The sequence below is a fragment of the Emys orbicularis genome, chromosome 6 (assembly GCF_028017835.1).
Source record: "Emys orbicularis isolate rEmyOrb1 chromosome 6, rEmyOrb1.hap1, whole genome shotgun sequence".
Taxonomy (NCBI): domain Eukaryota; kingdom Metazoa; phylum Chordata; order Testudines; family Emydidae; genus Emys; species Emys orbicularis.
In genome coordinates, this window is record NC_088688.1 from 40,976,465 (window position 1) to 41,419,448 (window position 442,984).

Consider the following 442,984-nt stretch of genomic DNA (forward strand, 5'->3'; position numbering starts at 1 on the left):
ATCCTGTATTTTCCCTGATATGATGTACTTGAGTGGGGAATGCACAGTCTGAACAATAATCTTAAACCCTCCAATAATAAATTCCCAATGCGTGAGGCTCCACATCAATGCAAGACACTCCTTTTCACAGGGGGTAAAGCCTTGCTCTGTTTGATCCAGGAGCCTGGAGGCATATGTGATGACTGAGCTGGTCGCATTGCCTTTGGTTGAGCGTAGCTCTGATGCTTGGCTCTGAGGAGGCCAATTGAATCACAAAGGGCAGGGCAGAGTCCGGATAAGCCAGGGTAGGAGCACTAGCTAAACCTTGTTTCAAGGTGGCCAGGGCAGTCTGTTGGTCTGGTCCCCATTCCCAAATCCTGTTTTTCTTTAATAACTGGTACAGAGGCTTGGCTTTGTCAGAGAACATTTCAGTGAACTCGCTGGAGAAATTCAAAGTTCCCAAGAGAGCTCGTAGGGAGTGCGTGTCGCTGGGAGCAGGTAGCTTTCCTATTGTTTCTACCCTTTGTTGATCAGGAGTTCGGCCATCCTCCCCGAGACACACACCCACTTGTTGCTGTACTAACTGAGCCTTTTCTCTATTTACCTTAAATCCGGTTTCCTGCACTAGAGTCAATACTTCCCTGGTGATTTCCCTGTTCATTTCTGAAGTGGGGGTGTGTATTAAAATGTCATCCACATATGAAATTACATGAGCGTGGTGGTTAGGGCGCAAATAGTTCCACAATTTAGTGACGTGGGCATGACAAATACTAGGGGGAGAATGGAAACCTTCGGGAGTCTGGCTGAAGGCATATTGCTGTCCCCTATAGGTAAAAGCAAACTTATACTAACATGAAGGATCATAGAATATCAGGGCTAGAAGGGACCTCAGGAGGTCATCTAGTCCAACCCCCTGCTCAGAGCAGGACCAATCCCCAGACAGATTTTTTGCCCCAGATCCCTAAATGGCCCCCTCAAGGATTGAACTCACAATCCTAGGTTTAGCAGGCCAATACTCAAACCACTGAGCTATCCCTCCCTCCCCTGTCCAGTTATCTCTCTTTTTTGTGGGTGCCTTTATAGCAGCACAATGATGCACAGCAGAGATTTCTGCAGTCCCCCCCCTTCTAACTTCCATAACACACCGTTAGCTAGAGCCACAGTTAGCTGAAACGTTCAGAGGAAAGTTTGTGGATGATACCAAACTGGGAGGGGTTGCAAGGGCTTTGAGGCTAGGATTAAAATTCAAAATGATCTGGACAAACTGGAAAAATGGTCTTAAGTAAATAGGATGAAATTCAATAAGGACAAATACAAAGTTCTCTACTTAGGAAGGAACAATCAATTGCACATATTAAATGGGAAATGACTGGCTAGAAAGTAGTACTGCAGAAAGGGAACTGGGGGCATAGTGGATCACAAGCTAAATATGAGTCAACAATGTAACAGTGTTGCAAAAAAAAGCAAACAATTCTGGGATGTATTAGCAGGAATGTTGTAAGGAAGACACGAGAAGCAATTCTTGGGAAGAAGGGTGAGTGAGATAAAAGAGGTATTTGTGCAGTGAGGCTGAGGTGAAGAAACTGTGCGGGAGGGAGAGGGTTAAAGCAAACAGCCAAGCAGCAAATACTCCTGAGGGCATTCTGCACCAAAAAATTAAAAACTGTGCACAATATTTTAAAATTCTGCAAGCTTTATTTGTCAATAAATAAATGCAGAGGCTCCAGCATGGCAGTGGGTAGTACAGGCCACTGGTTGTACGAAGGTGGGAAATCACCCTGCAGTCTCCCCAGCCCCGGGACACAGGACCTGACATAGCACAAGGCCTGGGCCTACCCCAGAAACACCCCGAGGCCCTGCCCATCTGTGCCAGGTGCACTAGGTCTGGGGCAGGCAGAAGCAACCAGGCAGGATCCAAGTGTGGAGGAGCTCAGTGGGGAGGGGGTGGTCCAGGTGTAGGGTTAGAGTATTCTTGTGGGACAATCTCGGTGCAGGCAGGCCAGTGTGTGTGGGGGATCTGGATGCACAGTGACTCGTTGGGGGGCAATGGAACTCTGCAAGGGCTTCCAGGTGAAAGTGGCTGGGACTCAGCAGAGGGGTCTGGGTGTGGGGATCTCATTAAGGGAGTCTGGGGGTCTGGGGCTTGGTGGGGTGGGGGTCTGGGTGCAGAGAGCTCAGTGGGGGGTGGTCTGGGCATAGGGGTCCAGTGGCAGGGGGTCTGGGTGCAAGGGGACTCCAGATGCAGGGGTTGAGGTTCAGTGGGGTGAGGTTTGGGAATGGAAAGCTAAGGGGGTTCTGAGTGAGGGTCAGGCTTGGCAGGGGTGTCTGGGTATGGGAGGGTCCAGATGCACAGGGGTTGGGTGGCTGGGGGAGCAGTTCCACATACAGTGACCCCACCCCCCCGCAGCTGAGGAGCGATGGGGGCAGGAAGCAGGGGAGGTTTCTGGGGGTTGGTCTGACACAGCCACTCCTTGCAGGGGAAGAGGAAATTCCGTTCTCTCCAGCCTCCAGGCCAGCTGGGACTAGCAGCTGATCCCGGCTCAGGGTAGGAGTCACTGGCTTAGGTGTCCCCAAACCTGCAGTGCTTTACCTCTCCACCGGCTGCTCTGGGTGCCTGAAACTATGTACCTGTGCAGATAGGGAGTGGTGCGTAACTGCTCTTGCAGCTTCCCTGTCAGAAAGTCCATTTTCTGCGGGGAAGCAAAGAAATCTGCCAGGGACATGAATTCTACGCAAGTGCAGTGTCACAGAATTCGCCCAGGAGTAAGCAAAGGGCAGAGAAAATCCACTCAAAAACCATAGAGTTTTCTCTGAATGGTCCCTTCTTTGGCTGCTTCTGCAACTTCTCCTACCAGCTGGAATCCCTGACTAGTTCCTCACTGTGATTTCTCACACTCACACCCAAGGCAAAATGGCAGGAAGGGATGAGAGGCATCACCTGGATCCTACTTCCCCCACGGTGTGTCGGTGGGGGGGGGGGGTGTCTGGGGCTTGCTAGGGAAAGTGTGGCCCTGGCTGGACCTTATTTTACCTCCTCCCCTCAGTGCAGCAATCCTGCTTGGGCTGCTGCTTCTACTGGCTTGGGAACCACCACGGGAAGTTGTGTGAGTAATCTACTACTAACAAATGAAGACTGGTCAAAACAAACTGGGAAAATGTGCAGATCACAACCTATTATCACATTATCTTAATTTATCTTAATCCCCCGTTCTTACATTTTGCTTATTTTGACTGAAAACATACACAAACTGGAACCTCACCAGTGGTTCCACAAAAGTTTCAGAGTTGAGAGATTCCTTTCTGGTTACACATAGTGTAAGACAGCAATCCTTAGTACTGCATGTTTTTTATAGTTAATTTTTGACTTGTTCCTGAATTCCTACTTAAAGAGCTCTGTAACTGTTCTCACTCATGAAGAGCAACTAGGCTACTAAGAAGTTAAAATTTCTCTCTTTTTTTATCACTAGCACTGAGCAAAATCAACAGCTTATTTCACTAAAAGGTCTCATCCTTTTGAAATGATCTAAATAAAATTCCTGTGACGTAGCAGCTATTCTGTATATCTGAAATGAATCTCCACAGAACACTTTCTGCTTGGCATTTTTATAGTTTTTCTAAATAATATTTATTTCCACATCTCCTTCCCAAAGAAGCAGTATTACTTGTTTATTAAAACAAATTCTTACTACACTTTTTAAAATGGTTTTGGACTAGAGAACATACTTACAGTTAAAGAAGAGATGTGCTCCTAAACTCAATTCAGCCTAGCAATTCTTTCTATTCCTATTTTTAGCCTTAATTTTGCTTTGTTTTTTGAGAAATTGGTCATAGTAATGAATTATCTTAGTGACATTATATATTGTGCACTAGGTTAATGGGACAAAATCCATGTGGGATGGCATTAGAAAATGAATTGTTCACTCCACTTGGATGACAGAGTGCAAAAGCCTTCCCCTGTGGAAAAAGTTCTCCCAAAAGCAATGATCTTGCAGAAGCACAATATATTCTTCCACTACATCTGACAAATAAATATTGTTTATGAGGTCTTAGAGTATAATGTACATTTAATGCATATATTCCAGGATCACACTTGAAGTCTAACACGTGGTTTGGACTAATACCAGAAATTTTGGGTGCAAGAAAAAGAAAAGAAACCCCCAGAAGGAGGAGAAATCATGCAAGCTAAATTGTCTTCCCTTTTTCTGAAAGGAAGATTTTTCCAGAGCTAAGATTAAGCTCCCTGGAAGACATATTTGCTTTTTGTGCTGTACCAAACCTATGGGGGGGAAATATACATGTTTGGCTGTAAATCCATATCCTTTATCCTTCATGTGTGACTATGAGCAGCACTCCCCAGTCTAAAATCTAGGAGAGGGAGTGGGAGAGCACTATTTTTAGTCTGGCAGAAAACTCAAAAATTTGAAGGTTAGCAGAAAGAGCAGGACAGAAAATTTTTACTTTATTTTTCACGTTTATTTAATGGTCTAAAATTTTGCTCACAAGTTGGAAGATTTGCGACCTCTGAAACTAATTTGACAACCTATAGGAAAAGTTCTCCTAGCTCATAACCCTAATATACTGCAGACTTTTTAGAGAAAAACTTCACAAGCTCCAGACTATTTGGCACCAAATGAATAGAAAAACACAAATCCTTGGTTTGCTTTACTGAGGGACCTCCATGATAAGTGTGTTACACAGGAAACAATTCTCCCGTCCAGAGTTGCTTTGCATCTAGGTTGATTTTCCAGACAGCAATTTCTAGCCGGCCAGCATGTAATGCAGTAACTCAGGAACACTGTGCTAGCTGCCAAGTATGGCTAATACTGGGATACATTACAAATGTTGAGTAATAACTGGGATTCATAAGGACCCTCCATCATCACCCTCAGCTGTTTTTCTTTTCATATATGGATAGCCATTGTCATCTTGCACAGATTTATTTATTTACTTCCACATGTCCTTTGCAGTTTCATTGCTTCCCTCTTTTCTCTATATTGAAGAGATGAGCTTAAGTCTAGAGGATAGCCAATCACTACCCTGAGAGTATCCAAATGTGTGTGCCTGCAATTCATCCAGGTACAAAAAAAATGCACCCACAAGATTAGTGGATGCAAATAGTACCAATAAAAAGGAGAGCAGGGTTATTTTAAATTGTAGGCTACAATCTTTTATTTCACAGATTTACTTTTGATTGGTAATGTTGATTTTATTAAAATTAAAATGGTCATACAATGAACATTTCAACCTGGGTGTGGGTGAGATGAAGAGAGAAAAATGAGAAGATAGTAAGTAATAAAATTACTTAGCAGTTACTTCTTGTACTCTGCAGATCAGCAGTGTAAGTGCAAGTGCAAAATATATCAATGAATTTAGTGTCAGAACATACCTGAAGTCGGTATTGCTTATCCCTATTTTAAAGATGGCCAAAGTGAAACCTCTGTTAAGGAATTTTCACAAGGATTCACAATGAGTCAGTATCAGAGGCAAGAAGGTAACTCAGGAGGCTGACTCTCTGCCCTAGACCAAGATGCCTCCCAATTATACATACTGTCAATACTATGTCACATACCATTAGATCAAGTTTTCATTTTCTAATAGAACTATACTGAAAATTAAGGTAATTCCCCGATCTACACATTGAATGTCCCATTAACCAAGCCATCAGGGTAAGTATTTATTTTTATGTCATTTAAAAACCTGATGAGATTTCAAGTGGGGAGTGTCCCTTTAAGCCAATCTTGGTCCTGGCTAGTATAGCGAGGAGGAACTGTGTAGTCTCTCCTCTGCTTCATGAATCCTGCTGACTGGGGCAGAGGACTAGAGGAATGCACACTTTTCTGCTTCTATAAACAAAAGGAAATTGCAACCATACTTGCAGGTGGTTTGCACTTACTGTCGATTGCAGCTTATCTGCTAGCCAGCTTGATGGACCAGACCTAGCTACATGTCACGCCACTTCCGGGCTGTGGAGTATGGACTGTCATACTAGATAGATCTCCCTCTGTTCTGACATCATTTTGAGAGCAGTGGAATGATAGTCTTGTAGCGTGAATAGGGATGATAAAAGAGGTTCCCCACACCCTTTTTCTCCACTATCCACAAATCATCACCGAAGAGGAAGAGGAAAAGATTGAGCTCTTGTATTTGAACAAGAATACTCTCACTCACATTTGTTATGTTTAGAGAACCTCAAGTTTGCAGGATGTACAGATCCTTATTTTCTCCATTTGCCATGATGATAGTGCTAATCTTGTGATTTCAAATCTCAGTCTGATTCCCTGCAGTTAACTCTGAAATGTGACTATGGTTAAACTTAACAGAACACCTAGGTATGGTGACTCCTACATCTATCTATTGAACCCTCCTGACAATTACAAACTAATAGCTTACATGCATAGGCGGGCACAGCCCATTTCATTAGGGTGTGCACCCAGGGAGCCCCACCCTGCCCTAGCCCCACCCCCATCCTGCCCCCATCCACTCCCTCCTACTTCCCGCCCCCTGACTGCCCCCCTGAGAACCCCCAAGCCCCCCTGCTCCTTGTCCCCTGACTACCACCTCCTGGGACCCCTGCCCCTAACTGCTCCCCAGAACCCCTCCCCCTATCTAAGCCTCCCTGCTCCTTGTCCCCTGACTGCCCCCCTAGGACCCTACCCCCTACCTGTCCCCTGACTGCCCCAACCCTTATCCACATCCCTGCCCCTAGACAGACCCCCAGGACTACCACGCCTATCCAACCGCTCTCCACCCCCTGACAGCTCCCCCCAGCACTCCTACCCCATACAACCCCCTCTGCTCCCTGCCTCCCCTAACCCCTCTCCAACCCCTGCCTCCTGACAGCCCCCCCGACTCATCCAACCCCCCCAGCTCCTTGTCCCCTGACCACCGCCTCCAAAGACCCCCCCCCCAATTGCGCCCCCCCAGGACCTTCCTTGCTCCCTGTCCCCTGACTGCCCTGCCCCCGACAGACCGTGGGACTCCCATGCCCCATCCAACCCCCCCCTGCTCCCTGACTGCCCCCTCCAGAGACCCCCTGCCCCAACCACCCCCCGGGATCCCACCCCCTATCCAACCCACCCTGCTCCCTGTCCCCTGACTGCCCCCACCCCTTATCCAACTCCCCTGGCCCTGGACCCCTTACCATGAGATGAGGGTCCTAGCCTCCCCGCGGATACAAACACTGCCCCGCAGAAGCATGCAACCCCAGCTCCACAGGTGGGATGGGAGACAGAGGGGCTCAGGCCAGCTCCACACAGAGTGGGGTCAGGGCTTCAGCCCTGCAACTTTTGCCACTAGGCTGGCTGGGGCTCCTGAGACGTGGACTTCAACCCCACATCTTCTGCCAGGGTCCAGGGCAGCTCCTGCTCGGGTCTGGGCTTCTCCTCCACCCCCACGTGGCTCCAGCCCCGTCTGGGGCTTCTCTTCCCCCACCCCCGCATGACTCCTGCCGGTATCTGGAGCTTCTCCCACTGCACCCAGCCCTAGCCTAGCTGGGCTCCCTTGGGTCACCTGCTGCCTGCTGTGGCCGGAGTGGAGCCATACACGTGGACACCATGGCCACCAGCCCAAGAGGTGCGGGGCAGCCCTAGGCAAGCAGGGGCTGGCTGTGCTGCTGCTGATAGCCCCGCACTCCCGCCCACACCTAACCCTAAGGCTTTTTTTTGGTGTGTGTGTGTGAGACTCGGCCCCTGCCGGAGCAGGGAGGCAGGAAGCAGTTGATTTGAGCCTGTCCACCAAACAGCTGAGGAGGGGAGAGGGGAGGAGCAGCCTTCCCAGCCAGAGCTCAGGGCCTTAGGGTGTGCGAGGGCACACACGGCACGCCCCGTGCGCACTCCTATGCTTACATGTGGTCGCTACAGCAAAAATTAGCTCACTATCCAGTGGCTATGCTTATATTTAGACAGGTTCCTGCTGAAAGATCTACAATACAGAAAATGCAAATCCAACGCTTGGACCGTGTCCCCCGATCTGATCCTGTGGTGTCCTCAGGTTTGTTTGTTTGTTTTTTTAATCACGATGTAGAAAGTTAAACCAACAGAACATCTACTGAATGCATCAATTAAAATATAAGACAGGTCAGATAGTTGATATAATTGACATGTGCAGCTCAAAGAGGTGCCACTAAACTCTTTCTGAAATATGACTTAATTTAGTGACACTGTTTCTGAGCTACCAACCATCTTACCCCTTGGAAGGCTGAGGCGGCGTATATACTGCACTCAAGTTAAGTATACTTGGCTGAGCTCCTGATCCCTCCTTCTCCTCCCTGCTCCACTTTATTAAATAGCTATGTACCCTCTGACTACCCCAGAAAAGTGCAACAATCTGATCTTTCCCTGCCAGTTGCTGATTCTGCCCTGCTACCACTCAGCTTGTGCTACCCAATGCCTTTCCTCCCAGCTGCCAGATCTTGACCTCTTCCCACTGAGGAAAAAATCCACCACCCAAGTCATTGGTCCCTCCTTCAAATATCCCAAACAAGATTCCCCAGCCCCATGCTCCTAACAGAAGCCCAACTGACTGTGCCAGTGTCCAGAATGCAATAATGTATCTTGACATTACCTCGCTCCTAAGAGTTACAAGCTCAAGTATTACTACTTTTTTTACACTTGTATTTTTCAAAATAACACAAATAATTGAGTAACTGACATTTGTTTCCTCACTGTCCCCCCACTCACAGGCCATTTGAAAAAAAAATTCTTTATAAGGGAACAGAAGGATTTTCTTTTCAATGTTTTTTTTGAACTTCTTTCTTAAGGCACCAGCAATATAAGCATGGTCATACTAGTTCAGAGCAATACTCCATCTAGCCCACTACCTTGCCTCTGACAGTGGCCAGTGCCAGATGTTTCATAGGTAAGGCTACGCTTTAGTCACAGGTATTTTTAGTAAAAGTCATGGCCAGGTCATAGACAAAAATTCATGGCCCATGACCTGTGCATGACTTATACCCCTGACTAAATCTTGTGGGAGGGTCACTGCTGGGTGGGGGGGGCTTCCCAGGGGGCTGCTGCTGACGGGGGGCCACTGCTGCTCCCACCTGCGGCTGCCGCCCGCCTGCTACTGCTCTGGCCGTCCCCGGGACCACTGCTCAGGCAGTCCCGGGGCCAGCTGCACCTGCGGCTGCTCAGGCGGTCCTGGGGCCAGCTGCAGCATCCGCCACCTGAGCAGCTGGCCCTAGAACCAACTGCTTAAGCAGCCCTGGGGTAAGCCAATCAGAAGTCACGGAAAGTAATGGAATCCGTGACTTCCACAACCTCTATGACAAACACGGAACCCTATTCATAGGGCATGAACAAAACAGGGCAATTTTGAGTGATCTGTCCTCTGTCGTCCAGGCCCAGATTCTGGCAGTCAGAAGTTTAGGGACACCCAGAGCATGACATTGCATCCCTGATCATCTTAGCTACTACCCATTGATGGACCTATCCTCCATGAACATATCTAATTCTTTTTATAACCCAGTTATATTTTTGGCCTTCACCACATCCCATGGCAATGAGTTCCACAGGGTAACAGTGTTTTATGTGCAGAAGTACTTCTTTATGTTTGTTGTAAACATGCTGCCTATTATTTTCATTGGGTGACCGCTAGTTCTTCTGTTATGTGCAGGGGGAAATAACATTTCCCTAGTCACTTTCTCCACACCATTCATGACTGTGTAGTCCTCTATCATATCCCCCCTTAGCTTCCTTCATAAGATGAACAGTCCCAGACTTTTTAATCTCTCCTTGTATGGAAGCTATTCCACATCCCTAATCATTTTTGTTGCCCTTCTCTGCACTTTTTCCAATTTTAATATAGCTTTGGTCACACCATCTCAAAAAAGTTGCACACAGTATTCAAGGTGTGGACATAAATTTATATAATGGCAGTTTGAAATTATGTATCCCATTCCTGATGGTTCCCAACAGTCTTAGTTTTTTTGACTGCTCCTGCATACCGCGGAGATTTTTTAAAGAATTATCCATGACTCTAAGAGCTGTTTCTTAAGCAGTATCAACTAATTTATACCCCCAATATTTTGTATGTATAGCTGGGATTATGTTTTCTAAGGTGCATTACCAGCCTTGAATATCATCTGTCATTTTGTTGTTCAGTCACCCAGTTTAGTGAGATCCCTTTGTAACTCTTTGCAGTTACCTTTGGACTTAACTATTGTGAGTAATGTTGTATAGTCAGCAAACTTTGCCACTTCACTGCTTTACCCCCTCTTTCCAGATCACATAATTTATCATTTAGTCCATTGGGAGACCCTGCTGTTTACCTCTCCACTGTGAAAAAAACCAACCATTTATTCCTCCCCTTTGTTTCCTATTTTTTAACCAGTTACTGATCCATGAAAGGATTTTTCATCTTATCCCATGACAGCTATGCTTGCTTAAGAGTCTTTGGTGCGGGACCCTGACAAAGGCTTTCTGGAAGTCCAAGTACACTGTATCCAGTGGGTCACCCTTGTCCACATGCTTATAATGTCAATAGTGCTGGGAAGGTTCTGAGTGAAGAGCTGCTGCAAACCCAACAGAGCACACACTTGTGCAAATCATTTTTTGGATAGAGCCTAGACAGATGGCACTATTTGTTTTCTATACATCTTAGTAACAGAGGTGAGGATTTTGAATGTGTCTTATAAAAAGGCAGTGAACACTAAATAGGGTTGAAATGCTCTTAACTTTCTGAAACAAATTCCTTTAGGGCTGAAATTATCCATGCTTAATCTCACCCCAGCAATGAACTTTTCTGGGAAAACATGAGCAAAATTGGCTCAGCATTTATATAAGAACAGAAAAAGCATTCCTCATATGTTCCAAAAAGAAATTTTGCACATACAAACTCAAGAGTTACTAAAAGGATATTTACACACACACACACACACACACACACACACACACACACACACACTGTGCTTATTTTGTAGATCTCATTAGCGTTTAAGGAATAGGCTACATTTGAATGAAATTTCATAGGTGGTTTTAAATTTACAAATATTTAAAGTGTTTTTCATGAATGTAACAGAACTTGCTCTAAGGATTTTTTTATTTTATTTTATGCTTTGTACTGTCATAGGGTACATCTACATTGGGGCTAGGGCTGTAATTTCCAGCTCGGTAAGACATACCTGCACTTGCTCTGATTGAGCTAGTCTGCTAAAAATAGCAGTGTAGCCACAGTGGTGCAAGCAGTGGGACAGGCTAGCCACACTGCGTATGATTTATATAAATGCTGAGCCATCCTCCGTATGTATTCAGGTTGCTAACCCATCCTGCCATTTGTGCCACGATGGCTATACTGCTATTTTTAGCTTGCTCGCTCAATCAGAGCTAGCGCAGGTATGTCTACCCAAGCTGGAAATTACACCGCCAACTCTAGTGTAGATATACTCACAAGACTTCACTCCTGCAGCACTTAGCAGCACTAAATGGCATGAGCGCCTTTCCTGTATCCCTCTCAGCTCCTATCTTCCCAAAGGCTCCCCTTCTGCTCTGCCAGCCATGGTCATGGGCTGCTGTCATCATCAGACAATGGTAGAGTCACGGAAAGAATCTAAGGAACAAAGAAAACATCCTTATAGCAACTCTCTCCCTCTCTGCTTCACTGAAGAGCTTCTGCCTAGAACCTTCTGGAGCCTCTTCCTGCTGGCATCTTATTACAGCTAAAAAGAAACAGCACACTACTCTCACAACTGGGTGCTAAGGGCCCTTACTTGAAAGTGTGACCAACATTATATATTGTATTAACAAATACAATATAATAGCCTGTTAAGAAAGACAATTGTTGAGGCATATATACATAAGGGCATGGGGGCTAGAGGCTCAGATTGAGACATCAAATGTAACTGCATTTAATAACTTCCAAGTGTTTGATCACTCAAAGTTAATGTTGCATTAATGCTTTTTTCATTATAAACATATCTAAAGGTGATAGATATTTAGAATGAGTGAAATCTGCCAAACAGATTTGCAAGTCAAGGTGTGAGCTTAAATTGTTGGTATTTCTTTAATGATATAAATACATCAATTTTTATACTGAGCTTATAAAAGCATGTTCTAAAAATATTTTCCAGCACATCAAATTCATATTAAATACAACTTGAGCCCCTCACACACTAAGTATGGAGGAAAATAATGCATTTGATTATGAAATACTTGAGAAAATGTATTCCTTTATGCTGGTAATTTACATTTCTGGAATATATGAAAAAGCAAGGTATTTTAGCCCAAAAATGAACATCCAAAACAGAGCTCAACAAAGAGTAAAACCATCAAAAATAAAAACATCACCCACTTCATATCAAATTATGCTCTCTGTGGTTGTAATTCAACCTGCAAGTTGCAAAAATGTTTCCATTCAAGGTTTGTTTAAAATGTATTTATTTTTTATTGGGGAAAAAAATCATCTGGGACTAATTTAAACTCTTCAAGCAATATTGGTCTTGATAAGTCAACTTACCAAGCACTTTGTATGGAGAAAACTCAACCATGCTGTGTTTGGCAAAGTGTAATTATCACATGGATTACAAAACAAAGAAAGAGAACTAAGGTCTGGCATGTGAGAATGTCAAATTCTCTGTTTCAGTTGTTAACCTCTTTTCTGGTGTACTACTGACAATACTGAAACTTTTAGGGCCAAATTCTGAGATGCTTGATCCTCACTCAGGAAAATTCTCTCTGACTTCAAGGGTATGTCACCTGAGTGAGAACTAAGGGCATGTCTACGCTTGGAGCTGGGGGTGTGATTCCCAACTCAGGGAGACCTACCCGCACTAGCCCTCATCAAGCTAGCATGACAACAACAAATGCATCTGCAGCGGCGCTTGCCCCCCGCCCAAATGTGGGCCCCTCAGAGATGCTAGGCATGGTGGCGAACGTCTACCATGGCTGGCGCTGCTGCAGCTGTTTAGCATATGAGCTTAATCATCTCTCTTAAGGCTGGGGATCACATCTCCAGCTCAAACAGCAGACACGCCTTCTCTCTGAATGACTTGGATGAAGAGGGAAAACAGGTAGAAGGGCAAGCAGCTATATTTTGAACTGGGATAATGGGATGAACCTTTTATGTCTGCTACATGCTTCTCTTGGGCATCATAGGTTAATCCTTATTTTGAAATTGGCAACTAGCAAACACCAGCAATAGAGTATATGTAAACTGATTACAGGACTGGAATCCAGGAGCTACTCTTGAATACCAATCCCAGCACTGACTGGGACTCCCTCTGTGACCTCAGCTAACTCAGTTTGCCAGTTCTCCATCTGTAAGATGGGGATAATTCTTATGTACCTATCTCACCAGAGTATTGTAAGGACTATGTGCACAACACTTTGGTGATGCAATTAGCTATATAAATGCTAAATATTATTTTATTGGAAGTGTCAGTTTTCTAGTAGCTAATGGGAAAGTCTAAAAAATGTCTCAGTGAGCCAACAGATTACTGAATGGTATGTTGTTTCTACAGCTGTACTACATTCAGCCCCTTCACTCAAAGATTCTAGGTATGTAGGTTGCTGTTTTTATTGATCCTTTTTGCAGTGGGGAAAAATAAAGTTAATAAATATTGACTTTGCTCTGTGCAAGACTCTCACATTTTATAGGAAGCAGTATATGTGTGGTATCTCTTGTCACAGAATGGGAGAAGCAAAATAAGAAAGGTCTAAGGCTATTGTTCATACTTATTTTTCCCATTTCTGGAATAAGTAAACAAAAATATCCGTACTATGCCCAAAATCCATAAGGCTGAAAAACAGCAACATATTTGAAAAGCTTTTCTCTACTTATTGTTGAGTACAATGAAAACCAGAACAAAAAGCAACCTGCTAGAAATAATTGAGATGCCAGAACATTACACTGAAAAATGGAATTATCTAAGTTAACAAAGGGAGGAGATTGGGGGCAAGGGAGGAGAGGAGAAGCAACTTAAAATTGCTTACTAGGATTCAAGAATAATATAAAAAATCAAGGGTAAAATTTTCAAAAGTGCCCAGGAACATGTCTTCACAGGAAGTTACTGCACTAGATGCCAGGGTGTGAATCTAGAGCACACAAGCTTTCCCACTACTACTTAAGCCACATTTTGGGACTTTCACTATGTTGCAGTTGTGTCCGCATGGAATGTTATTGCACAGCAAGCTTGTGCACTGCAGATTGACACCCTGGCTTGCCGTGCAGTATCTTGCCATGTAGCCAAGCCCTCAGGTTAAAAACAAGACATGGTCACTCAGCTTTTAATTCTGGTTACCAACCTAAGTTAAAGCCGACAGGGAAGTCTGGGATATAACTCGAGCTGCTAAAGTATGGTTATTTACACTACAGTAACTATAGGTCCTGGAGATGTTGTAGTCAGTCTGGATCCTGTTATAGGTGGGCATATGCTCTGTGAGCATACCACCTTTTTTTTTTTTAAGCTAGCAATGTCTGGCAGGGCCATGCTTGCGCCCTGTGCCTCCTCATGCTCCAGTACAAAGGTATAAAGCAGGGGTTCTCAAACTTCATTGTTCCGCAACCCCCTTCCAACAACAAAAATTACTACACAACCCCAGGAGGAGGGAATGAAGCCTGAGTCTGCCTGAGCCCTGCCGCCCTGGGTGGGAGGCAAAGCCAAAGCCCCACTGCCTCGGGTGGGGGTGGGGGCCAAAGCCGAAGTCCAAGGGCTTCAGCCCCAGGCAGAGGGCCTGTAACCTGAGCCCCGTTGCCCAGCGCTGAAGCCCTCAGGCTTCAGCTTTGGCCCTGGACAGTGGGGCTTGGGCTTCGACCTCAGGCCCCAGCAAGTCTAAGCCATCCCTGGTGACCCCATTAAAATGAAGTCATGACCCACTTTGGGGTTCTGACCCAGTTTGAGAACTGCTGGTTTAAATGATGGGGCAGCCCACCCCTCAATTCCCTCACATTTTGAAACCGGTGGTAGCTAGGAACTCAAAAAGCCTGGATAGAGGAGGGTTATGGGAACCACAGTTACTGTAGGGTAAATATATGTCAGTGTGGATCCCACTGTAGAGGACTACAAGTGGTATCCGCCTCAGACACAGGAGATATGAGTCAGCCATATCTTACAGATCTCAGCAACTGGTATGTCCTTGAAGCAGGCCATGGATGATACCTGAACTCAGGTAGCATGTGCCCTAACATTTGTAGGAAGGGTCTCACCAGCCAATTGGTAACAGGTGGTGACACACTGAGCGATCCTCGACAACTGTTGAGAGGAAATCACCTGGGCTTTAGATCTACGCAACAGAGCAGTAAAGAGTTGGGGAGAGAGTCTGAAAGGTTTTGTCCTGTTCAGGTGATGAAGCAGAGACCTGGAGACATCTAGAAGATGTAAATTCTCTACCAAAGAGGAATGTGGTTTCAGAAAGAAGACTGGTAAGGTAAATGATTATTCAGATGGAACTCTCATGTTATCTTTGGAATACACTTAGGATGTGGTCTCATCAGATCCTTATCCTAATGAAAAGTTTTACACAGTGGTCCAGCCACAAGGGCTTGGATCTCATTGATTCTCTGGGCCAATGTGATGGCTACAAAGAATGCCGCCTTGATAGTGAGAAGGTACAAAAAGCATTCCAAAAGAGGCTCAAATGGTGGTTGCATTAATGTAAAAGGACAATGTTGACATCTCACAGAGGAGCTGGGTCTCTTACCAGGGGGCACAAATGTAACAGTCCTTCGAGGCATCTTATCATCGTGGGATGTGAGAAGACTGACTAAACCGGAGTATGATCTGCAGAGATTGCAGACAGATGGACTTTCAGGGAGCTCAATGCAAGGGCTGTTTACTTCAAGGGTAATATGTGGTCTAGAACCCTTGGTATTGGAGTTTTAAGTGGGCTGCCCACACAGAAAACCTTCCATTTTGCTGCATATATTTTCCTGGTGGAGGCCATTCTACTTTGGAGCATTGTCTATCGCTACTGCTCATTCAACCACCATCCAAGCTGTCAGTGTAATGACTTGGTGTCCGGCTTTTGTATCTGGCCTTGATTCTGAGACACTATGTCCAGGCAGACAAGGAGACTGATGGGAGGCTTACTGGACAGTCACAGGATGTCCAAGAGCCAAAACTGTCCCAGATGGTATAAGGCTATTAAAATCACTGTGGCTTTGTTCTGTTTAATCTCTGCTAGTGTTCTGGGAATCAGAAGAACATGGGGATATGCACAGAGAAGATCCCTTGACCACAGGAAGGAAAAAGTGTCCAGTAGGGATCCACTGCTCATGACTCCCATGGGGCAGAACTCCTTGCATTTGGCATTCTCCTCTCATGCAAATAGGTCTATAGTCAAGTGTCCCCATGTCTGGAAGATGGGGTGTAATATTGGGTCTCTCAATGGCCACTCATGATTGGAAACTGTTCTTGCTTAGGTAGTCTGAAAGATTGTTGTTGATCCCTGGGAAGTAAGGGGCCACTAGGGTCACCACATGCAGTTGGCACCATTATCGGAGTTCTAGGGCCTCTTCATAAAACTGGGATAAGTGTGCACTGCCCTGTTTGTTAACACCGTGCATTGCCAACATGTTGTCTATCATGGTCTGTAGTACGAAGTCGTTGAAAATGGACTGGAAATCTATACAGCCCAGTCTTATAGTTTCAGTTCCAGGATGTTCATATGGAGTTTTAAGTCATCTGAAGACCACACCGCTTGTTTCTGGAAGTGATCCAGATGAGCAACCCAGCTAGTCCCAGATGCATCCATCCATCACCAGTGTTCAGGATGGGGAGGAGGCCGCAAAGTGTACCACTTTCTGCATATTTAAAGGATTCATCCACCAGGTGAATTCCCATAGAACCTGGGAAGGAAATGCTATCAACTTGGACATCTGGTGCTTGGCAGGAAAGTACACTGCTGATCTCAGCAATTGTGGGAATGGTCACAGGCAATGTCTGGCGAGAGGTGTCACATAAGCCAAACTGACATGTACATCAAGAGGAGTAAACATGTGTGAACTGTGGTTGATGGTTTTGTCTGTAGTTTAAATTACACAGGACTGAATGGGTAAGAATCTGTCATCTGATACGTAGCCCATCACTGCTTGTGAGTTGAGTAGTGCTCCTGTGAATTCTTGGGAGATAACTGTCTAGTTTGCCAGGAATCTCAACTGGGAAAAAAAGGATAAAACCGGTTGTATTGTTGATTCAGCTAATCATCCAGATATGGGTATACATATACGCTTTCTTTCCTGAGATGTGCCACTACAACTGCCAGGCATTCGGTAAACACACTTGGTGCCATGGAGAGTCCGAAAGGCAGAACTTTGCTTGGTAATGATTGGGCCCAAACTTGAATGTGAAGTACTTCCTGAGGGTTAGATGAATGGCAGTGTGAACGTATGTATCTTTTAGGTCAAGAGCTGTGAACCTGTCCTTGGCTTGGAGTGTAGGAATGATGGAGGCAAGCTTTCCCGTCCTGAATCTGAGGCAACACATGTAGCTGAGTCTCCTCAGGTCTAGGATAGGATGAAGACCCCCTATCTTCTTCAGAACGAGAAAGCGCTGAGAGTTAAAACTTTTCCCCCTGTATTCCTGTGGAATTTTTTTTTTTAAATCACTCTTGATTGGAGCAGTGAGTCGACTTCTGCTTGTGAAGGCTCTCATGAGAAGAGAGTCTTGAAGATGGTATGGGAAGGAGAATGGATAGGGGACAGGGAAAGAAATTGGATGGTGTATTCATGGGTAATAATGTCTAATATCTATTTGTCCATAGTAATGTCCAACCAAGCACAGTGGTATGGAGCAATGTGGTTTTTGAAGAGCATTGCCTGAGTGACTGGTTCTCGTGCTGCTCTCAACTGGTATGTCAAACCTGCTTCCCTGAGGACTGGGCAGGGTGCAAGGTTGAGGGATTGGAGGTCTGATGTTCTCTTACAAATAAGGCAGCTTTTTAGGTTGGTAGTCTGGACGCCTTATTAAGAGAATGTCTGTTGTCTCTGATGGTGCTGCAGCTGCTGTGGGCAATAGGTTTTCCGATATGTTGGAAGTGTGTATGTTCCTCAGGATCTCAGGGTCACCTGTGTCTTTAAGCGAATGTAATGTGCTTTTTTGTTTTCTCATGAAATAGCTCTGAACCTTCAAATGGAAGGTCTTCTATGGTAGCCTGTACTTCACAAGGAATGCCCAAAGCCTAGAGCCATGACACCCTTCTTGTGGTCACAGCTGTGGCCATGTTCCTGGCTTCCAGTATCAGCAGCATCCATAGCAACCTATAGGATGTTTTCAACACTAGCTGTCCCTCTCACACAGTCTTTCATTTCCTCTCTAGCCTTCTAGGAAAGCTTTGTCGGAAGACTGTACCATGTGAGGAAGTCATACTTCGCTAAAAGGGCCTGATAATTAGCTACCCTAAGCTGAAGTGAAGCCGTCCAGTATGACTTCTTCCCAAAGAGATACAATCATTTTGGATCTGTCCTTGAGAGTATTCTTGGTTGAGCAGGACTTCTCCTGCACCGCTGAAACCACTGGTGACCCAGGATTAGGATCAGAGTAGAAATACTCTAGTCTGGATGGGGGCACCTGATAGTGTTTCTCTATCCTTTTCACAGCTGGAGGTGCAGTGGCTGGTGTCTGACATAGTGGTTTAACTGGGTCCAGAAGCCATTCATTTATCAGGATGACAATGCATGCTGGGCCCACTGCAGATAGATGTGGAGTCTGGGTAGTTTCTCTGTAATGACGAAGGTCTCAATTTTTAGTGTGCCTACTATCCTCAATAAGAGGTCTTGAAAGGCCTTAAACGTCCAATGCCAGTGCAGACACCAGGGTCATTACCTCCTCTGGTGATGAGGAGGAGAGGTTTTTAAGAGATGAAGCAGGGTACTGGTGTATCCACACCTTGGGTTTCTGTTCCTCCTGATAGTCAAGTGTCTGGGCTCTCATCGATGACGTGGCAAGACAGGGTGAGCTTTTCCTTTTACTTATGGGGATAAACGGATTCTGTGAGCTCTAGCCTGTTCTTCCCAGAATGACCAGAGTGGCATACCATACAGCTATGCATGCTGGCCCAGCCATTGCCACCCTTGTGGCTATGAGACAAAGTTCTCCCAGTCTTCTGGTGCTGCCCAGGGACCATATAGCAAATGGTTCCCTGCCCAACAGAGGGAAGAAAGTCTGCCCTGATGATGGAGATGAAGAGTATATCACTTCTATGGGCAATGCCAATGGTGGCTCCTCCAACAGCAAAGGGGCCTTCCTTTGAATCAGCAGGTACCTCTGCACCAAAGCCACTTCCAGAGCCTGTTCCATTGGCTGTAATGTCTGCACTGATTCAAATGCCGGTGCTGAGGTAGAGATCATTGTAGATGCTGATACTGATGGTGCTGGTATCAATGCTTCCGGTGCCAGCACTGTAGCCTATATATGACTATGTACCAGTGATGAGCAATCTACGACCTGCGGGCCGCACGTGGCCCATCAGGGTAATCCGCTGGCAGGCCGCAAAGCAATTTGTTTACATTGACTGTCCGCAGGCACGGCCACCTGCAGCTGCTTCCCGCAGCTCCTATTGGCCAGGAACAGTGAACCGCAGCCACTGGGAGCTGCAGGCAGTAACGTAGCTAGGGGGGGAGCAGCTGCTCCCCTCCCCCCCCCCCCCCCCGCACAGTGGCGCCTTAGGCCGCCCATTCCACCTTGTAGGTAGAAAACGCAAAGCACCAAGCCTGATGTTGTGTGGTCGAGCAGAGGGAAAAGGGTGAGTTAATCATGAGGTTTTAGAAGCAGTCATGGTTTCTGCAGCTTGCAAAAACGTTGTGACTCGTTTCACACCAACCCCGCCGTGTGCATCATGTTTCCTTGGCTTGGACCTTCTGGGTGTCCTCTGCCCCGCAGGTTAGTTATATACCCCCAGTTGGGGTCTGAGCGCTGCTGCTGCTACACACGCTGCCAGCTGCAGACGCAGCGGTGGCTCGCTTCTGGCCGCTGCTGCTTGGGTGGCAAGATTTATTCCAGGCAGAGAATTAACCAGCCAGCCAGCCAGCCTCCAAATCTCCGGGTTCCTCACACACCTGGGCACTCAAACCGGAGCTGCCGGGGATTTAGCAGGGAGGGCTGCTGGCCAATGCATTTTCCAAAGCGACTAAGCGAGCCGGGGGGGAGGGTTGCAAGGTTCGCATAAACTTTCCGCTCTGCAAAACAGGTGGGAGGAGGGGTCAAGCCTGGAGCCTGAACTTCTGCAGAAGTAAAAGGTCCCCGGTGCAAAACAGCAGCAAACCAGTTCCCTTGTGCAGCGGGCACATCTCCCCGATAGCCGCCCATGCTCTCCCGCAGCGCCTCCGGGGGTTAGATCCAGGGCTGGAAGCAGAGGCAAGGAGACACAGACGGTGAGGACAGGAATGGGCGTTTCCCTCCCCTCTGTAGCACCTGGTGGGAATTACCCAGATGAATTCACCTCCCTCCCCGGAGCCGGTCCTGGATTCATTGGTTCCATGGGGGGAAGCGTCTCCCATGACTGGCCCTCACATCCCCTCGCCACTGTCTTACCCCCCCGCTGCTCTCCTCCTCCCTTGCAGGCCCCCCTCATCCTCCATCCCCAGGCATCCCCCAAAGTTCGTGTTTTCATAATTTTTTCTCTCGCCCGGTAAGTTTCACTCCCTTGTAACCCCTGAGTACTGCTGCAATAGGCTCGAGGAGGCTACCGTTTCGGGGAGGAGGGGCGGAGATTAGCCCCAGCTGGGTTTGCACACAAAAAAACAAAAAAAAAACAGACAGTGAAAGCTTGCTGCTCGGCTGGTCTCTCTGGAGTTGCAGGCACGGGGCATCGCTGGGGGAGGCGCTGAGGACCTGGGGTTCATAGGGGGATGGATGGATAGACGGATGGGTGTGTGGGACTGGGGACAAAGAGTGTGCTTGGGGTTGATTAATCAAACTTAGCTGTGCCTCTTCAGCTGCCACTGAGGCTACATCTACACTACAGGGGGGGGGGGGTCGATTTAAGATACGCAAATTCAGCTACGCGAATAGCGTAGCTGAATTCGGCGTATCGCAGCCGACTTACCCCGCTGTGAGGACGGCGGCAAAATCGACCTCCGCGGCTTCCCGTCGACGGCTCTTACTACCACCTTCGCTGGTGGAGTAAGAGCGTCGATTCGGGGATCGATTGTCGCGTCCTGACGGGACGCGATAAATCGATCCCCGAGAGGTCGATTTCTACCTGCCGATTCCGGCGGGTAGTGTAGACCAGGCCTGAGAAAATCAACAGCTCCCAGAGCAGCCGTGAATTAACTTCGCTCTCCACTGCCATGTGCTTTATGCAGCTCACAGGGGCTGCTTGAATTACCACCTCACTTAGAGCCTTTACTGCCCCATAATCAGTGATGAAGACCCCCGGCAACACAACAAAGGAAGTCTTATAAATAGCAGGGGAATGTCAGTCACCCGCGGTGCCATTGTAATTGCTGGATTAAGTATGTATTTGTTAAAGTCCCCTGAGGGGATTGTTACAGTCTATGGGGCTGATACCAGACATACATGCTTGTCATTGGTTGCAAAAGGACACGGCAACCCCCAGGCCCTGGTGCTCCCCTACGTGGGAGCTGCGCTGGGGTCAGGGAGCAGGGCTCCTGACTGCAGACAGGGGACTCACGATCCCCACTGATGCCAATAAAGCCTCCTGCAAGGGTAAATCAGGAGTGAGGATAGATATATAGATGGTTGTGTATGGAGATCAGTGGATGGATGGATAGACAAAGGGGTGTATATGGGGATAGATGGGTGCATATGGGGTGATGGATGGATGGATGGATAGATAGAGGGGTGCATATGGGGCTGGATGGATAGACAGAGGGAAGTGTATGGGGATGGATAGATAAGGTAGCTAATCGCGGTGACAGATCCAGACTCTGTAGTAACCCTATTGTAGCAATTATGCCAATAAAGTAGCGCAGTTGCGGAACGATCCTTTAGCCGACTCGAACTTATAAAGTCCTACCTGCGCTCTACAATGGGTGAAGATAGGTTGTCTGGGTTAGCTTTGCTCTCCATTGAAGAACAATTGGCTAGTGAAGTAGATTATAATAAGTAATAAATAACTTTGCTAGAATGAAGCTTAGATGAAAGAGGCTGTTGTAGTTGCTTCATAGATCATATTGTTTTGATCTTATCTTTGAAATATAAAAAGTAAATAACGTGTGTTATTATGTTTTGATTTTATATACAATATAAATAGATGTCATACTGAAACTGCTTTTATATTTTAAATGCAAAATAACACACGTACTTGTAAAACAATATTATTCTTGTGGTTTTATTTTAAGTACAAAATAAGTATGTATAACGAATTTAAAAGTATGTAATTAGTAATTTGATATGTTGGGTGGCGCCTTTTTTTATGTGTTCGTTCCCCCGATGTTAGAACCTGGCTACGCCACTGGCTGCGGGCGACCGTGCCTGTGGACGGTCAATGCAAACAAACTGTCTCGCGGCCTGCCAGCGGATTACCCTGATGGGCCGCCTGCGGCCCGCAGGCTGTCCACCACTGCTATGCGCTATAGGTATAGGTATTTGCTAAGTAAGGCATAGGTATTAATTAAGTAACACAATGAGCTTATAAGTCTCGAGGCCTGTAAGACAATAACTTAGCTAAACTAATCAAGGCATAAGGGACCCAAAGACTTAGCATATGCAGCTAACCAGGAATAACGCTACATTGTAAGAGATCAGAAGACAGAATGCTGCAATGACTAAACTGCTGACAGTTAACCACAAGATGCCAGTTGATATCATCTTGAGATATTTTAAGTTAGGAACGTTGGCAGATGTCTGACCACAAGAATGCCATGGTAACTAACTGATGCACATGCTAAAAAGCTTGAGGTAAAAGGCCTAGTAACCTATGGGAGAAGGGTACTCAAACATCAGTGGGGTGTGGAAGTTCAAATAAGGAAAAGGGGCTGAAATCCCTACCGAATATGCATGAGGTATAGTGAGTATCAGAGTATCACATTATAAAAGCTGTGTCCTGGCCTGCATGCCTTGGGAGATGCCAGTCTGACAACCACTGGTAAGGAGGAGGAGGAAGATAATGACTAACACTTTGGGATTTTTCTGTAAGGGATAGTGTGAGTATATGGATGCTTAGACGCTAGTTCTGTATTATCTCTATCTACCTTGCTGGGTTGAAGTGTTTGTGATTTTACTGTGTTAATAAAACTATGAAAATTCAAGAGGTGTTTCCTAAGTGAGAATGTTGCTCCTGTGCACGTCAACTTAATAGTAATTCTAATAGCATTGGGCCAAACCTCAGAGCATTAATTAGGGATTCTTAAGCAACCAACAGATCAGAAAATGGCATTGATGAAGCATGTTGCATTACAGACTGCTCCTTCTCACCTGGAGATGTCTGGCAAATCTTGGAGGACTTGGCCTTCAAGGTCTACCTGTATCACATGGCATGGGAGGACACTGAGCTCTTTCTAGAGTCCTAACCTCAATGCTGTGATCACCCCCACTCAGCCTGCTGTGACACTTAAGCAGTCGCTCTTGACGTCGATGGCTGAGGTAACTCCAATGCTGCAGTCAGTACCAGAGTCAGTGTGGAGGCAGAGGATGTTTTGTACTGCATCAACTTTCCCCAACATTGTCTTGGAGGTAGCCCTGCTGATTGAGAGTGCACTGACCAGCATCACTTACTGGTAGTTGAGTGCTCAGTCTTAGGATTTCTGGGTCACATGCCACTCTCATCGACTGTTCTAAGAGACAGAGCTTGAGTTCTGTCCGTGAAATTTCCTAGTCTGCTAGGGATGTGGGATTCACCATGGGAGAAAAGGCATCTGCTGTGGCTGTCCTTCAGTGGGATGAGTCCATCGTAGAACAGGCAAGGTTTGAAGCCTGCCTTTGATTCTGCCATGTTGTACAACAGGGTCTGTACAGGGTGTGGACATCAGTATAGGAGGGTCTGTTTGACAATTTAGTCCAATTTAAAGTAAAGTTGTCAAAAGGAGTTCTGATGATTTTTCAGGATTTTCTGAAGCTTTCTAGAATTATATCAGATGATAGGACATTGCTAGGTTCCGACTCGCTGCCACACAAGTAGTAAATAGGAACTGAGGGAGGGGTGGGACCACCTATCTTTTATACCCTCGTACAGGAGCATGAAGAGTTGCAAGGCTCAGGCATGGCCCCACCAGACACTGCTAGCTAAAAAATCCAGTCTTGGGTGCATTGGCACCTAGAGGGGACTCAACACTGACACATACTTGAAGGAGAACCTGGCTTAAAAGCTGAGTTGCCAAGTCTTCACTGTTATTTTAACCTGGGTTAGCTTGCCCAAGTTAAGAACACACATTTTTGGCAGTGAAGACATGCACCAAGTGACTTAGGAAAAGACGGTTACTTACCTTCTGTAACTGTTGTTCTTCGAGATGTGTTGTTCACGTCCATTCCACATTAGGTGTACGCGCGCCGCGTGCACGAACGTCGGAAACTTTTTCCCTCAGCGGCTCCCGTCGGGCCCGCAGGGTCTCCCTTCCCACCAGAGCGGCGCCCCGCCCTAGCGTATATATACCCCTGCTGGCCCGACCCTCCCTCAGTTCCTTCTTGCCGGTGACTCCGACAGAGGGGAAGGAGGGTGGGAAGTGGAATGGACGTGAACAACACATCTCGAAGAACAACAGTTACAGAAGGTAAGTAACCGTCTTTTCTTCTTCGAGTGCTTGTTCACGTCCATTCCACATTAGGTGACTCACAAGCTTACCATTGGAGGAGGGTAGGAGTCAAGGAATAACAGATTGAAGCACCGCCCTGCCGACCATCGCGTCATCTCTGGTCTGATGGTGGATCGCGTAGTGGGCCGTGAAGGTATGAACCGACGACCAGTTGGCTGCCTTGCAGATCTCCTGAAGCGGGACCTGCGCCAAGAAGGCCGTCGAGGACGCTTGGGCCCTAGTAGAGTGAGCCCGGATCGGAGGTGCAGGCACGTTGGTGAGCTCGTAGCACGTGCGTATGCAAAGCACGATCCACGCCGACAGGCGTTGCGTTGAAATAGGCTGGCCCTTCATTCGTTCCGCAATGGCCATGAATAGCTGAGTTGATTTGCGGAAAGGTCTGGTACGGTCCAGATAAAAAGCCAGCGCCCGCCGCACATCGAGGGTATGCAGGCTACGATGGCGCGGGTCCGTATGGGGCTTGGGGAAGAACACCGGCAAACAGATGTCCTGCCCCATGTGAAAACTCGTGACCACCTTAGGAAGGAACTTAGGGTGAGGCCTGAGTTGCACCGTATCCTTGTAAAAAACAGTATACGGAGGTTCCGAGGTGAGGGCCCTCAGCTCCGACACCCTCCTAGCCGAGGTGACAGCCACGAGGAACGCGACCTTCCATGAAAGGTGCATGAGGGAACAAGAGGCCAGGGGTTCAAAGGGGGGCCCCATGAGTTTAGTGAGGACCAGGTTGAGGTCCCACGGGGGTATAGGTGGGCGAGTGTAGGGGAACATCCTATCCAGCCCCTTGATGAATCGGACCACCGTAGGGTTGGAGAACACGGACAGCCCCAATTCCCCCGGGTGAAAAGCCGATATGGCGGCTAGATGCAGCTTAATAGAAGCGGGGGCCAGGCCCTGGCGCCTAAGGCTCAGCACGTAATCCAGGATCATCGGTATCGAGGCCCGCAAGGGCCGGGCGCGCTGAGACTCACACCAGAGGGCGAAGCGCTTCCACTTGGCCAGGTAGGTTGCCCTTGTGGAGGGTTTCCTACTACCCAGGAGGATTTGCTGGACCTCCTGGGAGCATCTGTGCTCCGCCTCATTCAGCCAGAGAGCAGCCATGCCGTCAGATGCAGCGATGGCAGGTTCGGGTGGAGTAGGCGACCTCGATCCTGTGTTATGAGGTCGTGATGGAGGGGGAGGGTTATTGGAGAGGCCACGGACAGCTCTAAGAGCGTTGTGAACCAGTGTTGACGAGGCCACGCCGGGGCGATGAGAATGACCTTCGCCCTGTCCCTGCGGGTCTTTAGAAGGACCCTGTGGATGAGTGGGAACGGGGGGAAGGCATATCGCAGGCTCCCTCCCCACGGGATTGTAAAGGCGTCCGCCAGAGAACCCGGACTGCGGTTCTGGAAGGAACAAAACTGTGGGCACTGGCTGTTGTCCATGGTGGCAAATAGATCCACCTGGGGAAACCCCCACCTCAGGAAGATTGACCGGAGAATGTCCCGCCTCAGCCTCCACTCGTGCGTGAGATAGGACCGGCTGAGGCGGTCCGCCAATCCGTTCTGGACCCCGGGGAGATATGCAGCCCGGAGGTGTACTGAATGGGCTATACAGAAGTCTCAGAGGAGGAGTGCCTCGCGACAGAGGGGAGAGGACCGGGACCCGCCCTGCTTGTTTATGTAGAACATAGCGGTAGTGTTGTCCGTCAGAACTGACACGCCGTGCCCTCTTATGGTGGCGTGAAAGGTCTGGCAGGCGAGGCGAACCGCCCTCAGCTCCTTCAGGTTGATGTGAAGCGACTGTTCCTCCCCGGACCACAAGCCCTGAGTGCGTAGGTCCCCTAGGTGCGCCCCCCAACCCAGGTCCGACGCGTCTGTCACCAATGTCAGAACTGGTTGTGGGGCAGCGAACGGGACCCCCGCGCAGACCTGCTGTTGGTCGAGCCACCAACAGAGGGCGTCCGAGACCCGAGCCGGAATCGTGACAACCATGTCTAATGGGTCGCTGTTGGGGCGATATACCTGGGCCAACCACAGCTGCAGAGGTCGGAGCCGGAGGCGGGCGTGTCCAACCACGTGGGTGCATGCCGCCATGTGCCCCAAGAGCTGTAAGCAACGTCTGGCCGTGGTCGTGGGGAATCTCTGAATGGAGGTCACGGCCTCCTGGATTGCCCGGAAACGAGATACGGGAAGGCTCGCCCTCGCTGCCACCGAGTCCAGGACTGCCCCTATGAATTCCAGTCTCTGTGTGGGGACTAGTGAGGACTTGGGCACATTGACCAACAGGCCGAGATTGCGGAACACTTGTAGCGCCAACGTCACGTGGGCGTGAACCTCTGCCTCTGACCGGCCCGCCAGGAGCCAATCGTCCAGGTATGGGTAGACGCGCATCCGTCGCTTTCGAAGAAAGGCCGCCACCACGGACATGCATTTCGTGAAGACACGTGGGGCCGTTGCCAGGCCGAAGGGCAAGACCGCAAACTGAAAATGGCGCTGCTGGATAGTGAAGCGCAGGAACCGCCGGTGGGCCGGGCGGATAGCGATGTGAAAGTACGCGTCTTTCATATCGAGGGCAGCGTACCAATCCCCCGGATCCAGGGAAGGAATGATGGTACCGAGGGAGACCATACGGAAACGTGGTTTTTGCAAGTACTTGTTCAGCTTGCGAAGGTCCAGGATAGGACGGAGGCCCCCTTTCGCCTTGGGAATGAGGAAGTATCTGGAATAGAACCCTTTTCCTCTGAGGTCTGGAGGAACCTCTTCCACCGCCCCTACAGCGAGGAGGGTCCGTACCTCCTGCATAAGGAGTTGCTCGTGAGAGGGGTCCCTGAAGAGGGACGGGGGGTAGGGAAGGGGGGGGCGAGGAAAACTGGAGGGCATATCCTGACTCTACCGTGCGGCGGACCCAATGATCCGATGTTATATGGGACCAGGCACGGGAAAAACGGGATAGGCGGTCCCTGAAACACAGGGGAGGATCCGGGGAAGAGATCGGTACGCTGTCCTCGATCGCATCTTCAAAATCCTTGTTTATTGCCCGGCTGCGGCTTGCCGTTGTTATTGCCCTGGCCTTGACCGTGGTTAGGCGTATTGTTGCGCCTACGCCTATTGTCTCTGCCCCGTCTATGGTAAGGCTCGTGTCGAGGGCGAGGCTGGTATTGCCTCTGTGGAGGCTGTGGCTTAAAGGGTTTCCTCTGCGTCACGGGGGTATGCATCCCCAATGACTTGAGGGTAGCCCGCGAATCTTTGAGGCCATGGAGCCTGGCATCAGTATGCTCCGAAAACAACCCCGTCCCTTCAAACGGAAGGTCCTGGAGGGTGTTTTGCACCTCTGGAGGAAGACCAGACGCTTGCAACCACGCTGAACGTCTCATCACCACTCCGGACGCGATAGTCCTGGCGGCCGCATCGGCCGAGTCGAGCGAGGCCTGTAAAGAAGTCTTGGCCACCGCCTTTCCCTCGTCCACAATGGCCGCAAACTCGGGCTGCGACCCCTGAGGCAGGGCCTCCTTAAACTTGGACACCGACGCCCAGGAGTTAAAGTTATGTCTGTTGAGGATCGCCTGCTGGTTCGCGATCCGCAACTGGAGGCCTCCCAACGAGTAGACCTTCCTACCGAAGAGGTCTAATCGTTTCGCCTCCTTGGCCTTGGGGGCCGGGGCCTGCTGGCCATGCCGCTCCTTTTCGTTGACCGCCGAAACTACCAGCGAACATGGGGCCGGATGGGAGAAGAGGAAGTCAAACCCCCTGGATGGGACGAAGTACTTCCTCTCGACGCCCCGTGCGGTCGGTGCCGAGGAGGCCGGCGTCTGCCACACAGTCTTATAGTTTGACTGTACGGTCTTTATCAATGGAAGAGCAATCCTGGAGGGACCCTCCGGGCTGAGAATGTCTACCATGGGGTCTTCCTGCTCGACCGTCTCCTCCGCCAGCAACCCCAAGTTGAGGGCCACCCGGCGGAGCAAGTCCTGGTGTGCCCGGTGGTCAATTGGGGGAGGGCCGGACACTGCTGTGCCCGCCACGGCTTCATCTGGTGAGGAGGAGGATGTCATGGCTTTTTGAGCGTCCTCATCCTCCTGTAAGCCCTCCTCAGCGGGCTGACCCTCCGGGGTGCGTCCCCTGCCCTGGGCCACGGACGGTGCCTGGCTCGGTGCCGAGTCCGCCCTCTCGGCCTCAGGCGGTCTGGAGACCGTAGCCTCCGCACGGGAGGTGGGACGGTACCGTGGGGAGCGGGACCGGTCCCCCGAAGGGCCCGACCTCGAAGTTCTGGATGGCGGGCCCTGCTGGTGATAGGCCCACGGTGTCCAGAACGGCCACTGTCCCGGATGGCTCCAGTGCGGTTGCCAAGAGGTCTCGTGCCGTGTAGCGGAATGCCCTCCGCGATCGTACCTCGACCGCCCCGAGCTCACTTCCGACGCGAGCGACGGCGACCTGGAGGGCCACGGCGGTGCCGTGGAGCGGTGCCGATCCGGTGTCGGGGAGCGGTGCCGTCGGGACCGGGACCGTGAGTAGCGCCGTACCGATCTGGTTCTGGAACGGTACCGTTGACCGCGGGACCGGGAACGGCTGCGGGAGGACGGTCTTGGGGTCCTCGCCGTCGAAGCGCCCCGGTGCCTGCTCGGGCCGGGTTGCTGGGACGGTGCCTCGCTCGCGCCCGGGCCCTTCTGCGTGGAGGCCCGTTGCGCGGCGGGAAGCCGGGAGTCCACCGAGGCGGAGCTCGACCGGGACCGGCGCCGGGAGCGGTGCCGAGATGGCGACCGCGACGGGCGCATCATCGCCGGCTTGCCCTTGGAAGGCAGCCTCGGCGGTATGTCTTTGGCGCGGAGTGTGCTGACAGAGGACAATTCAATGAGGTCCTTCGCCGCCTCAAATGTGTCCGGGGTGGAGGGCTGTTCCAACAGTTCCTCCAGCCCCTCCTCCTCACTCGACGCGCTTGTCCCGGGGCTCGACGGGCCTTTCGGCGCCGGAGCCACTGGTACCGGGACCTGTGCCGGGGCCGGCACGGCCTTGGGCGCGCTAGCGGTCTTCGTAGGCGCCGCCTTCTTGTGCGGGGAGCGACCCCGGGCCTTGGGCTGGCTCTTGGGCTTGGCCGGCGAAGCAGATCGGTGCCGGGCGTGATCGCGCCGAGGCGGCACCGCAGGTTTAGCCTGCACCGCTTGTGTTGGGTCGCGGACCGATGCCGGGGCACTTCGCACCGACGCCGACGGTGCCGTGGGAGCGGAGGGCTGTAACGCCATCTCCATGAGGAGCTGTTTCAGGCGAAAGTCTCTCTCTTTTTGAGTCCTGGGCTTGAAAGCCTTACAAATCTTACAGCGCTCCTTCTGGTGAGCTTCCCCCAAGCAACGGAGACACGACTCGTGCGGGTCGCTCACTGGCATGGGCCTGCGGCACGTGGCACAAGCCTTGAAGCCTTGGGCGTGCGGCATGCCCCGCCGCCCAGGGCCGGTGCCGGGGTTGACCAAACCCCTATCACCAAGAGTTTGGTTGGTCTTTGTAACAACTAAACTACTTAACTCTAACACTTACTATAACAAAGAACTGATAACTACTGCTAATGACTATGCTAAGGGACACTCTCGAGTTGAGAGAAGAGCTGTTCCAACGTCGCCACGGGTGGTAAGAAGGAACTGAGGGAGGGTCGGGCCAGCAGGGGTATATATACGCTAGGGCGGGGCGCCGCTCTGGCAGGAAGGGAGACCCTGCGGGCCCGACGGGAGCCGCTGAGGGAAAAAGTTTCCGACGTTCGTGCACGCGGCGCGCGTACATCTAATGTGGAATGGACGTGAACAAGCACTCGAAGAAGAACCTAAGACCTACTCTCAAAAAGAAATTAGACTCCTAAGTCACATGGGCACATTTCCCCCCCAAATCTGCAACCTTTATTCATGGTGAGCAGCACTGACTGACGCAAGCACTCCCACTGAGCTCTAGCACTTATGCAAGTAGTCCTTCCCATCACAAAGGCTGTCAAGTCTGGCCCTTTATTAGGTGCTGAGCTTGAGCAACTATTCACAAAGATAAACTTAATTCCTCTACTTTTTCATGTTCTAACCTAGCACCATAAACGTACATAGCACTGCACAATGAAAGTTCAGCAACGAACAGATAATGGGCTTCTACCCTAAAGAGCTTACAGTCTGAAGGCATGGATGGAGACAGATACAAGACAAGATCTTGCCCATAGTGACGTTCTGCCATTAGAGCTTGGATGCTTTACAGAGAAAATGAGTTTATATAAATAAGCTTAAATCTGGATGGATTTTGAAGAAGGGAGTTGTGCCCTGGTTAAAGATTTTTTTATGGACTCAGAGTATCATATGCGTGAGAAATGTAGAGATCTCCTACATTGCGCCTCATTTTTGCTTATAAAGAGCATCTTTACTGACCATTTCTGCTTGTTGACAGCCCCATCCAATAATGTTAAAGGGCCATATTTACAGAGAGGCACCTGGCTTCCAATTTTTGCACCATAAATTAGGCAGCCAAATATTTAGGCATCCAAAATTGCAAGCTTATAATGTTGCGCACAGAACTTGGAGTATGTAGTTTTGAGGCTGTGGTTGAAAATTTGGCCCAAAATGTAGTAACAGCTCTTCTTGGGAAGTGGTCCTTCCAGATGCAGCTTTTTTCCTCAACACATTTCTTCTACCTGCTTGTACTGAGTGCTCCTGTACTTTCCTGGCAAGGAGTAGGAGACTAATTCAATGGCAGCCTTGTATTTTTCCATGTCTCTGTCTTAGTTTCACTGTATTGTTCTAATTATATCACAGCAGCTTTATGATCTAACCTAAAATCATTGTGCTTTTTCTACCCCTGCTGAATTCCCCAAGGTGTTGACTCCCCCCAAGCCAGTGAAGAAAAGTTAGTAATTTCAGATTTCTAGTTTTAGAAATTAGCTTTTAGTTTTCAAGTATTTCAAGGAGATGGTTTTAAAAAAAGATACAAGCTAATGTTCAATCATCTGAGCAAAGATTTCCATGACAGCTGTGGGAGTAACACTATTTTCTTCCATATTTTTAGAGAATACACAAACCAAAAGGTGACACATTAGGTTTGAGAAGTAGTGTAAATGATGTGATAGAAAAATATTGACAGATCTACCTATGTTTGGAAGTTTGCAAATGGCCCAATCTCTGTTCATGAGCTAGAATAGATTTGGCTGAATAAATCAAAGCTGTAAGACTGGATAATAGATTCCAAAGTAAGTAAATGGAATATTTAGCTACTATATCCATCACTGCCTTATACGCTAGGAGGAAAATTGCTTGATGTTTGCTCATCTCTAAGCAGAGACTGGGACACGTTTGTTAGAGAAACAGAAAAAATGCAGCTGTCTCATATGTCTAAATGGATCTGCAAACTGCTTTAACATAAAGCACCCTAGCCTTAATGCTGTTGATCTGCTAAACCTCTGAGGATGAGCAGCATGGAAAGACATTTGGAATGACTGTACAGGGAGTCAGAATGGTTTCTTCAGCTCAGCTGTGCCAGACTGAAGTTTCTTCAGCAACAAGAACAGCCTCCTTCCAAAATTTTCTATCCTTACACCTCAAAAAGACAAAAGCATCAGAAAGTAAAAAACGCAGCAAACACGGTTTGTCATTACTATAAAGGACTCACATATAGGTCTGTGCCTAGGATAGATTGTTTATTACAATCTCTTGTGCATTCTACTATGTTGCATTTTTTGGAAAAAAATATTCAAGTAATTCCATTGCTACAAGAAGAGACTTCATTCACTGGAGGGACCAGAATATACTAGCTCACTGTCATATAATTTAGGCTCAGTCATACCTCAGACAATATTTTTACAAGGTCACTTCACAAAACTATGTCTAGCCTACCCAAATGACAATATTATTTATGCCAAAGGTTCTTTTTAGGGATGGAAGTATTCCAACTACTGTTTAATAGGCTATATGGGTAGGCTAAAAAAAACATAATTTGTAGCAGACACAGTTTATGTATATAGTACATAACTAAGGAGTACAGACTGATCATTGGAAACATGGCCTAAAACTGGCCCCAGCAAAAATAGCCACAAAAGCAATGAGCTTTTGAGTTTTCCTCTCCTATATTATTTTTGGAAGTCTTAAGCTTAACCAAAAATATGAATGCACAACTGAGAAACACTTTTGAACATAGTGGCTATCTGAATATTCAAAAAGATATTTCTGAAAAATAAATTTGTAACACATGCTTGTGAATATACATGTTAACAAGATAGCATATTCAAAGTCTTAGAATGGTAAAATACATGAAAAGGAAGGAGTGGGAGCTGAAATTTAAAATGATTATTTGCAGGAAGGTTTGATAAGTAGCATCTAATGGGTTGAAGACAATATACCAAGTGAAAATTTGCTAAGACAATGAATATAAAGTAACTGGTATCACACCCAAATATCTAAGCCAGACATTAGAAAATAATACAAAGCAGTCACATTTTCTTCCTCTCAAAAACGGTTCCTACAAACCAAAGCTTGGGCCATAAACTATTTAATTTCTAGTCACTGAAATGACTTTCCAGGAAAATTAAACTTCCTCAGAGACATAGATATTATCCAAATTATCTAAAACTTGACGGCATTGTCAATTCATCATAATCATCAATTAAAAGTACAGTGAGAATGTACCAGTAATAGATTTTTGTGGGAGAAATTGTGTTTAGGAGAGGTCAGTATTGAGCTTTGTACTGCGTGTGTTAGTTATGAAAGACTATCTTAAAAGAGGAGTTTGCATTGAACACATTTTTCATAGAGGTGTCTGTGATATAAATCTTATTTTCTAGAAGAAGAAATGGAGTTTTAGTGCTACTTTCTGCTGTTCTTACTGAGGATGCTGGGTTGGCTTTACTGCTCATAAGGAACTCACTTGTCCTCATTCAGAATCTCTTCACTCCACGCCAAAAACAAGAGGCCTAATTTCAGTCTTGAAGGGACTGAGATTCCAGTGTCCACACAGTAGCAAAGCATTGCCATATGCTTGAGAATGTTACAGTTCTCATGGGTATCCTCAGACGTCCAAATGATTCTAAAGTGGGCAGATTTATTAGGATACTGTAAATAGGACTCAAATAAAAAGATGTATGAGATGAAACCCCACAGGCTGAAAAAGCTGGGGGAAAAGTTCAATTGCATAAGCATTTTAGGCAAACAATTGCTGCGGCTTTTCTAGAACCAGTGTTTGGTATAGGAAAGCTAAACAAGGTTTAAAGATAAATAATGTATCCACTATACAGCTTTGTATAATAGCTTTTCAGTCAATATACAAAAGTGGGTTATTTTCTGTCACATGGAGTAGTTATTGGACATTATTAATATATTCTGCACCAAGCCCATAACCTCTGTTTGAGCTATAGCATATCTTTTAGAAATCCTTCTTGGCATGCTACCACAGGCCATACTCTTTGTACTCAGAACTCAAAACACAGAAAAACTGCCATTCAGAAACAGCATAGATTCCTCTGATAGTATTTTGCATTATATATTTACCAGTATAAGAAGAATGATTCAATTTCATAAACCATAAAAGGGCAAATACGCTGAGTGAGATCCTGATCCCTGCTCTAGCCCTTTATACCAGGTAAAAGGGTTGGGAGTGGCATAAAAGTTTCCTGAAAGCCCTGCTTCTGGCCAAGGAAGGATTCCCCAGCACAGCCACTTAAAAAGACAGTATAAGTCTGTGTGTCAAGGGCCCTGGCATAAGGGACATGCTGAGGGTAAGAAGGTAGGGTTACCATACGTCCGGTTTTTCCCGGACATGTCCAGCTTTTTGGTAATCAAACCCCCGTCCGGGGGGAATTTCCAAAAAGCCGAACATGTCCGGGAAAAATACTCCCTGGCTTACCTTAGAGTGGGCGCCAGGGGCTGCTGAGCTCCCTGACTCCTGGGCTCTGTAAGAGCCGAGCTGCCCGAGCGCTACCAGCTTCGGGCAGCCCCCATGCCTCTGGACCCTGCGCCCCCAGCCGGGCACTTCCCCTCCCGGGCTCCGGGGGCGCAGGGTCCAGAGGCATGGGGGCTGCCCGAAGCCGGTAGCGCTCGGGCAGCTCGGCGCTTACAGAGCCCAGGAGTTCAGGGAGCACAGCAGCCGCCGGAGCCCGGGAGGGGAAGTGCCCGGCCGGGGGCGCAGGGTCTGGAGGCATGGGGGCTGCCCGAAGCCCGAGCGCTACCGGCTTCACGGTTTGCCGGGCAGCCTCCAGACCCTGCGCTTCCCCTCCCGGGCTCCAGCTGCGCTGGGGAAGCGCCGGCCGGGGGCGCAGGGTCTGGGGGCTGCCCGGCAAACCGTGAAGCCGGTAGCGCTCAGGCAGCCCTTTTCACGTGGCTGGGAGGGAGGAGGGGGAATGCGGGCGCTCAGGGGAGGGGGCGGAGTTAGGGCGGGGACTTTGGGGAAGGGGTGGGGAAGGGGCGGAGTTGGGGTGGGGCCGGGGCCCTGTGGAGTGTCCTCTTTTTTTATTTTTTAAATATGGTAACCCTAAAGAAGGGGGGTGGGAAAGCTGTACTGGAGATGCGTCTGCAGCATGCAGTGCTTTGAAGAGTCCAAGCAGCCTTGTAGCTCATAGGGCAGCCTTAAGAGGCTGCCATAAGGTAAATAGGACACCAAGTTACAGTACAGGTCTCTGCAATTCCTGCAACAGTCTAGGATCAGCAGGGCAACAGGTGGCTTAAAGCCAAATTAGCCCTTCCTGCCCTTGGGCTGCAAGTTCTCTGCTGTGCTTCTTAGAGGCACAGCACAGAATCTCACCCCATTATGTTTATTAATCTTACCCATCAAATGCTGTGTGGCTCCAATGATAATGCTAGTTTATCTCCTCTTTGTCTATTTACATTTCATGCAGACCTTTACAGTGCACACTAAATGGGTTAATTTGTCCTGTTAGAGCACAGGATTGGGTATCAGCAGATGGAAGGCCCTAAAGCAATGCAAAGTAGTACTTCTTCATACATTGGGATACATTAAAAGTAGCCATGGTTTCAGTGACTTGGTCCCCTTACCTGCCAAATAGTTGATATCTATTGAGTTTAGCTATCTCTGCTGTATGATTATGTGTTTTTATTATGGAACTAAACTATATATCATCTTTTTCCCTACACTTAAACTCAGGCTAAAAATTAAACTAAGCTTTTTTTTGAAAGTGTGTGTTTATTGGGTTCACTTTTAACAGCATACTGGGGGGACTTGCATGAAATAAATCCTGTAGATACATAAAACTGACAAGTGAAATTTCATTAAAAGATTTACCAAAATCTGCTGCATCTTTGAAATATCCAAAAGGGCACGCTATCAAACAGCTCATCTTGTTATCTCTCCAGTGCTGGAGACAAAGAAACCCCTTCACAACCAACGTGGCATGATGGAATCACAGAGCTAACACTTAATATAACAAGAAAAATAGCTTTCAACCTATACGGTATGCAAAACATATTTTCTCTACAGTAAAACAAAAATATCTACATAATTAGACTAAAAATGTTACTCTAGATTAACACAGACTACCTTCAAGGACACCATTTTAGGAGCAACAGGCCAGTTTCTGGCCCCTTCTTCAGCTGCTCTGCACCACTCGTGTGGCACAAAACAGCTGGAAGGCTGGCTTGCATAAGAATAATCCCCAGGTGGAACTGAGCTTCCCCTCCCTAGGCCCTGTAGTGCTGGAAAAAGGAAATAGCTAATGGATCTAAGCAGTTGTAGCTTTCTTGGCATAGTTTAACAAGATTAGCTTTAAGAAGAGGAATAACTGCTTGTCTAATTCTAAAATTTCAAAAGTGGTCTGTGTCTGAGATCTGTGTGTGTGCATGTGTGTTTATATGTGTGAAGGCTGGAGTTTGTGGGGCTTTGGGTTTTTTCAGCCACAAAGGTTGCACATAAAGTTTTTCATTTTGATTATTTTGCCAGTTTGAAATTTATTCCCCATTTCAAGTATTGGGAATACTGTTGGAAGTGGTAATATTATGCAAAAAACTTTGCTAGTGCAACCACTGAAGAGGATACTAAAAATGTGAGGAAAACAAGGAAAAAATTCAGTGACATTTTTTAAAGAATTTCTCTACAAAAATTATTCAATATTGTTCTTCAAAAGTTACATGGAAAATCTGATTGTCCTCTAAAAAGAGTTATTGTGCCAAACGTGGAGTTTGAATTCATTAAAATCTGAAACAAAGGAATTTCAGCCCTGATTTATGAGTAAGTCTCAATTTAAACCTAATTCCGAAGTCACTACTAATACCTCCATAATGTAAAAAAGGTTCCACTTAGAGTTTCACATAGCACACATATATGAGAGACAGAAAACCAGATGCAGGTGGATAGCTATAGTCAGACAATCTAACCGCAATAGAGCTTAAGAGATAGCTGCACAGACAGACTGGGTGATAGATTGTCTTCTTTTACAGACAAATACACTTCTTTTATTCTCTTTTTTTATGAGTGCTCCAAATATCAGCACATCGGCTGACCTTCATCTATGTCTAGACAGTACACAGCCAAATATAATTACTTTATGAATCCCCTTTACAGGAGAGAGCCGTCTTCCCCATGTAAATTCACTGACTGTTCCCATCTTGACCTTTTCTATCCTTGTAGATTGCTTGGTTTATAACTGTTCTGGTTCTGGAGCTGGATATATCTGACATACTGGTGTTATGTGCTTTTCTGATATAATTTACATATGGCTCCATCAGAGAACAAACATGAAAAGAGAAGCCATAAGGAAATAGTTGATCAAGCTGCATTTAGCATTGTTCTAAAACTTTTTTTTCTAGTTTTATAATCTGTTGTCAGGTTATAAATGAAATCATTTGGGAGTCACTTAATCAAGGGGATGGGAAATATAGAAGTGTTGCAAGCAATCTCATCTAGCTGCAGTTTGTAACACATAAATGCTACAAAAAAGCTCTGTGGCTACATTTATCCAAGACCTAGTGAAATGCCATGTGGATTTTGGTGAAGAAAAAAAGATAAAGGGATTATAGCTGTTAGAGAAAGAAAAGCCTACCAGACTGAGCCCATCTCTTTACAAGTCCTCAGGAGAGGATGTTTAAGCTATTAAACCGCTTGTACACTTGAGTCTCATGTTGATCAGATACTAAAGTGGTGGACGCACTAGCAGCTTTGAGATCTATGTATGAAATGATAAATAAAAGCTAATTATATTTACTGCTATTTATTATTAGAAATAATTTAGAATCGAAAGACCTTGAGACAAAAGTTATTAGGGAACATCTTTAGGACAAATAGAGACAATAACTAATTATATGTTGTGTGACCTAATATTTAAAGAGGAAGTGTACATCTGCAGCAACACAGAAGTGGTAGGAATTAATTTCCTTAAAATGGTCCCTGGAGACTCCAGACTCTATTCCTGCCCTAATCAAACCTAGTTCTCTATTGGGGAAGACCTATGGATTTTAGGATGCTTGTCCATAGAAACTTCAAAACAGGATTACAGAAATCTGCAATAGGGACTTGAAAGAACATCAAGCTCAGAAAGGGAGCTGGATAGACACAGATTGTGCTAAAGTCTTAAGAAAAAGCGTGTGTTACTGAAATTGTGTAGAAATCAAATAATTTTGTTTTGGAATCTAATCTTAAAGAGGCAGATTACTATCCAGCATTTCATAAGGCCTTGAAGGCAACAAACAAACAATCAATATGACTTAGCTTTTTATAATACAACTATTTTTATGGATAGCTCATCTTCATATGCTGAAGTGTTGCTTTATTTTTACTTGGCTTTTTTCTGCATGAAATGTTTTGCAGCACTTTAAAAAAATTAAACTTGAACCTCATGCAAACAAAACCTGTATTTAAGTTCCAAAACAAACAGACACGCACTATGAACCAGTTAATGCCCAGAGTAGAGCCATGATGGCAGTGGTAGAGGTGGGATCACACAGTTTTATCACTGCTTATACTCCCCAGTCTCTCATGATCACTACAGTCAAGCTTCACTTGCAATAAAAAACATAAAACCCAGTAAAAGAACACCAGAGCTCTCAGAAAAGATTTTAAATTACATACAAGCCAACAACAACAGCTGGCTGATACTGAGATTAAGTTTGACAGGTATCAGCTTGTAAACTCTTTAGGGACAGGGACTGTCTTTTTTTCCCCTGTGTTTGTACAGCACCTAGCACAGTGGAGTCTTGGTCCAAGACCGGGGTTCACAGGCACTACAGTAATTCAAATACAAATAATATTTTAAGAAAGAGAAGCAGAAAGTAGCAGTCCTCTGGGACTGCTATAAGAAATTCACACTTGGAATGACTGAAATAGCCACTGATGAGGTTCTAGGATGGCTCCAATAGAATAGTTACCACCACATTTATTACGTGTTCAGGAAAAAGCTGTGTGTGTGCCATTTAGCAATAAATATACAGTAGTGAAATAATATAATCCTAGATAAGTGTGAAGGCTCTTAGTTTGAAAAAGGGAATAAAATTAAAGGGAGAAAGAAGCAGTTTGTTAAAAATCTAAAATGTCCAAGACAGACAATAAGGAGGCAGGAGAAAACAAATCGACAAGATGTAGAATGTAAATAAAGGCAGTTGTAAAGTGGAAACAAAAAGAACAAATTAAATATAATGCAAAAAATATTTCAACACATAAGAGCCGAAACAGACAAGGAAAGACACAGGAGAGACACTGAAAGGTCAAAGTGGAAAGCTAGTGATAGACTGATGATATGCTGAGGGTCTGAATGATTTTTTGACAAAAGTACACACAAAAGGAAAGGTGATACCGTCCTAGGGACTGAGGCGTGTTTTCCTAGGCTTGGGGCAGTAAATTGTTGAAAGGCTTTACCCTCATCCTAGAGCAGATAAGAAACAATTAGAACTACTGAAAGCCAACAAAGCACCAGAGCCATCTGACTTGAATCTCCAAATTATGAAAGAGGAAGAAAGGGAAATAGGAAATCTTATAAGCAAAAATTTATGACAGCTTACTGAGAACAGGATACTAAAGGAATGGAGAGAGAACTGATGCAGTTACCACATTTAATAAAGGAAAGAAGGAGCCAGGGAACAATTTATTTAGCTGTAGGCAAAAATATAGAAAACTTTCATTAGGGAGATTATAAATTTGTGCAAAATGTGTAACTAATATGAGAGTCAGTGAAGGTTTGAAAAGAAAAGAAAAAAGAAACAAATGACGTCTGAGAAGTAAACTGCATTTGATTTCTATGAATGTCTAATTATCTTAGGTCATGTCTATACTACAAAGGCAAGTCAACTTCATGTAAGTCGACATCGAGCCTCCGATTTAAGCAAGTCGATCTTGTGTGTCCACACTACGCTCATTGTGTTGGCGGAGTGCATCCTCACTAACGGCTTGCATTGACGCAGAGCACTGCACTGTGGGTAGCTATCCCACAGTGCACATAGCCAAGTGGAGTTTTGGGTTGGGTTTTCAATGCCTTATGGGACCAAAACATTGGTGTGGGTAGTTATGGAACATGGCATTAGCCTCCCATGATGCACTTACCTCCCTCCCTCCCTGAAATCAATGGCAAACAAACCAAGCCTTTACCCATGCAGACACCATAGCATGAAAAGCATCAACCCCACTCAGCTGTACACAGTTGTTGTGAGCACTGCAAACACCTCACGCTTTATCCTGCAGTATTTACACAGCTTATACAGGAGCCGCTGCACGGAACAACGGATGCCACACAAGCAGCCCTGCTGGAAGACAGAGCAGAGCAATTCACAGTTGCTAGCAACGATCATGCATCACCTTGACACGGTTGAGCACCGTTTCTGGGCCCAGGAAACAAGCACTGACTAGTGGGACCGCATTGTTATGCGGTTACAGGATGACGAGCAGTGGCTGCAGAACTTTTGAATGTGTAAGGCCACTTTCCAGGAACTGTGTGAAGAGCTTTCCCCAGCCCTGAAGTGCAGCAATACTAAAATGAGAACTGCTCCGACAGTGGAGAAGCGAGTGGCGATAGCTCTGTGGAAGCTTGCAACGCCAGACAGCTACCCGTCAGTGGGACATCAATTTGGAGTGGGTAAATCTACTGTGGGATCTGTTGTGATCCAAGTTTGCAGGGCCATCAACAGACTTCTGCTAAGAAGTGTAGTGACTCTGGGCAACGTGCAGACATAGTGGATGGTTTTGCCGCGATGGGGTTCCCTAACTGGTGTTGAGTGTAAGGGATACTGAACTCCCCCTGTCCCATAGGACGTTTTGGGGAGGAGGATGTAGAACTGGGCAATGAAGGCAGCAGGTACAGCATAGGCTGCAGAGGTACTCTAGCATCCAGCTGCCTTTCTTGAACCTCAACCAGACGCCTGAACCTGTCTGATTGCTCCTTCATAATCCGCAGCATCTCTTCCTGTGTGGCACGCTCTTGTTCCCTGCATGCTCTCCTGTCCTCCCTCTCCATGTCCAGGTTCTCAGACAGTGGAATCCTCCATGTTCTGAGCTCCGTCTTGTCACTCTCAGAGGCGCGTATTAACTCATTGAACGTGTCCTCCCGAACCTTCTTTTTTTTGCCTTCTAATCTGGGAAAGTCTCTGTTCCAGTGTGGAAGATGCACCGACGGAAAAGGTTTCAGCCGCAAGGAATGCAAAGCACAAGGGTAGCATTGACAGTGTACACATTGTTTCTGGTGCACGGTTAATATTTTTTATTAAAAAAAAAAAAAAAAAACACCCCTCAATACACTGCAAGCCACAACGTAATCACAACTGCTGGCTATTGCAAGATTTGGTTTGCTGCTCCAGCCATGGTGAGTAAGGCCACGACGCATGGCTGAGAGGTCTTCTGCTGCTGCTTTTCTGAAGACCTCTTTGGGATCACAGGTTGGAACTTGAGAAAAGCCCCCTTTCCCCGGACAATGCTTGAGGACAGACACCAGTGTAAAGCCCCACAAATAGTTTGTTTTTTACAAAAGCGGCACCAGGTTGGGAGGGGGGAGGGAGAGACAAAACAGGAAGCCACCGCCACACACCCCTTCCCCCCCCGTACTGCTTCAATACATGGTGATCCCTTCTAACCACAACCCTGGCACATTTGGGAAAGCGTGGTTGTGTGATCCAGATTTCACCAAACAGGGGACGGATTACTTGTTGAATTGTTTGTAGTTTAAGGGCTAGCATTGAAAAACTTCCCCCTTTTCCCCTAGGTGACCCTATGCGATATCACTCTTCTGAGGGTTACAGAGGCAGCAAGGGAGCAGATGCTGCAAGCGTCTGGGTACAGACCTGGTCCTTATGCTGCACTGCTGTGTGCTGCAATGATGCCAGCAGAGTTAATACTGGAGTGGTGCGGGAAAGTGTTCTACCGTGGTGGATGAAATAAGGCAGCCCTTCCGGGAAACCTTCTGCAAAGGATTACAGAGTACCTCCATGAAAGCTTCCTAGAGATCTCCATGGAGGCTTCCTGGGCCATCCCCACGCACATAAACAGTCTTTTTCGGAGAGCACCCTCTACGTAGCTGGAGTGGCCACCGATACCCACTACACCTACTTTTTTGTTCAGATTAAACAAAAAAATAATAGCATGTAACCCCTACAGTTTGATTGGAAATATGTACTCTGCTGCCAACTGGTCCTGTTAAAGGATGGGCTCCAGGGTTAAAAATAGTTCTTGGCTGTTGGGGAGAATGGATCTTCTGATTGCCGGACTCCCATTCTCCTCCTCCTCGTTGTGGGCTGAGGTCACCCGGGGCTCCTGGCAGGTAGCCACGGAGCATTTTGGGATAGTGGTGGAGTCGCTGCCGAGAATCGCATGCAGCTCCTCATAGAAGCAGCATGTCTGAGGGGCAGAGCCAGAACTGTTCGCCTCCCTTGTCTTCTGGTACGCTTGCCGAAGTTCCTTTATTTTCACGTGGCACCCTGGTGTAGCCCTTCTCCCCCATGCCCCAGGCAATCTTGGCATAGATGTCAGCGTTTCTTCTGCTGGATCAGAGCTGACTCTGTGCTGGCAGTTCTCCCCATTCAGCAATAAGATCCACCATCTCCTGCGTGCTTCATGCCGGAGCACGTTTGCGGCCTTGAGTGTCCACGATCAACTGTGCTGGCAAGCTCTCCACACTGAAATGAAAATTCAAAAGTTCCCAGGGCTTTTACAGGGGAGTGGCTGTTTCCTGTGTACCTGGCTGACATGCAGTGGTGTTGAAAGTGTTCTCCAGAGTGGTCACAGAGGAGCATTGTGGGACACCTCCTGGAGGCCAATTCATTCGGATAACACAACGCAGTGTCTACACTATCCCTATGTCGACCTGTGGATGTCAAACCAAGCGCTACACCTCTCGCAGAGGTGGAGTACAGAAGTCGACTTTACAGGCCATTTAGGTTGGCGGAAGGGTCTCAGTAGTGTAGACACATACATTATTAGATTGGCTTATGTCAACCTAAGTTTGTAGTGTAGACCAGGCCGTATATATTTATCAATCACCACTCGCCAGATTTCTCAGTGAATACTAAAATGGATTGGCAGTAGGGATAATTTATTTGGATTTAAAGCAAGAATGTAATACCCACTAGGAGAGCTGCTCCCCTCAGAAAAGTGGGAAAATAAAATCTGAGTAAAATGAATTGACCTTCATTCCAGTTCTGTGTTCATTCAGAGTTGTTAGCGTAAGAGAACAGCTCTTTCTGATGAAGGAGTTAAGCAGAGGCAGCTGCTCCGATGCCTGAGACTGTTTAGTGCATGTGCTTATTCCAGTAGTGGGATCCAACTCTGCAGCAGCAGGAGTTAATTGAATAGCCTTGGCAGACACATCTGACCACTTAAGAGCAATTTCAGAAGTGCCCCTGAGGAATGAGCACATGTACATAATCCTTTAGGGATTACAGAGCAGCAGCAGAATTTGAATGAGCAGTCTCTGAGCTGCAAATCAACACTGAAGGGCACTTTCGAAAGTGGCTTTAATAAATGAGCACTTGTACATCTAAGGCAAGCGGTAATGCCCCACTGCAGCCACCACAGTCTGGATTTATTTGTATGGTCAAAAAGATATGGGATGGAAGTATTAAAATAAAGTTTAGTTTATGGGCAGGAAACAGGTGTCAGTAAATGGAAACTATTAATAAGTAGAAAGAGTCAGATTACTGATCATTGTGTAATCTGTTCCCCCCCACACACACCTCCTTCCCCACACACTTGGTCAAATTCATCCCTGCAGTAACACTACTATTGACTGCAGTTAAGTTACACTGGGGATTCATTTGTCCCCCATTTACAAATTGCTAAATGGAATCCATTTTCAAAGCAGCAAAATCTGCTTAGGTCTTTATGGACCAAAAGCATCTCAACCCACCCTCTTATTTGTGCACCTAAATTCTTGGGGGTCACAGTTATAGGCATACAGTTTTTAAATACCCCCAAACTTGGATTTTCTTGGCATAACTTGAATTGGCACACAAAGCTCAGAAAGTCAGCAAGCCAACTGCTTTAAAGACCTTCTCCCACATCACTTCACATTACACATGTTGAACTAAGTGCTATATAATCAATACACTTAGGATATTTTTCCAGAACAAAAGTATAAATATTTCCAGTACAGTGCAGCTTATAAATCTGCTTGTCATGTGGTGTTGTCTGTTTCCATAATTATGGTTATAACAAAGCATTTATATTTGAAAAGGAAAATAAATTGATAGGTTCCCATGTCCTTCACCCCCGTCTGCAAGCTCATGCACCCCTTGGTACATAGAGTTTGTCACATAGTTTATCTTTCCTAACAGAGGGAGGGAGTTTTTGTGGAAAGCCCTTGTTAAAATACTGGCAGCACTTCACTGGTTTGAAGCAATTTAAAAAAGAAATGTTACTACACCTAGTCCTAATTAGTTCTGACTCGTTAATAAACTAAACTCCCACTATACCATTCATCACGCCCAGCCCTTCTAGTTGCTAACAATTCTAACATCGGAAGACTAAAAGGTTTATAGTAGTATTCATAATCCTGAAAGTAACGAAAGAAATTGTTGCAAGAGAAGAGCTGGATTCAATTAAGAAAATGTCAGTTTTCTACGCTGCAGAAGCTCATCAAGGCTCTATATGCACCAAAGAACTGAAAGCCAGCAACAACACTGGAACCAGACAGTAAAACAAAAACAAAAAATATTTAAAATACATATTTAAAAAAACAAGGAGATTACACACTGAGGAGGTGAGTAACATGAACTCAGATGGACTTCTTTAGAGAAAATAGCACTTAGAATATGGGATGAAAGACAAAGTCAGCAATAGAAAACCCTAGCACACATCAAATCAAGACAGAAGCGGGACATTTCGGAAAAGGCAAATTGGTTGGGAAGACATAAGTAGTTAATTCTAGAAAATGAAGATCGGGAGATGACCAGGTATGGAATCTAGGTGGATTGGCATTTTCTCAGGTTGTAGGGATCGGTCTTTCTGACTCCAGCCTGGAAAAATCATCTCATGATATTGAATATTCATACACTCACAGATATAATTATTTTAAGTGCAAAGTTTAACTTCAATAATACAGAAGTTAATCTTTGCACTTAGAATAATTATACTAAAAAAAACATTTAAAAAAAATCAGTTCATGCGTCTGTGCCAGAAAAATATAATGTCCATTAGCCATATATTTTCTTACATGTTAACAGCAAAAGCTCAAAAGGCTCTCAGCATTTTATGCAGGCAAATCTCCCATTGCCTTCAAAGCCATGATTTGGACAAATAAATTAATATAGCTGGCACTAGGACGTATCATACAGCAGCACTCACAGATGTATGTATGCTAATTATGCATAATAAGATCACCACCACAAAGGCTATAAAGTTTTTGAAACAACAGCATGGAAAATCTAGGGAGCTACTGAATCTTAAGAGTTAATTCAGCTTTTGGATTTTAAAATACAATACACTAGTATCCTCTTCTTAATAGATAAATCATTCTCCATTCATTTCCTGCACCGTTTTACTGCTCACATTTTACCAGGTCATACCATATCATCTGGGATGGCCTCGGGGGCCTTTGGACAATCAAATGCATGGAGCACAAAGGTTGAAAAAGCAATCACAGGTGCAAACTCTGCTATCTCTGATCCCATGTGGGACACTGTAATCATTCTCTTGCTCCAGGGTTCAAGAGCTACAACACCCTGACCCGGCACATTATAAATCATGCAAAGTTTCCAGAAGTATTCCGCCTTCCCTCCCACTGCCTTCTGCTCTGAAATGAACTGTTTTGTGTGAAGGTACAGGATGAAAATTTCAAATTTCAAAGTTCAGGTCCATCTGGCTTTCAGAGCACATTTTAGGCATTATCATTAATTAATCCACAAAAACAACAAGGAGTCCAGTGGCACCTTAAAGACTAACAGATTTATTTGGGCATAAGCTTTCGTGGGTAAAAAACTATTTCTTCAGATGCATGGAGTGAAAATTACAGATGCAGGCATTATATACTGACACATGAAGAGAAGGGAGTTACCTCACAAGTGTTGACAGGGCCAATTCGATCAGGGTGGATGTAGTCCACTCCCAATAATTGATGAGGTGGTATCAATTCCAGGAAAGGCAAAGCTGTTTTTGTAGTGAGCCAGCCACTCCAAGTCCCTATTCAAGCCCAAATTAATGGTGTTAAATTTGCAAATGAATTTTAGTTCTGCAATTTCTCTTTGAAGAAAAGAGTCTGTCCTATCTCGGGGTCTCTCTTTCTGCCCTACCACCCCCATGAACATGATACAATTCTGCGGTGATCTGGAAGCCTACTTTCGTCGTCTCTGACTCAAGTAATATTTTCAACACACGACTGAACAGTGCACTGACTCACAGGAACCCTCCTACCAGCACTACAAGAAGAACAATTCTGCGTGGACGACTCCTGACGGTCAAAATGACAGACTGGACTTCTACACAGAGTGCTTCCACAGATGTGCACAGGCTGAAATTGTGAACAAACAGCATCACTTGCCCCATAACCTCAGCTGTACAGAATGCAATGCCATCCACAGCCTCAGAAACAACTCTGACATTAAAATAAAAGGGGCTGACAAAGGAGGTGCTGTAGTCATAATGAACAGGTCAGATTATGAACAGGAGACTGCCAGGCAACTCTCCAACACCACATTCTATAGGCCACTATCCTCTGATCCCACTGAAGAGTACCAAAAGAAACTACACCATCTGCTCAAGAAACTCCCTGCTACAGCACGGGAACAAATTTACACGGACACACCCCTAGAGCCCTGACCAGGGGTATTCTATCTGCTACCCAAGATCCATAAACCTGCAAACCCTGGACGCCCCATCATCTCAGGCATCAGCACTCTTACAGCAGGATTAACTGGCTATTTGGACTCTCTCCTGAGACGCTACGCTACCAGCGCTCCTAGCTATCTTCAAGACACCACCGACTTCCTGAGGAAACTACAATGCATTGGTGATCTTCCTGAAAACACCATCCTGGCCACCATGGATGTAGAAGCTCTTTACACCAATATTCCACATGAGGATGGACTACAAGCTGTCAAGAACAGTATCCTTGATGAGGCCACGGCACACCTGGTGGCTGAGCTTTGTGACTTTGTCCTCACCCACAACCATTTCAGATCTGGGGACAACCTTCAAGTCAGTGGCACTGCTATGGGTACCCACATGGCCCCACAGTATGCCAACATTTTTTATGGCTGACTTAGAACAACGCTTCCTCAGCTCTCATCCCCTAGAGCCCCTCCTCTACTTGCGCTACATTGATGAAATCATCATATGGACCCACGGGAAGGAGGCCCTTGAAGAATTCCACCTGGATTTCAACAATCAACCTCAGCCTGGACCAGTCCACACAAGAGATCCACTTCTTGGACACTACACTGCAAATAAGTGATAGTCACATAACCACCACCCTATACCGGAAACCTACTGACGATATACTTACCTACATGCCTCCAGCTTCCATCCAGGACACATCACACGATCCATTGTCTTCAGCCAAGCCCTAAGATACAACTGAATTTGCTCCAATCCAATCAGAGAGACAAACACCTACAAGATCTTTATCAAGCATTCTTAAAACTACAATATGCACCTGGGTAAGTGAGGAAACAGATTGACGGAGCGGACGGGTACCCAGAAGTCACCCACTACAGGACAGGTCTAACAAGGAAAATAACAGAAAGCCACTGGCCATCACATACAGCTAAAACCTCTCCAGCACATCATCAGCAATCTACAATCTATCCAGGAAAACGATCCCTCACTCTCACAGACCTTGGGAGGCAGGCCAGTCCTCGCTTACAGACAACCCCCCAACCTGAAGCAAATACTCACCAGCAACTACACACCACACCACAGAAACACTAACCCAGGAACCAATCCCTGTAACAAACCTCGTTGCCTACTCTGTCCCCATATCTGCTCTAGCGACACCATATCTGCTCTAGCGACACCATCAGAGGACCCAATCACATCAACCACACCATCATTCACCTGCACATCTACTAATGTTATATATGCCCTCATGTGCCAGCAATGCCCATCTGCCATGTACATTGGCCAAACCGGACAGTTGCTACATAAAAGAATAAATGAACACAAATTGGACATCAGGCATGGTAATATACAAAAGCCAGTAGGAGAACACTTCAATCTTCCTGGACATTCTAACAGATTTAAAAGTAGCCCCAGCCCCGCCTCTTCCACTGAGCGCGCCACGTTCCCGCTCCTCCCCCCTCCCTCCCAGAGCGTGCTACACTGCCAAACAGCTGTTTGGCGGCGGCAAGCACTGGGAAGTAGGCGGAGGAGCGGGGACACGGCACGCTCAGGGGACGAGGTGGAGGCGGAGTGGAGGTGAGGTGGGGCGAGGGGGGCGGGGAGAGGAGGGGAGCCCGGCTGCTGGTGGGTGCAGAGCACGCACTAATTTTTCCCCGTGGGTGCTCCAGCCCCGGAGCACCCACGGAGTCGGCTCCTATGGTGATGGGCATTAAAGATGGGTGCATTATCATCTGCCCACCTCTGAATAAGAGCAATGTGGTTTTACAAAGAACAGATCTTTTCATGTAAATTGGACTGCTTTTTTGTATTTTTTTGATTTTTTAATAATATAATTACAAAAATTTGTTGCTGAAGGGAAAGGAGTAGATGAAATAGATTGGAATTCTAGTAAAGCATTGGATACAGTGTCTTGTGAAAGCTTTATCTCAAAATTATTTCCAACTGGCTTGGATAGGAACACTGTCACATGAACTGAAAAACAGCTGAGGGACTACAAACAAAGGATTGGGATCAATGCCAGACTATTAAGTTTGGTGCCTCATGGTTTACACAGGGATCTGTGGTAGGTCCATCTTATTTAGTATCTTCATTAAAGACCTATAAAGGCATAAGCAGAACACTGGTGAAATCTGAAAGTGATGCCAATATTAGTGACGTCAGAAAAATAAAGGTTCACAGAGAGAAAAAAACAGAATGAGATTCAATTTGGACAAATGGAAGCTAATACATCCGGTGAAAAATAACCCAAAGCATTAAACAGTCAGTGGCAGGAAGAAAGAAGGCAAACTATTAATGTTGAAATAAAGTTAGCGGGTATAGAGTAAAGCAAATTAGAAATGAGTTTGCAATATGACACTGTTATAAAAAGTCAATATAGTTTTGGGCTGTGATAACTAGAAATAGCACAATAAGGACTAGGAAGAATGCCTCTGGTTTGACTGCACCTGGAATACTGTGTCTATGTTGGGTACCCTGATACCAGAAAAATACTGACACGCTACAGGGAGTAAAGTGCAACAAAATGGGTGGGCTGTAAGAGGGCTCAGCTTCTCATAGAAGATAAGAAGATCTAAATATGTACAGTACAGCTTGGCTAAGAAAGGATATAACAGTCTCTAAATACTGCAGAACTATTTATATTCATGTCAGTTTTAATGTTGTACCTATTGTACCCTGCATGTTCCTACTTACTTTTTCTTGAAATTAAAAAAAATGAAAGCAAAATTAACAGAAGTCAATATCTGACTATTCCCCTGAAGCAGTTAGCAGGGGCATACTTGGCAACATGAGGAGGTAACCCTCTTGCAAAAAGAGAATGGGTCATGGTCTCAGCTGTACAAGCAGTACCCAGGTAGGCCAGACACGAAGACTTGAAGCCCTTTTCCCCAACATTCATAGGAGCAGGAGGAAACTGGTGGCTACTTGTGGAGAATGCTCTCCTGTCACTTGAAGGCTGGCAGATCCTAGTTGCAAGCAGGCAACCTTCCTGCTCTCCCAGGTTTATGGAGGCCTGCTTGAAACCAAGATCTCCAACTCTTCAAGCAACAGGAGTCTGGGCAGCATTTCACTGCGCTTCAAGCAGCAGCCTGGTGTAACACAATCTCCCGAAGCCAATCAACAGGAAGAAACCAAGTATCTTCTCCTCCGAATCCCCCACATCCATGAGCTGGACATTTTGGAAGCAAGCTTATTTTACAGATGTCTCAGATCCATGATTGTAGAAAAACTAAATGTGAAGTTAAAATGTTAGGTTTGCACATTCCAGGAAGAATGTTAACATCAAGAAGGGGTAGGAATTACTCAGCAAAACAAACAGGAGGGTAACTAAAACATTACAATGCAGTTCAGGGAAAATTAAAGCTGAGCATTGTCTCATTCTTCCTGAAGCCCTCAGTGAATCTACCAAGAGAGATATTTATTAGGCTGTGGAATAATTTCCCAAATGAGGTAGTGGGAGCCCCTTGGCTTTGCACACTTTAAAACTAGACTGCTCATGACTTTGGTAAATGTACAACATGAAATAATCATGTACTGTAAGGGTGATAAACTGTATGAACTAGTAGATTGTTTTCATCTCTAGATGTTATGATTAACCGGTAAGAGTTAAAATAAAAATAAAATAAAATAAAATAAAATAAAATACAGCAGGTGTAGTCCTGCTGTTAGATATGCATACACAATTCCCAGTGATTTCCATGAGAGCTGCAGGTATATGTATGTCTCTGTTCCATAAGTGTTAGGGTACATCAGTGTGAGCACAGGGCCTGTGAACACTGAAGTCTGTTCTCCCATCCGTACACAGAGGACTTCTTGCACATCGTCCATTAGCTCCAATAGGATTCACTCACAATCCATGAGAAACTACATTCCATCATTCTATGGTTCACAAATATACCAAATAATATGAATTCTGCCTTCTCATAGACCCCACTTACAAAAGCATGCTATTCAGGAAATAGGATGACCAGACAGCAAGTGTGAAAAATCAGGACGGGGGTGGGGGGTAATAGGAGCCTATATAAGAAAAAGACCCAAAAATCGGGATTGTCCCTATAAAACCGGACATCTGGTCACCCTATCAGGAAAGTATGTTCTTAACTAAGGGTATGTCTACATCCTGGGGATTGACACTGTGGCGATCGATGCACCGGGGGTCGATTTAGTGGGTCTAGTGAAGACCTGCTAAATCAACCGCAGATCGCTCTCCCATCGACTCCAGTACTACACAGGAATGAGAAGCGTAAGGTAAGTTGACAGGAGAGTTTCTCCCGTGGACCCAGTGCAATGTAGACACCGCAGTAAATTGACCGAAGCTACATCGACTCCAGCTACGTTAATCACATAGCTGGAGTTGTGTAACTTAGGCCGACTTACCCCCGTAGTGTAGACCAGGCCTCAGTTTCATTTACTTCAAAGTTGGCTTAAGCACATGCTTAAATGCTTTCCTAAATGCGGGCCATAAATAGTTGCAACTCCCATTGATGTCAATGAAAGTTATGACTACCTATCAGAGGGAAAATCTGGGCCTAACTTTTTGTGACAGTGTCACTGTCTCCATAGCTTTGGCCCATAAATGTAGGTTTAACTTTATTTTATTTTACAAAGCCTAGTGTGAACAGAAAGGAGGAGTTAGTTTGTTGTTGGGGGAGGGGGGTTTGAAACTACAATTAAAACAAATGTTGTATTTAAAACATTTTTGTTAGCATTCTTGTTAGCCCAAAGGCAGCATCATTTTGCCAATGCAAGAACTAGAAGGTGAAATTGACTATAGGCTGACAATTGCAAAATCACAAAATTTGTAATGGAATCTGGATCCAGATTTTGAGCAAACTTTGTGGCTGTAAACTTCAGGTCTGGATCTGGGTTCTGGCCCCAATCCAATTTGGGGGAATATTTGTGACTGGAGTTTTTGTTCAGGTCCATTTCTATTATAAATGAAACTAAAAGTAAATAGTCTAGTTTCATTGTCTGTAAAGAGTAAAATGCAAAAAAATTAAACAACCCACAAACGGTGCAATTAAACTTGCATTTCAAATCTTTCATTTTTAATTATCTTAAAATATTACTGATGTTCCAGATAACTACGTTATTTTTAAAAAACTGTAAAAGATTTTATCTTAAATGGTCCCTTTGAATCTGCCACATCTCTTCTAAAGACCCTTGCATTCATATACATGATATGGTGTGCTGCAAAACAGAAGACAGGATTGTCACAGAAAAAAGTGTGCTGAATTCTGACACAATTTCATTTTCTTTAGAACAGTGTAGTTCACTGCCATACTAAGAGTATTAACACTGTGTGATACCTAACTGTCAGCATCACTGCATTCTTATCTATTTTTGTACTGCATTGTCAGCAGAATCAGCAAAAAATGAAAGTGTGTGATACATCAGGTGTTCATATTAACATGACATTTGCATTTATTTGAAAAGAAGTTCTTAAAAAGCTGCTATTTAATTTGCTAAATAAAACAGGACAAGTCAGATTTAATCACCACCACTTTCCAGTCAAGTACCAATCTGGCATCACAACTGTTCTAGAGAAACTAAATCTGAAGGCACTCACTTTTGTATTGCTTAAAAGGTGTAGGACCTGATTATGAGACTTGCTCCCATGGTATGCAAAGGTAGAATTCCATCCATAGCGTAGAATGGACAACATTTGGCAGGCTGTGTTACTTGAAAAAGAAGAACCCAAACCAATCTCAGTTTTTCAAGGTGCTCTCAATATGACCAGACTACCAATGCTCCAGGGTGCAACTAAGACAGGAAGTTTTAATTACTCTGGTTAATATTAGTACAGCACTTTTGAAGATGAAAAGCAATATCCAAGTAATTAATAGTAGTATGTACACATTATTGCCATGTTACATTTGTAGGTAGGGTCATTATTAACATGCAAAGCAAACATAGTGTAGTTCCCCCTATCCACCCGGTTACCTCCTTTAGCACCAACCTCCTTATGAGTTTTGATGGACAGGCCTGGGTTCTTCTGGAACCCGCCAACCACTCAGCAGGGTGTAACTTCTTTTTCTTTCCCTATGAATTTGTTTGGAGGTGCCTCCACCCCCTTGCACCTTCCTGGTAGGGTCACCAGCGCAGCGGGGTAGGAAAATCCTAATCATAGGGTAACCCCCACTTACTAGCCAGATAGTTGGACACATCCAAGAAATAACACAAACACATACAATATATTTAGAACAGTAATTATGTTAAACAGGAAATACATATAACATAACAGGATAAAACACTATTCTCAGGGTCACCAGTGCCCATGCTGATAATTAAGGCTGCGAATTTGTCAGAGATCGCAGAAGTCACGGATTCCGTGACTTTCCGTGACCTCCATGAAATTCCCAGCCACACCAGCAGCTGCTGGAGCTGCTAGCGCCCAGCCAGCCACTCGGGTGGCCCCGCAGCCAGCTGCATTGGCCACAGCTGGAGCTGCCCCGGGGGCAGCCGGACCAGTCACTGCCTGGTGGCTCCAGGCAGCTGGCCCCAGGAGACTGCCCCAGCAGCAACCAGTGTGCAGCTGGCCCTGGGGACCACCCAAGCAGTGGTGCCAGGGCAGCCGGACCAGGCACCGCTCGGCAACCCAGGGCAGCTGGCCCCAGGGACCACCCAAGCAGGGGCTGGTGGAGCTGACCCAGGCTCCCCACTGCAGCAGCACCCCAAGTCCCCCCCACTGCAGCAGCGCCCCAGGGGCCCCCACACACACTGCAGCAGCGCCCCGGGGGCCCCCACAAACACTGGAGTACCCCCCCAGCAGATTAGAAACTCAGAGCCTATGTACCCAGCAGAGAAATACATCCAAGAAATGTTCTTTGGGTGAAGGTTTTTTTTTTTTTTTTTTAAACACTCCTTCATACCTGTAATAGCATACTGCTACCCCTACCCTTCACCTAAAGCAGTGGTTCCCAAACTTTTGTACTGGTGACCCCTTTCACATATCAAGCCTCTGACTACGACCCCCCTTATAAATTAAAAACACTTTTTTATATATTTAACAACATTATAAATGCTGGAGGCAAAGCGGGGTTTGGGGTGGAGGCTGACAGCTCATGACCCCCACATGTAATAACCTCGTGACCCCCTGAGGAGTCCCAACCCCCAGTTTGAGAACCCCTGACCTAAAGTGTTTGCATTATGCCCCATTATCTCTCACACAGCTGCAAGCCAGAAATAGAAAGGCAGCATGTTCCTTATTCAGACAGATCTTACTTTGCAAGGTAAAGGCTTTCTTCATGATAGATGGTGAAAACATTTCACCTTGTCTAACATTCAAAACCTTCATGGCTCTGGGCAGCAAATGAGCCCACACAGCTGCTATTAAAAATATTCCTAAATAGTAACCTTTTCTGTCAGTTAGATAACTCAGGTTTCTACCAAAGCATTGTCATCAGGAATTATCCAGCAGAACCATACTTTTTTTCTACCATGCCTTGAGGTGGAAAATTTAAATCAAGCCAAACCTCATCTTTTATATTGTTTGCATTTTTGATTTTTCTCCCTCCTGACTCTTTTCTATGTGTAGCCTGCTGATCCAGCCAGTTTAGTAAATAAGCCAAGCCACTGACTTCCTAGGCCAACCATTACCTGCTGTTTGCAAGCACTCTCTTCTCCAACAGTTGTTCATTTGAGGTTTTATTTTCCCCCCAAGATACTAAACAAAGAGTCAGGTGGGTTTCCATGTCAACGTTCACTGCATTTTAAACACTTGGTTTTTGCAAAGGAAGTTTAACCTCTGCCACCACAACCTCAAAGTTGTCTAGATTTTTGTTAAATAAACTGTATAGCCAAATAGTTAAAAGAGAACATTGCTTTCAAAAGTCTCTGACTGCTGTTGGTCTCTATTCAGAGGGTTATAACACAACTTGAAACAAGATATTTATAATTAGTTAAGTTTCACATTTATCCTCCCAATCCTAAATAGTAACGGCTGACAGCTATGAAAACACTGGGGTAACTAGGAGGAGTAAAGCAGAGATAAAGCAGTAATTGGAAACAGAAAGCAGCCTCCATTTTGCACCTTTTTTATTGCTGTCATGGTTCTAATTTGCCAAACAGCTCATTATAGACCATAGTATCCTACTTATGCAAGCTTAGATTCATCTTATCACAGATCCTCTTCCTGGTTCAGCACCATCACCACAAATGACAGAAATACGGAGAGAATTACTACCACATGATGGAGTTTGGATTAATATGCACACTGAGTGATGGTTTCAAATATGGCCATAGCAAAATCACACTGATCAGATCAGAGTATTGAGTTTGCTTCTCTAGCATGAGGTTTCCCTGACCCAAGAAGAAGCTGATACCTCATCTTTTACTACTGCTTTTAAAAGAACAATATGAAAAATAGCAAAATACTATAAAGCAAATTCAGCATAGTAGAAGTCAAACAGTTCTTTGATAATGTGGAGGCTATTAATGAGCTAAAGAATAAGGTACAAAGATAGGGTCTTATATACTATATACTTTATGATACTCTCCCGCCGACATAGCTACCGCCATTTGTTGGGGGTGGTTTAATTATGCTGATGGGAGAGCTTTCTCCCATTGGCACGGAGCAGCTACACGGGAGACCTTACAGTAGCACAGCTGCAGTGGTACAACTTGTGTTGCTGTAAGATCTGTAGTATAGACATAGCCTCATAGGCAATGCTACCAGCTCTGCCTATAATATTGCATTGAATGCAGGCTTGAAATGTGAGTATTATCAGTCTGGGGAGAAAAAATAAATGACTTGACATGCAAATGCTGATATTTGCTTCCAGGGAGGTTAAAATAGTAACCCATGAGCACTTTATTCCATGAGTTTTATGGCTTACGTGACTTCTAGTGGCTAATTTTCAAAAAGGATGCGACAAGAAACTTGTGATATAATATCATTCTTATGTTGCCCTTCCAAAAACCCTACTGCATGAAGGAACTGTTGTTTAGTAGGCAGAGTAAGGTAACACAGTCAGGATTCCCGTGTCTTATCACTGGATCTGTCACTAACTTTTTGATGCCTTAGTTTGCCCATTTGTAAAATGGATCTAACATTCAGATAACTTTTGAGGGTGTAAATTCATGTTTCCAAGATACACTGAAGAACAGAGCTAGAGAAGAGCAAAATAAGTTGGTAAGAGAGTGCTGAGCACATTAGCTATTTTCATGCTGTCACTAAGCTGTAGTAACATATTCATTATGCTGTGCTGATATCACTCCAAAAGCTTTTAATCTTTTCCCCCAGAAAATTATATGCAGGATATAACAATGCAGTATGTGCAGAAATATCTTAAGTGAAAGGGGAAGAGCACAAGAAAAAATACTTAGTTTGGGAAGGATCTCAGCCTAAGAGTATTGGAACAATTTGTATAGTGAGGGTGCTGAGAGCCATTGAACCAAACTGTAAACCTTGTATATAACGGAAACCACTTCAAGCCAGTGGTGCAGCAGCATCCCTAGTCCCAGTTCCTATGTCTCAGCCTGCCAGTAACTCAAAGTATCCAGGAAATCTCAGCCCTGTATATGTTCACTAACTAGTAAATTGTATCTATGATCCAGACTTCAAAATCCTCCTTTTTGTTGTAAACTTTAATAAGTTTTCAGACTACAACTAAAGTAAATAAACCTTTCTGCTACCTTAAAAAAAAAAAAAAGCCTTGTCTCATTATAGATGCATCACAGGAGCACCCAGCTATCACCCAGATATCTGCAGTCCTTTCTCAAGTACTTATGAAAATGGGTCAGAATATCCATCCAGAGAAATCATACTCTTCCTTGTATGTTTATTTCAACATTGTTATGTACTTATAAGGAATTGTTAAACTAATGGTCTTTATGCCAAATTGGCTATAACATAAGCCACCTACCACTGACCAACTACAGAAGAAAAATTAAACAAACATTTTGCTGTTGTTAAACTTTTTTTCTATGGGTTTGAGCTTCTGAAGCCAGAAGGTCACTTGGATTATGTATACAACGTTGGTAATTGCATTCCTTTACTTTACAAAATGCCACGACGCTCACTATTTTCCAAAATAGCTTTGCAAACAATGACAATTACTGCCCAGACATTTTCAAACACAGCAGGTTATTGGCTTAGGCGGTGATGGAAACCCTAAAAAAAGATAAATATTTTGAAATGCACTGTAAATCAAATTTGTGCACTGGACTAAGAATGGATTATCTGCCTCTAAACAGCCAAATATGTTTTAGTTTGAGGGGCTTTTTATGATTATTACAGTGTAACCTCAGATTAGATTTTTTCTTACCTTTAATAGTTCATGAAAACTCAATTTTAAATCATCTGCTAGTAAATAAATATTCAATGGTGCTTAATTATACATTTTTATCCATTATATTCACTAGTATCAAAGTATTCACAATTTTTTCAATTTTTCAGTTTAAAAAATTATTGGGAACAAAGTTGTGTTGGCTTGACTGTCCTGCAAATATTTGTAGTAGATGGATCAAAGACCCTGAACATCTATGAACGTGCTTACCTGTACACATGCAAATAGTAAAGGAGACTGCTCAAGACCCTGTCTTTATGGGATTGTTACCTATACTGTAGATGTGCAACACCTGAAAAAGGCCATTGGGGCGTTCAAATTTGCTGAAACTCTTATCCTTAGTGCTTACTCCAGTGAGTGAGTAAGAACTGCATGACTGCACCCATCATCAGATGCACCCTGAAATGAGACTAAATTGGATAAGTACTCAAGCAGTTTCAGCTCAAATCAGTATATGAGGAATGTTGGTGAGCCCAGAGCATTGTGTGTGTGTTTCAAAATAATTTTTAAATGATCAGTTTTCAAACGTTGGTCCAGATTCATATTCAATGGCACAGGAAGACAGTTGTGTGCCCCAGGATGAGGCAGTATTTCTACCACCATATTCCGCCAGGGAGTTCGACGGGGGAGTGCAACTTCAGGTTCCACTAGGGTCTTTGGAAGAGTGGAATCAATAGGGCACAACGGGTCCAGAAACCTGTTGGGTCTTATCATCTGAGAATTCCCCAGCTGGCATGGCCAGCTAGTATAGCCAGCTCCCAGCCATCCATCCCGAACAGTCTCTGCATAAGACATGTTGAGGGTAGAAAGGAGTGTGGCTGGAGTATTACTGTGCTCTGGCAATCTCCAACTTGAAATGGCCTGAAAGGAAGGAGGATTTTACTAGGTCAGCTCATTTATTTTATATAGTGGGGAATGAAGCTTAAAATATTTATAAAACAGTTACCTTCACCAAGGAAGATAAAAGTAACCAACATCATTTTTAAAAAGGTGATGAGCATTTCATTCCAGAAACAAATGTAATACTAGTGTCGCCAACTGTTGTGATTTTATCCACAAGCCTGGTAATATCTGTTTTGTTTTGCTTTTTTACATAAACCGAAGTCATGGTCATTGCATGAAAATCTCAGCTTTCAGCGGAAAAACACACACATGCACACAAAAAGTTTATAACTCTCCTCATTGTGGAGAACAATCTAAAAACATGATCTGAGTGTAACAAAAGCTCAAAGGCAAACAAAAGAACCCCAATTTTATCATGTAAAGATCTTATGATTTTTAAGACAATCTCCTGATTTGGGGGCGAGGGGTTCTGACTCATAATTTATAAACCCTTGAGGTTGGCAATACAGTAATGCACAATTGTACATGCTCTTAACAATAAGTGCAGACTAGGTCCAGAGAAAGCCGGGACCTTTACAAGTGCCTCTGAGAGCAAGCAGAGCAGTGTGACCTTGGTATCAGTAGGGGAAAACACATAAGAGAATGTCTAAAGTAAGTGAGTCTGAGTATGAGAGAGAGATGACAAACAATAATAAAAGCTGCGTTCAGTTTAAACAGCTAGCCCCATTTACAGCACTTATTGTACTACTTTGCCTAAGCAACTGGTTTTTAACTGAGCTGTGAAAGTATCTAGGATATGGCTGGACTCCATTCTCACACGCCTCAGGAAAGCTCAAATAAAGTTAATGGATAAATTAATCAAGATTTCAGTCCAGGGCTCACCAAATTGCAGCCTCAGATGGTAACAACTAAGTTATCTATTGGCATCTTTCAGGCTTGTACAGTATTTCATCTCAAACCTCCCCTGGAGAATAGTGGTGAGTTCAAACACATTCCCAAGTGAGCCTAAAGGGATTTGTTCACCAGATTAATAGTTGTACATTGGATTCATTGAGTGTCTGATGTTACATGGTTGCTGCTGTCATTGTGTCAGACATATTTATTGACACTATTTTGTAACTATGCCAGTTTTAATGACTGCTTGTTATGCACAATATAACAAACCCACAGCTGCATACCATCAGCAGTTAGCAGCACATGTCTGATGAGGTAAAGAATTTAGGACCTTGTGATTCATAATGCAGACAGTTGCTACTCAAGCTATAGAAGAAATAGTTGTAGCTGTTCTATTTAGGGTTTAAATGAGGTAACTTGAGGAGTGGGGGGGGGGCTCCCCAACCTCTATAGTTACTGCCTGGGCTAGAGCTCCACAAGCCATTTTATCTACCTCTTCCAGCCATTCCTCTTCCTAGACTCCCCTCAGTTTTTCTTCGTATCTTGCTCCCCCTGGCCACTATCTCGGGGGCTGAGGGCTGGGATCCCTTAAGACGTGTCTCCCCAAATGGCTGCTCCTCCCACTAGGGCTAGACAGCTTCAGTAGTTCATCCCCTGATCCTTATAGCTGTGGGGGTGCGGGGGATGGGCCCTTCCAGAAGTTCTCCCACCTGACCTTTCAATGCTATAGGGGGCCTGAGATCTTCTCAGTGGCTTGCCCACTCCCCACCCCAGCACGCAACTTTCTAATTTGTGAAAACCAGAAACTGAGAGCTGGAACCTCCCCCACCCACTGCTCCATCTCTTTCCCTCTAAGCTCCCTCCCCACTCCCCCCTGTCACTCACTGCTCTCTCCACCTCCCTGTCCCTGCCGGCTGAGCAGGGCTCTAGGGGTGGAGGGGTGACTGGGACAGGACATTCGAGGGAGAGCTGCGCTCCAGGGATCAGTGACTGGGGCAGGATGGGGGAGGGAGAGCCGAGGTCTGGGACTGAAGGGGTGACTGGGGCAGGATGGGGGGGGGTGGCACCCCAGGGTGGGGCACAAAGGAGTCTGAGAAGGGGGCCCAGGCAGTGAGCCAGGCTATTGGCCCTGCTCCTCAGCCACTACATGTTTCAGGATCCCTCCCCACCCCCAGGTGCCAGTACCGTTCTCCACCAGATCCAGGCAGTTCCTGAGTGCTCCTCCAGTTCCAGCAGCAGCTGCTTTTCCCGCCCTCCTAGAGGTAGAATGGAAGCCAATTGCAGATGGTTACTCAGGTAACTGGACTTTTGGTGTCCGGTCAGTACTACTGACCAGACACTGTCAGATCCCCTTTTCAACTGGACTTTTGAAAATCGGACCCATGGCGACCCTACACATTTCTCCTTCCTGAGCTGGATAATGGGAAAAGACAAGGGCCATAGGGCTGGGGTAGGGAGGCAACTGCTGCTCTGCTGGGAGTGAGCTCAGCAGTCCTGTCTGCATACCCTCTCCTTCAGAGGGAGAAGGACTAGCTGGCTCACTGCTCCCTCTACTTGCTGGGCTTTAGATATGTCTCCTGAAGGTTCAGGGGGGAGCAAGGCTGGTGGGCCCAGGGGCACTATGCAGCAGCTTACAGGCTGAGGTGCGGTACAGCATTCCCTGAGAACAGCTGCTGCTTGAGAGGAAGCAGCAGGATATGCTATAGCCATGCCCTGATAATTCAGCACAGTGCATGTGCTCTGAGAGTGCAAGTGGAGAGGAGCAGCTAAGGAGTCCAAGGAAGGAAGTGGCCTTTGGAAGAACAGAGAGCCTGCTCTCCCACATTGGGGAAGGGGTGAATTAATTGCTTTTAGCAGAGGGAGGAAGAGCAATGCTTCTCCTACTTTAACCCTTGGTTAGCTCCTATTTGTAAATCAGCTATTTCTGGGGAGCATCACAATTCATCATTATGTTTATTATGGTTGTGCCTAAGGCCCATCCAAGAATGGTGCCCTATTGTGCTGTGCTAGGAACAACCACAGAGACAGTCCCTGCCCAGAAGAGCTTACAATCTAAATAGACAAGAGACATAGAAAGATAGAACACACAAGCAAAGTGAACAACAATGTGATGGTGACAAAGATCCTATTATTTTCATGGGGTTTTTTGAGGGGGAGTAAGTAGGTGATAAGCTAAATGGAAGGGAAAGGGGAGATTGAAGGGAAGGGGACGAAACAGGAAGAAGAGGGTAAAGGGGCCAGGTGTGGCGTGAAGCTGAGTTGACGAGACTGGGGGGGATGGATAGAGTTGGAGGAGCATGGGTAAGAGAAAAAGTCCAGTCACACACTTGAGCAGGCTTGAGGGCAGTCAGCAAAGGGCAGTGATTCATTTTATGCTGCCTTTTATATAAAGACAGTATTGCAAATTGACCTAATGTATGGGTAAAGGCCAATAAGTGAATTTAGAGCTCTCTCCTCTTGTATCCTTTTTTATTTTACGTTAAGAAAACTGTAAAGCAAGAAAGAACAAAAGTAAGATATCCATGAAAGCATACACAGTCTCCTCCTCCTGATAAGACTGCTCTATAACTGTAAGTATGTAAACAGCTATGGTGACAGTAGACAGTGTTCAAGAATGTGCCACTGTTCATGGGTTTTGTAGGACCAATAAAACTTGTTGTGGACTGCGAAGGTCTAACCTATGTAGCTAACAGTCTGCCATGCCCTGTCTCTGTAGATAGAGTCTTTAATACAGATTTAGGGTGGAATTTTCAAAGCACTCAACATCTGCCTAAATTTACTCCCATTGAAGTTGATGGATTCACACAGCCAATCCTTAAAGGCACAGTACAGAGAAATGCTACAATTATAACCTCCATGATCAGTTATAATGGTAATTGTATTATCTTTTATTTATTATTTTATATTGGATGCCAAGACCAAGGTTCTAATCCTGTGTTCAGTTCAGGTAAAATGTAGTTACCAGTCCTTCAAATCTACTTACAGAAAGGTGAAGGGGGGGGGGGGAACAAACTGTAAATTTGCTTAGAAAACACATTTGAGAAATTAAACCCAATATGCCTTGGGCTGACTGTGTGAATTATTAATTATTAATCATGTAAACATTATGCAGATCTTACTGAGCCTGACAATAAGAATTTCCAGATGTGTGATTCACTAATTCGTCAGCCTTCAGACTGCCCAGCAACAAAAGGCTTGCCAGGTATTTTTTTTTAGGATTCCCTAAACATACCATTTTCTTTCCAACAATGCAAGAGACTGTGCTTCACCGACTTCCTATGGGACATGAAAAAGCAACACATTTGCATTTTAGATTGCTTTTCTTGGGCCAAGTCCTGACATTCTTAATCAGTTTTTACTCAGGCAAAACACACATTGAAATCATTGAATAATGCCAGACTTAAAGATATCAGGATTTTGCCCCTTAGATCCACGTTTCAGGTTATTTTCCCATGTTTAGGGAAAGTGCAATAAAAGTTATCCTGATTTTTCTCCATCGCCTCATCATTTAAAGCAAAAAGGTGAGGCTATATTTTGGCACATAAACTGAGTTTTTAATACTTGGGATGCTTTTTCAAAGCTATACAAGAACAAAAGACAGCAATAGAAATTGGTGCTTATCCTTCTCACACATCCTAATAAAATGTAATGCCTGCTCCTGCTTCCACTGAAAATCAATGGGAATTTCACCATTTACATAAGTGGAAACAGGAGCAGGAGCATACCCTGAGTGTGAATCAGTAGTGACAGATACATATAGACTCCCATTGACTCCAATGGGCTTTTGATAAGGCCTTTAGGTTTTGGATACATCCAAACCCGAAACTTCAAGTGATAGAAGGGAGTCATGAAATTGAGTTTCCCAAATCGATGTGTTCTGTACAGCTTAGTTTTTATTAAAGTTACAGGGGTCACTATATTAAAGCCAGCATGTTCCTGAGGTGGTACTTAGAATACTGCAACATTTGCCTTGACAGTGTCTCAAATAAAACGGTATGGTAACTGTAGGTTAATATTGACTTGAATATGGTGACCACTGTCCAAGAGCTTGGAAAAGCCCCCATGGCACATTGGAAGCAGACTTCTACAGGGTATTTCAGAGACTGGTGTTAGGTCTGGTCTTTAATTTAAGATCATCTTAATTATTAAAATGGAAAAGGGGCATTTAACTTCCTTAGGCAGCGCTGAAAATCCTAGCATATAATGTCATTCTTTGCTAGACCTTTCATTTGTAATTGAAACACAAATGCAACTTAATTCGCTATTCCTTTTCTTTATATAAACTATAAAATGCCCTATTTCATAATATATGATTTAGATTTGACAGGTTACAGTTAATTGTTTCTTGTAATTTACAGCTGTGAAATAAATCTTAAAAGAAAACTCAGTGAGGAGTGGTATTGTTGACAAAATGCTTGTGAAGAATAAGATGTTTGGAGTCAAATGTTATCTGCTAATTGACAAGAAGGGTTCAACAATGTAACTCTATCTTAGGTAAATAAACCTTTATGGAAACTCTCAGCCAGAAAAGGCAAATGAGATGCTTCAGCTTCCTTTTGCTGTGGAAGGTCTTGTTTTTATAATGCAGTTTAGTGGCAAGACTAGATGTGAAAGAGAATCTAAAAACACTCAGAGATTGCACTGATTGAGCTTCCCCTAATTATATTTTGGTTACTGACTATCCTCGCATTTTTCGTGGTAGAAAGTACTAGTCCAATGATGAAAAATGGCAGAAACTTAGAAAAGAAATGATATTTTTTCCTCATCTGGTATAATAATTTTAAACAGGTAACGGTTTAAATGTATCTCTTGTATTTTTATTATTTTTTGATTAAGGTTTTGATTTATTGTTACTTTTTAATACAATTATCACAAACCAAAAAATGAAAACTTTAAAAGTAAAATTACCATCTGTAACATACAGTTTAGCTGTAACTTACATATACAATAGCTATGTTAATAATCAAACTATAAAATCAAAATTCAACTATAAAATTGTTAGGTAAAAAGCAAGTCCTTACTCACCTCTCCAGCACCCGAGTTCGTGCGGAGTTGGTATGGGGCTCACAATCTGTCAGAGACCAGACACCAATTCGTTGATCAACGGGCTCACACTATCCTTAGCTTACAAGGCTTCGGAGTAAGTGTGGCAAGTTTATTAGGGGTGAGCATCAATATTTATACACAGAAGTAAACAAAGTGATTAACAGATCATAATGGTCATGCATACTCAATCAAGATTCTACAGGATAAAACAGGTTAAAATGTAGATTCAAAAAGACAAAAGGGGAGATGGCTACTTAAGGGGAAGGGGGTGTCATGAGTAGTTCGCAGGTCAGAGCTTTGATTAAAAGTTCAGACAGAGACATCAAGTCTGGGTTAAGTTTAAGCTCATCAAAAGTTCAGACTCAACATTCCTCCATTTGTAGCTTTGGGATAACTATTTACCAAAAGCTACACCCCATTTTAAGGAGCCAAGGGCCGCTTGGCAATTTCAGCCTGGGCCAACTCGAAGAGAGTAAGGCCCTTGGCTGAAGTAGGAAAAGAATAAACTGACCCACATGAGTCTATGAGGGAGGGGACACACTGAATACAGCAACACAGTATTATAAGGATTACTATGGCCCCAACAATACCCACCAAGAGTTTTTTAACCCACCCAAATCCAGGCAGCCAATTCCATAAGGCTCCCCACCAATCATAAGGTGGCTGGCCAGAGGAGTAGTTCTTAGCCATTTCCCTTAGATGTTTGGTACGTTGAAAAGTGTCAGGGTAGGTGTCATTTACAAAAACACAGCATTCTTCATTTATGAGGGCGCAAGTTCCTCCCTGGGCTGCTAACATTATGTCTAAAGCCATTCGGTTTTGCAAAGCTAACTGGCGCAGCTGGTACATTTCCCCGGCCTGATTCTCAAATAGGGTCGCAGTTTCATTGGTTAAAGACTCTAGTAGTCCCTGTAGACGGATGACACCACCCCTCAAGCTAATGAGACCAGCCCACCGCTGCCACGACAAACCATCACGGATATTAATATCTCTGAAGGTTTCACGGATGTTACGAACGTGGGGAAAATGAGGGGGAGTGAGGGAGATGCGAGAAGGCGGTGTTAGCCACGCTAAATAACATGACCCTGCCCAATCAGGGGAGAGAAAGTAATAAGCTTTGGGCCCGCACACCCAGTATGTTCCATACAATGCGTTTCGGGTATTCCATTGCTCAAAGTAGGAGGTAACCCACCACCCGTTGGACCACTGTTCCCCTGGTAATGCAGAGGGGTCGTTCTGCGAACTGCAGAGGCACAATTTGGTAGTGGTGTTTTCAAAGTGCAGTGTAGTACTGCTTGAGCAGTTGTAGAAGGCAATCGTATATCCCTTAACAATTAGTTGGACACCCTCGTGATCTGAGCAGGGCTTCTTAAAAGCTGACTCTGAAGGCTTGCCCACCCATGAAAAAGTTGGATCGGGGTGAGGGATCCACATATGGGATAAGTGGGATGCGCAAGGCTTGAAGCCAAGATTTTTACTAAAGGCGGTGCCATTAAAATACATGTTGCATTTACTTGTTCCCACAAAAGTTGACCCCTTTTCTTTAACAAAACACAGTGATCCTGTCTGATTGGTTACCCTGAGATATCTGTTAATTGGCACTCCTGTTTTGTCCCATGTAAGATTGTGTTGGACTGGATTTTTTTCTCTAGCCGGTGGCATCCAAGTCATATTAGCAGTGGTCAGGGGAATGGGTGTGAAGGGGAGTCCCTGTTTTGCATTTACTGGAAATTGAGTACATACCCAGCAATTACTTCTATTTCCTAAAATACGAGTTTTAACCTCGTGGGAATATCTAATAAAAGCATTATCTTCATAAGCAGAAAATAAACTAAAAAGGCATAATAAAAAACATACAGTTGTCGGAATAAAAGGTCCTCTCATTTTTGCCGAGTCAATTTAAGTCTGATGTCTGAAAGAGGTAAGCTGGTCCACTGGTTGGAGGCAGTGTCCTCAGTGGTGGCAAGAGCTGCTGGTCCGTCACTGTGGTCCACTACGGCTGGCTTGACGTGGGAGTGGTGGATCCAGGATTTGCGTCCTTCCAGGAACACTGCAGTCTGGGTTGTTAAAAGAACCTGGTAGGGTCCAGTAAACCTCGGCTGGAGGGTGTCGCCACGAACGAACTTTTTGGCCCAGACGAAGTCCCCTGGTTGGAACGGGTGGATCTGTTCTTCCAGCGGCACGGTCTGGGAAAACTGCGAGGCTTTCCAAAGGGTACGGAGGCGAGCCTGTAGGGAGAGAAACTGGCACGCGGTCATATGATCCCCTCCCAATAGTGAAACATCAGCACGTGGTAGCGCCCCGCCTTTGAAAGGGGGGTGTCCATAGAGCAGTTCAAAGGGGGATAATCCCAATACACGGGTTGGGCGAGTACGAAGGTGAAACAGGACCAAGGGAAGTACCTGAGGCCACTTTAACCCTGTTTCCTGACAGTATTTAGCCAATGTAAGCTTAAGCTCCCTATTCATACGCTCAACTTTCCCGCTAGACTGGGGGTGGTAAGGTGTATGAAAGGAGTGTGAAATGCCCAGTCCTTGTTCTAAACGGCCAAGGACATGACCAGTAAAGTGGGGTCCGTGATCTGAGTCAAGCACGAGAGGGATGCCAAAACGGGGTACAATGTCTCTAAGGAGAATCTTCGCCACTGTGGCAGCAGTACAATTAGCAGTAGGAAAAGCTTCGACCCATGAAGTCAGAGGGCAAACCAAAACAAGGAGGTGCTTTTTCCCAAAAGCCTTTGGCATATCTGCAAAGTCAATTTGAAGATGTTGAAATGGAGCAGCAGGCGGAGGTCTTCCACCCTTAATTTTGTTAAGAGGCGGAGCAGGTCCATTACGCTGACATGTGCTGCATGCTTTCACTATTGACAGGCAGTAGGGTTGAATGCCTGGAGCATACCAAAAGCGAGCGATGGTGTCCACAAGGGCGTGCGTGCCGTAGTGACCCCCCTTATCATGGTGCCAGCGAACTGCCACGGGGTATGTGGAGCGAGGGAGGCAGGCTCGGCCATCCGGCATAAGCCAGGTCCCTTTGACCAGAGTGGCTCCGAGGCTCTCCCACGACTGTAGTTCAGCAGCGGGTACTGGTACGGGGTGCGGTGGAGTAAAGGAGGAGGTTACAATAGCCAAAGTGGGCATGGCTAAGGGTAAGACGGCAGCCGTCTTGGCGGAGGCGTCAGCCAGGGCATTCCCACGGGTGACGGGGCTATCATCTTTAGTATGGGCCCGGCAGTGAACTACAGCCAGGACCAAGGGTTCTTGGAGGGCGTCCAAAAGCTTGTGGATGAGGGGGAGGTGCTGAATGGGTTTACCGGCAGCTGTCTGGAAACCTCAAAACTTCCAGAGGTGGATGTGACAATGCACAACTCCAAAAGCATACTTGCTATCAGTAAAAATGGTAACGGTCTTACCAGCGGCCAACTGGCAAGCTCGGGCCAGGGCATAGAGTTCGGCGGCTTGGGCTCCCCAGTTGCCTGGCAGTGAGGCGGCCTCTTGAATGTCCCATTCAGAGGTGACTGCATAACCGGTGAAACGCTTGCCATCAACATAGAAGGAGCTTCCGTCCGAGAAGAGGATGCAATCAGGGTTGTCCAGTGGCACATCAAACAGGTTGTTCCTTATCTGTAAGATGCTATAAACTACTTCCACACAGTCGTGCTGATCCTGGAGGACTGGCAGGTCAGGAAGCAAGGTAGCTGGATTAAGGGGCCCACACCTTTCAAAAATTAGGTTAGTGTCTTCTAAGAGTTCGGCCTCTAGCTGTTGCTGACGATGGGCCGAAAAGACTTGGGTTGTGCCCCTACGCAGAAGGGCTGACAAGGCATGAGAGGTCCAAACCATGGTAAAATGACCCAGGGTCAGGCTCTTTGCCTTTGTGATCAGCAGGGCAGCTGCTGCCAGAGTCCGGGTGCAGGATGGGGTTCCCTGAGCGACAGGGTCGATCTGCTGAGAGTAAAAAGCAAGCGGGAAATGGTGGGGCCCGCTCAGCTGGGTAAGGACGCCACTAGCAATTCCGCCCCTCTCGTGGACAAAAAGGTGAAAGGGTTTGCTGTAATTGGGGGGGCGGAGAGACATGGAGGAGGCCACACTGTCCTTGAGTAACTGAAAGGCTTGGATCGTGTCTGGGGACCACTGCAAAGGGTCAGGAGCAAGGTTAGCAGTGAGTCGGTGGAGCGGTTTGCTTAACTCCCCGCAGGACGGCAACCAGGGGCGACAGAAGCCAATTAATCCTAAGAAACCTCGAAGTTGTTTCTTGGTGTTTGGCAGAGGGCAGTTTTGGATAGTCTTTATGCGAACTGGGTCCATTTGTCTCCCCTCTGGGGTTAACAGGAAGCCCAGATATCGGACCTTCTGTGAGACCCACTGAATCTTGTTAGGGTCTACCCTGTGGCCTCTGGTGTGTAGGTATAATAAAAGTGCCTTACCATCGATGCGGAGGGCAGCTTCTTCGCGGTTACCTAATAGGATGTCATCTACGTATAGGACTAACGTGGATCCCTGCGGACTGGTGAAGCCTTCCAAGTCGTGGCGGAGGCATTGGCTGAAAATCGTGGGGCTGTCTCTATATCCTTGAGGAAGTCGTTGCCAGACATAACTTTGTCCCTCCCAGGTGAAACCAAAGAGATACTGAGAGTCTGGGTGCACAGGAATGCTGAAAAAGGCTGATTTTAAGTCAATAACAGTGAACCACTCAGCATCCCAGGGGATTTGGCTGATGATAGTAGCTGGATCAGGAACTACTGCATGAAGAGGGACCACATACTGATTAACAACCCGTAGATCCTGTACAAAGCGCCAACGAATAGGGTCTCCGTCCTTTTTAGGAGGCTTTTTGACAGGCAGTATAGGGGTGTTACAGGGAGTGCGCTGAGAGCGGACTAGCTTTTGTGCAATGAATCCCTCGATAATGGGGCGGATGCCCTCCCGGGTTTCCAGCGACAGGGGGTATTGAGGGACTGACGGGGGGGGGGGTTAAGGAGGGCTTCACTTGAATCCTTACTGGCTCTGCCGAAAGGAGCAGGCCAACATCAGTGTCAGAAATTCCCCAGAGGGTTAAAGGCAAGTCAGTGAGGTCAGGGGAGAGAGAGGGGGGGGGGTTTCCCAATTACCCTGAGTTGGGGCAGAATCTCCTAACACTGTCATCAATAATCCTACCCCTTCAGGAGTGCAGGTTAAAGTAGCCTCAAGCTTACAGAGTAAATCCCGGCCCATCAAAGGGATCGGACAAGCTGGGGAAAAAAGAAAACGGTGAGAAAAACATTTATCAGCATAAATAACATTTAGAGGCAAAGTGAGTCCCAGAGACTGTGGGTTGCCCTCCACCCTAGTTGCAGTTTTAACCTCAGAGGATAGCCAGGGAGAGGGGGCATGATTTAAAAGAGAGAAAGTAGCTCCAGTATCAGTGAGGAAAGAGACAGGCAGTCCTTGGACTGAAAGGGTTAGACGAGGCTCTTTGCTGGGAGGGGAGAAAGTGAGGAAGGAGCCGGCTAAAGACATTAAGGAAATAAGACCATCACATTGTTTGCCTTCGCCCCCGGGATACCGTCATTGAGGAGGCTGAGTTTGCTGCAGCTGCTGCTGTTGCCCATAGTTGATCCAGGCCTGAGGAACGGGCTGGGCTGGTGGTGCAGGGGTGTATTCGTCCCTGGTGTAAGTATCTGCGGATGCGACCGGACCCTCTGGGCGTCCCCAGGGGAGGGATATGCATCCTGCTGCATTTGCTTGATCTTTTGCCTAGTAATTACTCCTCCCGAGGTGTGCCCTTCCATTTCCCCCTTATCCCTCTGCAGAGATTCTGATCTGGAGTCCTGCAGATTCCCCTCTGCGCCCTGGAGAGAGTCCCCCTGCGGAGGAATAGGGGCAGGTGCAGTGGGGACCAACTGACGAGTCAAAACACGCCGTGGTTTACACCCTTCATTGAAATAACATGGAGGGGATTCACTCTCGGGAGAATACCTGACTGCCATAATTTTTAAAGATTTCCACAGCTCTGCTGCTGTGTCCCAACAAAACCAGTAACATAACTGTCCCGGATGGTCTTTTTCGATCTGGCTCCTTACTCCTCTTAAGGCAGCCTGTTCGAAAGAGCCATACGAAGGCCACCTCATCTCCGGGTCGGCCAATACCGCGGTATACCCAGTCCAATTCCTTACACACAGTGTGTACAACTTCCTCCTAGACATTTCTGGGAGTTTCCCTTCGTTCCATAACTTATTTACAATCCCCAACGGACTCTCAAGAGGCACCCTAGTCCCTTGACCCATGGTGTCTGACAGGAGCCCTCCAACTGGCGTTTATCCTGCTGTCCAGTACACGACCCCTCAATATTGAATTGGCTGGGAGAAATCTCCCGTGGCGCCTGCCAATTCGTATATGAGTGGTCTGACCACTGGACAGAGGCACCGCACCAGAAGGAAATCCCGGACAAGCCCCCAAATTGTTAGGTAAAAAGCAAGTCCTTACTCACCTCTCCAGCACCCGAGTTCGTGCGGAGTTGGTATGGGGCTCACAATCTGTCAGAGACCAGACACCAATTCGTTGATCAACGGGCTCACACTATCCTTAGCTTAAAAGGCTTCGGAGTAAGTGTGGCAAGTTTATTAGGGGTGAGCATCAATATTTATACACAGAAGTAAACAAAGTGATTAACAGATCATAATGGTCATGCATAATCAATCAAGATTCTACAGGATAAAACAGGTTAAAATGTAGATTCAAAAAGACAAAAGGGGAGATGGCTACTTAAGGGGAAGGGGGTGTCATGAGTAGTTCGCAGGTCAGAGCTTTGATTAAAAGTTCAGACAGAGACATCAAGTCTGGGTTAAGTTTAAGCTCATCAAAAGTTCAGACTCAACAAAATCAAATAAATCAATATTTTATATCTAATGGGGGGGTGGGGAGAACACAGACAAGGCGGGGAGGAGAAGTGTGAAAGCAGAAGGGAAAAGAAGGAGGGGAGGGAGGAAGAATCAAGGGGGAGGAGGAAGGGGAAGAGACAAGGAGACCTGGACTGGTCTGGGGGCTCTCGGGTATTCTTTAGACCAGTGTTTCCAGAACTAAAGCCCAGATTTCTTCAAACTCCTGTTGTTGATCCCTGTGACAGAAGCTGACCCTTCTTTGGCTGCTAGGTCAGAATTCCATCATTCTACTCTGTGCATTGATTTACTTTTCCACCTCCATAAAATAATTTGTTGTGTGATCACGGCAGCTCTCAGAAACCATGAATGCTATGCTGATGAGTCCAAGATTCGCAGGTAACTACCCTAACGTGTAGTTCTCGACTGATGTTTGAGCTAAAGCCCCAAATCATTTTAATTCTAGTGTCAGCTTCTTTCCACAGATGTTTAGTCAGAGGACATTGCCAAATGTGCACAAGTGTACCCTTATCTTTACCAAAGCAGCACCGTGTATCAAAGGAAGAGCTTTAAGCTTATGATGTCTCTGTGATGTTCAATACATTCTAAATACAATTTTTGTTGAATTAAATGTGAACATAAATCTATAAAAGCATGTTTTGCATTGTGTAATAAAACTGACTATTGTGGAACCTTTAAAGGATACTCTAGCCCTTTAGCCCAGGTTTCAATAATATCTTCAGGACTCAAGGAGTCACTTTTTATCAAAGGCATATGTGGATAACATAGACCAGGGGAGTTTGTGGACCATTTCCACTACACCTTGTACTTCAGGGGCATCAGGTAGTCACAGGGTGTCCAGGCCAAAGTGACAGGTCAATAAATGTTTCAGCTATATATGCTGCAATATCATTATGGTGGTGAGGTTATATTGATGTTGTAGGACCTGGAACTGTCAATCAATAGAGATAGGTATATGTCTCTCTATCCATTCTTTCCATATGATTCGTTAGTTGCCAATGTTAATTGCCAAAATTACCCCACATATGGCTTTTGAATGGTGTCAGGCATGAAAATTTAAACTTCTGGCCAAAATGATCATACCCTTCTTGTATCTCTATTTTTCTCAGGGAAAGCGATTGCAACTGATTGGTGTCTTCTGCTAGCTGTAGAAGGGCAAATTCTAAATTCATTTTTACAAGTTCTTCAAGATTCTTTTGTTAGTTATAGCCCAAGTATTTATACATTTATACATCAGTTCCCACTGCCTCAGATTCTAGGCTTCAGAGTGACACAGAGTGACGTTGCTGGAATCTAATTATATAGATTAAGGAGTACAGATGTTGATCTCTGTGCTTGGATTGCAACCATCAGCATAATATCTTTGTGCATTGCAGAGGCGGATACAATGAAACACACAGTGCCCTGGCACGGGGCCCCCCAACTACAGGGGGCCCAAGGGCCGGGCAGCCCAGCACCGTCCAGCACCCCCTGCGGGGGCAGAAGCTGTGGGGGATAGCAGGGAGGAAGCCATTTAAGAGCCGTGCTGGAGGCGCAGCGTGCGGTGCATTCTCCCAGCCAGTGAGCCGGGCTCCCGCTGCCTCCCGGGGCTCCTGCTGCTGCTGGCGCTGGCAGGCAGGTGAGGGGCCAGCTGGGGGCGTGCTGTAGGGGAGGCGAGTGTACTCTCCTGGTGGGGTGTCCGCCCGCGCCTGTCCTGCTCCTCTGGACACCGGGCAGTGCAGGTGCAGTCCCTGGCATGCACTTCTGCTGGCGGCCCATGGAAAAAGGCCAGGGGAAGGGAGCAGCAGGCCAGTGTGTCTCAGCTCTCCTGTGCTGCTGTGGCCACAGCTCCCTTTGGCAGCGAACAGGAGCAGCGGCGGGGCAGGGATGCGTCCACCAGCCAGGCAGGTAGGGTAACCCAGCAGCCGTGACTGGGACTGCCCCAGCTCCGAGCTTCCCCCCCCACCCCCGCACACTGCCCCCTACACACACACGAGCCACGAGCCCCCTGCCCTGAGCCGCTCAGCCCCCCCCCAGGCCGCTGCCCTCACTCCTGCACCCCCACACCCAGCCCCACCCACACCCCCTGTCCTGACTCCTGCACCCCCCGACCCCTGCCCTGAGCACCAAATGGGAGCTCCTGCACCCCCCATCCCCACCTACACCCCTTGCACCAAACAGAAGCTGCCCCAGGTAAGCACTCCACACCCCAACCCTCTGCCCCAGTCCTGAGCCCCCTTTCACACCCTAACTCCTGGACAGACCCTACACCCCAACCCCCAGCCCGCTCCTGCACCCAAACCCCACACCCCAACCCTGAGCCTCCTCCCACATCCTAACTCCTGGCCAGACCCCGCACCCCAATGTTTTTTTATGTTTTTTTATAAAGCGCTCTTATCCAAAGCACTTTACAAGTAGCTAACGGTACAAACAATATCTGGAAAGATCATTAAGCGGTCCGCCAAAACCCTCAGCTATTTTCAAGTGGTCTGTGAAAAAAAGTTAGACTACAAAATCAATCAAGGTACCTCACTTTATTTTCATTTACTTCCTATTACTTATAATATAGGGTGAGGGTGAAGAAAAAAATAATGAAAAACCAGGGGGTAGGGGAGATAAGAGAGAATGTTCTTTTTCTTGGCTGGGTCCCGGGGGGCCCCAAAGATGAAGCTGAGCACAGGGCCCCACTAAGTCTAAATCTGCCACTGGTGCATTGTTCAAACAAATACAAACCAATTACCGTGTCTAACTGGCCAATGCCCCTTCTCAGTATCAAGAGCCTGATCCTGCGCCCTTTAGAAGTCAATTGTAGTATTGCCATTTATTTCAATGGCAACTTGATTGGGCCCCAAAAGGAAGTAAATAGAGATAAGGAGGGCATTTGCAAAAGGACATGGACTCTCAAATTTACAATATATCTTTTAAAAAAGAGATTGTCTCATGAACACTTCCTCTCCCATCCAGAACTGTACAAGCAACAATGCCTCCCATTCATGCTTGCATTGGCCACCTTCCCTTCCTTTTTTGATCACATAACACCCTTATGGCAACTATAGTAACTGATTACATAGAAAAGCAATTTTGGGAAAGTATTGAATGTATTTTTGGCTGTCTGTTAATGCAGTTAAGCAGGTGGAAACAAGGAGAAATAAAAGCCAGCACCATGAACCAACCAGCTGTCTGTGGACAAAGTGCACCATAGATCACCAGAGCACAGTTTTAGATCAGCCACATTAGGTGCTAGGGGAAAATGAGCTAACACTAATGGAAAAGGCTGATCAAAGAGGTAAAATTTACAACATTTTCTGAATACTGATGAGCTGCTTAGGTGAATTCCTGGTAGTACTTAATTTCAAAGGACAGTGAAGGTCTGACACTGAACACAACCTGGCCTCAGCTTCTATCAACTTCACTCTGCCTTGGGGATTAAATGCTGCTGATAAACACAGATTATGTGGCAGTGTCAAAGATGGTGAGATCTGGACATTTATAACATTTTAGATAGTAACTATCTCCTTGAAATTCACCTGGAAGATTACTGCAGAGCACATGTGCAAAAATGCTCAGAAGTTGGACAGTTACACGCACATACACTAACTGGATTTTTCTGGTGGACATCATGAGATTCAAGCAGAATGTGTTGCAAAATTCTCTCTTAAAAGTAACAAAGGCAGAGATAATTGAGTTCATCAAAGAAAAAAAGATAAGGGGCCCATTCACTGGTCAGAATCAGAATGGTGCAGTGTGATGGTGAATGAAATCCATAGTCTTCTGGCCAGCTGAAAGTAGGGTGACCAGATGTCCCGATTTTATAGAGACAGTCCCGATTTTTGGGTCATTTTCTTATATAGGCTCCTATTATCCTCCACCCCCTGTCCCAATTTTTCACATTTGCTGTCTGGTCACCCTAGCCGAAAGCGGGGGAAAGCATTTCTGACCACTTGCTATTTGGCATTCTCTGCACAGATATTAGTTGAATACATCAATTCATAGTAGTTTAATCAATCCAAAATATTGTAATGATTTCTGCTAAGCAATGATACAGCTAAGCACTGGACATTTTCCTGCAATTGATTATTTAACCAAGATGGCTCGTGAATAAATCTAGTAGCACAGAAAACTATTCTTGTTTGTTTTCACAATGCCCTTTTTCATTAAAGGTGTTATATGTAAGTAAAAGTAGAAACATACCTCTTATAATTCTACAGAATATTACATAACTAAGGACTACCATCTGAAGTGCCTTAGTTTTAAGGTTTGGTCATGCTAACTGGCTGCAGATTTAAAATATGTGAAGCTCAATTTAATTAAAAGAGCAAGCTTGGGTCCCAATTCTGATCTCAATAGTACCAGTATAATTCCAAAAAACCTCCAATGGCTTAAATTGACTTGTTCTGGATTTGCACCACTGAAACTGCAATCAGAATCTAGCTGTCTCTGCTCCCTTTTTTAAATTTAGCATTAAAAATGTAAACATAAGGTAAATTCCATTTTCTCGAGTTCTGCTTTGGAGGTGGATCTTTCTTCTACGTGGCTGAGCATTTATAGACAACTTCTGTATAGTTTGATCTAGTAAATCTAAGGTGGAGCTCAGAATCCATTATGTTCCAGGCATCTTGGACATTTGGGAATGGGTGGTGATTCTGAGGTATTTTAAGGAGGGTGTTCAGGTAAATAATTAAGGGAAATTTAAATGTATTTAAAAGTTGTGTTAGTGGGACTATGTCAGCAGGAAAAAATAGTTCTGCAACATTCATATATTGACAGCCCTTAATAGTGTTTCCATTAAGTGCTCTTGTTTTCTTTTTGCACAGTTTATCATATGTTGGCATACCTGTAAATAACAAATATTATTCTAATTTTCAAATTTGTGATCTGGAGGGAAATAGTATGTGTCTGGTACCACAGATTCCCCAAATCCCAAATATTGCCACAATTACTAATTTAAAAGACAGTCTGGAAAATATAGAAGCAAGCAAGAGGGGTTGGTTCTGTCCAGAAAGTAGATTTGGGACAGACTGACCTTCATTACAGAAATCAAGTTATGCTCTGAAATGGATTTTCAGTCAATACTAACCATAAAATGTTGTTGCATTGGGGACATTGCAAAAAAACCTCAAAAACCTACGAGTGATTTTAAAGATCCTGATATCAAGAGGTGGTGGGGCAGCTGACAGTTCTGTTGGCCTGAGCACTGAAGAACTCTATTCTCTGGGAGACCTTGCCAAGCCTCTAGGAGTCAGACTGAATTTGATTCCTCTGGCAAAACACTGAAATGTTGGTTGTAGCAGCCAGGGAATGGAGCTCTCCTATTGTCCGACTATACCGAAAGGAGGACAGGAGATACTGGATGTGGTTTTCATCAGGCTGCAACTTTATTATTAGATGTCTGGGACTACCCTGCAGATAAAGTGTAGAGTGCAAGTAACCCCATGTTCATTCAATAACTACCCAGGGGGACTTCTGCCAGCCCTCCCTCTTTTTCTATCAGGTCTCCCAGCCAACCCATTGCTGGGACCTTACCATCGCTCCCCCCTCAAATGAGGATTAAGGTGGGCTATAAGAAATGGGGGTTGGCTTCCTGCTGTACCATTCATAGGAGCCCCGAATGCTCACCCCTGTTCCATTTCTTTAACCAACACCTCCTTTGTAAGTCCTTTACCAAGCCATTATCTGCTCAGTGTATCCCTTCGATACAGAGTACCTGCACTGGACATCCACCCCACACTTACATAATGAGTTGCGACATCATAGCCTAACACCCTTCCCTACTCACTATAACAAAGCCCTTCCCAAACCCGCTGTGGTGAAGGCGGAAAACCCCCCCACTGCACCTAAGCCAATCTGGTGGTGACAGAAAAATTATTTCCCAGCACTCCCCAAAAAGGTGACTAGCACCATGCCCACAGCAGGTCCTGACCAAACCTGGTATTTTGCCACCTAAAGGGGAGGAAGGATGGGTGCAGCCTTGCCTGCTTTGTGGAAAAGGGCTTCTCCCACCCAGGCTTGCCCCTTTTCAGCCCTTCCACCCTTCTGGTCCCAGAGGATGAGTTAGTGTCATCACGCTGACCAATTCCCCCCATTTGCAGCAGCTTCTGACCTCCCTGCTCCACCCATAGAGCTCCAGTCCCTTTCACTGGGCCAGCCGGACAATATCTCCTCATTAAAGGTGCAGTGTGGTCACTTTGGGTAGCTAAACTGTTGCTTTAAGCAATTAGAACATTTCCTTTTTCACCTCAGACTGAATCTGATTAGTTCATTCTAAGGAGAATTACTGAAGAAGGTGGGAGTATTCACCAAGTTATCTCGCTTTTCCTTCCCTCAGTCTGGCTTCCAGGTGCAGGAGATGGCATTCTCCCACTTTTAATGCAGAAGTAAGTGGAAGAATTAGACGTAGACACAACCTAAAGGGGTTTTCAAAGTTTAACGAAACATCAAGAGGACCAAGACCCAACTGAATCTCTCTTATTTTGAAATTTCAGCCAGTGAGTATAACTAACACTAAGCACACTCTAAATGACTGCATTGGGTTAAAACATAGGCTATGTTTCAGATCATGTGATTTGCTTATAGGCAATAGCTGTAATTACATTAATATTGATCTGTGAAAGGGTTGGCTTACCACTGGCACCTCCTCACGGCTGGGCGCGGCATGGCAGGTCTCTCTCCACTGGGGTCTGCTGCCGCTGGCTGCTCCACCTCTGCAGTGCCCTGCCTATTCCTGTGAATTGCCCTTCGGCCAGGTCACTCCAAAGTCTCTCCCCTTCTTGGGTAGTCCGTAAACAAAAAGCAAAGAAGTCAACACAAATAAACGGAGTTAGTAAGTCAGAGAGGAGAATGACTCCCTCTCAGGGTGTATCAAGATAAGGCCCTACCCTCCTCAGGACGGGACCTTCTGGCAGTGGCTGTCAGGGAAGCTCCTGCCTTCCCTCTGCACTTTCCTCAGGAGCTGAGGGTTGAAGATCTGTCCTCTTCCCTGATCTGCCCAAGAGTGAGCTGTTCTGCTTGCCTTTAACTCCTCCTCCAGCCAATTCATGTCTTGCAGGTGTGGCAGGATTGAGCTGGCTGAGCCCAGAGCCATTCCTTAATCCCTTGTTGTCCAGTGTGGGGAGAATAAAAGATAAGAGGATGCACAGCCAGAAAGAACAGGAGGAAGGCCGGAGAACCACACCATCACTAGGAAAAGGCAGGTCTGTGTGCCTGGGGACTCCCTACTAAGAAGAACAGACAGGCCTATCAGTAGAATTGATCTGGAGAACAGAAGAGTGTGCTGTCTGCCGGGAACAAAGATACGGGATGTGGACTTGAAACTGAAGAGGATCCTAATGGGAGCAGGAAAGAATCCACTGATTATCCTTCATGTGGGAACAAATGACATAGCTAGATTCTCGCTGGAACGCATCAAGGGAGGCTACAACAGGCTGGGGAAGACACTTAAGGAAATGGAGGCTCATGGATCTTCAGTAGGCTTCTGCTTGTTACTAGCAGAGAAGAATGAAGGCAAGACAAGATTATGATGATCAACAGATGGCTCAGGCAGTGGTGCTATAAGGAAGGCTTTGGGATGTTTGACCACTGGGACGCATTCATGGACAGAGGACAGTTCTCATGGGATGGACTCCACCTGAGTAGGGAGGGAAACAGACTTCTGGGATAGATGTTGGCACAACTCATTAAAAGAGCTTTAAACTAGGAACTCAGGGGAGACTGCTTAGAGATGCTCATGTAATCTCCATGCCTGCTTTTAACATAGAGAGGGAGGAAAATCAAGTAAGAATGGATATGGATACAGCAATGGAGAAAGGAACAGCAGTGAGTAGGAGAATGGGCATTAAGAGGAAGGACAGTGCTGCTATCAGTCAGAAAGGCGATACTGGCAGTGGAATAACTGTACCCAATCAGGCAAGGAATATGGGTGAAGCCAAGCAGCAACAGTTAAGATGTTTGTACACCAGTGCAAGGAGCTTGGGTAACAAAATGGAGGAACTAGAACTACTGGTGTGGGAAGTTAAATCAGATATTGTAGGGATAACAGAAACATGGTGGAATAGTAGTCATGACTGGAGTACAGGTATTGAAGGGCATGTGCTTTTCAGGAAAGACAGAAATAAAGGCAAAGGTGGTTGAGTAGCATTGTATATTAATGATGAGGTAGACTGTAAAGAAATTAGAAGTGATGGAATGGTTAAGACAGAGTCTGTTTGGGCCAAAATCACTTTGGGAAAGAAAGCTACAGTGCTTGGGGTGTGTTACAGACCACCAGGATCCGATTTGGATATGGATAGAGACTTCTTTAATGTTTTTAATGAAATAAATACTACTGGAAATTGTGTGATTATTGGAGACTTTAACTTCCCAGATATAGACTGGAGGACAAGTGCTAGTAATAATAATAGGGCTCAGATTTTCCTGGATGCGATAGCTGATGGATTCCCTCATCAAGTAGTTGCTGAACCAACAAGAGGGGATGCCATTTTAGATTTGGTTTTGGTGAATAGTGAGGACCTCCTAGAAGAAATGGTTGTAGGGGACAACCTTGGTTCGAGTGATCATGAGCTAATTCAGTTTAAACTAAATGGAAGGATACACAAAAATAGATCTGCAGCAAAGATCCTTGATTTCAAAAGAGCTAACTTTAAAATATTAAGGGAATTAGTTAGGGAAGTGGACTGGACTGAAGAACTCACGGATTTGCATGTGGAGGAGGCTTGGAATTACTTTAAGTCAAAGTTGCAGAAACTATCAGAAGCCTGCATTCCAAGCAAGGGGGAAAACTGCAGACCAAGCAGGATGAGCAAGCATCTAAAACAGGTGATTAAGAGAAAGCAGAAAGCCTACAAGGAATGGAAGATGGGAAAGGATCAGCAAAGAACGCTACCTCTTGGAAGTCAGAAAGTGAAAACTGCCAAAAGCCAAACAGAGTTGGACCTTGCAAAGATAATTATAGTCATATAAATAAGAAGAAAACAAGGATGGGGTGGAGATTAAGGATTATCTAGGCATGGCCCAACACCTAAACAAATACTTCACCTCAGTATTTAATGAAACTAATGAAGAGCTTAGGGGTAGTGGCAGGGTAGCTAATGGCAATGAGGATATGGAGGGGGAAGTGAAACTCAAACAGCTTAATGGGACTAAATCAGGGGGCCCGGATAATCTCCATCCTAGAATATTAAAGGAATTGGCACATGAAATAGCAAGCCCAATGTCAAGGATTTTTAATGAAACTGTAAACTCACAGGTCGTACCCTATGACTGGAGAATTGCTAATATAGTTCCTATTTTTAAGAAAGGGGAAAAAAGTGATCCAGGAAGCTACAGGCCTGTTACTTTGACCTCATTGGTATGCAAGGTCTTGATTTGAGGACTTCAGTAACTCAGCCAGAGGTTAGGGGTCTATTTCAGGAGTGGGTGAGGTTCTGTTGCCTGCAATGTGCAGGAGGTCAGACTAGATGATCACGATGGTCCCTTCGGACCTTAAAGTCCATGAATCTATGATTACTAGTGAAGAAAGTTCAGACTCTGAAGAAAGGGGAGCTCATTTGTGGCTTTCCCCTAGACAGTATCGCCTTAATCAGTATCCTGATGACTGAATCAGATGGAACTCCCAGTGCAGAGGTGAAGGCACTGATGACAGTACCTTGGGCAAATCTTTTGAACTGCTGATGATGGTGACACCGAGAGGTTTAACAACTCTCTTGCATCCTGATACACCTCAGGAGTAGACTGTACCGGGAAGACACCCTATGGTACTGGGGTGGCAGGTGATGCCAACAAAGGTACTTCTGCAGTCGGTCCTGACAGCCCCATATTGGGTTCTGGAGTCAACTAACTCCCGTGTTTAGAAGTGTGCTTCCTCTTTGAACACCTTCCCGAGTCTTTAGTTTAGAAGAGCTCACCCTCTTCGGTTTTTTTTTTTTTTTTTTGGACAATCCTGGTACTGAGTCTGATTTCTGATGCCTCTTTTTCAGTACAGGCTATGCTTATTTGCCTCTCAGTACCAGTAGCACTAGAGTTGTGCTACTGACTGATGCCAAGGTTCTTCATACCCAGACTGATATAGATGGCTCAGGTGGAGGACATAGCACTGATTCCAGCAGCAGATATTTCAATCTAGCTGTCCTGGCTTTTTTAGAGCAGGGCTTATAGATCCTGCAAATGCCACATTTGTTGCTCACGTGAGCCTCCCCCAAACCTTTAAAGCAGCTGAAGTGAGGGTGACTATTAGGCATTCCCTTACCACAGTATTGCAGGGCTTGAGACCTGGAGAGCAAGGCATATCTCCGGTACCAGTGCTGGCACCCAGACTGGGTACCCAGATCCACACAAAACAACATTTTTTAACTAAACAAGTAACTAACTACTAAATTATACTAACTATACGGGGGTACTATTTATAGGTTTTGACTACAGACTTGCAGAAGCAAGGACAGGGAGCTCCAACAACCATCATGGGCAGTTGGAACTAACTGAGGGGAATTGGGGGTGGCTTCAGAGGGCACTTGTGCTGCCCCAATGGGTACTACTAAAGGAAAAACTTTCCAACAACTGTGAGCTGTAGCACACAAACACTTACAGTGGCATGGACATATGCAATCTCTCAAAGAAGAATTAATGGATTCATAGATCTCAAGGCCAGAAAGGTCCACTGTGATCATCTAGTCTGATCTCCTGTATAATATAAGCCTGGGAATTTTCCCCAAAATAATTCCTAGACCATATATTTTAGAAAACCATCTAATCTTGATTTTAAAATGGCCAGTAATGGAGAATCTACCATGACCCTTGGTAAATTGTTCCAATGGTTAATTACCCTCACAGTTAAAAATGTACATCTTATTTACAATCTGAATTACAACTTCCAGCCATTTGACCATGTTATACTTTTCTCTGCTAGATTGAAGAGCCCATTATCAAATATATGCGCCAATATATGAATTGGAGAAGGATTGTGGAGACTCTCAGAGGAACATTCAGTAGTAGGAACTGGAAAGGCTCACTAAAGAAGATTCAAAGGGAGTCAGTGGACTACGGATTTGGAAGTGAGGGAATCAGCAGAGGGAGAAAAGAAGAAGCATTAGAGCATAAGATTCAGTTTGTGCAGGCTGTTGTCATGTTTGTGAAATAGTAATCCAAAACACAAGTAATCTTTAGGAAAGAAGTAATATTAGAAAATGAGCAATAGCGGGCAGCATATCAGGTAAGAATTTGCAGTGTGAAAGGGTGGGGGGGGGGAGTCAACATGATTTTGGATTGCAGAAAGAGAGGTATTATTAGACTGTATGATTGACAAGGTTTATTCCATCTTTCATTTCTGAGCTGGTAGGCAACAGGACTTCTTCATAGTCCATGGGTGAGACTATCAGTACTTCTAGATTACAGCATACAGTTCTGGGGTTCTCATTACTGGAGAGAAGTCAAGAAATAAGAAAAAAATCACATCAGAGTAAGCAAAATGATTAAGTGACTGGTTTAAAATCTTTGAAGTTTTCTATATTTTCGTTGACATCTTGGTAATAGCAGTAGATCAATTATTTTCACTAAACCGGAAGTTAGATTTTGTGATAATTCTAGGATACATGCATATCAAATCTTCTGATATGGCCTCATTTCTGAAATCCAAAAAAGTCATGGCTAAAAGCACAATGCCAGAGACATTTTATTGCTGACTAGGTGCAGGTTGTTCTGCTGCCCATTAATTCCTTTCCTGATTTGATCTCTTTTAATATTTATTGCTTAACTAAAATATTTTCCTGATAATGTAGATGATTTAGTCTTTCACAGTTTCTGTCTTTATTGTTATTCTCATATATGACAAATATTGCTGCAGTCAGGGACAGATTTCTGAGACAACATATAGATGTCTTATCTATGAATAGGAAAGAAAACATCCTATACAGTTTTAAATGTATTTGATGAAGGAAGGAAATATGCGTGCTTGTGGAATTCTAGCATCTATATGTCAGGGAACAGACAACTTTACCATGGACGCCATTTTTAAAAGCTGCAGTTTTATTTTACTAAATTAACTATGTTAAAAACAAATCTGTGCCTGGTGTGGAATTTCACTGCATCAAGTGTTACAATATTTTTGTTTTCATTACAAGCAGGAGAATGCATGTAGAACATGTGTTAGGAAATATGACAATAAATTAGAATATAATTTACAAAAGCAAAAAATAATAATAAAGTAACAGTGTACCACATTAATACTGAGTATAAAATAATAAGCAACTAATCACAATAATACAAAGATATCTTCAGTCTGTATTATTAAGGATATCTATGTGACATTCACCCCATTAACAAAGTTCCTAATGAAATGGATTATTTCTGGGTGTATACACTTTGAAGGGTTTTATTTATAGAATTTTTTTCCTTTTAGTTTGATCTGCTTCAGTTGGTGATATTGCTGAATGGAAGTACTGGGACCAGATTGCTCTGTGTATTTAGTACTCTACTATTTGATTCTAGGCCTGTAATATTTATACAGCCTAAACAAATAGTCCTATTGTCACTACTTAAGAATATAACATTATTTAGCTTAGCTTACATAGGTGGCTACAGTGTAGCAGCAGCAATGAACTGTGCTGGGGAAACCAATGATTTTTTTCCCTTTCAATTAGGTTTTATTTTCAGGTCTTAGTCAGAAGTGTGGTTTAGTTTGTAAATTCAAATACATTCTGGGTTTTGTTCCCTTTAACAATGCAAATCAATGTTGCTCCAGGGAGTTCCTTAACTTTCCAACCTCAGTGCTGTTTTAAGTTGCAGAGTAAACATTGGACTCCCTAGTCCTCTAGCACCAGTGAGAGAGCAAAATGTGTCTGTGGAAACACTCCTTGCAACTTTAATGTCCTAAGTGAGGTAAAAAAAAAAAAAAAAGGTTCATTTTGAATACTTAAAAAAAAACAAAAACCCTTTCTTGTTAGTCAAACAGACACATTAGCTAATAAACACAATTATGCCCTGGAGAAAACCAGATCCTGATACAAAGAAGCTGCTTGCTTAGAGAATGCCACAGCAACACCTTTCCCTTTTATCATATTTTTGACTTAGTCAACGCATGCTAGCACCAAGTTATTCTCTCAATAGATGTATAAAGGTCATTCACTCATTAACTAAGGGCTATACCCTGTCCTTGATCCATATATGCAACTCCCAGTTTTTATTTTTTTATTTATTTATTGAGAATCAGTGACAATGGGAGTTGTGAACACGGGGACTGAGAGCAGCAGATGGCCGTATGTGAGTAAAGTCATGCTTACTGGAAATGAATTCCACTGGTCACATGTGTAAGGAAGTGAAAAACACTGTCAAGAGGTAGCAGATGACAGGAGTTTGATGGTTCTGAATAAGTGGGCTACATAAAATGCCACATATAGATTGTCAACATGTTTCATAGTACAAGAATCCTGTTAAGAATATCTATTTTTTCCTTGTTAATTCACATTAGTAAATAGTGTGCAACACATTTGGCTTATTATTATTTGTTAAATACACTGACATTTAGATTTCATGTGATTTATTGAACTTACTTGTTTCATTGAAAGAGTACTTTTTTTTTAAAAGTGCCATTTGATTTTTAGTGTTAACACAACGTGTTGTTCACATAATTTTAATTGCACTACAACAAAGGAGACATAGTTGGTCACAAAAGCACATTCATCAAGTACCTGCTGCAAACTGCAAATGTTCAAGTACAATATATTAATATAAACAAGTACCCACTTTCCTTATCTCCTTGTTGAACCTTCTATCAAGAGGGGAAGGGAAAGAGGCCTATTCTAAATTCTGGATCTGACTTGCCCAAGTAGTTTGGTTTCACATTTAAATGCAACTCAGAGTATTAACTAAAAAGGTATTCAGTGAGTATTAAGATTATGATAATATGACCAAAAAGTCCCCATAACTCTTTTATTCTTTGGTTGTAATCCTTGCCCACTCTGTTAAGGTCTCCAAATCTGTGCATTCAAACACTCTCTCATAAATAAATGCCCTTCTATTGTATCAAAGAAGGGAACATCTGGAACCCACTGCAATTGTCAGCAAAGTTTGCAGAGAGACTGCCTTACTATTACACAGTACATTTATCTTTTGCACTAGAACTTCTTGGTGATGGTGAGTAGGGAGTAACATGTAAAACACGACTAGATGCCTCTCTGTGGCTAGTGATGTAAACAATAGTGAATTGGAGTCATAAAATGTAAGCCTATACACTAGTAGTGAAGTATGCAGCACTATGGTCTTCACCACTATTGAAATCTGGCTTCTCCATGGTATTGAAATGTTTTTCCCTTTTAGTGGACATCTCAGATTCACTTGTACAATGGCAAAATGGCTATATATCTGTAGCACAGATTTATCAGCACACTTGTATTTTATGCACACCTGCAATAACTGTTGCACCTCTTAAAACTAAGTTCCTCATGGTTGTTTTGTTTAGTTTAGTTTAATATATGGCTCACAGCAGTGTTCAGCAAATATGAATTACTCCTAAGGGAATTAGGTGGAATGAAGGAAAAAATATAATTTTCTTTACTTCAGATTTATAATTGCTCCTTAAATAACATTTCCAAGCCATTTTATAATTTAAATTGTGATGCTGTGTAATGAGATAAAATAGTTAACATTTTAAGCTATGACTTAAGATTGTTTGATTCTTCTTTACTTCCATAGTAGACCAAGTCATAACAGCTACATTTTAAACAGTTTTAAATATAAATGGATTCAGTGTCATTGCTAAGTCCATAATAAAAATTACTTTAATGGTCCAAGGAGGTAAACAGACTATTGGATTTAGTCAAAAGAACACAAATGTTCCACAGTAAGCTATTCTATATGTGTTGTGTGGATCTTTCCAATTTGGCATGCCCTCCTTATACTGTGTCCAGCACTTTGGATGAATAAATCCCACTTCACAGAAGTTAAAATAATATTGAAATCCTGTCAGCTGGGGCTGACCAGTGGTTACGTTTTCCACAGGGTAATGTATTTGCAAGGACCTCAATCCCATTCCGCTGTGTGGCTCTCTTCGATGGACACATTTCCACAATGATATAACAAGGCACTCTCTCTTGCTTTCTGTGGGTCAGTGTCCTTGGCAGGTCTTACAGCACATCTGTCTGAAGTATGCTCGGCTGCAGAACTTGAACTTCAGCACCAGTGGGCAATAAGCCACTTTGTTCACATCTTTGCACTCTGATGATTGAGGGCATAAAAGGGAACAGATTAGACAGACAAATTAAAAAGGTACAAAAGGAAAGCTATTGAGATTTAGCATGCTTCTGCTTTGTCTATCCACCTTCCCTCTGTGTAAATGTTCTTTCTAGTACAGTTTAGCCGATACAGTATATTTTAAAAAGTAATTAAAATATTTGCAGGTCTTCTCTCTCAGACGTTTATAAGTATGCCCACTTTGTGTTGAAAGAATCACCATTTGTTGGGATAAGTGATCACATTAGACAGCTAAGAAATATGAGTCGTTCTTATATTTTTATAGCTTCTTTCTCAGAAGTTATTTTATTCATCAATGAAAGGTTATCCAAAATCTAGCCTGGGTTGCATTGTTTGGTACCATGTCTGTGCATTTATAAGATTCCCTGAAGTAGAACATGCATTACCACTAGCAGCGACTGGGAAAATGAACAGTATTAGTAAAGGTATTAGCAGTGTGAGTTCACTGACTGTACAGCACAGCATGGCATTGTGAGTTTTACTGTAGGTTTTGTTCTTCTGCATCAACACTTTATATTCTGCAGGGAGACAAGCCATTTCTACACCTGTAACTCACAGCCATATAAGGGCTTTTTCTTAGTTAGGCCTACATTCATAAAAGGAGTTAGATGCCTAACTGCCACTTTAGATGCTTAAATCCCAGAATCAGGCCCCACTGGTACTCACAAAATCCTGGTCAGCTGTGACTGAAACCTGTAGGTACCTAGACTCGCTTGGCACCTACATTTCTGCAGTAAAAGTTCCCTATGTTTCCCCGCCTATGTTTCTGCCTCTGCACATGCACACTGCTGCATCACTCTAGGCGTCCGGATGCCTAAGCCCCAGAGTGATGTACAAACTGGGGAAAGATAAATGTTTCTCCATTCTTTGGCAAAAAGCCTTGCCTCCTTTATTGGAGTTAGTGGAATCCCCCTCATTAGAAGTTTTTAAGAACAGATTGGACAAGCACCTGTCAGGAATGGTCTAGGTTTACATGGTCCTGCCTCAAGAGCATGGGGCTGGACTTGATGACTTCTCGAGGACCCTTCCAAACCTACATTTCTCGGATTCAATGATTCAGTGTGGGGTTGCATGCATTTTAACCAAGTAGAATTTGTCCCAAGGCTTCATAATATTTCCAGAATCTCCATTCCACCTTTCTTTGCTTTACCCTCTCTATGGACACACACGAGCCTAGTTCAGCAAGTGGCTATTTGGATGACGGTGGACACAGTACTTTGGAAGCTTCTCACAGCTATTGTTTTAAAAAACAGTTTTGAACTAGATATGTGATTGATGAAATAGCCTCTTCTGCATGGGATTGTAGTTATAGGGAAGTGGTTTAGCAGAGCCATTCTTATTCCTTGTGGGAACGATATCCACAGAACCCACTGTTACTTAATCACCAGTAAACCACAAATATTAACCACTCCTTTCGTGAACTCTGTGACCAGATCAGAATATACCATGAGATTAAGTGTTACACAGCAGCAATATATACAAAATGACATGGTGTTTTCAGCTACTGAGACTGCAAAGATGCACCACATAAACTATAAGGAAATCTGAAACTGCATAAAAGAAGACAAAATGGCATTCAGGTAGAGTTTTAGGTGACCTTGGAAGTCTGGATTCAGCTGCCATGTGTACTTAGAAAATAAAATCATTCTGAATAATATTTCAAAAGTCATGGTATATTCTGTCAGTAATTCACTTCTAACAACAAATATAATGTTACCCTTATCAGTGACAATTTGTCAAAACCTGGCCTACTATGCTCTAACTCTCCAATGAAGGGCTTGCAGAAACAAAGAGATCAAGCGGATGTTAAATGTGACAAGAAGTATCATTGCTTTCTTTTTCTCATTCTCATAACCTTACAATTTTGACTCTGCTCTTTCATGTACTGCTAGTTACAATTTCCCAGACAAAAATGGCTCTGAACTTTATCAAGATGACTGTGACACAGGCTGCCAGATACAAACACACCAAATAGAACATAAGAATGGTCAGACCGAGTCAGACCAGTGGTCCATCTAGCTCAGTGTCCTATCTTCTGACACTGGCCAGTGCCAGATGCTTCAGAGAGAATGAACACAACAGGGCAATTTTGAGTGATTCATCCTATTGCCCAGTCCCAGCTTCTGGCAAGCAGAGGTTTAGGAACACCTGGAGCTTGGCATTGCATCCCTGACCATCTTTGCTAATAGCCATTCAGGGACCTACCCTCCATTAACTTAGCTAATTATTTTTTGAACCCAGTTACACATTTTGCTCTTCACAACATTCCCCTGGCAACAAATTCCACAGGTTGCCTGTGTATTATGTGAAGAAGTACTTCCTTATGTTTGTTTTAAACCTGCTGCTTATTAATTTCATTGTGTGACACCTGATTCTTAAACTATATGAAGGGATAAATAACACTTCCTATTTCATTTTCTCCACACCATTCATGATTTTATAGACCTTTATCATAGCCCCCCCTAGTTGTCTCTAGTCCCAGTGTTTTTAATCTCTCCTCATATGGAAGATGTTCCATACCCCTAATCATTTTTGTTGCCCTTCTCTGAACTTTTTCCAATTTTAATTGTGGTAGAGAGAGAGTGCCTGAGACATAAGCCCTTGCATCAGAGGCTCGATGTGAGGCCTGAACTAAAGTAGTGATCAAGCCTTGCTAATATAAAGCAAAGTTAGCAAGAGACAGGCTGTGAGCAGGCTCACAGAATCTGGCAAAAATAGGGCTGGTATTGCAAAAACACACACATTCCTGAGAAGTGGTAGGCACAGGACGCTTGTGTAAACACATTCCAGAAGGGTGGTACCAGAACACCCCAATACCAAGTTGGTACAAACACATTCCCCAAAGACAACAGGAACATGTTGACCTCTTTTAAAGATAAGGTCAGGATGAAAGTGTGATGGATAGAGATTATTTGATTGAACCAACATGTACAATGTAATGGGTGGCAACTAACCCCATCAGAGGGGCAATACATATCTTGTTTGTATTGGTGTATAAAATGGAGTCTCAAAGGGAGTGTCTTTGGCCAGCTTAGGGGCAGTGGAAAATTCCACCATTGATGAGCTGCATCCATTTTTATAGGCATACATGTGTTAGTGGTTCTGTAGAGTCTACGGAATACTAGGACTGTGCTTCGTCAACAATAAACCTGACCTGGTGCCTTCGCTACTAATGGGTCTGTGGTTATTGGGCAGTTCAATTGGAGCCTGCTGTATGGGCTATCTGGCCAGAACCAGTGCAGCACGCAGAAAGAACACACACACAGCCAACAGCTGATGACACTTATCTTTTTTGAGATGGGTTGATCAGGACTGCATGCAGTATTCAAGATGTAGGTGTTCCATGGAATTATATAGTGTCATATTGATATTTTCTGTCTAATCCTTTCCTAGTGGTTCCTAACATTGTTAGCTTTTTTGACTGCCACTGAATACTGAGTGGATGTTTTCAATGCCTCCAAGATCTCTTTCTTGAGTGGTAACAGCTTTTTGTATGTATACTTGGGATTATGTTTTCTAATGTGCATTACTTTACACTTATCAACATGACAATTCATCTGCTGTTTGGTTGCCCAGTCACCCAGTTTTGTGAAATCCCTTTGTAACTCTTCACACTCAGCTTTGGACTTCGCTATCTTGAGTAATTTTGTATCATCTGCAAACGTTGCCACCTCACTGTTTACCCTTTTTCATATCATTTATGAATATGTTGAACAACACTGATCCCAGTACACATCCTTGGGAGACCTTGCTATTTACCTCTCTCCATTGTGAAAACTGACCAGTTATTCTCACCCTTTGTTTCCTATCTTTTAACCAGTTAGTGATCCATGAGAGCAACTTCCCTCTTATCCAGGGCCAGCTTCAGCTTTTTTGCCGCCCCAAGCGGCGAAGCGGGGGGAAAAAAAGATAAAGCCGCCATTGGCGGCACTTCGGCGGCAGCTCTACCGCACTGCTTCATTCTTCGGCGGCAGGTCCTTCGCTCCGAGAGGCACTAAGGGACCTGCCGCCGAATTGCCCCCGAAGACCCGGACGTGCCGCCCCTTTCCATTGGCCACCCCAAGCACCTGCTTTCTTCGTTGGTGCCTGGAGCCGGCCCTGCTCTTATCCCATGATGGCTTAGCTTGTTTAAGAGCCTTTGGTGTTGAAACATGTCAAAGACTTTTTGAAAGTTAAACTACACTATAACAACTGGATCTCTCTTGTCCACATGCTTGTTGACACCCTCAAAAATTCTAATAAATTGGTGAGGCATGACTTCCCTTTACAAAAGCCATGTTGACTCTTCCCCAACATATCGTGTTCATCTATGTATCTGATAATTCTGTTCTTTACTATAATTTCAACCAATTTGCCTGGTACTAAAATTAGGCTTACCAGCCTGTAATTGCCAGTATCTCCTCTGGAGCCCTTTTTTATAAATTGCATTACATTAGCTATTCTCCAGTCATCTGGTGTAGAGACTGATTTAAGCAATAGGCTACATATAATAATTAGTAGTTCTACAATTTCATATTTAAGTTCCTTCAGAACTCTTGGGTGAATACCATCTGGTCTTGATGACTTATTACAGTTTTTCAATTTGTTCCAAAACCACCTCTACTGAAACCTCAATCTGGGAGAGTTCCTCAGATTTGTCATCTAAAAAGACTGGCTCAGATGTGGCAATCTCCCTTGCATCCTCTGCAGTGAAGACCAATACAAAGAATTAATTTAGATTCTCCAAGACAGCTTTGTCTTCCTCAGAGCTTCTTTAGTACCTCCAACATCCAGTAGCCCCACTGATTGTTAGGTAGGCTTCCTGCTCCTGATGTACTTAAAAATGTTTGCTGTTAGTTTTTGTGTATTTTTGCTAGTTGCTCTTCAAATTCTTTTTCAGCTTTCTGAATGATACTTTTACATTGGACTTGCCAGAGTTTATGCTCCTTTCTATTTTCCTCAGTAGGATTTGACTTCCAATTTTTGAACGATTTCTTTTTGCCTCTAACTGCCTCTTTTACTCGGTTGTTTAGCCCTGGTGGAAAATTTTACTCCTCTGATTTTTTTCTTTTTTTCTTTGGGGTATACATTTTCTCTGAGGCTCTCTTATGGCGTTTTTACAGAGTTTCTATGTGGCTTACAGGCATTTCACTCTTGTAACAGTTCCTTTTAATTTCTATTTAACTACCTTCCTCACTGTTGTGTAGTCCCCCTTTTTGAAATTAAATGCTACTATGGTGAATTTCTTTGGTAATTTTCCTCCTGGGTTTAACAGGCCAATGCTCAAACCACTGAGCTATCCCTTTTAAAAAAGCAAACTGAACAAATAAATTCCACCGTGTGGCATCATATTGACAGCCGCATGGATCATCAACTTGGAACCCATTAATTATTAGTATAATTATTATAATTATTATTTGTATTATCATTGTATCTATGAGCCCCAGTCATGGACCAGTATCCCATTGTGCTAGGTGCTGTACAAACACAGAACAAAAAGACAGTTCCCCATAGAGCTTAACATCTCAGTATAAGACAAGAGGCAACAGATGGGTTCAGACAGCCTGGCTGGGGAGTACAAGGTAGCAATGTCAGCATTATAGTCAGAGGTCCCAGCATGCCAGCAGCCTAACCACTGTCACGATTTAAGTAGGGAGTTGAAGAAACCTTTAGGTCCACTGTGCAGTCCTCTGTCACTTGAGCTAATGGAGTAACTGATAGCGGTAGTAGATCATCATCCTCTATGTGGACCAGCACTAGAGGGGGATGAGACACTTTGCCAGTGGGTTTCACAGACATTTGCTGAGAGCAAAGGAATGGTGAATCTCAGGAATTTTGGGTCAAATCCCTCCCCCTGCAGTTTCCCATTCCCAATGGCTCCCAGTCTCAATCTTCCTCCCTGGGCTCCTCAACTAATTTCAGTATCCGCCTGCCCCTGGGTCCTTGTCCCAGTCTCTTTGCTTACACAGTCCTAGTTCTCCCCCTGCACCCTGGCTCTTCATCAAATCTATCTCCTCTTTCCCCTACCTCCTTCTCCTTACCCCACTGGTTCTCGGTCCCACTTTACTTGCCTAGAGAGTCTCAGTTTCCCCCAGCTCTTCACCCAATCTCAGTCTCCTCCTTCCACCTACTGGCTCCCAATCCCTACCTGTTTCCCTCCCTGGCTGCTAGTCCCAGTCTCCTTGTCTAGATAGTCCCCGTCTCCCCCACCATCCCAGCTCTCAGGTTCCCTCTTCTTACCCACGAGCTTCCACTCCAAACTTCTGCCCCCGTCTCTGGTCCAGTCCCAATGTACACTCCTGCCCCATCCCTAGGTCTAATTATTATCTCCTCTGCATTTGAATCTAGCATCCTCCTCCTCCACACTTCCTGGAACCAGTAGGGTGGCCACTGAATGCATAAGAAAGACAGGCACCCTGCTCTCAGTTCAGGTGCCTGGACTCAAACCTGGAACAACCTGCTGTAGCCCAGAGCTTTAATTAAATGGAAAGTTCTGCTCAGTTCCAGGCTGATGGACTCTTTGGGAAATTTAGCTGCTAAAATCAAAGATGTTTCTATTGAGCATGTGCAAACAACAATTTTTAAACATTTTATGATTTGGTGAATTTGAGCAGATTTTCATCATAACTACAACAGGAACATCCCTGACATAAAAGGCCACCCCCCTGCCAAATTTCAAGTCCCTACTCCAAAGCATGGGAGTGCTAGTAATTTTCAAATATTTTATTTCCATGGACTAAACAATGTATCGTCCCCTAGCCTCATTCTCGCAAATGGCTGAACTGCTTTGGCTGAAAATTTCAAAAACAATTCAGCCTGAGGAAGAAACCCAGGATGCAAAATTTTAGCCCAATCTGTTGAAGTTTGGCACAATTATAAGCAACTGAAATCATGGTCTTATAGGGAAAAGTGTTGGGTAACCTTAATAATAGGTGGTGCTACCAGCCCTGCCCATTCCCAGACAAAAAATATTATATATATATGGAGATATACCTATCTCATAGAACTGGAAGGGACCCTGAAGGGTCATCAAGTCCAGCCCCCTGCCTTCACTAGCAGGACCAAGTACTGATTTTGCCCCAGATCCCTAAGTGGCCCCCTCAAGGATTAAACTCACAACCCTGGGTTTAGCAGGCGAATGCTCAAACCACTGAGCTAATATGTTAAAATGAAGTTAAGGTTGAGAGTACATATGACCAAATTAGGGTAAAAATCACTATAGCCATGTAAATATGCCAAAACAAGCATTATAAACAAAGGAAATGCACAGTTAAAGTTAACAAAAAAGAACAGCAAACAGGTGAATGTATGGAAACACAGTTAAGGAATGCATGCAATCTTAGCTCTGACCCATAGTGATGCCATGTGGTCCCAGGTTACATTAAACCTATTTTTAAAGACCCACTAGATATTTTCATTTTTTCTCGTATGGCGTCACCACTTGGTTAATGTTATTGGGTGAGTGGTATTCGATGGATAAGGAGTACACTTTCCACTCTTTCTGCCTTGCTATGTATTCTAGGACTGACTGTTTAAAATCTCAAATATCTTATTGCAAGAGGTAGGTGGTTACAAAATTCTACCACTAGTCTCTCAGGCTACCAGAACAATCATCAGTTTTGCTAATGCTTTCATTGATATCTTACATACACAAGAAACCTTGATGGTTCCTTGAATATATGACGTTTCTGTATGTAATAGAAGATCCCACTAATACATATATCAAGAGAGACTGAAACATTTATGGAGCAAAATGTGTATATTGTTAATTCATCCATGACATTGCTAAGTATGAATTGCGGGAATGAGGTGGTGTAGCAGTCCAGAACATTGTTTTTATAAAGTGTGTGTTTGTTTTGTGTTGTTATTCAGAATTTATTTTATGTATAAGTTTGTCTAACTGTTTTAAAATCAGTAGAGACATTATATTTTTAAAACCATTAATGTTTTGGTGATGTATTGCAAAGTCAATGGCAAAACTCTCATGGAATTTACTAGGGCCGGGACTTTCACCCATAGTCTCTGCCCCAAAGAGTTTGCCCCTGAAAGCAAATGTTACCAAACATAATAGGAAAAATACATAGAAAATGCATTAAAAAGTAAAATGGGCCAAGGCCAGTGCACTGTGGTGGTCATATGGGATCATAAAGAGTAGAAATGTCTTGCTAAAACTGCAATGTAAGTGCCATGGTTTTCATTAAACCAACAGTTGCCACATGGTGGTAGCTGCAGCATCTCAGTTCTTCCACACACCGAGAGAAAAAAAGAGTGTGATATATCAATGGTAACTGCTGGTAAATGTTGCCTTTTTAATGATGACTGCTGTATGATATTTGTATTTGCACAGTGGTCTCCAAATTAGAACTGGCTGACTAATGAAAAAAATATTTGTAGATAAATCATTCAATGATTGATTGGGCAAAAAATAATTAAATACATAATTCATGAATATTAGTCATTCAGCTCTACTCTTTTCAGGGATGAAATACATTAAGAAGCCAAACTCACCTTCCGTGTTGGAAATGGGAGTACTGTCACATTTGCTTTCACACTGTTGCATTGATGGAGGTCGAACAGTTTCTAGACACTCACTGGATGCTTGTCCAGTATATGAGAGACACTGCACTGTTCGCATCTGTTGTCCCAGACCACATTGTGCAGAACACTAAGGAAAAGAGAGAAATCAGGATAACAAGTCTGGTCAAATTTTAAAATATAAACAAGATAGCAGAAGAGTGAACAGGGATGGCATAGACATAAAATGGAAAAAATAAAGCCACTGAGGACATGTGTTCCAGAATAGATTATTCTATGGACATGTAGTGGTTAGAAAAAACATTGGGCAAGGATAGCATATACAGCATTTCTCAGCACCTCCTTTGGCTAATACAGCAAAGGGCACTCATAAACAGTTTAGGATTTTGCATTTCTAACAGTATATCCAAGCATCTGGCTTACAAAGGAGATGAAGAACAATGCAATACTAGGTCCCTGAATCAACCCAGAGCTGAGTCTGAGAATTCTACTTTACCCTACCTTAGGTTTTTGTCTATAACAACACTAATGGCTTGTCCATACAAACACTTCACAGCAAGCTGTGGTGTAAATCTACCTTGCACTACCATTTCAAAACGGGGTGGATTAAAGCACTCTAGGGAATATTTAGTGTGCAGCAGGCTAATAAGAAGCTTGCTGCAAGTTAAGTGCTCATATAAACAACCCCTAAGACATCATCTCTGAATGTAGTTACTCTTTTACCGCAGATCACAGAAAAAAATATAAAGGGAACAAGAATTTGAATCTCCCTGCTAGTTTCCTTGGGAGACCTCTGTCATTGGGGATAGAAATATTGAGGTATTCATCAATATTTCAAAACAATGTGCTAAACCATCTCAGAGAAAGTAAGAGACAACAGAATTTTCCAATCCCTGCATAAAACCAATAGCCTTTACGTTGCCCGCTTCTGTGAAACATAGTGAATAAATAAAAATAAAATGGGCAAAATAATATACCGTAGATAAAATGCAGTGATCTATCTCACCCTCTTTTTAAAGGGCAGAAATAGGGCACAAATGTGGTGAGGCCATACAGTGGAAGCATGATTGAAGTCAGGGCTGGCCCTGAGGGTGGACGGGCCCACCAAAGGGGGCGTCGTGCGCAGGGTTTGCCTGATTCCTACCTGACCTGCCAAGAGCCAGCTGGGCTGGCAGAGGTGGCAGGCAGGCAGGCGGAGCAGCAGCATCTGGAGCTGGGGCGAGGGACCCGAGCTGCAAGGGGGCATTTGGATGAAAAGCCGAGCCAGGTGACTCCTCTGGAGCAGGGGTGCCCCTCCTCCCCCCTGTGCCACTGCCGTGTAAATCCACCACTGTTCCTGTCCCCTCCCCACTCCAGACTAGGAGCGTCCTCCTGTCTGCTGTGTGTGTGTGTGGGAGCTGATGTCGGGGTGTCCCTCTCCCGCTGTGTACCCAATCTCCACTGACCTGGGGTGACAGGACAGGGGGAATCTGTGTGTGCTGCTGTCTCTCTGGGTCCAGAGCTGCTGGCAGCTGCTTGTGTCTGAACAAGCCTTCAGGCGCCTGACCCTGAGTGTTTTCTTAAAGAGACAGTGCACTCATACACTCAGGCAATGGCTACACTACGAGGCTTTTAGCGACACGGTTGTGCCGCTACAGCCCTGCCGCTAATCCGCACAGTGTAGCTGCTGTTTGTTGGCAGGAGAGAGCTCTCCTGCTGACAAAAAACTTCCACCCCCCATGAGCGGCAACAGCTTTGTCGGCAGGAAAGCGCTCCCACCGACAAAGCACTGTTCACACCGGCACTTTTCATCAGTAAAACTTTTATCATTCGGGGTGTGGGTGTGTTTTTTTAATACCTCCTGAATGACAAAAGTTTTGCAGACGAAGTGCCAGTGTAGACAAACCCTCTGGCACACACACACACACTCCTCTCAACACACACACACACACACACACTCCCCTCAGTACAACACACACTGTCACACACACACACACACACACACACACTCTGGCACACACTCCCAACACACACACACACACACACACTCTCCCAACACACACACACACACTCCCTCTCACACAGTCCCCCCAATGCACACACCGGGACTCCCTGCATCCAGGTCACTTTCCCCACCTGTGCTGTGAGGCGAGGATTAGGAGCTGCTGCCGCTCTCCTGCCCTCTCCTTATGCAGCCCAGGTGGGGACAGTGACCTGGACACAGGGAGCCCTGACCTCGCTCCTTGCTCCCCGCCACCTCACAGCCCCCTAAGGGTGCGTGGGGCAGAGGAGCACCAGTCCAGTGAGGGGAGTGAGCAGCAATGCCAGCTGCTCCGTCACTGCATCCAGGTCAGTTTTACCATGTGGGTGCAGGAGGAGGATGCAAAGGTTAGGGGCACAGGAGGGGGGCAGGGGTTGGGGTGAAGAGGGCACAGTGCAGGGGTTAGAGGCACAAGGGTTGGGGCACAGGAAGGGGCAGGCTTTGGCGTGAAGAGGGCACAGTGCAGAGGTTAGGGGCACATGAGGGAGGTGCAGGGGGTAAGAATGAAGGAGGTGCAGGGATTGGGACACAGGAGGGGAGTGCAGGGTTGGGGTGAAGAGGGCACAGTGCAGGCATTAGGGGCACATGAGGGAGGTTCAGGGGGTAAGAATGAAGGGGGTGCAGGGATTGGGACACAGGAGGGGAGTCCAGGGTTGGGGTGAAGAGGGCACAGTGCAGGCATTAGGGGCACATGAGGGAGGTTCAGGGTTATGAGTGAAGGAGGGGAGTGCAGGGATTAGGGGTAAAGGGGGCATAGTGCAGGGGCTAGGGATGAAGGGAGGGTGGGGAGTCCATGGGGGCGAGGAGCTATAGGGGGGCACACCATGCCCACGGGGGCCAGGGGCACCAAAATGCAAGTTCGCCCAGGGTGCTATTTTCCATAAGGCCAGCCCTGATTGAAGTAGCCATGCTGTCAGAGGAAAAAAGGACTCATACTCCATGCATGCATACAGCTGGAGTTTCCTTTTCTCACTGATTCCCCAGACGTACAGACGCTTTAGCCTTGCTCACTTCACAACCTACCAATACCCTTCCCATGTAAGGCAGAATAGCTGGAGACTGCTAAGTGAACACAATAAAGAGTTCCCAGAGTCCTCTGTTCCCATTCTTTAAGTCTTTTCAGTAAATACAATGCACGTTTTATTTTCAAGCTCCACTAGGGCATAATTAATGGAAAGTGCAGAGCAATTAATAAAAACAAATAAATAGTAGCTGACAGTGTCCCTTCAAGGATTTAATGATGGACAGAAACCTTCGAGTTTATGTCTCCTATGTGATGTTATTCTAACAGTATCTGTTGTTTTAGACTATTCTTTTAAACAGTAATATGGGGCACCACTGGAACTACTGATCAGGGCAGAAGTATTCATCTCAGCAATAAGGACTCCTACCCGCATATATCCCAACAAGGGGTTTCTTCCAAATAGGCACAGAGTAGCATACAGGCTCTGCACTATTTCCCACAGAAGCCCCAGAACAAGAGGTGTATCATTTGCATGAATAACTGTTGTTATAACTGAGTTGATTCCATGCATTTTAGGGTGGGGGGAGGTGTAACCAATAGTTCTTTTCAAATGGAAATACTTTGGCCATTCCAAAACATGTTTTGCTGCTCTATAACTAAACAATGGCTTAACTGATTTACATCAATTTAAGAGAAATATGCATCTGCACTGATAACATGCATGTCAGCATATGATAGATCCTTAATCTATTAATTAGGGCCAATATGGCCAACTGTTGTTCCCTGAGTACTCCAACTGAATTCAGTGGATCAACTCACATGAAGAGTAAACTACTGATGGAACTACAGTTTCAAGGATCAAGCTCTTACTTAATAACAAGCCATAAATCATACTTTAGATTGCTAAATCTTAATCAAAGAGAGAGCATGTAGCTCTATATATAGCATAACCAAGGTACATTCATTGCCTGAACTGTTCTGCCTATGCTATAACAACTCAAACCACAGTCCTATACTATAGGTAAGCATGCCTCTGTATATAAGATTTAACATGTATCAGAGGGGTAGCCGTGTTAGTCTGAATCTGTAAAAAGCAACAGAGGGTCCTGTGGCACCTTTAAGACTAACAGAAGTATTGGGAGCATAAGCTTTCGTGGGTAAGAACCTCACTTCTTCAGATGCAAGTAATGGAAATCTCCAGAGGCAGGTATAAATCAGTGTGGAGATAACGAGGTTAGTTCAATCAGGGAGGGTGAGGTGCTCTGCTAGCAGTAGAGGTGTGAACACCAAGGGAGGAGAAACTGCTTCTGTAGTTGGATAGCCATTCACAGTCTTTGTTTAATCCTGATCTGATGGTGTCAAATTTGCAAATGAACTGGAGCTCAGCAGTTTCTCTTTGGAGTCTGGTCCTGAAGTTTTTTTGCTGTAAGATGGCTACCTTAACATCTGCTATTGTGTGGCCAGGGAGGTTAAAGTGTTCTCCTACAGGTTTTTGTATATTGCCATTCCTGATATCTGACTTGTGTCCATTTATCCTCTTGCGTAGTGACTGTCCAGTTTGGCCAATGTACATAGCAGAGGGGCATTGCTGGCACATGATGGCATATATAACATTGGTGGACGTGCAGGTGAATGAGCCGGTGATGTTGTAGCTGATCTGGTTAGGTCCTGTGATAGTGCTGCTGGTGTAGATATGTGGGCAGAGTTGGCATCGAGGTTTGTTGCATGGGTTGGTTCCTGAGTTAGAGTTGTTATGGTGCGGTGCGTGGTTGCTGGTGAGAATATGCTTAAGGTTGGCAGGTTGTCTGTGGGCGAGGACAGGCCTGCCTCCCAAGGTCTGTGAAAGTGAGGGGTCATTGTCCAGGATGGGTTGTAGATCACTGATGATGCGTTGGAGAGGTTTAAGCTGAGGGCTGTAGGTGATGGCCAGTGGAGTTCTGTTGGTTTCTTTTTTGGGCCTGTCTTGTAGCAGGAGGCTTCTGGGTACACGTCTGGCTCTGTTGATTTGTTCCTTTATTTCCTTGTGTGGGTATCGTAGTTTTGAGAATGCTTGGTGAAGATCTTGTAGGTGTTGGTCTCTGTCTGAGGGGTTGGAGCAGATGCGGTTGTACCTCAGTGCTTGGCTGTAAACGATGGATCGTGTGGTGTGTCCGGGGTGGAAGCTGGAGGCATGAAGGTAGGCATAGCGGTCGGTGGGTTTTCGGTATAGGGTGGTGTTAACGTGGCCATTGCTTATTTGTACTGTGGTGTCCAGGAAGTGGACCTCCCGTGTAGATTGGTCCAGGCTGAGGTTGATGGTGGGGTGGAAGCTGTTGAAATCATGGTGGAATTCTTCCAGGGTCTCCTTCCCATGGGTCCAGATGATGAAGATGTCATCAATGTAGCGTAGGTAGAGAAGGGGCGTGAGTAGACGAGAGCTGAGGAAGCGTTGTTCCAGGTCAGCCATAAAGATGTTGGCATATTGTGGGGCCATGCGGGTGCCCATAGCGGTGCCACTGGTCTGGAGGTATATATTGTCACCAAATTTGAAATAATTATGTAGAGGCTCTCTACACAAACATCCCACACACAGATGGAATACAAGCTGTCAGGAACAGTATCCCTGATGATGACACAGCACAACTTATTGCCGAGCTCTGCGACTTTATCCTCACGCACAATTATTTCAAATTTGGTGGTATACCTCCAGACGTGTACCCAGAAGCCTCCTGCTACAAGACAGGCCCAAAAAAGAAACCAACAGAACTCCACTGGCCATCACCTACAGCCCTCAGCTTAAACCTCTCCAACGCATCATCAGTGATCTACAACCCATCCTGGACAATGACCCCTCACTTTCACAGACCTTGGGAGGCAGGCTTGTCCTCGCCCACAGACAACCTGCCAACCTTAAGCATATTCTCACCAGCAACCACGCACCGCACCATAACAACTCTAACTCAGGAACCAACCCATGCAACAAACCTCGATGCCAACTCTGCCCACATATCTACACCAGCAGCACTATCACAGGACCTAACCAGATCAGCTACAACATCACCGGCTCATTCACCTGCACGTCCACCAATGTTATATATGCCATCATGTGCCAGCAATGCCCCTCTGCTATGTACATTGGCCAAACTGGACAGTCACTACGCAAGAGGATAAATGGACACAAGTCAGATATCAGGAATGGCAATATACAAAAACCTGTAGGAGAACACTTTAACCTCCCTGGCCACACAATAGCAGATGTTAAGGTAGCCATCTTACAGCAAAAAAACTTCAGGACCAGACTCCAAAGAGAAACTGCTGAGCTCCAGTTCATTTGCAAATTTGACACCATCAGATCAGGATTAAACAAAGACTGTGAATGGCTATCCAACTACAGAAGCAGTTTCTCCTCCCTTGGTGTTCACACCTCTACTGCTAGCAGAGCACCTCACCCTCCCTGATTGAACTAACCTCGTTATCTCCACACTGATTTATACCTGCCTCTGAAGATTTAACATGTTTTTCAAAATCCATAGAAGTCAATTAATGCTGCATTTGTACACCTATTGTCAATGTAAGTCAACCTAGTAATTTTGGTGTAATAATACTACTTCCATTGTACCTTTCAACTAAGGAATTCAATGTACTTTTAAACTATTTATTAAATTATGCCTTGCAACATTTCTGTACACCCCAAAACACTCGCTAGCCTTTTTACATGTGAGTAAACTGAAGCACAGAGGAAAAGAGATAATGCACACCTTCCCATAGTCAACTAGTGGGAAATTCAGATTTAAACTCAGAAGTTCTAATTCCCTATTTCATGCTCTAGTCAATACACAACAGATTGTAATGCTCACTGAATTTCAAATTTCTAACTGCTTTAACATTCACCAGCTCTGGTTAATTGGGATAAAAATTATTAGTAAAGTTTTACTGTTAAATTAGTTCACTGTGGCCAGTATCATTTTTGTTTCTAGTCTGTTTCACATTCTGGCTTACAAGCACTAACACATGCAGGTATTTTGAAAGTCACAAAACGACAGGAGAATATTTTTAAATGTTTTAAATAGAACAAGAAAAAAATCTGAAAAACATTTCTATTCATATTAGTTTTAATAGCTCACTTCATATATGGGATCCTACATGTATATGTATATTTCTCCAGGGATTATGTCAATAAACATTTTTCATGTATCGCACTAGTGGGAACTGGCATGCAGAATCCTGAACTGTGAGCTTGTGGATATTTATAAACCTGAAACTAGCATATGGTGTCTTTTTAGGAATCTGTCAAAATATTGCCATGAATTTTCTCTGGCATGAATCTTACTGCTTCTGTTTGGAAACTATACATGATATCCTTGACCCATAGAAGAGATATAGCACAGGCAGAAGCAGCACAAGTTTCACCACACTGCCAACTCCACCAAACATGGCTGAAACCTTGTCTGGAAGAACCATCTCTAGTAATGAAAGAGTAACAATAACAATAAATAATACTTTGCATGTCAATAGGACTTTTTAATCAAAATTCTCCAATAACTTCATAACAGTAGGTACATATTTTTAACATGGGGAAACTGAGGCAATGATAATTTAAATGACTTGTCCAAGGTCTCACAAGAAGGCAGTGACAGAAGTGGGACTGGACCAAAGGTTTCCTAGCTAGTAGACCATGTTGCCTCTCCTATAAGCACTAGTTCAATCTCTATTCCCATTCAATTTTTTTACTTCTTCTGTAGGATTATGAACAGGTGTGAAAATCAGTGCTAATTACAGAGTTGGGATTATTTTTCCCCACCAACACTTGTCCACTAGGAATTGGACTGAGACTAGTTACTCATTTTATATAAACCAACAGACAGATATCAGAAGGTACCTAGATGTGGGCACTATCACCCCGTGTAACATTCCAATCTGAGACAAAAGAGGATGTCACCTGAGGCATCCCTCGCTCATTTCCAAGAACAAAATATCTTCCTTTTTAGAAACTGCTGATGGATATTAATAGCAAGAAAAGGTAGCAGATAGTTATATGGTCTGTTATTTTACCTGTCCCCAGTCTCCAGTAACCCAGCGAGGAGGGGGGCATCGGCCTAAGCTACAGCGGATGCGGACTGGAGGCTTGCTTTCCTCTTGGCATTGTGCAGCTGGAAATGTTTTTGAAAGGTCACTGCTTTTGCACAGAACAATCCGATGTTTGAATCCTGGACCACATTTTGGAGTGCACTGGAAAAATATGCAAACAAATTTATAGTTACAATTTGAAAAGACAATAAATATTTCAGAAATATTCTTAAGAAAGTATATATTCAGGTACACTTATACCAAACTATGATCACAATTTCCACAAGATCCAAGATGTCCCCTGTCTATCCATAGTAGGGATGAGACCCTCATAAAGTATAAATGAGATTTGCACTCAGATTAGGGTGACCAGATGTCCCGATTTTATAGGGACAGTCCTGATTTTGGGGTCTTTTTCTTATATAAGCTCCTATTACTCCCCACCCCCGTCCCGATTTTTCACACTTGCTGTCTGGTTACCCTAACTCAAATGCTACAATGACGGACACTGAAAATCTTCACAGATACTGAAGTCTTTATAAATGAGATGGTTGGTGATTGATTTTCTTCATCACCGTTTTCTAACATATTTTCCTTCCTATCATTTACCTTATTGTACTGCAACACATTCCTAATTTTCAATGTGTAAGCGAAGTATACCAAGTACATCAGTACTCAGAAAATAAATCCGAGTGCATTTCAGAGATTAATGTGGAATCCACTAGCACACAACTCTCAGCAGAACCAGTGAAAGCCTCTCTCTACATCCCATATAGACTAATAAAATACAGAGGATGGAGGGTGACATACTAGAATACAGCACAAGAAAATTTTCAACATATGTAAAGGTGAGTGCATTAGTGGGGTGTGTAGAAATGAGATTCTTGGACCAAGGTAGGAACTTTCCTCCCTTTCTTCAAGTTGTTACTCTCTCTTCCCCCAGATACTGCCCCTTCTTTTTCCTTTGGTGTTTAGCTGCTTCGCTGGCTCTGATAGCAACGAGGTAATGAAGCAGGAACTTGAATGGAGGCAGGTCTTAAGTCCTCCATGCTCCTTTCTCTTCCTTCTCATTATTCTATCTCCCCTTGCTCCTCCCTTGTTTTGCTACTCTCCATTACCCGTTACTAACCCTAGCAGAGCAGCAAACTGGGAAGAAGATAGGGAAACAGGTACCAAGGGGAAAGAGACAAAGAAGACAGAATAACTTCAAAATTCCACCCAGTGAAGTTCCTGGTACCTGTTTGCCTCCATCATTCAAGTAGGAGATTTTGACAGAGAAGCAGTTTCAGAATTGCTTCAGAATTGCATAATTGCATGTGCATCTCTTTCCTGCAGATTCACCAGTAAGATATTTAGATGGGAATCAGTTTCTGATGGTACACAGGGCCTGTACATAGAATAACCTAAATCTGTCACAATATTTGAATTCCCTTTCTGGTATAAGCAGCTGCAATACATAATACCATAGTATGTGGGAACTCAGAGCAAAATTCACGGGTGAAATAACAAAGGAATTCTACATCCAATCAACGCAGCATATGGCAAACGCCAGAGGGGAAAGATGTAAGCCCCTATCTGTTGTAGCTACTGGGAACAAGAGACAAAAACATCCTTCAGAAAGAAAACTTCCTATGGAGACACAGCCGAAATTCCACTAAATAAGATGAACTACACTTTGTCCCCAGCAATGAAAGTGAAGTAAGGAAATAACAACTAAGTTGCCTACAATAATACTGAATGATCAAAAACCAAAGGCATCACTAGAATTCAACAAAAAGAGTATGGGCTAGTCTACACAGGCAACGCTAAAGCGCTGCCGCGGCAGCGCTTTAACATGGCTTGTGTAGTCACGGCAGAGCGCTGGGAGAGAGCTCTCCCAGCGCTCTAAAAATCCCACCTCCATGAGGGGAGTAGCTCCCAGTGCTGGGGCACTGTCTACACCTGCGCTTTACAGCGCTGAAACTTGCTGTGCTCAGGGCAATGTTTTTTCACACCCCTGAGTGAGAAAGTTGCAGCGCTGTAAATTGCCAGTGTAGACAAGCCCTATGTCTCCAAAGCAAATGAAAAATAAAATGCCCACACAAACAAAAAACTGGGAATAAAGTTTCCCATTACTGCATGCTTTCAGAATGTTTGACTCAGTTAACAAATGGAGGCAAGCATGACTAATGGTAATATGAATGCAAAGGAAGAAATGCTTGTCTAAAAGCATTACTTTAACTCCACTAACCCAAAAGAAGCCTGAATCTATTGTTCCTTTTCTCTAAACAAGCTATTTCTGATTATCAGTTTTCATCAGAGATAAAGAGGTACAACTCCTTGCTTATCTGATGCTCAACAAGCATGTTAGCATATGAATGAGTGCTGGAATTGCTTAGTTTGTGTTCAGAGAAAGTCAGCATTGCAGCAAGTGTGTTAGTTGTTTTTAGTACTGTGGAAGCAGAGAAAGAACTGACAGGAAGGGGATGCAATGCATAACAGTTCGTTAGCAAGAGTTAGGCTAACTGTAACCCTAATAACGCGAGATTTGTAGAAGCGAAAAATGTGTAAGGCAAGTGGAAAAGAACTGTGTAAAAAGTTGTTGCGACCTTGTGTAAATAATGTGTAAATAATATGAAATGTAGACTAAGAGTCTACATTAGTAAGAAAAACCAGATATTAGAATAACCTATGTATAAACAAAATGCAGCTGTTGCTCATTATTGTCTGTAACAAAAGGTATAAATGCTTGCTGTAATTGTTTACCTGTTAAGAGACCTGTTTAGCTCTCTCCCTCTATGCAATTGATAGAGAGAAAATAAAGTATCTAATTTGCTGTACCCAAACAAAAAGTGAGAACTCTGTTATTCTCCGACAGTACAACAACAAAAGCTGAAGAAGAGACTTTACATTCCAAAAGATGACAAGCTTTGACTTAAATGGAAGCAGAAGTGGACATTGCTGCTGCTTTCTATTACAAATATTATGGGATACATCATTTTCATTCTACCCTTAGAAAATAATAAAAAAGTATTATATGCTACATGAAATAAGTATATAATTTTAATATATAATAATTATTTTTCTAGGAAATACTGGATAGAAAAATAAGCACTTTCTCATTATATTAAAAAAGTTCTTACCAGTTGAGACACACCTCCAAGTTACTCTAAGCAGCAATGTATAAATAGAAATATGTTCTTATTTGCTCAGAATCTTGTCAGAGCACCCACCAAGTTTTCTGATTTAACAGTGCTCTAACCCTATTTTGGGTGAGGAAATTTCTGTTCCAAGATATCCTACACAGACCATACAGAAGTTTATATATGGGAGCCATAAAACTCCTGTAGCTGCTCACAGAGTTGGAACATCAGCAGTCCCGGGGAGATGGTTTAGTAAGCAGAATGCAGGTGAAGGAGTCAAAGGTGCCTAATAAATGCAATGTGCTACAATGCTCCACAGTTTATCATGGGGATATTATTATTATTTATTTATATTGTGATATACACACAATGGAAAGATGATTCCTGGTCCCAAAGGGCTTACAATCTAATCAACACCACATAAGTGGACTATAAAAGGTTTTTCTGTCTCTATCTCCTCACTTACTCCCTTCCTCCAATCACCCTTCCTCTTTTTCCCCTCCATTCATCTCTTTCTTCCTACTCATCCTCTTTCTTCTCCAAACTATTCCCCCAAGCCTTGGATTAACTTTTAATGGGGTGGGATGCTCTGTGCCTTCTCTCTCAGGAAGTGGGTGACCAAGTAGGGATTGCTTCCAAGCCCTCCCTCCCCCCGCTTCCGGCTTTGCCACTCCACTTCTAACACCAGCTTGAATTGCAGGGAATAGGCAAGTAGAGAAGAGAGGGGACATAGTACATAAGGGATGACACTGACAGTCTGCCTCCTGGCATGTTTTAAAAACTCACTCACAATCCAGGGGGCTTTTAAGGCCCTGCTCTATACATAGAGATGTTGCTATAGGGAACTGCTTTCTGACAGATATTAAGGATATAAACCAGACACCTTCTTAGGAAAAGTACTCCAGGAAAAAGGGTCATTCTTTTAAGACTGTATAAACCCAGAGACGGGTCAAGATCTGAGCTCTGTGGCTGGCCCATCTTTGTATTGCCCAAATGAATGACAGAAACTTGTGACAAAAAATAGAACCTTTGGAGTCCAAGCAATAGCGTCAGCATAAAGGACTAATGATGATCAGAAGCTTTAAAAAAAAAAAAAAACCTGTAAATTTTGAAAATATTTTTCTGCTCCTAGTTAAAAAACCAATCACACATTTAATGGAAGATCCCCTATGAAACTGAACGAATGCTTGCCCACTACAGCAAAGAAAATAAAATTCTATGTTGGCAAAATTATAAAAAAAATAATTTTTAAGCTAGACACATTTGGTTGGGTTTTTTCCCCCGTAAGTTAGTGGTGGTTTTCACCAGTGGAGAAAATTGTTTTCAATGTTCATATCAATAATTATTAGACATTATACATCACTTAACATCCCAAAACACACCACAATTCTTCACAAGCTGAAATACAAACTATAGAGAGGGATAGCATCACTCTGAAATTAGGCCATCAATGGAAGCAGCTCCACAGCATCTCATAGAATCCTGCATCAATAGTTTATGAGCGGAAGTGATGTACATCATCTGTATATGGTGTGGAGCTGATGGCACTGTTCTACGCAACTTCACCATGGCCCCCAGCATATGGGGTGTGTGTGTGTGTGTGACTGCTGTGCTTCTGTGCTTTGCCTATTTACATATGCCGGAACAGTCCCTGGGAGCTGGAGGCAGGTGTGCCATAACTTAAAACAGCCCTGAGGCTGCTCTAATATAAGATGGGGATCCCACCCTGGAAACTAGGAGTTGCAAAGGAGGTGCACAACCATCTTTGCCACCTTGCCCAAGTAGTGCTCTGCAAAGTTTGAATTCAGCTCAGAACTGGGGCAATGGAATCAATTTCTGTTCTCAGTTGTATGGGTGCACATCCTTTGAATTCAGTAAGGTTGAATCAGCCTAAATTGAATTTAGATCTTGGCTCATACACTAATGGACACTGCCATATTAATAAAAGGTATACTAGCCTCTCTTAGGACTACTGGAGATCCAAGTCTTAGTTCCACCTTTCACATCACCTTACTAAGGTACTTATTTATGATGTTTGCTGGGTTATTTGAGGAAAAATACAGCATTTCTTGTAGCTTTTAATACCTAAGTGCTCAAAAAATCATCATATCCTTTTTTAAGCCATACGCCTGTAAAGAAGCCTCTGGAAACTAAAGTCCCCCTTCTCAATTTATGACTTTGCTGAACCAGGAAGCTACCCCATGCCCACAAACTATTGTGCAGCAGCACTTGTTTTAGCCTTTATTGACTAAACAACATGCCCCATTGGTTACATTATGACAGTAGGGGAAAATTAAAGAACTTTAATGTAATTTTAAACATGTTTAATGTTCTAAATCAGACAGCTACTGATTTCTTATTAATCCTCTGCCTTTAGATGATGATTTCCAGATGACAAGCAGCAATAAAAATGTATTTACATTCAGTGGGAGGAACTCATGACTTGCCCATTGCCAATGAATTAAAAATGCTAATCTGTGTGAAATATCCTTACTTCTGACCAGTCCAAGGCAACCCACTGTGGTGGACAAGACTGATTGTTACAGGGTTCTTTTTCAATAGGCCGGTGTGTTAAACAGTTAATATTGTCCAGTGTCTCCTCTTCAGATGGTCCAATCTTTCTGATACAGAGAACTGTTCGTGTACGTATTCCTCCATCACAGGTCTTACTGCATTCTGACCAATCTCCTATAAACCACCTGTAGAGAGAAAATCAGGAAATTTAAATAACCCATTTCACATATAGAATCATAGAAGTGTAGGACTGGAGGGGACCTCAATAGGTCAACTAGTCCAGTCCCCTGCACTCAAGATAGAACTAAGTAATAACTAGACCATTCCTGACAGGTGTTTGTCTCAAATGGAGAAGATGATTACACAATCATAAAATCCAAACCTTAGTTTAAATTAATAATTCTAAATTATGTTCAATAACATACATGCTCTTCTTAGTAAAATAAAGTATAAGTAAATTAAAGTATAAGTACAAAATAATGCAAGAGCAGTCACAGGGATGGGCATGAGCAATGAGAAGCCAGTGATCTGCTGCTGGCTTAACAGCAGCCTGCTGGCTGCTGCAACCAATTGGGCAGCCTGCTGAAGGCTGGCTGTACTGATGAGGCTGCCTGGGGGATTAGTTCTGCTGCAGGCCCAGATTCCTGACAATAGCCCCCACTCAAGAGTGCTCTCTAGGGACCTCGGGGCCTGGTTTCTCAGGGTAAGCGTGGTGGAAGGCACACAGGAGGTTCAGGGCATGGCAATATTCTGCAGGTTCCCATGAATGTTCGTCTGGGCCGTGACTGTCCCATTTAATTAGTTACTGTAGTTTTCCTTAGACCTCATGGGAGTCTAGAATCTGCCGAACCACATATTCTTCTTGGCCCTGAACAGTTATAGGCAGAAGAGAGGGAGGAGTACGGAGTGGGAAAGGATTCAAGACTAATGGTTTTAGAAGTGAGACATGGAGGCGGGGCGAATCTTGAGGAAATCTGGTAGCTGTAACTTGTATGTACCCAGGTTAATCTGTTTTGTGCTTTGGAAAGGCCACAGGTACTAATGGTCCAGCTTCATGGAGGAACAAGTTGATTGCAGATTCCAGGTGGATAATCACACATCATCCCCAACCCCAATGCCAGGCATACCGTTTGTAGGTTGCCATGGTGACTTCTAACTGCCTCTGAAGTTCTTGGTGACCTGCTGGATGTGGGCCATGAGTTCGGTAACAATGGGCATCATTCTGCAGGATCTGGGTGGTGTCCACCAGTTCTGCTGCTAGTAGGGTCTGTGCTAGCATTGAGGACCCCAGGCCCTAGTTTTAAAGGCTCTCAGTCTGTCAGCCTACCAGGACAAGGGTGATCTAGCCTAGTGGTCGGAGCAAGCATCAGGACCCAAGGACTAGGGTAAGAGCTGGAGTCAGTAGTCAAAAGCCAAAGCCAAGGGTCAAACCAGAGAGCAGGTACTGGAGCAAGCAGGGGTTCAAGGCAGGGGCAGGACAGAGGCAAGGCTGGGTGCAAGGCCGCAGCAGGAGGAACAAGCAGGAGCAGGCACAATGGTGGGCATGAGCATTAAGAAGCCAGTGAGCTGCTGCTGCTGCTGAGTTAAGAGCCAGCCTGTTGGCCCCTGCAGCCAATCAGGTGACATGGCCAATCCGGCAGTCTGCTGCAGGCCAGCTGTACTGATGAGGCTGCCTGGAGACTAGCTCTGCTGCAGACTCCGATTCCTGACAGGCTAATTTAGAACCTCACTCCTCTGATGGTTCCTTAATATGGTGCATTTATCTCTTTGCTTTTTTTGACTGCAACCTTCTCCTGCCACAAATTGTACATATGACCCCATAGAAGGGGCATTTTCCATTATAATGTTTTACTGCATGGGATCCACAGGTTTTCCTTTGCATTTTCTTTGTCTCCTCTGTTTTGTATTTGTTTCCCACAAATTTTGGTGTATTTTTCCTTGTATTTTCATATTTTTGCCTATGCTACTTGGTGAATTATCTGTGTCTGCTCTACTTATGCTCTGCATTTGGATGTGAGCTCGTTCACTAGCTTTGCACATGTCTATAACTCTTTGTAGAGTTAGTGTGGGCTCTCTGAGAATTCTCATTCAAGATCCTGCATCTTTCATCCCTATTACTAATTTATCACATATTTGCTCACCTTTTGATAATCACAAATCAGCCATTTTGTGTAGTTTGGCGATATACTGATCTATTGTTGCTCCAGATTCTCAATCACACTCATTGAAAGAAGAAATTACTCACCTTGTGCAGTAACAATGGTTCTTCGAGATGTGTGTCCCTATGGGTGCTCCATTGTAGGTGTGTCTGAGTCCCTGAACTGCTGACTGGAGAACTTCAATAGTACTGTCAGTTGGGTCTGGACATGCACTGTCTCTCCTTGTGCTGCACCATGAGGCTAGCCAATGCATGTGAGCTAACCATCCTCACTTCCTTCTCTACCGCAGAGTCACAGTGAAAATGCCAAAGTAGAGGGGAGGAAGGAGGATCGTGGAGCACCACAGGGGGACACATCTCAAAAAACCATTGTTACTGCACAAGGTGAGTAACTTCTTCTTCAAGTACTGTCCCTATAGGTGAATCCCAAGCAGTATTCCTACTGGAGGGCTGGGGTTTCGGAGTTGGGTTAGTCACAGATGATAATACTGTGGAGCCAAAGATAGCATCAGAGGCAGAGTCCCTGGTGATCCCTGCAAAGGTGTGGACTGATGCCCATGTTGCCACTCTGCAGATCTCTGAGATGGGGACATCCTTGAAGAAGACGACAGATGAGGAGATGGATCTCGTGGAATACATACCGATCGAGTCCGGAGGGGTCATATTACAATTTGGTAGCACTGTCTGATGCAATTCGAGACCCACTTGGAGAGTCTTTAGGCTGATGTCACTGAGCCCTTAGATCTTTCTGCCATAGAGAGAAATAGTCTAAGGGATTTCCTGAAGGCCTTTGTTCTGTCGAGGAAGAATGCAAGGGCTCACCTAACGTCTAGGGTATGCAGTATGACCTCTCTATTGTCTCAGTGAGGCTTGGGGTAGAAGGCAGGAAGGTGAATAGACTGATTCATGTGAAACGAGGAGGTCACTTTAGGGATGAACCTTGGATGCAGCCTAAGTGTAACCTTGACAGGGAAGAATACTGTGTATGGGGGATGCGCCAGCAGAGCTGCTATTTCCCCTGTTCTTATAGCCAAGGTAATTGAAATCAGAAAGACTGTTTTCATCTAGGCTAGCGAACAGGTGGCATAGGTTCGAAGGGGGCGTAGTCACCCCTTTCAACACTAGGTTTAGGTCCCATGAGGGGGTAGGAAGTTGAGGTTGAGGGAAGAGGTTTGTTATTCCCTTAAGGAACCTTGTAGTGGTTGGGTGCGATAGTACTGAGTATCCTTCTACGGGTGGTGAAATGCTGTAATAGCTGCTAGGTGGACCTTGAGATAGCTCAGGAAAAACCCCAATTTTTTAAGGGCCAGGGCATATCCCAGAATATGTGGAAGAGTTGCTGACACGGGAGAGATTTGGTGAGACGTGCACCAAATCTGAAACCTGGACCATTTCTGCAGGTAAGTGAGTCGTGTGGAGGACTTTCTTCTGTGCAGTACAACCTCTTGTACTTCGTTTGAGCATGAGCTAGCTAGGTGCTGAGACCATGTAGAAGCCGTACTTTGAGGCAGAGGATCCCTGAGATAGGATGTGTGGTACGCCCCTTTGTCCAGAGAGAGAAGGGAGATCGATGGGACAATTGCGAACTGCATCAGGTAAGGGTACCAGGTCTGTCTCGGCCATCTGGGAGCATGTGACACTGTACCCTAAAGCAACCCCCTGGCATCACATTTACCATGTTGATATGATTATGATGTGTTTTGAAGAAAGTATGCCTTGTAAGATAGCATTTTAAAAGTCTTGATCTGTTGAAATTAATATACTGTTGAATTGTATGCGTTATTGTATGTGAAGTTATGCTATGTGTTTGTTACTAAAATATGATGTGAAGCTGGAAACACCCACAACCAACCTTTCAGGTACAACAGTGGGGCAGCCAGACACCGATGATGGCCCACTGAGGGGAACACACACTCACAAGGAGTACCCCAGGAACTGTATACAATGGAAACCTCTCAAAGATAGCACGTACACAGTGGAGACTGTTTGACGCACATCATAGCGAAGGATCTTTCCAGCAAGCTGGAAAAAGCTATAAAAGGAGGAAGTGACATCATTGCTTGTCCTCACTCCCCCCCCACAACTCAACACCTGGAAACACATATAGAGAACAAAGACTGAACTGGGGAGGTGCTCCCAGGCTGGAAAGGAGAATCCTAGCTTGTATATTAAGGAACTATACCATCAAAGTGAGACACTGCTTGATTTAAATCCTGTCTAGTTTATAGAACTCTGATTGCATTTTTACTTTTATTTCTTAGGTAATCAACTTTGATCTGTATGCTTACTACTTATAATCACTTAAAATCTATCTTTCTGCTGTTAATAAATCTGTTATATATTTTTTACAGTGTGTTGCTTGAAGTGCAAGGGAAATTCTGCTCAGGAACAAGACCTGGTGTATGCCCTCTACACATTGAGGGAGGGGTGGACCGGGTAATAAACTTACAGTGGTTAGGCTTCTGACCAGGGCAGGATGGTATAACTCTGGGGTCCTAGGCTTGGGAGCTGGGGGGAGTTGGCTGGAGCCTCTCTATTGTTGGTTCATGAGTGGCTGGTGAAAGCATTTATTTAACTTAGCTGGGGGTGTCCCTGCTTGTGGATGGCTATGTGAGTGCAGGACCTGGAGGGATTTACAGCTTGTCACAGCATTACAATGTGAGAAGGAGCCCAGGTTGGTAAGACAGAGCTCTCAGCAGTACTCCAGTTCCAGGTTGCACCCTGGGAAATCTGTCACAAAGCAATCATAATTATGTGAGCTCCGTCCTTTTTTATCTTCAGCAGGACCTTCATCAGAAGAGGAAATGGAGGGAAGGAGTAAAGGAATAAAGAAGGTCCTTGTCCCACGGGAGGAGGAAAGCATTGCCCAGAGAGTGCTTCCGGATCCCCACCCTGGAACAGTATCATGGGCACGTCTTGTTCTGGTAAGTGGTGAACACGTCTGTGGCTGGTGTTTCCCAACATGAGAATAAGTTGTGAAGTATTGACAGGTGCATCTCCAATTCATGGTCGGGCGGGAATGTTCAAACACCAGTACAGCCTGGCCCATGTGAGGGCTATCATGATGATGTGACCTGCATTTTGTCTCAGCTTCATCAAAACCCTGGGTATCATAAGTATTGGTGGGAAGGCATATATTAGTCCTGGAGACCATGGAATGAGGAAAGCCTCTGTCAGGGAGCCAGGACTTGAGCTCCTTCTGGCACAAAATGTACTCGTTGTGGCATGTCACAAACAGGTCCACTTTGGAATCTCCTACCTGTGAAGATGCTGTGGATGACAGAGCCCCTGATATACCACTTGTGGTTTTCTGAGAAGTACCTGCTAAGTTGGCTGCTGGGGTATTCTGTTGATTGGGTGGAGGGGGGAGGTACTGGGGTGATGTGCATAAGATGCATGGCTTCTTAATGGTGTGGGAAGGATCTTGCTCCCTCTTGTCTGTTGGTATATTGCATCACCGTGGTGTTGTCCATCAACATCTGGATTGTTAAGCCTCAAAGAAGGGGCAGGAAAGCCTTGAACTCCAGTCATATAGTTCTGAGTTATAGGATATTTATGTGAGGGATGGCTTCCTGAGGGGACCATATCCCTTGGACTTAGGGTGACCAGACGTCCCGATTTTATCGGGACAGTCCCGATTTTAGGGGACTTGTCCCGCGTCCCGACCTTACATCGGTCGGGACGCACTTTGTCCCGATATCGGGGGACCGCAGCAACACGGCACTGCCGGCACCGCTCACCTCTTCTTCCGGGCCCTGGGGCAGCGCAGTTGAGTTCCCACCGGCCGGCAGGCGCCTGCAGAGTGCTGCAGCCCCACTCCCCAGGCACGCACAGAGGCAGGGGCGGGGCTTGTAGGCGCGGGCAGTGAGCCCCCCCCGCCCCTGCCCCCCTCAACCCGACCCGCGTGCGAGCTACGCGGACAGGAGCCAGAGGGACGCTCCCTCCTCCCCCCGCCGCCAGCCCTGCGAACATGGCTGCAGCACGGCCGCGCTTCTCCCTCCTGCTCCTCGCCCTAGTTGCCCTGCTCTGCCCTGCTCCTGCCTGCGCAGTGGCCCCTCTGCTTGGCCACCAAGCACCTGGACCGGCACTTTGCCGAGCGCAAGCGCTGCACAAACCCAGAGTGCAGCAGTAAGTGGGTGCTGGGGTCCCCGGACGGGACCTGCCTGCTGGATGCTGAGGCTAGCACTGCGGGGGCGGGGGGCTGTGCCAGGCAGGCTCTGGGAGGGAGGAAGGGCGGGGGTCCGATGCCGCTCTGGGTAGCCCGTGCGGGGCGGGGTGATGATGCTGCAGCAGCAGCCCACAGACGGCGAGGGACGGGAGACCCATGGGGAGGCCGGGGTGGAGGCAGTGCTCTCGGGGACGGCCCCTCAGTCAGGGCCATGGGGTGCACCTGTGGGCACCGCGCACGTGGGCCGCGATCCGGCCGCGAACCAGACGCTTCTTCGGCCCTTTAAAGGGCCAGTAGCCTGGCGTCCCGTCGGGCGGTTTCTCCCACACGTGCTGGCCCAGCCCCAGTGCGGGGTGTGAGGGGAGGCGTGTGTTTGGCCATCGGCTCCCCACCCCCATCTGCAGCGTTGGTACGTTCCAAGCGGAGTGGGAGAGGACGAGTGGCAGTTGGCCGAGAGTGGGTGGAGGGAGGGGGCTGGGGGACGTGGCCTGAGCGCACCCTCTGGCACTGGGCGGTGGGGGCGGGGTCCAGGTGCGCGCGGGGGAGGGGCCGCCCGGGGCCAGAGTGCGGTCAGTGTGCGTGAGGCAGCGGTCGGGGCGGCTTGTTCCCTTTTTTGCTCCGGCTTTTTTTTTTTTTTTTTTTGGCTCCGCCCCCCCCCGGCGTCCCGATATTTCACTTCTGTCATCTGGTCACCCTACTTGGACTTTCAGTTGGTTGAGATATGCTCCCATCCCAGAGAAGAGGCATCTGTTAGTAAAGTCTTGGCAGGCAGAAGCATGCAAAAAGAAACTCTGCTGCACACTTGAAATGGTTCTGTCAACCAATTTAATGATAGGAATTCTAGAGGGATCCATGCTGTGCCTGTTGGGTAGACATACTGATCTCAACCATCATTGCAGAGGACAAAGATCTAGTATATTGTGTGACATAAGTGCATGCTGCCATATGCCCCATAAATGTAGGTATGTCATCACTGGTGTTCTGGGGTTTGCTTGGAGCTGCTTGTCATTGTCTGAAATCTCCATTGAGGAACATATGCTCTCACTGTTTTGGAATCTAATACCTCCCTGATCATAGAATCATAGAATATCAGGGTTGGAAGGGACCTCAGGAGGTCATCTAGACCAACCCCCTGCTCAAAGCAGGACCAATCCCCAACTAAATCATCCCAGCCAGGTCTTTGTCAAGCCTGACCTTAAAAACCTCTAAGGAAGGAGATTCCACTACCTCCGTAGGTAACCCATTCCAGTGCTTCACCACCCGCCTACTGAAAAAGTTTTTTCCTAATATCCAACCTAAACCTCCCCCACTGCAACTTGAAACCATTACTCCTTGTTCAGTCATCTGCTACGACTGAGAACAGTCTAGATCCATCCTCTTTGGAACCCCCTTTCAGGTAGTTGAAAGCAGCTATCAAATCCCCCCTCATTCTTCTCTTCTGCAGACTAAATAATCCCAGTTCCCTCCGCCTCCCCTCATAAATCGTGTGTTCCAGCCCCCTAATCATTTTTGTTGCCCTCCGCTGGACTCTTTCCAATTTTTCCACATCCTTCTTGTAGTGTGGGGCCCAAAACTGGACACAGTACTCCAGATGAGGCCTCACCAATGCCAAATAGAGGGGAATGATCATGTCCCTCGATCTGCTCACAATGCTCCTACTTATACAGCCCAAAATGCTGTTAGCCTTCCTGGCAACAAGGGCACACTGTTGACTCATATCCAGCTTCTCGTCCACTGTAACCCATAGGTCTTTTTCTGCAGAACTGCTGCCTAGCCACTCAGTCCCTAGTCTGTAGCAGTGCATGGGATTCTTCCATCCTAAGTGCAGGACTCTGCACTTGTCCTTGTTGAACCTCATCAGATTTCTTTTGGCCCAATCCTCTAATTTGTCTAGGTCCCTCTGTATCCTATCCCTACCCTCCAGTCCTGAAAAACAGAATCACTTCATTCCTTCTGGCATTTGGTTAAGGCATTTTAACGCTTCACTTGAGAGACATGAGCGCACCAGTGCTGACCCTCATTGGATAAGCACATGAGTTGAGATCAGTATAGAACTATGTAAATAGAGTCTCTCACTTGTTGTGGAAATTTTCCCCTTTATTGACCAGTTGTCCAGAAATGGGCTTCCTTGTCTCCTAAGATGAGTTGCTACCACAGTCAGGACCTTCATGAAGACTCACAGAGCTATGGAGATGCCGAGGCCGAAGGGTAGAACTATGTATGGTAGTGAGATGTGCCCACCAGGAATCTCATGTACTTTCTGTGCTCTGGATGTATCAAAATGTGAAAATATGCATCTTGCAGATCAAAACCCACAATCCAGTTCATAGAATCCAATGGAAGAGTTCTAGTGGCTAGGGTAACCATGCAGAAATTGAAATGACAACTAAATGTGTTGAGATGTCAAATATGGATGACAGGCCTCCCCATGGCCCTGCCTTCTTCTTTGGGATTCAGGAGTAGTGGGAATAAAAGCCCTTGCCCTTGAACTCTAAGGACACTTTCTCCACTGCTCCCATTTATAGAAGGGAGACTACTTTCTCCTTCAACAGTTTCTTGTAAAAAGGGTCCCTGAAGAGGGACATGGAGGGTGGAGAGGTTTGAGCAGCTTGAAACTGAAAGGGATACCCCTTGCTTACTATCTCAAATACCTACTAGTCTGAGGTTATCCCAGACGAGGCTTCCTGGAAGAAAGAAAGCCAGTTGCCAAATGGAGGGATGAAAGATAAAGGATCTGATCGTGGTCCGGTCAGTGTCTCGACATTGGCATCAAATCTGTTGCATGTCTAATGCTCTGGAGTGTGGGGCAGTCAAGGAGGAGGCAGAGACCCATCTGTGATTAAATCTCTGCTTCTTCCTCAGAGGCTCTGAAGACCTTTGCTGCATTGCCAGTCTCCCATGGTATAGCGGAATTATATGAAGAGACAAAATGCTGTATCTCTCTCACTAGTTTCAGTAAAAGTTTTAATTATCTCAATAACCATAAAAAGGAGTTATTGCACATGTACTATAACTATTTTTCAAAGTGAAATATTTCACCTATTTCTTACAGCTTTAAAGTAAATTGATCCCTTTTGAGGTCTAGTTCCTTGCCATATTTTGTTTCATGAATAAGTGAGCTTTGTGGTTTTAATTTTATTTTTAATGTAACATAGAGCTATCTTCAAAAACTAAAAGCAAGTAGACATAAACAATTAGGAACCTAACCCTATAAGGTACTCATCACCTCCTGTTAGATGCCAATCAGTCCAAATCCTGTCAATGTCTTTCTATATGTTGGTCAGTAAAGATCACTTGATAAAAAATGTTACCAGTAGATAGGGTGACCACATGTCCCGATTTTATAGGGACTGTCCCGATATTTGGAACTTTGTCTTATATAGGCGCCTATTATCGCCTACCCCGAGCCCCAATTTTTCTTACTTGCTATACCAGTAGATGGCAGGGCCAGCCTAAACGTTTATGTATAGATTGCATCATATTTGAAAATCTTATCACAAATTTTAACTTGATACAATTTGAAAATACAGCAAGCTCTTAGCTCATAATGTAAATATCTACTGAACCTTTTAACTGTATAAGAATTATTATAAAGGCATTGACTGTTAATTCTCCCTCTCACCTTAAAATTCCTCTATGCCAATGTTGGAGCCTTAAAGGTATCCCTCATTTCTATTCTCAGCATGACTCCCCATACTCTATATGCATCTGAAGAAGTGAGTTTTTTTACCCACAAAAGCTTATGCCCAAATAAACCTGCTAGTCTTTAAGGTGCCACCGGACTCCTTGTTGTTTTTTGTGGATACAGACCAACACGGCTACCCCGATACTTCAAGAAACTGTTTCAGTACCATCTTTCTGACCAACAGAGATTGGACTTCACACATTTTTCCTCTAGGCTTATTAATGCTGCTCATTAATCAAACAAGTGCCCCATCTAGGTCAGAGTATAGTGCCTCCACCATTCACCCAGCTTCTCCTGGCCTGAAGAGCAAGAAGCCAACACCAGAAACTGAACCCAAGTCTCCTGCATGGTAATATGGGATCCTAACACAAGACCAGGAAATTGTATTTTATAACACATTTGGCCAAAAGTAAATATTCCACAGATTTTTCTATATAAATAAAATAAATGATTGCCTGGAGAGTTAATTGATAAATTACCATTTGTCCGTAGTACTTACTCAGGTGGGCAAGGCTCAGTGTTGCAAGCTCTTTGGTTTTCTGGTGGTTTACTGTCTGGATCACAGTAGTTGTTCTGTACAATGGAGTTATCATCCAACCTTTTACACACCACCTCTTGTTTCTGTATTCCTTGAAAACAAGTCGGACCCCATTACTTAACAGTAAATGTATCTTTCTGCTGAATAAATGTATCTTTCACCTATTTGTAATCAATGTTCCTAAAGCTAAAAAAGTGAAAGGACCAATTGACTGAATGCTCCGGTAGAAAGCTTTCAATTTACTGTAATTTTAGGAAACCGCACTGCAAAGAGAATTTTAAATTACTGTTGTTTTCTAAGAAAAGAGTATATATATTTATAGATTTAGTAACAAATATTTTATTTGCATATGGCACAAAATCTATTTTCCATCTATTGCCTCTCCAGCAAAAAAACTCTCCAGTTTCCAAACAAAATAACATCAGACAGAATATGGTCACATTTCAGTGCAAAATTATTATTTTTATGTTTTTGTTTTAAATAAAACAGCAATAGTATGGGATTCAGTGTCTCGTTTTTACACATTACATCACATAAGTATTATCTTCATTAAAATTATAAACCATTATTAATCCTCATAGACACAGCTTGTTTTTTTGAGTGCTCACTGTGTCTAGCACTTCCAGCTCCTCTTTAATTACATTAACCAGCAACATGTCGTATAGAATTGATTGTTACTCACTAAAACATAATGATAGGTTGTTGCCCAATAGCAACATTTTAAGAGAATAGGAATTTGTCACTTAAACACCGGAATTCCATGCGATTTAAATTAAGATGTTGGGGCTAAAGAATCACTTACACATAATAATCCTGTAGTTTAGAGTATTGTTATAAATCTAGTATATTAATCATTGGAATTTGCATGCAATATGCACCGCTCTTCCTTTTTTCAGATCAATCTTGGTCTGTTTACTTGAGCAAAAAGAGGGCCTGACTGAAACACATACTCACAAGTAATTCTTTTTCACAAGATAACTTCTCAATGAAATATAGAGGATATTTTTGTGTGTGTGCGTAAGGGTTGCAGGACTGGGAGTAGTTTCATGCAAATACCTTACGGAAAAAAAGCAGAGGTAAAGGTTTTGGGGTTTACTTGTTCTGCATTGTGACATGTCTAAAAATAAATAAGAATTAACACAACCTGGCTTTAAAATATCAGCCAAATTTTATTTCAATGAGAAAATCCTCAGTCACTACACTTTTACATGCTCCTTTCCTTTTGAAGACTAGGGTTTTGCATGAGATAGACTTTAACAGTGGTAAAATGAAGGACCTAGATGTGCCATATATCACCAGTTCTCAACTAGGGGTCTGGGGCCTCTTGGGGGGCCAGGAGCAGGTTTCTGGGGGCCACCAACATAAACCAGAGACTAGGCCAGCGTTAGACTCACTGGGATCCTGGGCAGAAAGCCGAATCCTGAGCCCCGCTGCCCAGGGCTAAAGCCATAGCCTGAGTAACTTAGCTTTGCAGGGCCCCTATGGTATGGGGCCCTGGGCAATTGCTCTGCTTGCTACCTCCTAACACTGGCCCTGGCTTTTAATCTACTGAAAAACAGTTGTGGTGCAGGTGAGCCATGGAATTTTTATAGCATGTTTGGGGGGGCTCAGAAAGAAAAAGGTTGAGAACCCCTAACATATATAAAACTTTAGGAATTAGCCAGTCCGCACAGAGGTATATGGTGGTGTTTCAACAAACACTTTACTTTAGTTATATTTTTTAAAACTAAAAATATCCAGGAATGCTAAATTCTCTTGCAGGAGAAAAAAAAATCATTGTAATATCCTCTTAAACAACAGCTTCAGTTCATCACTCTCCAATTGCTCCGTAAAGTCCACCAACTGTTTCTGTGTAATGGCATTTAGAAGAAAGCAATGTGCGATCCCATGTTAAGTGAATTAATCTGAAACATGATAATTAAATATGAGAAACTGTCTCCTCAAATGCTAGGCATCTAGTGCTTTTTTCTGAACTGTACAACAGTCATTAAAACACTGTCAGATTTATTTTCACACCTTTTTTTGTGTGGTTATTTTACTTAAGCTGGGTAAGCTCTGGCCAATCCCCTATCACATACATTAGAATCAGGAAGCTGAAAGGAAAACCCATCAGACCCACCAAGCTTGTGAGGCCTACTAGCCCTCAGGGTAGTCAGAAGGATACATTTCAGAAAGCATTATTTATGGTCTGCAAGGACCCAAAGGCCATATAACTAAGTTTTAAAAGATTTTCTTCACATTTTCTTAACCTTTTGCCTGCTTTAAACCAGTTAAACAACTTACCTTTCAAATGTTGCCATTGTTACTCAGTAAATCCCATCAAATATGGCAGACATCTCAGGTTGACCATAAACATCATGATTCTTTTTAAAATTCAGCTTTATTTATAAAAAAGACATGGTTTAGCACCAGGCATACTTGGTGCCGACTCTCACCATTAAGCCAAGATCCTCAGCGTGCCAGGTCAGATACCTCCATATGCTACATCTTTAGACATATATCTGTGCACTACAACATTAGACCAATATATCTGTGTGATTAAACTGAGTAGGTAAACCAGTCCTGTCAGATCTTACATATGACTACATAAACCTTTCAAAACTAACAGCAGGAACTAGTTCTGAATAATCTTCAGCCACCAAATCTCTTGCAGGCATGTTGAAAACATTTTGTTTTACTGTGCTCAGAACAATCTCTCCCAGTTGGGACTAGGGCTAGGTCTACACTACCCGCCTGAATCGGCGGGTAGAAATCGACCTCTCGGGGATCAAATTATCGCGTCTCGTCGGGACGCAACAATCGATCCCCGAATCGACGCTCTTACTCCACCAGTGGAGGTGGGAGTAAGCGCCGTCGACGGGAAGCCGCGGAGGTCGATTTTGCTACCGTCCTTACAGCGGGGTAAGTCGGCTGCGATACGTCGAATTCAGCTACGCTATTCGCGTAGCTGAATTTGCGTATCTTAAATCGACCCCCCCCCCCGTAGTGAAGACGTAGCCAAAAACTAAAGTCTCAGGTCACAGAGCAGCAGCTTCACCACTTGAGTTAAAGAAGACTCCTCCCCCAGCCATAAGTAGTATTTGCAGATGGATAATCCTCTTTTCAGACTTTCCTCCATTAGACAATAAGGCCATCACACTGTCACTTTGCAAGATCTCCATTCTCAGCACTAAAAAAATGAAGGTTACTTACCTATAACTGGAGTTCTTCAAGATGGCCTCTGCATATCCACATTCATGGGATGCTCTGACTGGTGCAGCCTGAATGGTAGAACTCAAACTAACAGCACCAGTTGGAGCATTCACACATCTCCCTCACTCCTTCTCTTAGCAAATGTTCCACAGCAAGAGTATAAAATGTTGTGGCACTCCAACCACCTCAATTCTTTATCCCGTGACCCCAGGCCCTTTGATAAGTAGGACTCTGAAGAAGTGTGGAAGGTGGCGGTGAGTGTGAATACGCAGAGTCCATCTCAAAGAATTCCAGTTACAAGTAAGTAACCCTGATTTCTATTTTGAGTGTCCTCTGCATATTCCCACCCATAGGGTAGCCTAATAAGCAGTAATTCTGACCCACGAGGGTGAGAAAAAACAGAGTCCTAACTAAATAATGATTGCAGGACTGCCTTGCAAACTTTTGCATCTAACTTAGGTTCTAAGTCTAATGAGTCGTGCCTAGTGAAAGTATGGATTGTACTCCATGTTGCCATTCTACAAATTTCTATTAAAGGAATGTGTCTGAAGAATGCCATAGAAGCTGCCTTAGCCCTGGTAGGATGCGCTCTAACTCCCCTAGGAAAAGGGATCTCCTTTAAACTACAAAGCCTCTTTAATACATAGTCTAACCCATCTGGAAGGTGTTTGCACTCGTACAGCCCTACCATTGTTATTCTCTTTATAACAGATAAACAAGTTAGGAGATTGTCTGAAATGCTTAGTTTTGTCTATATAGGCTAATGCACTCCTAACATATATTGTACGTAATCTAACATCACCAACCTAAATGTGAGATTTGGGAAAGAACACAGATAAAATTATAGACTGATTTATATGAATATTGGATATCGCTGAGGGTAAGAACCTTGGATAAGTGCATACTACTACTTTATCTTTATGAAATACAGTAAATCAGCCCACTCAGCAGGATGGGTTAGGATGTTCTGGGCCCTTTTTCTGGGGACCTCTTTGGGGATGGATACAAGGACAAGCATGGAGAGACAGCAAAGCAGGGCCAGGGCACTGATCCACAGCCTGGTAATAGTCAACCCTCATGTTTATTATTGTGATTGACATACAGTTAATCTTTGGTTTGTTAGGGCAGGATTTCCAGGTTATGACCAATAACATTATTGTTATAGAGGAGGATATCACAGGCTAAGGGGTGTGTTTAGCCTGGGTTGAGGGTGGTACACAAGAGATTCCCACAGACCTCATTCCCTACCTCTCCCCAAGCCCACTCTCCACCCCCACATCCACCACAAGGTTTCAAAGATGGATGCCAAGCGGAAGAAAAAACCTTTATACACACCATTATTGTATATCTTGGTTAGAGCTAGATACAAAAGAGATTCCCATAGAACTCATTCGCTTGCTCCGTTCCTTCCTCCCTCCCTCTCCCCAAGACCAATCCCCTCCCCCACCCCAGCCAATTCAGAGAAAACTATCACAGCTCCTGGACACAAATCTACGATGTGGTCCAAATCTGCTCTCATACATTGTATGAGATATGGAAAACAAGAGTTTTTGCCCAATCCTGTTCCTTGAAGATCAGTGGATTAGATGGGTCTTTTTCTCGTGGTTTGGCTCTTGAAGAAGAGGCCGACACAAATGATACTTCTACTCACCGTAACAGTCCAATCATTTTCTGGTGGATTGGCTCTAGTAACAGAGGTCAACCCCATAGTAGCTTGAGTAGTCTTACTCTTTGGATCCTTTCCTTGATGCTCGGCATCAAAGAGGAGGACTTAACTCTCTTCATTGCAGACACATTCAAAACCAATGCTGGTGTAGGAGGCTTATCCAAAATCTGCAGTTGCTTGGTTCCAGAAGACTTCATTAACAAAGCTTCTTGGAGTAGAATTATCTGAAGCCTGTTCTGTCTCTCGTTCTTTGCTTGCATTGTGAGAGTAGAGCAAATTGAATATTTTGATGGTGAATGACCATTGTGCAAGCATGCCAGAGATCTAGCTTATGTGTTTGATGCCAAGAATACAGCTGGGCATGACAAGTATCTCTTAAACCCCAGCTTTTTGGTTTTCAACTCCATCATTCTAGTACTGAAGAACTTGTATCTAATTCTCCTGAAAACTATAATAACAACAACAAGAGTGCTCCTACAGCTACTGCTCATACATAGACTTTAAGGCCAGAAGGGGCCATCGTGATCATCTAGTCTGACCTCCTGCACATTGCAGGCCACAGAACCTCACCCACCCACTCCTGTAATACACTCATAATCTCTAGCTGAATTAATGAAGTTTTCAAATCATGATTTAAACTAGAAAATGACCCATGCTGCAGAGAAGGGTGAAAACTCCCCAGGGTCTCTGCCAATCTGACCTGGCAGAAAATTCCTTCCCAACCTCAAATATGGCAATCGATTAGACCCTGAGCATTGAGTGAGACCCACCAGTCAGACACCTGGGAAAGAATTCTCTGTAGTAACTCAGAGCCCTGCCCATCTAGTGTCCCATCTCCGGCCTGGGAGATATTTGCTTGTAGCAGATGAGGATGGGGCCATATTCCCTTGCAGGCAATCTCATCCCCTTCATAAACTTATCAAGCTCAGTCTTAAAACAAGTTAGGTTTTTTTGTCCCCAATATTCTCCTTGTAAGGCTATTCCAGATCTTCATTTCCCTGACGGTTAGAAATCTTTGTCTAATTTCAAGCCTAAACTTCTTGATAGCCAGTTTATATCCATTTGTTCTTGTGCCAACACTGGCCCTTTGCTTAAAAAACTCCTCTCCCTCCCTGGTGTTTATCCCTTTGATGTATTTATAGAGAGCATCATATCTCCCCTCAGCCTTCATTTGGTTAGGCTAAACAAGCCAAGCTCCTTAAGTCTCCTCTCGTAAAGTAGATTCTCCATTCCTCTGATCCCCTTCTCTGCCCTACTTCCACTTTGAATTCATCTTTCTTAAACATAGAACTGCACACACACAGTATTCCAGATGAGGTCTTACCAGTCCTTGTATAATGATAATAATCCCAGGATTGTGTTAGCCTTTTTCACATCCGCATATTTGATTCTTACCATTTTATAGGGATCAAGAAATCTCAACTATCATAAGAGAGATGGAAGAAAATGATTATTAGGGTAATCTCCTCAACTCTCACTCTCTCAATTCCTGTCAGTTAAGTAAAAGGACTTGAGGTTTGAAGGGCTCAGCTGCAAGCAAAATGATTCACTTGAAATCTCAGTATTTTCTAACTAAAATATTAAACCATTAAAATACAACATACAAACAACAGAGATGCACAGTTGAAATCAAATCTCCCAAGACTCTCACCTGAGCAGAAGGAGCACTTCTCCTGCACTCCTCCACTTAACTCCCTCCACAGGGAGCCTCATGTTTCATAACACCAACCCAAGCACTAATGCTAATAGTCCTCTTTCTTGCTGAGTTATTTGTTAACACAGAATTCGTGCACCATGGTGCTCATTAGCTGTGGATGACACCCAATCAGTGATTAAAGTTTCGTGGGGGAGGCACAAGAGGTCACAGACTCAGGAAATTTTTTTTTAAGAATGAGCCAGGTTGAGGGGTGAAGATCTTTTACCAAAGCTGCTGCATCTACAACTCCTTGGGCTTCTGCTTCTCTTAGTTCAGGGCTTTGTTCCTCCATGGACACAGGCACCATCCAATCATTGGCCCATCTGCCTGTCTATCATACTTGCAGGGGAAGGACTCTGCCACCACCCCACCTGGCTCTGTTTACTTCTTTACTCCCAGCTCACAAACAGACTGCCAGTCAGGCCCAGCAGCATCCTCCCACCCTCTGGCAGAGGGCAGGGTGAGGGTGCATCTCCACCACTGGCAAGGCAGTAAACAGAGCAGGGTGATTCCCGAGAGACCTCTAGCACCACTGAATCACACTGCGCCCTCCTACCTCTATCCCTGGAGAGACCTCCAATCCTGGCCCCGCTGCCTAAAGGCCGTGGAAAGTACATGATGAGCCACAGGAGGCAATAACTCTTCCCTGCTGGCTACAGAGCACCTTTTAGGGACAGGATCCTGGGTTGGGCCATCCAGGTTGGACTGAGGTGAAGAGAAGCAGGGATGGGATTACCCCTGGCTCCAGCCCCAAGGTCTCACTGTGCCTCCCAGACAGACCCCAAACCCCACGCAGTCACTGTACCCCCAGGTCCCAGAGAAACCCCCAACTCCATTGAATGTCATTGCATTCTCTGCCCCCTAGACCCAGAGAGACCCCAGATCCTAGAGATACCTACTCAGATCCCAGACATCTTAAACCCTGGGGACTCTAAACCCCACCAAATGTCACTGCTCCCCTAAATCCCAGAGAGACCCCCCCAATCCCACTGAATCTCACTGCACCCCAGCCCCAAACTCCCAAAGAGACCCCCAAACCCACTGAATCTCACTGAACCTCCCAGAACTTGATTCCTTAAACTCACAGGATATATTTTATTTTATTGATTTTTATGAGGCCTTTTGCTTCATTTAATAACAACAAACAGTAAAGAGATGACACCCCAATATTCACCACTGTCATGTAATTTGGATATGCTTTATACAAAGTATGCCTTGTGTGGTGTCATTCTAAAAGTCTAGTCAGTAATATCTCATTGGACTGTATGTGAAGTTACGAAGTTTGGCTATGTATGTTACTGAAACATGTCATGAGGTTGAAAACACCTGCAAGCAGCCTTTCAGGTATGACAGTAAAAGGGCCAAACAATGTTAATGGCTTATTGAGGAAATGCACACAAGCACAAGGATTACCCCAGGAACTGTGTACAATAGAAACCTCTCAGAGATAGCACTACACAATGGGAACTGTTTGACCCAGGTCACAGCAAAAGAGATTTCCAGCAAGTGGGGAGAAGATATAAAAGGGGGGAAATGACATCATGGAGGCCCTCACTCTGCCTACAACAACATGCCTGGAAACACCTGAGGAACAAAGACTGAACTGTGGGAAGTGATGGTTCCAGGCTAGAAGGATTTTTAGCCTGTGTATGAAAACCTGGGAAAGCCAAGGCAACTTGAGCCTTAAGAATCTGCCAGCCTGTTTAACATTCAGGGTGAGAATTTGCTAATTTATATCCTAGTGTGTTAAGCTCAGTTTGCGGTTTTTGATTATTTACTATGGTAATATGCTTTGATCTGTTTGCTATCACTTATAATTACTTAAAATCTATCTTCTGTAATTAATAAACTTGTTTTATTTTGTTTTGTCTGTAAAACCAGTGTAAAACTCATACTTGGGGCAGAAAGCTGTTGCATATCTCTCACCATATTGAGGGAGAGGGTGAATTTTATGAGCTTACACTATATAGTTCTGTGTGCAGCACAAGATGATACAGTTTTGGGTTTACACTCCAGAGCGGGTATGCACTTGAGTGCTGGGCAATTCCTTAGCCGAACTCTCCCATACAGAGCTGATCTCAGCATCTGTGTGAATATAGCTGCAGCTGGGTGTGTTTCTACCTGTGTGTGTGCTGGAAGGGGGCTTGAGAGCCTGTCACAGCAGCACAGAGTAAGGGAAACCCAAGCTGGTGGGACAGGAGGGCTCAGTGGTATCCCAGTTCCAAGTGGCACCCCAGAGGGAACCCATCACAGAGGTATAATAGTTTCATGAACTAAAACTGAATATGATTCTTATGTATATATGCATACAAAATTGCCAATTGTCTGTATCAAGTGCATGAAAAATTATTTTGGTTGAGATTATGACAGACCCCTCCCCACCTTTTTTCATACCACTTTAAAGATGGTGGCTAATCATTCAGTCCTTTCAATGTCAAACCTACCTAGTTCTCAAGGTTAGAGGGTGATGTTGTGCAGATGACATTATTCACAAATGTCATAATTTTAAAAGGTAATTTTAAAATATTTTTGAAAACTAGCATGAAAACTTTTTAATGGTAAACTCATATTGCTATCAGTTTTACTAACTAAAGTTATTTTTTTTAAATATTAATATTAATTCTCACTGAAGACCAATCATCTGCTCCAAATTTCCTTCCTGCATCACATACATCTCTGTATAGCCAAAACTTGGCAACTATGTGAAATTCATTTCTGAAGAACTGTTTAGTAGAAAAGCACTTTAAAACACTATAAACACAAACCCTTACTGTGCTCAGCTTTCAATTCACTTTTATACCATCAGTGTTCTTTAGTCCTATATAGGTAATGTTTCATAAACCAAACAAGACATCACTCATCACTGTCCACATAACGAAGACTCTTTAATTCATTCCAAGCAGATGACCCAGATGAAGACTTGCTAGTGAAAACATAAGCTGATCCAGTTTGAAATATGCTATTCTGTAACACCTTGTACTACAGAATTTACTTTATGCATGAAGAATAAAGGTATGGATTAGGGACTCTTCTTAAGCATTGCCACCTAACTACTGTACTATTTAAAATTTGCTCTCTGTTAAACAAAATTCAGCTTTTAACTTTAAACTACAAAAACAATGGAAGAAAGCTAGAAATATTGTAAACTTAAGCAACAGACAAGTCTAGTTTAGCTCTGTGGGCCCTGAGGAATCTCTTTAAATTATCAACTCTTCCCTGAGTATATGACTTCTCTTAAAATAATCTAAAAAACATTGCTAAACAAGTTCATTTAAACCCTTAGGGGAATAATTACAACCAGTTAGACAGAAACACTGTGCTTTCAAATATACAGATTTATAGTTTGTAACAAAAGACATAAAATGTCCTCATAACTGGTCGGTGCAAGTCTAATAGAAAACAAAACTGTAGTAGTTTAATGACCATATTCCCTGGAGATTTGCAGATGTTTTGCGGATTTCAATTCCAAATAGTCTGCATGACTTTCAGTGGCCAAATTTTAAATTACACAGGGCACATTTTATTCTTAAATTAAAATTGCAGGAATGTAGATGCTATATCTATTTTTAAGAGCAACCCCCAAAAATTGTGGTTTGCAATTGCAATGGTTAATTATAAAGATGCCAATACCAATACATGGTGAATTTTGCATCACTAAAACTATTGCATGCTGGTTAACCCAGACGTACTTTTTGAGCTCTCTCATCAGATTACAAGATATTCATCACACAGCCAAACATACTTGCCCTCAGCAAGGAAAATGTATGTTTTATTTGTTCAGAGACAATTTTACAATTCTTCTGAGGGCATGGAATAAAAACATAGTGGGCACCAGTCATTCAACGAAGGAAAGCAGCCAACAATCAATTTATTTATCACAGTATGTTGACTAAAAATTTCATATGCTATATGAAAAAAGAGCTTGTGGTGAGCTGCAAAGAAATGCTTGAAATAAAAACCAATGCTCGGCGCACGTAGCACATTCTGGATGATGAATGCTCTCAGTTCCCTCTGTTCTATCCTCTTCTATTCTTCTCTCTAAATATAAACTTGCACTGTCTAGTTGTGTACCCCACATTCTGTGGTTCAGTTCTCCAGTGTTCTCCTGTATTTTTGTCTCTATCAATTCAAACACTTAACTGGCTCCCATTACCATAGTATCTGAGTGCCTCCCTAATATGTTTGTATGTTATTTGGACTTCCCCAGGGGGTAAATCTGCCTACAAGTTTACAGGGCCTCATTGTGCTGGGTGCACAACCACAAATGGAAATATTTGCAAGTACATCTAACCCTGTTTCTGGCTAAATTCAGGAGGATAGCAAAATAAATCTCAGATTTGATACCATGTCTGTTAACAATTTCCAGGGGGAAAAAATAAAGAACTCCTCAGGAATTTATACAGTAACTCCTCACTTAACGTTGTAGTTATGTTCCTGAAAAATGCAACTTTAAGTGAAACGATGTTAAACGAATCCCATTTTCCCATAAGATTTAATGTAAATGTGGGGGGTTAGGTTCCAAGGAAATTTTTTGGGGCAGACAAAAGGCATTATATACTGTACAGTACTGTACTGTACTGTGGTTGGGAAGTGCCCCTGGCTTACCCCACACAGGCACAGTCCACTGCAGGCAAGGATGCTAGGAAGCACCTTTGCAGCAGCAATGGCAGCTTCCCTGGAGAAGAACAGGCACCGACTTTGCCGGGAATGCTCCAGGCCTGCCTCTTCCTGTCCCCGCTCCACTCCAGGCCCACCTCTTCCCACCCCCACTCCAGAGCACACTGCATCCCCACTACTTCCCCTGCCCTGGAAGTCCTAAGTGCCGCCAAACAGCTGTTTGGCAGTGCTTAGGACTTTCTGGGAGGGAGGGGGAGGAGCAGAGATGTGGCGCTTCCCCGCTCCTCCCCCTCCCTCCCAGCGCTTCACGCTTAGGACTTTCTGGGAGGGAGGGGTAGGAGCGGAGACACAGCGCTTCCCCACTCCTCTCCCTCCCTCCCAGCGCTTCGTGCTTAGGACTTTCTGGGAGGCAGGGGGAGGAGCGGAGACACAGCGCTTCCCCACTCCTCTCCCTCCCTCCCAGCGCTTCGTGCTTAGGACTTTCTGGGAGGCAGGGGGAGGAGCGGAGACACGGCGTTTCCCCACTCCTCCCCCCTCCCTCCCAGAAAGTCCTAAGTGCTGCCAAACAGCTGTTTGGCAGTGGGGGAAGCGCTGGGAGGGAGGGGGATGAGCGGGGAAGCGCCGTGTCTCCGCTCCTCCCCCTCCTTCCCAGAAAGTCCTAAGCGCAAAGCACTGGGAGGGAGGGAAAGGAGCGGGGAAGTGCCGTGTCTCCGCTCCTACCCCTCCCTCCCAGAAAGTCCTAAGCGTGCAGTGCTGGGAGGGAGGGGGAGGAGTGGGGAAGCGCCGCATCTCCGCTCCTCTGATGGTTATCAACCTTTGTCTAATTTCAAGCCTTAACTTGTTGCTGGCCAGTTTATATCCATTTGTTCTTGTCTCCATATAGGTGCTTAACTTAAATAACTCCTCTCTCTCCCTGGTATTTATCCCTCTGATGTATATATAGACAGCAATCCCCTCAGCCTCCTTTTGGTTAGGCTAAACAAGCCAAGCTCTTTGAGTCTCCTTTCATAAGATAGGTTTTCCATTCCTTGGATCATCATAGTAACCCTTCTCTGCACCTCTTCCAGTTTGAATTCATCTTTCTTAAACATGGGAGACCAGAATTGCACACAATATTCCAGATGAGGTCTCACCAGAGCCTTGTATAATGGTACTAACTCTTCCCTGTCTCTACTGGAAATACCTCACCTGATGCATCCTAGGACTGCATTCGCCTTTTTCATAGTCATCCTGTGATCACCCAATATACCCAGTTCTTTCTCCTCCTCTGCCACTTCCAACTGATATGTCCCCAGATTATAGCAAAAATTCTTGTTAGTCCCTATATGCATGACCTTGCACTTTACACTGTTAAATTTCATCCCATTTCTATTACTCCAATTTACAAAGTCATCCAGATCTTCTTGTATGATATTACGGTCCTCCTCCACATTGGCAATACCTCCCAACTTTGTGTCATCCGCAAATTTTATTAGCACACTCCCACTTTTTGTGCCAAGGTCAGTAATAAAAATGTTAAATAAGACTGGTCCCAAGACTGATCCCTGAGGAACTCCACTAGTAATCTCCCTCCAGCCTGACAGTTCACCTTTCAGTATGACCTGTTGTCGTCTCCCCTTTAACCAATTCCTTATCCACCTTGCAATTCTCATATTAATCCCCATCTTCTCCAATTTAACTAATACTTTCCCATGTGGATCTGTATCTTACTGAAATCCAGGTAAATTAGATCTCCTGCATTTGCTTTGTTTAAAAAATCAGTTATCTTCTCAAAGAAAGAGATCTGGTTTGTCTGGCATGATCTATCTTTTGTAAAATCATGTTGTATTTTATTCCAATTACCGTTAACCTCTATGTCCTTAACTACTTTCTCTTTCAAAATTTGTTCCAAGACCTTGCATACCAATGAGGTCAAAGTAACAGGCCTGTAGATTCCTGGATCACTTTTTTTCCCTTTCTTAAAAATAGGAACTATATTAGCAATTTTCCAGTCATACGGTATGACTCCTGAATTTACAGATTCATTAAAAATCCTTGCTATTGGACTTGCAATTTCATGTGCCAGTTCCTTTAATATTCTTGGATGGAGTTTATCCAGGTCCCCTGATTTAGTCCCATTAAGCTGTTTGTCCTCATTCCCATTAGCCACCCTGTCACTATGCCTAAACTCATTAGCCTCATTAAGCATGTGCTTAACTCTAATCATGTGCTTAAATCTCAGTGACTCAGATACAGTGAAACACTGACTTTAATGGGACTTAAGTACATGATTAATGTTAAGTATGTGCTTAAATTCTCTCATGACTAGTGATACTTTCGTGAATTGGGACCTATATGATGAGTTTCATTATAAGTAGACTTGCACTTTGCATATTGCATTGTATTGAAATAATCTGGGATTTTCATTCCACTGCTCTATAAACTACTTAACTGTATCTCAGCTCTTTAATGGGTTTCAAATATTTGCAGATATAATATGAGACGTTCATAATGGTTGTGTAATTATTTATCATTTTATTCATATCTAACCCTATATACATATTGGGATTGTTGCTGATTTGCAAAAATAATAGAAGAAAAGTTAAAAATTAGAAAGATGCTTTACATTTTTCTTTAGGAAAGAAGAGAGAATCTTTCCAGATAATACATATTATATGTTTCTACTCTTAAAACAAGGGCACATTTAAAAACAATTGACTTGGTGAATAACGATTTTCAGGAAAACTATGGAATGCTGTAGCCTTCAGCCCTAAAAAAATCAAAAGGGACAAGGATAAATGTTGCCTCTCCTTCTTATTCCAAGAACAGTTTGAGTTTCTCTTGTTTCCCAGGGTTAAAATCTGCAAGGCTGAGAGGTGTCCTGGCAGGTGTGGTGCTGACAGAGAAGTTGCTGACTAGTCCATGTCAGTTCCTTTGCACGACACAACATTTTGACTCTCTCTGGGTGAGGAAAAGGTAGGAAACACTGTCCAGGGGGAAAAGATATGTGGAAGGCATAAGTGAATTGTTAATGCAGTTGCAGCCAAAGGCTACATAAATGGAGTATGAGTATTTAAAATTGAAACAGATGTTTCTTTATGGAAAAAACAGAATGTAAGGGCTTGTCTACACATACAGCACTGCAGTGGTGCCGCTGCACCGCTGTAGCACTTAGTGAAGACACTACCTACATCGACAGGAGTGCTTCGATGGCATAGGTACTCCACCTCCCTGAGAGGTGGTAGCTATGTCAATGGGAGAAGCCCTCCTGTCAACATAGTGCTGTCTACACTAGGAGTTTGGTCAGTATAACAGTGTCATTAACATTCAGGGGTGTGGATTTTCCACATCACTGAATGACACAGTTATACTGACATAAGTCTGTAGTATCTTGGATACTTATACGACACTATCTCTTTTTACTATCATAAAGTAAAGAAAGAACATGGTGGAGCAGATCCTCAGTTGGGGCAAACCGTCACAGGTCTATGGAACTATGACAATTTACACCAGATGAGAATCCATCCCAGTGAGTCTTGGTGAGGCTGAAACTCTATTTTCAACTTGTCATTTTGTGCTTACCTACTGTTTTACACAAAGCTTCTAACACATCTTTTATAATGTACAGGTCCCACAAATGTGGTAGCTGAGTCTTAACTTTGAAATAATTCACTGTTATGGGTTTGGATTAGCCCGTTAGGGCTATATTGCCAAAGGTATAGTGAGTAAATTAGGAAATCAGAACATGCATGCAGCTGAATTATAGAGGTAATTTTTAAAACCGCTGCAAAAATTCATGTGTGTATCTAGTCACTCCTGCACCAGACAAACATGGGTAAAGAGGATGCACTTCCTGCCCAACAAAGAAAGTGTTTGAAGGACTAGTCCCAAAGAAGATAAACAGAATCCTACACAGAAAAATTCTAAATATGAAACCAACAAAACACTTGAAAAAAATGTTTAAAGATGTTATTTAACTGTGTAATGAATAGGTTAAAATGGATGCCATAGAGGAGCTTGTTCCACACCTGAGGCCATCATAACAAAGACACAATCACCTTTATCTAAGGTTTGACTGGAATTTCTAAAAGGTGAATGACATCAAAGCACATATAGAACCTGGGCCATTTTTATGGTATATATTAGAATAAATATAAACAGAAAAGCCTCTAATTCACTAATTTTTGCCGTTTGCGTCCTGGTTTTTGGATTCTAAGATCCTTGAAAACTCATAATCCTTAACATATTTCATTCCAGAATCTCACACCACATAAGCATTAATTAATTAGCCATCCCACTCTAATTAATGGAAAGGTTGCATTATTTGCCAAGGTTAAACACACTGAGTTGGGACTCTCGACTCCAAGTAATCTATTCTAACCAGCAGCATTGTCTATGTCACCGAGCAAACAAGTATTTTGGACCACAGCAGCAATTCAAAGAGGAACAACTTTTATTGTTGTTATGACAAATGACAAAAAGGCCAGTTTGGATCTCTGTATACAGTTTGAATCTCTGTTTAAAAAGGACAGAGGACACAGATATTTTTAATATCATATCCTCTAACACTTTTCATTTAACAGCCTTATTTCAAACAAAATACATTACCTCATAAGAACTACCTTCCACCAAAAAGCAATGCAAGAAATGTATTAAGCCTGGCTAACTTTTTCTCATCTTGCAAAATCAGAAAATTAGAGATAAAAAAGAGGTATTCCAAGATTGTTTCCTACAGTATATCCTTCAGTGTTTTATCCAGTTTAACTTTAAACGATTCATGCAACCTTTGCCTAGGAGTATTTATGCACGATAGGTGTTAAGTATACACATTTCATAGGTCAGAACCTCAAGACCCACTCTGGGTCCTTTGTACCATTCTGGAAAACCACCCTAATAAGGCATCTGGAGATTCCCTTGGCATGGGATAATTCCTGGCTGGCATACAGTCAGCTCTATACCAGCCCCTTTAGCACAGTGGTTTTCAATCTATTTTCATTTGTGGACCCCTAAAAAATTTCAAAGGGAGGTGCAGACTCCTTTGGAAATCTTAGACGTAGTCTGTGGACCCCCAGGGGTCCATGGACCAGAGGTTGAAAACCACTGCTTTAGCATATAGGGCATACTGGAGGTGTGGCAGGAGCGCCTTGTTCTCCAGCAATCCTTGGCTATGTAATGGCCCACAGGGGACTGTTACCAGCTTGTGTAAATTAAAGCACCCTGCTCTAATTTATACTCCCAGACTTGGAGGAGTGTAAAGATGGCTTTAAGCTTTTGCCACCTTTGCTCCCTCCCCCGAATCTCCCCCACCCTCACGCCTGTCCACCCCCTCCCCTGATGCCCCCCTGCCTGCCACTCACTCCTCCCTTCCCCTGAGGCCCCCCGGCCTGCCATTCACTCCTCTCCACTCCCTCCCACTGGTGTTCTGGGCCAACGTAGGGCCAGGCAATGAAACAGAGACCAGGGAGCTTGTCTCTCTTGTGCTGCCAATGATATCCCCTGCTGGCACCCACGTAATGGAGGAAGCTGTCTGATTCAAATGTGGAGGGAATAAAAGCTTGTGTAACCATAACTCAGCCCCCTTGTATGTACCCATTATGGTACTGTCTTTAATTATAGCATCACATGCCATTTTTTCCACAGGACCCCTGCCTCATTCAGTACACAGGATGGATCTGCTCTGGGGATGAATTGGGGTTGTGCTGTAAAGCGGGCTGTTGTCTGTAAGACCCCTGCCTCCTTTATTCAGAGATTGGAAGGTGTGAGTAAATTAGGTAGAGAATTCATTTCTGGAACAGAAAGAAGGGTCTTGTGATTAAGACAGTTAAATGCGGGCTTGGAGAATTGGATTCCATCCCTGCCTCTGCCACAGAGTTGCTATGTGATGCTGGGCAAGTCAGAGGTGGTCACCAATTGTGTGTCCCTCATTTTCTGGGTGCCCAACATGAGACCCTGGGGCCCGAACTGCAGAAGTTCTGAGCACACACAACTGCAACTGAAATTCATGTGCTTCAGTATATAAAGTGCTGTATAATGCTAAGTACTCTGAAAAATCAGGTCGTAGGTATCTCAAATTGGGCACCCAAAAATAGAGGATACTTTTGACCTTAATCTCACTGTGCCTCAGCTCCCCATCTTTAAAATGGATATAATAACTCCTCCTTTCCTCATGGGGTTTTTGTGAATATTAATTCATGTTTTTGAAGCACTCACATACCATAGTGATGAGTGCCATAGAAAAGCCTGTGAGGACATTTATAATTTGGTCGTCATAACAGGGTTTAAATAGTGTGCAGTAAATAAGACCTAGGGCCACACACTGAACAATGAGAATAAAACAAAATATTGAATAGCTGATTGTTAATTGAGCACTGTCCATCCTATACACTGAATGAGGCAAGAATCCTGTGGAAAAAATAGCACAAGATCATGTTAATTAAAGACTATATTATAACAAATACACACAACGAGGCCAAATTAAGGTTGCACAAAACAATGAATTCTATAAAATAACCAAAGCCACATAGTTTTTCTAGGATTTTTCCATACTTTCTTTTTTTTTAGCCTATTTTTTCTAGTTACAATATCTCCCTCACTTCTCTTTTTCCCTGACTCAGCCACTTTTTTGAATTGAGTATCCCTGTCTTCTGTTGGTGTATAGCAAAAGGTGTTTCATAAACTGCAATAAAAAACAATTCACACGGGAAAAGCAGATAGTTTCTATATGAATTATAGCTACAGTGAAACAATTATTCCCTGAACAGAGCCCTCATTTCCTTAAAGAAAATCAGTCACTACAGCACTTTCTCACATTAAACTGAAAGAAAGAAGAGAGAGAGAAGAATCTGGTTTTAGCCACCATTAACTACTTTAAAAGGGACTTTTGTGTTAAGGTAAACTTTTAAATTCATAATCAATTCATTTACTTTTCAATTTTTCATACATTGTTTACAGATTAAATACTAATATTTTAGCATCATTAATTAAACAAAGATTTGCTCCTTCACAGCCAATCTCTTGCTCCTATACAGTAATGAATTTGTGACATTACAATCATTTCCATGACAAAAGACTCTGTAGTGAAATCTTGGCCCTACTGAAGTCAATGGGAGTTTTGCCAATGACTTCAGTAGGGCCAGGATTTGACTCACTACGTCAAACATGGGATTTGCCATCACTTGCCTAATGCTTGGAACTGCCTTTCTATCCTAATGAGATAGGCATTCTACCTCTTTCTTTGAACTTCCTCCTTAAAACTTAATTCTTTTACAAGGCTCACAAATGCTAATGCAGATCACTACAAATTCTGTCACTCACCTATTATGCAACAAAAAAAACCCTATGACAAACAAACAACAAAAAAGACACTAAGTTAGCACCGTCTTCTAGATCTCCCAGTGTATTTTTGTCTCAAATATTTTTCTAGTTAGCGCCACAGGAGACGATCTGTATCTTTCTTTGTGTCCTGTGCAATGCTGAGCATACTGTTGGAATGTAAACAATAAACAAGTAATAATAACTACCTCAGGATCTAGCAGAATGATACTGTGAGGGAGAAAGCTCTAAATACAAAAACCTTGAGTAGCAAGAAAAGGAACTTAAGTACTTTGAGTTCAATTTAAAAAAAAATTCCCCCCTCCTCCCAGTATTAGTCACCCTTAAATTAAAATGAAGCATTTCCTTTGATATGGGGACATGCACTACCAAGGTCCAGGGATGGATTTAAAACTCTCATTCTCTTGTCTTCTGAAATTGATGTGTGTGGTGGAGGCGATGAATTTAGTCTCCAGAGAGAAGAAAGATGCTGCTCACACAGCACTTCTACTCACCAGTCCATGCAGCAGCAATGGTGTTGGCTTTGAAGGAAGCCAACTGTCCTGCTTTCCCAGCCAGAGGTTAAGAATTGCATTGGTGGCCACTAGAGGGAGGAGGATTAGGAATACAGTAAATTGTGGGCAAAAGGCACCCATGATGAACTCACATGGGACAACCCACAAATCCCCCACCACTGCCAATAGCCAATGAATCTCAGATACTGCTATGGGCTGGGAAGTATCATCCAGTAGTGAAATATCTACTACTGAAAAGTTGCCAGTATGCATCCTTAACTTTGGTGGTTGGAGGATAGGAGGGCCTGCCTAAGATCATATGAACTACATCCCTCTTCCCTTTGTTACAGATACCTTATATTTGCCTTCTGAGTCTTGTTTATTTCCTTACTTAAAACTTCAGATGTCTTTTATCAAGAAAGCTCCTTTGAAAAGCTAGCATGCCAGCTTCAAGAGAGTCTCAGGAGAAGCACCAGCCGACAGACATTCACTGTGCCAAGAAGTACTGTATTTAATCAACAAATCTGTACAAATTACATGAAGTTGAAAATAAACAAAATACAATGTGATAATCAAAAGAAACTTTCTTTCACTAAATTAAGGCTTGAAGCAGACCTGAAATAAATGTTTTCAATTAGTTACCTAAACAAATATAAGGCAATGTGTATTTTGTAATTCAACTGACCCTTCAGCTTGATTGCCTGATATGTGTCTTACCTCCAGCACAAGTGGCAGAACATTCTGACCAAGGCAGGTGATTCCATGCAAAACCAACTTCATTGTCTCCACTGCCAGTACGAGAGATGGGAACATTGAATTTATACCTTATACCCAAATTCTGTTCCTGTAGCAGAATCTGCAGTTGAAAACAACTAGTTATACCATTAAAAAATGCAAGCAGAGAGCAACTACAACGAATTTAATCTAGGTATGTGTTATGTCTTGTAGAGGGGGGAAATGTAATAAAGCAAGCCACAATAGTTCTTGCAGGTATTCCCAAAAGAAATCTGGACTAATTTTTAAAAAACATACACACACTGATTTTTTCTATTGTGTACGGTGTTTTTGTTTTTTTTCAATTTTTTTTCTTAACAGCAAAATTTGTTTCTGACATATTAACAATTCTAATCTTCTGGTCCTCATTAAGTTAAATTACTTCAAGGAGGTGTCAAGACCAGATAATATTAAGGGACTTTATTGGGCTGACCCTGTGTAGGTGTGCAACAATCTTCAAACCCCCATATTGAGCTCTTTTGCTGGGACTATCCACAACATGGCTGGGGAATTAATAAGACCCTTACCCGGTTAGGGCTTCTACATACTACCCCAATATTCATATTACGAATAATACTCCAATCTGGCATCAGTAATGGCACTAGCTTCCAATAGAGAGAGACACGAGGGTGGAGCTATTTCCCCAGCACCCACAGTACAAGGCGGTGGTGTGGCTGGGCATATGGGAAGAGTGAACACTGGTCCCTTTTACAGACTGGCAGAGCTCCTGCTGTACATGCAACACCACAGATCACCAGGTGAAACCATCAATAATTCTCCTTGTGGTTCCTTCTGTAGCACAGTACTTCCACATGCCACCTGCTCAATACAGTGCTGTGCTTTCAAAACAATCTAGCCCTGAATCCCCAACCTGACATTTTTTTATTGCTGCTGCTAAGATCTACAGTACCTGTTAACAAAAGCAGCCTGGATGAGTCTCAGAGATATATCTCACCCCATCATGCCTCCAGTTATAAATTACTTTGAGGCATATGCTCCCCTCTGTGAGAGAGCAAAATGGTGGATAATCTTCAGTAGGGAAGTCACTGGTGCTGAGTTGATGAGAAAAGTAGTTAATGCATTAGACACCTCCCCTCCACATAACCACTTCTAGCCTCTCCACAGCTAGAACAGGCAAAACGGGCTTCACATTGTTGGGAGTGTGGCCAGGTATGTCCACAGTCAGGGAATTTACTATGGGCCAGATCATGATAGCTCACACCATAATTAGACCCACTGAAATCAACAGGGCTACTTCTGGAGTAAGGCATTACCTGTTGTGAATAAGGGCATCACAATACAGCCCAATGCAATTGTCATATAACTTGCCTTACACTTTCATACACCCCAATAGGTATGACCACACTATATATCCAGTTTTCAAGTTATGTTGTCATTACTGTGAGGACCAGAAAGCAAATGAAACTAGAAGGGATACCCCCTATGGCCTGAGGCATGTGGGATTTTCACTGATATTTTCTGTAGATCTCCTGGCAATACAACAGTTTGTTGTTAGCTCTCTTCTTTATCACCATAGCTATCCCATCAGTTTTGGGAAGACAAAGAGGTGAGTGGGAGGTAATCTCAAAGTGCAAGAACTAGGCACGCCCTACTCTTTTTCCATGCAATTTTACTCAGTTTATTGCCCTCTCTTACTTGGAACATAAAATCATGTTTGAGTTCAGAAATATATTCATTATAACATTACCATGACTATGAGATTTTCTGAAGTAGGGCCTAAAGCTTCCAAAGATTCAGGTTCCTCTGTTGGCCTCTTGTAATGAAAAGCTGTCCCAGCGACATCAAACTTTCTAGGCCAGTCAATAGTCCAGGCACCATTAATATAGTAGTCATCCTCTTCAGATTTTAAAGCTTAAAAAAAAATACAAGCCACCTAAAAATTGGAAGCAGCATTTATAATAGAGAAGCCATTGCAAATGAAACTACTAATGTGACAGAAGTATGTGTACTTTAGTTCTATATCACTGGTTTCAAAGTAGTTTAAAACCTACTTTTCCTTTTGGCAGAATGACCGAAGTGTGGCCCATGGAGATCTACAATACTGACTTCAGCTATCATCTCCAGTAGGCAGGTGTGATCTGCAGACTACAGGTATCAGCAAGAACAGGCCATGCAGATCGAGATACAGTGGTGCATGCTAGAACTTGTTGTATCAATAGACTGTGCACTCTGTACTACAGAAACCTGCAATCTGCTCTAGTATATGCAAATTAGATTTACCTCTTAAATGTACGAGTTGCAATGTACACTACAGTTGAACAAAATGTTGGTACCTCTGCCTTTCGGAGTGTGGGACATGCAAACCTTGTGGGCACAATAAAAGTGTGTGTGTGTAGGAGCAAGGAAGAGGCAGTTTGAGTTTCAAAGCTGGTTCCCAAGCAGTTCTTACTTCCTTATCTTTGACCCTTGGTATACTGCTTTAGAAGCATGTTCCCAGAAAGACAATAATGTTCAAAATCAGAAAACCCTGCACATTTCCCAGATGATTTCTCAGTGATTCTGTTCTGAGGTCAGGTAGCATGGAAGATAAATATATATTAAATCACAACACAAAAGTGTGACCAGCTCTCAGATTGAGTCCTAGAACTAGTCAGTTGGCTACGCTGCTCCAAGCGAACATACAAATTCAACCACAGTTTATTATTATGGTTATATGGAATATTTACATTTTAATAATTGTATGAATATCAAATAACTGAAAATCATTTATATCAGCAAGAAATTAGTAATAAATACCAATAGTTTAATCAAACTATAAAATTTAGAAAACCAAACACTGGTAAGCTATTACTTTTTCCAATATAATTTGTTAAGCTTCTATTGTCAACATAGCACGTGATGAAAACAGCACTGCAGGTAGCATATCTATTTCTGATTCAACAGGTTATGGAAATTTCAGAAGACTGCAATCATATTTAAAGCAGCTTGAAATAAAAAATTATTTTGATGGACAAATAAAATATTATTAGCTTTTTTATAATCTTTATCAGTTTGTTAAGGGTAGTCTTGCAGATTCTATTCAAGGGCAGATATTTTATTTTTTCTTTATCAAAAAGATTCCTTTTTTGGTTTCTAACATATGAAATGGACTTTAGGAAGCTTACAGACTTCACTCTGAATGCTCTTTTATGTATACTATTGCTTAGGTGGCACTAAGCATTCTCTCTCTCAGGTACTTGGCTGGCTGGTTCTTGCTCACATGCTCAAGATCTAACTGATTACTATATGTGGGGCCAGGAAGGAATTTTCCCCCACGTCAGGTTGGCAGTGACCTTGGAGATTAAATCTTCCTCTGCAGCACGTGACTGCAAGTCTCTTGCCAGGATGCACTTTGGTCCCTCCTATTCTCTGCCCGGGGCACATAGTAGTCTAGTCTCCTGTAGACTGTAATACGTTAGTCTAATTTAGGTTGTTGGGTTTAGCGAGTGGGTTCTTGGTGGTGTTACTGGCCTCTGATACACTGGAGGTCAGACTAGATGATCTGGTGGTTCCTTCTGGCCTTAAACTCTATGACTCTATGATCTCTTTGGTTAAGGTAATAAAGAAGACTACTCGATTTTTTGGAATTCATATCTGCTTCTGTAACCAAAGTTTGTTGATATTGGGAAAATGACAGTCTAAAAATTCAAGGCCAGCCATGGATCCTTAGTCAGTCCTTATTGAAGCAAAACATCTATTGACCTTAATAGGGAGAGAATTTAGGATTTGTCTTATAGATTGCAAGAGTGAGGAATAAGACAAGTAACCATCACAGGCCAAATTTTGTTCTAATATACCTCAATATAAATCTCATTCTAGTGACTTCATTGAAATTACTCTGAAATTACACATGTAACTGAGAGAAGAATTTGGTCCTCAAACTTTCACTCTTATAGGGTTCCTGAGTTTACTCCTGACTGTATGCAATGGGGCATTGATACCAGGGAAACGTGTATGTGAAAAGAGAGTGATAAGGAGCAGGAAGAGATGGTGGTGTGTCACCAGGAAAGGGACCAAAGTCTCCTCACAAACTTCTATTAATTCCCAAACTGTGCTGAACCACCACCAAACTCATCAGGTAGAGGAGAGAACAAACCATGATGTTGTACAATACTAAAGGAAGGGAGCAGTGCTTCTTGCTAGTTATCTATTTTGTGTAAGTGTATGAAAAATTATTAGAATAAAGCTTGGTAGTAGAATATTGGGTCAGAATTTGGCCTCAGCAGAAGCTAAATTTCCGGAATCCTAATTTTTATCCACTCTAACTTCAAAAGATCCAATTAGGTTAAATTAACCGGACAGGACATTTAAACACGAAAACATTTAAAACTACTGCACAAACATCAAAGAACTAAAATAAACCTCTCTGCAAACTATTTTGTATGGATTTTTTTAATTTGTTTAAAAAAATAAAACCAGAAAGTTTTCTCCTAACAGATTTTAAAACAGATTTGTCAATACAAATAAAAATATTTTTCCACATAATTTTTCCATTGTTTCATATGAGACAATTTTTTTCAAAAGGGATGAGGTTCTGTGCAATTTTGCATTTGCAAAATGAATTGCAGTAGCTAAGAAAACTAGTTTCCCTTCTGTCTGATATATACCCTCAAGCATGGAGTGAGAGATGCAAGAACCTGGTTTATATTCAATTGTAATTGCAGTAACATGAGTGCAGATTTTTACAGGTACAAACTGACCCTTTGAAAATGTGGTTCTTAATATGAAATGGCTCTGACAGGATATCCTGTGACCTGCATTCCTCTGCTTGAACTATGCAGTGTTGTTGTAGCCATGTCGGTCCAACAATATTAGACAGACAAAGTGGGAGAGGTAATATCTTTTATTGGACCAACTTCTGTTGGTGAGAGAGACAAACTTTTAAGCTTACACAGAGCTCTGCTTCAGGCAGAAGAAGCTTGAAACCTTGTCTCTCTCAGCAACTGAAGCTGGTCCAATAAAAGATATTACCTCACCCACCCTGTCTCTCTGCTTGAAATGTCAGTTATAAGATATAGATGCTATTTCACCAGCAATACAACTTTTTGGTGCAGGATGGAGAAGAGGGGAGGGAGAGTAGTGTAATAAGCATTCCTCATTGCTAGGGCTAAGTATGTTACTCTTCCTCCTAAAAGGGAGGAGGCTGACAATCCTGCTGAATTACAGGGGTAGAAGGAAGCAGACATCCAATACCAGCACTACAGCAAATAACTATGGGTGGGTGGGGTTAATTTATCTAGGAGGCTAGCTACCCTCCACACTCCCATCTAGCACACATCAGAGACAGTCCTTCGCAAGCATTTGCATTGCTAGTTATTTGCATTCCTGTGGCTAAGGGACAACAAAGCAGCCTAATCAGCGGATCTGCAGCCTAGGACTGTCAGTTCATTAGGTTGCAGAACAACTAACTCATCAGTTTCTTTTGACTGAGAAATGTGTTGCCTTGTATGTTTGTGAACTGACTGTTACGTAAACCAGGTTAGGGAAACATCTAGCCGTGCTTGCTCTTTTGTCCTTAGGGAAGCCTGAAAAGGACCTAAGGACCTAGGGGTTACAGTGGACGAGAAGCTGGGTATGAATCAACAGTATGCCCTTGTTGCCAAGAATGCTAATGGCATTTTGGGCTGTATAAGAAGGGGCATTGCCAGCAGATCGAGGGACATGATCATTCCCCTCTATTTGGCATTGGTGATGCCTCATCTGGAGTACTGTGTCCAGTTTTGACCCCACACTACAAGAAGGATGTGGAAAAATTGGAAAGAGTCCAGTGGAGGGCAACAAAAATGATTAGGGGGCTGGAACACATGATTTATGAGGGGAGGCGGAGGGAACTGGGAATATTTAGTCTGCAGAAGAGAAGAATGAGGGGGGATTTGATAACTGCTTTCAACTACCTGAAAAGGGGTTCCAAAGAGGATGGATCTAGACTGTTCTCAGTGGTAGCAGATGACTGAACAAGGAGTAATGGTCTCAAGTTGCAGTGGGGGAGGTTTAGGTTGGATATTAGGAAAAAACTTTTTCAGGAGGCGGGTGGTGAAGCACTGGAATGGGTTACCTGGGGAGGTGGTGGAATCTCCTTCCTTAGAGGTTTTTAAGGTCAGGCTTGACAAGCCCTGGCTGGGATGATTTAGTTGGGGATTGGTCCTGCTTTGAGCAGAGGGTTGGTCTAGATGACCTCCTGAGGTCCCTTCCAACCCTGATATTCTATCATTCTATGATTCTAAGCCATAGAATCATTACTTCATGGATCAGGTTGGCACTTGTTTGACCCCAAGATCAGAAGAGTACAAGGCAGGTTTAAAGCCACCTTTAAAGGGAGAAAGGATGCAGCCTGAAACTTGGGACTTGAATTCAATTTCCTGCTCTACCACAGGCTTCCTGTGTGACCTTGGGCAAGTCATTTTAGCTTCTCTATGCCTCAGTTTCCTCATCTGTAAAATGGAGATAATCCCCACCTCACAGGAATGTTGTAAAGTTAAGTACATTACAGACTGTGGGGTAATCAGATACTATGGTTATGGGGACATGTAAGTACCTAAAATTGATGGATAATATTACCTCCCCTGGTCCTGCACCCAGCAAAGCTTAGCCAGAACATTGAATCTGCTCCAGTATCTTAAAAACACTTTATAAATATTACTAGTTAATTAAGCTCTTGTGTTTAAACCAGCTCTTACCAATGTAGTTCTTTGACATAGCCATTTCTTTTACTTCAATGTGAACAGAACCTCTTGGAATTTGAATCACTTCCATGTAGCCTATAAGGTAAAGGTAAACCTTATTTATTATTATTATTACCTGGATGAAACTATCAATTAATAAATTATGCTTTGGATTCAAAGGTACCTGAACATTGCCTTTCATGCCAGAGTACAGAGAACTCTTTAAATTTCAGACACAAATGTGAAAAACAATAGCAAGAATCTAACATGAAGCCATGAGTTTCTCCTTTCTACATATTAATAAAGTCCTTCATACAATGTTTCAGAATTCACTGATTAATTTATACGTTGGCTGTGAAATACTAGTATATTATCTTCCATGTTTTGAGCTTTCAGTGAGGTTCCATGTGGGTACAACAGTCCACCTTCATACAATGAATCACAAGGTAGGGAGTGATCTACATCTACATACTTACCTCCTCTGGGCAATGAATCATTGAAGAAACCTTCAATGGCTTCACATGTGCTACCATCTCCTCCACACACACGGCATCTGTCTTCCTTAGCATCAGATCCCAAAATATTATCACAACCCACATGCTGAGAACAGATAAAGATAGAACAAATATTACTGCAGTCAGGAGGTTTCTTGGATCATTACCTGAAAATACTAAATATTTTCTCAAGAGATTTCTTCCTAAGTATCTGAGATTGTTCTCCCTTTGCCTACCTCACTTTGAGTGGCCCATATCATAAGAGAATTTTCACTTACCAGAAAAGGAGACTCAGAAATCAGAGATGATCCAAATTTAGTTTATTGATAATTAATAATTTGTGCTCCTACCGTGCTTTTCATAGGAGAATGTCACAGTATTTTACAAACATTAATGTACTACACCTTAACACAATTATTATTTAATATCTATACAGTGCCCCCAAATGTTCTAATTTTCCTCTACCTTTGGTTTCTCTAACAAAACACTGTTTTCTGTGTCTCCCTTGAAGGGTTGCTTAAAAACAAATGTTGTGGTGTTTTTGTTTCTATAAACCTTTACATTTCACAGACCATCTTCTCACATCCTACAGAAAAGTAATGCAGCTAAATTTGTGACATCACAATTATTTTGATAACAACAAACTCATATAAAAGCTTAAATATGTGAGTTCACTGCACACTCAAGCAGAATGAAAGACTGAGCTGGATGCAGAGAGAGCTTCTGTATTATCTGGATTTGATTCTCTCCTGCATCCAAACTCCAGCATTAGTTACACAAAAATACATTTATCCCACAGTACCACCTGGAAATAAGATGCCAAGAAAACAGCAGCTGATAGGATTGGAAGAACTGCTGTGAGGAGTCAGGAAGAGAAGGGAGCTGTTAAAATTTACAGGTGGTATGTTATGTAGAGGGGATATCTATGCATGATTTAAGGATTCACCTCAGCCAGAGAATGGGAGAAAATATATGCTGGGAAGGAAGGATAATAACAGAGGACAAATTGAACAGGAAGAAAACTGCAGCTTTATACTTCCTCAGATGATTATATAATAAAAAGAAGAATCAAATGATCTCCAAAACAGAACATAAGGCAGCCACATGAACATACGGGGGAAAATGTGATTTTTCTACCATCTTGTTTATAAATAATACAGATATGATCACAGAAGTTAAAGTTTCAAAATGTTTTCACTGCTAGGCAAATGAATACAATCATAAAAATTTGGACTTTCTTACTGATTACAAAAAGCAAAACCGAGATCTGACTAACCTGTGTTTCCTTATGTAGTCCTCTATTGGGAATAAATCTAATCTCCATTTCTGCTCATTTACTAAATAATACCTTAACTGTAAGAAAATGCAAACCTCCTGGTTTTAATTTATATTTTTCTTGCAATTGTGTGAAAGATTTAAATTCAGTTTTATCAAATACATTCCCTTGTATTTTAATCCTGATGGGATCCATTTTTGTGGAAATACTTGTAATATCTGGCATAGTCAGTTTTAAAATAATCATCAAAAGTAATAACTGTTTTCTAGCATCTTCACATATTTTTAGCATACTGGGATAATATTTATTGTGATTTTTTTGTCTGATCTGTGATTTGGTTTGCTAATACATGGCAAATCTTTGGTGCTAATTGTGTCACCTTCTTAGTTAGAAACAATTTGATCTCATCATCTTTGATTCAATCATAAAAAAAATCTTTAGGTCTTGGTTCCACAAAGCACTTAAGATTGGACTTAACTTTAAGCATGTGAATAGTCTCAAAGAAGTCAGGGTTTTTTTAAGTCAATAGCACTACTCATATGCTTAAAATTAAGCATGTGCTTAAGTGTTTCGCTGAGCTGAGGTTTTATTGGAATGAATAGCAGGGGCATCATTTGCTATCTGAGCCCCCGCAGATTTTTCATAGGTCTATATGCTCCATTAGGTCTTTCATTTTTTGCCTGCACTTCAGATTTTGCAGGATATCACTGTATAACATTCTATATGCTGACATAATTTTTTTCTGAAATCGCACCCCTGATGAATAGTAGTATAACCATAAATGTGGCAGTTACATGATATTTAAGAAAGATGGAGTACTTACTGCCACATTTATGGTTATACTACTATTCATCCCAAAAAGGCCTCAATTCAGCAAAGAACTTAAGCACATGCTTTTAATCAATTGATCCCTACAATTACTGGTCCTTCAACAGACACCAGAGATTAGGAGAAGCCAAAAGAGACTAAATAAAGGATTCTAATTTAGTCTTGCAATAGGGTGGCTTGCCCCTTAGGGGTTGGAGGCCTGGGGCCAGCCAACACTAATTAATGAAGGAACTGCACCACCCCATTTGTGCTGTGTTACCAGTCTTGATGGGGCCTGATTCCCCTCTAAAGGCAGCAGAAAGGTGTAGGGAGGGTGGGAATGTTAGGAAGCTATGGTAGATGCTGCAGAGAAAGAGGAAAGACTCCTGAAAGGATGATCCTCAGACTAGAGGAGTTGTATCCCAGCTAGGAAGACCGCTAGAGCAAGAGGAAGTCAGAGCCTGGAGGCTGAGCTGCAGTAAGGAAAAGTCTGCAAGTAGTGTCTGAAGTGTGACCCAACTCTGGGAATAAGGGCTGGGGGGCTCCCTACCTAAAGGGAGAGAGATATGGAATGTTTTAAATACTGTGGACTGCAGTTCTTCAGGGGCCTTGAAGAGGGGGAAACAAAGGCAGGATGTGTCAGAATGACCTCTGGCCATAAGTGGGTGCTCTGGAGGTGACTGCCCTGATTACAAGTCTGCTGCAATTTCTAATGAAAGCTTATCGCAACTCATAATAATTTGCCTAATTTTTGCAGTCTTCCTTTCCCTTGTCTCAGGCTCACAGCTTATGTAAGAAATTAACTTTTACTGTCAACAATCCTTTTTTATCTAAGATTTTTTAAAAAGTACTGCAACTAAAATGCTATACAAAATTACTGCTGATAAATACTAGACAATATGAAGTAATGCAGTAATGTAGTTTTTATTAAAACATGCAACCTTGCATTCTCCATTGATACAGATATCCAGCGAATCAGCATTGCACTGAGTTCCATCTATTACTGCAGGGGCACGTTCAGTGTAAAAATTGTAACCTTCAGCCAAGCAGTTTAATGCACATGGTTTAACCCCTCCTAAACAACAAAACAAATACAAAATTAATGGACAGTTTCTGAAAAGGTAAGAACCAATTTTAAAAGCATATACAAAATCAGACTGGAAATGTATAGTCTCTTCTCCCATCTGAATACAGACAGATTTATAAGCTTTCTTTAATCCTTCCAAGTAATTTCTGTACTTGATTCTTTCTCTCTAAAAAGATTACTTCAGATTATAGCAAAACAGCCTACAGTTGAGTTAAGGTGAAAGAGTCTTTAATGATAATACCACCCTAATGCCTGCTGAACAATTGAAAATACATAAAGATGTTATTTAAAAAGCACTAACATGGTTATTGTACTTTCCAGTTTTGAAATATAGTAAAGTTCACAATATGCCTAATAAAATGAACAATGTTTTGAGATGTAGGGCCTGAATTTAAAGTGAATTTAACCTGCCCTCCCTTTTCTTGACTGCTTATAATTCTGCTGGCTCAATTTTTTGTTGACATAAGAGGACATTAAATGTCTAATTACTTGACTTGTAGAACAATCCATTAATTGGATGTCTAGGAGCCCTCATTTGCTCAGCAAATAATTTACAAGCACATCTGAGAGGTGCTAAATGCCCTTCAGCAACCACTGATGATACTGGGAGGTACTGGGATCATAATTATTTGCAAGCACAAACTGTAAGCACAAAAGACCTAATTTTTAAAAATTAGGTCATAGACACTATCTCACATGGCACCAAAAAGGATCCCTAACAACTATATAATAACAAGGCACTAGACACAGTTCTTGAGCACAGCTTTTCAGATGTGTGGAGAGTGGGCAATGAACAAAATATACAGCAAAGATTTCCATTCTTATTTCACCATTACTAGCTAGCATGGAGTAGCAATAATATCAATAATTAGGTCACTTTTCTTTTGTTTTTTATGATAGGATAACGAACAGAAATATCCTGCTTAGCAGTTTTAAGGCTTACATTCAAAATGTCCTGAACAGGACACAGGCTTTCAGTATATTTTTAGGTTAATGGATAGCATTCCTAATTAGGGCTATCAATTAATCACTGCAATTAACTCAAAATAATTAATTGTGATTAATAGACTAGCAACTGAAATTTAATACAAATATTTTGTATGTTTTCTACATTTTCAATTATATTGATTTCAATTATGACACACAATACGAAGCGTACAGTGCTCACTTTATATTTTTGATTACAAATATTTGCACTGTAAAATGATAAAAGAAATAGTATTTTTTGATTCACCTCATACAAGTACTGTAGTGCAGTGGACTCCAAACTTTTTTGATCGCGCACCCCTATCAGTAAAAAATTTTTGAGCATGCACCCCCTGCCGTGCAGGATCCTCTTGCGCACCCCACTTTGGAGACCACTGCTGTTGTGCAATCTCTTTGTCATGAAAGTGCAACTTACAAACGTAGGGGGTTTTTTTGGTTACATAACTGCACTCAAAAATAAAACAATGTAAAACTTTAGAGCCTACAAGTTCACTCAGTCCTACTTCTTGTTCAGCCAATCGCTAAGACAAACTAGTTTTATTTACATTTGCTGGAGGTAATGCTGCCTGCTTCTTATTTACAATGTCACTTGAAAGTGAGAACAGGCGTTCGCATGGCACTTTTGTAGCTGGCTAGTGTAGCCCAGGCCTTAGAAGAGCAACATTCTGATGCAGAACCTGCAGAACCCAAACTACCAAAAAAGAAAATCAACCTTTTGCTGGTGGCATCTCTGACTTAGATGATGAAATGCACATGTGTTGATCCGCACTGCTTTGGATCATTATCGAGCAGAACCCGTCATCAGCATGGACACATGTCCTCTGGAATGGTAGTTGAGGCATGAAGGGACATATGAATCTTTAGCGCATCTGGCACATAAATATCTTGCGACACTGGCTACAACAGTGCCACGCGAATGCCTATTCTCACTTTCAGGTGACGTGAATTAGAAGCAGGCAGAATTATCTTCCGCAAATGTAAACAAACTTGTTTGTCTGAGCGATTGGCTGAACAAGAAGTAGGCCTGAGTAAACTTGTAGGCTCTAAAGTTTTACATTTTATTTTTATTTACATTTATTTTTGAGTACAGTTATTTTTTGTACATAATTCTACATTTGTAAGTTCAACTTTCATTATCAAGAGGTTGCACTACGGTACTTGTATGAGGTGAATTAAAATACTATTTCTTTTGGGTTTTTTTTTTTACATTGCAAATATTTGTAGTAACAAAAAATATAAAGTGAGCACTGTACACTTTGTATTCAGTGATGTAACTGAAAATGTAGAAAACATCCAAAAATATTTAAATTGTATTCTATTATTAACAGCATGATTAATTGCGATTAATTTTTTTAATCACTTGACAGCCCTACTCCAACTGATCCCGTTGGCAGATGAGACAAAGACTGGAAGAGTGGTAAATAAAGAAGAGAACAGGTCACTAAGACAGAGAGAACTGGATTACTTAGTACTCTGGGCACAAGCAGACAATATGCCTTTCAAAATGGCTAAATGTAAAGTCATTGTTAAGAACCAAGATTGTAGGTCTACCTATGGGATGGGGCGGGGGGCACTCTATTTTGGGAAGCAGTGACCTGAAAAAGACTTGGGGAGTCATGGTGGAAAATCAGCTGAACATGAGCTCCCAATGTAAAAGTGTGGCCAAAAGTGTTACTATGATCTTGAATGTATAAATGGGAACACTGGAGAAGTAGAGAGGTTATATTACCTCTGTATTTGGCACTGGTGTGACTGCTACTAGAATTCTGTGTCCAGTCGTGGTGTCCACAATACAAGGCTATTAAGAAATAGGGGAGGCTTCAGAGAATGACTAACAGATTGGAATACATGCCTTTTAGAGACAGAATTAAGGAGCTCAATTTATTTAGCTCTATCAAAGAGAAGGTTAAAGAGTGATTTGACCACTCTATAAGTACTTACCTAAGAAACAAAAATTTGATAACAGAGGGCTCTTTAGTCTAGCGGACAATATCTAATGGCTGGAAGCTCAAGCTGGACACATTTAGACTAGAAATAAGGTCACATTTTTTAACAGTGAGGGTAATTAAACATTGGAGCAATTTACTGAGGGTTATGGTGTGTTCTCCATCTCTGGAAATTTTTAAATCAAGATTGTATGTTTTTCTAAAAAGACATGCCCTAGTTCAAATAAGAATTAATTTAGGGAAGTCTTATAGCCAACATTATCCAGGAGATCAGACTAGATGATCACAGTGGTCCTATCTGAGTAGGGTTATAGGAAAAATCAGATAATTAACTTCCTAGATAGGAAGTTCTGCTGAAGACTTGCTATTGAAACTTGAGACCAAATAGAAAAATATTGTCTCACCAGACATTCTGTTTAAAAAAAACAAACCACCTGCTGTATAAAGGAAGAATGAATCAGCTACAAGATAAAACCAAAATCTGCACCCTGCCCTGATCCTGTCATTCATTGTTTGGTTCAAGTATGGGCAAAACTACACCTATCATGCCTATAAGATGATGAAAATGTAGAAGAAGAAAAAACATATTATACATGCTTAAGCTTGAAAAAAATTAAATCCAAGTCTTTACGTGACAATTGTATCACATTCTTTAAGGCCAGCAAGGATTTTCATTAGGTAGCTAAGGTATTATTAAGGGTATATAACAGTCAAAGCTTAAATCAAATAATTTTTATACATTATCAAAACTCTAGAATACAACATCATGAATATACTGCCTGTATCCCAATTGAGTGAAATTCTCCTCTCAGTCATGCCAGTGTAATCTGGAGTAATTGAGAACAGAATTTGGCCCACTATTTTTACAAAGCAAATCCTTAGACAAGATCTCTGCCCCTTAGAGTCAACAATGGAGGGACAGATCCTGTGTCACTTCAGTAGCCAAATGACTGCAAAGCTAGCTAAACTGTTGAAAGCATAAAGTTGGCAGAGGGTGTGACTGGATGAAGGAGGTACATCAGGGAGTTACTGGCAATCAAACAGAAATTAAAGCAGCCCAGATGTTGCTCTAATCTGTGCTAGGGCTTAACCGGCCCAAGGATAGCCCCAAGATTGGGGACAGGAAGTGTGGGAAAGTCGGCATAAAGTAAGGACCCCTGTTTACTGATGAATAGCCCTGTATCTAAATCAAAAGACCATCCTTCTCCATCTCTCCTTTTTCTTCTAAGGAGCAAAAAAGAGGAAAAGAAAGAAACGGTGGGACAGATCCTTGACTATGGCTGAAGAACAAACAGCATAAGCCAGGAGAGAAGGCGATGCAAAGCTCATCTTTGCATTCTGCCAGTCATGGGGCCACTGTGTGCAGGACTGGTCCTGTGAAGTAACTTAGAGCAGTTGAGGATTTCTTTAACTTATGTCAGCTGCTAACTGCCCCAAGAAGCTGAAACTGCAGAGTAGAGACATCCATGATTGTGTTTCTACTGCTACAGTTAACATGTAAAGCAGTGCAGGTACCGCCGCTCACTGCTCTGAATTTGGTTTTAGTAATAGCATCAGCTCTTAAGACTCAGGGATACACACTTAGAGGCTTGAAATTAGGTTTTGGGATGTAAAAAATATATTATTTATATATATATCTTCAGTTTAGCTTTGAGTAATCCTGGCATTCTCCCAATGCAATTAGTAAAATTTATTTGCAAATTATTCTATTAATTTATCTATATTACATTCTGTAGCATCCATAACTCCCAATCAGGATTGAGGCCCAGTGTACCAGATACTGTACAAAAACATAGGAAGAGACATTCCTTGTCCTAAAGAGCTTACCTTTTTTCTGCTTTGATCTTTAGTTTGTAGGGGAAAGGCATACAACGTACAAGCTAACCGATCAGAGTGATGATAGGCACACAGCTGGCATAAACTAAATCTAAAAAATCTGTCCCAAAATGGAAAAAAAATCTGGCACAAATAGCTATGCTGAGCACAGTACAGATGCTCAGGGGAACAAAACTGTCCTTTCCCACACAATGGAAGCTGTTGTAGCTCAATGGCTCTTATGTACATGCACACCATCCAGGATGGTGGAGTTCCAAGTAGGGGAACTCTATTGGGACTCTTATACTGTACACCTCACTGCAGTGTCCAAGTGGAGTAGTGGATCACCCACCCATGTCCAGTCTCTGCATGCTGCTGCTAAGGGAGCTGATGGGGAAGGGCTTTACACTATGAAGTGGTGCATTCTTCTTGCATAGCACCTCCTGTCACATTTTCATAGCTGAACCACACCAGTTCACCACCAATAGGCCCTTCCATTGACATGCCCTTTAGTGAATTTTGTATTTTTAATTAATAGGTCAACAGATGACTACTGAAAAATCAAAGTTCAAGATTAGTCAGCTGAGTGTTTTCAGAGATGTCACGTTTATATCTCTGCCAAACTACACATTACCTCCAGTGTAGGGTTTCCAGTTATAATACTTTCCCCGGAAGGGCATATTGTCGAAGTCTGCACACTGTTTTTCTCGAAAATCACGGGACCCTGAAGGACATGGCTAAAGTAAAATTAAAATAAAAAATGTATTAGACATTAACATTCATATAAAAAGGACATGGTTATATTACTTAAAAATAAAATGGTCCTAAACTACATTATGTTAGCTTACTCCTTTATTTTGTGGCTCTGATTCTGACACTTGCTTTATTGTTTTACAACTGGTATTCAGAGTAAAGTGTCTATTTTGTAATCTTAGGCAGGCACGAAGTAACTTAAACAAAGTTAAGTGTTACAACAGTTTCTGTATAACTTTACACCAGAATCATGTGACGGTTCACTTTGCAATCAAACCATCAGGTATCTCCTTATAAACACATACAAAAACCAACTGAAGAAACTAAAACACAAAATCTTTTTGGTGACAGATTCAGGATCAGTTGCCACAGCTGTTCTTAGGTATGCATTTAAGAGATCAAGAAACAGATTTGCAACATCACATTCAACACTCAATTGCAGTTTGAAGACCTACTATTGTTCACTGGCTACTTTGACAAAAAACATTTTACATATACATTTTACATTTTACATCAGAATGAGACTGGACAAGGTTTAATCCCAATTCTAAGCATCTTCCAAATGTAAAGAATTTGGAATCACTATTTACATTTAACCTATTAACTTTTCACAATCAATTACTGAGCCCAGACATGTATTAAATAGTTTTCTCATCTGGGGTGCTGTTGGTGATGTTGAAGACTGTGTTTTCTCCAAGGAAGAATTACAGGAACAACATAATTCACTGCTATTACTTAAACTTTTTTGTCTATGCAAGGTTTAGGTTCAAAATAACAAAGTCAATTAATTGCTAACCTCTGAATTTAGCATTGCAAGATGATCTTTTCTGAAATCTGTGTAAAATAGCATAGTCTAAGATAAATTATCTTTTACAGTTCTGCAACTACAAGATTTACAAGGAAAAGTTAAAACATTTGAAACAGTTAAGAATATTGTCTTTAAGATAGAACAGAAGAACTTGTTTGACAGAAATTTTTAACTGTTAATAAACATTACTGATTTTTATAAGCAGCCTCAGAGTTCATTTTTATATTTTTACTGGTCTACCTGTATTTCTAAGCCAGTTTGCGGTGTTCAGAAATCTGGAATGAATTCATTGTGAAAGAGGTTATATAAACAAGTATGGTAAAACATACTACACTATGCAAATATTTGCATAATCACCAAAACTCTCAGTATATTGTAGTTCAAGTTCCTATCATATAAACGCCATAGAATCATGACTTGGAAACTAAGCAAGAAGTTTCCTACAAGTTTAAAAATATTTTTAAGTACAATAAAATACTGAACATGGCATTGCCCTGTAATTTCTGCACTGTTTCCTTCATAAATTACCCCTCCACCCTCTTCCAATCTTTCCTTTAAGAAGCTCCCACATCTTTGTTTGCAGCAGGCCTCTGCTATTCATGGAAGCAGAACCATCAGGCTACAGCAGTGCCTTCTCTTTGCCCTATGAAACTCCATTCAGCCATTGCTGAGAGTTTAACTGTTAAAATTTGGCACTTGTCTTCTCTAGCTTTCCTCAGGAAAATTCTGGCAGCCTGACAGAATAATAAACAAATATTCTAAGGCTGGGCTCATGCTGCTGCCAAAACAGCAGCAGACACTGTACCGAGAGCTGCCAGAGCATTTGTAGCAGTGGGGAGGAGAAAGAGTTGGGCTGAGCTCCCCGCATATCAGGACCCAGCACACGCCCCTCTCTGAGGGCAATACATGTAGCAGGAACAGGGCCAGGATCAAATCCTGTAAACATCACATCCCCCAGGCTCAGCACCTGGATCCAGCAGGTGATCTCCTCACTCTCTGGAGATGCCACATGAAGTCAGATCCTCCAGAACTCCCCACGGGGTGGGAGAAAGAAAGATAGGGAGGCCTGACTCCCCCCAACAACTTCCTGGAATCAACACATGGCCCAAGCAGCCTATCCTTTTTTTTCCCCTGGGGGCATCACATGGAAGAAGAGCACATTTAACTCCTAGGACAGGGGAAAGAGAGGGAGAAGGGCCAGGCTAGGCTCTCCACACCCACTGACTGCCTCTAGGTCCCAGCATCTGGACCTATCTCTGCCCCACACCCCAGGCTAACAGCCTTTGCCTGGCGAGGGCAGGTCTATACTACAGCTGTAAGTCAACCTAAGTTATGCTACTTCAGTTCCGTAACTTACGTAACTTAGAATGACTTACAGCCGTGTCTACACTGAGCTGTGTTGACGGGAGACGCTCTCCCGCCAACATATCTTACTCTTCTTGGGGAACTGGAGTTCAGAAGTTGACAGGGAAGCACTCTGCCATTGACTTAGCGGGTCTTCACCAGACTCGCTAAATCGACAAAGCTGCATCGATCGCAGCAGTGTAGATCTAGCTGTAAGTATAGACATGCCCACAGTTAGACCTGCTTTTCAAATGATAGAAGTTGGTGCTATGATGCTGAACATTCAAGCTTCAAAACCCTGCTCAAGATGGAGAGGTTGTCACAGTTGTGCATAATAGAATTTCTTTTTATCTTTTTCCTTAAAAGACTATTTAGGAAATTACATACAAAAAAACCTGTTAAAACAATGGCATTTAGGTTGCAAAATCAAGCACTTAAGTTAGGAAATGATAATTTTACAGTTGCCTGTGCAGCCTTAATTCTGCCTCTGCATATACATTGTGATACTATCTTACATATTACTTTTTCCACAGATCCCACCTTATTCAGTGCACAGGGTGGAAACATGACAGGACATATTATGGGTATATGGTCAACAGTAAATCTGACATTTCCAAACTTTAGTGTGCTTGACTTTGCAATCTAAATGATGTCAAGTATCAGAGGGGTAGCCGTGTTTGCTGCTTTTACAGATCCAGACTAAGAGTCCTGTGGCACCTTATAGACTAACAGACATATTGGAGCATGAGCTTTCATGGGTGAATACCCACTTCATTGGACATGCATCCGATGAAGTGGGTATTCACCCACGAAAGCTCATGCTCCAATCTAAATGATGTCATTTTAACAGGTTTTTTGTATGTAATACAAACATATATCTGGTTTATCTCTAAAGATAGAAAAACACATCACCTGAAAAGTACCATCCCAAACTTTGAGGGGAAGTGAGAGAGAATTATATGAATGATAAATTGAAAAAACTTGTACGTAAAATTGCCATTCTTTAAAAACATCATTCTGATAGGGTTTCCCAACCAAAACACGGAGGCTGGCTTCAACTCTACAGTCATCACCTGTGCTGGACTGACTTGGAAGCAAACAGAGTGGGTATTGATCTGGATGCAAACAGAGCTCCTTCAGCTCTGACCTGCATCAACATTAGTACAGCCGCACCATGAATAAATGACTGACACATTCATAGATTCTAAGGCCAGAAGAGATCATTGTGATCATCTAGTTAACACAGGCCATAGAACTTCCCCTTATGATACTGTCATCTCTGAGGTCACCTCAGTTACAAACCTGAATGACTGGAGTAATTTACTCACCATATACTGCCAAACTTAGAACCTCTGAGTTGTTCTCCAAATATTTCACTTGGAGAAGGGTAGCTGGAGACTTCAGTACAATACAGATAAGCCCAGAGTCAGTCTTTGATAGTGGTGTAATGAAGTCCAGCTCTCTTTGTGTGTTTTCTAGTTTTTGGTACTGCTGCAGTTGTAATGCCCGATTGCTAAAGGACTAAGAGCTCAATAACACTGACTTTATGCATTGACATAACAAAGGTGTCAAAGCCACGATATACTCTGAAGACTTTTGCTTTGATGATGCAGACCACTTCAGTGTAACTGGTAAAAGAGATTTGCTAGGCTTGAAGAGGTGAATGGGTCTGTTTCAACATGGGCACTTGCTGTCAGTGAATGTAACCAGGTCAAGGGACTCATCTCAGGATCCTGCTTTGAGGCTGAATCCTTTTAAATACTCTTGATAGGTGAAGGCTGGATTTAGAGTCTTCAGGTGCTCGCCTTCAAGCTCAGTGATACTGAGTGACAATATGACACCTGCATCTTGCTGTACTCTAAAGCACAAGATACAGGGGCACCGGAACAGGAGGAGCCAAGGGGCCATGGTCCTCCCACTTTTTGAAAGGGGCCTTGCCCCTGCCTCTACTCTTCCCCCTGAGGCCCTGCCCCCCCCCCCCCAGCCAGGACAGCAGCTGTAGAGCCACAGACCCTCCACCTGCCTGTGGTAGGGGGGCCGAGAGCAACCCCCATCCTGTGTCCCCATCCCCAGAGCTCCCTGCCCAGGGCAGGTGGAGGGTCCGCAGCTCCTCACAGCTGTCCGGGTGGCTCTTGCCATGGCCGGGCTGCAGCTCCAAGACCCTGTCCCCTGGCCCTTTCATCCTGTCCATGTTTGCCACAAACAGCTGTGAAAACAAGCAGAACTGTTTGGACCAGTTGAAGTAGAAAGCTAACACTGTTCTTATGTCCAGAGTGTGCAGCTGCTACTCATCTTTATTCAAGTGAGGCTTGGGGAAGAATTGTTACATGGATTCCATTTCTCATAGCACTTTATAAATTAATTTTTGATTAAAAGTCCTGAGGCTTAGGGAAATATGTATATTTTTATATCAGTTACTGAGATGGTTGGTGATAGGAAATACATTTCTGATTACTGTGTTCTTTCTATCACCTTTTTGTTTCCAGTACTCATTAGCTCTTTTCTGCTGATCTCAATGTTTCTATTAGGAGATGTCTTCTCAACTGAAAAGTCAAATATTGTTTTGAAAGCCTTTAAGGAATATGCCTAGTAGGAGTTGAGTATGCTGATTTCAAAGAATGAAAATGGTCAATGGCAGGAGCATTACTTCATTTCTGAGTCAAAAATGAAGTCTAAGAAGCTTTTTTTTTTGTTTGTTTATGAATACTAGGAACTTTAAGGAGTAATACTTTTTTAAATTACTTGAGGAGTAATGAATGCTGACACTACACAAAATCCCAACAGAAAGGAAAGGGTACAAACAAATTGTTCATACAAATGATGACCGTTTTGCAGACTCTTAATGTTTACATTAATCAAACATTCTTCGCCTTTCAAAAATTGACTAGCAATAAAGTCCATCATAAATCTTGAAACAATCTGCAAGTCTCAGCAATTTTCGATTTTTTTTAAACCTTAAAAAAATTACTATATAACAAATGGGTAACACTGATTATCAGAGTTCTAGTGCAATTTAAATTGCTGCAAGCCTGAATTAACTTATATCCTCCTCATAGTAATATCATTAGAATAATTCTACTTTCATTTACATTGAAAAACAGAACTGAACTAGGAATCTTTCAGGACATAAACTTAAACTGTTTAACATTTTCCCCATCAGAAGATCCCCCTGAAAAATCTTACCTGGTATAGAGATAAAAGGGGATTCTATTAAATTTTTAAAAAGAGATTGTGAACTTCCAGTTATCATTACAGATCATCACAGTAATAATAATAAAGGGACTGTGCCTTCTTATGCAGATTCCAGATTTATATTCTAGATGTACTGAAGACTGTAGTCTGAATAGCAAAGAGTGACTTTATTACATCACATACTTCTGAAGGTGCCAGTGAGAAAAGGTGAGAATTTAATGAAGACTGACTACTTCATCCCATTGACCACTTAAACTGAGACTCTAATATGGTGAAAAGATGCCATGAAACACAAGATTTAGATATAAAAAGTTTGGTAAAAGAGTATTTAACTGCAAAGAGCAATGCAGATAGGTAGAAATAAAAGCTTAAAGAATGCCAGACTTTTTACCAGTGGCATTCTAGCCAATGAATATCAGTGGACTGAATTCTAAGATCAAAGGTAAACTAAAGTTGGGCTTGAATTTGCATTGTGAAAGAAGCAAAGGACATTAATTCCAGACTGAAGATGTAAGTGCAACTGAAGATGTCAGTACGAATGAAATGGCCAGGATACTGAATAATTGAAAAGGTAGGGAGTTGAAATTAGGATAGAGAAAAAGCAACATAAGTATAAAAGAATTAAGATTAAGGAAAGAGAGAGAGGTATAAAAGGAGAAATCAAGAAAGAAGAATATGATCAGAAATATGAGTAAAAAACAGAAAGCAGTAAGGATTTAGAAAAAACCTATATGCAATCCATCTCTGAGTTAGAAAAGGCAAAAAGAATGAAATCAAGAATTAAGCAAAGCAAAAATAATTGTGAGAAAATGATGATGATGAGTCACCAGGGACATTACAGCACCCAGAAGTAAAAAGAGAGAAAGAGGAACAAAAGTCAGTCAGCAAATTCCTCAAAGATACAACAGGCAGATAATAAAGAATGAGTGTAAGAAAGCTGAAAAGCAGTGAATGGTACTGATTTCAAATTAAATTGGGGTGCGGGGAGAATGGGACCAGAGTGGAAAAGAGAGAGGCACAGAGAAGAATCAAGGGAAAAATCCATGTCACACAATACAATTAAGGCATGTTAAACCATAGTACACAGAGGTTAGTATAGTGAAATCTGCACAGGAGGACACTCTTGTTAAACAATTAGTCTTAAGAAATCACCCTAAAATATGCCCAAATGTATTGAGTACATTCTGCTCCACCTTTATTAATGGCAACCTCCATTAATGGCAACCTCCATTAAGCACTGGATTTTTGTTGGTCTCTCCCAATATTTACTTAAGACAGGTATTACTATATTTACCTCTCAGCATAATAAAACGTAATATATATTTCAAAAAGTAATTATATAAATTGTTGTAATCATTCAAACTTGGACTAAAATTTTAGCTAACCTCATAAAATGACAGTAGTTTTTTCCTTTAAAACTAAAATTCAAAAAAGGACAGGAAATTAGTATTAGATATGTGCTTTGTACACTGTTAAGTCCAGCACTAAAAGATTATCTGGGCATTTATGTGTCAGCTCCTACAGGTCTTGAATGCAGGTCCAAGGGGGTCCTGAGTTATCACACGCCAATCCTGCACCCAGCAGCTCACAGATAGCATGTGGGAGCGGGCCCATGAACTGCCCACAAACCCTCAAACCACTACTCTCTGATTGGGGGAGCTCCAAGGTTCCTGGCTGGGCTGCAGAGGAGGAAAAAGAATTTGTCTGTAAAACTTGAGCTTCACCCTGCCATAGACTGCTGGTATAGTGTTTACCTGTTCCTGCTATATGATCCTGACCGCCTGGTATCCTGACTTTGGGAAACTGCATCCTGGTTCCTGTCTTCTGGTTCCATCTCCCAATCCTGACCTCCCGGTATTCTCATGACTCTTGATCTCTGCCCTCTAGTTTGTCTCTTGAGTCTGATCTCCTGGCATGCTAACCCAGCCTGATAGCTAGTAATTGGCTCCTGGCCCCTCAGCCTGTGCCTGATGCTAATGCCTAGGCCAGGCTGTCCATGACCCTGCCCTGACACTGTTGCACATGGATTCATTAGAACAGCAGTGCAGAGGAAACAGAGATCAATAAATATAAATGAGAAGTTATGAAGTGTAGAAAACTGATATGGGAATCTAAGGTATCAGGGGAAAATCCAAGGGTGGTAGCACTTAGGACATTAAAGAGTTTTAAAATAATATATTAGGAACAAAAGAAATTGTAGCAATTGGATAGGCTCACTGCTAGATGGAGGTGGTAAAATTATTAATAATGATGATGTAGAAAGGGAAGAAGTATTCAAATATTCAATAAATATTTTTGTTCTGTATTTGGAAAGAGGCAAGATACTTACCCATATTACATGAGGATGATGAAATACATTCAAGTCCACTAGTAACTAAGGAGCATGTTAAACATCTTCTGGGGATAAAAAATGTTTAAATCAGCAGGTATGGATAACTTGCATGCAAGAGTTCTAAAAGAGTTAACTAGGTGTCCCATATCCAACATGAGTGGCCTAACCACTGGACTACAGAGTCAGTCTTGTTCTTTTGCATGGAACATTTCAAATGATCTATTTTTGTCCTGCTGTGGAACAGAAAAGTGTTTGAAATAATAACATTTTTCACAGGATGGGAGAACTGTTTCCCACCCAGCTGCAAAACTATAATACAAGGATTAAGAAGATAACCCAGAATCACATAAGGTTCCAAGTGATGATATTGAGGAGGCTTCAGAACCATACAAAAGAATTGCAGAAGTCTTCAAGAGGCCACAAGATTAACTATTAAATTGTTTGATGTGATATCTCAATGGAAACATACAATGAGAAAAATGAATATTCCCCACACATTGTATTAGAAGTATTAAAGAGGAACTCTATCAGTAAAGGGATCTAGTCAGGGCCACCCAGAGGATTCAGGGGGCCTGCGGCAAAGCAATTTCGGGGGCCCCTTCCATAAAAAAAAAGTTGCAATACTATAGAATACTGTATTCTCGTGGGGGCCCCTGCAGGGCCCGGGGCAAATTGCCCCACTTGCCCCCGCCTCTGGGCGGCCCTGGATCTAGTTTCAGATATTGTATATAGTTACCTACAATTATAAGATTACATTAAGCTTTTTCTGAGTTTATTTCTGTATGCCCTCAGATCCAGAACAATTCTAGTTAGATTATAAACCTAACTAGATTGGGGCAGGGACTGTCTACTGCTCTATCTAGCACATTGGAGCTCCATTCTTGGTTGGACCTACTAGGCACTACTGTAGGAAACAAAGAGTTACCTATCTTTCTGTAACGATTGTTCTATGAGATGTGTTGCACATGTCCATTGCACTGTAGGGGACTCACAAGCAGATTGATCTGGAAGTGGGCACTGAGTCTCTTTGAACTGAATGTAGAACAACACTCCCAAATATGGCATTGTTCCTGGATTGAAGAGCTATAGTGTAACACGAAGCAAATGTGTGTACTGATGACTCAGTTGACACTTTGCAAATGTCCAAATTAGGAACTTGTGCTAGGAAAGCCACAGATGCTGCTTCTGCTCTTGCCAAATGGGCTAGCACTTTAGTTGGTGGAATGACATCAGCCAACTGGCGACACAAATGAATACACTATAAAATTCAAGAGGAAATCCTCTGAGAGGGTACTGGGTGGCCTCTCATTCTGTCTGCCACCGCAATAAACAACTCTGATGATGATCTAAATGATTTAGTCTGGTCTAGGTAAAAAGCTAAAGCTCTTCTGATATGTAAAGAGGGGAGCTTTTCTTCATCTCTATGAATATGAGACTTTGGGAAGAAAGTTGGCAATTAGATTAATGTGAAAGTTGGAAACCACTTTTGTCAGGAACTTCATTTGAGGGCAAAGGTAAACCTTGTCCTTGGTAAAAGACCATATAGGGAGGCAGTGAAACCAGAGCTCTCAACTCACCCATTCTACTTGCCAAGGTAATTGCACTCAAAAACACCACCGTAGTAGAGAGGTGGAGTAGAGAACAAGTTGTGAGTGGTTCAAAAGGTGGTTCCATTAACTTTACTAATACCAGGTTCAGATATCATGGGGGAATAGGTTCTTGCACCTGTGGGTATATCCAGCACTTTCAAAAACCTGAGAGCAATGGGATTGAGGAAAAAAAGATCTGTTATTCACCGAAGGAAAGAAAGCTGAGATAGCTGCCATATGAAATTTGATAAAGTTAACTGCTAGACACTGATGTTTCGCATACAGAAGACAGATGGGGGCCTGCTCCAGAGGAACATCTTTCTGGCAGGACCAGATGGAAAGACCCTTCTATTTAGTCAGATAAATAGTTGAAGACTTTCTACTATTTAGAATTACTTTCTTGCACAGTCTTGAGCAATTTTTTTCTAATGGTGTTAGCCATGAAGCATCCATGCTGTCAAGTGGAGGGCTTGCAGGTTGGGGTGAAAAAGGCCACCATATTCTTGGGAAATCACATCTGGATCCAGTGGGAGGGACATAGGAGCCTGATGGACAAGCCTAGCAGGGTCGAGAACCAGTGCTGCTGAGGCCACACTGATGCTGTAAGCATAAGGTGAGCATAGTCTTGTTTGAACTTGGACAAAACTCTGGGCAGTAACGGGACTGGAGAAAAAGCATGCCACAGGGTGTTCTTCCATGGCAGCAGGAATGCATCCATCAATGAACCTTGGTTCTGACCTCCTGGGAAAGAGAACTGACGGCACTTTCTGGTTGTCCTTGTTGTAAACAGGTTCACGTGGGGAGTCCCCCACAATTGGAAGATTGATCTGGCCATATCCAGATGATAGGGAAAGGACCTGCTTAGATGATCAACCACTGTCTTCTGCACCCCTGGAAGGTAAGCAACTCTCTTGTGAATGGAATTGGCTATGCAGACTCCTGGCACAATTGAGTGGAATGCTCTCCTCCTTGTCTGTTATCAGACAACACAGCAACTATGTTTTATGTAAACACAAGCAGATTTCCCCCCCTGAGATCTGTAAGGAAGGCTGAACAGACAAGATGGACAGCTCACAATTCTGACATTTATATGAGCCTTCAGATCATGGGAAGACCAAAGACCCTGAGTCTGCAGGAACCCCATGCCCAGGGATGATGCATCTGTGACTAAAGTGAGTGCTGGTTGTGGGGGTGAAAAGGGTACCCCCATACAAATTCTCAGATGGTCTATCCACCAGTCCAATGGTAATCTTGACATCCTTAGTACACAGACCACCATGTCTAGGCAATGACAGCTCAGGAAATACAACAAAGCTAGTCATCCTTGTAGCTTTCTGAGATACAGTCAGGAGTGCTGCACTACTTGTGTACATGCTGCCAGGGACTCTAGGAGCCTAAGGCAGCTGCGCACTGTAGTGACAGGATGTGCTTTCAGTTGCAACACTAAGCTCCAACGCATTTCAAACTTTGAATGTGATAGAAAAGATTTGGCCTTGGATCAGCCTTTCACCAGACAATCATCCAGGTAAGGGAATACATGGCTTTCAAAGGAACACTGCTACCACTGCTGACAGGCTGAATGGATGCACTGTAAATTGCTAATGGATTCCATTTACCACGAACCAGAGAAACTGCCATTGGTTCTGCTGGATCACCACATGGAAGCATGTGTCTTTCAAGTTGAGGGCAGCATACCAGTCCCCTTGCTCTAGGAAAGGAATAATAGAGGCTAGGATAACCATGCAGAATTTTATTTTCTTCAGGAATTTGTGTAACTTTCTTAGATCTAAGATAGGCCCAAGACTGCCTTTCGCTTTTAGAATAAAGAAATAGCAGGGGTAAAAACCCCTCCCTGAGGAACAGAAGAACTTCCTCTGTGGCCCCCATTTGAATAAGAGCTTGGACCTCCTGCTGAAAGATGGTCTTCTGAGAGTGGTCCCTGAAGAGGGATGTGGAAGGAAGGTGGGAAAGGGGAAAAGAAACAAATTAAAGGCTACATACAAGTTCACTGTGCTTAAGACCCACTGATCTGAAGTGATGTCGGACCAAGCACTTAGGAAATGGGATAAATGATTGGCAAACAGAGAGGTAAGAGCAGATGGCAGTCTGGGGACTAGCAGCATAGGCGCTAACTCTGTGGATGCTCCGGGGCGCAAGTACCCATGAAAAAAATATAGGGGATGCTCAGCACCCACCAGCCACACTGGTTCCAGCCTGGGGCTGGCCGCCCATCAGCTGTTCAGAGTGCAGGAGGTGCTCAGGGGATGGGGGATGCAGAGGGGGTATGGCAGGCAGGCCAGGGGGCCTTGGGGGAAGGAGTGGAACAGGGCAGGAAGAGGCAGAGAAAGGGCGGGGCCTTGGGAAAGGGGCAGAGCACCCACCAGGAAAAATACAAGTCAGCACCTATGAATGGCAGTCTGTCCTTGAACAACGTATGAAAAATACTTGTATGGATGAAGCCACTGGACAGGAGGAATCTGCAGCTTCAGAAGAAGAAGGAGGTGGTAGTCACCTCCTGTAATTTCTGCCCCTCTTTCTTGGCAGGTCCTGTGACTGAGGTATAAAGCCTAGATACTGAGACGGCATTTGCTTGATCTCCTGTGGTGGAGGAACTGCTGGAATGGGTTCCACTTACTCAATCCCAGTCCCAGACCCAGCAACAAGGAGATGTTGTCTCCGGTGTCAGTGCTCTCAGCATGCACCTGAAGAAACAGATGGAGGTGTATGAGGTGATCTGCCGTGGGGAAGTAACACCACGGGGTCCAAAAAGTTCACTGACATGGTCCTGGGGCCCACAGTTGACTGAGCCATTGCCCCTTGCTAGGTGAGCACTGCTGAGGCTGCTGTGAGACCCAAGGTTTTACATAAATCTCTGACAGTGAATGGATGCCCTGTCTCAGTTGAGACACATAGAACCAACATCTGAGTCTGAAGAAGATGAAAACTCTTAGATCTCCTATAATAGGGGAGCAGAATCCAGAGAAAGATAGCCCAGAGATAGTAGTGCAAATGAAATCATAGACTGCTTCCCCTTCAACGGTACCAGCTTCCTAGGTAAGGAAAGTCGATTGCAACAGCACCCTGAATTGCCAAGGGACCAGAGTAGGGTCCCTAGTCTCCAGTACCAGTTGGAAGCCTTCCTGTACTACCAGGGAAACCAATACTGAGAGGTTATGTAACTCTCTAGCAGCTGCATATGCCTCCAGGGTTGACTGTACCAGCATCGTCTCTTGGGTTTGCAGTTTCTCCAGAGCATAGTCTCAATGAACCTAGCACTTTCTGCTGTGCTGTAAAGGGACCTCCTTTGTAGTTCTGAGATCTAAAAGAGACTGTACATCACGAAACAGTATGGCCTCATGAATAGGGATGGAGAAGCGGGGGGAGAGGCAAGGTCTGTAACTGGATGGTGTAACCCAGTTCCACAGTGTCTAGAACCCATTGACCATTAGTTATGGAGTTCCAGACCCTGTGGTAAAGGTACAACCATTTCCCAAAGGGAAAGGATGGGTTGGGAAAATCCTGATTGACAGATACTCTGCTCTTGACAAAGGAGTCGAAACAGCTGCTTTAAAGTAGAACAGACCTGAAGCAGACAGCCCATTGAGGCACATGCTGAAAGTGTTCTCCTTGGAAACTTGTGGTGTTTTTTGAGAGAGTCAGTCTGTTGGGACTGGGAAGAAGGCTGCCTTAAATTATGTTGATCCCTGCTTTGCCTCCTTTTTGGGACTGGTGTACACACCTCTAGGAATGAAGAATTGTCCTGGGAGCCCTTGAGAGAATGCAACACTTTGTTAGTTTTTGTCTGCAAAAAGCTTGCACCCCTCAAACAGCAAATCGTCAGTGGTGTTTTGGACCTCCCTAGGGATGATGGATGCCAGGAAGATCTCTGCATAGATATGGCTATCACCATCAACCTGGATGCTGTATCCTCAGCCTCAAGTGCCACCTGTAAGGATGTTCTCCCACCATGGAAAAGCTTCCTCTACCAAAGTCTTCAATTCCTCTCTCAATTCCTGGAGGAGTTTGTTGGAAAATTTAGTTATGGAGTACCAATTAATAAAAACTTATTTTGACAACACAGTGTACTATATGCATTTGTAGGCTAGATCTTGTGTAAGCCTTCCTACCAAAGAGGTCTAGCTTTTGGGCTCTTTGTCTTTGGGAATGGATTTGAACTGTGCCCCTGCCTTGTTCTATGATTCACAATGGCCACAATCAGGGAATGCAGCACAAGACAAGAGAAAAAATATTTTAATATGGGGTTTGATATCAGCAATTCACCCTTTTCAAGGAAGGTGTCAGGGAGGAAGGTGTCTCCACAAACAGTCTGGCAGGGTTGAGCAGCACCTTGTTTATAGGTAATGCTATCTTATCCAGTCTGTAGAACGTCTAGCAGTTTGAGGAAGTTCCCTGGAACCACCTCTGCTTGTCTGCCCTGTGGCAATGAGACCCTCCACATAAAGTCCTGAAAGGCCTTATAATCATCTGGAAACAATGATTCAGGCACTATTATCTCATCAGATGAGGAAGATGAAATATGTGGGCATGTGCTGCCCTTCCTCCGGTATAACCTCATTGGAAGGATCCAACCGGTGACATTCTCAGGCACTGGAATGGTATAGTGTCTTTCTGGAGGTGGAGTCAATGACCTGGGCTGAGAGTGGGAGGCTGACTCTACCCTGGTAGCTTGAGGGATACCACATGGTGTCCAATAGGACCAAGATGGGTAACAATAAGGTATTGGGGACAAGCTGAAGGACCCAGGAGAAAAGTCCTTTGTCATTGACTGGAGTTGCCAGTGAGGAGTGCTCTCCTGGAGTAAGAGGAGGCAACACTTGAATCTCTGAGACCTGGCCGGAGAAGCCTCTGGAATTCAGGGGACGAAAACAAATATTCCTCTGGCAGAGGCAGTCCAGTACCAGTCAGGATGCTTGGCAGCTTGGAAAGTCCATGTGATACTGTAGAAATTGATGGTCACAAGGCTGGAAACAAAAAGCCACAAAAGCACAGCTTGTTACAGAAAGGGAAAATCTGTTTCCAGGAGGCAGAGCAGTCTCTGGCATCTATGCATGCTGGGGGTGGTGGGGTGATGGGATCCACAATAGGAGTACCTCCACCATCAGCACCACGTGCATGAAAATTTAAAGCGTCAGTACCACGGCCATTGGTACAGGAGCTTTAGTGGTGGACACTAGCCTCAATGGTATTGACAAAGTTGATACCAGAGTCAATGGTACTGGTGTTGAAAACAACTTAGATGATATTGTGGAGTAATGTTCTTGGGGCCTTGCCCTTGCCTCGGTACTGGAGGGCTTATGGGGGCCATTATCAACTAACATACACCAGCTGGCGTTCTTGTGAGAGGTTGAGGAGTCCTTCCTGGGTCTCAACTCAGTCTTTTCTTGAAGACAAATGGAAAACTGGCTGTCTTAAAAGACGGCCCCAGGGAAGGAGAGCAATGTTGCTTCTCCGTGTGTGTCTTCAAGTGCTTTTTCCTCTTGTGGGAGTCCAAACAAGCAGTCGGAGCAGCTGGAGCACTTTTGAAGGGGAACTTTTCTTGTTCAGCTCTAGATTGGCCTGGATCCGAGGCTGTATGCATGGATTTCTCTATGTACTCCAGTAAGTGTGCCTTACAAGATTTCTATGTCCTCATGGTAAATGCTGCACCTGTCCCTTACATGCCTTTCACCTAGAGAAAGGAGGCAATGGGCAAAGCAGCCTGATATGAAGGGCAATGTTGAAATCCTGAGGATTTCTGCCTAGTAATGCCGTACCAGAGTACCTCCTTAGGAACAGAAAAGTTTTCCCACCTGGGAATAAACAAAGGAAACTCTAAAAATTTAACACTAATACTAAGAATTATCTACATATTAGAAAAGTACTGCTAAGCTAGAAAAGACTGTGAGCTCATAGCATAAGAGAGAGCCCCAACTTGTAGCCTTGTGAGGAGAGGGGTGAGAAGGAACTGATGGTGGCTCAGGGCTGTCAGGAGCTGCCTCCAATAATCATACCTAATGGTTGGAAAGTAGGTTGCAGCTAGGTGTGGGGTTGGGCCTGGGCCAAGGGTGGCACAGGAATCAAAACCAAGATCAGAGTCCATAGACAAACCAGGATCAGAAATGTAGCCAGAGTCCAGTGCAGGCCAAAGGTCGAAGCCAGGTAGTCAGAGTCCGAGGGCTTGGGGAGGATCACGAGGTGGAGGCAAGGCTAGAGCAGGTCAGTGACAGGGCTGGAGCAAGGCTGGAGTAGGGCAAGGATGATACTGGAACAGGACTCAGGCAAGGCTGGGGCAGGAGCAGGCTGGGAGTCTCAAGGATCTGGTGAAGGGCAAGGCAGCAGGAGAATTCCTGGCCAGGTAGCGCTGTTGCTTAGTCTGGTCTGCAGCTCTGGTGGGGTTGTGAAAAATACCTGAGCCTGCGGGTCATTTGACCCAGGCTCTGCTCAGCGATAGGTTGCTGCTGCATGCCTGAGTGCAGACTCACCGTAGCAGCTGAGTGAGCAGCCCTGGTTTGGCTGAGAGTTTGCCCCACAAGGGCAGCTACCTTTATGCCCTCAGTTGGAGGGACAAGGACACACAGGATGCATGAGCTGCCCCAGTGGATACTGCTAGCTAAAAGTCTCTGACTCGAGTGTACTGGACATGCACACATCTGAAGCGGAATATAAATGTGCACAAACACTTGAAGGGGAATAGCTCTTATTGAGGCACAATACCATAGTTAAAGTTGAATTCCTGTTGCATCCTTTATTTTTTATACAACAACCATGATAAGAAGGAATTATACAAGCATGGTGGGGTCCCGCTAACAAAGTTTACTAAATATATACAACATGTAAGGCCTAGCTACATATCCACACTGTTGTTCTGGCTAGATTCCAGTGGCTTCTAACACACACAACACAGTGGGTGCAAATAGAGGGTTCACAAGCAATTTAAAAGAATACTACACTATTCCTATAAACTATATACTATTGTTCCTGTAATGTAAAATGATATTAAAAAGAAAACATTACAAATGCATTACTATAATTACAAATACAACATGCTACACATTAAATTTGAGAGGTCCTTTACTGCGTCTCTCTGGATACAGTCTCACAGGCATCACAATAATGTCTAGAACAGTCTGTACTTTCTGGTGTAGCTATGTCAGCAACATCTTCCTGCTCTGTAGTGTTAAGATTAATTATAGTAGAAACAGATATATGAGGCTGCCTGGTACTATTACAACACTCTCTCTTGCTGTTTTGTAAGCTTGATATTTTTAATAGGCATCTGCAAGGGAGCAGAGAAAACCTTTGGGTTCAGCTAGCCCCACCCCGCTATACCTGCAGCCAATGCCAGGCCTGGGGGGGGGGGGGGGGGGTGTAGAAAAGAATGGAGCCTGGCTCAATTGGAGGCTGTCTGGTGAGGAGACAGGAACTCTCTGTCTGCCTACCCAAAGGGATGGATCAGTGATCTGCCAACCAGCGCAGCCACTTGAGGCAAATAAGGGCTCTCCTGCCAAGGGGAACCTGCAAATAAGTCCCGGCCACAGGGCAACTTCACTAGCTGGGCCATGCTCCAAACTAAAGAGACTTGTAGGAAGTAGTCTACGGAAGTGCATGAAGGAAGACCCACCTCCCCTGTTTAGGGGTTGACCTACACAGGATCCTGGGCTAGGACTCAGTGGAGAGGGAGGGCCTGGGTTCCCCTACTACTGCCTCTGGCCTTACAGACTGAAAAACCAGCGATTTAGCCACTAGTCCGCCTGGCCACAGAAGACCCTAACACAGCATCACTGATATAGAACATCCTGCTGAACTTGTGCTTAAAAGCCAGTTTATGTGTCTTCTCTATGACAAATTTGGTGTCAATTCTATCCTATAAGAGAGGTGACTAGAGCAGATTGAAAAAAATTTTTGAATGATTTTCCGATTAAAAATGCCCTTTTCACAAAACCAAAAACTTTAATGAGAAAATTTCAGTTTTGCCATGTGGCAGCCAAAAAGCTCAAAAATTCTGTTTTGGTTCTCCCAAAACAGAATTTTCCTTGGAAACTCTTCCCATAGAAAATCTTTGTGTTTTTAATGTTTCGTCCTAGTTCAGAATGAAAATTTTTCCAACAATGCAAATTTTTTCACAGAAAGGGATTTCCTGTTTCCAGCCAGCTTTACAGAGAGAACTATTCTGTGATGTAATCACTCCAGCTTTCTACAAATTAGTTCAGTCTCAGACTATTTGTGACCATTTGACCACACTGTTTCTTAAGAGTGTCTGTAGCATGCTGTGACCCTGAGCTGTATTCTCCTAGCTGGCCCATTAAATTACATCCAACTGGCTCTGCCCACACTGAAAGCAAAGCCACTCAAATAAACAAAACTTTAACAAGATCTTCACTTCCAAACATTCCTTTCTCTATTCCTGCTGGGGTGGAAAGTTTTCAATATTCTTCCACATTTTTGGAGGCAGAGTCAAACAGTTCCATCTTATTCTTCCTGGCCTGAGAAAAATTAGCAGGCAATCCTCTTCCTATCTACCAGTGTCTCTCTTTGTTATGAGGGAAGAGGCAGATTACGTGCTGCCCTCCTTCCCAGAACTTGCCACACCCTAAAAGTAACAGCAGCCTAAGGGTTTTTCAGACACCAACTGTTACCTAAGGAACACTTCCTCACTGTCTCTGTATATGCTTCTGTTATTCTCTGGGTCTCTCTCTGTCTTGGAAGGGGTTGTCTGGCTTTGAGACTTCTCCCTCTGACATTAAAGGTCCCAAATATACCCTGTTACAATGGCCTGCTGTAGATTGGGCTTTAACAAGTCCAGGATAGACCTGAAATTACATCCCATAGACAGCAACACTGGTGTCTGATTTGTAGTAGGATGTACTAAATTCCTTTAGGCCAACAGAAAATTCTCAGTCATGTGTTGTAACCTACCTCTATCTGGAGCCATAGCATGAATCACTTGCCTGAATGTGTGGATAAGTCTTTCCACTAATCCATTTGTTTCAGCAGAGTAGTAAGGACCTGACGTCACATGGTTGAAACCATTTATTTTGACAAACAATTGACACTCTTTAGATATAAATTGAGTTCCATTGTCACATACAACCTGTTCAGGAATTCCTGTCTCTGAAAACAATATTGTCTTAACAGTTCTAGCATTTGCTCTAAATTAGCTGAATTCATACAGAATACCCCAAGCCATTTAGAATGGGCATCTACTGCAATCAAAAACGTAGGTCCAATAAACTGACCAGCACAGTCTGTTTGGTTTCACTCCTATGGCTGGCTACTCCCAAGGATGCAAAGGGGCATGTTTAGGCCTCTGTTTGCTGACAATCTTGACATTGTTTTGCCATTACCTCTATTTGTGTATTAATCTCTGGCCACTACACAACTCCTGATAAGGACTTTCATTTTTATAGTTCCCAAATGGGCTTCATGTATTTATTGAAGTAAACATCACCTGAGTTTCATAGGAATAACCAGTCTAGTACCACATATTAGACAACCATACTTGTTGCCATCTCTTGTGTCCTCTGCTGTTGTTTACATAACAACTGTGATATAGAGGAACTACACAATCATGGTGGGGTCCAAATAATCCTATATAGTAAATATTCATACTGATAATCTGTCTGAGTTCTGGCAGCTTCTAAAACAGGGATCGGCAACCTGCGGCACGCGAGCCGATTTTTAGTGGCACACTGCTGCCAGGCAGGGTCCTGGCCGCCAGCCCCGTGTAGCCCGCTGCCTACCTGGATGAACGGAATCCTCGGCTGGCAGCAGGCTGAGTGGGGCCGGCGGCCGGGACCCCGGCTGGCAGCAGGCTGAGTGGGGCTGGCAGCCCGGACCCCAGCGGACAGAACCCCAGGCCGGCAGCGGGCTGAGCAGGGCCGGCGGCCGGGACCCCGGCTGGCAGGAGCCGGCAGACAGAACCCCAAGCCGGCAGCGGGCTGAGCGGGGCCGGCGGCTGGGACCCCGGCTGACAGGAGCCAGCGGAGGGAATCCCAGACCGGCAGCGGGCTGAGCGGGGCCGGTGACTGGGACCCCGGCTGACAGGAGCCGGCAGACAGAACCCCAAGCCAGCAGCGGGCTGAGCGGGGCCGGCGGCTGGAACCCCGGCTGACAGGAGCCAGCGGAGGGAATCCCAGACCGGCAGCGGGCTGAACTGCTCAGCCCGCTGCCGGTCTGGGGTTCTGTCCACTGGCCCCGCTCAGCCCGCAGCAGTCTGGAGTTCCAGACACTGGCCCCATGCCAGCCGGGGTTCTGGCCTGGGATACCAGCTGCCGGCCCTGCTCACCTCGCTGCACTATTATTTACTTTACATACAATAATAGTTTAGTTATATAATATGGACTTATAGAGAGAGACCTTCTAAAAACGTTAAAATGTATTACTGGCACGCGAAACCTTAAATTACAGTGAATAAATGAAGACTTGGCATCCCACTTCTGAAAGGTTGCAGACCCCTGTTCTAAAACATAGAACACAGTGAGTGTCAGAACCATAATATCTGAGAGCCTTCCAGTGCATTATGCAACATGGCTAACAGTTGTCACATGATTGTTCTCCCATCCTTTCCCCAGGGGAGAAGTGTATGCAGGGCACAGTTTTGTTTTGGTAGGGTTTTTTTTTAAATAAATATACATGTTGCTATGTGTTTATGTTAGAGAAGGCAAGCCAAATAAATGTGATTTGCATTTGAATCAGAAGATGGTGATGTTTGTGATGGTCTTGTGGGAATTCATTCTATAGTCTTGGATTGCCCCCCAAAGAAAGCTCTGTCTGTCGGAAGCCATTGAAGGGAGCGAGGGAGCAGAGGACAGGTTTGATATGGTTGCAGTAGCCTCTGTTGCTGAGGAGAAGTGCTGCAGCATTCTGTACTAGTTGGTGTTTCCTAAACATTGAAGGCTTCATGCCCAGGTATATTGAATTGCTGTAGTCCAGCCAAGAGGTGATAAAGCCATATATTACTGAGGCCAGATGGGATGGAGTCTCCTAGCTAACTGAAGATGGTAGAAAGTGTTACTCACAGATACTGCTATGTGAGTTTAGTGTCAGCAAGGAATCCAAGAGAATGCCTTAACTACCAAATGAATTGAGCAATTGAGGATGTATATCTTCAATCAGTGCAGACTGCACTATGGCTGCAAACACTTAAAAAGCTTTCCTCTGCCCATCAGCATAACTTCTGTCTTGCTTGGGTTCAACTTCAACCAGCTGTTCTTCATTCAGGAGCTGATCTTATCTAAGTTCTGGGCCAACAATACTCTATTCCAATACATTAAAGGTTCCCTTTGTTCTTCAGTGTGCCCGTCATACTCTTCTCTACCTCAAACCTTTGCAAACAATGTACAATAAAAAAATGGAAAAACTCCTGTGTCTCTCAAAATTTTAGGTGACTGTGTAGCCTAAAACTTTCTCCTGTTCTCAGATACATACATTGAAAAATCATTCTTTTTAAAAATGTGCATGGCTGAATCCCACAATGTTTTACTCTCCTCCTACCGGCTTCTTACCATACAAAATTACCCCATAATTGCACACAGGCACTTAGGATGCTCCCCTCTAATATAAAACATAGTAGTTTTCAAATAATTTAGATAAAAATGTCCTTTTTGGCATAACTGTCAAGAATTTCACAAAAAGCCCTGCACAATTCCTGTTATGCAAGCAACATGCAATTTATGGTGTTGTAAACCTAAGATACATATGTAGCAAGAGCATCCAGCCCTTCTTTGTATCCTTATTCAATCTTCAACAAGCTAGGACACTGGGGGCCCACTGCTAAGAATAGAGTGTCAGGGAACGGAGCAGCACATAACAGCAGAATGGTGGTAGGGCTGTGGTAAAGATCCCATTTGTTGGGAGAGGAGGAAGTAACTGTCAATGCTAGGGGTAAGGAGGCATTCCTGTCTCTTCCCTAAAATCTCCACCCCAGATGAATTGCTCATATCTGGAGACATGGGGTGGGTTCAATCTCCCCTTCAGGGCTTTCTTTCTGAGGAGTCAACAGTGGCTCCTTGGGGCAGCTGTGCCTCTGATGACTCACAGGACAGTTGACAGAGGCAGGATTTAACTGCAGCTGTAGGGTAAATGGCTCTGATCCATAACTAGGTCCATCTACTGTGTTCCCGCTCTCTCTGTCCCCTCCAACCATCCCAGGAATCAGGGAGAGGGGAAGAAGAGGTCATGGCCAGGAATGGAGGCATTAACTCCATTGATAAAGTCAATCCTGCCTTTGTTGATCCTCCTGTGGGTTATCCAAACCTCTGAAGATCGCCAAGAGGTTCACAGGCAAAGACTTGCTGCAAAAGTGAAGTTCATGCTTCCACTCCACAGTCTGATTCAGCTGTGTGCTCCTTGTCTCCATGCCTATTCTAATCATCCAAGACAATAGCACCAGCCTCTTCATCTGGTGTTCCCATTTGCCAAGGCCTCTATATTCCCAGGATCATTTCTTCTCCACTCATATGGGGCCAGTGATCTGCAATTGGTCCCAGTTCTCCAGCCTAAGTCTTGCATAGTAGAACACCCCAGCTCTGTTGAAACCAAATCTTTGTGACAAAGACCATAATCTTTGACAAAGCAGGAGATTCTACCACAGAGTTAACTAACTTTGATATCTTAGTTGCAACATAACTAAAGCCATGTTATTACATACATTTAGGGGAACAGAGGTGTCCTTCCCAATCTACTCTGTTGTGTGGGGAAATATGGATGGAGTATATCCTGGGAGAGGGAAGGTAAAAAAAGGAAAATAATTGGCCATTTCATGGGTGATAAGAAGAATAAATCATCATATTCTAGGGAACACTGAAATCCTTCTCATTTAATGCACCCCACATTCACCCTGAACTCGCACATAAGCAAGTAATAGAAAGTTGTTTTCCCTCCCACTGAATTAAATGAAATATTTCATTTTGATTTTTTTCAAAATTTTGCAAGAATTTTTATATTTTCAGAAAGACATTTTCCATAGAAAAAAGTTTAGTTGGGAAATTTTTGACTAGTTGTGCATAACATTTCAGTATTTGCTGGAGATAAAACAATTTATTACCCTCTGGATAGTGAGAGTGTGAAACTGAAAGTGGTGAAGGTTTTGTGCAAGAAGTGCTAAACACTTTTCCATTAACCTAGAATTTCTATACTTCTAAGTGCTGGTGGAGCCTATTGTATCTTATTCTCTTGGGCAAGTTCATCCCTGCTATAATTTCACTGAAGCCTTAAATGCCACATATGGGTTTATCTTAATTAACAAAATATATTAACTAGAAAGAGCAATAACCCACAAGATGGTTGAGTCTAAGTAGAAGACCAAAGTATTCTAGAGCAGTTTCTATGGATGACCTTTAGTTTCAGATTAAACAAATGTAGACAATAAAAGAGAGAGATTAGGCCAATGAAGACTTTATAAATTGACTGATGAGGCTGGGTTAAAGAAAAATTATACAGAATTATCTTTTGTTATAAAAGATACTCAAATATTTATTTATCTAAGCACTTGACATGACATCAGACTGTTCAGGTCAAGTATTTATGCTAGATGCAAACAGAGTGCAAAATGCAACACTTCTATAATTCCAATGAAGTCAATGGAGTTGAACCAGTTGTCCAGATATACCGACAGAAGGACAGGAGACACTTGATATGGTTTTAATCAGGCCACAACTAGGGCTGTCAATAAATTGCAGTTAACTCACACAATTAACTCAAAAAAAGTAATTGTGATTAAAAAAATTAATCGCAATTAATCTCAGTTTAAATCACACTGTTAAACAATAAAATACCAATTAAAGTGTATTAAATATTTTGGATGTTTTTCTACATTTTCATATATATTGTATTGTGTTTTAACTGAAATCAAAGTGTATATTATTTTTATTACAAATATTTGCACTGTAAAAATGATAAACAAAAGAAATAGTATTTTTCAATTCACTTCATACAAGTACTGTAGTGCAATCTCTTTGTCGTGAAAGTGCAACTTACAAATGGAGATTTTTTTTTTGTTATATAACTGCACTCAAAAACAAAACAATGTAAAACTTCAGAGCCTAAAAGTCCACTTAGTCCTATTTCTTGTTCAGCCAATCGCTAAGACAAACAAGTTTGTTTACATTTACAGGAGATAATGCTGACCTCTTCTTGTTTACAATGTCACCAGAAAGGGAGAACAGGCATTTGCAGGGCACTTTTGTAGCCGGCAAATTCCTTTTCCACTGTAACTTCCAAATGTGTGGATAAGTCTTTCCACTAATCCATTTGTTTCAGCAGAGTAGTAAGGACCTGACGTCACATGGTTGAAACCATTTATTTTGACAAACAATTGACACTCTTTAGATATAAATTGAGTTCCATTGTCACATACAACATGTTCAGGAATTCCTGTCTCTGAAAACAATATTGTCTTAATAGTTCTAGCATTTGCTCTAAATTAGCTGAATTCATACAGAATACCCCAGGCCATTTAGAATGAGCATCTACTGCAAACTTGCACGGTATTTATGTTTCAGATATGCTAAATATTCATATGCCCCTTCATGCTTCGGCCACCATTCCAGAGGACATGCTTCCATGCTGATGACGCTCATTAAAAAAATAATGTGTTAATTAAATTTGTGACTGAACTCCTTGGGGAAGAACTGTATGTCCCTTGCTCTGTTTTACCCGCATTCTGCCATATATTTCATGTTATAGCAGTCTCAGATGATGACCAGCACATGTTGTTCATTTTAAGAACACTTTCACTGCAGATTTCACAAAATGCAAAGAAGGTACCAATGTGAGATTTCTAAAGATAGCTATAGCACTCGACTCAAAGTTTAAGAATCTGAAGTGCCTTCCAAAATCTGAGAGGGATGAAGTGTGGAGCATGCTTTCAGAAGTCTTAAAAGAGCAACACTCCGATGCGGAAACTATAGAAACCGAACCACCAAAAAAGAAAATCAACCTTCTCCTGGTGGCATCTGACTCAGATAATGAGGAAAATGAACGTGTGGCGGTCCATACTGCTTTGGATTGTTATCGAGCAGAACTTGTCATCAGCGTGGACACATGCATGAAGGGACATATGAATCTTTAGCACATCTGGCACGTAAATATCTTGTGACGCTGGCTACAACAGTGCCTTGAGAACGCCTGTTCTCACTTTCAGGTGACATTGTAAACAAGAAGGGGGCAGCATTATCTCCTGCAAATGTAAACAAACTTGTTTGTCTGAGGGATAGGCTGAACAAGAAGTAGGACCGAGTGGACTTGCAGACTCTAAAATTTTACATTGTTTTATTTTTGAATGCATTTATTTTGGTACATAATTCTACATTTGTAACTTCAACTTTCATGATAAAGAGATTGCACTACATTACTTGTATGAGGTGAATTGAAAAATACTATTACTTTTGTTTTTGATTACAAGTGCAAATACTTGTAATAAAAAATAAATACAAAGTGAGCACTGTACACTTTGTATTCTGTGTTGTAACTGAAATCAATATATTTTATAATGTAGAAAACACCCAAAAATATTTAAATAAATGTATTCTATTATTAACAGTGCGGTTCATCGCAATAATTTTTTTTTAATTGCTTGACAGCCTTAGACGCAACATCATTATTTGATGTCTGGGACTACCTGGCAGATAAAGTGTGCAGTGCAGGTAACTCCATGGTTCATTAAATAAATATCCAGGGAATGGGGGGGGGGGGGTGGAGGCCATCCCTCCCCCCTCAAATCCCAGCCGTACCATCCATAGGAGCCCTGAACACCATCACCCTTATTTTACTCCTTTAACCACCTCCTTTTAAAATAATTTACCAAGCCATTTATCCGGTATCCCTTCCCTATGGAGTACCTGCACTGGACATCCATCCCACACTTACATGAGTTGCGACATCATAGCCTAACACCCTTCCCTACTCACCATAACAAAGCCCTTCCCGAACCTGCTGTGGGGAAGGCGGAAAAAATCCCCACTCCACCTAAGCCAATCTGGTGGTGAGGGAAAAATTCCTTCCCGGCAGTCCTAGAAAGGAGCGGCTAGCGCAATGCCCACAGCAGGTCCTGACCAAACCTGGTATTTAGCCTCCTCAAGGGGAGGGAGGGTGGGTACTGCTCCACCTGGTCTGGGGAAAAGGAGCTTCTCCCACCAGGCTTGCCCCTTTTGAACTCCCCAGCCCTTCCATCCCTGGGGATGAATCAGCATCATCACACTGACCCACTCCTTTTTTGCAACAGCTTCTGAGCCTCGCTTCCCTCCTGGCCGTAAAGCATTATTCCCCTTCCCCCAATAAGCTGGACAACAGCCCCTATCCCCCACTTAAAGGTGCGGTGCGGTAAGACAAATTTTGTCCATTGATTCCAGAGGGAAAAAACAGACCATTGATTAATTGTTATAGTTGAATACAGTTTTACTCACATCCGTGTTACAGGATCGATATCGTTTCCTTTCTCCAAGACAGTATTTTCCTCCACCAGAAGGTCTAAAAGAACATTTATTTATGTGTTGTATTAGTATATACATGACTTTATACTGTGTATATAGGATATACATAAATACAATTATATATATACAATTTACAGTGGGATTTTCAAAAGTGCTTAAAGTTGGCCTAACTCTTCTCCCACCAAAATCAATGAGAATTTGACCATTGAGTTCAATGGGAGCAGAAATAGAGCACTGCAGAGCACTTTTGAAAATCCTACCTTTATATAATATTTATGTAGTTTGCATAGATCCACAAACTATAGAATTAAACTATATACAATAAAACTGCAATTAAAATATATTCCTTCTGTTTATCCATGCTTGCCTTTCAAAATTATAATGAATAGTGTGCAAACATTATGTATTAATTTCACATATTAAATCTGTAGATATAACAAAATATAGAAAGATTATTTGTCATATTATGAGGTCAGTAGCTAAGGCTGCATTCTTTATAGACCAATTATCTTATTCTGATCTTAATTACACAGTTGTGGATCTGGAGTAACTCCACTGAAGTCACAGTGTCAGTCCAGATTTACATTAATGTGACTGAACCAAAATTGGCCCTCAAAGTGCCCAATGTCATCTAGACCCTATCCATCTCTCTCTGAAGTCCAAGGAAAGCCTACATAGACTTCAGTGCACCACATGACTGGCTGATGATAATTAAGTTAAAAGCAGGTAAGAAAAAAATCTTAGTGTTCCAGTTTATTTTAAAATTAATGAAATATCTATAAGTAACTAGAAAATTTATTTAACAAATTTTCATTTCATGGGTATTTTATATCACACTTAATCAAATAACATTATTCTAAAATCATATATTTATGTCACTTGATGTATTGAGGAGAATTCAGTCTTATGAGAGCAGTGTTGGGGATGGAAATGGACACCACCAGGCATAAGGAGAAAAAAAGTAGGGCTGAAGAGAAGTGTCCCAGGCTACAGGTAACTGTAGCCAGGATGAGGTGTAATAAACCTGAAAAGAGCAAGCAGTAGTAGTAAAAAAAAAAGCAAGGGGGACATATTCAGAAAAAGAGCAACAGTGGGGGCAAAGAGAAGCTCCTGACTTAAAATGAGACGTGGTGGCGAGAGAAAGAAGAGTGCCTGCCTGATAGACCTTCTCTGGAACGTGGATTAGGACAGAGAGAAGCAGACAGAGATGACAGGAGCATCAGGGAAGGACAAAACTGTAAATGATAGGAGCAGTGGGGAAGAAGAGAGCTGGCTCGGTCGACAGATAGTAGTGATGGGGAGAGGAGTAGCCAAACTATATAAACAGTCAATGGAGAGTGGCAGCTCAGGAAAACGATTAGTATCAGATGTGATATGGGCAAAATTTATTACATGGGCAGTAATTTGTATTCACTGTGATTTGTATGTAACTCTTTGTATTCCTAACCCTTAAAATATTCTGTGTTGCTTTTTTAATACTTAAATAGCAATCGTTATTTTACATTCAATATGAAGAACATAGACATAATATTTTAAGAAGACAGAATTATATCTAAGGCATAGATAAATTAATTTTGCATAAATAGGTTTGAGGAGGAATATTTTTCTGATTACTGCTAAATATAAAGCCTGACTTTCTTTACAGTACATGTATAATGCATAAATTTAAAAAATGTGAAATAATGCTTAGCAAACTTCTCCTGCATAGCTGTTTCTGTCTGCTCTTTTTAAGACAAGTGTTGGCACACTAGTGAAACATTTTTACAGATAATATGTGAAACCACAATTTTGAATAATTTCCAAATGTATCTTTTTGTTGGCTCCGGCTTACTTTAGCTACTTACGCTGGACTGTCACAGTGTCTTATGGATGAGGAGACTCCTCCCCCGCAGGTCCTGCTGCACTCTCCCCATATTGACCACGGACCCCAACCCCCATCTATGCTCTGGGGCCAAGTGCCAAAAGGTACGCACTCTCCCTGAAAACACCACTGAAAGATTTTACAGAAAACACAGAATTAGCTTTCAGGCTGATAGAGTTATCAGGACAGAAAAATATAAGGGTCAGACAATGACCAATTATAGGCATTAGCATTCCCTGTATAGATAACAGACTGATATTTTACTTTCTCTAGCCATGTTTAGACAGTGGTGAGGGCTTATGTGATTTGTTAATTATCTTTAGCTAAATCCTGTATTATAAATCCTTAACATACACCAGGAGCTTAAGTTTAAAAACTAACTTTCTTTTTTTCTATTCACAACCCTACTTAGAATTTCTCATTAAAGAGGACTGATGTCTTTTCAATTCTTTTAGAATTTAGACATTAAGATCTGTTTTTTAAGACTGCTTAAGTAAAAACACTCCACTTACTATTCAACTAATAGCTTGATAACACAATATGGAAAGTTCCCCATTAAGGAATTTTTATGATATTTTTTTATTAAAAAAAATCTGGGTGAAGTTACAGTGGAAAAGGAATTTGTTGCAGTATTTCAGTACACTAACACTGCAGACATAATAAAAGCAATGCCAAGACACCAGGGATAGGGTATAGAAAATCATTACACGTGCCGGCTACCATTTGTTCAGAGATTGAATGAACATGTGTACTGAAATATTTTTCAGACAATAGCTGAGCATCTGCAATATGTTACATACTCTGAACATACATACTGTCAGTATGAAGCCAGAAACTGATTATAAAATTATGAAGATTACAATAAATTTATCATCTCATAAATCTGGTATGACAAATCTTATTTACGTAATATGGGGTCAAATCCTGCACTCCTTACTTAGGACCAAATTTTGCTTTCTATGCTTGGTGAAAATCCAGGGTAACTCTACTTAAGATGACCATAGTTACTGTGGATTTTCAGCAATGTAACTGAGAGCAGAATGTAGCCTGAAGTTATTCCGGCAAAACTCCAATTTTCACAGGTGTTTTATATGAGTAAGGATGTGACTTTCAGTAAACTGAAACACTCTCTCTCCAAATAATGCAAGTAGGGAGGGCAATCAGAAAATTATATTCTTTAACAAGAAGTACATTCTAAATTGTCAATAAGAGGTGCTATATGCATAATCATAATGAAGGAACATTGAAACAACATGGCAATATCAATAATGAAATTACTGTAATTTACCTTCAACAAGTGCATTCAAGTACAGCAGTATTTATATATATATATATATATATATATATACACACACACACACACACACACACACACACACTAGAGTTTAGCATCAACATAAATAAATGAGACCTTTAGCCTTCTTATTTTGCTAGCCATACACATGCCAGTCACTTTTTCAAAACATTTATCTATGCTATAGGGATTTTTGTAGCTGTCTACCTTTAATATAGCTTCTTTTTAAGCAGGGCTGCTGTAGTGCATCACAGTTCTGTTTACAAAAACCTCATGCTCCACCAGCTAGAGAAACAAAAAAAGGGCATTCTTATGTGCCCATTCAAAACATCTGAGGCAGAATATTTTAAATCCTAGTTCAAAATACAGGATCTTTCACTATAAGAAAAAAAGCTGACATAAGCAAATGTAGTCAGTTTTAATGGAATTTTTCCATTAGGGGCAGTAAGGTTTGCCCTGTGGAAAGTGCCTGTGGTTCTAATTAACCCCACTGATTGGAGATTTCACAGATATTCATGGATCTGTCCGAAGCAAGGTTCTCCAAATGGAGTTTCTTTCCCTAAATCTGGGCAGTTAGTGGCTGGATTATGCCCTGAAGCATGAGGGTCTATATTTTCCTTTCTAATGTAACTCATATTATTCATATAAATGTGTAATTCTTTATTGAATCCTGTTAAGCTCTTCTCCTCCTTAATATTTTGAGGAAATGCTTTCCACAGATTAGTTATGCCCTGGTGGGTAAAGAAGTATTTCAGTAAATTACATTTGAAGAGTTTTATTTTGTTAATTATACAGATATTTATAGTAAAAATGTAAGTGATAACGATTACATCCGTTAAAGGCAAGCATCCATTTTATAAGCCTATTAAAAGTGCTCGGAAATTCACATGCTATGTTGATGAGGATCATATAAGTACCTGCACAGAGATAGATACAACATTTAATATATAATTCCCAGACATTTTTTTTTTTTAAAGTTAAAATTGAAAGTATATATCAGTAATTTAGGGTAAAATATATTATAGGAATGTTGTAATTATCCCCAAACCAAGCATTGTAAATACAGGAAATTCAGAGTTAAAGTTAAACTGAAAAGAAATGTAAACAAGTTTAAAGCATGGAATTGTACAGTTAGGACATCCAAACAACCTTAACTCTACCCTGTTGTGACACCATGCAATAGTTATACGACTATAATTAAGGCATTTTAATATCTTTAGTTACTGATTAAACTGATTTTTAAAGACATATTACAGTTTCTTTTTATTTTCCCTTCTGCAGAGCCAAGTTAAAGTTGCTTGGAAGCTCTAATTGCATGTTTCCATATCTTAGCATATATGATTTTCTTTTCAATTTAATCTTAAATGTGAATTTTCTTGGTTTATAACACTTTTGAGATAGTCACAATAGCTCTGTAATGTATTCTACCCTACAATACTAATATGTAGTATCGATCTTAACTCCATTTTAACGTAATTTTTGTCAGGAAATTTCCTTGGTTTTTTATTTAAAAAATTAATACAAAACAAAAAATTGAAAGAGACTATTACCATGTGGTATTTCTAATAATCTGAAGATACAAAGTAAGAATCTTAAATCTGTTTTTTTATTTTAACTTTTCTGGACAGATTTACTGGTGTGCTCTGGCTACTTTATACCATTCTGGAGCACCACAAAACAGCCAAACTGGGTTTACTGCTGCCTGGATTTTCCAGAGCAGTACAAAACAGACAGGGTGTACACCACACTTCCCCCCTCTCTCTTGTCCTCCAAATTTCCACTGCTTCTATCCTGCTGCACATATACCCCGAATTCCCTCTCCTACCTCCTCTCTCTGTTAGGTAAAATCATTCAATGGGTTACTTTTGAAAAGAAATATTTAGGATACAGTCTCATTTTTGCTGTTATTTTTTTAAACTGAAAGTTCATCCTTCAGCAAAGGTTAGTAAATAAAATCTCTTTCAAAGAAATAAAAAGGTCCTCTTTCAAAAGGTCCACCACCTCTCATTTTTCTAATGGAACTGGGGGGCACAGACTTCCCTCACAGAAAATGTGGCCCCATTTGCTGCCAGGAATAGGAGAAGAACACTAAGGACCAGATGAATGGACAAAATGGTCATATTTGCTAAAAGCAGGTCATAGCCTCAGTCCCATTGAGAAAAGCAGGAAATAGCAGCTATTTTGAAAAAGGGCAGTTCTTTATAGAAGTCTCTATGGTAGAATATTATTTTTCCCTGCTGTAGCAGTAACTTTCAGTAATGAGAAAAAATGGGACTAAATGTCCATTAATCAGAAAAAAACTCGCAATGCTTTCAATATAGCCTAGGCACAAGATTTCAGAGAGTTTTAATTATACAGGAAGTTTGAACAATCTGTGTTATTCTGTTATAAAGATCATTAAAGACAAAATAAAGTGTGATGCCAGGTGTTACATTTGCGGGTAATATGCTTATTTTTCACACAAAATAAAGAGGTTGAATTTACTTTAAGTGCAATATTCATCTCACCTTAGCTATGGTGCTGCAACTGGAGCTTCCATAATATGTTGTTATGGTACGTAGTTCAATATCCAACAATAAGTTTTTCACTGACACTGTTCTTTGTGTACAGGATATTTACATTTTTCATGCAACAATCTCTTCCTTAAAACCTAAGCAACTCATAATGTTCATTTAGAATTTTACAAATGAAATTTGATGCAAGAACCTTGGCTGTGTACCCTTATACTATCAATTATATCCATTTCCAAGAAATAATCTATTGATTTAGGAGCTCAAGTTGACTTGCATTATCACAATCAGCAAAATGTGTCCGTAGATTAAGGAAAGCAAAATAATGGAAACAATCTGTGGATAGAATAAATAAATAAATCACTTCAACAGTTACCTTATCTTCATCTGAAAATGGGTAAATTGCCTACTGTACCTTTTGTTTGTCTAATTTTTGCCATGGTCTGCAATTCATCACCTATTTTAAATCTGAAGCAGATTGTGAGGACTTTGGTAAACTGACTAAAACAAGTCCAGGTTGATGGCTTAAGAAAAAGTTAATGCTTTCTGAGTTGCTTTAAATGTAATGACAAAAATGTGCATTATTATTTATAAAAATGTGCATTATTTATTATTTTACTTGCAGCCTGTATGTTATGACTTTTTTAAAACTGCTGGTGACTTACCTAACAGACAAAGTTTGAACAATACTGTATCAATTTTCTAAAGATAACGTAGCTAATAAAATAATTGATAGCAATCTATAATCCATTTTCCAAGCAAAACAATTGTATAAATTTATGAAGAAAAGAATAATCCTAGAGATTTTATAATAGAGTACATTTTATATATGTAATATTATGCAGCAGCATAATATTGCATATGTGACAGAAGGACAAACAATAATATCTAAGGCTCCTACCTCAGCCAAATCTGGCTAGGTTTTCAACGGGAAAGCAAAAGGCACCGTTTTGGCCCAAGGTAACACCTTGCCAAATTTCAAGTTCCTGCACCAAAGCATGAAAGTACTAGAGCTTTTCAACAAAACAGTTGTAAGAATTTTTACATTGGTAAAACAATGTATTATTTTCTAATGTCTTTGTCAGAAATAGCTGAACAGTTTCTGTTTAAACTTTCAAAAATATCTTCAGCCTCAGGCAGAACTTGCATAGAAAATTTCAGCCCAAATGGGTTAAAGTTTGGCAAGTTTATAAGCAACTGAAAGCAGGCCCTTGTTATAAAAAGTGTTAGGTAATCTTAATTACAGATACTGCTGCCAGCTCTGCAGATATGCCGTTACTATACACACTTGCACTCTGGACCAAATTCTACTCTTATTACACTGTTGTAAATCTGGAGTAACTTCATTGACTTAACACATTTACTCAGAATTTACACCAATTAAATTGAAAGCAGAAATTGGTTTTCTCAATATGTTTTAAGTACAGTTAAGCTTTTTGGGATAGGTATTGTCATTTATTATATGATTGGACTGTGCCTAGCACAGTGGGGACCAATTCAGTTGTGCCATTTAGGCACAACAACTTCAATATATGTGTTAATAATAATAATAGGTGTTACAGAAATGTAAGTTATTATTTTTTCCTTAGTGTGTGGTGAACTGAACCTCATATTTGGAAAGAATTTGTGCTTTATGGCTTTTTGCTATCAGGAACTATTAATTTACAGGATACTTTGAAGTTCCAATTTACAGATAAGCTTCTTTACTGTTTAGTGGGATGAATAATTTTACATTTGTAAAAAATATACATGCTTCCATGACTGCTACTAAAATCCAATGATGGAATAAATGTCTGATGACTGGACATGATATTTTGTAGAGAAGAGAATGATTGTAATCTCTGGCAAATGGACACTAACAGTGTTTTAGAGCATTTTTACTTCTTCACTGTAATCTCATGGGTTTAAGCATATAAATAGAGGTAAATTGCTTCTTGTCATTGGCAAGGGCGGATGATTCCAAAATAAACCTAGACTGCTGATTAAGAATAAGGATCCTATCATTTTCTATTACTCCTTTTTTGGTAGAATGTGAAGGTCTCCATATTTTTATTAGCTAACTGTAAATATTATTTTAATTACCCCATCAATGAAATTATTTAACAAGTTTTACCAATACTTCCAAATTCTGCATGTTTTGAATTAAGTCATCAGCAAGGATTAATAAACTATGACAACTCCCCAAAAGTTTTCATTCTCTTTATTTAAACATCAGATTGTAAGTCAAAATGTAGTGTAATCTTTGTTGAAACTAGCCCAACTAATATGGCAGGAGTTAGAACTGAGGAGAGATGACAGTAGTCATTGTTAGCCTAAATCCAGTCTGGAGCAGTAAATTTTAGGGACTGATCTACAAATGTAGCTTTGACAAATACACTAATTCCCAGAGAGTTATTAGAATGGCTTTATACAATTACTCTTGTCAATTTGAACAAACCTGTGTAAAGTGCATTGTATATTATCTTGCAAATGGATGTATGAAACTCAAGTTATTTCAGGTCTGTTTCTATCTGTATTCAGTAAATTGATTTATTTAAAAATATTTCTGTTTCCACTTTCTGCTTATAGTTCTGAATGGGCTACACATTTTCGGCCATAAAATTTTCCATGGAAAAAAAATAACAGAGATCTTTACTAACCACACAAAATGTTAGATTTTTTATTAAAAATATACATGTGCAGACACACATACACACAGCCTTTGTAGACCTGCGATAGAAGAGAATAAATCTCTGTGTATCCCCATTGAAACAATTACTTTCTGCAGATATCACCGTTAACCCTTATAATCTGAAAGTTTATCAGCTCTTATGGAAAAGTCCTTTAAAACTGAGTAGTTATGAAAACAAAAGGGTTTTATAGAAATAACTCTAAAAGCCAAAACAGCTGTCAGTGGTAAATGTGGGACCATAAAGAACCCTTTTACTATGACAGCTTTTTTCTACATGCCTGAGTGATTTGGCTTATTACTGGAAGAATAAAGTTTTTTTATCTTTGAACAAAATAAAAACTTTCAGTCTCCAGATATATGTCATGGCTCATTCATGAAAGCCCAGAGTTAAAATAATCCATTATGGAAGAGTACTATATAATTTAATAAAGATTAAATCAATAGGGGATTTATGGAAATTTATTTGAAAACCGATAGAATTTGATAGAGGATAGCACCCTTTCTACATATTTTTCAAGCCAACCTACAAAATTCTATAACAGGGATAAAATTCTTATTAAATTATAGATACTGGTTTAAAAAAAAGGTATTTTCTATCAAATTATTTAGGACTTTTCCACTAGGGAGGAGTTCATTATGCAAATACATTTTGAATTAGTGCATGTCATCTAAGCATCAAAGAGAAAGCACTTTCAGTTTTTCATTTTTGCAGTGTTTATAGTTCTTCTAAAACAATAAATCATTTGAACTCACCCCTTTCTCAATGCTCCCTGTCTGGCAAAGAGTACCCTCAGCTGCTGGAATGCTGTTAGTAACACAGCGGTTACTTTTGCTGAGGCACCAGAGCTCTCTACACACTTCCTAGGAAAGAAGGCAGAAGCAAGTTGATCAGAATAACAATCTAAAATTATTTCCAGTCGTCCTACGAAAGTGTGTGCGCGCGCACACATGGTTTGTTTTGAATAGAGATAATAAGAATGGGTAAAATTTTTATATATGTATTTTAAAAGAGTTTGGAAACTATTCTGGAGCAATTTCAAAGCCACTATACTTTGCCTAAGAATATTCTGCCAACAAAAGCTGGCAATATCAACAGTAGATTATAAAAATGTATCTTCCATGTTTCCATGGAAGTGATGTTCTGTCCTAAGCAGCACCTGCTGCTTAATGCTAATTCTGTATTTGGTGTCTTTTTAAAAGAAGTCTTACTGTCCGCTGATGTATCCTCATTACTTTACCTATCCACCCCAAATATCCAATTGTAGAATGATAACTTGACTTCTGAAATATAAAAAAGCAATATTGTATTTTATTCCCATCATTTTAAACCACGCAGGTTCTGAGCTCAGACTACTGTTAACTAAAATGATGTATGTAAATTTTGTAATAATTGAATAATATACTAAATTAAAGATTTCTTTTAGACTTCCCAAATTTATAAATGAGATTTTTATAGATTTATATCATCATGCCACAAACTATTGATGGTATCAAATAAATCAATATAGTTTTTCTTCTAAAATACTTTATCTTTGACTTTCGCATTTGAAATTCTATGCATTTTAATTAGCCCAGATTTGTGGACCATCCAGGTACATGGCAAAAGCCATTCATTTATAGGGTTTCTGAGAAAGGCTTGGGGTTTGGGGGCCTGACCCAAACACCTCTGAAGTCTTTAGGCGTCTTTCGTTTCACTTCAATGGCTTTTGGATCATGTTCTTTATGTGCAGTGGAATGGGGCATATTTTGCTTTTGTATTCATTGGTTTGTAAAGTAATTTTTGTGTTATGCTGGGAGGTGATATGGGAATCTAATTATTGAATGGGAATCTAATTATTGTCAGGGTGTCTAGACTTTATTATAGGTGGGACTTTTTATTGTTAAATGCAAAGAAATAATTTTTTTAAATTTAAAATGCAAAGATAAATAATTAGAGAGATGTTTTTAATGATCCAATGCAATTTTCATTTCTATTATAGCTCTTTTAATGATAGTTTAACATAATATCCTAATAGTATTTCGCATGCAGACAAACACATATATAAAGAATTAAAGGAAAAGGCAGTGCCAATAAGTCAAAGATATTGGTCAACTCTCCCCTCAAAATTCATTGTTTCTCTGAAGAAATGACTATCAGGCCTCATTATGTTCCCTCTTTCACAAAAGTTTAGATTTAAAAGAAGTGAAAATTTCCATTCTGAAGCACTTTTATCTTACCTTTCACAATATATAATGATATTTTTACAAATACAGTGTACTTTTATAATTAGGTTCTCTGTCTTCCACATCTACATTAAGGCTGCATCTTATATGCACCTTGCTTGTAAAAACTATTAAACTTTGCTACAAGATTCAGTTTTCTTCTATTATGCTACATACAGAAATATTACTGTACATATTTATTTATTGGTAGCTATAGTAATGGTCCTGTACTATATGCTTCCACTAAATATTAGTAACTTAGAATACAATCTTGCAGGCCATCCTGTATGCAAAATTTCCACTGAAGTAATTAAAATTAGTGAGAGATGTGCACAGAGAATGTTTGCAGGATTGGGCCCCTGGTGTATTTAGCTTCAATGTTGGTATAAATAGGGAATATTAAAGGAATGATTTTCTAAAATACATTGCAATAGAATGGTCCTAGCTGGCTGGGGAATAATTACTGAGGGATCAGGGCTTTGTTACTTTCTAGAACCTTTGTCCCATTTTTAACTACATGGTCTGCACCCTGTGTGCACCCAGTTTAATTTTAAACCAGTTGAAGGACAATTTTCTATTGATCTTTGGAGTTCTGTTGAAGCTGATGAGATTACTCAGAAATTCAGATTACTAAATATTTCAGTGACTCCTTTTAGTAGAGATGTTGCCATGTGCAAAAGCAATCCTGGATTTTTTATGATGACTGATGGGGAAACTGCCTTCATTTTCAAATTTAGGATTTTCCCTCCACTGAAGTGTTGAAAACACTTATTTGGATAATCTCATATTGAGAAAGACTCCTGCCTTTGCCGCACCTGGACTGCTCATGTGGCAACATCTCATATATAAAGAAACACACTGTCAGATGCTTATATTGCTTAAAAGATCATGGAGAGGAGGGAAAGCAAAGAAGACAAGCCAAAAAAAGTCCCACCTTGAAAAATCTATTTAATGGATTTATTAATTTTACTTTGATTAAACTCTGTTTCAAAATTCATACCAAACCATAAACATATGCCTTTAACCAGGACTCCTGACTCCAATCCATTTTAGAAAGGATTCCAAACGGAACAGCTGAAATTTTTTTGTTTCAGCTTTCAGATAAGGTATGGGGATCTCATGTCCCATTTCATTATCTTTTGGCTCATGTGCCATAACATGTGGCTTAGGCATCTTTTCATATTGATGCAAATGCCAAAGAGATCTCACCTCATTTGTGATCATCCTGCATGTAACCTCACTACTTATGTTTGCACCTAAGCAACTTTAATGTTTAAATTAACAGTTGGGCTCAGGTTGTGAAGTCTGGATCAGGATTTTAAACAGCCCAAAGTTTTTGTGCTTTTGGATACAGAGTTTTGATTCCACTCGTAAAGACAGAAGCAATTTGCAAAAATGAGATTTGGATCCTGGTTTGGATTTTAAACACCTTTAAATTCCAGGCTCATCTGAATTCAGATTCATGCTTATCATATCTCTAGGCTACCTAACAGCCTAGCTACAAGTAAGATGAATTTCAGCACAGCCGACAGTTTTCTAAGTCTAACTTTAACTTGAAATATCAACATCTATAGTTTCCCTCAGTTGAGATTTATATCTACTGTACTTGTACTTTACTGTTAAGGGAGAAATGATTATTAGAACAAACATTTCATCCAACCACTGTCAGAGTAGCAGTATCAAAGTGAAGAGTTATTAAACGTTAAACATTTCTTGACAATTATGGGATAGACTTTCTGCTGCACCCTGGCTACTTTGTGGCATCTGAGCAGCACAAAGTTACTGTAGCATACAGGTGAATCTTACCCTATAGTGTGTAACTACAAATAAATAACTTGGTAGGAGACGCAGGAGACCTGAGTTCCAGTCACAGCTCAGCCACTGGGTGATCTAGCGCAAGTCCTTTCACTTCTGTTTCCTATTTGTAAAATGGGGATAATGATGCTTACCTCTTTTGCAAAGCACTTTGTGATCTACTAATGCAAGGGTGGCCAACCTGTGGCTCCGAAGCCATATACAGCTCTTCAGAAGTTAATATGCAGCTCCTTGTATAGGCACCGACTCTGGGGCTGGAGCTATAGGCGCCAACTTTCCAATGTGCCAGGGGGTGCTCACTGCTCAACCCCTGGCTCTGCCACAAGCCCTGCCCCCACTCCACCTATTCCTGCCCCCTCCCCATAGCCTGCAGTGCCCTTGCTCCTCCCCCTCCGAGCCTCCTGCATACCACAAAACAGCTGATCAGGAGGTGCGGGGAGGGAGAAGGAGGCGCTGATCAGTGGGGCTGCTGGTGGGTGGGAGGCGCTGGGAGCGGGGAGTAGGGGGAGCTGATGGGGGCTGCTGATGTATTACTATGGCTCTTTGGCAATGTACATTGGTAAATTCTGGCTCCTTCTCAGGCTCAGGTTGGCCACCCCTGAACTAATGAAAAGTGCTGTATAAGAGCTAAGTAATATTATGAACCCAGTCTTTACTCAGAATTAGCTTCAGTGGGAGTTTGCCTCAGTAAAATCTGCAGGATTGCTACATAAGGAATGAAATAAAGAATTAAGTAAAACTATCAAGGGCTTTTCCATACTAGTTTTTAAGCAGTACTCCCCATATAAATAAGAAGGGAGTTCTACTTAAAAAAATTATGATATCATATCGCTCCACGTGTATATAATATTTTTATTTGTGGAAAATCATGGAAAATACTAAGGCCTTACTGACCACAACAGCACAATTTATCATTCTATGTAGAGAATTTGAGAAGAAATAAAAACATATTTCTGTAGATTCTTTTACATATTATAACAAATATTAAAAAGTTTGTTTTCCCCTAATATGCTAATTTAAAAGAATAAAAGTTGAAACACAGATATCTGTAATGTAACTCTAGTGAATGAAATAAATCTGGGTTAAACCAGGGATAAATCTGACTCAATGTGTTCTTTATTTTCAACTAATTTTGGAAAAATTAGAAAGAAAGGCTTAAAAAGAATTATTATGGTGCACAAAGCTTTCTGCCCTCAAGGACAGCCCCAAACCTAGCACTAATTTTACTCCTTGATTATGGATTTGAGACACTCTCCTTATTACCATTATCCGATCAGTAACATCTCTAAACAGCTGTTTCTAATAAGCCAGTCTGAAAACCATCAGAGAGCGCTGCCCTGAAAAGGTCAGGGCCAGAGCCACTATTAAAAAGGATACTGATGTTTTATCACACAAAACAAAACAAAACAAAATCTACATAAGGTGACCTGATAGCCTCACTCCTTTTTGGACATCAAATGAGGATAGTATATCCTTTCCCCGACTTCAAACAGATCTTAATCCTGTTGTACGAAAAGGATCATGGTAAAAGAAGAAAACAATCTGAAAGCTAATCAATGAGCTCAAAGTCAGTGACTGGATTTCTGGATGTAATATCTATTAATTTGTAAAGAAAACAATGGAAAGTGTTTTTAAAATCCAGGAAACATAAACTGAAGCTGAGGCCTTTCATAAGATTAAGACAAGATAGATGACAACCTGTAACGGTGTATCTTAGGGCTCCATGACTTCAGTTTGGAATTCGGATGGTTGTATTTGCAGTAAATTAAACAAAGCTGAACCCATCTAGAGAAAAAAAACAGCAAATCAAATTATCTTCCTTTTGCCTACATGCTATAAATGATGGAGCCTCTTTCTGTGTGTCATGCAGAGTTACATACAGTCATTTTTAAATTATGTAACAGATAAGCATCCTACATATTAATATTAATAATGATAAAATGATAATAACAATACAGCACAATGAAAACTCAATAATATGAGAAAGATCAACTTGCTGTGCTGTCTCCAAAATCTAGACTCGAATGAAAGCCTCGAATTAAATTCATTAAAGAATTTAGCTTTTTTCAAACCCAAAATATTCAGAAAAATAAGATGGGAAACACATTGACTAGAAACATGAATTAATGATAAAATTGAGATTTGATTTTCTTTAATAAAATTTTAAAATCTTAAAAATTGGGACTTTACATTCTTTCAGAATGTATTGATCCATAATATGCTGCACCCTTTGATGAGCATTTGTTAAAATAGAGCATTAAAATAATTTTCTTGAATTCTGACATAATTGAGATGTGCAAAAATTTCTGCCTGGTTTATTTCCACCCTCACAACAAAAATATTATTTGTAACATGTTTAGAATTATGAGGGTGATTATGAATCATGGGTGAACCTCAGACAGTTCAGAGGTTTTGCTCAGTTCAGATAAGCACCCAAAAGTTAATATTTTTAATGCTCCATTTCCATAAATGCTCATTAAGCGGTGCAGCATGTTATGAATCAAAACATGCTGAAGGAATGTGAAGTGTCATTCTTAAACTTAGACGATTTATGCATATTATGTTACCATCTTATTTGACTAAGTATTGGGTGCTTATCTGAACCTTTCCAGAACTACAGCGGTCCCACTCAGTAAGTCAGCCTGAAACAAACACCTTTTCTTTCAGACCCACACAGCTTTTTCTATCGCTGTCCCAACCACCTTCCAGCCTCTGAACTGTCATTTATGTCTCCTAATCCACCTTGTAATCTACCATCCTTCTGTGACCCACATTTGGCCACTGGCTCTCCTTCCTCCATTTAAAATTGAACTACAGGGCCTACATGCCTTGGTGGTACGCCTACGTTTAATTTCTATGTGCTCTGGTGCACATCTTTAAAGGTAGGGAGAGATGAACACAGGAGTGCTTTGGTGGGGAAAGTGGGAGTTGAGTCAGGATGGTGGCTGATGTTGCCTTTGTGGGAGTTTGTAAGGCAAAGGATAGAAAAGGATGAAAAACCCATGGGGTATTAGAAAGAGCCAAGTCTATGGTTCTGCTTAATAGAACCCATGCTAATCTTAAAAAAAGATGCAAGTACAGTTCAAGAACAAAGCAGTAGTTCAAACTGGTTTTTACTTAGGGAATGATCATGAAAGTACTTCTCAGGCAAAACTCTGACAGACTTCAATAATTTTGAATTAAAAAGACCTGCATGATTGGACCCTTAGTGATAACAGATTTTGCACTTGATAGCCAAGATAGTCTCACCTTAAAGAATAATAGAAATTAGAGAGCCTATAATGATAAAGTATAATGTTAAAAGCTCAGATCCTCTCTCAGCCTACAAAAAGTTTTAGCACACATCTATGAACTAGATACAAAAAGGTATAAATCAGTGCCCAATTGAATTATTTAGGCTCTTCTGACAAACATTAAAATACAATGTGAATTCAGTGTGATATGATTCAAGTGGAAAAAGAAGGTCACAATACAGTGAGTTAGGAGGGACTAGATAGGAATTTATGAAAACATAATTCACACTATATATCATAATGTCAGTGGTTGAGGGAATGAAGAAAAGGTGGAAACTGTCAGTTATTCAGGTGAAAACCCCCAAATGATTTCTCTTTTTTCTTTTTGGAAAAGCATCTCTCAGAATCTGCTCTCACTTCCTCACATTTATTTCCGTCATCACAAAGGCCCCAAGTTAGGCTAACAGCATATCTCATCAACATCACTTAGCTGGACTAGGTTACTTGTGTACAACAAGGAACACTTCATTCACCGCAAGTGGTAGGTCATGCTACTTCTGCAGCATTGATTATTTCTCTATATATAAAACATGCATTAGTATTTCAAAATACAAGTGTGACAATCCATTACTTTTATGCCCCCTGAATATTTAAAACTAGAGCACCCCACTACAATGTCTACTATAACTTCAATAGTTTTGCAGTTTTATTTTCCATTGAAAGAAGTACTGTAGAACTGGAAATAATTGCTGCCCATTCAATCTTCTCTGTTATTTTTTTCTGGATTTGAAAAGTATGAAAATTAATTGGCCATTTTCTTTTTAGTTAAGATATTCTGACAGTGTATGCTGAAACTGGCTGCAAGAGGCTTTAAGCTCTGTTCCTAAAATTCAAACAAGCCACACATAGTCCTTAGCTTTCCCTGGCACTGCAATCTACTCAACAAAGGAAACAGAAGTATGAACCTGGGCAGTAGAAGGCAGAGAATTGGGTCCTCAGGGAGGGTGCAGCAGTGAAGGTATGAGTAGCAGTGCCACTTGATTGCGGCATTAAAGTTTCCAGTAACTTTCCATTGATGGCAATCAGGTTCATGGGCACTCCCACTGCCTCTAATAGGCATCCGAAGAACAGCAGAGGCACAGCTAGTCTAGCCACTGCTGGGAAATCTATTTGGTAGGAAACATGAGTGCTCTCCAGTGCAATGTGATGTGTGTGCGCCCATGGGATCTTAGGTAGGCTGTTGACAGTACAGGAGAACTCCCTAGTGTGAGAATGTGTGCTGAGGCTACCCATTCTGAGGCAATTTGAGTGCTTCCTATTGCAGCTTGCATGACTTGAACTTCATTTGCACTCAGATTAGGGTTGCCAGGCATCCAGTTTTCAACCGGAATGTCTGGTTGAAAAGGGACCCTGGCGGCTCCGGTCAGCACTGCTGACCAGGTAATTAAAAGTCTGGTTGGTGGGGCTGGCAGGCTCCCTACCTGGCTCCGCATGGCTCCCGGAAGCAGCAATATATCCCTCTGGCTCCTAGGCGAAGGGACGTCCAGAGTGGCTCCACGCACTGCCCCCCACCCTGTGCAACAGCTCTGCAGCTCCCATTGGCCAGGAACCACAGCCAATGGGAGCTGCGGGGGCGGTGCCTGCGGGCCGAGGCAGCCTGTCCATGCCTCCGCCTAGGAGTCGAGGGACATACCGGTCGCTTCTGGGGAGCCCCCCAAGGTAAGCGCCGCCAGGAGCCCACTCCCTGCACCACCTCCTGCACCCCAACCCTCTGCCCCAGCTCTGAGCCCCCTCCCATACCATAACTCCCTCCCAAAGCCTGCACCCCCTCTGCATCCCAACCTCCTGCCCCAGCCCTGAGCCCTCTCCTGCACTCTGAATCCCTTGGCCCCAGCCCGGAGCCACCTTCTGCACCCAAAAACCCTCCCGGAGTCCACACCCCAACCCCCTACCCCAGCCCGGAGCCCCCTTCCCCACCCTGAACCCCTCATTTCTGGCCCCACCCTGGAACCCACACTCCAAGCCCAGAGCCCATACCCCCTCCCAAACTCCAACTCCCTGCCTCATCTCAGAGCCCCCTCCCACACTCCAAACCCCTTAGCTCCCCCCGCAGCCCCCTCCTGCACCCCAAAACCGTCATCCCTAGTTCCACCCCAGAGCCCACATCCCAACCCCCTACCCCATCCCAGAGCTCCCACCCACACCCTGAACCTCTCATTTCTGGCCTCACCCTGGAGCCTGCACACCCCTCACGGCCTCCTGCACCCCAAACTCCTGCCTCAGCCTGGTGAAAAAGAGCGAGTGAATGAGGGTGGGGGAGAGCGAGCAACAGGGGGGGGGATGGAGTGAGCGGGGGGCAGGGCCTCAGAGCAGTGGCAGCTCCAGGCACCAGTGCTCCAAGTGCGTGCCTGGGGCGGCAAGCCGCGGGGAGCACCCTGCTGGTCCCTGTGAGGGCGGCAGTCAGGCAGCCTTCGGCGGCTTGCCTGCGGGAGGTCCGCCGATCCCGCGGATTCGGCGGCAATTTGGCGGCGGATACGCCAAATCCGCAGGACCGGGGACCTCCCGCAGGCATGCCGCCAAAGGCAGCCTGCCTGCCGTGCTTGGGGCAGCAAAAAAACTAGAGCCGCCCCTGCCTCAGAGAAGGGGCAGGAGGCAGGGCGAGGGTGTTCAGTTTTGTGCGATTAGAAAGTTGGCAATCCTAACTCAGATATGCACACAAAAAATGCAAATAAGAACTGTGACATTTGAGTTTCCTGGTATCTTAGCTGACAATTTGACTGGAGAGCTTCAGTACACACATCAGACCATGACCAACAAGAGAAATATCAATCCCTGCTAAAGTACATTACTTTATGTATGGGCAAAATTCTATTCTTAGATGTGCATAGATGGCTTCCCCAGTAGAAGCAGGCATTTGCACGTGAAACAAAGTTTGGCCCCTTATGTATCTGTCTGTATTCCATTAAAGGTGCAGCAGCAAAGGAGGCAATTAGCGTACTAAAGAATGGCTAAGCATTATCCATAAGTCCACATTAGCAGTCAACATCTTCACAGATAGTAAAATGCACCACAACAAAGTCAACCATATGCATAAAGTGTTAACCTCTATAAAAATGTCTGAGGTTTTAGCCATTGCCCTAAGAATCTGTGACCCAGTTCTATGACTTGATGCAAACCAGTAATAAAGCTATGCATTATTTTAAACCACAAAAACCATAGGTAAAGTCATGCATATTTCAAGTATTATTTAAACTAATAAAACAAGAAAATTCAAAGTCAAAGCTGAGATTCCTTCCTGAATTAACCCAGAGCCAGACTTTGACCAGTCATTATGCAGGTGCTCAGGGTTTTGGGGAGACAGGGCAAAACTCCTCCGCACTGCATTCAATAAGGGACAGTGCCTTTAAGGCAGGGGTAGGCAATTTATGGCACGTGTGCTGAAGGTGGCACGCGAGCTGATTTTCAGTGGCACTCACACTGCCTGGGTCCTGGCCACTGGTCCGGGGGGCTCTGCATTTTAATTTAATTTTAAATGAAGCTTCTTAAACATTTAAACATTTTAAAAACCTTATTTACTTTACATACAACAATAGTTTAGTTATATATTATAGACTTATAGAAAGAGACCTTCTAAAAACGTTAAAATGTATTACTGGCATGCGAAACCTTAAATTAGAGTGAATAAATGAAGACTCAGCACACCACTTCTGAAAGGTTGCCTACTCCTGCTTTAAGGCATGCACTGACTTCAGGAAGAGCTGTACACATGTATCCTATGGCAGAATTTGGCCCAATGAAAGTCATGAGGCTAAAATTCCACACAACTCTGAAAATGTAATCTAAACAGAAAATTCACATTTTAAAAACATTGGGGCTAGTCTTCCTCTCAGTTTATATAGGTATAAATTTAGAGTAACTCCACTGGGATCTCATATTTGCCTCTGGTAATTCCCTGGTACCCTGTGAATGTGTCTCCATTATAGATCAGCATGAGAGGAGCTCCAGAGGGCTCCAAAGGGCTTATTGAGTGTAAGGGGCTCAGGAGGTAGGCAACATCCTGTGTCACTGTCCTCTTATGATTCCAAGGCCGTGGCTATACTCAAAACTTCAAAGTGCTGCCGTGGGAGCACTTTGAAGTGCAAGTGTGGTCACGGCGCTCTGTGGGAGAGAGCTCTCCCAGCGCTGCAGGTACTCCACCTCCACGAGGGGATTAGCTTACAGCGCTGGGAGCATGGCTCCCAGCACTGGGGCACTGTTTACACTGGCGCTTTACAGCATTGTAACTTGCTGCGCTCAGGGTTTTTTTTTCACACCCCTAGGTGAGAAAGTTGCAGCACTGTAAAGCGCCAGTGTAGCCATAGCCCAAGATTATCCTAGCAGATACCTAAGAAGGAGTTAATATTCCTCAAAGTAGCATTATCTCCCTGGGTGGGGTTTTCAAAAGTGCTCTGGGGCTAATTCTATGTAGTTTTGCCACTGGCTTCAATGGGAGAAGTGTTAGGCCAATACTGAATACTTTTGGAGAAAAACAACAACTCTTTAGGTGCAGCTACTACAAGAAAACCAGAGGGAGACCCAGCTAATGGCAGCCAGGCTACAGCTGAAGCTGTGCTGTCAGTAGGAAGAAGGACAACTGAGGAGAGAGAATATTTTGTTTAGTAGCAGTAGTAAACATAATAGTGTTAGCACCACCACTACTAGCCAGAGACCTCATCACAGTCAGGGCTCCCTTGTATTACACTTCATACAAACACATAGATAGACAGTGTCACTGAAGCACCCACAATCTGAGGCAAATACTTGTGCATGTACTTAAATTAAGCATGAGTCATAAATGGGACTCCTCAGATGTTTAAAGTTAAGAATGTGCATAAGTGTTTGCAGGATTAGGACCTAATTTGAGACCATAAGTAACAAGTAAATGTAATAAGCACATAGAGGGAATGGGGAGGGAAACAGTGATAGAAATCACTTATAAAGGCTAGCTATGAGTACAACTACACCTCTACCCCGATATGACGCTGTCCTCGGGAGCCAAAAAAATCTTACCACATTATAGGTGAAACTGCGTTATATCGAACTTGCTTTGATCTGCCGGAGCACGCAGCCCCGCCCCCCTGGAGCGCTGCTTTACCACATTATATCCGAATTCGTGTTATATCGGGTTGCGTTATATCGGGGTAGAGGTGTAGATGGTTTTCAGTCAATTTTTTTTTCTAAATAATAAGGAAGGTATAAGCCTAGAATTCTCAAAGGCACAAAGGAAAGTTAGAAGCCCAACACTGATCAAAAATCAATGGGAGTTGGGCTCTTAATTCCCTAAAGCCCCTTTGAAAATCCCAGCCTAAATATATAAAATAGATCTGATATTCAGCTTCCTAGGTTCATCAGTAATCTCTCTGGAGTCCAGGCAGATTACTGATGAACCCAGGAAGCTGAATAGTACATACTGCCTCCTCAGCTGCCCCGGGACCCGCCTGGGGCATAATAAAGCAAAACTTCCCCCGCCAAACTCCGCAACCAGGCATCCGGCCGCCGCCTTCCTGGCCTATTATACCTGTTGCCAATGAGGACAAGCCTCAGAAAATTGCAGAAAAGTAATAATGGACCTTATTATTTGTGGTAAAAAGTCCCATTATTACTTTTCCATGATTTTCCGCTGTCGGCCGCCCGGGGCTGAGAGTGGGGGCTCCTACTGCCGGCCACCTGGGGCTGAGAGCGGGGGCTCCTGCTCTCAGCCCCAGAGCGGCCAGGGCTCACACTATCAAAATTACAGTGGAAGCATAATATTGTGGGATCTGCAATATCACAAATTAAGTAGGGCCGTAAATAGATCTAAATAGTCCCTAATGTTTACCTAGATATGGCAGGGAAGTTTTTAAGGGGAATCTTGAAGTTTTCTTTCCTTTCTGACTCATTTCTGACTGTGAGCGTCTTTATTGGAGGATGAGATCTGGGCTGTAGTACTGTCTGAGATTTTGACTGTTGAGGAGGTCACAGCCCCAAGTGGTACGGGTGCATTCAATTAATAATGAACAAATTCTGCTTTCATTTATGCAGGTTTATTGAAGACATTTTTTTTTTAGCTTTTTAAGACAATGGAATTTGTATAGGTGTAAATGATAGCAGAATCTTTCCCACAGTGTGGGAAATATTTCCTTTAATATTGCAGTGTCTGTCAATACATGTCCAGGATAGATTACACCTATAAATAACACCCTACTTAATTTGCAATATTGTGGAAATTGCAGATCCCGCAATATTAGGCTTCCACTGCAATTTTGACAGTGGGAGGCCTGGGTGGCTGACAGCGGGAGGCCCTGCTCTCAGCCTCGGGAGGCCAACAGTGGAAAATCGTGAAAAAGTAATAATAGATCTTATTACTGCAAATAATAAGATCCATTATTACTTTTCTGTGATTTTCCATGGCTTGTTCACAACTCAGCTGCAATTTTTGTACAGTCATGCCACGATTTAAGTAGGGCCTTACCTATAAAGCATAAAATTTTCCCATTCCAACTTGGGAAATTTTGAAGTTTTTCATAAAAAACAAAAGAGTTTCCTGTCCTGGAACACCCAATAGACCAGTGGTTGGAGCACTCATCTGACTTATGGGAGATCCAGGTTCAAGTCCTTGCTCTACCTGATTTGGGCCAGGGACTTGAACATCAGCACCCTATCTACCAGACTTTTGGCTACTCCAGGGTATGTCTCCCACAATCTCTTTTATTGGAACTGTTCCACTGAGAATAAATAGTTAAATAGTCATTGGAACAGGGATTTGAACATCAATCTCAAACATCCTAAATGAGTGCCCTAACCATTGGCTATAAAGTCAGTGTGTCTCGCTCTCGCTGACCTCATGAATATTTAATTATTTATACAAAGTGGAACAGTTCCAACAGGAGACACTGAGAGAGTGAGAAAGACTGACTCAGTAGCCTCGTGGTTAAGGCTCTGTCCTGGGATGCAGGAAAATAGCAGAGCAGGGTCACAAACCTGAATCTCCCATAGCCTAACTAAGTGCCTGAACCACTGAGCTATAGAGTCACTCTCTCTGGACCAATTAATTAGTTATATGAAGTGGAACAGCTACAACAGGACACCTTGAAAAAGACCCATCCTACAATAGCCTGGTGGATAGGGCACTCACCTGGACACTGAAGTTTTAGTCCCTAGGTCTGTCACATCCCCAGTGAGCATCCTAACCTGTGGACTATTCTGGGGTGTGGGAATCTCTCTCTCATTTTGACCAAAAATTCCATCCTGGTTCTGAGAAACATTTCCTGATGAAAGCTTTGTCAAGACTGGTAACTTCTTGTGAAAAGTTTTGGTTTCAACATACTGGCATTTTCCAATGAAAAACCATTTTACTAGAAAATTCCCAAGCAGTTCCATTTGAGAGGTTGACAGTCTCTCTTCCCATGCCATACAGCCACAGCTGAGATCAGTGGAGTCAGTCAATTTAGAGAAAGGAATCTACTGTTAGATCTCTGTAAAGTTTTCTTTACTTCAGAATTCATTCCTTTCTTGGGCACCAAGGTCCAAATTTGTTAACCTAATGGAAACACTATAATGCCCGTCTTTTCCCACAAGCATTTTGACAGGGAGAGGACTGACTGTTGGAAGGATATTATGTCTACTGTGAATGAGCTTTATTTTATTATGTCTACTGGTGCATATTTATATATTCTTTTATTGGAGTGAGATGAACAAGCTATTACAATGATTTACTGTGAAAATTAAATTAAGCAGGGCATCCGAAGCATTGTTTGTGTGCTTGTTTTTAAATGAAAATAAATAAATATTCACCCTAGCTCTTCCTAGCATTTAGATCCAGAATTCAGTCCTGCAAACCCTTGCTCATGTGAGTAGCCCTTTTTCACTTGAATACTCCCAAACTGTTATTGAACTCCCAGAGAAGACATTCCTCTTTCCTCAAAGTCATCAATTGAAATGTGTATCATTTACATGATAATAATTGCAGTTTCAGATACATTATGGTTATTCTGGATAATGTTTTAAATGTACATTATTTCCCAGATAGGATGTACAAAGACTTTAAAAACAATCTGTTGTGTAAATATATACAGTTCTGAATCCTGTATTTAGATCCTCTTAAAAAGTGATTTATTTTCCTCGAGACTCTTTTTTAGAATTGTTGCTTGACTCACTGATGTGATACATTAGATGACATCAGTTCACAGCATTGGTGATGTCACACTTGGATTACTGGTTTGTTTTAAATAGTGTCTTAATTCTTCTAGGTTTTCAGTCTGTTTCGTAGCTACACAGGAGTCTTTCTTAACATAATGCACAAAGAAAAAAATTAAGAAAAAGAAAGCAGGAATCATAAACCCAAGATTACATAAATCTTCCTTATGTCTATTTGTTTTCATATTTAAGGGAAAGATATTGGTTTAAGAACAGAATACTACTGTACAGTATGATAATCACCAACAATTATAATATAGTTTAGCAAAGAGACTATGAAAAAGTTAATATACATGTGCATTGGTCAGTTTTGCACAAAATTAACTTTCCAGTTTGATTTAAAATGCAGTATACTTCAAAAGGGCATGGTCCCTATAATGGTTTAAATGCCTGAAAATTTTCTTATTCTGAAAGTACAGAGAGTGTGATGGTAATTTGAAAGGAGAAAAAAGGATGTGTGTGCCCTAGATGTACTGAGAGAAAACAGGGCCCTCAAACCAGAAGGGGTAAGGAGTAAGAACTTAAAGAGAAACAATAAAGGCCAAAAGTGCTTTGGTGGGGGATCAAGAATGGGAGACCCACCCAGCCAGCCAGCTACATACAATTTTTAAATACATTGCCCTATATGATCAGCCTAAGATCCATCCTAAGAATAATACTGATTTATCACCCAAGGGTTATTAAAAACAAACTCCCTCTGCATTTTAGCCCTATTAGAAGTGATTACTGCAAGTGCAATGATTACTGTTTATTTGAATGATCTAAATATTTTAATTTTCTTCCATATATTATACATTGGTTTCATTACAATAGTTTACTATTGTAAACTACAAAATGAACTTTTTTAGCTTTATTCAGATTTAATCTTAAACTACTGAAACTATCTGATGACTATCATTGATGAAAACATCATTGTAACAGATGTAATCTTGGGCTGCAAGATTTTCTTTAAAACAATATTTTAAAATACATTGCATAAACTGTTTAAAATAGTAGTGTGCAAATAGCTATTGCTAACCCTACTGGAAATTCAATTGAAATTTGGTGGGGAGAATAAATCTTTCACTCTGCCATTCTTATCAGCAGCTATTTTAGTATCCTTTTTGGTTATTTAGTTTCTCATTACTCTGTGTTCCTGCCCAATTATCTTTTTTTAGTAGGAGATTTGAGCAGTGTGTGAAACAACCTCAATGCCAGCAAATATGAATTGAAACAGATAGACCTGGCAAAAAAAAAAAAAAAAAAAATAGAAAATGGCTGCAAAATGTAGCTTTACATTAAAAAAATTAAAGTCAGCACCACAAACTTCATATTTCAAGATTTGATACATTGTGGGCCTGATTCTGCTCCTCTGGAAGTCAATGGGAGTTTTAAAATTGACTTCAAAGGAAGCCGGACAGAGCCTAATAAGCTATTTGGCCTGCCTTACTTAAAAGACACTTATCCAACTCATTAATATCCAGAGAGACAAGCTTTCGAGTTTACACAGAGCTCTTCTTCAGGTCAGGCTCTGTGTAAGCTCGAAAGCTTGTCTTTCTCACCAATAGAAGTTGGTCCAATAAAAGATATAACCTCACCCACCTTGTCTCTCTAATATCCTGGGACTGACACAGCTACCACAACACTGCATACATTCATTATTACCCAAACATTTGGGAATACAGTATACACAAATGACTCAAGCAAAAGATGCAGCATAAGGATTAAAACCTCTTGCTCTTTATTTACACAGGCGGTATTGCATGGATTACTATAGGAAAACTGTGTAACTCAGTATTGTATCTAACTAAATTTTTTGTCATGAAGGAATATATACAAATGACTAAGCAGAACACTCAGCATAAGGATTAAGACTTCTTACCCCATATTTACATTGACGGGATGTTGCTCCATACTGGAAGCGACACTGTTCATCAGCATCATACACCTGACCTGGGGCCACAGCAGGATAAAGAAAGTCACGCTTGGGAGGCTCATTATCAAGGCAAGTACCACGGCCTGAACTGTTCAACATAAAGGACCAAAGGAATTAGGAACTCTATTGACTGTTAATCACAGTTATGATATCATGTATTTAGTTCTTAGTTTTAACAGCATTGGGTGTGTGAAACAGATAAGGTTGCAAATAAACAAACAGTGAAATGGTACACCCATGGTGAAAAATTATAATTAGGAGGGAATTAAGAGATCAGAATAATTTCTCATGAGTTAATATTAATTAACAAAAATACTCATTTTAGACAATTAAATGGATTTAATGTTATCTTTAAAAAAAATTTAAATAATTTCTGAGCCACACAAGACTGATTTTCATTTCTGTTCTAAGCCTATTTGTTCTCATTGGAAACATAACCACCTCTAGTTGTAGAATTAAAAACAAAAAATGAAACCAATAAAATAAATGTCGTGTAACCCTTCAGGACTAGGTACTGATCCTACAAACAGTTAAGCACTTGTGCAACCTTATGCATGTGAGAATTCCGCTGTCTTCTGTGGGAATATTCAAGGCTTGGTCTACATTAAAAAGTTAAGTTGCCCCAGTTACATCACTATGGGGTGTGAAAAATTCATATTCCTGAGCAACATAGTTAAACTGACCTAACCCTGGTGTAGACAGCGATGTCAACAGAAGAATTCCTTCATCAACCTAGCTACTACCTCTCAGGGATATGGATTACCTATGCCGACAGGAGAACTCCTCCCAGCGGCATAGATAGTGTCTACACTGAAGTGCTGCAGCTGTGCTGCTGTATCATTTCAAGTATAGACAAGCCCCAAGTATATAAAGATATGCTTAAGTGTTTGCAGGATTGGGTCCTTAATCTATATTCTTCCATCTGGGCAAAGAAATAGATAGTGTGGTAAAAATTGTCTATGGTCTTTAAATATGCCAATAAGAGGTGGGGTGAATGACAAAATACCTGGAGCCAAAGGTCTCTGTTCTAATGCATTAGTAGTGTTTAATCTGACAAATTTCACATTTCAGTGAGGGTCATCATTCTTTAAAAAGTTAATGTTTTCTTCTTTATAATCACTGTTGGTTTTTTTTTTCAAAGTATGCCCATGTTCAAAAATAATATTTTAATGCAGTGGAACAAATAATATAAAGAAAGCCAAAAGTCAGACACAGTTCCTTTGTTAGAAAGCTTTATATTTTGCTAAATATTATTGTTCAGTTTTATTTAGTGTGCATAAAATAGGACAGATGCTTTTTTACTTTAATTTCACATGTGAATTTTAGAATTTTTAAAGAATCCCTATGCCAACATTTAAAAAAAAATTCATTACTTTTTATTTGGAGATAAATAAGAGAAAAACACCCTTTAATTATGCATTGTATTTTGTCTTAATTTTTAACCCTAATTTCTTCATATTTTCTAAATATTTCAACAAAACTACTAAAGGAAAAAACACTGAACATTAAAAAAGGCAAGTATCAATGAAGGCATCGATCATGTGAACACACGAGTAACTTTATGCAGTTAGTAATACCAATGAATTAAATGGATCTACTCACAAGTGTAAAGTTATTCACATGCACAAACGTTTGCAGGATCAGGGCTCAAAACATTTTCCCCAATACATCTTCAAAACACCAAATGCAAAGGATTCAGAGATAATAACCGGAGTCCTTTCTTCTTTAACCCAGTTGTCAATGTAAAATTTTCTTTTCTTTTTTTAACGCAGCAGCTGTTGATGAGCCTGATCTTACATTTCCTGTGCACCCAAATGTTTCATTGTTTGCACTGATCACTTTGGGTGTGGAAAGAACACAGACCAATATTTTAAATAGTGCAGAAGCATCACCTACCACCTGGTTCTGCACTCCTTGTTCAGACAAACGTCAAACCGGAATTTTGCTTAAATAAGCAGTGAAGAATTGAGCATCTAGCATCTGCTCTAGCTACTATTGCAGACAATGGGGAAATTTCCACTGATTTCAGTGGTGCAGCACTGGATCTTTAAGTCCTGATGCTGCAAGCTGATGGCATGGTCAGATGCCTGCAAAGCCCTATTGATTTCAGTGGAGCTCTGTGTGTGCATAAGGGTCTGCCTATTCATATTAGTTTACAGGATCAGGCCTTAATCTATCAAACTACTTTTCTCCACCATCCTCCATGCACCCTCCCCCCACCCAAAAAAAATCCTTAATCGCAAGGAGAATTATAGATCTTTCATGTTAATTTCAAATCATCTAAGTTAAAGTCCCTTAAGAATATTCAGAAGCTTGCCTCCTCTGCTCTAATGAAAGCACCCTCATTATAATGAAGTCCAAATAGACATAGTAATAAGAAAGCCAAGAGAATGATTAGAAAGCAGTCATTCACTTAAAGGGGCTAGATTACATCACCATTACCAAGACTGAATAATTTAGGTTTCTCTCTTTCATTCTATTCCAGAACTATTATTTCTTTCAAAGTACTTGGATGATTGACGCATTTTATAAACTTGTATAGAAGTACAGAAATCTGACACTCTGTATTTTATAAATTAAGAAAATTTGGAATAGAATTGCCATGAGTTATGAAAAATAGAACCATGCTACCAGGGACTCCCCTCTGACCGCTGAAGGTCCTGGGGAGGCTATGGGGGGGGAAAAATGAATACAGATTGAGGCTGTATTAAAATTTTCCACAAAATTTCCATGAGGCCGGGAGAGCTATATGTCTCACCCTTGATCCTCCACCCTGACCATCTCCATCTCTATTACCCCCTCCAGCGCAGATGCCAGACAACACAGAGAAGTCAAACAGGTTCTGAGGGAATGTTATGGAGGCACCTGGCCACACTTCTGCATGGAGGTCCCCTCTCTAAGCACAAAAGTAGTAGGCGTGATTTGGGCCAATGATTAAAATCCAAACGAAACCACAGAAACATAGATGAGGATGAAGAAACTGACAAGGCCAATGGGAAGGACAAAGGTGCCTCAATTCCCACAACCCTGAAATTGCAGTAAATTTATTGTGCTTTCTGTTTTTAACCAATTATCCCATTTAGGTGCCCCAGATAAAGCTGAAAAAACTTCCACAGTACCCTTGACAGTGTTTGGTTAAGGGGGAGGGGAAGAATTCTCTCTGTACCACAAATATGGTGAAAATTTTTAACCTGAGAATGTGATCCAGAATCACTATACAATTTATTTATACACCTAGATGCTACAAGTGTTCCATCAACGTCCCTTTTCTTAATGTTAGGTGGATTCCATAAGTGTATATCTGTGAGACTTTCTGGGCCTGAGTCTAATTGCACTCTATGAGTATGTCTACACTGCAATTAAACATCTGTGGCTGGCCTGTATCAGCTGACTCGGGCTCACAGGGCTCGGGCTACAGGCCCACATCTATACCACAATTAAACAGCCCGTAAGTATATAAGACAAGAGTATCTCCACTGAAATGAATGTAGCTACACCAATGTAAAATTGGGATGAGATCAGAGTAAGGCACTCCATGGCATACTTTTAACCTAAACTTAGTTTTTTATTTTAATATTTCAGGAGAGTCTATAAATTCCTAGTCCTGATTAGATTTAATATACTCTACAAAAGATATTGTAGCATCCTCTTCTTTGAACTTCACAGGCTTAAGCTCTCAAGTTTACCATCACAGCAAAGAGCTGTTATAGCTTTGATCAATTTAATGGCACATGGGAAGACCTACTTTAAAATGTGTTCATCACTATGGCCTTGTTTCTGCAATAATGAAAACCACTGCAGCCCTGCGGATGCCATTGTACTATGGGGCTGTTTGAGATAAGTGCTAAAAACCAGATGCAGCACATACTAGCCCCCTTCAGTATACTCACATGACAATACTAATCCCCAGAAATCTCAGCAGCATACCCAAAGCCCAGCTGTGAGGTGGCATGTCAACTTGACGGCTCCTCTCTCTGGCCAAATGTGGCACAGCCCCTGGCGCTCACGTAGCCCAACAGGAGGGTCAGTTCATTCTTAGTGCTCCAGAGTCTGAGGAGCTTCCTCCACTCTCCCGTCCTTCAGGGGTTGGTAGGGGAACCCAGGCCCGCCCACTCCAATGGGTTCCAGCTCAGGGCCCTCAAATTAAGTAAACAGGGTCAGAAGGATATTAATCCTTCCAGTGCCCTGAGCTCCTTCCTACCTTCCCCTTGGGTCTCTGCAATCTCTCTAGTCTTCTGGTCAGATCGTTCCCTGCCTGGGGCGCTGTATTTGGGCAGCTTTCTGGTAGCCTGCAGACAGAAGCTCCTTCCTCCAGCCTGCTAACTCCCTTTTGGTAGCTGCCCCACCTCTCTGCTTTTCAGCCCTTTTATCCTCCAAGCTGTGGGGACTTGCTATCAGTGGTGGCTGGCAGTGTCTGTTTTAACCCTTTAGTTGCTGGGGTAGCATGGGGTATCAGCATTCAGTGCTGGAGGAAAGTCTGCTCTCAGACCAAACAGCATATTAACATTGAAAATAGGTTTTAAACTTTACAAAACTGGCACATTTTTATAATACATAACTATGTGGAAATCACTGCATCTATAGAGATATTCAGTCATATTTTTACAGTATATTGCACATATGTATCTGTTGTAAAATGTAAACGTGTATAATCTTTTAGTTGATTCTATTAAATATTTTCTTATTAACATATTGATAAATTATTATACCGTGTATCAATTGTGTAGCTTTTATATCAAGTTTACATATATCAACATATATAAATAACACATTTATATACACATATATAAAAATATGGGATCAATCCTGAATCCTTATTCTGTCCTTTTTCACTCCATACTTTACCTATCAGTAAGGCTTAGTAAAGACACAGCCGCAGCACTGCAGTTGCACCACTGTACCCCTTCAGTGTAGACACTTACTAGTTTGACAGGAGGGGTTCTCCCATCATTGTAGGTCATCCACCTCCCCAAGAGGCACTAGCTAGGTTGACCGAAGAATTCTTCCATCAACCTAGCGCTGTCTACACTGGGGGTTAGGTTGACTTACCTACATCTCTCAGCGGGTGTGGATTTTTCACACCCTTGAGAGAAGTAATTATGCCAATATAACTTTTCAGTGTAGTCCAGCCCTAACACACATCCTTACATATATTCACACATTTGTTTACCTTTACCCTCATGACTAGTCTAATGGGATTACTCGTGCATAAAGTTAAACACTTGCATAAATATTTGCAGAATCAGGGCCTAAGTATGGTTTGCTGGATTTGGTCCAGTATGTTTAAATTCAAGATGGGCATTAGCTGGATCACTGAATCAAATTCTCCTTGAACTTTGGGGAAGTTTAGCTCTAGATATGAATTAGGACCATCTTTAGTATAAATACAGTAGTTTTGAAGATTATCCATTTCATTTTGGATATACCATATTCTCATGTCATCAATAAATTCTACCATGCCACAGGCACAGCCCAGCTCTAGGTCACTGATAAACAAACTTAAAAGCAATGATCATATTTCAGTTCCACTATGGATCTCACTCTAAAAACCCTCACCCATGACAGCAGTCCTTAGAGTGATTACTCCCATTTATTTTAAATGGGACTATACTATTAACATGAATAAGGACTACTCACAGGAGTTAGGGTGTGCAGGATTGGGTCCTAAATGCTCCCAACTGTGACACACTTTCATTTTTTCCATTGAATTCCATTGAGCTGATTTGTTGTCCAGTTTATAAACCTGCATTCTAGTTGATCTTTATTGGCTCGGCAGTGCTAACAAGAGAAAATGGGTAGCAAAAACTTACTTTGGTCACCAGCGTAAGCAGTTAGGACTCCGAATATACACAGAGACTGAGTAAGAAGATGCCATTTGTACAGACACTTTTCAGAGTACAACCATATTTAAAGTCTAAGACAAAAAGCATTATAGTCATTCTCTCTGTACATAATCTAGACTTCTGCACAAGAAAAAAAATGGGTCGGTCTGTTAGATTTTTGTAGGGGGAGGAAGTAAAACCATGTTTGTTCTAGTTGCTAAATGTGTTCCTTAACCCATTCTCTCACTCTCCAACTTCTATTTATTTTTTTTAGACTTTTACCTAGGACTGACATTATAGTAGATTACCTGGCCTCCATTTGCTCATGTCTCATATCAAAGTCCCTCCCTTTGATTTTCAGTGATTCTGCAGTAATACTCAATTTTGCTTTCCTTAAATAGAATTAATAAATAATTTGCTATTTTCCCCAATGTTTTCAGCTACTATGCTGTCTATAAAGGGTCAGGGTGCAGAAAACTTTTTTTTTCTTTGATGTTTTGTTCAGGAACAATATTAGGAAAAGTTTACTGTTCCCAAAAGCATTAGTACTGGTCCACCGAAGTATTTCTGGCCCTGAAAGATTGTGAGATATTAGACTAGAAAGCATGGGATCAATCTGTTGCTAAATATTAACTTTATAAAAAATTTTAGTAGTCCACAAAATTTAAAATTAGTGGGCACTGGCCAATTCAGGATTTGGCCCTTTTACTTTTATTTAAATGTTGTGGGACTGTTGAGAAGTTTTATAAAGTAAACATTCAACACCACAAGAAAATGTTAAAAAATATATTAGGTGACTCATGCTTTAAAATCATCCTATTCTAATTACAATGTTGTGCTTTTTCCTTTACTTGAGTTCTGCTATAATTATAATGGTCAATCTCTTAAAATCCGGTAATGCTGGGAAATTATTGCTATATTCTTTTCAAAGATTTGTAGTTGCTCTAAGATGGTATAAATAATTGATTTGTGACTCCAGGAACTTTTAAAATGGCATCAACTATAAACAGCTTAGAATTGAAGCAAGAAGAGAGGGAAAGCAAGATGGTAATTAGAAAGATGTGATTTTAAGGTCTGATACCTTGTATCTCCAGAGTCCCCATTTTTTTTATGAAATACATCATTCTTTTCTAGCCCTGGTAGTTCATAAGATATCAGACCTTAAGTTTGTCACTGGTTCCTCAGGTAAGAGTGCTTTTTGGCATAGGGCCAGTATTTTATATACCAAACCATGAACCTCAGATGACTGAAATTTCCAATCCTTGATCTGTATTTAATTTGGGACTGACAGGTATTCTGATATAGATCTCCAGCATCTGAGGCATTTCAGAAGTCATATTCTATTCTATTCATGTTCTTCTACTGCCCTCATCTTGAGGGTTGTTTATTTTCATTTTGTGTCGGCTGTGCTGTGTATGTTTGTTAATGAAGGCCAGGCTAAAGAAGTGCACCTTACACTTGGAATGGAACTTAATTGAAATGAAACTCTGAGTGATTCATGAAGCCCCAGAAATAGTTGAACATACTTTTATTTCAATATTCTCAGACAATTAAAAATGCATACAAACAGGCCTAATTCACTTTCAGCTGCCCTTCAACGTCTTGCAAGTTAACCCAAAGTCATCACAGAGCCATCATACCATTGATTTTCTTAATTAATAATAGACTAACAGATAGACAGAGCATACTACCTGCAAACTCAACATCAGAAAATAGGTAATAAGTCTATTATTACAGAAATTGGTTCTTTATTATTTAAACTGGACTGGCTTCTAAGGAAATCACCTACTGAATCACAGAGTTTAAGAAATCTAAAAACACGGAGTTGGGGGAGTTTAACTACCAAGATATCTGTTGGATAAAAATATACGGCTATATTGGCATCAGAAGGAAGTTCCTAAATTAAACAAAAAACAAATTATTATCCAAAATGTAGAACAATAGGGTGGATTGGAAATAGCAACAATGAGCTACTTAAGTAAGAGAGTGACTTCCCCAAATCTCATATCCACATGCTATGGCAAAGTGAGAAATCAGGGACTTGAATCCACTAGGTTGAGAGCCTCTTACGCATATTGGCTTCTAAGGTAGTTGAGAACACTTGGCAAGGCACAGGAGGCACTTAGCACCTTGCAGGCTCAGACCATAATGAATAAAGGTCCAATAGAAGGCATTATTAAGACCCACTAATGTGGAAGAAGGGGAAATTTTACTTACCTGTTAATTCTTCCTTTGAGATGTTCTATAGAGACAGAACACTAAGACTATGATGATGTCATACCCTCCATAATAAGGGTCTAGCCACATCAGCCTTCAGTTGAATATTTCTAAAGTAGTTCCAAAGAAAAAAATTAGACTAACACTATTCAATAACCACTAACAAATAACTTAAACTGTAGCAATCTGAGTATTGGTTTATGACTCTGCACTGAAACTCTCAGCAATGAGATAGAAACTCAAATTTTGCAGGATGGGGGCCCGGACTGATACAGAAGATCTCAAAAAAGAAAATTAGCAGCTACGAAAATTTCCACCTTCTCTCTTAGTATGTTCCATGCTAGTCCAGATATTGAAACCTCCCAAAGCAGTTAATTTTTGTATAGATGGGATTATCACTCATTTTTGCCTGCAATACCCTCCTGAAAAGGCCACAACTGTAAACCTTTTCTGTACGGTTTGACAAAGATGTGGGCAGAAACCCAGGAGAAAAATTTGCAACTCCCTATTAAAGAAGTTCCTTCTTTCTGCCTATGGAAAGCCTAGTAAATAGGTATTGTGACCTTTAAAGATCTGATGTTTCCTTTTCTGATCTAACATAAGTCTCTCTGATCAGTTCCTTAATCCATCTACACATGGTGGATTTGGAGGCCACTTGACCTTTAAATCCTGGTATAGGATGAAAGATCTTTGAGACTTTGGCCAAAACTGTGGCATCCTTTTAAAGAAAGTCTGTAAGGCCCTATGGACATCCAAGTAATGCAGTCTTTCCTCTTTAGGAATCTTATGGTTGGGGCTGAAAGTGGGTAGGATGGATTCCCTGTTCAGGTGAAAGGCCAGCAAGTCTTGGGCTTGAATTACAGCAGAGCACCCAGCAACACTCTTATTCTGGTGAAAAATCATATACTATTGCTTGAAGATAAGGCCTTGCTCTCCTATTGCTAAACATACACTGCTACTAAAAATAAGAACAGTACTTAAGCATATTAATTATTGGGAAATCCTTATCCAATATTCAAAAAGGAGGAACCATAAAAACATTCATCACCAGTTTCAAATTCCATTCAGAAACCAGGGGATAAACTACCAGTGTTACCTTATTTGCTGCCTGCAGAAACCTGGCCACAATATTGGTGTGGCAGCCTATTGAGACCATGTCCATTAAATCTCTGAAATCCACAATAGTTACTGTAATGAAACTTAAACTCTAATGAAACTGACACTCATGCCAAAGACTAGACCAGTTGTAGGAAATTCACTTATGACTGGTACCATGGCTTTGAATGGCACCGTCTTCACTTTGCCATATAAAGTTCTCCAAATCCTAGAGCATGGCTTTGAATCTGATGGCTTCCTTGATTGCAGAGATCACTTTTTGTGAAGAAACCACAGAATTAACAGGAGCCAGTGAAGATGTGAAGAGTGGGGGAGGGGAGAACATAGACATGTTCACCAGGTCCAGATATCACAGGTTTCTCAGCCAGTCTGGGGCTATGAATGTGAAGACTCCTCTTGATCTGGCAACTTTCTACATGACTCTAAGCAGAATGGGAAGGGGGAAACGGTGCAATAGATTGACAGTCTAGGGATTTAATAGGACATTTGTTTTGCTCCTGCTTCTTTGTACCTGCTGAAATACTTTGGGACTTCTCTGCTTTTCCTGAATGCCATAAGAACCATTTGAGGCCTGTCCCACCTTTCACATACACAGGCAAAGACCTGGAGTGGGGGTGGTTAGCTCATATTTTCCTTGAGTATTTATTTTTCTCAGTGTGGACTGATGACAGAATGATAGAACTTTTCAGCCGAAGTTATCAATAGGTCTGATTCCCTGGAAATTCATTGACTTTTTGTGCTTCCTTGGTGATTGATGCATATTATGCATGTTATGGCATTGTGTAATTGAATTCTTATTGCTGAGATTTTTTAGCTTTTCTTGGAAGTGCAACAAAGCAAGCCTCACCACCTTGGCCTGCAGCATGTTATAGACCCTTCCTTTTGACCACTGACCACCTGACATGGATTTCCTAAATGGGACCATCCACACATCCATGATCAAAATTTCCTTCTCACTAGCAAGTCCAGAGGATATCCTTCTTGCAGTTTTCCTCTGCTAGACATCACCCAAGAAAGATTTGGACAACCTGTGCAATATTAAAAGGTTTGAGGGAAATTACCTATTCCACTTCAGTGCAAGAGGATGATGTGCTGAAGAGAGTATAGGTAATAGCATATACAGAGCACTTCTCCCAGGTTCACTGCGACCAATTCAAGAGCCTCCAAGCAGTAACACACTGTGGTCTGTGACTTGGCTATATACCTTCGTTATTGTATCCTGCATAAGAAATATCTACGTAAAATGCTGTTGAAAGTTGCTCCCAGGTACAAAGACTCTTCTGTGGGATTGACGGAACACTTCTTGCTTATCACTAATCAATGACTTTCCAGTAACCACCACAACTGGGATGAAGCTTCTGACACAATTTGTCCAGATATGGGATGAAGCATATGACCTTTCTTCTGAAGGCTACAGGGGAGGACTTGGTACTAAAGGTGATGGTCCAGGACAGCAAATTGCAGATACATCTTCTAATAAGACTGCAGGAGCAGCACATACGGGTACATATTCTGGAGATTCATGAAGTGTAGGAGTTTGTCTGGGCTCACTTCTTAAATAACTGCCTTTAATGACATCATTCTGAAACTCAAGATCCTGAGGAAGATGATGACTCTTTTCAAGAGCAGGACTGGATGACAATTTCCCATTGATATGGAGACAGTGAAATAGATGGAATAGAGTTTTGGGGCCTTCTGATCTCTCTGACTAAGGTGATGGCCTATATGTTTAGGAGATTGTTTAGGTTAGGGTCTCCTGAGCACCTTATCAGTTGGCCAATGTGTCACAGGCAATAGAATGAAGCAGTTGCCAAAAGATCTCACATTGAACTCACTTGCATATCTGTGTGTGTGTCCAGGACTCATTGATAGGATGCTGCTTGCGCTCAGGTCTGAAAGAGTTTCTCCTGTCTTCCCCTCATTCTGGTCCTCTGCACTCAGACCCCTGCTTCTCAGGCTGACTGTTTAACGTTTGAACGGATTCCTGATGTTTGTTACTTCTTCTTTGCTAGTGAAAGGGACTAATCCAGTTAAGTCTGCCTTCCTATTGAACTGGTTTTGTTCCCTAGGTGATAAAGTCCTAGTCTCTCTGGATCTGCTCCTGTTGCAATCCTAGGGGCTATCTGGGCTTCTCTTGGGATAGGCTTTTGTTTTTTACTGTGGCTAAGGACTGTTGGCTCTTCTCCAATAATCTTCCCTGGAAAGATAGCTCCCTGTGAAAGGCAGAATTGCTAGTCTGGAGGAAAGTTTCACTGCCCAATCTTTTAGCAACAGGGCTCTCCTGCCTGACACTGAGGTGATGAGGCAACCATAATTCCAGAAGTCAACCAGATGGTGTTATACATCACGCCAGAAGCGCAAGTAGCTGAGCCCAAAACTGGGAGTTTCAGTCAATTCAAGCTCCTCATTTTTGGCCTCTGGATAATTGCCATGCTACAGTAGCTACCCCACTTCCATTTTTGAGGTACATGCTGCATAAACTGAAGTTAATATCAGGCCTAGGGTCACAGAGGATATTTCCGGGGATGCTTCACTTTGCCAGTCAAAGAGATCCTTGAAAGCTGCTCCTCTTTCCTTAGGAACCATCGTCCTCTTTGGTACCCCTGATATGGCAGCATCCACCCTTAGCTTTTCAGTGAGCGTCTCTGCATTTGACTTTCTAACAGGACAGGAAATAAAAGTTACTTATGGGTACAGTAACTAGATTTCTTTGAGATGTGTTCTCCATATGCATATTACATTTATGGTGTGCATGTGCCCGCACATGCCTGAGATTGGAGTTTTTTGGAAAGCAGAGTCCATTATGGTCACGCGTGTGCATACTTAGTGTCCTCATGCTCAACACCGAGGACATAAAGAATGGAGTGGGCCAAATGCCACTCGGTTCCTTCTCCACCATGGAATCTGAAGGATATAGGACTCCGAAGCACAGGAGAAGCAGGATGGGTAGTGGAATGATGGAATATGTATATGTACAACACATTTTGAAGAACTCCAGTTACTGTACAGGCAAGTAACTTTTCTCCTTCAAGAGTTACCCATATACATATTGCATTTATGGTGACTTGCAGTGGAGCAATGCAGTGGAGGTGAGAGCTCAGAATCTAGAAGAACAGAGATTGGAGTACAGGCTTTCCAAAAGTAGCATCTGATTCAGAAGACTTGATGATAGAATAGTGCTTTGTGAATGTGTATGCAGATTTCTGCTGACACCAAAAGAAAAATCTTGTCCAATATACCAAGTAGATTTGTATCCTAAAATCTTTTCTACTATATACTAATATATTTTGTACATATCTGGAACAAGATTTTTCTAGGTCTGAAATCCATCCAGTAGCTAGGCCATGAGATGGAGAGCTGCATCAGCAGGTCTGGAACAAGAGGTAACTTCTTTGGCTGACAGATTGAGAGATTCAGCATGTTAGGGAACCAAAATTGTCTTGGCCATGCTGATGCAATTAATATCGTTTTGGCTGAGTCCAGTCTGATTTTCTGCAAGACCCTTGGGATCAACTGAATTGATAGGTATGCATACATTAGGGTCCTTGACCACAAAATCAGAAAGGCATCTGAGAGGAAGCCTGGGCTGAAACCCACTCTTGAACTGAAGGCTTGAAATTTCTTATTGTATATTGCAAACAGGTCCACCCGAAGATAGCCTCTGTCTGAGAAGACGTCATGAAAGATCAAGTCCTTGATCTCTCATTCATGATTTGAGAAGTGTCTGCTCAGTTTGTCCACCAAGCTGCTCTGCAGAACAGCTTAGTACACAGCTGTGAGGAAGATTCAGTGTCAAATATACCAATTTCATAGGCTGATTGCCTCTGGACACAATGGGGAAAATCTTACCCCTCCTTGTTTGTTTCTATAAAACATGATTGAATTGTCAGTCATCATTCGGATGGATTGATTTTCAATGTGAGGTATGAATGTCTCATAAGCTCTGAACACTGGTCTGAGATTCAGCAAGTTTATGTGCATTTGTGCTTCCCACAGAGTCCAGAGGCTTTGATCCATATGTTCCATATGGGATCCCCCTCCCAACAGTAAAGCATCCATTAGTCGTTGATGGCAATGGTACTCCTTTGCACACATTCTTGGGCTACTTCCACCATTTCAGGGAGGATCAGTGGAGGCACACACAGAGACATATCCAAATGACATCTGGTGGGAACATAAACCAACCTTACAAAGCCCTGCTTGCAGCAGTAGTGTGGCATTTGTCGTTAAAAAGGTGCATGAAGCCATGTCCCCAAGAAGACCAAAACACATCCTCACTGTGGAGTTTGGGTTTGACTCTATGTGAGATATTAAGGAACACATGTTCTCAAACCTGTCCTAAGGTAGATACCCTGGGGGATCTAAGTGTAGCTCAAGAACCCTTCAGGGTATGAAGGACACTGTCCACTTTGAAACTTAACAAGTCTGGCCCTTAAAATGGCAAGTCCTCCACAGTGTACTGAACCTCCCATGAAAAACAAGACCTCTGAAGCAATGAGACTCCCCTCATTACTATTGGTTTTGAGGTGGCATGTGCCACATCAAATTCAGCTTGCAGATTGGTTCTGGCCATCAAGTGATCCTCAGTGACCAGTGAAGAAAATTCTCCTTTAACGTCTGGTGGCAGTTTGTCTGAAAATGCCATTATCTTTTTGTAATTCCAAAAATTGTATCTGGGCAACAGGGTCTGATAATTCATCATTCTAAATTGCAAACTAGGTAACAAGAATTATTTTTGACCAAGCAATTTGGTTCCTGTTTTCTTGATGTTGCCTTATTTTGTTGCCTTTTTCATGCCTGACTAACCACCGGGTACCAGGCAGAGGATATGAATTCAACCTCCGTGGAAGGGACATGGTATTTTTATCTGCTTTCCAGAACATAGGGGCTGCTGTAGCAGAAGTCTGCCACTGGATTCATGCAGAATCCATTATAGCCTCATTAAATGGGAAAGATATTCTCCCAGCAGCAGAGGACTGAAGAATGTCACTTTATGTGAGGGATCCTGCACCTCCTGAGGGATATGAATCCTATGCCCCCTTGAGTAGATCCTGAAACCCTTGAGAATCATCCAGCTGCGATATGCTAGGCAGGACTACTGTCTCATCTGGATAAAACAAGGAAATAACCAAAGGGCCCAATATGTCTGCTTAGTGAGATGGATTCTTTTCATTGGTTCCTCAGGCTGAGCAGATGGACGAAAGATTACTGAACAGAACAGGTTGAGTAGCAAAAACAGAGGAAAATCTCTTGAGAGTGGAGATCTCCCAGTGTGAGGTTCCAGCCCATGTGATCCCCAAGTTTTCCAATACAGTCAGACAGGTATGTTGGGATAAATTCTAGATGGCCATGGAGTAAAAAATCATGATCCATGTCCAGAATAATGGACTCCATAGGTTCTATTACAGGAAGAGTCTCTAGAGTCCCTGCGTGATCCATACAAGACAGGAAGAGACACCCTTGGAGAGTACCTATGACAATCCCTCATACTACCCTCAGATGCTGATGAAAAAGATCAATCTCTGTCTAATAGTGGCATAGAGGTAACAGGTGTAAAGGATTGAGCCTAGAGGTACTTGCTACCATAGAGAAAGATGGATCTGGTGTCAAGCTGTTCTGCTGTGGATCAAGAGTATGACTACCAACCTCAGGGAAGACTGTTAAGAACCAGGGCAGAGAGCCCAAATCGGTGGTAAGTTCCATACTTAGATTTCACCAATCAATTATCAAATGTAAACTCCTCATGCACTATAATAGAGTTAACATGGAGCCACACACAGTCCCCTTGGGTACTCTGATCTGTCTTGCCACCCAGGTAAGCTTAACTTTGTGACAGATGGTCCCTTTCACCAAGTATCACAGCAATATTCAGGTTACTCCCAGTCCCAAAGAACCAGTCACTTACCCCAGATCAACTGCACTTTAGATATCACACCAAAGACAACGCTTGGGGCCAATCCTATAATAAACTATATAAAGATTTATTATATAGGAAGAGGAAACAGAGTTATTTATAAGGTTAAAGCAGATAAACACATACATAAATGAGTTACAGTCTTAAGTTTCCAAGGTAATAGAAGCTTCTATAATAAGCAAGCTCTATATGTCTTTTAGGACAAACCCAAGCTAAGCACTGGGGATCTTTTGCTTATGCCTAGTAATCCTTGTACTCCAGAGTCCAAGCAGCAAAAAGATACAGTTTCTCTTTGTTAGGGGTTTTTATTCCCTTCCCCACTTCTACTTTAAGCTGCAAACTCAGCTGATGGGAGGAATTCACTTGCAAGATGCATCTTCATTGGGTGGGAGGAGGTTAAACAACAAAGTCTTTTGTCCTCTTTAATGTTTAACTATAGTCCATCTGGTGTCTATGGACCTTTCTTCTTGGTCAAGAGAGAAAACATTCTGTTGCAGATCAGCATTTTAACCTAACTAATGTCTCTGTGCTGTCTGGTGATTTATACAGTTACAGAGGCTTACAAGGCAAATACTCAAATATTATCTTATAATATGGGATACAGATGTTATAAGTGAGATTAATGCATGCAATTTACAAGCATTCCATAAAATACTAAACCCGTTTGTATAATTCTAATACTTATTTTAACAATACTAATGAGCCAGACTGATTTCAGCTATATATTTGTCAGTATTCAACTGAGGCTTGGGGACCTTGGCCTGAGCTGGCACCTAGTCTGCCAGCATCACACCTGGTACTGCAGGTGCTAGAGCTGAAGAAAGCAATGTGGACTCAGGCTCTTGCGATACCCTGGTACCGGGCATGCTTTAGTATTGTGCGATGTGTAGTTGTGGTTTATTTGAAAACTGTGTTGGAATTATAGACTGTCACTTTGGTCTGTAAGGAGTTTCCTGGTCCTGCTAGTCAGGAAAGTGTGTGATCAGAGTCAGTCAGCAGACAGCCAGTCTAGAGTTGGGCAGGCTGAGTAGTGGCTCTCTGTTTTAGGGAGCAGCCTGCTTTGTCTGTCTCCATTTTGGGGTTTTGTGTATTATCATTTTGAATTCTAAGAAATAAAGTAGTTTTACATTGCAACCTTCCAGCAAGAGTATTTTTTAATCTAACTTCTCTGTGTGTATACCATGAATAACAACAGTGAGACAAACAGCAGAGCCAAGGGGAAAGAGTGGAGTTTGCAGTGCCTACATAACCAGTGCCAACATAACCAGTAGTGGAGCAACAGTCAGAGTTGTTACTGAAAGAGCCATACTGCACTTCGATGGTATAAAGAGTGAAGCTGAAGAGGCAACATGAGATGCTGCTGCTGGAGCCATCACCTTTGCATACCAGTTCAGTGCCCAAGCCTCAGTACCAAGACCTCATCAAATTTCAGCAGTAGCTATACTGAGATGCAAAGTCTCTTTGCCTCTCTAACAGTCCAGGGAAGCCACTCACTTTGTTGAGGAAATCTTAGTTAGGGATACACCTCCCTAATACAAGCTCTGAATTTTCTTTACAGAAAGTTTTTTATCAAACTTTCCTGAGCTTGGGGCTGAAGTCTCAGCTGAAGCGGCTCAAAGGGGGGTAGATTACATGCTGACATTAGCACTTCTGGAGATAGGTATGTTATGTACAGGGGGATCAGACACTCTATGGTCTGAAGACAGTCTCATAGATTTATCCATTTAAAACATTTGGAGATTAGCCTCTTTTAATGTCTTCTTTGAAAAGGACTCACATACAGCACATTTCCCAGAGATGTGATCCCCCCAAACAGAACAGACATCTTATGTTACCAGCATTAATGGGGATAGCACCCTCATGTGAGGGGCTGTTCTAGAATCCAGGGGATCCAGGATTAGGTGTTTCTAAACCCCAGTACCAGGAAAGAAAAAATATAAAAGTTTCAAATGGAAGGAAACCTATCAAAAAATTGTTGTCAATGGGCAAAAAACTAACCTATTGTACTAGGGTAGGTCTATATACATAGGAAAAACAGCCAACCATTAACGAAAAATGGATAGTGAGTGTCTTTATCTCAGAGCCAGCAGCAGTGAGAAGGAACTGAGGGCTCCATCCTTTATGCCCTTGGCTTGTGGCACAAGGACACTGAGCACGCATGCACAGTCACAACAACTGACTCTGCTGGCCAAAAGCCTCTGCTCTTGGGCATATGGGCACATGCATACTATAAGTGGAATATGTATATGGACAGTCACTTGAAGGACAAGCTTTTAATGCCATGCTAAGGGCTGTTTTCCTGTCTGGGGTGCCCTATTCATTGTCAATCTGTTCTCTGACGCAGGGTTGATAGACAATACCTATTGCACCCAGAGTCATAGATTTTATGGTCTGACAGCGACCACCAGATCATCTAGTCTGACCTCCTGTATATCACAGGCCACCAATATCACCCAGCACCCACACACTAAACCCAACAACCAAAATCAGACCAACGTATTACAGCCCACAGGAGACTAGACTATTATATACCACAGGCAGAGAATAGGAGGGACCAATGTGCACCAATGCTCAAGGCCCCTGCAATGGAGGGAAATTATTAAGTGAGATATACCCAGATAATCCTGGCAAGTGACTTGCATCTACATGCTGCAGAAGAAGGCAAAACCAAAAAATAAACAACAACAACAAAAACCAAAGTCACTGATCAGGGAAAAATTCCTTCCTGATCCCACAGATGGTGCTGATCAGTTAGACCCGGCACACGTGAGCAAAAGCCAGGCAGCCAAGCACCTGAGAGAGAGAATGTGCAGTGCCTCCTCAGAGCACTGGCCCACTGCATCCAGTGTCCCATCTCCAGCCTTGGCCATCTCTGATGCTTCAGAGGAAGGAGACCAAAAAGAAACACTCCAGAATACATTTGCGGGGGGAGGAAAGACTCTTTTCCTAATCCCTGCAGGTAGTGGCTGAGTGAAGGCTGAAGCATAAAGTTTTAGGAACTCAAGATATAAACTTGGAAGTGAGTCCCGGGGCTGCTAAGCCTTACCATCACAAGCAACCCTATCATATAATCACACTCATAAATTTGTCCAACTCTCTCAAAAATAATTAAGTTATTTGCCACCAGAACTCCTATTGGGAGGCTGTTCCAGAATCTCATTTGTCTGGTGGTTAGAAACCTTCTAATTTTCAGCCTGAATTTGTTCATGGCCAGTTTATACCCATTTGTTCTTGTGCCAACATTGTCCTTTAGCTCTTCACTTCTCTGGTTTTACCTTCCTGATCCATTTATAGATAGCAGCCTTCTTTTTGATAGCTAACCAAGCCAATCTCTAAGAGTGTCCTCTCATAAGATAGGTCATCCATTCCCCTATCATTCTATTAGCTCTTCTCTGTACCTGTTCCAGTTTGAATTAATCTTTCTCGAACATGAATGACAAGAACTGTACATAGTATTCCAGATGAGGTCTTACCAGTTGACTTGTACAATAGCATTAATATTTGTCTATCTCTACTGGAAATGCTTTACTTGATACATCCTAGAATTGTAATAGGTTTTTTTTGCAGCCACATCAGATTGGTGGCTCATAGTCATCCTGTGATCAATCCACACACCCAGGTCTCTCTCATCTTCTGTCTCTTCCAACTGATGATCCCCCAACTTGTAGCAGAATGTCTTATTATTAGACCCTAATTGCATGACCTTGCACTTTGTACTATTGAATTTCATCCCTTTTCTGTCACTTTAGTCTTCAGGGTGATCCAGATCTTCCTGTATAATATTCCAGTCCTCCTCTGTATTGACAATGCCCCTCAACTTTGTATCACTAGCAAATTTCGTTAGCGCACTCCTATTTTTTGTGCCAATCTCATTAATAAAAATATTGAATAAGATTGATCCCAAAACCAATCCTTGAGGAACTCCACTAATAGCCTTCTTCCAGTCCGATAGTTCACCATTCAGCATAACCAGTTGTCTTCAAATGCTTTACTGAAGTCCAAGTATATTAGATCTACTTCACTTTCCTTATCCAAAAAATCAGTTATTTTCTCAAAGAAAGAAATCAGATTAGTCTGGCATGATCTACCTTTGGGTAAACCCAATTGCATTATATCAACTTTACCATTTGAAGGCCAGAAGAGGGAGTTCAGGAAAGATTATTATTATTACAACAATCTTTTCTGAATCCCCTCTTCTGGTCTTCAAACAACCCCCAGCCTCTCCAAGCTCAATATCAGAAGCAAACTTCCCACAGACCAGGACACACCAACTCAAAGCGGCACCAGACCCTGTCAGAACAACCGATAGAAAACCTGCAGACATACCTCCAATGCTACAATGATCAATAACCCCCACAAAACACTTTTCAAGATCCACGAGTCCTTCACATGCCTATCACAACATGTGATGTACTTCATTCAGTGCACTAAATGTCATCCTCCAACTTGGGTGGAATCTTGCTGAGCACTGTCTGGTTGAGCTGATATCTTCCAAGTGGTATTCAGTGGCTAGTGCTTGGCAATTTCCCCTCTGTAATGAGGGGAGCTGTGCTTGTCCTTTTGTCTCATTCTTTGTGCAAAAGGCGCAGTGCAAAACTCCGGACTATAGTTTCTGGAAGGAACAGTGGGGACCCAGGCCTGGAGGAACAAGAGGAGGAAGCTGAAGACAAGGCCCCACCTCTAGTGGCAATGAACAGGCTTCTGTTCCATAGTGCTTCAGCCTGAGGAGGGAAGGGACCACAGGCATCCTAACTGGGTTTGCCCAGTTCTTTCCTTTCCTTTGTTCACTCCTCCCTACTCTTGGGGGAACATAAAAGTGACACTGGTTCTTTGTCCCCAGTCTCCTTCCTGCCCCTGAGAGAAGCTAGTTGCTCTCATCTTTCCAAGCTTGGTGAGCATCTACTGTAGGCACTGCCCCTCCAGCTACAGTCTGGCAGCTTTCAGGGATCGGTTTGATGGACTCTAAAGGAGCTGACAGAGGAGCTGGAGCAGCTTTTCTTCTCTGGATGCAGTGTTCTGCAAGTCAGGAGCAAGTTGGGAGCCAATTATCTGGGCTGCTGCTGTCTGAGTAGTCCCTGTACTTCCTGGTTCCTGTTCTCTGATGGAGTATGAATACTCCAGTGGATAAGCCTCTGCTGTTAAGGCTGCTCCTGCCTCATTGAGAAGGGTGGGGGAAGGAAGCAGGAGGGAGGGAAGAAACAAGAGCCCTTGTCAGACTGGAGCCATATTTCATGCAAGAGGTGCTTGCACCAGCATGTCCCTTACCATTCCACTGACAATCATTTTTTTTAAAAAGCATAAAAAATTGGGATATATAGTACTCAGACTGGAGAAAAACAAATGAACCACTAATCTTCAAGAAAAGAAAGAAGACTGATCCTGGTCAATACTGTCCCATAATTCTAAGGTCTATTCCCAGTAAAATAATGGAACAAATATTATGAGGAAAAATCAGGAAGCATTTAGAGGATATTGGAACCATAAGCAAAAATCATCATGAAAATACAATGAACAGCTCTTGCCAGAAAACCTAATTAGTTTTTAAGATAGAATTTTTAAATTGGTGGATGAAGGGAAAGTGGTAGATATAATATATTTGGATCTTAATAAACTATTTAATACAATGTCTCACAATCAAATAATTAATATAAGTTGCCTTGGAAAAAGAACACTAACATGGACTAGAAACATATGGAAATATCAAAAAGGAAGGGTTATGCACTAGGGGAGCTGATGTGTTTAGTAGCTACTTTGCTGATCTATGATAGTTCTAGTATCATTTAATATATTTTTAATGGTCTAAAAAGTGCTTAGGATATTAATGAAATTCACAGATGGTATAATCTGGCAGGAGTTACAAACACAAGTGACAATAGAGAATTAATGCAAAGAAACCAAAAGAGATTAGCAATATGAGATCTGATTCACCATAGTGATCATCCAGTTTAATGTCAGTATAACTGATTTTAATTCCAATCCACTGGCATAAAACTGGAGCATGTATTGGTGAATTAAGTCCATGGAGTGAAAAAGAGTGAAGGAGGTGCTAGTAATCAGAGAGTTTGCAATATGATACAGTAACAAGTTAAAAAGACCACTGCATCATTGGGATGCATACACAGAGACATTATGTCATGAGACAAGGAAGCAGATTCATAGATTTTAAGGCCACAAGAGACTATAATTACCATCTATTCTGACCTCCTGCATAACACAGGCCATAAAATTTCACCTAGTGTTCTTACATCAAGCCCATAACTAAGGCTTGGTCTACACTAACCCCCCAATTCGAACTAAGGTACACAACTTCAGCTACGTGAATAACGTAGCTGAAGTCGACGTACCTTAGTTCGAACTTACCGCGGTCCAGACGCGGCAGGCAGGCTCCCCCGTCGACTCCGCGTACTCCTCGCGCCGAGCAGGATTACCGGAGTCGACAGCGAGCACTTCTGGGTTCGATTTATCGCGTCCAGACAAGACGCGATAAATCGAACCCAGAAGTTCGATTGCCTGCCGCCAAACCAGCGCGGTAAGTATAGACAAGCCCTAAGAGACAGCCCCTGCCATGTTTCTGGAATGACTACATGTCTAATACTGTGTTCATTTGTCAACAACTCATTTCCAGAATGATATGGATCAACTGGATTTCCAGAAGAGTGCAACAAAAAGTCTAAGATAATACTACATGTAGTGCAATGAATATAGTAAAAGTAAACAAACAAAAGGCCCTACAAAACAAACACCCAAGACTTTAATTTAGGCTAAATATCACAAAAGACCTTCCAGACAGTGAGATCTGTTAGGCTGTGGAACAGTGTCCCAAATGAAGACGTGGACTATTACATGGCACAGTTAAACCTAGAAGTGACTATACAATAGAAATGTACTATAGGGTGTACAGTCTTGAACTGATTGACAGGGATTTGTACAAATTGGTTGGTCTGGTAGATCTTTTCTATTTTTAACTTTTGTGAATCCATGATATATAGCTCCAAGATAGTGTTCAATAAATTCATTTGTTTGTTGCACTGGAAAATTGATTGTGTTCCCAGAAATCAAGATCACAAATATGTTTGTTCCCTGGCTGAACAGTGTGCTAGTGCTGATGGCACTGAATTAGCTAAGCCACTGCTTGCCCCCTAAAAAAAGTCCTTCCCAAATATATATATTATCACATAAGAACATAAAAACGGCCACACTGGGTCAGACCAATGGCCCAATATCCTGTCTTCCAACAGTGGACAATGCCAGATGCTTCAGAGAGAATGAGCAGAACAGGTAATCACCAAGTGATCCATTCCCTGTTGCCTGTTCCCAGCTTTCGGCAAACAGAGGCTAGGGACACTTTAGAGCATGGTTTTGCATCCCTGCCCATCCTGGATAATAGCCACTGATGGACCTATCCTCCATGAACTTTTCTAGTTCCTTTTTGAAACCTGTTATAATCTTGGCCTTCACAACACCCTCTGGCCAAGAGGTCCACAAGTTGACTATGTGTTGTGTGAAGAAATACTTCCTTTTGTTTGTTTTAAATCTGCAGCATATTAATTTCATTTGGTGACCCCTAGTACTTATGTTATGAGAAGGAGTGACTAACATTTCCTTATTTACTTTCTCTAGACCAGTCATGATTTTATAGACCTCTATCTTATCCCCCCCTTAGTCATCTCTTTTCCAAGCTGAAAAGTCCCAGTCTTATTAATATCTCCTCACATGGAAGTTGTTCCATACCCCTAAACATATTTGTTGCCCCTAGAATCATAGAATCATAGAAGATTAGGGTTGGAAGAGACCTCAGGAGGTCATCTAGTCCAATCCCCTGCTCAAAGCACCCACTAAATCATCCCAGCCAGGGCTTTGTCAAGCTGGGCCTTAAAAACCTCTAAGGATGGAGATTCCACCACCTCCCTAGGTAACCCATTCCAGTGCTTCACCACCCTCCTAGTGAAATAGTGTTTCCTAATATCCAACCTAGACCTCCCCCTCTACAACTTGAGATCATTACTCCTTGTTCAGTCATCTGCCACCACTGAGAACAGACGAGCTCCATCCTCTTTGGAATCCCCCTTCAGGTAGTTGAAGGCTGCTATCAAATCTCCCCTCACTCTTCTCTTCTATAGACTAAATAACCCCAGTTCCCTCAGCCTCTCTTCATAAGTCATGTGCCTCAGCCCCCTAATAATTTTCGTTGCCCTCAGCTGGACTCTCTCCAATTTGTCCACATCCCTTCTGTAGTGGGGGGAACAAAACTGGATGCAGTACTCCAGGTGTGGCCTCACCAGTGCCGAGTAGAGGGGAATAATCACTTCCCTCGAGCTGCTGGCAATGCTCCTACTAATACAGCCCAATATGCCGTTGGCCTTCTTGGCAACAAGGGCACACTGCTGACTCATATCCAGCTTCTCGTCCACTGTTATCCCCAGGTCCTTTTCTGCAGAACTGCTGCTTAGCCAGTCGTCCCCAGCCTGTAGCGGTGCATGGGATTCTTCCTTCCTAAGTGCAGTACTCTGCATTTGTCTTTGTTGAACCTCATCAGATCTCTTTTGGCCCAATCCTCCACTTTATCTAGGTCACTCTGGACCCTATCCCTACCCTTCAGTGTATCTACCTCTCCCCCCAGTTTAGTGTCATCTGCGAACTTGCTGAGGGTGCAATTAATCCCATCATCCAGATCATTAATAAAGATGTTGAACAAAACCAACCCCTGGGGCACACCCGCTTGATACCGGCTGCCAATTAGACATCGAGCCACTGATCACTACCCGTTGAACCCAACAATCTAGCCAGATTTCTATCCACCTTATAGTCCATTCATCCAATCCATACTTTTTTAACTTGCTGGCAAGAATATTGTGGGAGATCGTATCAAAAGCTTTGCTAAAATCTGTAGCCTTTCTGTAACTTTTCCAATTCCAATATATCTTTTTTGAGATGGAGCAACCAGATCTGCATTTTTGACTACTGCTGCACGTAGAGTGGGTGAGAACTATCCACAATGACTCCAAGATCTCTTTCTTGAGTGGTAACAGCTAATTTAGACCCCATCATTTTATACGTATAGCTGCGATTATGTTTTTTATGTGCATTACTTTGCATTTATCAACATTGAATTTCATCTGCCATTTTGTTGTCCAGTCACCCAGTTTTATGAGATCACTTTGTAACTCTTTGCAGTCTACTTTGGACTTAATTATCTTGAGTAGTTTTGTATCATCCGCAAATTTTGCCACCTCACTGTTTGCCCCTTTTTCCAAATTATTTATGAATATGTTGAACAGTACTGGTCCCAGTACAGACCCCTGAGGGACACCTCCATTCTGAAAACTGACCATTTATTCCTACCCTTTGTTTCCTATCTTTTAACCGGTTCCTGGTCATGAGAGGACCTTCCTTTTTATCCCATGACAGCTTACTTTGCTTACGAGCCTTTGGGGACCTTGTCAAGGGCTTTCTGAAAAATCTAAGTACATTATATCCAATGGATTACCCTTGTCCACATGCTTGTTGACTCCCTCAAAGAATTCTAGTAGATTGGTGATGCATGATTTCCCTTTACAAAAACCATGTTGACTCTTCCCCCAACAAATCGTATTCATCTATGTGTTTGATTACTCTGTTCTTTACTATAGTTTCAACCAATTTGCCTCTTTGTCTGTCTTCTACACTGTAAACTCTTTGGCAGAGGACCCCTCTTCATTTTATATCATATACAGCACTGAGCACATTGTTAGCACTTAACATATATTAATAATTCTTTCAAAAAATAGAAGTAAAATCCTTATGTAGCCAAAAGGGCAAAATATCATTCTAGATAAAAATCATCGATACTATTGTAAGATTCTAATGTCTAAGGGTATGTCATCCTGTCTTATGAACCTACCTACTTTCACAAAATGTATCTAAGGGCATTCCACAGAAGAAAACAAAAGGCATGGAGGATGAGGACAATCAAATTTGACAGATTATAGGAATCGATCCTCGATGCCCTCTTCAGGCTGCTTTGCACTGCTTAGGCCAATCCCAAGATCAGCAGAGCAGAAAGGTAATTAAGAGCCACTCTTCTGCCCCCATCCTTGTTTCCTGCAGTAGAAATCCCCAGTTGTTGGAGGACCAGTATATATAACTTTACACTTCCTGCTCCTGGCCCCCCATACATAGGATGTCTGAGCGGGGTTGGCCAGATTATCTTGTGCTCTAGGAATCACAGAGCAATGGAATGTCCCACTGGTGGCCACTTCCACTACTAACAGCCCTGGGGAGTGTTGTAAATTGCACTAGGGGCCAAATTGGCCCTGGCCATCCTTGGGATTGGGGGAGTGGAAAAGTTGCTTCTGCTCTCCCAACTCTTGGGTTTTGCACTACGTGCATCTCAACCATACCTAAGGATCTGACTCATAGTGTAAGAGCTTGCAACTTTGATTTGTGTGAGTAGTTCTTATGCAAATAATTCAATTGAACTCAACTGATTTAAATACATTCAGAGAAAATGTAGCAATGAAAAGTTCCAGTTGAGTTGCATTTTCTGAAATAAATTATGCAACAGCTAGTTAGAGTGGCAGGGCCCAGAACTTCTCAGGATTCAGCCATAAAATTTTTTAATATTCATACAGGGGGAATGTAGAATAGTTTCAAGACTCTTTTAAGAACTACCGTGTATCATTCAAAGAGACAGCCATTGATCTCACTAAGGTGAAATTTCTACCTCCTTCAGGGTTCAACCACTAGTTGTTTTTCGTTTGTTTGTTTGTTTTACTAGGACAAACTTTGAAACTTGTTAGATACTGTTTTCCAAAACAATATGGTATTTTAATCAGACCTTGGCCAGTACTCAGATAAACAAAACAGAAATCTAAGCCTGACATCACTATGCATTTAACAAAACAATCCTTATCACTAACCTTAAAAAAAAAAGCCCTCTCACCTCTATTCCCCATCCATACTTAAATATGACCAGCAGACTATAAACAGAACAGTTCAAAAAGAGGGATGGGAAGGGGAAGCACTTTCCACAACACAAAGAAATTACCTATGATGTACAAGTCAGCAGTAAGTCACCATATATTTACTCATTCTACAGAATGTGAATTAGTGTAAATCACTGTATCTCCACCAATTATTTATTCCGATGAGTATGAAATTTTGGAGCAATTCATTATCTCTCTCCAGAGATTACTTACTCTAAAAAGCTGGTGATGTAGTCCCGGCTACAGGCTGACCAGGAGAAGGGGTTGGTGTTTGCTGTAATGTGAGCTGCCATAAGTTTTGCTGCTTCATGACCTTTGGTCCCACAAGAATTTCCAATTCCATCATGGTTCATACCAAAACTGTCCAAAACAGAAGAAAAATGTGTCCCATTACATTCCTATGGTACCAGAAAAAAATAAAGTTTGGAACTGGAAGGCCATGCTCAGTTAGTGTAGGGGACTGAAACAAGATATGTATGATTAATTCAGATTAAACTCTGTACACTCAGAATACTATGCAATTTTGCTGTTTCATACAAAGATATCAAAGCATTTTACTACATTGCGTAAGTCTCACAATAGGCCTGTGAGATAAACAAAAGGGACTCATACTTCAGTCCTTATTTGGGAGTTTGGCCCAACTAAGAACTACAGGTCAATACCTGCTCTTGCACTCAGATCAGTAAACACAGACACAGAGAGGCTGGGTGATATTGCCAAGATCACACAGTGAGTCAATGACAATCCAGAATAGAACTTAGGCAGCCTAACTACTAAATAACCTCTGCTCCCTATATTGATCCATTTATACAGTGGCCTTGATCCTCTGCTGTTCTAAGTCTGCTTTGTGGTGGTCCTCAAATGCAAAACAGTCTTAAACTCAGCAGAAACAGCCTCCTCAGAATTCCACCCGTGAAGGAGAATCCTTGGGTGGTGCAGGGTCAGCAAAATGATTCATACATCACCCCCTTCTTAACATCCAACATAGTTCACATGGTCACAGAAAAAGGGGTATACTCAAGGATCCTTGGATGTTGGAACAGCTCGTTGGAGCTGTATGTGGCCAGCATAATGTAGAACAGCTAAATCATCACCAAACTAAAACTAAAAGCTAAATCCATAAGAACTCTGCTTTAACAGACTATTTAAGAGCAAATGTTTAACTTTATACATAAAATTAACCTTTAAAATTAAATAACTATTGCATTTTACATCTAACACGTTAGTGAAATATTCAGTTTGTCAGCACTGTGACTGATATGACATAAATTAATCATAATAATTAAAGATAACATACAAAAAGGCGCTCTATTTAAGTAATTGTGTAGTTTTTAAAAAAGCATCTCCCCTGTTTGTCTTTGAGTGAGCTGGAGTCAGTTTGGGGTATGGCAAATTTTCTTAAATATTCATCTATCACGAAGGAATTTCTCTCTTCCATGCAAATATCGTTCAAGATCATGGGCTTGTTATATTCAGTTCTGGATCAAGTGACAAAAGATCATGATATCTCACGAGCCATTTGAAATAGCAGATTTCATTACTCATGGGAAGAGACAGAATGATGGTTAGGGAAAGCGAAATATTCATAACTCTAAAATACAACCTTCCCATCCCTACTGTGAGAAAATATTCAAAGCAAAATCAGAACATGTTAAACAAGTTATCTCTCAAACATGGTGCATTTATTCTGGCTTAATTCTTAGTGGTAGCACTTTTTACATTTTTAGGCAAAAACAACATTCTGAAAGAGGAAAATGCACTTTTATTTTCACTCTTTTTTTAAAATGTAATGCTAATCACAATCACTTCTCTCAGCTCTGCTCCTGAGTTATACAATCAATTAAGTATTGTGAAAATTCTGTAAATTAATTCATCACAGTGTACATAAATGTAATTTATGCATGCAGTCTGAAGATTTTCTGTAATACTGTAAATTATGGTTACTCACCTGTATCTGGAATTCTTTGAGGCGTACTCTGTATAGTCACACCCATGGGATACAGCGACTGGGCAGCTCTGATGGTAGAAACTTTTGATAATATTGCCTGCTGGCGCACTCTTGTACACCCCCCTGCTCTTTCCCTCAGTGTTCCTGAATGTTCTGAGAGCAAGGTTATAAAAGGGGTATAGCACTCTGACCACCTTAGTTTCTTCTACCACTTCCCAAAATTCTGATACTGTAATTAGGACTTAGGAAAAGGTGAAGGTACATGGGGAGCGTGAATATGCTCCACATTACATCTCTACACAGTTTTGCTAAGTGGAATGCATCTAAGCTATACCACTGATGTTGCCTTGGCCTTCGTGGAATGGGACCTAATTCCTTCAGGAATAGGAACAGATGCCAATAAGCAGCCATCCTCTATACACAGTCTAGCCCATTTTGATGTTTGAGAAGCAATTGCTTGACCTCTTTTGTTATTACCATAAGATATGAGTAAATCTGGAGATTTTCTGAATTGTTCCGTCCTATTAAGATAATACACTAAAGCCCCCTTAGCATCTAAACTCTGTAACGTATTTTCATCTGCATGTGCATGGGGTCTTAGAAACACTGGCAGGTTAATTGTCTGATTAATGTGAAATTCAGTCACTACTTTAGGTAGGAACTCGGGATGGCGATGTAGCATAACCTTATCTTTACGGAATACAGTAAATGGCAGGTCAGCCATGAGGGTTTCACAGGGCATTCACTCTTCTTGCTGATGTTGTAGCTACGATGAAAGCTGTTTTAACTAAAAGATGAAATGAAGAACATTCTCCCATTGGCTAAAAGGGAGGCTTCATGAACTGCATAAGGACTATGTTAAGGTCTCATGTCAGTGGAGGGCCCTTGAATGGTGGATAGATATTAATTAGCCCTTTCATAAATCTTTCAACTGTCTCATGTGTGGATATAGATTTATTTTTGATAAGTGAGTGATACACTGATATAGCTGCTTATCAAACCTTAATTAATGCTTAATTAATCATTTTCTAGAGCTAAGAAAAACCTGCTGTACCCCTGTGAACCACATTTTAATAATCCTGATAGAATCCTATATCTCAAGTCATCAGGTGTAGGAAATATGAGTCTGTATGATAAACTTTTCCATTCTGCTGAGTCAACAGATCAGGAGTGAGAGGGAGAGATTGGAAAACTCCTTTGGATAGCTGAAGGTGGTCCGGGAGCCACAGTTGCCTCGGCCTTGCCAGAGCAACTATGATTACTTTGGCTCTGTCCTGTTTTATCTTCCTTATTACCCTCTGATTGAGAGGAAATGGAGGGAAGAAATATAGAAGACCTCATACACAATTTATCCCGAATGTGTCAGATGGTATGATGCTATACGATTGAAATATGACCATGTATATCATTAATGTTGCCAATGTAAAAAGTATGTCATGTAAGGTATCAATGGAAAAGTTACGATTTGCTAAATAAGAGTATCCTGTTTATATGCATGTATCATCTTTGTATCTGAAGTTATGAATATTGGCTATATATCTATATTTCAGATCGGTTTATTCCTGGGGTAACACCGACAAGCTAGTTTACATCCAGTCTAGCCAGCCCATTGTGAATGAACTATTCAAGTTTGGTGGTCCATTAAGGATACATCACTCTAACAATGGGCCATAGAAGAAACTCATTCTGCCCAGATATCAATTCCTGCGAATGCCTCAGCCTCCAAGGGGCCAATGGCTACCCCCGTGAGTCATCCGGCCTTGTAAGGACATGTGATATGCTCATGTGACCCTGGACTCCATCTTGTGCCAGTAACTTTTCACAAACTGGACTGTGAGCTTTGTTTGAAACAAAAAATTTACAGGCACATGGCTCGGTATAAAATACCCCTGGGACGATTCCGTTTTGCCTCTTTAGTGCTCTGATTCTCTGGACTGTGGATTTACAACTAAAAGGAACATACTGAACTATGGACTGATAATCTCCCAATCTTTTGGAAGTTACTAGAGAAACTTCGCAAGCCAGCAGTCTATAACATCACTGCTACCAAACCTGATATAAGAACATTGCAATTATTGTATGTATATGATCTGTTAACCATTTTAACTCTCTTCTTTTCTTTTATTAATCTTTAGTTTTTAATTACTAAAGGATTGGCGGCAAACTGATTATTGGGTAAAATCTGAATTATATATTGACCTGGCTATGTGGCTGATCTCTTGAGATTAGAAGGACCCTATATGTAATGAAACTGGTTTTCAATAACTACTCATCATAGAGTCCAGTGTCTGGGAGCTGAGATAAGGGCTGGAATGTCTAAGGAAAGTGCATTTTTGACTTCTTGTTAACCAGTATGGTGAGGCAGAAGTTTACTTTTGTTACTGGCTTGGTATAATCTAATGATAGAATAACTACCAGTTTGGGGTGAGTCTGCCCTATTTTTCAGCAGTTTGTCCTGAATCTGGTATTCTCAGCTGTGACCGACTGGGGCATGGTGACAGATGGATTGACTGTCTCTTCCTGCTCTTCAGCAACATCTGGGACACCTTTGTGTTTTCCTTTGTCACAAAATGTCTACCTCTGGACAACCTCATGCACTGATGTTCTCTTGTATCACTGACAGCTTGAAAGACCATTCATGGAGTTCTGTTGTATCCCTGCTCAGACGGTTTGCAAGGCTGTTTTCTTTCACTACTAGGTGTAAAAATTCAGGTAGGTCTTGTATTTAATTTACCATTCCCACAGAGACATTGCTTCCTTACACAGCTACGTGTAATGAACTCTTCCTCCTTGTTTATATAATACATTGACATTGTATTGTCCATAAAGACCTAAATTATCTTATGATGATGATGATGATGATAGGCAGAAATGATTTCAGAGCCCAATGTATTGCTTTTATCTGTAGCAGCCTGATGTGCAATTTCTTTTCCTGGAAAATCCATTGGCCACAAACTGACAATTTGTCTAAATGTCCTCCCCAACTTAGGTTGGAAACATCTGATGTGATTGTTGCTGATAAAGCTGGAGCATTGAAAGCCACTCCTTTCATTTTTTGAAGGTTTTGAGGTTATGAGGCCCATTAATCTGAGAAAAAATATGATTCTTTGACATGTGAACTATGCAATAAGGCTATGACTGGCTGAATCCTTATAATGGCAGAAAGTGCCTGACTTTCTGAGAGACCAAATTACCCCTGTGAAGGGGATCTTTTGAGTGGGTAGTATGATTGACTTCTCCCAATTTATCTTTCGTCCCAGCTTCTTGAAAAGGGAATGTGTGTAGGATATGACTTCTGATAGATTTTGTTCTGACAATGTTTTGATTAGCCAGTGATCTAGCATCTACATATATGTGAATCCCTTGGCTTTGTAAATGCACTAATACTGCCAAGAGGCATGTAAAAACTCTGGGGCAGGAGAAAAGCCAAAGGGAAAGACTTTGAATTGAAAATGATCTTTCCCTACTAGGAAACAGAGATATTTGCAATCTGATTGCAATATATGCTTTTCAGGTTAAGAGCTCAAACCAATCTTGTGTTGAGAGGAAATGTTTTATATACATGCCAAATTCAACATGAAATCAGAACTTACTGATGAAGGAATTGAATTCTCTCAGGTCTAATGTAGGTCAAAGACCTCCATCCTTTTTTGGGATTAGGAAGTACCTTGAACAGCAACCCTTTCCTCCGAATTCCTTCAGCTCCACTTCTATTACCCCTGCCGCCACAAGACAGGGAACCTCCCATTTTAACAGGCCCTCGTGAGAATAGGGATGGGGTGAAGGTTGGGAGGAGATGGGGAGTCAGATTGGATGGGGTATCTGGTGTGAATTATTTCTAATATCTATCTACCCATAGTTATAGCACTAGGAAGATGAAGATGCATATTGTTGTCACTGATACCTGAACACAGCTACCTAGTCCTTCTCCTAGGTTGCTGATATACTCACAAAGATCTGGGTGCAGATCTAGTGACTGTCACTTCTTCAAGAACCTCATTTTACTGCTAAATACAGCATCCCCTTTAAAGGGAAACTCCTCCACTTTAGTGTTTCTCTCTGAAGGTAGTCCATATGATCTACTACAAGATGGATTCCTGAGAGAGATGGCTTCTAGGAGAAACATCCAAGGAATCAAACGTTACTCTTAGACTGTGTTTTGCAACAATCTTTAGACATGAGGGCATTGGCTAATTTTCTTGGAACCTCTGAGATGGATTTTGCAAATACCACCATCTTTTCCCAAAGACAGTATTGGTTGCATGCAATTACAGTCTGGTAATCTTTGGTTTCAGAGTAGCAGCCGTGTTAGTCTGTATCCGCAACAGGAGTACTTGTGGCACCTTAGAGACTAACAAATTTATTAGAGCATAAGCTTTCGTGGGCTACCACTACAGTCTGGTAATCTGACATTCTTACACCCAATGTTTCAGGTTAAAATACTTTTTTTCCCTAAAATGTCCATTTTCTTGCTTTCTTTATCAGAAGGTGTAGACTACATCAAGCCACCCTAAGACCTGTGGGATGCAGCTTCAGCCAAATGCAAGTTCAGAACTGGATGACTGTGAAAAAAGGAGGAAAAACCCTCATGCAGTAATTGGCAGCTACCTTTTTCAACACTGCCTGAACAGAAGTGGAAGTGAACCGTATTATTGCTTTTGCTGGCTGCCAGAGCCCATCTAAAACTGGCAGTGTAATTCTATCCTGGGATGGAGAGTCAAGAATGTTGAAGATGATGAGAAGTCTCCTCTAGTATCACAGAGGGGATTTTCAAAGTAGTTGCCATTCTCTTAACTACTTCATGAAATAATACTGCACCCTCTGATGGGGAACACACAGTTGTAATCCCTACACTCTCACCTGGAGAGGTTTTACTCTTCCAGTTGAGGGTTCATTTGTTGATATTCTTCAGGCACCCGAGGCGCCTCTTCTTCCAAAAGTGTGTCTTTTGTCCAAGGGGAAGCCAAACTGTGCAGGATGAGGACTGGAATCTACCAGGGTCTCCATAGGACTGATGGGAGGCCACTGGAAGCTTAAATAAGTGTTTAGACTTATATTGTTTCCTGTGTTTTCTCTGTATTGCTTTTATCCTAAAATAAATGTTCTCTGCTTTGAAAGAGCTGTTTCGTTTTTTGTAACCACAGGCATACATTGCACATAGCCCTTGGATAGAAAGCAAATATCAGGTGCTGGACTTTAATCACAGTAAAGAAAAAGAGGGATGCAGCCTAAAAACTCAGTCAGAAGGAAGAGGGACCTGGATTCTGGCCCAGAGAGAGGTGATGTCTAGAGGCTTAAGACCTAAGGGTGCATTCCTTGAGCAGGCCGGGGCGGAGGAGGGTCAAAGGTGCAGTTACCCCCAAAACTGTGACGGTCCCTTCTGCAGAAGTGTCTGCTGCTGGCTCTCTCTGGAAGTATCAAAGGCTGAAGCTAATCTATGTTCACTCATGGATCAGGAGATGTACCAGTTCTGGAGGGCTTGGTTTCACAGCCTGATGCAGCAGTAGAGCTTGAAGTCTATTTTGCTACTCTTTCTGTGCTCTCAGGTAAAAGTACTGCAGATTGAGCACCCTGAGGGAGTGTCCCTTCCTGAGGCAGGCTAGGCATCTTGTATGAACATCTAAAGCTGGAAAGACTGCTGGGCAGGAGGCAAATTTCTTAAATACTCAGCGTCTTGAACTTCCAATCCACCGTCAGATCCCAATAGCAGAACTAAAGTCTTAACTTCAAATAAAAACTCAGAAAAATTAAAATAAATAAATAAATAAAAAGAAATAAAACCCAACACTAAAAGCTAAAATCTACCTTGCAAAAGTAATAGACATTATTCAAGCTAAGAATCTGGGCCAAAGGCCCAAATACAGTTCCTGATCCGGCACCTACGGCAGTTGAAAGGAACTGATGTGGCCAAGACATGCTCCCTTTTATAGCCTCATCTTCAGAATCTTCAGGAGCAGTGAGGGGAAGGGATGGGGGCACAAGAGTGCTCCAACAGGTACTGCTATCAAAAAGTTCCACTGTAGAATCAGCACCACTGGTGCATTTTATGGGGGAATATGCAGAGGACAGTAAAAGAAGAACAGATGTTTTCAAATTAGATACAGATTCAAGACAACTAAAGAGAATCTTTAATCTAATTCACTCTTTGTTCTTAAGCAATCTGGATGTAAAACACTGTCAACTCATTATTATTAACATCATTGTTTGTATTAAACAAGTTACACTTTGTTTTTCATAAACTTTCTGTCGCATCATTCTTCACTGTAAGGTTTTAAAATACATTGTGCTTGTTCCATATTGTACAAACAGAATAATTAAAGATTTCAAAAATATAACATACTTTCTATAACTGAGAAATATCATATTAACATTATTTAGGATAACTGAATTCTACTTAAGGACTAAGTTGAAAAAAAATCAAGGGATTACTAAAATCAAAATTATTATTATTTTAAAATGTAAATAGGACTCTAAATTATGTCTTTTCATAGTGACAATGAAAAATTTGCAAGGAGAGGGAGGGAGAAAAAGGGGAATGAATAATCATTAATCAATAATCTGTTCCAATTAGAAAAAAGTGTGAACTTGCACAAAAACACCAGTATGGAGTACTAGGATCTCTTCTACCTGTCAGCTCAGTCAACAAGACCTCTATGACCATATCCGGCAAGGTTGTTTATATCAGTTGTTCTCAACCTTTCCAGACTACTGTACCCCTTTCAGGAGTCTGATTTGTGTTGTGTACCCCAAGTTTCACCTCACGTAAAAACTACTTGCTTTCAAAATCAGACAAAAATACAAAAATGTCACAGCACACTATTCCTGAAAAATTGCTTACTTTCTCATTTTTATCATATAATTATAAAATAAATCAATTGGAATATAAATATTATACTTACATTTCACTGTATAGTATATAGAGCAATATAAACAAATCATTCTCTGAATGAAATGTTAGTTTGTACTGACTTAGTGTTTTTTTACGCAGCCTGTTGTAAAACTAGGCAAATATCTAGATGAGTTGATGTACCGCCTGGGAGACCTCTGCGTACCCCCAGGTGTAGGCATACCCCTGGTTGAGAACTACTAGTTTATACATTATTTTTATGCCAGCTAATAGAATAATTATTTGTAAACTGGTGTGATGTTATAAATGGTAATCTCTTTGAAGCAGGATCCATCTTCATTTTTTATTCGTTTACAGCAATATATTGTCAGCACTTGGTTTTTAACATACTCTCCATATCATGATTTGGAGTAGACAGTGTCCTCCCCATTATATTTATGTAGAATTAATGACAGCTATCCATGTGAATTTGATGTAATACATGCCTCTTGGTCAACTTAACTTATACTCTTCACTGTATACCACAATAAAACCTTACTCTCAAAATAAAATGCATATGTAACATATTCATTACATTCAAACATAACACTACATAATATTAATTTTCTTATATTTTATTTGTTGATGTCTTATGATCCAGAAGCAAATACCTACAAAGTCATTTCTAGTTTTCTACTTAGTAATATGTAATATGTAACATATATCCTTTTGTCTGATATTCAACATTTTTACTACCCTCATGTATTTCCAGATTATACTGTGAAGGTGCCAATAATGGCTCCATAGTTAAGGCTGAGTTGAATTTTTCACTTCTGACATTATGAAGAGAAGAAAAATCTAATATGGTCTTAAAAATCATATTAATTTAATTTGTTACAACAAACATTGATATACATTAATCATAATTCTAGGGATGCTGCATGGTGTCACTTCAGAGCAGAGTTAAGGTTGTTTGGGGTGCCTTCACTCTGCATTTTCATGCTTTAATATATTTGTATTTATTTTAAGTTTTACCTTAACTGTGAATTTCCTGGGTTTGTAATGCACGTTTTGGGGTTAATTACAACATCTCTTAGACTAACAGACGTATTGGAGCATAAGCTTTCGTGCATCTGACGAAGTGAGTATTCACCCACGAAAGCTTATGCTCCAATACGTCTGTCAGTCTATAAGGTGCCACAGGACTCTTTGTCGCTTTTTACAGATCCGGACTAACATGGCTACCCCTCTGATACAATATCGCTAATATTTTCCCTTAAATTACTATAGGTGTTCTCAACTTCAACTCTCTTAACATAGTTTTTCTCTGAAATTTTGAAGTAAATGAACACAAACATAGTTGAACAATGCTTCTTTTTAATGCTCAATTAGGTGACCACTATATATATATAGTGGTCACCTAATTGAACATAATTCTGTGTTGTGCTACTTATGAAGCACTTTAAAATACAATCAAGTCTGATTCACTGAAAAAAATTAGTCAGCTCAGAAACATAAACTTTGCAACAGGGCAATGGCAAACTCTCATTCACATCTTAATGACATAGGGCAAAATTATCCTCCCAGATCTGCATTGTGGATAACTAGCCTGCACATATCTCACAAGTGGAACACCTAGTAAAGTCAGTGAAGGTGATGCACAAGGGAGTGTGAATATGCAATAGTGATCATCAGCACTGTGGGTCAGAGAAGTAAGCTTTGCCTTTAATCATGAAGCAAACTTCTGTGCTTAGATTTCCTTTGGAAATATGAAACCGGCATTCATGTTGCCCTGAATGTTACTATAACCTTTCTTTCCACCTCCATTTATTCAACTCTACTTATGCTTTTGTTAAGATCTGTGAAATGTTACTGCATTCCCTTTCCTTGAATATTTTAATGTATTTTAATGTAAGACTAATGATTTTAGTATCTTATCATTCTAAAGTTTAAACTATATTTTCCACATATCACAAGATATTAATCTTATTTCACATCACAGAAACCAGAATTGTTTTTCTAGCCTCATGTTTATGACATTTAAGTCTATTTGGACAATTAATCATTAAAGCTAAGGTCCCAATGAAGTTTTTTTTATGTTAACATAAATTGTGAGTTTTTACAACTGCAATATAACATGAGGTAGACACAAGACATAATAAAGGAAATCACCATTTCTTGAACTCCAAAAGAAATATAGAAATGAATATATTGTTATTTAATGATTGTTTTATATGATTTTTCCAGTTAATTCAGTGCCTCTTTAAGGTGAAGTGATTATTCTATATGCAACAGCGCAAGAAACTATTGCTTGGGCTAAGTGGAACACTGGAATTCCAGTGGAGACTGTCTTAAAATGGCCTCATGGACTCTCAGTGGTTGGGCTGACCTTAGGGGGCCAATTGTCTCTTAGCGGAGTTTCTCTTTCACACATGGATCATTTAAACCATCACATATTGTTGAGCCAGTGATCCTGGTAACAGGACTTCAAATATCACCCATAGGTTTGATATGGTCTTTCAGCCCTCCCCGTGATGGAGGACATGTTCTTTCATTCATAATTAGGTACTAACCCATCCATCATGGACTGCAAGGAACAGGTTTATTGGAGACCCAAGTGCCAGTTGGTCGTAGCTGGTGCTAGATGTGGTTTGGGCTGTGATATGCATGCCCCTATTCTTTTAGGTTGGAGTCTTCTATGCCATTTGTAACTCCATTCCCCTGTCATTATTCGAACATGCCTCCAACCAGCTTAAATTAACCGCTTTTTGCAGTGCCATACCTATACGCTCCCCTTGAATGAGAAACGGATTTCCATAATTTAGGGCACTCTAGGGAATCTCTCAGTACCAGAGTTAAGGACCCATCATGCAGATGGGATTAGGAGGAACAGGAATATTGTCCCACTGCTTCTGAAGAATTGAGGACAACTTGCTAAAATTTAGGAAAATGTCTCTAGGAGGACTGTTAGGGACAATGGATCAGCATTGCTAGCCCATCAAACGATATGTCTACGGTGCAATTAAACACACACGGCTGGCCTCTGCCAGTTGACTCGGGATCATGGGGCTTGGGCTGAGGGGCTGTTTAATTGTGTTGTAGACATTCCAGCTCAGGCTGCAGCCTGTGCTCTGGGACCCTCCCACCGTGCAGAGTCATAGAGCCCGGGCTCCAGCCCAAGCCCAAATGTCTACACCACAGTTAAACCGTCCCTTAGCCTGAGCCCCATGAGCCCAAGTCAGCAGCGGGTTTTTAATTGCAGTGTAGCCATACCCAAAGAGGCAGCATAGGTAAGTCTGGCTCTGTCAATCTGTTTTTTCACTTCAGCAGGTGGGTACTGTAGTTTTAAGAATGCTTGATAGAGATCTTGTAGGTGCTTGTCTCTATCTGAGGGATTGGAGCAAATGCGGTTATATCTTAGAGCTTGGCTGTAGACAATGGATCGTGTGGTGTGTCCTGGATGGTCACATAAATACCACCCTGTACCGGAAACCTACTGACCGCTACACTTACCTACATGCCTCCAGCTTCCATCCAGGACACACCACACGATCCATTGTCTCTTAAAACTTTTTAAGCATTCTTAAAACTACAATACCCACCTGCTGAAGTGAAAAAACAGATTGACAGAGCCAGACGAGTACCCAGAAGTCACCTCCTACAAGACAGGGCCAACAAAGAAAATAACAGAACACCACTAGCTGTCACCTTCAGCCCCCAACTAAAACCTCTCCAGCGCATCATCAGAGATCTACAACCTATCCTGAAAGATGATCCTTTACTCTCACAGATCTTGGGAGACAGACCTGTCCTCGCTTACAGACAACCCCCCAACCTAAAGCAAATACTCACCAGCAACCACACATCACTGAACAAAAACACTGACCCAGGAACCTATCCTTGTAACAAAGCCCGATGCCAACTCTGTCCACATATCTATTCAAGTGACACCATCATAGGGCCTAATCACATCAGCCATATACCATCAGGGGCTCGTTCACCTGCACATCTACCAATGTGATATATGCCATCATGTGCCAGCAATGCCCCTCTGCCATGTACATTGGCCAAACCGGACAGTCTCTACGCAAAAGAATTAATGGACACAAATCTGACATCAGGAATCATAATACTCAAAAACCAGTGGGAGAACACTTTAACCTGTCTGGCCATTCTTTGACAGACCTGCGGGTGGCTATCTTAAAACAGAAAAACTTTAAAAACAGACTCCAACGAGCTGGAATTGATATGCAAACTAGACACAATCAACTCAGGGCTAAATAGGGATTGGGAATGGCTGAGCCATTACAAACATTGAATCTATCTCCCCTTGTAAGTATTCTCACACTTGCTTCTTATCAAACTGTCTGTACTGGGCTATCTTGATTATCACTTCAAAAGTTTTTTTTCTCTTACTTAATTGGCCTCTCAGACTTGGTAAGACAACTCCCACCTGTTCATGCTCTCTGTATGTGTGTATATATATCTCCTCAATATATGTTTCACTCTATATGCATCTGAAGAAGTGGGTTGTAGCCCACGAAAGCTTATGCTCTAATAAATTTGTTAGTCTCTAAGGTGCCACAAGTACTCCTGTTATTTTCATAGGTAAGTAGACCATTTGTCTACCCTGAGTATAGAGTGAAGAGGAGTCCCACAGCTTCAGCTAATACCCCAAGCACATCCTTGTGGTATTAGCTATTTCAAAACTGGGTGTGCATTAGTTGTTTTAAGTTCCATCTCCAAGAAACTCATCAATACATGTTCTCTCTCTCTCATTCCGTCCTTGCCCTCAGCAAGATGTGACTGCTGATATCCCACCTCCCTCCACCCACTCAAACCTCACTTTTTCCACATCTATCCAGCTGTTTTCTTTCCTTCCCTATTCTCTGACTTGGATACCTGGCTATTTTCTCTGATACTAACCCACCACCCTTATCCTTGGAGTTGTCAAATTCCACATTAACAATCTAGTTTATCTGCCTCTCATTTCCTCTCCTTCACATTCTCCAGCTCTCGACCAATCTGTCCATCAATTACCTTAACTGTTCTTTTGATCTTGTCTTCACTCGACATTTCTCTCTTCTTATCTTGTCTTTCAAACTTTGATTCCCTGTTCTCTGTTTACCACCTTATTTCCTTTAAAATGACTCATTCTCTCTCTCCTCCAATCATTCACTCCTTTTGAGAATATCTAACACTGCAACTGGGAGGTGTAATTCCCAGCTCAGGTAGACATACATATGCCAGCTCTGATCCAGCAAGCACACTAAAACAGCAGTGCAGCCACAGCAGGTAGGGTTGGCCTTCTGAGTTCATTTCTAGGGTCTCAGACAGGCTTGTACTTGAGCAGCTAGCCCAAGCCACCACCCATACCACCATGGCCACGCTCCTATTTTTAGCAAGCTAGCTACTCCTGGTGGAATTCTGCGCCCCTGCAGGGGTGCATAATTCATACCTTCTGCAGATTGCTTGGCTCCCCCACAGAAACATGGGGGAGCCAAGAAATCTGTGGGGAACACACACCCCTTCCTCGGCAGCCTGGGCACGACTTCTGGGAGCAGCCGGCAGCAGAGAGCAGATCACCACGGGGGGGAGGGGGAGGAGATAGGCTGGGCATGCATCCGTGGAGAGATGTTAAGCGGGTGGGGCTGGGGACGTGTCTGCATGCGAACAAGTGAGAGAGACTCACTCTGTCCCTGTCACTTGCTGTTGCTGCATTCCAGGCTTGGAGGTGTAGGGCTGTGTGAAACAGACTCTGTCCCTGAGGCAGAGCAGAAATGTAACAACTAAGCAGGCAGGCTGCTAATGTTCCTATTGTTAGTTAATTGTTCCCATTCTTAGTCAATTAAGGCTCCTTTACCTTGCCAGAGTGGTGTAAAGGAGCCTTATTGTAAATGACAGTAATGGAATCATCAGCTAGGAAGGTCTATGCCAGAGGTAGGCAACCTTTCAGAAGTGGTGTGCCGAGTCTTCATTTATTCACTCCAGCATGGGGTTCTGTTCACCTAGGCCGGCAGTGGGCTGAGTAGGGCCTGTGGCCGGGACCCCAGACCTGGGGGTGGGTGTTTCAGGGGTCAGAGCAGAGGGCTGGGGGAGGGGGTGCAGGGCAGAAGGCTGGGGGGTGTGGGGGGTTTGGGGGGTTCAGGGCAGAGGGATGGGGCTGTGGGGGTGCAGGGCAGAAGGCTGGGTGTGTGTTGGGGTGGGGGCATTCAGGGCAGAGGAATGGGGCTGTAGGGGTGCAGGGCAGAAGGCTGGGTGTGTGTTGGGGTGTGGGGGGTTCAGGGCAGAGGGCTGGGGGTATGGGGGTGCAGGGCAGAAGGCTGGGTGTTGGGGGGAGGTCAGGGCAGAGGGCTGGTGTGTGTGTGTGGAGGTGCAGGGCAGAAGGCTGGGTGTTGGGGGGAGGTCAGAGCAGAGGGCTGGGGGAGGTGTGGGGGTGCAGGGCAGAAGGCTGGATGTTGGGGGGAGGTCAGGGCAGAGGGCTGGGGGGGGGTGGAGGTGCAGGGCAGAAGGCTGGGGTGCTCGGCTCGTGGGGGTGCTCCCAGCCCCCTGCCCTGAGCGGCTCAGGGCAGGGGGCTGGAAGGGATATGCCCTGTTCCACCCCCTTCCCCCAGGCTCCGTCCCTACCTCTCTCTGCCTCCTCTACGGAGCTGTGTGCATGCTGCCACTCTTCCCCCTCCCCCTCGCCAGGGCCATCAGCTGATTGGCCAGGGACGGAGAGGAGGCGGGGCAGGAAAGCACCACGCAGGGGGAAGAAGCGAGGGAGGGGGGAAGCTTGGCTGCCGCAGAACCAAGCTTCTGTCTCCTGCCCCCGCAGGGGAGAGCGGTGGGCGGGGGGGCTGAGTGGGGCTGGGGGCCGGGACCGCGTCAGGGGAGCTGCATGCCACTCAAAATCGGCTCATGTGCTGTGTTTGGCACGCGTGCCGTAGGTTGCCGACCCCTGGTCTATGTGCTTTCTCGCTTTTTTCCTGTGCCAGAGAACCACAATGGGGTTAGATTACAGCTCAGGATCTATTTTTCTTATCCATTTAAAAAAAATGCAGGATGATGATTAGCAAAACTGTATGACTTTCGTGTGTGAAAGTCTGAGCAATTTAAAGCGACATTCTACTTTACAGAACACCAAACACCAAAATAAAAGTAATATAATTTAAATGAAAATCCAGGATTATAACTGGAATGCAGGGTATTGCGTACCAAGTACTTGTAACTTAACTTTCACGTGTTTAGGAAATACTGAACAGTTATTGTGATTTTTTTTCTGTATGGTAGTTTAAAGAAATTACCAAAATAAGTGAAACTGGTGTGATTATATTGCATTATTTTGACAAATAAAATACGCATAATGTTGCAAAATTTTGTATTTTTTGGCGCAGAATTCCCCCATAAGTAATGCTAGCTCAATCACAACTAGTGCATACATCCACCAGAGCTGGGAATTATACCTCCCCGCTGCAGTGTAGATGTATCTTTTGTGACCTCAGCTCCATCAATCCACTGATTTCTCTGCTACTCTGAGCTCCCTCCTATATTCCCTTCTGCTGATTCCATAGTCTTCCTTTAATCCCAACTTCTCTTCCACACTTGTTTCCTTTCTTTTCCCCAGTAGTCCCATACTCTCACTCTCGTCTCATATCCATTTCCTCCACTCCTGCTCCTTAGCTACTGAAAGACTTTGTATAAAATCTAGAAACCATCCAAACATCTTCCACTACACATTCATCTTGCCTTCCTTCTACTCCATTATCTTTCTCACTCTATGCCAACGACTCCCCAATCTACCTTTCTATGCCAGACCTTTCCTCTTCTGTACAGTCTCACATCTCTGTCTTTACAACATCTGACATTAGATGTCCAACAGGCAACTCAAATTCAACATGACAAATACTGAATTTTGCTTCTCTTGTGATGAAAGGGAGGGACATGTTAGCCATGCTACATTTATGTTACTCAGGAAAGAAAAACAAATCCCTTCCAATCTCTGTGTAGTCTATGTCCATAGTAAAGAATCTAGGTTTGGCTTTCAGGATTCCAGAATTATCAACTCAGGGGTGTTTCTAATGGGGTTTGGTAGGAACTGGTGATAAACTCAACACTATTCAACATTTTCATCAATCATCTGGAAGTAAATATAAAATCACCAGTGATAATTTGCAGATGACACAAAGATTGGTGGAGTGATAAATAATGATCAAGACAGGACAGTCATACAGAGCAATCTGGATTGCTTGGTAAACTGGGCCCATTAAAACAAAATGCATTTTATTACAGTGAAATGGAAACATAGACATTTAGGAACAAGAAATGCAGGTCATATGTACATAACAGGGGACTGTATCCTGGAAAGCGGTGATTCTGAAAAGGTGGAGAGGGTGCACAAATATGATTAGAGGGTTGGGAAAAATGCATTACAGTGAGAAACTTAAAGAGCTCTGTTTAGTTTATCAAACAGAAGATTGAGAGGTGACATTGATTACAGTGTACAAGTACCTTCATAGGGAGAAAATACCAGATACTAAAGGAATCTTTAATCTAGCAGAGACAGGCATAGCAAGGACAATGGCTAGAAACTGAAACCAGACAAATTCAAATTAGAAATTAGGCACATACTTTCAGGGCCGTCCCTAGCTATTCTGGGGCCCTACGCAGCCCCCCGCCCCCGCCCCCCCCGCCACGGGGGGGACGGACGGACAGGCCTCCACAGGGGTGAGGGGGCTGGCTTGGGGGGCCGGGGGCCTGCACTTCCCACTGCCAGTGAGGGCAGGCCCGGCCCTGCTGCAGTCCTCAGGGGCAGGAAGGGGTGGGGCTGGGGCAGAGCAAGGCGGAACAGGGCAGGGGCTTTGGGGAAGGGGTGGAGTGGGGACGGGGCTGGGGTGGAGTGAGGTGGGAAGAGGTGGGGCAGGAGCTGGAGCAGTGTGCAGTTGTGCAAGGGCACCAGGAAATTTGGTGCCCCAAGTTTCCTGGTGCCCTACGTAGCTGCATACTTTGCATATGGGTAAGAACGGCCCTGCATACTTTTAACAGTAAGGGTGATTAACTACTGAAACAACTACCAAGGGAGGTAGTGGATTTTCCATCTCTTGATGTCTTCAAATCAAGACTGAATACCCTTCTGGAAGATATGCTTTAGCAAACCACGAGTTATTGGACTCAGTACAGGGAGGGATATATGGGTGAAATTTAATGGCCTATAATATGCAGGATGTCAGATTAGAATATCTAATGGTCCCTTCTCACCATAAACTCTATGAATCTATGAAACCTGTTGAGTCATACTTCTTTCAATGATATCTTAGAAGTCATATTTCAGAGAAAGTATGTACAAGTCAGCAAAATATGTACAATTACATTACAATTTTCATATAAACACAGCAGTTTATTTCATTCTTTGCTACTCTCTCCTCCTCAGTTCCACAGTTTTCACAACTTCTGTATGCCATGGCTACTATATAACTAATAAAAACACAGTATTTCAGAGTGAATTCTTTCCTTTTTAATTTAATTCAGTTTTTTGTTATATTATGTACTCAGTCTAGACATGTCACTTAAATATAGTTATATGCTTCAATTTTCCATTTAATAAGGAAGCCAATTCCCAATTTCCCATGTAGTTATGAATAGTAAAGTGATCATCATGGCACAATCAAAGAAAACAGTTAAGAATGTTCTTTGATATAGTTAACTTACTCATGCATTCAAGTACCCTCAAGTACACTCAGTACCAAGCTCTATCCAATTTGAAAATAAGGAGAAATAGGTGGAGAGGAAATTTGCACTTTCTTATAATTTAGTCACAAAACCTTTTGGGTGGAAGGTAGGATGATGGCTAGATGGCTCAAAATATTAGAACAGGTGCCACTAACTACTCTTTATAGACCAACTTTTTTCTCCATACATTCCTCCTGGACTTCACTCTAACTAGCTTTTACAACCAGGGCAAGCTGTGCTGCATTGTGTAGTCACTCCATGCATTAAACAGCATTTCTCAAATGCAGCCACTGTGGCCGCATGTGGCCATCAGGGACTTTTCTTGTGGCCACAGCCTCCAGGGCTTAATTTGTCCCCAGGTTTCCCAGGGCTGAGTAAGTCTGCTGTGAAAAGTGATACTTGTATGTTTGTTAATATCACTTTTCACAACAGACTTACTAGCTAGCAATAAATAAATTACAATGATTTGGACGTGTATATGTGCATATTTATTTGTTTTTCCTAAAGCTAATTAAGTATTTTAGGAAAAAGTGTGAGACCAGCCACCAGCAAGAGTTGGTGGCTGCACTCTGAGGCCACCAAAAAATTTGTCCTGAGAACCCCTGCATTAGAAAATAGGGGACAATGAAATTGGTGTCCACACACTTCTCAACACAAAGTTTGACAAACTCGGTCCATACTGGAGTATGAGGTGGGAACCTCCAGAAAGGACCAATTCAGAGTTTTTTAAAAGAGACATTAAGTATAAAGAAAGGAGACAGTGCCAAAAATGTATGAGTATGGGTAGTAGCAAACATAGCTGCAGTTCAAAGAAAAAAAGATGCTGAGACCACAAGACATGCAGGATGGCTGTATTATTGTTCCCAGATTCTAATCCATACCCAAACCATATGCAGAAATCACTGTCATCACACCAGCATCTCACACCACCATAGATATGAATGATTTACCATTTAAATTTACACTTGTGTAAATAACCTCTTTAAAACCTATACTGCATGATTTAACAGCACTACAATACATACTGTATGTATGTAGATGTATCACCTGAAGATCTTTTTCTATGTGAATAGAGTACACTAAGTTCACAGTAGGGTTGTATATAATTATAAAAGACATTAATGAGCAAGAATTCCAGGGCTTTTAGTGAATCATAGAAGTTATTCCCTCATGAGTGGAAATATATTTTCCTTTACTCTATCACTTATGTAAATAATTACAGAAAGAGAAGGAAAGATATAAAGAGAGAATGAACTACATGTGTTTTAAATTAGTTTTTCTTACTTTTGATGCAGTTTTGAACAATTGGTTTTGGATTTGTAAAAAATGATCTATCTCAGTGTAAATGCCTGTAAAAATCAGCCTTTTTTCACAGATAAAATAAATGAGGTAATACTTGCCTAACAATTATCTTGCATGATAGGTGGGCTGGAATAAGTGTGTACTTCCAATTGCTGATTCTGTTCAGTAGATTGATAGTTTCCATTTTAGTCTGTATGGGAACTTTTAGCTGTTGCATCAGTTAATGACTGGAAAAACATGTCATCCATAACTCAGCATTGGTCAACCCATGTAAACAAGGAAGGAGACCTGATGAATCATAATAGGAGGTGCCTAGTCATTTTATATTCATCAGAGGTTACTGGTGATGCTTGTTTTTGAATGCAGACCTGAAACATTCCAAGATCAATCTTTAATCAAAGGTTATTGTTGTCCCAAAACATCATGTTCTTTCAAAATGATATATGGGTGCTTTGAAAATGCAAGTGATGTTATGACTATTGTGCATACTTCATGGTTAGTTCATTACTACAGCTGTACCAACAGTAAAAATAAAAATATTGTTTTAATCATAAAAACATAAGAATGGCCACACCGGGTCAGACCAATGGTCCATCTAGCCCAATATCCTGTCTTTCAGCAGTAGCCAGTGCCAGATGCTTCAGAGGGAATGAACAGAACACGATAATTATTGAGTGATCCAATCACTGTCATCTAGTCTCAGCTTCTGGCAGTCAGAGATTTAGGGACACCACAACATGGGGTTGCATCCCTGACCATTTTGGGTAATAGCCATTGATGGACCTAGCATCCATTAACTTATCTGATTATTTTTTGAACCCAGTTATACTTTTGGCCTTCACATCCCTAGGCAGAGTTCCACAGGTTGACTCTGTACTGTGTGAAGAAGTACTTCCTTATGTTTGTTTTAAATATGATGCCTATTAATTTCATTGGGGACCCCTGGTTCTTGGATTATATGAAGGGGTAAATAACACTTCCTTATTCACTTTTTCCACATCATTCATGATTTTATAAACCTCTATCATAGCCCCAGTCACTCATCTCTTCTCTAAACTGAACAGTCCACGTCTTCTAAACCTCTCCTCATATGGAAGCTGTTCACTACCTCTAATCATTTTTGTTGCCTTCTCTGCACCTTTTTCAATTCTAATATAACTTTTTTGAGATGAAGTGACCAGAATTGCACACAGTATTCAAGGTGTGGTGTACCACGGATGTATATAGTGGCATTATGATATTTTTTGTCTTATTATCAATCCCTTTCTGAATGGCTCCAAAAATTGTTAGCTTTTTTGACTGCCACAGCACACTGAGTTGATGTTTTCAGAGAACTATCAACAATGACTCCAAGATCTCTTTCTTGAGTGGCAACAACTAATTTAGACTCTATCATTGTATATAAATAGTTGGGATTATGTTTTCCAGTGTGCATTACTTTGCATTTATCAACACTGAATTTCATCTGCCATTTTGTTGCCCAGATACCCAGTTTAGTGACTTTGTAACTCTTAACAGTCAGCTTTAGGCTCAACTATCTTGAGTAATTTTGTGTCAGCTACCAAATTTGCCATCTCACTGTTCATCTCTTTTTCCAGATCATTTATGAATATGTTGAACAGCAATGGTCCCAGTACAGATCAAAATAGAGTTAATTATGATTTTTTAAAAATGAGAAATAATAATCTTTACCTTTTAACTGCTTTTGATCCACTAAGAGAGGTAGACAAAGGAAAGAGGGGGAAAAGACAGTACCAAAACCAAATCTTAAAAAATATATATGAAACAAGGTAGGCAATTTGTGAGCCCAGCCTCAGAATCACATTAAATTGGGATCTGAAGTAGAAAGGTAAGCAATACAGACTTAATTCTAAAGTAGAAGTTCTTGGTAAAATACACCAAATAAAATATATCACCACTCATCATGGATAATATTATCTACAGCAACCAGAGGCACTAGAGGAGAGATGGTACAGCCAAAACACAAGAGATCATGATAGTAATTATTACATTGTTATTTCAAAGGTGGTATAATCAAATTTATTATACATATTTTTAAACTCACTCACTTGTGACCAATCTCATGTGCAATGGTAAAAGCTGAACCTAGGCCAATGTCTTCATTAATGCTGCAGCTCCTTTCAGGCTCACACATTCCAGCCACAGAGGCCAAGCCTGAATAAACAGAAGGAGACACAAAGGGTCATGCCAAGGTGTTCAAGTCTTAAAAGCCCTAGTTATAAATGGCTGGATTCTTTTTAATAACCTCCACACACAGAAGGAGCAGTTGGCAAAAGGTTAACTTTCTAGTCATTTTCAAAATCACTGGGGGGAATTTCTCTTTGCCGGCTAGACATTAATATTTTTTGAACTACAGTCAGTGCTGGAAAATGTCTAGACTAGGGGTTAGATTTATAAATTTTACTTCGGGTAACTTGGGACCACCTAGTAACTTGAGCCAGGAGAGGGAATTCAAGAAAGCATTTCTATTTTAACATTCTTGAGGCTGCAGAAAGTAAAATGTATCCACATTATTTTTCTAAAGAGATCTGTTTAAGTTTAGTGGGTTCCTAAAAACATACAAGAAACTTTTTTAGCTACAAAAAGCCCCAAGGGGTACTTTTTTTTGTATAAAAATAAAACTGAATGCATCAATAAAGGAAAGGAGACATGTTAATACAAAGCATTCACTTAAATATGGAAGGCTTTTCCATTTATCATTGTATTATAAGTGCTTTTTAAAGATTCCTTAATGGGAAGAAAGCTACTGGCACCTACAGAATATAGCTCTGCTGTGTCATACACACTCTTCAGCTTTAGAATATCACATAGAATATATACTATAGCTGAACGACTTTGCTGTCACTGGCGATGGACTCTAAACAGCAGCCTTACCTAAGGTATTCTTTCCTGTGGTCTGTTATCTGGAAGAAGCATTAACAGCCTCTCCAAGGGAATCACCTGCCCTGCGAAATACAGTACTCCAAAACAGTGACTGGAAAAATAATTACTTTGCCATGGAAGGCAAGTTGTTACCTTTTATGAGAAAATGGTGCTAAATTATGCCCTTCTACCTAAAATAAGTAGGAATGAGATGACTAGTAACCACTGGAAAGAGAGGATGAGGTGACTGGGGAGAGAGGATTAGTCATGAGAGAATTAAGAAAAATGTTTAACAAATTTTTGCAGTCTACTATCTGTTGCCAGTCTAATAATAATGTTCCACCTGCCTAAAATTCTCTGTTGTTTTAATTGGATGAGGTATTCTTTACTTCCTGAATTTGAATGTAGTGTACCTAGCACTTTTATGACTGTCATGTTCCCCCACTGATGTGGCCACATTTCAAGGGTGTGTAAAGAGATCCCTATACGTTCAGAATATAGAACTTGGTCCAGCAACCCTTACTCACAGGAATAATGCCCTGAGGATCAGGCTAATGATTTGTAATTCTGTACAGTGCTTTTATGTTTGCAAAGAACAGTGGAGGCCAAATCTAGAACCCAGACCTGGCCCAAGAAGCTGAGCCAGGTGCTCAGCAGATGTGTAAGAGAGGGAGGAGAAATCCTCCACTGAAGCCACATAGCAGCTGCACAGCCACTTTGGGTATGTCTACATTGCAATAAAACACCCGCAGCTTGCCCATGTCAGCTGACTCAGGTTCACAGGGCTGTAAAATTGTGGTGTAGACATTTGGTCTCGGGCTGGAGCCTGAGTTCTGGATCCCTCCCCTCTCACAGAGTCTCAGAGCTTGGGCTCCTACCCAAGCCCGAACATCTACACTGCAATTTTTCAGCCCCACAGCCTGAGCCCTTTGAACCCAAGTCAGCTAACATGGGCCAGACAGCCATAGGTGGTTTATTGCAGTATAGAGATAACCTTGATGCAAGCTGCTTTTTCTACATAGCTGCTTATGCCAGAGATTGGAAGGGAAGAACTAGAAGATCTGTCTAGCAGCAGATCTTCTAGTCCCATTTCTCCCCAGGGCACCCAGGGTTCCTCCTACTGGTCGTGCTCCTGTCTATGGGGACTTCGTATATATGCTCTCATTAAGCACGTGCTTCACTCTAACTTCTTGAGGTCAATGGCACTTAAGCATTTCTTAAGTGTTTTGTTGACTCAGAGCCATAGAGGATATTGTCCATACTCCCACTCCAGTTCCCACAATGCAAAGAAACTGCCATAGTTCTGTTGTCAAGATGCCCATTGCAGAAAAGGAGGAGGGGGGTTGTAACTGACTCTTTATGAACAAAAGCATCAATTTAAAATTTGTTCACTTTCTATTTAGTAAAGTATGCAGCCAAGCCTGGGCTCCAATGTGCTGGTTTCAAGTGGAGCAGAATTTGGCTCTATGCTGAAGTCTTATAAAATGAGGATTAGTGCACTAATAGTCAAATACATAAAATATGTTTTTTACTAAATGTTTCCTTTGATATTTTCCCCTTTTGAATACTTGCACTGGCAATTCTGTGACATTAGTATGGCTTTGCAGTTTTGACATCTCTGTGCTGGCTTTAATTTAGAAATTTGTAGTCTGAAGGCATTTATGTTATACTAAAATATGTTATGCATATGGATTATGTTTACAGTGGGCCAGATTCCAACATCCTTTACTCACACTGACTACAGCTTAACTACACAAGTTGCCCTAGTGACTTCAATAGGACCACTTGTATAATAAGTTACTATTCAACATGAGTTAAGGTTATCAGAATCTGGTTCAGTGAAGACAGTAACGGAGGAAACAGGAAAAAAAAATACTATGGTTGACTCTGATCGGTGGAAGACCTACAAAATAATCACACACAAAATCAATAAGCCGAACTAGTCTGCAACTCAGAATTGGAGTGCTGATAGTTAATTACAAAGAAGAAGCTAATGAAATGATTTAAAGTTGAAAAAGTGATTTGTTAGGTACATATTAGACTTAGTCCATGCATGAAAGTCTCTTTAATAATAATTTCTGTCTTTAAAACACTAGTAAACTGCAATATTTATGATACATAACACACACCTTTGTGGTGACAAATTTAGGGATGGCAAGGACAATATCTCTCCACCCTGTCCATAATATTGACAAATGTGCTTTCCACTGTCAAGGCACCAAGGAGTTCCAATATTGTTTTAATTTACGTTGTTGGATTATTTTCCACAATGCTTTATAGAAGAAGCAGTCTTGATGTTGCACCTCGACTCATACAGTATGGCAACAATTTAAACCACAAAGACTGTTTCCTGGGGCTGGGTCTTTTTTTCCCTTCCTCTCCCGTTTGTATTTTTGAAATATATAATGGAAATAGATTATATGGAAATAAGCAGTAAGTTTTCTGCTTTAATTACTGCTTGGTAAGTTTGAATCATCTAGTAGGTTTTATCAGCATTACAGATGCCAGAAAAGAAACGCCCAACAGCAATTCACATAATTTAATCTTCTAGTGATCTAACAAAACATATACCCACATAAGTTACATTTTACTGTTTATATGTGTATATTTGAGAAGGCTCACTAGCAGAAGAGGTCAAAACTAATCAATCAATAATCAGAATAATGCAAACAAACAACAAATACAAGCTGAAGTTCCACTTTGTAAACTTACCCAGTGTTCCACAGGGCTTGTTTTTATAAGTGCAGATATCGTATCTGTTGAGGAGAAAAACAATCAGACACAACTTGTAAGAGGATCATATCTGTGAGATATTTTGCATATTTATCACATTTCTATATCATAGGTCAAGTTGTCAGACCACAATTAGTGTAATTATGTGCAGCCAACTAGTGACGGCATTTTCTACACTCTGGTGTAAACCACAGGCTGCAGTATGCTCACAGCCTTTGGCCTCAGGCCAGTGGGACACCTGCCAGTAAGAAAAAAACAGTTAAAGTGGATCTTTGTAATCACCAGCTCCATAAAACAGTCTACCATGCTGTTATGAAGTTACAGCTGCATGCCTGCAGACTGCTACTCCTTCAAGAGGCTACTAGCAATGTTTATATTTCTAAATCTGCTGAAACATTTTCTTATGGTGGACATGGCATATGTTACAACATTGAACAGCTTTCATTTTAATTGCTACCATTCTCTCTAATTTTCATTAAGAAGTGTAAGTGTTTACTATTAAACCAAAATTATCAAAACTCAGGCAAATAAGAATCAGGTTTCTCCTTTTGTTATCTTCCAATTATTATGTGTGCTTTAAAAGTAATGCATTGCAAGTTATTAACATTTTTTTATTTTTATTATATTTTCTTAGAAACGGCTAAATAAATTGCTAAAAACTTCCCTCATTTTAGATACAATCTTCCCAATACTGAAGTTCAAACAATGAGTCTCTGTTCAGATGACATGGTGAAATAAACATATCAGTGTTTTGGAGCCTGTAAAGGAATTAAAACATGTTTCCTGCAGTACAGCTAATATCCAGTGTAAATAATGCGGCCAATGCACTATAACTGCGTATTTTTAAATGTGTTACGGCCACAATCCTATAGCTATGATATGCAGCATTATTATAGACTTATGTTTTCAGGGATTTATAATGATTTCCTTGCAGTATAATGTTTCAGAGCATGTGTTTACAAGGTTTTTGCACTATGAGAAAGTAAAACCAATAAAGAAGATGAGGAGACATGGATTCCTCTTTTCACTCTCATTTTTTAACTTAGACCTTTTTTTAATATTTTTAAAAACTAATAGTACCTGTTTTAAACATGGATCAGTGACCATTTATGAGTAATGTATGAGATGTATAAACTCTTTAAGTGGCAGAATAAGTTTTTGTCTGCAACCCAACTCCATGCACTAAATTTCTGAGTGCAAAATTAGGCCCTTAATCCTGTAAATGCCCCACACATGTAGACCCCTCTGTCCAGGTGTAACCCTATTGATTTCAATAGGGCTCCACATGGGTGCAAGAATCTGCCTATGTGGAGCAGTGGGCAGGAACATGGCCTAATTGTGGTCTCAGAAATGTGTGTATTCAGTTCCCACTTGAAGTGGCTCAAATTGTGTCATAATATGTGCATGCAGAGTTCTTACCGATTTCAAGAGAAGCCCTATATGGGCATCCAAGGCCACATTTTAACCTAGTTCCTCTTATGCAATTTGAGGGATGGGTACTCAGATCAGTATTCTGCTATACAACATGTGGGAACATAACTATCTAATAGGTCACACAAATATAAATAGGCAGATAGCAAGATTTTCACCACACACTTCATGTCATTTACATCTTTGAAGATGCAGGACTTATTATTTTGCATTCAGTACAGGGCCTGAACCTACTCCTATTGAAGCTATGGCAATACTTTTGTTTATCTCAAGGGCAGAAAGATTGGGTCCAGACATATTAAGTGAGAAAAAGTAACTTGTATGAATACCATGAATATGTAGCTCTGAACCCAACAAAAGAAAGTACCTGGAGTAAATAGTAAATATTTTACTATTGTGTTGTAGTATTTAATGCTACTGGGAACTGAATAGTTAGACCTGCACATCTTGAAACAAAAATATATTCTCAGGGTAAAATCCTGCCCCACTGAAGTAAATCGGAGCTTTATCACTGACTTCAATGGGGCCAGCACTTACCCTTAGAGACTGATTCTACTCACAATTATACTGGGGTATGAATCTGCAGTAACTCCATTGCACTCAGTGAAGTTCCACCAGTGCAACAATAGTGAGATCAGAGTAAAATCCCTACTTTCTCTCACATTTTTTAATGATCAACACCATTTATCATTCTGATTGTCCTGTGTACCTTCTATTATTCCATTGTGTAGGAATGAGTTTAAGAACAAGGGTAGACTTAGTAGGGAAAGTTTTATGAAAAAGAAATTTCAGTGAGAAAACAAAATGAAATTTTGCAGAAAAATATTTTTCTGCTTTCTGATGAGCTCTAACCATTTTGTAAGAAAACACCTCAAACAGTCAAACTATTCTAAATATGGCCTCACTAAACAGTCCAATGGTACAGGCTAGAATATTGTCCTAATGACATTCATAATTTCTCTTATGAATCCCAAACCTTTGTTTTTTCTATTAAACAATGCCAAAGGATTTATTTGATCTACTATAGATCTTTTCCTTTTTCTATCCTTTGTGCCACAAGCTTCTGGATGCTCTCTTTTCATTTGGTTTGTTCTTAAACTCATTACCTAACATTTCTATGAGGTGAACGGCATAATTCATTCATCTGTTTGTGTACTTGGTCTATCCAAATCAATCTGAATTGTACTTGCCTTTTCGTCCTTTGACTCCACTTCCTCTAGCCTTGTTTTGCATTACAGTGGAATCCACTTAATCAGGAAGCCCCAGTGGATAGCTTTTCATCCTGATTAAGTGTAATTGTAATGTAACAGAAAAGGGGATTTCAGTAGTACAGTTGTTACTGTCTGGGGAGATGCATGTTACTGGAGATGCCTATAATCTTGGGAAAAGGGATTATCTGCATTGGATTGGCACTGAGCCAGGTGTCTGCCCAGAAATGGTAGAAGAGACTTTTATGAGATTTGCAATATTGTGGGCCAACATGTGTAATGGGCGTGCCTGAAAGGAACTGACTAGCAGATAGGAGTAAGCAGTGGTGATGCACAGTATATGTTTTCTGCATGTATCATAAACAAAAGAAAGACTGAAAGCTGTTGTTAGAAGTAAAACTGGTCAAAACCAACATTAGACAGAGACACACAAAAACCAAATGCCAGTGAATGTTACAAAATCACCTGAAAGCATCCCTGTTAAGGGGATTACTTTACTCACTAAGCCACATGTATGAAACAGAGATGGCTGGTGATAGACAAGACTTGAAGGAAATGTGTTTTAAGCAAAAAGCTGAAGAAGGAGAAAGTAGAAACACAGCAAACTGCATATATTCCAGGACCAGAAGGGACCATTGTGATCATCTAGTCCAACCTCCTGTAGAATATAGTTCCATATAAAAAAGAACGAGGAGTACTTGAGGCACCTTAGAGACTAACAAATTTATTTGAGCATAAGCTTTCGTGGGCTAAAACTCACTTCATCAGATGCCTGCAGTGGAAGATATAGTAGGAAAATATATATACACAGAGAACAGGAAAAAATGGGTGTTTCCATACCAACTGTAACAAGGGTAATTAATTAAGGTGAGCTATTAGGTGAGTTATTATCAGCAGAAGAAAAAAAAACTTTTGTAGTGATAATCAGGATGGCCCATTTCCAACTGTTGACAAGAAGATGTGAGTAACAGTAGGGGGGAAAATTAGCATGGGAAAACAGTTTTACTTTGTGTAATGACCCATCCACTCCCAGTCTTTATTCAAGCCTAATTTAATGGTGTCTAGTTTGCAAATTAATTCCAATTCTGCAGTTTCTCGTTGGAGTCTGTTTCTGAACTTTTTTTGTTGTAATATTGCGACTTTGAGATCTGTAACTGAGTGACCAGTGAGGTTTAAGTGTTCTCCTACTGGTTTTTGAATGTTATAATTCTCGACGTCTGATTTGTGTCCATTTATTCTTTTGCATAGAGACTGTCCGGTCTGGCCAATGTACATGGCAGAGGGGCATTGCTGGCACATGATGGCATATATCACATTGGTAGATGTGCAGGTGAACGAGCCTCTGATAGTGTGGCTGATGTGATTAGGTCCTATGATGGTGTCCCCTGAATAGATATGTGGACAGAATTGGCAATGGGCTTTGTTGCAAGGATAGTTTTCCTGGGTTAGTGTTTTTGTTGTGTGGTGTGTGGTTGCTGGTGAGTATTTGCTTCAGGTTGGGGGGCTGCCTGTAAGCAAGGACTGGCCTGTCTCCCAAGATCTGTGAGAGAGGGATCGTCCTTCAGGATAGGTTGTAGATCCCTGATGATGCGCTGGAGAGGTTTTAGTTGGGGGCTGAAGGTGATGGCTAGTGGCGTTCTGTTATTTTCTTTGTTGGGCCTGTCCTGTAGTAGGTGACATCTTCAGTTCCATAGAACTTTGCCAAAATAATTCCTATAACATATATTTTAGAAGAACATCCAATCCCTATGTAAAAATTGTCAGTGATGGAGAATCCACCAGGACACTTCCTAAATTGTTCCAAAAATGGTTAATTACTCTTACCATTAAAAGTTTATGCCTTATTTCCATCTGGGAAGGGGACTACAAAAATGCCCAAATGTCAATGAGGATACCTGCAATGGAAAAAGTTCAGGTTGGAGGAAAGTAACTAGTAGGTATTGCAAAGAGAGGTGAGGCTCCCTTTGTCGTTCCTCTGAAAGATGGAATTTGCTGTAAGGTTAAGATAATTACCGATGCAATTTGCACCACTTAATTGAGATGTAACTTTATTGGGGGATCTATTTAATGGATGTTTCTCAGGGAACCAGATTAAACCTAATGACTGATATGGTACTAACTCAGAGGGAAGAGGGCCATTGACCAAAAACTATTAACACTACTTTCTTTTCAGGAAACATTTCTAAATAGCATATCTATGAACTGAGGTTTTTTTATTTTACTGTTGTTGTTGTTGTTAACTGAATCTTGCTTATTCTTTCCCTTGTTTCTCATCATCGCAACATCACAGATTTTGACAGTAAGCTCTTCAGAGGACAGACTGTCCCTTACAAACTTATGCAGTGCCTAAAACAGGTGTTCTCAAACTTTCTTTGCTGGGCCTCCCCTTTCAAAATATTTCAAGCTCTGATGACACCCCAAAAAAGTAATGACCCCCTCACACATACCATGCCACCCTTCCTCTGCATTGCTGGCAGCAGCACTGCCTTCAGAGCTGGATATTTGGCCAGCAGCTGCTGCTCTCTGGATACCCAGCTCTGAAGGCAGTGCAGAAGTAAGGGTGGCAATACCGTGACCCCCGTACAATAGCCTTGTGAGCCCCTTTTGGGTCAGGACCCCCAGTTTGAGAAATGCTGGCCTAACACAACTGGGCTCTGAGCTCAGCTAGGACCTCTGACAATTACCATAATATAAACAAACAATCTGATTCCATCCACTTCTTTGCTTTTCTCACCCTCTTCTTCTGCCCGCATGTCAATCATATTGCAACCTTACACTGGAAACACTTACTGCAGGCCCAGGTCACCTGTCCAGGTTTATACTGAACCTAGCCCCCTAAGTTTCATACTTCAGTGAACTCAAAAACAAAGCAAAACACCATTCAAAAAGGCAAATTCACCTGATTCCAACATAAAAACATAAATTGGTTCAGACTTTCTCAAAAGTGGGCCTTTGGACTCACAAAAAGGATTCACAAGCTTCACAGAATCATTAAACAAATCTGGGTTATATTTCAAAATCATTACACAAAACAAAAGCAGGCAAGTTTTGTGTGGTTTGGAGTTTCAAATAGCTATTGTTTGTACACACAAATGCAGTTTTTGCCTGCACAAAGTGTATGTATGTATTTTTGCAGGTGCAATTGGTGCCCTCAGTGTTAAAGGAGTTGTGTGGACAAATAATTATACCATAAATCTAATGTTTAGCACATTTAGACAGCTGCTGTATAAAAATGAAGGTGTTATAGCGATTATTCATCTGTTCATCTATTTTACAACATCTTAATAATTCATTTCATGTGCATACCTTACAAATAACAATACATTTTACAACACTAAAACCCTTTTGATTTCTTTCAAAAAGTTTTACTATAGCATCTGCTTAGTCTTACAGAAAGTGGTATACCACAACAGCATTTTGCCTTAAAATAAAGTACACATCTTATTTGGTTTCTTCCTCAAAAACCTCAAAACCAAAGGAGCTATTTAAACTAAGGAAGGAAAAGCATAATATACATGTTACACATCACTCAACAGAAATAACTTTTTCTATTATTAGTTTTCCATGTCTTTTAAAAACTGCCACAGACAATCAAAGTCTGGCTCTACTGGGCTTAATTTCAGTAATTAACTTGGTTAAATAAATGAAATTCTGAGTTATAGTTAGGAAAGGAAGTTACTTATCTTGTACAGTAACTGGAGTTGCTTGAGATATGTCCCTATGGTGCTCCACGTCAGGATGCACATGCATCCATGCACTCTTAATCAGAGACTGTTGTCAGTGGTGTCTGCGGTCTGTGCCTGGGTCCTAGACACCTTAGTGCTCCAGTACATGGGTAATATAAGGAAGGGACAGACCCCCTGCCACTCCAGTTCCTTCTCAAAAATGAAAGACTTCAAGGCAGAAGGGAAGGAGAGCAGGCAGTGGAGCAGCCATAGGGACACACATCTCAAAGAACTCCACTTATTGTACAAGGTAAGTAAAGTCTCCTTTTTCTTTGAGTAGTGCCCCTATGAGTGCTCCATATCAGGATATTCATAAGCAGTACCTCAATTATGAAGAAGGGTGCCAAGGGGTCGGATTCAGTACAGAGAGTAGAACAGATCACTGAAAGGTGCGTCGGCTTCAAAGAAGGCATGAGAGTGTAGTTCTGGGGAAAGCGTGTACACTGAAAGACCAGGTGGCTGCCCGGCAGATGTCTGAGACAGATGTGTTTTTCAGTAGGGCTTCAAAGGTAGATTGAGTCCTTGTGGAATGAGCAATCATCCTTGGAGAGAGGCGAGACCCCAAAGGCTTCATAACAGGTTAAGATACATCCTACAATCCATTTGGATAAGCTTTGGGTGTAAAACAGGTGTCTTTTCATTCATTCTGCAATTGAGATGAAAAGCCTTCATGAAGCGCTAAGGGGCATAATCCTGTCTACATAAAAGGTGAGAACTCTTCTTACATTCAGTGAGACTTATTTCTTCTTTGGAAGAGTGAGGTTTGGAATAAAATACCAGTATGTGAATCTCCTGATTAACGTGGAATCCTGACGAAAATTGAGGTCAGACGCAAGGGTGTGGCTGTAGCATCACTGTCATGACAGAACACTGGAGTCAGCCATCAAGGCTCTAAACACCCTGAACTGTTAAGCTTGCCTTACACAATCTGCAAAACAATTGGTCCTTACATGCAAGAAGCATAAATGTTAGTACACCTCTACCCTGATATAACGCGGTCCTCGGGAGCCAAAAAATCTTACTGCATTATAGGTGAAATCGTGTTATATCAGGATAGCAGCGGCAGGGCTCCGACAGTGATTTAAAGGGCCTGGGGCTCCTCGCAGTGGCCAGAGCTCTGAGCCCTTTAAAGCGCCGCCCGAGCCCCACTGCCGGAGAACCGGGGTAGCGGCGGCAGGGCTCCGACGGTGATTTAAAGAGCCCCGGGCTCTGGCCGCTGCGGGGAGCCCAGGGCCCTTTAAATCGCCACCCGAGCCCCGCTGCCGGAGCCCCAGGGTAGCGGCAGCAGGACTCCGATGATGATTTAAAGAGCCCAGGGCTTCGACTGCTGCGGGGAACCCCGGGCCCTTTAAATCTCCACCCAAGCCCCGCTGCCGGATATAACGCAGTAAAGCAGCCCCGCCTCCCAGAGCGCTGCTTTACCGTGTTATATCCGAATTCGTGTTATATCGGGGTAGAGGTGTAGTGAGGAAGGATGTATATAAACTGTGTAGTGTGTGACGTGAATTGGAATTGCAGTATCACCCTGTACCTAAACCCCCTGCATCTGGGCCTGGCCACCATGTACAAAGAGCTGTTATACGCATAATACACTAACCTGAATGATGAGCTGGACAAACTGAGTTTTTTGGATCCCAGAGTACTCAAGGAAGTTTTCTTTCAGAACTGGACAAAGCGTTCTGGATAAGCCAAGTGGAAAGGTCTCAGAGGGAATGCCAATGTAGGTGAGTTTTCCTGTTGCGTGTTTTTGACTATTAAGCAGTACTATTTGTTCCTCTGGAAAGTAGTCTTGTTCTATACCAGAGAGCCAGCTATTAGCCACGCCTTGAGGTGAAGCACCAACATGTTGGCGTGTGACGGACCCACACCTCAGTGAGGAGATTTGTAGGAAAGCAGAGAGGGTCACAGAGATATGCAAACCAGCTCTTGGAACCACACCTGTCTCAGCCATGACTGCTATGAGGATGGCTACTAATTTTTCCTGTTTCAATTTATTAGGACCTTGAGCAGTAAAGATGTTGGAAGATAAGCATATAATAAAATGCAAGGTCAAGGAATGACTAGGGCATCTCCCATAGAGTTGCAGCTGTGCCCTCTCCCCGAGCAGAATCTACTGCATTTTGCATTGGATGGTGTTGCAAAGAGATCTATCTTTGGATGACACCAGGTAAGACGTATCTCTTGGAATACCTCCCACTCATAGTCAATGTGAATATGCCTGATGAGACAGCCTGCTACTGTGTTCTGTAGTCCTGGTAGATAAACTGCTGAGATACGCGTGTGCTGTGATATGCACCAGTTACACAGTTTTATGGATTCACCACATAAGGACTGAGATCTTGCTCCTCCCTGTCTACTGATAGAATACATTGCTGCTCTGTTGTCCAGCATTATTTGACAGCTTATTTGACGGAGTTATTGGCCTAGTGGAAGGGGGAAATGTACATGTGATATATCTTGATTTTAGTGAGGCTTTTAACACAGCCCCACATGACATTCTCATAAACAAACTAGGGAAATGTGGTCTAGATGAAATTACTATAAGGTAGGCACACAACTGGTTGAAAGACCATACTCAAAGAGTAGTTATCAATGGTTTGCCGTCACAATGGGAGCGTGTATCTAGTGGGATCCTGCAGGGGTCAGTCCTGGGTCTGGTACTATTCAATATTTCCATTAATGACTTGGATAATGGAGTGAAGAGTTTGCTTATAAAATTTGCAATGGACACTAAGCTAGGAGAGGTTGCAAACACTTTGTAGAACAGGATTAGAATTCAAAATGACCTTGACAAATTGGAGAATTGGTCTGAATTCAACAAGATTAAAATCAATAAAGACAGATGCAAAGTACTTAGGGAGGAAAAATCAAATGCAAATACAAAATGGGGAATAATTGGCTAGGTAGTGGTACTGTTGAAAAAGATCTGGGGATTATAGTGGATCTCAAATTGTATGAGAGTCAACTATGTGATGCAGCTACGAAAAAGACTAATATCATTCTTGAGTATATTAACAGGAGTGTAGTATGTATGATATGGGAGGTAATTCTCCTGCTCTGCTTGGCACTGGTGAAGTCTCAGCTAGAGTACTGTGTCCAATTCGGGCATCACACTTTAGGAAAGATGTGGACAAATTAGCAATCTAGAGATGGGATTCTCAACCTCTCTCTTTCTGAGGCCTCCCCTCAACATGCTATAAAAACTCCGGGGCCCAGCAAGGGTGGGTTGGGTGGGGTGGCTCGGGGCCAGGAGTGGGACTCTGGGGCATTGGCATACATTTACTTCTATTTCGGGGGGGGGGGGGGGGGGGAGACAAGGGCTGGCAGGGCTCGGGCCAGCTCTGCACAGCGGGGTCCAGGGAGGGAATGCCACCTCCACCCCCCGATTCACCTCATCAGGCCACCCACCTGTCTGGGGCTGTGTGCCGGTGATTACTCAAGGGCTCTGCTGGGCTCGGAACTGCCTAGGCAGCTCTGATTGGCTGCTTGAGCAGTCAAAGGAGGCTGGGAGCTGAGGAGCAGCCGCAAGCCCAGGCACCAGCAGCAGATGCCACAGCTGCCCACTCCATGGCACCACCAGCCAAAGGAGCAGCTGCCCCTCACTGCCTGGCTCTGTCTTCCTGCCTAGGATCTGGCCAGAGGGGGCCTGAGGGGGACTGAGGGAGAGGAAGAGGTGGGGGGTGTAACTGCCCCCAGAACTACCCCACTTTGGGTAAGGCACTACAGTTTGGGGGACAACACCCTGGTGCCCCCCTCAACTCTGCTCATGGGCTCAAGGCTTCTGCTTGTGGTGGCGGGGCTTCAGGAGGATGGGGGGAGCTTGGGGTTTCAGCCCCGCACTGCTCCCAGATGCAGGGGGGGGTTTTCAGCCCCGCACTGCTCCTGGCCTCAGCCCTGCGGGGGGGGGGGGGGGAGGGGAAGGCGCCATGGCTTGGGGCTTCAGCACTGTGGGGGGGGGGTGCCAAGGTGTGGGGTTGCAGCCCCACGCCACTCCTGGCTTCAGCCCAGTGTGGGGAGGGTGCTAGGGCTCGGGGAATCGGGTTTCAGTGGCGGGGCTCCACGCCTCCCTGAAAGGGCTTGCAGACCCCTGGTTGAGAACTGCTGGTCTAGAGGACAGCAACAAAAATGATAAAAGATTTAGAAAACCTGACCTCTGAGGAAAGGTTAAAAAATGGGTATATTTAATCTTGAGAAATGAATACTAAAGGGGTATCTGATAGCAGCCTTCAAATATGATAAGGGCTATTTTAAAGAGGATGGTGGTCAATTGTTCTCCATGTCCACTGAAAGTAGGACAAGAAGTAATGGACTTAATCTGCAGCAAGTGAGATTTAGGTTAGATATTAGGAAAAACTTGCTAACTATAAGGATAGTTAAGCTCTGGAATAGGCTTCCAAGGGAAGTTGTGGAATCCCCATCACTGGAAATTAAAAACAAAAAGATTGGACAAACACCTGTCAGGGATGGTCTAGATTTACTTGGTCCTGCCACAGCACAGGTGGCTAGACTTGATGACTTCTCAAGGTCCCTCCCAAACCTACATTTCTATGATTCTATAATTATTCTGATCGGGTGGCCCCTGCTGTGGGGTAAGAAGTATTGGCAAACATAACAAACCACTCTGAACTCTAATATGTTGATATGGAAGATCACCTCTTGAAGGGTCTATTTGCCATGAGCTCTGAAGATTTGGAAGGGTGCATCTCAGCCTATCAGGAAGGAGAAGGATTTGTGAGAAGGTGGTGATTCTTCTTCTTCAGCTGGCTCTTGCTCCTCTGTAAGATTCTGCTGGATGCTAGGTGGGTAGTTGTTGTTCCTGACATGCTCTCTTACAAGACAGGATCCTGTAGAACTGGTCACCATAAAGGGCCCACAGGTTCCAATAAGCCCACTATGATGAGGCATAAGGGAAGGGGCAGAGTGACAATGTTGTTCTTGCCAATGTTACTGGGTGCATCTCCTGCTGGGATTTTCCTCCTCAGAGTGTACTTTAAGGGAGAGCGGCTGGAAGGTGGAGGAACCTTGTATAGACACCTCAGAATTGGAAAGGTGTCAACCCCCATGTCTAACAGAGGGGCAAGTGGTGGTGCTAGTACTGGTGGTTGAGTCTGATTCCACGGGTCTCAGAGAGTGCTCCAACAACACAAGTTTTAGTCTGTTCTCCCTCAATTCCTTAAATATACGTTTAAAACCCGAGCAGATCTTACATTTGGAGGAGATGTGAGCTTTCCCAAGGCAGGAGAGGCAGCTTGAATGTTCATCGCTGTGGCAGAAAGACCTATGACAGGTCTGGCAGGGTTTGAAGCCCAAGATCTTAGGAATAACCCGTATTTGAGGCCATGGATCAATGCCCAGGAAAAAAAGCAAAGGCTCAGATCAGGCAAATGAAGAACGAAAGAGCAACCCTCCCTTCCCCTGCTCCCCCTGCCCAAGTACAAACTATGCTAAATAACAAAACAAAACAAAACAAAAAAGAAAGATTAAGCGAGAGAGATGGCAAGCTGCATAGCTAGCTAGCTAGTGGACATTGCAATGCTCTGTCTCAAGTTGCAGGCAGTTGAGAAGGAACTGGAGTCAAAGCGAATCTGCCCCCTCCTTATATACCCTTGTACCTGAGTATGAGGGTGTCTAGGGTACAGATGCAAACTACAGATACTGCTGACAAAAATCTCCTATTAAGAGTGCACAGATGCATGCACATCCTGACAGAGAGCACCCAGAGGGCCACTACTCGAAGAACTATTACCACTTTAAAGTTATAACTCACTAATGGATTTATATTAAAAAGGCTTTCAGGAGATGAATGCTTCATATTTAGTATATTTTACACTGTTTTTAAAATTACAAATGCAGACACCAGGGTTAAAAAAGATTCTAGGTGATAAAAGCTTTTCTGTTCATATTATAATTTTTCTTTAACAATTTTGGCATCATAATATTTAAACAGTAATTGTACATTTACCATACTCTACACATCAATGTATTCAGGGCAATTATACACAACCTAATTTTGTAATGATTGTATAGAGGTATTGTAATTTCAAATGTAATCCAAAATGTAATTTTTACAAAAATAAGATTTTACAAAACTTAAGTCCAACAAAAATGCAGCTATGATGTTTCCCTGAATTTCTTGCAACTCTGTCCTGAAGTATTGAACCGGTACATGACAGAGATGGTAGGAGGGCTATTGAGGGGATGAAAGTAAAGGAGGTTAGAGGTGGATGGGCAAAGGCAGATGAGAATATGGTTGGAGAGATAGAATGGGGATTTCAAGGCATGACCCAAAAAATCATCAGTCAGACCCCAAAAGTCATGAGATTGTCTTAAAAACTGAGATTTAAAAAATAATAAAGTTTATGCTTATTTGTCTTCTGGTTTCTGACCTTTTAGGGTGCATTTGGGACACATTTTTACTCCACAACCATGAGGGCTAGAAAATTCCTTTTTTTAATTAAAGCTATGATTCTCACATAGTCACTTGCCTCCAGCAGCTGGGGTTTTAAGAAAAATACCAAGTATCACAAGATTCAGAATAAAATCACAAAAGTTGACAACACTGTTGAGAGCAGGTGTGGAAGTTAGGAGAAGGAGTGAAAAGAAAAACTGATTAAGGAGTAGGGAAAGAGAAGGAATAATGAAATAGTGCTAGACAAAACAAGAGTCAGAAAGAGATGAGGATGAGGAAACAGATTATAGGAGTAGGAACATTGTAGTTATACAACAACCACCACCAATAATTTGTAACCTAGTAAATTCAGAGTTAAAAGATAAACACAAAAGAAATCCAAAAGTTTGAAAGTATGGAAATGCCCAATTAAAGTCACTCAAACAACCTTAACTCTGTCCTTATCAATAATCACATCCATCTTCATACCTACTTTGCAAGGTATATTATTTTGGAATTCAAGGATTTTTTCAGAGGGCTTAGAATTTTCTCAAACCTCTGATAGTGAACTTCTTGCATTTGGAGAAGACTGTACTTGTACAGTTTGCAGACTGTCAAAAATACTCAACACATAGCACTGGTTTTATAAATCGTTTTTTGTATACTTGTTTCCAATACTAAGTGTGATACTTAGTCACAACACCAGCCATTAGTCTATTTATTAAAATACCATTTCATGGATTGAATCTAGAAGGTTTATGTATGTAGATATGCTTTCATTGTGTCTAATGACATATACCACTGGTGGCACATGGAATCTTAATAAAGAATGGAGTGTAACTGCCTTCAGTATGCTATTTGTCTAATCAGTATTTTTCTATAGACTGTGTATGGTTGCAAAGGAGACTAGAGTCAGCACAACTACTTTATCCTGAAGAATCAAGTACTCTATCTTTCTAAGACAAATGAGCAGCCTCCAATCTCATGAAACTACTTTGCTTGGCCATGCCCATTTTTAGTCTAGAAACAATCTTTCAGAAAATTTGTATCTTGGTGCACAAACAGTGATGGGTGGATAGTGGCTGAGCTCCCCGGCATGACTGGCAGATCTCCTAGAGCCGATGGGGGACTGTGCTTAAATAGTATGTTAAAGCACTGTGCAATACTATGCAAGTCCCCACCCAGCTCTGTGCCTCAGTTTCCCCTCCTGTGAAATGAGGTTCATGGTAATGAGCCACCTTGATAAAATGCTTTGAGATCCTCGAACAAGTTGTGCTGGAGGAGGGCAAAGTGCAAAGATTGGACCAGTAATGCTATTTTTCCCTCTTTTCTACATTGCTTTTCAGTTTCTTCTTACTGGAAATTGTTTCATACAGCTCTCCCGGTTGCAGCATCCAGTGGCTACAGATCTAGCAGCTCTCTCATTCCCACTCCACCATGCATTTTTCTTCTGTGAGCCTCAAAGAACTATGGTTCCAACAGAGTTCCCCACCACCACCACCACCACTTCAGGAACACGAGCAGCCAGAGAAGCCTGGCCTAAACAGTCATTAGCCAGGGTCCATATGTGAGCCTAGCCCATTAGTAAGCATAAGCTGGCCTAAGCCACAATTCAGGATGTGCACCAACCATGCCTTCCAGCCTTTATTGCCCACAATTAATTAGACCCAGCACATCTTCCTCAGAGTATGATAACTCCATTCTGAGCAAGACAGACATTGGTTCCCATTCCATCACCCTCCATCCTCCTCCAACCTGCTCCCTGCTTGCCTTGTCCTACCCCTTTTTCCTCTGGGATGGGTGACTTGGTTAATTGGTCTACCTCTACCCCTAATTCCAAGTTAGACCCCCAAAAATCTTGATGTGCTACAAAATGAATTTTTACCCTCAGTTAAAGCTAAGAGCAATGATACCAAGACCCCTTTGCACCCTGCTTAAAGATCTTCTTCCTCATTGTCTTTTGCCTATGATGACTTTTGTGACATGACATCTTTCCTCTCATTTTCTCCTTTGCTCCACTATGGGGTGATACACACTATCTGGCTCCACACCTGGATGCAGACTCCATCTCACAGTCCCATCTGAGCCAGGCACCTTTCAACAGGATCAAGCTGTTCGAGGAGACTTTGGATACAGCCATCCAGGAAGCCACTGAGCTCAGTAAACTTCAACTTCCTAGTCAAGAAAAGGAAAAGAAAAGGTTCACCTTCAGATACTGACTATCCAGAACTAGCTCCAGAAGGGGTTACAAGTATATTTTGTTCCTCCAGAATCAGAAGCAACTTCATTGTTCGTCAGCGCCATTCTCCTCTGCTCCTAACAGCAGTGGCTTCCTACCCAAACTCCATAGGTCAAGTCCCCTTTACTCTCCAGCCTCCTCCTGCTCCCCCAGACTACATACTTTGAGCTCTGTTGCCCCTCTTAACTTTGTTTCCCTTTAGACTTTCTAAAGTCCACAGTACCTTCTGTGGACCTCTGTAAGTAAGTGGGATCCATGGCAAAGTCCACTCTGGAGTCAGCAGGGAGTTAAATCTGGGATTGGGAGTGAGAATGAAGGCATGGAACCTAGGGAGAAGACAGGTTTGAGAACAGAGGGCAGATGATTCAGGGCAGCCAGTGGGGGGAACCATGGAAATAGTAGGAGGGGCTGCAGGGATTCTCTGGTACCAAGGGAATCTTGTGGTGAGTAGGTGCCTTGCAAACACTCTGAGCTGTGGGAAGGGTAGGTAAGCTCTAGAGAATTTAGGTCTACAGGAATCAGAAGAGACAAGGATGATGAAGGACTGTTGCCTGAGTTGTGCTTAGCTGATGCATTGCTGCTGATGGCTGCCACCTTCCCACTATTAAATTGTATACACAGTTACAGATAGTAAAATACCAAACAGTAAAACCCTAGTGTTACATGAATGGAAAGAAAGTAGTTTTGCAGTTGTGCCCAGGAAATCATGGTTCTATGTTTCTCCATCTTCCTTTTGAGCTCCATGACTGATTTTTTCTCCCGCTAGACTGAAAGAAGGGTCATCACCATAGGAAAAGACCTTGAAACATGTACATGGGTGTGACTGTGTATGAAAATATTGCTGCCTGCCCCTTACTGGTGGGTTGTGAAGATTCTGCCACCACAGCCACCCATGCTAGGGTGAGGGGATTAGAAGATTCTGCTACCTCCTGTCTTCTTCAGCAGGATTTGAAGTTTATACAAGTATGTTTCCCCTTCAGAGGAAGAAATTTCCACCACTGGAAAAGTACAGCAGCATCAATGTATAAGCCCCACACCAGGCAAGGAGGGGTTAAGGACTTGATCTGGGCTGGATTGGCCCCACTCCTCCACACCTACAGGTCATCTCAAAAATGGAGGAGGAGTTTAAGAGGGGGGAAGTTCAGCTCAGTATCAGACAGCTCTGGGAGGAGAGGAGAATGCTAAGCTTCCCAGCTCCCAGAAAGAGAACAGAGCCTATATCCTTCTACCTGAAAGCCCAAAGTCCCTCGATGAAAAGGGAGTAGTATCCTATTCCTTCTGCTGGTGAACCAGCAGACTTTGAGCCAGACTGTGGCCAGTCGAAGGTCCCTCTGAAGGAACAGGGGCCAGTGGCCTGGCTGGAACAGTCTGTATATTTCTTTTTCCTGTGTTTATTTTGCTGCTCCTAAATAGTTTGTTTGTTCCCTGGGACCAGAGCCCTGACAGGACATTAATGAGATAAGACTCCTGCTGGGTGGAGGATGTGGCCAGATGCCTCAGATTCAGTGACATCGAGGGTTGGGGAGAGTCACTTCCTCTCCCCCACAAATATTGACTAGGCGCAGGCAGTCTCATTTCCTGAATTCTTCTCAGCACCCAGAAAAGTTTTCAGAAGACATTCACATAAGTGGGACTTCTTGTCACCAGAAAGAAATGGGGAAACCTGTATATGTTCAAGTACCAGGAAAGAGATATATTGACAGTTTTATATGGTGGCACTACTGGCACAACCACTGAAGCTAAGAGAATGCATGAAAAATAAATATTCTAATGATGTCTGTTTCCTTTGGCAGGAGGTAAGAGATGTCAGAAGCAGATAACTAAGGCCTTGTCTACACCCAGCCGCTAGTTCGGCGGCTGGGAATCGAAGTTCCGGGTTCGATTTATCGCGTCTGGTCTGGACGCGATAAATCGATCCCGGAAGCGCTCGCCGTCGACTGCGGTACTCCAGCTCGGCAAGAGGAGTACCGCGGAGTCGACGGGGAGCCTGCCTGCCGCGTGTGGACCGCGTCTGAACCGCGGTAAGTTCGAACTAAGGTATGTCGACTTCAGCTACGTTATTCACGTAGCTGAAGTTGCGTACCTTAGTTCGAAGTTGGGGGTTAGTGTAGACCAGGCCTTAGTTAGGAACTCTGTCTGCTTGTGGTTGGGGGAAGCAGTAGTCTGTTATTACTCATTTCTTTCCTCCAAAAAATTCACCATTACAAACCTGCTTAGTGACTACTTTTCAGTTTGAAGGCTATCTACACAAGGGAAAGGGTTAGAGACCTGCTTTAAAAAAAAAATTACGCCAGTAATTTGACACATTTTAGAAGTTAATGATAGCCTGATGATTCACTGTGACGTTCCTAATTTACAAATATGCTTTTCCAAGTCTCAGAATTCATCCAGTGCGCTAGATCTTATCAATATATTTTAATTAACATCATTTGAAATTTCTATGACATACCATTTTTGAGAAAAGTTGTAGCAAAAAAAATCTCCAGAACATGACTAATGCCTATTTTTTCTAAATTCCATAACTCAGAATAATTGCTCAAATCTCAGATATGAACAACTAATAGTCCACTGGCCATAAAAAATGTCTCCATTGAATTGCATTGCCTTCATTTAAGGAGATCACAATAATCTGGGATATAGCAAGACTCACAGTCAAGACACTGTAGCAGACTTCAATTTCAACCTGGGTGGAACATATGGAAGAGACAGCCTCCTCAGTAACTGGGCTTCAAATATGTTAGACTTCAAAGGTTTAACAACTTCAACTTCATTCAAAACTAAATTGGTAGGCTGTGGAGAGTGTAGCTCCGTGTTCATGATGACCATACCACTCAGAAGAAATGCTATTGCATTCTGCAGCAGCACAGGCTCACAAAAGACTCCGAGTGTATCCAGTTACACATGAATAAATGTGACAAGGTTCATATACAAGAGGAAGGGCTGCTTTTCCAGAGATAAAGTGATATAGACCACCAACTAGGGAGGAAGTTAAATAGCAACTTCTAAAGTTAAACATTTTTAAATCTTCAGAACCAGTAACTTGTGCTGAAGAGTGCTAAACTAATTGTCTGAAAATCTCTCTCAGCCATTGACATTGATATTGAAGTATTGGGCAAGTCCAGAAGACTGAGAAAAAGCAAATAGAAAATATGTCTTGTCAAAGAAATTAGATAACTCTTTTGATGAAATCACAAGTTTAGTTGACAAAGGTAACTATGTTGACACAATACACCTGATAGAATATCACTCCCTTCTGAAAGGCACTTGACTTAATATTGCATGACATTCCATTAAGAAAATTAGCACCATACCAAATCAATAAAGCACAAATAAAATGGATTAAAAATTGGCTAAATAATAGATCTCAAAAAGGAATTGTAAATGGAAAATCATTATCCATTGGAAGCATTTCTAGTAGGATCCCACAGGGATCTGTTCTTGGCCCAATCCTATTCAATATCTTTATCAATGATGTAAAAGAAAATATAAAATTGCTGCTGGTTGTGCCTGCCCAGCACCAGGGGGAATTAATGTTGCTAGCACATGATTGTCCTTTTGCTGGTCATTTGGGGGCACTGAGAACCCACGAGAAGTTAAAGAAAAATTTCTATTGGCCAGGGATATAGAATGATGTGAAGAATTATTGCAGGTCTTGTGAATTATGTCAAAAAGTAAAAGACCTGCAGGGCCCCAGAAAGTTCCTCTACACTCCTTGCCTGTGATACAAGAGGCATTTTATAGGGAAGCAATGGACACTTTGGGCCATATGCCATGTCCTACCCAAAGGTGGAAGAAATATATGCAGGTGGTAGTGGATTTTGCCATTACAAATCCTGATGCAGTTGCTTTAATTAATATAGAGGCTGATTCGGTGCAAAAGCCCTTTTCACTATTTTTAGCAGCATGAGTTTCTCTAAAGAGATTATCTGACTATGGGTCAAATTTTAAGTCTCAGCTATTCAGGGAGTTATGGAAGTTGTGTGGGGTGAAGCAACTAAAAGCCGCCCCATATCATCCAGAGAGAAATGGTCTGGTGGAGAAGTTCAATGAAACTCTAAAATCTATGCTTGGAATGTATGCAAATAAGAGAACCAAAGACTGGGATGAAATGTTACTGTACTTGCTTTTTGCTTATAGGGGAGTGTCCCAAGAGCCCACAGGGTTTGCTGCATTTGATCTGCTATACAGAAGGAAAGTGAGGGACATCTAGATCTTATCCAAAACTCCTGGGAAGGAGACACTTAGGCACTTGAGTTACAGGTTAAGAGGTGACAACTCTTCACTGATCTGGATTGCACCCCCAGAATGTGACACATTAAATTATCGTTACTCTTACTTTTATAGTGTAATGTAAGGAGGAGGTCATGGAATGTTTTTAACTTTGAATAAGGGGTCAACAAGATGAAATGGCTGAGAAAAACTGGACCAGATTATCATTAAGTTCCCTTCTGGCCTTAAAATCTAAGAAAACAAGACTTAGACTATAAATATTATTTGAAAAGGCTATCACTATACTGACAAACACAACTCCAAATAAAAAAGGCCCTTATTACTCTAGGTGAGTCCCCTGACCAACTAGCGCCAGTCTGTCTTATCTCAGTCCAAATTCACCCAGTTCCCTCCTATCCAGGTCCATCAAATCTTCATCAGGTACTGAGAAAGCAAACAAATGAAAAGGATACAGAAAGCTAAATATCATCGACACACAGGTACTGTAAATCAACACCTTATAATATTTCTCAGTGTATTTCATAAACATTGAACAATAGGTGTGACCCTATCAAAATCTGTGGCATTTTGCCCGTGGGAACCCCTGAGGAAGATAAAACATTATTCAACAGCATCCTCTGAAAATTGTGGGTTCAAGTCTCGCTTGATCTCACACTGAAACGAAAGGCCTCCTCCAGTTTACCCAGCTGCAAAATGAGTACTTGATTCATCAGATTAGGCAGTCAGAAGCGATCAGATGTGATGCTGAACCACATCATTCCCTTGTGTACTGCTGGGGAATTTTGGGAAAATCGGGCAGCTAACCTATAGGGCCTCAGCCTAGAGCAGTGGTCTCCAAAGTGGGGTGCGCAAGACGATCTTTGGGGGTGCGTGACAGGAGGAACGCTTTTTTTTTTTTTTTTTTTTTTGCTTTGGCAAAAATGGTAGAGCCGACGCAGCACGGGGTGCGTGCTCAAAAATTTTTTACTGATAGGGGTGCGCGATCAAAAAAGTTTGGAGACCACTGGCCTAGAGGACATTCACACAGAACAGCACCAGCAACTTGTAGGGCAATGCTCTTTGGAATGTTCTAATGCACAGAGAGCTGGGAGGAAGGAGCATTGTCAAAACCACTTACACAGGCATGGTTGGGGGCATCCTGCCACACGGCAGAAAACAGTAATCTGAACAATATGTAAGAAGCCACTAACCTAATCCTCTAGCACATAGGTTCTCAAACTGTGGTCTGCGGACCACATTCATTCAGGTTCGTTCCCTCTAAGGTGCGCGCCTGGACAGCCGCACACGAGAGAATGAAGGGCCACCCACCTAATTAGTGAAGCCGCGCATGCATGGCTCCACTAATTAGGTGCCTGGACCCTGGAGAAGACGCATGTGTAAGGTGAGGTGGTGGCCTTGGGGGGAATAGGGAGTAGGTGGGATGAGGCAGTGGGGTGAGAAGAGGGGGTGGGGGGAATTTGGGACGTGCAAGGCTGCGGTGGCCAGAGAAAGAAGCAACTTTCCCCAGCTCCAGGGCTGCGGCTGCCAGGAAGAGATGGCCCTCCTCCCCAGCTTCAGCTCTGTGGCTGATGTGGCGGGGGAGAGCGGGAGAGACCCCCGCTCCTTCCCAGCCCCAGCTCAGGGGCTGCCGCAGCGGGGGAGACCCAACTCCTTTCCAGCCCCAGCTCAGGGGCTTCCGTGGCAGCGGAGAGAGGGCACATCCATCGCATTAGAAAGGTAAGACTACTGATATTAAAATTTGAGTTGTGTGCTTTTATTTGTAGAACAAAAAAATGTTAATTATTATTAAGGTTTTTTTTATATAGCGCTTTTATCCAAAGCGCTTTACAATAGTTAGCTAATGGTACAAACAACATTTGGAAAGATCATTAAGTAGTCTGCCGAGACCCTCAGCAATTTTCAAGTGGTCTGTGAAAAAAAAAAGTATGAGAACCACTGCTCTAGCTGAAGAAAAACATGGGTAAGTGATATAGCTACTAATCAAGTTTTAACTATGTTGTGGGGAAACAAATCATATTTAGCTCAAACTATACCAGTAAAGTGTTACAAATATAGTTAGGCTTTGTCTACACTACGCAGCATTTAGTGACAGGGCTCTGCCGCTACATCTGTGCTGCTAAAAGGCACGCAGTGTAGCTACAGTTTGCGGGGGGAGAGACTCTCCCGCTGACAAAAAACTTCCACTCCCAACAAGCAGCAATAGGTTTGTCAGCAGGAGAGCGCTCCTGAAGACAAAGCGGTGTACACACCAGTGCTTTTCCTCGACAAAACTTTTGTCTTTCAGGGTGTGTGTTTTTTTAATACCTCTGAACAACAAAATTTTATCATTCACTTGCCAGTGTAGATAAAGCCTTACAAGTTGTGCTGTGGATAGGACCTTTCTTCCTTCTTAAAATTTTCAATAAATTATGAGTGACTAACTTATTTGTCTTTGGGAGTACCAAAAAATTGATTTATTAATTGAAGGCCCAACTCTACCATTTTTACTCACAGTGAATAGTATCTTACATTGCAAGTGGTCCCACTGAAACCCTTAAGGGCCCACTCCTGTAGTGCTTACTCATATAAAACATCTATAGAAATCAGTGAAAGAGTTACCTTAGTAAAAAGTGAAGGATCAGGCCCTCAACTATTATAAGTTATTATATTGAATATGCAAATAAAACCCAAGTGTGTTTTATTGTCTTCATTATGTAATTTTTCAATTATATAAATGTTTTATCTATTTGACGAAAATTGGTAAAAACATCTAAAATACAAGATGTAGACGTGGAGAACAGGAAAATATTTGTATTATTATTTGAAACATCACATGCCCCTCAGCATATGTGTGATATTACACTACCTGAATAATTAGTTACACCAAGAAGGGTCCTTAAAGAAACCAGGCAGGAACTGTAAAACAATGGCCCAGATAAGGAGCATCCCTTCAAACACAATAGCCAGGTTTACTGCCATGAGGAGGGGGAGTCCTCTTCCTCAATCCTGGCAACAGGGCTGTTTACAAGGCTGGAAATCTGGAGATCAAAAGACACAGATCTGTTAAATGAACTGTCCTGAGAGGAGAGGGGGGAGAGTTGTCAGTGGCTGTAGGCTGACACAGACACGGACCTGCAGCAAGCAAGCTTTACCTTGGTCCCCAAGAAATCAGGGGACACCAAAGCTAAATCACGTCTATCTAGGGATTTGAGGGGAATGCCAAGCATAAGACAATATGCCTACAGGTCTCTGCTGTTTTAAATCCATTTCTCGATGGCTCTGTACGTTTTGGCAAAATAAAGCACACTTTGTTTTGATGAAGCTGCTTTTGTATCACTGCACACTGACTGTCCACATACTCCTGAAGGAAAAGTCTAGCAGGAATCAAGCCCACTGGGACTGCTAAGTAACAGAGTTGGCACCCAGGATTAACCCGGACACCCAGTTGGAGAGTGGCTGGATCTCAGGATCCCACCCAGATCCCATCCAAAAGAGAAATGGAGGCACAGGCCTGCCACTTGAAAGGGATGCACTTGGGGGAAGTGGAAAGGGAGCAGCCTACCCAGGGACCATGACTGTGTATACACAAACATACAAAGAAGTAAAGAAAACTCAGCAAAATGTGGGACCAATTTTTTTTAGTACAAATAATGAGCCAGATCCTCAGACAGTATACATTTCTATAGATCCATTAACTTCAATTCATGTGAAATAAAATTTTCAAAAACAAGTGATTTAGGTGTGTGACAAAGTTCCTCCTCTATCTTGGTGGGTCCTGCGCTTATTGGTGGATTTTCTTGCCTCAGAGATTCACCATGTGGGTTGGGGAACAGCCCAGAGACCTTCCCCTCTGGAAGAACCCACAGTCCAGGTCAATTGGGAGATTTGGGGGGAACCCGGGCCCGCCCTCTACTCCGGGTTCCAGCCCAGGGCCCTGTGGACTGCAGCTGTCTATAGTGCCTCCTGTAACAGCTGCATGACAGCTACAACTCCCTGGGCTACTTCCCCATGGCCTCCTCCAAACACCTTCCTTAGTCTCACCACAGGACCTTCCTCCTGGTGTCTGATAACGCTTGTGCTCCTCAGTCCTCCAGCAGCACACCCTCTCACTCTCAGCTCCTTGCGCCTCTTGCTCCCAGGCTCCTCACACTCGCACCACAAACTGAAGTGAGCTCCTTTTTAAAACCCAGGTGCCCTGATTAGCCTGCCTTAATTGATTCTAGAAGCTTCTTCTTAATTGGCTCCAGGTGTCCTAATTAGCCTGCCTGCCTTAACTGGTTCTAGCAGGTTCCTGATTACTCTAGTACAGCCCCTGTTCTGGTCACTCAGGGAACAGAAAACTACTCATCCAGTGACCAGTATATTTGCCCTCTACCAGACTCCTGTACCCCACTGGTCTGGGTCTGTCACATATCCCTCCCCCCTGCTCAACGCCAAGGGGTTGGGCAGCTTGGGACGCCAGACAGTGCACACGTGACAAGCCATCGGCGTTGCCATGACGGCTCCCTGCTCTGTGTTGCACACAGAACTGGAAAGGTTGGAGGGATAAGAACCATCTGGTCACCCTTGTGTTCTTCTCCTTGTTCTGCTGCATCCATTGAAGAGGGGCATAGTCGGTCACGAGGACAAATCTGCGCCCGAGCAGGTAGTAGCGCAATGTTTCCATGGCCAATTTTACAGCGAGGCATTCTCTCTCCACCACTGCATATTTTTGTTCCCTTGGAAGGAGTTTCCGACTGAGGTATAGAATTGGGTGTTCGTCCTCCCCGACAATCTGTGATAGAACGGCCCCCAACCCTACTTCCGATGCATCCGTCTGCAGGATAAACTCCTTGGTGAAATCTGGGGCTATCAGTACGGGGTTATTGCAGAGGGCAGTCCGTAGGTCTGTGAATGCTTCCTCTGCTGCGTCAGACCATCTCACCAGATCAGGTCCACGGGCTTTCACTAGGTCTGTCAGGGCTTGCCCTTGTGGCAAAGTGGGGGATAAATCGTCGGTAATACCCCACCACACCTAGGAACGCCCGAACTTGTTTCTTGCGACTTGGTCGGGGCCAATTTTGGATGGCCTCTAACTTGTTCACTTGGGGTTTTACCAGACCTTTTCCCACAATGTAGCCACGATATTTGGCCTCTGTAAACCCTACAGCGCACTTGGCAGGGTTTGCTGTAAGGCCAGCTCGCCTGAAGGTATCGAGGACTGCCTCCACCTTCTCCAGGTGGGTTTCCCAGTCTGGGGTATGAATGACCACATCGTCCAAGTAGGCAGCAGCATAACTGTTATGTGGGCGTAATAGCTTGTCCATGAGGCGCTGGAAGGTAGCTGGGGCCCCATGTAGTCCAAAAGGGAGGACAGTATATTGAAAAAGACCCCCTGGTGTAGAGAACACAGTCTTTTCCTTTGCGTTTTCCGCAAGGGGAATCTGCCAGTACCCCTTTGTCAAGTCTAGGGTAGTCAAGTACCAGGCATTACCCAGATGGTCCACTAGCTCATCTATGCGAGGTATGGGGTACGCGTCGAACTGGGATACTTCGTTTAGTCGCCGGAAGTCGTTGCAAAATCTTGTGGTGCCATCAGGTTTGGGCACCAGCACGATTGGGCTGGACCACTGACTGTGGGATTCTTCGATGATCCCCAACTCCAGCATTTTTTTTACTTCTACTTTTATTTCCTCCCTTTTTGCCGCTGGCACCCGATAGGGCCTCATTGTTACTCTGGCCCCAGGGTTCGTGACAATGTGGTGATATGTCTCGGTTGTTCGACCCGGTTTTGTCGAGAACACATCTTGGTTCCGGAAGATCATCTCAGACACCTCATTCTTCTGGTCTGGTGTTAAATCGGGAGACACTCTCACCTGTTTGGAAGGCTTGTTTTCCTGGGTTAGGTCTTTTTGGACCGTTGTGCATGCCTCTTGTGCATGCCAGGGTTTCAGAAGGTTAACGTGATAAATCTGTTCTTGTTTTCTGCGTCCTGGCTGCCGCACCTTGTAGGTTACTTCCCCCACGGGTTCAACCACTTCATAGGGCCCCTGCCATTGGGCCAGAAGCGTGCTTTCTGCCGTGGGTACCAACACCATAACCCGATCCCCTGGTTGGAACTGTCACACTTTTGCCTGGCGATTGTAACGGGTTCGCTGGGCCTCCTGTGCCTTCTCCAAATGTTCCCGTACAATAGGGGTAACTCGGGCTATCCGGTCTCGCATCTGCATTACATGCTCTATTATATTTCTCCCCTCATTGGGTTCCTCTTCCCAGATCTCTTTGGCGATATCTAGTATGCCACAGGGGTGACGCCCGTATAATAACTCGAAGGGGGAAAACCCAGTTGAGGCCTGTGGTACCTCCCGGATAGCGAACATAAGGTAGGGTAGTAGGGTGTCCCAATCCTTCCCGTCCCGATTTACCACCTTCCTTATCATAGCCTTGAGGGTTCGGTTAAACCTTTCTACCAACCCATCAGTCTGCGGATGGTAGACCGAAGTTCTCAGGGTATGTATATGGAGCAGCGTACAGAGGTCCTTCATTAGCTTCGACATAAATGGGGTTCCTTGGTCGGTTAATATCTCCTTCGGTAGCCCCATTCGGGCAAAGATCCCCACCAGCTCTTTGGCTATAGTTTTAGAGGCCGTGTTCCGCAGGGGGACGGCTTCTGGGTAGCGAGTAGCATAGTCCAAAACAACAAGTATATATTGGTGGCCCCGAGACGTCTTCTCCAGGGGTCCCACTAGGTCCATGGCTATTCGCTCGAAGGGGACCTCTATGATGGGAAGGGGTACTAAAGGTGCCCTCAAATGGGGATGGGGACTGTGCAGCTGACACTCCGGGCAGGAGGCACAGTACCTCCGCACTTCTTCATGTACTCCGGGCCAGAAGAACCGTCGTAGGACTCGTGCCAGGGTCTTCTCTACCCCCAAATGCCCCCCAAAAAGATGACTATGAGCAAGACTTAATACAGCGTTCTGGTGTTTTTGAGGTACTAGGATCTGCTGTACCTTCTGCCCCTGTACTGGTGCAACCCGGTATAAGAGATCCTTCTTCATTATGAAGTAGGGTCCTGGTCCCTGGGTTTTCCCTTCCACGGGGACCCCATCTATTTCAGTCACCTCCTTCCTAATGTTGTCATACCTTGGGTCTTCTGCCTGGTCCCGTCCAAAATTTCCTCTCCCGGGACTAATCTGCCCAAGATCTAGGGGCCCAGTCTCTGTTGCCTCTACTGGTTCAGAAGCATTAGGGTGGGGGTCAGACTCAGGTGCTTCTCCCTCCTGCGTGGCCTCCTTTTCAGCTGCGCGGGTCCGCCTACCTACAAGAGCGACCCTCTGGCTTTGGGTCAGTATTCAGGTTCCCAAGGCCTTAGCTGCCCTTCTTTCCCTTTTTGTCTTTCTTCCCTTTCTGGGCGTGGAAAACAAATCTGGGGATATTTCAGAGAAGATTGGGGGTTGACAGTCTGCTGTGGATGCCTCATCAATTTTAGGGTCCCCATCTTTCTCCAATCCCCCTACTGGGAGTAAGTTTCCAAACCCTGGGAAGTCCCTCCCTATGAGCACCGGGTATGGGAGTTTAGGGACTACACCTGCTGCTACCTCAGTAGTGTTCCCTTGGATCTCGATTTTTACTGGGATGGTGGGGTAGTAACTAACTGTCCCATGGACACATGTTATCCCCGTACGTTTAGCCTGCAGCAGCTGACTACGCTTCACGAGCTTCCCTGAGATAAGCGTGATAGCACTCCCCGAATCAACCAGTGCCATGGTCCCTACCCATTTAGTTTCACTGGTCTGGTATACATATGTGGGGTTAGTGAGACCCCCACAAGGTGGATTAGGGAGCATGGATCTGCCCAGTTCCCCAGGTTACACTGCATAGGCTCCTCAGCATTGGGACACTGTGCAGCTATGTGTCCCCACTCCCCGCAGGCATAACATCTGTATGGAGCCCTAGGTGTTCCCCGGTCTCTTGGTTTGGGCAGTCTAACATCACGATCCTCTTCTCCCTCAGTGCTCCGACTCTTTGTGGCCTCTGATGGGCCTTCAGCCTCTCTCTTTTTCCACCTGGGCCCTCCTGGTGGCCCAGTCACCCGAACTTTAGGGCTTGGTGCTGCTAGTTTAACCCGGGGTGCCTCTTCCTTAACTGGTCGGGTCAGCTCCCTCGCTGTCCTTCGCCTCTCTACCAGGGCGACAACCTCGTCATAGGTGGAGGGTTCGTTCTGGCTTACCCAGGCACGAAGATCTGGTGGTAGTCCCCTCATGTATCGGTCGATGACCAGAACCGCTAGTATCTCTTCCGGACTCCGGGACTCTGTTTGCAACCACTTTCGTGCGAGATGGATGAGGTCATACAATTGGGACCGCGGGGTTTTGTCTTCCTGGTACCTCCAACCGTGATACTGCTGGGCCCGCACTGCTGTCGTTACCCCAGATCTGGCCAGGATCTCTGCTTTCAGCTGGGGGTAGTCTGCCGCAGCCTCTTCAGGCAGATCATGGTAGGCCTTCTGGGCCTCCCCACACAGGAATGGGGCAAGGATGCCAGACCACTGATCTCGAGGCCAGGCCTCCCGTAGGGCTGTCCTCTCAAAGGCCAGAAGGTATGCCTCTACATCATCCTCACGTGTCATTTTCTGCAGCCAATGGCTGGCCCGTATGAGCTGCGTCCCATCATGGCTGCGATTCAGCTCTGTAAGGGACTTTACCTGGTTTACCAGTTCCCGCAACATAGCTCGGTCTTGAGCAGCCTGGTCCATCAGCAGGCGATTAGTCTCTTGCTGCAGCCGCTCTGCCTGCTGTTGGGCGGCTGCCTGGACACGGGTAGCCTCCTGCTGGGCCGCCGTAGCATGTATCAGTGCCCGCACTACGTCATCCATTGTGGTGGGGGAAAAAATAAACACTCTCCTTTTTTTTTTTTTTTTTTTTTAAATCACCCTCCTTCTTCCGCCGCACTGTGCACCCCAAGATCCCACTGCTCACACCAGTGTGACAAAGTTCCTCCTCTATCTTGGTGGGTCCTGCGCTTATTGGTGGATTTTCTTGCCTCAGAGATTCACCATGTGGGTTGGGGAACAGCCCAGAGACCTTCCCCTCTGGAAGAACCCACAGTCCAGGTCAATTGGGGGGTTTGGGGGGAACCCGGGCCCGCCCTCTACTCCGGGTTCCAGCCCAGGGCCCTGTGGACTGCAGCTGTCTATAGTGCCTCCTGTAACAGCTACATGACAGCTACAACTCCCTGGGCTACTTCCCCATGGCCTCCTCCAAACACCTTCCTTAGTCTCACCACAGGACCTTCCTCCTGGTGTCTGATAACGCTTGTGCTCCTCAGTCCTCCAGCAGCACACCCTCTCACTCTCAGCTCCTTGCACCTCTTGCTCCCAGCTCCTCACACTCGCACCACAAACTGAAGTGAGCTCCTTTTTAAAACCCAGGTGCCCTGATTAGCCTGCCTTAATTGATTCTAGAAGCTTCTTCTTAATTGGCTCCAGGTGTCCTAATTAGCCTGCCTGCCTTAACTGGTTCTAGCAGGTTCCTGATTACTCTAGTACAGCCCCTGCTCTGGTCACTCAGGGAACAGAAAACTACTCATCCAGTGACCAGTATATTTGCCCTCTACCAGACTCCTGTACCCCACTGGTCTGGGTCTGTCACAGGTGCTTATGTCCAATTTTCAAAAATGACTTAGGCACTTACATCTTAAATCCCATTGACTTTCACTGAATGTCACGAAGGAAACATTTTCAAATGTGCTTAAGTGATTTAGGAGCCTTTGTTTTACTGACTTTCCATGAAAATGTTATCCACAGGGCATAAATTAACCCAAAACTTACTCTAAACTTTTCTTTGTAATTTAACAAATCTGAGGTTAATAATTTATGATGTGAGATAGCAGGTTTGGTGTGGGAAGGAGATACATTTGAGTCTGAAATGAGAGAGTATGTCATGAGGGATAGTAAACAGGTATAATGAAATATATGTGATAGAGCTATGTGAGAACCACAATTTCTATTTTGCAAGAAATTCCACCATTTCAAAATTTTTTTTGTTCTGAATCAAAATTAAAACAAAGAATTTTGAAATTTTCCATGAAATGTGATTTCTGACAAAAATTGTTTTTGTTGTCAATCAAAACATTTCAATGTAAGCATTTTTAAAAAATCATAATATTAAAAATTTCTAAACAAAAAGTTGTTTTGAAATAAAAAACTATAATTTTCTGTTCTGTAGATGTCAAGATGGAACATTTGACCTTGTCAAAATACATTTTTTCATTTTTTCCCCAAAACAAAACATTGTTAAAAACAACACATTCCCATGGGAAGTTTCGACAAAAGGCATTTTTCAATGGGAAAATGTCCAGTAGAAATTTTTCAACCGGCTCCAATATATGCCCAGCACTGTGGCTTTAATTAAGTCACCAACAAGAAAGTATGGTTCTTAAATAGAAGCCACTACAAAAACAAAACCTACACTCCAATTGAAACCACCGCAGTTCATCCCTGTGCAATCTAGTTCAAGGTGCAATCTCTACCTATGATCCATTATACTATAATTTAATTTTTCCAAACCTGTATTAGGCAGCAGGACAAAACAGGGCATGTTTTATTGGTCTATTAATACACACTTTGAATATGTAAGGAGACATCCCAAAGCATGTTTTATCGGCATTATAAAACATGCCCTATGCTATTTTACTGCCTTCATAATAGTATCCTTGATTCTGCCACACACAAAAAAAAAATCATTTCAGTTAAATTGTTCATAGTGGTAAAAATGAGAAAATATAGGGGAAATAATACTCAGTAAATTTTTCTATTATTTCCAAACATTTTTTTTACTCTAAGCTTCTCCACTTTCATAAAGGTGCATTAATGGTTTTACCATTCTCTCACTCTTAAATTATCATTCAATTATCACATATCTTATTCCATTTATTTGGAAGTTAAAAGATCCACAGCATGAAAAGAATTGTTTACTACAGGCAACAATAAGGAAAAGATGAAAAACTGGCCATCCACATAAAAAGTTCTTAGAATCTGATCCCTAGTTTATTATGAATCAGTTTCACCGGGTTAGGAGACTCACTACAGTCAATGAATACTGAGCACTAATGTGTAAGGGCAGATATAAAAGAGTAATACTCACTTTCAATATCAGCAAGCAAATCTATTCAAATACTGTAAAATGTAAAATTCTTTACACTTAGAAACAGCTCATTCTTAGCTAATATTTAGCCCAAATGAGGCTAACAACAAAAATAGAGTCTGCATATGACCCTTTCCTATAGCTCAGTTGAACTGTGATATTTACATAATACAATAAGGCATTTTCTATCAAGGAAGTCATACAATTCTAATCATTCTGATGTGGAGAAGAGCAGATACTTGTCTGGTGAGCCAACAATTCTCCTCATCTGACTCAAATCCTATATGACACATTATAATTTTCTCCAGCAGTCTGGAAGCTTATTCAGTGTCTCCAAAACATGTAGTATTTGCTCTAATACAATGCCCTTAATTTACAGCTTAAATTGTTGCTGCTTCTACATTTACTCAAAGTTTTAATAATCAAGCTCCATATTTACACTGACTGCTAAACAAAACATGCCACAAAGAAACATGCAAACCCACAAAGATACAGTAACAGTGTGACAAGACTTTCTAAATAAAAAAAAATGAGAAATGTATCATCAAGAAAGTTCCTAGGAAGTAACAAGAACATGGACAGTATGCTCACTCTAGCCTGTGAAATCTGTGGCCCCTTTAGTGTTTTTTGTTCAGCTTGAGTTCCTCAAGGAGCTGGATGTGTACAGTGGTCTTCCCTTTCAACAGCCGATATAGTAAGTTGTAATGTGATAGAATTCTACTATGCACATGCTGGAACAGCTGTATGAACAACATATGGAATCTGCCCTCTAGCAAAAGGTGGGAAATGAAAGCCTGATTTTAAAAATGTAAAAAAGCATGCAAAAAATAATGTGTTGGATTTAAATTTACAAAAATTGAGTCCATATTTATACATTATAAGGATCAGTAAAGGACATAAATACAATTTGTGTGTGTGTGTGTGTGTGTGTGTGTGTGTGTGTGTGTGTGTGTGTGTGTAAGAATTCACCTTTATTGTTTCTCTACTTCTAAAGCTTTTGAGATATCTTAAGTTCCTGAGGCAATAAAAATGTTATTTAAAAATGTTTTAAAGAAATGTTATTTTATATGCCTATTGGTCTCAATATTTTGAGACCAGACATATCTTATTTATATGGTTGGGTCTTCATATGTTTGTATATTCTTAACTTGCAATATTCAAATTTTATTATTTCTCTTAGTTGGAAATACTGAAGATGAGAAATTTTATCTGTGCTTACCTGAAAAATTCCTTTCTTCAAGTAATAAGGTCCACAGATCCATTTCCATGGGTACTTCCGCCTGTAAGCAGTGTGTGGACAATCAGACCTGTCAATCACTGGTAGCAGGGGAATGTCGTTCCCCTTGAAATTCCCTCCAGTTGAGATAACTTCCACAGCCAGAATAAGTCAAATTCATTTTCCTAAATTACAGATTGTGAACTGTACTACAGGAACTCCTCACTTAACGTTGTAGTTATGTTCCTGAAAAATGTGACTTTAAGCAAAACGATGTTAAGCGAATCCAATTTCCCCATAAGAATTAATGTAAATTAGGGGGTTAGGTTCCAGGGAAATTTTTTTCACCAGACAAAAGACTATATTATATATATATACACACACGCAGTACAGTATAAGTTTTAAACAAACGATTTAATACTGGTACACAGTGATGATGATTGTGAAGCTTGGTTGAGGTGGAGGAGTCAGAGGGTGGGATATTTCCCAGGGAATGCCTTACTGCTAAATGATGAACTAGCAATTGGCTGAGCCCTCAAGGGTTAACTCTCACAACACTCTACAAGGCAGCAGGAAAGGAGGGGGGGCAGACAGAGACACACACCCTGTGTGTGAAAGAAAAAATGTGCATTTCCCCTTTAAGTAGCTGACCCCAGGCTTAAGTACACTGCCTTGTTAATTAAACCAGCTTGCTGAGACCTGAGACAGCAGCTACTGCCTAGAAGCTCCCTCCCTCCATCGTGTGTCCCCGCTGCTCTATGGAAGATGGGGTAAGCAGGGTGCAGGAGCAGGGGGGAGGGGGAGACACCCTGACATTAGCCCCCCCCCTTTCCTCCCTCCCGCCGTACAGCAAGCAGGAGTCTCTGGGAGCAGCTCCAAGGCAGAGGGCAGGAGCAGCATATGGCAGTGGGGGGAGGGATAGCTGCTGCACAGGGAAGTTCGGGGAGTGGGGAGCTGATGGAGGAGCTGATAGGGGGGCTGCTGGTCCAGCCTGGTTCCAACCCACCCACCAGCTAGCTGCAATGGGCTGCTCTTCCTACAAGCAGTGGACAAAACAGGCGGCTGCCAAACGACATTAGAAGGGAGCATTTCACAACTTTAAACGAGCATGTTCCCTAACTGATCAGCAACTTAACATCGAAACAACGTTAACCGGGACGACTTTAAGTGAGGAGTTCCTGTATAAGGAAAAAGCACAACAATTTCTCCTACTGCAGAGCATGGAAAATTCTCACTAATGACAACAAACCTAAATCTTGGATGTCAATTTCCATCTCTATTCTAGATGAACCCTATCTCTCTCCAAGGGAGTTTTCAAGGGAGACAGCTGGTGCTGAGATGCCTACACAGAAAATCTCTTCCACTTAGCTTTGTAAATCAGTCTAGTTGAGGCTTTTCTGTTTTGGAGCAGAACATTGTGAACTTCAGCAGAATATCTTCTTTCAGTGGATGTCATGCACCCCATAACCTGCCTGTTAGAAGTAACGATGCAAGGGTGTAGGATTTGACCACTCTTCTGTGAAACTATATCAGGCAGACAAGGTAAAGTGATTGGGCACAGTGTTGAGAGATTCACCAGATCCAAATTCCACAACTGTCTGACCCATCCCAAGACTATCATGGTCATTGACCCAGCATCTTGCCTCAGTTTCCTCATCACCTTCATATCATGGGGGCCAGGGGAAGGCATACATCAACCACAGGCTCCAAAGGCATCTGACGGGGAGCCTGGACTAGAGCTCCCTCTGGAAAAGAACATTTGGCATTTCTTGTTCTGCTCTGTGGCAAATTAGTCTATTGATGGATATTCCTTTTTGCAAAAGATGCTCTGCAACGCTAGGTCCTTGATCGACCACTCGTGGTTGTCTGAGAACTGTGTGTTCAGGTGATATGATAGCAAGATCTGAATGCCTGGAAGATGAACAACCAGCAATATAATCTGGTGATGAATACAAACAATCCAAAGTCAAATAGCTTCCTGACAGAGTGGAGATGGCTCCTCTGTCAGCTGATATAATACACAGCTGCAGTGTTGCCTGCCAGCACCTGGAATCTAACATGGCTCCTATGAACTCTATATTTTTGAGTCAAAGTAGGTGTGGATTTTTCTCATTTGACTTTGAGGCCCAGAGTAGTAAGGAGCTTTAAGGTCACTTGAATTGAGTTGGTCACTGTAACAGAGTACCTGGCCCCTTAAATGAAGTTGGTCCAGTCCTCCTGTTCCTATAAGAGATATTGGAACCATATTTGTGGTGTTGATGGACTTTTCAGACTTGAAAGAGTGAATATACTGTTTGGACTGTGCTGGTAAATTCTGGATTATAGTTGTGGGACATTTTGTAATAAATTAACCCTGCAAAGAGTTATTTATACTCTGAAAGCTTTCATGGAGTTACTGCGGACTCTGGAAGAAAGGGCAAACTGAGGAAAAAAGCCACCTTTTGACAGTCACCTGCTGAGATGATCACCTCAGATCAACCATTCATCAAGATATGGCTAGACATGGATCCCCTCTCTCCTTAGATGAGCTGCTACATCTCTCAAGCTCTGGGTGAATACCCTCAGGGCTGAGGAAAGACCTAAGGCAGGGCTCTGCATTGGTAGTGAGTTGTTCCTACTAGAAAACAGAGATACTTCCTATGAGTTGGATATATGAGAATGTAGCTATGGTACAATCTCCTTTCATAGAGAGTACACATCTACAATTGGTCAATTCAGTCCATAGTTAGGAGTACTCTTGGATTCCTCAAGGACGCTAAGCTTTCACATAGCATCATCGATGAATAATGTTATCATCTCTGGCTGGCTGGGAGACTTCATCTCATCCTGGCAGACAATAACCTGACCTCAGTTATTCACTCCTTTGTCACCTCTCAGTTGAACTACAACAATGTAATATAACTGCGCTCAAAGCCTTCAGAGCTTAGGAAATTCCAACTAATACAGAGAGCTGTGCTGTATCTCCTCACAAGCACATCAAACCAATCCTCTGCTCTCTACAATGGAACCTACTTCAAGTTTTTGGTCCTTATCTTCAAGGCACTCCATGGTCTGGGCCTAGGGTGTCTGAAAGACCATCTATAGCTCCAGGGCCACATGATTTATGTTCCCCTGGATAACCCAACCAGGGATACATGTAGGGATCCCCTGGGAGATATGTTATAGAGCTTCAGCAGGGGGAAGATGTTGTGCACATAGGCCCCTTTACCACACTTTCCAACACTGGCAGTGTCCATGCTGTGTCCAGTTTCCTCCATCCACAGCCTGAAGGGGAAGCAAAGGGGGAGACAGAAGCTAAGCCCTGCAGTCAGAGGTGTGGTTGCTGTCACAGGCTATAGATATTTAGGTGCAAACTTCCATTTGGCATGCTGGGGCTTCTGGCTTCACGTCCCTCATGGGTCCATCTGCATCTTCCAGAACAGCAGCACGCCAAATGGAAGACTGCACCAAAATCCCTATAGCCAGCAGCCAGGCCTCTGACTGTGGAGCCAGTTTTTTCCAGTGCTGTCTCCTTTCCAGCTCGGAGGAGAGGGTCTGTGATGATCCCTCTCAGACTGGGTTGGGAGGAGGAAACTGCACTCTGTCCACAGAGCCAACTGAGCTCCGCAACAAGACACTTGATAAGGGAGGTAAAGCGGGATACACAGACCTTTCCTTTTGCCTCTGACTTTCCTTGGCCTAGGTCTTTCCCTGAAGCCTGTGGGGGCAGTAGTGCCAAAAATGGCTCAGAAGGGAAGTGGAGCTAACAGGACAATCTCCTCAAAAGGCAAGTGCAGCCCCCCACAGCTGAGAATCAGACATACAAATTATTGAGCTAAATTATTAGTCTAAACATTTGAAATAAAGTTCAAAATTTCCCTCAGAAAAGCTCTGTGGCAGGGAGATCTGGCTGAGTTGCTGACCATTAGACAGAAGAAAATGGAAGGAACTTCAGGAGGCTGTGGTGCTGCCAGTGACTGACAAGTCTGGTTCTGCCGCCAAGTTGCAAAAAGGCTGAAATACCCACTGTAACAGATTTATGGACTTTCTGTACAATATAGAAATGTTACATTCACTTTGTGCTATTTACTTAAGGTGAAATTTACCCTCATTTACAGGGCCTACAGGGCTGCCACCCATCCGGGTTTTACCCGGACAGTCCGTTTTTTGGCTTCTGTGTCCAGGTACCATTTAGGGTTCTCAGGTCCCTGGTTTTCAACTGGAAAGTCTGGTCAAAAAGGCGACCTGGCAGTGTCTGGTCAGATGTACTGACCGAATACCGAAAGTCCAGTAACCACAGGGTGGGGCGAGCCACGAGATCATTAACTCACACCAACCCCTGTTCAGCCAGAACCACCTCCTACCTGCAGGCAGGCTCCTTGTCAGGCTGAAGCAGCTCCCATCCCAGCCCCAGAACAGGGGGAGCCCATCTGAGGTGGGGGAGGAAGGTGGAGATGATCCAGCGACCGACAGTGGAAAGGGGGAGAGGAGCGAGTGACGGGGGCGGGGCCTTGAGAGGCAGAGCAGGGGCAGGGCCTTGGGGGTTTGGTTACCAGCCATTAGAAAGATGACAGCCCTAGTAACCACTTAAATCCTGCTTAAAAGCTCAAAATCGGGTTGATATAAGAATTAGTTGGTGCAGAGGCCTTGTGCAGGAGTGAATTTTATTTTATGGGAATACCCCAGAGTGAAAAATATGGATAACAAAGATGCACTAAACAGAATTGCCTGCTCTTAAAATAAAAGGTAATCTGGTTTTATTGTACCAGAGTGTACCCGAAGAGTATAAACCCTTTGGAGCAGGAATATGTTACTGCTGATACAGCTCTCCAATTGTAAAGTTCAATGTGTACATACAAGTGCTATACAAATAATTAAAGATAAAGTTTACAGAACTTAAATTAAAAAAGAAAATTTAAAAAATAATAGACAAGTTGAATAAATGTTTAAATATAAGATGTGTTTATTTTATTGCTTTTAAAATTATAAAACAACCATCACTGTAATGGTTATTCTCCCTATCATTTCTCACCTCCTCCCACAATCAGGCTCTCCAAATTCTGTCACTTCTTGCTCTATTTGATATCTAAAATCCATCCTGGCTGTTAAAATGTTTGACCAGGACTTGGCCAAATCGTCTGATCTTGACTTCTGCAACTCCCTCTCTGCCGTATCCCCATCACTTCCATCTATATAATCTACATACACTAATTTTGCTCTCTAATTTCTCCAACCATGACACTCCCTCACATTCTGCACGAAGTCTGAACTTCTGGCCATCACCTTTAAGGCTCTGCAAAATCTCTCCCTCCCTCCCTCCCTCCTTGCCTCCTATTACACCTTCCTCATCACTTTTGTATCCTTTTCCCACTCCCATCTTTACACCTTCTTCCATGCCCTCTTAAATTTGGAACTCATTTCCTTGGGCTCAGCCATTCAGCTCTTAACCAAAGAAATGGTTACACATCCTATGCAATAACTTAGTTCTTCGAGATATGTCACCCTAGGGGTGCTCCTCTCTAGGTGCGCTTGCACCCCTTGTGCCTTCCATCCGAGATTTCTCATAGCAGTGTCCATTCAGCCCGCACATGTGTTACTCAGCCTCGTGCCCTGTGTTGTTGCTATAGCATTGCGTGGACAACCGTCCACAGTTCCTTCTCTACCGCAAAGCCCCATGACAGGGAATTCCAAAGCAGAGGGAAGGAAGGTGGATAGTGGAGCATCCATAGAGAAACACATCTCGAAGAACCACAGTTACTGCACAGGGTTAGTAACCATTTCTTCTTCTGCAAGGGGTCCTTGAAGAGTGACAGGGAAGGGTGATTGGTGGGTGGAAGAGAATTGACGTGGATGAAGTATTCTGTTAAAATGATCTCCACAACCCACTAATCCATACTGATGGGCTATCAAGCCCTCTGGAAGTGGTAAAGGCAGTTGCTGAAGGGAGGAAGGCCAGTGAAACATTGCAGCTGGTCAGAAAAGGGATAGCAGCTCAGGACCTCAACCATCCCACCAAAATTGATGCATCAAGGTGGAAGCTTGTGAAGTTGAAGGCTGGGAGATGGGTAGTTTCCTCCCCTGGAACCTCTGCCTCTTGCAATGAGGTTCATATGGCCTCTGCAAGCTCATGAACTGGACAGGATGGATTACTGCGCTGTCTGTTACCTACTAAATTTTCCTTTCTGCACAGGTGTGTAGATCCCTAGAGGTCGTAAAGTGGCTCTGGAATCTTTTAATCATAGAATCACAGGGTTATCAGGGACAACAAGGGTTATCTAGTCTAACCCCCTTCCAAGATGCAGGATTCGTTGTGTCTAAACCATCCAAGGCAGATGGCTATCCAGCGTCCTTTTGAAAATCTCCAGTGATGAAGCTTTCACAACCTCCTGAGGCAGTCTGTTCCATTGTCCTACTCTTCTTACAGTTAGTAAGTTTTTCCTGAGATGTAATCTAAATGTGCTATACTGTAGTTTGAATCCATTGTCTCTTGTCCTGCCCTCTGTGGCAAAAGAAAACAACTTTTCTCCATCTGTTTTATGACAGCCTTTCAAGTATCTGAAGACCACTATCATATCCCTTCTTAATCTTCTATTTTCCAAACTAAACATACCTGGTTCCTTCAGCTTTTTCTCATATGGCTTGCATTCCATTCCTTTGATCATCTTTGTCACTCGCCTCTGAACCCTTTCCACATTCTCTACATCCTTTCTATACATTGGTGACCAAAACTGGACACAGTATTTCAGCTGAGGCCTAACCAGCACCGAGTAGAGTGCCACTCTCACCTCCTATGACTTGCATGCTGTGCCTCTGTTAATGCAATCTGAAATTGCATTTGTTTTTTTTGCAACAGCATCGCATTGCTGACTCATGTTGAGGTTGTGATCCACCATAACTCCCAGATCCCTCTCAGCAGTGCTGTTGCCAAGCCAGTTTTCTCCCATTCTGTATTTGTGCATTTGGTTTTTCTTCCCTAAGTGTAGCACCTTACATCTGTCTTTGTTGAAATTCATTTTGTCGTCTATAGACCAGTTCTCCAATTTATCAAGATTCCTCTGAATTTTAGCTCTATCCTCCAAAGTATTGGCAACACCCCTGCTAGCTTTGTATCATCTGCAAATTTGATCAGTACGTTCTCTATGCCTATATCCAGGTCACTAATAAAGATGTTAAACAACACTGGACCCAGAACAGATTCCTGTGGAACCCAAATTGAGGCCTTCCTCCAATCTGAATGTATGCAGAGATTCATCTGTGTTGCCAATGAACAACTTAGTGCCATCAAAAGGTCGGTCTTCTATCATGTTCTGGACCTTCTTTGGGAATCCTGAGGACTGAAGCCAGGAGGCCCTCCCCATAACTACTGGAGTGGCAATATCGACAGTGTCGAGACAAGCCTGCAGAAATGTCCTGCAGAGAAGTTGGCCTTCTGCAATAACTGCCTGGAACTGCTGTCTGTGTTCTGATGGCAAATGTTCAATGGAGTTCAGCTTGGTATAATTGTGTGGTTGTACTTCGCCATTAAGGCCTGGTAATTGGGGATTCTAAACTGTAAAGTAGCCGAAGAATAAGATTTTTTACCAAGGAGGTTGAGACACTTATGATTTTTATCATAGGGCGTAGATTTAGCTTGGTGCTGCCTTCCATGTTCATTAACCACCTCGAGCACCAAGGAGTTAGGAGATGGTTGAGAAAATAAAAATTCTGACCCTTAGAGGGAACATAATATTTTTGTCTGCCCTCTTGCACATGGGAGGAATTGAGGCTGGAGTGTGTTAGATGACCTTTGCGGGATCCAGGAATGCCTTGTTGACTGGCAGCACAATGGGGGTAGAGGATGCTGTATGGAGGATGTCAAGGAACTTATGATGCGGTTCTTCAATCTCTTGAGGTGGATCTGTAAAGAATCCGTGACCCTCTTGATGAGATCCAGAAACTGTCAGCCAGGGATGGGGGAGGTGACATGACAGCTTCATCTGGGGATGATGGAGAAATGTTCACATTTGGAGAGACCTCCTCATCGGCCCTGGCCTCCTGTTCCTCAAAGGTCTCTTCCTGAGGCTGCAGTCTCCTGGAAAGGGAAGGTGAAGAGTGGTGTCTATCTCTATGAAGGGCAGAGCTTGAGGCACTAGGGAATTGATGGCAATAAGCCACCCAGGGGTCCCAGTATGACCAAGGGGGTGGCACATATGGCATTGGTGGTGGAATCCATGGATGCTCGCCCAAGCAGGATAGTAGCTGTGGATGTCTGTCACGAGTGAGCTCAGGGACTTCAGGAAAAGAACCTTCAGAGGGGCGGAGTGGAGAGCCTTGCACAGATATTTGGGAGGCTGAGGCAAAATCTTCATCAGAATTCTCTTCCTCTAAGTCACTCGGTAATGGTGGGGCAGCATAAGAAGCCTGAGGTACCACCATCAGAACAAGACAAGTGTCCAGAGATCTGGAGGCTCTCAATACCAAGGAAAAGTGAGTACCACCATTGGTAATGGATGGGTGTCCAAAGATCTGGAAGTTCTTGGTACCAAGAAGAGATTGGAGCCGAGCAATGGTGAATCAGGAGTCTCAGACACCATGAAGTCTCAGGGAAACCAGAATGCTTGTGGTACCAAGAGCGTTGTTGGTACCATGTCCAGGGCTTGAGCTGAAGTCAAAGGAGGTGACAATACCGTGAGTTTCCAACAACCCCAGGGAAGTCTGAACTCGGACAACTTGCTAAAGCTCTTTCTCAAGCTGGGGCAGTTGAGAAGGAACTGAGGACAATTAGCCCGCATAGTGCAGTATAGCAATGGCATGGGGCATGAGGCTGAGTAACACGCATGTGCAGGTAGAATGGACACTGCTATGAGAAATCTCCAATTGAAAGTGCAGGGGATGCAAGTGCACCCAAAGTGGAGCACCCCTAGGGAAATCAAGCAGGACTACTTCTGCGAGTAAAGGGTGCAGGATCATGGAGGCCCTTTGTGCACCAAATAGACACATACATAGAGAGACGATACTACTTTATGAATGGATCTTCACCCAGTCATCCAGTATATTATTTGTGTCTGAGCTGTATTCTGCCAGATCCCGACCTCAGTTACATTTGTGTAATTCCACTGAATCCAGAGTAACTCCACTGAAGTCAACCAAGTTATTCTTGAAACACGCTGGTAAATGAGATCAGAATCTGGCCCTTACAAGGTCAGCTCTTCAGGTACAGAATCCGTCTCCTTCAAAGTCTGGTATAGAGCTAATAATAATAATAATTAATAAACATACTACCTACTACAAATAGACCTGTTATTTACTGTGTTGCTGACACTGGTAGTGGGCACTAGACAATAAATCCTGTCAGATATTGGACAATTTCTTTTGTGTCAGCAGTGAGACATTCTGCACACTGTAGAAGCACTTAAATGTACATTTATTCTTCTGTGGTGAAGTCTTGGCTCCTTTGAAGCCAAAGGCAAAACTCCCATTAACTTCAATAGGGTCAGAATTTCACCTCAATTAGTATTGAGTCACCACGGCCTTGATCCTGCTCACACTGACATCAATGGCCAAACTTCTATTGATTTTGATGGGAGCAGGTGCAGGATATTATAAAGAAATAGTGATAAGTGTAATTCATTGAATACTAAGCATCAGGAGGGGGAGAGCTCAATACTGTACCAACACACTCATTTAAGTTAGGGGAATTTTTTGATAATCACCTGGTAAAATTAAATGCGGACTCTGCAATGCCTGTTATAATACAATTATCTTTTTTGGATTTTCAGTTTAAAAGTACAATATATCACCTGCTGTTCAAAGATGATTATTTTGTATTTTAAGTATTATCTGTATCTAATACTTTCCCTAAATTTTGAATTATTTTAGAAAGTCAGGGGGAAATCTGTTTGCCTGATCTAAACTATTGTAACCTAGGATTTTTAAGATCAGAGGCCGACATTACACAGAGGATTGCTTTCATGCATGCGTCTGAATTTGGAAAACCTCCTGGGTAGGCTGTATATGTTCATTTCTCTACTGAATTGGATTTCCACTACTAGTTATGAAATCAAAACCATTGGTAATCCTAAAAGGTACCTTAAGTTTCAGGACAAAGATTATGTTAAATAATTTCACTCCTCTGCCATAATGGTGCCATCTACTGTAAGGGTAAAGCTCATTTGTACAGGAGACTGCTTTCTGAGGGCCAGTCCAAAACTGTAGAATGACCTCCTACAGGATTTTAAAACTACTGAAAACTTCTCCCTTTTCCATTCCAAGTGCACGGTGCACTTCTTCAACCTGGTGCGATGAACTGGAAATATATCTGCAAGTTGTGAACTCTGTGTGAGGTTATAAGCCCTATGTGTCTGTGTGGGGCTGAAAACTCCATTTTGAATGTTCAGCCTTTTGCCTTCTCTGTAGTCTGTTTGACTCCATGTTGCATTGAAAATTCCGAAGGCTGGTAGCAAAAGAACAACAATAGAGGGAAGCTGACTCTTAAATACACAATTGTTGGAAATCTATTCTCTCTAGACAGAAGACTGGCCCCAGAAAAACTCTTGCCCAGAAGAAGTCACCTTGGCAACAAAGTCACCTGACAGGGGTTTGTGCTCAAGTGAGGAAGATGGCAAGGGTGTAATTTGACACAGGGGGCTGAAGGTTTTAAAAGGGTAGAGTCTGGTCTGCCTGGGGACCTTTCTGCCAATCCATGAGGGAGACCACTCACCATGTGACAGCCTGCATGAGGCAGGGCATACACTGCCTGCCTGCCTGCCTTCCTAGATCCAGATGTTTCCTCTAGGACCAACAAAGGAAAGGTGAGCTAGAAAGTGAGGGACATTTGAGGTTTGTACTCTGCTTTGCTTTACATGATTAAGTATAAAAGAGCATAAAGGTGTCAGACCATGCAAAATGTCTCTCTATATAATAACTCCTTCACAACTACTGCATGCCACTGAGAGAGTTAAATCGTAGACCAGAAACTTCACACCTTTGGGGTGAAGTTATAGAACAGGGGTGTGTTTAACAGATATTTCAGGGGTCATTGCTGGTTCTCGGGCCCTATGGCAGCTGGAATGAGGAGACCCATTTCTGAGAAGGGGTAACAGACTGACCGTCAGTGTGGGGGGAAATGTGCCAGAGAGGCCAAGGAAGGAAACAGTGCTGCAGTTTGCTGAGGCTCCAAAAACTTAACACCCCACAAGATCCAGAACACAGAAGTTTGGATTCCCCTCACAGCAGTCCTAACGGGTGGCCAGGCGGGGGCACTCACTAGGATCTGCAACACCTGGTCTTCACTAAAAAACACCCACCACAGTGCAGTGACCCAGGCCTCAGCTAGGCTATGCTGACTGAGAGGAGAGGTAGAGGCAAACAACACAATGGATATAACCTTAAAGTTTAAACTTTATAAAGGAAAATCCAGAAACTAGGCAGGGACAATATAAATAATATAAAGTAACATCAAATACTTGCTTAGGAAAATAATAAACTGTAAATTACCATCACAATGAAAGGGTTTTTTTAACACCCCAAGAGGGAATCAACTCCTCCTCTCCCTGGCTGCGAAGTCCAACTTCACCCCAGTTGTCCTGCCTTCACCTCCCTCTGATTTGCAATGCTCCTTTGCTTTGACATTGCAATGACCGCATCTCTTTCCAACATGTTTCCAACAGGTCCACTTGCGAACGACAGTTCCTCAACCGGAGGGCTACACCCATTCCCCAAGCGCCCAAACTGTATTCCCTTTGTCAGAGTCCCAATGGTCAACCTCACCCTTGAGAAAGGAAGAGAGAGAGTAAGAATGATAGATGGTAGGCTTGTCATATTCTGGAAAGTGCTCATATAAACCAGCGATAGGTGTGGTATAAGAACTTAAACAGAATAGTATTATTACAAGTTATTTCTACTACATGGTCAATCACTATGGAGTGGCTGCTCCATGATGAACAGCCACAAAATTGTTTCTAATTTATAAATGGATGCATTTTGTTGTTGGACTCATTAGGCTCCTGATCCTGGAAGCTGATCCACCAACACAGACCTCAGTACCTACATGGAGCGCCACTGTCTTCAATGCAGCTCTGCTGAGGCTCTGGGATCTGTTCAGATGGAACAACTTGTAGGTAGGGGGTCTAACTCGGCTAATGTCTCTTATTCTTTTATTGGGTTAAATCTTGTAATAGAACGATTACAGCTTGATTTATATCTGATATCCTGCATATATTTTTCCATGAGGAGGTCCCAATACACAGAAAAATTGACCGAATTGAGGTTCATGTTTTCATGCATAGATTTTGCTTTCATCAATAATAATTTCACAACTTCATCAGGTTTGTGGGGAAAGAGCAGAGTCAGGTTTTCTTCCCCTGCACTTTTTACTACAGTATTTGCTGGATAGCCATTATAACACAGCACTATCAAGTATTCTGTTTTTGAGTTAGACTGGGGTCCTGTAACCACTGAAGTCAATGTAAAATTCTCACCGACATCAGTAGACTAGGATCAAGCCTTTATAGTGTACAAATAATGAAACTTTTTAAAACGAAATATTATAAAAATTTAGAAAGCCCATATTGAAATTATGCCAAAATGTACAAATAGAACAAACTTATGTTTTTATATTGTTAAAAGCTTCATGTAGATCTTGGACAAGGCAAGAGTGGACTGTGATCTTTGTTATGTCTTCTAAACTAAATTCCTAAATAAAAGAGAGGAGACTTTTTTTTTAACTCGGTACTCATGTCTTACTCATTTTCTTTGCCAGCTAAGCCATTAATCATTGTTATGTTTCATTGTTTTTCTAAAATAAATACTAAAAGCAGTTTGTGTATATTTACAGCCAGCTCAGAGACTTCTAATACAACAATGCTGATTATATGTAAGGGTTACAATATGAAAAAGATGACTGTTGACTATAAGTGAGGATTTTTCACAAAAATTAAGATACTTTTAACTTCCAATATATAGTCAAAAATGCAATGAAAAAGGAGCACTCATTGAATGATACTACAAATGTCTAAGAAAATGATACTGCTCACCATATATCCCCTAGCGATATATATTAACCATGTTTTTCAAAGTTTATTTTAAATATAAACACTTTAGACTGACATAAGGGAAACCCACCGCTATAAATTATCAGTTTAATTAACAAGGAGGAGGAACCCTGGCCTCTTTCCAACCTACATTTCCTATGTTCCCATTTTATTTAATTACTCACCCTGCCCCCAGATCGCAGCCTTTGCAACCGGCTGAAATCAGCAACAGCTTAAGGTCACCAACATTCACATCTGACCATTCAAACATCTTCCTGCCTAAGGGAACTTTTTTATATTTAACCCATTGTTAAAAGGAGACAGTTTTAACATGAAACCAGATGCGTACTTTTGTTGAAAGATTAGCAGAACTCAACTGTAATGACTGATTACCAGAGTGACTTTTCAAAGGTTTGTAATTACACCCAGGTTCATGGTTCTCTTCATTTGCATTTAAAAGTTGGGGGAAGGGAACTATATTTTTACTTCTCATATGGCATATCAAATTCTACTTGTTCGGATATGTTTAAGATTGTTCAGCATTCCAAATTATGTCACATACTTTGTAATCTAATTGGTTTACAGAACATTAGGGCAACCTTCCAACCTGCTGAGTTAGTAGCTTGATTGGCAAACAGAGTAAAACTTCATTTCTTGAAACAATCACACTTGCCAAAACCAAAAAATAAATGAATAAACAATGTTGGGGGTACTGGAAATAAGGCCAAAAAAGCAAATCATGGGACAAGAATCAGATGCTCTGACCCCAACTTCATTTCCACTCTAACAAGGTATGAATTCATCAGCTAAGTCAAGAGCAGCATTTATTTTTGCCTACCAAGATAAGTATTTAGAAAAGTGCCATCATTATCCATTTCTCTTAGTTGGTATTTTTTATTACAGTAGATCTCCCAGATATATGGGAATCGACCACTGCCTACCACATTTCCTTCTTTACTTTTTTACATTTAACCACCATCTCTTTCAGATGGATCCTTAACTCTGACACAATGCCTCTTTTGAGCATGGAGTCAATGATACTCCATGTACTGTTAGTCAGCAGATGCTGACAGAAACCACCTAAACTAAAGATACATTTTTAAACACTGCACGGTATTCAAACTATGAAAATACTATCAACACAAGTGAAATGCATGTGTTAAAACTTTATGAACCATTTGTAAAATGTACCACTTAGAGCCAGATTGTGCCTGTAACCTGCACAACTTTCCAAGGTAGTATTAACTCTACACTCTCTAATAGCGTATGTTGCGCCCCACAATACACATTGTTGATACTCCAATCTATGCTTTGTGGAACATGTTACCAAACATTCCTTGTGCTGTACTGCCGTCAGTGGACAGTCAATCTGAGGAAAATATACAATCTTAACATTTTGTTATAAGAAAAAGCCACAACCCCAAATGGAACGTAACAATGGAGCTCCCATAGACTACATAGTTATGAACAGTTGTATGGCAAGGGTGCGTTCGGGATGGCTGCTTCTCGAGTGGTGCCCATTGATATACGTTCAGATTTTTTAAGGTATTTAGGCATTGCTGCACTCAGCACTACAACATCTAACTGTTTGAGGAGACTAAATCTCATTTTCAAAAGAGATTTAGGCAGTTAGGAACATAAATCTCTTTTGAGAATGAGACTTAGGATCCTAAATCATTAGGCATTGCAATGCTGACCACAGCAATGCCTAAAATACCTTCAAAAATCTAGCCGTAATCTAAAATTGCTCTGACTGTTCCTACTCTCATCCAGGAGGTTTCCTCTGCTATTCTAGGTCATACCCACTGCAAATATGTGTGATGGAACAATACAATGCAACTATACAGCCATACATCCTGCACACATGTTTGCAATTTACAGACACTGGGACCTTCCCATGCCTTTTACTATGGAAAAACTGCCACCATGCTGATCCTATTAATTATCTTTAATACAGTCAGCCTTATCTTTCAGTACATTTTTCTATCAACAAATTTACTATAAGAACTAGACGCTGGTGTTTCCATCAGTGGATTCATTATTAACAGCCCTGCAAAGTTTTCGACTGCATTCATTTAGCATTTCAAATACCCTCATACTTTTAATTATAATAATTTCATATTCAGAATATATAGAACAGTTAGTGAAAAACAGTTAAAGCTTGCTAAGGGACAGTAATACAAAACTCAAACCCACAAAATGAAGAAATACAATGTAAAGCCACATTCCAACACAAAGAGTCCGCTTTCCTAGGCTAGGTCTACACTACCCGCCTGAATCGGCGGGTAGAAATCGATCTCTTGGGGATCGACTTATCGCGTCTCGTCAGGACGCGACAATTGATCCCCGAATCGACGCGCTTACTCCACCAGCGGAGGTGGGAGTAAGCGCCGTCGACTGGGAGCCGCGGCAGTCGATTTAGCCGCCGTCCTCACAACAGGGTAAGTCGGATCTGATACGTCGAATTCAGCTACGCTATTCGCGTAGCTGAATTTGCGTATCTTAAATCGACCCCCCCCTGTAGTGAGGATGTAGCCTTAGACAATCAACTCTACTCAACCATAATCACCAAGGTCAAACTCAGGAAACTTTAACTTTGTCCTGTGCAGAATGCCACAGGAAAAAATGGACAAACCTTCTCGATAAAAAATATTTAAAGTAATATGCATTTTTTATTTCATACTCATACAGCGCCTACCCCTGACTTGGGCCCCTAGGTGCTAAGATGTTGATAATAATGATAATAAGGATCAACACATCCACATTGCTAGTGACCTATTGCCAAAGGAGCCTCAATGAGATCTACTAAAACTATTCATACACTAAAAAAAATTTCATAACAGAGTTCACAATGCATAGCATATGCTACTTGTCATCATTTACAAATTAAGTCACAATATTCAAACTTTATTATTTGTGCAATTACTACTTAGCAAAAGTGAAGAACCAATCAAGAGACCAAAAAGTAAAATTGCCACATACATAGTATATTATTATTCAAAAGTAAGTTGCAGCCTACATTTGCCAGCTGAATATGTCTAGCTCAATGTCTCAATATAACAATAGCATTTACAAAAAGTATTATAAGACTCATAACTTACCCACTTCCACATATAATCTTATTATACATGGGTTTCTCATCTTACACTTATGAAAGTCTGCAATTTTTGTATTCTACATTCAAGCGACATTTTTGAAGTTTCATTAATATTACTTGAAGGTGGTTTAGAGCTGATAAAGATTTTCTGAAGATGGACCAAAAATCTTTAGAATCTATGTCCACATGTATATGATCACATCCTAGGAGATAATGGTCAACCGTGGTGTCTACATGCAAAAACAATGGAGATGTAGATTCAAATCTTCTCTCTGCCTGATTCAGAGGAGTGATTCGCTTCCACATCTCCTAACTCCCAGGTGAGTGCCTTACACAGCAGACTTAAAGAGTCATTCTCATTCTCTTGCTGGCCCAATGAATACGTAAATATTTATTCAAAGAACGGGTTCAACAAGAGAGACTGAGAACAGCCCACATCAGAATAGTCTATAGCCAGTTGGAGTGGGCACTCAGAAGGGGGAGTGGAGCATCTGAGTTCAAATCCCTGCTCCAGAGTGGGATTCAAATCTGGATCCCATACATTCCAGACAGTTGCCCTAAACACTTGGCTGAAGGGTTCATACCGAGTTTGCTGAGAAAACATTTTTCCCAACTGAAACTAATCAGGTCAAACTCACAAACAGTTTCTGGTCGACCAACACTGCATTTATTAGTGAATAAACTATTCAGATGAAAATTTTCACCTAGCGCTAGTTACAGGTTCCTTTACATAACATTTTAGCACCAGATAGTTAGTCGCTAACTTTTGGATCTGTTTGAAAGTGTCTTGCTGTTGGGATTCCTAACACATTCCAGAATCTTATTAGTCAATGTCCTAAAGGGTTCACTGACCTAAGACAGATAATTAACAAATGCCAAAAAGCAGTGCATGTCTTGCTCATTTCTTGGATGGGACATTTCAGAATTGCTTGTATCTTTTCAGGGTCAAGTTTTAAGACTCTTGTTGTTAGGTGTCTATTACAGCTACCAGATGCAGTCTTATATTTTTCTTATTCAGTTGGATATGCTTTACTGAGCAGTGCTATCAGCTTACAATCATTAGCAGCATTAACATCCACAAGAGAGCCTCCACAAGCTAACACTAAGATGTCATCTGGTGGCAAGTACATTACCCCCCTCAAATCCTTCTAGCATGTAATGGTGACATCACTGGTTCTCTTCTGTTGTCAGAGAAATGCCAAATAGGATTCAGAGTCATCTATACCTTCCAAAACAAGTCCAGAAGGTTTCCGTCATCAAGTTTTATCTGTCAGACAAAACTGTCTTTGACATCTAAAACTGAAAAGACTTTTTGCCTTTCTGAGGCCATGTCTACACTACCACTTATGTCAGCAAGACTTACGTCGCTCAGGGGTGTGAAAAAAACACCCCCTTGAGCGACATATGTTTCGCGGGCATAAGCATTTGTGTGCACAGCGCTATGTTGATGGGAGAGCTTCATAGCTACTGTGGGACCAACGGGACGTATGGTCATCCTAGGTTGTGGTAAGAGCTACCGAGGGAGCCCAGACTGCTGTGAGGAGTCCCAGACCCTCCACCTGCCCAGGGTGGGGAGCCAGGGGGCCCGAGAGCAGTCCCTAGCCTGTGCCCCTGCCCCCCAGGGCACGCCACCCAAGGCAGGTGGAAGGTCCAGGGCTCCCCATAGCACCCTGGGCTTCCTGGGCTGCTCTTATCATGGTCTGACTCCAGCTTCTGGCCAGGCCAGGGGGTGAGGCCTTGGTGGGAAGGGGAGGAGCAGGGAGCAGGACCCAAATGTTCTTTCTGCCCAGAGCCTAATTAAGAGAAAGGGGCCAGCTGAGAGAGAAGCTGGCAGAGGCCCTACAACAGGCTAACCCACAACTTAGCTCCAGTGAGGAGAGCTGGGGAGACTCCTGGTTAAGGAGAGATTGAGGGACTAACTAATTCAGTCCAGTTCCAAAGAGGAGGGCTGGGTGCTCCTGTTTAAGGAAACACTGAAAAGGAGTAACTCAGAGAAGGAACCTGGAAGGGTTCTAGGAAGAGAAACTGTTTCCAGGGGCAGGAATGAAGAGTATCCTAAAAGATGGAGAAAGAGACTGCTAGTTGGACTGAGCCTGAGAAGACAAATGTCTCTGGGTGTAACTGAGTACGCTCCTACTTATGCTTATGGCTGTTGTTAATAAATGATAACCCTGGAATCAGTGATGAAGCCAAGGGGTAGCAGGCACCCTCCAAAACTATTTCCTGCCACCTCACCTGACAGGAGAAATAGAATACCAGGAGATGTTTGTTCCCTTACTACAGTGGGTGAGCTGTGACTGTGAAAGTGATTAGTGAAATACAAGTAGGTCATTTCTTACTTCAGAGAGCAAGGAGACTACTGCAGAAGCACAGCCTACAGAACGCACACCAGCAGAAGTGAGATTCAAACTGCTGACCATCCTGTGTCCCTACTTGCTTGGGGAATATCCCTGACAGCTGTGTGGCTGCAGTTCATAGACAGACACCCACACACAGGCTCACTCTCCCTCTCCCCACATCAGCAAGCATGAGCCAGAGAAGTTAGCTGGGAGGGAGGCTGCTTCCAGCCCGGCCAGACCCCTAAGCTGCCTGGCCAGGGCCAGGCAAGTCCATGTGCAAGGGGGTGCAGTGCATGGATTCTTTTCTCTTTCAGGGGATTTCCTCCTGCAGGCTTCAGCTATGGGCTGGCACTGCCCGATTTCCCCTTCCCCCCCAACTCCTTCTTGTTGCATGGACTCAGCCAGAAAGGGGAAGCTAGCCTGGGAGGTCTGGCCTAGACTAATCTAAAATAGTAATGTGGAAGAAGGGCCTGGCCTGGGCCCCCACTGGTGACCCCTCCCCCCCATTTCTGAATACAAGTAGCTACAAAACATATTTTTTAAAATGTCAAGCAAATTACTGTTGACAATTTCAGAACTTTTCAGAAAACAACATGCATCAAAGAAAAACCAAGACTTACCCTCAGCTTGAGAAATAGGCCTAATTTTGGAAAAATCAGTTGGAGAGTGCTGTATCAATATTATCTCCAAACTCTGTACTTTAGATAATGATGAAGACTGTATCGTAGAAAAATCAGAAGTGGAACATTCTGCATCAGATTCTTCATCAGATGAAGAAGAGATGGAGGGAAATGACTGGGTGATACGGTACCGTGAATGGAAACTGGAAGAGAACGCACCTGGTAATAAGGTAAACTAGGGGTCGGCAACCTTTCAGAAGTGGTGTGCCAAGTCTTCATTTATTCACTCTAATTTAAGGTTTCACGTGCCAGTAATACATGTTAACGTTTTTAGAAGGTCTCTTTCTATAAGTCTATAATATATAACTAAACTATTGCTGTATGTAAAGTAAATAAGGTTTTTAAAATGTTTAAGAAGCTTCATTTAAAATTAAATTAAAAATGCAGAGCCCCCCGGACCGGTGGCCAGGAACCGGCCAGTGTGAGTGCCACTGAAAATCAGCTCATGTGCCGCCTTTGGCACATGTGCCATAGGTTGCCTACCCCTGATAAACCCAGGGAGAAAGATTCCACCAGGACCAAGTGATATTGTGCAATTCATAGCTGATGGCCCAAAACAACCATAGCTAAGCTTATTCCTCAAACGAAATACAAGAATGAATAGAGAAGATTAAAAATAGATTGGTTTTTTTATATCAATTGGTCAAATATAGCAAAATAATGAATGCAGCTTACTGCTTCCAGTGCAGATTTTTTTACAACATACATTGCTGTAGAAAAGTCTGTGTTTATGGTAATAGCTTCAGCAACTGGCAAAAAGCTGCGGTAAAGGATGAAAGATTCCAGCAGAATGAAAATAATCAGATTTACAAGAGCTGTCAAGTGGTATGGGCTAGTCAAAAGTTGATGGTCTTTCAGTTCAATTGCAAATTACTGGTGCATATTTCGCTTCAATGCAAGAGAACCTCATGTACATCAAAATTGTGGCAGATGTCCTGTGACTCACTAGAGTCCAGGAGCTTACTCAAAGTGGAAAAGAAGATAGTAAAAGCAGCAAAAGCGGCAACTTCCTGAGCTCCTGACTCCAGGGACAAAGGTGAATTGCAATGGCTGCTCTGGGATAGGATAGGTCTGGACACCATAACTGAGAACCGGGAGCCTGTCTTTCCTGTGATCTCAATGACAGCCCCTCCCTTGCTGGCACCTAGGCAGCGTGGAGGAGGAAGCCATCTGACTCAAATGTAGAGGGGACAAAAGCCAGACTTAGGGTATTGTGTGGAAGGATAGGGGGAGCCGATTAGGAGAAGGAGCCTGGGGGACAAAGGCTGGGACTAGAGGCTGGCAGCAGAGCATTTATTGTCAAAGAGACAATACTAAAGGCACAATAGCAAATTATCCCGATGCTAAGGCAGGACCAGTAAGAGGCCAATATGGCTGTGTCAGGGACTCTTTAATTAAAAAGGAATCCTACAAAAAGTGGAAACATGGACTCCAAAAGTGCTAAGGAGGAGTACAAAAGAATAGCACAAACATGTAAGGTCAAAATCAGAAAAGGTAAGGCATAAAATTAGCTACAACAAGCAAGGGACAAACACAGGGGTCTATAAATACATTAGGAACAAAAGAAAGATGAAGGAAAGTGCAGGTCCACTACTTAGCAGGGAAGGAGAGCTAATAACGGACAATAGCAAAAAGGCTGAGGTGTTTAATGTGTATTTGGCTTCAGTCTTCTCTAAAAAAGTAAATTATGAATGGATGCTTAATATAATTGATATTAATGGCAAAGGGGAAGGAACACATTCCAGAATAGGGAAAGAACAGGTTAAAGAATATTTTGACAAGTTAGATTTATTCAAGTCGGTAGGGCCTGATAAAATTCACTCTACGGTACTTAAAAAACTAGGGGAAGCAATCTTGGAACCATTAGCAGTTATCCTTGAGAACTCATGAAGGACAGATGAGGTCCCAGAGGACTGGAGAAGGGCAAATGTTGTAACTATCTTTAAAGAGATGAACAAAGAGGACCCAAGGAATTATAGACCAGTCAACCTGATTTAATACCTGGAAAGATACTTGAACAAATTATTAAGCAATCGATATGTAAGCACCCAGAGGATAATAAGGTGGAAAATATAGCCAACATGGATTTGTCAAGACTAAATCATGCCAAACCAAGTGAATTTCCTTCTTTGGCAGGGTTACTGGCATAGTGGATAGGGGAGAAGCTGTATATATGATTTTATGTTGATTTTTAGTAGAGCTTTTCACACTGTCCGGCATGACATCACCATAAGCAAACTAGGGAAATGTGGGCTAGATGAAATTAGTATAAAGTGGCTGCACAATTAATTGAAAGACTACTCAAAGAGTAGTTATCAAAGGTTCACTGTCAAAATGGGAGCATGTGGGTCACATAGGGGTCTGTCACTAGTCAATATTTTCATTAATAACTTGGATAATGGAGTGGAGACCATGCTTATAAAATTTATGGATGACAACAAGCTGGGAGTGGTTGCAAGCACTTTGGAGGACGGGGTTAGAATTCAAAAGAACCTTGACAAATTGGAGAACTGGTCTGAAATCAATAAAATAAAAATCAATAAAAACAAGTGCAAAGTACCACATTTAGGGAGGAAAAAAATCAAACGTACAAATACAAAATTGGGAATAACTAGTTAGCAGTAGTACTGCAAAAAAGGAACTGGGGTTATAATGGATCATAACTTGAATATTAGCTAACAATGTGATGAAGTTGCAAAAAAAAAAAAAAGGCTAATATTCTTGGGTGTATTAACCAGAATGTCATATGGAAGACACAGGAGGTAACTGTCCCATTCTTCTGAGCACTGATGAAGTTTCAGCTGGAGTATTGTGTCCAGTTTTGGACACCACACTTTTAAGAAAGATGTGGACAAATTGGAGACAGTCCAGAGAGCAACAAAAATGATAAAATGTTTAGAAAACATGACCTGGAAGGAAAGGTTAAAAAAAACTGGGGATGTTCAGTCTTGAGAAAGGAAGACTGAGGGGGGACTTGATAACACTGGTCTACAATTTTTGAGAAGTCGTCTGCTTCAGAGATAAAAGGTGCTATTTATTATGTATTTTGATGTGCTGAATTCAAATATGACAATTAATACAACTGATAAATATCTTAGAAACAGTAGCCAAAGTTTTTACATTTTATGTCTATGTATATTGTGTGGATAGATTTTTTAATCATAAATTGTAAACCTAGGTCTTTTCATGTGTTTATGGTTGCTTTACATGATAATATTTCACCTGTCCTGTTTATGTAACACTTTATATAACCCTTTTGCTGATTTTTAAATAAAATTTATTATGAAACAAAAGGCAAAAAACTATTATGAACATAGTTTAGTCCTATTCAGTGTCTACTCGGCGCTTCTTGGCTTGTCTCTTGTATTCATTAAATGGAGCATCTCTTGTCACTGTCCAACAATAGTCTGCAAGCATTGATGGGCTCCATTTGCCCTGATAGCGTTTCTCCATTGTTGCAATGTCCTGGTGAAATCGCTCGCCGTGCTTGTAGCTCACTGCTCCGCAGTTCGGTGGAAAAAAATCTAGATGAGAGTGCAAAAAAATGTATCTTTAGTGACACGTTGCAACCAAAGCTTTTGTATGCCTTGAGGAGGTTTTCCACCAACAACCTGTAGTTGTCTGCCTTGTTGTTTCCGAGAACATTTATTGCCACTAACTAGAAGGCTTTCCATGGCGTCTTTTCCTTGCCACGCAGTGCATGGTCAAATGCATCATCTCAAAGAAGTTCACGAATCTGAGGACCAACAAAGACACCTTCCTTTATCTTAGCTTCACTTAACCTTGGAAATTTTCCACGGAGGTACTTGAAAGCTGCTTGTGTTTTGTCAATGGCCTTGACAAAGTTCTTTATCAGACCCAGCTTGATGTGTAAGGGTGGTAACAAAATCTTCCTTGATTCAACAAGTGGTGGATGCTGAACACTTTTCCTCCCAGGCTCCAATGACTGTCGGAGTGGCCAATCTTTCTTGATGTAGTGGGAATCTCTTGCACGACTATCCCATTTGCAGAGAAAACAGCAGTACTTTGTGTATCCAGTCTGCAGACCAAGCAAGAGAGCAACAACCTTCAAATCGCCACAAAGCTGCCACTGATGTTGGTCATAGTTTATGCACCTCAAAAGTTGTTTCATGTTGTCATAGGTTTCCTTCATATGGACTGCATGACCAACTGGAATTGATGGCAAAACATTGCCATTATGCAGTAAAACAGCTTTAAGACTCGTCTTCGATGAATCAATGAACAGTCTCCACTCATCTGGATCGTGAACGATGTTGAGGGCTGCCATCACACCATCGATGTTGTTGCAGGCTACAAGATCACCTTCCATGAAGAAGAATGGGACAAGATCCTTTTGACGGTCACAGAACATGGAAACCCTAACATCACCTGCCAGGAGATTCCACTGCTGTAGTCTGGAGCCCAACAGCTCTGCCTTACTCCTGGGTAGTTCCAAATCCCTGACAAGGTCATTCAGTTCACCTTGTGTTATGAGGTGTGGTTCAGAGGAGGAGGATGGGAGAAAATGTGGGTCCTGTGACATTGATGGTTCAGGACCAGAAGTTTCATCCTCTTCCTCGTCTGACTCAAGTGAGAATGATTCTGGTGCATCAGGAACCGGCAGTCCTTCTCCGTGGGGTACTGGGCGTATAGCTGATGGAATGTTTGGATAATGCACAGTCCACTTTTTCTTCTTTGACACACCTTTCCCAACTGGAGGCACCATGCAGAAGTAACAATTGCTGGTATGATCTGTTGGCTCTCTCCAAATCATTGGCACTGCAAAAGGCATAGATTTCCTTTTCCTGTTCAACCACTGGCGAAGATTTGTTGCACAAGTGTTGCAGCATATGTGTGGGGCCCACCTCTTGTCCTGATCTCCAATTTTGCAGCCAAAATAAAGGTGATAGGCTTTCTTAACCATAGTGGTTATACTGCGCTTTTGTGATGCAAAAGTCACTTCACCACAAACATAGCAGAAGTTATCTGCACTGTTCACACAAGTACGAGGCATCTCTGCTCACTTTGGCTAAACAGAAATGTGTCCCTTTGCAAAATCAAACACTGACAAATAAGAGAGCACGACACTGTATGATTTCTAGAGCTGATATAGGGCAATTTGTTCAGCAGAGTGATGTAAGCTTCGTTATGATTGCATCATCCATGACTTCTAGGAATAACATGATGCAATTCATATCATGTATGACGCAATACCAGCTTCAGATTGCATCATTCATTCTTTTGCCTAGAAAGCAAGTACTGTCCAAACCCAGTCATAGATTTATTCATAGATCCAGTCAAAGATGTATTTTAGTCATTTCTGGTTTAAATTGAGATCCCTTCCCTTTATAACTCATTTATCCTCCGCCATTCCCAAGTCAAGGGTCGTATATACTGACCCAATAGCATATCTTGAAAACTAGAGCCAATCAACAATTTTAAGCATCATTTTCGTTCTCAGTGACCCAGAATTAGTAAAGTTTGACTACATTTATTTCAGAAGCATTTTGGCTGTAGAGCAGTGTAATTTTCTTAAGAGATGTTAAGGCTGCTATAAAGAAGATAATGATCAATTACCGTATTTTCAATGTCCACTGAAGGTAGGAGAAGAAGTTATTACTTAATCTGCAGCAAGGGAGATTTAGGTTACATATTAGGAAAAACTTTTTAACTAAGGATAGTTAAGTTACTGGACTATATTACCAAGAGAGGTTGTGGAATTCCTGTCATTGGAGGTTTTTCAGAACAGGTTAGACAAACATCTGTCAGTGATGGTCTAAGTATACATAATCCTGCCTCAGCGTGGGGTGGGGATAGACTCAATTTTTCAAAGTCCCTTCCAGCCCTATATTTCTGTGATTCTACAGTTCTATAATAAGGGCCAGCACCTTAGCTATTATAAATGACGACAGCTTCTGATTTTCGGTAGCTTAGGGTCTGGCCCTTATTATTTGATTATGAGGTAATCATCTATCTAGAATTGGGTAAACACTGCCAGTTTAAGAATGCATGGCTGCAACATATATAAAAGGTGTCTACCATAGTGCCATAGAGACAGTCTATCCTCTCTCATTATTATAGTCTGATCAAATTAGTAATTTACATATTTGCAGCCTTAGCTTTACCATTTTTCACCTAAGACCTTAGGCTCTCAGTTTAGGTCTCAACAGCTGGTGACATTGTTTTTTATTATTGAACAATATATGTCTAACACCTCAAAGTTACCAGCACTAATTCTTGGGATAGCTAGAAATGAAAACACAATCCTAAAAGATTTTCACTAGCTTGAAAAGTAGAACATCTGCTTTGTGGATACTGTAGCTCCAGGGCTGATTTCATCAGTGGGGGAGTCCATTTGCTAAGATCCATCTTCTTTAGTTTCAATTACAGAAACTGTTAAGAATTATAAAAGGGTTTCAGCAGATATTATTGTGTACTGTAACTAATTGTTAAGATAATCAATTTGGATTTATAGGTAGGATTTTTAAATATAAATAAAGCCAGTATCTTTATTGCAATATTCTTTCCCTACATTCTGTTTGGAGGTTGTGTTATTCGACACACTGTACTATCACTATTTTCTCCAAGCTAACAAATTTTCAGTGCAAGCCTCATGAACCTTACCTACAAATGCTCCCAATTTATATTGACAGCTTTATTACCTTTATGTATGGTTGAAACACAAGGTTTTGAAACTAATCTTCTGAAAACTTTCTCTGGTCCCTCTCCCCTCCTACCACCTAAGTCATTTTGTTTGGGCAGTATGTGTCAAAGTACACATCTATGAACTTCAAAATAGTGCCTTATTTTCAAAGATTTTACTGGTAACAAAGGATATTCTGAAGATCTCCTGCATATTTGAGTGTGCAATTAAGAGTGTAAAATCATGTGCAGTTTTTCTAGTGATTTTCAAAGATTACTAGCATGCAAATTCACTCAGCTATTGTATTAGTTGTGTAGTGGCTTACACTAAAGTCATTCACATATTGAATCACTCCGTGTTTTCCTAATTGAGTTATTTTGCAAGGTACATAACTATGAAAATCAGTGTAAATAAGATAACACCCAATATTTTTCTTGATTTGTTTTTTTTTAAACAGCTTTTCTGCCTTAAACCTAAATAATGTGCATTTTTACATAAACTATTGGCATTTTCTTCATATAACCAAAACAGAACACTATTTTTTTTAAATCACATTTTTCATGTTTAAATAATGAAATGAGTTTCATATTTTGATAGTAATTATGATTTGGAGGTTAAGTCAGATGCTTCAATACCTTGTGTACTTTCTAAAGAAAAAGGAATATGTTTTATTACAATTAAAAGTGGGCCCAAACAAACACCCTTGATTCAAAACCCTCTTCTTCTTGAAACTATTTGGATCTGTATCTAAGTTTTGCATCTGGTTGCAATGTGTGTAATGGGATAATTTAATGCCCTGTGCCAAAATACTCCCAAACTTCCTTGTTCAGACCCATCTCTAATTATATTTGCTTTATTGCTGTCACACATTGTTTGCTATTGCACCTGTACACACCAACTGTGACTAATTATTCTTGGAATGGACTTGGAGAAAGGACAAACTACGGACACAGAGTATATTCAAGAGCAATAAATACAGCCTATTTCCATTTCTGAGTAAATAGATAAGTAATTATTTTTCTGTTTGTATAGGTGCTAAAGACCTTGCCACCAAAAATGATTTCACTACAGCTGCTCTATCCATGTGAGAACTACACTCTGTGTTTCCCCAATGACTATGTGGTTCTAATGACCACAGACTCTTTCTTACTAAAGGTGAATTCCTCTTTCCATGCTTCAGAGGAAATGATCTTTCCATCATTTTGTCCAAACCCCCGACATCATACAGAGGAGCTGTGGCATAATATGATTATATGTAGAGCACTAAAAAAAAAAATCTATCTCAAGTGCACTGAATCAACAGAAGATCAGGCTCTCTGTTTTTGTCTTTGCACCTGAAGTGCCAAGGTCTTTGAGCATCCAAACTATACCAGGCCAGATTAATAAAGTTATTCATTATGGTGGCATACAAAGCATCCAATTAACCTATTCTTGAAAGAATTGGAGCCCCTCTGCAAGATCTGGAGAGCAAGAGTTTGTGCCTCAACTGAAGAAATCTGGAGCAACATGGCCTTCTGTCAACACCTTTATCTAACATAATAAGGCAGAGTTTCTATTCCCAGCAGGAGGCCTCCTTCAGAAAGAAGGTGCTGCATGTGGTAAGCCAAAAATAACTTGCCTTTCAGACGTTTACTTTCAAGAGGAGATTTCTCTATTTCAGTCTGTTTGTTTATCCCTCCCTACTTAATATTAATTGTTCACTATTTCCCATGACATTGTCACTGAGGGCTAGCTTCGCTGTCCTGAGCTCCAAGAGATTGATATTATGGTTTACTACCATCTGGCTCCATGTGCTCTTCTGTTTCACAAACCCATGAGCTTGAAGCAATTCCAGTGTCTGAGTTGTAGCATTCTAAGCTGCTTCTTTGATTGGGGCCTCATCAAAACATCATCCAAGAATGGATATAGATAAGTACCTTGAGGCCTGAGTCTGGCTATGAACACCACCAGCATCTTGATAGACAGTGGGAGCTGATGAAAGGCCAGATGGGAGCATTTTCTCCTGGTAGGGGGCCATGTCATATGCAAATATCTGTAGCTGATAGTGACATGGTCACTATGGGGATGCGGAAATAAGCATCTGCTAGGAATACTGAGGCAAGAAAGCTCCTTGGGATAGGGATGCTATGATCAAAGCTAGAGTTTCTATCTGAAATCTCATGTTCTTTGTCCATTTGTTGAGTTGTTGGAGGTCTAGAACAGCTCTAATCCCCCTGTACACTTCTGGACAATGAAGAGTATGGATATGCTTGGCAGAATTAATTTATTTTTCAATTTCAACAACTAATATCAATTTTTATTTTTAATTTTTTTTAACCATTTTATGTTTACAGTTGTGGGTAATTAAGGTGAGTAGGGTTGGGGTTAAGGTTAGGGCAGGGCTGACAGTGGGACTGCAAGGGGCTCCCTGTGCGGTCGAGGGGCCCAAGATACCCAGGCTGAAGTGGGGGAGGTTGAAGTATTGACCCGGAGGAGCAGAGATGCTCAGCCAGGGCTGCAAGAAGGACAATGAAACCTGGCTGCAGAGGAGGCCACCCTGCTGCTGAAGAGTTCCTGCCCAAACACAGCCCCCTACATTCCTGGGTGCTGAGTGAGTGAACAATCAGGGCCATGAAAGCAGAGCTGCAGAGGGCTCTCTATACATCCATGGGGTTAGTGACACCTGATCCCTGCAGGCACAGGGTGTGGTGAAGTCTCCAGTCCTGGTGGTGGAGTGCAAAGACCCCTGGCCAGGACTGAGAGGAGGGTGAGCCCCCAGCTGCAGGAGAGGCTACTGGACTGCTCACTGGCTCCATCCCTGGGCAGGATCCATTCAGCTGCAGGGTGGCCTCTGCCACAGCCAGGGGGCCATCCTTCCTGGCAGCCCTGGCCTAGGGTTCTCTGCTCTGCTCCAGCAACATCTCAGCCTTCAACACACCTTGTGCCTGCAGCAATCACGTATCACCATCCCCACAGCTGTGCAGGGAGCCCTCTGCAGCTCTAATAGCATGACACCGCTCACTCATTCCTGTGATAGCAGGGCTGCAGCAGACGGCTCTCTGTGCTGCTGCAGAGCCTGAACACCCAATCCTTGAAGACACAAGTTGCAGGGGGAGGCTGCTCTCACACCGACTATTACAGATGGATTTTTTTCCCACTGATTTCAGTGTCAGCTAAAATAGAAATTTACTGACATATTGACTTAATAGAATCCTGTCAAGCCTAAATATGGAGTATAGACCTAAGAACCTTTCTTCTAAGGGAACTGGTTCTATTGCTTCTGACCTTGGCACAAAAAGTGGGAATGTGCTAATAAAGTTTCCGGATGACACGAAGCTGGGAGGTATTGCAAATACAGAGAAGGACCAGGATATCATACAGGAAGATCTGGGTGACCTTTAAACTGGAGTAATAGTGAAAAGTGCAAGGTCATGCATTTAGGAATTAATAACAAGAATTTTTGTTATAAATTGGGGACACATCAGTTAGAAGTAATAGAGGAGGAGAAGGACCTCGGAGTATTGGTTGATCACAGGATGACTATGAGCTGCCAATGTGATATGGCCGTTAAAAAAGCTAATGCGGTCTTGGGATGCATCAGGCGAGGTATTTCTAGTAAAGATAAGGAGGTGTTAATACCGTTATACAAGACACTGGTGAGACCTCATCTGGAATATTGTGTGCAGTTCTGGTCTCCCATGTTTAAGAAGGATGAATTCAAACTGGAACAGGTACAGAGAAGGGCTACTAGGATGATCCGAGGAATGAAAAACCTGTCTTATGAAAGGAGACTCAAAGAGCTTGGCTTGTTTAGCCTAACCAAAAGAAGGCTGAGGGGAGATATGACTGCTCTCTATAAATATATCAGAGGGATAAATATCAGGGAGGGAGAGAAATTATTTAAGCTCAGTACCAATGTGGACCCAAGAACAAATGGATATAAGCTGGACATTAGGAAATTTAGACTTCAAATTATACGAAGGTTTCTAACCATTAGAGGAGTGAAGTTCTGGAACAGCCTTCCAAGGGGAGTAGGGGGGTCAAAAGACATATCTCGCTTCAAGACTAAGCTAGATAAGTTTATGGAGGAGGTGGTATGATGGGATAGCCTAAATTTTGGCAATTAATTGATCTTTGATTATTAGCGGTAAATATACTCAATGGCCTGTGATGGGGTGGGATCTGAGTTACTACAGAGAATTCTTTCCTGGGTGCTGGCTGGTGAGTCTTGCCCACATGTTCAGGGTTTAACTGATCGCCATATTTGGGGTCGGGAAGGAAGTTTCCTCCAGGGCAGATTGGCAGAGGCCCTGGAGGTTTTTCGCCTTCCTCTGCAGCATGGGACACGGGTCACTTGCTGGAGGATTCTCTGCACTTGAGGTCTTTAAACCATGATTTGAGGACTTCAATAACTCAGACATAGGTTAGGGGTTTGTAACAGGAGTGGGTGGGTGAGATTCTGTGGCCTGCGTTGTGCAGGAGGTTAGACTTGATGATCATAATGGTCCCTTCTGACCTTAAAGTCTATGAGTCTATATCCAAAATGTGTGAGAAGTCATTCATCACCAGCTCATGTTTGATAGAGTTGCCCAAGATGAGTGATTGGATAAAGCAGGGATGGGCGGGACCCTTAGTTTGAGGGAGAACTGAACCTCACTACTTTTTTCACCTACACATCCATGTTGGAGTGGGACTATTCTTCTGAAGCAAAATATCCTGCCTTCTACACTCAGATTAGGCTGGAAGCAGTCTTTCATTGTCACCATGAGCAATTGGAGGTGTTGCTGCCTGCCACCACAGATTTTAAAGCCTAATCCATAGTTCCAGGGCTGTCCTCTGACATCCTTCCCTTGGTTCTTCTGTGAAGAGGATGGATGAAAAGAGAGTTCTCTGCCTGTTGTTAGCCTTGTAGTCCATTCCTGAGGCACAGACAGGAGGCACTGCTTCTGTATGGATGCATTGGTCTCTGTCATTTAGGGCTTTTAAGTCATCCAGCCAGGACACCACAGCTCTTGTGAAAAATGTGACCAAGGATCCAACAGGCAGCTGAGGAAATCACAAAATCCCCCTTAAGGGTGGCCTCCACCTCTGCAATAGTTGTGTCTTTGGGAAAGAAAACCCTTTCTGTTGCGATTATCATATCCTTCACTAATTGTGCCACCTAAATCATCTACCTTTGGTATTTCTGTGAGAGTATTTTTTGACTCTTACATTTTGTAGTATGTAAGTGCATGTCTACTTATACCCTTCCCCAGTCATTCCTATTCATCCCTGATTACATCTTCAAAGGAAGTGTGCAGGGGAATGGATGTCTCAGGCTGGGTTTTGGCTTTCAGACATTTTCCCTTTCACTTCTTATCTAATACGTCATCCACTTATATCCGTACAGTGGATGACATTTTATTATACGTAGTTGCAAATTTATCAGGGTGAATTTGTTCTGATCAGAGCCTGAATGAGAAAGTTCACACTCCTCAGAGGTGGAGGAGTCTAAGACTCTCCTAGAACGTTTGAATTTTGTCTTTCCCTTTTTGTGCTTTGTGTTATTTGGCTCTTTCTGCTTATTTTGCAGGGATTCCTGAGCGACTGTGGCCAGGTGGAATCTCTTGCAGCCCTTTTTATCTACGGCCTTGAGCTTGTTAGATATTTCTTCCTCCAACTCCTCTCACTCTAGGTCCCAGTCCCACTGGATGGATGCGATTTCTTCATTAGAATCCCCCAATTCAACTTGGGAAGAAGAGGAGCTGTGTAGAAGCCCTGCTTCTTTTCTGAAGGAGCTGAGGACCCACTTGAGTATCTGGGGCTGGGGGACTTTGGATCCTTTCTGGAGTTTTCCTCCAGCCCAGGTCTATTATGGGCCTTCCCCTTGAGCTGGCTGGATAGCCTTCATCCTTAGGACTCTCCTCAAAATGCTCAGAAGTTCCTGATTGGGCTTTTCTACATTGGAGCTGCAGGTCCACTTGGAACCCAACAAGCCAGTTCAAATCCAAGTCCCATGCCCTAGCAGTGCAAGAGTCACCTATGTGAACAAGCAGTGCATAATCTACCCTATGAAGAGCAGACAATAAATGCTGTTCCATGTATGGAACACCACTTTAATTTAGCTTAGTGTTTGCTGGACAACTCTGCTATTGCCTGAGAGGAAGCAGAGGATTCTCCGAGGGGAGGTGCTGCAGCAGATCCAGGTGGTCAAGACCACCTCACTGCCAATTACCCAATCAGAGGGGGAAGAGAGGAGGAGGCAAAAAATGGCAAGCTGCTTGCTACTGCCCAAAAAAGGAATTACAAGTAAAGTTGGCAAAGGAAATTATGAGGAGGAAAGCACCACTAACTGTTGCCAGGAAAGTAAGTTTTGGAACAAAACCAGAGAAGGGGGCATGGCCAGCTACTTTGCAACAATGAATTACCTCCAGAACTGCAGAGAGGAGGGGAATAGCTCACGTGCCACAGAATTATTGTGGAAGATGTTCGGCTTTAGAAAAGAAACTGCTTTGAAAACTTAAGACTAATTTTTTTTATTTAGGCTAAGACGTACATATTTAAACAACTAAATAAGTGGGCCAATTTTCAAAAAGAACCAGCAGCTCCCATTGATCCCAGATAACTTTGTAGGAGTCTAAAATAAGAATTATGGAGACTTCACCTTTAGGTAAAATTTTGGCCTTAGGCCCTAAAGTCTAGACTAAAGTGGGTAAATGGGCAATTGTCAGTTTGGTTTCACTGTTCTGTATCAATTTCTGTTTCCAAAATTCTGTTTCAAAATTCTAATATTTTTCTTCAGATTCTATGAAAAAATTATCCCAAAGTCTTGTAACTAATTGCACGTTTGTTTTTAAAATGTCCTACATCCAAAGGCTTCTGATTTTATTCCACCCTGGACATTAGCTTAAGGCTGTTCCTATGACTATTCCCACAAGTCTTGTAATTTTTAAAATACTGAACAAACTAGGTGTTATTTCAAAGTCCTTTAATATTTGATTTAAAGAATGCAAACATTTGACACAAATATGAATTTTTCTAACACAGTACTGAGGGATTGTGAATGGAAAAGAAAGTTAATGTATACAGCAAATAGAAGCTTTGTAATGTTCATAGTGCTACTTATCAAGAGAAAAGACTTTTCATTACAGCCTAAATCAGGGAAAAAACAGGAAAAACAAACATTTGGTGCCCTTTTCCCCCTCTGAATTGAAATAGTCCTGTCTCATTTTTACAACTACCCATTAAATCTCATGAACCATATCCTGCTGTTAATGGGCTGTTAAGATTTCAAAGCTTCTGTAATTCTACTGTAAATCCTGGCCCCTTCTGCAGCACTGACAAAGCCACTAAAACCCTATCTGTAAGAGATCAGAAAAGTTCTCTTAGCTGAAAGAGGAAAGAACAGTTACTTATTATACAGTACTGTCGTTCAAGATGCATTGCCCACACAGATTCTTCATATGCACAAGATAATATTTTTAACAGTGTCCATTGGGACCTGTGCTTTGGGAACCCTTGCGACCACAGTCACCATGTGTATCAGGAGCAGGGCCTCTTAGTTCCTTTGCCAATACAGAATCCCAAGTGATGGGACTCCATATTAGGGATGGAGGGTGGGTCATGGAATCTGTGTGGACAACACTTCTCGAAGAACCACAGTCAGGGCCGTCCCTAGGAGGGTGCGGGGCCCGGGGCGGAAGTGATGGATTTGTCTCTTCTGGTACCAATCGCACCGGCCCACGGGGCACCCTGAAGTGCAGGGCCTGGAGCGGGGGGGGGGCCGGGGCGGAAGTGACAGATTCGTCTCTTCCAGGACCGATCGCGCCTATCACAGTGGCCGACGGGTCCGCCCAAAGTGTGGGGCCTGGAGTGGTCACCCCAATTCGCCCTACCCAAGGGACAGCTCTGACCATAGTTACCATAAAGTAAGTAACTGTTCTTTCTTTGAATGATTGTCTATACTGATTCCACACTCTTGGTGACTAGCACACAGTATTGCATGCTTGGAGGCAGGTAAGACAAGTCCTACTTAAATATTGACTGAAGGACCACCCTATCAAAGCTTGCATCTCTTCTACAGGCCTGAACCAAAGCCTAGTGAGTGGTAGAAGTATGGACTGAACTCCAAGTCACTGCCCCAAAAATCTCAGTCAATGAGACACTATTCAAGGAGGTGAAGGAGACTGCCAGGGCTTGAAATCTGATGAATCCAGAAGGATCTTTTTTTTGCTAGTGCAGACCAGTTACGGATGCAGTCTGAAACCCTCTAAGACAGCCTCTGTGAGAATATCAGTTGCCCTCTTCTCCGTTCTGCAAATGCAACAGATGAGGCTGATTGACCTAGTCCTGTCCAAGCAGAAAGACAATACTCTACCCACAACCAGCATGTGGAGTTTTGCCTTGGCCAGGAAAGAAAAAGGGTTGGGGGAAAAGACTGGTAGATAAATAGACTGGTTATCGTGAAAGTCTGAGACAACGTTGGACAGGAACTTTGAGTGAGGCCTGAGAGTGCCTTGTCTTTGTGAAAGATGGTATAAGGTCTTTCCATGGGACTTGAATCTCCCCTGTTCTCCTGGGTGATATAATAGCCAACAGGAGAGATGTCTTTATGGAGAAGTGGTAGAGGGAGCAAGTAGCCATGGGAAGGCCCATCAAACCAGTGGGCACTACACTGAGAAACCACATAGGAGGGGTTTATGACTGGTGGAAAGTAACAGGTAAGTCCTTTAAGTAATTTCGTCATGGTGGGGTGACGAAATTACTTAAAGGACTTACCTGTTACTTTACCATGTGGCCCTGGACTAAGGGATGATTTGCTGAGATTGTGACCTTAAGGTGAAACTTAATTGAACTGACAGATAGTCCTGACTGCTTGAGTGAGAGCAAACAGTCCAAAATAATGGGGATTGTCACTAGCAAAGGAGCATAGTATGTTGTTTGGACCAAATGGAAAATAGTTTCCATTTGGCTTGATAAGTTCATTTTGTTGAGGGGTTTCTAATTTGGTGTAGAATGTCTAAGACTGCTGTAGAGCAATTCTTTTCAGCAGATGTCAGCCAGCTAACATACAGGCCATCAGGCCTAGAGACTTTGGGTACAGATGCAGGACCTGGCTGTTTTCCTGAGACAGTAGGTCGGATAGAATTGTCAATTCTCAGCCAGAGACTCACCAAGGAATAAACTTCATGTCATGAGCTTCTGAATGGACAGTCTTACTAGATTCAAGTACCAGAATGGCCTGACCCAAGCTTGGGCTATTAGGAGGATAATCCTTGCATTTTACATCAATTTCTTCAATATTTTGAGGAGCATGGGTATGAGTGTAAAAGTGTACATCAGACTGTAAATGAATGTGATGCTTTGTGCTGAGGTCTGTGGATTTGTCCTTGTTGAACCTGAGGCCCAGAGAAGTTAAGAAGTCTAGAGTCTTGTGAATGAATGAGTGACTAATTCAGAGATGAGGATCATATCAACCAGTAGTCCAGATAAGGATATACCTGGATTCCTTGCCTTCTTAGATAATCAGATGCTATGGCAAGAACTTTGGTAAATACCCTTAGAGCAGTGGATAGGGCTATGGGTAGGATCCTATACCAGTAATGTGGCAATCTCACCAGGAATTGAAGGCATTTTCTGTGTGCTAGCAGTATTGAAATATGAAAATAGGTGCATTGCAGGTTGAGAACTGTGAACCAGTCCATAGGATCAAAGGAGCAGATGATAGAAGGTAGGTTGGCCATTCTCAATTTAAAATGATGGATGAAACTGTTGAAACATTGAAGATGCAGGATGGGTCTCCATCCCCTTTTCTTCTTTAGAAAGAAGTAGTAATGGGAGTAGAACCCTTTCCCTTAAAATTTTTGAAGAACCTGCACTACCACTCCCAGTTGTAGGAGGGAGCCAACTTCTTGTCTCAAGTGTCCCATAAGAAGGGCCCCCAAAGAGGAATAGGAGGTAGAATAGTCTCAATCTGGATGGGACACCCCTGGATCACAATCTCATGGACCCACCGATTCAAGGTAATCCCAGTCCAGGCCTCACTGGAATAAAAAAAGTAGTTGCCAAACTGAGTGGCAGAGAGTGGATCCATATCGGCTGTTTACAATCTCATCAAAATTTCTTCCTCTGCACTTGACTCTGTTGCTGGGCTGCCTTGGCTACTCTGAAGGGTGCTACTGAGGGTAAAACTGCTGCTAAGGCCTGAACCTGAAAGAGGATTGTGGGAGTTGTTATTTTTCATCGGGGCTGTAACATTTAAACCCAGAGAGTGAAGGGTTGCTCTGGCGTCCTTTATCAAATGTAACATCTTTTCAGTGCCAGTATTAAATAGCTTGTTTTCCTGAAAGGATAAGACCTCACTAGTTGCTTGGACTTCACAAGGGATGCCAAGCACCTGGAGCCAGGAAAACCTCCTCATGGTCATTGCCATAGCAATGGCCTGCCCTACCTGCCATGTCTGAGACATTAAGTCCTGCCTGATCAGAGTTTTGGCCAATGGGCAGTTAGTGCTTTCCCTCCAGACTTATGGGTGCCTCTCAGCAATTCCTCCTTAGATTGTTTATCTGCATCCCACTGATTTATCCACAGCAGAAATGGGTCACATTCCAAGGAAGACAGTATGTTGCACTCCCCAGATGAGACAAAGAAAGTAAAGTCCTCTTCCAAAGTCACCATTCCAGTGTACCTTAGGCAGTCAGGTTTTTGACCAGCACTGATCAGTCAAAAGAAACCCCTTCTGTTTAGTGCCTCTGTCTGACCAGGATCAGAGACTTTGGTACCAGCCCCACTGCTAAGTCTGCCAGTGCTGAGAAGTGCTTCAGTGTAGGTAAGGGTTTTGGGTATCAGTGAGTCACTTGCTGCTGCATGTGCTGCTGGCATCACTGTAATCTGTGCCAATGAGTCTGGTACAATTTTCCTTGGCACCACTGCCATTGGCACAGAGTTACTGAGTGCTGGTGGAAGTGGTGCCTGAGCAGTACCATGGGCAGCACAGTGTTTACAGTAAGAAGTGACTGTTGGTACTAGTTTCACCTTAGTGCTTATGCAAGGTTCACCCTTGAGCTCTGATGGATCAGGATTTCTGTCTCCTGGCTGGGAAAGAAGATCTGTACCTTCCCTGGCCCTTTCAGCTGTGCTCCTTGTGACCCCTCTTCTTTGTTAAACCTGGAGTGAGGTTTTTGATTGTCCCTCAAGCTTGGGGTGTCATCTCAGCTCACAGGGGTACTAGAGGAGTGTGACTGAGATGGAGGTGGTGGTCTTTCCAGCTGATTGCCAGGGTCAGACAATGCTTGCATAGAGGTCTGCAGAAGATGAAGCTTCAATCTACCCTCTCAAGCCTTCAAAGTGCACTTCCAATATCTCCTGCACACTGAACAGTGCTCAGGTACCACGTGTGCTGTTGTTTATGGCCATTGCCATATTGCACAGGGAGCAGATGTGAAATCCCGGAGACTTGTTTTTGGCCATTCTAGACTGTATACGGGAGGGTAGGAGAGCAAGAAAACTCATCTATGCCCCAAGTCTTACTAAAACTACAATAAATAACTTCAAAAAAATAAACACCAAAGGGTTGAAAATGAACTTATTGAAGAACTTACTACCAGAATAACAATAGGTCTGCTAATCTCTTTAAATGGTGAAGAGTTCCATCTCAGTCACGGGCAGTAGGAAAGAACTGAGAATGAGGCTGTACCAACCCTTATACTCTCGGCTATGGTGGTCATGAGGGCACACAAGGCACAGGTACAGCCCGACGGCCTCTGCTATTACCAGAGAATCCAATCTCACATGCATGTGTACCAAGAGTGGAATCAGTGTGAACAACACAACTCTAAGAAGAAAGTGTATTCCTTTTTTTCCAGTTCGCCAATAAGTCCTGACAACTAGTATGGATGCAGCCATTATACATCAGTAAGCACACTGATTATGACTTCTACAATCAATGAGGAATTAACTTCCACTAAAATATTTAACTGAAAATATGGCTGAAAAATACAGAGAACTTTGATTAGCTCTTAACCAGAACGTTATCAGCTTGTACTATGTAGCTCAGAGTTAATGTGCCTAATCATTGAAATGACAACTTTCAGCCCTCACTGTGCTGAACTGAAGCCTAATAAAGTCACTAGGAGACATGGGTCTTTGGGTTCTCAAAGAATAAAGTACTGGATGCTTGGTGGTAAGGTGGATAAAAATCAATATTTTTTAAAATAAAAATAATGGATTTTTTAAAGTTAAATCAGAATTTATTTTAAATTCAATAACTTTTTCTTTTTAAAAATAAACCCGTTTAAAATGAAACTTGAAATTATGACAACCTATGTTAAAGCCTAAACTTACTATAGTCTATTAAAACAATTTAAGTAAAAAAATATGCTGCATCAATAAGATCATCTCAAATTTTAATGAGTTAAAGGGTGCTACTTTTTAAATTATACACAGAATGGGGGGGGACTATCTTAACATTTAAGATCAACTGAAGCTTTATAAATATGTCACAATATCATATGCTGTATTAAGTATATATTATTTTCACTCTTTACACTGGAGAAGATGCCAGTATTTAACTTTTTCAAAACGTAAGTATTTTCAGTTTCTGTTGGGGAGGAAAGATTTTGCTCTAATTACTTTTGGTTGCAGTTTAACTAGCATATGTGAAGAGAATATTTTCTTCAGTTGAACTAGTTCATTTAAAGTTGAGAAAGCTGTTATGAGTTGAAAAAGCAGGAAAGTTTGTTTTCCTCTTCCAATCTAAGCATAAAAAAAAAAAAAAAACCCACAGGTGGGGAGGATGAGATCTACTAGTCTTAAAAATCTGAAGGACATAAGGCCAGATTTGCAAATTATTTAGGTGCCTACAGATGCAGAGCAGTGCCTACCGGTCTTTTCAAAAGCACCTAAGCAGGTGAGGCACCTAACTCAAATTGATTTGAATTTCCATTTATATCTATGGAAGGTAGACACATAACCTGATGAGGCTCTTCTCAAAATCCCATGAAAGGGATCTATCTGCATTTTTAGGCAGTAATCCCCTTGAAAACCGGCCTATGGGTGACCAGAGACATTCTTTCAACTCACTAACTACAGATAATCCTTCTCTTGTTTATTAAATCAGTTTGTTTGAAATGCAACACATGTTTTGATAAATGTATTTTTCTCCTTACATATCCAGCACATTTAAAGTAGTTTTATTAAATAATAAAAGGTATCTTAAAATGCTGGTTTTGTATCTTTTTAATCAAATTCCAATTTCTATCCAAATGCAGTTTGACACAAATCCCAAGTAAAAAATCATCATTTAGCAAATACATGCATCATTCACCATTTTCTAACATAAGAAAAAATGTAAAAATTAAGAATCCTGAATAAATATAAGTTATATAATTGCTTAAATAAATGCATATAGGCATTAGTGTATCCTCCTAGTTAGCGAAAAGTAGTGCCAAGTTTAGTATATAAAGGCTATATTTGGTTGCAAACCAACATGTTTTAATCGTTACCAACCAGAGAAAATGAACCTTTCTTTACGAAAATAACTGAAGTACAAATGGAACACGAAATTAAAATCAGTTATTTAAATCCAGGGTTCCTGCTTGCTGATTTAAATCAGGATTAAAAGCAGTAATTTAAATAACTTCTTACATCAATCCTAGCTATTTTCATGACTGTCAAATTAAGCGATAGCCAAAAATTCCAAACTCTTATATCAGAAAAAGATTAGTGGCATAAAAACAGTTGAAAATTAATAAAGTTTAATTAAGATTAGCAGGGGATAATATATAGGCCTTTAATCTGAATAAACTGCACTAATTCTACTCATAGCTGTTTTTTAATGAGCTGGTATCAGAAAAGTGCACTTTTGCATGGGGTGTCATTATATAATACATCTTGTTAACTAGTGAAGGAATTTAATTTTGTACTGTAACTTGAAATATTTGCCTTTTTAAAATAAAATGTTGCTATTGTTTTCAACAGAAATAACCGTATAATATGTTAATGTCTGATGTTATAAATACCTGTCCTCTGTGAAGTGGTGGACGTTTAATAAAAGCTTAATAAAGTCATTGCGTTACATTTTACATGTGTAGGTAATATAAAAAAAAATTGAAAAACCACCACTGAAAAACCCTGTACCACACAACATCAAACAGACTACCTTGGCAGTGGAGGTTTCCAAATATATTTTCCAGGATTGCATAATATATGACTCCATTTGGCAGGTGGTTCAAAGAGCTAGTAGGGCAGAGTTTGTTCTAAAATAATTTGGACAATGAATATTTATCATCATTACCTACACTCTTCCAATTTTAAAATAGGATTAAATGTACTAAGATTACAATGTAAGCAGTATCTTTCATTACAGGTAATTGATGTGTAAGTTATAGAACTTGCTGTCCCTTTTTCCCCCTTATTTATCCCATCACTTAGCAATCCCTTTTCCAAGCTGCCAATAGAAATAAATGGGAAAATTGCCTGTAATCTGGTTGAAGTATGAAAGCCTCTCCAATTGCACTGTCAATGCCATCCAAAAGATCTTCCATTTAAAAGGTCCAGTAAGGTTTGTATAAACATGATACTCCTCTTAAGGCTGATTGCAATCATTTCTGGGAAACACTGAGTTTCACTGGCCTGAAGTTTTAGAGTTAGTAGATCAATGTACTATTCCTGAATAATAAAAGACTAGTTCTTGATTCCTAGCCACACAAATGTTATAATTTACATCTGTTTCTTAAGTGCTTCTAGAGACAGAACTGACATGAAATGTAAAGAAGTAGTGGTCATGAAGCACTTCCTGCTCCCTCAGGAACATACATACCCTATTTTGAAGTTAGCAGTATAGTGGTAATAGGGAAGATACCATCTTTTGGTGATTTATCCCCTCCTAGTAAGTGACAATTAGTTATGTAAATTAAGCTTGTGCCAATTCTCACTTGTTTCCTAGCTTAGTCCCTAATCTTGCAAAGCAATCCACTCAGACAGAACCTTATGCCTGCCTGCCATCCCACTGATCGCTGTGAGAATCTGTGCAGTTGTAAAAGTCTGCTACAACTGACCACTTAGCAGAAATAATGCATTGATTATAAAAATAACAGAACGTGTGTTAACTGTAAATCACATGAGATAACTACATGGCAAGTTTGGAAGAAATCCAATCAACTGTAGGTTAAGTAACTGTTCTTTCTTCTTTGAGTGATTGTCCAGATTACTAATCACCAGCGCAAAATCTAAGAGACCTCAGAGTCAGGAGGTGGATGCTAGGAGTCCTCTTTAAAGAATGATTACAGGACAGCTCTGTCAAGGTTGGCATCAGATCTTGAGACCTCACTAAGGAATAGTGCTGGGTGACAGTGTAGACTGAACCCCATGTAGCTCCGGCCGGGGGTTGTCGTGGTCGCAGGTGGCCTGAACTGGCGTCAGGAGCTCCCTACCTGAGTCATGTGTGGTTCCCGCTCGGTTGGGTGACCCTGGTTTCCCTGGATCCTTGGTTTATGGGTCTGATGCTCTGACACCTTGGTAGTCAGGTAACCTTTCATTAGGGAGACGGGCCCAGCAAGGATCACTGGCCCATTGCACAAGGACCATTGCACCCATTATTTCTCCCCACCAGGAAGGATCTGGGTAAACTGCTCCAGCGCTACCATCTCCGCCGCTTGGACCTTGGTCAGCTTCTCTGGTTCTAGCCATTGCTAGCAGTAATCCTGGGCTACTGCCTTAGGCCTGGCCCCAAGCGGGTACCATTCATGACTGAATAATTTGCAGTTTGTCTCAAAACTGATGCCAGTCTGGTCCAGGATGGCCCCCTTCACTTTGCTGTATTCCAGCGCCTCGTGGGGGGTCTAGGAAGGCAAGGTAGGCAGTCTGGGCTGGTCAAATACAGAGCCAAGAGGTAGCCCAGTGTTCTGGCGGCCACTAGGCGGCGGCGGCGACGACTTGTTCAAATGTCACGAGGGTCCAGGACCACCACTTGTTCCCAAGCCCGGCTTAGGGTTGGGTCCTGCCTTTGTTCCTTCAGGAAGTGCCCATCGATGTCCAGCCACCCCTCTCCGTCCTCCTCTGGGTCCCTTTCGTGGGGTGGCTTCGAACGAGCATCTCGGGTCAGTCAGAGGGATTTTGGTAGCCCAGGAGCACCCTTTTTGCTGGCTCCATTCTCCTTATGTCTGTGGGGAGCTTACTCCACTCTTGCAAGACCTGATGGAACAATTGCCAGTCACATCCCAAGATCACGGGGTAGGCCAGCTTCAGGGCCAGACTGACTCAACATAGTTCCTCATGCCAGGCGGCCTCCCTGGTACCCTGGTGGTCAGGTACAGCCGCACATCCCCATGGATGCATTGTAGGTGGATATTTGTTTTTGCTGGATCTGGGGATTCTACCAGGCTGGCTTGGACAAGTGTTTGACTACATCCCCAGTTGAATAGGGCCATTAGTGGGGTTCCGTTCACCTGCACGGGGATTAGGAGTTTATGTGGGCCCCACTTCTGGGCCCAGAGGCCTGCCACCCACACCTGGCCTACTTCAGCTATGCAGCTGAATGGTTGCAAGAATATATTTTTATACTGAGAAAAGTGATTTTTACCCACTCTCTTCCTAGTCAATAATAACTGAAATGTCTCTCAAATCTTCCCAAAACATAATTTTTTTTAAACATTTAAAAACCTTAGGCTGGCAGTGCTCCCCTTGGCCAGGGCTGGCACCAGGTGTTTTGTCACCCAAGGTGGAAAATCTTTTCGGTGCCCCCAACCAAATAAACCAAAACAAAACAACAGAGCAATGTCGCCCTCCCTTCCCCCTGCACTTGATTTGGTGCTCCTGGAAGTTGGCACCTAACCAATCACCCTGATTGCCCACCTCTAAATCCTGGCTCATATCACAAAGGTATGACATTTCTGTTTTCTTGGGACCAGCAAATATGTGTGTAGGGCACAGGACTAGCACTCTCCTCTCTTCTTATATTATACAGAACCAGTGAATGTATAGGTTATAGGTTATATATTTTTGCCATTAGAAAACAAACTCTCATTTACTGATCTCCTTTGTAAAGCACTTTGAGATCGACCGATGAAAGATGCTGTATAAGAGTTAGATATTATTAAAACTGAGATACGAAGAATTTCTCATGTCTAGTGTGTAGTACATGGTGTTTCTAAAAATAGCTCCTGAGAGCAGTTTATAATTTGAAACATATACAATGAGGATATCCTTTTAACTATTTCTAATAGTACCTTTTTACATATTTATAGGGTAAGAGATTCTGGTACATGGTGTAAAGAAAAGGAAACAAACCTAATATTTTATGTTTGCAGTGTTGTTGTAGACATGTTAGTCCCAGGATATAACTTTTCTAGACACAAAAAAATCATGGTCTTAATAAAGACACTGGGTTTATGGCTGATTACAACAATCTGTAACCTACTAACCCCCCTTTTTTGACTGCAGGGGTGTTAACAGGCCACTTCACCTTGAATGGTCCCTTAAAATATGTGGTTTCAGAGTAGCAGCCCTGTATCCGCAAAAAGAACAGGAGTACTCCATAAGTACTCCTGTTCTTTTTAAAATATGTGCTAACTACTTATGCTAAACAATCTGTTCCATCTTTCCCAGACCTGAAGAAGAGCTCTGTGTAGCTAGAAAGCTTCTCTCTTTCATCAATAAAAGAGATTATCTCATCTACCTTGTCTTGCTACTGTTATTTTAGACCATTAGAAGAAAATTCTGACACTTTCAGTGAGATCACCAACACAACTAGGCAAATAACGGATTCTTCAGTTCTTTCACAATTTTGAAAAGTTAAAAAAAATGGGAACGTGTAGCAAGCTTCAGTTCTTTGCAGTCCGTATACACAGCAACAAAGCATTCAGTCTTTTTCTTTCCAGTCCTGGACTACAGCATCCCTGGTTCAAATGAATAAAGAAATGGAACTCTTTGTACATTTAAAGATACTAGGTTGGATTAATAACCAATAGCAAATAAAGAGTTAAAAAAATATATCTTGGAGCAGTTAGTTTAACTTTTCAAAATTGTGAAAAAACTGAAGAATCCATTATTTGCCTAGTTGTGTTGGTGATCTCATGGAAACTTGCCTATTGAGCAACAAGATCGAAACACGATTAGATACCACTCCAAAGTAACAGAGATCCCCTAGCATCTCATAGGCTAAAATTAACACCAGGAAGATAAGATACAAATGCAGGTGAATAAAATTATAAAGGCTAATAATCACCAAATTTACCACTGATGTCACATTCCCATTGGGCAGGCTGTCATAATCTCATGACCCAACAACAACCAGTTTATAGGGCATCAACAGAAAGGAAGAAAAATAAAGAGGATGGTAAAAGGAGACAGAATATAACATAATGGAAAGAGCAGCATCACACAAATCATGCCTGTTGTTGAATGGGCTACCAACTAACTATATACATAATTCTCTGCAGTGGGCCAGACTCTTCCACCCTTATTCACTCTGAAAGGCACTAATTTAAGCACAGTACAGGATTTGACCAAAATATGTTTAGTCTCTCCTTATAACTTCAGAAACATTTTCTATTAATAAATGTAACTATAAACTCTATAAAAACGCTTGCAGAGCTAACTGCTAAAAACGTATTTGTCTCTATATTTCTATTGCACTCATAATGTTCTTTAACATGTTTACTTCACATACATGGGAATGTGCTGTATATGCTTTTCTAAAGCTCAGAGTGTCAGTTCAGAAAAGAATGTATGTTCTCCCTGTTTATCATTTTAATTTGAGTATATTTTACATGTAAACAAATGTGAGTGTTTTACATACTTTAACATTTACTATCTCAGAATACTAACATTACATCTCTACGTTAAGCAGAGAGAAAAAAATTGTGTAAGTATCAGAGGCTGCCAGCTTAGTTTCTTATCAAAATTCTTTTGTTTAAACATGTTTTGACATGAGTTTAAACAGAAGCACCTTATCTTATCTACTGTAAAACAGATCTTTAACAATTATCATTGAATAAACATTAGTACCAATTAACAGACTGCACAGCCAGCTTCATTTTAAAATAATGATGCACAATTATGAAACTGATAACAGTTAAGTATAGGAATTTTTACTTTTTTTTATAAAGAATGATATCTTTATCATTCAGTTCCTTTAAAGACAGAATAACCTTCTAAGCTGTATTCCATATTATAGCGTAATGGTGAAACTAAGCAGCCACAATTCCAATCATGAGCTGGGAGGTAGTTTTCTACTTTAGACAACTCAATATCCTCTGCTCCTGCCTACTCGCACCTGCTCTCTGACTAGAAAATATCCAGACATTTCCTGTTAAGGGTCACCTCTTTGGTCTGAACTAACTCTGACCACAACTCATAAAGCAAGCCCAAACGCTCATCTGTAAGCAGTGCTAATCACATTGGAAAGTATTTACAACATATGGAATACAGTTTCACAATTAATTCAGAAGTGATCTATCTTCACTTAAACTGGCTTTTAATCTATAAGAACAGTGACTAGAATGAAATGATGGATGTAAATCAATTAAAAAGAACACACCAGTCCTAATTAAAAAATGTTCAAGGCACATTGTGTATATTATTTATTTATTTAAGGGTATATATTTAACATATATATTTATTTATTTCAAGGCTCGCATACACATACGCACGCGCACACACACACATTTAATTTCAGTATCTTATCTTGTAAAGCTATGTTAAAATATTTTAGGAATTTGCTAAGTACCATGGACCAAATCTTGCTCACCTTCAATGGGGCTATTTTTATGAGTAAAGTGAACATGATATGACCCCAAACTGGAACTCAATCCTGCCCCCCTTAAATCCAATCAGAGTTTTGCCATTGACCTCAAAGCATGAATGATCATTATCTATGTTAAAATAGGTCTCTCAACTAGCACAAACTTCAGACTGCTGAACTAAAGTTAAATGGATGAGCGGTTAATCACTAGAATTAATTTGCAATTAATATACAATCTTTTAAGTAAAAACATATGCTTTAAATGTGTTCTTATACACAAGCAATCTAATACAATCTGGTCATAAAGTTATAATAAATTGTCTATGCTGATGTTGAAAAAGTGAAGAAAAATGAAAATGCAGTACGTAGCTATGTGTGGTGAGAGGCAGAATTTATGCAAGAGATTGCAGTCACTTACCAAATTCATCTTTGGTGAAAATCCAAGGATTAAATTGGCCTAATATGTTTTTCTGGATTATTAAGAAGGAGAAGCAGAGCTATTCACTAGCAGATGCATTATTCTGCCAGTCACTGTAACTCATGAAAATAAAATTAGTACTTTGCCTCAAAGTATGGGGCAGAGAAAGAAAAAAAAAAGAAAATATGTTAGGATTTTGATTTAGTGTACCAAAAAAAAGTTATTTTAAACAAGTCTATGTTATTTAAAAAAGAAGACAAAAATATGACATTTCGGACTGCTAGAAAGTCATTGCTTATATCTGGCCAAGTATTAACTGAATGTTCTAACAGATATCCCAAACTATTACATCCAAACACATTTCCTGGAAAAACTATCATTTGAATAGTTTTATGACCCTTTGTGAGACTCAGAGTCAGAAGGTAAATGCCTGATTAAAAAAAAGTGTAGCACACAAAAGAGTTTTTCATTGATTTTTTTTTTCTTCTGTAGTAAGCTCAGTGTGTAACAGGAACAAGTTTTATTTCTAACCTAAACCAGGCTTTAATACCATTGCTATTTACAGAATAATTAGTTTCTACTGCTAATTAGTTTCTTATGAATAATTAGTTTCTTATTAATTCATCCCAATGTACTTTTAATCATTCAGTTGTGCTATTTTGACACAGCCTTAAACTGAGGACAATATGGAACTGCGTCACCCCTGATGGGTCACTGGTAGGCATTCTGAAGCTCCCTAGCACGTAAGAACAGCATTCCTACTGCTACACCCCATCTAAATGTGCATCTTATTTTTCTGTATGTACCAGTCCTCCTCAGTGAATTGGTGCAGTGAGGGAAGAGGAGGCCTTGCTTTCTCTCCAGCCCCATTGCAGTACCGAGCAATCTGAGGAAGTGAGGAGAAAAGTCCCTGCTCCCATAAGTCCAAGGAATACATTTGTCTTTAGCAGGGTGTACAAGAGATGAGAAAAGGTACCTTACCTTCTACCCATCAACGTACCTACAAAATGGTGAGGCAGTCTTGCTTTGAGTGATTAATTTTGGGCTGAATCCTGCAAAAAATTATTCATGTGAGTGGTTTTACTCAATGAGAAGTCCCATTGAGTTCAGTGTGTTTGTTTACATGAGTTAAGCTAAAGTGTTTTCAGTATTAGGTTCAAAGTTTCCATTTTAAATTGAGATGAAAGTATATATTTGTTTAGTCATACGGTGCATCTCCAGTGTTAAATGAAACCTTCAGACTTTCCTTCAGTTAAAAACACAAAAGTCTAGACTTTATTTTGTGATACTGGTCACTTTTCTGGATTTGGTATTAAATAAAACTCATTGTGGCCATCTGGAACGGATTATGCAGTCTATGGGTATACCTTCCCCCACCTCTCTATCCCTGTCACTGCGCACACACAAATTTTATAAACTAAATCTGAAGACACCTGCTAATCAACTGAAAATCACAGCTCAGCTAACTGCATCACAAATGAAAAATAACTCCCTTTTTAGTGATTAGAAAACATTCCACTCACATAACGCTCTTGTTAATTAGCTGCAAATCACCTGCTGGTTGACATTTGCCATGTAGTAAGCAGTTTTTCAGAATCACATTCTAACTTCTTTATTGTTCCATGTTCCCTTAATTCCCAGAGTCTGTTTTATTCCTTTCAGCTACAAAAATCTATGAGTAAGAAATGTTAAGGGTCCAATTTACACCTGCGGAAGCCCGGAAGTTCATAGGTAAGGATGAAAACCTGGGCTGTATCTCAGGACTTTAGCTCACAAATGTGTACAAAAGAATAAACAGACAAATAAAATTATATAAATTCCAACAATGGAAATTAAGGCCAAAGTGCTGATTGAATTTCCCGTCTTGATTCTTAATTTATCTGCTAAACTCTAAGTTCTACAATCTAATTACATATTTAGTCATAATTCACAACCATACTGGTTTATTTGGGTTAAAACTGATTAAAACATAGCAACATTATAAAATGTGTAATATTCTCAGGCTCAGTTCAGCAGTTGGTGTAAATACCTTGTCTGATTAGGTACATCTTTTTAAATGTTTGGACAGATATAGCCAGCAACACACATGCAATAAAGAGTTTGGTTCTTAATAAAGTAAATAACAGAGAAATCTAAAATGAAGCAATGCAAAATACCAAAAGCAACTGGTTCACAATATATATACACCTCTACCTCGATATAACATGACCCGATATAACACGAATTCAGATATAATGCGGTAAAGCAGTGCTCCGGGGGGGGCGGGGCTGCGCACTCCGGTGGATCAAAGCAAGTTCGATATAACGCGGTAAGATTTTTTGGCTCCCGAGGTCAGAGTTATATCGAGGTAGAGGTGTGTGTATATATATATATTTTATATATAAAATTTCAGCCAAAACAGTTCAGCCATTTCTAAAAACAAGGCTATGGAAAAATACATTTTTCAATATTAAAAAAAATTCTGGTGACCATTTGTTTGGAAAGTTCTAGTGCCCCTCTGAGCAGGGACTTGGCATTTGGTAAGCGGAGGCCTTTAGATCAGGGATGTGCCTTGTGCCATTCTCATGAAAATGTGGCCAAATTTGGCCAAGCTATAAGCCTTTGAAAAGATTTCAGTTTGTACATTCTCAGTAGAGATTTACTAGAGTTAACAGCTAAAAATCTCTGAAGATAACATCCTCATTGAGCATTTTTAAGCATAGATATCTGTTTCGGATGACTGGTATAGACATAGGTATAGACATGGCTGCCATGTAGCCTCTGAGTTAGGGGCCCTTGTCCTTATTGCAAATTGCATCAAGTCACAGTAAAGTTAACCAAGAATATTTTATACACCATTGCAAGAAGTTCTCCAGAATCTCAAGCTAAGACGTATCATACTCAGAGCGATAAGCTAGTTGCTTGCCACCAAGTACATTTCCCAACTAACGATAAAGAATCCATTTAGTCCAATGGCCAAACTGAGGCTTTAAAATTTCTGCATAATTGTCCTCTCTCCTCTGGTCTGGGATATTTTGGAAAGAGGTCTCCTACTGAAGAGGTGAATATGATTTTACCAAGGGGGCTATTACTGTGCTGATCTTATGTATTTACACTAGTTCTCATAACTTATGAAATTTCCTTATGTTTTAACCGGCATCGCCTCTTCAGATCTTATGATGTCCTTAAAGGAGAAGAGTACAGGAAACCCTGTAGCTAATATTGCACTTTTCTGGTTTGGATTTGTTTTCAGGAAGGAGGTAGTAGGTCATTTGACCTGAACTGTAATCCCATGTGGGAATGGAGCACTTCTGTTCTGGGCAAGGACTGCCTGCAGTGCTCCTTACGTTTTAATTGCCTGCAGACACAGGGACAGGGGGATTCCTGTCTTTGAAACTTTGAGCACCTTTTTTCCTATAGAAGTAAGGGTCCAGGGGCTGAGAACAAGACAGGCACAATTCCTTTATGTTGCTGCCTGAAATTAGAGCCTCTTTCCCTGACAGAGCAAGGGTCTATGAGCTGAGAACCTAAGACAGGGCTTCATGTAAGTAGCAAGTTTGAGCAGGAACACTTCTCTGCAAGCCCAGACAGGCTTCAGAGTGGAAAAGGGACAGCAATCCTGATATGGATCACTGCAAGAGAGGCTGTGCGTAGGAGAAAAAGGACAGCAAACAAGTGCTGAAGCCTATCAACACCGCTGGACTGCCTCAGAGCAGGCACATGCATCACAGATTGGTGGGAAACACTGGGCTACATCACTGGCAGGAGAAAATGTTTATAACCAGTTTCTCCATGAGCCGGATCATCCCCACCCCTCATAAAACATGAAGGGTCTAAAGTCTCCACAAGGATCCCCTCATTGATGTTCCCCCATATCACCTTATTTGGAAGGGAGAAAATTTTGTGTCCCTCCCCCCCGCAATGGAATATGCTTCAGGTCCCTCCCAGGGACAGATTAACACAGGGGCTTTAGGGGCTGCAGCCCAGCACCCCAGGCTAAGGGGGGCCCCAGCGCAACAATGCTTTGGAAGGCTGCCTGCATGCCATGGCCCCACGCCGCTCATGGAAGCGGCCAGCTGCTGGCACTTCTCTGCGGCCCCGGACAGGGGTAAGGGGAGGTGGCTCCGCGCACTGCCCCCACCCCCAGTACCATCCCCGCAGCTCCCATTGGCCGGGAACTGGACAATGGGAGCTGTGGGGGTGGCACTTGCGGGCGCGGGCAGCACAAGGAGACACGCTGTTCCCCTCTCCCCAGGGCTGTGCAGAGACATGCCAGCAGCCGGCCGCTTCCGGGAGTGGCATGGGGCTATGGCAGGCAAGCGGCAGGCAAGCAGCCTGCCTAAGCCCTGCTGCGTTGCTGGCTAGGCCACCTGTGGTAAGTGCCTCCCAGATGGAGCTTGCACTTCACACCCCCTCCTGCACCCCAACCCCCTGCCCCAGGTCAGAATCCCCTCCTGCACCAAACTCCCTCCCAGACCCCTGCACCTCCTCCTGCATCCCAACCCCCTGCCCCAGCCTGGAGCCCCCTCCTCCACCAAATTCCCTCCCAGAGCCCACACTCCTCACCCTCTCCTGCATCCCAACACTCTGCCCCAGCCTACAGCCCCTCCTGCACCCAAACTCCCTCCCAGAAAGAAACTAATATAACAGCTGTTCTAAGGTAAGAAGTAGGCTATTTTGAATTAACTTAACTATATTCTACATGTTTTAAGACTTAAATGTAACCATAGAATGGCTTTATGTTAATTAAAAGGCAAATTTAGTATAGCATTAATAGCCTCAATGCCATAATTGTGATCATTTTGTTTTAAATTAGAAAAAAGACTTGTATACAAGGGCCCCACAAAATCTAGTAGTCCTGGGCCCACAGGAGAATTATTCCAGCCCTAGTCCCTCCCCCAAACCTGGTAAATCCCAAGATATCTATGAGAGGCCAACACCATCTTCACAGAGGCTCTGGGCTTCCACACCAGCCCTGACTCCCAGCAGTGCCACCTGCTTGGCTCCATTGGAGCTGTGCTACCAGAGGCTTCCACTGACTATAGATGCCCTGGGATTTCCACTAGGTGGGCTCTGTAGAAAAGATAATACAGACTTATGCTGTATTATCTTTTCCAGTGAATCTCCATGGGGCCAGGGTGTATGGAAAAGACAAAGTATAACCTTTCCAGGTCTCCCAATCTTCCCTCATACTGCCCAGTCTCCACTTCCTCCCCCCAGCTTGGACCCCAGACCAATGGATGACTCTCTACAGGAGCTGGGGTGGAGGGAATGGAGCCAGTGTGGTGATTCACCCCTCCCTTCTGCATAAGAGGAAAAGATCTGTGTGTGCAGGGTGCCTTCTGTGGCCTGAATAATTCTCTCTAGGATCCAGCAGACTTTGGCCAGTCCCTTTAGCCATTTTCACAGGAGACCAAACCCATCCCTCCCTATTACCCCAAGGGATCTCATTGAAGAGATTTTCTCCTCCAGACACCCCTTGCACAGGTTTTACACTAGGAGAGCAATCTGGTCCTGTGTATGAATTTTTTTAGAAGTCTTAAACATAAAGCAAATACTTGATCCAAACTTCATAAATGTATCTGCAGTAGCTTTCCTTTTTATTAATGTACTTCCTTAATCCCTCAGATTATCCTAGTTAATAATGAAATTCACAAGAGGAAAAAACAACTTAAGTTTTTTCTGAAACATATATTACAATAATTACTATAATAGATTTAAGTATTTCAATTCCATGCATTTCCTGATCTCACATATATGGAAGAAGTGTAATGGTTTAAAGAGTTTACAGAAAAGAGAGCCAAGAAATGGATGCATTAGGCTGTTCATGCTGACTACCAAACGTAAAACACATTCTGATAAATAACAGTAAATCCTTTCTGAAATGTAAGTGATCAATGGTTTGCTTTACTACAATGCAAACTTGAAAATGGATTTCATTTTATACTTGTGACAGATGCTTTCAACTTTCAGCTACATGTTACTTCATAAAAGAAGAAATAGAAGTAGTTCCGGATATTGATCTCATGCCAAATTGCTGGTCTCAGTCATTCAAAATGCCAACTAACTTTTCCTATAGGAAGAGACTATTTTTTATAGCTTGTAAAGCTCAAAATACAAATAAAACTAATAAAGTTATCCAAATGGTTACCTATAATACTTAAAACTTTCTTATATGTCTTAAGTGTCTAAGAACTACTTGTGACTTGGACTACATACCCAAGCAAGGGATTAAGGGGGAGTAAGAACTCCATAGTATACTCCTGCAGGATCCTGGATCTGTGAGGGGCAAGAAACATGTTGAGTTTTGGCTCTCCCCACATCCCTAGCCAATTCCCCAACTAACACATATGAATGGGTGCAGGGATATTATAAATTTACTGCTATAGGTCAGGGGAGGGTGTGAGTACGTGTACTCAAGACATAATATTTTTCCTCTGCCCTTTTTGAGGTTGGGGGCAGAGAAGATGGGGTCTGCCACAGCGCCTTAACCAGTTTTAACACCCAATCATGGACTGGTAGAGCAACCTTAGAAGGGGCTGCTGCAGCCAAAATATCACAAAGACTGTCCGAGGGCTCCTTTAGCTCCTCCACCTCTAGCCCCAAATTCGTGATGACCCATTTGGTGAGCTCGGAAATCATCCAGAGACAGTGGGTGGGAAGGACCCGTGACCACGTCATCTGGGAATGATGAGGAAGATGCCAACACTGCAGGAGGGGCTGGGTCCTCCTCCAACACCAGGGTCGCATTCACTGGGGCCACTGCTGGGGTCTCGGTACCAGGGTTGGAATCCGAGCCTGGGTCCCGTACCAGTCGGGGCTGCACTGGGGCTTACCTCTCAGATGCTGTCGCAGATCACAGGGGGGAATGAGGACCTGGCATCGGAGGCAATCCCCAGAGGTTCCAATACTGCCAATGCATCAGCCACTGCCCCGGTGGCCAAGCACCTGCGGCAGGTACAGCACTGAAGTCCAGTGCATAAGATGAGCAGTGTCTCTTCAGTGAGAGGATGGATTCCTCTTCTGAGGATTCCTCCCTGAGAGACCACAGTAGAGCCGTTGTCGCTTCCACCTGCTGGCTGTGATGCGGAACCAGGGAGAGATGCCGAGGAGTCGGGGACATGAGAGCGAGCCATGAAGCTGGGGACTGGTGTTGAGTTGGTGACCATTGCAGCAGACCCATGGCGGGTTTCCCTCTGGAAGGAGCTGCCTTCAATTACTCCAAGGTCAGTGGATAGTCTTGGGGAGTGGGCAGTACTTGGAGAGCCATAAGGTCCTTTGCTGCCTGAAAAGCCTAAGGTGTTGAAGGGGCTCTCAAGAGTAGGGTGCCCCGACCACTCCGAGGAGAAGGTGGTGGGTCCCAGACTGGGCTCGGCGCCCTGAGTGGAGGCTTTGGGGAGGACGAGTGGCTTGGTACAGGTCTCACCTCATCAGTCACTCCCCGCTTATCCTTTTTCGGCGCAGGGGAGTGCCCTCTTTTGGCACACTGTTTCTTGGGCCGCTTCCTTGGCACCGGAGATGGTGATTGGTGCCGAGAAATTCCCAGTATTGGGGGAGCCCTCCGTATCAAGGCTGAAGTGCTCAGTGCCAAATTGGAGCAGGACAGCTCCGAGGCAGGTCTAAGTGTGCTTCCATTAACAGGGCCTTCAGACAAATGTCCCTGTCCTTTTGTGTGCGTGGCCTGAAGCCCTTGAAGATCTTGCACCTATCTTTAATGTGAGCTTCCCCGAAGCACTGCAAGCAGCTCACATGCGGGTCGCTCACTGGCATGGGCTTATGGCAGGTGGCGCATGGTCTAAAACCCGGGGACCGGGGCATACCCCATCCCTAGGATGACATCCCGTGATAGGGACTGCTATTCAGTCTAACTAATTAACTAACAGCTAAACTCCTAACTATACACAAGAACAACTGAGTGCAAAAAATCACTGGGAGAACTTGCAAGCGCAAGAGAGAAAGCTGTTTCAGCAATTCATCACGGACAGTAAGAAGGAACTGAGAGGGCACAGGGCTGGCAGAGCCCCTTATACTGCGCATGAGCATGGGGCTCCAGGGAGCACTAAGGCCAGCCCTATGGAAAATCTCCTGGGGGAAAAATCTCCGGCAACTGTGCACATGGGCACGCCCATACCTAACATGGAATTGACATGAGCAAGCACTCTAAGAGCCCCCTGAGCAAAGGGGAAGCAGAGAAAGAGTAAGTTTGAACACCATCCCTTGGTTCCTAAAAGCCAAATCCAGCCCTAAAGATATTAAAAATAAAAGGCCTGTGGTCAGCTCTGCACAGGTATGCATGAAAATTAAAGAAGCTTTTTGCCTCTCTTTTGTGCATCTATGCAGAGGTCAAGAAAAATTAGAGTCCTTTAGTTCAGGAGCACAAAGACTTAAGAGCCTAACACTGATGCCATAACCCTTTCCTCTCCCTTGAAAAGGCCAGCAAAGATGGCCCCACATTGGGGGAACATATCCTGCACTCTTTTAAAGGACCTCACTGCTATGCTCTCAGAGGGAGTTTTGTGGCATCATGCCTCGAGGAACTCCGATTGGGCCACTGCACCTCTGCATTAACCCCTACCATAGGCTATGCCCCTGGATACAATACTTTCTACTGTGCATTCTAAAATGTTACATAGTGTTGCTGTGTCCTGGAAAACAGCTGCCAAGTGACTCACTGAAGTAGGTCTGTCATTCAGTGGGTGAAGTGATTCTTTTGCATATACAATAAAACATGAACATATTTCTATGCATTTTCATTATTTGAAAGGATGTGAAAAATCCAGAGAAACAAATGTATAGCAATGCTATTGCCTTTCCTGTGGATACTGGCAGTGCTGGGGATGCATGTTGCGGAGCATATTGGTTGGTGACAAAAGGAGAAACACAGCATATTGCCTAGAAATATACTTCCTAAATAATAAGGACAGTAGTAGCTGGCAACAGTACAGAAGCGTCTAGTTAAGAAAAGTGCTCAGGGCCTCCTCAATGTCTCCAGCCCAAAAAAGTATGTGTAACCACTTGAAAATGCACAAAATATACCACATATGGCATTTTCTAGTTTTCCTGCAGTTTGTCTAAAATATAGATTATTAAAATACTTGGATTACTCAGTATAAAACACTATGGGCCTGATTCTTTACTCATATATGTAGTGTTTACTCTCACACAAGGGGTCCACTTAACTCAGTAGGTTTATTGTGTATATAGAGTTGAAGGATTAAGCTATATATAAAATCATTATTTATAGGGATTTCAATCACTTTAATATTATAAACTTTCCAAATTTCTAGGCATGATAAGGTACTAATTGCAGGGGCCACATCTGTGTCAATGTCATTGCAGCACTTTATTGAAGAAGTAACAATACAGTTTGTGAATGGGAAAAGAGAAACTGTCTCTAACTCAATAATAAGAACAAACTCTTCTTAAATCCTTTATGGCTGTAATAAGTTATTCTCTTATTTAAATCACTTTGTTTTTTGCAAACCACATTATATTTGTATTTAATTCTAAAAGACAAAAAAAAGTCCAAAGATGGAATACTATCAGTGGGATGTGAAATTTCATGCTCTTACTCTTTTAAACAAACACTATCCCTTTAAGTGAATGAAGTTCCAAATGTTTCTCTGTTTAAAACATTTAAATTCTAGGGGCCAAATTCTGCCCTTTGGAGATACACACGCGCATCTCAGTTTCCCCCTAGAACTCTCTTCTCCATAGGTTGTTGGATATGTGTTTTACTTGGTCTGCTGCCATACCAGGGAATAAAATTAATGGCTCTGGATCTTCCCTCCCAGCAGGAGGAGATTCATTCCCTGAACATTTTATTCAATCAGTCATATATGTTATTTGAAAAAACAGCTTTTCAGTACCTGGGTATAACAAGCTAATGGTCTCAGGCTATGAGTCTATACCTTACAGAAATTAATGAGCTTGATTAAAGATCCTTTTGTTTTGTTGAGAGAGAGAGAATATAGCTTTTATTTTGTTTATTCCCCTCACACTGTGAGCGGTGATGCAAGCAGACCATGCAAGGGAGCAAGAGGACACTTCATGCCCCCATACTTTTCTGCACAGGTGACTAGGTCAAGCAACACTCTTGCACCTAATTTATGCTGCTATAGAATTAATCATGGAGGGGGGGCACAAAGGGGGGCTAAAAAGTTGCCAGGAGGGTAAAGGTATGGATGGTTTCAAAAGATCTCTTTTTTTTTTTTTTTTTTTTGGCTTTCAGGCTCAACAGAGGAAGAGCTTTTTTGAAACAGGGGAGGAAGTAGGGCCAAAAGCCCAACTCAGGCTGAAAGTATTAACTCAATCTGCCATAGCAAAAATAATTTGTAGTATAGCATATTGGGTATTTTAGCTTCTAAAGTTTCATATTTGGAAGAGAAACTATGTAGAACATGGTTCTTAGAGCCTCAGATGTGAGATAGCAGCTGGGTCACAGGCAGACAAGAGGCTACCAGGAAGAGGATGCTGTACATCTACAAAGATATGGGATCCAACTCATAGGAGGGAAAGAAACTGGATGGGTCTCTATGCTTTTTTGTTTTGCACAGAGATTCACAAAGCCTAGGCCCAGTTCCACAGAGTTGACCCTACCAAGATGGAGATCATCTTGCTAAAATAGGATGATACTATTTGTGACACCAACAATGTTGTATTCAAGTCTAATGACTGTAGTTTGTCCTCAAAAGGCACACACTGCTCCTGTGCACATTCAGAGATAAAATATGGACTTATACAAGTTTCCACACTATTTTTAATGTTCTTTTGTCAATAAAAAGAAAATTGCTAAGGCTCCATTGGGGTTTGCTAAAGTCAGAGTCACTTTATGGGGAGGAGGAGATTGATTATCCAAACAATACTACAGTATTAATCAATAGTAGACTTTATATAGAAAACTATCAGCTCAGTATCCTAACATTATTAATATTTCTTTTTAAAGAATTCACTGCAACAATTACAGGATAAAATATTAGGATTTGGTATAGTGTCATACTAAAAATGACTAAGTGAACCATCCAATAAGGGACTGTGATAGAGAAAACAGCCTTCATTTGTTTAACATTTTAGTTCAACCAAAGACTTATCCTGTGCACAAAACCAACACAAATAAAATAACTTCAGAGTTTTCAAGTAAAGAGATAAAAGCAAGGAAATGCTGAATAATGGGCACAATTCCTTTATCAAATATTCCCATTGTGTTTAAGTGAAATATGTTATGTAGGTTCAACCACTATTCTGAGACTCTGCAATAAGTGTACAGTATTAGCTACCTGCACTTAGCTACCATGACATTTATTTGAAAGAAAATAAACTGCTGAGCTATTTCAAAAAGAAAAAAAAAATCTTCAAACACAGCTTCACGCCTTGTGTCCTCAGGGTCTCCACATCAGTGTTGAGGGGGTACAGTTTTTGCTGCCAGGAAATACTCTTTCTGATCAGCATTCCTTTCTGGCTATAGCATAAACACTGGCATCGCTGATAGAAGCATGCCACGTCCCCAATCCTGCCTACAGTAAGCAGACCATGCAAATCTCTTTTATCAATCTTTTTTTTAATTGCTGTGAGAAAGGAAAAGGGAGGAGAGAATGCCTTACAGTCTCCTTTTCTATACCAGCTTGGTGCCATGCTCCAGGAGGGGGCTGATGTAACTGGGGACTTAAGACTAATGTTTCAGCCTTAGCACTGTTTACTAAAATAAATCAGCATAAGTCAGGGATTTCTGGGTGAGGAAGGTCAAGTCCTTAATATTATTTAGTGTAGATTTTGTGTGAGAATTTCATTTTTATAGTTTTATTAGATAGTTATAATCATTTAATGAAAAGAAGCACTCCCTCATGAAAGTATATAAAAACATTGACTTTGAGACTATTTGTTTATACAACAGATAGAGACACACATATGTGTATATAAATGGGACTACTCACATGTATAAAATTAAGCCTGCATATGAAGAATGTCTTTGCAGAATCAGTGCCTTAAAATGGAACATTATTAGGTTCTAAATTTGTACTTTATTTAAGGATGTTTTCAAAGTGATTTTTACCCATTAGACCAAAGCAGTTCTTTCAAGGATATTGGAATGTATTGTATCAATCTAGCTACTACATGTGCTCATTAATTGCATATATTAAAAGTAATTTATGAAATATTGATGAAAAACACATTTTGCACTCAAAATGGTTACATACAAGAATCCAGTACCTCTAGCATATTCTTTCATCGCTGCGCTACTGTAATTCAAAAACAGATGAAAGAATTTTTTCAAAAATATCATAGCTTTTATGCTCAAATTCCAACCAGGAGTGAATTTTGTCTTATAAATCTTGAGGGCATTATTCTACACTGATTCCATACCTAAAACCTCCATTAAAGTTTGACATGTTGAGTGAGTATAGAATATGCCCCTTGAAAAGGATATTTATAATAGAAACATTAACGATCCTTAGCTATATAGATCAATACTAGCATCACTGTTTTAATATTTAGAAAAAAAGAAAACTGTCCCTAAGAAACAGGTGCACGCGAAATGCTATTTAAGACAATCTATTTGTACGGTACAATATTTGTTTACCTGTAACTACACAGAGAAAACTGAGTATTTAACAGGATTGAAAGATTATAGATTTAGCAGTGTTGAACCGGCTCATAGAAATGGTAATATGTACAGCAAGACACCTTTACACATAAGTAGCCTTGGTATGAACACTAAAAATTTCACTTTTTTCTTAACTTAGGTTAGATAGCACAGCAACAAATGCACAGCCAGATTCTCAACTGGTGTAAATCTGAATAGCTCCATTGAAGTCAGTGAAGTGACACTGATTAGCACCAAGGATTTGGCAATAATGTTTTACACTGAAAACATTATACAGTAGTAACAAAACAATTTTTTTCTCCTGCTTGTTGATCTTTTTCCCAGAATTTTTAGAATTTTTGTTCAACTATAAAAGTTTGAAACGATCAAGCAAATTCATCAGATCTACTCCAAGATTTTTTATGGGAGCAGTTATGAGAAGCACAGTTATTGAAGTTATTGAAATTGTAAGTACTGTAAGTTCTTAGACATTTTCTTTCCAATTTTTTAAAATCTATGTTTTAATGGTCTGATATATTCTCAAAGACAAGCAACATATTATCTTTTTACCCTCACAAGATTACCTACCCCTTAAATTACTTTAAATATAGGTTTTATACATAAGTAAATACAAGAAAACCATAGAAATAAGATAAAATAAATACAAGACCTGCAATAAACCATACCTAGTAATAAGAACCGCATTATCGTGGTGGGCAATCCCATTTTCTGGAATGGTGTTTCCATCGCTTTGGTGGGAGAGAATGGATTTCTGCCACTTACAGAAGCTATCGAGGGACTTGTCTGCATGGTGGTTTATCTCCAGGTTTGGCTGCAATACAACATGCATACCAGAAATGTTCCAAACAAATTACTAAGGTCAGTTGTTAAGCCTTTTGAAGACTAAAATGGGACTATAATTAGAAGCAGTGGTTTCTAGAAATAATCTCTTCTTGCCAATTTTTATCTCTAAAATCTGACCCAGAGTTCAGTTAGTGTATTACTGAACAGGCATTCTTTCACTTCCAGCTTTAATAATGATTATGTCAATATAAAAATTTTAAATTATAAAAATATAGACATAGAAATAAAATTGTAATTGTAAGTCTCTACCACTGAAATCTCCAAAAGTAAGTTGAAGATATCTGTTACATTAGGTAAATATTAAAACGATAAATGAGGCATATTCCTTGAAACTATTTCAATCTTCCTTAAAAATAGCAAAAGATTACAGATGAGGTTTTATACTCAAATATAGCCTTTCTAAACAATAATTAGGTGGATTCTATAATGGTACAGAGTGAAGTATGCTGCAGTTTATTGGTCTGAAGTTTAATGTAATTGCAGCTCAGTCTTACCTGATCTTCAGTGAGAACAATTAAACGAGTCACTATAATATTCACAACGTTTCCTAGACTGGAATCACGATAAAGTTTGGCAACCTGACCTCCAGAAAAGAAGAAAAGACACAAAGTCAGACAAGAAACACCATTCATTTGACATATGCTTAAAAATTAGTCTGTTGTCTCTTACTAAATATAATTTCATAATTTGAACACTTCTTACAAGCATCTAAAGAACTATTTCTAAGTAAGCCTTAATCTATTCAGTAAGATGAATCAATATTCCCTACACTATTTTCACTGCAAACACTTTATAGAATAAACTTGTTTCACAACTGAATAACTCATGACAAGAGATGTTCAGAGTGCTAGCTAAAGAAAAGTACCAACCAAAAGTGTAATCACTATAACTCGTAATTAGAGGGTCAATTTATTTAAATGAAACCCAAAGGCATTGAAACATGATTTAACAGTGATCATAATATTCTCCCTGATGGAGAAAAGACAATAGTATTGCACATCTTATTTATCTCCTAATACTAACATTTTACTATATATCACTTTTTGCAGGCTGATACATATTTTAAAGCATTGTTTATTTCAAATCAGAAAACCATATTGCATAATTGCCCATCCTATAAAAAGTGTTAATTATGTTAATATATAGAGGGGTCAAACTTACAATATTCATTACACTCAAAATGTAATGTTCAATGTCTTTGCGACCATGGTATCCCACCATCATTTTGTCTGCTACTACCAGCGTCTCCACAAAGCGTTCAATGCTTACTGATCTCTTCTGTCGACGATGACTACTTAGAGTGTTATTAATTGGAAGTGAAGTTGGAAAAGCAGATGTATCATTCATCCACCAAGGTTTACTACTTCTTGTGAGGTCTTCTAGGAATCAAAATAATTAACCACTTCAGATGGGTCACTAGTTAAACATGTTCAAATACAGCTGTTTTATGTTGATATTATTATCTTAAAGCTTCTAAAATAACAAGAGTTTCTTGAGGGCAAAAAGAAATTAAATCTTTTCTATAAATATATAGTATATTTTACACTTTCATTAGCAAATATTTTTGCAGATTGAAAAGGAGCTAGATTTAAACAGAGAAATATTTTTTAAAATAAATATAAAGCAAGTTCTCTTGCTTTCATACGTTGTTTCATACAGCTGCTGCTAACAATATCAGCTTGTTCTCTTAAAAGGCCTGATCCTGCAAAACTCTTATTTATATTCCCAGATACAAATTACATTATAACATGGAATTAAGGATTAATACATTTCAGTATTTAAATGGTAAAAACACTACAGGGATCTTGTAATTATCCCAAAAATAAGCACTACAAGCCTAGGAAATTCAGAGTTAAGGTTTAAAGTTTAAAGAAATCCAAACATATTAAGGCATGGTAATACACAGTTAAGGCATTCAAAAAACCTTAATTTTGCCCTGTAATGACATCATGCAATACCTGTACAATTAAGCTTAGTGCGTAATAGTGTCTGTTCTGACAGATTAAACTGATGTTTTAAAATATATTAAATAGTTTTCATTCAGGAGGAAGTTAATAACGGTCTAACTACACATCTTAATGGGCCTATTTTTTAATTAATTTTAACAATAAAATAAACTAAGGGCTAGATCCACAAAGGGATTCAGGTGACTAACTGGCATGCTAGGTGCCTCAGTCCAAAATTTAGATCCTCAAAACACCAGCTCAGCTGCCACATAACCCTACAAACACCCAAGTTTCCGCTAGTAAAGTCCTCAAGGTACCTAAATTTCTGCTGCCGGGCATATGCATAGCCACCTAAGTCCTAATGCCCAAGCACCTAGCTCATGCCTAAACCCCAGTGGGACCTTCAAGATAGGCACTGCCCCACCTAACTCACCTGTGGAGCCCAATCAGGTAAGTATGGTCAGTGGGAGGAGGCGGCAGCAGTACCCCTGCCAATGTTAGCCCAGTGGTTACAGCACTCATCCAAAATACAAGAGAATCATGTTCAAATCCCTTTTCTGGCTACAATGGCACAGGAATTTGAACTCCAGTCTACTTCTCCCATCTGAATGCCCTAGTTACTGGCCCATGTGGTACGCTGGGGTGGGTTTTTCTCAGTTTCTCCCACTGAAGCTATTCCATTCTGTATAAATAATCAAATAGTCATTGAAACGGGGACTTGCACTTGGATCTCCCAAATTCCAGGTGGGCACCCAAACTCCTGGGCTATCGAGTCATTTTCGCTCTCTTTCTCTGAATGAATATTTAAGTATGTCATCCTCAACTACGGAACAGCGACTGGCACGTCACATCCATAATGAACAGCCCTTATTTTAAAAAGTAGCCCTGTGGGTTTGGGCTCAATTTAATAAAGTAAGCATATGCTTAACTTTAAGCATGTGCTTGAGTCTATTCTTCAGGAATGCACTTAAGCACAGGCTTAATTTAAGCACATGCTTATGTCCCATTTACGTCAATGAAATTTACGTATATATTTAAACTTAAGCATCTGCTTAAGTTCTCTGCTGTGTATGGATGGACTTAAGCATGTAGTTAAAGCTATATCTGAGCTTAAGAGCTTTGCTGAATTGAGGGCTTAAAAGAATAGCTCATGGGAGTAATAAACATGGGTCTATTTCTGCATGTATCTACTGAAATTAGTTAATTTGTGATGGTGCCTATAGTGTCAATGGGAGTCAGTAGTTGCTTCAACTATACACCTCATTTTCAATGGTTAATGACTCAGCTATGAAGAAAATGTGTACAAGGTCAAAACAAGGACTCATTGTTGCAGTATATTTCTCATTTATTAAATGTTTACAGTTCATAGAATATATAGCTTTATCAGAGCCATTTCTTTAAAAGACCCATATCAAATTGTAGAGACACTGAAAAATGAAAATAAACTTGGTTACTTCAAACCATTGGGTTTATTGATATCATTGTGACATCCCTCAGGCAAGGTTATAGTCATTTGTTAAAAAATCAGCTTCAGGTATTAAAGACTGCTGAAGTTTCTATAACCAAAAAAATGCATTTTCCTGTATTTCAATCACTGTTCAAGGAAATTAAAGTTTGTTTTAATTGATCAAAGATTTTAGTCTTACTGAAGCAGTGATTTAGGAATGTCTGGAATCTTGTCTGATACATTTTGTAATAAGATGGGGGAAAAAACCTTTGTTTGGCCATATTCAAGTTGCATAAGTTCATCAGTTTGAGGATTTTTCGTGCTTCTATAATATAAAAATTATTTTATAAACATGAAATGTAGACTAGGAATTTTTTTCTCTTTCATAATAAAAGATATAAATAATTTGAAAATAATTTAGTGTGCACTTATAGAAACCTTTTAAAGAGTAAATAACAAAAAACATTTTGCACGTAAAGGTATGGCTTTCATACCAAGGTAACAAAGTACTTATATATATATTGTGACAGAGCTTCCTCTCTCCCTCGGTGGGTCCCGCGCTTCCATTTAGCAGTGGGCTGGGGTATTCTTCTTTTCCCTCAGGATTTTCCCCACGCCCCTGAGTTTAATGTCCACACCCTGCCAGAGCAGGATTCCTCCCAGCCTCCCTGATGGGTAGGGTTGCCAACTGTCTAATGGCGCTGTGATGGTGCACTCCACATGTTTTATAAAAATATGCTTATGAATGTGAATATAATGTAACTGGAATATGCTTTATGCAAAAGGTCTCTTGTAAGGTATCATTACAAAGGTTATAACCTACTGAATATATTCCTCCTATTTGTATGTATGTATCATTCTTGTATCTGAAGCTAGAATATGAAGTATAACTCTGAGGTCCTATTGTAATTATGCAAAGTGTGGGCCATTAATGGTGGCTTAGAATCTTGATGGCTCCCATTCACTAGGACAATTGGTTGTGAATGGGTTTATTTACCTGAAAGCCTTCCTGTGTACATGTGGGCCAGCCCATGGGTAATGAAAAATGAGGTCTCAGAGGACATGTGACCATGTCACATGATACTGGAATCCATCTTAAATTTGGTACTTTTCCATTTAGAAGGGAGAGTGGGGATCCAGAGAGAGAAAAGATTCCTGCCTTGTGCCAAAGCTATGAAAGGGGGTGGAACAGAACAAAGGGGGCTGCCAGTCATAAGAACACCCCTGCTTTCCACCTAAGATGTCTGCTGGAACTAACAAGGGCTCTGGGAGGGAGTTTGGGTGCGGGGTGCAGGCTCCGGGCTGGGATTTGAGGGGCAGGAAGGGTTGAAGGGGGCAGCGCTTACCTCGGGCGGCTCCTGAAAGCGACCAGCACATCCCTCTAGCAGCAGTTCCTAGGCAGGGGGGCCAGGGAGTTCCGTGCGCTGCCCCTGCCCATGGGCACCAACCCTGCAGCTCCCAATGGCTGCTGTTCCTGGCCAATGGGAGCTGTGGAGCCAGCACTCAGGGCACGGGCAGTGCACGGAGTCCCCATGGCCACCCCTATGTCTAGGAGCCGGAGGGACATGCTGGCCGCTTCCCCGGAGCCGCACGGAGCTGGAAGCCTGCCTGCCCTGCAACAACCAGACTTTTAATGCCCCAGTCAGCACTGCTGGCCAGAGCCGCCAGGGTCCCTTTTTGGCCAGATTTAGGCCAGGTGTTCCAGTCAAAAACCAGACACCTGACAACCCTACTTGACACATGTACACTTCCCTCACAACCACTGACTCATTACAAACAAGAGAACTGCATCATGCCAATTAGCTGGAGAAGAAGATCAATGATTGGCTAAATAAATCTTGATGGCACAAAAGCACTAATGAAGAGTGATATGAATTATTGACCTGGCCCTGTCTATTAATCTATAATAGACAATTCCAGCCTAATGTAACCTATGCATAAAATTAATGACTTTTGACTCTATGTAAAGTTCGAAGAATCTGTATTATTCTGTTATTAATATAATTTGGGACACAAAAAGGTCTGACAAGTACTAAATTTCTAAAAGAACAAATTTAAAATTAATTTTAACTCAAATTAACAAATGTTATTGTAAATTCTTAGCATTTCAGTGCACAAAGAGTATATGCTGTCAGTTTGGGAAGAATATTCTGAATTCTTCATACATAATGTAGATGTTGAATACCTGACTAAGTGTAAAACTTGACTAAACCTAATCGGTGGATTCATGATCTCCACAACATCTCCATAATAAAGGGCCAAATCTTGTTCACATTGAAATTGATGCGAGTTTTACTGTTGATTTCAGTGATAGCAAGAGCAGGCCCAAAAATCACAAAAGTTCCATTTACTGAATGATATATTAGATTAATTCTTATAGAACAGGGGTCGGCAACCTTTCGGAAGTGGTGTGCCGAGTCTTCATTTATTCACTCTAATTTAAGGTTTCGCGTGCCAGTAATACATTTTAACGTTTTTAGAAGGTCTCTTTCTATAAGTCTATAATATATAACTAAACTATTGTTGTATGTAAAGTAAATAAGGTTTTTAAAATGTTTAAGAAGCTTCATTTAAAATTACATTAAAATGCAGAGCCCCCCGGACCAGTGGCCAGGACCCGGGCAGTGTGAGTGCCACTGAAAATCAGCTCACGTACCGCCTTCGGCATGCGTGCCGTAGATTGCCTCCCCTGTTATAGAATGATGCAGCAGGGTATAAGCATTCATTAGCAAGTGTTGCTATTCAATTGAATAACACATGAGAAAGCATAAAGATTCTTTAAAAAAAAAAATGTTCCATAGATACCACTTTTTCCCTAACTTTGACAAATACTTTAATAATGCTAATATCGTTTTAAATGTGCAAGATAAGGACATATGAATGTGAGTTCCCCCCTCCCCTTCATTTTAGGCTAGACTATGTATATACAATCTGTTCTGGGTATGGGGAAGCACATAGTTGTGCCATCCCAGGATTATATACTTGTCAATTTTCAAGTTTCAAACTTCATTGTTTTTACAATCAGTGGATTCAATTCAAAAGTTTTGTTTTGTTTTTGCAATGAGAAAAGTGTACTCTTTTTCACTCTCTTATAACTCTAAAATTGCTGAAGGAATTTTGCTAAATTCTCAAAAAACCCACAATAATTCACCTTCAAGCAAAAATCTAATATAAAACATTTCAGCTAAGCTAAAGCGGTGTGTATATTTAAAAATTATGAGTATGCAAAAATAGCAGGTTACAATGAAATCTGTTTTGCAACCTTAACAATACAGCATGCACTACTAGGCATCTGCTAAAAAACCATTTCAAAAATCATTTCAACAAACTATGCAGCCAAGTGAAAATACCATGAAAGTAAATTTGCAATATGATCTTTGTTGCAAAGCTAATAATGGAAGACTTCAGCGTGCTGTCTATAGAACTCTTACGTTAAGCGTGATTATAAACTGAGCCAAATTCTGCTCTGGCATAATGCAGTTTTGCCTGTTTACCAATGTTTAATGTGGTCCTGCATTTGGACAATGTTAGTTATATATATGAAAGAGTAATAAAAATGGATAGAAAAATTGAGATAGTTCTAAGGTCTTGATCCTGCTAGGTGTTCAGCACTCCTGCAAAAAGTTGAGTGCCCTCAACTCCTGGTGAAGTCAATGGAGCTGAGAGTGCCCAGAATTTCCCAGGATGAAGCCCTTAATGATTTTAGCTATGTATTCAGGGGTATACAGGGGGGCCTGATCCAACTCTAAGTCAGTGGGTGCTTTGCCACTGTCTTCAATTGAGTAGGACAAGGCCCACAATGAGGAGTGAGGAACTGAATCAGTTTGGTGGGGACAGGATGTTTAAGAGATGAAATAGTATTATTCTTAACTCCTTTTTCCTGAAAAATAAAATAAATCTCATTTATGCTGCTCAAATTTTTGATATCAGGACCTTTAGACTGAAATAACAGAGTTATTCTGGATTTGCACTAGTGTAATTTAGAGCAGAAAAGTGGTCCTATTGTATATTGACTTTGTTCATGAAACACTATTCTCACAGCCAAACTCAGTTAATGTTGTGAGTGTATACACACTTTAAAATGAAATGTTTATTGATTATAGTTAAAAAAAACAAAACTCTAAATATTCGTTAGAAACATGAATGAGACTTTTCTTTCTTAACTCTGCCCTAAATCCTTGTCTACACCACATCTAGGGGCCAGAGACAGAAATCTTTATATTTTCCTCAAATGTTATTTTTCAATATAAGTCACAAACCCCTGATGATCCACCACCCATACTGCATGTGATCCACCACTTACTCACTGAACAAAGACCAAACGGTTACTTACCTTACAATAACTGCTCTTCTTTGAGAGGTGCTGTGCGCATACACATTCCACTGTAAATGTGCGTGCGCTCAGTGCACTCAAGTCAGAGACTTTTGCCAACATTACCACTAGGTGGTGCACGTGCCACGTGCTCTCAGGCGAGGGCATAAAAAGTATGTGTCCACTGCCCATCTCTCCATTCTTTTGCACCACAGTAAGTAATGTCCGAAGTAGCGGGGAAGGTGGGAGGGCAGCAGAATGTGTATGTGAACAACACATTTTGACAAACTTACTGTCAGGGTAAGTAATGTTTTTTTCTCCTGCAAGTGATTGTGCACATATACATACCACTGTAGATGATTCATCAGCACTTCCCTTACAGGTGGAGGGACTTTGGATCATCTGAACAGAGACTGTAACACTGACTTGGAATCATCACAAGAGGCTTAAGCGATGGCATAATGAGTTGGAAAAGTATGCACAGATGACTATGTCGCTGCCTTGCATATATCAGTTATTGAAACATTACTCGGGATAGCTGATGTGAAGAGCATAAGAACGGCCATATTGGATCAGACCAGTGTTTCATCTAACCCAGTATCCTTTCTTCTGACAGTGGCCAATGCCAGATGCTTCAGAGGGAATGAACAGAACAGGGCAATTATCTAGTGATCCACTGTCATCCAGTCCCAGCATCTGGAAGTCACAAGTTTAGGGATAACCTGAGCATGGATTGAGCCATTATATCTAATGGAGGAAAGACTTTAGCAACATCAGAACAGATTTTATTAGTCAGAGTTCCAATGTGAAATTCATTGAGATGACACTGACTGATCTTTAATCCTTTCAGCATAGTTTATAAACAGCCTGGAAGAAGCCCAGAAGGATCTAGCGTGGTCCAAGTAAAATGCCACGGCTCTACAAAGATCCAAGGTATGGAGTGCTTCCTCAGCCTTAAACAAATAGGGTTTTAGGGAAAACACCACACAATTAATTGTTTGATTTAGAGGAAAGACTGACACTACCTTAGGCATATACTTAGGATGTGGCTGTGACGGGTTGGATCACAGAACCCCCTTGGGAGCTGCCACCTGATGTGCCAAGACTACTTCTGCCCCTGCTTTCCCTGCCAGCTCGGGACCCCAGCACCCTGTCTTGCTGAGCCAGACACTCCCGTCTGCTCCAACAAAGACCCAGGGTCTGAATTACTTGCCCCAAAGCTGCAGGTTCACAGAAGTGTTCCTGTCTTTAACACTCAGATGCCCAACTTCCAATGGGGTCTAAACCCAAATAAATCCATTTTACCCTGTATAAAGCTTACACAGGGTAAACTCATAAATTGTTCGCCCTCTATAACACTGATAGAGAGATATGCACAGCTGTTTGCCTCCCCCCAGGTATTAATACATACTCTACGTCAATTAATAAGTAAAAAGTGATTTTATTAAATACAGAAAGTAAGATTTACACACCTATCTCATAGAACTGGAAGGGACCCCAAAAGGTCATTGAGTCCAGCCCCCTGCCTTCACTAGCAGGACCAAGTACTGATTTTGCCCCAGATCCCTAAGTGGCCCCCTCAAAGATTGAACTCACAACCCTGGGTTTAGCAGGCCAATGCTCAAACCACTGAGCTATCCCTCCCCCCCCCCCCAAGTAGTTTAAGTGGTTCCAAGTCCTAACAGACAGAACAAAGTAAGTCATCAAGCAAAATAAAATAAAACATGCAAATCTATGTCTAATCAAACTGAATACAGATAATCTCACCCTCAGAGATGCTTCAGCAAGTTTTTTCCTCAGACTGGACACCTTCCAGGCCTGGGCACAATTCTTTCCCCTGGTACAGCTCTTGTTCCAGCTCAGGTGGTAGCTAGGAGATTCTTCATGATGGCTCCTCCCCTTTTGTTCTGTTCCACCCCTTTATATATCTTTTGCATAAGGCGGGAATCCTTTGTCCCTCCCTGGGTTCCCACCCCCTCCTTCTCAATGGAAAGACACCAGGTTAAAGATGGATTCCAGTTCAGGTGACATGATCACATGTCACTGCAAGACTTCATTGCCCACTTGCCAGCACACATGTATACAGGAAGGTAAAACACAGCCATCTGTAGACAATTGTCCTGGTTAATGGGAGCCATCAAGATTCCAAACCACCATTAATGGCCCACACTTTGCATAATTACAATAGGCCCTCAGAGTTATATTTCATATTTCTAGTTTCAGATACAAGAGTGGTACATTTATACAAATAGGATGATCACACTCAGTAGATTATAAGCTTTGTAATGATACCTTACAAGAGACCTTTTGCATGAAGCATATTCCAGTTACATTATATTCACTCATTAGCATATTTTTACAAAACCATATAGACTGCAACGTCACAGTGGCATAGGGGATACTTTGTCCTTATGAAAGACCATGAAACAAGGATCAGCCAAGAGTTCTGAAACCCTCCTTGCAGAAGTGATTGCCACCAAACATGCAATCTTCATGGATGATACAGGTAATGAAGATGTAGCCATAAGCTCAAAGGATGGTCATATCAGTTTGGAGAGAACTAGATTTAAATCTAATGCAAGCACAGGAGCAGACAAAGGAGGGTAAACATCAATGAGACCCTTCAAAAAAAATAAAAAAACAAGAGGATGAGAGAACCTGGAAAATCTGTCTAGTGGTGGATGTAATGCAGAAATAGAGGCTAACTGAACTCCAACAGAAGGATTTGAAAGACCTAACAGTTTCAGGTGCAGAAGATAGTCCAGCACATGTGAAATCCCTGTGTGAAGGAACGATAAACTGTGAGACTGCACACAAATGGAAAACTTCTTCCACTTTCTGCATATATGGCTCTAGTGGACTCATTTCTGCTGCCCACTGTAGGGTGACCAGACGTCCCAATATTATCGGAACAGTCCCGATTTTACGGGACTTGTCCCGCGTCCCGACCTTACATCGGTCGGGAGGCCCTTTTGTCCCGATATCGGGGACCGTCCGGACTGCAGCTGCGGCGCCACCGTTCACCGCTTCCTGGGGCAGCTCGCGGCGCCCGCCTACCGGCAGGAGTGCCACATGCTGCAGGGGCGGGGCTTGTAGGCGCCAGGAGTGGGCAGAGAGCCCTCCGCCCCCCCCCCACCCGACCCGCGACCCTAGGAGCCAGAGGGACCAGCCTCCCGGATGCTTCCCGGGATGGGAGCTGCCCCAGGTGAGCACCACCGGGACTCCCCACCTCGCCCCCTGTCAGGTCCCTCTGGCTCTTAGGGTGGGGGGGCTCTGCGTGCTGCCAGCGCCTGCAAGCCGCAGCTCCGGCAGCTCCCACTGGCACTTTTCCCGGCCAATGGGAGCCACGGAGCTCGCACTTATGGTGGGCGCAGCACATTGGGAGTCTGGAGACTCCCCTCACCGCTCTCACCCTAGGAGTCCGAGACCTGGTCGGGGCTGTGCACCTGTGTCTGTCTGTCCCCTGCATCTCCCCCCTTCCCCTCCCCCGTTCGACCAATGTGTCCTGATATTTCACTCTTGCGATCTGGTCACCGTAGCCCACTGAGATGGTCTGAACCTCACAGGAGCACATCTTCTCCTGGGTGTTCAACCACATGTCATCCACACTAAGGTGGAGAGATCTGAGGTTGGGATGCAGAAATTTGCCCTGGCTTTGAGACAGAAGATCCTTGATTAGTGTAGAGTTATCGGTGAACAGATACATAGGTAATGTGGATCTGTGAACCAATATTGTCTTGACCATGCCAGTGCAATGAGAACCAATTATGTTTTGTCTTGTTTCAACTTCCTGAGTACCCTCGGAATGAGAGAAACAGGAGGGAATGCATTTAGGAGGTGACCGACCAGAAAAAAAGAAAAGCATCTGTGATGGAACCCAGCTGCAGTCGGCACTGGAGCAAAACATTGTGCATTTGTTGTTGAGGTTGGTCGCAAACAAGTCTATTACTGGGTATCCCCAGCAGTGGAAAATCTGGAGGTGAATATTCTTCTTGATTGACCACTTGTGAAAACCCTGCTGACGGAATCCACTAGTGTGTTTCTCACTCCTGGAAGGTGAAAAGCGTTCAGGGAAACATTGTTATGAATACACAGATTTCACAGGACAATAGTATCCAGACACAGTGGAGACAATCTTGCACCTCTCTGCTTATTCAGGTAAAACATAGTGGTGGTGCTGTCTGTAAGAATTTGCACCGTCTGGTTCTGAATAGTGGGCATAAATTTTTTTCAGGCCCACGAATAGCCCTGAGCTCCAGGACATTTATGTGGAGGGAAGCTTCCTGAGGTGACCAAAGAGTTTATGTCTGAAGATGACCAAGATGGACACTCCAGCCTTTAAAGATGCATCTGTTACCAGAGTCATAGTCAGTTCTGGAGATAGAAATGGAATTCCCTTGCGTATGCTTCATGGATCCAACTATTATTTCAGAGACAAACACTGAAGGAGGTACACAAATGGGCATGTCCAGAGGATGCTTGGAAGGGCAATATACCAAATGAAGCCAGCCCTGCAGAAAGAGAAGGTGATGTCTGGAGTGCGGAGTTATGTATGTGCACAAGGCCATGTGGCTCAGGAGCTGAAGGCAGACATGCACTGTTGTTGCTGGGTTGGACCTGAGGCTGTTGGAAAGGGCAGCTATAAATTGATACCCCCACTTTTGGAGATAAGCTATGGCTGATCTGACGTGGAGGTCTGCTTTTATGAAAGTTATACGTTGAGTGAGTTGTAACTGTGACTTCTGCACATTTAGTTTCAGACCTACTTGGGAGAACACTTGGGGGTATGTCTACACTAAAAACTTAAGTGGACCTATATTAGGTTGACTTACAACCACCACAGTAATTACTGCAGTGGTTCATGTCCACACTACCCTCCTTGGGTTGGTTGTGTGTGTTCTCACCAGGAGCGCTTCCACCAACCTAAGGGGGCAGTTGAGGAGCTCAGAGAACGGTCTCATTAATTAATCATTTTTGTTGCCCTTCTCTGTAACTTTTCCAATTCTAATACTTACAGGCATTTCCCTCTTGTGACTGTTCCTTTTAATTTCCATTTCACTAGCTTTCTCATTCACTAACTTTCTGAAGTTAAATGCTACTGTGGTGGGCTTCACTGGTATTTCACCCCCCCTCCCCCCCACACAAAGATGTTAAATTTCATTATATTATGGTCACTATTTCTGAGCAGTTTAGCTATATTCACCTCTTGGACCAGATCCTGTGCTCCACTTAGGACTAAATCAAGAATTGCCTCTCCCATTGTGGATTCAAAAACTAGCTGCTCCAAGAAGCAGTCATTAATAGGGTCTAGAAACTATTTCTTCATCCCATCCTGAGGTGATGAGGTGATGTACCTAGTCAACATGGCAATAGTTGAAATCCCCCATTATTATTGGATTTTCTATTTTTATAACCTCTCTAATCTCCTGACCATTTCACAGTCACCATCACCATACTGGCCAGACGGTCAGTAGTATATTCCTACTGCTATATTCTTATTATTCAAACATGGAATTTCTGTCCATAGAGATTTTGTTGTACAGCTTGATTCATTTAAGATTTTTACTATATTTGACTCTTTGCTTTCTTTCACAGATAGTGCCACTCCCTGACCAGCACAACCTAGTCTGTCATTCCTAAACATTTTGTACCCTGATATTCTAGTGTCCTATTGATTGTCATCATTCGACCAGGTATCTGTGATGACTATTATATCAATATCCTCATTTAATACCAGGCACTCAAGTTCACCCATCTTAATATTTAGACTTCTAGCATTTGTATACAAGCACTTATAAAATCTGTCACTTTTTAGTTGTCTGCCTTCATGTGATGTAATTGAATGGTACTCTTTCATTTTACTGTTTCTCTTCAGTTCCTACCTGTACTTTATCAACTTCTATCCCCTCCTCTTTGCTAGGATATAGAGAATCCCCTTTAATAGATCCTCCCCTATGGAATGACTCTGTCCGAACCGTGTGCTCCTCCACACCTGTCCGATGAAGTGGACATGTAAACTGCTTCAGGATAAAGAAAAGCTGTTCCCATAGCTGTTGGTCATGGCCTATGTATGGGAGAGACACCAGGATCAGTAGACGGTACTGGTTCAAGTGGTCAAAAAGCGAGAGAAGATGTCAGTACCAGCGGTGCCGAATGCACCAGAAGAGCCAAATGCACCATAGGTGCCAAATGTGTCGGTGCCAGAAGCATCGATGGAGCCAAGTGCATCATCAGTGCCAGATGTATCAACAGAGCTAGGTGAATTGTTGGTGTCGGGTATGCAAATGCCTGAACCAACTGTATCTGAAGAGGCCCAGGAAAGGAAAGACAAAGGAGATCCCTAGGAGCCAGGAAGTACTGAGTAGAAGGCACCTCGGATAAATGTCTTGGTGCTGATGGATCCAATGGAGCTTATGTATGATGGGAAGGACCCAGCACATATGAAGACCAGACTCAATGGCCCCGATGGAGTCGGAATTGATAGAATCATAGAACCATAGGGTTTGAAGGGACTGCAAGGGTCATGTAGTCTAACCCAGGGTTGGGCAAACTTTTTGGCCCAAGGGCCACATGTGGTTATGGAAATTGTATGGTGGGCCATGAATACTCACAAAATTGGGAGTTGGGGTGCTGGAGGGGTGAGGGCTCCAGCTGGGGGTGTGGGCTCTGGGGTGGGGCTGAGGGGTTGGGGGTGCAAGAGGGTGCTCTGGGCTGGCACCAAGGGGTTCGAGGGCAGGAGGGGTATCAGGGCTGGAACTGGAGGTTGGGACATGGGAGAGGGTCAGGGGTGCAAGCTCCGGGCGGTGCTTATCTCAAGCAGCTCCCAGAAGCAGCAGCATGTCCCCCATCCAGCTCCTAAGTGGAGGCGTGGCCAGGCAGCTCTGCGCGCTGCCCCATCCACAGGCGCTGCCCCTGCAGCTCCCATTGGCTGCGGTTCCCGGCCAATGGGAGCTGCGGGGGTGGCGCTTGGGGCGGGGGCAGCGTGCAGAGACCCCTGGCTGCTCCTACACATAGGAGCCAGAGAGGGACATGCCATTGCTTCCAGGAGCCGCGCAGAGTGGGGCAAGCCCCCGACCCTGCTTGAGCACTAGAGCAGGGCAAGCCCTGGACCCCGGAGGGAGCTCGAGGGCTGGATTAAAATGTCTGGAGGGCCGGATGTGGCCCCCGGGCTGTAGTTTGCCCACTCCCTGGTCTAACCCTTGCCAAAATGCAGGATTTGTTGTATCTAAACCATCCAAGACAGATGGCTAGCCACAGGGCCGGCCCTGGCTTTTTTGCCGCCCCAGGCAAAAAAGCGTCCCGCCGTCCCCCCTCCCCCTCCCAGCGCGGCAGGGGAGGGCGGCGAGCCCGGCCAGGGCTCCGCTCTCCCCGACCGGCCGGAGCGCCGGGAGGAGGGCGGTGAGCCCGGCCGGGGCTCCGCTCTCCCCGGCGGCCGGAGTGCCGCGGGGAGGGCGACTAGCCCAGTGGCGGCCCCGCTCTCCCCGGCGGCCAGAGCACCGGGGGAGGGCAGCGAGCCCGCTGCGGCTCCGCTCTCCCCGGCGGCCAGAGCCGGAGCGCCGCGCCACGCCGCCCCCCTCCAGGTGCCGCCCCAAGCACAAGCTTGGTGGGCTGGAGCCTGGAGCCGGCCCTGGCTAGCCAGCCTTTTTTTTTTTTTTAAACCTCCAGTGAAGGAACTTCCACAACTTCCCTAAGCAGTCTGTTCCATTGTCCTATTGTTCTTACAGTTAGGAAGTTTTTCCTGAGATTTAATCTAAATCTGCTATGCTGTAATTTGAACCCATTCACTCTTGTCCTGCCCTCTGGCAAGAGAGAACAACTTCTCTCCATCTTTTTTATAGCAGCTTTTCAAGTATTTGAAGACTGCTATCATGTCCCCGCTTAATCTCCTCTTTTCCAAACTAAACATACTCAGTTCCTTCAGCCTTTGCTCATATGGCGTGCATTCCATCCCTTTGATCATCTTTGTTGCTTGCCTCTGGATACTTTCCAGTTTCTCCACTTCCTTTCTATACATTGGTGACCAAAATTGGACACAGTACTCAAGCTGAGGCCTCACCAGCACAGAGTAGAGCAGGACTATCACCTCTTGTGACTTGCATGTTATGCCTCTATTAATGCAACCCAAAATTGCATTTACTTTTTGATGATGCCATGCTTGACAGAAGAAGTGAGCGCTTCCATTTACGAGGCCTTGAACCAGCACCAGAGGATTTACCAGATGATTTTCAGAGAGCAGCCTGAGACTTAGAGGTAATGTCAGAGCCTGAATGCTTAGAACACTTCAATTCAAATAGAGAAGGGGAAGGATGATGTTTACTCCCAGACTTACGTTTGGAGTCAGAAGTAGCTGGAGTAGCACTCTGAGTTGATTCAGAATCCTCTGGGTCATGACTGGGGCTTGGTTCAGTTGCAGGTCTTATCACCTCCTTCATGAGGTGAACTTTTAAGATGATAGTCACTCTGCTTCTTAGTGTGGGTGCAAAAGAAAGTACAAATAGGGCATTTGTCCCCCTTCTGTCCCTCACCCAGAAAAACCAGACGTCTCTTGTGCCCATTTGTGACAGAGATAACAGCCCTGCTCATGGCACACTGTTTAAAACCTGGGGATTTTTTCATAATAAATCCTTCAGGTACTAATAAAACTACACCTAAACTAAACTATACTAACTATACAGAGAACATTTTCCAGAGCTGGCTAACCAAAGCTAACGTTACAGGGGACTCCAACTCTCGCCACAGGCGGTAAGAAGGAAGTGAGAAGGAGGTGGTGGACACGCCCCTTTTATGCCCTCACCTAAGAGCACAAGGACAATAGGGATGTATGTGCTATGTAGGGGTACAAAAATTTCCCACTCCAGTGCACTAAGCGCACATGCACATCCGGTGGAAAGTATATGTACACAATCACTCGAAGGAAAACTGAACATCCTCCAGACAATCTGCCCACTTCATGCCACATATCTGAACATCTTTCTCAGATGAGTCAGAAATATCATCTTCCCCATGTCCACCAAATGCTATCGACTGGAGATCCCTCTATACCTGTCTATTTTGCTAATACAGGCTAGGTGTCCTTTGGTACTTTGGTCTAGTCTATATTAGAAATATAGCTATACTGGCAAACTCTCCTAGCGTAGACACAGTTTATATCAGCCAGAGTGCTTTTACCAGTATAGCTCCTTGAATATATAGTAAAGCACTTTTTTGCTGATGTAACTGCATCTACACTACAGCTTTTGCTGGTATCAAAGTGGTATCTTTAAAAAAAAAAAAAAAAAAAAAAAAATCACACCCTAACCAACATTACTATATCAGCAAACGTTTCTAGTGTAGACCTGGTCCTGGGATTTGGAAGTTGAGAAAGGATTTAAAAAAAGATCTTGTCAGAGGTCCTGAGGAAGTTTGGGGGTTTGACAATTGGGGGTCAGAGGTTTAATAATTATCATGGAAGGCGTTGGTAGGATTTTGGTAGCTGAGATGAGAATGTCAAAAAAGATGTGGCAGCTGACAGAAGAGGGTTTGACAGTTGTGGGTGGGAGGAGGAGTGGAGTGGGCAGGGTGGAAGACCCACACATCTGAGAGAAATGTGGAGAGTATGTCAGGAGAAGGAACTTGGGACAAGGAGGTTCCAAGGCAGTGAGGGGAAGTAGAGAGGAATCTGTTGCAGGTGATGGTTTGCATTTGGGGTGGGAGGGGTTATGAATGGGAGGGATTTGAGGGTGGGAAGGATTTGAAAGCTGTGGGTAGTATATGGACACTTTTAAGAGAGTGCAGGGACACATTTTATAGGACTGCAAGCTCTCAATATACACATTTGATGAACTGTGTGTGTGATGATCACCTCTTAGAATATGCCGACACCAGGCTGGTCATCTCACCTCCCCTCAGTTGTCACGGATGACTTTTTGGGCATAGTTAATTATCTTTCTCCCCACATGGTGTCCTTAGGAGGGGCTGATATGTCTTCCCTGCTCTGGGGCTGTGATAAATGAAGGGGGGGGATAGCTCCTTTTTATGGACACCCAGCCAGCCAGTACCTATAAAATCCCTCTTAGTAGCTGTTCTCTAATTGCTCTACCTATAAAGGGTTAAAAAGTCTCACTGCTATGCATAGGTAAAGGAAGTGAGTGGGCACCTGGCCAAAAGAGCCAATGGGAAGACTAGAACTTTTTAAAATTGAAACAAGACTCCCCTTTTGTCTGTCTGTTGTTCTCCGGGGAGAGGCAGACAGGGTTGCAGTTATGCTGTAAGAAGCTTTGGGCCAGATATGAAAAATCATCAGTATCATACCTAGAAACTACTCATCTAAAACCCCAGATATGTAAGTAGATTAGGAAATGTCTAGGAAGATGCAATTAGGTTTATCCTTTTTATTTCTTTATGGCTTGTGGACTCCTCTTTGCTAACCCCAAATGCTTTTGTTTTGCTTGTAACCTTTAAGCTGAACCTCAAGAAAACTATTCTTGATGCTTAATCCTTGTAGTTACTCTTTTAAAATCTAGCAATAGCCTGAGTTTCCAGATGTATGTTCTTCCTCTTTTTAAAAAAAATAAAATTAATCTTTTTTAAGAACATGATTGGATTTCTGTGTCTTAAGAGGTTTGTGCACATGTTGTTTAATTAGCTGGTGGCAACAGCTGATTTCCTTTTTGTTCTTCCTCCTTCTTTTCTTTTCTTTTCCGGGGGGTGTGTGTGAAAGGGCTTGAGGGTACCCCACAGGAAGGAATTCCCAAGTGCGCCTTCCTGGGCTCTCAAGGGGGTTTTGCACTTGGGTGGTGCAAGGTAATTGAAAAGCTGTAACCTTGGAAGTTTAATACAAGCCTGGAGTGGCAAGTATTAATTTTTAGAATCCTTGCGGGCCCCCACCTTCTGCACTCAAAGTGCCAAAGTGGGGAATTAGCCTTGATAGGGGCTATGATCATGGGGGGGAAAAGCAGTAACCTACATTCCATGATCCTTTCATTAAATAGGAGGAATTGAAGGGTGCTGTTCCCCACACAGAGGAAGAACACAATTAACTGAACCACTCAGGAAAGCTCTTCTCCAGGCATGGGCCTGTGTGTTGTAATCTCAGTCAGATGGTGCCAGCAAGTTACAGTCTCCAACAATAGCAGCCAACAGAGATTACGTCAATAATGAATTTGTTACCTTTTTTTATTTTGAAATTAATATTTGCCAAACCTGTCCTATGCACAAGATCTTACTGAGGACTAATGCCCAAGATTAAAGTGAACTTTTAAGAACAAACTATTCTTAAGATGTACATAAACAATAAAAGGTTAGACCATTTGTCAAAGATGTAAAAAATATTTTTTTAGTTCCATAAATCTAAAACAGCTTGTTAGATTTACTCTAAACTGACCTAAAAAAAGTTATCTTTTGGCCTCAGTCTAAGCAGGGAACATTGAGGACAATAGAAGAGTTTTGAGAAAGTTTAAAGTGGATGGAAAATTGGGCTGTGAATGGAAACATCTTTCAACCAAAACTATGATGTCACTCCCGTGACACCCATAATTAAATCACCTATGCAACTATTTTGGGAGTAACCTTAACAAACTGAATCAATAATCAGTATCAAAGGGTATCAAAGAAAAAATTGGTGACTTCCAGCTCATTTCCAAATATATTATTAATCATAACATCAACACACATTTATCATGTGTCAAGTTTTCTCAAATGAGATACACAACACTTACTAAACATTCAGCTGTAATACTTAGTCACTCAAGTCATGCCTTCCAGTCAGGGATGAGGTACACTTACAGCACACTGTGAGGAAGCCTGCGCTCATCACTACCACTGTACTCAATACAGGAATAAAATAAGACTTACTCCCAGTGCCTTAGCCTTCAAAGACACTACATTCTTGACTTGAATCTGAAAAAAATGCAAAGCTACTTTTCAAAGGGGTGAAGAGCATCATCCAAGAGGAGAGTTCCTAACACTAAACTCACTATAATAAAACCCTATTATATACTGTACATGGAACCGAAGTAGAAATAATATAAAGGTATTTTTAGTTTTAAATCTTAAATGACACTTTTTTTAAAAGAGTGAAAGCATAATTGATGTTCATGCTTATTTACCTGAGACGCCACAATGAGCATGATCATAGAGATGTCGTTGGTGCATGGCAGACTTCTTGTAAATAACATGGGGACGACCACTTTCATAACTAAAATGATTGGAATTTTCAGTTATATTCCTTAAAGGCTCAATGAAATACTCTTCATCTTCTGTAGCAATAACGCCATGCTTAAAGGAGAATAAAAAGACAAACAAAAACAACTAGTTACTGTTTCTCTGCAAATATCCTTCATTATAAGACAACATACTAAACAGAGCAAACACCAGCTTTCCTCCCATTGAACTCACAGCAAAATCCCCACTGACTTCCATGGGAGAAGGAGCGGGCTCTTATTAGCAACACAAAGAGAAAATGAGGAAGAAATTACTGCCTTCCTTCCTCAATTCTTTCCCACCATTTTTGGCCAGATGTGGTAAGACAGCAAGAGACCTTTTTTGGTGTGTGACAATCAGCCTTTTTTTCCCCCTCATGAAACAATCTATTGACAAAGATGTTCCAGAATTATATGATTCATATCCATTAAAAATGATGCCAAGCCAAAATGGCCTTGTTCAAAGAGTGAACACAGTGTCTCTCTATGATGGCATACCGAGAGATGTTTTAATGCAATACATTGCATCAAAAGAGAAAACTTACATAACAGATTTATTTTAGGCAAATATTATTCAAAGAAACCACTGTTTTGTATCCAAATGCTGAATTCTAACACTATATTGCACTTCTTTAGGCTCAAATTAATAACATTAATTAATTTACACTATTTATGAGGTACTTTTTAAATATACATTTTTACCTCAGAATTCCACTACAGATCTTAGGCAGATCATGATTGTAGCAGATTATTCACTAGTTTGGATTCTCCCCAGGAAACTGATCATTTTTCCAAATTTTACAATGCATGAGAGAAGACCTTTTATTCTTCATTACTTCCATGTTTGCAATCTCAGATTCTCATGAAAGGGGAAGTGGTTAAGGAAGGAAAGGAGACATGTCAGGCCAACTCCACAAATTCCTACATGCCTTAATATGTGGATTTTCAGCCATTAAAACTGAATTTAGAAGAAATAACTCCAGCTTTGGAGCTCCTTTGTATGTGGAAACACTAGGGAATTGCCTTATAGGCATAATTCCACACTATATCTGCCAATCTGAAGATTCCAGTCCCTACATCAACACCTAAGGGCTTTGGAATTGATGACAATCTTTACAATACGAGAGAGAGAGGTACGGGAAGCAGGAAGTTTCAAATTCTAACCCTGGTTCTGTGGTCTTAGGCAAGTCACTTAGGAATTGATACGATCTACACTAAAGGCATTATAAAGACTATGTTGAAGTCAACCAGAGTTAGACATAGTTTTAAATAGTCCATTTGGTATGTCTACACTGAAGGAAAAAGAACCACACTGAAGCAGGTCTCAGAGGCTGGGTCTACAGATTTAAGCTTGAGGGGCTTGCACTACGGTGCTAAAAATAGCAGTATAAACATTCCCGCTTAGGCTAGATGTTGGGCTCTGAGACCCACCCACCAGGTGTCTGTAGACCCTGTCTCTGAGACTCGCTGCCATGGGTTTTATTTTGCAGTGTAGACATGGTCTGACTATTTAACTAAGCATACTCAGCATCTCCCAGGTGGTGCTCAGAACCTCTACTTTCAAAAATTAGCACATAAGCTATTGTGTCTCGGCAGGCAGTGTAATGTGCATGCAGCAAGATTGTAAGGGGTCATTTTACAAGGCTGTAACATTCACCTAATGACTTATAGAAACTGCCAGAGGTACCCTGTACATTTGCACATCCATATTTCAGTAGTTTGTATATAGCTTGTGAAGTGCTGTGGGACACTTTGGAAAGGAAGGTGCTTTATATATGTACCTTATACATTTATTTTCAAAGAATATGAGCACATATCCTAAACTGCACACAGAGCTTTCAGTTGCCTTTTCCTACATGGAAACCATTACCATAAATGCTCCTCTTCTACAGTAGTTTTCACTACATGTGCACTAAACTGAGTTACTTCACAAAAGAAATAACATCTGGGCTCAAATTTAGCCAGCATATGCTGGTACCGGACCTCTTCCATACCACCTTCTTGTTGTTCCACATCTAAGGCTAGGTCTACACTGGGAGGGGATCGATTTAAGATACGCAAATTTAGCTACGCGAATAGCGTAGCTGAATTCAACGTATCCGAGCTGACTTAGCCCGCTGGGAGGACGGCGGCAAATCGACCGCCGCGGCTCCCCCGTCGACGGCGCTTACTCCTACCTGAGCTGGTGGAGTACGCGCGTCGATTCAGGGATCGATTGTCGCGTCCCAACGAGACGCGATAATTCAATCCCCGAGAGATCGATTTCTACCCGCCGATCCAGGCGGGTAGTGAAGACAAGCCCTAAGTTTTCATTTAAAATAAAAATGAAGGGCTAAATTCACAAAAGGGGCTCAAGCACTTAACTACCCTTTTAGGCACCTAAGTACAACATTTAGGTGCCACTGGCATTCACAACCCCCCCACTCAGCTATTACCTAACCTAAAGTCACTGTGTTTCCACCAATAAAAATCCCTGCAACATTTCTGCCAGTGGGCATGTGCAAAGCCACCAAAATCCTGACATTTCCAAGCTGCTCAGCATCTAATGCTCATCTAAGCTCAAGCAGGATTCATAAGCTAGACGTTCCCCTTCCTGTCTTGGCTGTTGGGCCCAATCCAGTAGGCATGCTCTGAGTGTGCCTATCCCACACCAGACAGACAGGAGGAGATGGTGGCCACCCCTTATATACAGTAGGCCAATAGTTAGAGCACTCACCCAAGATTGTGGAAGATCCAGGTTCAAATCTCTCTTCCCCCCAATTCTTAAGAAGGACTTAAACCCAGAGCTTTCAGCTACATGCCCTAACCACAGGGCTATGGCATCATTCTCACTCACTAACTGCTCCAATGACTATTGAAGTATGTCATACAAAATGATACAGGAGCGACTGAAAAAGACCCATTCAAGAATATCCTCCTATAGCCCAGTGGTTGAGGGGGGAAGCCTTCACCTAGGAGGTAGAAGACTTAGGTTCTAGTCTCCACTTTTAATGTGGTCAAAGCGGCACTTCAGGATTCCAGCATCCGAGATGAGTGCTCTAATCACTAAGCTAGTGGATATACGCAGGGTAGCAGCAGCTCCTCCTCACTTTTTCTTTAGAAAGCATTGACCTGGTTTAGGTGCCTAACTCCAGGCGGAGGTTCATGACCGGGCATCCCAAGCAGAGACAGATGCCTCACTTCCTTTGAAGGGTGGGGCTTAAGCAACACCCCTCCCCTCAGCATTTCCTATTGGCTAGCTTAGGCAGCTCCCCATTCAGCATGCTGGCTTCTGTGAATCCCTGTTTTAGGCACCAACACATAATGTAGGGAGCTTAGGAGCCTAAGCTGAGGTGGTGAATTCCACTAGGCAGCAGGTTGCCTAAAGGTTAGATGCCTACATCCCTCTTCTAAATCTAGCCCTAAAGCCTGGTGTACACTTAAATTTAGGTTGACATACCCTTGACAGACATAGCTATGTCAAGCTAACCTCCAGTGTAGATAACCTCCAGCTATGTCTCTGGAAGAAGGCCTCCACTAATCTATCTACTGTCTTTCGGGGAGGCAGTGTTCCTACACTGATGGAAAAACCCCTTCTGTCAGAGTAGGCTGTATCTATACTATGGGGTTATGCCAGCATAGTTACGGTGACGTACCTATGCCAGTATAGTCCACATAATGTATAAACTGAGTCTCTAGGTGTTATATGGTTGCTGAGATAGCCTCAAAAACATGACCCTAGTGTAACAGATGGAGTGATATCTGCCTGTGTTTACAGAACCTAAATCTGAGAGGCAAGATCTGTTCCATTCATTTCAAAGAGTACTAACTCAAATATTAATGATAACACTTCAAATTTCAACATTAATTCACTGCTCAGTGCATGTAAGAAAAGAGAGAGACAATAAATACTACAAAGATCTGCAATCTACTGTGAGTAAAAACCCATGGGAGCACCAGTGAGTATTGCCATACTTTTCTACCTCAAATCAAGAAGTCAACAGTACGTATCTGGCCTAGCCTATACGTAGGTTGCACTGGTTTAACTAAAGTTTAGTTTTTAAAGTGATTTTGTTAAACAAGGACAAAAACTCTGTGTCTATATATCATGTTAAGCCTGGTGTATATCATTTAGCTTGCATCAATAAATTTATATATGCAAACTAAACAGTTATAACCAGTTTGATACAGGTGTGCCCACACAAGGGGTTTGCAGTGATTTAACTAAATTGATTTTGAAACATATTTGAGATAAATCAATGCAGCCTCCGTACGTAGTCAATGACTATATCAACAAAAATACAGAACAATTATGATCTTTACAATTTAGAAAGTATATGCATTTAGAAATGTTTCCAGTTTATACACCTTTAGTAATTTTTGGCTAATGAATTCTAGGAATTGTGCTATTACATCCGAAGTGAAACTTTAAAGCACACTTTGGGCCTGCCCTTCCACTCCCTAGTCAGGCAAAACTTGCACTGACAGCAATAAGAAGCTTCTTTGAATAAGGAGTGTGAGACTGAGCTGACCATTAAGTAATTAAACATTTTTATGTTTTTTAATTAATTTTTCATTTTGTGTTTTCTATTCTATTTCTATTCTACATAGGTTTTTATACCATATTCATCACCAAAGAATCTGAGTGCCTTCCAGTAATGCACTAAGCAAAATGACTACACATATGTCACATGTTGTTTGTTCTCTCATCCTCACCCCAGAAAGAAAAGCATGTGGAGTGGGGAGTCTTGTTTTGGTAGGGTGTATTTTTGGTTGCTTGAATATATACACTACATGAGTTAAACCTCAAGGTCCAAAACACAAGTAAAGATCATCACAATGTAAAAGTGACCTCTAAGAAATTTAATAAAATGTTAATCAAGGTAGTTCTATAATTGATGAAACATCATCAGCATAGCATATTCTTAAGCATAATTTGGAGGAAGAGATGGTGATCTGGAGAGGACTGGCACATTGTGGAATCTAAACAAGGCCATTTTTATAGACTCAGTGTCCTGCTTACTCAGGTTTGGGGGGGAAGCAGCCAGCATATATTTCTTAAGGGTATGTCTACATCACCCGCCGGATCGGCGGGCAGTGATCGATTCAGCGGGGATCAATTTATCGCGTCTAGTCTAGACATAATAAATCAACCCCCGAGCACTCTTCCATGATTCCTGTACTCCAGCGCCGCGAGAAGGACAGGCAGAGTCGACAAGGGAGCGGCAGCAGTCGACTCACTGCGGTGAAGACACCACGGTAAGTCGATCTAAGTACGTCGACTTCAGCTACGTTATTCACATAGCTGAAGTTGCGTAACTTAGATCAATCCCCCTCCCCCCCAGTGTAGACCAGGGCTAAGCTGATGGAACTTTGTTAAATTTTTTGCAGATCACCATTAATAAACTTAATTTATGGCTTGCAATTAAAGCTGTCTATCTAATGGAAAAGAAATATAATTTTACTAATAAAATAGTTTTTCTTAGGGTTTCAACCACCTTCTATTATAAAACCCTAATTATGGAGAGGCTACCATTTCTCCATAATGGGTGATACTCTATTTTAGCCCCCTATAAACTTCAGCTTTGAACAATGGTTTGGCCTGAAAATTGTCAGATATCTGTGAAGGCAAAAGAGAACATTTTTGCCCAGGGGGGATGGGGGAACCACATCACAGTGTTTTTGAATTACGGATTACTCAAAAATTACCATGATTTCAAATATTGTCTTTTTAAATGTTTTTGTCTTTATCTAGTTTACTAACACTCCTTCAAACTTTCCATGTGGTTAAAGTTCCTTGAAAACTCAAGTGCTGTCTATATATGGAAAAATATTTCAAAACTAAAAAAAATATATATGGCTTTTCTGGATAGTTTTGGTCCAATCCTGTTCCTACTGAATTCAGTAATAGTTGTAAACCCAGTCCTGTACCTACTGAAAACCTATTTCCTTGTTTTTATGAATTTGAGGTTTCTAAATGATGTTATAGGTAACTACGTTGTTAGGTAGCAATCTTAACTGGGTTTTGAAACAAATTTTTTGGGAGGAGGTGTTTGTACGAGTTACCATTTAAAATACACCTATTACAAAAATATTATGGATGACATAATTTTCTCCATTAGGGGTAAAGCATAGAATTAATATCTGACTTGTCATATCTTCCCGAAGAGGCCCAACATGTTGCTTTTCTCTTGTTCTTCTGTGAGGACAAGACATGAATAAATAACGTATTTCTGTGTATTAGGCTATTTCTACACTACAAGCTAGGGGTATGATTCCCCTGCTCATGTACAGATACTCACACTAGCTCTCACAGAGCTAGCCACTGCTGCTACCTGTGCTACTACAGCTACCCTGCTATTTAGATTCACGCTAGCTCTCACTGAGCTGTGTGCGTTTGTGCACACGAGCAGGGGAATCACCTCACCAGCTGCTACTGTAAAAGTAGCCATAGTTTGCTCTCTGTATTGACTTTGCTCTTTCTGAGACTTTCTAATCCACACATCTAAAAGCATTTTAGCAACTGAGTAAATAGTAGCTTTCCTACTTTAATTTGTACACATATGTATTGTTGCTTGACAATAATGGAAGCTTCCTACACAATTTTCCACTGAAAGTTACAAATGTGCCAACATAAATACAGCTCCACCCACTCCTCAACCGTTCTTGCACAGTACATAGATAGTTGCACATTCATGCTGCAAATGACTATGTTTGTATGTGTACGCTCATTTCCCAGTAATTACATACACACACAGGACAGCCTTTATAGGATCTTGTGAAAGCTAAGCCCACACACGAAATACCCATTTCCATCAAAGGGAACTCCACTCAGACAGATCTAGAACAGGATATGGTCTGGTTTTAATCTTCATAAATCAAATAATATTTTTAAATGTCATCCAAAGTGTCATATTTAAAATTGATTTCACGTCTATGAAAATATTTAGTTGCGTTAAATGGTAATTACTTTAAAAGATGGACAAGGCGGGTGAGCAACTCAACATGAGCTCCCAGTACCAGATGCTGTCACAAAAAGGGCCAATGTGATCCTTCAGTTTATAAACAGGGAAGTATTAAGGAGGAATATAGAGAGGATTTCTCCTCTGTATACTGCTTTGTTGAGACTGGCACCAGAATACCATGCACAGTTTTAGTCTCTGCATTTTTAAAGGATGTTGCTTGACAACGGTGCAGAAAGGAGTCTAAAAAATGATTCCGAGGCTGGAGAAAATGCCTTACAGTTAGAGACTTAAAGAACTGCTTAGCTTATCAAAAAGAAGAATGAGAGGTGACTTGATCAGAATGGGATCAAGTGGGAGAAAATACCAGGTACTAAAGGACTCCTTAAACCTAACAAAGAAAGATGTAACAAGAACCAATGGCTGGAAGCTGAAGCCAGACAAATACATATTGTAAATAAGGCCCACATTTACCAGTGAGGGTGATTAACCATTGAAACAGACTACCAATGGAAGCTGTGGATTCTCCATTTCTTGATGTCTTCAAATCCAAGCTGGATGCCTTTCTGGAAATTATGCGTTAACCCAACTTTAGTCAAATACAAGTTATTGACCTCAATGCAGAAGTAACCGGGTGAAATTTAAGGGCCTGTGATATGCAGGAGGTCAGACTAGATGATCTAATAGTCCCTTCTGGTCTTAAACTCTATGAATATGAATCCTATGAAATGTTAGGATAGAAGAAATAACAGTATAGAAGTGCAAACAGAGAGAAATATTATAAACAGGGTCTTTATGAACTTAGTGTGTGTTACTTTGAAAATGACAGGTTGTAATGAACAAAAAATATTTTTCTTACAACAACAGAATGAGGCTTTCCTGCCATTATACCTTGGAAGTAGCTCAGTAAAAACATCTCCCCTTACTCCATTAGAGACTTATTTCTCCATATTCATGACATGTTTACTAAAGTGAGACTTTAAACTGAGACTCTTGGAAAAGGAATAATTGCTCACCTGTAATTCTGTTTCCCTGAAGATATCATTTGACTGTATTCCTACTCTTGGGTCTCAGCTTGCCAGCCTGGGACAGGGTAGAATTGTCTCAAAGGCATCTGGGCCTCTCAGGCACAGCCTTATTCTAAGATCAAATGCTAGTGCCTCAATACCTTTAAGAACATTTTGTTTTAGTTCCTTGAGGAGGGGAAAAACAAGGCTCCTCACATTCAAAATATAAGAGATACCAAAGGCTATTTGTGATAGGAGGAAACTTTCAGGAAAAAAAATTAGTAATTGAAAATGTAGGCCCATCCACATATCTAAGAGGAGGAAGGCATGTGAAGTAGGAATTCAAACAAATGACCTCTCCAGAGAAGCAGAATTGTCAATAAGTAATTATTCTCTCTTTATCACACTGACTTGGTTCCTACTCTTAGAGGCTAAAAACCACAGGGCAGTCTCCAAAAACCCCAGTTTTAGAGGAATAAAAGAAACTATACAAAATAGTTTCAGACAGTCCAGAGAATGATGGAGACTTCCCAAATTTCCCCCAAAAAACAGATGCTGGGAGAACTAGAAGCAGGGCAAGATTAAGGCATAGGCTAGAGCCCCAGCTCCTGGAGATTTGTGATTACAGTAGAATGTAAGCTTTCAATGTAAGAAGGGAAGTTTCTACTCCCAGTGGTGGGAAGGAAAAGTTTGAAAATATGACGTGACTGTAACTGATTCAGTGACTTCTGCCTGAAATGGCAGAGAGCCTGAAAAAATAGCTGTGGGATGGGTTCATCTGAATGGGGTGTTAACTCCAAAATCCACTGCTCTGGAGGGCCAACATCATCCAGCAAAGGAGTCTCTGTGTGGCAGGAGAAGTGTGCAGTGAGCCCAGCCAAGAGTGCAGTGAGATATCCCAACAGCTGAAGTGTAAGTTCTGGAGGGTCCCCACCTCTTTTAAAGAGAAGGGGAAAGAGAGCCTTACTTCCACCCCTGCTCCTGCTTCTGGGGAGTGAAAGGAGCCCCATGCCACTGTCTCGGCCTTTCTGGGAGGGGTAGTGGGCTTTGTGACGCTGCCATTCGAAGTAGGAGACATGACCCTGGTGAGGGGCAGGCCCACAAGAGAATAGGCCTTGAGAATCCCCATTTGTGGTGTGCTTGGGGACCCAGAATTACCTTAATCCTAGCAGCAAGCAGCGGCCCCCAGGAGCCGGCCAACAGGGCTGCTAACAGGGGAGTTTAAGTGGGAGTTTACAGGGGGAGGTGGAAGGGGAGGCAGGTGGGCGCGGTGGTGGGTGTGCTCTGTTTCCCCAGAGGCTGCAGGCACAGACCATAGCAGCCATGAGCCAAGCAGCAGGGGACACAATGCAGATGAAAGCATGTAGCAGCTGCGGTATGTATATGGTCCTAGCAGGTGCACCTGATCAGAGGTATGTCTGTATGAAATGCCGCCTAATTGCCCTGTTAGAGGAAAAGGTTCAGGGGTTGGAGATGCAGGTAGAGACCCTGGTAGAGTTTAGAAGGGGGGTTGAGCAGTTAATGGAGCAAAGGCAAAGGGTGGCTGAAGGGGAATGCTCGGGGGTGCAGATGGAAGCAGAGGCTATGGTCTGTGAGGGGGGAATGTCGGGGGGAGAACAAGAGCAGTGGAAGCATGTGACTGTGAGAAGCAGGCCAAGGAAAAGGAGGGCTAGTGAGGGGGAAACAGAACTCAGGAACAGGTTTGGGTGTTTGGCTAATGAGGAGGGGACGCAGCAGGTGGTAACTGATGGTGGGAGGCAGAGGAAGAAAAGAAGGGCAGCTAGTCCAATAGACAGGGGGGGAGGAGTTGATGGAAACAGCATCAATACTCGGCCCCAGGAGGATACAGGATGGCAATAGGGGGACTATAAGGGAAAATAGAGACAGACAGGAGTTACGGCCGCAGGGAACAGGGGATAGATTGGTAGATTGCGCTGCCCCCAGGCAAAGGCAGGTTTATGTGATTGGGGACTCCTTACTGAGGAGGTTAGACAGGCCTGTGACCAGGGCGGACCCACTAAACAGAAGGGTGTGCTGTCTGCCGGGCGCTAAGATACGGGATGTGGACCTGCGGTTGAAAAGGATCCTAAAAGGAGCAGGTAAGAACCCCTTAATTGTCCTTCACGTAGGAACAAATGACACGGCTAGATTCTCGCTAGAGAGAATCAAGGGAGATTATGCCAGGCTGGGGAAGACGCTTAAGGAAGTCGAGGCTCAGATTATCTTCAGTGGGATTCTGCCTGTTCCTAGAGAAGGACAGCAAAGGGCAGACAGGATTGTGAGGATAAATAGCTGGCTAAGGGAGTGGTGCTATAAGGAGGGCTTTGGGATGTATGGCCACTGGGAGGCTTTCGGGGACAGACAGCTGTTCTCACGGGATGGACTTCACCTGAGTAGGGAAGGAAATAGACTTCTGGGAGGGAGGCTGGCTCATCTCATCAAAAGGGCTTTAAACTAGGAACTTGGGGGAGACGGTTGGGAGATGTCCAGTTAATCTCCACGCCAGATTCCAACACTGAAAAAGAGGGCGAAGAGATAAGCACAGATATAGGTAGGGGTAGGGAATTGGACATAAAAAGGAGGGGGCGGATGGACACTACGGGGTCCGTACCAAAGTGCATAACTAATGGGAGAAAGGATAGACAGCATACGGTAAGATGTTTATACACAAATGCGAGAAGCCTAGGTAACAAAATGGAGGAATTGGAGCTCCTGGTCCAAGAAATGAAACCTGATATCGTAGGAATAACCGAAACGTGGTGGAACTGTAGTCATGACTGGAGTACAGGTATGGAAGGGTATGTGCTGTTTAGGAATGACCGGAAAAAAGGTAAAGGTGGGGGTGTGGCATTGTATGTCAATAATGAGCTAAAATGTAAAGAAATAATAAGTGATGGAATGGATAAGACGGAGTCTGTCTGGGCAATAATTACACTGGGCAAAAGAACTACTAGAGCCTCCCCTGAGATACTGCTTGGGGTGTGCTATAGACCGCCGGGATCTAGCCTGGATGCGGACAGAGAACTATTTAATGTTTTTAAGGAAGTAAAAACTAATAAGAGCTGTGTAATCACGGGGGACTTTAACTTCCCGGACATAGATTGGGGAACAAATGCTAGTAACAATAATAGGGCTCAGATGTTCCTAGACGTACTAGCAGATGAATTCCTTCATCAAGTATTAGCTGAACCGACGAGGGGGGATGCCATTTTAGATTTGGTGCTCGTGAGCAGTGAGGACCTCATTGAGGAAATGGTTGTAGGGGACAACCTTGGCTCGAGTGACCATGAGCTAATTCGGTTTAAACTAAATGGAAGGATTCACAGAAATAAAACTGTGACTAAGGTTTACGATTTCAAAAAGGCCAACTTTAATAAATTAAGGCAACTACTTAGGGAAGTGGATTGGGCTAACATACTTAGAGAGCTAAAGGCAGATGAGGCCTGGGATTATTTCAAGCTGAAGTTGCACGAGCTGTCAGAGGCCTGTATCCCGAGAAAGGGGAAACGGTTAGTAGGCAGGAGAATTAGACCTAGCTGGATGAGCGGGCATCTCAAAGGGGCGATTAAGAAAAAACAGAAAGCGTACAAAGAATGGAAGAGGGGAGAGATCGGCAAGGAAACCTACCTTATTGAGGTCAGAGCATGTAGGGATGCGGTGAGAAAGGCCAAAAGCCGTGTAGAGTTGGACCTCGCGAGGGGAATTAAATCCAATAGTAAGAGGTTTTATAGCCATATAAATAGGAAGAAAACAAAGAAAGAGGAAGTGGGACCGCTGAAGCATGTAGATGGAGTGGAGATTAAGGATAATCTAGGCATGGCACAATATCTAAATGAATATTTTGCGTCGGTCTTTAATAAGGCTAATGAAAGGCTTAGGAATAGAGAGAGCGGGACAGAGGGGAATAAAGGAGGGGCGATTGACATTACAGTATCAGAGGTGGAAGCCAAACTTGACCAGCTAAATGGGACTAAATCGGGCGGACCGGATGATCTTCATCCTAGAATACTGAAGGAGCTGGCGCGAGAAATTGCAAGCCCCTTGGCGATAATTTTTAATAAATCTGTAAACTCGGGGGTGGTTCCAATGGACTGGAAAATAGCTAATGTGGTTCCTATTTTCAAGAAGGGGAAAAAAAGTGACCCGGGTAACTACAGGCCTGTTAGTTTAACTTCTGTAGTATGCAAGGTCTTGGAAAAAATTTTGAAGGAAAAAGTAGTTAAGGACCTTGAGGTGAATGGCAATTGGGACAAATTACAACATGGGTTTACGAAAGGAAGATCGTGCCAAACCAACTTGATCTCCTTCTTTGAGAAAGTAACAGACCTTCTAGATAAAGGAAATGCGGTGGATCTAATTTACCTTGATTTTAGTAAAGCGTTTGATACTGTGCCGCACGAGGAATTATTGGTTAAATTAGAAAAGATGGGGATCGATATGAAAATCCAGAGGTGGATAAAGAACTGGTTAAAGGGGAGACTGCAGCGGGTAGTACTGAAAGGTGAACTGTCGGGTTGGAGGGAGGTCACCAGTGGGGTTCCTCAAGGTTCGGTTTTGGGTCCGATTTTATTTAATCTATTCGTTACTGACCTCGGAACCGAATGTAGGAGTGGGCTGATAAAGTTTGCGGATGACACAAAGTTGGGTGGTATTGCCAATTCGGAGAAGGATCGGGATATTCTGCAGGGAGACTTGGATGACCTTGTAAATTGGAGTAACAATAATAGGATGAGATTTAATAGTGAGAAGTGTAAGGTGATGCATTTAGGGATGACTAACAAGAATTTTAGTTATAAGTTAGGGACGCATAGGTTGGAAGTGACGGAGGAGGAGAAGGACCTCGGAGTCCTGGTTGATCGCAGGATGACTATGAGTCGGCAATGTGACGTGGCTGTGAAAAAAGCTAATGCGATCTTGGGATGCGTTAGGTGAGGTATTTCTAGTAGGGACAGGGAGGTGCTGCTTCCGTTATACAAGGCGCTGGTGAGACTTCATTTGGAGTACTGTGTGCAGTTCTGGTCTCCTATGTTTAAAAAGGATGAACTCAAACTGGAACGGGTACAGAGAAGGGCCACTAGGATGATCCGAGGAATGGAAAACCTTTCCTATGAAAGGAGACTCGAGGAGCTCGGTTTGTTTAGCCTAACCAAAAGAAGGCTGAGGGGGGATATGATTGCTCTCTTTAAATATATCAAAGGGATTAATACCAAGGAGGGAGAGGAATTATTTCAGCTCAGTAGTAATGTGGACACGAGAACGAATGGATATAAACTGGCCGTGGGGAAGTTTAGGCTTGAAATTAGACGAAGGTTTCTAACCGTTAGAGGGGTGAAATTTTGGAACAGCCTTCCGAGGGAAACGGTGGGGGCGAAAGACCTCTCTGGCTTCAAGATTAGGCTTGATAAGTTTATGGAGGGAATGGTTTGATGAGATAACGTGATTTTAGTCAATTAGGCATTAACGTGCCATCGCGGGTAAAATGAGGGTCCGGCTGTAGAATCTTGCCTGTATGCTCGGGGTTCTGCTGATCGCCATATTTGGGGTCGGGAAGGAATTTTCCTCCAGGGTAGATTGGCAGAGGCCCTGGAGGTTTTTCGCCTTCCTCCGCAGCATAGGGCAGGGGTCGCAGGCTGGAAGATTCTGTTATGGGTGGGTCAGCTTTTGTGGCCTGCATCATGCGGGAGGTCAGACTAGATGACCATATTGGTCCCTTCTGACCTTAAAGTCTATGAGTCTATGAGTCTATGGTTGGAAGAAATACTGAACAAGCGTCAATAGCCAGACACCAAAGATAATGAATTAAACGGGAAACCTGACACTTAAAGTTAGGCGTCAACGCTCTGGAAGCACAGTGTGCTGAGAAGGTCAAACTACTGACAAAACACAGACTATCAACCTACTGAGAAGCCAGAGGAATGTCTGAGGGAAGTGACAAGGCCAGTGACCAACAGACACCTGCTGAAGACACTGGAGCATGTGAACCATGCAAGTCAAAAGGAGCTCCCTATCTCAAGGAGATGCCAATAACCTCAAGATGTCCCCAGCTATGCAGCTAAAAGCTTTGAAGGAAAGCTAGCACCGGCGAATGAGATGGCTAGAGGAGAAATCAAATGGTATAGAAATGGTGTCAACACCAGTGTCGAAGTCTGTAGGCGTGGCAGACAACAGGGATCATCTACAACAACCCCAGCTCTGACAGGGAGCTTGTGAGCTGGCCAAGACCAGACAGGAACAAAAATGGAATGTCCAGAAGGGCTCTAAGGCACTGTCAGTTGATCTCAAAATGAGGTGAGCCAGCCTGTGCCTCAAAGGGCAAACATTTCTGAGTGTCGGGGCATTCGGGCATGTACACTAGCAAGCTGAGACCCAAAAGTGGAGCTCCAGTCACTACAGTATCTTTAGAATACAATCTACATGCCGATAACTCAGTGTATTAGCATAAGACACATCCTTAAAGATGAAAACACATCCTTACAGATGAACTGCAAAGGTAAAGTGAAATTGAAGTTAAGCCCAGAAACATGTATTGTATGCCGCCACTCACCAGGCTGTGGATGCATTTAAACACAGAAATACATTTTAACTAAGCTTCTTAAATTTGACTTTCCCTCTTGAAATCCTTCTGGGGGAGAAGTGCCCCAGAATGCATCACTCTGATAACACAGATACAATTAGCTAAGTGAACTTCAATCTATCTAGTTAGCTAGGTTATCATCTGGCACGCTGCACTGTAATAGTAGACTTTTGTTATCAATGAATATCACAGGATGTATTATTCTATGACACCTGCAGGAGAAAAAAGGAAGTGCTCAAAGTAATTCAGAGAAAAAAAACATTTCAACATTCTGCACCTAATACAATAAAATCCTAATATTTGTTGGGGGCCTCTACAGGCTACTGTAATAGAAACAGTAAAATAATAATATTTTTGCAGTGGATAATAGCAACATGTATTTTAAAATTTACTACAGCACTCAGTAGACTCTTGGTTTAGTACTTCCCAATCATGATCTTTTATTTTATCACTTTGTAATTCCCTAGCCTATTGTTATTTTTAGGCTTCAATTATAGTATTAGGGAGTAAGACTTTTTCCATATAAGAACTAGTGCTGAATGACCAAGAGTTTCATCAACAATGAGAGAAATTTTTTCAAAAATCATTGTAAATACTTGGATTTCTAACACTACTGTTACTTTAAAGCGTTTTTATTTGATTTATAAATATAAAGATCCTGTAAAAAATGTAAATAATTACTTTGTGGCTTTTCTATTTGCAAAGGATTCTGCTTTCCTGTTCACTCCTTGGGACTGTAGCACAGAAGACTTCTAGGCCAGAGAGTTTTCCTTCCTCATTATTTATTTCAGGCCTTTTGGACACAATACTGAGAGGTGCTATACACCCTGAACTGGAAGTTCATGCCAGTCAGTCCATTGCAAAAGGCACTCAGCACCCATAAGACCAGTCAATTTTATTCCTGGAGTTTGCAACAGTCCTGACAAATCTAATCTCACTCCATAACTAATCTTGCAGCCCTAATACAGGCACTGGCAGCACTAAAATTTTGTCTGAAATAGGACTACAGGACTGGGCCTTAGTACTTAGAATAAGTACTTATCCTCAGGAGCCAGAACTCAGTTCCTTGCCTTTCTGTGTGTTTGCTTCTTGCAGGAACTCAAAGAACATGAACATACGCTAATTAAGTTCTTCCTCTATATTTTAAAGGGGAAAGTACACTAAAATATATAACATGCACTTACCAGACCATTGCAGTTGCTTAAAGCCACTTTAGTTGTGCTATGTTGGTCTTGCAAATATCCTGTGTAATGACAGTGGTCTAACAAATCATGTTTCCATTTAGGTCCATCTTTCCCCCAGTATTCGACTGTAAAATGTTTGGACACCAAATCTGTGTTGAGAATCAGGTTTAAATGAAAGTGCTTGCCATAGGCAGAAAGTTTAAAAAATAATTTAGATGCTTGGTCATAAAGGTCTGTACTCCTCTTCCTTCTGCTTGAGGGTTCATCATCTTTCACAGTAAAGCTGAGGAAGGCTCCATTTTGATCAACCCTTATTGGGACTGTTAGTTGGTAATGTTCAAGGTAAGACAGGAATTCCTCTTTGTAATCACAAGGTAAGCCAGTCCAGGAAATGGGCATAAAAGAAAAGAAAATATAACAGGAAACAACAAGTAGTAGTATAAACATTAACCACAGTTGGCTAAATCCCATCACCCTCATGAGTGAAAGTTGATTTCAGGTATATGCAAGGTGAAAAGCTTTGCTAAATAAAATCAAGGAAAATATTCTATTTTTAAAAAGAGTCAGCAAAATTCACGCAGGTCCCTGTTAATTTGATGTCACTAGAAATGCAAATATTTCAAATTCACTATATATTTTTCCTATTTAACCTACTATGTAAACATTTGGGGCTACATTCTACACTGTGAAGAATGTACATCTACCAATGATTTCATTTAAAGACAAAAACTATTAGATCCACCTGCAAAAATAAAAACAGTTGCAATGAAAAACTATCTTTGCAAAAACATTTAAATGTGTCCTCATTTCACTAAAAAAGGCTACAAATGCAAATATTTCAAGATATGTTTTAGACTCTTATAGTTTCTGCAATTTTAAAAAATGTTTATGAGATCATGGCCAGTCTTTAACGTGCTATTCTCTGCACCTTGAAGTCTTTAAACCATGATTTGAGGACTTCAATGGCTCAGACACAGGTTTGATACAGGAGTGGGTGGGTGAGATTCTGTGGCCTGCATTGTGCAGGAGGTCAGACTAGATGATCATAATGGTCCCTTCTGACCTTAAAGTCTATGATTCTATGATTAAATTTAACTTGCGGGACTTTGTTATGGTTAAAGTTAGAAATAAAAGAAATTAAAACATCAATCTCAAGATACACTTTGACCTAATGGGTTTCTCTGTAAATGAACTTTCATCATAGGTGCTGGAACTAGGAGTGCTGGGGGTGCTGTCACACCCCCTGGCTTGAAGTGGTTTCCGTCATATACAGGATTTACAGTTTGGCTCAATGGCGCTCAGCACCCCCATTATACAAATTGTTCCAGTACCCCTGACTTTCATGATAATAAATCATGAGAAAACTACATAAGTGTCAATATGATTACTAGCTATTTATATAACAATGGCTTAGGAAAGCATTACCTGAAATTAGTGCAAAAGGGATATATCTTTCCAGCTATAAAAGTGGGACCCCTACCTTGAGAATTATATGAAAGCCTGTTGTCACTGTGAAATTCCGATGAAGCCATGACTAGGCTCAAAATCCAGGTCAACGTCTTCCACAAAATTTCCATAATTTAGAAAAACAGAAAGGGTTTGGGTTTTTTTGGAGGGCTACCTATGTGCTATAGAGTTAACTCCACTCCAGAATCGCACCATAACAGAGATATTTATTTTATATTTCTTCCAAAATAATTATTGGATGTTCCACTTTTTGACAGGTACTCTTTTCCAACAACCTGTGCTTTCTTCTATATCTGCAGTCATTTTCTCAGTTCAAAAACAAGTATGTTGTAAAATTCCTTTAGATATCAATAAGGTGTCAGACTTGATAGTTATTAAACTTTGTCCATTTCTTTACCTGAAAAAAAGAAAAAAAAGGCATGTCAAAGTAAGGTCTACTTTAAATTGGAAGATCTATACTGCAAAAATGCTATCCAAGTGTCATGAATTACTACATAGTTGGTAATCAGATTTGAACATTGTTGCTTGTATGGTCTAAGGCCCCAATCCTGCAGAAACTTATACACACACTTTAAGCACGTGTCATTCTTATTGAATTCAGTGGAACTACTTATCCAGTTGATGTATGTAAGTGTTTACGGGATCAGGGCTTTAACAAACATTTACAAAGCCAAACATATTGCTTTAAATATAAATGCTTGGCTCACTGTAGTCAGTGCAATGTTTTGATTGATTTCAATAGTGGATAATTAGACCCAGTATGCTGGCAGACAAAGGAAGAACCTGGGAATGCATCATAACGTTTTCTGACAGAGAAATCTGTGGTTATCTGATCTACAACATGAACGTTATTGTTATTATTATTCATTCAGGGCTCACCCTGAACCCCTTATGCAGGCAAAATTCAGTTTAACTTCAATGGAAGTTTCCCATGTGTTTCTGCTAGAGAATTAAGTTAATCATTTGAAATTATTAATTGCATTAATTTTGTGTTTTAAATATTAGCAAAGACGTTTTGTACATACAGCTCATCATTTAATGTATTTGTACATACTTTAATAATTTTAGTATGCTGGGAACTGTACAAATTGTTGATAATGACATTACAATTTACCCATTATTTTGTTTTGAATAAAATGCTGGTCTTAAAATTTTATACAGCAATCTGTAACACCTGCCTCACACCGGGCTCTGTGGGTCCACCAGTAGTCACAACAAAACACATGAAAGGTTGAAAACATCTTAAATAAAAATACCCAACACCATATGAAGTCACTCTAACATCTACAGCTGGAAGGAACTTATGTTACCTCAGAATTGTAGCAAAACAGAACGTCTGCTCTTACAGCTTTTACTCACACAAAAAGTCCTATTGAAGTCAATGGAATTACTTGCATGAGTAAAGGTTACAGAATCAAGATCATAATGTCCAGCACTGTTCAAAGTGTATGTAGCAGGTAGCTTAGAGGGCCAAGCGACCTAGTGGTTAGAGCACATGGCTCTCAGCTCAGTTTGGTTGAGGAGACTCAGACTTTAAGGCCAGGGGATGATAGGGGGACCCAGGCCCTCCCGCTCCACCGGGTCCCAGTCCAGGACCCTGTGTACATCAACCCCTTAACAGGGCAAGGCCCTCCCAGCAGGGAGTCAAAATCCGCTGTCCTGGGTTACTTCCTACCAGTCTGTTCAGTTTGGTGCATGGCCCTGCTAGTCCAATTTGCTGGGCAGCTTGCTTCCTATAGGGTCCCCTCGTGGGTCTTGGGCAGCACCTTGCCACAGTCCCAAGCTCCTTTGGGCAGGGCAGCCGGAAGTTGGTGAGGGCGAGCCCCACAATGTCACTGGGGTTCGCTCACTCAGTTACCTCAGGTGCTGGAGGGTCCTAAGTCTTCCTCGCAATCTCCCTTGTCTGGGGAGACAGCGTTTACTGCCTGGGGGCTTCCTTGGCTGGCGGGCTAGTGCTCCTTCCCCTCAGGTAGGGAGGCAGCTGGCTCCTGCCTCTTTGCCAAACTGAGCCCCGAAGTGAGCCAGGCTCTCTCCTTTTTTCCCCGCTCCAGGCCTGGCATTGGCTGCAGGTATAACAGGGCAGAGCTAGTTGGGCCCAAAGACTCTCTTTAACCCCTGCTGTGCTGGTTGGCAGTTTCTCTGCTTCATCACAGTGTACAACAAATTTCTCAACAAACTCAACATTTAGTTAGGTCAATTTATTTATTAGCACTGTAGTGAAGACTAGCCATGTTCTGTAGCCAGTGTTTAAATTGTAGCTAATTATTGCTACATATTATACACATTATATTGTTATTTTAGCTTTCTTCTCAAAATAGCATATAGTATTTAATTATGGTATGATGAGGAAATAACAGTGAGATTAAAGGATACTTTTCAAGTAAATGGCAAGTCTAAGCTAGTAAGGTTTTTTTTAGAGAGAACAGGGGGATTTAGTGTTGTAACTCAGAGTTTAAGCCCCGAAAGGACCATAATGAGCATCTAATCTGACTGCCTGTATAACACTGGCCTTAGAATTCATTTAGAAACATGTTGTTTATTAAAACCACTTGGTTAAACTACAGTTTATGTTTTAGATAGATAGTTAATCTTGATTTGAAGATTTCAAGAGATGATAAATCCACCACATTCTTAGATAAATTGCTCCAATAGTTAGTTACCCTCAGTATTAAAAAGTGTACCTTACTTCCAATTTGGATTTGTCTAGCTTCAATATCTAGCCACTGAATTATGTTCTGTCTTTGTCTGTTATTAAAGAGCCCTCTAACTATCAGAAATCTTCTCCAATGCAGGTACTGATAGACTCTGGTCAAATTGCCTCTTAATCTTCTTTTTGATAAACTATGGCTCCATCAGGAGTTCTTTAAAGACCTGAAAATCAACAAGGAATCCTAAAAAAGTAGAAACAAATGGACAAATTGCTAAGTAGGGAACAAAATAATAGCACAAGTATGTAGGGGCAAAATCAGAAAGGCTAAGCCACAAAATGAGTTACACCGAGCAAGGGACATAAAAGGTAATAAGAACAGGCTCGTTAAATACATAAGGAGCAAGAGAAAGATGAAGGAAAGCGTAGGTCCTCTACTTAGCAGAGAAGGAGCACTAATAACTGATTAAATCAAGAAGGCTGAGGTGTTTAATGCCTATTTTGCTTCAGTTTTCACTATAAAAGGTTAATGGTGACTAGATATTCATCATAATTAATATTAACAAGAGGGAAGGAACACAAGCAAAAGAGAGAAAGAACACATTAAAAAATATTTAGACAAGTCAGATGTATTCAAGTTGGCAAGGTTTGATTAAATTCATCCTAGGGTAGTTAGGGAACTAGCTGAAGCAATCACGGAACCATTAGCAATTATCTTCAAGAACTCATAAAGGACAAGTGAGGTCCCAAAAGACTGGAGAACGGCAAATGTTGTACAGATCTTTAAAAAGGAGAACGAAGAGGGCTCAGGGAATCTAACTTTTAATACCTGGAACAAATTATTAAATAATTTGTAAGCACATAGAGAATAATAGGGTTATAGCACTGGCCACCACAGATTTGTCAAGAACAAATCTAATTTCCTTCTTTGATGTGGTTACTGGCCTAGTGGATGGGGGAAAGCTGTAGACATGATATATCTTGATTTTGTAAGTCTTTTAACACAGGACCAGATGAGATTCTCATAAGCAAACTAGGGAAATATTGTGAATTAAATTTCTATAAGGTGGGTGCACAACTGATTGAAAGACCATACTCAAAGAGTAGTTATCAATGATTCTCTGTCAAACTTGGAGGATGAATCTATTCCAGGGGTTGGCAACCTTTCAGAAGTGGTGTGCCAAGTCTTCATTTATTCACTCTAATTTAAGGTTTTGCGTGCCATTAATACATTTTAACCTTTTTAGAAGGTCTCTTTTTATAAGTCTATAATATAAAACTAGACTATTGTTGTATGTAAAGTAAATAAGGTTTTTAAAATGTTTAAGAAGCTTAATTTAAAATTAAATTAAAATGCAGAGGCCCCTGGACCAGTGGCCAGGACACGGGCAATGTGAGCGTCACTGAAAATCAGCTCACGTGCCGCCTTCAGCACACATGCCGTAGGTTGCCTACCCCTGATCTATGCAGTCCTGCAGGGGTCAGTCCTGGGTCAGGTACTATTCAAAATTTCATTAATGACTTGGATAATGGAATAGAGAGTATGCTTATAAAAATTTGTGGATGACATCAAGCTGGGAAAGGTTGCAAGAACTTTGGAGGATAGGATTAGAATTCAAAATGATCTTGACAAATTGGAGAATTGGTATGAAATCAACTAAATGAAATTCAGTGAAGACAAGTTCAAAATACTACATGTAGGAAGGAAAAATCAAATGCACAACTAGAAAATGGGGAATTACTGGCTAGGTAGTAGTACTGCTGAAAAGGATCTGGGGGTTACAGTGGATCACAAATTGAATATGATTCAACAATGTGATGCAGCTGTGAAAAAAGGCTAATATTATTTTGGAGTCTATTAACAGGAGCGTCATATGGGCAGTAACTGTCCCACTCTACTCATCACTGGTGAAGCCTCAGCTGGAGTACCTGACCTATCAGAAAAGGTTAAAAAAAAAAAAAAACTAGGCATGCTTAGTCTTGAGAAAAGAAGACTGAGGGATGACCTGGTAACAGTCTTCAAACATGTCAAGGCAATAGAGGACAGTGATTAATTGTTCTCCATGTCCACTGAAGGTGGGACAATACATAGTGGGTTTAGTCTGCAGCAAGGGAGATTTAGGTTACATATTAGGAAAAACTTTCTAACTATAATAGTTAAGTTCTGGAATAGTCTTCCAAGGAAGGCTGTGGAATCCTCATCATTGGAGGATTTTAAGACCAAATTGGACAAATACTTGTTAAGGATGGTCTAGGTTTACTTAGTCCTGCCTCAGCGCAGGGGGCTGGACTTGATGACCTCTCGAGGTCCCTTCCAGCCCTATATGTCTACATTTCCATTGAGCTTCTTAAATCTCCCACTGTCAGGCAGGTTTTTCAGGCCTCTAATAATTCTGTAGCTCTTTTCTGAACCCTTTCCAGTTTGTCAACATCTTTTTTAAAGTGTGGATAAGCAAAACTGGATACTGTATTCCAGTAATGGTCTCGTGAATGCTGTATACAGAATTAATATCACCTCTCGACTCCTATTTGATATTCCCCTCTTTATAAATGCAAGGATCACATCAGTCCTCTTAGCCACAGCATCACAGTAGGGAGCTCATATTCTGTCTGTGTGTATGATGTATTGTCCTAACAGCACAGTCTCCTTCAACTGTAGAGCCAAAGGGGACTAGATGGCTCAGAATACTACTTGTAAGATATGGTACCTTTTACCTCTAGGTCACTTGTTCAAATTAACATTGGTCAGTAGTAGTGGCTAAAATTTATTATTATTTAATGTCTTTTCAGTGGCCTGCGTGAAACGGGTTGATGGTCTCAGTCTAAGGGCTTGTCTACATGGCAAGCCAAGGTGTGAATCTACTGTGTGCCAGCTTGCAATGCAGTAACATCCTATGTGGACATTGCTACAGTGTAGTGAAAGTCCTGAATAGTCCCCTTACTATACTTTAGGGGACAATTGTTCACACAACAAGATCCCCAAGAGAGTTAGTACACTTGATGGAAATGTCACCGACTTTTGAGTCTGTTTTCCAGCAACATTGCAGTTGGTGTACGCACTATCTGAACAGGCCATAGGTGTTTTTACTACTGCTCCAAGCCTTAAGACTGAGAATGGACATGGAGGCTGAACCACACTCTCAACCCTAGACTGGTCCTTCCAAAGCTGGGGAAGTGTGTACAAGCTTCCACTGGCTCTAGCATACCTGTTCTGTGAATAAATTGAGGATTTCAGTCTCCACTGCTATCAAGCTGATACCTTTTGTCAGCCCTAAATGTTCATTAATAAATAAATAAATTGTATAGGGAATGAACTATATGCATATCCAAGGTAATAGTTTGTGATTTCATTTTCTTAACATTTATCAAAATGCAACAGCTACCACATACATGAAAACGCTATGCTAGAGTGGTGAAGGAAAAGATGCAAGAAGTATTTCGAAATCTGAGATAGAGCTGGTAAAAACTGTGCACACAGCAGGGAGCTCTGTGGGCTATGGGGTGATCGGTTTAGCAGCCTTCCACTGGTTCCAAACTTCCATTTCTTCTTCCTTGTTATGCTACTGTTCAAATGCAATAACGATGCGTGGCCATAACACCATATAGCTACAATGACACACACGGGTTTCCTTTTTCACTCAGTGAGGGCGAGTTTGTAGAGACGGAGCCACACGTGGTACTACTTGTCCCGCTGCAGGCTCACTGTGGTCCAGGGAGCTTTGGTTTCGACTTCCTAGAGGCAACCATCCTGTACTTTCAGCGGGTGTGTAGGTGAACTCAGGGACTCCCTCCCGTGACCTAATAAGAGGCACACGTCTCATGAGATAGGTAGAGCCCCCGCCCATGTCCTTCCTCCTCCCCTCAGCCTCTGCCGCTGGCAACAGTGGGGAGCTGCCTCCGCTCAGTCACCACTGGGACGCCAAGCTCAAACTGTTCTCCCACAGCAGCTGTTCATCCTAAACAGCATCTCCAGGCTAAATCTGTCCTCGGACGGTATTAGGTCTTGCGGCAGCACCTGAGGTCCAGTAATAACCTCTCATTAAACGACATCAGGGTATGTCAATAAACAAACCACAGGTTTCAGTTTGGGGGTGGGGGGGGGAGATCAGGCATTATCAGTAAAGAGCCCCATGTAGAAGAAATTGAGGGAAATGACATATTTGGAAGTTATGCCTACAGCTAAAAATAACCTACAGTTATTGCTGATCACAAAGATAAACCACATCTCCTCTCCTCAGGAGTAACGTCTCTCGCTTCCTGAGCAATCTGCAGGTTAGACACACATGGTTGGTCGTCAGCTATATCTTTGGGTAAGGAGCAAACATTGTTTGGTCTACGGTCGTGTTCTATACTGATCAAGGTGCAACCCCTCCCCCTTCCTTCCGCTCACTCCCGTTCGCTACTTCTCACACGCAAGTCACAGAGACGGGTAAGACTTGGGACAGAGCTGTGTCTTGAAAGGACAGGAGCAGTCAGTGATCACTGGTAGTATGATTGGTTGCTAAGGAAATGCGGCGGGAGGGGCAAAAGAGGACAGGGAGGGGGTGGAAATAAAACAAAAACAAATTCAATTACAGGTATTGGGCTAGCCATGAAAAGCATTGCCCTGCTTCAAAAGCCCGAGGATTAGAGAGAGATTTGCCCCTGGGAGTTAGAAGGCTTGTTGAAAAGAAATGTGTGGGGGAGGAGAAAATGCAAGAAAAGTAAACACAAAGGGAAAGAGGGGGCTTTGCAACCCACTTATTAATCAAAAACCAAAGCAGGAACAACCAAAGTGCTGCTGTGTATGTTGTAATGTAAACCACCAGATCAGCGACCACCTTGGGGGAGAAACAAAACTGCAGTTATCTGAACGGCATTTTCCTCCTAGTCTGCCCCCACTCCTCCCCTCAAGTCATGCCAAACTTTCTAGGGGGATCAGCTGTCAGTTTTGTGTCTAAAAACCCGGACTAGCAACTAAAAATATTCTTTAAAATAACCTCACATGAAATATCAGCATGAAAGAAAATTAGAGATAATCACACACACACACACACACACACGATTATAAAGAAGAACAATTCTCTTCCCCAGAGAGACTGAAGGGAAGAGTCTAGCTGCTCTGGTGGAGTTGATCCTAAAGTTAACATTCAGCAGCTCATTTCCAGACAGCAGCGCTAAATCTATTTGGATAAAACGCGTGTGACCCAGACACTTGGCATGTGGCCCAAATGCGTTGCACCGGCAGCCCAAATAAAAACAAGAGTCTGAGACGCTCGCTCTGTGTGTTTCTCTTTTTCCTCTTGTACAATGAAAGAAATTAGCAAATACAAGAACTATACACACATTATCAGGAAGCGGGATTTCAATTATTCCCCCTCCAAAAAAAAAAATCCTTTGAACTGTGTGCCATGCAATATATACATAGCCACACACCGATAAATAAGGCTTCGTGGGGTTAAGAGTCTAGCAAATCCCAAATGGCTCGAAGTAAATCAAAAACACACGCTTCCATCTCGCTGATTAGCCTATTAAGAGCTTAACATCTCCTAGAGCATCAGGCTGCAGCTATCACATTAATGCGGACCCTTTGAGTCCAGACACAAAATATGCACTTGTCTGACCGCTTAAGTAGACACTGACATGACACGACAAAATACTGGAGGTTTTTTTTTATCGAATCTTTTTTTAAAAGGTTTTGACTATTTTCCACCAATTTTTTAGTCTAAACCTGAAAAGGTTTTCTATACAATATCACACTATTCTTTGCAATAGAAAATATCTTCCCCCTCTCGTAATCCTCAACCTCAAAGGTTTTTCCTCTCTGAAATTATTCCAAATCCACCTCGCTTAGTGCCGTATAACCTCCCCCATCCCCCAAAAGATCTACATGCATCATTATTCAGCAGACAAGAAAAGCACAAGGAGAAGTTTCATTGAACAGCGTGAAGTCTTTTCTTACCGTTTTCATCTTCAATTTCTGATATAAAGTAAATTTCAAACAATAGAGATAGCACTGTACGAGTCCCGTATTCCTCTCTGCTTTCCCCCTTTTTCAAGCCACACCAGTTATATTCTCCAACAAAGTGAAATCTTCCAGTCTTCCCAAAAGGGATTTTTAGAGAGCGGACTGACTTGGCAGAGAAAGGGATGCCATCAATTCACCCAATCTATCACCCTGCACATTTTGTCTTTCCAACCGAAAAAGTTAAAAAAGGGAGGGGGGTGGAGGAAGGAAAACAGACTTATTTTGGGGTGGGGGTTAGTACCCTCTTCTTGGCCACCTTCTTCTGGGCAAAGTACCATGTGAATCTTATCAGAGTTGGAGGGTGAGAGAGAGAGAAAGGGAGATAGAGAAAGCAGGCAGGGAGGACTCAAGAAAGTTTTGTTGAAGTAGCTCTAGGTCTCTTCTCACTGCCGGCCTGCAGCCAAGTTTAGAGCTCCAGCAGCAGAGGGAAGTTTTGGCAGCTTTGCCTGGGAGGCTGAGTGCACACTGACGTCAGTCTGCAGATGTGCCTCTGGCTCCCCTGGCGCTGCTGCGCATGTCGGGCCCATCACGTGGAGGGGGAGGGGGATGCAGAGGTACAATCAGGGTAACCAAAAAGGAAAAGGAAAAAAAAAAAAAGAAAGAAAAAGCGAGACAGAGGAAAATCATTCACAAGGTACAATGTAAACTTGTCCTCTAAGTGAATGGGAGAGAACCTGGCCCTCCAGCCCTGCCCGTGCCTCATGGCACCCCACAGACAGCTCCAGGCTGGGGTGTTGTGGCTGGGCGGCAGGGGGGAGGACTATGAGTTAATGTCACTGGCAAGCCCTCTGGGCTGCAGTGCTCTAGTGTGAGTGCAAAACCAGCGAAAATGCTGCAAGTTGTACAACACCGCAGCCCAATGAATGGGGCTGGGTGAGGGGTGAGGCAGAAGGCGTGTAAGTGAGGCTGCAGAGCGCTGGTTGGAGTCTTTGGAAAGGGGTCTCATTAAAGAGTGGCTCCCCAGTAAACAGACGTTAAGACCCTTATAAAGAAGCCTTTTGATCAGATCCACATAATATGTACAAACAGATCGTTATCTGTGGCTCTGTAAAAGGTTGTGTAATAGCTCTGACACTATATATACTGGTGCATGTGTTTCATATAGGGACATAGGTGTATAATATCTACTCTATCTTCTTTACTAGTAAGAATTACCACGAACGAGGAAACTAGAGCAGTCTGAAGATTTATCACTCAAAACGGCTCATTTGCTGTCTGTTCACTGACCCTGGGCTCTGTGAAAGGCTTTACAAAAAGTTGCATTATTAGCGATCCGTTGGTACTTGACAGGGTGGGTATTTTTTTAAAGCAAGTTCATTGCATGAAATATCAGTGACTACAGCAATGAAAACTAACTTGGGAGGCAGAGAGAAAACAAAAACCAAAGCTCAGCCTTTCACTGAAAAAACGACAATAAAACAAACATTTGGCCCGCACGAACCACATGCGTTCAGCCCTGACTTTACAGATCAAATAATACAACACGTAGCACAAACACTTTCACTTTCATTTGCAATGAAACCAGCAGGCACCCGTCGGGGGGTGGGGGGACGCAAATATGTTTTCCACGTAGTTGGATCGTAAACAAAATCTAACAATCAAATCGGAAACAGGAAAAAGGTGAAAATAGTATAGGACAATGTTGCCTTTGAGCAGCGTGCTCTGCTGAATCATTTATGTTCAGCGAGGCTAATGATGAGTCTGGGTTTTTTGGGGGGCGAGAGGATGGAATTGGCGCCTTGGAATTCCAGTTCGCATAACCGCCTAGTCCGTTTCCGATAGCCAAAAGAAGAGAGATCAAAAATCCTTCCAGAATCTAGACTCTAAGGTTTCAAGCTTCTGCTAACATTATTTCCCATCTGATGAGATTTGTTTTCATCCTACGCCGGAGGTAGTAGGTGTAATTCTTCTGGTGAATCCATGAATAGTTGGCTGAAGTATGAAATTATTCAGACTGGAAAGGTCCAAGAATACAGTTATTGCGATTCTTCTTCGAGTGCTGAAAGGGAAAAGCATCTGTCTGCAGAGTCAATAGTCCTCATCGTGACCTTAATCAGGATTTGGCTACGTGCCATTTAAAATGTAGAAATAGGTCCTGTGGTTGGCATTGACAGTTTCAAATAAACACACTCCATATGGCGCAGCACGTTTTATTTTTGAAGATAAAGAGCCATTATAGTGAAATTGGATTTCTACACTTAATTATATTAAACTGCTTTTAACAGTAGCTGTAACGACTAACACAAAAACCTGGGGGAAATAGTTGGCATTTGTCGTACTGAAATACTACCTGAATGGCCGTTGGATGTATTATAAACACTTATTGGTGAGATCCTGTCGTAGTCTTTAACCAAAGTAATGTGATAGCGTCTCTACACTACTAATAAATAAGAGTGTAACTGCATGCCTTAGCTGAACTGTGAAAAAGTGCCTCTAAGAAATACCAGTATTCAAAAGAAATGTTTTGTTCTCGAGACATGAGCTTGTTGCCCTTGATATAATTGCTTATTCAAAGAGCGCCATCCTGCGTCTGAAAGCAGTAAAGGGAAGATTACGGTGGATGGACTTTAGGAGACAGAAATTTACTCCTTCTGTGTGCATTCTATGTATGGATTTTGTGTTCTTTATGCTTTGCCTGTGTTATTCTGTGGGATTTGTGTCTCTCTCTGTGTTGTTTTCCAATATGTATCCAGTTTTCCAGGGTGTGCCTGGTGTTTCAGTGTGTGTTTATGCCTGTGTGGGTTCTGTTTCTCTGTGGTGTGCATGCAACAGCTGTGTAATAAAGGATATGGATAAACATGATTTTTTTTCAGTTGATGTATGTAGTGTTTATATAATAGATTATTTCAAAACTTCAGCTGCAGCAAATTATTTATCATGTGATCACATTCACTTGTCACACAAGAACCATTCAAAAAGCAAAAGGAGGTGGTGAGTAGAGCTGGTGGAATAATGGATTTTTTAGTTTATTGGCAATTCTGAAAAAAAAAAGTTTAATTTTAGGTTGAATCAATCAGTTTTGGCTCATTCATAGTGGGTTACTCAAAGTAGCAATTCATAATGACAATGAATAGTTATTGGACCAAGAAATGAAAGTGAGAATGACTATATAAGCCTGGTAGTTAGGGCACTTACCTGCCATGTAGAGGACCCAAATTAAAGACCCTCTACCACTGACTATTTAATTATACAAAATAGAAGTGCTTCAACAGGAAAAACTGATGGACTGCAATACCAGTATATCCCATGGTTCAGTGGTTAGGCCAATCTCCTACAACCTGAGATCTGAATTCATGTTCTTTCTCTTCATTAGGCAGAGGAAAACTGAAGCATAGTCTCCCATATATCAGGAGAGCAAACACTCTAATCACTAGGCTAAAGGCTATAATGGAGATCTGTTTCCTTCCCCCCATGTTTTGTGCCTTCTGCAAAAATGTCTAGAAACAAAAAAAAGTTGCATGGAAACATTTTGTTTCAATATTACTGAAACATTGAGTCTTTTGGTTTGGTCAAAACTATTTGGCAATCATGAATAGTTTCAAGTCAACTGAAACTGCATTAAAAAAAAAAAAACCTACCAAACTTTAGTGGAGAGTACCACTCTACTCTGCTACAGCACACATCTTAGTGGACTATTCTTTATCACCTTTCCTTCAGGTAACAGTATGGAGAATGGGGGGAGGTATTGGCTGTTACTTTGCTCTCCGCTTCTGAAAAGATCAGATTGTAAGGAGAGACAGCTAGTTTCCTCCCCACCTTCCTGAGCCTGGGGCAATGTGCAGGGCCGGCTCTAACTTTTTTGCCGCCCCAGGCAAAAAAGAATAGCTCTGCCCTGCCGTACCCCCCCCCCAGCGCCGCGCCACCGAACGCACACCCCCAGCACCTCACCGCCGAAATCCCCGCCCCCCCGAGCGCCACGCCGCCCAAAGCCTCCGCCCCCTCCAAGCGCCACGCCGCCCAAAGCCCCTGCCCCCCTCCAAGCGCCACGCAAGCCCCCGCCCCCCCCTCCGAGCGCCGCCCAAAGCCCCCAAAGCCCCCGAGCGCCACGCAAGCCCCCGCCCCCCAGTGCCGCACCACCCAAAGCCCCTGCCCCACCTCAGAGTGCCGCCCGAAGCCCTCGCCCCACCCCCTCTCCGAGCACCATGCCGCGCCAAGCCCCCGTCCCCTACGAGTGCCGCCCAAAGCCGCCGCCCCCTCCAAGCGCCGTGCCACGCCAAGCCCCCGCCCCCCTCCGAACACCGTGCCGTGCCAACCCCCGCCCCCCCAGCGCCGCGCCAAACCCCACCCCCCTCCGAGCGCCGCCCAAAGCCCCGCCCCCCAGCGCTGCACCGCCCGAAGCTCCGCCCCCCCCAGCGCCACGGAAACAAAAAAAAATACCCTCCAGCGCTGCCCCGACAACCAAAAAATAAATAAATAAAAACCCGAAGTGCCGCCCCGCTCCAAGGTGCCGCCCCAAGCACGTGCTTGGTCGGCTGGTGCCTGGAGCCGGCCCTGGCAATGTGAGGGGAGAATGCTGGTGTACTGTGCTCCACCGTGTAAAGGTAGTAGCATTGTAAAGTAAACTGTTGGGTGCATTGCTACTCCCACTCCACTGCATAAAATGGATATTTTCAAAGTAAGCCTTGCTTCAAATTTAATTCAGCTAAACTAAAATTAGCAGTATGTTTATTTAATGTTTGTCTATTTTTTGTTTCAACAACCAGTATCTGAATAATAATCATATTGAATTTTTGAGAGCCTACAGGTTTTTTTTTAAAAAAGGAACCACACAGCAAACAGTATGCAGAGTCACTACATAGAAGAGGCTTTGCTAAGCGTGACAGGCGCTGTTGTACTATCACATGGCAAAGACAATAATTCCATTTTGGGGTTCTGGTGACATTAATAAACAACTTGTGTGACAAAGTTTCTCCTCTATCTTGGTGGGTCCTGCGCTTATTGGCGGATTTTCTTGCCTCAGAGATTCACCATGTGGGTTGGGGAACAGCCCAGAGACTTTCCCCTCTGTAAGAACCCACAGTCCAGGTCAATTGGGAGGTTTGGGGGGAACCCAGGCCCACCCTCTACTCCGGGTTCCAGCCCAGGGCCCTGTGGACTGCAGCTGTCTATAGTGCCTCCTGTAACAGCTGCATGACAGCTACAACTCCCTGGGCTACTTCCCCATGGCCTCCTCCAAATATCTTCCTTATTGTCACCACAGGACCTTCCTCCTGGTGTCTGATAACGCTTGTGCTCCTCAGGCCTCCAGCAGCACACTCTCAGCTCCTTGCACCTCTTGCTCCTAGCTCCTCACACTCACACCACAAACTGAAGTGAGCTCCTTTTAAAACCCAGGTGACCTGATTAGCCTGCCTTAATTGATTCTAGCAGCTTCTTCTTAATTGGCTCCAGGTGTCCTAATTAGCCTGCCTGCCTTAACTGGTTCTAGCAAGTTCCTGATTAGTCCAGTGCAGCCCCTGCTCTGGTCACTCAGGGAACAGAAAACTACTCATCCAGTGACCTGTATATTTGCTCTCTACCAGACTCCTGTACCCCACTGGTCTGGGTCTGTCACACTTGAGTAATTATGTCACCAGAAACCCTGGATGGGATTACAGATTTATTGAGCATAGTGTACTTTACTCTACATGTTAACTTGTGTGCCAGTCTTTTCTTATCATGAGAATGATTTGCTGAAGCATTAAGCACCCCTGACTTCACTTTAGGCCTTTAAATCCTCTAGCCTGCCTGTCACTGACTACTAAAGATTGCTACACAGAGTTTGTGATTAAATAAACATTTGTTTTAAACTTTATGTAAACAATGTTTTATATTTAAAAGGTATTTTTGAGCCCAATCCTGGAAATTTTGCCATTAACTTTAGTGAGACCAGAAGAGAAATCTTTAAGTCTTTGGTGGGCTGTCCACGTTTAGTAAAATGAGCTTCTTGTTTCCCATGCATTTAGATATGTATGCTTGCATGTATGCTTCTTCCAAGACATTTTTATTTCCTCTCCTTCTGGTCAGCTCAATGGAAACATGAGGATGATCACCCAAAATACATAGAAAAAATTCCAACAATATATAGTGAAAGAATAATACTTCATAATATTTAAATTTTAGCAATCTGCTGTCACTAAAGGACTTGTTTATAGCTTCATACTGAAGAAACCGAACATACAAATTATTATTAATTCATTATTGTAGCACCTAGGAGCCCTAGTTATGGACAAGGACTCCATTGTGCTAAGCTTTGTAAAAACACAGAATAAAAAGTCTCTCTCTGTCCCAACTTAACATGGTATAATTCAATTGACTTTAATTTAATTGTCCTTTATATTTCAGAACTTTCCCTCGCATATTTGCTTAATATCAAAGAAATCTGTGAACGTCTGTTAAAGGCACTTAAAGAAAAAATACTAACGAATACTGTTCAAAGATATAGATAAGACACCCAGACACCATCATAGGACCTAATCACATCAGCCACATCATCAGAGGCTCATTCACCTGCACATCTAGCAATGTGATATATACCATCATGTGCCAGCAATGCCCCTCTGCCATGTACATTAGCCAAACCGGACAGTCTCTACGCAAAAGAATAAATGGACACAAATCAGAGGTCAAGAATTATAACACTAAAAAAACAGTTGGAGAACACTTCAACCTCCCTAGTCACTCAATTACAGACCTAAAAGTTGCAATTCTCCAACAAAAAAACTTCAAAAACAGACTCCAACGAGAAACTGAAGAATTGGAATTAATTTGCAAACTGGACACCATTAAATTAGGCTTGAATAAAGACTGGGAGTGGATGGGTCATAACACAAAGTAAAAACTATTTCCCCAGGCTAATTTTTCCCCTACTGTTACTCACACCTTCTTGTCAGCTGTTTGAAATGGGCCATCCTGACTATCACTACAAAAGTTTTTTTCTCCTGCTGATAATAGCCCTCCTTAATTGATCAGTCCTGTTAGAGTTGGTGTGACAACACCCATTTTTTCATGTTCTCTGTGTATATATATCTTCCTACTGTATTTTCCACTGCATGCATCCAATTAAGTGGGTTTTAGCCCATGAAAGCTTATGCCCAAATAAATTTGTTAGTCTCTAAGGTGCCACAAGTACTCTTCGTTCTTTTTGCTGATACAGATTAACACGGCTACCACTCTGAAACCAGATATTATGGTGTTGGGCACATAAAAATGACGTACTGTGGATTTTGCAGTAGTATTTTGAGATACTGAGTACTACAGAATTTAGGCTATAATGTACTACCGCTTTTTTCCATGCCGTGTATACAGTTTGTACTGGATATGAGGACTTTAGGCCAAAATCGTTCTCTGTGTAGTAAATTCCATGTAAGGGACTAGAAACTCTGCCTTACACATTCTTCTGTCAAAAGGCAGGATTTGCCCGTTTGGGAAAACAGGTGGTTTGGCTTCCAGGCCCCAGGAATCTCAGGAGATCTGCCAGAGGTCAAGTCTGTTTGCACATCTCCCCAGTCGATCTGCTCCTAACACATAGATCCCAAATTCTGTGGAGAGGCTTCTTCAGCATAGGGCAGCTTGATATTTCAGCATTCCCTCCTTCTACTCCCTCTAAGGAGGCTGGACCTCACATGTACATTCCCATTGTATTGTATTTACCTCCCCATGCCATTTTAATTCTGACCATACTATCCCAAGCATGGTGAGCTATCATGATGCTAGGGTTATTTAAACTAATATTACTATTAATGTCTTGTAATATTTGTTACTAGTGACCCTCATTGAATCTCTTGGTGTGCAATATAGACTAAACCATATGTTTTACTGCTTGTTAAAAGATTCAGCTTGGTCATATATGTGACATTGCACTCCATATGTTTATGGAAATATGCTTATGAGTGTGAATATAATGTAACTGGAATATGCTTTATGCAAAAGGTCTCTTGTAAGGTATCATTACAAAGCTTATAATCTACTGAGTGTGTTCATCCTATCGGTATGTATGTATCATTCTTGTATCTAAAACTAGAAATATGAAGTATTACTCTGAGGTCCTACTGTAATTATGCAAAGTGTGGGCTATTAATAATGGCTTGGAACCTTGATGGCTCCCATTAACCAGGACAATTGGTTGTAAATGGCTTTGTTTACTCGCAAACTTTCCTGGGTACCTGCAGGCCAACCCTGAAAGAATGGAGAATAAGGTCTTATAGTGACATGTGATCATGTCACTTGGAACTGGAATCCATCTTAAACCTGGTGCTTTTCCATTTAGAAGGAAGGGTGGGAACCCAGAGAAGGACAAAAGATTCCCGCCTTGTGCCAAAGCTATAAAAGGGCATGGGAAAAAACAAGGGGGGGAGGGCTGCAATCATGAGAAATCCCGTAGTTATCACCTAAGCTGGAACAAGGACTATACCTGGGGAAAAGATTGGGCTCAGACTAGGAAGGAGTCTAGTCTGTGAAAGAAGCTTATTGGAATATCTCTGAGGATGAAATTTACCTGTATTCAGTTTCTTAAATGTATTAGGCTTAGACTTGTGTGTTTTGTTTTATTTTGCTTGGTAACTTACTTTGTTCTGTCTGTTACTACTTGAAACCACATAAATCCTACTTTTTATTCTTAATAAAATCACTTTTGTTTATTATTAAACCCAGAGTAAGTGATTAATACCTGGGGGAGCAAACAGCTGTGCATACCTCTCTATCAGTGTTATAGAGGGCAGACAATTTATGAGTTTACCCTGTATAAGCTTTATACAGAGTAAAATGGATTTATTTGGGGTTTGGATCCCATTGGGAGCTGGGTGTCTGGGTGCTGGAGACAGGTAACCTGCTTAGTGGTTTTCAGTTAAAGCCTGCAGCTTTGGGGATGTGGTTCAGACCCTGGGTCTGTGTTGCAACAGGCTTGCGTGTCTGGCTCAACAAGACAGGGTTCTGGCGTCCCAAGCTGACAGGGAAAACGGGCTCAGAGGTAGTTTCAGCACATCAGGGGACAGTACCACGGGGATCTCTGTGACCGAACCCATCACAATACATTTGAAAAAATAATACATAAAAAGCATTCCCAAGTTTATGTACACATTTTAGTTTCCAGCAGAACCACTGCTATGCACAAGAATGCCTTTCTTTAAACACAGCTTTGGAGATTTGCAACTTTTCTAAGGACTAGTTCCCTTTTCAAAACACTTGCGTAATGCTGATTTTGGCATGACATGGACATCCAAGCCTTCTGCTTCTATGAGGTGGAGTAACAGAGTACGACTAGCCCAACAGCCATGGCAGTCAATCTTGGAAATGAAACTGGGAGTGTCACTGTGTGTGTGCCCAGTACACCCCCCATCATCTTAGTGTGGGACAGGTTCTTCCCTAGTGGAGTGAGAAATGAGAAAATTAGCTGGAACATGTGGTAGTTTGATTGCTAGAAAACAAGCGCTCACTCAACAAATTGAAAGAAAGGACTTTTCACAGAATTGTAGTGGAAGGGACCTCGAGGGGTCATCTAGTCCAGTCCCCTGCACTCAAGGCGGGACTAAATATTATCTAGACCATCACTGACAGGTGTTTGTCTAACCCAATCTTAAAAATCTGCAATGATGGAGGTTCCACAACCTCCCTGGGCAATTTATTCCACTGCTTAACCACCCTGACAGTTAGGAAGTTTTTCCTAATGTCCAACCTGCACTTGCTGCAATTTAAGCCCATTGCTTCTTGTCCTATCCTCAGAGGTTAAGGAGATTAATTTTTCTCCTTCTCCCTGTAACAACCTTTTATGTACTTGAAAACTGTTATGTCCCCTCTCAGTCTTCTCTTCTCCACACTAAACAAACCCAATTTTTTCAATCTTCCCTCACAGGTCATGTATTCTAGACCTTTAATCATTTTTGTTGCTCTTCTCTGGATTTTCTCCAATTTGTCCATATCTTTCCTGAAATATGGTGCCCAGAACTGGACGCAATACTCCAGTTGAGGCCTAATCAGTGCAGAATAGAGCAGAAGAATTACACTGGTCTACAATTTTTGAGAAGTCGTCTGCTTCAGAGATAAAATGTGCTATTTATTATGTATTTTGATGTGCTGAATTCAAATATGACAATTAAAACAACTGATTGGCTACTGTTTCTAAGATATTTAAGTTTTTACATTTTATGTCTATGTATATTGTGTAGATAGTAGAGTTTCAATCATAAATTGTAAACCTAGGTCTTTTCATGTGTTTATGGTTGCTTTACATGATAATATTTCACCTGTCCTGTTTATGTAACACTTTAAAAATCAGCAAAAGGGTTATATAAATAAAATTTATTATGAAACAAAAGGCAAAAAAAACTATTATGTACATAGTTTAGTCCTATTCAGTGTCTACTCGGCACTTCTTGGCTTGTCTCTTGTATTCATTAAATGGAGCATCTCTTGTCACTGTCCAGCAATAGTCTGCAAGCATTGATGGGCTCCATTTGCCCTGATAGCGTTTCTCCATTGTTGCAATGTCCTGGTGAAATCGCTCGCCGTGCTCGTCGCTCACTGCTCCGCAGTTCGGTGGAAAAAAATCTAGATGAGAGTGCAAAAAATGTATCTTTAGTGACATGTTGCAACCAAGGCTTTTGTATGCCTTGAGGAGGTTTTCCACCAACAACCTGTAGTTGTCTGCCTTGTTGTTTCCGAGAAAATTTATTGCCACTAACTGGAAGGCTTTCCATGCCGTCTTTTCCTTGCCACGCAGTGCATGGTCAAATGCATCATCTCGAAGAAGTTCACGAATCTGAGGACCAACAAAGACACCTTCCTTTATCTTAGCTTCACTTAACCTTGGAAATTTTCCACGGAGGTACTTGAAAGCTGCTTGTGTTTTGTCAATGGCCTTGACAAAGTTCTTCATCAGACCCAGCTTGATGTGTAAGGGTGGTAACAAAATCTTCCTTGATTCAACAAGTGGTGGATGCTGAACACTTTTCCTCCCAGGCTCCAATGACTGTTGGAGTGGCCAATCTTTCTTGATGTAGTGGGAATCTCTTGCACGACTATCCCATTCGCAGAGAAAACAGCAGTACTTTAAGTATCCAGTCTGCAGACCAAGCAAGAGAGCAACAACCTTCAAATCACCACAAAGCTGCCACTGATGTTGGTCATAGTTTATGCACCTCAAAAGTTGTTTCATGTTGTCATAGGTTTCCTTCATATGGACTGCATGACCAACTGGAATTGATGGCAAAACATTGCCATTATGCAGTAAAACAGCTTTAAGACTCATCTTCGATGAATCAATGAACAGTCTCCACTCATCTGGATCGTGAACGATGTTGAGGGCTGCCATCACACCATCGATGTTGTTGCAGGCTACAAGATCACTTTCCATGAAGAAGAATGGGACAAGATCCTTTTGATGGTCACGGAACATGGAAACCCTAACATCACCTGCCAGGAGAGTCCACTGCTGTAGTCTGGAGCCCAACAGCTCTGCCTTACTCTTGGGTAGTTCCAAATCCCTGACAAGGTCATTCAGTTCACCTTGTGTTATGAGGTGTGGTTCAGAGGAGGAGGATGGGAGAAAATGTGGGTCCTGTGACATTGATGGTTCAGGACCAGAAGTTTCATCCTCTTCCTCGTCTGACTCAAGTGAGAATGATTCTGGTGCATCAGGAACCGGCAGTCCTTCTCCGTGGGGTACTGGGCGTATAGCTGATGGAATGTTTGGATAATGCACAGTCCACTTTTTCTTCTTTGACACACCTTTCCCAACTGGAGGCACCATGCAGAAGTAACAATTGCTTGTATGATCTGTTGGCTCTCTCCAAATCATTGGCACTGCAAAAGGCATAGATTTCCTTTTCCTGTTCAACCACTGGCGAAGATTTGTTGCACAAGTGTTGCAGTATATGTGTGGGGCCCACCTCTTGTCCTGAGCTCCAATTTTGCAGCCAAAATAAAGGTGATAGGCTTTCTTAACCATAGTGGTTATACTGCGCTTTTGTGATGCAAAAGTCACTTCACCACAAACATAGCAGAAGTTATCTGCACTGTTCACACAAGTACGAGGCATCTCTGCTCACTTTGGCTAAACAGAAATGTGTCCCTTTGCAAAATCAAACACTGACAAGTAAGAGAGCACGACACTGTATGATTTCTAGAGCTGATATAGGGCAATTTGTTCAGCAGAATGATGTAAGCTTCGTTATGATTGCATCATCCATGACTTCTAGGAATAACATGATGCAATTCATATCATGTATGACGCAATACCAGCTTCAGATTGCATCATTCATTGTTTTGCCTATAAAGCAAGTACTGTCCAAACCCAGTCATAGATTTATTCATAGATCCAGTCAAAGATGTATTTTAGTCATTTCTGGTTTAAATGGAGATCCCTTCCCTTTATAACTCACTTATCCTCCGCCATTCCCAAGTCAAGGGTCGTATATACTGACCCAATAGCATATCTTGAAAACTAGAGCCAATCAACAATTTTAAGCATCATTTTCGTTCTCAGTGACCCAGAATTAGTAGTTTGACTACATTTATTTCAGAAGCATTTTGGCTGTAGAGCAGTGTTACTTCTCATGTCTTGCTTACAACACTCCTGCTAATATATCCCAGCATGATGTTTGCTTTTTTTGCAACAGTGTTTCACTGTTGATTCATATTTAGCTTGTGATCCACTATGACCTCTAGGTCCCTTTCTCCTTCCTAGGCAGTCATTTCCCATTTAATGTGTGCAACTGATTGTTTCTTCCTAAGTGGAGTACTTTGCATTTGTCCTTACAGAATTTCATCCTATTTTCTTCAGACCATTTCTCCAGTTTGTCCAGAGCATTTTCAATTTTAATCCTATCCTCCACAGCACTTGTAACCCCTCCCAGTTTGGTATCTCGCAAAACTTTATAAGTGTACTCTCTATGCCATTATCTAAATCATTGATGAAGATATTGAACAGAACTGGACCCAGAACTGATCCCTGTGGGACCCAACTCAATATGTCCTTCCAGCTTGACTGTGAACCACTGATAACTACTCTCTCGGAACAGTTTTCCAACCAGTTATGCACCCACCTTATTGTAGCTCCATCTAGGTTTTATTTCCCTAGTTTGTTTATGAGACGGTCATATGTGAGCCTATCAAAGGCTTACTGAAGTCAAAATATACCACTTCTACCACTTCCCTCCTATCCACAAGGCTTGTTACCTTGTCAAAGAAAGCTATCAGGTTGGTTTGACACCATTTGTTCTTGCAAATCCATGTTGACTGGTACTTGTCACCTTATTATCTTCTAGGGGTTTGTAAATTGATTGCTTAATTATTTGCTCCATTATCTTCCTGGGTCTGTAATTCCCTGGGCTGTCCTTATTTCCCTTTTTATGGGTGGGCACTATATTTGCCCTTTTCCAGTCCTCTGGAATCTCTCCTGTCTTCAGGACTTTTCAAAGATAATTTCTAATGGCTCAGATACCTCCTCAGTCAGCTCCTTGAGTATTCTAGGATGTATTTCATCAGGCCCTGGTGCCTTGAAGACATCTAACTTGTCTAACTAATTTTTAATTTGTTCTTTCCCCATTTAGCCTCTGATCCTACCTCATTTTCACTGGCATGCACTATATTAGATGTCCAATCACTACTAACCTTTTTGGTGAAAATTGAAACAAAAAGGTAATTTAACACTTCTGCCATTTCTACATTTTCTGTTATTGTTTCTCTCACCCTCATTGAGTAACAGTCCTACCCTGTCCTAGGTCTTCCTCTTGCTTCTAATGTATTTGTAGAATGTTTTCTTGTTACCTTTTAAGTCTCTAGCTAATTTAATCTTGTTTTGTGGCTTAGCCTCTCTCATTTTGTCCCCACATATTTGTGTTATTTGTTTATATTCAGTCTTTGTAATTTGACCTACTTTCCACTTTTTATAGGATTTTTTTTTGAGTTTCACATCATTGAAGATCTACTGGCTAAGGCAGGTGGTCTCGTGCCATAATTCCTATCTTTCCTACGCAGTGGGGTAGTTTGCTCTTGTGCCCTTAATAATGATCCTTTGAAAAACTGTTTTTTCACAAACTGTTTTCCCCCTTAGATTTGATTCCCATGGGATCTTACCTACCAACTCCCTGAGTTTGCTGAAGTCTGCCTTCTTGAAATCCATTATCTTTATTGTGCTGTTTTCCCTCCTACTATTCCTTAGAATCATGAATGCTATCATTTCATGATCACTTTCACCTAAGCTGTCTTCCATTTTCAACCAGTTCCTCCCTATTTGTCAAAATCAAATCTAGAACAGCCTCTCCCCTAGTAACTTTCTCCACTGTCTGACCTAAAAAAATTGTCTCCAATACATTCCAAGAACATTGCTGGACAATCTGTGCCATACCGAATTATTTTCACAACAGATGTGAGGGTAGTTGAAGTCCCCCATCACCACGAAGTCCTGTTCTTTGGGTGATTTTGTTAGTTGTTTAAAAAAAGCCTCATCCACCTCTTCTTCCTGGGTAGATGGTCTGTAATGGACACCTACCATGACATCACCCTTGTTTTTTTTACCCCTTTTATCCTTACCCAGAGACTTTCAACAAGTCTGTCTACTATTTCCATCTTAGCCTCAGTCCAAGTGTATACATTTTTGATATATAAGGCAACACCTCCTCCCATTTTTCCCTGCCTGTCCTTCCTGAGCAAGCTATAACTTTCAATATCAATAGTCCAGTCATGTGTATTTAACCAATTTGTGATGCCAACTATGTCATAGTTGTTTTTATTAACTAGCATTTCAAGTTCTTCCTGCTTATTCCCCATACTTCTCACATTAGCAAACAGACATCTAAGATATTGATTTGATTTCCCCCCTATGTTCTCTCTCATCTGTCACCAATCCCTGCTCTAATGGCCTATGCTCCTCCCAGTTTCCAACCCTTCTAATTGGTCTCCATGTTTTGGATTTACCTGTGGGCTTTTGTCACTTGCCCCCATCAAACCTAGTTTAAAGCCCTCCTCACTAGGTTAGCCAGTCTGTATCCAAATATGCTCTTTTCCTTCCTCGATAGGTGGACCCCATCTCTGCTTAGCAGTCCTTCCCAGAACAGCATCCGATGGTCAAGGAAGCCGAAGCTCTCCTGGTGACACCAGTCTCGCAGCCAGGCATTCACCTCCAGGATGCATCTGTCTCTACCTGGACCCTACCCTTCACCAGAAGGATCTAAGAGAACACCAGCTGCACCCCCAACTCCTTCACCCTTACTCCCAGAGCCCTGTAGTTACTTCTGATCTGCTCAGGATCATACCTTGCAGTATCATTAGTGCCCACATGGATGTAGCATGGGTAGTAGTCAGAGGGCTGGATGATCCTTGACCTTTTTTCCATAATGTCTCAGATACAGGCTGCTGGCAGACAGCATACCTCCCAGGATGCGAGGTCAGACTAACAGAGGGTGCCTCAGTCCCCCCTCAGAGAGTCACCAACCACCACTACCATACGTGTCCTCCTAGGAGTGATGGCTGTGATCCTCCCAGCCGTGGGTGTAGATGGCTTCTCCTCCTCCACCTTGCTGCCAGGGCAGCATAAAGGTTCTTCATCACTGTGATGGGTGGGTTGGGAGTAGAGGTGGAGCACTGCCCGCTGCCAGACGTAACCAGCAGCCACTGAAGGAGCACAGGTTAAATGTCCCAGTGGCAGACCTGATTAGGGGATCCAACATACACATTGGTTAGACTGATCGGGGGATCCCTCCTCCTGGACTCTGATATATCCCCAAGATTTTACCTTCCTTTTAGATTGCCAGGTAAATTGAGGGAGCTGGTCCTTTCCTTACCAGGACTGATGCAGAGTAGTTAGAGAGTTACTCCATCTCTTCATGATATTAGTGGGGCAAGAAAGAGGGACGTAGGCTAGGAAATTGTTTTGTGCAGAAGGTGGGGAGCCTGTTTTATTACTTTGTCTATTTTCAATTTTCCAAGTCAATGGATTTACATCAAGGATGTGTTTGGCCCAATGAGCCTATTCATGTGATGAAGGAGACCAGTTTTTGGCTCACACTATATGTATTCCTGTTTTGTTGTAGTCCCATTTCCAGAATAAGTTGTTTAGCAGTCTTCCGTAAGAGCCATAAAAAGCATATTTGAGACAAATTCTACAAAACTTCCCTCTGGAAAAATCTGGTTGGCAGCATTGCTCGGGGCTAGGGTATATAGATACATGTGTAAATTATGTAGACATTCTCCATGGACATGCAAAAGTTAACAAGTCACTTGTTAGTTTTGATTGTAGGATGAAAGCTCTGAAGTACCAGGCTACAACTATTAGAAATATAGGTGATTTGATCGGAATTAAATGAATAGAACTCACATGACTTATGAAAAATCTGTCTGAAATATTTGGATTGAATGAGGATTATAGTATTCACATGGATAGGCATCTCATACTCCCAACTAACATTTGCTGAAGCAAGTGGTGATCCCTCACCTGTTTGTATGATTTATAATAAATATGAACATGAATGTGTACAGAGGCAGTCCTCGACTTTATGACATTCGAGTTATGACGAACGGCACTTACGATGTTTCTAAATTGACATCCAGTTTCGACTTTCCGACATCAGTTTCAACTTTCCAATACTCGATCCGACATTGTTCCTATGGGAAAATCAAGTTATGATGTTTTGACTTAAGACGTGATTTTCAGGAACCAATTGTGTCTTAAGTCCAAGGACTGCCTGTATTAAATGTCAGATTTGAGAATGAGCATGGATTTTTAAAAATAGAAAAGAATTGAACATACCCAATTTGGCCCTTAATTGGCAAACTAACACAAGTTAGAACAAAGATTATATTTCCTTTGGTTAGGATTTGGACCTGTTAACATTATGGTATTCTACTGAATATTCTTGAAATGCTTTAACTCATGTATACATTTTGGATTATTATTTGGTAAACTCAGATTGCTATATTTTAAAGATAAAACTAAAACAAAGACCGTTTCAAATAAAGTTAGAAGACCAGTGAGTTACACGCAAGTGTTTCCTGAAATCGCTGGGAACCAGAATAGGTCCCTCTCTGAGCTACAATTATTATGTTTCATGTTGTTTTTTGTTTAATACTCTTCAAGATACATTGAGGGAAATCTTTTACGTCAAATTGCTAAAGAATCAGCTATGCATCAAATCCCAAAACAACTTTTCATTTCTAAAGAGTTAAAAATGAAATTTTTTAGTTATAGGTCTATATTCTGGGCACAATCAGTGACCTGAAATATAAACTGGGTTCAGCATGCTGCTGTTCCTGCTATAGCCATTAAGTGATTATTTGCGTCAATAGACAAGTTACTGAAAAAGGATTAGATTCAATTGTTCTCAAAAACTTTCAGAAAGTTTAATATTATGGCTCAGCAGACTTGCACAGTATCTGCTAACAGTTTTGCAGTCTTACATAAAATAGCCATAGGACAGCCAGAGCAATTCTTTTTCAATGTGTCAGATGATGGGGGTTTTCTTTCTGGTCTCTGTACTGTATGGCTATTCAGGATCAAAACAGGCCTCAACCTCCTTGTGATCATCTTTGGAAATTGTTAGAAGGGATTTAAGTTGTCTATTGCAACAATCCTCTCCCCATGAAAAACACTGATTTATTGGAAAGAGTCAACTTTCCATGTGATAAATATCCTACTCTATGGTCTCTGTTAACACATGCTGAAACTGCTAGCAAAAATCCTGACTACATTATTTATTTCACACTTTTTTTTTTTTAACATTTAATTGACAAGATCAGGCAGAGACGAGAGGGCACACAAAGGGGGGATACATTTATAGATACAGAGGATTAACTGGGATGGAAAAGCAAACAGAAGCACACTGCATACTGTGGTGCATCTGATACACTGGGGACCAATGAGGCTCAACTATATTGTTCATGCTGTGCTGTGCATGCTGCTTTTTTAGTTACACATTTTTCAGGAAAGGAATCATAGTTGTAAGCATTTATTTTTAGCTGTTTGCACCCACAACCACAGCCATTTTGAAGCCTAACTACAGGATTTCACCCACAAATTAGGCACTTAGACTATTAAATAGATGCAGTTATTGGTGTAAATGATTGCACCTGCAGTTTTGTGCCTGGATTTCATTACAGACACCAAATTGCCCCATTAATATTGGAGGCTGGCATGAGGCCCAGCTAAAAATAAGTGCCTACAACTATTATTATCCCTTTATTTATAAACTTAATTACCTTAATTTGTGAGGGCATATGACATCTAATAAGAATAAATGCAGGTGCAAATATCATGTATGTAAATTTCTATCTACAATTTAATATTGGAGGCCATTTTTTTTTAAAGTAAGCATTAGAACTTGCTCTTCTTTTAGTGGTTATAGGCCAAGAAAACCTTCTATCAACCTCCATATAAGCTGCCAAATCCCACCCCAAGGAGTTTTCTAGGTGGTAAACAACTTCATCAATGATTACTGAGTGTCTGCAGCCTGCATCAGAACTGATTACCAAGTCCTGCTAAGAACTATCATCCTACTTTCCCGAAGAGGTCACAAACATTCCATAAGGTTTTCCAAACAACCTGGATCTGTCCCATCTGCACTCACCAACCAGTAGTCCAAATGCATTCCCAGAGTTCAAGTACATTCACTCATCAAGAAGTTCTGGTTACCATAAAGGAGACTTTACCCAAGACTTGTGATTCTGACCATACCCTTCCTAGCTCGTGAAAGAGAGTGATGGACACCTTTTGCCACTCCTAACTAAAACAGTATATGCATCAATTTCCTCCTTCAAACATACAATAGTCTGACCAACATTGAAGAAACCCATTCTGGATACATCACTTCTAGCGAAGTACCACCCAATGTCAAACCTCTCATTCCTGAGCAAGCTCACAAAGAAGCTAGCCAACTTCAAACTCCTCTAATTAGAGTGAATATTCTAGACCCAGCACAATCTGGACACAGGCTATGACATGAACGGAAACATTTTAGCAGCACTAATGGATGATCTCTTCCTGTCAATAGATAGAGGGCAGACGTCCACTCCATCCTTCTGGATCTCTCTGCAGCAACTGACACTGTCAACCAAAAGATACTGCTATCTTGCTTGAGAAAGGTGGCAGGGGTCCAGGGTAATGTGCTAAATTGGTTTGAGTCCTACATGGAAGGATGTACCCAATTAATAGTGATGGGAAACTGGAACTCCACCACTAGACCCCTCAAGTAGAGTCCCACAAGGATCAATTCTCTTTTCTTCTCAACGTCTACATGTAACTGCTAAGTGAACTGGCCAGAGGACATGGACCAGTGATATGTATATGACACACAGCTCTACCTATCCTTCAGAACATATGACCACACCATTACCACCCAGATGGCCCAGTGCTTGGATGAGATCAGCTCACAGATGAAGAACACCTGGTTGAAACTGAACCCGAGCCAGGGCCGGCTCTAGGCACCAGCAAAGCAAGCAGTTGCTTGGGGCGGCAAATTTGCAGGGGCGCAAGAATCCAGCATGGGAGCTGAGAACCAACAGGGAGCCCTGGGAGCTGTAGTTCCTTGGTTAGCTCCCTGCCTATAGAGCCGGCCCTGGAGCAGGGAAAGAACTACATTTCCCAGCATTCCCTCAGCCGCAATTAACAGGAAAGGGAGGGGGAAGGAGTGTGAAACTGAGACCTCATGCTGCAGTTTGCTGTGAATGGTAGGGACAGAACCAGCTCTAGGTTTTTTGCCGCCCCCCACCCCAGCCCTGGGCTCCCCCCCGCACCCCAGTGTTGCCCCAGCCTTGGACTCTCCCCCCGCCCACACCCCCTGCCGCCCCAGCTCTGGCCCCCATCTGCACCCCTCTGCTGCACCAGCCCTGGGCTCTCCCCCCACCCGCACCTCCTGCCGCCCCAGCCCTGGGCTCTCTCCCCCCCCACGCCCCCTGGCGCCCCAGCCCTGGGCTCTTCTCCCCCCCCCCCCCCGCACCCGCACCCCCTGCCACCCCAGCCCTGGGCTCTTCTCCCCCCCCCGCACCCGCACCCCCTGCCACCCCAGCTCTGGCCCCCACCTGCTGCCCCAGCCCTGGGGGCTCTCCCCCCACCTGCACCTCCTGCCACCCCAGCCCTGGGCTCTCCCCCCCTGCACCCGCACCCCCTGCTGCCCCAGCCCTGGGCTCTCCCCCCACCCGCATCTCCTGCCACCCCAGCTCTGGCCCCCACCTGCACCTCCTGCTGCCCCAGCCCTGGGCTCTCTTCCCCCCCCCCTGCACCCACACCTCCTGCCTCCCCAGCCCTGGGCTTTCCCCCAAAGAAAGAATTGGGTGGACTAAATGGACAGTGCACCTCTCTATCTGAAGCCTAGCAAGGGAGATCCCACTAGAATTTAAAATGAAAAGTAAGGGAGGGGAGGCTCTACTAGTACCTGGGCAGCTTTAGATACAGTACCAGGCACATAGGAGGATTTACACTTCTGAGCCATGGAAGCAGAAACTGACTTTTCTTTTCCAGATTTAGCTAATATTCAGAAAGGGAATCTAGCACCTGCCTTCCAGATTTGAACACCCTCAAAATTCAGGAGTGCTCAAGCTCAATTTGGGCAGCTGTTACTTCATTTCTCCCAAATTAAGTATACTGACCCACTGTAACTTGCTGTAGAAAAAGTAGAATAAATTGAGCAAGAAATGCTTCCCAGTGGTTATTAGGACTGGAATTGCTTTTTTTTTTTTAGTTTTAGTTTTATTTGTTTAAAAGGAAGACAGTAATATTGCATTGGCAAATTCCCCATAGAAACAAAGAATGGAACAAAAGAATAATAAAGGCACCTCAACTTTTCCTCATTTATGTAGGACAGTCTTATAATATGCATCCAGATATCCTCCAATCACACAAGCTGAAAATTGTTCCACTTTACTGCAGTTCTGTAACCATATGGGAACCAATCCTGTCTGTGTTCTGTGCACATCCAAAATTCCTGCTGAATGACCCGCCCTGGGAGCGAGTTACCAATGACCCAGGGCTGGGGCGGCAGGAGGGTGCAGTTGGGGGGGGGGGGGGGAGAGAAGAGAGAGAGAGAGAGCCCAGGGCTGGGTGGGGGGGCAGCAAATTTTGCTCGGGGCAGCAAAAAACCTAGAGCCGGCCCTGACCCGAGCAAGACAGAGGTGATGCTGGTGGCAAGAGGAAACAATTTGAAGAGTTTGCAGCCAAGAAAGCAGTCTCTGTGGGTTGAAGGCACACACCCACAACTGATCAGTTTGGTCCATAATTAGAAGTGCTCCTGGATTCCTCATGGATGCTAAGCTCTCACACAGCATCTGCACTTTCTACCATCTCTGGTTGACTAAGAGTATAGTCAATGCCAATTATTTGGATTTAATGTGATGAACTTTAGCTCAAGAAACCTCACTAAACCTGAAATTTCCTGCATATTGAGTAGCATCCATAGCAGTTTTTTAATGGTGGTAAATGGGAAATAAAGATCATCATCCATCTGCTTAGGAAAACCATGCTAGCAACTTGCTATTAACCAACATGCTTAAACAGAGATATTCCTAGCAGTGTCAACCAGTATATGAATAGATCCAAACAAATCCATCTTTAGCAGGACCGAGCACTATCTTGTTTTGAAAATGTCCAAAAGTCACACCTTAATAGCAAATGGCAAGTATATCCAATTTGTCCCTTTCTGCAGTTTAAAACAATACAATTTCTTGAAGAGAAACTCCCAGATGCCCTAGATAAACTTCAGGTTTCTCTGTTATTTTAATTGCACCATTATACTGTTCCCATTTGTCATTTTTAAATAAATATAATTAGCCAGCTGCCAAGAAAACTCTGGCTCCTACACACTTAAGCCTTACTCAAGATTGACAATTCCAGGGCCAGCCCATAACATTTTGGCACCTGAAGCGGGGAGCTCAAATGACGCCCCCATGCCCCCTCGCTTGGGCCTAAACTTTGAAAGGTCTCAATTCTGCCTTCATCCTGTTCTACTCCTCTCATGGTACTTGCTCTGCTACCTACCCCAATAAAAGAGAACTAACAACTTAAAATGCCTTGTTCAAAATTTTTAAGTAACACTACATTTGCTGTTCAGGCGTTTGAAAGTTAACTTTTCTTGTCTGCATAGTAAACACTGGCATTTTTATCTGTTTGAATAATCAAAGTGGTGCTTTCCGTGCCTTTTGGTTGCAAAGATTTGAACTGTTTCCTGCTGAAGGTCCCCAGTCTGGGCCAGCTCATGCTCTATTGAGATGGTTGCAAGGCCGACAAGCCTCTCCTGTGTCATTGTGGAGTGTAGATGTGTTTTTGTTAACTTCAGCTTGGAGAAGCTGCGTTCTCCACCGGCAACTGTTACAGGAAGTGTTAGAAGTATGCACAGAGCAACAAAAGCATTTGGAAAGACGGTGGTCATCTTATTTGTGCACATATATTCCAGAACAGCCTTTGGAGTTGATCCTGCTGAAATGTATCTTGAAAGGGCTTTCAGTTCATCACCTAAATCACTCGCATCAATATCGTGCATGTCATCATGTGTCAATATTGTCTCTAGTGCCCTGCATTGCTGGTGTAGGTCTTCTTCAGGTATAGTGAGGAGTACAACATCCCAAATATACTGCTGTGTTCCTTGAGCTGCATGAAACATTTTTCAACTGACTGTATTGCACAATCTAGCACCTGGTTAAAGAATTCAACTTTGAATTGTTGTTTGGGGTCTCTTATGGCATAGCGGAACTCCCTACTGGCATAAAGATGCCACAGCAGACTCCAGCTGCCTCACCAGCTCCTGACATAGGAAGCATGTCAGGGTAAAGAAGGGATAAAGAGGAGCAGAGCTCCCCTATGTCAGTGGAGAATAGGCATAAGGTTTTTCACAGACAAGTGATATAACTTAGAGCATTCCTTCAGTTGCTCTAAACCTCCTCAAAGCCATGGATGGTGCAGACCATTCATCAAAATCAAGGAGCCAGTTTCAGCTCCCTGAGCTCCCCACCTCTTCCTCACACCAAGCAGAGCTTGGTTACAGAAGAGATTCTGGCGCATAAGATTAAACTGTGTTCTTCCCATTTTGAATATCCGCAGCAATAAAAAACAGTTTCTGCAAGCCAAATTAGGACCTTTCAAAGGGGAGAGTTAATGGTGTGCACAGAACCTTAATTTTGGCCTTCCCTGACTGAGTTCTTAACCATGCCACATATATGGAATTTCCTAGAGCTTTGGGTTTTTTTATTTAAAAAATAAAGAACTAACAGGAAAAGGAGCATTAACTCAAGAAATTTGTAGCACTGCTTGCTTGTCAAAAATGGGCAACATCACAGGGGGTGGATATCACTAGATGGTCTGCTCTTCTAGATCAGGGGTCGGCAACCTTTGACACGCAGCTCGCCAGGGTAAGCACCCTGGCGGGCCAGGCCGGTTTGTTTACCTGCCGCGTCTGCAGGTTCGGCTGATCGCGGCTCCCACTGGCCGCAGTTCACTGCTCCAGGCCAATGGGGGCGGAAGGAAGCGGCGCAGGCCGAGGCATGTGCTGGCCACCGCTTCCTCCTGCCCCCATTGGCCTGGGATGGCGAACTGCAGCCAGTGGGAGCCGCGATCGGCCGAACCTGTGGACGTGGCAGGTAAACAAACCGGCCTGGCCCGCCAGGGTGCTTACCCTGGAGAGCCGCATGCCAAAGGTTGCCAACCCCTGCTCTTGATAATGAATCCTATGGACTAGGGCCTTTTCTATTGACGCAACATATCCTTAAACTTATTTAAGGGTGTTCACACAAAAACTTACACCAACTTTTGGGTGCAGACAAGGCCTAGATCTGTTGGAGAGAAAGTTGTATTCCCTAAGGGAGATGAGGAGGGAGAACATAGTTCCTTTTGCTTCTGCCATTTCTCTATCCTCCTCCATCAATTTGTTCCTCTTCTCTTCCTCTCTCCTGTGCTCTGCTCCAAAGAAGGTACTATTTAAGGATAGCAGGAGGTAGCTGTGGAGTGGTTACTTGTAATCTACTGTGTCTGCTGCTCACAGCACTCAGCCAGCTCGTTGCCATCTTTAAACTGTACCTTCCAGCATCACTACCTCTTCCTCCAAGGCTGCTGATCGGAGAACTTCAGTAGCAGTGTCCGTTGGACCCGGACAAGCACTCTCTCTCCTTGTGCTGTGCCACGAGTCTAGCCAGCACATGGGGGCTAATCATTCTCAGTTCCTTCTCTACCGCAAAGTCATAGCGAGAACTCTGAAGTAGAGAAGAGGAGGGTGGGTTGTGGAGCACCCATAGGGGGACACATCTTGAAGAAGCATTGTTTCTGCACAAGATGAGTAATTTCTTCGAGTAGTGTCCCTATGGGTGCTCCACTATAGGTGACTCCCAAGCAGTATCCCCTTTGGAGGGCTGGAACTTCAGAGTCGGGTTAGTCACAGATGATGGTACTGTGGAGCCAAAAGATGGAATCAGAGGCAGAGTCCCTGGTGATTGCATAATGTTCTGCAAAGGTGTGGACTGATGCCCAAGTTGCTGCTCTTCAGATCTCTGAGATCGGGCATCCTTGAGGAAGGCGACAGATGAGGAAATTGATCTCGTGGAATGTGTACAGATGGAGTCCAGAGGGGTCATGTTATGAATTTGGTAGCAGTGTCTGATGCAATTAGAGACCTACTTGGGGAGTCTTTGGGCTGATATCCCTGAGCACTTAAATCTTTCCACCACAGAGAGAAATAGTTAGAGGACTTCCGGAAGGCCTTTGTCCTACCAAGGTGGGACAAGGGCTCTTCTAACGTCTAGGGTATGCAGTATGACCTCTCTACTGTCTCGGTGAGGCTTGGAGTAGAAGGCAGGAAGATGAATAGACTGATTCATGGGAAACGAGGTCACTTTAGGGATGAACCTGGGATGCGGCCAATGTGTAACCTTGTCAGGGAAGAATACGGTGTACGGGGGATACGCCAGCAGAGCTACTATTTCCCCTATTCTTCTAGCCGAGGTAATTGCAACCACAAAGACCGTTTTCATCAGTAGGTATGCTAGCGAACAGGTGGCATAGGGCTTCACCCCATCAAAGGGGAGGTCCTCCACCATGGTTTGCACCTCCTTCAGGAATCCCGAAATGTGAAGCCACGACGCCCGTTTCATCACCAAAATTGTGGAGATGGTCCTGGCAGCTGTGTCAGCGGTGTTGAGGGCCAACTGCAAAGCTGTTTTTGCCACCAGTTACCCTTCCTGGATGACGGCCTTGAAGGAATTCCAGGAGCTCTCCGGCAGTTGATCAATAAAGTCTTGTAGTTTCTGTAATTCATGTAGTCACACTTTGCCGTGAGCACCTGGTAATTGGCAATTCAAAACTGTCAAGAGGCTGAGGAGTACGTCTTCGTACGAAAGAGATCAAGACTCTTCCAATCTCTGTCGTAGGGCATTGTCCTAGAGTGGTGTTGTCAGCCATGAGAGTTCAGAGTGTCCACCATGATGAAATTGGGCAGTGGGGTGGGTAAATAGGAACTCTGATTCCTTTGAGGAGACATAATATTTTTTGTCCACTTGCTTGCATGTTGGGGCCACTGAAACCGGAGTTTGCCACATCCTCTTAGCTGGGTCTAGGATGGCCTTGTTAATTGGGCAATTTTGGAGGTAGATGACGCATGGAGGATATCAATGAGCTGGTGGTGCATATCTTTAACCTCCTCCAATGGTATGTGGAGGGTGTCCGCCACTCTCTTTGCCAGCTCTTGGACCAAGCGAAAGTAGTCTGCCATGGAAGGTGGTGATGGCATAACTGCTTTGTCTGGTGAGGAAAAGGGACTCAATGCTTTTTTTGGCTCTGTCTTCACAAACAAGGTCATCTCCCAGACTACTGCACTGGGCAGCACAGCATGGGGAGGGGGTGACCAGCCCTCTGTGGAGAAAGAAGTGGTTCTGGGCTATTTAGAAAAGCTGGATGAGCACAAGTCCATGGGGCCGGATGCGCTGCATCTGAGGGTGCTAAAGGAATTGGCGGATGTGATTGCAGAGCAATTGGCCATCATCTTTGAAAACTCATGGCGATCGGGGGAGGTCCCGGATGACTGGAAAAAGGCTAATGTAGTGCCCATCTTTAAAAAAGAGAAGAAGGAGGATCCGGGGAACTACAGGCCAGCCAGCCGCACCTCAGTCCCTGGAAAAATCATGGAGCAGGTCCTCAAGGAATCAATTCTGAAGCACTTAGAGGAGAGGAAAGTGATCAGGAACAGTCAGCATGGATTCACCAAGGACAAGTCATGCCTGACTAACCTAATTGCCTTCTATGATGAGATAACTGGCTCTGTGGATGAGGGGAAAGCAGTGGATGTGTTATTCCTTGACTTTAGCAAAGCTTTTGATACGGTCTCCCACAGTATTCTTGCCGGCAAGTTAAAAGAAGTATGGGCTGGATGAATGGACTATAAGGTGGATAGAAAGCTAGCTAGTTCGTCGGGCTCCACGGGTAGTGATCAATGGCTCCGTGTCTAGTTGGCAGCCGGTATCAAGCGGAGTGCCCCAAGGGTCGGTCCTGGGGCCGGTTTTGTTCAATATCTTCATTAATGATCTGGAGGATGGCGTGGACTGCACCCTCAGTAAGTTTGCAGATGACACTAAACTAGGAGGAGTGGTAGATAGGATACGCTGGAGGGTAGGGATAGGATACAGAGGGACCTAGACAAATTAGAGGATTGGGCCAAAAGAAATCGGATGAGGTTCAACAAGGACAAGTGCAGAGTCCTGCACTTAGGACGGAAGAATCCCATGCACTGCTACAGACTAGGGACCGAATGGCTAGACAGCAGTTCTGCAGAAAAGGACCTAGGGGTTACAGTGGATGAGAAGCTGGATATGAGTCAACAGTGTGCCCTTGTTGCCAAGAAGGCTAACGGCATTTTGGGCTGTATAAGTAGGGGCATTGCCAGCAGATCGAGGGACGTGATCATTCCCCTGTATTCGGCATTGGTGAGGCCTCATCTGGAGTAGTGTGTCCAGTTTTGGGCCCCACACTACAAGAAGGATGTGGAAAAATTGGAAAGAGTCCAGCGGAGGGCAACAAAAATGATTACGGGGCTGGAGCACATGACTTATAGGAGAGGCTGAGGGAACTGGGATTGTTTAGTCTGCAGAACAGAAGAATGAGGGGGGATTTGATAGCTGCTTTCAACTACCTGAAAGGGGGTTCCAAAGAGGATGGATCTAGACTGTTCTCAGTGGTACCAGATGACAGAACGAGGAGTAAGGGTCTCAAGTTGCAGTGGGTTGGATATTAGGGGAAAAAAATTTTAGGGAGGTGGTGGAATCTCCTTCCTTAGAGGTTTTTAAGGTCAGGCTTGACAAAGCCCTGGCTGGGATGATTTAGTTGGCGATTGGTCCTGCTTTGAGCAGGGGGTTGGACTAGATGACCTACTGAGGTCCCTTCCAACCCTGATATTCTATGATTCTATGATATTGCCTTGGGAGTGACCTCCTCCTCTGCATCCACCTCCTGCTCATCCATTTCCTAGGATTCTGAGGTCCACAATGCTGTGGCTGAGGGAGCATGGCTGGGAGGCTTTTGGGTGATACTCGGTGCCCTGGAGATAGGCTGTTGGTGTGCTGCCTAGGGGTCCCAATATGGCCACTGCGGTGGCATAGGGCCTCGTGGAGGTGCCCACAGGTGACTGTACTAAGATAGTGGCAGTGCCATCTGGTGGTACATTCCCAAACCCTGTTGATATTGGGTCCCATATGGAGCATGGGAGGAGTACCGAAAAACACTTTCCGGCTTGCTGTATGATCCCTTATTTGACATTGGAGGGGCATGGTATAATTGTGGGGCAATACCCCTTGGTTGGCCATGGCTCGGTGCCAGGATCTCGGTAACAAGAGGCGGAGAGTCAGGCGCTTCCAATGTGGCCAGGTCACTGGCTTGCTGGGATTCTGCTGGTACCGTGCATCCTGGTGTCAGTGGAGATGGGGACTTTGCCTGCACCAATCTCTCCGGTGACAGATGGGCTGATGCTGCTGTCAGTACTGAGGTCAGCTTGTGTACCAGGAGCATCTTAAGGCGTTTCCCTTATCTGTCTGTACTGAAGATTCAGTGCCTGTGTCCAAAGGGTCCATGGGCCTATCAACGGTACTGGACACTGACGGTCGCTGTGAGGCCTGGGTGCCGGACAGTCTCGGTGCCGAGGATAAGAAGCGAGATGGTGATCGCTTTCAGCTATCGCTAGGCTCACTGAGGGGACTTCCCGCTCCTCTTTTCAACTTGGGAGAGGACTCCCCAGACCGTTTCTTTGACCCACAATGCTTTGAAGTCGAAGTTGAGGGGAAGACTCGCCTGCTGGAGGGCTGTGGTCGGAAAGCCTCCTCCATAAAGATTTTATGGCAGAGCTCTCTGTCCTTGCGGGATCTTGGTCAGAGCTGCTGGCAGAGGAAGCACTTCTGCTGCTGGATGTGGCCCTTGCCGAGGCAGTGAATGCACTGGGAGTGCTTGTCCATGACAGGGATCGCCTTGTTGCAAGTACGACGCTTCTTGAAGCCCAGAGAGCCGGGCATACCCTTGTCCCGGGGGACACAAGAACAAAGTATTTTCTTTCTTGTTTTTTTCTTCTCTTTTTTTTTTTTTTTTTTTTTTTTAAAGGCATGGCCAAATAAAAGTCAGAATGACAAGCTAAAAGGTTTCTAAAAGCTAAGATTAACAATGAAAAAGAGAGTTAATGATCCGCTAATGGACAACTAAAGGTGCCATCTCTAGCATGGGGCAGTTGAGAAGGAATTGAGCACAGTTAGCCCAGGTGGCACAGCAAAAGGAGAGACAGCACATGTGCGGACCCAACAGACACTGCTTCTGAAGTTCTCTAATCAGCAGCCTACAGCGGAGCTCCCACAGGGACACTACTTGAAGAAGAAGAAACACAGAGCCACAGGAGTGATCCTTAAGGTACTGTAGCTCTGACACAATACACATCTGTCCCCCTCCATTGGTTTGTTTTTGCAACCAGTGAAATCAAAAGTAGTTTTGCCCTTGACTTCAAGGAGAATAGGATTGGTCCTCTTATCTTCACTAATTAAGTTTTTCACGTAGCCTAATAACTTATACCTGTCTCCTGTCGGAGACCCTTACCCCTAAAACCCTTGCACATGGAGGCAAAATGGAACTAGATTACAAGCCACTTGTTAAAAAACATTACAGCCAAGCCAACCTATCTGCTTCCTCAGTTTATTGGTACTAAACTGAATGCAAAGAAAAAACATGGTTGCCAGATGTTCAGATATACAGAGGGCCTTCAAATTAAAAAATTAGTTTCTCCATTGAGAGTATGGCACCAGAGCCTTTGGGACCTTTTCTGTGGTCAGAGGTTGGCCTTCTCAGTCTAATGCATACACATCAGTAGCTCTCAACCTTTCCAGACTTCTGTACCCCTTTCAGGAGTATGATTTGTCTTGTGTATCTGCTTTAAAACGATTTGCTTACAAAATCAGACATAAAAATACAAAAGTGTCACAGCACACTGTTACTGAAAAATTGCTTATTTTCTCATTTTTACTATATAATTATAAAATAAATCAATTGGAATATAAATATTGTACTTACGTTTCAGTGTATAGTATGTAGAGCAGTATAAACAAGTCATTGTCTGTATGAAATTTTAGTTTGTACTGACTTTGCAAGTGCTTTTTATGTAGCCCGTTGTAAAACTAGGCAAATATCTAGAGGAGTTCAGTACCCCTTGGAAGACCTCTGCATACCCCTGGGGTATGCGTACCCAATTGAGAACCACTGATATACATAATATATGAATGTACTATGCCTACATACAGCTGAGGCCTTATTAATTATATTTGTTAATAGCATAAGCGTTTAGCAGAAAGCGACCCTTGTCAATATTTTGCTAATAAATCAGATATCTAGAAGAGCCACTTCTCCCTCATTTGGTTTGGGGTTACTTGATCCTTTAAGTCTGGGTAGAAAAGCAAACTTAAACAAAACACAAAGCATCTCTTCAGGATGCTTTCCTCCTGTGATTAGTCTTACTGTCCCTCACCCCTTTTTTGGTGTCCTAATTAAAATAATCACTCAAACAATATTGATTTCCATTTAGCAGAGGGTCACACATTTGACGGAGGGAAGGATAAGAATTAAGGAAAATAAAGAGAAGAGCACATCCTAGGTTATTCTTCTCAGTTTGGTAGATGCCTTTCTAGGAATATTCCCTTCGTAGGAGGCCTAAAACCCCTTTTCACAAGGAACAGCCATCAGTTCCATCTTCCAACTACCTAATAGGCCACAACTGTCAACTCCTGCTAAGCTTGAGACCTTAGCCCAGTGGTTCCCAAACTTTTTACTAAGGTGACTCACCATTACCCCTGCTTCCCCTCCCCCTCCACAAGCCCCCTGCTTGGCTCCTCTCAGCCCCCTTGTTCTCGCTCTGCCAGTCCTGCACCCTCCTGCACCCCAGCCAGCCCCTCTCCCCCCATGGCTGGGCTGTAATTGCTACCAGGCTGTTGACGTCTGTTTGCTGGCTCCAGACACTTCCTCCACACTGCTGCTGCTGTCTAGGAGAAGTGAGAGCAAGATCCAGGAGGCAGCAGCTGCAGCAGAGCAGTGGAAGTGGGCAGAGCCAGAGAGTGTACAGAGAGTGTCAGCAGCCTGTCCCTGCCCTGTATGAGCTTCCTCCGTGCTCTCACTTCCCCTGGGTAGCACTGTGGAGAGTGGCATCCGGACAGGGGACAGGCTGATGATTATTCACTCGCTAGCTGCAGCTGCTTCCTCCACACTGCTGCTGTCAGGATCCCACTGCCTGCTGCCCAGGGGAAATAAGAGTACTGTGAGGGGCATGTCTCTGGGGCATGTCTGATGCACCTAAGCTCTTCCCATGACCCAGGGGTGGGTCAGGCTCCAGCATTTGGGAAACATTGCCTTAGAGAGTGTCTGCAGTAGAGCTGGGCAAGTAACAATTTTTTCATTCCACAAAAATTTTTGAGATTTCAAGTATTTTCCTGTTACATGTTGAGACAAAAACCAAGACCTTTTGAAAATTTTCACAAAAATTTAGACAGATGCTGTACTCTGGTGGTTAGGGCACTTGCCTGGGCTATGGCAGACCCAGGTTCAAGTCCCTACTCCTATTAGTAGTTATTTATACAAAATGGAACAGCTCCAGCAAAAGAGACTGAGGAAAACCCACTCCAGAATAGCCAATCGCCCAGTGGTTAGGATACTCACCTAGGATGAGAGCCAGATTCAAGGCCATGCTCTAACTCAGGCAGAGCAGGGAATTGCATCTGGCTCTATCATATCCCAAATGAGTGTCCTTGTGATGGGGGGCCCTGTTTGTCAAGTGGGACTTTCCCTATTGGCCCAGTCATCTGTACTCCTTGTGGGATCAAATAATTGTAACAATGTGGTCTCAGGATCCCTGGTGGGAGTCAAACAAATATCCACCTGCGTTCCCCAGGCGGGGTAGAACAAACAGTCTGTAGCCTCCGAGCCTCCTGGCTGGGGTCAACTGTAACAATTAGGGTTCCTGGCCTTCTGGGTGGGGCAGAACAGTCAGTCTATAGCCCCTAGACAGGGCTGATAAACAAGCTGTCTAGGGCCCCTGACCTTCCTGGCTGGAGCAAGCAAACAACAACTGGGGTTCTGACCCTCTGGACAGGGAAGAACAGTCAGTTTCTAGTCTCCAGGTGGGGCAGAACAAACAAGCAGTTGCCATACCTAGTGGCATGTGGAGAGGGGAACCCAGGCCCACCCTGCTTCACTGGGATCTGACCCAGGGCCCCACGAAGCTGGGAGATTCCCTGTTAAGAGATTAAGTGTTGACGTCTACTACCTTCCCTGGGTCACGTCCCACCACAAGTTGCTTCTCATGCATCTCCCTGGCTGGCAGCAGCTTGGCATCCCCATCAATCTCTGCGGTTGTCTGGTCGCTCACAGCATAGCGAGGCATGGTCTATGGTTTCCACTGCCTGGGGAGACTCTGGCGTCTCTGCAGGAGCTTGCAACACGCATCCTTCCTCCTCCTCAGCCAGCCCAGACTGAGCTGGGCTGCTTCCTTTTATCTGCCCCTTACACCTGCAGCATGTGCAGCAGGGGTGAGGAGGTGTGGCCTCCTGGGCCCACAGTGATTGGTCTGTCCCCGTTTGTCCAGTCTGGGGGTGGTACATTTTGTCACAGTCCTAACCAACTGGCTTTTCTGGGTTGGTTCTTGCTTTCATTTTGACCAGAAATTTCACCCTGAGAAGCCTTTCAAATGAAAGTTTCGTCAAAACTAATATGTTCCTGCAGAAAGTTTCAATTTTGATGAATCAACATTTTCCAACAGAACTGTTTGATTGAAAAATTCCCAACCATCTTTTGTCTACAGGCTGAGTTTTTATCCTGCAATCCTAAAGGTACAGCTTATCACTAAACAGTTTAGGGACAAAAATCAGTGAAATAAGGCACCTTTTGTGTTACTTGAGTTTCTAACAATTCTACTGCTATCATCATGGAGACTTTTCCCAATTCAACCCATTGCAAAGTTACTTCTATTTTCTCCCACCCTCTAACCTTTCAAAAGTGTGTCCTGAAATTTGCAACATGGGAGAGGGAATATAATTTAGGTTCTGATCCTACAAGCAGAACTGTTAATGGAGCTCCAAACATGCACAAGCTCATTTGTGGGCTAAAGCGTCGGCTCACCCTGTCTTTTCTTCTACTTCAATAAGTAGAGATAAAATGAGTTTGTGCTTACGACATGATCAAGGCTGACAGCCTTTGTAACACTGAAATCATCTGTCTTATCAGTTTCAATATGCCATACTTCTGAAGAATCATCTGCTGGATGTGGTGGGCCAGCCTAATGGTTTATAGCTGCATGTCACCACTCCTAAATTACATAAAAGTCTAATTCTGCCTTACATGGAGTCTAGCAGTATTGAGAACCTGCCTCTCTGGCCCCAACATCAGATAGCATGAAAAGTCTTTAAGAAGAACTCCTCAAGAAATGTTAATACTGTATCTGGACCAACAGCTTTATAGAGTGATTTTCTGCATTTACAGGCGGAAGAGAAGCAGTAAACGTGCAGGGTCCTCATGTGAAAGCAGGTCTATTAGAAGTTATTCATGCATGAGACCTGCAAGCCCCAGGGTTGAGTCAGTGGATTTAGTGCAGGAGGGATATGTCAATGTTTGACAAATCAGATACACTCTTGTTCTGTCTTTCTTCAGAGAAAGAAACTGTGTGCTGGTGACCAGAAAAACCTGTGGGTGCTTGTTCTGTGAAGGCTGTAATTGTCCATTCTACTTGTTTACTTAAAAGTCATGTTCTTGAAAGCATCTAACTGCAACTGCTAGTTCCTTCAAAGCTTTGACCTGCATGAGTACCTGATGAGATGATCAGACAGAAAAAGAGTAGGCATCAATTCCTTTCTCTTAGAGGCAGGTCAGCAGGATGATTTGGGTCAAAACCTTGAGAAAGGAGTAGGGGGGAAATGTTGTGCCCTGGGAGGGCTATCAGGGGAACCAAAAGGACAGAATCTGATAGCATGTACTGTGCATGTCTCCTAAGGAAAAGAGTAGCCACTTTACCACCTCCTACGGGACCTCTGGAGGCTAGAAGAGGAAAGGGGGTTCAGATCCCTCTGAGCAAGGGATCTGAATCAGTCTACCCCACTGATCCCTGCTGCTGGGTCCTGGTCAAATGGGGGCTGTAAGAACAAAAAGAGGAGGGAGCTGAAGCCACATAAGACAGGATGACTCATCAGAATCTGATAGGCTGCCAGAGCACCTGGCACCTTTGCCAATGGGTGAGACCTCCCAGGAGAGGATCCTTTGCAGCCTTCTCAACCATCTCCACAGCCTGAGCACTGGCTGGGAAAGGGAATTTCTTCCTCCTGGCTCATCTGAATCCTTTGTGCCTACTTTGCAAGCTGTGGGAATAAAGGTCCCATGCCTTCGGGGGGCAGGAAATGTGCTTTCAAAATCTTGGGGGGGAGCGGGAAAGTATCCCTTGTTCCATGCCATTAGTTCCTGTCCTGTTCTCAGTAAAGGAATCTTCCCTGTAGCCTGCTCAATTGTCTCAGGCTGGACCATGTCCACACAGTGGCTGGGAGCTTTAACCTTTGCCCCTGGCAGCCTACTTGATGGGAAGAAGTGAGCAAAAGGAAACATTTCTTGCCCTTTTTCTTCCCTGACTGTCTCTGTCTAGCATTTCTGAGAGGAGAAGGGAAGGATGTTGTGCTTCAAACTTGCCTCAGAAACCAAACGAAAATATTTATTTCAATGTAGTAGTTTTGAGGAGAAAAATCTTCAAAGCCTGCTCTGCCAAAAATGGAGATTGTGTAGAGTCCTTCCTGAGGGACCATCCCAAAACCTGGCTCAGAGCCAAAGATCTGGTCTGCCTGTAGTTACTATGGAGATAAGGAACACCCCACTGCGAATACTGTTTGACATAGTGGGGAATGAAAAAAGAGTAGCACAGTATTGAGAGATTTTGGAAGGAGAAATAGAAGACAGACATAAAATATAAGGAAGACAGTGGAAAACAAGATAGGGAAAGAACTCTATAACAAGATGGGTAGAGAAATGGAGAAAGAACGAGGAAATAGGCTCTGGATACTTTGCAATAAAATATATAAGAATCAAGGGGAAAAGAGCTAAATATACAAGGGAAGAAGGCATAATAAAATCAAGAGACATGGTAAGTTTCAAAAAGGGGATAAATTAAAAAAAGATTCTTACAACTAAAGATAGTACACAAAAAATACACTATTTAAAATTATCAGGGGTCTGACTTTAATAGCACGATCTATGGTGAGGCAATTATTTTTCACGCAGTCTAGTAGAGAATGGGTAAATATTTCAAACCCTGGGTGAAATATAATAAGAGGAGCATGTCACTTTCTAGGGTATAACCTGATTACCTATCAGCAATAAATTACCATGCTATAAGTGGGGAAACAGATTTTCTTTGTAAAATGGAGCATGCCTGTTACTCTTTCATTATAATATATTTTGGTCAGAAAAAATTAGTGCAAACAAAAGTACTCAGTTTTAATATCTGGCAGTAATGCAAAGTATTAGTAAGGCCCTAAGATGATTACTGAACTGCTTAAGTTTTAATCAAACTATGCTAATGAAGCATGACATTTTAAACACTGTGGATTTACACAAAGGATTTTTCTACCTATCAAAAACCAGAGGTGAAATTCTCTGAAATAAGCATTGCCATAATTGAGAGTAACATCCTAATTAGGATATCAAAATATTCCATACATTCTGCTTGTGAGATTTGTTTGTAGTTAACAAGCAACTAGGCAGTGAAATACAGATATTTGTATTAAATAGTGTATAGCTTTGGTGCACAGTGTATCATGTGCTAATTTGATAAACTGCACACTACCATGTCTGATAAGGTTGTTTCACAAATACAAAAATCCTCGCTGACACAAGACACTGAGTTATAAACTTGCATATTTATTTTTAAACTACATATTAATATCATGTTAATCATTTGGCCTCTTAAATTAAGTGTGTTAGAACTGCTGCTACAATTTAAATGTTTAAAAACCATAAACACATGGACTTCTTGGGTTTGTCCCACTATCTCTCTAAATCTCTCTTCTTGTTTGGAACTTTTTTTAAGTTGGCAGTGTGCGTCTGTTTTCACTCACAGAACTAACTACACTCTGACCACCTTGCAGATTTGGATTCATGACCAATAGTAGCCTGAAAACAGCTTTGATAAACCATTGCAAAGATAATTTTGTTAAACTAACGACAATGCTTCTTTTGTACTATTACTTGTAGACATTCCTACTGCATTTGGTACAATGAGCCAATTTCATATCTGGTGTAAGTCCATTGATGTGCATGTCCCTGGTGTAATGGAAGAATACCAGAAATAAATTTGGTCCACTAATTAGTTCCCTCTAGATTTAAGATAGAAGTTTCTGTATAATCAAGATCTAGCTAGAGTTAGATGATCTCTTAATGTATTTGGCATTGTATGAGACTTCCCATTTCAAATTCTATTATAGTTCACATAGTGATTCTGCCCACCCTCCCCAGTCTAATTTGACTTAAATGACAGTTGGCATCCTTAAAAACTTATTTTCCTTGTGATTAATTCATAGTCAATATACAAATGTAATATTCCATCAAGTATCTGTGTTCCATTATAAAATTTGAACACTGCAGCAACTATACTTTCCTTGATGTAGAACAGTCACTGTTTGACTAATTCAGTCAAGACAGAGTTGTTATTCTCAAGGTTAGTTTCAGTGTTATTGAACTGTAACCCATATGTGAGAGCTTTCTTTCTGAGTTAATCATCTCAAAGTTAGCAGTCAAGAGACTCTCAAACATTTTTTTTTAAATTCAGCTGTTGTTACTGCTCACAGCAGCCCTATTTGTAGAAGAAAAGTTACATAAGAACTCATGTTCTTCTTAACAGAATTCTGCTGAGACCCTGACACATGCAGTTACACTATTATTTTTTATACTTTTGCCAGCTTTTCAGTATTATATCTTCACAAATAACAGGCTATTTGCAATGCTGCCAGATTCCTGTCATATATAAGGGACTTTGATCAGGTTACACTATTTTTGTCAAGCTTGCACTCTGTCAAAGAATGTATTGACTGTGCAGCCTCAGCCTTTATATGCAAAGAACATCAAAACCAAGCTCCTGCTCACAATCAGGAATTACTCTGCGGGGTTGGAGGTGTCTGGGAAACTACTTACGGGTTTAACTTCTCATAAGCTTTAATTGCAGGACACATTGTCTACCTGTTTCATGACTTTTGAAGCAACTGTAATTACACTCCAAATCTGAGTATTTCTAATACATGAATATACCTACAGTAAGTGCATTTTAAGAGATAGCAGGTCTAATTCTGCTCTGAGTGTAAATATGACAGCAGTGTAAATATGACATAATGCCATTGATTTCAACTGAGTTACTTCCTGTATACCTGGTATGACTGACAGCAGAATATGGTTTTCTTTTTAAAAGTTCCAAACTATAAAAAATGTGGGTAATAAAATGAATGGCATTATTGTTAAAAAGCACTTAACACTATAAATGTGTGAGACAAACATCCAGTAAAACAAATTCCCTGCCCTGAAAAGCTTTTAGATATGATAAAGAAACAGAACTAAACATTGCATTTGAAAAAAAAAAAGTTTTGCTATATATTTATTCAGAATACACGTACATTAATACTATACATAGAGGTGGGAGGACTATTTGAAACGTTATTGAACTCTAAATTCAGCTCACTTGAGCAGCTTCACATTTTTATGAGGAAACACAGTTCTGCTCCTTTTTTATTAAGCAACTTTATTAATGGTTACTTTAGCCTTTGGGTTCTTCTCTTAACTACAGCAAAGTCATTATTCTTAAGGCTCATTTCAGTGTTGTAGAACTATAGCCAACATGTTTCGGGACCTAATCAAATATATAATTTTAAGAAACTGTGAAGACTTGCCACAAAACAAAACTCTCCATATTAATAAAAGAGACAACAGCTCCATTAACACGAAGGGAAAATACTAAAAGAAAATGATGTTCCACTTTTAAATTAAAGTTGGGTCACTGAAGTCGGACATCAGTGCACCAAGTTTTACTTACACACACACACACACACACACACACACACACACAGAGATAATATCTGCTGTTTGGCCTATTAAAGAAAAAAGATATAGGAAAGATGTACTCTGATATGTACCAATGTATTTTGAATAATGGGATTATTTTTCTGAGTTTGGAATTTTTGCAGCTAATTTAGAATTCTGGAAAAGACATCTCTGGAAGATCATTTCACCAAGAATAACAACTTAACTCTTTGCCAATCAGAAATCTCCAGTGTTTCCTTTAGCAAACAAAAACACTTCATAACATTGGGGAAACTTGAGCAACTGATTGATGAGGAAATGATTTATTATAAATAGTAAAGGACTGCAATTACCACGTGTATTTACCAAGTATACAACATTAATCGAGGGTAATTTATATTTTAAGTAGTCTGCCTGAAACAGCCTCCAGCTACTCATGTAAATGAGTCCTAAATTACAGTTACAATAGAAATACCATCAAAATTACATTTGTCTTGGCTCACTATAACCCAAAAGCTCATTTGGAAGCACCTGCAAACAGAATTTTTTGCCAAAAAGGGAAGGCAAGATTAAGTTTCATTTGACATAATAAACTTTGTAAAGTACAGAATTTTAAACTTCTGCAGAACAAAGAAGTTTTTGTAACTATGGCTGATTATAATTATGGGTAGTTCGGCACTGCCGAGGTGCCTTGGAATGTTCATTGTTTAACCTGGAAACAATTTGAACTAAGACATAGTGTTGCCCAAGAATACTCGAGGAAAAAAGAGGCTTGGTGGCTTAATCACTGGAATTTCACCTTTGGGAACCAGAAAAAGATGATCTGATCAGTTTAAAAAAAAAAAGTCTGGTTAGATAGCAAAAAGGCAAAAAAGAATTCAGTAATCACTGCTCTCTTTCAAAAGCACATTAATTGGGTGTCTTCAGTCTAAAGAGGGCCAGTAGGGGGTGCAGTAGAGACTCAATATGAAGAGGTGAAAATTTAGTGCATGCCTTCAATACTATATTTTATCTATGATTTCATGGACTCTAGAGAACATGTTTTTAAAGGTAAGGTAAACAATTTTTTGAAGAAGTTACTGCTACCCTATTGAACTGCTGCAATGTGTACTGGAACATAAGGCAAATTGACTTTTTTCTAGGCTTATGACTGCCTCACAATACCGAGGCTCAACAGCCATCATACTGCTTCATTACCACCACTTGTCCTCTCTCAAGAAAGCAAGCAAATAGCTCGTTCAGGTATCTGCTAGAAACTTTACAGACACAAATGATGACAATCAGAGCCACACACTTCCCTGATTTGCAGTCAAAATGAAAACTGTAGCAACTTGCTAAAAATCCAACAAATGTCAAACAATTAGCCAAAACCATTTACTGGTACGATTTCATAACAAATTAAGAGAAAACTTGGTACCATGCAGAAGACATGGAAATAATACAACTGAAGGGATGGCCTGAGGAATATAGGTAGCATTATAAGAGTGTGTGAGATAATCTGTAAACAAGATATATCTTGCTAAAGTCAATACATTGCAAGTTACCAAAAGCAGCAATAACTTGCTAACAGCAGCTTTAGCTCAACTGTGCATTATATAAAGTCGTCAGTAGAAGTCTAAGACCAATACTATTAGTAAATATAAGAATCTTTTAACCTCATTTTGAACAGAATTTTGTATTTTAACTAAGTTTATCTTAATACAGAGAACTATATTAAACTAGGGTGGGGCAGCATAGTTGAATCCTGGGATGGGTAAACCCACCCAGAATGAAGGCCTGCCCTCTCATATTTTTTTGGGGTGGGGAGGGGAGGAGAGGAGACAGAGTCCAGAAGACAACCAGGGGTACAAAAATGAGAAAACAGGAACAGGGGTGAGGGTCATAGATTTAGAACAAGGGACTCGGAGGGGAACACTGAGAAGAGAATCCCAGATAGTGCCCCCTGTTCTGCAAAGGAGTCGAATCAGCGGACACCACCCAGAGGAACTCTACCTGGTGATGAGACACGATAAGGGAATGGAAGTAGGCCCCGCAGTCACAGAGAACTTCTTTATTGAGTTTCCTTCTCCTGGATTGGAGGATGATCATCTTGGCCAGCACCAGGAGAAGGTTGAGAAGGTCCCACAACTTTGTGGGGCCATAGATAGGATGTGTGTATATGAGAAATGGGGAATTCAGATCAATTATTTATATCTAGCAGACCAGAATAGAAGGCTATTATTTGGAGACTGAAGGAGCCACTACCAAAAAAAAAAAGCCACGTGGTACCCATATGTTCTGACAGTTTCCATTAATATGATTTCTCTCTATTCCTAATATGTCTGATTTTTAGTTAGATCATTTGAACATTTGATTTATTTCAGATAAAGTCACTGTGGTACATTCTTGAAGAAGACAACCTTCTGACCTTTTGAGAGAGGCAGTCCAAGAGAAAAATGGTACCTATTTTGGCCTTTAAGGTTATATCTACACTGCCATTAAAAACCTACAGCTGGCCCATGCCAGCTGATTTGGGCTCACAGGGCGGTTTAATTGTGGTGTGTAGACATATCAACTTGGGCTGGAGCTAGAGCTCTAGGACCCTGCAGGGTGGGAGGGTCCCAGAACCCGGGCTGCAGCCTGAGCCTGAACATCTACACCACAATTGAACAGCCCCGTGAGCCTGAACCTCATGAGCCCAAGTCAGCTGGCACGGGCCAGCAGCGGGTGTCTTACTGCAGTGTAGATATATCCTAAAAGTGCTGCCCTGCTAATGGCTATTGTCAGCAGTGAACACAGAGAAAGCTAGTTGACCATGGTGGTAGAAAATGAAGGTGGTGTTGGATTATATTATCATGTGGAGTTCCCTAACAAATATTCACTGCCATTGGCATATTAAGGGTACCTGGGGATTAGGCAGAAGAAGGGTAGAGAAATATTTTGAGATCTGTGAAAAAAGGGACTAACCTTCAGGATAAATTCTGAGTCTGTTCTCAGGACCAAGTTTTGTCCTTGTGAAAGGTATAATATGGTTTGATTGGAAGGTTTCCAAACTCAGGAATTTTTCTGGATGATGTGACAGTTGAAACTTTGAGGAAGAGGAAGTACCATGGAGAGTGTATTCAAGAGCTCAAGTATAAGATGGCTCAGTGTTTGGAGTACTCAACAGATTACATGAATAGAATCAGAGAACTTGGATGACAGATGAGGAACCTGGTTACACTGGAATGCAAGTAGATAGTAGCAAGGTCTAGCCCAGCATTTATGTTGGCTATTGCTGACATGCTTTCTTAGGGCACTACTCACTTTTACCCCAGTCTTACAGAGGCCACACTGTAAGATCTCCAGAATGGTTTTGAACTGATCTGTTGAAGTACGGATGTTCTTTTAGAACATATGAACATAAGAACGGCGGTACTGGGTCAGACCAAAGGTCCATCTAGCCCAGTATCCTGTCCAACGACAGTGGCCAATGCCAGGTGCCCAAGAGGGAGTGAACCTAACAGGCAATAATCAAGTTATCTCTCTCCTGCCATCCATCTCCACCCTCTGACAAACAGAGGCTAGGGACACCATTTCTTACCCATCCTGGCTAATAGCCATTAATGGACTTAACCTCCATGAATTTATCCAGTTCTCTTTTAAACGCTGTTATAGTCCTAGCCTTCACAACCTCCTCAGGCAAGGAGTTCCACAAGTTGACTGTGCGCTGTGTGAAGAAGAACTTCCTTTTATTTGTTTTAAACCTGCTGACTATTAATTTCATTTGGTGGCCCCTAGTTCTTGTATTATGGGAATAAGTAAATAACTTTTCCTTATCTACTTTCTTCACATATCTCATGATTTTATATACCTCTATCATATCCCCCCTTAGTCTCCTCTTTTCCAAGCTGAAAACTCCTAGCCTCTTTAATCTCTCCTCATATGGGACCCGTTCCAAACCCCTAATCATTTTAGTTGCCCTTCTCTGAACCTTTTCTAGTGCCAGTATATCTTTTTTGAGATGAGGAGACCACATCTTCTTTGAACCTTACTGAACTTGTTCCAGATCCCATTATATACTATTCATTGTTCATTTTCTACTGGATGCCAATAGACAGTTAAATTTTTGCAATAGCCATTTGATTTTAACTTCTTCCTTTCAATTTCCAAACTCTCAATTTTAGTTGTGCTACAGCAGTTAGCTAGTTGAGTTGGCCTTGAATTGGCAAATCTGTGGTTCGGTAGCTACACTGGTTTTCTTTCTGCCATTTGAATGAATCCCAAAAATTAAAGCTTCCCTTTACCAATAGAGACTACCAGAACAGCAGAGGCTTTTTCAGTTTAAATCTTATTACTTCGGATATATGGGAAATTGGAGGATGTGTGGAAAAGACATGAGATTGCTTCTTGGAATACAGCCTGCTTCTCTGGGGTCTCTGAAGGCTTGAAAGACCTAAGCATTTTCTTGAACTCTATAGCATGACGCCTCTGAATTATTTTCCACACATATCTTTCTGGTTATTTGCCATTGAAGGAAGAAGTTCTGTAGCCCCTTTTCCCTTGAAGAGCTGCTTCCTCAGAAGGGTCTAGATTAAGTCATGCTGATTGCTTACATGGACAACTCCTCATCCAACAATTTCTCTGTAACAGGGCATGCTGACTCGGGTTGAACAAGTTAATTCTGAGAGATGTAGTTCCCAGAAAAAGCCTGGGAACTGCAGGTTGCTGCAAGGTATACTGGGAAGATGTGCCTGGCAATAATAAGTAGCAGCATTCCATCATGATTTGAGCTGCAAGTTTGCCACAGTGGAGGAAAAAAAGTCACAGCTAGCATGAGTTTCACGTTTGTCCGTGACTGTTTTTTATGTCTGTGTGACTCACCCCACAGCAGCAGCTCCTGTATTCTGCAGGGCTGGGCCCGGTTCCTCATTCAGCTGACCCTCCATCATGATAGGGGACAAGGAGGCAGACCAAACCTGAGTGGTGCCAAGACCTGGCACCCCAAGTCACCACTCAAAGTGTGGAGCCAGGCACAGCCCCACAATACACAGGAGATGCCACTGCTCAGGCCTGAAGTGAGTGTATGGCAAGCTTCCTCTCAACCCTGGGACACAGACCAGTAGCCACTGGTCCCTGGGGTGAGTACAAGGAGGGTGGGCTCATGCTCTAGCCCAGCCCAATCCCACCATCAGGCCTCCCCTCTACACCAGGTTGGGATTAGGGTTGCAGTGCAGGGCAGATGGTGCTGCTACAGGTGGTTGGTGCTGCCTCATTTGTCAGGACATTTTTAAATAAAAAATGTCACAAGGGTTGTCACTAAACCGATGACTTTTACTGAACTTACATGACTTTATGTGATTTTTGATAAAGATACCACAAAAAAGCTGCAGCCTTACTCATAAAGTAGAGACCAGATCTGGAATAGGGCTGTCTCATCAATAAAGCTGGGAAAGACCCAAGAAAAGATCTAAAGGCAGGATGTAGAAGGACCACAGGGAGAGGTGTAATGCAAGTGAAGGACAAAGACCAGCACAACACTGTAAAAGTTTATCTACAGTTTTTGCTTATGTTGTAACTCCAGTTAACTGACTGTCAGATAACACTTTTGTAAATGCTAATCTCCACGTGTTCTGGGACACAAAATTTTGTTGTTCATCCAGGCCTTCAACTGCACAAAGTAAGTAGTAAAAAATAGTAACTGGAAATCAATCAACTTGAAGACTCATAATAAAGCCTCCATTATACTGCAGTGAGGATCTCCAACTTTTCCTCCTAATTAGCAGAGCACCTATCTGGGATCTCAAGGAGCCAAATGAAAATGTGTGCATAAGAGAGTCATTGGTTCCAGGTTTCCATCAACTATTTGAATTCAACATAGTTAGCAATCAAAATCTAAAAATGGGAAGAATGGATTAGCAATGTTATTTGGGCAGCAATAATAGAATCATAGGACTGGAAGGGACCTTGAGAGGTTGTCTAGTCCAGTCCCCTGCACTCATGGCAGGACTATATTATCTAGAATCTAGACCAAGGGAAAAGGGAAGTGTAAAGCAAAAACTCATGAATGCTAAGACATGCAAAGAGATAAGTAAGTGAGATAGAAATGCTATATCTATCTATCTGTATGTTGATAGAAAATGTCACAAGCCTAAAGATGCTAGCAAAAGAGGTGACCTTACAACTTTGTATCAGACAATCAGCCAGCTAATAGGAAAACTTTTAGCAGTACTGGAGGTCCTATTAAAGATGCAAATTGAAAGACACTTGGTACAGAAGAACAAAGGAAAAGATGGGCAGAACATTTTCAGTCTGTTTTAAAACAGACCAAGCCCAAGTGAACTACTAGAAATACGTGATGAAGATGTACCATCATACCTGGATATCAATTTAGGAGCTATTACAACCTTCAAATCAACTATAAGAAAAACCCTATCTGAAATGTGCATCCCAAGCAAGGGGAAAAAACTGACAGGGAAATACTCCAGACCCAGCTGGATGAATAACTAACTCAAACATGTTATGAGGAGTAAGCAGAGAACCTATAGGGAATGGTAAAGGGTGTTGGATCAGCAAAGAAACCTACATCATGGAGGTTAGAAAATGTAGGAAATAAAGTGAGAATTGCTGAATTAGCTCTTGCCAAGGAAATTAAAATAAGAATAGATTTTGTATTTATATAAATAAAAAGAGAATAAGGAAGGATGAGGTTGGAGCCGCTATGCAGTGTAGATACGAGTACAGATAATCTATGTATGGTCCAAAAACTAAATTAATACTTTGCCTCAGTTTTCAGTAAGGATGATAATAGGGAACATAGGCATGAAGGCAGTCCAGCTGATGGAAATGACTGTCTAGAAATGAAAATTAGCACATATAAAGTAGAAGAAAAACAAAGAGTGTAATGTGCACAAAATCAGGGGGATCGGATAATTTCCATCCCAATATATTGAAAGAACTGGCACATAAGATTGCTTATGATAGAAAGGATTTTTAATAAATCAATTGATGAAGTGGTGGCACTACATGAGTAAAAGAATAGCTAATGTGGTACCTACATTAAAGAAAGGGGACAAAAATGTTCCAGGCAATTACAGTCCTGTTAGTCTGATTTCAGTAGTACATAGGTTTTAGAATAAATTGTGAAAGAAAAAATAATTAATTCAGGGAGGAAAATGGTAAATATGATAATGCAACATGGATTTACTAAAGGTAGATCATGCCAGACTAATCTGATTTCCTTCTTTGAGAAAAATAACTTTTTTTAGATAAGGGAAGCAAAGTAGATCTAATATGCTTGGACTTCAATAAAGCATTTGACAAGATACCACACAGGAAATTATTAGGTAAATTAGGGAAGACAGGGATTAATACAAGTACTGTGAGATGCATAAGGAACTGGCTAAAGGGGAGAGGGCAATGGGTTGTGCTGAGGGGTGAACTACCAGACTAGAGGGAGGCTACTAGTGGAGTTCCTCAAGGATTGGTTTTGGGATCAATCTTATTCAATATTTTTATTAATGAGGTTGGCACAAAAAGAAGTCAGAGAATGAGATTTGCTGATGATACAAAAGCCGGGAAGCACCATCAATACAGGGGAGGATCAGAATATCATATAGTAAGATCTAGATGACCTGAAGGCTGGAGTGAATGGGATGAAACTCAATAGTACAAAGTGCAAGGTCATGTACTAAAGGTCTAATAATAAGAATTTCTTCTACAAGCTGGGCCTCAAATTGCAACAGACAGAAGAGGAGAGAGACCTGCGTGCGTGGGTCGATCACAAATGACTATGAGCCTCCAATGTGATACGGCTGTGAAAAAGGCAAATACAATCCTAGGAGTAGTCAGTAATTATCTTGTTCCTAGGATGTTTCCAGTGAGGCATTTCCAGGAGAGAGAGAGAGAGAGAGAAGTATTAATACCATTAGTGACAACTGGAGTAAAGCAAAAGTTTATTATGTCCTCACTGTTGTTTGCACTGGTCATTGATTATGTCATGAGGAAAATAATTGTAGAAGGCAACCAACGAATTTTATGGAAAAATGATAAAGCACAATTAGATTACCGTTTTTGTGCTGATGACATCACCCTGCTTAGTCCAACACATTGTTTGATGGAAGACGAGACCCAACTTTTGTCAGGCACAGCAAAACAAGTTGGTTTGTTCAACAAGGGGAAGACAAAATATATGGTTATCAATGTCCCAAAAGCAACCATCAGAGCAGAGGAGAAATATTAGAAGTAAGCAAGCCATTCTACCTGTCTATGGAGTCAGATGTACAATGATGGTGACACCATACTAGATGTCAAGCAACAAATACCAAGCAGCAAACAACTTCCGTAAACTTGAAAAGATTTGGAAAAGTAGCACGGATTGGCACTGATACAAAAATACAAATTCTGCAACAGAATTTGTAAGATCAACTCATTCCAAAGTAAATGCATGCGAAAGATCTTCAGAGTTAATTGGAAAGAATTTCTGCAACATCAGAAGTTATAGGATCAAACCAACCTAAAGCATCAAACATAGTAAGAAGACACGATGGACATATTTAAGATATGCTTTAAGGATGCCACGAACCTGATTTTCATGTCAAGTGATAACATGAACAGCACTGGGGTAGAGAAAAAGAGAGTGACCTAGAGAAACATTATGCAGAACAACAGAGAAAGAAGCTAAATCTATCAACATGACACTCAGAAGCCTGAACAGACCACCACAAGACTAAAATGAAGGTTGGAAACTGATGGACGGCCTATGCGCCTGAGGGTGCTGGAGAATAAAGAGAAGAATAGTTAGCAAAGGAATACAACATTACCAGGATATTAAAAAGCAAATTTTGGAAAATAAAGAGCCAAAGGCTGAACTGGGAAACAACTAAGCATCCTTGAAAAAGGGGGGTGAACAGTGAAGTAGCAAAATTTGAAGGTGATAAATTTATTTAGGTTAGTTAAGACTTGAGCTAGACTTTGAGGAACTTCAGAGGAGCACTGGTGAAAGGACAGTACGATATCAGTCAAATTCAGACAAAAAATATCTATACAAGGTAACACATTATGAGGATAACACATTCTGTTCTATTCTATGTAGGTTCTTATACTGTGCTCGTCAACATAGTATCTGAGAACCTTCCAATAGTGTATTAAGCAACGTGACTAAACATGTTTCATGTATTATTTGTTTCTCATTTTCTTCCCAGAAAAGTAGTGTGTCTTGTTTTGGCAGGGTTTTAGGTTTTATATCTTGTAGATACAGTGGAGAAGGCAAGGTCAAAGAAAGGCGCCTTGCACTTGAATCGGAAGGTGGGGAGCTTTGTGGTGGTCCTTAGTTTCTACAGAGTTCATCCTAGTTTTAAACCACCCCCTGGGAAAGTTCTGTCTCCCATTCAGACACGCTTTTACCCTTATTGTAGAGAGTTCCATTATGCCAGAGGAACATCACTGTCAATCAGTCTTTATTCTAGAGTTTTAGGCCTGGTCTACACTAACCCCCCAATTCGAACTAAGGTACGCAACTTCAGCTTCGTGAATAACGTAGCTGAAGTCGACGTACCTTAGTTCGAACTTACCGCGGTCCAGACGCGGCAGGCAGGCTCCCCCGTCGATTCCGCGTACTCCTCGCGCCGAGCAGGATTACCGGAGTCGACGGCGAGCACTTCTGGGTTTGATTTATTTCGTCCAGACAAGACGCGATAAATCGAACCAAGAAGTTCGATTGCCTGCCGCCGAACCAGCGCGTAAGTATAGACATGCCCTTAGAGGTCTTTGCAATATCCTGGACCCAGGCCATGAAGCACCTTGAAGTATTGAGACCTTGAACTTGATTGTCAGTTCTATGAGAAGCCTGTGTGGAGAATGGAGGACAGTTTTGATATGTTTGTGGTAGCCAGTGTTGCTGAGAATATGCACTGCAACATTCTATATTAATTGTTGTTTCCTAAGTGCTGAAGGCTTCATGCTCAGATATATTGCATTGCTGAAATCCAGCTGAGAAGTGATGATGGTATGAATAAGTATGGCCATGTCATATCTGTCAGGATGGGACACAATCTCCTACCAACTGGAGATGGTAAAAAGCATTACTCACTGATGCTGCTATATGAGAGCTTAGCATCAGTGAGAAATCCAAAGTACTCTTGAACTACTGACTGAATTGACCAGCTGTGGATGAGTACCTTCAACCAAAGCAGACTGTACTATGGCTGAGGACTATTCAAAATGCTCTTCTCTGCCCATCAGCATCACCTTCTGTCTTGCTTGGGTTCAGCTTCAGCCAGCTGTTGTTCATCCAGGAGCTGATCTCATCCACCAATTGGGCCATCTTGGTGGTAGTGGTGTGGCTGTATATTTTGAAGGATAGGTAGAGCTGTGTGTCAACTGCATATTGCTGGCACTTGACTCCATGTGATCTGAACAGTTCGCCTACTACTTGCATCTATATGCTGAAAAGGACCAGAGAGAGAATTGATCCTTGTGGATTCTAAATTAACTGCAATCATTCACAAAAAGTCCTGAGGATAACTCAACAAAACCCTTGGCTCAATACACAGTAGTACTAACCGACTCCCCTCTCCCATAGTTTGTTAGGATGTATAAAGGATGGGACAGAAAATTATACTGACGTTTTAATGCCATTGTATAAATTGATGGCAATACATGTGAAATACTATATTCAGTTCTGTTCAAGTCATAAAAAAAAAAGCTGTAAATTCAAGGGAGATAGATTGCAGGTATTTTCATATACAATTCTCTTACATTCCATAGTAATTTTAAGACTCTACAGGAGCAAACCATGCAAAATAGCCTCTCTAGCTTCCTCTCATAATTATTGTAAAATGTGGTTTGTTTCTCTAAGCCAGCACAATACTTTTTGTATTACTTGAAAAGCATGGGGGTTGTATCATATCGTGCTAAACACTAATAAACTGAAATCTAGTTAACCAAAAGGCAGGTTATATCTCCCAATGTTACACATGTTGCAGGCCTACAGGCATGGAACTTCAGGCTTCAATTCCAGGATCAGTCACAAGCTTCCTGTGTAACCTTGTGCAAGTCATTTAATATCTATTCGGGCACTACTGTGATCATGGGTACACTTAAGAAAATTAGGATCAGACAGGCATGGTTATCCCGAAGACTTCTCGCTGGATTAATGGATTCCCTGTGCCAGATATAAATTACAAACTGTTGACAAACACAGAACACAGATATTAAGTATTACAAGCCTTGCTAAATTAATTCTGAAAAGTGTAGACAATGTAAAGTGCAGTGTTATTAACAGAAGTGGTACACTACATTAAGGGGATCATTTTAGGAGAAAAGTCAGTCAGAGTTTAAGGCCAAAAGGGCCCTTAGGTCATCTAGTCCAATGGTCCCTAAACTTTTCAGGGTCACACCCCTCCTTGCCCCTATCCACGCCCCCCACACACACTGCGCTAGCCAGGAGTGGGGCTGCGACTCCAAGGGTGGGGGGACTGCAGACAGAGGTGAGGGGGCTGAAGATGGGGCAGGAATGGAGCTGCAGCTGCAGCTGGGCCATGGTGAGGACCAGGGCCGGCTCCAGGCACCAGCTTACCAAGCAGGTGCTTGGGGCGGCCACTTCGGAGAGGGGCGGCAGGTCCAGCTGTTTGGCGGCAATTCAGCGGACGATCCCTCACTCCTGCTCGGAGCGAAGGACCTTCCGCCGAATTGCCACTGCAGATCGCGGCTTTTTGTTTTATTTTGTTTTGTTTGGCTGCTTGGGGCGGCCAAAACCCTGGAGCCGGCCCTGGTGAGGACCAGCAGTGGTGTAAAGAGATTTTGCTTTGAATGTTCTAAGATACCTTGCAGCACTTTTATAGAGGCTTGCAGAAAAACCTCAGAGGTGGCTTAAAAACACCATAAAACTTCCTTCTCCTA

At 42.5% G+C, this 442,984-nt stretch overlaps 1 protein-coding gene across 2 annotated transcripts; it reads right to left on the reverse strand.

Moving 5' to 3' along the window:
• Positions 1 to 85,806: 85,806 nt before the first annotated feature.
• ADAMTS6 (ADAM metallopeptidase with thrombospondin type 1 motif 6) lies at positions 85,807 to 385,098 on the reverse strand. 2 transcript variants are annotated; one of them, XM_065406967.1, is made up of 24 exons: positions 385,002 to 385,098; positions 383,522 to 383,880; positions 367,723 to 367,891; positions 349,093 to 349,307; positions 348,426 to 348,509; positions 347,754 to 347,899; positions 257,081 to 257,124; positions 253,555 to 253,660; positions 231,915 to 232,061; positions 205,615 to 205,756; positions 189,043 to 189,150; positions 181,798 to 181,943; positions 179,927 to 179,990; positions 154,140 to 154,242; positions 148,612 to 148,745; positions 145,570 to 145,693; positions 145,109 to 145,189; positions 140,140 to 140,303; positions 138,375 to 138,513; positions 118,643 to 118,772; positions 108,113 to 108,317; positions 102,482 to 102,658; positions 94,440 to 94,596; positions 85,807 to 85,916 (listed from the first exon to the last, which is right to left on the reverse strand). In XM_065406967.1, exons 1-24 carry the CDS (start codon positions 385,096 to 385,098, stop codon positions 85,807 to 85,809), a joined length of 3,351 nt encoding a protein of 1,116 aa, XP_065263039.1. The 2 variants fall into 2 exon arrangements, with proteins under 2 accessions (XP_065263039.1, XP_065263038.1); XM_065406966.1 differs by having other exon boundaries at positions 349,093 to 349,310.
• Between the last annotated feature and the right edge of the window lie 57,886 nt (positions 385,099 to 442,984).

Excerpts from the sequence above, each read along its gene's own strand:
- ADAMTS6 (XM_065406966.1), bottom strand. The coding sequence starts at position 385,098 with ATGGAAATTTTGTGGAAGACGTTGACCTGGATTTTGAGCCTAGTCATG. Across the intron at positions 253,661-257,080 it reads CAAGCCCTGTGGAACACTGG|GCTTGGCCTCTGTGGCTGGA; the intron begins GTAAGTTTACAA and ends CTGTTTATTCAG. Across the intron at positions 145,190-145,569 it reads TGATTCATTGCCCAGAGGAG|GCTACATGGAAGTGATTCAA; the intron begins GTAAGTATGTAG and ends TTTACCTTATAG.